A 521,093-nucleotide genomic window follows, 5' to 3' on the forward strand; every position below is an offset into this window, starting at 1 on the left:
GATGTCCTGGCTGAATAACACCGGTGATAAGCTGGCAGCATGGTTAAATTTTCATCAGCCTGTGGCCAAAGATATAGTGATATGGTGTGAGCATAACAATGGATCACATCAATTACCTATCTCCATCTATCCATCATTGGTCATTGGAGTCACAGGTTACTACAACACCTACATTTGTTCCAATAATAAGTTCATAAGGAGCAATTATATTACTACAATAGCAATATAAGAGGGACATGAAGTAACCAATGACCAATATTCTGCAAACTTGATGATGGGATAACAGCTAACATTAGGCTATGAACTAATTACTTCGCCAATGCTTGATTGCAACCACCGCTAAATGTCCTACTACACTATACTATACACACTTTACTGTAAATTAATCTATATACAAGTTGGGAAGTTTGAGCTAAAATAGTTTGCAACTAAAGTCCACCCCTTTAAAGATGGACTAGTAAGTAAACGAGTCTCCGTGTTCAGGGTGATGGTGTGTTAAGTCCCAGACAGCTTCTGTTGAGATGTAATTGTCTGAGAACAAAACATGAAAAACTTTTAGGCTTTGTCAACCACAGACCTTATCTCCGGCATCCAACTGATAACCCATTCAAAACGTATATTGACTCCGAGAAGAGTGAACCCAAAGTGCAAAAATGCTCACTTATTTCTTGGTAGTAGGACTCATTCCTCTGGCACTTTATTGTGAGCTGTCTATCTGAAATTAACACGTAGCTAGCCAAATAGCAAATAGCACCTCAGCCAAAGTATTGGTTTCTTCTCGATTAATCATCAATTTAAAATTTAGGATTCTTATTTTCTATGGAGTGTTTTTCAGCAAATCAAATCCACTGAGACATTGTATTCCCTGTTTGAAAAACAATCGGTGCCGTTTTTCCGTTTCTCGTTTTTAAGACTTGAAATTGAATGGCTGCAGAGTACTCAGACTTTTAACACAATGTTAGGCCGAATGATGAAACAAAAACGAAACCGCATTTCATCCTAATTAGTGGGTTAAAATAAAAACATCTAAGGCTAAATAACTATTTATCATCAGCTGGCGCACAGCTAGTTTGAGTCATATTCTTTTAAAAACAGTAGACTCGACCGATGAAGAATTAACCAAGGCCGGCTCCAGTGATAAACAGCCCACGGTGCTGTAAAAAAAAAAAAGCGTAATCCCTTCCTGTTTGCGGTACAAGGTTTTGCATTAAACCGTGATGACAGCGGAGCAACAGTGCCTCAGCCCCCGGAGCAGTCGGCGTTCCCCTGAGAAAGCAAATGTGAAATGATAGCGGGATTCTGTGATTGTAGGCAGACCTGCTACTGGTCTCTCCCTCTCCGTTTCTGCTGGCCTAGCAGGGAGAGAGAAGAGAAAACCCTGCAGGATTTCCCCTACGCACACACACACACACACACACACACACTCACACACATACATACACTCAATCACCTTTCACTACCGTATTGCAGTTTCCTGAGCTGTTAAATAACGTAATTATCTCTCTCCCCTGTCCTGTCCTCTTACTGCACCATGGCTATCTTTCCCAACTCCTCACTCAAGGGCATCCCTCGCTCCTCTCTGCAGAACTAAACCACCTAGTTCAGAAGTTACCCCGAAGTCTCCAGCTCCAACCCGCGCCTCTTTAATCACGCCGGTGCTGAAGCAGACAGTCCACTAGACTGTGGGGGGTGGGGGGGGGAGCCTGGCAGCTTAAAGGACACAGTTTCAATAAGCGGGCGGAGGATGGAAACTGGTATGGAGGCGAGATATGGTTTAGAGGGGGGCGTTTGGAAACAGACGCCGGTGAATTGAGATGAAGACATCACTCTGCGCAGGCGAGCCAAGACATGGTACAGAGAGTGCCAGGAGGGAGAACAGAGCCGCCAAGGAGACGGGCGACAACGCTGGCCAAGACACAGAGACAAGAAAGAGACACAATCAGACAAAAAGGGACAGAGAGGGCAGGAGGAGGAAAGATCTGAAGCCAGTTTGTGTCCGTGCTCGTTTTACTTGTGCAACATCTGTGCACGACCCTGCATGCATGCATGGATATACCTAATGTGTGTGTGTGTGTGTGTGTGTGTGTGTGTGTGTGTGTATGTGTGTGTCCGTGCCATCCGCGCATGGCTGGCCGAGAATCTGTTTTCTGAGCGAGTCAGTTTCCATCGGCAAATGCCTCTGAGGGTTGAGGCCGTGATCTGGCCCCGACCAGCCACACGGGCAGCCACAGCGTTGTTTTCCGTCCTCCCCTCCCCTTCCTACCACTTCATCCCTCCATCTATGCCCTCCACCCTCCACCCCCTCCTCCACCCAGACAGGCTGGCCCAGTTCAGTCCGCATGTCCCTGAGTTCAGCTCAACTCACAGGGTTCTGCATCGGGTTTAGTAGGAGGAGTTTTAACACCAACTATTATAAACAAACGCAAGACAGATTCTGTGCAACTTACTGCGTATTAGATTGACTCAACTGTACACAGAGAAACCGACCACACAAGTTTCAATGCACATTTTGTTCATAACAGGGCAACCTGATTAGTTGAATTGATCTTGTTCTGCATGCAGGATTTCAACAAGACTGACCAGCAACCTCAAGGCCACTACTGCAGTACAAGTCAAGTTTAAACTGAAGTCCAGTCACACAACTTTTCGAGTAGTGAAGCCGTGTAATTACAACGCCACGTGATGAACTGGGGCCCCAAAAATAAGGTAGCCTGGCGCTAAACCGGAGGCTAGCCTGCTATGTCGGGAGAAGTCTCTAGCGCAAACGCTCTTTACGACCCCCAATGTGGAAAGTCAAGGTAATTTTACTCCTGGGAAGTGGAACTTTTTTGGCTTCATACCCCACTGAGCAGCTTTCATAGGAATGAACGGGGGCGAACCTCTGAAGCTGTATCCAGTTTTTTAATTGTCATATCCATGGGTGTCGGTCCTGACTCTCCAGCTACAGTGGATCAGGATCTAGTCCTGTGAGGCACACACAGATCAACTTCACTGTGACTTCTGCGGTGACTGATGGTGCGTTCCATCCAGCCTCACATGTAGCTGGGATGCTAACGTGCTGATGTGGTCATGTTAGCACGGTTGTTAGCAAGAAATGCTGACGTTTAGGTCGTGCGTTGGCATGCTTACGCTAACTTTCTCGCAACTAGCATTTTAAAAATCTAACCGTAAGATAGTCAACATTATAAGAATTCCTTACCTTTGGTATGTCTGTGACATTAAGGATACAACTTACCGTGCTAATTGGCTACACTTAGGTTATTAGCACAGACAGGAAATACGTGCACAATTTATTATGTCATGAACTTTAAGTGTTTTACAAGTGGAGACATTTACCAGCCAACGGTGCTAGGTGAACACTGAGAGGATCCGCAATGTGTATTTAATTCAAGTTTCAGATCTAACCAGCATTGCCATTACTAATCAGTGGGTTCTGCCCTGTCTGTGTGTTTGCCCACCTCCACCACCCTTCCCATCCCTTCCACCGTCCGTCCGTCTCTGTCTCTCCACTTCGTTTACAGCCGGATGACTTAGAGTGACCTTTAGCACGGCCTGTATGCCAAAGCCTGTGAGACAACGTGTACTTTCCCACACAAATAACCACCGACAATAACTCAATATCCATCCATCTGTACCTTTCTCTGCGTCTTCATCTTCCTCCTCTCCACATGTAACCCATCCTGATCTCCCTCCTCCCCCTCATGTTACTCATCTCATCATCTTCCCCCCCCCCCTCCCGCTGTCTCTCCTCATGTAACCCTCTTTATTTCTCCCTCCCTGACACTGTAGAGGTGACTGGTCCTGTTTTGCCTCTCAGTCTAATCTCGGGCTCATTATGTAAAGGCGTGTTGGCTCATTTGTTATTTCTGGCTCCAATAACCCTGATTAAGGCTGTTCCTTTTTCCCCTCTTTTCTCTCAGCCGCCTCCTTTCAAGCCGCTATCAGTCGACATTAACGATAGCAGCACTTCTGAGCGGGGTCCCTCCCCTTTATCGCGAAATATGCCCTATACATTTTGATTGTAAAGTAAGTGGCTCAGACATTACCCTAGCAGCGATTACACTGATTTGTAAGCTATCTTTTTTTGGCAAAGTGGTTTTTGCCATTGGATCTATTTAACTATTGAGGAGTGAACACCAGACTTGAATTGATTTTCTGTTCTGTTTTTTTCCCCGAAATAGATGCAAAGTATTTCGTTTTTTTTTTTTTAAATCCCAGTTTGAGTCTGCATGACTAATCATACAGAGAGTACAGTTCGCTTTGGGCAGCTCACTGATATTCAGATTTCAGTGGTGCAGCGAGGGTTGCAAAATTGCCACAGGACCAGCAAGGAAAGGGAAAGGGTAACATTGCTCTACTTAATGCAAATCTGACGAGGTGAGCACTGGGGGTCATGTTTGTGCAGTTATTTCTATTACTATTTACAGGACGAGGATATATTTTTTACCAGTCGTGGCAGCGGAGACAACTTTCCCGAAAGCTGAATTCAAGAGCGCTCTGACATATGACGGATAAAGGTTATGTGCTACTGTACCGTGTTGAGAAAAAAAGCAAAGCGAAGAGGACACACTTGCAACAATGTCTTTTTAAAAGGTTAATGCGGATTTGGTTGTTTTTTTTGTTGCTCTTCGGCAGCCGACTCTGAAGATCTCAGGTGGTCGGAGCATCCTTGAACGCACCACAAGGGAGACTTTGCAACAGTTGCTTCTAGCTACTGACTCACCATAGCATGTTAATGAGTGGCATGCTCAAAAATGGTCGTGATCAATATTTTTTTGATCCCAAAAAAGAAATGAAATTAAAAGAATGTCACAATGTAAAACGGGTCGCTTGTGGTGATGGACCCGCAGTGAGTCATTGGCAGAATCTGCAGCTTTGCGGAGCTTGGTGACGTTCGGTTAACGGTTGAGAACGGACCTATTCAACTGGTGGCCCGTGGGTTGAACGCGACCCGTTAACAACCTCATTTCGGCACTTTGATCATTTTATGAGTAGGCTAATTGGCCCATTCATTAATTATGTTTGTTGCCAGGCACAAAATATTCTTATTTTGTTAGTTTTAGGTTTTCTTAGTTTTAAGCTATGTTTAAGCACAGGAGAGTAAGAGGGTCAAATTTACAAAATAAAATAAAATGTTTCTTTATCAATTGTTAAAAAAGTCAGTTTACTTCACATCCTTGTATTTATTCTATTAACCCGTCATAGTAAGCCATTTGCGTATAACCTAGAAAATCTCCCTTTTTTCACAGGCTAATGTTGCCAGGTATGAGGAACTGATTGAATACGTTCATATTTAAGTGTTACAGAAATATTCCAAGGCCCGGCCCAGAAAGACAACCGTTGTAACTTTAATGCAAAACATATTTTTTCCATCATTTAATTAGAAACGTTTTAGATGTGACCTGATGACGGAAGGACAAATATCTGTTCCTGCTGCAGAGCGAAGCAGGCTGCGGGAAGTGTAGACGACAGAGGGATAGAAGAAGGGAGGAGGGAGGAGGCAAATGTTGGAGGGATACAGAGCTAGAAGCCCAAGGCTAACTCATAGGGGAAAGGATGATGCTGGGGAGGAGAGCAGGAGAGGATGGGATATTGGAATGTGACAGATACATGATGAAAACGCACAAAAGCGTTTGTGTGTGCGCTCCATCTTACACCTATAGAGAAAAGCATGCTTTGCGCGGTGCAGACAGAGCTATATAACATATAGCTCAGGATTTGTCATCTCGACATCAGCAATTGCATGGGGGGGGAGCTCAGGGCGCTAATACATTATGACTTCATATATCAGCCTATGTCCTACCGAGACTCGGTGTCACAGATAAATACACCCAATAAAGATAGAAAACACCCACACTGCATCTATAAAAGCACAAATGGAGCCGTGTCAGAGCCGGAACAAGAGGTTGGAAAAGTGCATGTTTGTCATTTGCGTGTTTTATGAACTGTGTTGAACTGAGTTTGCAACTGTCAGTTAGCCCGTGTGTGTGTGTGTGGGTGTTGCTCCATCTGTGTGTTACCCCCCTCACCCCACCCGCTCACCTCTAAATCCCCCGATGCAGCTGTGGATTAGACGCTGGTAAATTACTGCTCGGCGGCGCTGTGTTGCCTCAAATAATGCAATAATGCACCACCCCTCTGTGTCAGTCAGCGCCTGTTAACCGGCACCCGACTGAGACAAATGGGTCCCAAATTGGGATTGATATGGCGGAGCTCTTCTGTGGGGGGACTTTAATGAACACATAATGCAGGTATCCGCCGCTTTGGCCTCCCTTGACGCTGCAAATAAAACTCGGTGACAGCAAGTGAGCCTGGACCGGGATGCTGATGCGTCGTCGACACGTTCATCTCCACACTGACAATTCCTCGCGAGTTTACCAGACGTCGAGATATTGGACAGCATCAATATTGATCCACAGCCTGGAAGTTGTCGCAAAGTGTGTATCTGCACATCAGTTACCCCTGTTCCAGGTAGTTTAGTGGAATTTTCTACAAACCAAAAATGATGCGATCAGATGGCACACATTTACGTAAAAATCTCTAATCCTTAAGATTATCATTAAATCAAAGCTCATTTTTGCATTAGATTCAGTAATGAGTTTATTTGTGGCGGAGTCCGCCATTCCTGCTGTTTTTCAGATCACGTACCTGAGCATGATTGGCAGTAAAACGACGCAATGATGTAACCCAGCGCAATATAATCTCATTATTATCAGCCTCACTGTGTGCTCTTCTGTCCCTTCATGGCACGTCGGGGCTTTTTCAAGTTGCTGCTAATGCAAACTGACCATCCTCCTGCTGCCGCTTTAAATTAAGAATGTTCAGCCAGAAAAAGATGGAGGCTTCTGTTGCGAGGCAGCCGACGAAAAGGCAACGGGATGGTGCCGACGCCGATCCTTCTTTAAAAATGCATCTAGAAGACAAGTTATTTGAAATTTTGGAAAGAAATGAAAAAAAATAACAAGCAGCCACAGTGAGCTGTGAGATGAGAATAAAGAGAATTAAAACAATGACAGGATTCAGAAACGTTGTGGATGTTATTCTTACTCCTGATGACCTCTGCCAACACTTGATGTATGATGTAAACTGCACTGCTCAATGCACCTCCCAATTGGAAATAAGTTTATTGTGAAATAGAAGTCCCACAGAGACGGTAAATGGTACCTTTGTTGTCTGAGAGGGCGAGAGGCCCGACAAAATGTACGTTTATGACGAAGTGAGAACGGATGAGTCTGCTAATAATTCACTGTGAGCTGAACCAGTGACAGATTAGACCTAAGTGAACCACTGCTTTAGGCAGCAATACATTGAAACATTTAAGCCGTATGTAATGTGATGACTAACGCATTTCCTTCATACGCTGGGACAGAGAAAACAATGTCGCTCTGAACTGGGCTGAAGAACGTCGTACTCTTCCTGATTCTCTTACAGCTTTCATTTAATGTTGCCTTGGAGTTATTTTCTTGAAGATAAGCAGCTTTCTAATGTTAATATTGATTAATATTATTCATATCTAATATCATTCATAATATAACAATGTTCTTAATAGTTGCGTTACGGGTTATTTAATTTAATTTGTGACACAGGAAGAGCAGCGATTACGAAGAGATGTGCAAAACTTGTTTTCACTTTAGCTTCATTCATCAAAAATCCTTTTAGCCAATCTAGTCACATAAGAAGTGCTGAAATTATTTGTCGGTTGGTGGACAATTGCCAATATTTTCTTAATTGCCAAACGCTGAATATCTTTAGGTGTGGGGTTCTTTGTCAGACAAAACAAGACATTTGAAAAAACCTGGAACTGAGGGAAACAGCCTGGAAACTGTGATCAACATTGAAATGGATGGAAATTGGAAACTTCTTTCAAAAATCAATTTCCGCTGAGTATACAACAGAGAATTGAGCGTTTAGGAAAAGTTTTGTCAGCGCAGCTATGAAGTAAACTTAGATGAGTTATTCTCCGTCATCAAACTCAAGTCGCACCAGTGCAAACACAGTCATTTGTTGCCTCTGAAAAGTAAAGTGAAAGAGCAGTGACACATACTCAACCTCTGTGTGATTAACTCTGACTCCAGCTAATCAATCAGCCATTGAAGCAGTCAGTCAGTGGGTCAACCACCAGCCAACCATCCAACAGACGGGTAAACAGACCGAGAAAACATCCTGCCGTCCAAAACCAGCCAGTTGCAGCATGGTTTGTGGAGCTGAGCTGGCCTCACGATGCTACATGTACAATGACAGCACATTACTCAACGGTGCAGAGTAAAGTCAACTATCTACAGAACAGTGTTGAATTCTTATTGTCATTCATCCAGTCCCATCAAATGTGTGGCCGAGCAAGCAAAGGAAACCCTGTTGCTTTTTGTGATTTGCGATTGTGAGGGTGCACTAAAGCATTCCTTCCCTCATTTGCGCGTCTGCTCTACAAGACAAGTAACAAGACAGAAGCCCACAGAAACACATTAAAGATTCAATGAACGAACTCAAGTCTTGCTTTACACAGCTCAGGGCTGCAGACTGGAACCAGAATGACAGTTAATGTGAGCATAGGTGCTGTTAAGGCTTCCGGTTAAAGAGAAAAATTGCAAGGTGTGACATGTTATATATGTAGGATACATTTGTAAGACTATTATGTGATTTTTAACATTAATCTGGCCAACTCGGTAAAATAGATATTAATAAAATGTTAAGTAGTGCATTCTGACAGATATTTCCTATCCGACAGAATGACCTACACTACTTTTCACTACATTTATATAGAGAGTAGTAAATTCTGATAGATATTTCCAACCTGCCAGAATGAAATACCTTTTGTTTGGTTGCATTTAGACAGGTAGTTGTCCATTCTAATCTGTATCTGTATCGTATCCTGTGTTTAACTGCATTTATTCAGGTAGGAGTCCATTGTGATAGACATTTTGTACTTGGCAGAATGACTTACCCCATTTTTAACCACAATTATACAAATAGTAATCCATTCTGATAGATATTTTACCCAACAGAATGACCTACCCCTGGTTTAAAGGTGTTATTGATAACATTGAACCACTAAATGTGACATTTTGTCTCCCCAATCATTGCATTTTAGACACCACTGTTGTTTGTATCATATGCCCCCAAAGGTGGATGCCAATTTGTTTTCCCTACCAAATATTGCTAGCACTAGCTAGCTCACATTTATGTTGATGCTGACTCCAGCTAACGTTAATCTTAGGCCAATCCAGTATGCTGGGCAAACACTAAAACTGGTAACTACCAAGACTCTTGATTATGACAAATCTGAAAACTACATGATACCAACGGCATCATGCAAACCTTGTTAGAAGCTGGAACTGTCAGAATTATTATGCAGAGATAAACAAAATAATAATCTGGGACCTGAAAAATATGATTATTTATTCACAATCAAAATGTTTTATTCTACAACTTTCTACAAGATATGTGGATGCATTTTTTTTTTTTAAAGAAAGGTTTGTCTACAACAATGAGCTTTAATTGTATAAAAGGCCTTAAAACTGAAGCAAGTAACAAAACTAACAAAATCAGGCAGTAGCAAATCCACCCAAAAATGTAATTACCTAAAGAACAAACCAGAAGTTCTGGGAATACAGGAGGAACAACAGGAACACAGGAGTCATGGGGACTGACATGTGGAAATAGAGCACACAAACTGACAAAGAGTGAGGGAACAACCAGGAGACAAACTGGAAACAGGGCAGCGCTAACAAGAGTGGTGTGAGACAGGTCTCGGTGGAACAATCAGACTGGGTAATGGAGAGTACAGAACACTGGGAGAAACAGAGCACTGGGAACACAGATGAGAAGGAAGCAGAAAGTAACAAGACACAAGAGGATATAACTACGAAATAAAACAGGAAATCAAGAAACCAAAAAAAACCCAAACAACAACACTTTAACTACATTTCCTACGTGACAGAATGACCTCTCGATGGTTAACTAACATAGACAAAGCCACACAGTCCATCCTGATAGAGAGGACTTTTTTTATAACTTGATGTTAATAACAAATATTTAAACACTCACTTTGACACAAAATGTCTGTATTTGTGCTCTCAGGCAAACACAGCCAGCCTCGACTCAACATTTAGCTATCAACAGCTTCATTAGGTGTAAGGTTTGGCCGGACCTGTTAAGTTATGTGCTTGTCATAAATATTGCGCTACCCTCTGTCACCATTCATTTTAGCAAAGGCAGCCCTTGGACTGTTTCCGTGACATTGTGTGTTTACTGTGAGACAAAGGTGTAATGACGTCTGGTCAAGGTTGTTTTTCCTCCCTGCGGCAAGTAGTAACATAGCAAGCCAATCAGCTCTCAGGATTGTGAAAGAGAAGACTCGATAGATTAAAAGGATTGTTTGACTGTTTTTCTAAGAACCGAATGCATTAAATGTTTACCAGTGTGATTTGGCCATTCAGACGGAAGAGGGAAATGAATGGGAAAGGACGAAAGGGACAGAGAAGAGGAGAGGACACAGGAGCCATTTAATGATGGATGACCTTCATTACAAAAGGACAAGATGCTAAATGAAACAGGAAATGACTCAACGCGAGGTGACCCTCTCACAAAAAATTCCCTATCAAATAGAGCAACAGTAGCATCCTCCTTCCATCTCTCAACTCTGTGAGGCAAAGCCGAGTCCAGACAGTCCAGCTGCCGCGACTGGGAATCCATTGTGTACCACACGGTCTCCGGTGTTGGCAGGCATGTCAGGTTCTACAGCTTTAATAAGGCCAACCCACCCCTGATACATTACTTTCAGTTCAAGAAATAAAAAAATAAAAAATCTAATTTTTCAAAGTGTCCTTCCACTGTCTGCGGTGGTTTTAGATTTTCACAAATCACACAAGGAAATAGTAGTTATAATTACATTTACCTGCTCCTGTTGACAGCTTGTTGGCCCACTTTGAGCGCTCCAAAATATATTGGCCTATTACAGCATTAAAAGCCTTGTTGCGGATGGGAGGGTGATCTTACTCATCTTGTCTCATTAAGTTAATGTTGAAAAATCCCTTGAAATTAGTTTCTGGCCGGCATTTTAGCTCAAAGCTAAAAGACAGCGCTGAGACCCATGCTGCCTTACAAAGACAAACCATAATTATTTAAATGAATTAAGACCAAAAGCTGACTTTTTCACATTTTTACCAATAAAGATTACTAAAAACTTGGGATGGGATCACACTAGCTGTAAGCACCTGGCAGTTTTTTTATGTTCTGACCCATGACCACTCAGAAGGCGATTAAGAAACCTGCCCAGCTCATTGAAAACCAGCCCAGATACTGTCCACCCACTTAGGCCCATTTTAACCTTGTGTAATATATCTCAAAACCGCCCAATTTAGGCGGAAAAAGCACCCGATCTGACAACACAGCTTCTGAGTTAGTATCTTATTTTGGAAGAAGAAAGAGGCTTCAGATCCAAACAAATAGACATCATCAACAGCACTTACTTAGGATATCAACAACTCAGGAAGTCTTCACTTTGGACATTTTGGCTTGTTGCATGACAAGCCATTCGTTTGACAAAGGTTATATGTAATAACTTGATAGAAAAAACAACTACCCCCCCCTGTGGCTCTCTACCCCATCCTGATAAAGTGGTTGGAAAACTAGTTCTCCAGCACATCGAAGACAACATCCCTGCCAGTCTGGACCATCGCGAGGATGCATTCAGAACAGATCCACAGAGGATGCCAGTGCCTTGTTTTATGAAGAGTCATTTTAAGTTTAAGTAATTTTTAAGTTGGAAAATTAAAAAAGAAAAATAACAGAATAAATTCTTTCTGTCTGTTTTTCTCATACATAGCATACATGGACTTGAACTGAGTTTTGTTCTACAACCCCGGTATTGTAAATGACCAATATATGAATCTTTAAGCTTAATCATTTAAAACATGCCATGCTGATGTCATGTGGTAGTGAAGTCAGCGTTGGAAAGCATCCAAAGTTTCATCGTGAAAACCTTCAAAAACATGTAATAGGCCTTTTAATTACGTTGATGTGGAGGCATCCGTGTTCGATTGCTTCCCAGGCTCTTTCCTATAGCTTAGCGCCAAGTCAGGTAGCCTATAGTAAAGCTTTCAAAAAAATCTGGATGCAAACGTCATGTTGATGTGAATGGTAAACTGGTAATTAGCCGACTGTTAATGTTAATGTTTGTGGGATCAGGATAGCTTTAGCTTATAATGTATGTCATGTTCAAAATCAACTGTGACGACTAACTTTTAAGTAATTCAGTTTGCTATACCACGGTATGTTACAGTGTTGTGGATGGGTAGAATCACCTGCTTAAAACACATCATTCAACCCATGAGTCTGTTCCACAGGACAGGCTTAAAACGTTGTACCTTTTATTCTCAGTTTCACTGTTTCAGCAATTATTGCCCCTTATCTATGTAGGGTAGTATGTCGAAAGCAGGACTTTGTGGTTTTGCTCCCTCTCATGTAAGAACACACGCTTTAGAACAAACGGGGTTGATATACCTAAAGAATCAAGCTAATTAAGGCGGGATCCCACGAGCCGCTGCTCCCCCAAAACCCTCTCTTTGCAGCAAAAATGAAAGCGACTCTGCTCAGAAGGCTCTTTGGCAATCTCTGAAACAATACACGGATCAAGAAACAGCCCTTTCCTCTCATCTGCAGTGCTGCGTGTATATGTGTGTGCTTGTCTGTGTGTGTGTGTGTGTGTGTGTGTGTGTGTGTGTGTGTGTGCGCGCGCCTGCTGCTGAATATACTGTATGTCCAATGGAGTTGAGCTGAGCAGCAGTTGCTCCATCTGTGAACCAGTCGCTCTTCTCCTCACACAGTGTCACAACTACAGTCTATCCCCCGCCCGTGTGCGTCTCTTCTGTAGACAACAACCATGAATATTCATGCGCGGACAAGAAGTCTAGACCCACGAGCAAGAGCTTAAAAAACATTAAGGATTCGCTGAGGTTTTATTGAAGGGACGGGACGCGAACGTGACAGGACAGGATAACGGAGGAGAATTTGAGTTAAATACAAAAAGGGGGAAAAAGGGGGAAGCGAGGAGACGGGAGGAGACGCTGACATTATGTCCAGAGACAGAAATATGCTGATGAAGGGAGGAAGACATGAGAGGAAATGAAAGGAAGGGATGAAAAAAAAAGAAAAAAAGAAAGAAAGACATCGAGGGGAAGCTGACAGGGGACGGAGCATTAGGCCCACTCAAACAGACAGAGGAAGGGAGAGGAAGACAAATTTAATAAAAGGGGGCTTGCAGCTTCTAAATGCTTAAAGAGCCACAGCGGACCGAGGAAGACGGAGCGAGAGGGAGAGCCCCGGCCCGTTGTCTTGAGGAGATACAACACCCAGTCGAGCAGAGCGGACAATCTCTCCGCAGCACAGGACTCAGGGCTCCGTGGCCTCCACCAGCTCCGCCGCCTTCACGCTGTTCATTAGAAGTTTCTTTGCTCCCTCTGAGAGTTGTGAACAAAGTGGGGCAGACAGCGTACAGCTAGTAAAACTTGTGTTTACTTCACACCATTTTTCAGCGCACCCTCATCGCAAACGAGCCCTATTTCTTCGTTTTTAATCGAAGCGTTTGACAACTCCTTACACAAGGGCATTACCGGCAGGCAGGCTTTTCTCCTGGGTGATCGGGAGGGCAAGTGCGGCGATGCTATCAATATCCAGAGAGATACGATGGGTGTTTTCATAAACAGACAGACGGGGAGAAAAAGCCAGATTCATCTTCGTCTGGGAAAATTAGGACAATTTCATGGTCAACGGCAAGTTTGGTTTGAGAATACGCTCCCCAGAGGGTAGAGCTGGATGCTGATTCCCAGCTCTGCCGTTGTCTTCGCAGGTTAATAAAGCTTCACTTAAAAGATAATTCAGTTTTATTACAGCTCGAGTGTTATTAGTCTAAGACCAATAGGCCAGACACGAGCAAACGGAAATTAAAGCAGAAAATGAGTTATATCAAACGTAGGCATGTCGATGATAATGCACAGGTGATAGCATTACGTCAAAGTTTAACCAGGAAGTTGGTCCATAAACTGTAATGGATGTCTGCACTGGACAGTTTGTGTCATAATAATTGTTTTCCCTTCTCATGTTTGTCACTCCATCTCACATGTTTAGGAGATAAAGAGAGGAAAACTGGCAAAAACTACTCGAAAACAGGCCTCGAGTATAAAAGCGAAATTCGCCCAAACGTGAACATTTGATCGTCGTTAAGTTTCGTAGTCCGCAAAACATTTCAGATGCTTTAGAGCGGAGCAACGTTGCAACATTCTCCTGAACAACTAATGTAAAAAGAGCATAAAAAATAAGAGTTTAAGAGCTAATCCGGCGTAATCCAAGTCTCAAGAAACCCCAAGATCCCAAATTGATTTGATGCACAGCTCGACTGTGCGTTGAGGGTGCGACTAATGTCTTAACAAATGGAATATGAGGCTGAAATTCAGTTCAGTATTGCTGTTCCAAAAGGTTGGGAGACTTGCGGGATAGTTTAACAAGAGTCCAGAGCCAGGATACCGCACAGGCTCAGTGGTAATTTGAGCTAAATGCTAATGCTAGCATGGCAGTGTTACCATGATTAGCACCTTAGTTTAGTATTTAAGCACGCTAACAATTGGTAAGCAGCATTAAACACAGAGTAACCAACAACGGAGGCTGATGGAAATGTCCTTAGTTTTGTGGAAAATAAAGATTTGGACTTGGTGGTGCTAGAGAAAAGAGAGGGGATCACGAGAAGTTCTATTCCTCAAATTAGTGTACAGTGACTTTCTCCAGGGCAGCCCCAGAAGCACTTGACTGTGAGAAAAGAGGCTGTTTCTTGTTTATTTCTCGGCTGAGTCTTTTTACCAGCCAGTCTGGCAGTCGCACCCAGGAGTGTTAGCTCTTCCGATCAAGGCAGATGGCCGCCCTCTATGACTCCGGGGTCTGCCCAGCGGTTTCTGCCTGTCAAAAGGCAGCTTGTTCGCACCACTGTCACCAAGCGCTTGCTCGTGGGCGGAAATGTTCGGTTTCTGCAAATCAATGAATTAAAGAGTATGCAACACAATGTTTTGTGGGGTTTTTTTTCGCTGACTTTTTGCTTTTAGCTTGACGCCAAAGAATTTTACATCCTCAGACCACAAAAAAAGATATTCAGACACAACAATATGAGTCTTATATTTAACTGGCTTCCGTTAGATGTTCACAATCCTAGCAAGGGGCCACACAAAGATGAAGCATTGGTCACAAGTCAAAACAGGAAGGTATTGAGGAAAGTTTGAACAATATTCAAAGAGTTCGGCGCAGTAGTGAAACTCCTTTTACATCTGCTGACCTCATCAAAATGATGTGATCTGGTGTGAAATAGCCGTAGTCCTTCCCTCCAGTGGTTCACTGTAATTAACAGTCTGCAGTGGTAAACAGTGATGAAAGGTACAATAAAATGGAGGGAAATCAAGGTGTGCACACCTGGGAAATCCAACACGGGCACGGTTTGACAGACCGTGCTCACACTTGCAGTAACAGACAGCTTGGAAAGACGGAAAGAAAAAAGACACACACTCTGATACACACACTGTAACAGCTAATTAAAAAAGGTTTTAAGCAATTGTTCACAGAAGAGCTCCCATCATGCCCTGGTTCACTGATGATATATTAACTCGAGCTGCTCAAAGTGAGACTGCCAGTAAGAAACGGTGGAATTTTTGGAAACAGCGCAGCTTTAAATCTAACCCATCAGACCAAATCAATTTCTGACTGTGTCTTCATTACTGATGCTTGATCACATTTAGCTTTTTTGGAAAACAGACACCGGTGCCAGAGGCTTGCTTAGAAAGCCTACGCGTCTGTCTGTTTTCTTAAGTGCCCTCACCGCCATTCGGAAGCGGAGCATGACACCTCGGTGTAACATGCACTTCAAAGGAAAACTAAATGTGTAGAAAATGACAGAAATACTCTGGAGGAGGACATTACAAGCATCACAGCGGCTGGGACACAGTTCTGCAGCAGCGGAGAAGAGTGTTTGGACGCAACCGACGGAAAACCCCACTAAAGCGTGGAGTGTGTGGAGAGCCAGAGCTTGCGAGCCGGTGCAGGCTGGCAGACAGCGAGTGCTGGCGCTGGGGCCGGCGCGCCCAGTAGGCTGGCACGGCTGCAGCTACAGAGCTGTTGTGTGATATCACAGTGAAACAGATTGAGATTAGCCTGCCATGATCCACAGAGGAGAAAAGAGGGATGGAGAGGGAAACAGAGATAGAGCCGGGGAGCAGCTTTCATTATTTGGGAGGGGAGTCCTCTAAAGGAGAGCAGAAAGAGTGCGCTTTGCTTTCTTTTTTTTTTACATTATCTACTCACACAGTTGCCCTTTGGTTTCACGGATTGGACAGTATCCACTATATCACTGCAGCACGCACACAAATAACCACAATTTGATCTATTTCAACTCTTTTTTTCTTGCTCTCTTTATCCCTCATTCTTTGTCTTCTTCTCCGGTCTCGCCTCAGGTTTCGCATGAATGTAATCTCACCCCTTGCGCTGCCTTGTCAAGGCAGATGCGCCTCCCAGTCGATCCTCAGTCGAAATTAGCCCTCATTAGAAGTTTTGGAAGTGTCTCCCCGCTGCTCAGCCCGTCTTTATTTTATAATCCTAACAATTATGTCATCTCCTGATGTGAAACATCTCCCCCTTTTCCCTCACTCTCTGCTCCTATCATGTCCTATAGGAGGCAGTTCAGTGTGTTCCAGCGCGCCTGGCACATGAAGAGAGGCAGCAGAGTGGCCTTTGATGGTATTAGCTCTGTGTTACACGAGTGTGTGTTCTCGAGCGAGAGCGACTCCTCGCAGCATGATATCCCATGTGTATTCTATATTTATGTTCCATACTGTGTGAGGCACTCTATGGTTGAGTTTTTTCGACGGGAGGGATTTGCTAAATTGGATTAGCCATTATCACTGAGGATTACAAATCTGATGGCAGTAGCCAGGGGACCATCCTCTATATAGCGTGATTGACAGCCGATCAGCTCTGTCATGTGAGGCCCACGCACTGAGTGGGCCGTGCCTTGAGGGACAGCAGCAGCTTGGAGAACTTGCAAGCCGCAGCCGATTGGCTGGCAGGTGAAAGCTGAACAGCGGAGATCACATTTGGTTGAGGATCGGGAGCATGTTACGGATCAAGATACAGAGCTTTTTCTCTCCTGGCTGTTGTTTTAGTTTGCTCCTTAGCTGCTTTGTATGGATTCTCATTTAAATTACCGCTAGTTTGTTTTAATTGGAGACCTTCAAGAGGATAAGTAAGATGAATTCCTTAATTCATCCAATGATGAGTCAAAACACTGGCCTCAATATTTAAAATGAAACCAGTGACTGACAGAGCAAGGAGAGTTTATGTTGGTGAGATGATTAAACTGATTACAGGCTGTGACCACGATGCTGAGTCCCAAACTTCCTAAAATTGAAATTTCAGTTTTTCATTAGTGAACTAATGATATATTATAAGTCGCTGTGGGGCAATATGAAAGATGTGGACACAATTGTAGTTTAAAACATTCAAAACATGAACTAATATTTATGAAATAATATTATCAGCAATATTATCACCTTTCCCTACTTGCCGTGTCTTCTCATTCATCGAATCATAGTTCTGGTCAGAGCCGCTGTAAATCGCCTCCGTACTGCATTCCCTGTCTCCGAACTGGCATCTGACTGTCTCGGAGGCTGTGTTCAGTCCTATTCCTGTATTAGTTCACTGGTTGGCAACTCCCCCCGTCATCTAAGGTTGCAGTACAGGTAGACGCTCATTGACTAATATGCCAGCTTAGCTTCAGGGCAGCTGGAAGCGACAAGAGAAAAGTGAGCAGCAGTTAGCTATTTTCAATCATTTGTATGCCTTGAAAATTATTTATTAGTGTTGTTTTTTTTTTTAAATCCTGCATGAATAATAGTAATTAGTTACCTACCTCCAAAAAAATATTAATGCTTTTCCATGGTTGTATTTATAAATTAATTAATATCTGCATTTACATAGGATTGTTACGTTTAACATCTTGCTAGGTCCCTCAAACATTTTTAATAAATTTGTGATGCTCCTGTTGCATATGTCTGTTGATTGGTTCAGACTGATGGTGCTAAAGATGGTTACTAAAGACAGATTAACTCATAGCGAAGACCTTCTTTACATATAATGGTGCAACCTGATCTAGTAAATCACTAGTCTGACAAAAGTTTCTTGTTGCTTAGAACTTAGAAAGGACTACATGCCTTGTCATGGATTAACAAAAAGCTGGCTCCAAATATTCTTTTTTTTTTTTTTGAAAGGCATTTTCTTAATTGATAATCAACAGTGTGATTGAATGATTCGATTCTAATCTTAGTAACCTTGGACTTCCCCAAGTACTGACCCCCTTTGTGGCTCTTTGAAAGGTGTGAGTTTCACTGCTGGAGTAGAGTCAATGGAACAGCGCTTCATTACGATGGTCATTCTCCCCTCCAGACCTGAGTGACTCCTCTGATGACTAGAAAACAAGTGTGTTTTCATCAGTCCATGTCTTAATTTATGTCCCGGGATGAGACGATCCCTTCAGGTCTAATGTGGTGTAATGAAAACAAAAGGACTAAGCAGGCGCCGTTAAATATAGTTACACCACGCCGCTGTGGTGAGTCACAGTGTGTCGCCGGGGCTGGTGGGACGGCAGGGGGAGTGGGGGGAGGGGCTTGGAGCGCTGCGGTGGTTAAGGGGGTAATAAAGGGTAGGAGATGCAGCGCGGCTGTGACCCCTGTCAATCTGCTGCCTGTTAGAGATAGACGATTGCTGGGCGGGGGTCACACTGTCAACCTTAGTTGACTCAGTTAAGACTGAATTATTTCCTCTAGTGTGTGTGTGTGTGTGTGTGTGTGTGTGTGTGTGTGTGTGATTGGGTCTATAAAAATGCATGTGTTTCTCTCATGCAACAGGCTGTGAGGGTCTGTGGTTTGAGTGTGTGTGTGTGTGTATGTGTGTGTGTGTGCGTGTGTGTGTGTGCGTGTGTGTGTGTGCGTGTGTGCTAGACAAGAAATGGAGGAGAGCATGACCAGAGTCTTAAATCATGCAGCCCTTGGTTGTCACGGCACAGCGTGTGTGTGTGTGTGTGTGTGTGTGTGTGTGTGTGTGCGTGCGTGTATGTGTGTGTGTGTGCGCTTGCTCTCTCGGACAGTGGAATAAACAGCACTAATGTTTTCCGCGTGCATGTCACCTTCGTTTGCGCAGTCAGCAATCCTGAGCCACGTACACAATATAAAAACGCAGGCACACGCCGTCTCTAACCTTTATTGAGAGGTTTAACAGCAGGGAGATGAAACGATGGAGTCACGGTGATAAATCGCACTCGTCAAAGTCTATTAAAAGTCAACAGAGATAAAAATTCATGCACAAACTCCACAGAAATGCAATAGGAATCGAATCAATCGGATCCAAGTCTGCTGTCTCTGCCAGTCAATACCGATAGAAATAAGCAGTTTAGTAACAATTTCCCCATCACGTTAGAGTACAGAGTTCACTAAACTACAATTCTGACATGTGTGTGTGTGTGTGTGTGTGTGTGTGTGCGTGTGTGCGTATGTGTGTGTGTGTGTTCCCTACAAGATATCTAGATGTTCTTGCAAGAAATTTGAGGCGCACAAAAGATACTGATCGTTACAAATCGTACATTTTGCACCTCAGTAGCCACGCACCACGGCAACATAGTGCAGATTTTAGATAGCAAAAGCTTTTTAAAGCTCCCGGAGGTGCACAGGTGGATGCAAAGATGAGCGAACGGCAGCCGGGGGAGCGAAGTCAGACAGCTGCTGACATCTGTCAGTCAAGCATCAACACATCTCGGAGTACTTCTAATTCAGCCTCGTAGTCTCACAAAATGAAATTGTGCTGCCAAGTCAGACAGGAAGAGTGATACCACTGGAGGCAGGTTAGGAAGAGAAGTCAAGCTTTAATGAAGTAAGCAGTAATAATATATGTCCAAAAAAAAGCAAGAAACAGAAAGGTAGGTGGCTAAAAACACAAGACGCAGGCAGGGGCAAATCAAAAATCTGAAGGGGTACAAGACGACAAAAACTACATGAGGTACAAATCAAAAAAGGGACCGAGAACTGAATTCGGGAAAACATAACAGACGAACTGACGAGTAGAGAGGGGAGGACAACGACTTAGATACAAAGGAAGTGATAACTAATAGAACACTGGTGAGGAACGGAAAGGGCAGGAAAACAGACAAAGGGAGGAAGTAGAAAAGGAGACATCACACTTGAGGATATATTTACCAAAATAAAACAGGATATGACAAATGACAAAAATCCAAACCATGACACGGACGGATAGAAACATAAAAATGCAAGCTATAATGATAACAAGCCGGAGCCCTGAGGCGATTCCAGAAAAACTCATTACAAATACTATACCACATGAAAAAACTGGCTGAGGCCTGGAGAGCAGGCAGCATTGCAGAAGAACCGACAACTGGCGATACGCCACGGATACTGACCAAATGAGGCGCAGGCGTACACAGACAAAAAGGGCGGGATGAAGAGAAAGACAGGAAGTGGAAAATCACGACAAAACACACAGGGGGTGGGGGGAGAAGACTTTTTTGGAGCGGCTCTGAAGAAACTGTGTCACCAGACTTTCTGCCTCGGCCACGCTGTATTTCATTCCATGAGCATCCGTCAGCTCTCCAGAAATAATCCATTTATAAACAGTGTTCGGGGAGAGAGGAAGATAAAATGTGTGTGCCTTGAGGTTTTAGCTCTCGTGAAATATTGATTGGCTTTTTTTTCATCTGGTCCCCCCCCCCCCCCCCCCCCCCCCCCCCCCCTCGTACTCCAGTACAACTGCATGTCCTCGCGGAGCGCTGGATAGAAACCTCAGCTCGGCGGCAGCACACTCGCACAGGCCAGCTGTTCCATCTTTTCTACTCGCCGACAACGCTACACACACAGAATGTACGGCTGCCGAACACGCAGCGCAGACGGAGTTTCGACAAAGTGTTCACACGGGCCCGCGCACACAGACACACAAATACGCAGGCTGTATAGGCAGATGCCCCGCGGCAAGAGACCGGCGTCGTACATAGTCATACGTTCCCATGATTGCAGAAATGTAAATAAGTCAACAGTCGTGAAATTGCCGGCATCTGGTCACTCTGGGGGGAGCGAGGGTGAGAAAGTGAAGGGGGAGAGGGGAGGGGAGGCGTGCGAAGAGGTGGAAAGGGATGGAAGGGGAAGGAGGTGGTGACGGGATAAGAAAGAGGAAGGCTGAAGGGTGAGGAGGGGGGGGGTCAAATCGCTCCAGATTATTTTCCGCTTTCAGCATAATGACTCTCGCTTGGATTCACGCGCAATTACTTAACGATAAATATCCTGGAGAGCCCATCCATTTTGTGTTCTTCGGGTGGGGAGCGGCAGCTGCGGCGAAGGGGCTGAGGAATGAGGAACATCTGTTTTACACGAGCAGAGCTAATGTCTCTCAGAGCGCCAGAGGATCACAGGTTGGGATCTGCTGGCCGCCGTTTCGGAGCCAGTCGCCGTGTGCTGTGAGGCCAAGGAGCAGTTTACACGCATCCTGTAAACTGAACCCGCGTCTGCGTTGTGAAATAAATGTCAATATCAACAAGGAATTGAATGATTACGTGTGATCCGATTCGCACCACCAAAGATAACTGGAACCTTTTACTGAGCTTGCTGCTGAGATTTCCCATCAAAACATTGAAACAAATGAAACACTGACGCAGTTTTACTTTGATTTAAGTTTACGTTCCAAGTGAAGTTTACCTTTATTTAGTCAGTTTATTTGTCACAACTGTCTGTCTGTGTTTATTATAACTTGTACAACTTAAAAGCCATATCTTAATATGTTCCAACATTGACTTCTATAATGAAAATAACATAACTTTAATTATTTGTCTGTCATCAACCCTCTACAAAGACGAAATTGTTCAACCGTTCTTTTCGTTGGCTGTATTCAACAAAGCGGTTGGCTGTTTTTTGTTTTGTTTGTTTTTTTTACGTTTTTTTAATCATTGCTGTCTCCTAAAAACGGACGCCCCCTCAGCTTTTGAACAAAAAAATGAGACTGTCCTCTGTCTCAGACGAAGCAGCGGTTCCTGATATGGGCAATATGGCCAGCTGCCCAGGGTGGCATTTGTGGAGGGGTGGCATGAGCACCCGCAAAAAAAAAAAAAAAAAGTTCTTTGCATTAATGTCATCCAGTTTTCGTATCGCTCAGATAGATAGATAGATAGATAGCTTTATCAAAATTAGGTCATCATAGCAGGTACATTCAAGCTCAAGTACAAGGGGTTGAATCAGTGTCTTGTTGGAAGGTTGCTTGTTCGATACCCCTGGTCTGCATGTTGAAGTGTCCTTGGGCAAGATACTGAACTCCAACCTGGGGGCGCTGAAGGTGAGGTCCGCCCAGGGTGTCATGCAAGCTAGGACCGCCACTTGGCATTACTACCAAGCAGAGGCGAGTCGCTTTTAATGCGAAGGTGCACCATCCATAGTTGTGTAACATGGTGTAAAACTATTTTAAGGTCACACAAATAGACACATCTCCTCAAAATCCACATTTTTTTTTACATTAAAGTGAAACTCTCGCCAGAAAGCAACCCAGGCTTTACTTATGTTTGAATATGAGTCAAACCTTCCTGTAAAAGCATAATTACGATGAAAGAGGCACTTTTAAGATTTACCGTAGTTACGTTTTCAGGCAAGCTAATTTTTTTATGGAGTGCAAGGGCACTTTTAGGTTAGCATCAAAATCATGGCAGACAAAAAGTGTCGATCTCCAAGTACGACCTAACAGGAAGGCTTGAGGAGCGGTCCACCATTACTCTCCTGCCTGTTAGGTTGCACTCGGTGATCAACACCTTTTGTCTGCCATGACAGCGGCGGGCCGGAGATGCTGCTGTTAACTTGAGTTGTCCAAAAACTTCTTTTTAGAAAAACTCTGTGTACACAATCAATGTATTCAATGCTCGTGATACTACGAGCAAAGTTTCATGTTGTGTCGAGCCTTCTTGGTGTTTTAAAAATAGCGATTTTAATGCTAGCGTAAAAGTGCCCTCACACTCCATTGAAAATTAGCTTGCCCAAAAACGAAACTAAGGCAAATGTTAAAAGTGCCTCTGTCATCGTAATTATGCTTTTACATAAAGATTTGACTCATATTCAGTCACAAATAAAGCCTCGGTTGCTTTCTGGCAAGAGTTTCACTTTAATTCCAAAAACCTCAATGCACATTAGGCATACGGTATATATAAAGTTAATACAGCTTAGTAAGAGAGCTTTTGAATCATGCTTCCCCATAATGAAACACTGAAAATATAAATCTTTCAAAATAATATCCTTTTACTCATCAGGGAGCATTTAAACCCCCCCTGCTCATACTGTATATGCAACTAAAAGTCCAGCAGACTGTACTGGACAGTGGATTCATATTTTCATATTTTAATACATTTCGGCTCTATATTTTAGTCAGCTAAAAAAAAATCAGGAGTCTCTGCTTCAAACGGCCTACATTACCGCAAAGTTTGGATTCATAAGACTTCAGTGTGTGTGTGTGTGTGTGTGTGTGTGTGTGTGTTAGGGTGGAGGATTTTAATATTTAAAAAAAAAAAGAAAAAAAAAAAGAATTAAAATATAAATTACCGTAAGAGTATTTGCTGTTATCACGAGAAGATGCATTTTGCTTCTCGCTAAGCTGAGGCACACTCATCTGTGCAGCTCTGACCGGGGCTATGCATGCATAAGTAACCGTAGTGCTGATACTGTGCTGGAAGGCACAAAGAAAACTCACACAATCTAGGCCAGAGCACTTATCATCTTCCGTTTGCCTCGCTCTCCTCGTCACTATGTGAAGTTCTGAAAACCTCACGCAGCCCAAAGGAAACTTTTGACCCCGCTGTACTCGTTTCTTTAGCGTTTTGATTCATTTTGTTCAAGATTTTGTGTTGGACTTTGTTTGAAAAAGAATGTGTTGATGTTGGTAACAAGCAAATTAAATTTTTTTATAAAAAAAAAAAACCCAGCAACATCAAACTTTTATCTTTAGAAAATAACATAGAGATAAAATTGTGAGAAGTGCAATTTTCTTCCATAATTAAATGAATAATTTTCAGCTTATCGGTTGTATTTTATTCAGGTTTCTGAGTTGTGGTTTTTTTTTTGCGTTTACTCTATGCATGTTTGGTTCATGCATTTATTGAACAAATCTTTGAGGGGCAGCGTTTATTCATGGTGTGCTTGTTCTGCCCATTGGTTCGAAAGACTGCTGCTTAAATATATTCGCCAGGAAAATAGAAAAGCATGCAGAGTGATCAGGGATTCAGGCAACACCGTATAAAGTTCATACAACATAAAAGTAAATAAAAGTTCTCATTAAGAGCTCAGTTGTTGTTTTTTATGAAGCTGCAGTGCAAAGAGACAGATTACTGGCTGTTACTGATATGTGGTTAGTCAGTCTTGCAGACGAAAATAATTCGATAGTGCTGCTAAATTACACAACACTCATCCAGCTGAGAAAAAAACGTACCCACCTGCCATTAAACTGCAACAGAAAGTTACCCAAGATGGCTGCTGACGCCTCATTTGAACAGTTTCTGAGCCTCTATGCCCGCCCCGTGGCCTACAACAGCCAAGCCATTTCATAATCAGGAGACCAACTCCTTATTCCATCCCCTCGCTTCCAAGCAACTTACCCACCAGCCTCTGGATGACTGACAAGCCAGTTAGCCAATGAGATTGTGAATCCCTGCATATATCATTTAAAGGGTTTTAAAGTTTTTCTCTCTGTACAGGCTGGTTTTTCCCCTTCAGAACTCGTTTTTTGAACATTTCATATGCTAAAGCTAGCGTAAATAAAGAAATAAAGAACTATAATGAGCTTCATGTTCCTGGTACTCACAACCAGGGGTAATTTGAGGATTTTTATCCCAGGCGCCTGGAATTTTAATAAGGAAAATGTGTTAAGTATTCATTATTTTGAGTGACATTGTTATTAAATTTTAACTTGGACCATGTAAGAATATATGATGTGGGCCCCCATTGTGGTTTCCTGCCAGCAGGAGCAGTTATAGGTCATCTGGCTGGAGAAATAATTGAATTATTCAGTGTTTTCAAATTCCTATAGATCAATGACAGAAGGACTTAAAGCTTCTGACTGTTTGGGATAAATCAGACTTCAACCTTTTCAAAACTGTCCAATAACATACATGTACGCCTAATGGTTCAGCAACAGCTTAGAATTTACTTTGGACTGGACTGGGAAAGGTGTTTTAAGGTGTTTCATCTACAGGTAACCCAAACATAAAAAACCATGAATTTGAAACCAGAGGTATGTATTTGGTCTTCACTGACCTGAACAGCTTTCAGTTTGTTGATCCAAGAAGCCTGGACGCAATGACCCAAGCTTGGCATAAAACCGGGAGCAGGGAACACAACTAGCCTGGCACGCTCAATAATGCACCACCTTTTTCTAATTAACACATTTTATTCAGTTTGTTTAATAATTACTTAAACAGAATTGTACAATCGACGTTCGGAGGTTTCGGGAGAGAGAGAGAGAGTTCAGCGGGTTGTTGTTACGTTACTGGTTTTTTAACCCATCCGCTCAGCGCACCTTCAACCTCACTGCGACAAAAAACAGTCGTGTCCGCCCGGCTGCTGTTCACCAAGAAATGGTGACAGCACCTGACTCCCCTGGAAAAAAATACAGATGAAACAGATTAAATGTTAGACATGTGTGAGCTTCGGAGGCACTGACGGGTGTAAGCACATCCGGGTTACAGCATCTTCTCAACCACCTGCCAAAAAGCTATGACCATCACTCGTTACATTACTTTTTTGCTGCTCTCTTGGGTCTGGGTATAACATTAAACCTACCAGCCCTATGCTAAGGCAGCCATACACCAGATCTTTCTCAAATGCTCTTTAATAATGTAATACCACAGAGCAAAGTCAGTGAAACGAGCCCAAAGGCACTTCATAGAAAAATGTAATGTGCGATAACAGACTGAAAAAAAAAAAAAAAAAAAGCTGTATGATTTTATAAAACAATCTAAAAAGAGTTCAAACTTCGGAACACCATCTAAGACAATTGTTAATTAGCTCAAAATAATGAATAAATGAACAGTGAATAAAATAAGATGAAACTGGCCTTCTTAACACCATCAGATGATGATGTCAGGCAAATGTAATGTGATTACAGTGATGCACTACTTTGTAGCCCCTTATACTGCTAAAAAGCACATTCTTCCAAATGTTGAACTACTCCTTTAAAAAGCATGACTGATGGGGCTGTTGTCCTCCTCAGTTCATGAACAAAGTGATTAATCAAAACAAGGAAACTCAGGCTTTTTTGTGTATCTATAGTAGCAATACTCACTCATAGGAGGGTCCCCCCTCTCGTCCTTGTGCTTCGCTGCGTTCCTTGGGGCGAGGAGGGTTTAGAGACGTTACTGTGACTGATGAGGACATCAGAAACAACCTTGATCTCTTTATCAGATGGCGTGACATTTCCCCCCCTCACTGATAACGAGCCCAAACTAGCCGGGTGAATTGCGAGTCTTGCCGTTAAAACACATACTGATTTTTGTAGCACTGAACTTACCTTTAGGATACCCTTCTGAAGCAGCGCATCTCACATGGTGGAAGAAACACGGCGGCCGCCCTCGTGGCACATTATAGCGCTGTGGTGTTAAAGTAGCGCCGTGTGTTCGTGTGTCCAAGGTCTGTGGTGATTGATGTTCCTTCAGAGGCCTCGGGGCTTTGGGGACCGCAGATATGACCTCTGCGGAGGTGAGTGGATCAGCAGCTCCGCCATGACTGACTGCCTACCTGGAGGAACGCTCTAGACGCCTCCTCTGACCTTCTCCTGCATGGAAAACACATGGGACACTTTGTATGTGGAGGTGAACTGTACGTGTGTGTGTGTGTGTGTGTGTGTGTGTGTGTGTGTGTGTGTGTGTGGACAGTATAGTACACACACACACACACACACACACATCCTTAAACATCCATGTGGACATCCCTTATCTTCAGATGAGGATAATGGACTGATAACCAAAATAAATCGCACCCCCCTCCTCTGAATAGGAGCCTCCAGGATGAGCCAATCACAGCAGAGCGTGTCCCCTGTGATGTTATAATAATAATAATAATAATGATCTCACCCAATCATTCTGAAACATCTCTTGCTCTACACACACACACACACACACACACACACACACTAAAAGATGAATAAAGCCTTCAGAGATCGCCAATAAAAGACAAAGAGACGTGCAAAGAATCAGGCAAATGCACAAGTTAATCACTATCCAAACAGTTCTTTCATTCTTATGCGTGTTGACACACACACCATGAGTGTGCACGTGTGTGTGTCAACCGCGTGAGGCTGAGAGGCAGCCTGCGCACATGACTGCATCCCCAAGGTCGGCTGGTGTGTGTGTGTGTGTGTGTGTGTGTGCGCGACGTTAGATAACTTCATAAGTTGTGAGTGTGACATCTGCCTCTCCCTGTGTGAGTCTCCATTACACAGACAGACACAGTAAAGTAACTGCTAGCAAAGGGCAACACACACACACACACACACACACACAACACGCACACACACCTTGGGTTGAGGTCCTAAATCTTCATCAGCGGTGCCACCTCGCCTGAGGATCAGAGCAGGAAAACTCACTGACGAATGGCTCTGTATTAGAGAGAGTGTGTGCAGAGGAGTGTGTGTGTGTGTGTGTGTGTGTGTGTGTGTGTGTGTGTGTGTATTCATCTGTGTGAGGATGCATGTTAGTACTAATGTTCCTGCGAGGATTAGCCTCGAGCCAGTCAGGACAGCACGGTGTGATTAACCCCAGTGTGATTGAACAAAGCGGGGGACATGCACACCTCATGCACATCCACAAAGTAAACATCCTCCCCAAATGGCGCGCACACACACACACACACACACACACACACACACACACACCTTCCTCTGGCATGGCTTTTCACATTTTTGAATTTTGACCTTTAATTACAGCGTTCCCTCAGGCCAGTCGATGTAATGTTTCCAAGCACCAGAGCCAAGACACACGCCTCCCACTGCTGTCAAATGTCAGTCAGCGATGACTTGACTTCCATGGTGAGTGCACCTTGTGTATACTTTTCGCTTCTATACTTTGATTTGTCTCATCATAACGATTCAATGCCTTTTTTTGCTTCCCAAAAACATGATGTTATAGCCTCATGGTGATGCTAACAGGAATTTTTTCCTCTATTATAAAGCGGCAGAGTGTGTAGTGCTCATCCTGGAACAGCCACCGCGAACTAAAGGGAAGCCTTTTATGGGTCTGTGCCCAGGGGCCCATTGTCTAATAATCCATCCATTGACTTTTTGTAATAGCAATATCACAGCACTGTTAATATTCCCAGATCACATAAATTACTTTGACACGGACAATGTTAAAGGATAATTTTTCTACTCGCCCCTCATGCCGATGGAATGACGGGATGAAGTTTTCAATGTCCACAGAGCGTTTCTGGAGCTTCACAGCAGACCTGCATTAAAGCATTCTCCTGAACAACTGAAGAAGATGGGGACTTGTTTTAAAGGTCCAGTATTATGCTAATTTTCAAGTTTAAACATCCATTGTCCATTGCTGCAGCAATGTCTGAATGCTATGCCCCCACGCCCCCCGCCAGGAAAAGCCCAGTCTGGTCTTATTTGTCAGCTTTCACAGGCCTGAGCAGGTACCGCCCACTATGTTTCCCCACTAGCTCTGCCAGTATTTTTACAACCACCTCTGTGCATGGGGCGTTGGTGATTGTACGGTTGTGACATCACAACCTTACGAAAGTCCCATCGGCTCATTTAAAGGGACGGTGCCTGATTACGAACCATTTGCATTTATTTGCTGTGGTATAGACCTTCGTTTTAATCAGACATAAACATCTTACTTTCACAGTATTGGAGCTTTAAAATGGAAATAAATTAATGAACAAATAACAACATATGATGGTTCTATATCATCCAGTGTAATCCAAGTCCCCAGAAGCTTGAAGAGCCTAAATCGATTTTAAAAAACAACATTTACACAGTTTTTTTAAACTAAACTCTCCACTGTGGTCGCTAAGCTAAACGTGTTAGCATTTCTGAATTGGGTGCATGAGTACGACCATAAGTCGATGGTGCGAATAAAGTTTTTTTCAAAACAATTTGGGATCTTGGGGCTTCCAAAGACAAGCTGCATGGGGCCATTTTATGTTTTGGAGGGTTGTTTTTTGTACATTTCAAAACAAGTCCCCATCTCCTTCAGGTGTTTTTAGAGGAATGCTGCAACCCTGTTTTGCTGTATAACTCCACTATGGAATACATTTTCAGTATTGGGTGAACTTCTTCTTGAAGGTGAAAACCGAGTTGTAGTAAGCTGGACTTGCGACTCGTCCTTCCAAGTTTTTCCAACTGGTGGTGTCCGGCATGCCTTATTTAAACCCACACAACTACAAAAGAACAGAAAACACTGAGTGGACAGATTCTAAAGAAGCGTTATCTCCAGTTCTGTGGTCCTGTGGGTTTAACTTCACAGGAATCAGATCCATAGATCTCCATCCAGTTTCACATCTTCGACCCAACAAGTGGCCCAGCAAGAGATTTCCATTCATTTCATCGATCTCTCCATTGTTTGTGGTTTTGTTCTTTTTTTCGGCATTAACAGACACGACCATCAGCATTTTGATATTGACAGCTTTGCTTTGATTTATTTAAATGCACGATAGCACCGCTGTATTCCTGTGACTTTCCTTTGCTCTTTCTCGCTAACTCATGTCCTTTTTTGGCAGCGTCCCCCTTGGCACTGGATAAGAGGTGGTGAGCTGTGACAAATGACTTTACAAGTGATTGGTTAAAATAACCGATTGATGGGTTGATTGATCCAGTCATTGACCTCCAATTAAAACCAGTGTACACCCAGAGGCTAAACACCTAAAGGTAAGGAAGGACACCTTCAGACAATTCAACCTAATCGGCAGAATAAATGAAAATAACTCTGTACGTGTAATTTTTTTTACATTTAAGTTTACGATTTGAGGTGACAGTTGTGGGGCAAAGGTCTGGTTAGGTATGACAGAAAAATAAATTCTCTTGGGGTATGAAAAGATCATGTTTGGCTTTAAATACCTTATCTTTACTGAAACATTTTAGAAAGAACTAAATTGCCAAAATTAAAAAGAAATTATTAAATAAATAAATGCATATGCCACTAAATGCACCAAATATAAAAAACAAATCTGGGAATAAATTGATTCATTAAAGGAGAACTTTGGTTGATTTAAACATGCAGCTTCATTGCTCAAGCTACCCTTGACTTGCCAGTACCGAAGACCCGAACACATTTGGTCAAACCATTACAGAGCTCCGTGAACGGAGATTTAGCATTGACAGCTAACAGCATGGGGTCAGAACTTTACACTGTGTTTTAAGCGTCTTAACATGCTCCACATCTCACACCGAATGTTATGCAACATCAGCAGACACCTTACAACACAGCACTGTAGCGTGTATGACTCAAAATGAATTAAAAAAGTAGTTAAAACAGTGTGTTTGTGCAAGGAGCTACATACCTGTTTGTTGACATCTGTGTGTTCCGGTAGCTAGACCAAACTAGCATATCCATCGAGTGTGCACTTAACAGGCTTAACAGGCTTTTGTAAGGCTCATGGCTCATGACAGGCTGTAACATGGACATGTACATTATGAACAGAAACACGAAAATGCTGGAATACGTTTCCGTCTCCGCCAGTGAGGGAGTAAGCGCACGCTCAACGGATCAACTAGTTTGGTCTAGCTACCGGAAGACGCCGATGTCAACAAACAGGTATGTGGCTGCTTCCACAAACACACTGTTTTAACTACTTTTTTATTCATTTTGAGTCATACACGCTACAGTGCTGTGTTGTTAGGTGTCTGCTGATGTTGCATAACTTTTGGTGTGAGATGTGGAGCATGTTAATACGCTTTAAACACAGTGTAAAGTTCTGACCCCATGCTGTAAGCTGTCAATGCTAAATCTCCGTTCACGGAGCTCTGTAATGGTTGGACCAAATGTGTTCGCGTCTGCGGTACTGGCAAGTCAAGGGCAGCTTGAGCAATGAAGCTGCATGTTTAAATCGACCGAAGTTCTCCTTTAAATGTGACACCAATGACAGTTTTAATCTGATTTTGTATATATTTACTTTTGTATTAATTGCCCTATTTATTTACTTACATTTTACTAATTAGTTACATTTTTTGCAATCATTCATTTTTTAAACATTTTTTAGTAGCCATTATTTCCCTTTGCATTTTACCTCTTTTTATTTCCCCAAACTTACCATTATTTATGTATCTATTTTCTAATTGCATTTTGGGCTTTCATTTAGAGTGTTTACGAAATACATACATAAATACATTTAAAAAGGAAGAAAACGAATATATCAAATGAAAAAATAAAGTGATTGGTGAATAAATACAAAGATAAATTAATACAGGAGCAAATCAGAAGTATGCATTTCTGTCACACTTTACTTTTTAATTCATGGCAAAAATGTATTTTTAATTTTATTTTGGGGGGCATTTAATGCCATTTAAATGTATCTATTGAGTCTTGTATGTATTTTGGCGATTTCAGTCCTCCGTATAATACATCAGCAGCCATAGGATAAGTTAAATAATTTTCGCAAGTCAAGTTTCAGCGATGGGACAGCTGCTTCAGCACGACGATGAAATATTGCTGTCTTTCCCCCTGACACCAGCGCTCCACTGTGCAGAAGTGCGTCGTCACGTGAATTCAATCCAAAAAGTCCCCTGCATACACTCTGTTCCCTCCCCCCTCCTCCCTCCCGTCTGTGACTGGCACTCGTCCCTCCTCCCACTTTCATTGACAGAATCTGAGGTAGACATCATGTGCTTGTTGTTATTTCTATTTTTTTTCCCCCTCTCTTCCCCTCAGTGAGTGTGTGACGCTCTCCCTTCCTCACACACACACACACACACACACACACACACACACTCCACAGCCTCTCTCTGCAGGTGTCCCTCCCCGTTCTGTTTCATTCACAGCGCAGTGCCGAGCGAGATGACTCATCCTACGGTGTGAAAGACGTGAATTGCTCCCTGTGTTCATCCCGGCGCTTGGTCCTCTTCCCGTCTCCCCCTCACCCACGCTGTCCTTCCCCACACCACCACCACCCCCCCTTCCCCACCCCTCTCCCTTCCACTCCCCTCTCCATCAACGAGGCACCCATCCGTGGCTCGGCTCGGAGTCGTGTACGCAGACGCTGATGGACAGGGGGAATAAGTGGCTGCGACAAAGGAGCACATGTTACATATGCAGATGGAGCAGGGTGACAGTCACCTCGTGTCACCTCGCTGCAGACAACTGTTACTGTACACATCGCTGGATGCCTCAGGAACACAGCACGACACGAGAGTCAGAGTCCTGAGACTTTCACGCTTCGCTTCACGCGAATTTGACTGAGACAAAACCAGAGATTGGAGCCGAAGCAGAGAGTTCTCCAAGGATGAGGAGGACGGTGGCTTAAGGAGGCTCACCAGTAACGCGTGCAGACCAGTTCAAACTCTTAACTCAGGTTTATGTCCCATCACACCCAAATATGTCATTTTTGTGCTGGACCAAGTGAGGTCCTAGGAGAGGAGTGAGAGAAACAAAAAGTCTCTCGTATTAAGTATCAAAGTAGCGTATCGAACACAGGTGCATTCTTAGATATTTGTCAATCAAAAAAAATGGAAAATAATGTGCTGCAGGTGTAGTGTTAACAATTGTTGTAATGGAATGATTGCATAGCACGGAAATTTCTCAAGGGGCACGGATCTGGATTTGGCGGTACGCTCTTAACAGTTAAAAAGTCAAATCAAATCAAAATTGATGCAGCAGAAGCAGCAACATCATCTTTTCCAACCCCACGCATTTTTTCTCCCCCGTCTAAACGTGGTGGATATTTCCCACGATGCAACTCACCGGTCGTTTATTTACGCGATCAATGCGAGTGAGAGAAATTTCACCTCGAGTCGCTCGCCTCAAGCTGAGCTGAGGGGACGGGCCTACAGAGGTCTTTCGAACTCCAGAGACTGTTTCAAGGTTGTAGTCTCCAGCACCAAAAGATGCAATTTATCAGACCTCACAAAGAAAAGGCTTTCTTGGTTTTTTTGGTTTTTTTGAGTTAGCCAATCGCACATCTTCCGTAGACCCATAAAAATACTTCAATGTCCTTTTTGTTCAAATGGGTCTTTTCTTGCATTCAAAGCAAACACATTGAAAATTCCTGAATCTCGTCAAATTAAAAGGCTCAGATGAGTCTACAAAATGCAGTGTGAACAAGTGACACCATGCAAAAATATGATAGCTTTCATGGGTAAGGCTCAGAGTTCATTGGCCCCAGCTGAAATCTGATTGGCCCCTGAAGTGCCCCTCTTAAGATATTGTAATAAAAAGAAATGTTTTGAATATTAAATTGGGCCCTTATTTCAAAGACAATTCCGACAACTCAATTTGTGGTTAGGCAGGTTTTGTGGTGGATTTTCAACAAAGTTACGATGCAATGTCACACTTCTTTTGCTTAATAGGTTTTTAAAGAGCGTGTCCCCTGAAGTGCATATTCAAGGTGAAGGACACGTGCTTCTTTCTATTCGGAGGATATGAATTTTTCCTCTGCACGAAAGCCTCGTCTCTGCTCTCGTGTTTGGGTAGCTCGGCCGTATCATGCCGCGCGCTCGACTACCTGAGCTCAGGCCAGAAAAAATGGCGATACCAGTTATGGATTCAAACGCGATGAACCTATTCTAAGTAAAACAGTGTGGACAATTAAATATACGCTTCAAAATTCAGTGGTCAAGGCACACCATCTTAAATTATCTACACTGTGCCTCTCTTATTTTCTGAATCCAGTTCAACCAGAAATTTACCCCAATCAATTTGGACGGTCCCTAACTGGATCTTCAGTGTTTCTCTCTATCGGTACACTTACATACGCTACATGTAGATACAAAACCGGCGCGTCACATGTTCATGTCGGTGTGGCGCTCCAGGAACATGCTGAACAAGGCGGCCGGGTGTGAACACCATTCTGCACTTAGTATGTCGGAGCTCTAATGCAACCGAGTGTGTGTGCGCGAGCGTGTCACATGGAGGATTTCTTATAACAGTTCTGTTCTACCTGCAGTGTGTGCGCTGTAATTTTGCGTTTGTGGAATTGCTCTGTATTCCAGGCACAGATTCCGAAATGATGGATTGCCCGTAAACAAAGAACATGTGGAGATATGCATGCACACACACACACGCGTGCACACACACACACACACCCACCCACACACACACACACACACACACACATAGCACATGCACTATCTCCCTCCTCATGCTGCCGCGCTGTTTTGATAATAAGTTCACACCGATGCCCTTACATAAAAAGTCATATTAGATTCAGAGTATTACTCCATTTCATACCTCCACATTCTTCTTCTTCTCCGCTCCCTTCATCTGTTTCCATTATCTCTCCCCGGAGTACTCTCCTTTTCCCCCAATCACACCTTTTCCTTCTACTCTCCACCCTCGCATCCTCTTCTCCCCCCCAACACGACCAGAAAAGTGTGCGAAAAACGAATTACCCGTGTGTGAATTGTTTTTTTTTTTAAATATTTCTTTGAGCTCAAACAGGAGGTCCGCACGAGAAGATTATAATAGAACAGTGTGTGAGTGCAGGTGTGTGTGTGCGTGTGTGTGTGTGTGAGAGAGAGAGTGTTTCATGTCTGCAAACGTGCTCATGTACACACAGTGCACATGTATATTTTGGGGGGCATGAACACACACAGAAAGAAACACACACACACACACACACACACACACACACAGAGACTTCTTTCTCCATCCATTTCAGCCTCCTTTTGTCCCTCCCTTAGCCCAATGTCAATAAAAGCTGGGACAACACACACAAACACACACACACACACACACACACATTGACCAAGTACTGCATCACTCAATCATTGTCTCTCTCTCTCTCTCTCTCTCTCTCTCTCTCTTACACACACACACACACACACGCCTGAAAGTCGAGGGACTGGGCATCACATTAGGAATCCATTTAACTTCACCACGTGTCTTATTTCATTCACATTCTGCACGCGTGGGTGCATGTGTGTGTGTGTGTGTGTGTGTGTGTGTGTGTGTGTCTTTAACGCTGTGTGTACACAGTGTGTTTCGCTCCAAGTGCACGTGTTTCTGTGCAAATGTATAATTGATTTGTGTGTGTGCGGTGTGTGTGCACATCCATCCATATCTACGTCCATTTTACATGTGCAACGATGCCTTTTTTTGTTTTGTTGTCGTTATTGTTGTGTGGGCGTGTGTGTAAGTGGGTGTGTGTGTGTGTGTGTGTGTGTGGGAGGGGTACACATTTCCATTCATGTCAGCGAGCTCCCGTGTGTGTGTGTGTGGAGAGGAGGAGTGATAGAGGATTAAGGAGTGGATGGAGGAGAGGAGATTTCACAATCATTTTCCCAACACACACACACACACACACACCTATACACGCACACAGGTATCATTCACCAGTTCCTATTAAACTAAGTGCAATAATAAGTTCTGTTGTAGAATTATTCATGCCCCCATCCTCCCCTGGCCTGAGCGGCCCATGTAGGAGGGAGGAGGAGGGAGGGATGGAGGGAGGGAGGATAATCGCAGAATGAAGAAAAGATGATGGCAGCAGGTTAGCCTGGAGGCAGAGACGATGACTGACAGCTTAAAGGTTATTAGTTCTGTCAGAGGAGGTGGTGATGCTGCGAGCTGGTGAATGGCGGGCGGCTGCGATGGCTGACACAAAGAACTGTACACACCTGAAATTGGCTTTGACCTTTGGGAGTTTGGTTACCGGTTCGCAATATGTAAGATTTTGAGTGTAAAACATTTTTTAAAAGGACTAAAATTATCAACCAAAAGTGAAGAAACACATTTTTGCCATTTCAAAGACATCTATGTGATGTGTTAAAGGGATATCTATCAATTCTCCCATGTGACCCCCATCCTCCGTGACCTCCACCGGCTTCCCGTTGCGGCCCGCATCCGATTCAAGATGATGGTGCTGACCTTCAAGGCCGTCAGCGGAACCCCACCTGCCTACCACCAAACACTGGTCAGACCACATGCCCCACCGCGATGGTACCGCCATTGCCGAGAGCAAACAAAGGTCGCTCAGCGAACTCAGGACTCTTCTCTGTTTTGGCACCTCAGTGGTGGAACAAACTCCCGACCGATGTCAGGACAGCGGAATCACTTGCCATCTTCCGCAAAAGACTCAAGACTCATTTGTCCAGATTTCACCTCGACCTCGCATAGCACGGCTCCCTCTCCCCTCTCAATCCTGCGCGTGCTCATAGCTCCCAATCCGGGTGCAGTCAGCTCATAAGATCCCTAGCTGCATGGCTAACTGAGGTTACCAGCTCACAGCGGCTACAGTTAGCAGCAGTTAGCGGTTACTCTGGTGGTATGCTGGATGATGATATGTGTTTGAATTCAACAGGTGGCCATACATACTGCACCTTTAAGCTTCAAAAATCTTGCTGTTTTCCTGCCAGAAAACTTTTCAACCTCGAATAGCATCAGACTATTATGAGTCACTCGAACTGTCCAAAATGAAACAGCAGCTAGCAGCTAGCAGCTACCGCACGTCGCTTCTCCATTCATTTTGCTGTGCTCGGGGAGGAACATTAATCATATAGGAAAATGACACTAATGTGCCAATATTTGAAAACTAAAGGGGAACGTCCACAAAGCTGGGAGGCATCTGAGCGACATATTTTGAAAAAGATTGATTACGATTGAAGAAATAGAGGATGAGGTATCCAGACTTTTAGATCATAGCGTGGATCCAGCTCCAAAACCAGTCCCATAATGCAACCAATATTTCCATTTTACACTTTGCTTAAGATGGTGTGAAGATTTATTGAAGGACCCAAAGGTAGAGAAGCTAGAGTTATGTTTGTTTTAACATAATGTAGTAGCTACTGCTGGAAAAAGTACCAAAACTCTACAAGTCCTGTGATAACTGAAACTGAACTCTGACAACAGGCCTCCGACCAACATCATCCCAGAAAAACAGCTAGTGAGTCCGTGCTTTGAATACTAGCCTTTATAACCAGCGGCACGGTGGACAATATACATCTGAGACCAGCCATCTAGCTGCTGTCAGAGGGGTCAGCGACAGGGTCAAAGATCTGATCCCTGACTTGCAGTGATGATAAAACTCTACGGCGTGTCACTGTTCACTGCCAGCGAATCTTTGAAATGCTTCTTTAGATACATTTTTTAAGTAATATAAGAAATAACAAAAAGGTGGTTTTCCATGTAGAAAGCACTGTACAACCCAAACCTGTGGTCTGGCCGGAGTGTCTCACCCTGGAAACCCAAAAATGGCTCAGCATGGGCAGGGCTGGCAGGGGGTCATAAACAACGTCCATTTAGTACTTAAGTTGTTCCCTCCAGCCCCTCACCACCACCGCATGTACACCAACATATTATTAACTAGCATGTCAGCAAGGGTTGTGTCACCATCAAACACTATGTTGCAAGTACCCGGTTCCAAACGCCCGGGGGGTTTTTTGCCCCAAACCAATTATTCACTGGTTTCACACTCACAAATGTTGAGAGGCAGTCTCAAACTGCCGTCCCTGACCTGTCCTACAACTCCGGCACCATCACCTCCACCTCTCGATATGAAAGCCAGGTCATAAACATGTAATGTGAAGGAATGTAAATATGGTATGACCGTGTCTTTACACTAAATGTCAAGATAAGGACCCGAATCTATCAACAACACTACTAAACACCCCTACTCATTGTCTTTCAGCTGAAGATGTGTTTTGTTAGCTACCCTTTAATTAAATTTTTCTGACAAATTATCACCTTATGAAGTTAATTTAGCCAATTTGCCAGCCAGTAATGCGTGATTACTGACCTTACCCACACCAAGTAAAACCCAGGCTGGTATGGCTGATACAAATACAATACCATGACTTTGTACAAAAGCTTAATAAAACATCATTCTGTAGTTTTAAGAATGTGAGGAACTCTTTCAAATTCAGTGCACAAACTAAAGCCAAGACAGACGGAGAATGACTTCACCACAGTCAGTGAGAGTGATGCTGCCTCCTTTGCTAACTTCAAAACAGACAGGAAGTTAGCTAAAACAACAACACTTAAAGCATTTTAATCACCGTACCGATCCACAAACCACCACTGCTAGCTAACACTGACCTATTTTGACATCCGTAGACATGGAGCAACATTAGCATTTATTTCGAGTCATGATTTTTGTGTCAACCTGGCGAATCAAAGTCCAATGCTCTTTTTTAGCTTTTGTTCGGTCTCCACTAACTCCCAAGGAATTGCTTCACTAGCTACTGAAGGCTTCAACAGCTAGTCGCCCCTTGTCAGGTTTAGGGAAAATAGCATAAAGTATGTTCAAATACATATTGGTGACAACAGTTGCTTCTGGAACTGCACTGAGCACTGAGATTAAAGGAAAACAATTGGCTGCAAACAACCAAAACACTCAGCCGAAAGACGCAAAAATGCTAATAGAGCAAAAAAGTCCCTAACTGACCCTTTTTGTTTTACACGTGATCATTTCATCCATGGTTCATACAAAATTAAAATCAGAGTAGCTTTAAAGGTGCATTGTGCAAAACAAAACATGCTAACTAGCTAGTCCTGGTCTCATAAAACCACATTGTACCTCTGATGGGTCTTCTAGTTTCAGCTGATGTATGCCAACAGCGAGTACGTTACTTTTACTTACAAAAAGTAAACAAAAAATATTTTCTTTCTAAATCAGTAAAATACCTCAAGTTACGCTTAGAGCCTGCCAAGCACAGTTTAGCTGAGATGCCGCTGCATGATATGAGTCCCCCCCATGGTCCATCAAACACTAGTCAGCAAATAGGGCCACTAGCTCCATGGCTAACTGAGCTAATGACTAGCTGCATCCCAAGTACAGAGTATAGTAAGCGGCAATTGTCGGTCACCCTTGCAACATGGTGCCCCCTGTATTTTTGGGACCACCTTTTGAATTCTGGCCACATCTTACACACGACGCAGTCTTGTTCCTTTACAACGTGGGATATTTAATAACTCTGCACGGTTTAACTCACCACACACCAGAGCACAACGGAGTCATGGCTTCACATAAATGCCCTCCAGTCCCCGTGGCAGCTGATGAATAATTACAAGCTGTTTTCATTAATAAACTATAAAAGATGCTAAGGGGAACCATTTGCTGTAAGGTCGTGAAATTAGGACAAGCCTCGATATCCTGCCACTGAAACAGATCATCACACCATTTTATTGATCTCTGTGGGGGGAAAATGGTCTCCTCTCACAGCCCTTCCAGTTTATTACTCTTTCTATCCGCCCGTGTCCTCACAGTGAGTTCAGATCTACAGGTAGCTCAATTTAAAATCAAAAAATCCCCCCCCCCGTCCACCTTTTCCCGCACAACGATACAGTCTTTTTTTTTATTGCGAGAGTAAACTTTGCTCAAGTAATTTCACTTCAAAGATACGAGGCCGTGACCAATTTTTCGTACTCGCCTCAGATTCCCTTCTCTACGCTAGTAATTACACATGGATTTAATTAATGTGGGAACAGGAAGGGAGGAGCAGGGGGGGGTCTTTGAACTGTATGTTTGGAGTGTGCGGAGAAATAGACTGGAAAAAAAAAAAAAAAGAGAAAGGGCGCGGAGAGATTAGTGAGCGGCGGCAGAATGACTTATTTTAGATGGCAAATGTGTGCCAGAGCTTAGGCCAAAAAATCTCTGGTGGATCCGTAATATGTCAGTCTTTCTTCTGTCAGCCCCTTTATCCATCTGTCCCTTCTGTCTAATCTTTTTCTTGTCGGGAGTTTAATGTGTCCCACTCGCCTCTCCATCACACGTGCCTTTGTTGGCCCGCCTTTCTCCGAGGCCCCTCCGGGACGCTAGCTTCCCTCCCTCTCCTCCTGCCTCCGTCCTCCCTCGTTTCCTTTTCTCCTGGGCTGCGGAAGTCGGGGGATGGCGGGAGGGAGAAAGGAGGGAAGAAGGGTGGCGGAAAGCAGACGCCGCAAGGCGACCCCTCAGCGCTGCGTCCGCACCGGCTGCCTCTGGAGAACGATAAAACGGCGGGATAATTCAGCACCGACGAAGGGGCTAATGAGGGATGGAGGGGAATGAGGGAGGGAGAGGTAGGTGGGGTGGAGGTACAGGTGAAAAAAGTCCAGAATTCGGTTAAAAGAGAGCATCATTGTCAGGTCTCCAAGGTCATGTTTCTGAGTTTTTTCTTACCATTTCCTGTTTTATTGCGGAGTGATTGTAACTCCCCTCTCGTTTGAAATCCCCCCCTCCTGTCCCTGTGTGATTCCCGGCAGTGTTTTTTTTTTCTGATAGTCGTCGTCGCTCTGATGTGTTTCACCTATGCCCAACTCTCCCCTACTTCCTTGTGTATATAGTCTGTGTTCCCCCGTTTCTTCGCCAGTTCAGCGTGTCCCAGCATTCTTCATTCAAACTTGATTTTCAAACTTGATTTTTTTAAGAAAAACCTGAACTGAACTGTGCGTAGCAATCAACACCATCACACGTTTAATTCACCCAAAGGTTTCAGCCTTCGTGCTGTTAATAACAATTACCGTCTGATCACTTTTCCGGGCATGTGTGTTGTGTGTGCGCACATACAGCAATAACCTCGTCAGTCCAGAGAAATCACAATAAACATTTTTGTTATTGATCGTTAAACGCTGTCCCTCATTCCAACCCGCATATTAATAAGCAATAAACAGAGAAACATAACAGTAAAAACGCCTTATGTTTCTCAAATTACTCAGACGTAACTCATTAATAATGTCAACACCTCATAAATCCAGACAGTTTTCCAGTTTTAGATAAGGCGTGGGTGCTACTTTTGTACACCTGTTCACTTTTATTGATCCCATTTCCACATTCTGGGTCTTTTTACAATAATTGTTTTTAGTTCGACGCCGCTAACTGCGGCCCGTATTTGTTTATCTTTACTTTCAATTAAATGTTCACGCTTCATAAACACCACAGATTGGTCTACGGCCGTATCAACTTTCTGCTGTTTTGAACCTTTTTCGGGTGGTTTTACCGCTGCGGGCTTGTGCGTAGGAATACTGGCGCTGTACGGCTGAGGGAATGTAGCGCCAAACGATGGTCCGATGGCAATACAAAGGGCTGAAAATGCTCAAAATGTAGCGTACGCTTGAAGAATATGTATATTTTAAGGTGGCTAAAATAAAAAGTAAAAATACGTTTTACAGTTGGTGCCATTTACTAGCACAGTGTTCTGCTTCAGTGTCAGTGCTACGCCCTGCTTCTCGGTCACCTACAACCCTGTAAAAACCATAAAACTAATTTCACTAATTTGTAATTGTGTCATGTGATTCGAAAATAAAAAAAAACAACATTGCTTTCGATCTGTTTCCTTCAGATTTCTATTTCTACGAATCCTCTCCTACAGGCCGCTGACAAAGCGCTCACGTCCGTACGCGGCAAATTAGTATGGGCCATCTGTTAGCAGCGGTGTTTGTTAATAACGCGAGCGCAGATGAGAGGGGAGAGCGATCATAATGTATCTGGAATGCATAACGGCTTTTTAAACACCGAGGGTTTACATCAGAGCCGGCGTGTCGCTGAGGAAGTGACACACACACACACACACACACACACACATCTGTAGCAGGGCAGCGATGTGAATTAGCAATTTACCACACGGATTAGCGTGTCCCTCTGATATAAAGAGAAACATTTTTTCAACAGGTGATTTTTTTGGATCTCCAATTACATATGCGCATACACACAAACACACACACACACACACAGCAATCTGATGCCAACAGCAGCATCTGCAAAGTTGAGGAGGAGAGCGAAGGAGAGGAGAAGAGGCGGAGACGCTGATCAATAAAGGTAATTGCGTCCAATGACGGGCATGACTGCCAGCATTACAATCAACGGTGACGTCACCGATCACCTTCTGCAGGAGCTGTCTGCACACACACACACACACACACACACACAGTCACACGCATCTGTATGCAGAGAGAGGGCAGAGACAACAAAGGAGATGAGAGGAAGAGGTTTGCACAATATGACGGAGGAACAGAGATGTGACAGAGATTAATTTCGCAAACACTCATTTGAAGCTCACACACACTCTTTATCTCCAACACACACGTCCAATGACGGGCATGACACACACACACACACACACGCACACAGATACAGCGGGAAAAAAGCAGACTGATGACAACCCCCGACAGAAAAAAAAGTGCTTATGTCACGACCAGCAGGGGAAACACTCAGCGAGAGGAGGACGTACTTAGCCAAACACTCTCTGTGTGGTTTTTTTTGTTTTTCCTTCCCTCCCGAGCCCGACGAGACGAGAAAACTTGAGTCTGGAGGCTTTTTTTTTTTTTTCCTCTGGCCGAGCCACAAAGTCAACAGTATCGACCGCAGTGTCAAAAATCAATGAGCGCAAAAATCATTTTGGCATCTCCGCTTCGGGTCGGAGCCAAACATATGGCGCCTCATTTGTATATAAGGCATTCATACCTCACACAATGAGGGAGATTAGTTTTAGCTTAACACACACAATGGGCGAAAATGTGACCCACTGATATTTCAGGGCATTAAATCAGAGCCGCAGCTCCGATGTGGCACAACATTGGCCGGGGCCCCAGGTGTCCCGGAGAATTTAAAGCGGAGCTGACCTTTGATAGAAACCGGCTCGGGGCTTCTAGGCCATGATTCCCGTCCAAATGTTGTTGATCATCTGTATCAGCTGCTCCCTTTTGTGCACACTGCGGGCGCCAGCAACTGATGAATAAGATGAAGACGAATGAATGCAAGGAAGTTGTGACCCGGTTTAGACGATCGTGCTTAGATTCGAATTTTCGGCTTTGTACACTTTTTCACAATTCAGTCAAACAATACTAAGGTTCAGCGGCTATTGTGCTAATGTTAGCGTGCTAATCGCGGGTTTTATTGGGGGGGGGGGGGGGGGGGGGGGGGGGGTGTATGCGGGACTCCCAGGTAGAGAGGTGACACTGAGGTCGGGGAGCCGGCCAAGAAACAGTCCCACACTGAACCTGCGTAACGCTGCAAATTGTGACTTTTGTTTTTTGTGTTTTTGTGCGGATTAACTTTGGACTTGTTGTCATGTCAATTCTTGGAATCTCATCAAATGACTTATTTGCCTACAATCTGTACAGCCTAAGATGAAAGGTTATATAGGTGAATAAACTGTCATAATTGATATAAGTGTTTGAAATGATCAAACATGTAAAGAAATAAATCAGACACAAACAATTCTGAATGTAGAACCATGCACAGCATATCTATTCACACTAAATAAGTTCTTTGAAAAATGCTAATTTTTTAAGGAAATGGCAATATGGGGTTCAGTATCTTGCTCAAGTTCACTTTGGCGTGCAGCTGGGGGCTGGGGAATCGAACTAGCGACTTTCTGATTACTAGACGACCCGCTCTACCTCCTGAGCTACAGCCGCCCCAAGTCCTTGATTTTTATGAGCAGGCACTCGACCATTGGTAGTTTTGACCAATTCGAAGTGGACGTCACGGGGACGGCGCTGCAGTGGCAGAAAACTGGCGAAGCAAGTGGAGCCTGGCCGGGGGAAAAGGGGAGCATCCCTGGTATACATGGTAAAAAGGTCTTGTTGTGCTGCTGGATGTCGAAATAGGAATATGGAACACCGTCATTGTAGGAAAACGCAAACGTTTACGGTAGCGAGCCACTAAACGCACAAACTTGGACAGATGAATTCACCCGTCACTTTATATCAGGCATTCTACTCCACTACACCTGAGAGGCATTTATTCTACTTTTTACTCCGCTAATATTGTCTGACAGCTATACCTAGTGATTTACATGGATCGAACTATGTCACTAAGGGACATCGTTCAGAAAAGTATCTGCATTTTTGGACACCGGTCGGAATCGGGGTTTCAGTTTTGCCCAAAACCGCCAGATCTGGAGAGACAAAATGTCTGATGTGTACCTTGATGATCATGATGTTTAGGAGTGATTTGAGAACAGATCCACCATCGCAAATCTGAACCATTCTGAAGAACACACGGCAGTTACAGAACGGCACCTTCACGCGCTGTAAGATGGTCAAAAGAGTGCATTAATCAGGGGTTTTTACGACGGCTTTAGCGTGCGTCAGTCAACGAGAACTGAGAGCCATCAGCTTAATGATGTGGGATTTACAGTCGGCTATGACGGGAGGGGGGGGGGGGGGGGGCGCATTATAAGGACGTGTGGTTCTGCAGCTCAGCCAGGGAGGAACGGCCGAAGCCGGACAAGGGTAAAAAGGTGGGGAGACACCCGCACTGTGTGATCTGCATGAAAAGCAAGCAGGGGGGGTGGTGGACGCAGAGCTCTCTCCTGGTTGTCCTCCCCTTTCTCTCCCCTCCAAACTCCTTATACACGTGATCCAGTAATGGAGATTAATGCACACTGGCACTGGGACAAGTTTAACACACACACACATATACAGAGGGTATGATGGTGAGAAAGGCAGAGAGATTCTAAAACAATAGAGTGTGTGTTGAGGGGTGTCCTGTGCGGGGAAAGAAATGAGGACAGAGATGAAAGATGGAGCAGATTCAGAAACAGGGAAATGCTGCACCAGACACTAACGGGGATTACACCACTGTGGGGTCTCACACACACACCCTCAGACTGTGTGTGTGTGTGTGTGTGTGTGTGTGTGTGTGTGTGTGTGAACTCCATCAGGTAAGTGAGGTGTTAAGGAGGCTGCAACATCCAGCTTGCCTTCCTAAACGCTTCTAGGTCGAGGTCATGGATTTATGATAGCTCCACTGAGCACTGTGGCATTATTTATTTTTTCTTGACTTTTGGGGCATGAGCACACACACACACACACACGATGGCAGAAGGACGCGGACAAACCTCTTCATTTATGCAGGCAGTAACTAGGATGACAGGATGAGATCACATTGGCCCGCCGGCGCTGACTACTGTTACCGTCGTGTGTGTCAGGTGAACACATGTCCCCGTTCAGCCCCAGTTTCTCGGTGAGAGACAGCCCGGCGCTATAGAGTTACAGCCCGGCCTCGTTCACACGACTTCTTTCCGCAAACACGCGGAAACCGGCAAGAGGCCGCTGACGGCTGGGGTTACAGTGGCCTATTTACAGGGGAGGCTTGGTCAGTTACTGGCGGGAAACACTGACGAGGACACATGCAGGTAGGATGAGGACAAATGAATGCAATGGGAGACACAGTAAAGAAGAGGAGGTCAATTAGATATACTGTATAGGTTACATGTACAAATTGCGGATGCGTGACATTGTTGACATTTATGCTGATGTAACAAGCCACTAAGATGATGCTTTGATTATGCACACGTGACGCAAACCTGACCAAGTATCGGCATCTTCCTATGTACAGCGGAGTGTGTGCATTTTCAAAACCACTGTATTTCATGTCCACATTTGTCAGGGGGCGACCATGATGAGAGTTAAAATGAGAAATTAAAAAATAAAATATCAGTAGGCAGTGACCCGCAAAAGATCTAATAGTGTGCATCCCTCATAAAAATGTGTATTTTACTTCAGATGTTCTTCTTCATTAGCCTTTTTTGAGCCTTGATCAAATCCCACTGAGGTTATCGACGTGACATCGAATTAACCGGAAGCAAAAGTGCATACAACACTTACAGAATGTGTTTCATGGTCTACAGTTACGCTAGCTGCGATTTGAGGCTACTTCAGTACAGCTGTGCTTTGAGCTCGATGCTAACATCAGCTTGCTAACATGGTAAAAATGATACCGCTTACATTGCTGTTGTGTATGTTTACCCTGTACCACCAGTTTAATTTAACATTTTAGCATACTGACATGCTAATTAGCACAAAAACAAAAACTAGCCAACTGGGAATGTTAGTTTTGTAGGTAGGAAATATGAAGGTATGAAGGTTTTCTTTTGTTTTTGTTTGTTTGTTTGTTTGTTTGTTTGTTTTTGTTGTTGTTGTTGTTGTTGTTGTTGTTGTTGTTGTTGTTGTTGTTGATGTTGTTTATCGGGGGGGGGGGGGGGGGCTTTTTTGGGGCACCAGAAAGACATTGAAACAACATTGACACATCAACTCTTCAGCTAATATGGCTAACTTGTAAGCAAAGTTGCTCATTTACACATTCAGAAGTTATAGAGCAACATTACCATTCACCTGTTGTTGTGCACCTGGCCACCAGTTGAATGTGAATGTCCAGTTTCCACTCTTCACTTCCTTTAAGCTCTGCTTTTGGTCTCCACCGACTCCTGAGGGAAATAGCTGGCCTCCGCGCCGCTAAAAGCTCTGCTATGTTCACAAGCTAGCTGCTATCAGTTTGGTGCTAAGCGGAGAACGCAGAGTTGAGATATTTAAATTGGGACCAAGGTAGATTATCACCCAACCAGCTACTAGCATGGCTAGGGGATTAAGCAGAAAATGTTAAGTTTTTTTTAAAAGTCTGAAACAAGCAAATTAGAGGCAGTCATGAGTTTAAACCTGGACTAATGTGAGGTTAAAAATGTTATTTATTTAATGGTCTCACCCATTCATGATGCCAGAGCTCAGACAGTCACATCTGTATTTCACACAATCCAGTGAGCTCCTCGCTTCCTAATCTGCTTAATAGACATGAACAGATTGGCGCTGTCAGTGCGTGCATGTGGCTTGAGGTATTAATAAAAAATGATAGGACGTGTGTTTGTACGAATAACATCTGTGCCATCATCGAGTGACTAATGACAGACAGTGGCTAAATATTTCTAAATGTCAGGGATTGCCAGGGGGCACAAGCAAAATGTTAAACATTATGTCCTCAGCATGTGCACAGCATTTGATCCCGGGTTACAGTGAACCTTTTTGGGCTCTTAAATTGTTGCAATGTACAGATTTCTTCAAGGTTCTTGAAAGGAAATGACCCTGTGAAACTTTACCTTGAATACGAAGCCCTGTTTGTAAGGACAGTGGGAAACTCAACTCCATTTTCTCTGTTTCTTTGGACCTTGTCTTAAACTTTCTGCAATCGTGCATGAATTTGAACCTTAAACCACATATTTACTGTCTCATTTTGGATCGCCATTGATTTTAACTTACAGAGCATGTTATATTATCTTAAAATCCATTAACTTAAATAGAAATAACCCGGTCTCATGGAAACAGGACCTCTGGTAGTGTCCTGTGGTTTCTGTCACCGGGGCGTTGGTTCAGATCCAGTGGGTTGTGAATTGGGGTCTCACGCCATTGCCATGAAGGGGTGCAACGGTGTTTAGGTAGGCATCCCAAAATGACAAAACTGTGAGTGGAGGTTATTTGAGACTAACTGTGACGCCATTATGCAAGTAATCAGCTGTGCGTGTTCATGAAGTCCATCATTAAAAGTGTGTGCTGCTTTAGCAAAATAGGTTAACTCTGACCTTGACCTTTGGCCTGACCCTGAAAGAGAAAGAGAACTCACTGACATGTACCACTTGATGATCACATTATGGTTATCCATCATTTCTTTTTTAAACGTGTGTTCATAAAGCTGCAGATTGACCCTTCGAGCTGGATAAGATAAATCTGTGATGCATACACACGTTTGTTAAATAACTTAGAATAATGTCCTGGGTAATCTTCCCCTTCTGCCCGGCTGTCTGAGTGTTACCAGCAGTGAAAGCAAGTCCTGCACCAACATCAGCAAGTCAGTATTTTGATCCTGACAGCATGTGCATCTGTGGGTACTGTCGGCCTGGAGCATCCTCTCGCTCTCCTAACGCGGTGTGACGGAGCAGAACACACTCAGGTGAAACACCCTCGGTGAAACACACTGTCTTGGAGCGCCCTCTGTTGGACTCCTCGCGTGTTGCAGCGTCAATTAAATCCCAAGAAATTATAGACATGCCTCACACAGAAAAGGGTTCTTCTCTTAGTCATTCCTTCTAGAATATCACACCAATATTGACCACAGTAATCGATGCATTTGCACACCATGTGATTTGAAATGTAGTGATTTATTTCATGCTAAAGCTTAAAGTTTGATCAATATAAACCCCCAGAAAGTAACAGTAATAAATACGGCAAATCAGTCATAATATAATCATACAGCAAAAATAATTTGCACTTATTTGAAAAGAAACGGAAAAGAAGAAAAGAAAGAAGAAACTCAAGTAATAAAAAGCGATATGAAATTCTATTTCTCAGACTGCGGAGTGATTCAGTACAGATTGTTATCTCAGCACTTGAGGACAGACCAGAGTACATCTGTTCAGATAACGGTGAGAAATTAGATTTGACGTGTTCGCGAGGCGGGAACAGATCAGAGATATATGGAGGATACATTCATTGTTTTTGGTCAGCTATTTATCCACGGACGCCGAATGGATCTCGGAACGGGATCATCAGAAGTCTCGGCACGGAGAAACCCACGAACAGCAGTGATTATAAACAGGAGGAGCACAGAGCGGAGATGTTTTCGGGAGTGTCATCTGTGTTTCATGCAATCCCTGGACAGCAGATAAGTGATTCCTCCGTTTCGACAACTGGAGCGAAATCCACACCGGAGTACGATTAGAGCAGGCGCTGTAAACCTTTCCATAGGGGGCTTGATTGCATATCTAGAAACTGACACTGTTGTAAAATACAGGATTCGATTTTTTATTTTTTTTTTCCTCTCCACAAAGATTAAAGATTTCATGTGTACAGTTCAGGAAAAACATTGATTGTTTCCAGTGTCTAGTAATCTCTAACTAGGCCTGTTAAGGTACAAAGTGAGACACATTCTGCGCCTCCAACACTCTCAGTCGAACATTAAAAGAGGGCGTTAAGGATGCGCCGTGACTTTATTTATCTATTTTCCAATAAATAAATGCTGCGATTTTCTTTCGAACTATTCAGAACGTACGCTTATCTTGGAAAAGTGCTCAGAACACACGCCGACGCCCTGCTTAGACATTCTGTACCGCCGCCACAACCCGCTTTGGTTTTTCCTCAGGTTCAATTCATATACACACTCTCTCACACACACACGCAAGCACACACCAATATAGACAGATGCTGCAAGACATCCACTCAGTAGTATAAGCACATGACTTTGAGAACAGATAATGTAAAAAAACGCATACGCCTGTCTGAAAGAACAACAATCCACGAGCAGCTTAAAAACTCAGCAGAATAAACATCACTTGTATATTCATGTAAACTTAACCGTAACCAATCGTGTGCTTGTAGCGTTTTATACCCCGCCTATACACTAAACATCGGAAGCAGCGTTTTGGTGCGTGGTAAAACAGAGAAAAAGTCCACCATCAGTCTGTTTGCAGGTAGTGTTTATCAAAGGAACAGTTCACCACAAAACGATGAAACTTCACCCTGCTTTCCGTCGGCATGGGGTTGAGTAGATAATGTCTACGTCTCTGGGTGAACTGTTCCTTTAAAGTAAAACAAGCAAGACCCACTAAACGGCTGCAAGTGGACGAGAGAGCCGTCTGGTTGTTAGTTGTTTCCAAACACCATTCACTGGCTGGAGTGTACAGCTCGTAATCAAATCAGTGTCAACAGTGTAAACATAAGGTCGGACTAGTACCAAGTTCAAGGAGCTTTGTCTGGACTTCCAGAACTGAAATGAAAGAAAGAAAGACGCCAACCCTCTGAGGACGAGACTCGCTGGAGGAGGAGGAGGAAGGAATAAAAGGAACATTAGAGCCGTAGGAGTAAGAGAAAAGGAAAAAAAGAGCAAGGAAAAGACCAAAACCAGAAGATGAAAAAGTGAAATTAAGCAGAGAAAGACGCGCCAGTTCCATGGAGAGGCAACTGTCCAGGCCCCGCAAGGCCCATCTTCCTTCTTCAAAAGGACCGAAGGAGGACCCGTCTCCCTCCCTCCACCCATCCTCTTTCCATCCCTCCATCCCCCGTGGATGACTTGCATCTGGTGAGAAACGATAGGGCCCAGCAGCTAACACACACCCACTGAGGGTGTTATTCCATGGGCAGCATGTGCGTCCTGCTGCGTGGTTCGTCTCCCGGTGAGCAAACAAATACACAGACATACTCGCACGCAAAGCTCATTAAAAAAGACCGACCAAGCAGAGGAGACGGGGGACAATTATCGGAATCAGTCAAGTCAGAAACAGTCTCCAAAAAAAATAATCGAATGGGAGACTTGCACATGATGTGAAACAGGACGTGCCGGGCCCACAGCGAAGTACCCCGACTTAGCCGTGACTGTGGTAGAAAAATAGCCCAAGTCCTGACAAAAGAGCTGTTCTGTCTGTGCCTTTTTTTTTTGCTGATCAAGACCTTTTTTTTCTTCTTTTTTTTTTTACTTGATCAATACATTCCTGACAATTGAAATCCTCCTATGTTCCTCACAAAGTGCCTACTGTGAAACTCAAAACACCAAGGACCAAAATGTCTGCTCAGGTAGGAAAACAAGACTTTAAGAATTTTCGAGGACTTTGTTTAGTGTTGTAGTAACTCTTACATCTTTGTACAATAAGAAAATCATTATATTTTATATTATTATTAACCAGTTTAATTAATTTAACATCTCCATCCTTTACAGTCTTAACTGTTATCCAAGGCCTGGTCACACGAGAACGTGAAGCAGCGACGCTGTGTGGTTCTAGAAGCTTGGTGATACAGTGATTAGGCTGCAACTCACTTCTTTAATAACGGAGGAAATATTTCGTCTGTAACTGCCAAAAAAAGGTCAAAAAGGGGCCATTATAATGTCCCACGGCACACAGCACAAAGGGACATCTTCAAATTGCTTTTCATCAACTGTCATAAATGACAAAGAAAATCAGTAAGTCCTCACGCATTTGAGAAGCTGGAACCAGCAAATGATTGACAATTTTGCTTGACAAATGACAAAGATTCACACAGCTCTTTTTTTTGTCCTGTCACTTTTTCAGTTAAAGATGTTCACTAGTTTGACACTCAAACAATAAAATGGTCGACTATTTGGTATTGGTAGCTCTGGTAATGATTTCTTGCCGGGCTAGTTGATGAACAACTGCTGAGCTATTTGCTGAAATGCTAACCAACCAGGACACGTTAGCCTGTCCCAATGGCTCACCATCTTCTTTTTTAGTTCCTGCGTGCTTGGCCAAAACCACCCTTCGACATTTTGCTCTCCAGTTTGTACATCATTATAAACAACGGGGTTCCACTGAAGAGAGCTGCTTGCTAACTGCTTAATAACTGTCAGCAAGCAAACTCATTAGCTTGGCTGCTAACGGTTCACAAAGTATTTTCAAGAGATGATAATTGTACCATCAACCATCCTTTGTGGAGCAGTTTATTCTCCCACAGAGGATGTTATTTAAAATTGGATGGTGCAACTCAACCAATAAGCTAATACTTTCCTCCATTTTGGACTCTATGGTTCACCTTTCCTAAGACGTCAGCATTTATCTCGTCTCAACAGCCGCAGATTCCATTGCAATTAGTGAATTCTGACATTTTAAATCCCGGCGCGACCAGGCCTTCAGAAGGAGAAGCGGCTACTTAATATTCTGACTATGACTCAGCGGATTCATCAAGTTGGATCAAAATTAGATGTTTAGCGATACGAACACGCAGCTCTTTGATACATTCCACTTCTGTTACTAATGAAATGTAAGCGGCACTGAAAAAAAAAGGGAAAAGGGAATCATATACATAAAAAAAGTTAAGTATTATGAATACCTGAGAAAGATTTTCTTTTTTTACAATGAAAAATATGCCATAAACGGAGGCAAGGGGATCATAAAGCGGGTAAAAGAGGGCTCGGACGTAGTCGACAGAGAAAAAGAGACTCTTTGTTCAAAGACTCGGCGGTTCTCCTCACAACATTACATTCAGTTACATCAACCAAACCTTGTTTTTTCTTTCTAATTCAGCCAATCGCCCACTCGGATCTAAAACAAAAAGGGGAGAAACGCAGCAATCAAGAGGCTTTTCTCCCTCAGTCTTAAGAAGTGTAAGTAATATGTGAAAACCCTTAGGCTTACATATACACACATACAATCTCACACACATACACAAACTCTCTGTTGATCTCCACTGGACTTATTTCACATGACTGAAGCCGGCCCTTGTCTTTGTAGCCCTGGCCGTAGAGTCTCGTTAAGGCCAGCTCGTTAGGAGAGGCAAGTCTCCGTGGCAACAGCTGGGTGACATCAGGTCTGTTGTGCGACGGCCGACAAACTGGATGTCATTTGCCAGTAGTAGGATATAGTGTGTTTTTGGTTTAAAGAGTCAGTTGAGCAGCATGACTTTGATGCATTGTTCAGTCTTAGGATGAGAACAGGAGGAGTGTGTTCAGTTCCAGGCCGCCAGTGTTTAGAAGAAAAACACCTGCCTGATTTTCAGTCTCTGTACCCTCTGATGCGACCTCTCAGAGTGTGTTCGCAAGCTAAACACACACACTTCCAACCATCTTGTCAGTAGCGTGTCTGCATCAGTAGAACTTGTCATCGATGCGGAAGTGGGGCCTGGTGACATCGTCAGGGTTGAGGAAGACCGATATGGATTTCCCAGGGTTCTCGGTGACCAGCTGCTGCAGTCGCTGTGCCAGCTTGTCCTCTGAAGGCGAGATGATGCCGTTGGCTGGGTGGTGCCCGGGGGAGCCGTGGCCGTTGGTGCTTCCTGTTAGCTCCTTCTTCAGCTGGCCCGCCTGCTGGGCTTGGTCCACAGCAGCCCGGAGGTGTTCGCTGGGATCCGAGCGCACGTGGGCGAGTTTCCTGGCGACGAGCAGCGCCTGGCTGTCTGTCAGGTGCTCCAACATGTTGCACTGGGGCAGAAAGTAATTTGGGCAGTTTTTTCCCAGGATGCAATGAGCCAGGTCATCCAGGAGACCCAGGAAGAGGCGGCCAGGGGTGTCGGGGTCGGGGCAGGACAGATAGGCGGCAGGAAGTCGGTCACAGGCCCAGAAGAGGAGGGTGCGCAGGTGATAGAGGCTGAGGCCTGTGCGTGGACGGGCCAGGATGCGAGACAACACGGCTTTAGCTGCTTGGAAAGCCTGGGCCATGGGGTAGGGGATGCACTTCTTCAACTGAACCTGGGAATAAAAGAAACAGAGGATCGACATTGTGATAAACTTAACTAACCCTAACCACATTAACTGAATATTAACTTTCAATAGAAAGAGAAATGTTGTGGTAGTAAAGGAAAGAACATTTGCCAAGAGAAAAAAGACAGAAAACCAGATGGAAAAGCTGCATCGATGTTTTAAACCTAAAACCAAGTGACACCAAAGCAAAAGCTTTATTTAACAATCCCCTCACCTCGCTGCGTGAGAATGCCAGCCTCCACTCTCTGTCGGGCCGACCACCCAGCGGGGAGCAGCAGGGCAGCAGATAGAAGCCAGATATTGCCTCCTCCTCTGTGATTTTACCATCCCAGAAGTGGTTGGCGGTCAGCCAGCCTTGGGCTACAGCGGGCCAGCCCCGGAATGACACCACGGGCAGCAGGTCGTATAGCACCCGGCTGGAGCCTGCCTGCAGAGACGATGGTGGTGAACATTAATGCAGGCTGCGTTTTTTAACACTTGGCTCCAACACTGATGTCACAAAAACATCTTCTCTAATGAGCAATTAAAGAGCACAACTCAAAAGTTAGAGTTTTCCTATGGAGATGCTGACAGTGAGTAGCGCCTTGACAATACTTGACGTAACAGGAATGGGAACAGATGCGTTTCCAGTCTGTACCTGGAGGATGATGGTGGTGAGGGGTCCGTTCCTCTCCAGTCGGTCCGGACTGGGAATGCCTCTCTGGGGGCTGCGCCTCAGCTCCTCCACGGCCTCGCTCACCACACCCCAGAACCAGTCCGTCACCAGGCTGGGAGAGAAGTAGCATCCATCCAGAGACTGAGGGGAGCCCAGGGAGGGCACTGAGCCTTTACCTGAGCAGGCAAAGTCAGGGATGAATGCTCTGTCCTTGGGCAAGATACTGAACTCTCTAGATGGCTGTTCTATCAGAGTGTGAGTGGTGAATGGATGAGCATGGAAATATCGAAGGTAACTGTGTATAGGAATTGCTGTTTGAAAAGTGGAAACGTGTTTTAAAGCGCTATGGGTGGTGAGGAGAGTAGAAATGTGCTGTATAAATGCATGTCTATTGAAACTGTTATTTAGTAAACCAGAGATCCCTTATTAATGGCCAACACCCAGCGGTGGAGCCTGAAGGGCCCTGGGAGGGATGTTGTTTCACTCATAACAAAACTAATTGTATATTTTTGTCAGGGCTGGTTGAATTTGGAACAATACAGCAGTGATTAGTCAGACTGGTGGTGTGTTTATCTACGATTCAGACTTACAAAAATCCATTTTAGATCCATTTATTGCACTCAAGTTTCAGGATTCCAATGGAAACCAATCCACCACAAAGTACCAGACACTTAGACACGTGTGGTGTTTAACAGCTTAAATTTAACTAAAATGTGAAACCATTTTATCTGGTATATTTATCTTCAAGTACAATGTGCTCTAACTGTACACTTTTTGCTTGTGGATAGGTGTATTAACCTCTTAATGAACGCCCCCATTTTAAGGTTCTTTTTCCAAAACGACATACCGAAATTAAAAGCATGACAGCTCCCACATAGTTTGAGACTCAGGGATGTGCTTGGTACCACTGTAAAGGTAACACCCTCAAGTTTTTCTAGAAGTGTGAGTGAGATTCTATGACATACTGACACAGAGTTACAGAGGTTGGAACACAGGTTTTGGTTTCCGTCCAATTCAAATGTCAATAAACTGACTAAGATATAAGGGCTCAGGTATGTCTATGGACACGGCAGACACAATTAGATGGCTACACTCAAAATTTGAAGTCAAAAGACTAAAAAATTGATTTTTCACAATTTCTTTTCTAAAGGCATGTCTGTGCATTTTGCTTGGGTCCTTTTTTTCCAAGAGCGCCTACTGAGATTCAAAGGCTTATAACTTGAGAACCCCTTTACCTAAAAAACATAATCTTGGTCTCAAATGAAAGCTAAGACCCTGGGGTTTCTTGCTTGTTCGACACCTGTAGCTAGTTTTGGGTAAAATGACATGGATATTTCCATTCTATGGACTCTTGGCGAACTATGAAAAAAAAATTGTGGCATGACGTTGTAGCTGTGGAAAAAGGGAACACTCCGAAGGTATGTAGGCATCCTTGCTTCTTGCGGTAGAGGGCTCTTTCTAATGTTGTGTCATAGTGAGTTTAGAAGGCTATTACATGGTCTGGAAATAACTTTTTTCCTTTGTGTTTGGGCTTAAAATAATCACGACAGTCTCAGTTTTCCAACAGTGAGTATATACTGTTAAGATCAGATGCTCAAAACTATTAGCAAAAAAAACGATTTGTTTTTACGAAGGGTGTTCGTTTAGTGACGGATGTTCCTATGTTGGAACGGTGTTCCTTAAGGGGTTAAGCATAAAACACTGGTCTGTAATATCATTCCCAGATTAACTGATAATATTAGCTTGTTTGAATCCTACAGAAAACCTTTGGGCTCCTTCAGGGTACAGCATACTGTGTGAAGCAAAGAAAGGTGTCAGTGCTGTGCTGCGCTGCAAAGACTTGTAGTTTTTACCCTCTTTCTAACCTTTCAGTGGCATTAAGGGGTTTTACATGTTAATGCTGTCAACTAATCCTGAGTGTATCACCCCCTCCTGCCAGCACAAATGCAGCAACAGAAGATCCTGTGGGAGATTTTCTGTTGCGACCAGGAAATGTAGTGAATGTGTATTCTAAATTGCTGAAAATTAAAGAGATTCATATCAATAAATGTCATCACTTTCCCTCATCGTGGAAGTTTCGCACTCCCGAGCGTGTGGCAGATTGATGTCGCGGTGCGATCCGGAAGCCGTCGTGTAATCTCAAACTTTTGATTGTGAAGTTAGACACATAAAACGTTTCAGCGCGTATTTCCTCGCTTCACCTATCTGAGGAGTTGGAAGAACTGCTTGGGAGGGTGAAATTGCATCACAACATCATGTATCAAATTATATCAGTGAAACATGAATAAAATTCAATCAGCTCCTATTCCCTCCACTCTGCACTGCTACAGTACCTTCATCGTTGTCTACTCCCCTTCTCTCTCTTTTCATCTTTCCATTTCTTGTTGTTTCATCTTGCCATTTCTTACCAATCCTCCTTTCTGTCTGTTCCCACTTCAACCATTCACCTTTTTTCCTCCTCATTACCAATGTCTAACCCTAACCCTTCACTGTTCTTCCTTACCTTTGCAATTATCATCCTACTTTTTCCACTTACCCATCTCTCCCTCTTCCTCCTCGTCTTCCTCAGTGAGAAGTCCATTCTCCTCCTGGCAGCAGACACTCCAGCGGGACAGGATGTTGGAGTCACAGAGGCGAAGGCTGAGCCACGAGTGGCAGGGAGGGGAGTGCCTCATGTCCAGGGTGACCGGCTGGTTGCGGTCATGGAGCTTAAGCGCGGGCACCAGCAGTGTGAAGTCCAGGTCGAAATCCGCCCCCTTGGCGTAGTCTCCCAGGTCCTCGGGGTTGAGGTCCAGGACCCCCTCCCGTGCCCCGCCTGACAGGAGCAGGTACTCGTTGGCCACCGGGAGGCGCTGGTCTACCTTCTGGACTAAGCCTGGAAGGCAGCAGGGGAGAGAACACAAAATCAATCACAGTCAGCAAAATTCAAATTCAGAACGCGTTTGGTATGTGTGGAAATGTGAGGGGCGATGAACGGAAAAGTTCTGAGAAGTGCTCTCTCTAGCTCACAGATGCCTACACACATTAAAATGCATTTCATATTCAGATGCACGCACGAGCTCTGAGTGTGCACGCCGAGCGCACTGGGACAGAAAACAGCAGCAAGTGGGTGAGCCTGGGAAATATCTGGCTTAGTTTTGTTTTAAGAAGGTGCTGCATATATTTATGAGTCTGAGCTGCAGTGATATTGACACAAGGAGGGGGGGGTTAATTGTCTCAGCTGACCACGAGAAAATAATGATAATTCCAGTGGCACGTCCACATGTGTGCGCAGCCTGGCCTTCTTTTTCAGCTTCCATACTGTTAAAGATCAGCAGTAAGCAGGCGTAGGAAAATGACTAAAAGGATGCGTTCAGCTTACTGCATTTCTTCATTGTTTGGTTAGTTAATTGCAGAGATCTGGAAACACAGCAATATCACTAAAAGGAAGTCTGGTGGGAGAGAGAAATATGAGCAATCAGATGATCATCTTATTAAATTCATATTATATTTCAGGCCCGGCTGCACCATCATTTTCCAGAGTGATAAAAAGTATTCCTCACCCTCCTCTCTGGACAGTTTATATGAGAGAAACCCGAGCCTCCAAATCCCTTTATGGCTACTTAGCTGTGTTGTAAACTTCCCGGGCTCCGGGGCCCGTGGGAGTCGCGGAACTAGAGTCAAGTAAATGATGTTTTTGCCAGCTTAAAAAAGCAACTGAGAAAGGCTTGATCCTACGGCCAAACATACACTGGTCTGGAGCTAACTGCTACGGTAGCCATGATAGGTCATAGGTATAGAGTGGACACTTAAAATCCCCTCACAGGGGAGAGATTGTGGGAGCTCGAGTACGAGTGTTTATCCCCCGCAGGGCGGGTAAGTGGCTGCAGGCAGCTGAAACAGGGGCATCAGACCAAGCCAGCAGGCCATGGCTGGGGGCACAAAGCTCCCAACATGAGTGCTCTGATCCAATTACATGGGCACACAGCCTTAGTGACATGTTTTCATGTTGAGGTGTGTGTGTGTGGGTGGAAGTTTTAAGAGATGAAACCACTGAATTTCACACAACTCTTACATCATCCTTGTGAGTGTACTTAAAGTATGGATGTTAATAAATTATGACTAACCAATCACAGTCTGACCGAGGAACATATCTCTTTGGGAGAGCAGCATCCGCACCCACAGAATCTAACGCAATCATTTGCTACTTTACATCAAATTTGGTAAAACGGTATATCTAAAGGGGGGGGGGGGGTCGCATAGAGAGACTAAAACTGAATGAGCAACTAAAGCAAGAGTCAAAGTCAAATGTGCTGAGGAGGCGCTCTCCAGTGCTTTGCTTTGAAACGGAGCAAAGGGAAAGTGCTTGTTTGACGCAACCATTGGGGGAGCACTCCAAGAAAACAAGAGGAAAAAAATCTGACAGCGCACCTTTGGATATTATTTTTAACATCCAATGGTATTTCTCAACAGAATACGCTCATCTCCCTCTACGAGCATCTCAGTTGTTAACTAAAGTGCTGAAGCTCCTCGCGATCTTCAGCCTCTGAAGTCTCCCTTGACGCCTGCACGAGTTCCTGCTAGCATGCGACTTCAAAATGTCGCAAATGTTTCAGTTCTTGAAAGCGCTCCTTGTAATAAAGATCAGAATATGTAGAGAACGGGATGTTAGAGGATAAGGTACTATTGCATGTTAAGTCCTCAGCGAGTGGTCGAGTAGAGGCTCCCATAACTTTCTGGCTCATGGAGCTTGTTGGGACTGCGTGCAGCCTAGTAGGGAGCTCCTCAGACTTTACCTCAAACACCAACAACTTCTCACCTTTGCATTATTTTAAGAGAAAAATCTCTAAATATTTGATTCACAGAAGAAAGAAGTAATCTTACCATACAAATAAAAGTGATGCTACAGTTGGACATTGAAGGGTTAGCGCAGGGTATAGAGGTACCTTGCTTGGCATAACTGCAATCTTTAAAGCTGTAGTCGGTGATTCCAATCCAATAAACTTTTTGTCAGCGAAATAAACAAACAAAAAAGAGAAAAAAGCAATATGGGAACCAATTACACCTCTCTCTCTTTCTCTGCTTCTGCCAGCAACTTCACTTCTACCACATCCTCGCCCACAAGGAACAAAACGTAAACACCATCAGAGATATGACCTTTCCAACTTGGTATCAAAATATCTCACAATATTTCACATCTTTCCCATGAATTATTTACCTTTGCCTGGGTTATGTTACCGACTCGGGCAGCAGATGCTCTGGATATCCGGCATATTTCTCTTTCCGTCAGCTATCTAACCTGTTAGTGTTGCTGCCTTGGCAATGGGCATTGTTGCAGAGACGATTCGGTGAGGTGTTTAGGGTAATGAAAGGTACACAGAAGCGTCATAGGATGAATACTTCATCAATATGCAACAGTGCACATGTCCTAAATAAACTTTTACAAACTTGTTACAGTCTATCACACTGAACTCATCTCTCCTGTATCTGAGGTAAGTGTTTGAACTTGAATCATGACTAATCAATTATCAGAACTTTAAATCTATTGGGCTGGAAAAGGGGAAGAAAAGAGGGTAGAGACACTGGACCGGCAGATCAAAGCACAAAAGAGAGACAGTGTCAGAGGGAGGAACGGATCAGACGCCAGCCAAAGGGCAACGAGTTTGAAGCTGCGACTCCTCTGATTTGTTTGGTTTTTATCTGCCACTGATAAATTGGGTCAAATAGGCGAGGAGGAGGAAAAGGGGTGATGAAAAAGAGAATAAAGCGCATCTTATCTCTCCAGCAGGGACTTAAGTGAGAGACGGGAGCGCAGAGGGAAAAACTGTATCAATTAGCGAGGCTTCTTCAATCCCCACGCTGGCTGCGGGAAGTTTGAGTTGGTTCCAAGGAACACAATCTACTTTTTTAATCCAAACTCTCAAATTGACACGCGCGCCTGCTTTACTGGGCATCCGCCAGCGAACGCGCACACACGCACACACATGGGAGCACGCAGGAACGCACTCCAACGTATATGCCTGTAGACACACAGTCTGAGAATAGAGCCGGAATGGAGACCGTCTAGGCTGGTTTCACAGCCACGGATTAAACCTAATCCTATAAGAAATGTCTTTGAATGTAGATTTCCATTAGAGGGAAGTTTTCCGATAGGAGTTATTTCCAGACTGGGCCCAATTCCGTGCCTGTGAAGTGACTATTTGATGGCTATTGGTTACTCTGTCAGTCTCAGTACACTACCTGACACGGCATCCTTTGCACGCTGAGGCTGATCCACCTCTCCACAGAACTAGGGCAGCAACTATCAGTTATACTACTGTCGATTCATCCGTCGATTATTTCCAGATCAATCGATTAGTTGCTTGGACTATAAAATGTCATAAAATTGTGTAAAACGTCAAGTGTTTCCCAAAGCCCAAGATGACATCCTTAAATGTCTTGTTTTGTCCACAACCCAAACATATTCAGTTTCCTGTCATATAGGAATAAAGAGACCAGAACATATTCACACTTAAGAAGACTTTTCCTTTCTTTCATCTTAAAAACTAAATACAACAGTCATAAAATCTGACTCATAAAATAATAATCCATCATAAAAACAGTCTGCGATTAATTTAGCAGATGATAAATAATCGATTAACTGATAAATCGCAGCAGCTGTACAAAGAGCAGGGTTGTTTTCTATTGACCATTTCCTGTTGAATATTTTAAAAAAACTCAAATGAAAAATGTATTTTTCTATTTTTGTAGTTTTGGGGAACCAGTGTTAATCAGGACAAGACTTTGACAAGACGGTTGCTGTGTCTCAATTCATGGTCTGCATCCTTCGAAGGACATGGCCTTTGTGGTCTTTGAAGGCGAGTCCTTCGGAGAGGCCTTGTTAACTGCGTCAGCCGTTGTTAAATGGGACCGTCGAGCCTTTTGAGCATTTCCTGGTTGTGTCACCAGATGTTTTACCCTTACGTCACAATTTCTGCTGCCCAGGCCTGCAAAAGTGACGATCTATGGCACATAATTTCGCCATTTTCTCTCTTTCTTTCTTCTTTTCCGAGCGCGCAAAGAATCTTGGGATATGCGAGGCCACGAAGGATGGTAGCCGTTCATCCTCCAAAAACAGGGAAAAGAAGGCCGCATTTGTAGGCTGCATTTGGAGAAGCCTTCGGATTGGGACAGCGCGGCATAGTGACGTAATTGGACTTCAAATGCGGCCTTCGAAGGATGCAGACCCTGAACTGAGACACAGCAATAGACTGATTTTCTTTATCCTTAAACAAACACTCTTTGTTTTCTTGACTGAATAAACTGAGAAAAAAAACAAAGGACAATAATATTTCACACGGTTTACTTGGCAGACCCTGCCATCTTTCTAGCTTCAGTGTTCTCAGGACCTTTTCTTCCTCTGAGAACAACTTCTTTATTCAGGTATGGACAAAAAATATATTTCTAAGTTTGTATTATTACCTCATTAATATTGTAAATATTTATGAGGAAATAATTCTGAGTTTGAATTAGGGCTGCACAAAAAATCGTTAAAAAATCGCGATCTCGATTCACACATACACGTGATCTTATTTCTACACACAGCGATTCTGGAGCATTTTATATCTCGAGCTGAATCACAAACAAATGCTCCTGTTTCCTCCCGGATTTTTCGAAGCGCCCCAAAACGCAGCACTGCCGCTGCCTCCTCCCTCAACCTGTGGTAAAGCATCTTTACAACACGGGATTCGGCGGAGGAAGCCCGCCTACAGCTGAGTGTTTGGAGGGAGTGAGTGAGAGACCGTTTTTAGACGGGGCAGCAAGCCGCCAATCTGCCCGTCTTTTGGGCAGCTAGGTCCACGGTTTTAGACAGAGGGCGGCAAATTGAGAGTCTGTTTAGGTCCGCCGATTTGCCGCCTCTGAGGGTACACTTTATTCCACCTCGCCTGCTAGTTGAGCAACTGGACAGCCGCTGAGATCCGGGAGATGCTAGCTTCTTCTGGATCTCTAGCGGTTTCGTTGTGTTAGCTTGTTGTTGTAGCGCAAGCTAGAAACGGTCGCTACTTTCAAAGTAAAAGCCCCCCGCTAAGAACCTAGTTCTAAACTACACTGGGGTGCAATGTAAGGCTCTGTTCCCAGCCCAACTTCGGGCTTCATGTCACGTCACATGTTTATTCGATGAATATTACGCCTCCGTTTTAGAAAGCCGATCAAAGCAGTTATCACATATCACTTAGCCAAAGATACGGCCCAAATAAACACTGTACAACAGGGATTAAAGGATTCCCTCTCATCTTGGAGACAAATTATTATTTTTTTTTCTTTTGTAAAAATCATTTCTCATCCAATGATAGAACTTGACCAAAACAAAAAAAACATTGCTTTATGCCTCTGCCATACTACAATGTTTTTTTACTCATCAGTGCAATAAACATTTTGTGAAAAAATCGTGCCAGAGAATCGTGATCTCAATTCTAAGCAAAAAAATCGTGATTCACATTTTTTCCAGAATCGTGCAGCCCTAGTTTGAATGTCTTCTTCAAAACTACATACTGCCTCTTTAATGCATCGTAATAAATAAAAGAAGGCTTCTGTACTTGAGAGTTTGGGTCATGATTTTACCGTGACCTGATGTTCAAGGTCAAGAATCATGTGTATGGTGCAATCAGGCAGCAATCATGCTGTTTTCAAAGTCTTTCAAATGACCTGCCCCCGGAGATGAGACTGGGGGAAAAAATATCAATATCTTATTTTAACATCAATAAATCATCAGTTTACTTTAATCCTGGGAGATAACTCTGACTGCCATAAACAAACAGCGGGAAGATCTGGAGCTGCTGCCGACCTCGACGCTGCATTTCACTTGAAGAAATGTAAAGATTTCGACTGGTTTTGCCTTAAAAAAAAAAGGAGTTTTATTCCAGTTTTACACAATTCTGGCTGCAAACATGCATAGTTAGTGTGATAAGGGATGGCACAAGCTTAAAGACTAAAAGCGACAAGGAAAGGGGGATAAACAACAACTAACCCCCTTTTTTTTTGACAAAGACAAATGAGGTTTAGGGGAAATCTGATCCAAACCATGAAAGAACAAACAAGCTTAAATACAGCAGGGCGCCCCCTTCTATATATTCAACAGGACAGGGCAGCTCTCAAGTCTCTGCCCTGCCGTAAAATATAAAAAAAGATATCATTAAAATGCCATTGTTTAAAAACTAATTACTATGATTCCAAAATCAATAGATCATTTATTTGCAAAAGAGCTCTATTCTGTCATCTGCCTTGGGAGTTTGTTAACAGTGCTGTATTGCATATCACTGAATCATATTAAATGTACTCAAATGGAACATTACAGCATGGCCCCACATATTAAAAGAGGCCACCTGCATGAGGTCCCAGGTGCTTGAATTGAATTGCATCAGTTTTTCACTGCTTATTATTGGAGCTCGTTTTATGATGCTTTACAAGTACAGTAAAAGACAAGTATAGTTAGGCTATACTTTTCTGAAAATGAAACAATTGCACAGACACACATCTATACCAAATACACAGACTATACTCTGCCCTCACGGGTGCATTCAGACACGCCTGCTTCCAAAATGAAGCTACAAAGTAACACTGCTGAGAGAGAAATCCCCCTGAAGCAGAGCAGCGGCATCATGGGAGAGACGTCCTTTCTCTTCGCAGCCGGGGCAGAGTGAAAATATTCTGCCGCACACCTCTAGTTTGATAGACTCCAAAAATAGCGGCGTAAATCTCTCTGGAAAATGGGATTTCTCTAAATAAGCCGATGACTTCTATATGCTGTTGGTGAAGAGGGCTGCAGAAGGAGGGAGAGGGAGGTCTGAAACTGGGACTCCATTCTAACAACTGAGATATAGGCAACGCTAGTAATCACATTCTTCTGGATTTATTTAGATTTGCTGGTCCACTGACAGTTGACAATACCCACTCATCTTACTGAATGTACATATAAACAGGGATGAGCTGAACATCCCCTGTAAATGTGTGTGTGTGTGTGTGTGTGTGTACATTAATCATAAATCTACCGTCTACCAGCCTGAAAACACCTGAGCTTTGACTGCCTTGCTTAAAAATTAAACATTCTACATATTAGGAAAGGTTTGTCCGATTTGTCAGTATCACATGTATCACCAGCTATTTTTGACAACTGATTAAACAGTTTGAATGCTTTTTTTTTTAAGAAGAAACACTTTTTCTTAAATGTTATTATTTTCTGGTTTCTTTCCTCCTCTATGACAGTCGACTGAATATCTTTGGGTTGTAAACAAAACAAGACATTTTATGATCATATCTTGTGCTTTAGGAAACATTGATCAAAATGTATCACATTGTATAGAACCAACACCTAAACGATAAATCGAGAAAAATAATCAACATTTCATCGACAATGATAGTAATCATTAGTTGCAGCCCAGTGATGATGGCTTATATTTTACCTTTTAACAACCCACTACTTAAATACAAGCTATGTACTTTATATAAATGAGATCCTCGTCTTTCTTTAGTAATTTGGTCAATTTCAAATGGAATGCCATGTCATTAAATAAATAACCCAGGCACACAACTGAAAAAAATTAAGATGTGGTGTTTACCCACAAAGAATTATTTTTGGGTAAACACTCAAATACTGTTTAACCAGCTTAATTGTTGAAAGTTAAGTCTTTACATAAAATATGGTGCAACAACCTTCAGTCGTAAAGTTATGTCTCTGCTGGTTGTCTGAATGTTGCAAAGGTTTGGTCCCGTAATGCTTTCCCCAGGCACTCTGTTTACAATAGCAAAGTGTTCCCATTAAATCCTTGTTCAGCTTTCTAGACTCCTCCATCATCTATTCAGGGTTAAAAAGGTGACTGCCTGTCAATATGTCAATTAATTAGCTGTGACGGAATCATCATTTGAAACACGGCTGACAGTCCGGGACGAGGCTCTTGATTCGGGGCACCTTGATGTTGTTGTCACGCATCCCCTACCTCTGCATGACCTCTCTGTTGTTTTAGACAATAAAGCTCTAATGCCTCCGCAAAGCATGCCATAACAATAATCTTAAAAAGGGGCCTCATCCCAAACGGAGCAATTCAATCCGTTACATATTACTCCTGACTGCTACTATAGTCTAAACCGGATGTTATCAGCGCTGTTCACGCGGCACTTCTCGCAGCCTCACCTCACAGACTAATAGCGGGATTAATCCCAGACAACCCAGCCGCTGAAGGGTGAGCCAGTCCGCCTGCTTGCTGTTTATGAATTCATATCAAGGCAGGAGATTAGCTCCAAAATAGGCCTTTTAGAGGGGAGGAATTGAGAAGCTCCGAGAGAAGCAATTTAATCTAATGGGGGGGAGGGGGTGTCAGAGCACCGTGCCAGGTGTGTGTATGCCTGTGTGCGATTGTGTTTCATACAACAAACAGAGCTCAGAGTGATGACAGACATCGTGTGTCTGAACCACCTGCAGAGAGAGAGGAGGAAGGAGGCTGTCACCGTCTTCCAGCTCTTCACTGCTGCTTTGAAGCCAGCCAAACTGTGATACCAGTGCCGCTAAATGACAGGCAATTATCACTGAAAGAGGAAAGTGTCACTGCAGGTTTACTTTTACATTTGAGGGCAGCGGGGTAGCCTCGCCGTTTGAGAAACGATACTGACCCTGTCCTTTGATAGTCTGGAGTTCCAGTGTTAGGAATTAGGGATAGTCATGGGTAGAGATTTGATTACAATATTCAGTGTATAATCACCTGACAGTAGATTAGAATGACCAAAATATCTACAGAGAGGTACCTCTTCTGGAGTCCACCGTGTTTATGTTTCCATGTTTCTAAAGGAGCCGAGAGCTAGCCATGGAACAATATCAGATTTTTCCGCATATCATGAATATCCTTACGAGTGACTTGTTAAAGCTGTCTAAAGCCAACATGCAGTCCTTTCCTGGTTTACTGATGTATTTTAATTGCCACAAGGGGGAGACCACATCTTTCCAGTCATTACAGAACCCCAAGCATGTCACCATTGCTGAAAGCTTGGCTTTGTATTCTGCATGTGGAAGTACTATTGATTCCGAACTAAAGACGACAGGAAGATAAGGCGCCCACCCGCCAGAGCCTGCTGGATGAAGGTGTCAGCCCTGCGGACCAACACATCCAATGTGCTCTCCCATCTTCGCTACCACCATCAAGCTCTGGACGGCAAATTGTTTGCTTCTCACTAAAAAGAGGACGCTGATTTAAAAATAGATGTGTGCTATCCAGTATGTTTTGATGCCATTTCAAAAGTTTTTAACCATATTTTGATGGTGATAACAGAGCCAGTTATTTGTGTTTGTTTACAGTAATTCCTATGTAGAAACCACTGCCTCAATTACGGGCTTCTTTCAACTGTCTTTTTTCAATGTGTCTATACATCTCAATCATCTTAAATACATGTTCGACGTTTTATGATCTCACGAAAATTACAACAAATAGCTTGGACCACTGTGTTTAACTATTTATCTTTAAACTTTACAGTTGCGATTAAAAATGACAACAACAACCAAGTTTGGTGATTTCACATATCTCCACCATTCCAACCCACCACCAGTTTTATAACCCAGAAATGACTGATTTTGTTAGCCTGATGTCAAGCTGTTTCAGTCGAATTGCAACTTTCTTGCCCAGGATAATCGCAACAACAAATTTTCATATCGTCCCTACCTACCCAGAATGGATAAACCAAACACTGGCTCAAGAGAGGGCCTTCCACATTTTTAGCCACCATCATAGACGGCAGAAAGACCAAGAATACTCAGCTGATTGAAATCTGCAACCTTGCCGCTAGATGCCTCTAAATCTTACACACTGGACCTTTAACAGACACTCCTGTTGCAAAGTAATCATTAAGACTGAACTATAACCAGGTTCCCCAATATGTTCTATCGTATGTCATCATTAGGCAGAAGACAGGAAACCGGGAACATCTCTTGCTAGCATACCTAATGTTTTAAATGATCCACATGATAAAGGACAAACAAACTTTTTATATTACATTTTCATGTCACATATTCAAACATGTTCCAGGCCAAGGATTCAGGTCTAACACTTGCTGGGTGCCACGCTGGGTGAGCAGGTGCAGGCTGAATGCCTTCAGTGTACCACTCAATCTCACGCTCACTGACTGATGCTGAAGTCATACCTGAATTTTATGTTAAGGCTTAGTTACCTGGTCCATTAGTACAGCATTTGGAAATGTTGCTATTTGAAGTTTTCAAAAATGTCACTTAAATTATTTGAGTAAAGAGTATCTGTCAGTCTGAGCCCTCGTGGAAAAAAAAAAACTTTCTTAAAGAAAACTGAAAAGTGTCAGTGTGTGTGAATGATGAGGTGTGTGGCAAACATTCAGTTTTTGAATGTTTTTTTTTTTTTTTTTTCCCCCAGCAGCTCAGACAGCTACAGTCTGCACGTCACACACCGTTATCGGTTGACAGCTGCGACCCAAATGATTCCTCCCTCTCCGCCTCAGGAATACTTGAAGTGTGATTATGAAAGAGCAGAAATCACGATGTCAGCCTTGGTTATTAAAATGAGCAGGGCAGCAGATAATATGTCACGCAATGTCAAAACACTTCTTGCTGAACATGCTGCATTCCTTAAGTCCTATTTAATTAGATACCGTGAAAGACTTTTGATGAATTATGTGATGTCTGTCCGTGGCCACTCTATTGTGCTTTAATCACAGTTTGTTGTTGGTTGATTGGTCACAGAGGCTTATTAACAGAGGCTGAGAACGGAGGTAAATTATCATCAACCAAAATGTATTTTGCATGAATTATCAATGATGTGCCAGCTCTCCAACAATTAAGACGCTGCTGCTAAGTGCTAAAAAAGGTGGCAGTGAGCACCAATGACCATCATTTACAGCGGGCAGGGCTGCATCTCATCTGTGCTGCCTGGCACTGCTGCATCTGTGCTGATGAAACCTGAACAAATCCTAACTAATCAATTACAAAGGTTTCGGTCATTTACTGTTGCAGTGGCATAGATTTGGCCAACTGCCATGTGAAGACAGGCCGTCAAATCCAAAATGGCACTGACAGGGAATTAAGTCAGCCACTGCCTGCACTAAAAACTGAACTCCGAGCAGCAAAGCAGGGCTTCTCCAATGAGGCAGGAAGACGCAGCAGTAGTGGGGACAGCATCTAGCTGTCGCTAATGGGGTGGAGTGAGAGACTGACCAGCCACCGTGCTGGGCCAGCAGCTAGCCAGACTAAGTGAGCTGCTCTCCCAAAGGGGATGAAAGTTTCTACTCCAATGGTTCAAATTTCAGCAGGAGGGATTTACTTTCACTCCCAAGAATAAAATATGCATCACATCGCATAGAAGTTTGTGCAACCTCTGAGAGGCTAGAACATGTGGGAGGTAAATATCAGGTCTTGATAAATGCGCCCAATATTCAAGTGTACAGTGTATGGAGAAAACCCTGCTCCATTCTGATTGACTTGTGTTTCTTTTAATGCAGCTGTGGGAAGGAACTACAAGTAAACAAACAGTAAAATAAACCCATCTCTGCTGAGATTTTGTGCACTTGCAAATGCTTGCGGTTTAGTCAAATAACGTTTACAGAAACACCATGACAGGCCAAAGTAGCTATCGCTATAATAACTGTCTGTATTAGGTCATGGCATCAATGTTTCATATTAAGAAGCCAGAATACAGTCATTTTTTTTTACATTCACGGAACAGGTCACCCTAAATTAGATGAAAATTAAAGTGTACACCATCAGCGTGCAGTCAAGCTTGTGAACCCACATCAGACAGGGTGAGCGCTATAGCTTTTAGCTAAAGTGAAGAGTTCAGCTTCAAAAGATTATAAATAATGTCTTCAAATCAATTCGGGATCTCGAGGCTTCCAGAGACTTGAATTATGTCGGTAGAGCTATATGGAGCCTTTTTATTTTGGGGATGTTTTTTTTTTTACATTCTAAAACAGGCGTCCATGTACTTCAGCTGGAGAATGCTGTGACACTGTTCTGCTGTGAAGCTCTAATGATTTTTTTGGGGACTTTTGAAACTTGACAACCTGACATTCCATCAACATGGGGGTGAGTAGATAATGACTCAATCTCCATTTGTATACAATATATGGAATATATTTATTGTAATTTTAAAGATTTTATTGATACAGAACACTCCATTGACCTTCATATTCCATTTGCAAATTGCAAATGCAATCCTAGTCGAACTGTAATGATTTTGATAAGTCTTTAAATAATGACCATGTCCAACCATTTATTTGTAGTCAAATGTGTCATTTTTGAAGTGTGAAAATAAGTTTGGAAACCGCATATTTATGTTTTGAAAGCAACTGCAGATTCGTAGTCTTTTTGATCCACAACAATCAGAGAAACATCTTGAGTCTGATAAATATGCAGGCCCTCATGCATCATCATGCCCCCACACACACACACACACAAACAGCCTTTGTTTGTCTTGGTTTTGTTTTTCATTTTTCATCGCAGCACAGGGTGAACTTCTGACTCATGCCTCTCCTGACTTGGAAACACACTCAGGTGCTGCTGATCACCGTTCTCTGTCTAACCGTCCCCACTTATCACTGTTCAAGCCCAAATGTGCATCCAGCTTAGTGGCCTAAGTGTGAAAAATGGCAGTAAACAAAGGGGTTGATGTAAGGAGTCCACAGGGAGTCGAGAAGTGGAGGTCACAGTAGGACAGAGTGAAGATCTGGTGCATTTCTTTTCTCCTAACAATTACTTAATTCTTCAAAATCTCTACATGCAACAGGTTGGTTTTTTTTCCCCTTCTCTGACATAAAAGTGTCAAACTCTGCACTGAGACGGAACAGCGCTCATGACTTTTTAAAACTTGAATCAAAAGAAACTATTCCTGCTGACATGAGGGGGAAGATGAACTCCGAACTGAACTCTCTCAAGCTGGCTAACAAACTTCCAAGATCTGAAAAAGCCGGGTTCGGGGTATGTCTGGGCCTCGCACCAGATCCTCCGCTTCCTTGGCAGTGTGGATTTACTCAGCCTTCATCAGACTTTTGTTTTTCAAAAGATGTATACAGTAGCCCTCGCCACGCTTGCCTGAAGGCAAACCACAGTGTTTACTCAAACGGAGGGTAAATAAGAGCCTCTTCTTGGATCTGTCAGGCTGTGAAGAAATTCACTGGGTGCACTTGGTGAGCGTGTGTGCCAGTTTAATCTCTTTACTTTTTCCTTTTCCCTGGCAGTGTGCAAAAAAGCCCAGTGGGGATCCCTCTGCGGCTCAAACTTTACAAAAAACCTGGCAGAAACAGCCACAGCTACCCTGCGTGGAGGATTCATGCACACACATGCGCATACAAACACCTATGCAGCTACGACGGGGCCTCCTCCAGCCAGCCAGCATGCTGTAACAAGGCCCCTCCATCAAAAGGATGATATTTGCTTTTCAGCGCTGCCTTTCATCCTCCGCAGGGCCTTGAGAGGCAGAGCTCCTAATGCAGCTACCACCGCGTACTTAACTTTATATTCCTAGAATTCGACACAAACTCGTCTTCCCTCGGTTGAAAGCGTCAAACTTTTTCTTTTTTCCCAGCCTCTTTTTCACAGTCAGAGCTGTCACAGCAGGCGGTAAGGCACAGGGTATATATATATAAAAAAAAAAAAAAAACAGCAAACCACTGGTGATTATGCCACAGACAGCAGCCTCAAAACCTGAAAAAAAAAAAAGAAATTCAACCGAGAGCGTGTGGGAGCAGACAAAGAGGCAGCAGTATCATGAAAAATGAAAACGGAACACAGGAAAAGGGTGGGGGGAAAAAACGCTAAAAAGAAGACTTGAAGACGTGATGTTACAACGAAATGAGAAAAACAGACCTAGGTGCCATTTTGATTTGTTTGACTTCTCCCTGGGTGAGGAGGGTCTGTTTGATTAAATGATCTTCAAATCTCCAGAAGCTGTCTGTCAACCAACCAATGTAATACCACCAGTTTGACAGGTACAGTGTTGTGTTATGATATTCTGAGCTGAGCAGAGCACAGAGCTCTTGTCAGACTCGCAAAACCTTTTAAGTGAGTCAAGCAGGAAACTAAAAAAAGAAGGGACTACACTTTGAGGACGCTGCCCAAATATTGTTTTTGTTTCCAGTTTACATGGACAGACTGAGAGATACATGAGAGAGCGAGGGATGACAGGGGGACAGCAGGGAGGGGGCAGAGTGCCACCTATTGGACAAACAAACACACTTCACTTTTTGCTCACGACTGACAAAAAAAAAAGACAACTGTCTATTTGTGACAGTTTGGCGTCTCACTGAGCAAAACTCTCATTATGCATCAGAGTGGTGAGGGTGTTTATGTGTATGTGTGCATTTATGGTAGTCGTTGCTTCCTATATGGGTATAATGTATCCCCTGACTTAAATATATCAGTTCTCAGCCAGTTAAAGCCTACAAACTCACATTTATGTAATTTGATCTATTGTTTTATCTTTCTTTCTTCTTCCTTCTTCCATTTTTTTTTTGTCCCTTATGGTCTGTATTGCAGATATCCGTTTCTTTAAATGCCAGACAGAGAAGAGCAACACACAGTGACTAAACCAACCATATGCAGGATGAGCTTGATTCCAACATGTCATTCAGAGTCTAAATGGGCAAGAATGAAATCACTGAATCCACACTGACACAAATTATAAGCCTCTGGTTTTGCATACAAAACATGGAGTAAAACGCCAACACTGTGATAATGTCTCCGTCAGGGAATTAAATTGAAAATATTGCACATGTCCTTCATTTCAATGCAGGCTGAGTCCACAGTCCTGATCATGTTTGTCACACATCTACCACCTGCCTCACAACCTGCGTCACAGAATAGGTTTGTGAGAGAACTGTGTCCTTCCTATTCTAAATTACAGCTTTTTGATGTCTTTTTTGGCTTATATCAAATCTGACATCTCAGAAGTAAGATAGTATATAGTATAATAGTGTAAGAAGTAAGATGGTATATTTTGAAATCTACAGGTAGAATTAAATCGCAGAAATAAATGAATAACGTCACTTTAAGAAAGACATACAAAGCAACACCAAAAGAGGTGGTCCCGTCAACATCAGACCTTTCACTTCTATCTACCCTTTGGCATCAATTTGCATTAAGCAGCGTTTTCATGCATTTTATTCTTTTCATTAAGCTGTGAAAGCCACCTGATGCATAACAAGACACTAGAATAACCTCTAACAAATTGTCACACTGACAGAAGTATAACCAGTAAGAACTGCACGCGAGATGTGTGTGTGCGCAAACACAGCTCCCCGCGTGTGAGGGCATGTGCCGATCAAACTCTGGTTTTAGAATGTGTAATAATGAGAGTGCAGAGTAGGGCGTCCCTGGGTAAGATTGCTCATCGTTTTCAGTGACACTACCCTGGGTAAATAAAGGCGGGGGGGGGGGAAACATGCACTCCTGCATAATAAGGAACAGGGGTTTAAGAACAAACAGCGACAGACACAGCGAAGAAAAGTAGCTTAGCTTCATCAGTGCTAAGACAATGGGGACAGCACATCAGGATCTAGCATAATATTCCAAGCTTAAAATATTTCACCCCCGAAAAATGTCACAGCAGCTGTCACGAACACGCAAAAACATACACCCACGGATACACAGGTGGCGTCACCTGTGCGTGCAACGTGATGTGTTGATGACTTCCACCAAGCACTTAAGTGTATAAATAGTTTAGTGAATTGCAGGTGATAAATTACTATTCCACAGGCTCGAACTGCACAAAAATCACATTCCATTAAGATTACTATGCAAAATCAAAATGTACCACGAGCACATTCCTGGAACATTTATCACAGCTGGTAATTAAAGGGATTTCGATTTTTACGCCAAATGTTGAACAGCAAAATAGGAAATTAGGTGTCACAATTATTTAGTGGTGAATGGATAATGGGGTGTAGTGCGAGAATATCTTTGCTGTGATAACATCCCGCCCACATCACGATAATCATATCACTCCATCACTAGATCAAAGCCTTTCACAGTTCCGAATAACAAACAAAATCAGTCAAAAATGGTGGACCACGGGCGCATTTGCATCAATTTGAGGAGTGGAGGCAAGAAAGACGTCTGCAGACATACCGAGCATGTTGAAGATGAAGTCCTTGGCAGTGTGGACCTCTAAGGCGGTCTGGTCTCCAAACTCTCCCTGTTCAAGCAGCACCAGCTCAGACACCTGGGATGACAGCTGATCCAGGGTGGCCCCCGACCGGAAGTCCACCTCTGAAGGCTTCTTGACGGGGGCAGGGGAGCGCGGGGCCACCGCACTCATCAGTGTATCCATCTCTACAGCCCTGCGGAGTGAGGACGAGATAAGAAAACACAATGTAGGTTTGCCAGCCTATAACTTGAGAGTTTCAATATCACAACAGCCCTATTGTCACGGCTAACACAGTCGATACGGGATGAATTACGTTCCTTTGGCGCATCAAATAAGCTCATGTTGGAGCTCGCAGCGAGCTTAGCCATCTTTGTGTTTGATGTTTTGCTCGTTTTCCACTCAGCACCTGCCCTTTCGGTTTGGATGTGCGTGTACACTCTGTGTGCTGTCACTCTGCCAGTTCTAACTATTGGCTTTGAAGGCTTGAGTGTCGACCGGAGAACAAAACATTTCACCCGTTTTCAGGATCTCTTCTCTTACAACATGCCAATTTCAGTGTTGTTGAGCCCTCATGTTTCCGGGTCTGTATAATGCTTGCCTTGTTTTCAACAGCCTCGTGTGAATCATGAGACTTTGTGGCTCGATTCTGGAGGAAGATATGATATCGAGGAAGAGCTAACATTTCGTTTTAACAGCAAAACATGTGACGCTGATGCGGTACTGATTACAGCTTTGACTATTCAACCTGATGCTGATACTTAAGCAATTTGGATCCGACTACTCTATGTCCAAAAAATGCATTAATGATTCATGATTAATAAGAGCTCCTCTCTGCTACCGAGTCTAACAGGATCAAAAGCTATTTGCCAAACATACAACAAGGACGCTGAACACTCAAGCACGGGTACACACATCAATCAAATCATCAATAATGGCCATTAAAATGAAAGGCTGTCCCAGTTTGTGCTTCTAATGAATAAGTGTTGTTACTTGGGGACTTGTGCACTGACGGATGTATTTAAATCACAGCTAAACCACTGCCTTCTGAAAAATAAGCCTGTAAACCATGTAGATAGTTTGAAAGGTTGTGGGGAAACGTTTATTTTTCAGTCTCATTACCGATTCGTGAAATGCAGACGCTTCAGGGACCATCCCGAAGCGTCTGCATTTCACGAATCGGGAACGAGACTGAAAAATAAAACTTTTCATACATATTAGTACCTTTAACAAATCTGAGTCAAGTTTTTTAGACATGTCTTCTATTCTACCTTGTATCCTGGAAGGAGTCCAGGAGGTTAAACTGGTTGAGTCGTGCCTTTTTTCGGAAAGGTTGAGGATGTACTTTACCGGAGACGCGACGGAATAGTTCGCATTCCAGCACAGGCGTCTTTAGAGATTTAGCGTCAAGTGGAGGAGGTATTACGTTAGTAGAAGGAATTACTGTTAAAAGGGACAGTCGACTGCTTGTTTAAACGTTAAACATACGCATTTTAAATAGTGTGCCCCACAAACACTTGTGATGTAAACAAAGTTCAGCCGAGTGGAATGACAACATGGTGGCCTCTGCCCCTCCAAACTAGGTCAATTAGCGAACAAGCTCCCGTGCTTCTAGCTGCTAAGCTAATAGCCGAGGAAATTAGCCAGCCTGCCGTCCAACAGTTCACACTAGCTAATTAGGCGATTGTATATAAATAACATATTGGCCTGGGCCGTCTCAGACACACCCGTGTGGCTGCTGTAGTACCGTGTTAGCGCTCCATTTGACTCGCAGTGATAAGGTCGGCGTTGCACCTCGCCCCACAGCCGGCTAATTTCGTTTATTAGCCAATATTAGCCAATATTAGCCAACTAGCTTTGTCAAATTAGCATGCTAGCTAACGTGACAGGTGGGGGACAGCCGAAGGCGAGTGCGGCGACACACACACACACGCCCCGTGCATACAAACGCACAAACACATTCAAAAAATCTATACGTACACACTTACTCCCTCGCTCACTCTCACACACACACACACTCACACACATCCACACACACAGGCATGCACCCACATGCACTCAGCTCGGGTGTCGTTAGCTTGCGAGTCGCGGATCGCACAAGAAATCATTAGCTATCAGGCTAATAGCCGACACGTATTAAGGAACAGACACACACCCTTCTGCACAGTGACGAGGGAGTCTCTTCGCTATCTCCTACGTTTACTGTTAGTGTGATCCCTGTGCTTCAATCCGCCTTCTTTAGCTGTCATTTCCAACAGGTCCCAGGCGCCACCTTCCCCCTGGCAACACCGTCCCAGAAATCATGGTCCTTCTCTGAGGATCCAGGGATTAGTAGTATGTGTGGCACGCACGCCCCACATTACAAAACTACAAACGGATTTGCGAGGTCAGGTTTATGATTAAAATTGTGCCCGTGTCCTCGCAAGAGGAGATAAGGCTGTGCGAACGGTTTTAGTGGCGGTAGCCGGGGCAGGGCGGTTTCAGCACCGAGCAGCCCGGCGTGTTGATGGATGAGCGTGCGGAGGAGCGGTCCTTGGATTGGAAGTCCAGCACAGCAGAGGTGTCCTTGCACCGGCTTGGGACTGGGTGCTGCATGTGGATGGATGTGGTGCTGCATGTGGATGGATGTGGGTGCTGATTCTTTTGCCCCTGTCCCCTCTGTTAGTAAAGCCTGCGCACAGAGTTAGCTCATATATATATATATATTAGTGGATTCCTCTAGAGATCATTCAGATTTTGAATTATTTATGGCATTAAATAGTAATGTGGTTAAATGTTGCTTGTTTGCAACATGCACAGGCAGTGGAGGCACAGACCGGTGTGGGGTTGACTGCAGGTCATATATGAATGTTATTAGCCTTCACAAAGAGTTGTGTGTAGTGTCTGGATGGCAGCTGGAAGAGAGCAGATGGTGACGGTGGCTGCTGCATAATCTCAATTTAAATCACACAAAGTTTCTGTGGTGGTGCCGCGATGGTTTTACAACTAGATATAAACAGCGTAGGTAATGAGAAACACTTTCTTTTTTGGCTGTGGTAACTTTTTAGCACCCACTCATCGGCGTAATTATTCGGAGGAAGATTTATTTATGAGATTTAACACGACGCACAACTCGTTTCTGATAGACCATTTTTGGCTCTTTTCCCCCTCATCTAACTTTTTTTAGGCTTTTTCTTTTTTAGGTGCTAGTCTGTTCATCAAAAAAGTATTTTGTCTCTTTGCCTCTTATGAAAACACATACTCTAAATAGAAAATGTTCTAAATGAATGAATGAACCAGACTCTTCATAATTGGCCAGTTCTTCACTTAAAGGAGACATAACGCTCGTCTTCATGTTCAAAATTCTATTTTGGGTTGTGTTGTGTTGTGTTGTTTATCATAAGCAGTCCTTTAGTTCAGTTTTATGTTTACTTTATTAACACGTTTCTGTTCAGCGGCCATGTTTCTTTTTCCTTCCGTTCTTTGTATTCTCGTTCTGGCTGCTCTCGCGATATCTCAGTATTAACTATACAACAGGTTGCTAAGTAGAATAGGTTTACATGCTTTAATGCTCAAAAAACACATTCGTTTCATGGCGCTATCCAGCGCACAGCACTATATTCCCTGTCTTAAATGCTCCTTTCTCTATATTTTGATGAGTGAATGATCTGTTTAGTTATCACGTGTTGAACAAACATCAGACCTGACACGCCCCCTCCGCTCCACGGCCCCGCCAGCTCATCCAATCACAAAGGTTTCGGTTCGCCAACGCTGTGCCTCTGATACTACCTCCGGCGGCGCATCAGAGGCGCAGCGAAATTTCACCCCTCGCCGCATCGGAGACGTTCGCACGGAGGAGGGTGGATCTACTTTGATAATTTTGATCTCTTCCTTTAAATATGCAGAAATTCAAAAAGGATCGTGAGATGTCCTTGCTGAATGAAACAGGTAAAAGTTATGCTTAATGTTGTCTTCTGGGACACCCTTGGATCTCTGGCAGTTGCTCCCCACTACATGACAACCACTTGCTGTTTAATATACGCGCATAAACCTCCCTGATTACACTCCGAGTTATTCATTTCCTGCATCACTGCTAAACTTCGTTGGATTGATGGTGTCTGGAATAACCTGTCAGACCTCTCTCTTAGCCTGCCGATGGATCATTACAGCCTTCGCGCGCTGCAATCTCACTGGCTGTGAGAAGAACTGTCCGCATACTGCCATACAGTGTCTGATTCATCAGCCTATTCTGCGGTGTAAGTGGAACATTTATCAAGATAATGCCGCACCAAACAGCACTTAATGAGCAAGTTGAGGGAGTGACACCGCCCCGCCTGCCAAATGAGAGGCGAGAGACAACCCCGGCCTCCAACAGACACGGTGAGATACGTCACAAAACGAGTGCAATGTCTCTTAAACTCGCTGCTTTTTTACTTTCTTCGCCCTCCTTTTACCCTGAAACGACAGGAATGGAAAAACATTACCAGCTCCCCTGTCACACCTCCATATCTCACCCCCGTCTAGAATCGGTGCCGCCGCAAAGATCTTCCTCTTTGCAAGTCAGATCGGGCTGAAATTGCAGGCATGTGGTGGAAATGTCTCGTATCAGGGGACGGGCAGATATTCCAAGATTCAATTTCTGACACCAAGTCAGCGCTTGTTCAGCAAAATGAGTGAGGGAAAAGTGATAAAGGGATATAAAAAGGAAGAAAAGTGGTACCCCAGTGCAGGTAAAATGAGTACAGGGAAAGGAGGATGGAAGAGCAGAGGGGAGGAAATGAGGCGGAGGTTGTCCTTTCGCTCTCAGAAGCTCTAAGAACTAGATCAGATTGAAGCACCTCAACAGTTTTGGATGAATTTTAGTGATCGCCTGACTTTCTCTTAAGTGAGCGCAGGTTGACACGTGTGATTTAAAGTGGCGTGCATGAACAACTATAGAATAGATTCATCCCTAGATTTGTGATCCCTGAACTTTTTTCCCTTGCGCCATTATAAGTTGTTGTTGTTAGATGCTAACGTACAGTGGCGGACTCGGGATGTTTGAGATGCAGGGGCAAAAAAGAAAGAAAGAAGGGCACCAGCGCGCAGAAAGTCATGATGTATTTATCGTGAAGAGAGGGCACCTCACAACGATCTGTCCACTGGAAGGGCACCCTAGAGGGCACTTCATCATGTTTTACCTACCATAGGAGCATCCAGGTGTGCACTTTCACTGCCTTTGTTTTATTTTTATTTTTTTCGAACATGGGGGCACCATGGATGGGGCCATCACCTGATCCGTAGGTGAACACATTTTAAATTATGCCTGTCACCTTGTGATTGTGGGAGGCCTTAGCTCAGGGGGTAGAGCCAGCGTCTTGTTATCGGACGGTCGCTGGTTTGATTCCCCTGGTGTGCATGTCGAAGTGTCCTCGGGCAAGATACTGAACCCCAAACTGCTCCTGATGAGCTGGTAGGCACCTTACGTGGCAGCCACCGCCATCAGTGTATGAATGTATGTATGAATTAATGTAAGTTGCTTTGGACAAAAGCATCTGCTAAATGCCCTAAATGTAAATGAGCAAATGGCCTAGCTAGCGTAAGCATGGCAACATGCTAAATGCCTTGGCTAAGTACATGGCTGTAGACTATTGCTATATTGCAAAGCAGTCTTTTGGTATACAGTGTGTTCACACCAGAAGAGTGACAAGATGAAGTCAAAGCAGGCGGCATGCATGCTAAATGCAGCTCTGTTTAGTATGCTGTCGATGTGCAATGTTCTCCCACAATGCAGTCCCCAAAGGGAATCGAAGCGCTCTTCACAGCTCCGAGATTTTGTGAAAAGTGTCTAAGGGAGAAACGCTGATTTATATTTGTGAAGTTCGGCAGTTGCTCTCCACAGTCGCAGTTGGATGTTTGACAACTGACATCACACGTATTGTACCATTTCTGGCTAGTAGAAACGATGAAGAACGTTGATATATTTAGTACAATGTGACGGTTAGCGGGGAGTACAAACTGTATAGGATTTGTTCAAAGTGTGGATTAGGGACACAGCTTGAGTCGAGTGTCGCTATTAATGGGACAGAACTTGGGAAGACATCATCTTGAGCGATAGGACAATGAGCTGGACTAGATAATGCATACGGGAAACGTCTGGGGAATAATGCATGACATGCAGATAAAGAGTCGGATCTGTAACTTGCACCTGCACACTGCTGTCTGTTCTCCGTTTCCCAACTTTTATCACTGATGAGCGACTATTATGGTCACAGGAGGAAAAGGTGATTCATTACTTTCAACTTTTTTTTATCCGCGGTTCTTAAACTTCGTCGTCACATTCCGCTCTCATTTACCCCCCCGATCACCGCCGCCATCTAGTGCCTCCCAGCTGGCTAATGACGGTTCCCACACATTACATTAATCCGGAGCTGATAGCGGTTATGGTGATACGGTAACAATGGGCCGCTCCCCCCGGTGTCATCCCCTCGGCTCCTGTGATGCATGGCCATCATCTCTGCGCAGCGGATTGAAGTGAAATGATTGAGTATAAAGCCGTGAAAAGGGGGCAGTAGTGATGGGGCCTCAGTGTCCACTGAAGTGAGGGAGTGATCTATCTGCGGCTGTGATAGCGCTGACCATCATTTAAGTGGTTTGAAAAGGTCAGCCGGGGGACCGAGGCGTAGGAGCGCCCGGGACGGCCGTTACAGTCATTCCGCTCCGCTGTGCGAAGCTGCCGCCGCCTGATTGATGCCTGAGAGAGGGTTTTGGCGCTGCTGCGGTTTGTATTATAGCATGCACTTTAATATATTGCCTGCGTGTGTCTGTGGGTATATATTTGTGTGTGCCCCGGTCCATGTGAATGAGGGAGGGGAAGCTGCGGGTAATCATGTAAGATGGCCGGTGCAGTTTCATTCCAGGTCTCCGGGAGAGGATGTGGAGAAGCGTGTCTTTTCCACGGTCGGCCCATCAGCTCCTATGAGCTCTCTATCATCCCACCCGCTCGCGACTGATGACTCTTGCACAACCGCTATCTTCATTTTTTTGACCAAAACAGACTCGGACCAAGAAAATCAATGGAACAAGGAGTCGTTCCCCCGGCCCGCAGAAGAAGCTGATGTAATTAAATCCGTCTGCAGGGTAAGAGAAATAAAGGAGAGGGAAGCTTGTGAAGTGCAGGGGAAGTCCCTGGAGGTATAATTAACAATATCTACCGTTAGTATCTGTGCTTCTTCTTTCTCTGATGCTTACAACAGTACAGGCTGGCGCAGAGGCAAAACCCCAGACGGGCTTTCTGCCAGCGGGTTTGATTTCTGCAGAACCATCTTGCTTTATTTTACGGGATTAAAACAGCAACATACAGTGCTAATATTAATGATTTCTCACTACTGTGGTACTGTTTTACAAGACTGAGTCAAAGGGGATTTAACATTGCTCTTTATGACGCCGGGCCCTTTCATAGGATGCATCTAAATCATCACAGGAGCAGCCGCAAAAGACTTTCAACATCTCACTGTAAGACAAGCTCAGTGTTTCTCACAGAGTCGGACTTTAATTGTGGCGGTGGCTGTCCAGCTGGGGTGCCATCGAGCATGCGCACTCGTGACTTCTGCCAACGGTGTCGCCAAACGTCCGGTTTAGCTCCGAGCTAACTTGGATGGGGATAAAATGTAAACGGGCGGCTCTTATAGACTCTCTCTCTGGACCGTAAACTCTGACAGTAAAACGAGTCATTTCATTGGGTTTTATTACTGTGTTACATAAGCTTCTTTCACAGTGTTAGCTTTTGGGAAAAAGTCCCCAGTTGCGTCGTATGGCGATGTAATTACACGGCTTGGTCATGACAAAAACTGTCTTGAAGGCCTGGCGCTCTTTGTGGGGGCTTGATCTCGACGAGGAGGCGAGCCGTCTTCTTTGCAGAGGAAGTTACAGTCAAGCCAGCAGCATGAAATAATCCTCTTCTTCTTCGTTGGTTTTACCGGCGGTCTAAACACCACACCACCAAACACTGTATCGGAGTATATAACATCATGCGATTCACTGACGGGTGTGGTGTCTTGAGTCAGTGAGAACGTGGTGTGCAGTTCCAAACACAGAAAATCAATATGTGGCAGCCTATGTTGATATTGTGGCGGACCGCCACAAATAAATGAATGTGTGGGAAACACCGCAAGCTACTTCAGCTTCAGGGTACTGCAATTGTGCATGCTGGATTGCCTTGAAGCTAAAACCCCGGAAGTAAGTTAGCAATGGTTTTCTTTGATATCTTTTATACAACACGTATTGCATCAGTAAATACCTGATTGAGACAGTGTTTATGTGTTCTAAAAAGCTGGTTGCTAACAAGCGGCTAAGTGATAAATGCTATCTCACTGTGTGTAGTGCAGTCATAGGGTCTCACTTATAATTCCACCTGTACCTGGAAGGTCTGACTCTCGCTGACTTACTGTTACGGGCAAAACCTGCACCGTGAAGATAAAGGGACGCTCTTCGTGCATTGATTGAAAAAGGCAAATTCCATGTCACTGCAGCCCTCGGGGGACAGTTAAATCAATCGTTCTCAACATAACAATTCTGGCTATTTCTCTGCCAGGTAAAGTCACTTTTTTTGAGTCAGAAACAGATAGTCCAGCACACACAGTACCTCCCTATAAATTGTTGAATTGTTGTTCTCTACAGTTACTCAACAGAATGAGATATATGCAGCTAATTAGTGAGATTTAGTGCTTCTGGTAGGCGTAGTCTTATATTTAACGGACACATACGAGAATGGTATGCACTTCTTATCTAACTCTCTGCCAGAAAGCAAAAAAAAAAAAAATAAGCATATTTCCCAAAATGTTGAACCATTTATTCCTTAAAGAAATGGACGGGGTGTGGGCCGTCCTCAGAAGCTGAATGAGCGTAGGCAGCCACTGACAGCTCTGAAGGAAGAAAACTCACAGGACATCTGAGCAGCAGTTTGGCAGAAGGCAAATGAGACCAACGCTGAGCTTTTTAGCCATCGCATCATAATAAATTTACCATTATCAGCGTGAAGCATGAAGGTGGCAGCATCATGCTGTGGGGAGGCTTCTCTGCTGCAGACCCCAGGAAGCAGGGCCGGATTACCACGGCGTCAAAGTGGGCGGCTGCATTTGCATATGAAGACCATGTGATATGGTTGAAAGTAAAAAAGATCAAGTATGTCGACCTTGAGCTGGAATTGTTTTTTAAACTATATTTGCAAAGTCAAGAAAGTGCTTTCATTCTCCTACGCTGTGCTCATATTGTGCATATTCGTTTTGTCACAGGCCTATGAACCATAATGGAATTTCTTAAATATATACCATATAACATTAATATTACATGTTTATGGTGTGATGGAGTTAAAGGCGAGATGGCTGTTGAACCAGTGACTGCAGCCCAAGACTGCGTTTCAGCATTGGTAAGTGTGATACCGCTGGCTATTTTTTGACGAGGGACTACAGTGTTTCAAAATTTGCTAGAATGAAACCGCTGGAAATTTATAAGGAGACTCGAGGACAGTTGTTTTTGGCGACAAAATCAGGTGTTTTTAATGAGACCCAGGACATCTCCAGCCATCCTTGTGGGGATAAAATCAGGTATTTTAAGCAAAAACATCGATCTCATCCGGAAGTTTCAACATTTGTAAGTGTCACACTGGATATTTTTTGGGGACAATTTATGGTTGTGTCTGTGGCAACAAGACACAGACATTTTTAACCAGTCAGGAAATCTCATTCTATGTTTGCAGCAATAAAACTTGGGGTTTAAACAAGACTTGGGGACATCTTTTGTTGGTTCGTGGCAAGCAATACAGATATTTTAAGCCTAAACCTCACCAGACCATAAGCACACACAGAACAACATAAAATTGATGAGAGAAGCTAACAAAACAAAAAGGTTACAACATGATGAAATGTATTCTCAACATGTCCGTGTTTTACAGAAACATACAATGCCAACATTTATTCTGGCCACTGGGTTGTGCATATTTCCAAATAAGCTTGGTGTGTGTGGGGGGCCCAACAGCATGTTTTATGCCCCCAAACCTACAATTGATTAATCCAGCCATGCTTGTGAGGCTGGATTGTTAAATGAATATAGCAAAAGACTAAATACTCACTCTGCAGAAATCTTTAATCACCGTGAAATAAGGTCAACATCAAGTAGGCACGTTACTTTAAGTGTACTGTAAACCGAGCTCTGGAAAAACACGAAAAGAAAAGACAAGCGCTTTTCATCCACATAGTGAGAGGAATGAATAGCTTTGTATGAATATCCTGAGAAGTTATGGTAAAAGAGATTGAGGCAGACACGAGTGTCTCCCTGTATCTCACTTCCCATTTCTCCCTCTCTCATGTGCTCACACATTAACTGTGGTCTGCCAGAGCAGAACATTATGATCTTGTTGGATTTTAGCGCAGAGGTGCTGTGCTGGCAGCAACAGCATCAGCACATCTGAACGTCAGCTAGAGAGGACAGAAATAAACAAGCCTTGAAATAAGACTGCCGCGTGAAACTGGTCAGAAATGTGTTGCTCACGACTTGTCAGAGAATCACAAGATTATCCCCTCAAGTGTTAAACACCCTGCTTAAATGTGATGATGGCACATCGAATATGCATCCGGCAGTGAGGAACACCCTATTACTTTGAGTCAGGTGACTTCTGTAAATTTAAAGTTGTGAGTCATAGATATGTGACTGGGTGTCAGAGCTCTCCGAGCTATGTGATTGCTAGGGCCTGGAACAGCAAAATGCTTCCCAATAGTTACTTAATTCTAATGAGGGTTTTATGAGTCGTGATCAAGAGCTCATTGGCAACGTGTTCGGTCAATAGCGCCTTCTCGTCTGAGCAGAGCCTCGGCTTATGTGCCCACCCCAGCAAATTGACCCGGAGATTTATACAGCTATTTTCTAAAGGTCCCCATTCGTGGGCCTACAGTCAGGAAGGCGAATTAGTGTTTCAATGGATTTCACTTTCAATTTGAATGGCGAGTGGTTGGAACACGGCCCCGGCAGAGGGGAGGCCGTGGGTAATGAACTCTTTTGTGTTCTGCCACTTACAGGATCAAATGCTTGAGGCTGTGAAGACACTCAGCACTGCAAGAGAGATGATTTCACTTCAGCAGCCATAGGTCGTGCATCCTATAGGTTTATCCCTCTCTTTGCTGAAAACCACACACCGAGGACACCTGATCAACGGGCACCGGCGTTACTTGTTGTTCGTTAGCTGTGAATCCACACAGGATGGATGGATCCACATACAAGCACATGAACCCAAATCAGCACTGAAGGTCTGCATGCATGGGTAGTACAAACTGTCTTCTGTCCACATATGGTAACTACAATGGAGGGGACAAAAATAAACAATAATATGCTCAATAAAAACCTTAGTTATAATGTACAGTATATGATCAGAGAAATACAACATCTGAACAATATAGCCAGTAGGTACTAGGAGGGCTAGTAACGCTAAAGATGCAAACACGCTAATGTTTTTAGCATTTGTACTGTTTACCATCTTCATTACTCTAGTTAAGAGTTTTAGCATGCTAACATTTGCTAATTAGCACACAAAGATCCATTAAGTCAGAATTTTATTTGAAAACGTTAAAAAAAAAACCTAAAATCAACAAAATGTGAAGAAGTAGCAGTTTAGACGTGATGTCTCTTTTATTAGAGGTAAATCCGGAAGTAAGCATGCTAACCAGGTAGTCCCAGCCTGTCTAAAGCCCCAATACTCCCCATCTCAGAGTGCCCAACCTGTACTGCTAGCTGCACGGCTAACGAGCTAACTGCAGCTACAGTTAGCAGCTTTAAGCAGTAATTCCGGAATTACCCAGCTTGGGATCAATAAAGTATATCTATCTATCTATCTATCTATCTATCTATCTATCTATCTATCTATCTAGTTACTCTAGTGATATGCTGCCCCTTATTTATTTCAAGTATTAATTTGACAGGTGGCCAACTTCAATCTTTAACCTAACATTTATCAAGTATCTAGTCATAAATCAAACTGTCAGACCACTCAATTAATATTTGAACAATATTTATTGGCAATCCACAAATTAGTTGAATTATTTACCTTAAAGACAAAGATTACAACCTCACGGTAGTGCCGAAGGAAAGCAGATGCTAACGTTACTAGGATTCATCTTCTGGGAACCATGAATTACTGTAGATCATAGGCCAAACTACTGCATACTGAGTAGCCTGTCAGTAAAAAAGTTTATCTTGCGTACATTTAAAACTTCAAGCGTTGATGCGAATTGAACACCCATTGTTAAGATTTGGTCTTGACCTAGAATAGCTAGATGGAGCTGATCAAAAAGTGTACTTGCCGATCACTTGGAGAGGTAAACGTGTGAAGAAATTACAGGACCCAACAATGTGTAAGAAAATGTATTTATTTTACTTGAATCCCTTCATGTCATGCGTTTACTGCAGTAGGGGAAAATGAAGTAAAAATAAAGAAACATGATATACTATTGTATTATTCACACTCACAAACTTATGGATAACAATGGAAATTTCTTTTAGCTCAGTGATTTTCTTTCCCAGTACAAAGTCGGTATGCCATTGAAAATGTCACCTCAACAAATCATTCATGCATGCATGACTCATTTGCTTGTACATTTTGACTCTAAACAAAACAGTCAAAGGGCACCAGTCAGACACACGGCAGCGGTAGAAAACTGATAATCCTGTCGTGACCTTATCTCCCGCCGACACCCACAGCCCAGGACAGGGAGCGGTCAGATGTGTGACATAACTCAGCACTTCAACCTCTCAGCCAACACTCAGAGCTCCCCAGCTCATCCGTTAACAGTCTGACAGTTTAGTGTCACGTTGGTGCCCTGTGGATGAGCTGGGAACTGTTACGGTTCAGAGAACGATGGCCAGCCAGCCAACGATCATGGCCATGCCCCCCATGGGAGCCACCTTGCGTAGACCGGGGTCCCCCGTTAGGGCCTGGTGGTACAGGGCGCCACAGAACATCCCCATGCCTGCCATCAGGAGGGTACCAGCCTGAACAGAGGGGAGACATGAGAAACATTTTTAATTCTGTTCAGTCTGAACTGAAGTAGGGCTGCATTCAACAACTATTTTTCATGTTGATTATTCTACTTATGATTCGCTGCATTAAACGATCTGTTGTTTGATTTATTAAATGTCAGAAAATGGGGAACATTGAGTGCCTGGAGGTTTTAACCTCTTATTATCACTTTCCGCTCTTATTTCGACTCCTCTGCCCTCCCCATAACTAGTTTTCACTGTGTTTTGTTTTGTTTTACCAGAAAATAATTCATATTTCCTCAAATTCAAAATTAGCTGAGCTACTCTGTAATCGTTGCACGTATGCCCTGGCTACTGCAGAAGCGTCCCTAGTTGGAAATCACTGGGGTCCTCCCCAAAAGGCCCTACTAGATGTGACATCCAAGAGATCCTGATTGAATTGGCCACCACTTACCGTATATGACAGCTAATCTGGCAAGCATCTCCTTTCTCAGAGTTTGCTGATTTTCAATTAGATATATTTCGACGATTTAAAAAAAAAAAAGCTTTCCCACTGCTAAGACTTGGCAGTTCAGGTTTTGCATACGTTCGAAATTCTATTAGTCATGATCTGATAAGGACACACACACACACACACTGCTCCACTGCCAGGTTTTACCCACAGGTGTGTCCAAACTCTAACCTCTGTCACTGTGGCCTAAACCAAAGGAATACTGATGATCTAAGTGAGGACCAGACTGACACGGTTTAAAGAACACTGAAGTGCATCCAGCTCTGAGAGTTGGTATTACGCTTCTATACTCACCACAGCAGGTTTGCTACAGTGGGCAGCACCCAGCAGGGCCAGGCTGTGGTAGAAATGGTACTTGTTGGCAGTCTCAAAGAGCTGGAGAGGCAGACACACACAGAGACAGGGCTTTCAGAAAAAAAAAAAAATCTTCTTTTTTCAGTGAATCTGAGATTTTCTGGAAAAGTTTGGAGAGGGCACAGGAGGAACCATGCATCTAATAACAGACAAAAGGTTCATGCTTGCCATTACAGGAGATTAACGGCGTCCTCAGCTGAGCTGTAATGCTCGCTAGCTTAGTTAGATTGCCCGTGATCCGTGAGTAGACGCATGCTTCCTTCTGTGCAGTGATATGGTTGGTGATCTTAGTCCAGTAGATCAAATCTAGTTCTCACATGAAACTGCTCACAACGCTTACAGATGATCATGAATAACCTAGTTAAGGGTTACAGTGGTACACCGGTTTTAAGGTGTTTTGTCGTATGAAAATTGACAGTTATTTTATATCCAAGACATTTTTATTTGACCTTATCAGTGTTATCAGTATCTATATTTCAGGTTTCGATTAAGTTTACACATCTATCGGTATAAACTATGTTGTGAAATTACATGCAAAAAAACGTGTTTCCATTCCATTAAGGGTCACTGTAAGAGAAAAATAATGATAATTGTGTTATAGAGTGATATTTTGGTAGATGGTAATCGTACCATTCAACCTTACCTGGTTATGATTTCTGGAAAGAGACATTACTGTTGACTTTTTCCAAATGTGTGGGGTGTTCTTTTTTTTTTTTTTTTTTTTTAACAATTTTAGCACCACATGCCAAATGCCATTTAGTTCAACTATGCTGGTAAGAAGGCGGACATCTCCACGGCTGATACCTCCAAAGATTTAGCAACTCGCACCAAAACAATCTAGATTAATAAATTGCACGACAAGTGAGGGGAAAAGAGTAAAGGGGGTAATTAAATAAATAAATTCCATTCAGTATTAATTAAAGTAAAAAAAATTCATTGGCATACTTCGGGGAAAAAAAGAATGCCACAGTACCTCTAAAACCAATCTCAAAAATGCATAATTAGGATCACGTTCTCCAACATGATAACTGAAGCAGAAACTGCATTAGGGGAAAGTTATTAAGAACTTTAACATCACAGTTACGCACCACTCTCTGGTAGTCATCGGGGTCGCTGTTTTTGAACCCTGAAACAAGAAATATGGAGCAGATAACATGTGACAACATCTATGACAACGACTGACAATAATAAACAGCAATCAACAGATTTCCCTTCACGGTTCCCAACACACTAATAGTGATCAAGTCTTCCTGGATCATAAACCCCTTAATGTCATGGAGCTGTGTGTCACTTTATCCTTGTGAGCACTGGCAGTGGTGGCAGCAGTGGTCCTTCTGCATTCTCTCATGCTATCTGCCATAGTGCAGTATCAATATTAGGCTACTCAATAAAGATAAGATAGCAGGGTCTGAGTTGGTTTTACAGTTTTTAAAGCATTGTTAGCCTATCAAAGCGTGCAATCTATGGGAGTTGCCTTTTCAGCATACTCAGACTTGCACGTATAACATTGAGCTGCTGCTTAAATAAGCCTCTTTCCACCATGACACACAGTGGAGGAGTCACCTTGATTACACAATTGTTTGAATTTACTGAAATAACGCGCTGCTAGGTGTGCCATTTGGATGCCGAATTAACCATGAGCCTGTTAAACATTAGCAGCAGCTGTGTTTTATTCGTTAAACGTTATTCAGCTGAGTCGATAACTAAGGCAACCTTAAACTGGCATATTTCCTAACGGAGGCTGGAGTAGTAGACGTTCACGTGACAGTCGTTCCCGACTGTATTTTACTATGTAGCCCAATGCAAAAGACCCGTGCATGAGTGCCGGGTATAAGCTAATGTAGTGACCCTACCGTGAGCCCCGTATGCCCCGGCTGCCACCGCCGAAGCCCCTGACAGGGCTGCTAACCTCCGGACAATAACAGAAGCGGGCATGTTGTTGTAGCTGCGTGTGTCCGACCAGCGGAAGAGTGACGGCGATGCTGCCTTCACTGTCCTTTTGTTAGCTCGTACTTGTAAAGTCCACAGTTATGGGTAATTGCTATCCCGCGCATGAGGCTAAATTGTAGCGAAATGTAACAGGAAATTGTCATAAAAAACTGATACACCCTCAGAAATAATGTATTCATATTAACGCTCAGCACACATTATTTGTTTTTTTAATTAAAAAAAAAATAGTTATACTGTTAGACTATAATGTAAACAAAAAGTAGGCTTTTAGCGAAATAGTCTGGCTCATATGCCATTAGACCTACAAATGATACAAAACAATGATTGAAAATAATATGACACATCACACTCATCCTGATTCTTGTTTCCTCACGTCCAACGCGTCTCACTTTTATGGCATTACAGCATTTGAGCTAATTACGACACTCCGCCGAGTTCTTGAAGGCACCACTACCGGGAGACGCAGCTCCCGGACCGCCGAGCACATCCGTTACCCGTTCCGAGGCTTGAGCCAAAATGGCGAATGGCGTGCTACAGTTACAGCCCACGGGGCAAATTTCCGAGCTGTGCCATGCAGATCCGACACTGACGTGACACTTCAGCGGGCACCACGGTGCCTTCAGGCGTCTCACTTAAGCCGTGTGTATGTGAGTGTGGGGATGTTACACTCCCACGGCTGGTCAGTTCAGGCTTTCAGAGCAATTATGTAGGATTGGAGAAGACAGTGCAATGAGGGCGAAAGTTTAAAAAGCACTTACAATTGTTATTAAATTATTCAGTTTGAGTGTGAAATCTGGTGCCATCTTGGCTAAGCTTGGAGGACAGGAGAAAAAAGCTCGAGCTCACTTATGCTCTGGCCCCCATTGCAAAAGGAAATCAAAAACTTTTTTTATTTCAATAATTTCTTTAAATTAGAATTATTAGAATTATTATTATTATTATGATTATTTGTTTTTACCTCTGATTTGTTTAAGACCTCACGTCTAAAATGCATTATTCATACCAGGGCTGAATTATGCTATTGTGCTGCTTTAGTATGAATAATTAATTTTCCTCACAGAGGGGTTGCTTGGCTTCAGAAGGGGGTTTGCGCTGCCCCCTTTTTTATTTTTTATTTTTATTTTTTTTTTTAGCATCACTGCGTGCACTAAACTGCAAACATAACACACCGAGTGACGGGCTCAGCGGTGCGTCGGGTGCATTAGTGTGCAGCGCTCCGCAATTTGTCCGTCGCTGCAATTTGGGAAACACTGGTGAATCCCTCTGCTTTGGCGAACCGCTCCCCTTGTTTGATGTGTATTCTGGCTGGCAGAGGTGTTGTGCCGCTGTTACCCCTTGATGGAAACACACCAATCCCTGCAGAGAGCCCACCAAAAGGGGGTGCTGTATTGCTTTCTCATCTGCCAAAGTTTGTCTAGAGAGGGAGTGTGTGTTAGTGTGTGTGTGGGGGGGGGACTTCTTCCAATTATCATACTGAAATTACACAGGGTCACACTGCATTACCGGAGCGTCGCTAAACCATAGTTTCCGTCGAGCCTCGTCCTTAGCTGACTTTGACACAGCATTAACACAATGCATACAATTAACACATTTTAATGACCATGTAGATAATTAAAAATAAGCCTTATGAGTCACAAGGCTTCATCGTCAACCGTGAACCGGACCTGTAGCCAGATTGTGTATTTGCGCGCGAGCTTCCGAGCCCCGAACCGCGCCAATCTCTGTCTGATCTCGTGCATGCGTGGACTCTAATTTGGCGTGATTGGTTTGCATGCGGACGGATTGCTTGCTTTATTCTGTGCAGAACCCCCTCACACACACACACACCCCCCCCACATGCGCACATAAACACAGGTCATTTTCACTCCTGCCCATGGCAGATGGGACGGCGAGGACAACAATGAAGTATGGCTTTACATCTTGTTTTCACAGACAAGCAGCAAATTATCTCTTAAGTCCCGGCAGCCGTGTGCTGTGAGGTTCCTCCAAGAGCCAACATCCATCTCACTTCAGTCAGCCCGCCTGTCGTGTCCTCTCTTCTCCAGCGGCCGCTTTACTCGCTGCCAAACCGCGGCGTGTTTGAGCTGAAGCATGTGCATGTATGTGTCTGATTGGCTCAGATTGTTTGCCCTCGGCCTGTCTTGTCGTGATCGAGCTGCAGTCCGAGGAAACGTTCGGCTCTCTCTCTCTCTCTCTTGCAGTGGAGACCAGGGGAACATTACCCGCATTAAACAGGGAGCACTTCCTGCAACGGGGAAGTGGCTGCGCTTGTCTTGCTACCTACACACTTACATGACAGTTGCTGATGCCTAACACTTTGTTTCGTCCTGATGCAACCCCTTCTGCAGGGGTATGACAAAATCATGGTGCTTCCTCGCTTTCCATTGCTGCATTCAAAAATAAATGTATGCGCACGTGGAAACTCACTTCTCTCTCTACTTAATGTACTGCCGTGGGTTGTTTTGAAAATCCAATTTCCTATTCTTGTTAGCTATATTGTTGGGTGTATCTGGTGGTGATGCATCTTAGTTCTGCGAGGGGATTTGAATGCGTGGCAAATGAAGTGGAATGAGCCCGTCTCGTCGAAAGAAAAACAAAATGTATGCTTTGTTTTTACTTATCAGGAAATGAGACAGATGGAGACACTGCAGCGAGAGCTCAAAGTTGCGATCATTGAAAGGTGCAGAAGGTACGAATTGGCAACCTGTCGAATGCGCACTCAAAACATATAAAGGAGCAGAATATCAGCGGAGCAACCGCCAGATGCCTGTGACTGTAGCTGCCAGCGACTAGTTAGCTCAATTAGCCGTGCAGCTAGTGGTCTGGGAGCATGGGGACCAGATGCGTGTTTGTGTTAACACCCCTAGCACAGCGCCTTGAGACTAGGACGGGCTAGGAGCTAGCTGGGTAGCATGCTAACCTCTTTGCAACGCAAGAAATACAAGTCAAAGCTTTTATCTCTTCACATTATGTTGACGACTTCAAGTAAAGTTGTCTGTTTGAAAGCAGGCTGTTCAGCATAGATTATCTGTTCAGTCTTCAGCGTCCTAAACTGCTCACAGTCTCATCTGTGCCGCCCAAGTTACATCAAACACGGTCCACACCTAACCACTTAGAGAGGCGGATGGTTCTGCCATGCAAAGGTTAACATTCTAGTCCTTAAAGGTGCTATATGTAATAACTGGCCACCTGTTGAGTTCTACATGCTCTAACACATAGGGGCAGCATATCACCAAGATGCTGTTGCTAACTGTAGGCTATTCTATTCTGATGGTTGTTGCGGTTATCTCATTTAGCCATGCAGCTCTTCCAACTGGGGGAGTCTTGGTTTTGACACCGTTATCACAGGAGCTCTGGACTGCCACAAGAAAGAAGTTTTCAGGCCTAGGGCTAGCTGGTTAGCACGCTAACTTCAGTGGATGTGAGCACAGCACAGAACAACACAGTAAGCCCTGCAGAGATTTCATCAACAAAATGTCAAAATTGCTATTTCTTCAGACTCTGTTGACCATTTTAGTTTCTTTTCGAACAATTTAAAACCAAAATTCTTGCATATTGCACCTTTAAGGCTAACTTAGGCTATCATGCTAATGATGGCAGAAACTTAAAATCTTACCTATAGGTCTATGTCTTACCACAGCGAGTTGTTGCGGCACGGTATTCTCCATTTTGTTCAAGTCTGCTTCCCCATGAGATCAAGCAAGAGGGGTCATGTGTAATCCCGGCTGCAGCCCGAGTCATGGGTCGCAATTTCACCACATTCGACACTGCACTTCCTTCGGTCCTCAGGAACACACTTGCCAGCTGTGAAGAAAATCAGATAAGGGGTTCTCGAGATATGCGAGGAACATACAGACAGACGGAGATACCTCGCTTTTTAGTTAGATACGCTTCGCTCTAATTGATGCCTTCGTGATATGGGGCTCTTGTGTGGTCACACTGTTCGAAAGGTTAGAAGTGCGATCCACCTTTTCCTTTGTCAGACTGTGAGATTCCCGCGTCTCAGAATGAAAATACAGCAAAAATCTAAAAAAACAGGACGGCTCCATCCTGTTAGCTATGAAATGCTCTTTGTGTGCCGAAAGCTTTGCCTGTTGGGTGGAGCGCTCCCCCCCCCCGATACCGAGATTTTAAAAAGAAACCCAACAATTCTGAAACTCTTCCATTAACCTTGATGTGTTTTGACGGTCGCAGCTCTTCACTGTCGCCGGGCTCGCTTTGAGAAGCCGCAACCACAGCCAATTATCTAACTGTTAGGGCGCTTTCATGTCTCCGAGATGTTTAGTCACGAATGTACGTATTGTGCCCCGGTGTCACAGCTTTTCATGCTCCAGCTCTGTCACTCGTCCATGTCATTACATCCCTTTCAGCGAAGAGGAAAGAAGGAGGGGAGAGGGGAAGAGGGAGAGGGAGAGAGGCTGACAGAGAGATAGTAGAGACAGGCCTGTCGAGTGACATTTTGTCTGGTAGTCCGGGCTATTGTGTGCTGGGGGAGACAACACCAGTCATTGCCATTACGCAGGCTGGCAGAGCAGCACACACACACACAAACACACACACACACACACACATATACAGTACACAGGACCAAAACAGCCTCAGGTACACACACATACGCACTCATATTTGTCTCCATTCTCATGTCAACACTGAAAAATATTGTCCCGCGGATGTTTTCCGCAAAATAGTTCCATTTTCCCGTGTTTCGTCAGGAGAGAGGCAGGTAGTTTTTTTCTGACACCGAGTTGAACATATGGTATGTGCCGCTCCCAAACAAAGCCATCGCGGCACATATAGGCCCGCAGCTTTATTAATACATGCACCGAACGGTTTTTTAAAACTGAGTCACCTTCTCCTTCACTTCAGGTTGTTTGTCCCCCGTACTTATGCACATCCAAAAACAAACACTTAGGCATGCACAGGCATAAAATTTCAAATATGCATAAGCACACACACACACACACACACACAAGTTGCGGTTACAGCAGGCTCCCCACGCCGAGCGAGCATAATTAGCACACTCGTTAAGCTCATCTGCATCTCTCTTCAAAGGAGATCGATGCAAATGGATAGGATTTAGCCACTGGCGGCAATTAGGCCAAAAAAATATCCTAGCTGGAGAAGCTCGGTTACAGCGAGGCAAAGTCGGCTCCATCGCAGGGAATAAAATGCATTTTCTGCCCCAGCACCAGGCGCATAATGAAATAAAAAAACAAAACAAAAAAAAAAACACAAGTGCTTTCATTTACTCTCATGTCAAATCAAGTTCTGTTTAATTACGTTCAGTACCAGCCCCTCCCCTGGTTATCACATAATCCTGGGCTTCAAAGGGGGAATGAAGTTTCATTTAGGAAAATGCAACACCGTCTGAGATTAGCTCTACTAACATGTGTTGGCTGTGGAGACATACCCCGATACAGATTCCTCCGTGCCGCGGAGCTCCGTTACTGTGCAAAAACACACCAATTAACCACAAGGTTGCACGGAGTGGGGGGGGGGGGTTGCTTCTTCATGAACACACACACACACACACACACACACACACTCGCACTGTCCTGCTTTGTGTAAAAACTAAGCACACCAAAGCTGAAAACAGCCCCTAGCAAATGTAATGTTAGCCGCTCATGTTTTGAAAATTAAAAATAGGTTTTGCATTGCTGTTGCACAGTTCCAACCTGCCGCCCTCGGCCGCATGTTGTCTTAAAATCGTGGCAGTTAATGTTTCAGGAAGCTACAGATGTGTTCAAATTTATTCATGTCACAAGCTACGTAGACCGCATTGATATTTCCACAATATTAGTCATATGACTATGTGGGAGATGATTGTGGAGTTACGGGACAGACAGCTGCCAAGCCAGTGAATGCATTTTAAGTCTGTGTTTCAGTATTTGTAAGTGTGACACCACTAGATATATATAACAATGGACCAGGGCGTTCCAACATTTGTAAACCTCACACCACTGGATATTTCTAAGGAGATCTGAGGACGATTTTCAGATGTGTTTGTGGCGACAAAAAACAAGTATTTTTGACAGGAAGTCAGAACACTGCAATTGCGTTTGTGTTGATCTAACAAAAAAAAAGAAGGCGCCTAACCCTAACCCCTAACCCCTAACCCCTAACCCTAACCCTAAGGCGGACCATGATGTTTCCCAAACCCTAATCAAGTGGATTGTGTGCCTTAACCTAACCAGAGCAAGAGCACAACTTTGTGACAAGAGATAAATAAATAAATTGAACCTAAAAAAGTTAACATGTTCCACGTAAGGAGATGTAAAGTTTTAACTTATGTGTGGTTTTGCAGTTCTAAGCACTGCATCTTAGGCAAGTAACAAGTCCAGTTGCCTGCGATACAGTGCTCAGAATTACCCTGAACTGGACGACTGAGGACCTTCTCAAGATGTGGTTTTGCAGAAACAAAACTTTTCCAACATTTACTCTGGCAACTGAGTTGCACAATCTCGAGCTGTTCTTTTGAATTCAGGCCGAAACATGTTTTTGTAAAGATTTATTTTATCAGCATGAATAAACGGCTTCTGGCTGAGAGCCACAGACTGGATAAGGACATTTTCAAGTTCAGGGGAACAGACTTACGCATTGTCAGATTTGGTGTTCGGATGGGATTTGTTGAGAATAAGAGCAAGTCTTCACAAAAGTCAGTCGGCTTCATCCTCTGACTCCATGACTGTCTTTCCCAGATCTGATGGCAGTCCATTAAATAGCCGTGACAGGGGCTCAGTGGAGCGTCTGGGTTGTACTAGAAGCTCATCGTTCGTGTTATCAGACTCCAGTTCTGAACTAATGTCAGCCACTGTTGCTCTCTACGTATGAAAAACACATTTTGCCTGTGTTTGCCAACAAGTCATTCACATTCAAACAAATGTACATATTGTGTATGAAGTCCCATGAACACCAATTGAAAACAAAGACTATAAAATGGCTTTTTTTTAAAGGATGTTTTAAACCCAGATTGTCAGAGACCCCAAAAAGAAGGGGTGCATCATTTTCTCCTCATCCGACGAGACACATGGAGAAGCCCCCCCTCTCCTGAATCCCCCTCTGCAGCTCATCTGTCGCAGCGACACACATATTCCAGTTAAATATCTGAGACTTGCAAAAATGCACGGTTGGTCACGTTGGTCAAAGCTTCCAATTTGTTTACAACCAAAACTAACGACTTTGTGTTCAACACTTATAAAGCACACGTCAGCACCCTGACACGCTAACGTCAGCATGCATGTTAGCATGCTGACGTTAGCTGCGTAAAATGCAACTGTGCCTCACGGAGCTGCTATTAGGAACAGAAGCTGCTGTGCCTCGAGACTCTTTTTATTTATTTATCATATTTTGAATTATACACATATGTTTTCATCGTAACCCCAAGGAATTCATCTTAAAAGGGAAAACTAAGTACTGCCTGTGAACTACGGCGCTGATTTTTCCACAGTCAGGCTCACGGACGTACATCACATTCACTCGGAATTCACTTTCCACCACCGCTCCCCTCAACCTGATTCGCGTCCGCGAGACAGTCAGAAAGCGAGATGCTGGGAGACAGAGAGGGAGCGGATTAGGCGGCGAGCATCCTAATCAAAGCTGTCACGCAACATGTACACCAGTCACATCGCCGCTCCGTCCTGGGGGCTGCCGCGGCTCAGGTCATCCATCTCATTCACTTTACAGGCTCCATTGGTCTGCTTTCGCACCTCTAATGAGTCCCCTTCTGAATGCTTACTTTTTTCCACAACAGCGCGTGAATTTCAGCGGGCACCGGTTCTGACGGACATGCAGACGCCGGGAGCTAAATTGGAGGCCGGGCGAGCGGGAGGAGGGGGATGGATGTGTGTGTCCAGGAGATCAACATTACGAGGCCTTTTAATATTCTAACAAGGCAAATGTTGGCTGAAAAGGTGATCAACATCCCTCCAAGCCTGAATTCCATCAGAGGAGTTAATTAGCAGACGAGCGTGGCTCGGCTTTTTCAGTCTGATACGGAGGGAGGAGACGGGTTGTTGGAGGTTCAGCCTTTTCTGTCCAGCACTCCGGCGGACAACTGGAATTAGAGGTGGAAAATGTAGATGGCGGTGTCGTATGTGTGCTCCTATAGGCTGCAACAAAGCTTTCTTTGTGTGGTAAAAAAAAAAAGAGAGCAAAGAAAACCTTTTCAGCAGCCTCTCGGCAGGTTTTTCTTTTATGATTCTGGCCCCATTAGTCATGTACCTGGCACCAAACCGGGCACCGAAGAGGAGACGTGTTTTATTTTTACTTTCTCAAAAGGGAAAGTATCGCGGCAACACGTTCACGCTGGAATGTCGTCATACATCTGCGAGTGCGCTCCATAGGTGACTGGCAGGTCCCTCATTTAACGCGGCTCCGCTCGACCGGCACAATGGAGGCCGAAATCCAACCATTTCAATGTTCCCCTGCACAGAGACATGCATTCAAAACAACACCGCTACACCCGCACCCACCCACCCGCGTTTAATTTGAACATCTGTATGCACATGTTTTACTCTTTTCTGTTTTCACCTTTCTTTTCATTTTCTCAACACTCGACTTAAAATGACTGTTCGCCTTATCGATACACTTAATCTGTATCCAGCTTTTCACGGACGAGCTATTTTCTTTTCTTTTTTTTTTCTTCTTACTGCTGTTATCTATAATTGCAGAAAAGACATAATTACCTTTGGCCGGGTTGGGCACTGAACACAGACAAATACTTTGAAAATATCTTTTTTTTTTTCACTTATTGCACCTATTGTTGAGGACACACAGGTTTATGAAAGAATATTGTGTTTTTCTGTGTTACCACTGATACCCAAAGACACAGGTATTGATGATTTTAAGACAAAAACGTAAAAGTATGTAACATTTCTACATTAAGCGGGAACTATTATGCTTTTTTTCAGGTTCATAATTGTATTTTTGGTTACTACTAGAAATATGTTGATGCTTTAATGCTGAAAAAGACATCACTTTTCTCATACTGTCACTATATTCCCTCTCTGTCTGAAACACTCTGTCATAGCTCCTGTCTCTTTAAGGTCCCCCCTCCTGAATACCCGCTCCCCTCTGATTGGTCAGCTCACACATGCCTGACCCAGCACTGCAGGCAACAGCAGAGAAGCTTTTCTAAATAATTTCTCACATGCCAAACTGATTATGTCTGATGTAACAAAGTCACAGAATTAAGAGAGGGACTACTGGCGAGGCATTTCAGGAGCAGTTGTTTTCTGTGGGAGATAGGAGCTTCTGTTGGTGTGGCCTTTTTTTCATTTACAAAATCTTTTACATTTGCAGGAACATAATATTAAAAAATAAAGGTTAGATTTGTAGAAAATCGATTTTCAACAGCAATGGTGGTTGTTTCTTGAAGACAACAGCTCCCATGATCCTGCGTTACTTACGTCTTCTGCTCTGTTTTGACCGAGAGACCCCTAGTGGCAGAAATTACATACTGCGCATTTAATCAATCATTCAAATTCTTAGATTTGTATCTATTTTATCACTTTCTAAGTGTTGTACAAATCGTGCAATCAAACATCTTTGAAATGTTCCCTTTTTTTCCCCTTTTTTTATATTAATGTCATAAAGTTTGCCTATAGCAAGTAAAGCTTTTGTCACTTTCGGAATTTGTAGTGTTTCTTCGGATGCACCTGGTTGGTCGGGATAATCTGCTCTTCCAGCTCAAGATAAGACAGTTCATGCTCAGTAAAAATAGGCTTATGAAATTCTTGAAGAGGACAGCATCAGCTAAAACACATGTCCTTGTTACTGTTCTGCATGACAAAAGAATAAAGAGTTAATTATTTAAGTTAAATAAAGAGAGAGGGTGTGAGCCAGTTGAACTACAGTTGGATAGATTTTGCTGTTTTTTTTACGCACCAGGGAAACATGAATGCATTTAACGATTCTTCACTGTGGACAATTTGCATTCAGACTGCTTATCATTGACAAAATAGTCCTAATAAAAAAGGTGAAGCCGAAGGTCAATGGACACTAAAGCTGCATAGCCACTAGGGGGCATCACAACAAAATTAAATCCTAAATATTGATCTCTTATCACATCCAGCAGACACAGAGGAATATTAGCAGTCGTATTATACAAAAGGAAAAAAAAAGTCCACAATTCACTCTGATTTAGCTTTGGTTAGGTCTCCATTAGCTTGCTAGAGGATCTGCTTCGTTCACTCGCTGGATGCTAACTTTATCTATGGGTAGGTTTGTGAGCAACTTTCACAAAAACCATCAGGGTATATTATATTTGTTATATTGTACACTTACTCACTCACTCACACACACACACACACACACACACACACACGTACAAAGCGTCTTTCAACACCCTCAACATACAACGCAATATACCAATTCATTTAGCTTGCTCTTTTATTTGTCTTATCTTGCTGACTCCATTGTTAACAGTATCTTTCTTGTTTCACACATAGTGTCATTTCTCTCACTTGTCTTGTGTTGCATCACTAAATAAAAAAACTAAAACATTTCAGACAGTGTTTGAATATTTCTACAATACATGTCATATCAGCCCCAAACCTACATGTATTTTGGCTGACTCCCATGTCAGCAGGAGGAGGGGATGGCGGTTGCAAACTAGCTAAACAGCTGGGCAGCGAGGTGAGATGCTTCAATGCTAGAGACCACTGTTCGAGACATCATTCCAACATTTATGAGCACAAAACCACTGGATATTGGTGCATGCAAGTGGTGAGAGAACCAGGTAAACCAAAACACGGTCTTCTCCTAACCCTAGTCAAGTGGTTGTTGTGCCTACACCTAACCTGTCCGTAAGCACCGCGTTGTCACAACACTGAAATTGAAACTTGAACATGAAGAAATGTAATGTTTCAACATATCTGAAACCAGCCTGAAAACGTCGAACAACTGAGAGCTGTGCAAATAAAAGTCTGGTCCTCCACGACGACTGAAATCTTTACATCGCAACTTGTTCCACTGTTGTATAAAGATATTGATCCGCTCCACATTTTCACTCTGGTAAGGTAAGCCCTCTGGAAACTTTTGTATTCCCTTACATCTGCGCCTTCTTTAATGAACTCCATCCCTCTACGCCCATTACAAATCCACAAAGTACTCTGTCCGCCATTGTGCTCCGTTGTACAAATTGCACGCAGCATCATCTTCAGTCCTTTCTATTTGTTTAATTCTTATCTAGATCTGGCTCGCCGCTGCCGCAACAAGCCCGGTTTCCTCGCGGGCACCATTAAGGTTTCATCTAATCACCTAATCTAATAATGCTGAGAAGTTCAAGCGCTCTACAGATCGCAGGCAAAGTATTGCTTTAAGCTGAACGCCATCCATCTGGAACGATGATGTTGCTCGTGATGGAGTCGTTGAGATGTCTGTCATTTGGATACTCCTCCCAGAGGAGCCATTTTCCGCTTTCATTATGTTGATTTAGCTCGTCTCCTTACGCCGTCTCCGCTCCTCCGAACGCTTTTGCTCACAGGGCAGGGAAAACAAAAGAAATGCGAGCAGGGAATGAATTAAATCTATCACAAACAATTACAGTCAGCAAAATGACAGAGCCAGGATAAGCCGGCCTAACAACCTGTGAAATGATGTCTCTTTTCTGCTTATTATTCATAATGAAGTGTGCATGTGGACACGCAAACACACGCAGACACGCGGGACGAATGAACGAGCACACATTAGTGTTTGCTCTGGTGCCTTCGTGTGTGCTCGACAGTGACGCGAAGTGTTCAATTAACACTTGATTCAGATTTGTTACAACTCAGCAAGGTGTTTTCTTTGTGATTGGGGTTTTTTTTTTGTGATTCTCTTCTCTCTGCAACGTTGCAGAAGTTACTTGTAATCAATAGCACATTACTTGTAATGTGCTCACTTATAACTGTTTATTACCCATTTAAAAAAAAACCAATTGTATTCCTTTGCAAATTACTCAGCAACGAACGTAATTAGTTACATCACTTGTTACTTTACATTCATTACTCAGCCAAGCTCCATCAAAGGGGCCTTTAATTTTTAATGTGAATCTTAATTTGCCTCTACACCAATACGTCACATGGACTCTATTTAGAAAATAAGACATTTTAGCTTAACTAACTAACTAAATACACTCACTCAACGACTATCTGAGGTTCAGGGGCAATACCCCAAACCCAGGTCATCATCAATATAAGCTTACTTGCGGCCAGTTAGCTCGAAAAGAAGACTCTGATTCTATATATACTCTTATCTGATCCCTGTCATTGCGTTAAAAGCATGACATGGATAAGGACATGTCGATTCATGAAGTTGAAATGAGGAGTTACCTTTAACACTGTCTCGTTTTATTGCAAAAGCCAAAAGGTGGCAGCTGGCTGGAGGGAGATCGCCAGGGAGCTGAATGTTTCTGGTAGGAAAACTTACCATCTCTACTTCCTATTGTCTAAGTTGTAAGTCATTTCCACTACAAAAACATCTAAATGACACAGTGTAAAAAAAAAAAAAAAAAGAAAATAAAGTTTTTTATTTAAAGTAGAAAGACAGGCTGCCTTTGCAAACTTACCCATCATTAACATGATTGGTTTGGATGATTTAGTGGGATCCATTGGCTGAAATGGAATACAATATTCGTAATTCTGCTTTTATTAGTGTATAATTATCTGACAGATGGAGCGGGTCCTCCATGATTCTACTACTGCCCAGACAGGATGAACCAAAGGCCGTTGTGATGAGGGGTGCATTGACTTTTTCAATCTGCAACCACACTGCTAGGCGCCACCCAATCCCTCACACTGGTCCTGCAAGTAATGCATTGCTGACCAACGCTGGCTAGTGGTTAAACTTACCAGGAGAAATGTAAAAAGTAAAATAATTTACCAAACTGTTGATTGTAGATACACATCGCAGCTAACAGACGGACTTCCTGGCTCAAATCGGTTGTAAGAGATGTCGCCATTCTTTTCAGATCTCAACACTTAGTTTGGCGAGAGCAATATTGTCATAATCTATAGAATAATGAAAGAAATAATAAATGGAATGAAATAAAGTACACTTTTCATTTAAAGGATCAAATAAAGACAGGGGCTACTCAAAAATCCCATCAGTGTAATATGCAGACACCAACGATAAAGCAAATTTAACAAAGTACCAAGGCCTAATCATAAGCCTTTGGTGAGAATAAAGTCGGGTTAAGGCTATCATAACAGTATTCATTACAAATGGATTGTAAAACATTTGTGATGTGCGTGTGTGTATGTGGAGGGGAGAGGAGGGCTTCTTCATGCTTATATCAAATAAGCATTTTCACTCTGTGCAGGTTCACTGTCTCCTTTCCATGAATAATACATAAGTCCTGTGCTCCTCTCTCAGCACAGTCCCACACACTCACACGGGTACAGGCACAATGTGCAGACATCGCGGCATGCCAACCGATCAGTGTTAATGCTGACAACATGTGCTTATGTTGTTTAATAACGCGGCCCGGAGTTAAAGTTTCTGGGCAAGAGGAGTTAATGAAAAAAAAAAAAAAAGAAGCAAAGTCACACAGTGCAGGTCTGCTTCTCTCTTTATACCTCGCCGCGGCAGCCGGCATTGATGGGACATGTGGCGCTGCAATTAGCACTGGCCGATTCGTGGGTGTGGAGCCTATGCCAGTGCTCAGATGGGTACAATTAAAAACAGATGCCGCTCTGGCTAATGGGCTGTGTATGTGCGCTTGTGTGTGGTAGGTGGATGTTGAAATATATAGGAGGAAAGAGAGGGGGTGGCGTACGATGGGAACCAATGCAAGTGGAGCTACTTAAGCACTAATCTGGAAGGCTCCCTGCTGCTGCAGATCAGAGGAGAAGCATGCGATCCCCGACCCCGAGGGGCTGAGGGCTTGCTGAGGAGCAAAGATATAAGAAAACAGGAAGGGGGGGAGATGGAAACCATGACATGTAGAGGAGGCCGGAGCAAGCCTGAGAAACAAAGGCAGGTAGAGAAATCACCACGAACCCCACCGGATCACACGCCCGCTGAGGTGAGAGTGAAGAAAGAGGAGAGGAGAAGGTGGCAGATGAAAGTCCAAGGCTCACTGCAGTAAGGTAGTGGATGTAAAATAAGGGGAAGAAGGGGCTGGAAACCATCGAGAGTCCACTGGGAGAGATTTGCTAAGAGATGAGCTGCAGGTGGATGAGGTAAGGGCGGGAGCGTGAGCCAGAGTGCTGGAGGTATTGGTTTCTCAGAGGAGACGTTCATCATCTTAAACGTACTACAAGGGACTTTTAACTGGTTATGTAACAGTCACAGTTTAATACCGAAGCCTCTACATGACCTACATAAGCCAACGAGACATCAGCGAGGAGATATAGTTATTATACTTGTTCTTAATGCCTGTCACCGTATTTGATTCCAACTTATCCGGGTCAGAAAAGTCATAAAATGGAAACTTTTTTTAATGGCTGAGAGTGAATTGAGAGGTCTCTCAGCCGGAGGGAAGAAGCAGCTCTAGTCTAGTCTGGTTTTATGGCACTAAAACACTTTAAAAAAAAAACAAACAACGTTAAAAAATAAGTGTCAATGTGCTCTTTTGCAAACTTCAGGCGTGCAGCAATGTTCTTTTTAGTAAGCAGTGGTTTCCTTTGTGGTGTCCTGCCGTAGATACCCTGCTTGTTCAGTGTTTTACATATTGTACACTCATGAGCAGAGATGTTTGCCAGTTCCAATGATGCCTTCAGATCTTTGGCTGTCATTCTGGGTTGTTTCTTTACCTCACTCATGAGTCCTCATTGTGCTGTTGGTGTCATTTTGACTGGGCGCCCAATTCTTGGTAGAGTAGCAACAGTCCCAAAGTGTCTCCATCTGTAGATTGTTTGCCTAACTTTAGACTGGTGAATTTGAAATAACTTTGTAACCCTTGCCAGCTTTATGTAAACCAACAATTCTTGATCGTAGATCCTCTGAAAGCTCTTTTTGGCGAGGCACGGCGCACATAAGCGTGTTCTTCATGTGCAGAGCAAACTCCAAAAGTTTGAGGGTTTTTACTAGTAGCTGTAGTCCACACCTCCAAACTTATTATCTTAACGAGACTCCAGGTGCGCTAAAACCTGACTCCAATTAGCTTTTTTGAGGTCATTAACTCAATGGTTCACATACTTTTTTCCACAAGCACTATGAGGTTTTTTTGGTTGTTCTCAATAAAGACATGAACAATCTAAAAAACGTTGTGTTATTATTTTAGACACATTATATTTGTCAATACCCTTGACAATTTTTTCAGAAAACCATGAAATTCCAAATGATTTACATACATTTTCTTGCCATTGTATGTACAAAATCACTAGTGCTACTTTGCAGAGTGGATGTGGAAAACACCAACTTCCTGTGACATCTAGCTTACATTTTTGATGCTAATAGCCCAAGAAATGAGATGCTACCCTTGGTTACAAGAAGCATTCATCGAAGTCGTCGGACTAAGCAAACTGAAAGATATCGACAACACTAAAAGCTTCACCCCACTGCGACCAAGTGGAATGTGTCATTGTCTCGAGGGCTGCAATGCATCACACTGTTTCATTCTGAATGCCGCAGACACATTTTTCAAAATGTTTCATTTGCATCACCTTTTCTCTCCATCACGGTGATGAAAGACGACAAGGTCAAAGTTGGCAAAGGTTTGCGCTTTGGCGTGACTCACGACTGGCAACCATTGTTAACTGCTCAATGCCACTGGCGCTCCGCTGAACTACATAATACTTAAGCTAACATTCTGTCTCGAACCTGACTCACGCAACACACTCTCACTATCCGTTTCACCCCGCGTTAAACACCGGTCCAATAAATAACACTGTGCTCCAGCGTAACTCCAACCCTACAGAGATAAGCGAGCATGTGAGGAGCAGAACATGGTGCCAGGAGGTAAAGAGCCGGAGAGGAGGTGGGAGTGAAGCTGGAAGAACACCAGTTCCCAACCTTGGAGGGGGGTGGGGCAGGTGCCTCGTGGCGAGCGAGCAGGAAGGTAGAAAGAGAGATGAGAGGGAGAGAAGGGAGAACAAATGTGAGGCTGCACGACAGTCAAGAGAGATTACCGGTGATGAGGTTCAGAGTGAAGGGGGAACCGGTGTGAGGAATTCAGACAGGGTGTGACGTGTAAGAAGTTTAGAGGTGTGAGGGCGAGAACACGGGGGAGGGGATAAGGGCGCACGGGGGAGAGGGAGAAGGATGAGATTTTGAACTTCCTGTGTCATGCTGCGTGAGTATGAAGCGGCGGAGGAATAATCGGTCCTGCAGGAACAGGAGGACAGTGAGCACATTTCATTTAAAGTGTGTTCCTGCCATGCAGTTCCTCTGCCTCTGCTGGCAAGCTAGCGTCCAACTGTGCTAAAGCCCAGTCTCTTTTCGCCAAAAACAGCTTTGTAAATTAAAAGCTCCTGGCATCGGCTAGCTGGAGCCGGTTTTCAGCTATTTTGGAATGACATCTTTGCAGGCCTTTTTTTCCCCCCACTGGGGGATAATAGCCCGCAATTATGCACCTAATGTGTACGTGTGCACAGGTGAGTTTGCGCGGTGCTACCATCCTTAGAATTAGTCGTAAACAAGCAAATAATTGTTTTTTTTCTTTGATATTCTACTTCACTCTCTGTGACAGCGTGGGCTCTCACAGTCTGCAAACACAAGAGGGGATTCGTGGGCATACTCAATAAGGTCAGGTTGCAGGAAAAGTAAATTAGGCGGAGAGAAAATGGGCTTTCTTGGTACCTTCGACAGAAAAGGTTAATGGCTTTATGAGATTGCAATGACATATTACTGCAAACACCTCCGAGCAAACAAATTATTTGATTGTAATATCGCAGGATGTAGCAGCCCGTTGTTAATGGAATATTAAATCCACAGGCATGTGTATGCGTGTGATAATGTCTTACCGCTGCATGGACACGCGTATGTACATGCATTTACATATGCGACAGTGGATGTGGGGGATCGACAATGACAAACTCAAAGTAGAAAAACTCAATAAATAAATTAGTATGCCATTAATGGGGCACTTTGTAGTTTTGGATAAGAAATTCAAACTCAGAATTGCATTATTTATGATATTAATGAGGTAATAATGCCAACTCAGAAATATTTATTTTCTCAATAACTGAATAAACAAAGGGTTCTCAGAAGAAAAGCGAGAAAGGTAGCAGGGTCCGCCCACATATAAACAAAACAGTATGAAATTGTGTCGTCCTTTATGGTCAGTTTTCTCTATCAAGTTTTTCATGAAAAACAAGACAACTTGTTTATCAAGTTTGTTTAGGCATAAAAACAAAAATCGGTCAATAAAGATATTTCGCTTCTGATTAAAATTCCTTCCCAAAAACTGCACAGTGCACCTTTAAATGGAAAAATTGTATTAATTCCCCTATATATGTACGTTTGCATTTACTCTTCAGTGTTATTTTTTAGCTTATTTGTTTTTAAAATGTATGTTCGTATCTATTTCAGTAGCCTATTATTTTCCCCTTCACTTATATTTACTTATAAACCTACATATGTTATATCAATTTCATCCTCGCAAACTTACCAGTATTCGTATATGTATTTTCTTTCTTTCTTTTCAATGTGTGTAAGAAATAATTACATTTAAACAATTGTAAATGAAAGAATACAATCGAAAATTACACCAGAAATGAACAGAGGAAGTTAGAATATACGGTAAGTATCTATTTGTCTCACATTTAATAAATTGCTAAATGCCTAAATCAAAAATGTTTCAAATTTTTGGGCTGCATTCATTGCAGATTCTTTTATTTATTTGGTCATTTATTTATTCATTTATGATTTTAGCAGTTACAGCCTTCTGTAAATACATGCCTTTCTGTGTGTATGCTTACAGCACTTTCCCTCTGGGTGTTCTGCTCCAACCTCGACTGAAAGCCCAGAGATAGAAAAAAGATGCGTCTGTCCCAGAAGGCCTTTTCACTGGACTGTGCTAATCAAGCATTATTATGGTATTCTGGAGGCATAAGAACATACAGAAACACTGCAGAGGAATTCTCCACAGACCAGCAGCTCCCCCTGGGGCTCCACAGTGGCAAACTGACCTCTAACACAACATATATCACATCTGGGAGTGTCTGTGTGCAGTGAAGGGATAGTGCGTGCTCTTTGTGTGCTATCGGACTGTGTGTGCCATGATACATGCGTGTGTTACAGTGTATCAGTGTAGTCCATCGGAGACGAGGAGATGTGCGGAACAGGCATTCAGGTGAACGTGTGCGAGTGTGTACACGTGGACGTGGGCTCAGCTGTCAGGCCTCCCTGGTGGGCCATTAGCGCCGGTTCTCTACAAGGGTCTATCAAGTGAAGGACATCAACTTCACCCGCGTACGTGTAGACACACACACACTCGCAGGCCCTCTACCTCCTCACCTTGGCCTGATGGGATGTCACTGGGGGAATGTACATCCACCACCAAAGACAATTTGTCTTGATAGCCGAGATTGTAGCCCCATAGCGATCTCCCGCTTCCCCTCCCTCTGCCTCATCTATGTCCCTCAGGTCGCTGGATGTGTCCGAAAGGTAAAAAGCACGACCGGCTGACATGATGTTTTGGCTGATTGACGACAGGCTGGCTCCCCCACACGAGCGGAGAAGCAGCCCGTTTCCCCCTGCCCGGGGTTTATACGAAGAACTGAACGAACACTGGCACATGGATGCTGAGCAGTAAATCTTCTCTACAATGAGATCTGGATGCTGCCTGGAAGCACATGGGCATCATTTAGATGTGACCGGGGGCGGGAATCATTATACTCCAGCTTAAGCGTCGGCAGATAATAGCAGGAAAACAAGCGGCGACGGAGCGAAATTCAATTTTTTTTTTTTTTAGGAGACTTTTATCCTGTGAGCTGGGGATTTCTGGCAGGTGCCGGCCCACCAACTGTGGATACATGGCTGTGCAGTGGGAGAGTGACGGAGGCAGATGTTTGGCTGTGTTATGACCCCGGTAATAAGACAGACATGTGGCTGTCCTGCATCCAGAGGAGCAGGTGCTGCCACCACACAGCCATTACCATCTGCACTGATGAGAGCAGGGACTCAGCCATGCTGGATGTTGGATGGTTATTACCCCTTAAAGTAAAACATAAAGAATATGAATGAGCCGGCTGGTGAAGTCAGCAGCCCACCATGAAAAAAAAAAATCCTCAATAACATTCCAAAAGGGACTTGTGGTGATGATTAGTGAGTGCATATCCTAATTTTACTGTATGTGATATCATTTTTATCTTCTGTGGTGTCGCTATAAAGTTCATTTAATACCCTGTTTGGCTCCCTGTGATATGTATCCATCAGTGATTAACATGGTGAGCCTCCTGTAGGGATTAGCCAGGGGAGAAATAGAATTAAATGTTCTCCGAGTTTACGATGGGTAAACTGCAGGATGCGCATCTGTGGATGTTTCTCCGTGATGGATGGAGAGGTGGAGGAGGGCAGCCGAGTTAAAGAGGGACGCTGGCGGTGGCTGAAAGGACAGTGGGAAAAGGAAAGATGCAGGCCAGGGTTGAGGGATGGATGGAGTGGAGGAGAGAGGAAAAAAAAAAAAAAGAAAAAAGGGGCTAGTATCCCTTTAACGTCTTCTGACGTCATGCTGATGCAGATCTGCCCGGCTGGATGCGAGCGGAGGAGAGGAGGAGAGAGGGATGCCGAAAAAGAATCAAAACTCCTCAGCGTTCATTTTTCGCATCCCTCCGCAGAAGAGGCTGCAGACCACTGACGCCTGACTCCGCCGCCGAGTGTGAGGGGCCTGTCACCGCGGCAGAAGTTGCGCCGAAGCGCCGCACATTAGTTTTAAGCATAGGAGCGACCATATTGAGGTCAGAGGAAAGCGTTGCCAAGGCGACCAGCTTGCTAGGGAGGACACTGCGGCGCGCGTCACACGCCGAGAGCGAGCGTGCGAGCGAGCGTGAGTGCGTGCGTGCCTGCCTGCCAACGTGCGCGAGCGTGCGACAGCCAGCCGACGCGGTCACGGCAGCCACACAGCAGCAGCAGCAGCGGCGGTGGCGGCGGCAGGAGCAGCAGCGGCAGCATCTTCTCACAAGACTACCCGGCGACAGCGCAGTCCACGACGAGCCGAAGCTGAGCCGAGGCTTGCAACGTGACTTCGGCGGTGTCGGAGTTCGCATTAAGGGGGATTTATTGAGGATTTATCGACGACGTCCCAGAAAAAACGCTCAAAAAATTCAAAAAACAACAACAAAAAAAACCTGAGTAGCCGCGACCACTGGGTCCACACAGGTGACACTTCCCGGCTGTCAGAACCACCAAGACCTCGTGGACACGTCCGGGGTATTTGGGGGTCGTTAAAGCGTCGATAAAAAAAGACACATTCTCCCCGAGGCAAACCGGACTGTCAGCCGAGAAATTAATTAATATATTGCCGTGGTGGAGAAGACGTTTACCGAGCCGAGCTGAGCTGAGCCGAGCCGAGCCGAGCCGAGCCCGCTCGGATGGGGAATCATACAATATCCCGCTGTATGTGTCGGCTAATGCAGTAGAGAGGCTTGGTTTCTGCTATCCAGCATCACTGTCGGTGTCTCCAGCAGTCATGAAGTCCCACCTGCCGGCCCGGTTGGATTGAACGAGGTGGTGCTGCCGGGGGGACATTTTTTTTTTTTTTTTTGAAAGGTTTTGTTTTTTTATTATTATTTTTTTCTATTTTTTTTAGAAGCGAGCACTTTTTGCTCGCTTGACATTTACCACTGCTGGAGGGAGGGTTGGTGAAGAGGACAAGGAAGGAGGAGAAGGACGAAATCTCAGGAAAAAAAAACAACAAAAAAAAAGGGAACATCAGTGGGCATCTGGCATCCCACCAGCACCAGAGGATCACACATTAGCAGGTAGGCTGAGGTTTACACGGTCTGTGCTGTAAAATGTGTTGTTCTAGATGATCATTCCTCTAAAGTTTGCATTTTTTAATGTGTGTGTGCGTGTGCTTGAAGACAATCTTTGATGCCTGGTGAAAAAAATGAGCATTAGAATCACTAAATTGGGGCACAAGAGAGAATTTCTGTGCAAATGTTTGTTTCTTTCTTCTTCTTTTTTTTTTTTAATCAGCCTACATGTCCTTTTAAAAATGCATTTGGTGTTGCCCAAAACATGTTTGAAATGATCGACACCCTGTCACGCTTTCGGATTTGGCAGCATGTGTGTATTTTTTGCTCTGTGGTCATGTCAGACCTGTTGAGAACGAGTCGTGCTTCGTGCAGGCGCGCCGCTGATCCTTCCCAACAGAGAAGATGTGTCCTCAAGTCCGTACCGCTAGCGAGGACTCGGGCTCGGAGCTCCTGTGGTGGAATGAGAGAAACAGAGGAGGCCATTCAGTCGGACTGAGCTCCCTCCTCTGTCCTCCTAACGTGCAAGATTTTGAGCTTATTAATCGGAGTCATCCCTTCTCGATCAGTCACCGGGCATATGGTGATCGCTGTGCCCTTCTTTGATTGTGCAGTCTCTTGAATGCGAGTACGATGAATAGGAGTGGAAGGGACATTCGGCCAGGAAAAACCACCCTGTGTTGCAGGGAGATGATTGAAACGATGCACGCACACGCTCACAAAAGTCCCCCTTCACCAGCTGAAATCATCCTTCAACTTAATATGAGCACATTCTCCCGGGGTCTTTGTGCTCAAAAGACCCAGGAAACGCCACGGCCATGAGAACATATTCCCCTAAATGCTCCTCTCTGCACACAAACACAAATACATGCACACACACAGCATGAAGAATGGGGCGCATTTATATGCTGCGGCTGGTGTTGTGGGGCATTCGGATCGGCAGGGCCTGCTAGATGATAGAATTCAGCAGGGACAAGAAGACCTCTGTTCTTATCTGCGGCGACGAGAAGGGGATGGCGGCTCGGCTCGGCTCGGCTTCTCTCCTTGCTAGCGTGCCCGTGTAAGTCTGATAGGGGCTTCTCCTCTGTGGGGAGAAAAGTGTTTTAATGGAGGCGGGAGAAAGAAAATGTGCCGCTGTCCTTGTGCTAAATAGATGTTGTCACATTGGAGTTGTTATTTATCTCGATGGCGGCTGGTTGGAAACTTTTGAGGACCTGTGGAGATTTTTAAAGGGGATAAAAAAGCTACAGAGTGTTTGCAGGCATTTGTGTTTAAGAGAGAAATATGCACACATAGAAAGACATCATAGAGCATTTCTGCAGCAATGCAATACAGTGTTCCCTCTATTCATCCGGGGTCAGTGGCTGATTTACAACAACCTTATAAAAACAGCCTTGTGAAGGCCTGTAAGCACCTTTTTGTGTGCCTGAACATTCTGCCATCGAGAATTTGTTCAAAAAATGTTCCTGTGCGCGTTCCAACCAAATGCAGGCAAGGCCCCGTGAAAACACTGCTCGGTGCCATCCATCTCCTGCAAGGTGCAGCAAAGCTGGAGGCAGATGGGGCTGAAGCGTTCTAAGCGCGTTGTCGGCGAGATTGATGGCTCCTAGCGCGGGTCGCCAAGCAGTCAACAGATGCAGACCGGTGTTGTGACAGGGTGGGTTGAAATAGCCATCACAATCACACTTTCACAGTCCTTAAAATGCCTACCTGTCTGTTTACCACCGCTAATTCTGTCCCTCACTGTTTATTTTTACTGGAGATAAATCAGTGACAGCAGGTCCCCCAGTGCGTGAGGATGCTTTCTGACTTTCGGAGATGACAGCAGATGCTGCTAATTTTAGGTGAGAGATGTCATCTGTGTAAAAAAATCTTCAGCACTATGGGCGCTGTCATGTTGACTGGAGGACTGGAGTACTCATCTGATGAATGCCGGCGAAATTAGATGTTTGTTTAGCAAAGTTGAAATGAATTAGTAAAGCCAAGGCTGGCTGAACAGACGAGTCCTCAGGGAGGCACTGTTGCTCATGTCTCCCTTTTGTTACGAGAAGACGAGGAAAGCGAACAATGTGTGTCAGTTATCGCTTTGAAGGTGCAGAAACGTACTTTCAGCACAGCTGGCACAACTTTGTTTACCCATCAGTGAAAATTTGTTTTCTCGCTTCTCAGCCAACTTGAAGGCTCAGTTAGCGGTCGTATTTTTGATGGAATATTCAACAACTCTGGGGACCTGTATGCACATCTGACGATTAGCCAATTAATGCATTGACCGAAAAATGTCAAAAAACTAAGTATAATTTCCTAGTGTCTTCTTCATGTTGCTTCAGTCCAAAACCCAAAGACTCTTCATTTGCGATCATTAATGACAAAGACAAGCAGCAAATCCTCACTTTTAAGAAGCTGGAACCTGCAAATTTTGACATTTTAGCTTGAAACAATAATCGATTGTCAGAATAGTCGACGATCTTCTTGCCATCGACTACAAGATATTTTGGCAGATTCTCCGGCATGTGCCTGTTGCTTGGACCTCTTCCGCGTTGCCACCAAACTCCACCATCGTACTCTGTTTTTTTGCTGATTCTCGAGTAGAAAATAGAGCTGATTAAATGGAATAGCTCCACAATGGGTCCTCTTTTTTTTATAAAGGAAGGTTTGGTAATTAACAACAAGCTGCTCACAATGGGAATATACCTCTTCTTCTCCCTTGAGCACCGTTCTCGGCATGTAATCACACAGTCTTCTGCACATGTTCGTCGACATGTGTCGGCTGCTGCTCTCCGAGACCGTATATACTCTGCACGTCTCCTTTATCCCTCATTCGTGCATCCATTTGTTGCTCTCCTCCATTCATTCGTGTCCGACTCCTTCATTTGGTTCAGAGGGAGCCTGTCTGTGTTTTTTTTCAGCGAGAAGTGTGTGTCGTTGCTATGGCAGCATCTTTTTGGAAGGATAAGCCCCGCAAAGATTTTAAAACCTGAAGCTTTCGGTTTGTTTTCACCGGTTTGTATCTGTGCTCCAGCATGTGTCCGTATGTATTAAGGCTGCAGAATTCATCAAAAAAACAACTGACATCAACACATCGACTGCTGCAATATCCAAAGTGCTGGAGGCTGCATTTTTTCTTTCGTGAGAAAGCCCAGTAAACAATGTTCTCTGGCGCTGTGCAGAATCCCGACATTAAATCGTTATGACCAAATATTTTATTGTGGTCAAAACGAGCAGACCTAAGCATTAGCATGTCTTATTTACTCTGAGTTCCAGGAGCTGAAAAAAAAAGGAAAAAAAAAGGCATTTGCAAAACTTGGATGCCCATTTTTTTTTTGGTTGTTATGCAGTTCTTGCGTATGCGGTGGTGAATACTATTGATCTGGCAATTATCTTTTGGAGTTATTGAAAGAGAAAAAGGGAAAGATTACATTATATTGTCGAGGATCGCTCCCTGAGACAAGTACCTCCATCTTCCCTGCTCAGCCTGTCTGTTTTGTTGTGATTCGCTTATAGCGCTGGTCTCCCACAGTCCCACCACAGTGGCTCATCTCTCTCCTTTGTCTGAGCCTGTTGAATTTGCTTTGCTCTCTGGGGTGCGAGATGGGGATGAGGGGTTAGAGCCATTACTTGTCTCAGCTCCATTCCCCCTCTCTCTTTTCTCTCTTTTCCCTCTGCCTCAGTCGTCCTCTTTTTTTTCTGTATTGCAGTATATTGTTTCTGTCTCCCCAAGTCCTTCCCTCACACATCCTCTTCAAACATTTCTCCCTCCGCCTCCTCCGTGTGTCTTCAAACCCTCGTGTTGTCCGTCAACCGGAGGCGAACGGTGCCGTATTGTCCCCGGTGGGCTCATTAAGGTTAGATCAAGGTCGAAACGCTGTCTGACACATTTTGATCGAAAAAACCTGATGTCCGCTTCTCAAATCTCTGGTTAATAGCAGCAGCAACCTTCACATCGCCCCCCCCCCCAATCTCCTGCTAGAACCAGGCTGACCACCGGCCAAGATCAATGAACATTTTCTCCTCTCTCTTTCAAAGAGATAAAAGCCAAAGGAAGTCACAGAGACAGCGAGAAACCACCCAGAACACACCCACCGGCCAGCTCCGAAGTGCTCCCCTCTCAAGTTTGACAGTGCGGGAGGTTGGATACAGCTCCGCATTCCCTCCGACAATAGCGAACCTGCAAAGATTAAAACCGCTGTCGAGCGATTTCTGAACAAATAATTCCATTCATAATAGAGGTGCAAGGCTACAATGGGATTTCATGCTCCTGTGTTGCAGCGTTGGGCCCTGAATAGAAAGCTTGATACAGATTTGATGGAATCAACAGCACTGGAGTCAGCAACAGCCGGGATTAAATACATCCTGCTTTCTGGCCAATCAGATTGACTGACAGTTGGAATCCATGCTGCTCTGAGCAGTGCAGCTCATCCCTCTGGCAAACTGAGTGACTTCCCTGCATTTCTCTGCTGCAGCCATGGGAATTCCACCTGCGTGTTTTGTTTTTTTTGTCCTTAATACCCCTCTGCAATCCTTTCCGTAGTCCAGGGATTTTATACACAAATCTCACTGCAACATAACTTTGGAGATTAACGTGTTCGTGGAAAATCCCATTTTGCTCGCTTGTTACTCATTACAGTTGCGCGCTGTCTCTCTCTCGGCGCCGCGGTGCATCTCGCCGCGCGGTAGGCTCCATTTCACCATCGATAGGGGACGTGGAGAGAGTTACGGTATTGACAGCGTCTCAAGGTCAGGAGTAGCCACATCCTCGCGGGCATTCGGCAGTAAACCCTCGGCATCGCAAACAAGCTCCGGGTCAGCGGGTCTGGAGACAGGCAGGTAGGCAGGCCGCTGTTCCTGCCCTCTTACCCCAGACACACACAGAGAGAGAGGAGGAGGGAATGTGCTCTGAAAGTCAAGTGACCGCGGATGTCGCGAGGAATGGAAAAGAGCGGAGGTAGCAAGCTGAAAGGCAAACAGGAGGGGGGCTTCAGAAAAAGCAAGCTTTGAAGGAGCATACTGTATAAAAGGCAGAGAGAAAGGCAGAGGAAGGCCTAAAAAACATCACACCACCACCATCTCTATTTTGGACTCCTAACAGCTGCTATATGCTACCTCTTCCCTGCTGGTGTACACACATTAGTATGGGCTGACACACCACCACACGTATTAGTATGAGCTGTCAGCCGAAAGCCCTAACAACTAGCTAGAGAAAGACCAGTCGACTGGTAATGCTGGCTAAGGAAGAAGCAGCAGTAGTGGCTGTGTTGGCCAACATGCTGAAGTGCTATCACTGTGGCTGCACTGTATAATGATGTGGGGTTTGTTATAAAACACACGTATTTCCCTCTCGTGCTGGCAGACACACACTGAGTGCCAGTCTCAGTCGGTCACACATAATGAGCCTCTGTGTCGGCATAGCCAGTGGCTGTCCCATGGTACAGGCTATGCCGATAATCGATTTGATGCCCGTTTGTTGACGCAAGTGACAAGCGGGTTTGAGGCGTGGACAGAGACGCTGGGCTAATAGCGACACTTGAGGATGCATTGATACCAGTTGCTGCCGTCGGTCTCCCAGGGGTTGCCGCTGCTGTGGGCAACATAGTCACAATCCTCCTCTGCCGCCGAGAAATGTATTGGTAGGCAGTCGATGCGTGTGGGCGCATGCATGCGTGTACAGTTGCACGTCACCTCTTCAACCTCACTCTGAGAATTGAGCCTCAACCCCTCCGCCCCTGAGCAAATGGAGCGTTTCGAGTACTTCCGTGTGCCGTCGAGCTCCACTTGATGCATTGTTAGGCTGCTGGGCTTTAGCTGTCGCGATGGCGGGCACTAATGAAAAGAATAAGCCCGTTCTTACGCGGTGAATTAATATTTCTCTTCTTTGACAGGCCCCTTGCTAGATTCTGGTTTAGTTTGTGTGTATGCGTGTGTGAGTATGAATGCTGGTTAGAAATGAAAGCAGGAGCCGCGACAGTGATGAATGAGCACCAGAATGGCAGCGCTAGACTTTTCGCGCTCGATGATGCCAAGCAGGCAATGATCGTCGCTGTTATTGTCACAATCAGCAAAGAAAACACTAACCCTGAGGATGAGCAGGGACACACACATTCACGAAAACATACACAAACAGCGAAAGAGTCTTCCTTTGTGCGCACAGTAAATAGCAAATGCCTCCAAACCTCTGGCACGCCTTTCTTTCTTGATTTGTTTTAACCAAAGGCATTTTCCTTTTGTTTTCTCTTCATGTTTAAGGATGCGGCGTGTGTATCCTTCATCCCTCATAGAAAACAATGTGTGTCGGTTAAATCATTCATCTGTGGCTCTTCGCACTGTCTCTCAAGGCTGAGGCAATTCTTCTGCTGACAAATGGTAGCGGGGAAGAGGGGCTAAATTCCAATCTCGGTGGATGACTTCTGGGCCAAACAACCTGCATGAGCTGATTTTCTTGTAGACTATACTTGCACAGGTAGCAGCTCACAGCACCAGGAACATAAATGTCAGTGTTCTGACTCGTACCAAACTTTATTGAGTGCACTTATCTGCTACCCTCAGGCTACAGTATCTCAGTGAAAATGACTCATCTTCCCTGTGCAGTGCCCTTCATACGTCCCCTCAGTCTAGAATTTACCAAAGGTGTAAGAAAGAGGGAGGAAAAGTGTAAAGAACAAGGATGGACATTTTGTGGTTAAGGCATTTAAGAATTTAGAAGATTAGAAATAAGAAGTATGGAATATAAAGGTGGAGGAGACAGGAATGGATAGGTGGCATGTAAAGAGAGGAACAGCTCACCATTAGAGGAAGAAAGATAGGGTCTTGTCACCTTAATTAGCCAGGGTAAGGGAGTGTAACCTTGATCGCACGCTGGTGCTAACAACTAATGAGTTGTGAGATTGATTTGCTGGGCTATATGATCACGTGTATTGCTTATAGATGGCGGATCGTTTCCTGCGGAAACGAAGACATGGGAAGAATGCAACAGAACTCCCCTGGTGCCAACATGAAACGATCTCTTTCCATTTGGGTTTAAACTCCAGGGACATGGAAACAAGATGGGGAAGGGGAGAAGGGGGCAGCGATTTAGAAGCCTGCGAGTCAGCAGGATTTCCTGGCCCTGCTTTTTTTTTTTTTTTCCACTGCCTCATTCTCTCTCTCTCTCTCTCTCTCCTTTTGTCGGGAATAAACACATTTCAAAGGATGAGCTCTTTCCCCCTCACTGGAGAACGTGCTTCACATTCCGGAAGACAGAAGGGCCGCAGTGGTGTGGAGTGTGTAAGCAGGGTTGGTGTGTATGTGTGTGCTTGACATGTGTATTCCTCCTTTTGAGGTTTCGTTGACAAGTAAATATCTGAATTGATTTTCCAAAGGTCTGCCCCATGGATTGCACTCTTGATATCTTATTTTTTCAAGACTTTGACAAATCTGAAGAGGTGGAGTAGTATTGATTGAAGCAGGTGAGCCGATAGTTCATAATCATCTCTAAAATGAAGAAGTTCCCATCCCAGAGTTATTGGAAGGTCCCAGTCAATTTAGTTAAGGACACACAGGAATTTGACCCTCACAGTTGGATCCACATCCCACCTCGGCCACCCTACTAACCTCCACCCATTTGCCCTTCCGTCCCTCCTCCGTTTTGTCTGCCACTGGCTAGTCAGGCCGGCCCCTGCCCTCTCCATTTTCTCGTCTCTCCACTTAATTAACCCATTGATCAGGATGCTCATAAATTAGTCCTCTGGAGAGGCCCTCATAGAGCACTCTTCTCCTTTTCTCACACCCCTCACCCGGGGCCATTATTTCACTGGCTACATGGTTACAAACAAGGTCCCTGGACCAACCCTGAGCCACAGTTGTGTGATCATTCGAGACCAAATGTATTTTTCAGAATTTCAGTCGATTCAGCTTGTCGTTGATTTACAGCGGGGTAGTCGGAAAGAGGCATTAAGGCGAGTAGGAAGCAGGGAGTTGGGTGGAGGTCAATGCTGCCCTTGTACAACCTCTCAATTCATTAGGCTCACATAGCTCAACCTTTTCATGGCACCCCCCTTGTGTCTGAAAATGTTTTCCACTTCCTTCCGTCTCTCTCTTTGCACTCTGTCTGTCCTGTTCTCCAGAGCAGGGTACCGGGTGCCTGCTCAGAGATTTGCCCAATTAGGAGGACCTCTGAAATCATTATGGAGTAGCCCCTCTAACAACCCCTCACCAACATCCTCTTGCCTATTTCTCCCATGTCTGCCTCTGCCTCTGCTTTGCCCTCCCTTTATCGTTAACCACAACCTCTTTCATTGTTTGTCTTTTTCGCTCGGAGGACCCCATTCTTCTATGTTTCTTCCTGAATCTCCTTTGTGCAGCTCTCACTCTGGACTTAAATTATCTTCACCCTTACCTGCCTTATTTCTGTAATGTTTTATCCATGCCTTGCCCCATGATGCGTCACACCCTATGCCCTCTGTCAACTTTTTACTGTTACCTAACGGAGTGCTAAATTAATCTGAACCAGGAACACGCGCTATCTATCGGCTGATTCAGGTTTGGCGAATGTTTAGATTTAAAGGCTTGGCTTACTGTAGCATTCATTCATTTATATCTAAATGTCACCTGCAGGGGCCACAGCCAGAGACCAGAGTATTAGCGGAGCCAGAAGCAATGTGTGCATTTCAAAGTCCGTTAAATATAGAATGCTTTGGCACAGGGGAATGCATATAGAAGAGAAATGTTTTCTGTTAACAGCTTGGCGACAAGAACTTTGTCACAATAGAGTTCACATCGCCTGAATGGCGCAGGGGGAAAATACTGAGCCACCAGCATAGTGAGCTGGGTTTGCTCCTCAGCTGCGGTGCTTCCAGCCACACTGGGTGCTTCATCAACAACTTTTGGCATGTACCCATTGGGAAGGAAGCCAGTCAGGGACCATATAATTGCTATGCTACAGTAGCACCTCCACAAGAATTTTGTGGAGTCTAGTGGGACATTGTATTGTCAACCTAGGAGCACATCTTGGTTTAGCTCTTCACTTCCAGGTGAAAAGACGACAGATGGCAGCCTGCACCCACCCTGGACTACCTGAGAGTAGAAGGATGGACAAGGCCAGCTGTGTCTTGGCCATTACAACGTGTTAAAGATGGGAAAAAATGGCCACAGTGTCGATAAAACAAATTCTTTTTGTTTGATACTACTTATAACCTTGGCGAGGCCAGTATCACTTTTCTCTCTGAAAGGATTGCTATTGTGGCCTTCTGCAAATAAAAAAAGAGGCAAAGACAGCGAGGATTCACGTAGAGAATGCCTACTGGAGCTGAGCATGCTGAAGAGCTGAATGGATTCCTTTCGGCTCATGTGTTAGCCCTCTGTTGCTAGGGTTCAAGCCCATTTCAATGGGTATTCGTCTATCGACAGTATATATATCCGTCTTATTGTATCAGAATGAGGCAATATCTGTGGGGAGTTTGAGAGAACTGTGGAGGTGAGTTATCATCTTTGTTGTCTGACCACATTGTGTTGTACATTGTGTGTCTGTTGACGCCTTTATGCTTAAGTAGCTCAGCCTGTCACGCACAGGCACACATGCAAGGACACACATGCAGGTTTTCCTAGCCTCAGGCATATTTCACTATAACTGTCAGTGCTACATAAGAGTAAATATGTTTTCGGGAATAATCTGATCTGCCAAGTGCCCTCTCCAGCTCATGAGTCTTTTCTGTACAACAGTTATAATGCTGTTACATTTACTCTTGTCAAAGCCCAACTTCAAGGTCAGTCACGACAGACAGGGATTTAGAGTTGGAGCTGAGCAGAGAACAAGTTAAACATTGTGGTTTTACGCGTCAGAGTAAAATAGTTTCCCAGGGGTTCTACAAGTCAAGGTCAGCGATAACACTATCACATGAGGTTGCAGTATTTAACACCGCGCCAACTTTATCCCTGGAGTGATGGAGTCTATAGAGATTAGCATACCTGTCAGCCCTTTAGTCAGCATGTTTGTATGCATAATGTTATATTGTATAAAGAATCTTATTTACAATTATTATTTACAAGAACAATGTCAATATACTTGCGCTTATTTACATCCGTCACTCTCTTCACCTCTGTAGTCAAAGTTTCCATGGAAATATGATACTCGACCCATTGACCAATACAAATTTACGCAAGATTTTGGCGTCTCAGTGCATTACAACAAACATGGACAAGGGCATGTCCATCAAATCGAAATTGTATTGTAGGGATGTAAATGATGAATCAAGTTACAAAAATGTGATTAATGACATGAACCGGCAAGGAATTGAGTTTATGCATCCCAGGAAAATGTGTGTTCATGGAAAACCTGTGCCCCATGAAGAAAACGTATTCAATCATGACCTTTCTAATCCAGCGTACGTGTTGAACCTTTGTGCCGTTACATCGCTGGAAGATGTACATGAAGAGCTTATCTCAAAGACGACCTCATTTCAGATGTGAGCTATTGAGTACCTTATACGAAGACTTCATGACGCATGATTCTTTAAAAACCCACCCCTTCCACCTACTGTACCTTAATCCCCACCATTATCCTCAACCTGGAAGCAGTGAAGTGGTGGTAAATTATGACTTGCAGTCAGTCATCATCATTAAGCTCCGTTCAGCTGACGCCAACCTGGAAACCGCAGCTGTAAGTACCCAGGATCAGACCAGGAGGAAGGGCTTTTTCACTTTTTCATGTCCATGTACTTTCCTTTCACTCCCGACATAGAGTATTCATCTTTCATCTAGCATCTGCTATTTATTTTACCTTTATTCACGTCTGATTTAGTTCAATCTGTGCTTTTAGTGTATTTCTTTTTGCCTTGAATATTTAGAATCAAATTCACAGCATTTAAGACCAGATTTTAGTTTAGGAGTTCAGGTAAGATTTCACCGCTGCCACTTCCCCCGCTGCCGGCGCTCAGTGACACTCTAAATCGAAAACAACATCCAGTCTATCATGTTATCTTGAACTGATGCATGATGGGTACAGACCCTGGCACAAAGCAGGAATCATCATTCACTGTGCTGTCTGTGCCTTTGATGGAATAGCTGTCGTGGTGCAGGTCTAGTGTCGGCTCTTTGTGTCCCATCATGGATGACAAACAAAGCACCATCTACATATAAACAGGTTCTCCACATTGAGGAACACAGGAAAGCATACTTGAAAGATAAATGCAAAGAGAGGAGAAATGGATTTAAAATTCAAGCTCTGCAATTTGAATAGGTTGGATCTACATTTATGTATGTATGTGTGTATGTCCGTATGTATGTGCGAAATAAACACTGTAACTTTCCTATCATACATACACACTATTGTTTGAAATTACAAATACACACTTCCTTGTATTGTCATGCTCATACACAATTATAACATTTCTAAAGGTCTTGTACTGTCTCAGCATTTCTACTTGGCTGCTTTTTGGGAGCATACATAATACGTTTTTTTTTTTTTTTTTAACACACGCCGCATTCACACAGGTATGAGCAGCTTAGCACACCCTAACCCTTACCCAAACAAATTTAGGCCTAAACCCAACCCTAACCTAACCTCTATTCATACCTTACCTCTAAACTTCCAGGACCTCAGTAAGCATGTTTTGGACATTAAGACCGATCTTTGGTCCCCATGAGAACTAGCAGTCCTTACATGTTTAGCGTTTATGCCAAAAAGGGTTCCCAATAGGTCCTAAAAACACACACAAACACATTAACATTAGTTGTCCCCAAAAGTAGCTTATGTCAGAAACACACATACAAAGTATGCACACTACATACACAAACATACCCAGATATATTGCATCATTCAATATCATTTGAAAACATGTAAAAAGAAAAAAGGAGAAGAAAAGAAATGTAAAGTAAATGTATGCAGACAAACCAGGCATGCTTACACACATTAAACTCATTCGAGCGTCACAATATTTTCTTTTGTATAATATGTACAATGGGATCTAATTACCATACACGCTGTAAATCATGTCAGACACTAAGCATAGGCAGACACGCCTGTACCTCCAAACATCATGCATGCTATGCAGATAGCACTTACCACATGCACGATATTTTCTCAATGGCTCATAAGTGATACAGTTAAGTGCTGCATCTATTTATCGCTTTGTGACTTAAATGTCACATCAGTGGTTGGCTTGCTGATGTCTTGCATGAGGCGCACTGACAAGTTCACAGGCATTACGCCTCGCTGCCTCTGTCGTCAAGAAGAATATTAGTTTTCTTCTGAAAGGTCGCCCTGAGTACTGTGCTCCATCAAAACACATAAGTCAGAGCTTCTACCTGATGTGAGGCGAAGTGCAATAACACAGCCACACCAGTTACTCCTGGTTGTCGTTGGTGCTGTCTTTCTTCCACCCGTGTGTGGTTGTATGAATATGATAAATAACCAGAATATTAGTCAAAAAATGAATTTCAAAAAACTCTTAACTAAACAGCAAGATTCAATACACCAATAACATGACAGCAGTTGTCATTTTTCCAGATGCTTCAAGGGATCCATGTTTACATTTTGATGGCAAGTAACCCCTTGTGGTCATGCCAGTACAGACTGATTCCCTCAGAAACAAAGGTAGATGAGTATGACATATTTCTAACACCTGTAAGACCACCTCTTTGGAAGGAGGTCAGAATGGATTATTAGTTGTGCAGAGCCACTAACTTTGGCCCCCCTGTTCCCCAACAAACAGTCAACATTTGGCTTCTTTTATACATGACCATTTTTCAAACGATCACCCAAGAGGCTTCCTTTTCAAGCAACATTATCTTTTCTAACCCAACCTCCATGCATGAAAACTTAACAAAACCTTAAACTGTAGAGGTAGAGGTTACAGATTTGCCCGGGAATATTTGCTGCAGTGGTCACATAGGTCATTTTCTGTGTGGCTTTAACAACGGAAGCTGCAGTTACCGTCCTGTTTCCATCCTCGTCTAACCAATAGTTCTCTCTGGCTTCTTTTAACCAGGATTACTATCCTTCCTAAACTTTCACCAAGTATTTTTTCTGAGGGTTGCCTGAACTTATCCAAAACCTTACTTGTAGTAGGGCTGCAACAAACGATCACCGTCAGTTCATCTGCGGACTAAAAATTGTGATATGAATCACAATTTTCCTAGTTCATGAAAGAACTGAATGAAAGACCATTTGCCTACGATACAGCACTTAGAAGTACCATGACTGATATACTTCGTCAACACATTGTTAGAAATGTTAAAAAACTCAAATATGTTGATGGAAGAATAAGCTCTATGCAGCCTGGCTTCACTTACTCCCTCTCTCATCAGCTTCTGCAGATACACACCCTCAAACACACACACACCGGCTCAGGCTCTTCCCTTTTCCCGATCCATTTCTCCTCTTCTTCGTCCACACACACGCTGCTCGTATCTGTGTGGTCCCCACTTACAGCTATGTAAGGGCCCCGGACCAAGCAGGTGTTGCTGAGAGATTGTGTTTTTCAAGCTATTTCTGGGCACAGGTGGACGTGGACAGTCAAAGCAACACATCGGCGCTCCCAAGACGATCCAGCCATCCGGGAGCCCAGATGTTTTAGCTCTGGCAGGAATAAATCTGTGTGTGTGTGTGTGTGTGTGCATACTAGTGTGTATGGGTGCATTTGTTTCCCAAGCACTTCACGTTGACATTTCAAGAAAATGCAAGTGCAAGGCAGCAAAATAATATGATTGTATCTGAACAAACGCTGTCATAAATACATTTATCTTGCACTTAAAGACTGTCGTGACTCTAGTTTAATAGCCTTAAGCTGCGTATCTACTTTCTGCAGCGTGCACATTTTTCTCCGTCATGCCGCACAACATACATGCGTCTTAACTGCTGCGCAGGGAAGATAAACATCCTATAGGCTACATGTTTGTCTGCAGGTGAATGCAGCGGCGGAACGTCTTCTGTGATAGCCGCACTCGGCCGATAAGAAACAAAATGGGATCCGGAGCGTGGCCGGGCCTCGCCAGTGAGAGATCCGGGATGAACGCGCATACGTGCGTGTACATTTCGCCGTGTGAGTGCCGTTTTATGCGGAGATTAGAGCCCCTATTTTCCTGATAAGGGTTGGCTTTTAGAGAGTGACGTGGAGCCTGACTGATGTTGCTGCTCTGATGTAAAGGATTATCCCATTACTGAGACCTGGACATTAGCACTCAGTCACTCACCTCAGGGAAGGGAGAGACGGGGTGGGGGAAGAGATGGCGAGGGTTGGCTGAATGAGGAAGAAATGGAAGGGAAAAGTGAAAGTGATGGAAAAGGGAATGAGAGGGAGATAGGAGGGAGGGAGGATAAAAGAAAGGGTTGAAAGAGCAGGGACGAAGTGAGAGATCGAGGGTTTTGCTGCATGGATAGAAATAGAAAGGGGCAAGAAGCGGCAGCAGCAGCAGCAGCAAGAGAAGCCAAGACAAGACATAACCAACGGGGGGAGAGAAGAGGAGAGCTGGAACACTAGATAAAAGCTGATGATGAAGATTTGATAGTGTGGCTGTGAAAGAGATAGAGAGTGCATTAGGGAACAAAACCATGAATGATGCATCAAAGAAAAGACTGAGTTATTGGGGCTGGGAGTGGGAGTGGGGTGGAGGGGGGGGTCTCTTGAAAAGAAATTTCATAAAAAGGGGAGAGAAAGGCGACGGGCAACAAAAGAGGAATGGAGGATTACCGCAGATGGCAGTAAGAGGAAGAGAAGATGGAACGAGGGGGCAATATGTGAGATTATAGAGGAAACGGAGAGGAGTTATTCCTGGACCAGTGTGACAGGAAGAGAAGATGAATAAGGAAGAGAAGATGAATAAGGGAGGGATGAATGAAGAAGGTGATGTGCGTGTGAGCAGAGAAGGAGAGCTGGAGGGGGGAGGAAAGTAGGGAATATGGCTACAGAGAAAGAGAAAGAAAGGCTGATGAAAACAGAGGAACGGGTCATTATTCTGTCAACCTCTTCCCCCTGCGATTGATCTAGTGATCTAGCTCGCCTGCACACTCGCACAAACACACACACACGCGGGGGCAATGGACGTTAAACCCGCATTGATTTGATTGGGGTCCTGTCTGGTCCTGTGTCGGCCGGTTGTTTACGAGTTCTGCGTACAGCGCGCGCACACACTCACACACACATGCAGCAGGGTGGTTTACAGCCTCACCACGGCGTTGCCCTTGAGTGTGTCCATATTGCCCCGCACAACCTTCTATCAGCCGTACTGAATCTATAGATTTAGGGCTTTTATTTCCCAAAACTGACAAATACAAGACTTTAAGAGGACTGTAAAGCAACGGTCAAACAAACATAAGATTACTGATATGTTTTATGGGGGTCACATTCACAAGCAGGGGCCCGGCCACTCCTATAAAACTCTTTGTTAACTATATTTAGAAGTAGTTTCGTTGGAATGGGGCATAAACCCACTGTTGGAGATGTTAACATTTAGTTATAGTCATGGGGCAGGTTGCAGTCAATGCTTATGTGTGAAGAATCACTCAGAACAGCCATTAAAAACAGCCTGTAGGCCCAGTAATATTGAATATGAAATGATCTGTGGCATTGGGCTCGGCTACCTTTGGCTATATATGTTTGAAAAAATAAAAAATAAAAAATACTTACGCATATAAGCACCTTGGATTGTGTTTAAAAAGCTACTCTGTTGCCTTAAACCTTTCCAAGAACATCTCAATCTGCGGTCGCATTAAGAGTAAGACAGAGGTGTCGGTACAAGCTGTTCGGGCAAATGGTTTCACAGGTTACAGCTGCACACTGATGTTTGTTGTTTTGATTTGGATTTGAGTGGGTTGTAGCCCCTGTCAGATATAGCCAGCAGGTAAACCGCACAGCCTGCTGTTGCTCTTCAGCAACGGCAAGTCAATGCAGTAACACAAACTGTGAGGGCATGGAAAAGCATCCATTTCTCTGATGATGCCTTTAGAAAATTAAAGAGGAAGCTGGCACACAAAACTTGAGTGGGAGTAAGGGGAGTTGGGGAGTCGGAGAGCACTGAGACAATTCATCTAAAATACCACACAATGGCAGTGAATGATTACATGTATTAAAAGAAGAGGCATCAAACAGCAAAGAAGCTGTTATTAAATACATCGCAGTCAGTGAGATTTTAGCATTACAGAGTGACGATGATAAAATGTTATGATCGTTGTGATGCACACTTTCTCAACATATTACTTGTTATTGCTCAGAGTAAAACTGTTGAATCTAACTCTCCGCAAATGTATTTAACTTTACTTTGATTCAAATAACGCATGCTGCCACACCACCCTGTTAATACAGATGCATACCTGCCTTTGTGTGCTGCAAATGGGAGAGCAAACTGTTGTTTCAACACACTGAAGATGTGATTTGTTAATGACTAGACGCCAACAAATGTTGATAAAAGCAGATTGTTTGGTCACACATTTTTGAAATTATCACATGTATTACATGCGCATTTCGGACTTGACAGCACTCTGCAGTTTGGATCTTTGGATCATTATAGTTGCAGTTGTTGCAGTGTTTCCCACACATTTATTTTTTTGTGGCGGTCCACCACAACGTCAACATTGGTTGCCACATATTGATTTTCTGTTTTTGGAGCTGCACATCCAGTTCTCACTCACTCAAGACAGGGCACCTGTAAGTGAATAGCATGATGTTATATACACCGATAAAGTGGATGGCGATGTGTCTTTTAGTCCACCAGTAAAACCAACGAAGAAGAGGAGGAGGACTATTTAACGCATTTGGCTTCACCGTAACTTCCTCGTGTAATTACATTGTCATGTGATGCACTGGGGACTTTTTCCCACAAGCTAACATTGTGTAAGATGCGTCTGTAAAACAGTAGCAAAAGCCTCACAACCCCCGCAAAATGACTGGTTTTACTGACAGAATTTGGCCAATTCGGTCCAATAAAATTTGTAGAGTCTAGAAGAGATGCCTGATTACATTTTATCCCCCATCCAAGTTAGCTCTGCCATAAACCGGTCAGTTAGTTAGACGACTCGGTCCACAGAAGTCACAAGTGCGCATGTTCTATGGCACCCCACCCCACCACAATTAAAGTCTGATTCTGTGGGAAACACTGAGTTGGAAACAATCCTACGCAGCCACCGCTGGAATCTAATTCTAAAAATAGTGTAAGACTAATGATGTAAGTGCAGCCTAATCTTCATCTGCAGTTGTGCAGAAATACCAGAGTTAAACAGGTCTGAACCTATCTGTTGGATACAGCCCTAAGAATGACAAAAACTGTAAAGCAAAAAACATCACACAAACTGGGACAATAATTAAAATTGAAATAAATCAGATTTTAGTATTCTTACCAAAATACAATGTATTTGACATATTTAACATATGGCATTTGATGCTATATAGTAAATCACCTTGTACATAAACAATATGATCATGTGCAAGTCTGCACAGAGCATTACCACTGTAGTGTCACTAAATTTTTAATTTTCACTAAATAACCTACATTTACAGTAGTGTAGGCTGTAACATGCAGGTCTGTTGTGCCAGCACACACTGTCAGGTCAAAGGTCTGCTGGATGATAGACAGACAAAGAGAACATGTGGCAGATGTCAGCCCGGTTATAATGCTGCATGTCAAACTCTACCGCACACACGTGTATGCCAAGAGCGGCGATAGTGCCACATGAAAACACAGACATGTCATCTGCTGGCTCAGCGATGACCAAAAAGGATGCCCCCTATCTGCCTCTCTTGATTCTCTGGGAAAAAGACAGAGCTTCATTTGTATCTAAATGATCCCTCACAGCTGGGCCTGACAGTCAATTGAGAACTTGTCATTTTATGCCCATAGAGGCAGCGAGAGAGAAGGGGTGGGGACAGTCAATAGGGAGCCGATGACGCAGGGAAACCATCAGCCAATGAAGTCCTTGCCATCAGGCTCATTACTTGTGCCAATCAGTGGATCAATTGAGCCATCCAAGGGGCCGTAGTGGCCGTCTTCGGAGGAGGCTGCAGGTTGAGAATGACTGGAGAATGATAAGAGGGACAAAGTGAAAGAGGAGGAGATGAGTGTCTGAATGCCGAGCACTACTAGCAGGGATTTCTGTGTGAAATATCAGGAGGCACGTGGCCATTTCACCAGCGTATACCAACTCAAATCTGCCCAATTTTGTCACTCGGGTAATATTGTCTTAGCTCTACAGTTCTACAAAGTATTGGTTGTGTTTTTTCTAACCTGCTAATTTCCCCGAAGACAGTTTAACATCCAAACATTTTAAGTGAAGAGAGGATGAGAGAAATTATGGTATAGAGGAGCGAAATTGCTTTTGCAATTGCTTCATTTCTCTTTTTTTTACATAAAGTGCAGCAACACATTTAATGGAGAGACAAACAGTGAGATTGCGGTGTAACAGCACATGGTGCAGAGTGGGGTCGGTAATGTAAATGTTATCAAAAAATAAATAGAGACATCAAGTGGAGTGCATGTACAGAATGTGGAGGGCCACAATGACTGCGCTGAGGGTGTGCTGCCCCTTTCTGCCGAAGTGGAACACATTTACGATAACACACACCGCTGGTTATTATACTGATGCTGGAGGAAAAGCTGCGCGCATTTTGATGTCAGCGCGGTGGAACAGCAGGTTGTACATACAGTAGTTTTTGAAGCGAAGTGTAGCCTTTATTTGAACATCAAAGCTCGATTGTCATGCACAGCGAGCTTGGAAATTAGACACTGCAGTATGGCGCTGTTCTCTAAATAATTGAATGAATAATAAAAATCGGTCCATGTGAAATTCTCTCATTTCCTCCCTTAAAAATAGCTTTAACTGTCTAATTAATTGGTTCACATAACAAAGAAATCAGTGCATTATGGTCCATCTCATCAGGTGGGCCTGCTTCTTCATTACACTTTTATTATAGCTGATATTAATTGTTCGGTTCCTTTACGAGTTGCACGGCTCTTTGTGGCTCCGCTCTATTAAAGTAATTGGGCAGTGTGCTTTTTTTATGAGTTTTGGATGAGCGACTCCGCTGGGTCACCGCCACTGCGGCGCCTGGGAGACTGAATGCTCGTCGCTCTAGCACTAACCTCACAATCGATCAGAGAGCTCGGGGCCAGAGTGAGCTCTGTGAGGAGGAAGTTCTGTGAGGACAAAACACACTCGTTAGGCCCGAGGACACAAAAAAAAGCAAAATGTGTGCGGCGTCTTCTTGACTTACCATCCATGTGCATGGATTTATGTGACTTTTTTGCTGTCTGACTAGAAAGGGGGGCTTATAAAACAGATGTCTCCACACTGTGTGGTGAATGGAGTGCCCTCATGGTTGCCCAAATGGAGCTAGCTCTGCCAGTCTTCATTAACTGGAGCACAGCTCTGTGCTGAAGCAACAGTCGCACACTTACAGAGGTGCTGGGAGGCCCTCAGCACACACAGAAGACACACATATCCGTGCAAAAAACCCGACAGTAGATTTACTGTGCATGGTGGAAGGGTAGCATACAACTCAACGTAGACACATTTTGGCGAGACGCACCTGCACAAAGACCAGCGAATATACTACACCCCCCAAAAACACACACACACACATGCACACACACACTCCTACCCAGCTCTTGAAGCCAAACCTGTTAGCCCACAAGTGGTTGAGAAAAGAGTTAGAGAGGCTTGGAGTCAAGATGGCCCCGGTTGATTAGGAAGTAGCAGGAGTTTACCTCCTTGTGTAAAGATGATAATGACAACTCCAGCAGCCCCTCGGCCACAGCGGACCTGTGTGGAGGACCTGTGTGGAGGACCTGTGTGGAGGACCTGTGAAGAGGAGCCGGAGTGGCTTGTGGGCAGAGGTTTGGCTCTTCAGGTTGAAGGGCGCTCAGCAATACCAGTGGTGAACTTATTGTTTAACAAGCTCTGGGCTGTCCAGTGCCGTCCTGGGAATAGTGAGAGTCTGATGAAAACCCGATGAGGGCAATTAAATGTTAGCGGGTACTGTACACCGGTACTTCTCTTTTTTGGGTGCATTTTGGCTTTCTGCTCCCTCTCTGTATTTATAACTGAATGCTTTAACGCAGCCATAAAAAAAAAATGTAATCCAGTATCTTAAAATAGGTCAATTGTAGTTTGTGTTAAATGAGTCGCAGAGAGCAGTTAACAGTTTGTCGTGTCTATCGGAGAAAAATGCAGAGTTAAGACTGTAAGCTAGCTAAAAGGCACCTCTGTGACTTGACTTTACCATTTACCTCATCTGCAAAATTCGAGTTTGCCCAGTTTGTTTTTGCAACCAAGGAAACAGCAGTCAATAAGAGACCTGTCTCCAACACTGAAATAAGTGCTGTGTTTCCATATTTTGACATGGACAGGTTGATTTCATTATTTGAAGGCAACTAACTGTTTTGATGAGACTTTCAATCATGAATGACAAAGAAAAGCAGCAAATCCTGGCAGTTAAGTGTTGTTTGATATTTGCAGAAATAGGTGACTGAAAGAAATGTAATCACTTACTAACTGATGAAGAGGATAATCATAACAGCTGTACTGCAAAACATTTCCAGATATTAGGATATAGGGGTGTGTATCTATCGATCGATCAATCAACTGCGATTGAGATGTTCTATCTTTACTTTGTTAATAATGAAAGTGTGATTAAAATAAATGACTTCCTCCATTTTGGTATGAAATACTAAGTGCTCCAGAAAATCATTGGAGCGTTGGAGCGTAGTCAGTCCGAAAGGTGCAATTTTCTCTCATCCATTTTCTGACGGCTGAAACGTCAAGTTTAATTCATACAGAGAGAGCATGCTCTACAACTTTGAACGGCCCCTTTCTCTTTTTAGCGTTAGAGCGTCAGATTGAATATATGAATGCACCATATATCTTCTGCCGCTTTTTAGTTAGTGCCCAGGGAGTACAACTTATTTACTTTCGGTTTTACCATCAATCTTTTGAACCTGACGTTTTCTTTTAAATAAAACAGTACATGACGTCAGTAGCTGGAAGGACTTTTGGCCAGTTGTGAGTAGCGTAAGCCCTGTCATCTTTTATTCAGAATGGAATGCAGACTGTGAGTCAGATCTATGGTTGTGTTGCCATGAAGCCAATCACTGACTCCTGTATCAGCTTTCTGATATGTATTGATTATCAATTTCACACCTTCCTTCAAAATTACAGTGCTACGTTTCCATATTTTGACACAGAAGGTGCTACTTTTTTTCCTCTCCAAAAGATAGACATGTCACCAATGGAAAGAACCACTCAATATTGGCTTCAGTACAAAATGCCCCGCCACTCCTTCATGTCTGTCCTCTCTTGTGACAGACAGCATTTTCCTCCTCCTCTCCCGATGACTCTCCTATATTGGCATCCCTCTTTCTCTCCCCCTGGCTTCCATTTCTCCTGACTCTGCATTTCCCAGCCAGATATTACCAATAGTCCCCGTGTCAGAGCGCAGTGTGGGAGCGAGATAAGCAGATATTAGCCGGCCTTGCCATCAGCAGAACGGACCCGAGGGGAGGACGGGCCGGTGCGAGGCTTGGCTGGGCATCAGTAGGCACTGAAGGGCAGACGCTGGCGAGGACAGCTGAGACCTGCCTCTGCCAACAAAGGTTTGGGAGGACATTGATTACATGTCATTCCGGGGCTACGGTAATCTGATTTCAGAAAAACCAATATCTGTAATCACACATATGCAAAAGCAATCCGACTAGAAAGAAGAATGTTAACTAAAACCAAGGACAGGTTTTGTTCTGTGCGGCCCTTGTGGTTGTTTGGACTCATAAGCTTCAGATACACAGTAATCGAATCCATTCACAATTTAGTTAAAAGTGGTTTTCAATCACAATGCCTAAATCTGTCATAGGCAAGTGGAGTTTAAGGGCTTGTTGGATAATTCAGTTTGGTATCTTAGAATAACAGATGTTTCATCAGATGGCAAATAAACCTGTATTGGTTTTCTGAATTGACAGAATTCTAGGATATTTGGTCGGATCTACTTTTAAATATCATTCATTTAAATTAATGTTTCTGGCCACCTGTTCCAGGTCCAATATTCATTTTGTTTTACCTCTGTTTTGTACCCCACCAACTTTGAGGGAAACATCTTTTTAGGTGCTAAATGCTCCACTCTGTTCACCAGCTAGCTGCAAGATTTCATTTGGTGCAAGGCAGGTGGTGTGCAGAAAGGAGTGAAAGAAGTGAAAGAAGATGCATACTACCGAGCTTTGAAGTTGCGGGTGATAAACACTGTAAAACACGAGCTCATAGGCACTAAAATGCTGCTAACATTTTATTTATCAAAACTCCCTGGCCACACTGTTCTACACTACCTCAACAAACTTTATTTATTTGTATTCCTATTTCTTATTACTTATCTTAAAGGTCCAGTGTGTACAGCTTCTGTGCAGAGATGTAATATATATTCATAATAATATTTGAAAGGTTAATAATCATGAATGAACGAACCAAACTGACCCTAGAGAGGGTGTGTCATATTTTTGACTTTTTTAGCAGCCCTCGTGGGGGAGAGTGAGGCATATTCATTTTGTCTCAATCTGAAACCATATCACTAGATCCACTAAATCCTCTGAAACACCTTGAACATAATAAAGTTTATGAATAAATCAGTGGTGAGGTGATATCAGAGGATAATAATGGTCATTTCGTGGTATCAGTCTTGCTTTAATCTGGAAAACATATTGATGTAGGTGCATTGGATATTGATGGATAGGATGTTTGCCGGCCCACACATACTGTTTATTCAAAATAAGAACTTAATCAGAATAAGAACTGCTTTGCTGGAGTACAGTATGCATGTAAACACTCTCATTACTCTTCCTAAAGTCGGCACCGGTGGATGAAATAGGCTGAAAGCTATGGTCAGCTGGCAGGGAGCCACTTGGAGTGGCACTGTGTTGCTCCGCAGCTCCATCACCACTCCATCCCGCCATCTCTGCCTGTCCTCAATCATCTCTCTTTCTCACCCGCTGCTCTCTGCCTCTCCCCCGTGTCATGTGTTGAAACCCCCAAAATTCTCGTTCTTCATCACAACACACTCACGGTATTCGCAAAACATGAAACACGGACACACATTAAAGTACAAACAGACAAAAACACGCTTGGTTATAACAGACCTAGAGAGACCACTGTCACACATACACACTGAGCCAGACACACACACACACACACACACACATTTAATTTAAATCACCACTGCACCCGCGTACGTCCCAACACTCCACTTTTAATAGACCTCTGCCTCTTTATGGCTTTCCGCCTCCTAAACCCATCAATCCTCTCCTCCCTGTCTCTCTCTCTCCTCTTTCTCGCTCTCTCTCTCTCTCTCCCTGTCATATCTGATTGGAGCTGTGACGCAACCTCCCTCTCTCATCCAGCCTGTGTCTTAGCCTGCTTTATCTCCCTCCTTTATCTGACCGACTGCAATCATTTGGTCTTTTTGTCTTACCCCCAGCTTTTCTTTTAGTTGTCTTTGCCTTTCCCCCCCGCCACTTGCTACCATACCCCCCCCCCCCATTTTTTTTTTTTTTTAACTCTGCTGCTAAGAAGGCTGGAGCCAATGCAGCAGTGCATGTGGAGAGGGATTAGATAAAAAGAGAGAGAAGAGGAGAGAGATGAGTGGAGAGTGAGTCAGAGAAAAGAGACCAAGGACAGCAAACAGAAGGAGTCAGATCGACTCAGAGGCTGTAAATGAGTGTTTGGGATGGATGGATGGATGGATGGATGGAAGAAGGACAGATGTAGCACGACTTGCCGAGCAGTAAATATGTTGGCTTGAATCAGATCTCAGCTGATCAAACATCTTTAGATTTATCCCAGTATTTCACTAATCACGGACAGAACAGGTATACTCACCGCAGCAAACGAGACATATCCATGACCATTGGAGGAATATGACCTCCTAATGTGTGATGTCATCAGCAATGTTAAAAATTATTGAAAGCTCACACTTTTCCATCTCTAACAGTCTGTTTTTGTCTGACCCACACTGATATTGTATTTACACAGATGGAAACTGAAATTGCAGCAAATCCTCACATTAGAGGAGCTAGGAGCAATTCATGTTCATGTATTGGTTTATCAATTATCAAATTGTAAAATAATAATTTAATCAAATAAGGTTGATCTGTGTAAAGATGCTGCTGATAAGTGTAAACTCATGTTTTTAGCAAGGTCATACAACCTTCTAATGCTAGAGTTGCAGTAAGTATTCTACCCAACATTCCTACGATTAATCATGTTGTCGGATAAGAAATATTTTTGCTCGTTTGCTTAAAGAGCAATTGTGAATACACAAAAGGGAAAATAAGATGGCTGTCTTAAAGTGAACAACAAATTGTTTAATGACTGCAGTGAGTAGGATCAGCAGGTGTGGGGCAACCTACAACAGTAAATAATGTACTTCATTAGGCAATCTTACAAACTAAGATGAGATAAGATGTTCCTTTATTGATCCCTAGGGAGAAATTCACAGGTAACACAGGAGTACAGAAAATATAAGTAGCGAGAATGAAATAACAATTGGATAAAAATATAATAAAGACTATTGGAATAAAAATAAGCATACTATATACAGTAACTGTGTATGTGTGCAATATATACTACATGTGAAAATAGATGTAACTGTGCAAAAATGTGCAATTTGCAGAGTTCTGATATATTAAATAACAACAATGTGAAATGTGCAGGATTCCTGAGATAATGAATAACAGCAGAACCAAAAACAATCAGTCTTGAAGTGACAGTGAAGTGTATAGTTGAGTCCTTCATCAGTGGAGAAAGGAGGTGTTGGGAGCTGTGGTCGTGGTGTTGTGTAGTCCTTATCGCTGATGGTATGAAAGTAACATTGTAGTTCATAAAACAGTCAAACTTAGCCAGCTCATGGACACCATCACTAGCCACCATAATAATGTATGTTCTCTACTAGCCAATTTATATAGATATGTTGAACCCAAATGATTTGCTAGTTTTCATTTAAAACAGCAACCAATCACCGGTATGTTGACATTAACGCTAACGTTACCTCGTGTTGGACTGGATTGCCGTGTTGAAGTGCTTCCTGCTGAGGTGATGTAAGCACTGATTCAAAGTCATTGTATTGGAGATTTTTACTGTTTGAGTTCTGTGACAATCATCTCAGCCGAAAAGTACACTTTCCTCCACCTACAAAGAAAAAATGGAACTCAAAAGCAATGATGCAGTATTTCTCATCGAGGTTGCTGTCGAACTTGAGGTGGATGTAGCAGTGTTACTGGGTTATTGTTTTGCAGACTTTGTGACTCTTTTACTAGTGCTATACATTTTAGCATTCACCATGACCTTGAGCTTGATTGTTGTGCATAGCCACAGTAGCTGCTGTTTAGCAAAAGTTATATACTCTCACTTTAAAGTGAGTTACATTTGCACTTCATCTGCCTTTCTCTGATATTAATTACCTATTAGGAGCATAAGAAGCATACTTACAAATGACTCGCTTTAAGAGGAACCTTTCATTATGTGGCCGTAATGAAATTGTGCAGTGCTCTGGTCCAGACGGAGCTTAAATTAGCTTTGAGCAAATAAACGGGAAAGAGATGATGGCGGTGCGGCTGGCTCAGGTGGCGAGGATGGCAGGGGTCCTGGGTTAAGAGGCAGCAGGGCCTGACCAATACATCTGCACACCTGAACCCTGCCTACTGTGTCCCACCTCCTCGCTCCTCTAAACAACTCCCAAACCAATAATCACACTCCCTCACACAGCTCTTCCATAACAATTACTCCCAACCCCCCCCCCTTCCTTCAATTCCTCATCCCCCCCCTCTTTCTGAGCTACACTATCATTTGACCTGAAGAGATCTGCTTAATTTCAATACTTGAATAAATAATTATTAAGTTCATGAATAATTAACTTATATTAGTCCAGCACCCCACCACTGATGTCCTTCATTTGTGTCCCCAGTAGGGCTTAGTGATGTCTAAAATGTTTGATGATTAACTCATGAATCAACAATGTATGTACTCATGGCAACGTTTGAATATGAGAGAGATTTCTCTTTTCTATTTTGCCCCTAATTAGTTACAACTACTGTCCTGCTATAACCCCAGTACAAGTTCTGTTTATAGAATAGAATATTAGGTGTATCAGGGAGTTGAGTACCATACATCGGGCTCGGTTCCAGAAAACCAAGCTGCGGGGGTGGACAGGAATCACCTGACTGTTATTTAATTTGCCACAGGCCTTTACATGTTTTCAAAAGCAGAGCCAAATCAATTTAGAAGGAAGCACAGCCTGCTGTATATAGACCTCCCCTGATAATTTACTGTGAGAAATAACTTCTTGACATGACACGGCAAAAGCGACAACAAAAGTAGCAAGACCGTGTGAAATGTTAAGGAAATAAAAAATGGACCCAGGGTGGAAATGCCATTCTGTCGTCTCGCTCACCACTTTGGCCTAGTCTCTGGCTCGATGGTATTTCTATTCTAAACCAATTACAGTCGTCTTGGGAATTGCAACGATGCAGTGGCAAGACCCTCGTAAAACAGTGTTGACGAATGGACTAGGCCTGTTTAAATTTGTACCATTAGCTACCAGGTTACGGTAGCTTATTATTTTGCTATCTCAGAGGTTGTTGTTTTCCATTACAACTGGGGATTTGGAAAATGCTAACATACAGGTAGCAGAAGGGGGGAGAATGCTGTCTGAAATAGTCAGCCAATTGAAAGCTACATCTATTTAGTCAGACTTCTTTAGTCCAGACTGAAACATCTCGACATTGGACGGATTGAATGTCAGTTTGGACATTCATGGTCCCCAGAAGATGATCCATATGGACCTTAGTGACACTTTAACCTTTTATCAAGCCACACCATGAAATTGACATTTTTCTTTCTTGAAATCTCTCGACATCTATTGGATGGGCTGCCATTCTGTTTGGTTTAAACATTCATGTTCCTCTCAAAGTAATAGCTCTGTTGACCCCTCAACATTTATTTAGCGCCTCATAATTTGTCATTTGTTGAATGCTTGGGTCATAAACCTGAACTGTACTTTGTTTTTAAGTGATATTTAGCAACTTTTAGCATGCTAGCACATTAGACCAGGTCAATATTAGTATATAATTGCTAAACATCTGCATGACAGCTTTGTCATTGTAGCCAAGCTGATATTAGCTTTTAGCTCAAAGCCCTCACAGGCGCACAGAGCTGTTAGCACAGATAGTCCCTCAGTCTTGTTTGCTAACACTTAATGCAGCATGTATTGGATTATTGCCTTGCTTAAAGGCATTTTGAAAGGATATGTTTCCTGGTGTTGGACACTAGTTGAGCGTTTTAGTGAATGAACTCGTGAACCCAGGCTATAACCTCCATTAGACCAAAATCAGCTTTGAATAAATGGTTTGGGTGAGCTGGCGTAGGGGGAATATGATTTAAAGCACTGTATGACAAAACCTGTCTGTCAAGCTGAATCACTCTGTATCTCTTGCTGTCCTTCTTAGAGACTTTGACACACACACACACACACACACACTGACAGACACACACGGACAGACACACATCAACACACATGGGGGTGTTGAGGTGAACTGTGCAGCCTCAGTAATACCTGTGTGCACAGGGGTGTTTCAGCGTTGAGAGGAGCCCTCCTCAGAATAATAAAGGGATGGACAGAGGTGAAGAGGAGAGGATGAGGAGGGCAGGAGAGGGGGAGGAGGCAGAAGGGGGGATGGGGAGTTAGAAACTAAAAATAGCACAGAATCACCCAGCCTTTTTCTCAAAACAGGCTTTTGCGACTTCACATTTGCCCCGAGCAAAAGATTTGAAGTCTCCTGGAATAATAGATTCACCATGCGCTCTTTTCTTTCCCCAACATGGCTTTCTCCTCACGACAAAGTGTTTCAGTAGACGGAGGGAAAGAAAGAGAATGTTTTGTCCATTAAGGCGCACACGTTTCTACTCTTAAATTGCATTCAAACCCTGGAGATCCGAGAATACTTTATTTTTTTGTCAGATTGAGAGCATCATTTTGACAGTAAAGAATTAGAACGCTGTCAAAGCATTTTAGGATGATCTTGGAGTATCTCTTTTCCCCAGTCTGTGTCAGCATCATCCAAAAACCTTCAGCTGTACGACCCAAGACTATTCATGCGTGAATATTATCGTGCTTGCTGCAGTTCCAAATTGGCTTTCGACAGAGTAGCGAAGTACAGCTCGAGCTAGCGAGGAACAGTTTGTAATAGTTATGCAGAGGTGAACTTTGCTTTTCTTGCTGTCAGATAGCGCTACACAATAACATTAAAGGAAGAGGAATTGAGAGATGGAAAAACAAATTAAGTTCGGTTGAGTGGGGTTTTGTAAGGTAACACGCCCCCCGAAGGGGGCTGTTGGCAGGATAAAGGATAAAGCGACATCCTCTATTTTCAGACATAACCATCTACTCTATAAGTGATGACATTTAAATAGATAGGGAAACCTTTGAAAAGTAAGACTCCTTCAGTATTGATCCCTGTAGGGAAATTGTCTCGCTGTCCAACTCCGTCCACGGTGAGGACAGAGGTCAAAATGAGCTACAGAAAAACACCCCGCGGCTAGTCGGGATGCAGTGTATTGCTCAAGGACAATCCGGCAGATGCCTTCTGATACGGGTCTTGAAAGGTTAAGGAACATCCTGCCGGCTAAATAATTTACAGCAGAAATTTCAAATGAGGATTTGAAAGCAGAGCAAGTCATTTAAGTCCTTCATCTGCAGTTCATGCATCTGTTCTGTGTGGGTTTGCTGTATTTTACCATAACTAAATCAGGCATTTTCTTGTATTTTATTTATAAAATATTCTATATGATATATGGAATTAAGCAAATGTCAATTGGCAGAAGAATTTCCCTTAAGAGGACACACTACAGGTGAATAGCATAATTAGGCATTTATTACCATGAAATTTCCCCAGTTGATTACCTACATTTAAGACTGATATGATTTCTGATATTTGAAAAAAATTTTGATGTCTAAATTCTTATTTTATTCTGATGAAATGTAGTCAACGGCCAATACAGAATGAGTTTTTGTTCCATCTTTATATCATTCCATGAATCAGAAAACACTAGCATTCATTCAAAATTGATTTCCCCCATGTTTTTAAAACTTGCCTGTAAAACCTTTCAGCATATAGTTGGACGAAAACAGGAACAGGGCTTGATGGACTGATGGCTCAATAGATGATAAATAAAATACAGTCATCATACATGTATGTATGATAAAATTATTATCTTTAATTAGGGTAAAGAAGAAAGAAATATAAATAAAGAAAAGGATTCGTACTGGCATTATCTGAACTAAAATAAACATATTTATGTGTATTTTGTGTCTCTTGAATAAAATATCTCAACAGCTATAGGAAGGATTTTGATGAATATATGCCATGAGATTTGAATTTGTGTCTGCCTAAGGATGGTTTGGAATAGCTTTTGCGATCCCTTAACATTTAGTCTGTGTCCAGTGTTTTCCAGTATTATCACCTGCAAAACTAATGACATTCCCATCAGCCTCAACTGTATTTTGAATTTGCTGCTTATTAGCAAAGGATCCCAACATGCTGACGCAGGATGGTGACAGGGATTAAACAAAGGTTGGTTCAGATTGAGACTGGAGACATAAGAGTAAGAGTCATTTCCTGTATCTGTGTCATGTGGGTTTTGCTGCTGCCCTGCCCCTTTAGGACACTAGCTGCTGGTCCTGAGTCTGTTTACTCCGTGTGGGTATTGAATGTCAGCACAGATTATGACAAATTCTTTTGCCCCATTTGACACGGGAGTAAATATTGGACCCATTTATCACAAGCCACATTCATTTTGTAATGCACATTCTGACCCTAAAATCAGAATTTTTTTAGAATATATGAGACAAATTAGAAAATTATCGTTGTTCAAGACATTTTTGTGTCACAGTAGCACAATCTCACAAGATCTGGAGTGACCATAAAAAGCTAGCAGATATATTGAAGTTGCAAAATAAGGCATAAAACATGAATTTATACTGTATATTACATTATATTGTTTTAACATTGACAAGGAGAGGTGGCTGCAACCCCTTAGGAGACAGGAAGTATCCACCATTTCATGGTCCATTGGCGCAGCTTGCAATGCTGCATCTTCTGTTCCATCTTCTTTGGTAAAAAATGATACATCAGCATGTTAGCATTGTCACTGTGAGCGTGTTAGCATGCTAACTTTAGAATTAAGCTCAAAGCCCTGCTGTGCCTCGATACAGCCTCGCAGAGCTGCTGGAGATGCTGTAGACATTTTACTTACAGAGTTTGGTGGAGTCGGTGCTGCAGAATGGCAGGCCAGCACAAAACAATGCAAACAAAAAGCAAAGACAAAAGAGTGTAGAAAGTTTATCCATCCATTTAGGAATTGGATACATGCATGAATCCATGAGCATTATGTAGTTAAGCCACATAATGTCTAAAACTGTTGTTTCTAGCTCAAAGAGCATTTGTTGGCTGGCAAACAGCCTGATTGGGCATTTTGTCAGGAAGCAGGAGGATCATTTGGGACCACAGAGGCACAGCTATGGCACAAGTCTGTGGAGATAGATGCTCTGACAGAGCCAAAGGTCACCACTGTTTATACAGTACCGAACAGATGAAACCACGCTGGCAGATGTGGCCGCGCGTGCAGCCTGTACCCACACGGAGAAGGCGGTGTAAAAAAGTTGCTTTAGGGCGTTGTAATAAACCCTTACTGTAACCTTAATGTAACCCTAATTAAGAAACATTTAAACTACTTATTACTCATCGCAGCTGAAGTCCAATTGGGGTCACTAATTCTAAAATGAAAGCAAAGTTTCTCACAAAATAGGGCCCGGCGACAGAAACGCCGAAAAACATACACACACACACGCGCACAAAGCCCTGCATCCAAACATCAGCATAATTACCTGCTTAATTCGTGCCCGATAAACAAACCAAACACACACACTCTGTCCCCTGACTCCAATCCCCCTCAATCCCCGATGCAGCCAGCGAGTTCGTGCTTGGGTAACAAAAGCGAAATCAAAGTGGTGTGTGAAATATAGCTTGGATTCGTTATTAGGTGAAGGCTTTGTTTTCCCTGGCACACAGGCAGACTGGGGGATTTAAGCCTCCCAATTGGAAAGCATACAGATTAGCCAGGAGGGAAGCAGCATCCGCTGCCGCGCGCTGCTTTTCAAGTTTGTAGCATGGCCGACTCCGAGGCTGGCCATGTGTGGGGAGGAATGGATAAACATTCGACGGTGCTCTCTGCGGCTCCAGGTGAGCGGAGAAAAAAAAAAAAAACTTGGAAAAGATAGTCAACTGAAGACGAAGATGGAAGTCTCAGTGAACCAGAAAAACAAGGTTTCTGGGGAATAAGCTGTCATTCGGGTTAATTTCCTGACATGTCCGTTTGCCTTTAATTGAAACAAGCATAAATAGAAAAGAAATAAACAACCCCATCATTGTCATTATCCTCTTCCAGTTCACTGCACTTGATTGGTCAGCCGGAGATGAAAGGGAATTACTCATGCGTGCAAATATGAGTGGAAGAGACTTTTGCGACGTCCTCCTCTCTATTTTTATACGCCATATATCTGCATATATGTGGGAGAGCAAAAAAGGAGACCCTAGCTCGGGGGCATGCGACGAGGGACGCGTCGAACGCGCGCTTGCACATGCTAAGTGCTAGCAGGCTAGCGCGCGTGCGCGAAACACACATGTACACGCATGCACTCGGAATGGCTTTTGTTGGGGTAAGGCTGTGCTGTCCTGTCATCATTTATTCAGGTCAGCTCTATATGTCTATTTTCAGCCCTGCATCACTCCGTATAGATGAGCTGCTCTCCACCAACGGGATTTGGGAGAATGGGATCGCTTCAGCAGAATACTCTCCTTTACTGCCCCGTTCACTCCGGTAAACACACACACACAAAGTGTACACACGCGTACACACATTCTGTGTAAATTACACATCATTGTGGCTGCTCTGCATATTCATCGAGGTGCTTTGTGCCAATGCCGTGGCAGCATTCCACATCTAACAGCAGGGTGACACAGTCATTTAAATACTGTTCTCCCATACTGCAACACACTCTGCTTTCTGCCTACATCAATTTACTATATATAGACATGCAATGAGCATTTAATGTCTTTGAGAGGCAGACAGACTTAAAGAGGCAGAGAGAAGGAACCGCAAAGGGAGATCGGAGCAGGTTTTTTGTGCCAGAGAGAGAGAGAGAGAGAGAGAGAGAGAGCACAAGGTTACAAGTGACAACTACAGAGGAGAGCAGAGATGGCAGGGTAAGGAAGGAGGAGCAGAGGGAAATGGAGGTGAGGGGCTTTGGCTCCTTCTGTGGTGGCCTCGATGACTCAGCCGTGGAAGCCTGAATAATTAGAGCCATGCTCTGGGTCCCTGCCATCATTAGATTGGTGCACATATTAAATATTCAATGAGACATTTTGGGCAGACGTGAAGGGGAACAGGCGAAAGGGCAACTTCGCTAGAGAACGTGCCATGTGCCGACAAAGATATGCAAACGCGTGCGTGTGTGTGTCGTTTCCGAGGTCTGGTTTGTTTGTGTGCGTGTGTGTGTGTTTACACGAACATACATGCAAGGCCGGATCTTGATTGGCTCATGCTAACATAACTGCCGGGGCGAGTTTGACCATGGCAGTCAAGGACATCAGTTGACCTGAGTGTAAAGCCTGTGTCAAAATCACACCGGACACCGAAACTTTTAATTTCAGTTTCAGCGAGCACATTTAAAATGGCCGGATGACTGATGACTAACAAGGCTGTTCACTCAAAATGTGATTAGACATCGACAAAATAACATACAGCGCGCCACGAAATTGCTACAGTGAGGACCGCACCGGGCTGCATGCTGCAGGTCCAAAAGATGTGCAAAGCAGAGAAAATGGAGTCCCAAATTAAACAATAAAATAAACAATGTAGATCTAAATAGGGATATCTCAATTATCCAAATCTAGATACACAATTGTTACATCCAAATCTGGGTTTGTAAGATCAAAAGTCCATTACTTTTATGCCATATCTATATCAGCTTGATTCGAAAAAGAATTGCTTGGGGTTCTGGATCCCGTGGAGCCATCTTCGTATGCACCAACACTGGTTGAAGTTGCACCGTGAAGCGCTGAAATGAAGATATGTCTTCTGAGTACGTAATAGCAAAGAACCTTGTGTTAAGGTCGAGAGAAACAAGAGAAAGCCAACATGATTATGCAACAACATGTTTTCGGTTGTAATCTTGCGCTTGTGAGGAGGACTTTCCAAGGCCCCTGTGTGGAGGTGTATCTGCATGAGGTCGCTGTCTGTTCCAGCACTGGATGTATTGAAGAGGAAACACACACCTACACACACACACACACACACACACACACACGGGGCAGATGGGGTTGCTCAGGCACCTGCACAGATGCCCTCTTGAAGAGCAACTGCCCATTGGCCTACATAACTGACAGTATGGATGCGTTCCTCGGCCATGCCGTGGTTTCTCGAGGAAAGACTCGTGCAGCCGGTCCAGATGGCGAACGGGCCCAGATCAGTGGTAGATTGGAGCCTTTCAGCACCGATCCCACAATAAACGTGCAGCATCCTGACAGGCCTGCAGATGTGAGGCTTTCTCTTCTTTCTTTTCTTTTTTTTTTCCATTTTGCGTCGGCACTTCATAGAAACTCACTGTCAAACGAGATGAATGAACGGTACATACTTCATTATGCCATCTCAATAAGGCGACGTAGCTCTTAATCAGCCCATTAAGCGTGTGACTTTTGTTAGCCGCTTGAACGCAGTCGATGGCTGAAAAGAGCAGTGCGCGACCGGTTAATGTGAAGCCAAATGAAAAGGACATGTCCACAATGAGATAGATCAGCACGTCAAGTCGCGAGTCATTTGGTCTAATATTACACCCAGTGTTGTTTTGCAGCCTTTCAAGAAACTCTGCCTCTGCTTGCTTCCAGAAGGGCTGCACCTGGTTTGAAATTTCGTGGTAATAAGTGTTCGCTAATAAGACTATGTACTGTACCCAATTTGGCAAATAAGAAAACTCCTTAGTCCAATCTCTTAAAAAACAATTTGATTTCTTTTACAATCTAATTAGATTGCCTTTCCATACCGGCAGATGCTCGGCCAATATAAAGGAAAAACGGGATTCAGACACCAGGACTCGAGGCTGATTTGTTTAAGATGGGTAATTGTTTTAAGCTAATTGTCTTCGTAGCTACTTTTAGCTCTGACTCTGTGACATCCCTGCTAATGCATCCGCTGGGTGCCTTTATTCAGTTTGTGCTTTTCCATCTCCGTATTCCACTTTTTTAATTCAGCCTCCCCTTGTGAATGTGTTTTATAAACAGAAATCAAAATAGTTATGTAAAGACACGACTTTCATTAGTGCCATGATGAAGATCATTACGCTCGTGAAGAAGATATTTACCACCAATTTTCTGATTGCGCTTCTTTCGGGCAAGGGTCCAGATTGTAGTACTTTAACTAACGGTTCGTTCATTCACCAAAATGTTTGAATCTTGGGACATCATACAAAACTCCTTATGCCTTTGGCTAAAGCTCCTGTTTGTGAGATAGTAATGCTGACTAGTAATACTCAAGCAAAAGGTCCATAGAAAGTCCAAATCTTTAGGTGTAACTACCTTACGCACGATACCGATCCTATTGCATGACAGTTTCTGCGATACATGATACACTGCGAGACAGTCGTCGACGATACATCACGGTGTCTGTATTCGAAGAAGAGAAATGCCTCTCAAAGGGAAAGCGCAGGAATTATGTATCCACTGCGTTGTGCTGTAAAACTGAGGTGAAACAAAGTTTTGAGGGCCCAGCTTTACCTAAAAGCACCTGCACATTTAGAAGTCGTCACACAGGCCCACACAAACAGCAATTTTGCAAAGGTTAGATCCTCCCCTTCCTTTTTTTCTAATTCATTTAGTGACATTTTGTTTGCGTATCCGCCCTCCTTTAAAAGGACTTGATTGCGAAACACCGGCAGATTAAAAAACAAGCCGCAGGGTCTCCTCCGGATCTGCGTAAGTCCAGACAATTTTGAAGCCTCAGTCACTCAGACCCAGACATGTTCGGCGCGCCGCTGTGCAGAATGAGCATGGTAATGAAGGGGAGAACAAATCCGACGCTGTTTTCTCCATCAATCCTCCTTGGAGCAACATGCCTGCTGCTTGTGGCTGATGTATTGTTACTGTACATTGTGCAATGGGGCTCCATTTGTCTCAATCACCCGATTCCTCTATTATCATTCCAGCGCAGTTACTTTTGGGAACGTTACCAAGCATAACAAATGAATAATACAGCGCGTATTCATTACACAAATAAAATGTGAGACGTCCGCATGCCAAAAGCCTCTTTTTACAAATGGCCCTTTGGCTATGTTTAAAGAGACCAGCGGTGCATTTAGCTGACGGATAATCGCAAGCATCAAAACCGGCATCCACGCTAATAGCCAACGGACGTCAACAAACAAATGTAGCAAATGTAGCAGTGCACTAATTAGACGGCCATACTGTCGAAGTCTGTCTGCTATTTCAAGAGTGAAATGTCGATATAGAGCACAACATGATACAGGATGCTTACAATATATCAGATCCATCCCCACGCTCAGAGTCCCTCATCTTTTAATAACAGCAAGCGCGGCAGCACCGCGGCCCACTTGCATCACATTACCCGCCCTGAGGTCCTCGATTTTCTTCCCCATCAGCCGGTCTCCACCGTCTCCCCCATCCCAGTCAATACTCCCAAACCAGATTGATGGCTGTTTATTGCATGCTTCTTTATGGCCCGAGGCGAGAGTGAGTGAGTTTGCCGCTCCGCAGGGAGAGAGAAAACAGTACAAGATTACACGCCAGTGTTCCACTCCCGGGCCGGGCTCTGTCACCGCTCGCCTCAATCTAATAAACACATGTCTTTATTGATCGCGTCCGCACTCTCCTATGTTTTTTTTGTTTTTTGTTTTTTTTTCATTTGCACTTCCTGCTTCTCCCCTGGTCTATAAACGCAGTCATCCTTTGGTAACACAGTTGATCTTAATGCTATGGAAAGAACATTGAGACAAGAGAAGCTTGTTTGCATTTCCCTGTACGTGTCACGATCAGAGCCGGGGGTTCGGCTGAAGTTGGGTTGGAGTTTGGTCCTCGGTGCAGTCTTTTTACTGTGACACCAGGATGAGTTAGGCTTTGTTGTAATGGATCTCCCGCTGGGTCTCATCAAAGTTCTTTAAACTTAGAAAAAAGGCCTGCGAGTTGATCTGAATTAAAATGCTTAGCCGCTGGTTTAATCATGACAGGGCGGAGGGGGAGCGGAAGCAGCAATCTTGAGCGACATTATTTCGCTTAATTTATGATTTAAGTAATTTGCCTGTGTCTGTTTAATTTATGATTCCTATGGTAGGGTATAACACCAAGAGTAATTAAGTTTGGGTGTGCTGTGAAAATAGCCTGTATGGAAAAAAAGCTTCATTCTAGGCGAAACATGCATTTAGTGCTTTACAGTCCTTTCATGGATAAGTGAAAGGACTCATAAATATGGTTTGAATTGCTACAAGAGCACGGGACTGCCAAGCTTTGTCTCCTTTAGGTGGAGAACCCGAGTGGAGGTGTGTGTTTCTGAGTGTGGGGTGGGCCCTGACCAGGTGCAGCCGAAGCGATGGCGGTCAGTGGTCCGGCGTGTCGCGTGTGCGCTGACCCGCGGTGGCAGGGAAATAGAAGAGGAAAGGAGGGACGAGAGGGAGAGGGGGGGAAATAGGGAGAGGTGGAGGTGGAGGTGGAGGTGCACGTCGCGGAGGTTGTCAGAGGAGAAGAGAATGATGACGGCGGTCACAGAGAGATTTAAGGCTACAATACGCTACGAGGCGGGGGAGAGGGTAGAGGGACACAGAGCGCCGAGGTATCAGCGGGGATGAGACGCCGAGATGAGACAGATTTAGTAAGAGGAACATCTGGAACACCTGTAACCCCTGTCCTGAGAGATTTCCCTGTTTCCTTTTCTCCCAATTTGCTGTACATGCCGAGCACAGAAACAAAGAAAGCACACGCTCACTTAAAGACAGAATAAGTATGATTTTTGCTTTAAAATGTCTAGAAATGTCTCGACCTTTGTTGTATATGTTGTTGAGATGAGCACATGAATCGTCTGTAAAATTTTCCAGCAATGTTCCAACCTTGCAAAGCAGCTGGATTCTTGATCATGTGCTCTCGCAAATCCATCTTGAAAGGCTTCAAGCTATGCGCTTGTGGCTGAACACAGTGGCTGAAGCAATTAGTGCTATAAGAAGAACTACTACTGACAGCTACAGGTGTGATATAGATGTGACCACCAGCAGGGAGGTGACTGTCTGTTTGAAAACATCAATGGCTGCTCCTCAAGAGGTTAGCATAGCTGCTGCTAGCATCACTTCTATCAGAAGGTAGAGCAAAGAACGGCACTGAAGGCTTTTCAGGATGGAAATGATGTTTTCCCTCCCCCCTCTACTATCTTTGGTGTAAGTTGAATTTAACAGGCTTAAATGGTGGCGGTTCTCTTCTAATATTGGTCTGATTGGTTGAAGTTAGCAGATTGATTTGTCTGGTCAACTGCAGTTTTTCAAAGCGCCTGGCTTTTTTCAAGCAGCTTATAGCGCCGCTGTACCGGCTGGTTCTCCTTAACAAACCGTGTTATGTGTCAGGTTAGTTCAAACCCAGAGAAATCCACAAGTTTACTCACGGTAACGGCGCTTTTCCTCGGGTCGCCTGTTGAGAGAGAGTCGGAGAGCGAGGAAAGAAGCCGTAACATAAAAGTTTAAAGCCTGACCTCGTCTGTGAACCTTTCCGTCTGATTCTCGTCGGGTAGATTTTCATCTGCGGTGGTTAATTGTTGAACAATGAAGACAACAACTCCAACGAGACCCCGCGCGTTTGAAACTACATACTGTGCGTTTGAAAGACGAGGTGAATTCAATTAAAGTTGTGGATAAACCCAAAATTGAAATCACAAGATAACAGTACACACTTGCCCTTGCTTTCACCCAGCCATATCTCTCCCACACGACTACACGCTCTTAATAATCCATCCACTTGTTGTGAGGCAGTTCGCTGCCGCTTGTCTTCCCCCAGTTTAGTTATTCAGTTTGTCTCTCAATTTGTGTGTACGCGTGTAACCGCCGAGTCAGCAGGAGCTGTCGGCCAGTCAGACGGCGCGGGGGGGGGGAAGGGGTTGGTTGATGGCGGCATCTGTCTACGCTACACGGACCCAACGTCACACATGCATTATATGCAAAGACACGCTCGCGTATGGAAAGATACCATCGGGACACATGAACGCATCATGATCCACGTGTTATCTCAGAAGGGGTCGTCACAGCCGTTTACAGTAAATACTGTCGTCACTCCATTCCGGCTCCTAAACGACCAAGTGGTGACATTTACTCCAATACAATTCTCCCCCCCCCCCCCGCTATCGGCCTGTTTTAGATCAGTGCTAAGTGGTTAGAGATAAGAGGAATGGTGCTGTCGCCGGAGCCCCGCGTCTCCCGCAGATGAGCCATATTCTCCTGAGCCGTGACCGCAGCAGTCAGTTTAAACAGCCCCCGTCACCGCAGCCATTACACACCTCGTTGGATTAAACGTGAGCGGGGAGTCGCGCGGCGGCCAGTGGGGTGATAAAGAGAGGGGGTGTACGAGCATGTGCGCGTACGTCACCCCGCGTCTCTGAGTGGCTGGCCGCTTCGGAGCGCTTTATGGAAGCACGTAGTTAATCCTCGCGGTGCGCGTCGGCTCACTAAGAACACGGAATGAAAGTCACTGAATCCTGAAATGTTGTTCTTCAAAAAGAAATAACAATGATGAGAGAATTGGACTAGATAATCTCTCTGTCGCACATTTGAATTAAACCGCTGCCTCGTAGATACAGTAGTGGTTGTGGTGCCCCCCCCCCCCCAAAAAAAAATCTATTTGATAAACTCAGCAGCAACGTCTCTTCCCAGAAAGACAACGAAGAGTTAGAGAAACTATTGTCTTTCAATACCACTGCCCAGAAGGAAGCGTGCATCTGCTCCCGGACGACAGGCATGCCCAACTGAGCTAGCTAATGTTGCAGGTTAGCCGAGGAGGACGCCATTCATGTCGCACGCTTCCTTTTTTTAGCGGTGACACGGTTGGCGCATGTACTTTGGTAAAAAACAAAAAGTTCCTACGGGGAACTGCTCACAACAGGGTCTGCGGGTTATCTTGATTAACTTGGTCATGATTCCTGCAAAGAGACATCGCCGTTGAGGTTGCCGGATGTGTTTCGAGCACCACAAGGCTGAGCGCCATCTGGTTTGGTGGACATCTTTACGGGCGGCATCTCCAAAACTCAGAAACTCACATTGAAACAATCAAGGTGGATGAATAGCAGTGAGGGAGGATAAAAGTGTCTGAGGCTTTTCCTTGACTACGAAAAGGCGATGTTTAGGAGACACATAATTAAAGTCGCGATCATTTTTTTTTTGTTTTTCTTTAGTATTTTTTAGATTTATTCTCTGGCATATTAAGGTAAAAGCAAACTCGAGGAGTTATTGCGGTAAGTATTTTCCATTTCACGCCTCGTATCTCCTCCCCGCCTCCGTTCCTGTACACTTTCTAGTAAAGGCAGAAAATGCCACATGAATAATGAAGAAGACCATGTAATCTGTGTGTTGGTGCATGTGAGAGAAAGAGAGAGAGAGAGTGTGTGTGTGTGTGTGTGTGAGAGAGAGAGAGAGAGAGAGAGCCTTGCAGCATTAGAACAGGTAGCAGCCTAGTTGTTGATGCTGATGTGGTCTCAGTATGCATTTCGACGAGGTTATATAACACATCACGCTGCGTAGCTGGCGAGCGGTGTTGCTGCTATTTATAGAAATGCTTTGATGGAACAAAATCTGTGACACACAGACACAAAAACATCAACCTGGATGCGTATGTGCGGGAAAAAACTCATTTGGAAGCCGCGCAGGCGACGACTTAAAGTGGCTTCTCCTTTAATATTTCCTCCTCCGTTACTCATACACACTTACCCACACAAACAATAATGCCTTGATATCCAATAAAATTCTTAACTACCAGAGGGATGAAGAGGCTATATTAAATTCTGAGCCTGCAGCAAGTAAACAGATAATTATTGACGTGTCCTGATCAGTCACCCTGTCCACGGTGTCCCCTCATCATTTCTTCTCCGTCTGCCCCCGCCCGTCTCTCTTCATCACGGTGAGTCAATCTCTCGGTTCAGCGTTCTCTTCGTCTCTCTTTAGCACACGTATGCCTAAATGTGAGCGCGCACACTCCTACACACACATACGTGGACATAATATACTCAGCCACAGTCTGGTCCTTTTGTTCATTTAAATACCAAGGAGTCCAGACAAAAAACCATTACAGGGCGCAATGTGGCGTGACGGCTTTTTGATCAGCCGGCGAGAGAAATAAGGGGAGAAATGTTAGGGGCATTACCACTCATTTTCTCCAGGTGCTCTGATAACGTTTAACCAGCCGATTGCTTTGTTTGGAGCCCCGTGTGCCACCGCGGCCCCGGAAATGTGAGGCCGAGCAAGGCCCTGCCCACAGTTTGAATAATTACACAGCTATGGTATGTAGTACTATAATGGTCGTACGCATACATCACTTTGATTACGAATTCATGTGCAATGAGGAGCTGCAAGGAGACGTTTCAGTTCACGTCTTCTTTCAGCTAACAGGGACTTGAAACAGGAAGTGACCTGATTTTTGATCATGTTAGCGGTCCGGCTGTTTGGATGGCAGTGTTGGTTGTATGGTCGAAAACGCTTTGGACAAATCTGAAATAGAAAACATGAGCTAACAAGCTAAACTAAAATGCTTCTGTAAGTAAATGTCCCTTTAATTTTTCCTATAGCCTCCTGACTACCAGTAGTTTTTTTTCCTTTTGCTATCTACAGAGGACATTTAGGGCTTTTCAATGATACCAAATGTGAAGGGGTGGGGCTTTGGTACCTTTCTCTTCCTCATTTAGGAAAATGGCAAGCACATTTTATTGGAAGAGGAAAAGTAAACACATAATACTTTTTATTGAGCAAATTTTGGCTTGAAATGTTGTTGGCATATTTTATATAAGTCTCTTAACAACATGGACATATGATATCGCAAAAATAAAAGCTTTTTTTTCAAAGAAAATGTTTTCAGTATTCTAATTACCTTACAAAGATTGGGGAATAAAAAAAAAAAATGTGATTGGACAATATTTTTTTTCCTGGTAGTCAGGAGGATAGGCCAGGGTCACCTCAAAGTGTGGCCTGCAGGCCAAAGTTGGCCCACTATAAGGTTTGATTTGGTCAAAAGAAATATATTAAACATTCATGTAAGAATTTATAATTGTCACTGTTTTTGCTGTGAGGTGAAAATGCTCTTTTTCATAACCCGAGTGGACAGAGGGTCACTTTGTGGATGAATTCAGCCAATTGAACTTACCATTTTCTTAACAATACAATTCAGCAGGTGTTTGCTTTTAGTCCGTAGTCAACCATTCAGTTTCAGTTTTGGCCCTTGAAGGGTCAAAGGTTTCGGCACCCCTGCCAAAGGCAATGTCACATGACACGCAGTCACAACACTTATACTACTTGGATCAGCTTGCAACTCTCCTGGTTAAATCATCAGTCCAACGTTTCAACAGCTGCATTAGAAAATATGATTTTTTGTTGAGTTAACTTTGATTCCCAGAGTGCATTTCAGTAAGAAACACCCAATAACCACACTTAAACATTCTGTTACACGCCCCACTGAAGGTGGTCGGGTGCCAAACTTTTGACTGTTGAGAAAATGATTTTATAATCAGCAGCTTCAGCCAGTTCTCTTACAGTTTTCTGGGTCACGCTTGGTTGAATTTTGCAATCATGGCACAGAATTTTGTGTTTTCTTTCAAACTGCAACGACCGAGAGTTTGGATTTCACTGCCGCTCCGCTCTCGTGGGTATTGTCGGATTAAGGGCTATCCAACATGCCAAAATGATAAAGTTCGTAAATCCTAAATAATGCATTAGCGTTTCAAGAACAGGGCAGAATGAGCAAAAACACTTCAGGAAGCAGCAGCCCCTCTCATGGTCCCTGGCCGTAAAGGTTGTTCAGGATCAGAAAGATTCTACATCTGTCATCTTTCTTGTTCTTTCTCTGCAGCATAACAATATCACATTCATTTCTACACGGGCCGATTTCGCATTTCGCTTGAAAAAATCTTCATAATCAAATCATTAAACTTGTATAACAGGTCCCCGAGTGCCTCTGAGATCTCTTCAAGCTGTGCTGTGATTTTTAATAATTAAATATTGAAGTCATAGCCAACACGCATTTTGGTTGGTAAAAAATATTCTTGGCCGCCGCATTTTTTTTCATCTATCAGTCCCCTTTGGCCAGCGACTCCCCCCACGTAATAAATCCCAAATTAACCCCCGTGTGGAACCCAACAGCATTCACAGTTTCCCACCAAAAGACTGCAGCAGAGAGCCACTCATCCAGGCTGCTGTGACCCTGCGTTACTCTTTCATGTCCTGCGAGCCACATGCTTTGTTAATTTCCCTCCATGTCCACCATATGCTACATTAGCTCCCCGCTGTTTAAGATCTCCGCGCCGGCGTCGGCCCGCCGTGAACTTCGCGGCGCTCCCGGAGGCGGCATCCAATCCGCCGTGCTCCGCTAAATAAACCTCGCCGTATAAAGAACAATCAAAATTCAATATAGAAAATTGCCTTTTATGTGAGCCTCGTAACCGCTGAGTCTCCCCGCTTGCCAGTAGCTGTCACAAAGTCCCGATTCTGCACAAACAAAAGCCTCAAATAGATGGATAATGATAAGGTTGTATCTCAACAGCTGGTCATGTTTAGAAGACTAGATAACGCGGTGAACAGGCAGTTCTGAGAAAAAAGGACTCAACATCAGGAATATAAACACATTTTTGCTTGATTAATAACTCAAGCTTCCATTTTTCTTTTGCAGAGTCGAAGGTTGATTTATAGAACGAGACATTAATAAACCAGATGCATCTACTTTCGAGATGTTTTCGCGTTTGAATCTTTTCCAATATTGCGTTGACACATTAAAACGAACCGCCGTTGAAGTCGTACATTTACAATTATTTTTACTATCAGATCCCTGCCACGCTTGTTTTGATCTGAATGATTAAAAAGGCTAAGAGAGATTTAGCGAGAGAGAGAGAGCCGGAGAGAGAGAGAGATATGAAGAGAGAGAGAGGGAAGGCGCAGACATTGACAGCTGCCCAAACCGAGCCTGCCTTTCAAGATATCAGAGCAAACGGCAGCACCTCGGCAGCTAAACAGATAAGACTCCAGCCAAGATATCAAACAGCATCAGCAATAAGCAGCAGCAGCCACAAACAAACACTTTCCCAGCCAGCCACGGGCCCCAAACCGACCACTGCCAAACAGCCCTGGGCCACCTCAGGAGGTGGGGACGGGTGGAGGAACTGCCCAAACAGATCGGAAGGGTCCACCCTTACCCCGGTCGACCTCGCCATGCCTTCTCATCGAAAAAAACCTTAATAAAGAAACCTACATGTTGTAGAGCGCAGAGCACAGCCGTGATGAGGGCACAGAGAGGGGAGAAATTAAAATGAATGTGTTACTCGTCATTGCATCATTATTTTACTGCCTTTAAAATAAAACACCAGAGGGCAGTTGGAGGTGATAACCTGGAGGGGGTTTCTAAAAGTCAGTTAATGCCACGAGACAGCTAAAGTCCAAACCATCACAGAAAGATTGCATGTTTTAAAGTGTTTGTGACTGACAGGCATCCGAAATATCAGTATTCATTTAAAGAAATCACAACGCACATTCCAAATTCAAACTGCTCGGTGATCAAAGAGAAGAAAGTCCGATTCGATGTTCTTCTTTTATATCAAGATTTCACAGATGTTTCTAAATTATTAAAGGCTCCGTTCTGGAGTTCCATCACGATACCCGAAGCAGCGCGACTGAAAACAGTTGCGACACCTATAAAGCTTTTTTTTCCACTGTGAAAAGTCCCAATGTACATAATTAAGTCGCAACATGTTAGCTATGATTTTGATCTTTCTTTGCTTCTGCCAAGACGGAAAATAAATTCGAGACATGTTTCCTCGACAAGCATAGCTTGTAAAGGTTTGCTTTGTGGAGTTCCAGCATCACCTCCATGTTGTCAGAAGGGACATTTTTGTGATGATTACAAGGCTATGTTTGCTAATAGCATCTGCCAAACAGCAGCCACTACAGCCACAACTGGTAACAATTCTGGAAAAATGACAAGTGCTTAAACCTACCTAACAGTTGAACATGTGGTGAAGAGGCACAAAGTCAGTCAGCTAGCTTATTTATATCAGTCACACAGCAGTATCTATGAAAAGCTAGCTAACATTATCCGCCATAAACTCCTGGCCGTACCAGGCCAAGTGAGGCTGCAGCAGAAAAACCCCCGAGTGTTGTTCAAGTGACCATGAGTGCATGGATTTTAATAGCTTACGGATTTAACTTTTGATTTGGAAGAGGAAAATTACATGGTGTCAGAGTGCATCAATTTTTGCATCCCGCGTTCAGTTACCACTCAATTAACAGCTGTAGACACATCTAGCACGACAGTGGGTTGTCGCCTAGTATGATTCTAGCAAAAGTCACTTCAGCATGTACCTGTGTTATTACCCACAACATTAAGTGACATGTGATTCTCTGATATAAAATGAATACATCTAATTATGTGGAAAAGCTTTTTTTTTAAAAAACACCTATAAAGGGCAAATTCCTGCATTTTTTCTGTCCAGCAGCTTCTGGTTTCTGAATTGAATTTTCCTCCTCTATACATGAGCATATTGAACAGTGTGGCATCAACTGTGCGATTGTGCGACAGGCTACACCTTACAGCTTGTTTTGGATGTTGGGAATACTCTTAGTCTCTTACGGCGAGCTGAGGACAATACACGGCTGACGGCAGTAGATTCATCATTCCCCTCATAATGCCGGATATGAATCATGCTCTCTGTGTTGTCCCCCGCTGAAGGAATTAGTTAAGAGTTGTGAGGCTGTCCCATTCCTCATCCATTTCCTCCGTCTCATTTATCTCTGTCGTCCTCAGGTTGTTTTTTTGGGGCGCTCAAATTTATTGTCATCAGCACAGGGGTGCAAAGCATATCTTACTTTACAAACAAGAAAAGATTAAGACACAAAAAAGAGACGGAGCAGACGGCTGAGCCCATTATGAGAGGAGGATGAGATAATCAGCAAAACCAGGGGCACGCCAAAATGAGATATCTTATTCCAAAATGAGACTTCTCTGACCAGTTAACATTTGCAGAGTGGGTTTTTGGCAAAGGCTCCAAGCTAAACAGACCTCGCCTTAAATTATGCTGTACACCACATCGGTGTGACAGAGAAATTTAGTTATAGTTTTACCTGGAGGCATAGATTTATTTTCCTGGACTTATTACTTCAGTGGAGATTACTGTTGCATGGCAACCAAAAGCACATAGTGCCTTGTGTACAACAGTCGCTCCTTGTACGTGATAAACTACCTCTGCTACCAGTAACACTCAAACCTGCACCCTCAGTTTAAAAATTATCATTGTCACAGTTTGAGTTAGGATCAGTTCTTGATTCAAACTTGATTGTCGATTTATAAACCCCCTGTTGTACACTACAGTGAGCACTTGCAGGTCAGGAATTCTTCTATTTACCTGATCAAAGTATGACAGTCCTGCAGTATGTGTTGCTGGCTTGTTTGCTAGCGCTTCATTTTGGTGCTCGGCTTTGGTAACATTAGCCTTGGGGTGATTGAGGATTATTCACTTCATTGAAGATTATCTCTCACGTACCGGTTAGAATCATTACCTAGTGTCACTGGTATATCCCTATCCAGATTCAAGTCCTGCTTCACACATTCAGAACTTTATGCCTTCCACATCAATCTACTCTCATGGGATCCTCCAGGGCTCGGTTCTCGTGCCCTTTTCATGATTCACATTCTACGACAAAGTATGATTCCCTGTCACGGCCTAAATTTTGCAATGCTATGCTGACAACACACAGTTTTACTTGCACACCAAGCCCAAGCTCCATCAAACTGTTTACCTGATACTGGTTGATCTCTCATTGAAGTATTGTTAAGTCCTGAATGTTTTATTGCTTGGTTTGTAAAGAAAGTGTCTTTGGGTGACTCGAAAGGCACTTTGGCAATGTGTTACCATTCTTTGAATCTGTAAATTATTTATAATTGTGGAAGAGTTGTGAATTGATTTATTTTTTTTTCAAAATCAGTTCCCAGCATGACTACAGCCTTGACCTCTTTGTAATATGCAAATGCTGCAGCAGGTACAAACGCTCCATGGATGTATACTGCTGGCTGCTTTAAAAAATGCATGAGATTTTATTACCTTATGCCATTCTGGTATTCAAACAAATGTTGTAGAGCATAACAGCCCGAGGAATTACATAAACATTGGATGATTGTGCCTCTAAGGACTGGCATCCATTGCCAGTGTTCAGTGCCAATGCAGGAAGTAGTGTATCCTTTATGTAGTGACTTTTTTTTTTATTTACCATAATCACAGTTTTGAGTTTTACCTCGACTGTAGTGAATTTCTGTCCCCACAACCTTTCTCCTACCAAAACCATGCTTTAGTTGGCCAGGAGCAGGTATTATTTAAAAAAAAAAAAGAATGCCTTATGGTGTGTAATCTGAATTTTGGTGACTAACCACATTTGCACTGATATGAAAAGGGGAAAAAAAAGGAAGTAAACTGGAAATCTTCCAAAGTAGCATTTCTTTGAAAAGCAGTTTTAACTTTGTATCTCTGCCCGAAGAACATTTTGTTCCGGGACGAGTTAAGAAATTCTTGTACCTCCTGCTACAAGCTCTTATCATGAGGTTTGTTATCAACCCAGTAAAACTGAGCAAACTCTCGCATAACTAAACAGCATGGTAAACAGAGCTGAGATGGAGTCACCCTGCGGTACATCCCTACCGCTCTCCCCCTTAAATCTCCTCTCAATAGCCTCTTTATCAATCTGCTTTTTCTGCAGCACTTTCTCTATTCACTCTCTCGCTTCCCTGCTCCCTTTCATCCTCAAAACTCTATCTGTCTCCCTGACATCTTTCCTCCTCCTCTTTTCCTCCTGTCCTTCATTTGCCCCTTCCCTCCATCCTCCTCTCCCTCCATCACCACCCCTCCTCTCTGCTCATTCCTCGCCTCCTTCCCTCTCCGGCTCCTCCATCTTAGCTCGTCATTGCGGAAGCAGGTTTTTTTTTTTTTTGCATGCCGCTGATGTCACAGGTGGAGTTTGTGTGCGTGCGTGTGTGAGTGTGTGTATGTGTGTGTGTGTGTGTGTGTGTGTGTGTGTGTATCCCAGAATAATATCTCTCTCCTCTGGACCGTGTGAAAGAGATGATCCACCTTCTCGCAGCCTCCCTGCCTCCAACCCCACACCCCCCACCCACTCTGTCGCACACTTCCACTCACATAAAGGAGTCAATTTGTCAGAGATGTCAGGGGTGCTAACGAACAGCCAGCTTCTTGCCATATGCCTGTGTGTGTGTGTGTGTGTGTGTGTGTGTGTGTGTGTGTGTGTGTGAGAGCACGTCTATACTGTTGCTGCAGCGTGCTGTGAATGAGTGTGTGCCAAGTGTGCTAAGCAGACAAGTACACATGTATATATAGCAGCTCTATGGCAGTTTATGGAGACTACTTTGCAGGTGTGACATGGTGTGTGCGTGTGTGTGTGTGTGTGTGTATTCAGCCTATAGAGGTGGTAAATGTGTTGATTAATACATGACAGCTCTGTGTTGTGTATGTGCCTCAGCCTGCTGGTCCATCTGTGTGTACGTGCATATGTATTTGTGTGTGTGTGTGTGTGTGTGTGTGTGTGTTAAGGCCCCTCTTCTTTTCGGGGGCCGCCTGAGGAGTGTGATGACCAGTCTATTTGACAGGCGTTCCAGTCACAGCGGTCGCCCCGTCACTGCAGTGACTGGGTCATCGGAGTTAATTATTCTCAGCGCTGGTCCATCATGCCCCATGCTGCGGACACACACACACTAACTCTTATACACACCCGCATATGCTGTCACAGCTAGACATGTGAGGTAGAAAAACGCACATTCTTCCAGCTTTGACCTGGTTAAGCATGATTGCTTTTAACTAAGGACTCCAAAAAACGCACACACACGGGAGCGTTCTGGTGACCCAGCAGTCTAATGTGCATACTGTGTAGTGTCCTAGGTTACGCTAACACCATCCACCTATATGCAGACAGACTTGAGTATGAATGACAGTGACTAATGGTAGGCAGTCCTCCCGCTAATTAAAGTCTAGTCATACATTAATTACCATGAGCTGCGGTATGTAAGGTCTTAATCGAGTGCTGGATGAATTTCCCTTTAACCTTTGTGAAACCAGGATTTCTTTTGGGATTTCTTTGTCATCTGGCTAAAGTTGACACTAAATAATGAGAAGTGATAGATTCCTGTTTTAATTAATTGAACTTTATTTCTACTAGACAGTACCACTGAAAGACAGCAGCGTTAAACCTTTCGGTGCGCGCGACATCTTCATTTGAATGGAAGCGCTTTTTATTCCGCAGTTATCATTTGTGTCCGGCTGCACTCCAAAGCGCAACTCCTTGAATCATTTGTCATAATATCATGCTAATCCCTGTTATCTTGGTTACTGTTGTACGAGCTAGCTCATTGACTTGTGTCAAAGACGTATTGTTACCCAGGAGACTATGAAAGAAGAAAGTGACACATTTTAATTGCACATAATGGCAGTCGCTTAGATGTGACTTGGAGGTTTGATGCAGTGCACCACAGGTTTTGCAGATTTATCTTGTTGAGGAGATCTCTCTTCTTTGGGTTCATGCCAAACATTTTTCACCTCGTGTCACATTTTCCTTCATAAGCAAGTAAAAGTTGCTAAAGTTGAAAATGTAAGAATTGGCCCCGTGTCGAATTCTTACTCAAAACAAACAGGGGGCAGGATATCACCAGAGTAACCGCTAACTGTTGCTAACTGTAGCTGCCATTAGCTAGTTAGCTCAGTTAGCCATGCAGTTAGCGGTCCAGACTGGGAGCTCAGGGGCCCAGGGATTGTGGGTGTTTGCTTAGCTAGTAGGGGAGAATTGGACTAGGGCAGGACGGGGCTTGTTGGTTAGCATGCTAACTAGATATTTCTGCAACACAATATATAGACGTCACAAGACCTCAAAACTATTACTTTTGGACATCCTGAATTTTTTAATGTTACTTTTCTAACTGAAATTCCTACATATTGCACGTTTAACCAAGCATATGGTATGTGATTTGTTTACAGTAAAGCATGATACATAAGAATACTTGAATGAAGTTAAATATTTTGGGTAGATGGTTTGTTTCCCAGGAGAAGGCCCAACTGATAAATCAGCAGAAATATAGATTAATAAAGAAAAGAAAATTGATATGGCTGATGCAATGTCATCCAACTTTAAAAAATAGATACAAATCCTTTTCAGTCAATCTCAATCTTTATTTAAATTCTACAAAGGAGTAGCGATAATTTTTACCCGAGTGATTTATCTGAATTTATCTGTTTACCTTTGTACTGGTAAGAAAAGATCCTTTCCACTTGCAGAGTATGACACAATGTGCTGATATTTGTATAGGATTCCTGGCTCCTTGTTTGTGATATCCTCTGGGTGGTCTAATCACTACACACTATTCCAGTGTCACGGCAATAGCTGTATCTCCCAAGTCCATACAAAAGAGACTCAGGCGTGACGGTGTAACATAATACACATGTCTTTGAGTGCGGTAATTGAAATCATGTTTTCTTTAGTGACGAATAACTCAGCCTGCCACTTATATTTGATAGAGCAGCATTAAACGTCAGACTTTTTTGCCCTCTGGCTTTCTTCATGTATAATTAAAACAGTCTTTGACCATAGAAGCGCCGTCGACGAGTGCCGCATGCCCTTTTAAATGCGTGTTGAATGGAACTACATTGTTTACGATGCACGATGTATTTATGGCTGTGATGTGAACATTGAAGCGAGTCCTGGCTGAATAAAGCGGAGCAGAAGGTAGGCATGTGTGAGTGGGCGGGGTGGTGGAAAAATGCTAACGCAGATATACATACACACTCGCTGTTTGTCGGGCAGGGAAGGCCGTGCTGCTCAGCCTCCATCTGAATTACGGCACTTTGCGATGGCGTTCACGGGGCGAACCAAATGTTCCAAATGTCTCCGGGTCTGCCTCGCTCTCCCTCGCTCGGTGCGCCGCAGCAGGATCGCGGCAAAAAAGGGGGAGAAAATCCCACAGCTAGAAAGAAAAAAAAAACTAAAACACAGCTCCTAATTTGGCAAAACAAATGAGCACCCTCGCGACTGTGAACACATCAGGCGAGTGATATGCAAACGAGTGCGCCGTGTGCCTTCGAGCAAGCTTGCCAGCTGCTGGTGAGCGTGGCCCGATGGGTGGGTGGTGGTGTAGATCTCACAGGGAGAGGCAGGAAAGAAGGCAGGGGGTGCCCGTTGGGTGTTTGAATGTGGTGTGATTAGCACTGAGTATTTTGGCAATAGCCTCGGTTTTGGCACGAGGTGTGAATGGGACATTTATAAGAGCGCACCACGCCAGCCAGTGAGGATGAAGTTTTTTTTTTTTTTTGGGAGATGTGTATGTCAGCACCCACAAATCACGCGTGGGATCGCCCTGCGAGGGAAACTTGTGAAACAGCTGACGCGTCAAATTTACCTAGAGAAGTAGATCTTAAACTCAGTCAACAACTTCCTGAGATGCAAAGCAGAGATCACCGATGTGGAGCTGGATCGTCGACGACCAGTTTATCGCTTGTTTCTCGCGTTTAACGCAATGATCAAAAGCTATGCTGTCAATCTAACGTGTGGCAACGAGTGGTGATTGTTATATAATCATATACTACGCTCGGATAAGACAAAAACACATTATTTTGCTGAAATATTGCATTTACCCTTGCCAAGCACTTACTAATAATACAATATCTGTCTAAAAAGTGCGCTGCGCTATTTTAATCAGCGTTCTGATTGATGATTGCCAGGCTGCAGGGTTTTAAAAATACCAATTATAATCAGCCTCAGGAGAAGGGGACTGGCAGAGCACCGACAACAACCAGGCGCTGTGAAACGAACGCAGCAAATAAAAGAATGCACGAAAAAAGATACGGCTTTAAATGTGACGGGCTTACAGGTTACAAGCAGATGGGCCAGGGTGCATCAACTAGCCCTTCACATAATTAGCCGTATACTTGGATTCCGAATAAACACAAGTGTGTGCAGATGTGCAAACTGCATAGTAAGCTAGAAGTTAATCAGATATTCAGATGGTGGTAATAAATACTGTAATAGATAGTCCTGTAAGCAAGTCTCTGCAGAAGATTCTGCATATATTGCCTCGTAAAACAATAAAATATGCACAGTGGAGCCCATGTGCGTAAACTCACGTTATTAAGAAAGACAGAACGAAAGATTAAAAACACGTACAATTTGAATAGTGGATAATTAAACGGTTGTGTGTATCAGTGATTACAGACTGCGTGAACAAAGAGCACAATTAAAGACACTCTTTGCATGTTGGGATCATGTTGGGCTGTGTAAGAACAAGCGCGCTGAAGATCACGCTGCACCAGGCTGCATGTGAACAATCAACTGCTGCTACCTGAACACAATTTGTGCTATTGTGCACTTGTTTGCTTTGTTTTGGCCCCTGTGCATGCGCTGTTTGTTCCCGCACCTGTTGTGTTCGTGTGTGCGTGTGTGAGGAAGTGCCTGTTTTCCAGTCACAAAGCTATCCGGGCTCTCGTGAAATAAAGCAGATGAATCACAGCGCCACAGTTCAGTAAGCCCGAGAGGCTAGTGGCTGACGCTAGCGTATTGTTGTGAATCAACCACCCTGTCAGAGCACGCTGTTCCCCCTCTTCCCTCCCTTTCCTAACAGCCCGTGTCACCCAGCTCCCTTGCCAACACCCACACGCACACACACACTGAAAGCTGTTAGCTGCCGCAGTTTGAGAGCAGGTGCTAGCATGGCATGGCAGCGCCCACAGGGCTCAGAGGCCGTAGACAGACACCAGATCAACAGCCAGTTTTCCACATTCTGCTCAGCGACTGCTCGCTGGTGCCCAGCCCTAATTATTATTGGCCGCTGTAATTAATTACAGAGCCTCAGAGAAGCCGGCCGACATAATCCAGGATCGCTCTCCGACTTCAGTGGTGTCATTTGTTGTGTTTCAGACGGGGGCCGCTGCGGCTGCTGTCCCTGAGTCTGGGTGATCCCGCTCCGAGTGGCTCCGTGAAGGACGCGGCGCGTTTTTTTTTTTTATTAAGACGACGTTTCGCCGTCAAGTGCTCGCTGGTCAGTCGCCACTTGGCACGAGTCTGCAGACTAGCATATGGTCCAAGGTTGGGATGACTGATTTAGCTTAGATTTTACATCAAATTATTTAGCTATTGAATTAAGTTGTCAATTTAAACTGTGCAATCAAATATGGGGATCACACTTTATAGCAGTGGTAGCGCCTACTGTCGGCCTGAAAGGGCAATTATTCTTGTCGGGAGCTATAAAGATTATGGGTTTATGAGCCGGGGATTTGTCCTCTCCTTGCGGTCAGAGGGCTGCTGCTGCCTGCCCACACACTAAAAGGGGACTCACAGTACGCACACGGGCGCCAAGATTTAGGAGAAAAGTAGATGAGTATTGAGCGGCGAATATATCTGAGGGAAAATTGCACCCAGGGGAGAAAGAAAAGAGAGAGTGAGGCCTAAAGAGGAAAAACAAAGGAAGCCAGCTAAAACCGGTGGCACAGAAAAGAAACGAGACAGTTACGGGGCTGAACATGGAGGGAGACGGAGAGAGGGCTCCACGGCTGCAGCTGCGGCATCGAGATTTGCATCATCTCTTAAAAGTGGCACCCACCCATCTCAAATTACAGCACGGGCTGCGGGAGAGGATCAAACGAGCTGCATTGTCTTATTCATTTTTCATGCCGCCGTAGCGAGGAAGCGAAGGGAAGGAGGAGCGAGAGGCAGCAGAGCTGAGGCTGGGGGAACGGAAGCAAAAAAAAACAAAAAAACAAACAGTAACCTACTTTTTTTTTTTTTTTTTTTTACGCTGCGTCTCGGGGTGCATATGCAGAGGCTTAACGAGTGGCGAACACACACATGCACACACACGGAGAGTCTTTTCTTGAAGTCGCTCCAGTCGGTTCACGGGAACATCGCGGATCCCAGTGGTGGGGAGCAAGTCGCATGCTGTGAGACAAAGAAAACAAGATGGGGATATGTGTTACAACATGCACACACACCCTCACCCCTGGACTCCTGCTGCAACATGCCACCAAGGATTGTGCGTGACCTGCTCCACCCGCCCCACCACCCCAACACCGAGTGGAACAAGTCTCTCAGGCCTCCTCCTCCTCCTCCTCCTCCTCACGCCTCACACTTCAGTCGGTCTTCAGTCGCTGTTCAGCGGTGGAGCTGCCACTCTCTGCTGGCACCTCATTATTTCTCCGGGAGCCGAGGGGCAAAGACTCCCGATTCTTCAGATGCAGAGTTAGAGAGAGAAAAGACTGACGAACAGAGACGGAGAGAGAGAGAGAGAGAGAGAGGAGAGAGAGGGAGAGAGAGGTGGCGACGTTCGATATCCAACTGTGCCACTATGTTCTGACACCTCAAACATGCTTGAGACACACACACCGGCACGCATTGAAGTACAGTAGCAGCAGTGGAGGAGGGATGAATGGAGGAGGAGGAGGAGGAGGATGGGGGGGAAGGGGGAGGGAACAGATTATGAGCATTGTGCTGCAGCAGAATGGAAGAGATGGCGAGGAGGGAGAAGACGAAGTGTCTGAGATGGAATCGCAGGGGGAGGAAGAAGCATCGGCTGGAAAGACAGCAAGAGTGGGGGAAAGCGAGGAAGAAACACAGGGAAGCGTGAGCAGAGTGAAACTTTTTGCGGGGCAATCGGTTCTCAAGCAAAACCTCTGACTGACTGACTGAGTGGGGTATTTTATCAATACTTTCATCACCAGCTACACTGATGTACAGAAATCAGTGTTTCCCACAGAATCCGACTTTCACTGTGGCAGTAGCTGTCAGACTGACCGAGTCGGCTAACTTCCAGCTTAGCAGTGAGCTAACTTGAATGCGGATAAAATGTTATCGGGCGGCTCTTCTAGACTCTCTTGCCCAAATTCTGACAGTAAAATGATTCTTTTTGCGGTGGCTGTGAGGCTTTTATTACCGTTGCCGATGGGACTTTCACAATTTTAGCTTTTGGGTCCCCCGTGCATCACATGATGATGTAATTACTCGGCATTGGCCGCAACAAAACTGGCTTCAAGGCCTGGCGCTCTTTGTGGGGGGCAAGGCAACTACTTGAATCAATCCTCTACCTCTTCTTCGTTGGTTTTACCGGTGGACCACTGTATCAGAGTATATAATATCTGCTCTTCCCAGTATGAAGCCAAGCATCCAAACAGGGAAATAAAAGTATCATTTTACATTTGCAAGGGATACCGGGCACACCACTGCGATACAAGAATAACAGTGCTTCTTCATTTCCTGTCTTCTGTATGTAGCATCAGTTTGTGAGAATGCTAACCTAGCCTTGGCCTTGCTAGCCCATACTTTATGATGTCTGTAGCCATTATTCGCCATTAAGCGCTCATTTAAGACCTCTTAATGGTTTTCAGGTGGTTTAAAACAAATAATGGAGGCTGTGTTAGCTTCATTGGCGAGGTAGCTAACGCTAATAATATCTGCTAATGCTAGCAGTCATTTCAGCTGGCAAAAGTCGACTGTTGCAGACCAGAGGGACCCCCTGTTTATAAAAGAAGAAGAAGACATTTTTATGAGCCAAATCTGGCACAATTAGCCTATTGTTTGCTAAACTGCTTATGTGCCATGTGAGAATGGAAAGCTCGACAGGCTTAGTAACGGAGACTAATGGGGTGTTGGACTTGGCGAAAGTGAACATACAAAAAAAAACAAAAAAAACAATGACAGAGTATTCCAGCTTCTCACATATGATGATCGGCTATATTCCTTATATTTGGATTTGACTTGGTGATGTATTTTTTTTTCCTCATGATTGCGACACTTGGCATACATATTTTACAGTCAACGAAATGGAAAAATAATTGTATTTGCGGCCCTTACCAGAACACACGTGACCCGCATAGAACGCACTGTTCAGCCTGACAGCATCATCCTGCACATGGGATCCTGTGGGTAGAGAAAAAAAAACCAAACCACTCGGTATGCTCCACATTACGGTGCTGATCATGTACAGTATATTTATGAGCACATCCTCCTCCTTCAGCTCTCCCCCAGCTGTAAAATAAACACGGCTCTTCGAGATGAGCTCAGCTATAGATTAAAGCGCTGGATGAATATTCAGCGCTCATGTTAATAGCCGACGGAGGGGCGGAGGGAGGGAGAAATGAAGAGCGAGATAAAGAGGGAGGAAGATCTGGGGGAGAGAGAGAGAGGAAGAGTGTTTGGCCGCCTGCAACTTGTTATTAATAATGCTGATTATAATCTAAGGATTATTCTCGCCGTGCCCTTTCTTTTGATATTTATCGTGCAGCCCTCTCCTTGGCTTCAGAAGGATGCAGCGCAGACTCCGCACTCTGCATTGAATTAGATTAATTGAAGACCGAAATAGACGGGGTGGAGAGAGCGGGGGGACGGCGGCGGGGAGAGAGGGAGGCAGCGACTGTTGACATGGCCTCTTGTTTGGGAGAGGCAGACAATCGTACACATCAGCTGCTCATGTCTCGCTGGCCATCTGTCAGGGACAACGAGATCAGGATGGCAGCCCTCCAAACGCTGCTTCTTGCGCTCTTTATCACTCTCTGTGGCATTCATCTTTATGTATATCACTCCCGCTCAAGGATCATAGCCGGTCATTACCAGTCAAATGACACGGACTTCATTTCTCAGTGTCACGTCCTCAGTTGGCCCTGCCGTCCCGCTTTTATAACAACCTCAGTGTCTTCCACAGAATCTTTACTAGTCTCCATTACAGTGAGGCCACAGTACACACACCTATTACCGGAGATAAGACTATAACTTCACTGTTATTACTGGGATAGTGTTTAACCCCTTACTTCAACTGTTGTAAATCGTGCAGTCTAACAAGGTACTTTATAGCTTTAACTTTATAGCTTTAGCTTTCACCTATATAGCGACGAAAAAAGCCTATGCAGAGGCATTTGCAGTCAAAGCTACCGTGAGCACAGCTTTGTTCCCTGTATCTGCTGTATTGTACTCCGCAAATACAGATTAAACTTTCAATTAATCTGTTGATGTCTTAATATCCCTTTTCTCCTGAGCCCGGCAGCATCTCAGTTGGAAAATTGCAGATTTCTGTCACTTTACGCAACTTCTCCCACCTCCGTAATCCTCTAAGTCAATATTTTAATGGAAAGCTTTTATCTGTCCCAGGTCGCGAGTCTCTGCCTGACTGTAAACAAAGTCCAAGTGCCTTTCTGCTTGTCAAGTAAGCAGCTGTAAGCTACGACTGACATTCACCAGCCTGGCACGGGGAACGGTATTTCGCAAACCCCCCCCGCTCCCCTCCCACTTGTCCTAATGTTCCCTCTGTTCTGCCACTGTTGCTCTGTATGCTATGTGTCATTTTCCCCTGAGGAGCATTCATTTGCTCAATTAGACCCTGTTCACCCCATCTCACAAACACACTGTAGCCATTTTCTGAAGCTGTGTCCCACGTTGCCTCGGGCTAAATTCCCCCCATTGGCGCGTTGGAGTGTCCCATTCACCCAGTTTGAAAAGGTGACCCTCCGTTTACCCTCGTTTAAGGTCTTGCTCTCCATTCACATCACATTACATTATTGACATTTAGCAGACATTCTTATGGAGTTAAAGTGGCGCAGCGAAATTCATCTGCACATCATAAGATTTCCTTCCTGGAAGGAAAGACTCGCAGGGCTAATTGGTGAACCACCATTGTTGGCGACCAATAGCACAGCTAGCCAGCCGGACTCATGCCAGTCGGTGACAATGAGTCTCTCAAGCTTCTCCCTTTCTTCTCTGTTTCCTCTTCCCGGATTCTCAAATGAACAAATTTAATTCAGTGAAGAGTTACTCAAGGGGGTGAACCGCCCAGCAACATAGCAAGCTTCGTCATTAATGGGACAATAACCTCGCACAGTTCACATAATTGTATGAGCGACGGTCCTTTTTACTCCGAGGACATAAGGGAAAAAAATCTATGGTGCAAAATAGCCAGCTACAAAACCTTCCTGCATTTTGGAGAGTTTGCGATTGGTTGTCGACAAAGTTCAACTGAAGGAGTCACACAGATTGACTTCCTGCAGCAGCCTTTATTGTGAACCAATCACAAACAATGTGCTGGAAGTCAAAGGTAGTTTTCTTTAAAACAACAGCTTTACCAATATTTTTATTTAAACGTGTTCAGTATTCATCAGATATATCACGGCTAGTGGACTGTAAGGTTTGATAATGTCTGACGATAAAAAAAAGTTTAAAAACTCTGCCTGTGTCTCTCTCCCATACTGCGGTTTAACCTACAGCGCTCCGATCCAAGGTCGAAACCACTTAGGAGACTGTAAAATATTTATGATATATGCAACGTGTTTAATGGCGGCGCTTTCAGCCAACTACTATATCTCCCTCCTCCCTCTTCATGTCTCACTGAGCTGCAGCAGCGTCCTCCAGCTCTGTGGACGAGGTGTCTCCTGTGGGGGGCAGGACCACACGCTGTCCTCTGCCTCTCCTAGAAGCTCCCACTTGAGCATTTGTGTGCCGGGGGGGGGGGGGGGGGGGGGGGGGATGAGCTGCTAGGAAGATGTCCTTAAGCAAGGGAAGGGTTTTAGAGCTAGTGATTTATAGAGGAGGCAGAGGACGAGAGAGGAGAAGGTAGTAAGTGCACGATGATGGGGCGCTGAGTGTGTGTTTTTTTTTATTCAACAGAAATATAAGGTGGCCCGTGCGAGCTGGATACGCTCGGCCTCTTTGGGGGGCGAGGGGGAGAAAACGGCCGGAGTATTTTGCCAAACTAAGTGACTGGGCTGCGTATCGCTTGTGAGTGTGTTTTTACGCGTGGCTGCGAGGCTGTCAGCCTGTGATTAATCTACCACTGTCTGTCTAATTACCACCCCATGGCCCTCCGTGTTCCTCAGCTCTGCCACAGGCTCGCTGACCCACACCGGAAACTGACTGCTCCCAGTACAAATGAAAGCCCCTGTAAATATTTGCTTTTAACTCTTGCCGACACATTGTTTCCAATTTTGCGCTCCGGTGGTCCGCAACCCCAACATCCCCCTCCTTCCGCACGCGAGCGCGCTTCGCAGTCGTGCGGCTGCTGCCCGCCGCCGATGAGCGTGTGTGCGCATCTCCGCGTTGTCAACAAGTTTACTGACAGCCCCCTACACTCTCCTCCTCCTCCGTCTAGCCCTCCCTCCGTCGCCGCATCCTCCCATTGTGTCTGCATTGTAGCCGGCAGTCTATCGGCCCATTCTTCTCCACTGTCAGCCCCAGTCTAGTCTCTATAAAAAGAGAATGGAGTCTGGGGAGCGAGGGAAGACAATGTACAGTGTTTAAAGATAGAGAGGCTGAATAGAAGCAGTGTATTTCCATTTGATTTCTTCAACATGGCACGAAAGTTGTACGCCTCTGTGAGGCAGCAAAGTTTTGTCCTTTAGAATAAAAAAATGATGTTGACAGAAGATTTCGATGTATATCTGAATCGTATATTAAAGTATGTAGACTAATCCCGTCGACCTGCCTTTACTGCAGTGGCTTCTCAGGTTTATTCACACAGTTACGATATAACACTGTGTAGCTTATTGACTGCTTTCAGTTGGACTATGCCACTGCGGCAAGGGCGGGCGAGGCTGCGTAAGAGTGCACTACGTTAAAAAAGAAAGTAAATTAGTCTGATTATAGATAGAGAACAGTTGATGGCTTGGAAGTAAATTAGAGATGCTGTGAGATGTGTTCATTTAAAAATGCAGCATAAATTAACTAGATAATGACTCGCATGTAGCAGAGCGATGATGAGCCGCCTCACACTTCGGAGCGCTGGTAATAGGTGACATTCTAACCCCGCGGTATGAAAATGCAGAAAAATTAGAAGATTTAGACGTTTAACTCGACTTTATCTAATGTCAGATCACCCGCCATGACTGAACAATTTTTGCTTCTCCTTTTTTTGCCGTCATAATTTCGCAGAAGAGCTAAATGTTAATTGATCGGTCCGACAATTTGCTTCTCCATCTTCTCAACATACCTCCCACTTCAGCTGGGGCTGCTGAACCCTGGCCTGACACTGATTCCTTCTTTCCCACTTGCAGAGGGAGAGAGGAGTATGGGATGAAAAATCATGAAAATAAGGGATTGACAGGAGCCCGAGTGAGCACCGACCTGCCCGCCGGCTCTTTTCTTTTTCGGAAGGCCACACAGAAGCTGTCAGTAGGGCGGCAAGCATAAAAAAACACACACTTACGAACAACCCGTCTACTGGCATTAATGTGGCAGGGATGAAATGGCCCTTTTCTGTTCAACCACTCAACATCCACTCCACCGTTGCCCCTCAAGATTACTTTGCGATCAACACATCAAAACCGCTGTCACGCGGCTAAAAGCTCGCGCAGCGAGGATATTCGGAAAGAAATTCTCCAAATAACATCACATTTTTAAAAGAATGTGTATACACAGATGTGTGTATGAGCTCACAAATGTACACACACGCAGTCAAAGGAACACATTGCCTTTCAAATGTCCAATTTTCATGTCTCAGCCTTGATGTATTAATTAGCGAATGTGAAAACAAATGAGCTGTGCTGATTCAAATGCTGTCAGCCTTTGAAAGCACTGAGACGATAATGAGCGTAATGTATTTGTGGGCGTAGGTGCATGCATGTGCATGTTCATGGTCGGCCGCACACTGACAAGGTAAATGTACTGTATGCCTTTGTGTGCGTTAACTCTATGTATGCCACTGCTTTGATCCGTCTCCATGTGTCGACCTCGCCCGTCCAGCAACCTCGCACACTGAACCCCAGCTATTAGCCTGCACCGGCAGCCTGGCAAAGTCAGGTTATTATCTATCATTAAGTTGAACCCAGTGTAACGGCAGACTGACTGGCACCCCCAACACGGAGGGAGAGGTGGCAAGCAATTATAGGAGAGGTCTTAGTGGGTGATTCCGCGACTGTATTGGAGCTGAATTGGGTGGAATTGGTTTTAGCAGGATTTAGATTGTAGTCGGTAAGCTTTCTGGAAGGAGGGGGATGGATTTGATTCTGAGGCTGCGATCTCCGGGCAGATTTGTCCACTGGTGGAAACGTTTTCAGCAAAAGAGCCACATTACACTTCTAGACCCAAATGAGACCCGATGAGAAAAAAAGAGAACAGACTACTTCAATCTTGATCACAGTACGGACCACTGTGAGCACTGTGTATCGTCAGGTATTTAAAAGTTGTCTGGTTCAGGTCTTGACGGGTCTTTTGGGTTCCCATCAACTGAACCAAAACCGAGGACATCCTGAGTCTTGGGATGTTTTGTGATATCTAGGAGCTACCAAAGCGGCTTGCAAATAAGGTTGTCCCATTGGTTGATTGTGTTGGCTATCAACAGTTGGGATTGAGTCCACCACCTGTTGTGTTTTCAGTAGAATTCTTTGGTCGATCATTTTGCACAGACTTGATCAAATATATTGGCATCGCCAGTTGTTGGACTGACGGTGGCCAGTTGGAAATTTTTAACACATCACCCTACTTGCCACCGTACTGACAGTGTGAATTAAAAATGACATGCCTTGAAACTTTTTCAGCCGTGCCTGCTAATTGATGGGTGACTGGTGATTGGTTAAGTGTTCTGTCAAAAGTTGGGTTTCGGTCCAATTTTTCTTCAGACAGGTTCTGATGGTCCTTTGGTCCCTTTGGGATCTCTGTGTATTAAAAAGTGATTCTTGTCATCGGGGTTGGTCCGGTTATCCATGTGTCTATACTGCATCGTGTAGAGTTATGAGGACATTTAATTTTGTTCATATTGAATAATAATAACAACAAGAAACTGTATTTATATATCAGCTTTATTACATAAATTTCAGATCAAAGCGCTTCACAGTGGAGCATGAAGGCAAAACACATGACGTGGAATAATACAGGTGATAAAAACAAGATGGTCGCGGTAAAAAACAATTTTAAAATAAAAGCATAAATTGGGTATGTCAAAAGAAATATCCAATAAAACAGTTTTTTTGTACACCCCTAAATATTTAGTGAGATGATACCTGATCTGTTTTAATAGGCATTTTTCTTGTATGGTTACTTACATTTAGACAGAATTCATAATTTGCCTGATAAAAACAGAAAACCATGTTCATAATTCTTAAGGTCAGGTGTGCAGGAATCATACAGGCACTAGTATTGCTACTGTTTAGCTATGGACACTACACTATGCTGCTGCCAGTCTTGCGGTACTCTGTTGCTTGGGTCCGTCCAGGTGCACCACATTTTGGATTGAGTCTGATTCAAGGGTTTGTCCAGTGGCGTGCGCAGACTTTTTGAAGGGCAGGGGCGAAAAGAAGGGCACTTTAGCACGCGTTTTGGCTCCCAAGAGGGCACTTAAGCGCGCGTTTTGGCTCCCAAGAGGGCACTTTAGCGCACGCTTTGGCTCTCAAGAGGGCATTTTAGCACGCAATTTGGCTCCCAAGAGGGCATTTTAGTGCGTGTTTTGGCTCCCAAGAGGGCAGTTTATCATGTTTTAACCAGCGAAGGGGGCAGTTTAGTGTGTTTTGCCAACCAAGAGGGCACTTTGGCACGCTTTTTTTGGCTCTCAGGATGGCACTTTAGCATGCGTTTTGGCTCTCAGGAGGGCACTTTAGCGCGCGTTTTTCAACAATTGGGTCACGAGGGGGGGCGACTGCCCCCCCTTGTGCACATTACTGGTTTTGTCTATACAGACTGGAAATCCCTTTCAGATCGAGTCTCATTTTTCAAACTAGCCAGTTTCAGGCTATCTTCTCTAGGTATTGTTCTTCCAAGGCTCCTGTGTTTAGGCAACATTTAACACTTGAGACCTTTTGCCTCTTCTGTTAACTGATGCAGAAGGCTTTGTTCAGTTTAAAACTCGTGAATAATTACAAATCGCCAACTTTGTAAAGTCAAGCAGAAGCGTTCAATATAAAACACGAAGAAGTGTAGTAGTATATGAAAAGGCTCAAGCCTCAAACCACATTCCACAAATCACCACATTTGATGTATACGCGAGTCAATTACACGAGCCCGTCTAATCCAAAATCCGCACTCAGCCTTTGGAAACATAAAGGAATAATGCTTATTTCCTCCCAGATGAAGTGCAATTTCAATCAGACTCACTGATCACACTTCAGTCACCATGAGCAGAGACATGACCTTCATATGGGGGATTAACGGCAGGTTAATTGGAGGAAGCCTCTCATAAAAGTGCTGCTGAACACTCCTCGCAGCTATTAAAGATAACAAAGTAGGTCTGCCATAAAAAAAAAAAAAAAAAACATGAAATCATAAGCACTTTGTGTAATTCTTGTCCTGATATGAGCAGTGAAGCGGCTCTCCCCCTCATGGCAACAACATCAAAGTCGGGTGTCAGTTTTGAAGTTGAGATCCCACGGAATAAAAGACGAGTCATAATTTATGGATTTATGATGACTTGTTGTAATTAATGAGGGAGAAAATTGTTCACACATAGGCTAGAAAAAAGGGACACAATAAACATAACCACCTGCAAAGTCTGCCGCAATGTAATTACCCGCGTAGTAAATCGCAGAGCTTTTCATTTTTTGCCGCGACCGGATCACTTAGATGCAATTACAACATTATCCAACTTAAAGTGTTGCAAACAGCTTCACGACATGGCAGAGCCTCGACACGCGTCCTCACAGGGCTCCCCGATCAATGCCACTGTAAAGAAAAATCGCTTTCTCTGTCTTGTGTTTCGTCAAGAGGTGATAAACCTCTAATAGATCGGGGCGACCCGTTTGTTGTGGCTCCGTCTCGCAGTGGACTTACTTTTTCCAAACGGTGTTGAATAAATCTAACCCTGCATAATTACCTCACTGTTAATGAGTCCCACTGTTACAACAAAGGCATGGTAAATTGAGTATTATGTTGAGCGGTGTGAAGAAATACTTCGACAGTTTGGGAAAGTTCTTTTAGATTAGAGTTCGATGAGAAGATTGATCTGCAGTTGGTGCTGTAAAGCCTATTTGGACCAATTGTCTTGTTTTGCTTTTGGCATCCGCCCAGTAGCAACTCTAAAGCTAAAAAAATAGCATATCATACTTTGCAAGTTGTTGTTTTTTTTGGCTAGTGCTTGCCTTCTTCATGGTCTAGTGTGTATTGAGCGTACAGTTGTGAGCGTAGGGCTAACACAAAATGAGATTTTCATTACACAGGTTATCAGACCAATTCAAGATAGCGATATTATCGCGATATGTTTAGAAATTTGAAGAAAATACATTTCTTGCAGTCAAATATATAATTAATTGTGTTTACTGTGTTTCAGGGCAAATCAATTACCCTCAAAATACAAGTAGAGACAGTTGGAGAAAGAGTCTGTAACTGTAACTATGAAAAGAAAAAAGGCAACCAGGTGTGCTCATAACAAAAGTTGCACAAGGCCGAACATCCTATATCAATATTTAATATCTTAAAATCATGGTGTGAATATATTGGCATATTGTGATACCCCTTCATCAATCAGTATCAATATGTAACTCTCTGCAAGGAAAAAAAAAAAAGAGTTTCCCAAACAACATATGAAAAAGAGTATTCCGTTTGTGGCTGAATGTTCAGGTCTTTTTTTACCAAGTGACTGTACATTTGGATGAAATGAGCTCCCTTACGTTTCCCTCAGCTTTAAATCGTTTTAAAACGACCTTCTAATGGACAGTTTTCTGTGATTCGCTGTCTTGTGCGCAAAACTACAACTTGAATTGTTTACCTGCTTCTGAATTGTACATTGCTTCGTAAACGCGCATTATCGTGCTGAGCTTGCAAGCTCGTGACACTAAGCTGCCCTTATTTTCCCTCTCACTTTGAAGACGGTCCTTTTAGTCTAGATGCTGGCAAAATGGAAAAGCGTGTGATGTTGCACTCATCAACGGACTCCTGACAGATCCGTCATTCTGCATTCCTCTCCACCTTCGTGAGAAGTATTTAGCTGTCCGTTCTGCGTTACATGCTCAGCGCTCACTGTCGACTTTCCCTCTTTTCGAGGCAGCAGAACGGATATCGACTGTACTGAGCAATGGTGACACTGTTATAGCCTAGCTGAGGGCCTAATAATACGAACATTACTGCACCATCTATTGGAATTTGTTAACAGGCAGGAGACAGGTCGACAAATTAAGCCACAAAATTGTATCACTTGGAAATTTGCGGCTCACATTAAGGTGTTTGACACAGCCTGTGGCCCTAGTTTAACCATAATGATGAAGGGCTCAGCAGTTTATGAAAGGAAGAGGTTGCAGGTTTCAGTCCTGAGCCCATTAACGGGGCCAGATTCCCAAGGAATGATGTCCAACACCTCATAGTTTGCAATTTGCATGTTGCTGTGGATACAAATATCTTCTAAAATCGCAGTTTGTAGCCAATTTGAATAATTTGAATCGTAGTTTAGCACCTTTTTTTAGCTCATCAGCAATGTAGCAAGAGTCTCACTGCCCCGTAGCAATACAGCCTGCAGAAAACGGGCTGGTCAAGAATCGGAAAATAGAATTTTTTTTGGTATTGGATTGTCCTCCAGAGGTTTTCTCGCCTGCGAACATTTAGATGAGAAATACCAAGTGAGGGAGAGTGGGAGATGAAGGCCCGCTGCAGAGAAAGATGAGGTGTATACTGATGGTCTGCCACTGAGCGACCTGTGTGGTCCCACCTCCTTCTCGCTGCCTCGCGGGATCGAGGAAAAACATTCTCCTGATGACATGAATCATGGATGAGTGTGTACCGGCGTGTGTGTGTGTGTGCGCGAGATACCTAGTTCCGGGATAGCCTGTTTCTTTAAATGTGTCTCTGTAAGTGTGATACTGTTTGCCACCTGCATTCCAAATACCCCGCCCACTTCACGGATGTCTCCTATATGGCCGTGTTTCCACGCTACACTCTCCTCCCACCAGTCCTCCTCCTCCGTCTCTCCATCTCTGCTTCATCAATCACTTAAGCTCTCCCACTGCTCACAGCAAAGCTGGACCTATTAGGCCCTCTAATTGAGCCAATTAGCAATTAAACACTCAGATGCACCCCGAAATTCTGGAGGTCCCTACGGGCACGCTCACGCCTGCCAGGGCCTTGGATATCTACCAAGGATTTTAACTTGTGTCTGTTCCCTCTGCACCCACCCTAACTTGAGGTACACGTTTAGGACAAGACAAGTGCCGCTGGCCCCCCTCCCTGGGCTTTTTTTTTTGATGTGGTTCTATTAGATGTCCACTTCTCTGAGAGACTTCAGGGTCACTGAAAGCGGCGTCTCCTGTGGCTTCTGCTCAAGGTCTGCGCTGACCAGAAAGAAGCTTTTCATTAACCTGTTTCCTCTCCTCCCGGGTTCTCAGCTCTCGTTTGTCTCTCAATCCCCCCCCCCCCCCCCTTTTTCCCACTCTCTCTTCATCTCCGCTCTCTATTTCCCAGTCTCTTTAATGTGTTTTGGAGGATGAAAGTTGAATGGTAGATGTTGGTGCGTGCGTGGGTGGAGGGCTCGTCCCTGCGTGCAGTTGCGCAGCAGGCTGGCCTCCAGACTCTCCACGGTTTAATTAGAGCACACATCTTGCTGCCCGCTTCTCCGTGAGAGGATACGCTCCCAGATGCACACGCGGGCGCGTGGGCAGAACAACAAAGTCCACACTGAAGGAACAAAGGCAGACACCAATATATTTAGGCTGAACGCACTGTACCAAAGGAAGACAATGAGCGATTACGGACGCTACGGAATCGCGCGTAATTACGGCTCTCTGGAAGAACACAAATCTGTTTTCAGCGCGGTTCTTCAGCACAATCTGGTCGGCGCCCCCCTCAAAGAGCGTGTTGTACAGACAAAACTTTATTACAACATGAATGAGCGTCCCTTATTCGCACGTCTTACATCAGTGTGAGTGAGGCTGCTCGCCTGCTCGTCAGCCTATGCACTCTAATTATCTGCAGTTTTGCCTCAGGACACCTAACTCCCATACTTTCAAATTCAAACGGCTTTATTGGCAGTGGAAGGGGGGGCGGGGGGGAGAAGACAACAAAAACACAGAGGCGCTTCGTTGGGTGCAGGCGATGCAATAATACGGTTAATGATGACTTTAAATGGGACAATTATGGTTCCGTGATGAAGCAGGGGAGAGTGTGAAAGAGAGAGAGAGAGAGAGAGAGAGAGAGGTAATGGTGAATTTTGAAAATCAGATAAGGCAGAAATAGGAGAGTGTGTGTGTGTGTGAGAACATAAAAGATACTTTCTCAGTTACTCCCTTACAGTCTTCATTACTGCTTTGGTGTGTGTCCCCTACCGTTACATAACACCGCCCAACAATGTTATGACTGTATAATCTCCTCCATGCCTCATGCATTTCTGACTGGGTCGGTTACATGAGGATTTGCACATTTGCGCCGTAGATTACATGAATGAGTGTTCGGCGTGTGGGCACTCATTCATGTTCGGATCATTTAAGGCTTACTGCGTGCATGTGTGTGTGTCTTTGTGCTCTGCATGTAGCCCGAAAGTGTCCCGGCCTGTCATAAGCTGCTTACGGGCGCACATTACTGACCTTTGACCTCGCCGGGCAGTGAAAGGCTCGCCCTAATCTCTGGCCTTGACTCTTCGCTCCTGCGTGCTCCACTGTACTTTAACTCCAGAACCAGAGCCGCAGCCTTTAAGAAATTAATAACCATAAATATTGAGGCATCAGTGGCAGCATGACTACATCAGCTGTAACTTGTTAGCTCTTTGCAGAGATGTGAGCCTGTTAGGAGTAAGCTGGCAGGTTAAACACAGTTCACCAGGAGGGATTTGGTGCATGTCCTCACACAGGTCAGACCGGGACAGTGTGAATCAGGTCCAATTTAGAGTTTTCATCCATAATAGATAGGGGGTGTCATGTAGAAAATGTGCACTCATTGCGGCGTATGCATGAGATTTCCGCAGGTCCGACTGTGTTACAGAAACCACAGCAAGTCGAATGTGATCGCAAGGTTTCCCTACATGCCCGAGAAGTGCGTTTTGCTGTCTGTGATGTAATCAAGCGGAGCGAAAAAAGGCGTTGATCAGCACATGAAATGCTCCCAAAATGAGGCCTGTTAACTTGATCTCGACAATACTTTGCTGGGTCTCGTTTCATTTCCACGGCTTTCATTTCAGGAAATCCTTCCTCGCTCTGCAACAGTTGAAGGGGAAGTGTTGCGCTGACAACGTTTAATGGAATATATTGTTCTGTTTCAGATAAGCTATAATCTCCTATCTTCCTCTCTCCCTCATCCCCTCTTTGCCTTCTATCTTTCCGTTGTTCCCTCCCTCCTCCTCCTCCTCCTGTCTCATTCTGCAGAATTCAGTGGCTGTTCAAATGATCCGGATTATAGGAGACCAATAGGGATGGAACGCAACAGAACCATGGCTGGGGAAGCGTTTCGGATTGCCGTTGCTCAGAATCAACACTGACCTGGCAGCCAGGCCAAGGTCCGACCTCCTTCTCCAGCACCCCAAGGACCCTTCTTTACCCCAACAACTGCTTCGCCCTCCATCTCACCTTCAGTCAGCACTCCTGGTCTGGATCCAACCTCCAAAAAAGCTCCTTTTGGACTTTCAGGGTCTGCCTGCATTCGTTGTTCCTCTCCCCCTCCTATGCTTTACCATCCAGACCACTGGTTATAATCCATATTGTCTCGTAAAAAGACAGAAATACTCCACATCAGACTAAAGCAGGTGGTTGAACAGTATGAATCCAGTCATGCAACCCCTTCCTCTTGCTCAAGGTAAACAAAGCCGGCGGGGTCTGTTGTCCAGGACACGCCCCCTTAGTCTCGTGACAGACTGGTGCTTAATGGGTGTGCTAGGCCTCATCCTGCTCTTCAGCCTGGCCTCGAGCCAGAAGATGGACCCTTCCAAACACCCCATAGTCACCACCAACTACGGCAAGCTCAGAGGCATCAAGAAGGACTTGAACAATGAGATCCTGGGCCCCGTAGAGCAGTACCTGGGCGTCCCGTACGCCACGGCGCCGATCGGCGATCGCCGCTTTCAGCCACCGGAAGCCCCTGGATCCTGGCAGGAGATCCGCAACGCCACTCAGTTTGCCCCCGTGTGCCCTCAGAACGTCCACGGCGTGCTCCCAGAGATTATGCTACCCGTGTGGTTCACAGATAACCTGGACGTTGCAGCTGGTTACATCCAGAACCAGAGCGAGGACTGCCTCTACCTCAATATCTACGTGCCCACGGAGGATGGTAAGTGGATTGTGTTAATTGAAGGGTTGAAGGTGGAGGCTGGGAAATGAGGGATTTAGTGGGTAACAGTGAAAATTGACTGTTCGCTAAGCCCCCTTCCCTTAGTTACTTTTGCTATGCCTGTCAAGCTTTCTGTACTCGCACGGTACATATGGAGTTCATTAGGACGACAGGGGTAGATTTCCCACTTGAAACCCTTAAGAATTTTTGTCAACAATGCATCCTTCTTTCAAAGGTATAAAAAGAAGACTTCTCATTTCTAGCCGGTGACCGGCGTTTTTGTTGGCTGAAATGAAAACTTTCAGCTGTCAGATTTTCTGTTACCACCTTAAGTTGATTGGAAACGCCTTTTTAATGTTTCCAACTGACTTGTCCTTAAATGAGAATCCTGTAAATTGGTCTGAAATATTCACTTTGATGGCTCTATACATAATATACTTTAACACTGTGGTGAAAGCTGTTGCATGATTATGGATCCCACTGCTTTTCTTGCCATTGCCCTTCTTAGTCTGCCTCTCTTTCGCTAGTGCTTTCTACTCCTCCCCTGATTAGCTTACCCTGATTTTCTTACCCTAACCCTAACCAACTAATCAGAGGCAGTGCAGGGAGGGTCCTTGCAGTAAATGTACTGGGATCCATACTAACGCAAAAGCGACATATGTTTTAAGTTTGGATTGTAATTTAAGACCTTGCTTAGCAGCCTAGCTTACATATTTGAACAAGCAAGAATGAGGTCAAATGTATTCTTTATTTTTCCTAATTTCCTTTTTCCCTTTTTCCCTTTTATGTTAAAAAAACTAAAGGCTTTTATAATGAGCCTAATGAACACAACACTGTTTCTAATTTGCTGAGTGTTACTTCTGAGTTCTATCATGGGTGTGTCTCTGGAAGTAACACAGATTACTTATGCACATATGATGTTATGCTAGTTAGCCAGACTTGGTAACATTTGCAGCTTATGTTAGAATGAACAAACGCACCATTGACTCAATTGTTTATACTTTTGTTCTTCAAATTTTGGTGTTGGAGAAGGTGACAAAAGAAGGAAACCCCTATCCAAACTCCTTTTATACAGAGTATAGTTCTTTTTACAACCCCACGTACCCCACTTCAACATGTGGAACAAACCCAAAGCTTGACAGTCCTTGTTCTGGTTCATAAACTATGACTGGACAATAACTGCTCTGGGGACGGGGATTAGCGAATGGTCAATGAGAACCACTTTTCGAACCATTTTTTATTCTTTTCAAGGTTCATGCACGACTTTAAAAAACCATAAATATTACATTTGCTTCTTGTAGACAGTGAATGTCGGGGTATGTGTGTTAGGGGACTTTCATAAAAACGAAACAATATGCAAAATGTTCCAAGGAGGGTCAAATCATTTTTCAATTACCCTTCCCTGGTTTTACTGTACATCCCATTCACGGTGTTATAAAGTAGGAGAACAAAGGGCAGGACTGAAGCAGCTTCCAGGTGCTTTATGAGAAAAAAGATTAGGTGACATTTGACTTTTCTTACTTTTTTTTTTCATGCCGTCAAGAACCCTCTTCTCTCAACTTAGATCTTACCGCAGACGTTTTTGTCTGCGCGGGCACTATTAGGTGTGCGAGTAATAAAAGAGAAATATTTCCATTCGGTCGGCAGGTGTGATCTGAAGAGTAGAGGCTTCCATCAGCCCCCCCTCTCTCTCTCTCTCCTCGCCTAGGGTGAACGACATGTTTTACCTTTGTCTTTTCATTTTTTATATCTTTAATAAAAGCTGCGCCGAGACAGCACCTTTCACAGAGAAAAGGCTGTGAGAGTCATGTTGCAGTAAGTGTTTTTAACATGAACTTGGTTCGATCTCGAGCGTATGTCTTGAGAAAGCGACTTTTAAGTGTCGATGAATGTCCTCGCTCATCCAGGTCCAGGTCAAAGTGTTTAGCACTTGGAACTTTTTAAGTGGGATTGGACTAAAAGAATCTGAGTATGGCAGAAGAAAAAAAGGTATTTTTTATGAGCACACACACATTAATGGGACTTTCAACATAAAAACTGAACAAGAGTACCTTATCATGCGCGTTGATAATATAAATCAGCGTGCGTGTGCCTTTTTGTCCATATTCATCTACAGTATGTCTCTCTTACTGTCTATATGTGCACGTTGGTGTATATGTCAGCAAAGTGAAGAGGCATCGATTTCCACTCTGAACTTTTTCTTCACTCTAACACATCTCAGTCTCCCTTTCAGCACTTCCATCACTTGACTGGATTTTTTTTTTTTTTTTTTTTTTTAGCCCTTCACAGCTCAACACCCTTCCTTCCGCCCTCTCCACTCCAACACTGCAGCCTCAGCCCTCGACAGCCCGTCATTGCCTCTTATAGCTCCTCGGGCAACATATAGAACACTATACATCAGGTCTTGAGTCATTTCACACTGTCACACTGCTTGTTTTTTTTTCCCCCTGTTTTTCCTGAGATGTACGACTCGGTTGGAAATGCTAGCGCAACAACGCCGAGCGCTGTGCACGCGCTGACCCACTGGTGTACAGTGCGGTGTGTGGAAATGTCACACAGGTGTAAAATACCTTCCTATAATGACCTTCATTCATCAACATGAACAATCACCCATCATTCAGCCAACTTCGTCAGCATAATGCTCCGCTGTATCGGTGAGGCTGTGGGCAGATGTTTAATGATTTAAAAATATCATAGCACGTGTATGGTCTGGATAAATATGTCTTCATTTATTGTTAAGTACATGTGGCAGCGTATGAACTTGTTTCATCGCTCATCATCATCGCTGGTATATTTATGGTCAAGTCAGGCATGACATTGCCAACCTCAGCACTTTTCCAATAGCCAAGGGGTTGTCTTTCTCTCTGCTCCTCCGTTCCTCCTGCCTCTCCTCAGCAAATTGATTTTAAGTCTTTTTTTTTTTACATGTGCTGCAGGGGAGGGAGGAGAGGTGAAGGGAGGAAAGGAAATGAGAAAAGCAGAAGAGAGGAGAGAACGAGAGGAGACAAGGAGAGAAGGGGAGGTTGAGAGAGGAGGAAAGGAAATCAGAGGAAAAAAGGCGATGAGTTGAGGAGAGGCAAGGGACCAAGAGAAAGCAGAAAAGAGGGCGGAACGATGGGAAACATGGAGAGGAGAGAGGGAAAGAGGGAAAACAAGGCAAGGAAGGAAGGTGAAAAGAGAGGAGAGGAAACAAGAAAACCAGAAGAGAGGAATAGAAATAGGAAAAAGAGGAGGGAAGGAGTGGAAAGGAAACAAGGAGAGGAGGGGAAAAGAAGAGAGGCAAGGGTACAAGAAAAACAGAAAACAGAATGCAGGGAAACAAAGAGAGAAAAGGAGGTTAAGAGAGGAGAAAAAACAAGATGATAGGTTGAGGAGAGTAAAAGACACAACACTAGGAAACAAGGAGAGAAGAGAGGAGAGAGGAGAAGAGAGGAAACAAGGAAAGAAGGCGAAGAGAGACCAGGCAAGGAAACAGGCAGAAGAGAGGAGAAAAGGAGAGAAGGGGAAGTAGAGGAAAAAAGGCGATGAGTTGAGGAGAGGCAAGGAACCAAGAAAAAGCACAAAAGAGGGCGAAAGATAGGAAACATGGAGAGGAGAGGGGGGAAAAGAGGAAACAAGGCACGGAAGGAAGGTGAAAAGAGAGGAAAGAAAACAAGATAAGCAGAAGGGGGGAATAGAAATAGGAGACAAGGTAAAAAGAGGAGAGAAGGAGTGAAAAGGAAACAAGGAGAGGAGGCGAAGAGAAGAGAGGCAAGGGAACGAGAAAAGCAGAAGAGAGGACAGAATCTAGGGAAAGAAGAAGAGAAAGGGAGGTTAAGAGAGGAGAAAAGAGAGGACAGGAAACAAGCGATAGGTTGAGGAGAGGAGAGGCAAGGAAACAAGAGAAGCAGAGGAGAGGATAGAACAATAGGAAACAAGAAGAGGAGAGGAGAGGAAACAAGGAGAGGAAGCGTGGAGACACAAGGCCAGGAAACAAGCAGAAGAGAGAACAGGAGGAAACAAGGAGAGAGGGGGAGGTTAGGAGAGGAGAAAACGAGAGGAAACAAGGAGATGAGGAGAAAAAAGGACACAAAAAAATCAGAAGAGAAAAGAAGAAACAAGGAGAGGAGGGAACGAGAGGAGAGGAAACAAAGAAAGGAGAGAACTTGAGGATACAAGGGTGAAACCAAAGAGAGGTGAGGAGAGGAAACAGTCAAAGCAGAAGAAGGTAGAAGAAACAATGAGAGGAGAGGAGGTGAAGCGATGAGAGAAGGAGAGGATACAAGGAGATGAGGCAAAGGGAGGAGAGGAAACAATAAAAGGAGAAGAGGGGAGAGGGAGGTGGGAAGAAAACAAGGAGAGGGGAGAATAGGAGAGGTAGCAAAGAAAAAGAGGGAAGGAAGGAAATGAGGAATGGAGAGAAAGTGGAATCAAGAAAAGTAGAGGACATGGGGAGAGGGAATGAGAGCGTGGGGGAGGAAAGGGAAAAGGATAATAAGGCGATGAGGCTTTTGGGCAGCAGATCAAAAATCTGCCACCGCTCACTGTCCATGGAGACTGTCAACTTATGTCAAGTCACACAACACACAGCTGAACGTTAACACGTAGTAACACGCAAACACATTCATCCTCTGCCATCTTGTCTGGCCTTTGTCGTTAATTCCACTTCTTTTTCTTCTTACTTTTAAAAAAAAACATGCATGCTGCTGCTCTCAGTCTCCTGAGGCCTCTTACTTGTATCCTTTTTTTTAGGGCACCCTTAAGACAGAATCCTTAAAAACCTCCTCTAATTTTAAGTGGATTAAGCCTCCAGAATGACTTCTTAATGCTGCCATCGGTGCAAATGGAGGAAAAGTGGGACACTCTTACATGGATGTGTGTGTTTGTTCATAGATAAACACATACGCTAACATTTGGTGCTAACCCATGGCTCCTTAATTAATACTCAAGTACTTAGTAGATTGCTAAGCTAGCCATGTGTTGTCTTTTTTTTTCATTAGTTCCGTGGCACTCCAGAAGAAATGTTTCTGAATGTGTAATACTTTGGGAACAAACCCGAGAAAGAAAACGAATCATCTTAGAGTAATAAAACATTTTTTTTTTTTACACTTGTTACTTTGTGATTAGCAGAAGCTCAATCTAAAATGCAAATGAGGATTTTAGTGCTTTTTAGATTTTATTACTTTCAGCGTATGAATATTTTAGAGGCTGGAATGATATTTCTTGGTTCTTTGATCATCAGTCTTAAGTTTTAACGTTGTTCTCCTCAGAGTTAATGAATCCCTATTTATGTAGTTGTAAAAAAGACAAATTGTAGCACCTTATACACGCAAGTAATGAAAATTTAAAGTAGTTACGTGTGTTACTGTTTGACTTAAATGTAGGATGGGCCTGGCGTTGCTTTCTTACAGCTCCGTGAGAAAAACTGATGCTCATTGGAATACCGCTATAACGTCAAGTGTTTACATTAAACTCAGCTTGTTTCCTCGCCCCCGTGGTCGTATCAAATGTCCGGCCTTAGGATCCAGGGGAATTGATTTTGCCCTCTGGCTGGTTGCTCCCTCACCAAAAGCAAAGAGGGAGGGGCGCCGCCGGTTCCCCTGGAGATGACATCCCATAAATCATAGCAAGAGGTTTTCATCTGGCTCCTGCAGAGTCACGGTGGATCGATGGACGAGGGGAAGGGAGGGAAGGACCGGCTGCTGCTGCTGCTGCCTCAGGCTCGCAGACAAACCGCGTGCTTCTCTTAGCGGTCAGCAGCCTCTAACACGGAACAAGACGTCATGGTAGATCAGTCAGAGTGGCTCAGAGAATTTGGAACTCGCTGTAAATGTTTACCAACGCGCGGAGTTTCATATAGCTGTGCTTTGTGGAGCTAGGCGGAGAGGGCATGGAAGAGAGTGAGCAAGCGCACCTGCTGAAGCCTCTACACCAGCTCCACGGACCATCTTCACCGGCTGCGTGGTGTCTCGCAAAACCACTTGGGCCTCCCTCCACCTCCCCGCTGTGTTTATTTAGCGTGGCATGACATAAGTGATGATAGATGTATTCAACAACAAGTAATGTCCACCTTCTGTTGTTGGAAGGCTATCTCAAGCCTGATGGACAGTGATGTCAGTAATCCACACACAATAACTCTACAACAGCGCCATGTGGAGTAGTTGACTCTTCTTTGAAACCCATTATTGGTACAGTGTGTGTATGGGTATAATGATAAGGCACTTATTCCCATCTTGAACTTTTTCTTCACTCTAACACATTCTGGTCTCACTTTCAGCACTACCATCACTTGACTGGCCTTTTTTTCTTTTTACCCCCTTGCAGCTCAACACTCTTCGTTCCTCCTCCATCACAACTATTTCCGCCAGATAAACGGTTCATCACAGTCTTCTTTTGATTATCCTTGAGAGTATAATCCATTCCATATTTCCTGTAGTTATTTTCTAACACGGGGAAGCCAAACTTGAGATGCACCATTTCCTGAAAAGAATTGCAGTTTTTGTCTGCGGCTGTAAGTTCTTTTTCTTTCTTCCCCCAAACCACTTCACACTCATCCGTGTGGCACTTTCGGGTTGGCTTAGGGCTGTTGCCCTTCAGTTACCCTTTAACAAACCACTTTAAAGCATCAATATGCATGTACCACGACCCAAGACAAGCTTTCAGATGACATTTTTCCATAGGTCAACTTCAGAAGAAATCCCAAAGAATAGGGCATCTGAATGTGCAGCCGGTGTGAACACAGACTGGAGACTGACACGCTGACACCCTGCTTGTGATTGGTTACGACACCATTTTAAGATCAATAATTCCCCCGTAAGGGACTGAATTAGACGAACAAACAAGCAGATGTTGAACAAGCGACAGATTCTACCACATGGTGAAGAACTTGGTGGTAGGCTGAGGTTTAACCCTGATCAGCTCGTACAAAACGCCTTTTAAGATGGTAGTTCTCTTCAATTAGTCCTGTACAAGGAGGGTATACATCCGATTTGCCAGATACTCCTCCGGGATTTGAACCGCTAACCTCAGCATTGTCGGCGCCATCGCTTCTTGGGATGAGCTGCGGGGTGCGAGCCGAGGCCCTTATAAATTATTCCCTCCGATACTTCATCTATCTCCATGCATCAGACTCAAACTCCCCCATCTCCCCGTTCTGCAATATTTCAATTTTCTGAGAAGATTCATCAAGAAGGGTTCGATACTAACACAATATTGCACACGGCGGCCGAGGGCTGCGCTGCGACATCAGCATCGCCGAAAGGCTAGAGATGAATAAATAAATAAGGGATAAAAACAAACAGATAAATAATGGAAAGAGTGAGAGAGGTGCCAGCATGCAGCTGTGAGAATATGATCTATATTGCTTCTGATGCCAGAAAACCCTTGATTATTTCGCTCAGTTTTTCTCTTTATGTCGCCTCTTACTCCTGCCAAAACCAGTTGACACCCTCTAAAAAACAAAATAAGGGGGGAAAAAAATAGATCACCATCTTTCTGCAGACAGAAGACACTCCCACCGTCCCAAGGGACTCATGATCCTCTGTCTGTCTCTCCCTCTCACACACACCCCCTTTTTATCAAACACTCAAAAGTTTTCTTTGATGCGAGCATGCTCACCAGAACTGAAGGAGACAAAACACAGCCCTGAATAAAAAGACAAGGACAGAGTGAGGAGTATAGTCAGATTTGAACTCAGGCATCTCCAGGTACTTGTCCGGAAATGGAGGTCAGAACAATGGGGCCCCATCCAGCCTGTGGTCCAACCATCACAAACCAAACCCGACTGAGTGCTTCTTCGCTTTTGTGCCTGCTCTGTCCTGAGGCACTGTGGCGCCGACAGCAGCTGGCCTGCTCTTTCTGATGCTCTGCTTTGTCTTATGCCGGGAGGTGGTGAGGTTTGAGGGAGAATCAAATCAGCCGGGGTCGGTCACTCGCTTTGAACTTTTCCATTCAGCGAGGATATTTCTATACATGCCCAGAAAAAGGCCACTGGCAGCCAGAGTACAAGTCTGGCAAGTTGTCGAAAACTCTGACAAGGACTAAAATTAAGACAAAGTTTTGGGGGCTTCAAACGTCAGCGATCCTTTCCTTTAAGGCAAGGAACTGGCTTCTGAATAAATGTAAGAAATATTTCACTTGAATTACATTCTCAAGTTAATGGCACTAGATTTAGTGTTGTTTTTTTTTTTATTAAACACTACTCCCTAGGTCAAATTGCCCACATTTCCAATTTTTCTGAGATATGTTTGGGGCTGTGCCCTTGTACAGCTGTTTCTGCTATAAAGTGAAACAGTCGACTATTGGGACGTCATCCTCCTTTGTGGGTAGGTAGCTACCAAGTGACATTCATGGATATTAGAGACAGTAAAAGCCCTTAAATGTACATTTGTTTTTGTATTAGTGTGACAAACATAAACCTACTTTGCATTCATGAAAGTGACATGAGGGCGTTGGATATTTCACTGGCTGCCAATTGTTGGGGCAAGAGAAAATAAGCCCCCCTAACAAGATATGAACACAGTGAAAAACTGATACCTTTGGATGACCTGACAGACCAGGTGTTAGACAGAACCATTTGGAAAGGCACCATCAGTTTGGAAAAGTGCAGGCAAAACAACTACTTGGCAGGCATTTGGACAAAACATGTGTCCATCACTGTTTATTACAGGCTAACTTGAACCAATTGGATCAAATGCAGGAGAGCACTACCACCTGTCAAGTGTGTTGGTAAAGCAAACTAGTCCAGTTAAGAGAAGATTGAAAAAAAATCTTTCCCATCCAGAAAAGACTTTAGAGCTGTTTGTTTTTGCTTTTATACTAAATTATATCCTCCAGCTCAACCATTGTTGTTTTTGAGCAACAGTTTGAACCAATGGTTAAACCACTGTCTTTTTGGCCACAAACACATAATATGAAGCTTGGCAAGATGAACTTGGGCATGTGATCCGGCGATTCAAGCCGCCATGCTAGGTAAACCTTTGAACAACTGGCGTCTGCTGAGCACAGTAGTGTTTATCACATGTGCGTTTATAAACCTGGTTCAACATCTTGGAATCTTTTTTCATGTAATCCCCATTATACCTCCAGAGCTTTCATTCATAACCGTGTTTTACATGGTTTGAGCGTCTGTAATTGGTTTTAAATTGGTCTTAAATCCAGTTCCAGCTAGCATTAAAGGTCTTAAATAGCATTACATTTAGCTCTCAGAAACCTGCAGATAGCCCTTTGTGAAGTCAGAGTGTGTGGCGCTTGTGTGTGTGTGTGTGCACATGGATGTAAATCCCTCTGTGTGGTGTGTGAGTTGACAGTTTGTGTAAATATATGTTTAAGGTGCTGAAGCTGTAGTTGACACCGTATTTTTAGAGCATTAAATGCCAAAGCTTTAAAAAAAAAGTAAAATAATCAGAGGATTAGACATATTCATCTATAGTTAACATCAAATTGGTTAGTTAGATCAGAGATGGGGAGATTGTATAGAACATGTGACGTGACTGACTCGATGTTAAGACAATAATCAGATTACATACGCCCCTGGGAACTGATGAAGCATCTTTGATGACTGGAAAAAACATCTTAAAGACTAAAACTGCAAATCCATTTTCCTTCACTGAAGTGTCTCTAAATATAGTCTGTAAGACTAAGACTTTAACACTTACAATCAAAAAGATTGTGGAGTTTTACTTTATGACAGAAAGTGTTCAACGTGTCGGTAAAGATGCAAAGACAGTTCCCCAGGAGAGACAAAACTCTGTTTAATATGCAAAGATCTGGACAGTTAGATCAGTTCTTTGACGACAGACCTACTATATCCAGACATGGAGCTGAGTGGAGGAGAGGAGCGGGTTTTCAAATTGCTGACTGCTAACTGGTGTAGCCTGTGAGTTTGATGGACTGTGGAAATGGAGGAAAGGTTATTAGAAATGTGTCCAGGAGCTGACGGGTCTTACAAGACAAATCGTAACTGTGCAGACAAAGAGACGAGTTGAGGTAAACCTGTATCAGAACAGGAGTGTGTTTGTGTGTGTGTGTGTGTGTGTGTGTGTGTGTGTGTGTGTGTGTGTGTGTGGGTGGATGGGGTGTGAAAGAGCTCTGTCAGGAATAGATCGTCTTAATAGTGTATAGTGTGTGATGGACTTATGTTCAAATCTGGCAGGGTGTGTTTGGATTGCAGAGCAGATTATCTGTGAAATTCCTTCTGGTGGGATGCAGTCCAATTATATAATAGGATATGGTTGTTAAAGTTTTGAAATCTGAGGTCCGAAATGAGATTCACTTCAGTAAAAGTCACTTGAGGTGGTCAGTAATTCAGCAGAGATCAGTTTGTTTGGCGCAGCACAGTCCACCATTACCAAGCTTCCACTCATTATTTGAAACATGGGCGACACCGTTCGACCCAATTACCACAATAGATGCTGGCAAAGAACGCTTTTGCACCTCCACAGATTGCAATTTCACATTTCTTTAGTTTTAATTTCAAATTTTATGTTGTGACAACTCTTTGGAGTTCTTCTCCCCTATTTATACAGTTTATGTTGTTCTTACTGCTTTTCTACTTATATTTTTTATGTTTTCTACTTATTTGTTATTACTGTTCTTAATTGATGCTCACTATTTCTGCTATTGCCTTTGCTCTACTAATGTAAAATGTCCCATTGTGGGACTGATAAAGGATAATCTAATCTCATTGTATTTTAAGAAAATATCCTGTTTTGGTTTAAAATACCTGTTCTTTTTTGCCATAATCATGGCTGGAGATGTCATGAGGTCTCTTTAAAAACACCTGCCTTGTTGCCGCAAACTCTGTCGGTTGTGTCCAGACTTCCTGTCAAAGATATCTGGTTATTGTACCCCCGAACACAGCTGTAACTGAATTGTGCTTTTCCCTTACTTTAAAAATATCAAGTGGCATCACGCTAACCAGTCTTGAAACACTGTAGTCCCTCATCAAAAATATTTGGTAGTTTCACCGTTACAAATGTTGAAACACAGTCTTGAACTGCGGTCACTTGCTTGGCAACCTTCCTCTTAACTCCCCCACCATTCCCTACACCCTTTTTCATATAAAGGTCAGTTGATGTAGCTGGTAAGCGAGTTAGCATGATAGGCTAACAATTGCATCTTACATTAGAACAGATCAACGCACTGTCTTATTCACCATTTGCACCTTTTCTCCAGGGATTTGCTTTGAAACGGCTCAAATAACACACCACCTTCTCGAATGTTCAAATGTAACGGTTGAGTAGGCGATTCTGGGAAAGGATTTATTGTTGAGACACTTTCCCGGGTGGTCAAATACCAGTGCTTTGGGTTTGCATTTCTCTAGAATCGCCTACGCCACCTTTAAAATGTGTCAGACTTAAAATAATCCTGGATGATGTGTACCTGTTATGTTTTACCGACTCTAAGTACTTCAGTCCAGTGATCCCAGTCCTCGTGGTTGTAACGCTCAAAAATATTATGGTTAAATGATTGTTTAAGGTTGAGATTGATGGAGATTGTGTTCCCAAAAAATCTCTACCCATAATTCTCAACGAATGTGATCGGAGAGACGATTTGCGTATTTCTCTCTGTGTCTTTACTCACATTGAGTGCACGCGAATGCAGCATAATTAGCGTCTCATAATGCAACTTGACTGAGATGGAGCACAACTGTCGGATTTTGATATCGATCGCGTTTTGAAGCCGTCAGTAAGCCCCCGACGGCGGCTGAGAAGCAACAATATAGTCAGTGAAATGAAGAGAGGATGAGAACCAGGGAGCAGGGAGGGAGTGCAGAACTTAGATGGAAGACACAAGAAAGGGGGAGGCGGGGCGGGTGGAGGGTGGGGGTCGTCTTGGCAACCGTCCACCGCTTCCTGTATCTTCCTGTCAGGGCGCGCATCAAAGGCCGCGTGCATTTTGCCTCTCCACTAGACTCTGAATGAAGGAATTAGCAAGGGCTCAGTTCCAGCTATTTATAGCCTCTAAGCCACAGAGATGGAGAGGAAGAGAGGAAATGAGGAGCGAGTGTGTGTGTGTGTGTGTGTGTGTGTGCGTATGGATGCAGGCGTGGGTTGGTTTTAGTATTCAGTCGGTGTGTGTGTGTGTGTGCACGTGCATGCAGAGTCACATGATCCTAATAATCTCCACAGTGTGTTTTTGTCACATACATGTGGGTCAGCGGCTTGATCGACTCTTCCGTCCTCCACCATCTTCCTCTCGCCTCCTCTCACTGAGCTCGTGCGATTTATCCTCGCCGTGCGTCTCCCTTGCTTCTCATCCGACCTCCCTTCGCTTAACCATCCCTCCATTTTGCCTCTCTCTTGCCTTTTTCCCCCAAGTGTATCCCCCGCCTCCCGCCCGACGTTCTCGCAGCACCCCAGTCATCACCATGTGCTTTGGATGAGCAATGGAGGCAGAAATGGGATTTAGCCGTAGACGGTCCATTTTAAATGATCATTCTATCCTCAGGAGAGTGAATTGACTTTACAACAGTACTTAAATAAAAGCTCCGAGGCTTTGACTAGCTATGTTCTCCTGGCTTGATTTGTGTAACGGCGCTCCAGCACAATCTGGGATATCATCTGATTTAACTCGGGGGATTGAAGACGAACGTTTAATGGGATTTGATGAAGTCTGATGTATCCGGCCCTTTTAATTAAACATTCCATTATAAAAACGCTCCCGCCCCTCAGCCATGCGTAGGAACACGGGTGAATTCTAACCTCAATTTCGGATATTTTTTTTTGAACTTTTCTGTTTTCATTTCTTTAAATGTTTCGAGAAGATCTGTTCAAACCTGGCAAAAAGACTAAACCTGCAATTACCGCCGCTCTAATCAATTTTTTTTACCTCAATAAACATGAAAGAAAATCTAATGCCGGCTATTCCTCTCAGCTCTACAGACCTGCAATATTTTGCTTTATATATTTTGGTTTTCCTGCTGGTAACCTCACTGGTTGTTTCAGCGTAGCCACGTCTCAATTCACTATAAACCATCTGCCCACAGCCGAAGTTAGCTCCCGGTGGGTGAACACTGTACAGCATTTATCAGCGAGAGCCAGATGTTTCCCTCAGGAGCTGGTTGGAAATGAAACCAAAAGCTAAAAACTAAGCTAAGAAAGGAGACCAGAAGCATGACTCCAGATGAATGATGACATTGCTCCGAATCTTTTGGATACGTAAGCAAGCCACTGTTTGCTAACAAAGTGATAATATGTCAATTTTGTTTTTACAGTGTTGTTTCTAGTGCCCCCAAGTGGCCTACAAATAAGTAAATGCAGGTTTCAATAACGTTATTCATGTAATTAGCTAAATTATCTCCCCATAACTGTATTCTCCTGTTTGGTAACTGAATCTGTATTTATCTGCTGGAGGGATATTGTGAATGTTTATTACAAAATTCCTAATTCTTCCTCCTTGCTTGTATTTTGTGTTAATAGAATTAAAGTGCTGCAATAGTGATGCTGCTGAGCGCAACCTCAGCCGGCCTCAACACAGGATTCGGGTCTGTGATATAATGTATAGCAGGAGCGCGCGGCCATAAATTGTCCTCAGCTCTGCCCGTATTTGCCGTTTATAATTAATCCTCCAGTTTATTGATACAGCTCACGCTCGGAAACTGCCGAGTCAGCCATTTCGGGCCAGCGTGGTCAGCTATCCTGTTTCCACGTTGTTGCGCTGGGAGGTAGAGATAAGCCTGAGTATGGAAACAGGGCAGTTGCAAGAATTATTGAACAGTAGCATTGAACTAAGTGGAAGTGATATGAGACGTTCTCATTCCGTTTTTTAAATAGGAGTCGTTTGTTCTCCCTTTTCGACTGGATATCAGCTATTTTCACCTTCATAGAGGAAAAGCAGGTAATGCCGCTAGTTTTCGAGGGATTACAGCACGGACTAGACCTTTAACGGGATCATATCTAACTCTGCGGCTTCTGTCCATGGAAATTGGAAACAGGCCGGGTTCTCAGACTTAAAGTGCACCTGGTATTAAAGTAACCTTGAGAAAAAGGAGAGATAGAAAGATTAAAAAGCCAGTGCACGGCAAGGAGCAGAATTCAGTTGTCTGGGGATTAATAATGACTCTGGTTGGCCCCGCGGCCAAGTTAGCCAAGACGCGCATGTATGCAAAGACACACATGCGCGCACGCCGGCAAACACTTGTTGCTAGAAACTGACGCTTACGCACGACGGTTGTGAAAGGACGCGCGCTTGTACACATGCGCTGCTCATTCTGCATCATGAGGTATGTTGCCTTTTTTCCCATTCTTAACCTACCTTCCCATCTCTCTCTGTCGCTCACACACACACACACACACACACACACACACACCATCTCTTTCAATACAGCTCAAAGGGCCATCTCTTCAGGGCCTCTGAAGCTGAGGTGGCCAGTGGCAGTGAATGCAAATTATCCCTCCTGAACACACACGACACACACACAAATACACACACACACACACACAAACACACTCTCAGCTCCCTCTGCCAGGTCTCGCTGCTCACAGTGCCTCCCACAGCACTGAATAGTAAGGGCAGGGAGACTGACAGAGAAAAGCGGGGAGATTCAGAGAATGGAGGGATGAAGGAATAGACAGAGAGAGCAGGAGGTTATCCAGAGGTAAGCCCCCCTACCCTCTTCTTCTCCTCCTCTTCCTCCTCCTCCTCCTCCTCCTCCCGTAGAACAAGTCTCCCGATATCGCTCATGTAGGAGAGCAGTCAATGCATCGCCGCGACGCAATTCATCACGTGTTAGCGAGAGTGGTTGCTGGGTTTTTTCGAGTATTAATGACTGGAAGTTCAGTTTAACGCTCGGAGTTGTGATTTCATCGCATGTGCGGCCCCAGCAGCACCTGGGCCCCCGACACACACACACACACACACACACACACACACACACACACACAGATGATTTACCACATAGGATTTCACGCGCGAGTGACGTATGCATTCTGAATCACATCTTTACAGAAAGGGAAGCACGGGACTGTGTTCAAACGGTCAACTGCAAAATTGAACGTAAGCAGAGCTGAGCCAGATATGGATCCACAATTTTTATTCTGTGAAAGCTTCTTAAAGGCAGCGTACTGTACATCACAAAGGCTTCGCAAACAGCGTGCCGTACGTAAGCGTGTTTTTGATTGATTGATTGATTGATTGATTGACTGATTGACGGTCTTTATTATGGTCTTTAATTCAAAATATATAAGAGGAAACCAGGCACTTAGAAAATGCACCCAGCCACAAACGATGAATCAATGTCAGGAGGAGATTGTAGCAATGAGAAAAAGTAGCTGTAGCTTATTACGCCCACGCTTCTCACAGAACAAAGCAAGTGCACAGTAAACTGCACAGTCCAGACAATAAGAACAATAAGGAAATGTCAGCTGTGTCAAAAAAAAAAAAAACTAAACTGATTTTTCAAGCACGGAGAGCAGGATGAGATACCAAACCACGATTTTATATTTAGCTGCTACGTTATTTTTGAAATCATGCCACACAATTTTTAGATCAGCCTGGAGCTTTATTCAGCAGATTAAGTGCTTTTTACTGAAACGCATTTGTTTTGAATTTGAATAATCGTGCAGGGTAGCGCACAGTCAATGGTCTCCATCCAAGTACTTACTACCGTCACGCACTGTGCAGTCAGTCGGACAACCCGAGGTTCATTCTGACAGTGCTCCATTTTCACGAGGCAAAAAAGAAAGAAAAAAGAAAGAAAAAATGACAAGAAGGACAGCAGCACACACTGCACACTCTTGTCAGCTCCCATTTCAGGACCACGGACAGCGTCAGTGGAGCCGATCCTGACGCATGCACACACTCTTTCTCCCACTCACGGGCTGGCTCTGAATTTAATATGTACTATTTACTGTATAGGGAGGCAGAAAGTGTACACGCTATAAGGAAGAGGAGGAAATAAATCTGAGGCTTCGCAAGGAAACCAGAAAAAAAAAACATCAAACAAATCAAATGTTACATTTTGCTGTTTTCCCTTTGAAATTTTCCCGTTTACTTGTGAATTTATAGATACTCTAATCTTTGTAGGACTTAAAAAAAGCACATTCATGGGTTTAATTTGTAACAGCTGGTAGATATACATCCAGTGACAAGGGTTTAGCAAGTGGACATTGCTTTGTTTTAAAGGACACCTGTTGTGACATTTCCGGTTTCCCCCTCAGTTAATGTTACGTACGTTCTTGTGCCTTTAAAAGGTCTCGAAAGTTAAAAAAGGCTAAAGAAGCTCCCCTCTCGCGCAGAAAACTGCGCTACTGAAACGCCTCGTCAGTTGCACCGCCTTTACTTCTGTGACTTTGTGACATCATGCCACACCAGCATGTCACACCTATGCATAATTTATGCATCGCAGCTAGGTTGACACTTGAGAATTGATTTGGCACAGCTGCCCCTGTTGTCGTTGTTAGCGAGGCAGGGTCAGGCGCGTGTGAGCTGACCAATCAAAGCAGAGTGGGTATCCTGGAGGGGGGCCTTAAAGAGACAGGAGCTTAAACAGAGTGTATAACAGAGGGCTAATACAGTGTTGCAGCACTGGACAATATGAGAACACTGATGTGTTTTTTGGGCATTAAAGCAACTATTCTAGTAGTAACCCTCAATACAATTACAGACCTTAAAATGCCTTGCGAACATAATATAATGTTCATAAGACAAAAAGGTTAGGAACTACTGGTACAATAAAAATAAGAAAATGCTCACCAGACTTTCAGGCAACACTACTACATGGTGAACAAATTCAAACTTAAGTGATTAAAAGAATTCCAGTCATGTTTTCTATCGTAATAGACAAAAACTGGCCATTTTTGAGGGCACCGCTACAAGGATGTAAGCAAATTTTTACTGGATGTTTTTTTTTAAGGAAAGATCCAACCAATCAAGAGTCCACATAGCCAGCCCTAACTTAATTGTACAGTAAATGCAGCAGCTCCAGGTTTAGTCTGAGGTGACACAAGAGATTACACTGTCAGTGGTTTGGTATGATGTAGCTCCGGGGGGATCAGGTGGCTTGAGAGAGAGAGAGAGTCGGCGATTGAACTGTCCAAAAGCATTAAAATAACGTGCATTCTGCTCTATCACTGTTGTCAGCCCTGCATATTTCCCAGGACTCTCCTTTAGTTTCAAAAGTTAAACTGGATTCCAGTCCCATTTTCGAAGACTTCGGTGGAACAAATTAGTATAAAATGGTAAAATCTCTCATGATTTCCTAACTCGAGATTCTCATGCGTATTTAAGAGAAGACTTTTCCCCTCAGCTGGTACACGTTAGGAGAGGAACAGATGAAGAGCCGAGGGAGGACGCAAAGAAAGTAGAGGGAAAAATCTGGGCATGTTTGCATCTCGGTGTCCCTCCTGGGCCTTTGACCTAAATTACTCCCGTCCTCCATCTTGGCACTCCCTCAGTGTTCCACTCTGTCAGCATTAGGAGCTCTGCCTCATCCGCTCGCTGGTTAGTAATGTCCCAGTGCTGCAGCCCGCGGTGGAATAAGCTCTTACAAGGCTGGCCCGAGAAGAGGAGATGGATTCAGATGGGTGGGGGGGGCAGGCAAGGATGAAGGACAGCGAAGGGGTCTGACCTGAACAAGCTTTGCGCGTCGCTCCCAGACCGGTCCTAAGAAACACATAAAGACATGCTGATACTGCTGTTTGCTCTGACCATGCCTATCCTGATCGTTAAACGGTCTGCGGAGGGTAATATCAATTAGTACGTCTCGAGCTTTACATTTAAGAAATTGTCGGACGGACACATCAGCATGCAAGTGGTATTATCATAAAAGTTAAACAATAATTCCATCTATCTATGTTATCCTTTTTTAAGGAAAAATGTTGTTTTTTTCCCTCATATTTAGTCAGTACCCTTTCGTATTGACAGACTCTTCGCAGCCTTGTTTCTGTTCAGTATCCGATACTAGCAACTGAGAAAAGGCGAGGAGAGGGGGAGGGAGGACAGAGCACACAGGAGACCTCTGTGCTACATGTAATGGGAACTGCTTTGGTGTAAAAGCAGCGGGGAGAGTTCAAAGCCCACACGGACAAGATAAACAGCGACAGTGATCTTGGATCGTACTGGAGGGTTATTGTACAGATCACCAAAAAAGCCTTTGTTTAGGGCGGAAATAGCCCAGGGGTTGAATGACTGTTCAAACACAGATTGGCTCCTCCGTGTTTCTCATAGACGATGTACCGCAGAGATTACCTCAGAGATGAAATACAACATGAAATGGCAACAGAACAGCTGAGCCCTGTCAGCATTTTGATAGCTCAACATAACAACCTCCCTCCGTGTTTTTTCCCGTTTCCCTTTACCTTCTCCGCCTTCCTCATGTGTCAGACAACATAAAGACTCCCCGCTCCTCAAAGGTTAGCCCAATAAAGAGCGCATACAGCTCCTGCAGACAAAACTGCAAATGTCAAAATGGTTAAAAAAAAAAAAAACAAGAAACGGGCTTTTCTGAACTCACCCCTTATCTTTTACATGTTCTGACAGCCTCGGGGGTATCACGGGAGAGGGAATGAGAGTCTCTCCAGTAATCTATCACCTCTGGAGCAGAAAGAATCACGCTATTGAGACTGGGAATTGACTGGCGCAGCACACACACACACACACACACACACGCACGTTCTGACACTAGCACTGAACATGAGGTTAACAGCTCAGTGTGTTTTAAATTGGGATTATTTGTGGTCTACACGGTATTACACAACATAAACTTGCAGAGAGACTGACGTTGAATTAATAACGTGCTCAAGAGTTCAACTGTGCGAAGCGTAAAACATAGTCAACCATTTCACTGCTGTTTAGGCTCGACAGCTACCCAGCTAGCTGTTGTCTGAAACTGACATGAGTTTATCACCTAGATTCTCGATTTCTTTAAGGAATCTCTGTCTGTCTGTCTGTCAGTATGTTATTTTGCTATCTCTGGAACTGTTGCAGTGATCTGCTTCACACTTGGCAGGTCTGTTGGCAGTGTCAAATTGGCGCAATTTGGACATTGAATATGAATACATTTTGAATGAATAGCAAACACAGCCCTGTGCAGCAGCTGGGGTGTGGCTTCAGTGCTCTGGCTTGACGGCTCCATCGCAGGGCTCACAAGCAGTGTCATGGGGAAGCAGACTTAAACAAATCAGACAATAGCATGGTGCAGCATAAACAATAAAAAAACAAAAGCTGAAGGTTAAACAAGTCCGGATGATTGGGGGGGGGGGGAGAACTAGCGATGAGATTCTAAGTTTCTGTCAAACTCAGTGTGCTAGCTAACATTAGCCGCAAGGGCTAGAATGTTTGCCGTTGCCTGACAGCACCAACAGCTGCTCCTAGTTGCCTCTCATTGGTTGCTGTGGTCCAGATCAGAATGCACCGATGTAATTATTCAGATCCAACTGTGTGCAGCTCAGGAGGCTGAACACTAAGGATGGAACCCCTCTCATCACCAGATAATCTGTGCTGATTGATGATTTGAATTACACCAGGGCTCTGCACTAGTGTGAAAAAAAGACAATCTGCTGGGTATTCATTAGCAGCAAAAGAACACTTTTCTCTATGAAAGTTATGATCTAAATTGGGGATTTTATTTTCGGGTAAATTTCCTTCTGGCAAATTTTTTTTATTTTGATGTAAAGACCAATCACTCAAACCTACCTCTCCCACAGGGCACGCAGTCAAAAACATGCTCTCAAACCTTGTTCAGTGGAAGATCTAACAGACCTGATGTTGTGAAGGGTCATTACCCTTGGAGAAACACATCACTACTAAACCAGAGATTTATACCAGAGCATGTCAGTGTTCTTTATCAGAAGTTCTGTGCAGTGTTTACACCGGGGACCCAGCTTGACATATGAAGTAGTGTAACTATTGGATTTCTTTTTTTCTTTTTTCTTTTTTCTTTGGCTACCTTATGAAAAGTTAATGCAAGAGCTCGTAACCCTCAAATCATGTTCAATATTTCTTGGTCGAGAAGAGCAGAATTTATATTTGACAGCGCGCGGGGGTTGCTGGCAATCTAATAATGATTTTATAATGTCTGTGCAGTGATAAAATCCTCTAATAATTCCCTAGTGAGTGTGTGAGTGTATAGTAATCCAGATTCAGACTGGAATTTAAACTATTTTTTTCGAAGGTACGAATGCATGAATGCATGAATGCATGAGCAGATAAGCCTACAAGTGTGTGTGTGTGTGTGTGTGTGTGTGTGTGTGTATGTCTGGCTACATGGGGAGAAAATGACTTTAACCTTCATGCCTACTCGATCATCACCGGTCCGTAAATGTCACTACATCTGCCTCCCCGCCACTCTCCACATCTCTGTTTACCTCTTTCCCTCTGCTTCACATAATCTCTCTATCTCCTCTCTGCCTCTCACCCTCATCTCTTTATCTTAAGGTTTTTTTTGGGTGCGCCTCTCTTGTTTCCCCCTCCGCTTCCTAACTTCCCCCTCTTCCCTCCAAACTTTTCTTCCCCTCCTTTTTTTCTCTCACTTTAAACACTCCCCCCCCCCCACCTTGTTTTTACCTCCCATTCCTCTGCTGTTCAAAATGCCCTCGATCAGCACATTTTCATCCCCCTCTCCCCTCCTTTTCACAACGTCCGCCCCAATGCACATTTTCTTTCTCATTTTTCTCCTCTCCCAACCTTGATACCTTTACAAATAACACTCTCTTCCTCATTTACCTCTTCCTTCATCTCCTTGCCTCTTTTCCAAAGCTCACGCTGCTTTCCCTCTTTCTCCGTCTCTCTTGTGCGGTCATTATTTCTGGGAAAAAAAACCCTGTGTCAGCATCCTCTCAATCCTTCTTTCTCTCTTCCTTTTCTTCTTTTTCTTTCTGTCGACTCAGTTCTTCGCCGTCAGCCAGGTCGGAAAGACGTTCCTCAGACTCTAGGTCTGAGGCTCGAGAAATGGAAAGGGACAGAATGAAGGAGAGTAAAAAAAGAATAAAAAAAGATAAATTATAGAGAAAAGATAGACAGAAAAAGAGTGAGGGAAATAAAAAGAAGGTTGAGGTACTTCAGCACACTACTACAACGGCTACATTTAAACAAGCAATGAAACATTGGAGCTTATGGCGTACCATTTGATTGATGCCACACAAACATATCCACACCTGTAAAGCGTGCAGTCTTTTTAGATACATAAAAGCGTATTAACATAACATAATCACGTATTTGGAGGAACGCTAACACACTTCATCAGCTGCCCCTCCCACGGCTGACACTCCACTGTTGGATCCGGTGAAGTCAGACTTCCAGCTATTGTTGTGGGGGTCTAATGTCGTATAAATTGACTTAAATTCAATTTAATTCTTCAACCCTCGTGTCGTAAACTGAAGACCAAATAAACCTTGATGCTGAGCACACATTTGCAGCTCAGGAATTGCTATTTGTTTGACAGTGAGTTTAGCATTTGCGGCGTTTGTTGACAGTGGATCAGTTTGAAATTTAGCAGGGAGTCATTTTAACACAGTCAGTGGGAGTAATGGAACGAGAAGAAGGGTTCTACGCCTCCAGCTTCTCAGTGAGGTAACCGACTCGTTTTTCCTCATTAAACTGGCAATAAAGAAGTCTTTGCTTAAATGTTTATTCACATAATAAATGTTAATCGCATAATGCACTGGCGGTTGGAGGACACCATCAGTGGTTGGATTGGTTCTAATATTTTGTCTGCCACTTGGCACTGAATCTCTAAAGGCTGAATAAAGAAAATAAAGGCCATTACAGACTAAATGAATGAATAAAGTCCTGAATTGTCGGCAGCTGCTACACTGAGGAAGACATTGCCAAATAGATGCTCTTGCCCCGCCGCCATCAACAACTCTTAGTACTCTCGAAATGAGACTCCTGCAGATCTGCTGCTGCCATGCAGAGCAGACACCTCAGTTTGTCGGCGTGGTGTCCATCGTCAGACCAAGTATTGATCTGACAAGGCACTATGTATATGGCATATGTCTGAATAATACTGTAGCATGCCATCTTTTTTATTGGGGGGGGGGGGTCTAGAGTTTATTAGATAAGGAAAACTCTGTTCCTTTCTGGTCTTCAGACGTCAGAGGGGAAGTGAAAAAAAAAAAAAAAAACAGGAAAAAAAAAAGTTTTGCAGCACACAGAAAAAAACAAGTGAAATGCCTCATTAATTATTAAGTATAGCTCAGCTGTCAATAAATATACCGGTGTGCTTTAATGCAAGAATGGCGGCAGATCAGCCCCAGCAGCCGCGATGGAATGCAACGAACGCACAGGACTTTTCAGAATCGATGAATCATTTTGACCATCGCGGGACCGAAACGTGACGCACCGAAACGCACCTCTCCCTCCGTAGACACCTTATAAAAATACATGCCTCAGTACGGCTCCTGTGAGTGTCAACATCCGCGTCTATCGCCGGAAATGTTTCCCTTTTTTGTTTTATTTTTGGTTCGCGCAACTGGCGTCAGTTATTTACTCCAGCAGTTGATGCCTTCCAAACAGAAACCCTTGCGGTACGCGGATATAAATACATCTGATGTATTTGCAGCACCTTCCGCGCGTATTTAAATAATCTTTTTTTATATGTGCGTGTCTCTCCGGAGAAGAAAGTGGAGTGAGTCTAAAGCGCGCCAAAGCCTGCGCAGCCAGAACAGATCTACTTCTTAAAGCCCAAAACAAGGGGAAGGAAAAAAAGAAGCTGAACTGATGAAGTAGGAGGTGGGCAGTACAATCCTAAAGTTATCAAAACACTTCTAAAATATGCAGATGGAGCCAGTGTTCTGTTGTAGTTCTTTTTTTTTTTTTTTATGTTTCCCTTTTAAACCACCACAAAATGCAGGAACAAAAGGAGCCCAAGGAGAGCGATAAATAAAGTCCATACAACGATGAGATATTTAGCCCCTTGCTATGCCTCTGCTGCCCTCTGCCAGACCCGCCAGGCTGCTTAACTTGTTGTGGTCATTTTAGCAGCAGCTGCACGAACAAGCAGGGACAGCATCATGACAGTCTCATCCATCTTTGTCCTATAAATGCGATCCCCCCCCCCCCCCCCCCCCCAAAAAAAAAAAATCCTATTATTCACCTAATGCCGCCACAGGCAAGGTTACTGTGTGTTGAGTGAGATGGACAGGCTCGAAGGAGAAAGCCCCTTTAGTCATCATACCAAAATCCTGTGACTCAAAGTGAGCCGGCGCATTGCGTCATCTGATTTAAGAGGAACAGAAAGGATTCGCACAAGTAGGAGCACAAAAGGCCTGCGTAATGTTTCCCAGCTTTAATTTGATTGATTTTCTTCTTTCACACTCCTCCGACATTAAAGAGTAATGCTGTCATGTGTCACTCATTCTCATCTTCGCTCATCTTTGCGTTTTTGTTTTTTTTTGCGCTCCGCGTTGGCGATATTTGTCTGACGAACAGTCGCGCAAATCGCGTCGTTTGACCGAGGGAGCCGAATTAAGACTTAATGACACGAGAGCGGCAGAAAACGCGTAGTGACAGGGTGACTAATGACGACTATACAAATCCGTTTCAGAACGTTTCCGAAAGGGGTTGAGCGTCGAACGTTACCTGAAAGCGCAGAGGGCCCGCCGGCTCGCGCGGGATCCTTTTTTAAACTGCCATTCATCCGAGAATGAACTTCACAGCTCATTTTTTGAGGTGGGTGTAGTCGCAGCTCGCTCATCTTAGCTGCTCATCTGTGACCTGCCCACACATGAGGCTAAGTTAAGTGAGCGAGAGAGAGCAGTGGCGTGTGATAATAAAGCAGACGACTGGCAGTGGAGTATTTCTGCTTGTCTGCCTGCCTGATTGTCTACATCTCACACACACACGCACACACACACACCAGAACTTCTGCTTGCAATGTATGAAATAGAGAGTGTGTGTGTGTGTGTGTGTGTGTGTGTGTATGTGTAAACGACTCACACTGCGGCCGACACATTTTGCTCATCTCAGTTACTCATCTACAACCTGCTCCTGCATCCATACACACACACACACACACACCCGTACACAACTCTTATTGAGTTATTAACTGCATTTCGGCTGCCATATTTTAGCTCTAGGACAATGACAATGTCCCCATCTCTCTCTCTCTCACTCTCATGCACACACACACACACACACACACAGTCTTTTGTACCGCTCCAAACAAGCGTCCATCATTCACGGTCGACGCTCACTCACAAGCTGTCAGACGCACTTCCATTTCCTCGTAGATCATGCCGGACTGGCACACTTTGCCTAAATGAGCTACTCAACACCTACTTACTGCCGCGCCGGTGCACAGACATTTGTTACACGCAAACGCACACACTCGCTTGCGTCCATAAACACGGAGAAATAAGCCTCTTTCTGCGCACGGGGCGACCGTCCGCCTCAGGTCACATAATGGTACCAAATGAGACAAGGCGAGATAGTGTCACGGGCCTGGATGACAGCGTTTGAAATCATTATCTCAGTACTGTCAAGGAAAATGTGCAAAATTGATATCAAGATTTGTCAAATATTTATCTAAAGACATTAAGTAATACACCTGGTGGTCAAACAGTTAAACACATTTTTGCTGCTACACATGACCAGGGAAAAACGCATCAATACCCAGCGGCAACTCTCATTTTCATACAAATAATGGTCAGTGATGATGATGATAACATAGTATATTAACACATAGAGAATAAAGCAGGTGGCTATATCTCATCCAGTAGAATGTAAAGGACAAAAACATTACATTTAAAGGTGTTACTGATAACATGCAGCCCCCTTCTTACATTTACATTACAACACTATGGTTGGTCAAACTATCTTGCCTGCTCAAGTGGTTACCAGTTTGTGCACTAGCCAACATTGCTAATGCTATTTTACATTAGCGAAGGTTGCTAATGGCAGCATGCAAACGTTACATAGCGTTGCCAATGCTAGCTAGCAAATGTTAAAAATGCCAACGATAGCTAAGTGTTTAACATTAGGGCAGTACTTTTTCCTGGGGCATACTGTAGAACTCAGCCAATCTTACATTTTCTTCCACAAACTGGCAACTACCAAGACTGTTGGTGGCTGAGATACCACATGATATCCACGGTGTTATACTATTGGCTGGCAAACCTTGTTAGAAGCTGAGACCAAAGAATTGTTGCGCAGGCATCAACAAAACAATAATTTTGTACCCAACAAGTGTTTCACAATTATTAATTACAATCATAATAATGTTGTTTTTATTTTTTTTATGAGAAATAAACACTTTAATCCTCCAAACTCTGAGAAAGGATTTGTCCTCATATCATAAGACTTTTAACAACATTATTTTAAAAAATGGCCAATACAGAACTGCAATAACTCCAAAATGTGTAATATTCTTAGAAGTAGTCAGTCATATTATTTGGGTTGTTTTAAAAGAAAAGTGTAATGTGCTAACATTATATGATCATAACTGTCAGATCACAAAAGTAAAGTAAAAAAAATCAAAAAGATTTAAAAAAAGCATTCCTTTTGTTTCAGTTAAAGGGTAGCTCCTTTCATTTTACACATGCAAAGTGTGTTACAGGTCTTGGGGAGTACTGCATATGTAACAAAGGAGTATAAAGTCTTTTGTGGCTCTAGAGGAAGCTGCATTTAATCTGATAAATTGTCTCCAGTGATGCCACTCAATGACCAGGATGCGTTCTGGGTAGTGTTGGAGCCAAGGAGAGATAGTAGATAGATGTCCAATCAGGGGAGTTACCCTTTAAAGTTATATGTCACATGTATGCGCTGCCTGACTATTATATTTTTATGAATTTATATGGCTTTCATGCCGTTAAGAAGTGAACACAAGCTATTCACAGCCCGCAGGAATGTTCTTTCCCTCACAATTACAACTTTAATAATGTGAATAATAGAAGTGGATGAAAAACACTTTCTTCACCCTGTAAGTGGAAAGCTCCCCGTTGTGGTCGAACAAAAAGAGTACTAGGGAGCATGCAGCAGGATAATAAAGGAAAAAAAAAAATCCAGAATCAGTAATACTTTATTGATCCCTGAAGGGAAGTTGTTCAGTACCGTTGCTCCTATTCTAGAATAAAAAATACATAGCAAAAAGCATAGAGAAATAATACCAAAAATGAGATGTAAAATAGACATTATCCTACAATGTTAATATACTGAGTAACAACTACAATATATGGAGAGAAAAGAAACACAGCGTACTACAATATGTAACAACGGTGTAAATGATAATAATGCTAAAAATGTCATCTATCAGTGTTTTCAAATGCAAGAACAGTATACGTGAATGTCAGTAATGATACAATAGTACAACAGAATATTGCACAGGTAAATGATTGTACCGTAACGTCACTGTTGCTCATGATTTCTACATTATAAATAAATGATGGGGTTGGAGCTGCTGACAGCGCCGGAATAAGTCTGAGGGCGACTCTGTTGACTCAGAGTGTGACTCTGAGGGGAGGAGATGAAAAGTTTGATGTCCAGAGGCAGGACCGACTTCCTGTGGCGCTCGACGGTGCCTCATGGTGCAATGAGTCACCTGTGCTTGACCAGCGCGTCACGGAGTGGGTGGGCGAAAAATTAGACGCAACTTGGACGCCGTCTTCCTCGCCGAGAGCACCACGAGAGAACCCAGCTCCACCCACGCAGCGTCATTGGCCTTATGGTCCGTGAGTTGAGTCGAGTCTGTGGGCATCAACAAGTAGGGCCCTTGTAGTAGACTCTGAAGACTCCCAGTTACTTGTATGGATCCTTACTGATACACTCAACCAAAGCAGAATCATTATTTATCTGTCAGTCACTTCATAACAGACAGAGCTCCAGAAATGTCGTTCCACAACTTCCATAGTGACCACAAATAATTATCCTGTCTTTCTCTGTTGTCACTTAAATTCACCTCACCTCCAGTATGAATGTTCATCATCAAGCCTCTCGCATTCCAGTCCACGCTGTATGTCTTTTTTTGCGTGGGTGTGTTGTGAATGAGAATGTATAACTGTGTGTATTTGTGTGTGTGTGTGTGTGTGTGTGGCCGTGGGGAGAAGTGGAGCCGAAGCGAAGCCTTACGTAACCCGGCTTCAAAGCGAGCCGCAGTCGGCCGGCGATCCAGACAAGGCCGAGCGCGAGGAGAGAGTGAAGGCGGCGGTATCAGAGAGAGGAGGATAAAATGAGTGTGGAGGAGAGATTGGGAAAACAACTTGAGCTCGAAAATATTCTGAAGAAGCTACTTGTAAACATCTTGTAAAACCTTTTTTTTTAAAAAGAACTAAATAATAAACTGGGGTTTGCTTGATGTCCTTTTTTAGCCCTGTTCTGAACAAGTCAGACAAACTATTCTGTCCAATCTGGGTGTATTATAATTGCATTTGCTGTTATTTTTTTATCATCTACAGATAGATGTGTGTGTGTGTGTGTGCAAGGTGCGGAGGGGGTTGATGGGAGTTGGGTTCTCGCACATGCTCCTGTCGCCTCAGCTCCTTTGATTGGGAAAAGAGTCTTAAAATGTCAAGAAAAGCTCGCTATTTTTCTTCCTCTCCGACTTGATTCACCCTGCTCGGCTCCTCGCCCCACTCGTCGTAAAAAAAAAAGACGTCAATCAAGCTCAGCTTTTACACTTTTTCTCAGCATGTTGCCACTAATGGTTCCTTGATTTTTGCTCTCCTCATTTTGTCCCTCACCCCCCAACAATAAAGAGTGTTTCTGAGTCGGGTTTCTTTGACGGGCAGGTTACTGTTTAAAACTTTGTTGTAACTTCACAAACTTTTCCGTAAATAGTTTGAAGATGCTATGAAGATAGCAAAATGTACATCATTTTCCCATCTGTTTGGGAAAGAAAAACTGAACTCAAGGTCCGCATACGAGCTTCTTCATGACTTTAAACTTCATATCATGGTCTTCTTCAGAAGAATGAGTTTTTCAAAGGCTGTGCCAAGGCATGACTGTTGTCGAAATCATTCTCAGGGTCATCCAAGAATCTGACGCTCAAAGATCGACTTTATTCTCCTAAAACAAAGTTAAGAACCTCTGCTCTCTAGTTTTTAAGCCTATTATATAATACATATATAATTTTATAATACTATAAAGTTCAGCCTTCAGGTTGTAACGACTGTAAATTCTTGTAACCTTAGCTTTTAGATTCAATTTGCTGACATTTGCACAAAGACATTCTTGAGTGTCTCTCGAAAGGTGAATTGAAAAGGATGTCAAAGTGTTTTTTTTCCATTAGCCATCATAAGACATTTTGTTGTGTAGTGTTGATCCAACAGTCCTCCAACAGTACCTCTGAGAATTATTATAGTATCCAAGTGCAGTTTTTACTCCTGGATGTAAAGTCCCAAGCATCAAGAAAGGGAGCTACCTCACCCAGAGAGTTCAGTGTAAATAAAACCCCTCAAACAACCTTGGCAACACTAACACCTTATCAGAGTATTTTACCTTTCAATATTCACATTGGTCTTTGGTTCTAACCTGTTTGTACTTTTGCACATCTGGTATTTTTTTTAACTTTGGTGGCACCGATGCATCACTTTGATCCAGACTAAAATATCCCAATGACTATCGGATGGACTGCCATGAAATTTTGTTCAGACGTTCATGGTCCCCAGAGGATGAAGCCTAATGGCATTAATGATCTAATGACTTTTTCACCCAGTGCTATCGACAAGTCAAATGTATCACTGACCCAGTGCAGTATATCCATATGTGCTTAGTGGTTCTCACTAAATTTGCTATGACATTCATGATCCTCAGTGAATCCTTGTGGTGATGCCACGACTTTCCTACAGGGTCGCCAACAGGTTGACAAAATTGTCATTAACCTCAGCTGGGTTTATTGCTAACTAGCAGGGAAACTGGTGGCAAAATGTGGTGAAAATGACAAACGATTTACTAATGGCAAGTTAGCATGCTGATGCTAGCATTGTGCCTGAGTGTCCCAGTGGCCCAAACCCAACTCTTTTCTCTGTAACAGTGTAATTCTGTGCTTTTATTTTGAAATGCCTGTGTTTCTGTGTTGAGGCTGGCCATTCACCTGTCTAGTTCTCGATGAGCGACTGACAAATGTTCAGCCATCTTGTAGGCGATGCTTGTACTCATTCTGTACAACACCTTGATGAAGAGCTCAATCAAAGTCTCAAAATCAGTTTGTGCTGTTATGTAAGTTATTTTTCTCCCAGATTCAACTCAATAAAATCCAGGGTTTTTATTTTTTTTCTTTGACAAACCTCAAGTTCCCAAAGTGGATTTATGAGATGAAAGCGAAAAAAGCGATGAAAGGTGAAGAGCGTTTTCTGCACTTACTCTCTGAATGCTTGGGTGAAGAGTGTTTTCATACTTTCACCTCCTGAAAATACGAGGTGAACGGTGTGCGTATAGGTTCTGATACATCCACAAAGGTGACTTGTGACTTTTTTCTGTGCTATCTGAACATGAACTAAGCATACAGGTAAAATGACAGGTGGGTGGAGGAGAAAGCGATGCCAACATCAGAGATGATTTTGTCAGTTTTTTTCTTAAGTGTCATAAAAAAACTTGGTCGCAGTGAAGTTCCTTGAATGTGACACGAGTGGTTCATTAATGAACAATAATAATAATTATTATTTAATAAACCTTCGGAGATGATAATGGAGGGAGGAAAACAAGCCATGTTTTTTCTCTTTGTTCCGCCCTCTCTCACGTTTCCCTCCCTCTGTTTTCTTCTCCTTTTCTTTCCGCCACTCTTTTTTAATTTACCAAAAACAGCCAGTGGGCAGATGGGGATCAAATTACATTCACCTTTTACCTGCACTCCTCTGCACAATTAGCGTCACGCTTACTTGTCATTTCAAATTGACACTCCGCTGTTGTGCTATGTAATTATTTACCCGCCAGGGGAATAGCTCTTTGGTTTAACCGGTAAATAATGACAGACAGACACACACAAACACACACACACACACACATACTCCGAAACACAAAAGCACCTGTGCCCTATTTTATCTGAAACATGTCTAACATGCCTTTTACCATTACAGGGTCACTGTCTTGATGCTTATGTCTTATTAAAGGTGTCTTTGTGTTCAGTGTGTCTATTTTAAAAAAAAAAGCTCTAATTGACTAATGTTGCACAACAACCCTTTAACGGAAAAAATGCTCTGTGTGCTTTCACTTGCTGAAAAGGTCAGCGTTGTAAAAATGTTGCGGTTTGAGCATCAGGACCCAAAAAACCTGCCATTCTTCCTTTAGGTGTCCTCTTCTTTGCCTGTTCTTTTTTAAGAACCTTTACATTTTTTTTCCTGGTCATACGGTGGTAGAAAATAAAAAAGGGCTGGGTCCTGTTCTTCAAATCACAGGGGCCTTGTTACTTACCACATCTCCCCCCTTCCCCCTTTTTCCACCTCTTCACCAAACCCCTCCACCCACCACCCACCCAACCAACCAACCAACCAACCGACCACCTAACCAACCCAGCCAAGCCAGTTCCCAAAAACGAAGTTAGGCTCAGGGAATGAACAGGGTTTCAATGAGAGAGAGAGAGAGAGAGAGGGGACCATAAACAATGGCAGCCATTTTCTTCTGCAGGGGGAGAGAAGGAAACCACATCCAAAAAACAGCTTTCTTTGATCTTGTGTCTTTTCTTGTGATAAATCTGTGTCTGTGATGCCTTTTGTTTTTGCTTTTGTACTCTTTTTAAAAGAATAAAAAAAAAAATAAAAATCAGAAAAAAACAAAACGATAAGCCAACCATGAACTCTTGCTGATTTGTCCTTTTTGCTCTTTCTTCTTTTCTTTTTTTGGTATTCTTGTTTTTTTTTTTTTTTTTTTTTTTTACGTTTTTGCCAGTAATCTTTTTTGAATTTTCTCTTTTCTCTTTTTCCCCCCTTTTTTTCTTAACCCTAGGTCCGCTCACAAAAAAACATGATGAATCTTCAATGAACAAGCCTCGAGACGAAGGTATTTTTGTTGCATGTTTTTCCTTTTTTCTTGTTTTGAAGTCTTTTTGGGGGATGTTGTTACACATGCAGTAGACTGGAGGAACACACACATGCACACACACATACAGACACAAACACACACACACACACACACACACACACACACACACGTCAGACATCTCTTAGGTGGGGCTCTGGGTATGAGATGCATACCGATGTGTTGGTGTAAGTGTATGTGCTGAGCCTTGCAATTAAAAGAAAGCTGTCTTCTCTATGCAAATCGTCAGCCTTACATAACTTCGGAGGATCGCAAGGCCTGGCTAATGGAACCCAGATACCCTTCATTATAAAGTCATCTGCAGACAGTTGTGTGTGTTTGTCCAGAGGTCCTTGTCTGGCCCCCCCTCGAACAAGAGAGAGCGTCCCGGACACCGTCGTCACCATCGCCACCGTGCCCTTGAAAAATGCATTGGCCAACTAACAGCATTGTCACCGCACAACAAAGCACCTATTGAGACCCCGCTTACACAATGAGGCGCATTATTACCGCGCCTCAATCCCCCAGCTCAAGGATGAAATTGCTATTGAGTAAGGACCCACACAAATATTAAGCTAGCCTCATTCCAAGTCAATGATGATAACATCAAATCAAGCAAGTGGGGGGGGGGGAATAGAAATGGGGGGACATCCAAGGACGCTTGTGCACCGCTTCGGAAGATTTGGGCGCACTCGGCAGGACACTGAAGTCCCAGCCTGCTGTTAATTTATCTCCTACCTGCAGCACACACACTGAAGAGGTGATTTTATCTGCACTTTCATCCCCCCCCTCCTCCTCCCCACTTGTTCTTTGGACTTGTTTCTTGGAGAAAAAAGATGACTGATGATATTTTGATACATATTTCTCTTTATGCTATTTTGAGGGGGCTGTGCGAGTGAGTCTTTTTCTTGCTCCGCAATGCTCTTTGATTTGGGGTATTTTTTTGAAGTCGGGGAGTCGGGAGGAAGTTTGACACGAGAGGATTTTCTTGGTGATCAAACGAGCTGGCACAGACACAACTTTTTGAGCCGCCGCAGTCGGAGCGGTCGGGCCCAGTCGACGCGCTTACCCCCACCCTCCTCCTTTAAATACATTTCTTTCATCCCTCATCATGGAGCACAATTAACCTCATTTGATCGGGAACTGCTAATCTCGTTACGCTAACCCAACAACATGATCTGGAAATGGAATTCACAGCAGGTGCAGGGGGGGGGAAAGACTGCAGCGAGTCAGTGCACAGAGACCAGAAGGAGATGGTTACAGGTACTAAAAAACAAAGACAGATTGCTAGAGGTCAGCAAATCTCAAAGTCCAGGGGTCCTTCAGAGGGTTCAAGAGGGGTCACCAAAACAAATGGGAATCATTTATTTTCACTATAATTCCATCCATAAGTAACACAATGACATAACATATGACTATTGAAGCAGAATTCTTATGAGATGGAAGACCTGTGGACACAATCATATGTAGAGATACATTTCTCCCCTGCAGCCCCATTCACGCCCCTGAAAAGATCCATAATCAGCCAATACAATACTCCGATCATGTAATATTCTTCATTTATGTATTTGTACAATCAAAAAAGTTTAACTCATGTCCATACATCGTGGTGTAAAATGCTGTTCTAAAGCCCACTCCATGCTCCCTGGATATAACTCTAGTGGAGAAATTCTTATTCGCTCCATCATATTATATATTATATCTTTTAGTATATTTATCCAAAGGGAGTCGAAAATGCATCTTGCTTATTGTTATTTTACTTGGATGTTTGGGGTTTCACTATGCAGAGTGATGTTTGTGCAGAAGGTTGTCTTTTCACATTCAACCGCTGAAGGAGGAAAGTTTCTCCGTGCTCACCTTAAATTAACCTTCAGAAAGTTCTTACGAGAGTGAGGTGGAAAGATGAAGCCGCCTGTGCAGGAGAAGCGATAATTTTTTCAGCCATTATCGGTTAATTTGCACATTATTGTGAAAATTAATTGATGTGTTGTGCTTGGAAAATGACTGATCGATTATCAGACAGTCAGCAATTCATTTGCAATTAGCAGACGCTTTTCTCCAAAGCGACTTAGAGTAATTCATACATTCATATGCTGATGGCGGTGGCGGCCATGCAAGGTGCGGACCACCACATCAGGAGCAGCTTGGGGTTCAGTAACTTGCCCAAGGACACTTCGACCTGCAAACCAGGGGAATCAAACCAGCGACCTTCCGATAACAAGACACTGGCTCCAACCCTGAGCCACAGCCGCTCTACTAAACAATTAACCGACCAGTTGTTACAAGCGGAGTGCACAGTCACTGAAAACACTCTTCTGTGAAGTCTTCATCTTGTGTCCAACAGTTGAAACAAACAACATTAGCATATTCATAGTTTCTTGATTTTTCAGCGAAAGGGAATAATTAGATACAATTTTAAGCATTTAATGAGGTAATATTAGATGCAAATAATTACCAAAGCAGAGTGTTTTTAAACGTCTTTAAAAAATGCCTTGAGGTGACCTTTAAGTACATTTAGTGAGGCAGCCTTCAAAACCCACCATCCGTAACTGTGAGTTGCTCCTTCGGCTGTTAAAACTCCAAAAGCTGTTTGAGAACATGAACTGTCTTCAATGGTAGCCATGGGCCTGCTGGCGATCGCTGTAGAGATCAAGTACAATTGGGTAAAAACAGATACTGAAACAAACACCAGTGTGTTTCAAGCAGGCCGTCAACTGAACGTTACATTCAACTTGCAACACCTGAAAATAGACGTAGAGCTAATTTTCTTTATAGACTCATTCGGTGCGTGAGTCATGAAAGACTCCAAAGGAATAGTGTCACTGCTTACTGTACAACGGCTGCACTGTGTAGAAATACAGTAATACAGTACAATGGGCAGTTTTTTGCAGTATGACCTTTTGCTCACATCGTGATTCATACACGTACCCGAGCCGCTGGAATCTAAGCTGCTCCCAAGCCCCGAGACATGCGATCTTCCAGCCTGAGGCGATGCACTGTTACCTGTCAAAGACCTGCGGCGGTTTGAAATGTTGCACCAATAAAGACTTCAGCGCGAGAAACCGGATTCAGACTGCAGGAACCGTTATAATCATAATCACACATTGACCTGGAAAAATCTCCCCTCGGTCGGCTCCTTAATTGTTTTCTTAAAAAAAAAAAAAAAAAGGGATCTTAACAGGACGTGTCATTTTCAACAAGGTAACCTAGAAACTACATGTCCGGCTCTCAGCTGATAACAGCAGCAGCCATCTCCGGCTGTTTGGTCCACCATTTCGTCCTCATTCTTTCAGCTGTGCATCAACAGCCTTTTTCAAATTTGACATGCTTTGAAGCTGTATATTCTAGGCCACGCACAAACCTATTCAGAAGCAATTCTATTCAAGTCAAAGACTACATACTGCACACTCGAGAGGAGCAGCAAAAAATTAGAGGGCCGTCCTCCGCCCGGCCGGATGACTTCATTCAGCTGCAGCGCGGCTCGCTCGCTGCTCTGCATCAGGTGTGAGAGCAAAGGCTATTGGGCCGCAGTGCTGCTCAGTGTCACTGTTCAGAAAGATTGATAGAGCTTACAGCGCAGCTCTGTGCAATTGTGTGTGTGTGTGTGTGTGTGTGTGTGTGGAGGAGAGGAGGGGATTACAAACCAGGGCGAGATTGAGCTAAATCAAGAAAGAGACAGCGAGAGTGTGTTTCTGTGCCATCCTGTGTGTCAGCTCTGATCAGAGACAAACCACAGCCACCTGAGCCCCCCAAACCTGGAACATATTTCTGCCAGGAAACAATGTCACCTCTCTCCGACACGCTAACACACACACACACTGACACACAGAGAAATACAGACAAGGCTACATGATACAAACACGGACATGCTTTTAAAAGGAAACGCTCAAAACCCGATTGACAGACGCAGATGAAACAGTTTACCGGATAGCGTTACAATTTACATCGTCGCGCGCCAAGCTGTGTAGTGCGGGGTGGAACCCTACTGAGAGATGATTTGTGAAGATATGAAATAAAAACAATGCAAAATGTAGTAATTTACCGCAATGAAGGCATGCATTTAACTTGTACTGCATGACTTGGTGACAAGGTATTGCGTGAGTGACATGTTACTCATTAAAAAAAGTAACTACATTACATGGCCAGTTACTCAACAAGAAAAGTAATTTGTAACATTATACCTACATGATAGATCATCCGCAGTCTGACTCTCTGAATGTCAAAATCACCTTGTCTATGTTAAACTGCAACGTTCGAGATAGTGACCTACATGCTAAAATGACAAGTTTCCCAAACCCTTACCTGGTAGCCATCAGTACAAACGTGAACAAGCTAGCAGCTATTAGCTGTACGGCAGCGGATACTTCTGTATCTTTTGTCAGATGGCAGCAGGGTGAGCAGACATTGGCTGAGGTGGATATTGTCTTTTACAGTCTTTTGGGCCAGCACATGTATAAAAAATGTATAGAAATAGAAGAGAATACACTAGGGTTTTACAAGCAGGCAGCCCTTCAATATGTGAGAATCCACTGACCATTCAGCAGATTACTTAACCTCTGTGACTGCCCACCATTCTCAAGATGTCCTGACCTCTGCTGCCTGGTTCAAAACCCTCTGACTCTTGAACAGCTAACCGCCTCCACACACCTCAAGCCCCGGAGCTAAGCGGTCCCAGTCTGTCACTGAACACATGGAGGGGCCAAACTAATATCAGTGCTCGGTCGAGACATCGAACAAGCAAAGTCGTGCAGCATTATGGGGGTTAGTAACTGTAATTTGTAATCCCTCAACATATTGGTTACCGAAAAACGTGATCATGAGTATCTTTGTAAGATAATAAATGGATTTTAGTTTTCGTTCTTATCTCCAAACAAAAGTTAAAATTCTGTCAAAAAAAAAACAAAAAAAAAAACATATCAAAATTGCATACAGCGTCACACAGTGGTGGGATTAGATCAGACATCTTCTGTCGTCTCCAGCTCTCCACTGCTTCATTACTGTTATTCTAGAATGATGAAAAAGGGAGATTGATTCACAAAGCTGGTATTTGAGAGGCAAATATTACGCAGTACCTCGTTAGATTCTGGTGATCTGCAGTCTCTGTAGACTCCTCAAGCGCTAGGTTCCTGAAAATGAAGGTCCCCCACGGTGACGTTCACATTTCCCCTGGTCACTTGGTGTCTTAAACTGAAAATAAAAAAGAAATAAAGAAGCACAAAAGACAGGTCGATCTGAAATAGATCATGTCACTGCTCTTTTACAGTGATGGCTACTTTTAATATCGTAATGATGAATTCTTTCATTACCCTGTCCGATACCTGATTGAAGTGTTTATCCTCCTTTCAAGCCAAGAAGTCGCTAATTCTTCAAACACGAAGCTTGCAAATGAAGTGATTGATCGAAGCAGGCTTTGGCTTTTTCCAATAATGCAGTCAATTTTCCTCATGACTAGAGATGATAAGAATATGAACCATCCAACTGGGTATTTAATTACAGTATAATATTGGGTGTCATTAATCAAACAAAGCAGTGAAAGGTTCAGATTTACCTTCAGTGATTCTGTTAGCCAGTGCCGTGTATCTGATAATAAGGTACTAATTCTGTTAAATTCCAGACTGCAGAGGCCACAGAATCACTTGATTAATTTTTTTTATTATTTTACTGTGCTGCTAACGCATGCTGCACACATGGACTGAATTAGTAGGGGTGTAGTCCACTGTATGATGCAAATAAAGAAGAATAGGCTGCCAAGGCTTAAGAATACTGACTCTTAATGCACGCAAGTTTGAAAGAAAATTAAATGCTGATCTAGTGAGAGAAACCTTTCCTTTCATATATCAGAGTATTTACAGAGAAATTACAGGTTTTTTGGGGGGCGGATGGACTCAAGTAAAGGTTGTTTCTTTAATCACACAAGCCTGCGGTGAACTCAGAAAGGTTTTCATCTTATAGCTGGCATGCAGATAACCTACATCAGCTTCATATTGTTGCATAAGTGGCTGATCATTTTGAGCTTGTTAAAGCGAAACTCTCGCCAAAAAGCAACCGAGGCTTTATTTGGGATTAAACCTTCGTGTGAAAGCATAATTACGACAAAAGAGGCACTTTTGAGATTTACCGTAGTTTCGGTTTTGGGCACGTTAATTTTGAACGGGAGTGCATGGGGCAAGACATGCTAGCATCAAAATCGCTATTTTTAGAACACTAAGAAGGCTCGACACAACATGAAACTTTGCTCGTAGCATCACTAGGGTCTCTACTCATGCACAAGAGCCTTGAGAACATTGTGTGCAGCTACTCACGTTAGCTGCTGCGCTCCTGCGCGTCGCCGTCATGCCAGGTAAAAAAGTGTCGATCCCCGAGTGCGACCTGACAGGCACGCTTGAGGAGCGGTTCACCATTACTCTCCTGCCTGTCAGGTCGCACTCGGGGATCGACACTTTTTGCCTGGCATGACGGCGATGCGCAGGAGCGCAGCAGCTTACGTGAGTAGTTCAAAAACCTTCTTTTTCATAAACTCTGTGTACACAAACAATGTTCTCAATGCTCTTGTTCATGAGTAGAGACCCTGGTGATGCTACGAGCAAAGTTTCATGTTGTGTCGAGCCTTCTTAGTGTTCTAAAAATAGCGATTTTGATGCTAGCATGTCTTGCCCCATGCACTCCCGTTCAAAATTAATGTGCCCAAAACCGAAACTACGGTAAATCTTAAAAGTGCCTCTTTTGTGGTAATTATGCGTTCACACGAAGGTTTGACTCATATTCAATCCCAAATAAAGCCTTGGTTGCTTTTTGGCGAGAGTTTCGCCTTAAAGGGGCAGTCTTTCATCCAAATATAAACAAAAGGGTTGCTGATATTTGGAACTGATATTGCAGTAAATGCATCAAGCCATATATGTATGATCTGAAAAAATGCTGACTCGATTAGCTGATAACCAGTCTATCCATACCTAGATCTGAGGGTAAATACGAAGTTGGGTAATTAACATATGTGGGCTTGTTAATGCAAGCAACACCATAATAATGATACTTAAGATGATTTGATCTGTTGTTTCTATAAAAAGAAAAGAAAATGGCACAACTTTTAAGCTTTGTTTACTTTACCGCGGGGCTTTATTTTAGGCTTTAGGCTATTATCAGTGGAAACACAATCAAATGCTTTTATTATTCAAATTAAATTCTTCCCTCACGAATAAGAATCCACATCAGATTCATGTAGTCTAAAGAGGTAGACAGCTTGAATCAAAGCTGTACTTACTCCGCCAGTGGGCCACAATGAATCGGCACCAAAGAAAAGCATTGTTTACTGATCTCAAGCTGGGTCATTACGGCGTTTCCTAGCTGCTCGCTAGCATACGATGCGATGTCGCACGGAATCTGTTAAATGTGCATTCTGTTACGCCGTGTAAACAAACCGCGTACCTATCAGCTGTGCACCCCTCAATAGATGGATGAATTTGCAAGGATAGCAAATATCTTCCAATGTTTGTGCTTTTTAAACAGAATATGCACATTTTCACACTGTGATATTTAGGCGGTTCTCTATTGGAAATGACAAAATACAAAATAGCCATCAGCAAGTTTTCACCAACAGAAATGTTCCACTCCCTAATGATCTCTCTAGCCAGCTTTAGGTTTTTGCACTGTGGTGCCGTGGCAACTGAAAATCGGTCGCTTGCCTAGAAAAGTGCATCAGCATCGCATAGATGATTACTGAAGAGAGGCAGTCTCTCCTCGTCCTTCATGATACCCCAAGCAATACTCAGAACAGTTCAAAACAATAAGGGACATTTGAGAATTTCCCTCACAGTAGATAGTATAGATCACTCCAAATCTAGCCTATATCAGCTACATATTGTTGTTTTTTTTAATGCTGTACGTTTGTTCAGCTTCTGTTTCTGGCAAAGTTCTGCAAAAACGGTTTAGCTTCAAATCAAATTGCTCCGACTTTGTATCCTTACATACCAGTTTTTGACGCTCACGCAGGAAAGTATAGAGCAGTACAGAGACACGGAGTTTAAGCTCAAATTAGTTCATCCCAGCGTAATGCAGTCCGTCTAACAGAATCAAGTGTCAGTCGAGAAAGAATATGTGTGCGGCGTCGGCAGCAAAAGCCCTCAGCGTTAATGTTACACAACTGTGTTATATGTTGAAGGAAAAGAAAGGGAGAAGAAGCGATTACAATAAAAGTCTCGACACTCTCACCAGCTGGGATGATACTATGATATGATATGATAGGCGTTTCTGAATGTTGCTGCACCCACAAGCGCTAATGACTCAAACCATTATACATAAATTAAGCAACAATGGCCAGGCTTCAGTGTTTGCAGCCCAGTGGAGCACAGTCAGCATTCATTCTCGTGTTTCTTTTAAGAAAGAAATGATTCAGCTCATCCTGGATACTGTCAACAGCATTTTCTGGGTAAAGAATCTGTAACTGCACAGCAGGCAGGCTCTCACATTAATACAGACCGAGCACTGAACGCTTGTTAAACTTTATCTGTCAAACGCATTGTCCCCGCTGACCACTGTATTCTCCGAGCAAAACAATGGCTCTGTATCAAACAGGCTTTTGATTAACTGCCTGTAACTCTGGCTCTGGCAAAAAAAGTGCCTCCGCACCGGCTGAGATGACTGAGCACGCTTTACTGAATCAGCTTTTTAATTAATGCCTTTTAATTGAATGCGCGGCAGACTAGCTGAAAACGGCCCCCGGATGTAAGCACGGCATTCCCAGGAAAACATAAACGCGTTCGTGGCTGCCGGAGATTATTCTGCGGCGGTTGACGTGGAGTGACTGAGAGGGACATTAGCCGGAGTGATGGCAGCAGCGGAGGAAGTGACGTCTCGATGCTTTGCGCCTGTCGATGGCGAGCCAGATGAAAGACGTGAGAGCGCCGGAGTGGCTCTATCACAGACAACTCCAGCGAGAGACAATTCCAGACGCACTCTCCTGGATGGCAAGATGGTAGATGGTGTGGAGGGAATAATGAGAGTTTGTCCGGAGCTTTGTTCTCCACTCTGTTTAGTCTGCATCAACGTATTTTTCTCAATTTCCTCCTCTTTTTTAGCCTGTTACCCCCCCCCCCCCCCCCCCCCCCCACACACACTCCTTCTCCTCCTCTTCCACCTCTCTCTGTCTGTCTGTATTATGTGGTGTTTCCACTGTGGTTATAACTCTGCTAACAGATGCTGGCCTCCAGGCAATGCAGCATCTCTCCACATCGCTTTCTCTCCGCTCGCACTGTCAGACATACACATTCGCTCTCAAACACTTACCCCGTTATCACGGCGCTCGCTCACAATCCCTCATTTTCGGAAAAAAAAAAACAGCGCCATGCGAGGACGGGGACTTGGCACGTTTCATCTTTTTCACATGATTAGGGGCGCCCAGGGAGATGCTCTCCTGCTAAATCTCTCCATTTCCTGTAGGCTTTTCACCGCGGACACAGAGTAATATTCAATGTACTGTACAATGCACACTCTAACAGCCAAATCTCCAAATTGTGAAATACAAAAGGACAAGGAGGCCGCGAGCAATCAGCGATGAGAAATGTGGGGGCCGGCATCCATTCTATTATTTATTTCGCCATTCCTACATTCTTCCGCGTCGAGTACAAATTACTTTGTAAGAGGATTTTTTTTTTTTTTTTTTTTTTAATGGAGCGAGGTGGCACGGGGACAAGATCGAGTAGTATATGGGAGAATGATGACAGGAGAATGGAGCGGAGAGAGGAGGAACAGAGCGGAATCGAACTGCTCGCTGTGTGCAGATGCTAAATAAAACAACAAAACAGGACAACCGCACACACACGCGAGCGGGGACGAAGGATAAAGTGGCACAGCATGGCACAAAAGAGGCCGGCGCAAGACAGAGGCAGAATCTTCTACAGGGAAAAGATCAACAGCGCTGTCAAACCAACTTTATTTTAACATTACTACAGAGACTCAATCTCTTGTCTCTTCCCATCGCCGCGCCTCTCGCCGGGGCCTGTCGAGTTGTTTGCTGCCGGAGCTCGCTGCCTCCCCATTACCTCGATGCTCGGCCCACGTCGTGTCAAGGTTGTGTCAATATCATGTCGAATACACCTACTCAATCGCGCGCCGGCATATAGCGTTTCACCGAGCTTGAAACCCTTTGACGAGACAAAGAGGGCGAAAAGGAAGGTAACGGAAGGAGGCTGAGGGAAAGATGGAGATGAAAAGGAAGGGAAGGTACTGGGAGATCGGAGAAGGGAAGACAGAGGCGAGGGTGAGGATGAGAGAGCGAGTTGGCGCAGCGTCGCCTGTCAGCTAGCTTAGCGCTTGGGGAAAAAGCTCAACAGAGTTTTTTTTTTTTTGTGTGCCGCACTTGGCCGGGTTTATCGCCATGTGTAACGGCTATAAGGGGCTGAGGGAACTAACGGTGAATGCTGGCCCCGGCTCCTCTTCCACTCCTGGAACTCGGTGAATAGGCTGACGCTGGCTTGGGGCTAGCCAAGTGCCATTATGGGTCTATTTAATCCGAATCAATAAACCTTTAAAGTGCCCACTGAAACAAATGAAGATTGGAATTGTCAAATTGTATTGCAGTGAGGACCCCTTCTCTCCCCCCCCCCCCCCCAGGCAGGCAAAAGTCAGATCAGTAATATTAGCGAAGTATTGTGGAATGATGCCTTGGGTGAAGGCTTTGATGATGTTCTCCCTAATTCAGCGCTTTAGCAGGAACAGGTCTGCTTGGAGGATAGGTGATTAACCCATGACATTTGGCCATAATCCCTGCACTAGGGATATGGCGACGAACACTGTAGGGAGAAGATTCACCCTGTTAGTGAGGGCAGTAGGACAGATGAAGAGGTGGTGGTACAGCGTTTGATGGGGGGGGGGGGGTGGCTTTAAAGGCAGGATGCAGCTATGGACACATAGCCCCAGCTTCTTTAATCACCTCTTAGTAGTCACCCTCTTTCATCCCTCGCTGCCATCTCGAAACTTGAAGGGACGAAGTTCCACAACTTCCCCGCTGCAGCGGAGGGCTGGAAATTACTGTACGGTTTGGCACATGACGAAAGAGATTCGCTAATGAGAGTGTGCGGCTTTTATTTGAAGGTTGTACTCTAAAAGGCAGTGCACCTATAATTCCAGAAGAACACAGCACAGTGTGAATGGAAACATCGTTGCCCTGTTCTTAAGGAATTGAGTAGGTTTTGATCAGTTTATTAAATCTATGAATGCCTCCACCACATTCTCCTCGAGCACTCATTGACCATGTGCTCGCACTCAGAGTTTCAGGCTCAGCAGCATGTGGATCATCCAGTGGGAATCGTCAGGTGACTTTATGTAAATCCTCGTTGTAGCAGCTGTTTCGGGTAAGGGCATCAACACGTGGAATTCCGTACCTTGCAGAACTCGAGCTGGATCCTGACTGGGATCATTTTAATCTCAAACTGAAACAGTTTTTTTTTTGAGGAGGGATCAGTCGTGCAGTCATGACTGATCTGGTGCTGTTTTAGTGGACTGTGTTACAGTTCGTACTTGTACTGTCTTTTGTGCATTCGTTTTTTGAGTTTTACTTATTTAAAAGACCCAACTAGGGACAGACGTTGCAAATTAGCCCAAGCTATAATTGCTGTGGTGTGTGGGATCAGTTAACGCCTCATACCTTTCCCTATACAAATAAACATTCAATTGAAAAAATACAATACATCATGAAATATTGTTTTAGGCCGTACATATTGTACACATTGTTACAGTTTGCTTCTGCTCTGCATTACCTCTGATTTGTGTTTAGTGGTTTTATTTTAGAAAATAAAAACTGCAGCCCCAGCTGCCTGCTTTTTTTAAATTGATATTTGCCGCTCTGCCTCCTAGAAATGGCTTTTCTGTTCTTCTAATTTGTAGCACAACTTTAGAAAGAAACACAGTGTTGACTGGATTATGTTATTCATTTCTTTTTTTTTATCAGCATATCGACGATACATTTAGAATGAAAGTGTCTGCCTAGTTTCTTATTCGCTCGTGTGTGAACCATGATGTCTGTGTGGTAGTAGTCGCATAAGCAGCACTTACGTCACGCAGAAAAAATTTTTTTTTTATCAAGCAGCAATCACATTTCCTTGAAAGTATGAAATGATTAGTCATATTTAAACTTCAAGGGGAGCGCGTTAATATTTGATGATGTCTGAATGCCTCAATTATGTAAATGAATTTGTCTTTAACTGCGATCTATGATTCTGGTGGCTACTAAAGAGGAAGTAAACAGTGTAAAAATAATTCTATGTGATGTCGTCAAAGTAAAGCAGTCACGCATGTTTCCTGGACCTATAAAATCAGCAGTAGCAGCTGAAATGAGCGCAATAATGGTAACTTAATCAACGCTGATGAATGGGTAACAAAAAATAAAACAAATTTTAAACATGCTCAGTGGCTTACTTGGACACGTTGGCGATGGGAATTGATGTAGTGGACTGATTTTGTCACACAGACTATTATATGAAAATAGTTGAGCTGGTAGGAATATTCTTGGCAGGTGTATTTATTTACCAGGCACGTTAATTTTGGATTCTGGATCATCGCAGGAGACGGGACACAATCAAGTGGGACTACGGGTGGAAGACGTCCATCAGTCATATTCCAAGTTGAATTTTAAACTCCAAGATGGTGATGTTTGCCAGCAGCCATTTTAGTTCAGTTGCATGGATACAGGGGGAAAATGTGGGCGTGGCGGATCTAAGTTGCAGAAACCAATCGGAGCCGAAGGTCTGACAGCTTTGTAAGCAGGAGCGGAATTTGCAACTCCGCCATCAGATTAACTGTCAGGACAAGGCAAGACGAGATAAATGGCTGCTGATAATCCATATCCCCCCTGGGGTGACATGGAGCACAAACGGAAAAGAAATGTTTGATTACAGAGGAACGCCTTCATGCCGCGTTCCCCATCTACACTTACACACACGCCCCGTGGAGAAATGAAGCCGCGCTCTTGGCAGCGATGTGTACGGCAGATCCGAGAGATCACAGCTCAAACTGCAGGCCTGCTGAGGGAACGCTCGTCTCGTACTGCGGTGTGCAGCGTTACATGTCGAGCCGAGATGCTTTGTGGAGTTACAAAACTTCCGCTCACTTTGACTAGCCGCTGCTTTTCTCGGGGCGCGTTGTCTCTTTCCTCGCTTTGTGTTTGTGTGTTTCCACCTGGCCTGCATTGTGTCCGTCGTAGCAGCATTCCAATTAAGGAAGTATTGTTATATATGAGATGGAGAGCGGTGGGTAGTGGCAGAGCTGCCAGCATCACTTAATGGGAACGCTGGTGTCTGAATGGAGACAACAACGGAGACGTTCTACAACCAATTTATTGTTTCCCTGCTCACACACTCACAAATAGAAAAGAAGACATTACATCCGCAAGGTAATATACTCTACAGCTCCATATACCAGATTGTGTCCCACCTGTCCACTGTGTGGTCTTGTGTAATTTAAGAAAAAGAAAAGGTGCTTAAACACTTAAGCATTAACTAAACGTGAGCAATCGATAAAACAAACTACTACAAACACAACCATGAAAACTTGCAGAACACTTAATTTAGTTCAGTCTTGGTGTTAATCTGTTTATCAGGAATAGTTAAGTGTATAGTTTTTGCATTTTTCAAATCAAAATGTGCCTCAAAGGAGAGGAGTCAATCCTTTTAGATGTAGTTACATCACACATGACAAAAGTAACATGTGGTAAAAGGCGCAACCAACAGTAGAAACAGTAGAATTTCCTTAGAAAATCTACATGAAAACCACACTGGTTGTCACTATTGCTCTAAACACAATCTAGCATATTCATTGGAAAGATGCACACACTCCCCTGAAATGTTCAAGGTGACCAATCTAAAAGGTAACTCACAATTTTACACATTTGAGTGTGTTTACAGATTACTACTGCATCTGTGAAGAATTAAGTGTAAAGCCTTTTGTGGAACCTGCGTGTAATCTGATAAACTGCCTTCAGTGATGTCAATCCGTGGCTAAATTGCATTGTGGGTAATGTAGATGCCAGGTTTTTCTTTAAAAGGTGAAAGTGTTTGGAAAAGAATAAGGGGATATAGGTTTTTTATCATTTCTTTTTATCGACAGCCCTTAAGGAGTTCAACAGTTCATAGGATTGCAAATCTAGAGCAGTGGACTGCTTTTCGAAACCTTGCACCCACATTACCCACAATGCAACTCAGCACCGAGGCAATTTACCAAATTACATTCAGCTTTCTCTGGAGCCACAAAAGCCTTTATACTAGTTTTTTTCATACATGCAGTAGTGCGCCCCAAGACCAGGAAACACACTTTGATATGTGGAATTGGTGAAGTTACCTTTTAAACAAATATTAATGAGAGCGGACACCTCCCAGGATTTGCTGTTAAACTCACAACTATGATCACTGATAACATTGGTGAACAAATAGATGAAAGGTGCGTTCTCTAATAGTTACTGGCATCATAGTCACACGTTTCTGTGTGATTTGAACTGATTTTTTAATTTTGTTTGACATTGAGATGATGCAATCATTTAACAAGAAAAAGTGAGTTCCCAACTTTGGCTTATAACTTATTGCTCTAGCAAAAAGGGGGACCAATACACAGCATATTTGTGCACATTTGATTAAAATACATCAACTTAGGAGTTTAGGGTTTACTCCAAAGACGATTGAAAGAAAAGATAAGCACTTTCAGTATAGACAAAAACTTTCAAAATCCTCGCATTTGCATGTTTATAACTCTTTTGTGCAAGTCCTGTATGCATGTCGAATTGTGTTTGAGTGTTTGTTTGTCTGTTTGTAAAGACCCCTATAGTACATCTCTATAAGTGGGGTGCCCCTGAATCGCAGTCTGTATCAATGAGGCTTCACAGCGACACACACCCGCGCTCATTCAGTCCCAATTAGACCCCAGACGCCCTGTGAAACCAGGGCTGGAACGGCAGCCCCAGTAATGGTCAGATCGTTACAGAAGGGAGGGCAGAGAGGCCGAGAGAGAGAGAGAGAGAGAGAACAGGAGGGAGGTGGATTGGGGATAATGAGAGGTTACATGAGGACATATGAGGAGGGCAAAGAGGAGGACCACTGGAACATGGCTGGTTACACTTTATTCAGAGACTGTACACAAATGTGCAAGAACTAAGGCAAAGAGATGCTAGTGCATTTCTAGACATGCATGATTGCTTGAGGGCCTTTCATTGATAGTCATTCCTTACACTACAGTAATCATCTGCAGCATCGGCACTGTATGAAAATCCATTTTGCTGCTCTCTATTGCTGATTCAAGTAATTTAACACCGTAATGTAAAAAACTGAGTTAATGATTTTCATCAAATACACCAAATATATGTATATATATATATATATATATATATATATATATATATGTATATATATCAAAACTAACTTCTTAAAGGAGAACTTCGGTCGATTTAAACATACAGCTTCATTGCTCAAGCTACCCTTGACTTGCCAGTACCGAAGACGCGAACAAATTTGGTGCAGCCATTACAGAGCTCCGTGAACGGAGATGTAGCATTGAACACTAACAGCATGGGGTCAGAACTTTACACTGTGTTTTAAGCGTCTTAACATGCTCCACATCTCACACCAAAAGTTATGCAACATCAGCCGACACCTTACAACACAGTACTGTAGCATGTATGACTCAAAATGAATAAAAAAGTAGTTAAAACAGTGTGTTTGTGCAAGCAGCCACGTACCCGTTTGTTGACATCCGTGTGTTCCGGTAGCTAGACCAAACTAGCTTATCCATGGAGTGTGCACTTAACAGGCTTAACAGGCTATTGTAAGGCTCATGGCTCATGACAGGCTGTAACATGGACATGTACATTATGAACATAAACACGAAAATGCTGGATTACGTTTCCGTGTCCGCCAGTGAGGGTGTAAGTGCACGCGCGACGGATTGACTAGTTTGGTCTAGCTACCGGAAGACGCCGATGTCAACAAACAGGTAAGTAGCTCCTTGCACAAACACACTGTTTTAACTACTTTTTTATGCAGTTTGAGTCATACACGCACAGTGCTGTGTGCTAAGGTGTCTGCTGATGTTGCATAACTTTTGGTGTGAGATGTGGAGCATGTTAAGACGCTTAAAACACAGTGTAAAGTTCTGACCCCATGCTGTTAGCGTTCAATGCTAAGTCTCCGTTCACGGAGCTCTGTAATGGCTGGACCAAATTTGTTTGCGTCTTCGGTACTCGCAAGTCAAGGGTAGCTTGAGCAATGAAGCTGCATGTTTAAATCGACCGAAGTTCTCCTTTAACTCCCATCCCTCCCTGCTGTACTTCTTAATCAAACTACTGTGGATCCAAATGCTTTTATGAAATGTTTTACCCTTAACTCTCTGAAGACGTCTTCAGTTAAAAGTATGTTCTGTATATTTTCTTGTGAGGGGAAAAAAGGTAGAGGATAATAGTTTATACACATGCCTACAGGCCAGTGAACTCATGATCCAGTACTATTATGCACATGATAATGATGATCAGCACGATACAGCAATGCTAATATATCTAATACATCGTCTTCGATACACCATGATGTCCGTGTATCTGAAAAAGAAACAACCTAAAAGCAGAAATGATGTATTTAACACTGCATTGCGGTTGCAACTGTGACAAAAGATTGTAAAAAAATAAATTTAAAAAAATGCCACACCAAGAATGATAAATATGACTGTAACAGTCAGTATCAATAGATTTTTTAAACATACTCCCAACTCAACTGATGGTGGCGTTTACACCACCGTACCAAAATAATGACCAATGTATGGAACGATATCTTTGGGGTCACTGTCAGAGCCATTTCATGGACAACATAAATACTGATAGCCAGTCGAAAAGAATCACATTAAATTAAGTGTTTACTGATGTCCCCTTTTGACAATCACCAGGATAATTGATTTCCCCCCCCCCCGGTCTGAAACAGTCTGTTTAAGCTCCTGTCTCTTTAAGCCCCCCCCATCCAAAATACCCAGTCTGATCTAATTGGTCAGCTCACACACGCCCGAGCCAGCACTGGTTACTCCAAGGAGTCAAACTGGTAGTGGAATCTGTTCAGGGATTTTTTTATTTTTTGAGAAATCGTGGGGTTCAGTATTTAAACTTCACTTGAAACAAGACTCAGTAGTCGTCAAGATTTTGTTATCTTAAAACGCACACAAACCCAGTCAAACAAACCCAGAGCCAAACATAAAGACAGTGGCGATAAAGAAAAGCAGAAAGGAATGGAGAGGAAAGAAAGGAAGAGGAGAGGTCAACTGGAGTCCAAAAGGCTTAAGGCTGAAAGAAAAGGATGTGGAAAACGGAAGAGAAGAAAACAGTCATGGGGGGTTAGAGAGAGAGGCAGCGGTGGGAAAACAAGGACAATGTCTGTGTTTGTGTCGTCTTTGTCACTGTGGCATTTTGGAGGACAGAGGGGCTTTGTGTGTGTGTGTGTGTGTGGGTGTGTGTGTCGTATTCGCTTCCCCATCCACTCAATTTGTGGAATTGATCCGCTCCCTAATAGTGAGCAAAACAAAAAGTCAGCCTAATCCGACCATTATTTATAACACTGATGGGGGAGCGGAGAGGCCGAGAGAGATAATTTAACAGTAGAAGTGCGACAAAATCCTATGACAGAGAGATGAGAAGCAGATAGAGGAAGACAAATAGGGAGAGGAACGAGAGAAGAAAAAAGAAAAAGGAAGACTGCTCAGCGCAATTGGAATAAAAACAAGTAGCTTGAACACGCTGGGCTCGGAGCCGAGGTAGGAGAGAGGTTACAAATAGACTCTCGCGGCGAGAGGCAAGCCAGTGGCAGATTAAGACGGAGGGGAGAAAGAGCTAGAGATGAAAAGAAAAGGGGCTATCACAGAGAAAATGGAGATCAGAAAACAAACAAGTGGAGAGGATGACAGAGGATGAGAGGGGCCGGGGCGGCGGCGACTGCTGGAGGACGAGCGCGAGGAGCGAAAGATCAAGAATCCGAGATAGATGAAGAGCAACAGGAAGCGAGACAGGAAGTGGAGAGAGCACTTGCCGGTGGCAGGAGTGGGAGGCAGAGAGGTGGCGAGAGTGGAGAGAGGAAAAAAAACAAAAAAACGATAGATGGACAGCGAGGGAAAATTACAGAGGAGTCATTTTGGAGACGTTATTGAGTCTAATAAGAGCATGTTGTTGTAAGACAGGCCAGGGCGGATATTCCCGGCGGTCCTGCTCGTCTTTTTTATTTTATTTTATTTTTTTCCCTCGCCCTGCTTCTTTTCACCTCGCCCACACTTAATCTGCCGAGGAAAAGGAGAAGCGCCGTCGTCTGAATTGAGGAACGGGAAGTAGACGGAGGAGTTGCCGAGCTCAAAATACAAAGGAGTAAAGGGTGCAGATGTCTCGGCACGTCGCATCAGCTGCGCTAATAAGTAGCTCGCTATATCTAAAGTCTTGACAGAGAGCTTGTTTGTCTCTTTTTAGTGTGTTTCGACTGCTTTTCTCAGTTTTGAAATGTGCTTTCCTGCCATTAAACCGAGCCGAAATTCAGTTCGGCCAACGTTTTAAGTATACAGTGGCCGAGATAATTGCTGTAGCGCGCCACATAGACACTGTAGACACATGTGACACCTTTGAGCGGGAGCTGTTTGTTTTATTTTCAGGCTGGATGGGTTGCCGGTCTGAAGCATATTGAGCTGCGAGGTGGGTGTTTGCTGTTTGCTGTCACAGGCGGTGGAGTCGGTGTAGACAGAGTACAAACAGAACAGCAGCTAGGATCATCCAAACTCCATGCTGGTCCCCACAGCCCCGGTGTTATAAGCTCAGGCAGACAGAGAGAACAGAGGCAACAAGGAGGAGCACTTGGTGTGTGCTGACTGTGTGTGTCCCCCTCGGTTTGTGCAAAGACCAGTGTGGAGGTGGTGGAGCTGTCAGCTTCTCTACCATTTATTGGTTTAATTGGATATGAATCACATTTTCTGTGCGGAAAAAAAAAAAAAAAAAAGTATAGGCACGCAAAAGCCCTCGGTATTGCTTTGCGTCAGCGCCCTTGCTCACCGACACATGTATGGTTGGCGTGACAGTCGTGCACTCTGTACGACCACCATCCACCCCGACATGCAACTCAAGCATGATTCAAATATAAAGTGTGTCAATCAGTCAAAGCAACGTGAGGCAGTAACCTTTGATTCACTCAAACCTAATATCAAACTCCATAGCCCTGTATCACTCTAAATCCTATACCACCCATAACTGCTGAACCATGAATAAAGCCACAACAGCCTACCACTATGACAGCAAAACAATGCACATGGATATTCTCCATTTAGCTGTGGTCATTGCGGGTTTCTATCCCAATGTGTTACCATATAGCAACTGAAAAAAGACTACTCTCTATGAAAGCACATGTAAATTGTAAAGATTCTGGATTTTTATCAAAATCAACATCGAATTGTACCCAGTCCTCGATACCAGCCATCGAATCAACAAAAAATGTCCAATATCTCCCAATGTCAAAGGTAGTGACACTAGAATTCCTGGATCTGTACCAAAAGTTAATAATGTCTATTCTGGACTGAGACCTATCCTTCAACCAAGTTTAGTAGAAATCCACTGTATAGTTTTTGTATAATCCTGCTGACAAACCAAGAAAAACCTTCCATCAAATGGACACAGGCGAAAACCCAACGAACTGTCAATGCATATGAGTCATGTAGACTTCTTGACAATCTCACAAACAAGACATTATGTTCTGGTCACACCTATAACTGTCAGCGCCGTCAACAAAAGTAAATGTAAGCCTTTATTCCACCTACAACCATCGAATAAGCTGCACTACATGTAATACATATATATGTCCCATGGATATCTGCCAGCACACACACTGGGCAAAGCTTCTCTGTCAGTGCATGTATCTATTCCCCTTAATATGATTATCCTCCCATAAACCCCTGACAGGCAGGCAGGCACATACCATATGTCCATGCGCAAAATGGAAAGCAGTGGACCGATGCATTCAAGCTGTACATCAGACTCTAATAATGTGTCACAGCAGGTATTTGTAGGGTTTAGATATTGTTAACAATAGACCTGTTTGATCCAAAAAGCTTAAAGACGCAATAATCTTTTTACAAGGCAATATAATCGTTAATTATCTTCATATAATTATGCACACTTTGAGCGGGGTGTTAAGAGGCTCGCAGTACAGTGGGACTCGCGCTCGAGAGCCAGCTGCCAGGAAGGCACACCTTCCAAAGCGAGACATTCATCACGGCCTACGGGACCGGCTCTTGTTCACTTCTCTTGTTTGTGTGTTGGGTTTGATTTTCGGAAAGGGTATTTTGTTAATGAAATACTGTCTAGCAGCAGGTCTTGAGTGTCAGAGCATTCTGTTAGCACTTGAATGCACCGTCCAAGAAGAGATTTTATAGCAGTACCTGGTGTCAGCTGCACTCCTCTACTACAGTAATGTAAGTTTGACAAAAAAAAAAAAACAATCAATAAATAAGTAGGATGAATAAATAAAAGTGAAATGGTAAGCAAGTTTAACATGCTGGTTGATTTTCTTTCTGTATTGATGTTCGTCCGTCACCCTGTGTGTTAATGAGTAAAAACAAGCAAAACACACACGTGTTGTTATTTAGTCTTTCCCCAAATGTAAAATGCCTTATTGAAATGCCCTTACTTCCCATTAAAAAAAAGCTCTGTACTCATATCCACAGCTGGCTCTCAGAAGTATTATAATACCAGTGCATGGTCACACCACACACACATGTCCCAGATGCAATCAGCGTGGCCTTTGCCTTGATCCATTGTGCTCTAACGATTAAGCCTTAGCCCCACTCGGTGGCCTATAGGCCAGCTCTGCTGCTCTGCATCTCATCACATCCCATTCATCACCCTGTGTCCGTATCCACCTCCAGCCCTCTATCACATCAGCCCGCTATTGACCTCCCACTGACTCTCTCACACACACACACACACACACACACACACACACACTAATTTGAGATAGACAGCCGCACAATTAGATGACAGAACAGTTTGTGTCTGTGTTTTTGTGTCTGAATGCAGTTCACTTGAGGTTTCTCACGACTCACTCAAGTCCCTTTTGTTTTTTCTCGATAAGATCTTTGATGCCAACTTTATTTTTAAATCCGTCACTTCAAACTGGCATCCATACAGTATTGATCAATCAATAATATTTGACACATGATCTAAATATATTGTTTTTTAACCAACATATTAAGCTTTTTAAGACTTTTCTTGTGAATAAGGAGCAGATACGTTTACATGGACAGTAATAACGGGGTTTTGGTCTTAAACTTTCAAGTTTTTTTTTTTTAATTATGGCTACAACTAACAGTCACTTTCATTACTGATTCATCTGCTGATCAAAAAATTGCTGACAATTTCCCAGAGCCCAGTGTGATGTCTTGAATCCGTTCTTTGTCAGTCCAAAGGCTAATGACTCCTTAGTCCTCACAGTGCATGTGTGAAGCTCGAACCAGCAAATGTTTGAGATTTTTGCTCGAAAAATGATGGAAAATTATTAATCGATTATGTTAAATCTTAATATTTCAATCAGTCAATTAGTCAATTAATTGTTGCTGCTCTATCTCCAATAAAAATTTTCTTAATGATGAGGATGTGTTGCATATATAGAAAAAAAAAGCCTCATTCCAAATACACTGTCCATGTATATCCACACATTTCCAACACAACTTGACTTGCACATTGAAGATAAGCTGCTTGTAATAATTCCAATCCATCATGACCAAAAATACAGGACTCAGAAATACAACAAAATACCCACCAATGTATTCCTTCCATTACACTGTTACAATATTTTCGACACTCTCTAACCTTTCTGTTAATTGGACCACTAGTACAAAGAGCCTCTGTGTATTTGCACACAGATGACAGTTCATCATTTGCTATGAGCAATTTCCCTGTTATTACAGCTTGGAACCTCAGCGTAAAAGGTCAATATTTATCTCCACCTCGCACCCACATGTGCTTGTGCACACACACCCTCGCTGACCTCTCCATACTAATGAAAATGAAAATAGAAATAGTGGAAAAAAAGTTGAGCCCATATGGTGGGGAAATGAAAATGCTAATTTGGAGAATGTATGAAATTTCCTGGTGCTGCGTTATTCCCTTTTGAGTTGTCGTTTTAACCCGACGTGATTCAATATCTTTTTAATTACGGCTCTCTGTGAGGAGAGGGGCGCTTCGCCTCCGTCTCTCCATGCTCAGTTTAACGTATGGCAAGATGATATCTCAGCAGGCCCTGGCGCTCTCTCTGCTGTTAAGGAGTAATATATGCTTCTTAAACACCGTGTCCTCCGCACGGAGCCCTCGAACATCTCTCGGCTGTTATCGCTCCCAGGAAAACCAAGTCAGACCGGATGTGGCTGAGGTTAATCCTCAATTTACCCTCAGCTGCTCATAACAAATCAGCTAGAAAAATATAAATTTACAATGTAAGGCCTGAGTTCATAGCAGCCGTCTCTCTCCATCTCGGCTGGATCTGTCGATGATTGCTGACAGCACACGTCAATTCTCAGAAAATCGACACCCGGGCGGTGAAACGCGCGATGCGTGGACCACGCATCATCCTGGTGACTAATCAGTCGGCAGATAACAGGGTGGAGGCGAAGGAGCCCGCCTCTCATCGGGGGAAACCGGAGGGTGGCGTCTCTGAGGGCAACCGGTGGGCGGTGTGCTAAACTGGAACACTCGACACAAGTTTAGGCCTAATCGTCTCATTGTCTCCGTTCTGCTTGAAAGGATCAGCATCCACGCTAAGCTCCTCAGGGTACCCGCCCTCCCTGCTCCCTGCCATCTCCCTTTGTTTTTGCAGTCGTTGTTTGTGTTTGCTGAGCAGAGCCAATGTTTTGATTGGCATTGTTCAGTTATTTAATTTTGTTCACCTTTTCAATTTTGGTTTCTGGTTAGTCATTGTTTCCCCCCCTCGTTCTTAAGTGTTCTGGGGTTGTCGTCGAGGTCTTGTTATTGTTCTGACGAACGAGCAGAGCCTGTCACTTATTTAATATTCCCTGTCAGCAGTAATTCACGTCTTTCTGCTCGAAAAAAAAAAAAAATTTGAAATGCCACAATAGAAAAAAGAAATGTAAAAGGCTTTTTTTTTTTCATTGTGAAGTAGCAGCAGCTGTGATGGCCAGTGGCACTAATTTCACACTTTAACACTTTAAAACTCAACTCTGGTACAGCAGCGGGAGTCATCAGTGACCAACAGTTAATGCCTCACCATTTATCTGTTTTTAATTCACATTTCAATTTCCAAAAGAAATGCTCCAATGAAATAGTTACAAAAAAATGTGTTAATCTTAGCTGAGCAGCGAAGTGAAATGGCAGACCGAGGGAGTCGACCGTGACTTCAGCGTCCACTGAACTTCTGCTCCAGCGTAGAGACTGATGATAGCAGCAGCTGCAAACGTCAGATCCATGTGGAACAATGATGACCCTTCTTTAAATAATTACATGGAGACAAACAGAAATTCAATATTTCCATCACACTTTCACATTGTTTTCCACAGTTTCATCTCCAGAGGTTTTAATGGCGCCATCAGCTTTTAATCTCTATGATATTTTTGCATTTCAATAGTCTGTACCGTCTTTTGACAATTTTTGAAAATTGGTTAAAATTTGTGTGTTGGACACCTGACTGATAACACTGGAGAACATGCATGCGATCTGTTGTGAACGCCTAACCCTTTGAATCCCACAAAATAATGGTGGGCTCTGCTGCTACTAATGAAAGCTACTGTATATAAGGAGGTAAATGTAAAAACATCGGAAGATGACCAATTAATGGTATATAATTATCAGTTTGATGTCAAACCTTTAGACTCCATATAATGGTATGTGATGAAAAATGACTGAAAAGACAAAAGTTTCATCCTTTAATACTTTTATTTTATATTTACAATAACTTTTCATACTGTTAGCAATCTATTTCTCTGTAACACAGTGCTCGAGTGAGTAAGAGAGTGTTAAGAGGCCGAAATATTCAAGTTCAATGTTAATGTTAGATGATTTGTGTATAAAAAGTTAATTTTCACAGCCAGATACATGTAGTGGAGAGTACAGGAATACTCTCCTATTTTTTGTAAAAGGGATAGAAGCAAATGGGCATGAAATGTAATACTCACTTCAGTAAAATATTTTAAAACTGCACATAGGTGATAAGTCCTGAAGTAAATCTTACTTTCCATCACTGCTGTTCCTTTAGTTAGACATGTGAACTGTAGTGCAACGCAATCCAATGCATGCCCAGGCTTGTCATAATGCATAAGCCTCTGTCCGCCTATGTGGAAGTGTTTACCATCTGTCAATAAGCCAGCATAGGATGTCCAGGATTTTTGTGGCTTTGCATGAGCAGCATATTCTGGAATCAGTCCTGTTTCCCAAACCGCTTCCATGGCACAGCACGTGGTATAGACAACTTCTTCTTCTTGCGCATTGTGAGGATGCAATGTAAATGATAGAAATGTTATACACCACACGCTGTCCTCATAGAACTGATGATCTGATTAGCTTAGCACTCTTAGCTGCTTTACATGTACATGTTTTGAAGAGATAAATGATGGAGCCCTACAGGTCTGTTGGTGCCTTTTGTAGTTCATCCCACATCGGGATCACATGTGACTCCTGAGGCTGTGTACCAAACCACCCTTCCATCTGCGGGCACTGCATGCTAAACTTTTTGTCGCGGTGGAAACACAACAAAGCCGGAGGCAGAGAGAGACAGAGAGCCCGAGACAGGAGGAGCGAGAGATAGAAAGCCTGTAGCCCCCAAGGGCCTCGGTCCTGTCTGTCACTGTGCCAGAACGATTCGCCCTGTAACTGATCCATGGACGCAGAGTCTACAGGTCAACTGTGACAGCCTGCTTGGCGTGTGTTTGTCTCTTATGTGGGTGTGGGTGGGTGCATCGGTGCATCTGCATTCTGTCTCCCACGATGCCAGTGGCTGTCAGTCTTCATCTCCTGGTGCCCGAATGCAGAGCTCCGTGCATGGGAAAGCCTGCATGCTGTCATTCGCCGCTAATGAAATGAGATGCAGGTAGAGACGTGGCGAAGGGCATCACGGGGTTGGAGATGCATGAGAGCGATATGTTGCCGCGGCAACAGTCAATGAGACTTTGTCCACGTGAGAGCGGGTCATGTTGGGAGAGTGAGAGACTGGGAGAGGGAGAGGGAGAGGGAGAAACAAGTGGAAGTGAAGCAGTTGCCATAGCGACTCTCCATTGCAGCTGCCTGTAAATTTCTCTCTCCCCAGCGTGAGTGTGTGTGCCAGACTGATGCACTGACTTCAGCGTCATGGTTGTGTATTAAATATCCAGTGCATGTGTGTGTGATACCCTTGTGTACGCTGGTGTTAGAGGGTGTGTGTGCTGTGTGAAAAATGTGATGCATGATTCAGCAGGTACTTCGCACACGCACACACACACATTCATATATATGTATATGTATATGTATATATATATATACATATACATATACATATATATGTATATATATATATATGTATATATGTATACAACCTCCTCCTCTCTTTGCTTCTAACAGATGCTGTAGTGGTTATTTATGTGGTTGTTCTGCACTGCTGCACTACTGCTCTCTCATATCCCCAAGCCTGCACACACACACACACACACACACACGAGCACACACACGCACAGAAGCCAACAGGGGCTGTCACTGTGCCACACTTCTAAGTCTTGTGTGCCATATGCTACCGTAGGTTCCTGGCAGGCAGGAGTATCGCTGCTCCCAGTCAGCTGGGAGCCTGGTTCAAAGGCCAACGAGGGCCCATCAGGGACCGTCCTCCCCGCGCACAGCGCTGTAGTAGCAGGCGCGCGGCGAAGCATCTCGTGGCTGACTCTGACCGGATGCGAGTTTGAAAATGATCTGCATGCATTTTTTTTTTACAGACTGATGCCAGACTTTATCATCGTATCATCACCCGAAACAATCCACAATCACAGGGTATTTGATAAGATATTCAGTGTAATTTTCAAGTGAGTAGGCAGGAGTTGAAGTGGAAACAGGGCTCGATTTTGACTTTTTTCAATCACGAGAGGAAAATAAAGAAAAGAGAAGACAAAGTGAAACACATCTACAATAATAATAACTCTTTTATTGCCACCAATAAAAGATGGTCTTCAAATCTAACTGCATCCACTTAAAAGGTGCTCGCTTAAATGACTTAGAGACCAACTTTAAACTGAAACGTATGCCATGTTTTCCAGTAATAGAAATGCCATTTTCACGTGGAGCTTTTCGCATATCTTCTACTTTTCATACCTTAAGGTGGATCCTCCAACAATTTGTGCCTGAGCAAAAATGATAGCATGCAAGAAAGCTGTGTTTTCCGGAAAGTCCCCACAGGGGAATTGACCTAGAAATAGGTTGATATAGCTGTCCCGGCAGCTCAGGGCGCCTTGCAATTTGCATTTATGGGAGTTCCAAGTTCCAAGGTGCAAAATAAAAATGAGGAAATTATGGAAATTCACAGCAGACATGATATATTAAGAGCTAGTGGCCTTTTATTATCGGTTGATTGTGCACAGAATGGTCTCCAGACATCCGCTTTGCTCCTTGCAGACTTGGCTTTAATATGGCTCCTCATGTCAAACTGGGGACTTTTTTTTTTATTAATTTTTTTTTTATCTGTGAATTGCACTCGTGCTGCCCGGTGTGTTTGCTGTGTTGTCCCAGAGCGCCATTTTATACGCTGTTAAAACACCTCTCCCTCACGACAGAGTGCTCTTTGGGTCGAGCTTTTGACACCAACGCGATGAGCTCTCGCAGCAAATCGAGCCGCTGTGCACAGTTCTGTCGTCACATTTGCCCGTTAAACTTGCTATCTGCGTACCCGCCCTCGCTGCCGTGCTTTGATAGCCTTACACAGGTGGGATCAACTGCACACGTCTCGGTCAATCTGAGCCTCAGTTTAGAATAAAGGCAGTCAGGGGAAGCGATGTACAGGTTAGCTTTAATATGCTACGCTGAAGGGATTTTTCTTCGAGCGTCATCGCTGTAATCACAAGGAAACATTTGATTAGATTCCTGTGCTGGTGCCTTTCTCGTCGCCTGTCGCCAGAATCATCGCCTGAAATCTAAATTACCTCGAGCTCTTTTTTTTTTTTTTTTTTTTGAGAGCTGACATCCAGCTGCAGGGAACAGTGCAGTCTCAGGCTTTTTTTTTTTTTTTTTTCATCCGGCCCTGCTATTTGCTGTTTGCTCAGTATATTATGATCTTACACAATATGTGATCAAAGAGAATATGAGAGGCGTAAATACAGTTATTGACTTTTCCCCGCTCTCTCCTGTGTGTGTGTGTTTGTGTGTGTGTGTGTAGATATTCGTGACCGCAGGAAGAAGCCGGTGATGCTGTTTATCCACGGAGGCTCCTACATGGAAGGCACCGGAAACATGTTCGATGCCAGCGTCCTGGCCGCCTACGGCAACGTGATCGTGGTGACCATGAACTACCGGCTCGGCGTGCTCGGTAAGTGAGCCGGATGTCTTTTTTATTTACTTATTTTTTACTTTTTTTTTTTTACAGAATCACTGCATACACTCCCCTCGCAGCAAGATAATCACGTTATCTAGAATCACAATAATATATTCAATCTGAGATCTTCCCTCTCTCCAAACACAAAAACAGTCATTTGCGCACACGTGCAAGTCGATTTCACTCGGCGGACTCCCTGATGGATGACATCGACAGAATTCATCAATCTAATGACAACCAAGCGCAGGCGCCGATCATGAGAGCTTACTCTCTCATGGATTTCCTTTGTTGATTATTCCGGTCGAAAACGCTCTGATTGTGTAATTGTTTTGCTTTCTTTGAAAGCCAAGGGTTCACAAAATGACTGGTAACTGTTATACGCTAACCCCACCACTACAAAAGATGCACTGTATTCATGTCACCAGTACTTCTTTTTTTTTTTTTCACACAAACATATACGAGTATTGTGTCTGTGGATATGCTGCGATAATCGACAACCAGCCTTTTTTTTTTTTTTTTTTGTCTGAAGAAGACAAATTACAGATAATTGCTGTAGACCAAAAAGCACGAAATAAGAAACGTTCAATTTGCTCGGAGAAAAAAACATTAACAGTTTTTTGTTTTTTTTTTTCCATTGTTCTAATAATTAGTTTTTGTAATTTTGTGTGAATAATTACCCACAGTGCTTTCACAGCTTGTCAAAAAAAAAAAAAGTCTATGATCATTAAGATTTAACATGTTCTATCACCCTCTTATTAGAAGCAGTCAGAGTTCTGTGTTCCTCTCCATGTTACCGGGCATATCAAATCAATACTCACAATCTCACACTTTGAATAGATTTATAGTCCTGCGCTACCTTTGAGCTTCTCACCATGTGACCACTGCTCTGTTATATGTCCTCCATTTCGGTCTCAAGTTATACTTGGCCGGTAACTCTTTGCTGGAGTGAATGCAGAGACGGGAACAAGCATGCAAATCAGATACAGATCTGGCGTTTTTACTGACACAGAAATGCACCTCACAGTTCCTCATTTTAACTGCGCGCCCCCTCGCCCGGCGCCTCCAACCTCTAGATGTCTGTGTCGCAGCTGTATAATTCATTCCACAAAGAGCAGGGGGATTGTAAAAAGGAAAATGCCTTTACAGAGTGTTTCAGTCCTGGTTATGATGCACTCTTGAGCTGTTACCACCGCACACAGCACACTGAAAGCGAGGGGATTTGGAAAGTAGTGAAGGTGGCTTTACAGGCCGAGTGCAGTAAGTGCAGTGGAACCCTTCCATAGCAAGGTTTGGGGAAAAAAAAAAAAAGAAAAGTATCATCTGTCACCTCAGCTCTCCAGCACGAGCTCGTCATCCTTTTCCCTGAAAATACACTCGACTTCTCCTCTTTGTTACTCACCGCGCTCTGTCTCGCTCCATTGAGACCAAGTCATTTAGCTTGGAGAGGAGGAACATGCCTCTGAGGAGGCAGGTGCTAACTAAAGGAAACTAAGTGCATTAGATATTTCATTAGCCGAGGAGAGAGTGGGCTGCTGGAAGCTGTTGCAGAACCGGCTGCCTCGCTTTGATTTGGTTTGTTTCTTCTTCTGTTTTTTTTTTTTTTTCTTTGTTTTTTTTTAAAAAGGACGCTTCTGTGTTGTTTTTCGGGGCGCTCTTACACAGCCCGCACAATGATGACAGATTTTCATTTGCATGTAATTACCTTAAGTGTTTGCCTTTCAATGCGTCTTTATTGGGTTCATCAGCGTTTCCGCTACAAGTGGATAACGGAATGCAATGTAAAACGTGACTACAACCAGAGAACCTCGAAGCTACCGCGAAACCAGCGCGAGGCGGGAGGGTTGTTTCTTTGCGTTCACATTCCGGTGGTGCTTACCGAGCAGTGGTGAGGAATCGACGGATGATTTAGTATTGGTTTAAAACCTTGGTCTTGTTTTTTGTTTATGCCGATCATTCCTTTCTTCCCAAAGACCGTTTTTAAGTTCAAGGTAACCAACTTTGATCTGATAGTAGTCTGGCCTACTCCACTCTCTGCAGATGGTCAAACATTCACAAATTATTAACATCGTCCGGGTGTTTTTCTGCCTCCTGATGAAGTGCTTTCAATGTTCTGGCTAAACTGTTGGCTTGTTTGTCTGTCAGACCACATGTGTTTTCTCACCTCACCTGGCTTCGTTCCAGCGACGGTGAGTGTTCTCATATATATATATATATATATATCTCATAGGAAATTACTTTGGCGACTACATTGTCATCCCTCCTGATAGAAATCGTGGCCAGACATTAATGGAATAAGGCAGAATCTCCCGTTCTTGTGACTTTGTTCTGTTTATTCTCAGATCAGTTTATTATCTCGTTTCATTCGCGACAGCTGCTGATTGCCCCGAAACAGGCTTCAAAATGAGACCAATTCTTACAGCGCAGCCCATCGCGCTGTAGACTGCGGAACTGCCTTTGTGTCGGAGTCTTTTTTATCCCAGCTCGAGCCGGGTACGTGGAGTTTTACACGGACAAAAATAATCCTGTTCAGAAGGAATCCAAATAAGTGGATTACCAACAGAAGTTTAGTTTTCAGAGAGGATAAAATGAGTCAGATATATGAGCGGCTCCCTCCCAAATTTTTTTTTTTTACTTTTCTTTTTTTCACAGAATTAGATTCAACGAAGAAGTGAGATAATGGCTCTAGATCCTCTGAGATTAATCCCGTCGCTGGATGTGCACGAGATAGGACTTATTTATCTTCTCTCGTGAGTTTGTGAATTCCATCACAGGTCTGCTGGCATCTGTTGCGTTTTCTCCTCTCGTCCCCCCCCCTCTATCTGTGGCACTCTCATCACTTTCTCTGAGTCAAGGAGAAGGAAAATTGAGAGGGGGACTTTTGTCATTTGTATGCAAAGAGAAAGCCGCAGCTATCTCCCAAATATGAGAGCCATCCAGTGCAATTTGGCCGTGATTGGGAGAAATGTGAGTAATCTTTCGCCCCGTGCACCCTATATGATGGATGGCTCTTTCCCTCCACGGAGAGAGGCACAGAGAGGCCAGTATGAGGGAAGGGAAAATGTGTGTTTGTGCGTTTCGGAGGGTCGGTGCGCGTCGAGCACGTGTAGCCGCGCGCGTTCGTGCATGTCAATGTCGGCCCTGTGGATACACGGCGCGGGGCTCCTACCGTGTTTGTGTTCCTGCTTCAGCAACCTGACATGCTGATTTGGAAGGGCAACGCAGGAATTATTGATACAGGAGCTAGATGTGGTCATGTGAAATGCAAACTCAACACTGCCTGCCTGCCAAACTGAAAAAAAGGGTTATCTTCGCATGAGATTATCTGTGTCAGACCCCCGCCCCACCCCCGCCCCCACCCCCTCCCGCTTCTCACGGAGGTTATAGGTGCAAATTGATTGATCGGCTCCTTTATAGCCTCCGTCAGCAGCGCAGAAGTTAGATTTTGCGGTCTCGGTTAACAAATTACCGCGAGGGCTGGAAAGTTTTCCAGCGCCGTATGTTTTCAATTTGGCATGGTGTTTAATGCCCCTGATCATATAAATGATTACAGCTGGAGTTCATTTAAATGCACTGCTGCTAATTAAGACTTAAAGCCGGCCCTTTTAAAAACCGGCCGTGCCCAAACCCTATCTGGAAAGCAACAGATTGCAAAAGAGAGACTCTGTTGCTCGACTTGAAGTCTGGATGCAGAAAACGAATGAACACGTTTCAGAAGTGTGATGTTGTGTCACCCGCGCAGGAAGCAAGGCTAGTTATACAGAAATGCTAGTTGAAATAGAGAAGGAAACACGGAGAGTCTGATGTCAGCTAGCTAGAAATGCTAGATCAGTGTGTTCAGCAGTGGCAGCAGCAGGAGTATCTCTGTGGAACAACAGGCATGTTGGCTGAATTTGGGGGTCGACAGTGTCCCTGTTCATGGATGTGAAGTCATTCCTCTGTGTCTTATTTATTTTTAATAGTTTTTTAATAATAATAGCTATGGTCTATGACACAGAGGAATGTGCTATAAAAGTCCAATGTGTAATGCAGTTGATTATTGTGACTCATTCCCAACTCCTTCCCAACTTGTGTAAAGAACCCAAAAGTCATACTTGAGTAGAAGTAAAGATGGCGTGCTAAAATATTTATTCGGTAAAAGTGAAAGTCGCTGAAACAAATACCACATGAGTAAAAGTCTTTAAGTATCTACTTTACATTAAATAAGTAAAAGTGAATTATACACATATTTAAGTGTGCTGTATTGTATATTATGGGATGGTGGATTATCGACCTGGCCAGTAATCAGATCCGATACTCAGCATTCTTTCTGATGATTGGAGTCAGGTGTTACGGCATATAATCTGAAAATTAACTAGCAACTAAAGTTCTTAAATGAATATATAGCGAGTAAACAAGTATAATATCTGCCTCCAAAATGTAGTGAAGTGAAAGTCCCCCAAAACTCTACTTAAGAACGGTACTTGAGTGAACGTGACGTTGAGTATCCCTGCTGTGTGAGTGCTGCTGAGCTCCTGTTAGTGGCCCCTGACCTCCCTGTGGAGCGAGGTGAGAGAAAATCTCACTTGGATGACAAAACATCATTGATACGGTCTGAACTCCAAACGAACTGTAGATGCGTTACTAGTTGAAGTGGAAGCAAAAGGGAGCCTGGTTTTGTGCGACAGTTGGATGGGACCTTCATGTGGATTGTAGAGTGGCTCGGAGTGCAGAGAGGTGTCGCGTCATTTTATACGAGTATGACGTTCAAATTGGTCCGACTCCCCCACCCGCTATGACTACGTTGGCCTTCAGCTCCTCCACCATCCCTTCATCCCAGACTCCAACTCTTCTCCCCTTTTTTTTTTTCTCTCTGCTCAGCGCGTTGCTACTTCTGCTGCCTGTTTAGATCTCATTTTCCCCCCGTGGCAGCTCGGCCCTCAATGCATCCACTTTCAAACCCTTCAGAGCATCCCGTTTGGAGAGTTTACAACCCCGGCCAGGACAGTTACTTCCTGTCTTCTGATACGAATAGTTCAAAGAAGCATGTTTTGAGAGAAGGAATCCGACTCTCAACTTGGATTTTCTTCTCTCCTTTTTTTATACATATTTCTGCGTCATGCTTTTAATTGCGGAACGTTTGGGGTTATGTTTAATCACGGCCAACTTGCTTCCCCTTTTTCATGCGTGCATCGTGCTTGCATGAGGGCATATAAGAAAACAATCTAAAAGAAATCAAGCACAGAAAAGACAGGAATGACAGTAATAGAGGTCAGGGAAGAGAAATCAACCTTCTCAGTCTCTTTTTTTTTTTTTTCCCCCAGCCGGCTGATTGAGAGACGTGATCTTTTCTCTCTCCGTCTCCGCCGACACCCCTTATTTAACAGCCGCCTGTCCAGCCCTGCCAGCGCTACGCAAATGCTAACCGCCACGGAATCGTTCACACAGCAGAACACGCCTGACTCCATCCGTATGCTAATGTGGAAATTTACCTGTCTGCACCCAGACAGGCAGCGAACAGCCGAGGGAAGGGTGGGGGGGATGTGGGGGAGCAGCAGGCGGTCTCTGCGGGGAATTCTGCAGAGTTCAATATGTAATGAAAAGCTTCGCCGGGGCCACCGAGCGCTTGACCTTGCCTCGGATGTCTCGGGCGGCAGACATGCTTACAGTATATACGCGCGACACCTCCGCCCAAGTGGGCTTTTTACATCCCTCTGCGAGAGGCGAGGGAGGGAGACATGAAAGTGAAGACCATGCATTCATTCAGACATTAACAATGATGATGAGAGCGGAGAGGTGGAACGGCTTCTTTACAGAGCTCCCAGCATATTTTTGTTTTTTGTTTTTTGATGCTGCAACACATTTCTTCAGCGTACTCTACGCAACGAAAAGGTGTGTGTCCGTGTGTGTCCGTGTGTGTGCTACGGCCAGGATGCGCACACGCAGAATAGGTGGAGAGATTTTGAGAGATGAGGGAAATGACAGCGGGAGAGAGATGGCAGAGAGCAGGAGGGAGAGAGAGAGGAGAGGAGAGGAGAGGAGAGGAGAGGGGGCTGCATTTGCCTGTGATGCTAAAAATAAAACCTGCAGAGCGGCTTCGGAGTGTGCACCGGAGCAGACATTCATCTAGAGCACAATTACACTGTATAGGCTCCGTGTGGCTGTCCGAGCGCATGCACGCCGCAGATACGCCATCTACTGCGTTATACGTCTTCAGTGCAGAGGCTTAACACTCACACACGCGCACGCACGCACGCACACACGCACACACGCACACATGCACAGGCAGGCTGGAATGCTTTGCACACAGGACGAATCCACTCTAAAATGGCTCTGCCTCACACACACACACACACACACACACACAACTACACACACACACACTCACACACTGTTACTTTGTAAAATTCACGATTTTGTATTCAGGGAAGTGAAAAATGCCTCCTCGACGCTTCGGCAGGGAGGCCCTCAGTGAGTGTGTGTTTGTGTATGTGTGTGTGTGCGTGCGTGCGTGTGTGCTGTCCCACGACCAGACAGCAGTGCGAAAGGCGACCTGACAGGACCAGAGAAGATATTAAGACACACACACCTCTCGCAAACACTCGCACGCACACACACTGCTCTCAGTCTCCATAGCAACCTCCAGCAGAATTGATGAGCAAAGTCCTCTTGACTCTATGTGTGGGGAGAGAGAGAGGGGGGGGAGAGATTGTGGTGTCTTAAGTGTGTGTGCATGTGTGTGTGTGTGTGTGTGTGTGTGTGTGTGTGTGTGTGTGTTGGGTGGTATAGAGTGTGACTTTGAGAAGGAGGACAGGCTGCCGCACTATTTTTTTTTCTGTGCGGGGATTAGCACCTCAGCTGGCCCACATCACACACACACACACACACACACACACACACAAGCACACACACACATTTACGGATTGACACACATTCCCGCGGGCAGGTGAGATGTACACGGACGCCCACCTGCACTGACACGCACATTAACAGAATCACAGACACGCATTCGGACAGCTCCCCAGACGCCGCTTGTCCTCTGTGTGTCCGTGGCCTTGATACGCTCTCTCCCCCCCCTCCCTCCCCCCTCCTCCTCCTCCTCCTCCTCCTCCTCCTCCCGGTCTCCTGTAGATTCACACCTCAGAAACTTGTTGAGTATACAGTTAAGTACACCGCAACGCTGCTATCTGTCTGTGTCTATCAGTTTTGGCCTTATTTCTGCAGGGACGGAGTGAACGCGCAGGCTGTGCACTGATGGATTAGACCCTCACCATTCGAACATCCTCTCTCGTACACTTATTAAACATTCAAATATGATGTCTCCTTCAAAGCTGTCTGGCAGCCTGATAATGCACGATACAAACAGAAGCAAACAGAACTCTGGCACTCACAGACAGCTACTTTTGTTATTTATTTTGGGCAGAAAGCAAACATGCTTCAGCTATGAGCCATCATCAGCTTGCTTTACATGATTTTTTCTATTCGCTTGGAAAAGCTTCTTTCACCGGAATACAGCGCGATTCACCGTGAGGGGCGATTTCAGAGAGATGCTCAAAACGATAGAATCCATCCATAAATGAACCGCCCAGGGACGGACTCATTTACTGACGGAGGAGGTCAAATTAGAGTTGAATTCAACTTTGGTTAATAGTTATTTGAAATGCTTTATTAACCCATTTATCAAGCAATAATAAAGGTTTATAAACATCAGTCACATCAGACATTGCAATCGTCCAAATATTTTTTATGGATGAACTAGGTAGGATTTATTCTATTAACTGTTAACCAACAAAGTATTACAAACATCAGTTGCTACTTCACAAATAATGTTTGTTTGATAAATGATTTATAAAGCATTTCATTGCTTGTTAACAGTGAAACAGCTGTACACTAAAGTTTAACTATGGATTTACTGTTTATTAATAATGGTTATTATGACGTATTACCGAAAAAGATGATGCTCAGGGGTAGAGCCAGCGTCTTGTTGTCGGATGGCTGCTGGTTCGATTCCCCTGGTCTGCATGTCGAAGTGTCCTTGGGCAAGATACTGAACCCCAAACTGCTCCTGATGTGCTGGTTGGCACCTTGCAAGGCAGCCACCGCCATCGGTGTATGAATGTATGTACAAGTCACTCTGGACAAAAGCCCCCCCCCCCAAAAAGAAATAAAATAAAAATAGAATAAAATAAGATGTAATAAGAAACAACAAACATGTACTGTACCAAGAGACTATATATAAAGGGCTATACCATCCAGATAAACTGACTTAGAAATTCACATCAAATATAGAAATATAAAAAAATTACCACGAGGAATTATACAGAAAACATCGACACTATGTACTGCATGTTACGTAATGTATGTAGTAGAATTAGTCTATGGTTAAAAAGGGCCCAAACAACCCCAATAATACATAGTGCACACATTGCACGAGATAGGACATAAAGTATGAGCTTATTCAATCGATGAGTGCAAATATTCTGAATACAACAGGAGCACGTATGCTGAGCTTCATTGGAGATTTCCCGAAAGTAAAACTCGGTATTTTTCAACCACGATCTGCACGGTACAGATTTTGGAAAGACAGAAACAAGTATACATCTGAGTGTATTTTACACAAGTCATTTTCAAATGCTCTTCTTCAAGTCAGATAGATTAGCCACTGCAGCTAACAGCTTACGGATCTACTTCAGGCGCAGCTGCCTGGAGAACCAGGCGGTTCAGGAAGCTTTGGGAGGCTAGCTCTGCAGTGTTTTACCTAGTTGTACTTGTTTTCCTTGAATCAGATGTCTCAAATTCCTATAGAGGCCCCAAATAGGACCATGTGTTGAAGATGGGATTCTGCAGAAAGCAGTTAATCGTTCCACTACCTTTATTCCTCTTGTTTCCTTCCTTTTCTAGGACAGCCAGGAGCTGTTGAGCAAAGTCACAATTTTGATTGACACCCCAGCTCAGTGGTCTTTATATATCTTTAAACATTACAAAGTTTTGGATTCTCTCGTGAATCTGTCGGGACGGTGAAAAAGTCTCTCTGTGTGATATTCGGAATGTTCCGTCCGGTATAATCAAGCTAATGTGACTGACAGGATGACAGGGAAATTAATTATTAGGCAGGCATTCCAGTTTGGTTCCCTGATGATCCAAAACAAAATATTTCTTTTCCACTCGCTGTTACTCCGTCTACATCTATGAACCTCTGGTGTTTTCTCCCTGTTGCAGGTTTGCCTTCCTGTCTCCCTCTTCCTCAAACAACTCCCACTACCTTTGTTCCGTCGTCTCGTCTCCCCTCTCCCGCGTTCGTCCCCCCCCTGCTCGTCTCCTCTTTCTTTTAATCCTTACTTCAGCCTGACTTTTAAAAACTGAGTTATGGGCCAGATTATGCTGATGTATGTTTCACATGTCAAACAATCAGCTCTGTAAGTGAGGAACCATGGGCTGGTAATAGCCGGGGATGGATCATCATTACGGAGGGGATGACAGCCGTTTGAATCATCGCGCGGGCGCTGCGGGGCTAACTGGGAGACTTAGCTCTCCCTCGAGGACGGCAGACTTGTTTGGGGAGCCGGCAATAGCATCTTGCGCTTCTTAACGTTCAGATTGACGCTCACAAAGACGGGCTGTTAGCGAGAGTAAACACAAAGCAAAGAAACGCAGTCAGCATTTGTGCTCGTTTCTGCTGTGACTCGGTGTGATGTTTCTGTGTGTGTGTGTGTGTGTGTGTGTGCGTGGACTAAAAACTAACACAGCCTCTGAGCTCCCGTTGCATGCAGCCAACACGCATAGATAATAAACAACATATGGCATCGGGATGCTACAGTGCTTAATATTCCGCTGCACTGTAGGCTGTGTTTGTTCCTCTTGATGTTAGTCACACAGAAAGTGCGCGCATTGTTTGCCGCGAACACACAACCGCTCACAGACACATTTAGTTGTAACAGATGAAGCCACCGCTGAACGCTTCTGCACTTTCGGATGTCATCAATTAAGGATACTATCTTATATAAAGAGGAGTTATTTTGAAATGTCTGAATTGGAACGTTAGCCGTGCCCATCTTCCTTTTTACCCTTAAACCTCAGCTTTCTGGAGTGATATATTATTTCCTGAGAGCAGGTGTGAAGTTGATGTGGCCGCGCGTTATGGGGGAAAGAGCAGGTGCCAGGAGGTTCATCAGTTTAGAAAATGGAGAGGTTTTCCGTGCTGCTCCCTGACAAAATTGCCTCATTGTGTGGCTTCATTACCTCCTGCTCTCGGCTGCTGCCTGTGTCTTTGCCTCTCCCTGCAGTGGATTTCCACCTGCGTAGCGGCTGTTAAACACCACTTCTGTCCAAGTGAAGGATGCCGAAAAAACCTGTGGTGATGTTCACTAAGCCATCCAAAGCTGAGGACTGAGTTGGAAAACTTATAAGAAACTCTACGCTGTGATGACATTTTCTTCAAATTTTCTCTCTAAGACTGAGATAAATTTTTTTTAGAAAAGGTAAAAGCTGCCAACAAATTATCCTAGCCCTAAGGGCAGCTCCTAAGGTAAGGACTGTTAAGAAAGCGTATAAATTAAATATTCTTGGCCCATAATTTGACAGCCATGGATATTTAAAGCCAAATTAAATAACTTTTATACCTTAAACAGCTTGAAAATCCTTCTGATGGTACAGCGACTTGTAATATGGTGTCTGTCACTCGTTTCTGCGCTATGTGACTTCAGCAAGAGGGTAGGATCGCTGCGTTTACTTCACACAAATTGCCAATGTTGCTTTGAAGGACTGCCTGCTATTCCTTCTCTTCTTTAATTTGCGTGAGTAGAGGCAGTATTGATTTAAATCCACATTTATTTATTTTTTATCGCGCTGAAATTTCGCTGGTTTAGTCTCTGTTTTATTTCTTGAAGTTTTAGCATTTTCATGGACTTTCAAGTCATACTTAGGTTGTGTGAAACATACATCCCTTCATCTCTACCGTAGGTCTCTTTTACACTGGGGACGCTGGGTGCATGAAAGCATGAATGTGAAATGAATTCCATCAAGAACCATTAACAGAGGGATGAGAGCACTTTGCTCTACATCAGCACAGTTCAAGCCTGTAGTTGCGAATTCTGGTCTGAAACATGTTTAACCCACGTCCTGATATTTAGAAATGAAGGTAAAGTAAGAGTCATGTAGACGAAATCTGTCTTTAGATGTGAGCAGAATGTAATTCATTAGATTGACTGATTAGCTAGCTAGCTAACTACGATAGCTTTTGTAGCTAAAATAGCCTAGATCATAGTGTCTCGTTTGATGAGTTTTATGGTAAATGGCAGTGCTGCTTTCTTAAGTAGTGTTTAATGTCTCCATTGTCAAAACCATTGATTTGAGATAAGGTAAGCTAGCATTGTTAACGTTTTTCATTCAGTTGCAGTTTTCTTTTGATTAATTTCGATGCACCTCTATGCAGTTTTTTTCCCCTCACCTTTATTATCTCTGACCTCATACCGATCCCTCGTTTACATTGCCCGAAATTGCGTATATTTTGAAAAGTGATACCCAAATCTAGTATTATAAAACTAGTAAAGTGTTCAGATCATATTGGTTGCCATGAAAAAAGCAAGCCCAAAACACACACAAAAATGTTCACAAATATTTTCTTCAGAATATCCACAACTAAACAAATAAGTCTGAAAGAAATTAGAGTAGGAGGGGCTCGACACCTCAAAGATTCAGCTGCGAGATGTGGAACAAGGTGTGTACTGTAAAGTGAGCATGGCAGGATCATCAGCTAAAGCAATCTGTTTGCCATCACCGGCGTGAATCTCAGGGAAAGCCCCAGATGCCGCAGTCAGAATAAGCATTTTTATACCCTAGGCTTCCACCGCCATGCACAAAGTATCCCTGCTCATAGTCGCATCATTTCATTGTTCCCCTCGCTGCCTGCCACTTCCTCAGCCCATTACTCCGGCCTGGGCCTCTCCATGGCAGGCTGCTCTGTTGCCACATACCCTTTGGTTTTCCCAGAAACGCCGGGTCCTCCTGGGGCACAGCTGGGCGCCAAGGCCCATCTGCCCTCTGGATCCCCACTGACCTTCACTCCTACTACACCTCCACCCTGCCATCACTAATACATTAACCCATCAAGCCTAGCTAACACAGCACCTGGGGCCAGGAGAGCGTGTTTCATACTTTAAACATACACCAACACTAGCGCGCGCACACACACACACATACACACACACACACAGACGCTATATGAATGGTAACAAAAGTAATTTGCATGACAGGGAGGGAGAAGTCAAGGACGGGACTGCCTCGTGTCAGCCACATGGTTGGCCGGGTCACCTGTGATTGACAGGAGGGAAAGCATGATAATGTCAGAGGCGATAGGACACCTGACATGAGCGCGCGCACACACAGACACACACACACACGAAATAAACCCAGACAGCAGAGGGCCGAGGGAGAGTGAGTCGGGCGTAGGCAGAGCGAGCAGAGTGGTGAGAGAGATTCGAGTTCACTCATGCGTGCACTTCACTCTTCCTCCACTCGCGCACACACGCACGGACGCACGCATGCCAAACACAGGCTGGCCGCGGTAACTCACTGGCCCAGTAACAGATGCCGTGAACAGTGTGAGAGCCGGGCTACACCTGCTCTCCTCTGCTGCTCCACCTCCTCTCTGGTGCAAGGCCCCACATACAGACCCAGAGAGTTCCTGCCTCCCTCCCCAGCCAGGCCACCTCTCGGCCTGGGCCACTTCCAAACCATGCCCCCCCCCCTCCCAACAACCTCTTTTTCTCCACCTGGTTTCCACACAGAGGCCAAGCTATAGAGTCATTCACCAAAAAGACTCACATAAACACACACACACACGTTTTTTTTCCTCTCAAAAGTATCCATGTATGCAAATAAGATCCTTTTCATTTACTTCAGACGAGCCTGTTAATTCAAGAGCCTCCAAAATTAAATGCTAACATAGATGAGCTGTCCTGAGCACCCGCGCACACTTTCACTCTCAACCTGTTACAACACCTGGCCTATTAATTGAAAACCTCACGCGGCTCTCTAAGGTGCCCACTGTGTGCGCGTGTGTGTGATTTGCACATATTCCCCAGCTCAACATATTCATGCGTGTGTCAGTTCAGGACGGAATGAAAGTGCGTACAAAGTGGGCGCAGTGTGTGTTTGCGTGCGCGATCCACCTGTGTTACCCCGGCTCTCCTGCTCTGATCGAGGATGAAGCAGTGTAGGCATCTCATTAAGAAGCTGCTGGAGCTAATTAACTAATTTACCAGCCTATCCTGGGGAACCAACTTCTTGCCAATCAGCGGGGCCTTAAACGAGCCCCGTTCACGCACCTAAAGCGAGGGAGGGCTGTGGCCGGGTGTGCATCTTTCCTCCACCCACCACATTCGCTCTCTGCAGCCCTGTCGCGGCTGCTCGCGAACAAAGACGGGCTGATGATAATGAACGTTTATTTGTGACTCAGGGTTGCCTCGCCGATCGCCGCTCATGGACGCACACACAGACACACACACAGAAGTAGTTTATGTTTTCATATAAGAAATGCTGTCATCTGTTGACATGGTGCCGCGACAAGCTTGAGCCCCTGTGTCAAAACATGCCCCGTGTGAGGCTATTTCCCCGAACACTCCTGGAACACAACAGCATTTGAAAGTGCGCCAAGTGAATTGACTGCTCGAAACTGTTGCACAAAGCCTCGTGGCGGTGCACTTACCATGACATGTGGAACATGAATGAAATGCAAAACCTATTACAAGCTTTCGTTTTTAGTGAATGATATGTTTGAATATAACCCTGAACACGCCGATTCACAGCACTCAGTGTGAAAGTGAAAAGCAGGGTCTGAACCGTGCTGGTTATTCATGTGCATGCATTTGCTCCGGCATTCTATGGCCTCTCTGGTGCCTTCTGCTTGCCTTTTGTGAATATTTATACATGAAACAGTCCCATTACAGTTGACTGTTGAATTAGTAATGAATACAGTTATGAAGCCACTTTGTCCTTACTGTGTGTTTCTGCCTCTGTGTGTGTCTGTGTGTGTGTGTTTATGCACAGTGAGGTACAGTACCAGACACAACCCTGCAACAGCCAATTGAGTGTTCACATACCTTTTCCACATGGCGGAAGTGGTGGTGTATGGGTCTCAAATCAGAACAATTCTCCATAGCTCAAGAGTTTGGAGGCTGGTGTCTTTTGTAAGTGTTTCCAAAACCAAAAAAAAGTGTAAGCGTGCATGGTCAGTTAACTAATTTACCCACTGCAGTGGTAACCAAGCATTACTTCCAAATGTATTTGCTTATACATTATTTTGTGGGGGTACAGGTTAAGAAATCTACCTTTTGAGATGCAAGTATCCACTTAGTCGGGCCTAAGATGCTACTTTATCAGAGGTCTAAGGAATGACTTTGTTTGTCATTCAGAGTCATGCAGAGTTGTGTTCTGCTCTTTTTTCGGTGTGGTTCGGAAGTTTGCGCACACAAACTTGCGTTGGATGGTGGAGTTTGCGCAACTTGGCATAAACAGCATTGCTTGTGCAAGCAGATTTTTCGACAGTAACGATCCAAATAACAAGTTTACAACTCTGTTAACATTTTAATGACATTTGGTTGTATCAGTATTGTAGTACTTTGGGTAAATAGCCCGACCCTACGTGGACAATGCTGCTCTATTTATTCTGGGAAATAATCATGGATCATAGGGTACTAAATTGTTGCCTGAGATGTCGCTTTAGCCTCGGTTGATATATATTTTAAATATGTTATATATGTGTTTATATATTGTTTTGAAATGGTTCGGCAAGAAACAGAATTTAACTAACTCGAGCTAGTCTTAGCCAACGCTAGGAAGCTATCGCTGATTAAGCAACAGGTGTCAATTTAGTCTGCAGATACAATGTTGTTGGCGAGAAGGGTCAGATTTGTCAAGTAGCTGATTTAAAAGTTGTACTATAGTGGAAGTAATAACTATACCAATGCAGTACCAAAAACAACTGCAGTCAATGGTAAATCCACCAATGACAGCCAACAGCACACCGACTTGTAGCAGGGCAGACGCGGTGGCTCTTAGGACCAACAGGCTGATGAAGACGCGTGTCTGTCAGATAAGTGGACTATTTCTCGGCTGTAAAAGTTGTGAATTCTTCTGTGCCATGTGCGTGTTGAAAAATTAAAGCCAAAGTTGAGTGAACATCTGCTCCCGTGTATTTCTTGCGATTCACAGCCGTCCACTGAGACACGGTGGCAAGTAGTCTGTAATGTATTCCAGCCTGCAGCTATGTGACCATCCATATACATCGCTGTCTGAAGCATTAGCGCTACGGCACCCTGGGGTGTAACCCACAAGAAGACTTTGTGATGTACGATCCAGCGACTCCCACGCAGAGCCGCGGCACCAGCCTTCCTCTCTGTGGGAATTTCACTGATTAAAAGACTAGTGTGTCAAACATTCAGCCTCAGAGCAGCACCCAAAACGTGTGAAGAGATTAATTTGCTCTGTGTGTTTTATAATGTCAAGTGTCTTTTGTAGAGCGTAAGTAAGGCGCGATACTGGAACTGGATCACGAACACGGGCGTTTTGATTCATGTTCTTAAGCATGTTCAGTCTTTGGTCCTTGCCTACAGACAGTTGGTAGGCTCTCTTGTGTCCCTCTTAAAAAGCCTCTTCTCTTCAATTACAATGCTGGAGACTAGGTCGATATCAATGTGGTTTTGGATGGGAGTGTAATTATGTTTGCAGAATACATGCTGGCACCCGAAAATCTCTTAACAGTTGTTCTTTTTTCCGCACAAAGCGCCTCTTCTCCTTGTTCCCCCGCAAAGCTTTTACCTACTTCACTCCCGCTGACCTCCCTCACCACCTTCCAGATTTCCCCCGCTTGCTCGTGCCTTTTTTTTTTTATTAGGTAAGAAACAAGCGTGCCCATTAATTGGCTGAATACAAAGCAGAAGAATACAGGAAAGGCGGCAGAGTTTTTCAGTTCTACTGATGAGGCAAATTGGGTGAATAAGATATTTTGTCTTCTGCACATCCTAAAGGAGAGATCCTCGTATATGAACAAAGCGTTGAGGCTGTTTGTTGTATTTATTCGGGAAAATTGAATCAAACGGCGGGTGTTGCCTTACACATGTAAACATGAGATGTCTGGGTGACTTTGCGGAAAACGAGCTGGCTGCGAGCGGGCTCTGAGCAGATGTGAGCGGTGGAGAAAAAAAAAGCAAATTGGAATTGGCACCTGATCTGACAACTTGGCAGTGTTCTTACATCCCGTCCTCGATATGAGTGCGGTAAATTGAGTGCAGCCCTATATGGGAATAAGATGAGGGGATTGGTTTATTTCTTTCTTTTTTTTTTTTTTTTTTTTTCCTTCCCTCCCTCCTTTTTGGCTCGCTCGCAGGTTTGTTGATGTCAGCAGATCCTCAAAATACTGCTACCTCTGGACTCGGAGAGATCTATTTTTTGACAGCTAATTGGAGACAGGACATTTGCTCCCTTGCATTCTTTTCAAAAAAAGCTCGACTGCAAGTACATTCGTACAGACGGCTGTACCGGTGAACACACACAACCACACACACACACACACACTGGACACATTCAAAACCAACATGACATAAACCATTTAAGTGTCACACGCCGAACATTTTGCTCCCTCACACACACACGCTGTATACTACACACTGTTCAATTATGCATTATACATACCATGGATAATACATGACATGAATATAGCTGATGTAAAATACTCCAAGGAGCTCCTACACCTCAAACATTATTCATATACTAGGTGGGCCATGTGTGTGCATCTCTGTGTGTGTGTGTGTGCGCGCCTACACATTCGCGCTGTGAGAACATCTCGATTTCCCAAACTGATTTCCTCGCAGGGAAGCGCTCGATCGTCCTCCTCGGCTCTTTGCTCTGCGCCTCCCGGGGAAGATGAATGCAGCTGTGGGGGGGCGCCAGCTGAGTCTTTGATTATGTACCACTCTCTATTCACACACTTAGAGATTTTTTTTGCCTTGTGGCGGATCTCCTGGCAGAACAAGTGTTTCCAGTAGGGGAGTAAGTACTCAGATCTTTCACTTAAGTAAAAGGAGCAATACAACGAGGTGAAAATACTCAGTTGCAAGTAAAAGTCGTGCATTTAAAATCGTGCTTAAAGTGGCAATAGACATGTTTTTTTGCTTTAGCATATCAGTATGGAGTAAATACAGTACACAGTGTAATGGCCGTGTAAGAACGACACCATCAGCGTTCAGATCGGTTTCCTATAAGCCACACTTTCACTTAACAAATTTGTGTGCAAAAAAAACCTCCCAGCAAAATGAAGGCTGGCCAGCGATACAGCCTGGCAGCCTGGCACCACTTCTATCTGCTTTCAAGTCTCCATTATAGACTAAATGAATGAATAAAATCAACGATTGTCCTTTGTTGGTAGTAGCAAAACTGAGGCAATCCATTCGTCTTGGCGACAGCAACAGCAACAATAATACCACTAGGTAAACAGTTAAAGTAGGTAAAGTTGTTTGTTTCCACTAGAATTAAAAGTACAAACGTATCAGTATCAATATATACTCAAAGTACCAAAAATCAAAGTGCAGAATGGCCCATGTAATAATGTAGTGATTTAGATGTATATAGTAACAGGAATAATTGAAGGACAAATACCTCAAAATTGTACCTAAGTACAGTTTTGCTCACCACTGGGTGGGAAAACAAGGACATTGTCTGTGTTTTTATTACCTTTGTCTCCATGACATTTCAGAGGACATAGGTGCTGTGTGTGTGTGTGTATGTGTGTGTGTGTGAGAGAGAGAGAGAGAGAGAGAGAGAGAGAGAGAGAGAGAGTAAAGGAAAGACTCTATCCTCCCTCTCCTCTGTTGTGAGGAGCGGAGAGCTCCACCAGGAATTTCTTCAATTCCAAGCTTCAGTCAGCTCCACCCCACCTTTTCATCCTGCAGCCAGCCTCCAGCTCTCCATCTTTCTCCTGTTTTTTTTTGTTGTTGTATTCCTCGGTGTGACTTCACACCTTTCCATCTCTCACCACCCCTCCCTCTATCTGCTTCCATCCCTGCTGGATTTCTGTAGTCAGCATGCCAATGTCAGCATCTCCTTCCATTTTCCCCATGTGTTCCTCTCAAGTGTTAAAAAAAATGGTACAAACTCTCATTTGTTTTTTGTCTGTAGAAAGAGGAGATTAAATTCAAATCTGTTATTTTGTTATGTGTTTCTAATGACTTCTGCAGTGATGAAAAAATAAGATTTTACCTTTAATATTAGCTTATTAAAAGTAGAAACATCCAACAAACACATCAAACTATCTCTAATTGAATTGTTGTCGTTTTCTCAGTTGTGTCGCTGAGCTGTTTCACTGCAAAAAAAAAAAAAAGTCAGTAAAATAGACACTATGATAAATAAAATGATGTCAATACTCATGAAGCAGCTGCTTTACAGCATGGACGAGGCTTTGGAGTAGTTTATTTATTTATAACAAACTGTTTATTGCAGCTCTCTCTCTGATAATTAGGAGCAATTAGTGTTACCGACGAGAGAGCCCAAGTGATCAAGGCAGACATGATTTTAGCTTACCCCTGAAACGTGCTCATAGAAATGGTTAATAATCAAACCTTCACATAAATACTCAAGTTCAAGAGTTGAAACATTTTTTGAGGCCGTGGATTTGCAAAACTAATGGACAACAGAACTTTGATACAGTCAATAAAGAGTCAGACAAGTCAGTTCAGAGAAAAATCAAGTGAAACTATAATTATTATGGACGGATTATAAAATTGCAGAATGTGTAAAATCACCAAGTCAGACCACAGAAACCTGAACCAACACTCCAATTCATTTTTTCCACTGAATGTAAGAAACCTTCACTTCTGAATAATTTCCAAATTGTTCTGTTTGCCCAATTCCATTGATTCCTATGAAAACCTCTCATTTGTGGGCTCAGGATGTTGGAGTGACGGGGACAAAGAAAGGGCAGCCTAAAGGTCACTTTTTAATGTTTTATCTACCATAGGAGCATCCAAGAGCCAAGAGGGCACTTTCACAGCATGTTTTTTCAAACTTGAGGTCACCCCCGCGTCCACCAATGAGAAATCTGACCTCTGATTTATATGCAAAACTCCTCTTTTCATTTATTTTATTTTATTTTATTTTTTTCCCCCACTAAATTGGTTGGAATATCGGAATATGCCCGTAGTACACTGAACAGATTTGGACTGACCGTGTTACATCAAAAGGCCTCTATTTCTACATTTGTTTCCAAGAGAAAAGTTCCCAGGAACATTAAGCTAACATCGGTAGCGTGCTGGCTGTGTAACATATCTTAGTTTGAGCAAATATTCAGTTTAACAAAGAATTCCACAAACATTTCCACGCACCCGGCAGGCTAATCTCCTCACTTATTTATCGCCATGCATAGACGGTCCCGTTTTAGTATCCGTGATGCTACATGCCCTTAACGAAAACAAAAATGTGTTTCTCGTGCATGTTTGTGGTGGCATATCTGTTCTTCCGTAAAGATACACATGTCCTTGCGTTGAACTCGGGGCGTACTTCCCACACACAAAACCAAACTGTGTGGAAACGAGGCGTCAGGGTCCAACCTTTTGCCTTTTAAATGTTACAGAATAAACAAAAAACATGTCAAATAATATATCTCTATTGGCATTTATGTCAAAATCTTCCCTCCACTCCATCTTTCTGCCTCCCTCCCTGCCACAAAGTAAGCAGATCAGTTCGGACAGCCCGACCCCGCTTCCCTCTATGTACCTCTCTCCATCTCTGTGGTGTCCTATGCCAGGCAGGTCAGAGTGGTTCAAAGTCAAGCCTCCTCCTTTCCCTCACAGTTTGCCTTCCCTCCTCCATCCCCGACTTCCCTCCTTCTCCATCTCCATCTCCTCTTTCCACCCTCCATGTCATCCTTCCATCCGGCCGCCCCCTGCGTCCTCAGCACTGCGGGTCAGGCCAGATCAGAGCGTCAGGGTGAGCAGTCAGCTCCCGTTATGACAGCCTGTCTGAGTGAATACACCTTCCTCTCCTCTCCCGCTCCTCCTCCTCCGACCCGTCTTCCCCTCTGTCTCTCTGAAAGGCAGCTCCCCCTCAACTCTCGCTCCTGCCTGATCCACCCTCACCCTCTCACTGTGATCACACTCTTGCCCCCTTCACCGTCCTCTTCCTCCTCCATCTCGTGCTCCCGTCCAGCCGTTGTCATCTTCCTTTCCTCCCCCTGTAACCCCGCGTTGGCCCTCCCATCCATCACCGGCTCTTCCTGTCCTCTCTCGTTGCCATGCATATGTCTCAAACCCTAATAGCTGTCCCTCTGTCTCCGTCTCTATCAGTTCATCTGTCTCCTCCTCTTCTCCTCTGGCGCCACACCACACGCCACCACCACCACCATCACCCTCACTCCGTCCCTCATCCGTCAGACGCCTCATCTTTTTTTTTTTTTCTCCTCAATTTCTCTCCTGTTTTTGTACTTTTTCCTGATGAAAAGATCCGTTCGTTCTGAACCAGGGGATCGTTCGTCTTCATTTATTTGCGTTACAAGCGGCCCATCTGTTCATTAATCTTTAGCACTCCCTATGTCCTTTCCTCTCTTATCTATCATCCGCCTCTATATCTAGCTGCTGCAAACTTCCAACCACTCTTTCTCAGATTAAACCCATTCCCATCTGAGATGTATTCCCAGTCGGTTTACCTGTACGCGTTTATTTGCGGGCACTGAGCACTCGTGCTTTCTGCAAGGGCTTAGCCTTTAGCAATTAATGGAAAGGAAAGGATACAACCTTGTAAAAAATCAGCTCATATACAAGTAGATCCAATAAAGAGGATGCTTTTACATGGAGTGGAATCACTGTTGAGCTGAATTCAATATTCTTTGTAGCAGCACATCCTACAGCGGATCCCCTATAGAGTTCTTTCTCACTGCGCTTTTTAAATGCAGCCGACTGCGGAGAACATCCTGCAATAATCTATGATTGCTACAATTAGTATTAACCATAACAATGACAGTGAGTCATTTCCTTTTATCTTTCAATCTTTGTTTTTCATGATAAGTTGCAGGGTGGTTGCGATTTCCCTGGTGGGAAGTCCTATTTAAAAATCTTTACTTTCATGATATTCTCGCTGTTCCTCAACATAGAGGAAACCCTTGAAAAATGTAAAAACATGAACCTAATTGTATACTTTATGGTCATAACTTTTAAAAGGACGATTTTAAATCATGTTAAATATGCTTATTTATTTTCTATTAACTAAAGAACAATATAACTGGGTTATATATATATATATATATATATATATATATATATATAGAGAAAAAAAAAAAGATGAGGCGTCTGACGGATGAGGGACGGAGTGAGGGTATATATATATATATATATATATATATATATATATATATATATATATATATATATATATATATATATATATATATATATATATATATATATATATATATATATATATATATATATATATATATATATATATATATATATATATATATATATATATATATATATATATATATATAACGCCTCATATAAGGGAAGGAATTCACTACACCTGGCCAGTAAATGGTGTGGCAAATAACCCCCAGTAAAATCATTACGTTTCATTTTTAACATTTTTATCATATCAGAAGTCATCACAAAAAACATAACAGGTGTTTTAAGGCCGATGCTTGTACTGTTTAACGCAGTCAGGTTAGATCTTTTGATTAGAAGATGCCGAGCAAATTATCATCACCATCTTGTTGCTGCTGTTTACATGCACCCTGACACAGATTCAAAAGATACACCACATGTTCACGTATATTTCTATATTAATAACTTACACAACATATTACACAACCCTGTGTCGTATAATGAGGACTAAATTACCTTCTACCTTGCACCTGGAATACTTATCTCATATCTGACTACAGATTTAATTAATGAATCGGTTTAAACTGTGCTGCTTTGGCTCTGAAACAGTGTGCAATCTGCAAAGTAACTAACAACTGAATTCGTCAAATACATGTAGTGGAGCGGAATGTATAAAGTTGCAGAAAATGGAAATACTCAAGTGAAGTGCAAGTACAGTACTTGGGTAGATGTACTTGACTACATTCCAACACTGAGAAATCCCGTTTTTTTCTGCCATGTTGGCACAGGGTCCGTTTCTTAATACAACACCACACATGAGTCTTGGAGTAGAAGCAACTGAAAGACACAAATCAGAGCCGAAAAAACAAAATTCATCTTTGCAAAAAAGAACACTGTGCCACAGTTGCAGTCTTCTGCCAAGATTGACCCAGAATCTGAAAGTGAGCTGATTTGATTTGTTATCAGTTTGAAATGTTTCTGCGTTCTGTTAGCCGTGCACACAACAGTATTTGAGATTTTGATGAGATGTTTTGTTACTAACATTCACTTCTAAGCATTTAATCTGTTGTCTTTATCTACATTGGCATTTATCTTTTACTGTAGACATATTTCATATTCATCCTCGCTTTGTAAGTAATTCAGCCTCCAGTCAGCTTAACATTCGCTATTCACAAAATTGAAGTGAGTTTAATTTCTGGATTCCTGGGCAGCCAAGTGGTCCACCTGGTCGCTGCTCTACATCAGGTCTCGTTTTCCCTCTCCCTCGAACACCATCTTTGATAAATTGAAAAAAAAAGGTTGCACTTTGTTGTCCCTGAACCTAACCTATGACCTCGTGGAGAGGGCAATGGCAAAGAGGCGTCCCTCAGAGGAATCAATAGCACATCACATTATGATTGTTATCATGCTAATTGCTGTCATCAGCAGCCATTGTTGAGGGCGACGCCACTGTTATCTTCCCAGCCTCATTAGCTTGCGCAGCAGCACCAGCACGTGTCACATTTTCCCTGGTTTAAATTAACAGTTAACATACGCTCTGACAGTGTTAATTTTTTTCTATCTTTACTGGTTTGTGTTAGCATCACCAGAGTTTTCCCTCTTCATTACTGTGAATTAGCGGTTAGCATCAGTCTGGACGCTGCTTGGCTTTCCCACTTCATTGGTTTGCATTAGCGGTTATCGAGGACAGTGCTAAGGTTTCCCTAGTCATCTCCCATTAGCCGCTGTTTAGCCCCAGTTTTCCCTTCCCATTACTCTGACTGACAGTGCAGCCGGGTGGAGGACAGCAAAGCACTCGGAGGACGACAGACCAGGGCACCATTTCACCCTGCTTATGCATCCGACACGCAAATAGACAACAAGCAGAATGGCCACACTTTGCAGATGACACAGTCACAGCTGTTGTAACACAAAACATCATCATATCAGCATATTGTATTTATGTGATATTCAAATCCATCTAATTTCCTGCATAGACTCTCTGATCATGGCAGAGTATAAATAGATTGTTTTAAAGTCAATGGCAACAAAGTGCCACAGGACTGAGTCCTAAAACCCAGAAATACATTCGGATTCTGCATTTCGGGATCCCTCATCTTGAAGTTGATGAGTTTTCTGAGCGGGTTTTTCATGAGGTGCCTAAAATAAGGTCAGAAGTTAACGCAATCTTTTGTCCTGTGGCTTAAAATAGGTCAGTAAATACCCCACTTGTGATTTTAAAAGCATTAACATGTCTTAAAAAATGAGAATCCTAACAAGCTGCTTCATGTGACTACAGAAGTTGTCAGTACATTCAACATCATTACGTTGAACACAGAGACTCATCCCTCATTAGTCCATCTTTAAAGGTGGACTTCAGTTGCAAACTACTCTAACTTCTAACTAACTCTTCAGTCTACTCTAGCTTGTAGATGGATCAATCCAAGTAAAGTTTGTATAGTAGACTGTAGTAGGAAGCTTAGCAGTGGTGATATTGAAATCATATGACTGCAGTGTATCTCATTTATAGTTCTAATGTCAAAAAAAATCATTTAAGTGGTGTTCATCTGTGAAGATTATCTTACTGAACAAAACCTGTAAGTATCATAAAGCTGTGTTTGCCACCGAGCTTATTTTTCATCAATATTCCAAAATACAATTCAAAAGTCCCATTGGCTTTTTGTGGAGGGAACCAGGCCGATACTAACATCCTGGTTAGCTCACAAAAATAAATCATCCCCTGCAGAATTCTGTGCCATCAAGATATCTGGCTAATGACGCCTACACATTGAATCAGTTGTCCACTAAGCCTCATTGCATCCTTTACAGCAACTACAAGCATGCAGACACGTATGTATGCCCGCACTGACACACACAGGATCAATATCCACCGAAGAGGCTTGGGTGTGAGCCCACAGGAGACAGAGAGTATCTTTTATCCAGTATTTCTGGGTCATGTCTCTGGTCTGCCAGATCAGGTGCCCTTGTGACTAGACTTCATTGCCGTCATGTTCAAAGGATTTTGATTGTTACTTTTGTGACAGGCTTATTTTCGGGCCTCTGTTTTACAGCAGCGAAAACAGAATTCACACCTGACTCATGCTCAATACCGTGAAAGTCTTTAACATTCCCAAGTTTAGATTATTTATGATAAATGTGCGTAAGAGTGTGTGAGGGAAAACCAATACTCTTTTGACTGTACTTTCTCACAATTTATTGTGATTATTATATAACAATGTCAAGCCACTGTACAATGGGCCAATATGAAATCTGGTTTAGTATTTCAGATTGGTCTATTATTTTTTTTGTAGGCAAACCTGCAAGGGGAACTTTGAACTCCATTAAAGCTCTTCAAAATAGATATATTGTGTTTTGCTTTGAATGCAACTACCCATTGCAATGTCCTGCATTTTACAAATGACCCTGTTTTCAGCTGTAGAAACAAACTTTAGTCCTCCATTCCACTTGAGTCATACTTTAGATTCACTTATCATAGATAAAAGATGGCACAAGATTTATTCTTTCATTATTGTACTTGTCTTTGTCTTTGGCTTGCATGGGTGTTAAGACGCCTCATCAGATACCCAGATAAGGGTATACCTTACCAAAAAGTCATGGTTCTCCAGCGGAAATAGAGCTGTGTTAAGCAGGTTTCTTGTAATCCTGGGACTTTCAAGTAACTATAAATGCACTGGATCTAAGCATGTGGAAGAAGCTTTCTGCTTTGTCTCATAAGTGAGTGTTGCTTAATGGTCCTTGAGCATTGCAAGACAATAAGTTGTAAAAGACTGTACGGTAAAGGGCTAAAGAAACCCAGGTTGGAGAGAAAGACAAAGAGAGAAGAGAGCCTTGGAGAGAGTTACAGTGAGAGTGATTGCAAAGAGAAAGAGGGAAGAGGATTGATGGTGGATGGCAATGAGAGTAGCAGAGTTGGAGAGCAAGGGAGTGTATGCGAAGTATCAGAGTTGACGAGAATGGAAGGGACGGATCAGGCGAGCAGAAGGGACACCAATCAACACCTCCTGATTGCCTCAGGTGTCCCAGTGGAGAGATCGATCTGCGGGGAAGGGAAGAGAAGAGGGGTAGGAGGACCGAAAGATAACCGCTCCAGACACTCGTCAAAGAATACAAAGGAATGTCATATCATCCGCCGGCTCTCCGTCTCTCTGCAGGCCACTCAGGGGAATGAGCCGAGATGGCGCAGGGGTTTTTATGTTCGCCTTGGTTCAGCTGTTGACAGTGAATGAATGCTCAGACACTCCTTTCCGAAATGCATGTACTAGCTCATCTGTCTACCCATCAATCACTCAACTTTTGTGTATGTAACTCATTACTTTAACCAAATACAATTAAAAGCGGTAAAGTGGAATGATGGGAGAATGATCACAGATTGCCAACATGTCAAGGACTTTAGGAGGATATAATTATTTTCAGGTTTTTTTTCCTCCCCTGGTTTTTGGGGAGGTTTTCCTTTATCAGAATTTCTTTATGAGAGAACGTCATCTCTCTAAGATGTAGATGTAGCAACTGTAGTTGCGGTGTTGTAAACAAATCAGAGATGTTCAATTTGCACTTCCTCTGATCCCGACGAGGATGACTATATTGCCCTTAAAATTTCTAGAACAACTACTCCATGGACCGTGTGGCGAAATTGATTTTGCAACAGCTGTTTTCCGAGTTGAGGCATAAACGTTTTCATCCAACATGGATAAGTAGTTCATATATTGCTCAGAGAAATGTGAAATGGAGTTTGATGACGAAATGGCATCTCCATCTCCTGAGTAAGATCATGTGATATGATAGAAAGCATGTTGCTGAGTCGACTGCTCGGTCCTAGGACAAAAATGAACTTCGATCTCACCTTGATAAACTTTAATCACAATTCTTGCAGGTGCCACATTTTCACCACCATTGTACCGACACCCAATGCAGGCAACACTGTTAACCCATATACACTTGTAGAAATATAGCTTATAGCTATGAAATCCAAAGGATCGAACAGCTCAGAGTTGGGTGGCTTCAAGTGCTTCTTAATCAAAGTTCAGCCATCCATACTAAGAGTGGGTGCAATAAAGAGGAAAGATTGACCCAATTACTTGTACCTGCTGATTACCTTGTCACGGAATCAGGGAGAGGCACTCAATCTATGTCGCCGCACAGAGCACTCAAACGGTATCCTCCACACATATCTACATCCTTACCACAGGCTCCAATGCTCCACTGTGACTTCTAATCACGGAGACGAGGCTGTGATGGGAACTGCGCCAGCCATGCCTGAGTCACGTACGTGTTCACCTGACCATAACATGACGGAAATCAATGTCCTCCAGCTCGGCTCCGCTCCTCCATCCTCGCTTTCTCAACCTGTCCTCCTTTCCCTCATTGCTCCCATCAACCCTGTCTCCACTAGTCAAGGTTGCTAATGAATTATGAATCCCTTTAATTCATATCCTCTCATAAGTTCTTCATCTCTCCAGCTTCAATAGTTTGCAGTGGCTAGCCTTGCTTTCATTGAGAGCGAAGGCGCCAAAGTCACGGAAAACGAAGGTTACTTTATTGTTGTGCTTTCTCCCTGCTGGCATTTAGTAAATACAGATGCAGATGATAGAGTGAGTCACTGAAAAATCCAAATGGAAAGTGTCAGGCTCCAAAAGGAGACTGACTGAAGTCGCAGAGCTGTGTTGTTGACTTTCAGAAAAGACTCCCGTATGCAGTTGCTCACTTTCTCGAGCATTGTTTAACAGCATTAAACTGGAGGTTCGCGATTTCACGACACCTTCTCTAGTGGTGATAATTAACCAATCCAAAACACACCACCGTTCTTGTCTTAACACGTTTTCACAGCAGTGGCTTTTTCTTTTCGACATCATGGTGTTTGTTTGAGTGTGTGGGGGATTGTATTTGTAGAATTAATTTAGCTAATCGTGATGATTAACAAAGGCCTTGAACTACAAATCTTTAATATAATGAGATAAGGCTTTAGTATGCTTTAAACAAGCGCTTCTCAGATGGTCCAAAGCTGGATTTCTACCCAAGTGTTATGCTGTACCTAAAGCACTACACTACATATCCAGTGAAGTCATCAAATGTGACTTTTTGCACACCTCCGGAACAGTCAGCTGACTGACCTCTCCTGATATCCATGAAATGCAACACAGTGAAGCTGTCTAGTGGAGAGACCATTCAGCCTGGGGCAGTGCTGACTCTGAGGAGGAACAGGTTGTCTGACGAACCATTTTATAGCCATTTAGGTATAGCCACTGCTTTAATGATAAATGCTCCAAATAACCTGGACCGGTCTACTATACAGCCATGGTTCAGCAAGCGAAGGACTCGGGTGAGTTAATTTGAGTGCGCTCGGCCCATTAAACACAGTTCAGGTCATATAAGGCACTTAAAGAGTTCTATTCTTAACTAGCGATTACATTGCAGTGCATCCCAGGCAATGTTGTCCGGTTATGCAGATTTTCTTTGATGTGTAATACATTACTTTTTTGTATAAGAAGAGAATGAACACAAACATGGTAACTGCACGGGAGAAGTGTGCTATTCAGTAGCAGGGCAGCGCAAAATAAAGTAAGAAATGATTGGCACTGTAACACAATATCACACAGTAAGTTAAAGAACCATGAAACCATAGATCCACCTGATCATGTACAATGATCAATGCTATGCAGCTGGTGTTGCAGGAGTTCCATCGGTGAAATGCACCTACAAATCAAAACCTAAACCATGTATCTACAGCAAGACCCCCGTTTACCTCTTGTTGAGAAGCATGAATCCAGTTTGACAGCAGATTTACAGTTTTAAGTAACCAGCATGTGAATGTTTATTTAGCTCATACAGCTACTTGTTTCTCCTGTCTTTGTTAAACCAAAAGAGTACATGTCAACCCCATTTTTATGATGTATTGTGCGTCTCTCTGCGATTGCCGGCTTTTCCGCCCACCTTTGAGTGTGGCCATTCAGAACAGGAATAAACGCCTTTAGAGGTGGTCAGACTTGGTACGGTGAAAGCCAACTTATTTAAAGCCTACAGAGGTATTGTTAGTCAGTCAAATCATAGGAGTTAAAGGCATCAGAGCAACTTGGTTTACTTTATACTGGGTCTTTGTGCAGCTTGTGACATTTTTTAGCTTGAGGGATTGCACATTTTCAAAAAAGGACACATTTTCTGGCAGAGATGCACCCATTTGACTCAGGGGACTGGTATCAGAGTCCCTACTGACAATGATTAAATACATGTTTTTTTTTTAACCATTGTCATTCCTTTTCCAATATCCGTCAGATTCATTAAATCAGGACAGACTGCCAGAGCTTTTTTAGCACCACAGCAGTCCCCTATATTGTGTTACCTTACTTAAAACTACACATTGAAGTTTACAGATTTAACATTTTGAATAAAGGGATCACTGGTATTGGATTGTTACTCATTATAGGCAGAAAAACGTTGCCTGAGGATGCAATATCTTATCATTTGGAAGTGATCGTACCACACACTGTATCCACATACAGCATACATACACAACAATATAAAACAAGGTCCAGCGTCTACTATTTTCTCTGTCGAGGCCTATCAGCATGTGATCCTTACACAACATGTCTTCAAAGGAATAGGGTCACACTCACCAGCCAAGGATATTTATGTTATTACTTTTTCAGTCAGTTGACGCAAAGAAGAATAACTGTTACCACGGCAACAACTAATGGATCCTGATAAAGTCAATATAAAGCTTCCAGTCTTAGTCACTCTGTATGAGTGTACGGACCACATATGGCTTTCCAAAGAACACCTGTTGTGATAGGTAGGTTCATGTAGTTCAGTCAGGCTTATATCACGTCTTGTTGGCACTGAGTCATTCAACTACAGTTGGAATGTAAAGTTGGTTGGCCAATGTTACAACTATTCCTCATACCACGATGACGGAATTGGTTAATTACCAGCCACTCCAATAAATTAACTTTGTCGTACAGTCTCACTTTGGTTAGGTTAAGGCACTTAAAAGACTTGGTTAGGTTAGGCAATAAAACTGCTTGGCTAGATTTAAGAAAACACTGTGTTTTAGATAAGATAACTGCTTTACTTCTACTTCTACTAAAGCATTGAAAGGCCAAGAAAAAACAAAAAACATCTTTACATTATGTCCAGACACAGCTTAACTATGTTAGAAAGTTGAAGGAACTGTTGACTCTGGTCTCTCACTGGACACCAACAGCGGTCTGCTGAATCAAAGTTGTGTGCTTGTTTAACCCGGCACAGGCTTTTTGCCCTTTATTATACATCTCCTAGCTTCCTCCTTTGCCCCCGTAATTATTACTACTGCCACTAGAGGTCGCTGCTAGGTGCATACCACATCAAATGTGGGACGATAGTAAAACGTATCTTTACTGATAATAATGCAGAAAAACATGCACTGGGTGATTTATAATTATTAAAATCCCAGTGTTGTTTACTGTTTCAGTGCAATGATGTCATTTTAGACAATAAATGCTATTCTGCTACAATGCTCACTAGATTTTGGGAAGAAAGTTTATAATTTACTCTTACTTATGAATAATCGTATCCCTCTCACAAAAAAAAAAAAAAAATACATGGAGCAGAAAAATCATTTTATTTGGAACACAAAGTTCTCTGACCCAAGAAAAGAAAATGAGTTGTGGATTTAGGCGTTTGAGAACAAAGTTTAAACTTTGCACTCAGCGGCTCACCTTCTCACCCGTGGCTTAAGAGACCTTCAAACAGAGGAGCGGAGGACAGTGATTTCATTAGCCATTTGCTAAACGGTGTGCGTGTGTGTGTGCGTGTGTGCGTGAGTGCGTGCAAATGTGTGTGTAAATGTTAATGACATAAGAATTGGAAGGGTGGCTAAATGAATGGCTTGTAAAATGTCAACTGTGCACATGTATGTGTGTGTGTGTGTGTGTGCGCGTGTGTGCGTGTGTTTTAATTTCCATTATTGCTCCCATCTCTTTCTCCCTCTCCCTCGCTCGCTGTCTGTCTCTCACACTCTCGCTTTGCAATTATAACCTCCATTAATTATGAATCAGGCCCCGGATGAACGGGGCGAAGCTGCTGCCGCTGTCGATCCGGCAAGGCGGCAGAGAGAGCTGGCAAACTCCTGAGCTGTTGACATCGCCTACGGAAGCACCCCCGTTTTAATTTTCCATGTATTAATTCAGGTCGCTACTGGTGTGAGCGGGGAGCGGAGTGAAGGAGGGAGGGAGGAGCTGGGGGGGGGGGGGGGATACATAGCGGTATATGGCTGTAATTATCCCACATTATTAGTAATGATAATAATATTGCTGAGAGAGTGGAATTTTGTTTGCCCCTCAGCCTCGCCCACTGCTTCATTTCGGAAGCGATGAATTAATAAAAACTTTCCGCTGGCTGCTTGAGTGGCATGTGACATACTGTCTCTCTCTCTCCCTCTCTCTCTCTCTCTCTCTCTATCTCCACCACTCCAACACTGTTTTTCTCTCCATCTTTCTCCAGGTGAGCGGCTCACTCGTTCACCGGCGAAATAGCATCACAGAGGCCCACTTTCAGGAGAGTGAATATAGGAAAGAGGTGTAATCAACAAAATTGAGGCAAAGCGCTGTACTTTGTCCACTTTAATTCACCAATGACGAGCTGTGTGAATTCTGACATTTTGCCCGTGCGTGCGCGTGCGTGCTCCTCGACAAGGTGACTGCCGGATAATCAGGGCGGAGTGCAGATGGGTCGGGCTGGGAAACGCCTTGCACTATCTGTCAAAATTTCATCACTATACGCTTGCCACCAGACACTAGATCACCCTGAGTCACCCTAAGCAGCGCCGTGTCACTTGACAAATAGAGAGAGAGTCTCTTAGAACCGTTTATCACAGAGAAGATGATGTCTATCATTGAAACACCAACCAGAGACGAGGCCCCTCATCGTCCCGCTCAGGTCGGGGATGGTAGTTTTTGTTCTGCAGCAAACTGCAACAACTTAGGCGTAAATGTTGCAGTCAAAAAGAGCCTTCTCTGGTCAAAATGTTTTCCTAATTAAGTCCTAACTCCGCATAACGCTCTGATGTACCGCTTCTGAAACACTTTGTTTTGCCGACCGAGCTCTCTAATCCTAAGTGAGCTTGGAGCTGACAGTGTTCGGCGCGGGCCCCGTCTTGTTCTGTTCTTTGCGGACGTGATGAAGCTCCCCTTAATGAGACGCCGCCATGTTTGTTCCTCCAAACTCTCCAACTCTAAAAAGCTGTTTTTACCCGCCACGGCAGGTCCCCTCATTAACCGACATGTTGTCCTTATTTCACTTTGCTTGTTCGCCTCTGTCTGCCCCCCTCCCTCCTGAGGCCAAGCATGTTGTTATTTGCTGTTGTCATTTATAAAACGACACCTAAGAACCCGTGTGGTCCCCGCTGGCCTCCCTCTGACAGATCGGATGCGAGGAATGAGCAGACAAGTGGAGTCGGCAAAAGCAATTAGCACATTGAGGGGCTTTGTGTCGTTGCATGTCTCTTTGGTTATCTAGTTCCTCTTGCCAGGACCAAGACATTATTAATCTTTAAAAAGGGTGTTTATGTGTGTGTGTGTGTTCCTTCCAAGGGCAAATGGAGGAAGGATATTTTTCTTATTTTTCATCAGCTATAGCCGTGCTCCTCGTCAAAAACTTCACCTCAGTGAACATACGGATACAACTTTGTAAAACGACTCCATCACAAGTAAAATTCCTCAATTCAGATCAATCATGACAAAAATGTTAACGTCAAAATATATACGTGGGATCACGTATCTCATAGAATTGGCCCCTATGACTGATTTTCATCATTATTAAAAGGACACCCTAAAATGAAACTTCAGTCATTATCCACTCAACCCCATGCTGATGGAAAGTCAAGTAAAGTTTTGTAGTCCACTAAACATTTCTGGAGCTTCACAGCAAATCAGTGTTGAGGCATTCTGCTGAAGAACTGAATCAGATGGGGACTTGTTTGAAAAACAACCTCCCAAAAATGAAATGGCTCCCTACGGCTCATCCGGCTAAGTATCTGAAAGCCCCAAGATCCCCAAATTAATTTGAAAAGACGTTATGTGCGCCCCATTTTAAGCGGAAATGTTTGCTGTTAGCTGCTAAGCTGAAAACATTGCGTCAAAGGTGTAAATAAAGTCTCGGGGCTGCTGGAGAGTAGCTAGTATTTTACATTTTACAAGAAGCAACCAGTGAACATATCCTTTGATACTGATGCATCATGGCATTCCAAGTACTTCTTTGTATACAGTAAGGTAGTTTGATCCATTGGTACGAAGGAGGTCGAGGAAGAGTTACAAGATAATTCTGATGGGTCATGTGATGATCAGTGGGGTAGAAAAGAAGAACAAACAAAGTTCTGTTACACACAACTGTTTCTTTTCTGGCACTCTTCTCTTGTAATTGGTTTGAACAGTTATTTAAATGAGACCTTTAGAGAGGTTAAAAGGGAAAAGGGTGTTTTTTTGGTGGAACTGCTAACACCTCATCTGAAACATGACAAGAAGCCCCAGCCCCATTTTTTGTAAAAAAATCGGAAATGCAACCAATAAATGCAATGAATAAGCATGAAATTGAAATACTGAAATACTTAATTATAGTGCCTATAAACGGATATTCACCCTTTTGGAAGTTCTGATGTTTTAAGGATCATATGACATTGAATCAAGAAGAATTAATGTGTTTTTTTTTTCTGCAACTGATCAACAGAAAACACACACCTCTATGTAAACTGATGTAAATTACAAATATAAAATTCAAGAATTCATGTTTACATTTGTACTCATCCTCTTTAACAGAGCATGCCCAAGTCATCACTGGTGGCGCTGATTGAAGTCCCCTTGTCAGTTCAATGAAGATCACCTGTGTGTAGTCAAGGGGGTTTGATAAACTGCAGTATCGGTACGCCTGTACCCGGAAGGTCAGTTGTTGAGTCAGTGAAGTGGTCATTAATTTAGTTCACTTTGTAGAGATCTATTTCCACTTTCACATTAAGGTGTCTGTATATTGTCGATCATTACATAAAACACATTAAATCCACTTTGACCCAATGTTGTAGGACAATAAAACAGAAACCCTTTTTTTTATAGGCACTGTAATTTCCACCTCTTGTTTACAGTCACTATTTTTTTAATCTCTTTTGTTTGAGAAACAGCAATCACACACACACACACACACACACACACACACACACACACACGCACACAACTCTCAAAGAGACAATCACATTGTTTAGAGTGTGATCTTCCCTCCTCTTCTAATGGTGGTATAACTCAAGCCGGGATACAATAACAATTAGCAAGTCTAATGACGCATCGACTGCCTTTGCCTCCTTTTGTTGGCTCAGCATCTTCTCCCTCCTTTTAGCATGCTCCGGTCAACATCACAAGACAGCCCCGGTGAAGCGATCCATACAGTGAGGTCATTAATCTATGCTACGGTGTCAGGCCACAACACAGGAAGTGTTTCATCCCAACCTGTTGCAGATTAAGGCAAGCGCTCCCGGCGGTGCACAAGATTAACGGGCGTTGTCACGGGCTATCGCCGACGTGCGGCTAGGCTATCATTAGCATCTTAATCATCGTGGTTATCTGCGGCTGATGGCCATCTCGGTGCGAGCCAATTTCTGAATAGCAGTCACCAACGGGGTCACGCTGAGCGTAACTGCCCCGGCGGCGGAAATCATTTTGTGGGCAGGAAATAAAAAAAACTACACATCATCTGTCACACACGTTTTGGCATGTTGTTTGTAATTGGAGCCCTGCCGTGTGTGTTGAGAGGAGAAAATCACACACTTTTAAAACGCAGCAGCAGTGGTTATCTAAACTAAAGGTCGAGGCGAGCAAACAGTGTAATCCTGTGAAACATGCCAGTCAAGTCATCTTATCGGCGCTGACATACCATCCACACAACAACCTAATCCTGCTTACGTGCTAATGGAAATGTGGATGTACATTGTATCCCGAAGAACTCCCAAAAGAAAACGGCAGTGTTAAGACGGCTTTATGCCCTCGTCTCTCTCACACGCACACGCAAACATACAAACACACGCATGCCACCTCCGGTTTGGGTCGGAGAGGGATATTATTTAATGGAATCATGCTTTATTTATTTATTTATTTTTTTCCCGCTCTTATCGCCCTTTCCACAGACACCCTGCTTGCCCTGCCAGGAAAACAATGAGAGCACAAAGCCTTTTGTTAGGACGAGCACCCAGCATTTTCCACCTCCGCCCGCCCACCCATCCCCAAAAAAAACAACCCACGCTGCATTCACACCTCCCCAATGTTATCTCAACGTTGTCTCACTTCCATCCCCCCCCCCCACCCCTTGTCCTCACGCCTGCCTGCCCGCCCCGCTTTTGGCAGCGCGTCCACGACGGCAGGCTTTTTTTTTTCTCGTAATTTCTTCAGCGCGGTCAAGATGTGCTCGAGATTATTGTGAGATGAAGGTGGGGGGGGGGAGGGCGCGAGAGGGAGGAAAGGAGGTGCGGAGCGGGAGAGCGAAAGTAGGGGGCCGTCATTATCAGCTGGCGTTAAAATGGTGACTTCAGCGGGACGGCGGGAGGGAGATCGATGTGCAGATTGTACGTATTGTCTCGAGTGCGTGAGCTCACAGCCTAAACCCGGGAGAAGCTCATTATGTCATCACACCTTTTTTTTTTTTTTTTTTTGCACGATTCAAGACTGAAACCATGCACACAATCTCCCCGTGCGCTTCCATTTCCATTACCGCTCCCAGGAACGCCTTCGATCAGTTTTTTCCCACCGTCCCTAACATGGACACTGTCATTAAAACGTGATTAATTTCCTGCGCTGCCGTTACCAACCTCGATCTCCTCCCCTGCGCCCGCTGTAGACACACGCCGCGCTAATGTTATTCCAGTCCTCGCGCATATGCACACACACATGAATTATTAGAATTCAGAGATAACCAACTCTCATTACTATATGGGAAATCTATAACTTCAGGGAGAAAGGTGTGTGTGTGTGTGTGTGTGTGTGTGTGTGTGGTCACGACTGTTATTCAGCAGCTGAAACATTAGCCCGAGACCATCAGATAAAGACAGGTTGTGTGTGTTTCTCGCGTCCCTTTTGTGCACACGTACATGAAGCCCCCCCCCCCCCCCTCATGAATATGGTAAATGTGTAAGCCCTGCCAATGGCCAGGATAAAGGGCCGCGTGTGAATAAACTTCCTATAATTGCAATCGCCGATTAAATCGCCGCAGCTGATCTGCTGCCATTCAGTCCCCAGTCCTGGGCCCACACGTTAGCACACATATATGGTGAACGCGTCTCCTTTGGACAGAAACTGATGATTTCCGAGCGCTTTTGGAACGGTGCTCCTTTGTTTTTGTTCCTTCCAGTCGAGTTCCTGGACTCGCTGCTCTGGCGTGGGATCAAAGACGCAACCGCATGTTCGGCTTCTTTCTTTTTCTTTCTCTCCGGCTTGTCTAACTTTTGTCCTCCAGCGTCCCCGCCTGTCTCCTTCCCTTTCTTTTGTTTCTGAAACGTTCTTGTCCCGGGCCTCTGTTCTCCCTCCGTCCCCTCCACTCCTCGCCCCCGGTCTCGTTGTGGACCAATCAATCCCATATTCTATCTTTAATGCGGTCTATCATAATTTTCTCATTATAATCAGAGAGTGATTGGATTCTGGTGTTAAATGAGGGATTCTGAGAGGTAATTAGCAGACTAATAACTCCAAGTCCTGACATGTTGAAATAAGAGACGGATGGAAGGACTTTGCATCTCTCATCTGTGCGGATGAGAGGGAGGAGGAGGAGGAGGAGGAGGAGGAGGAGGGAAATCAGCCTCTTCTGAAAGCTCTCTGTGCAGATACATCAGTAGCAAGCTCAATATTATTCTGTGGTAGTGGGAGGAAGGGACAAGTGTGTGAGTGTGAGTGGATATATTCGTGGAACAGAAGGCACAGTTTTTTGAGTCTTTGTATTAATTCTTCTTCTACTTCTTCTTCTTCTTCTTCATCCTTTTCCTCTCCTCGTTTTTGGTTGTTTAACCGAGTCATTCGATCAGATGGGGTGCCCAGATTGTAGCGCTGACCTACGTCGAGCTACAACTAGCGCTTCAGTCTCATGACCGATTAATCTGGCTATCATTTTCTTAATTGGCCGATTAGGCGATTGATGATTTGAATGTCAGAAGATGCTTAAAAGATGCCTGAGAAGACGTCTTCAGATGTCTTGTTTTGTCCGCAACGAATGTATTTTAACAAATCGATTAATTGACTAATCATTGCAAATCTACATCCACTGGCATTATAGCAGAGGTCACTGATATGGACCAGCACCTCTAATTGATAAATTATTGAGAATTGTTACATTTTGACGAAGCGTTTCTATTTTGGCTGGCGCAGCTTTTCCAGCCTTTACGGCACAGTTTTATCGGGCCCCACGACACTAACGGACCAATTGCATGCGTCGTAAATCATCTCACACGACGCTACTCAGCCAATCAAAATCAGCGCATTCGGACACGAGTCAGAAAAACAGGTTTTTTTTTGTTACAATTGTTGTGAGATGAGAAAAGAACATTCAGTCCATCAGTTCAGTTTGAAAACTGAAATATAGAATGGTACATTACTTCATTCTACAGTGAGTTGTTGACTACAAACAGATGTTAATGCAACTACTAGGCTTCTTCAACGTACTGCACATGGCACCGATAATATAATTTAGACATTATGATGTTCTGGATCTTTGCTAAAGGACATTTTTTATTTTCTATCTGGACCTTTGTGAATGTGAAATGAATACCCCTGCTTTATAGTACGTGCTCCAGCATGAACTGACTCCACATCTGGACACCTTTAGGTTTTTTCCTGCAGAAGTGCACGCACATAGTTGCCGAGCGCAGATACCGCACAGTATGCCTCCCAGTGGCCTGCGTACAGGAATCCATTACTGTCTCAACATATTAGTGTATATAGAAGCGCGAGCACCATAGGTTTGGTTTATAATAGCGCAGCACGGCGCACGCTTGTCCTCGGGGTTGTATAGTACCTGTTACGGTTGCATGTGTCCGTCGGCCTCAGGTGCGTGTGTCCCGGCCAGCGGAGCGCGTGATTAGCCAGCACTGCCGGCCATCCATCTTGGTTGGTCAAGGGGGGGGGGTTAGGTTGACAACAGACCTGGCTGGCCTGGCCCAGGGATACAACTATGTCTCCATCTACCAACCGACCACACACACACACACACACACTCATAGCAGCAGCAGCAGCACCAATCCTGCAGGTTAATGGCTTTGACTCCTGTCCACTCCATCTCTCTCCCTCTCTCTCTCCGTCTCCTTCCCTCCCTCCCTCGCTGTCATTTCTTTTGTCCTACTCAAATGTTTGCTCTCTCCGTCTTAATCTCCCTCCGTCTTCCTCACCTCCGCACATCCCGCCGCCGCCCTCCTCCTCTGTGCCTTTGCATTTCTTCATTTGTTTCCTCCATTACCTTTTCCATCTCCTCATTACCCCACTTCAGCTTTCGTTCCTCCTCCCCACACCCTCTCTTTCTCCCTCTGTCTTACCTGGAGTGTGTGTGTGTGTGTGCGCGTGTTGCATATGTATGAGGGACGTGACAAAGTGCTGCCCTCAGCGCAAACACAGCCAGGCGTTCAGAAAGTTAAGTCCGCGCGATGTGAGGAGAGGGGAGGGGAGGGAAAAGAAAAGGAGAGGGGAGCAAGGAAACAGGAAAGGATGTAGTGAAGACGGTGAAAATCGGGAAAAAGAAGAGGATGGTGCGTATCAACAAATGTCAATCTTTGAGTTTAAAATAAACCAAGATAATGACCCGTGCTTGAAAATTCCACATTTTAAATGGACTGTGAAACACCAAAACGTTTCTTTTCTTAATTTTTATCATCGTTTTTCGATGATGTCTGTTAATTAATCCACCTGCGGCACAATCGTGTAGCGCTTTCAAACCTTCCGAAAAACTAAAATGCTTGTAAAATTAAATGCCCTCATCAGCCAAATTAATACATTAAAGTAGGTTCATCTTATCTTATCATACTTTAATTTTACCGGGAAATATCTTGAGATGTTATCCGGTGTACACAATAGAAAAATAATGAAAATCATTTAATAACAGCCACGTGTAGAAAGTGAAATCTCTACAGGTGACATGTATTAATGAACAAAATGATTTGTCGCACTTATCCTACACCACCTGTTTAATTAAACAGGATATCAAGCATTCCAGCTTCATACTTTCATATTTTGATCCGGCTTCAAAAGCCTTTCTCTCCAATTTTATCAAAATTGATCCTCTGCATTCTCCGCATCTAATGTCTTACGTTCCTGATTCTTGTAGCAGTTGTTAAATTAACCGGCTCTTGTTGTCTGTCTCAAGAGAATGAGGGGTTGTGGAAGGAGAGGGGGTGGGGGGGTGGGGGGTTGGTGGGGGGGGGGGGGGGGAAGTAGAGCATGAAAGAGCTTGGCGATGATTGTGTTTGTGTTTGAAAGAGAACGAGGGGGAAAAAAATACATAAATGATAAAAGGAGGGATAGTCAACAAATATAGCAGCAAAGTCAGAATTTATTACCAGCACAGGATGTGTCGCTCCCTTCTCCCGCTCACGCTCCTGTTTTATTTTTACAGTTACTATGTCTACATAAAAAAGGAAACAGGAAAAGTTTGTTCAAGTTCAACTTTATTGCACTTTTCCGGCCCTTATCTCGTCTTGTTCCTTGTTGTGAACTATATATAATGTTTCAAGTTCTCGATTCAGTTTTTAAAGTTTATAATTGAGTTTCTTTAGGTGCTGTTTACTGGAGTCACTCTCTGATAGGTCTGTGGTTACCACTGTCTCCTTTGTCAATTTCATTTACGTGGTATACAAAATGTCCAAAAAAGTGAGTTGAAGGCACGGTGTTGACACTTGACAAATGCTTTGCTGTCTCTGAAGGACTCTGAAAAGCTTCTTTAAAACAAAGTGAGGACAGCGGACTGAGGAAGGGATGGGTACGAAGAGCATCGGACCAGACTCAATCAAACAGCAGGTTGAGAGGGAAACTGATAACAAAACAGAACATCGGGACTAGAACAAATGAGAGGAGAAAGAAACGGCAAATAGTGAGACAGACAGACAGGACTTTGTCCCTCTCACTGTCTCCAGCGACGTGCTGCCTTTGGCCAGTTGCCAGGCAACGGTGTGCTTGACAACAGCCGGGGATGAGTTGATGTGGCGCTCCTGTCGCAGCCCGGAATTGTCGGTAGCCAATGTCAAACAACCTTCCCCCGACACACACACAAGGTCAATAAGAGCGCACTCGTCTTTTACCAAAGGGAGAACAGAGAAAACAGCATAGGTGTGTGTGTGTGTGTGTGTGTGTGCCTGCGTGTGTGTCAACACTTACAGGCGTCTCACGGGCTCCACCTGAGTGGTCCACTCACATCAAAAGAAATAAAATGCATGCGCACACTCCAGGTATCCAAGCCCAGAAATGTGAGCGTTAAAGTCGGCGAGGCAGTATTTTGCAGTTGCGTGTATGTTTGTACTCCACGCCGTCTCACGCTGTGTCCATGAATAAGTGAGTATCTGTGCATCCCACCGCCTCTGAGACCGCCCGCCTGCGTTTTGCCCCCTTTTAGTCTCCAAGCAAACACCTTGATAGAGACCCACCACTGGTTACACCTGTAGCTTATGGTAATGCTACCATTGATATATACATACACACACATGCACCGTACGCCCACAGAGGGAGTGGAGAAAAAAGACCCCCAGCTGCTGCACCAGTAGCAGCAGATGAGGGTTACAGAGTAGAAAGAGAAAGAAACACTAGAAGGCATCTGGTAGCCTTTAAAATGCCTTTTTGTTATGACAACAAAATGCAGTTAACAGTTCACGCAGAGCTTATTTTAATTTGGTATCATTTAATAACAATCATTTATTTAATACAAGAATGTAAATACATTTTCCGTTGAAAAAAAGAGTAATCCCTTTTTATGAGCTCATGTGGTGATTTTAGGGCCCATTGTCACCCATGCACCAAATGTGTATTATTCCGCAGCTGAAAATAGTCCCAGACAAACACATAATTCGCTCCTTTTTCAGGGATTTTTTTTGCTAAAAACTGCGGTCCCCAGCTGTATATTAAATATATGCTGAATATATGATTCATTATCAGCAAACTTGTTTATCTATGTAGTCATTTTCAGTCATGATTTAAAGATGCAGATACACGGAAGGGACTGAAAACAAACATGATTGGTTCTAGAGGCAAAAGCTGTATATTTTTTTTTTTACATTTTCTGTGAAAAAATATATACAAATGTATTTAAAATACATTAGCATGGGGCGCCCATTAGCTCAGTTGGCAGACCCATGTGCCCTCCCTTTCTTCACAAAAAAAAAAGGTACATTATCTTGAAATAACATAAAATCCTTCTCCGTCATTGAAAAACTTCCAATCTATGAATGTGTAAGTATCTCAAAAGTTTAACTGCTGGACACAACATGTTTCCATCATTAGTCCAAACTAGTCATGATCACAAAGTATGTCCACGTGACAAACTGAGATTTAAGGTGAGCGTAAAGAAACGTTTCTTCCTTTACCCTCTGATTGTGAAAACTTCTGGTGTCTGCTCATACACCGCTGCACAGTGAAGCTCATCAATCTAATATTAGTACCAAGAAGCATAACACATTTTTGAGTGGAAAGGGATCTTAAGTTAGATTATATAACATTGTCACTTGTACATGTACAGAGCTATGGTGATAGCTTGAATGAAACCAAACAGGTGAATTAAACAAGGCCACAGTGAGAACGTTGTCCTGAAGATGAATGCTCCCCTCCCGTGCAGTCGCCGGCCATTTACCAATGTGTCAAGTTTCTCCGCTCGTCATTTTTTTTTTTTTCCGAACGGTGGAACACAACACTGAAACGCGTCATTTTTTTCCCCCGCAAGTTTCATTCATCCGGCGCCGTCGGGGCTATTGCGTGTGACAGGAATGGATGGAGAAACGGACAGACGAATGAACAGACAAACCAATGTCATCACAGGGGACAAACTGAGCCACACTTTGCCTTCTCAGTGGCTTCGTTGCACTTATAATTCTGCGTCGCGCCCGCTGTTACACTCCACGTGTGCTCGCCGGGGCCCCTCCCCTGCCATGCTGGCGGTAACTAATGGCAACAGAAGGAGGAAGCACTCTGTTATGCCTGGCTGCCCGCTTTGCTTAAGAGAAATGGTGCGTTCACAATAATGCGATAACACTGCTCTGATGAGCTGTCACTCAGGCTGCTCGCTGCTGGAAGAGATGACAGAGAAGAGGCTGTTTTAGTGTGTGTGTGTGCGTGTGTGTGTGTGTGTGTGTGTGTTTGGGGTGGGTACGAGGGAGGAAGGGTTCTGTGTCAATGTATGTCTTCCCTCATGTTTATGCTAATTTACAACTCAGTATGTCTGTGTATTATCAGCGAGCGCGTGTTGTGCTGCATTATTGCTCGTGGTTTCGAGTGTGTGTGTGTGTATGTGTGTGTGTGCATTTGAGTGCATACACATGTGTGGATGAGAGAGAGAGAGAGAGAGAGAGAGTGAGGGAGAGAGAGACAGAAGGACAGAAGGAGCACCATTGTGTGTAGTTGTGTGGGTAAACACATCTCCTGTGTTTGTGTGTGTGTGTTTGTGTGTGTGTGTGTGTCCATGTGTGTTTGTGTGGCATTAATTTAGCAGAGCTGTGGAAGCGCCCAGGCAGGCCAGTCTGTTAGCGTAGCCGCTCTGCCACTACTTATTAATCAACCTGGCAGACAGACATTGGTGGCACTGCCCCCCCTGCCTGCCAAATAGGGAGCTGGCCTCCCTCTGATAACTTTCAACACACTACACCCACTGCTCCGAGGCTGCCAAATTAGGAGCAACTCTGGCTAAGATAAGTCTAATAGTCCCATGCTGCGGGAGGGTGATAGACTGCCGCTCGCCTAAAAGACTGATGGTTTTGGTCGGGGCTGTGAGGTGGGGGGTTAAGAAGGGGAAAAAAAAAAAAATGAAGGTTGTGAGGCAGTGAGCAGAAGAAAACAGAAGAACTGTGAGCTTCTTTTTTCTAGACTTCTGCTTTGTTAGCAACAAAACCCGGGAAGTCGGTTCGGTGTCGGTGTGCATCCAAAGTGCTTTTTTTTTTTTTTTTTCCTCCGCCAGCAGGAAGAGAGAAAAAAAAAAAGATTCTTATTTAAAATCTTCATTCATGTGGCAGTGCAGCAGAAAGCGACGTCCCCGCCAATATTAGCTGGCAAAAAACCTCCGCCGGGCACAAAAAGAAGCGAAATCGATCGGCCAGACTGTGACTTTGGACGGGTCAGAAGATTTAATCCCTCCGCTCTGTGCTGAAGTGTAAATAATTGTCAAAACCTCGAGTGCAGCGGAGTGGAATCTGTAAGGTGCGTTTTTAGTTAATTTGCTTCTTTTATGGTCTGATAAACCTAAAGGGACTCCGCGGCTTGGTTTTTTTCCGATGAATGTTTCGCGCTGATTCAAAACGGTCTGAATAATGGGCATCCTCTGGTGTACGGAACCATAAAATACGTCGTAAGGCAGATTTTACACAGCAAAGGCTTTCCAGGTTGCTCGCATCTTGTTATGTCGCCGCGTGAATTATTCATCGAGGCTTTGGACGTCTTTCATATCAGTCCGTCTGTTTATTCACAGTACACAGATTTACACATTGACTCCTCTTTCACGTCCTTTTTCTCCTCTCTATCTTTCCCTATTCCTCAAACTACATGCCACACACACACCTCTTACACTCTGCGTCTTCTTCCTACATCTCTTTATAATGCAGACACAGTGCGAGATCTCTGCACCATCTTGAGCTATTGTTTTTTTCCACGGGGAAAGCGCAGTGGAGCTACCCATCGCTCAGGTTTTATACCTTGTCACTGTGTTCAAAGTGTGAGCCTAAACCCTGTTTGCTGCCGACCTTTCAGGCATATCCGGTAAGATTACGGGAGGCCCAGGAAGCATAAACATGAAGGGAGCATCTCGGAGTTTTCCCAGGGATACAATCAAGTTCCGCTAGCTTCAGATCGCGCTGTGATTTTGGTGGTGAAGCTGCAATGAAAATCACATGAAGGTCACGTTAGATGTTCTGACAAAGGGCAACTTTACCTATACCCTGAATGAGTGATTGAGTAATGAAACTCTGAATAGCAGGTCGTTATAATAATGTTATTTTGTCTTCAAACTGCGGTTTGGTTTTTGCATAATGAAGGGAGCTCATCGAAGTAAAAAAAAAAGTTTTGTTTTCTTTCAGCCTGTGGATGGAATTGGATTTATTCCATTTGCATTTCTTCTGAGGGTTTCTTTTTTTTTTCTTTTTTTTTGCCCAAACAAAAAAAACAGATAAAGTATTGGAGGTTTGAATAAGAGTACTGAAGTTGGCGTTGAAAATGTTAATGTCATTTGCTGAAATATTAGGCTGTATGGGCAGAATTTATAATTCTTGCTGACCTGAATATCTTAATAATTTTGGTCAGTTCAATACCCGGCTGGCTCACCAGAAAAGCAATAATAATGGCAGTGACTGTCACAGAAGTTTACAAAAGAAACAAAGAGGAAAATGTGCAAAGCCTTTAGCATTAGCCATTTAAATAAAATATGAAGGGAACAAAAAAGTGCAAGAATACTTTTTGTAATATTTCTGTTACAACAGTGCCATCTGCTTGAAGATTTGTCTTTAACTATCGAGGCGCTTGTCTGGAGCTGAAAGCAAACAGGATGTGACTGTGAAATACAAACAGGGTTGAAGGAAAGGAACCAAACTTTAAACCGCCAACTTGGAGAAGCTGTAAAATTACTGAGAGCTGAACGCTCAGAGACTTTAATGAACTTCCTCCTTTTTTGTTTGAAGAGAAGAAAGGTTGTGACTTCACTGCAGCCCGCTCGGAGGTGCGGCGGGCCGAACTTTTACCCCAATCCAGAGATGGTCCATCTTGGGCAGCAAAACCGGTAATGAAAAAGCAAATCAGCGTGGCAGTGGTTTGACTAAGCGCTGCTGAAAGTGCCAGTGGAAAAAAAAAAACCCCAAGAGAGTGGTGAAAGTGTGGTTGGAAGGGAGAACTGAAGAGCAGATTCTGACACTGAATTAGCAACTTGAAATAGGATGTATGGACATCCAAGTTCTCTTAATAAATCTATACTGCAACTAGCGACCAGTTCAGCTGATTACGGTGTTACAAGTGCTGCACTCTGGCAGCAATCTGTAGACGCGTTTCATTTTAAAACGCCTGCGCTTTTCAATTATTGAACAAATTGTTTTTTATTCAGAAGTGCAACTTCAACTTTTTTTAAACCGTGTGTATCATTTTATCTCTGCATAATAGATGTCATCTTCTCCCGAACATGGCGCTACATTTACAGGGCGGCGTCCTTACGGTCCAGCTCAGACACTAACTGGGTGTTGTGTTGTGTATAGGCAGCCGTACAGCCGAGTCAGTTCCTCAGTGAGAAAAAGGAAAGGAGATTTAATCTACTCTGCAGTCTTGTTACTGAAGTTGTGATGTCAGCGGCTAAGAAAAGGCCTCTGAGAGTCCACTATACTGTACAAGTGCTGGGACACACTCGCACTGTTAATACACAGGCTCGTCCAGGCCCAGCTGGCTGGATTGGAGAGGCAGCGAGGGACAAGATAGTGGTAGAAAATGGGGGGAATAGATGCATACTGCCTATCAAGGTACCCTCCGTGGTGCCGCCTGACAGGTGCTTTCTCTTTGTGCCTGTTCGCCTCACAGGGTCTTCACTTCATTCCATTGTAGTGTGTCCGCAGCAAGGACATGAAGACACTTTTATTATGTTTTCTCGTGAATTTTCTGCTGATGAGTAGCGTTTCAGGCAGTCCCCGGCCACCGTTGCCCCTGGTAACTCCCCAGCTATGAAGATAGCTGGATTGCTATCATATCATGTGTCCAGGCTTTCTCGTATAGGATATAGACTAGAGACACAGCGTATCTACATAGTGCATGAAGTGTTATGTTCCTAAACAGTTTTAGTCTTACCACTGTATACTTATACCTGAAGTTGGAGGTACATATATGCAAAGCTCTGGCCTGCCCACGCACTATTGCCTTTCACTTACTATTTTATCATGAAATCTATTATTTATTATTAAAGCATCTTTTGCTCACAGTTGTTTTTACTATTAAATTCATAAGCATGGTTGAACATTTTCCGTTAGAGTTCAAAACAGGGATACTTGAAGTCAGTCTCAGACGTCATAATAAATGGTGCATTATGGGTTTTCGTATTGATTTGAATCTCAAGGATAGCTAACAGCTAATTGGCGACATTTTCAGAATGTTTTGCATGAAAGCACACAGCAGACTTCTATTCCAACATGCTATAGGTCAAAGCGGCCACAGCAGCCACACAGATAACAACATGAAGGAGATGAAGACTCCCTTATAAAATCTATTAACTTTGTGCGTTGTTGAGTTAGGAGAAACTTTGTCAACTTTGTGAAACACTGTCTCATATTCCAAATTTTTTGCCCCTTCTTGTACATGCGGCACGTGCAATCTAAGATATGTCAAGTTATTGTTTTCTTTACGCCTCGGAGATGAGCAAATGTAGTGCAGCTCTTTGTCAGAGTTAACAGAGACTCCAGTCTGCAGTATCGTTCGCGCGCTTGACTGATATACCGAAGCTTCGTGGCGAATGTTTTAATATCTTGTGGACACTTTTTCTCACCCTCCCTCTTTCTCGCTTGCCTGCCTGAGCGCTCTCTCTTATTCCGCTGCGAGTCCGTCTCGCACTTTTCTGTTAAACGCCGCGTCTCAGGGGGTGCCGCAGCCCCTCCAACACCCCAGCCTCCCACGTTCCACGCCTGAAATCAAGGTTGTAGTTTACCAAGTTAATAATGTAAATGGTAAAATTGAGAAAAACGGATTGTTATTTGTACAAAATAATTTTTGAGCGCTTCTTTAACTTTGCTCAATACTGCCCGTTCAGAGGAAAAAGTCTCCGTTTGTCCTGCCTGTAAATGGCCTTGGTGTGAGCGACCGCGGTTCGTCTGGTACAACCTGCTGATAAATCACCGCTCCGCTTTTCGAAGCAGAAAACGCTACAGTGGTCGCACAACTGCCTCACAAGACGGACACGTCCTGTGAGTTGATCATATTGTGGAGGAGCGCGGCCTCCCTCCTCTCCTTCAGAGCGATTTCATTCCGTGGCGTTACCTCCATGCATTCAGAACAATGAGTGATATGACAAAAGGCCCGGGCGCAAATCATGAGGTTGACAAACAGTGTTATCTGGCGCCGCGCAGGGGAGCAGTGTTTTCCATTTGTACGTGACGGCGTGAAGAGAGAAAACACCACCCCTGTGAAAGCCTTCAGCACGGTTATTTGTTTGCCTTTTTATTGCATTCTGAAATAGCAGCTGATAGCCCAGTAGCCTTTGGCTTTCTCCACCACTCCATGTCACCAACCATGAGTCATCCTGTCACTGTGATGGGATTTCCACGTTCCAAATATGCCTTCAGTTTTTAGTGGTGGAATGTAACTCAGCACATTTACTACAGAGGTTTTTACTTGAAAATTTCCACATGTCGTTTCTTTATACTCTATACTCCACTACATTTATGTGACAGCTTTATTTACGAGTTATAAAACCCATATCAACATATTTAATATTAAGTATTTTTGTAGATATAGACTATATAATGGAGTTGAAATAAGATCCAACATATACAGTGTTAAAATGCTCTTTAATGCATCAGCAATATCTATTCAATAAGAAATGTCAAAACATTTTGCTGATAATACTCAAGTATGATTTTGAATGTGGGGCTTTTACTTGGTACTCAGTATTACTACTATAACTATTACTAAAGTAAAGGATCTAAATGCTACTTCCTCCACTGATACCATGTATAGATGAGGATGCTGGAGATGAGAAAGAAACTGTGGCCTGGTGCTGAGATTTATAGTTAAACAAAAGTATTCATACATCTTCATTTGTTATTGTTATTGTTATTCATGTATATTTAAACTAAGGGTGTCCAAACCTTTTCCCCTGGGAGGAACAAAACCGAAACTTAATGGTGGACCATTGACCAAAAGCAGTGTTGGATTGTTAGCCGTGGATTTATTGTCTAAGTCTGATCTAATTTCTTTTCTCTCCTGTGTTTAAGACTTAAGACCAGGTGAATTTTAAGTTCCTAATTTTGTTTTTCTTCATTTGCCCCTCAGGGCCTCCGTAGTACTAGGATGCCAAGTTGCTTTGTTGTAATGACTTCCTGTTACTCTGCCCGACATGCAAGTTACTTATCAGGGATCTGTCATATTTAAAGATCATTTTCACCTCACAAAAAATGAAATGCCAACAGCGATTGGTAAGATTATTGGTTTGATTAAATTTCACTTTTCAAAAGAAACATCTGGCAGGCGAACATGAAACATTATGGTGGGCCAAATATGTCCGTCGAGCCCAACTTTGGCCAGCCCTGATTTAAACCATCATGACGTGGAGACCATGTTTATGTACCACTGTTCGAAAAAACCCCGAATGGATGCTAATGGATGGAAAAACCTGTTCTCATCTTTGTGACGGTATATTTTTTCAGATAAATCCAATGTGGTTTGAAGTGGTCCATTTCTCTCTTAAGAAGAAGACAATATTTCCCACCCATAAAGAAGCAACTCATCCATCAGTTCATCTCGTGAAAGCTCGAGGTACATGGTCTTCTTCAACGGAGGAATGAACTACTCTGTGTTCCCACCTCAGCCGATCCATGTGGGTTGTATTGATCACCCTGTCGACAACTATTTTACATCGAAATGCTGACCTGCAGAACTCGGCAAGCACGCACGAATACGCACCGAATGTGTGCAGCGGGAGATAGCGGCGCAAAAATTTCTCTCCGACATTGTTTATCTAAATTGTTTGCTCGGGCACACACAACACGCGGAAGGTCAAAACAGTCGAAAGCTCTGCCGAGTGCGTGTGGGTGTGCGGAGGTGTTTGTGTGCGGGATGAGCGATCGAGAGGTATTCGAGTAGTTGTCCTCACACGCTCGCGAGGCAGGAGTCAGATTGGTTTCTTTACGCGCTGGAGATAAAGCTCGGTGTCCTCCTTGTCACACACACACACACGCAAACACAGACGTACACACCCACCCGTACGCGCGCGCCACATGTCATCCAAACTTTTGATGTGCCTTATCTGACAATACCATTCCAATATTGAAGGCATTCAGCATAACTGGCATTGTCGCCATCAGAGTGAAATGCATTTTTATCATATCATTTGCATATTTTAATTACACTGCCATGAAAGTGAAAACATCAGACATGGCCGTGAGTGTCTGTTAGGTTCTTTTACTTTTGATGGACAGGATTATCGTGTAAATATGTGTGTACGGCTGTGTGTAGGCAGTTTTAGCGCGCGCGCGTGCGTGTGTGTGTTTGTGTGTAGTGAGAATGATGCGCATACTGTGGCGGTGAGTTAGCAGTGTTGAGGTTCGGTATCAGTCATGCAGCAGAGAGACGAGGCCTCTCATCGCAGACACTCTCCCAGCGTGAGGCCCGGCTCTGAGTTGAGAGGGAGGTTAGCGGCTGAATAATGAATCCAGACTCCTCTCCAATACTGCAGATATGGAGCAGCCGCCGTCATTGAACACGTTGCGATATGGCACTTGTATGGCCGAAAGCCTCGCCGCTCACTTAAACCTTTCTCTATCCAGGATTGTCACTGCGGCGCATAGCAAAACTTCAATACTTTTGTTTTATAATGAAAACATAGAAGAGAAAGATGTGCAGCACTTCTTTCTCACCTTTGCAGAGTTGCAAACTGAGAATTGTTCGGCGGTGTTTGAAATGAATTATGACAACTGGTCAAATGAGAACGATGCCAAAGAAGCAAGAAGCTGGATGCCAGCTGAACGAAACCCATGCTCAGCTAAACTGCGCCGTGCCGGCTGCATTCCGGCGCCATTGCTAAGCGAGTGCTGTGTGAGGAAGAGTTACAGTATCTAGGCCAACCCAGCGTGGGCTCTGTTTGAAGTATTGCAGCATTTTGCCAGCGCGTAGTGGAATAGCAGAGGTCTACTTTTAGCTCTACAGATGCGCAGACACAACAGCCATTCATTTCCTCCAGCAGCAGCAGCAGCAGCAGCAGCAGCCGGGGAAGGGCGAAAACACGGGGAGACGGCGATGGCGCGTGCGGCACGTTCGCGGGCAGACTCGCGCACACCAACATCTGCGCATAAACACGCATGCGGACAAGCACAGTCCGAGACACACACACACGTACTTTCACACCCCCCCCTCCAGACGCACAATGAGTGTTTATCCATTTATTTTTGCTGTTTGTTTGTTTTGCTCGGTAAATCCTAACCACCGCACAGCTGCTGCTGCTGGAGCAGGCATGGATGGCAGTTTGGGGATTCATTAGCTCTTGTTTTGCTCACTCTGTGTCCCGCCCCCACCCTCCCTTCATCTCCACTTATTTTCCCTCCATCCTTGCTCGGGAGCATTGTATAAACGGTTTATTGTCAGTCGGCTTGGACGGAGATAGATTGAATTTTTTTCTTTCAGTAAAAGTCAAGATGTTGCTGACTCTGTTGCTTTGATTTTGACCATTCATTGTATAATCTGTCTCAAAGTACCCAAACTTTAAGAAAGGGTCAACTTCTTTAAAGTGCCCCTTGGTTGGTTGGTTGGTTTGTCAGCAGGATTACACATAAACTACCAAATGGATTTCCACGAAACTTGGATGGAGGATGAGTCTCGATCCAGAATAAACCCGAAAAACTTTTGGACTGGATCCCGGAAAAGGGACAGATCTAGGAATATTTTTGTCATTTTCTTTAACATTGTGAGATGGGGTATTTTTATCTTGAAAACTGCAGTATTTAGGTGGCCACATCTACATCCAGCAGATTTTAAAAAATGTTTTATATGATGTTGGATGAAACCCTGACCCTTTAACCGTGATTATCTCTAAATCAAATCCAGCAACATAAATCATATACATTGATTTACATGTGCAGATTGTGGAGGTGAAATCCATACTGAAAATGACTTTTATTCACTTGTGTGTTATCACTTGCACCAACATGTAATGTGCCAGGTCATGGTACCTGGATGATATGATAGGACTACATGGGATGGCATCTCACATAACATCAGGGGCCTCATAGATGGATTCAACGCACACATACTGCGATAATGACACTCACAGGGGGATTTTTCAATTGATTTCAAACACAGGAATGACTTAAAACAATTACCGTGCCTGTGCACAAGTGCTATCCACACACCCCACACACATTATGCCATACATCGTGTCCGATCTGGCCCATGGCACCCCTATTTCACCCACCATTACCCTCTGACTGGATAGAAGCCCACCCCCAGGGACAGCAACACCCAAGGGAGCCAAATGATGGATAAACAGGAGTGGAGGTACGGAAGGAGGCTGAGGGAGACATTTTTTTTTTTTTTTTTTTTTACAGAGAGAGAGACGGCGGAGGCGAAAGGCTTTGCGATTCCGAGCACACGCGCACACATGAAAAGGCTCATGATGGGAGTGTGTGATCGCGTCGGTGAGCTATTGTTCCTCGGGGCTGTAAAAGTGTTCACAGGGCAACAAAAGCTGATCGATAGAAACACACCGCCACTCTATAAAGACTCTAGTTAAAGAAGGCGAGTGAAATAGATACTGGTCCTTCTTCTTGTCCCCGTGGACACACACACTCACACAAACGCACGCACACACACACACCTGACAATGTACCATCTCACTTCCTCTCACTGTGTTTGTCCCTTTGTGACTCATTCTGTCTCTGTCAGCCGCTCTCGTCCTTCTTCCCTTCTGTCATCCTCCCTCTGCGTATGAGTGCGCGCGTGCGTGTGTGTGTGTTCGTTCCTCTGCGTCCCTTTGACACACTTGGACTGGCCCGCGGAAAAAAAACCCAAAAGCAATCACCCTCCACCATGCTAAAACACACACACAGACACACACATAAACATGTAAATGTAGACAGAGGCGCTGAGAAACACTTGTGTGCACATGGTCGTACTCTGCTGGGAGCTGGCCTGGTTTCTCTTTCACCAGTGTCCGCGCACTCACACACACACACACACACACACACATTTCTCTTTCGCTTTTGCGGTATCTCTGTGTTGTCGTGCCACATAGAGTATACAGTATGGCAACACACAGCTTGAGACGACATCAAAACACATTGATGTGAGCACACACACACACACACACACACACACACACACACTCACACACACAAATACACACACACACAATTGGCCTCACCACTTCATTAAAAGGGGAGCAAGAGAGTGACAAGGCTTGAAAGAGAGTCCACTGACAGTGCAGCCGCTAACGTCCAAACACACACACACACACACGCAGGACAGGACTTCAGAAGCAAGCAGCCTCAGCCCCCGGACCATTCCCCGCAAGACGGAAGGATTGAACCACAGGGGACCGGGGAGATAAAAGAGGGAAGAGCGAATGAAGGAGCATCCGTGAGAAGGAACAACCAGTGACAGAGAGAGAGAGGAAACAGTGCGAAAATGCACAAGTTATTCTGACGGTTTCAAAATTTCAAAACACCTGAGCATTTCCTCGAGATTTCGGCGCTGTTTGATTTTTGGCGACACCTTTGGTCACTGTTGGTAACAGCAAGTCTGTGCGAACTTGACAGCAGACACATTTTGAGCGGCTACATTGGGGTTTTCCTGTGACTCTCTCCGCCTCTTTTAATCTGAAACAGCACTAGTCAGAAACGTGTTGGCATGTGCAGACATTTAACGCATGCAGCACTTCCTGGGAATCCACTGTGTATCGGTCAGTTATTTGAATGTAATTTTGGAATGCCAGTAGCAATGGGTAGTACTGTACGTAGAGGTAAGTGCAGAATGAAATTGAATGAACAGAAATATCTAAATGCATCATCACAGCAGCATCAGTAACACACTACTGTTACTCTGCTCAAACAAAAATGACTTTTACAGAAAGAAATAGACGAAAAGAAGAAGCAGAACACTCGGGGATGAGAAAAAGAGCAAGGCCATGTTTTGTTTCTGTTTTTGTTTTTTTAATTACAGAAAAGTGGCAAACAGCAAAAGAAAAAAGATTAGAGGGAGGTGCTGACTGCTACTGATAACAAGCACGTTTCCCCCCCTCACTCGGCTGATTGTTCACGTCTTCAAAATGCAATTGTTTTTCTGCTCAGGAAAGAGTTTACATTAGACACTTCCGCCTCCCCCGTGCGCGCCGGGACAGGTCCTGCCCGGTATACGAGGGCACGGAATCAGAATAATTTCACAGATAATTTGGTCGCCACAGCCAGGCAGTAGTAGTAATGATTTTAGAGAGAGAAGGAGCACAATAAGAAAGAGAGGGACAAAAGCGGAGCAAATCACCCAGGGCCAATCGCTGTGTCTAAGCCAGTGTGGTGTTTGTCGGGGGCGGGCGGGGGGGGGGGGAGCCTCTTTTTAAGCTCGCTGGAAAAAAAAGGGAGATGTTTCTTATTTCCCCTTTTTTTTTTTTTCCTCCCACTTCCAAATGCTTCCTACCCTCGCTGGCGTCATTCAGCGTGACCCTCTGGAAATTGCAAAGCGTTTGGCGCGACGGCGGCATGACGGCGCTGCCCACTTTGGCGGCGGTGGCGTTTCAACGCCGCGATACGCCGCGAGTAATCGCGGTAACACATTCAGATGCCATTAAGGACTTTGCGGCCTATCTAACAAGCAGGCGGCTTTCATCCCCTTACGAAAGTAGTGGGCTCAATCTGAGATGTGTGTGTCATGTCAAAAAGGTGTGTGTCCTATACATTATTCAGAGGCTCCGAGCCGCCCACATCTGTTCGTTTCTCTGGACGCTGCACACACTCCTCTGACAGACAATAATTACTATGCTGCCAGGAACACACACACACACACACACACACACACACACACACAGAAAGGGAGCTCTGGCACCTATACAAACCTCTGACAATGAATTCACGTGGGATATAGTGTGCTAGAAGCTCCTCTTGTCATCCAGCAAACACATCGTTCACACACAAATCATAATCACACGTATGGCCGCGCTCAGAGCCACGCATGCACGCACCTCTGCGTCCACACACAAATCACCACGACGCGCACGGCTTCGAACACACAGCAAAACCTGCGCGAGGCTCTATGAGCATAATCTCACAGCTCTCTAATGGCACGAGGAAGGCTCATTGCTGCTCTGTTGTGACTGCAGGATGGACACACAGTTTTTTACGTTGTGTTTACTCAAAGTACAACAGACAAATGGACGCGCAAAGGCTGCGTGGGCGCAAGCGTGTTTGAATGATTATACATAGTGTTCGCTGTTTACGTTTGCAAATGGGAGGAGAAGGGATGAAAGAATATATTTGCATTATTCCTCTGTCTTTGGGTGCTCGCATGTATACGTGGTGTGTGTGTGTGTGTGTGTGTGTGTGTGTGTGTGGAAGAGAGAGGGAGATGGAGAGAAAAGGAGGCACTCTTCTCTGTAGTGTCAGCCTTTGATCAGTGTCTCCATGCATGTGTGTGTGTGTGTGTTGCGTGTGTGTGTGTGTGTGTGCCAACCCCTGGTGTCTTGGAGGCAGGATGAAACACTGTGCCTCTATCCGGGACTCACAGAACACCCACTATCCTTCTCTCCTTTTCCTTTACTCCCCGTCTCTGTCTCCCTCACCCCCTCTAACCACCATTCCTTACCACAGCCATTTTAAAGGCTATTCATGCAGAGCCTCGCTTTCATCTTGCATTGCGGCGCTTTAACCAGCTCCTCTGTTTTTTTGGTTTTTTTTCGAGGCCTTTTATCAGATTATAGAGGATGGGGGAGGACGGGTGAAGTGGCCCGCTGTTGTGCACACTGACTCGCAGTCAGATGGACGCAGCGTGAAGGTGCGGGAAAGACAACGGCTTCGGCTGTAACAAGATAACGTCTGGATCTTGGCTGTCTGCTGGAGCCGCACTGGCCCGTTTCAGTGTTTTGACGTCCCACCAGCAGAGTGGACAATTGTGCAAAAACAGTAACTGAGGAGCAAAACATAGCACTAGACGACCTTTCTTCACAAATTTGCACAGAGCAGTTTTTCCACTGGAGCCGGACTTCGTATGAGCACTGCTCATATTTGTGCAAGAAACTACACTGACATGGATGATTTGCTACGTATCGCTGAATTAATGACCTCATAAGCATAACTGTTAATGTTTAGTATATGGTGATGCCTACAGTTGGACATAAGGCGGCTTGTTACTTTGGCTTAGTGAACGGGCCTACTTGCAGATTACTTGTGTCACCCTCATTTGTGGTGTTTAAAGGTGCACTGTGTAGTTTTGTGGAAGAAATTTCAATCAGAAAAGAAATATCTCCATTGGCTGATTTATTAATTAATTAATTTTTGGGGGGGGGGTGGTGCTAAACAGAGGTCATCACCGTTTTCATGACTGAAGACAGCACAACATCATACTGTTTTACTGTGTTTATATTTGGCGGACCCTGCCACCTTTCCTAGCGTCCTGCGTACCTTTCTTTCCTCTGAGAACAGCTTGTTTATTGAGTTACGGAAACAAATAAATATCTCTGAGTTTGTATTCTCACCTCATTAATATTGCAGGTATTAATACAATTGCAGGTATTAATACAACAAATACAATTAATACAAAACACATCTCTCCAAAACAACTTCAACACTAAATGCATGATGTGCTCACCGATAATGTGCTTCGATCCCTTTTGTTTTCATCGAGCATGGGAGGTGATTAACATTGATTGATTTGGGTTGTACCTGCAGTGTGAGGAGAGGAATGATAAGGTAATGTAATTTAACTCCTGTAGGTATAAGCCGTAAACATAAGTGCAGAAAATTCAGTATAAACATCTATGTGAAAAAGAGTGATCCACTACTGTGGCAGAAATAATATTCAACTTCCCTTACCCTCCGTGGGTCAGTTTTAATTGGTTGACGAGGTTAATAAGCCACGCCCCTTCAAGTTCGCCGAAAGCCCCTTTCAGCAGTTGCCACCGGCTGATTCCTCCCGTCGTGTGCTTAATGTAAAGATGTTTTTATTACTTTATAATCCAGTTTCAGTGTGTTGCTGTCCCTCCTGGTTTTCCTGGTGTGTTGCAGATGAAAGGGGTTAAGTGAGTAAGCTAAGCGTCATTACGTGCATCCATTTCTTTCTGTCCTTTTGTCTTCAGTAACTGCCAGCAAGCATAATTGCTAATTAAAACTGCGTCATATGCAATTCTTTAGCCTCCAGCTGTTGTGACTGTAATTTTCGCGCCGGTCTCAATTACAGCTTTTACATTCGTCCCTTAATTGTATGTATCGACCTTTGTGTATTATATTGTTCTGCATTACTGTTTTGAAGCGAATGTGCTCTTGTTATTTCCATAATATTGAGAGAGTCCAGATTAACTGTCGTGGTGTCGCCACAAGATGGCGCCTCATCCATAGCCAAAGCAGCAGGCTGGCTCTTGTTAAGAGGAGTTGTTTGTATCAAGTGAGATCCAGCCAGACTAATGCCTGTCATTGCAGTTTTCATTCATACATTATAAAAAATAGTAATATCATTTGTGTAATTGTGGCAAGAATTAGTCATTGCTACATTAGTTGTTATTTTGTGAATAAGATGGCTCTTTTTGAATAGGGCTTTTGTAACGTTGTCATGTAGTAAACATGTCATCTCAGTTTAACTTAGTTTTGTTTATTTGCATACCTTGGTTTCTATATCTGATATCCTTAATCTCACTACTACAAATGCAGATTGACCTGGCTGTACTTTCTGACAGGATGCTGAATAAATACCTTGAAAGGCAAATCCTGTCAACATCCTCCAAACAAGCTGCCTACCTAAACCTATTTTACAGTGTAATTAGCCCTGAACAAAGGTGTAGACAAGTAAAGAATTGCCTGTGATGCTGTGTGTGGTTTAATTGGAAATCTTGATAAAGCCTCTCGAACACTAATTTGGAGCGCACAGCAAACCACATACTGTAGGGCAGTGTTACAACAATTTCCAGCATCTAGCTGTATACAAGTGTTTAACCTCTACTGTATAGGTTTAATGGATGACCTTTCCTGTGCACCTGCCTTTTAATAAAGCTCTAATTAGGAGTCCCATTAGGTTCTGAGAGGCTGACAATTAATGGGTACTTAAATAGAAAAGATGCAGGTCTTTGGTGGAACAATCGAAGATGCTCAGCAGTAATCATGGGAGGCAAATGTCAACTAGCAACAGAAAGGGTGAGCTACAATTAAAATGCTCTGATGAATGGACGATTGTCTCACGGAGAAGCTTTGAGGGATGTTCGCTCCTTTATCATTCAGTGATCAAAATGTGATGTGCAAACAGCGTCTCGTGTCACATGGCAACTCATAAAACAACAATCATGACAGTGAAGAAATTGCCTAGATTAAACTCAGTAAGGTTGGACAAAGTATTATACGGAGAATGTGTACATAATGTGTTTGCAGGGCTGCATGTGCAGATGCTCAGCGTAGGTGTAGTCAGAATGCACCTCACACAATCACAATTAAGCATCTGTGCTATACAGGTATAGCTCACAAGCAAGTACATGTAGTAATGTGATTTACATCATTTACATCTTCCTCTATGGTATAGGACAAGCACAGTAGGACAAGGAATAATACCATATTCGTTTCTTATATGAAGACCTTTTCCCTGGAAGACATTTTGACAAGTCACAGCAGGAAAAGCACAATGAATCATGGCTGAATTCTATCGAGCTGCTTCGGTTTAGGGGTCCTGGTCTTGTGCATGTTTGCTCACTGTCACAATATCATGGTTTAATGGAACTGTATGGGATTTTGACAGAGCCATCATTAAAGTTATGAATGGAAGTCAAAATATTTAATATTTATCGGTAAAATGCTCCACTGTTAAAATAAGGGGTATCTTCTTTTGCTTCTGAAAATGTCACAACCATATCAATAAGAAAAGGACGAAAGACATTTTACGATCCTAAATTCCAAGCACGGTATGTCATCACTTGTAATCCATTTATGTGTGTGATTCAGATTAAGGTCACCTATATTTCTCGGAGTGCAGGCTGCTGTACTGTAAGTGGCTTTGTGCAGAGGACCCTGTTCAATGCCATTAGACAGAGTAAACGTCATTAAGAGAGGAGCTGAAAAAGCAATTTTATCCCTCCTGCTGCTGTCTCTGTGTACCTTCTGTCACTCTTTGCTGATGACAAGGGTGTTACAAACACACACAGACACATGCACAGTTGAACATATACACACTTGTTCTCTGCAGTCATGCAGCCAGTCAGAAGCTGATGTACATGCCAATTTAGGGAACATTTACCAGACAGTACTAAATACTAAAGGTTCTGATGCTAACGTCATCTTGTCACTCTCTTCTTCCTTTACCTCTCTCCTGTCCCTACATCCCCTCCTCCTCAATATCCTCCTTTCTTTGCTATTTTCCCCACCTGTCCTCTTCCCTCCCTCATCCTCAGGCTTTCTCAGCACCGGTGATCAGTCCGCTAAGGGGAACTATGGCCTTCTGGACCAGATTCAGGCCCTGCGTTGGCTCAATGAGAACATTGGCCACTTCGGCGGAGACCCGGAGAGGATCACTATTTTCGGCTCTGGAGCTGGAGCGTCATGTGTCAACCTCCTCATCCTCTCTCACCATTCAGAGGGTAATTGTTTTGTTGCTTGTTTGTTTTCTTGGTGAAACATAAATTTTTCTTTATCTGTCACCTCACATTCACTTGTTGTTTTCGTTGTGTGTTTCTGCCCAGTAAAAGCATTAGCGTAGAGAGAAAAACACATGAGCACAAGGTTCCCGCTGGTAACGGGATTCCTGCAATATCTGGATTTTCTTCGATTGCCAGTACCCTGGATCCAACCCTTGGAATCACTTTACAAACCACAAATCTCTCGACTAATGGATTGTGTCTGCTTACATGAATTCCACTTGATCCAATAATGTTTCTCTCTTTTAGAGTAGCCCTAATGTGTATATTTGTTCTATATGCTATCTGGAAACAGGTAATCAAACCTGCCGTGTCCAATGTACCCACTGAGATGCTCAACAAATAATGTATCTTCCTGTATTTGTTGCTGAAATTACTTGCTCAGTATAGTCAAATAGTGTTTTTCTTCTACTTCATTTATCCTTGAGTTATGGGATGACCCTTGATTTATCCAGTGCAAAATGTAATCAAATCACTGAGATCCTGCCATACCCATATGGTCAAATGGAAACTTAGCTAGCAGCTTCCAGCACAGAAATCGCTAAGTCCTGTGATGTTCGCTTGACACCTCTATCCTCAAAGGAAACCGCTGCTTGTCCTGTGAACTGAAGAATTCAAGCAGTCATGTGGCTAATGAGCGAGTCCAGGTTTGATCTACGTTATGTCATTCATGTCTATGGAGTATAAATCACACTGGAGATCCAACATTACCTGACTTGGCACATGCTCCTGGCTCTGTTAACAGTCCGCTGCTCTGCAGCAGAGTGTCTCTCCCTCGGTCGAAAACCTATATCCATCTGACCTCATGCTCCCCATTACCAACAACACACCCTGAGGGCTAAGTGTTAACATTGCACCACCAAAAGAGAGAGGCCTACGAACCAATCGACTTTGATCTGAATTGAGATCAGTGTAGCTGGCGACCCACAGCCAAATGGTCACGCACTCGCTGCCTTTGATCATGCTGTTCTTGAAGCTGTCCTCCTCCAATCGTAACTTCTCTGTTCTCTACGCTGCTCGAGGACTCTACCTGAATATTCCTCTACTCTGTTCATTTTCCATTTAACACACACAAACTGCAAAGGACAGAAACAGGGAAGAAATGGTGGGTGTAAAGACAGAGAGAGTTTAGAGAGAGTGTGTTCACACAACCATATATCTGTTTCAATAACTGCGGTGTGTATGTGTAAGTGTGTGTATATGTGTGTGTGTGTGTGAAGCACCAAGAAGACGCATGTCTAACTGACTCATTCTTTCTGCATGGATGTGCCTTGATAACAAATGTGTGGTGTCAAAGCTTGAGTGAGCATTTTTGCAATGCTGCCGTGTCACTGTGTCCATTTAACACAACCTCTATAATTACCACTGATATTACCACTGCTAACCCTTATAAAAACCCAGGCATAGCCCGCCATTTTCCCTCATTGACGAGTGACCCACTTAGCCGTTAGAAACATTGCACGACCCCAGTTGTTATGTTAGATTTATACTTTAATGGAAGACTGATACCACTCTTTTGTCTGTGCATTAAGTATAGAGCCAGAGTCAGGATGGATAGCCTAGCTTTACATAAAGACAGGAATCACGAGGTAAACGACTAGCCTATCCACAGTTCTAAAGAGGAGTAATTTTGTTACGGGGACTTGGATGCTGTAACTACATTTTGTAATGCAAAAGTTGAAATAATCTTATTTATGCACTACTTCTCCACTCTGGGAGGGCACTGTGCCTTGCTGTTACTCAACAAGAAAATGTCACAGCTAGACTCTCTATATCCATGGATTAAACAAACAAGATATATATGCGTAACCTTTAGATTTCTTGGAATGTGTTTTTGAACTTCAAGCAGACAAAGCTAGCTGTGTTCCCCTTCTTCCAGTTTTTATTCTAAGATAGTAGCCTCCTTGCTATACACGTGACATGCAGACATTATTGTGGCATGACTCATCTCACCTAGTTCGGAAAAGGTAAATTAAGAAAGTATTCTCTAAAATGTTACACTTGAATTGTTACTTTTTTTTAATTTTTCAGATGGCCAGACTTTTGGTACGCTGGCCCTCTATACTCAAAAGTCAGAAATGCTTTTTTGTTTATTCTTAGATGGCAACTGGTACTATTCTCAGTCATTGTAGTTCAATCATTAATTTTTTCAGGGGAACCCCACTTTAGCTGCAGAGGGACCCTAATGGTGGAGAAAGCCTGTATTAACCCTCTGTCTTCTGTTGCTGACAACCATCCTCCTCACACTGCCACCTGTCCATTCTCATGCCTTCGCTTTGTCATCACCCCATCATCGTCATCATGGTCCTCGTCTTCATCAGCATCTAACGGTGTAACATCAGCCCTCTAGACACTGCCTGTCTGTCATGCTCCCCCCTCTCCCACACCAGGGATGCCAGGTAAGGAGTCTGTCATCCCCACCCTTGAGGCACACCAATCATGTCAACAACACAGCATAGCAAATCAAGCCCGACAGCAGAGACGTACAGGATGGATGGCAGGATGGAAGTGGCAGACAGGATGTAGGGAAGAGTTGTGATACTGATATGATGCAGGGTGTGGATATAAAGGGGGAGACAGTAGCCATGGTATGTTTTTAACAGTGTTTGAGGTAAGATGAGGTGGAGTGATTAAATTGTTGAAGGAGGCAAATGAGAAAGGGCCCAGAAAATGCCCTGACATGACGCTTCAGGAAAGAAAGGAAGCCAAATCGAGGGAGTTACTCTGCAGGGAAGGCAAGGAGCACTTAGGAAGTCACAAAGAAACTGATTTTGAAGCTGAATGAAATAATACCTAAACAACCCCACCTCTCTGCCTGGCTCTCTCAGCGCAGATATGGAGGTATAGCTGTTTCCAAGCTACTTCTTACTATAATTGATTTCCCAGAGAAAGGGGGCTCTGCGGCTGTGCTCAATAATTAACTGACCAATCTTCAGCCCAGGAGAGGGGAAAAGAAAGAAAAAAGGAATGAGAGAGGAAACGGGTGAGGCAGGCGGCCCCTTAACGAGCCACTTCAGTGGTTCAAACGGCACAGGACAGGCAAGAACTAAGACAAGGAGAGGAAGACAAAAAGAAAGAGAGGCAGCGAGAAACACAGAGTCTGAGAGAAGAAACCGCTAGCAAATGACAGAGGAAAATGGCCCTTTTGACATCTCAGATGAGCTTTTTCACGATTGTGCCTTTTTCCTCTCTTATTTTTGCGTTACAGCACTATAGCATGCTCTAGTTGAGATGCTTTAGGTCTGTAGTCCTGTGCTGTGTCTCCCAGCTATGCTCATTTGAGAACATTTAAAAGTGAATTAGAAAAAAGGTCAATAAGAAAGTGGTTTACATTTCTTTAGTCAGACAACTTCACAGAGCTCCATCTTGCCTGCAAAAATGCGAAGTATTGGGGAAAATGTATGTTACATTTAGTGAGATCACCACCATATTTTTAGAATAGTAATATAAACACTGCATCTTTTCCATCTATTCTTTCAGGTCTGTTCCACAGGGCCATAGCCCAGAGTGGAACTGCCATCTCCAGCTGGTCTGTCAACTACCAGCCCCTCAAGTACACCAAGATCCTGGCCCGTAAGGTGGGCTGCACCTACACAGAGACAGCCGACCTTGTTGACTGCCTGAGGCGCAAAAACTTCAGAGAGCTGGTGGACCAGGACATCCAGCCAGCTCGTTACCACATCGCCTTTGGCCCTGTGGTGGACGGAGACGTGGTGCCTGATGATCCTGAGATCCTCATGCAGCAGGTTAGAATTTGACTATTAACCAAATGTGGTATACCAGTATGTGCTCCATACTGTATTTCAATTCGAGTGACATGAGTGGTGATGACACACCAGACAGAGGATAACACCAAGAACTTGGTGTGGAAGGTTATTACAGTGTTAGGGTCTGGCAGTGACCATCACCAGCTGGTGTGAACTTGCATCCTTTCTCCAGTCCCACACCAACATTTTATGATGTCTATTTTGGGCCCAGACTCATCCTTCATCCAAGTTTCATGGAAATCCATGCATACTTTAGATAAAACTATTTAGTATTTCTCAAGAACAAAGAAGAGATAAGAAATTGTCACAAAAATACATCCTTATTTCATATTTCATGACCTCCAGGTCTGTGAACCACTGCTTTTTAAATATAGTACAGTACAATTTTGTGAAATACTGGAAATCTCTCACATAAGGGGAAGCAAATAAGAGAAAGTAGGTAAAAAGTAATAAAGTTCTTTGTAAAATAACAATTGCAATTTTTCCAATGACATTCTGTATAATAGACATGCTGAGGAATGCAAAAAGTACGACGTTTGTTGATACTATGTTTTTTTAGTCAGGCGAGCATCAAAAGGTTCCTGGCTGATTTGATGGGAAAAATTTGCCACATCCCAAAGTCTTTAATGAGCTTATGTTGAGTGTCAGTTGACATTGTTGACTTTAAAGGTTGTGCAGGACTGTTTTTGTAGAAGTTCTCTTTGAGGTCCTATGATATGATGGAGCAAATCTAATGTTTCTGATGAAAACATATGGAGGTAATAAAACAGGAATGAGATTTCTTGTCTCTGTCTTACGCTGAGCTTGTGGTATTCATTAATACAAAGGGACCCTGCTTATTTAGGTTTCTTGGCATATACAGGGTTCGTACGGGTGTTTGAAATCCTTGAAAGTGCTTGAATTTCAATGTTGTGTTTTCAAGGCCTGAAAAGTGCTTGGATTTTAGTTTAAGTGCTTGAAAGTGCTTGACATTATAACTCTGTCTTTCACAAAATTGGGATCAGACTGGATAATTAATTTCTGAAATTTTTGCTATTATGAAACATAATTTTAGATGTTTACAGCATAATAAAATGTACATAATTGTGATAAGAAAAAAATCATGAGTATATATATTCCTGTAGATACGTATTTTACCCCAGCAAAAAGGTGCTGGAAAATCTTGAAAATGACCCTTAAAAGTGCTTGAAAAGTGCTTGAATTTGACCTTGAAAAATGTGTACGAACCCTGCATATATATATGGCTAAATATGAAAACTTTGAACAAATAGAAAAGCAGAAATATGAACAAAACTGAATTGACCTGACGGATTGATACACAAGAACAAAACTCAAATTGTAATTGTGACTTGAAACAGAGATTGAAAACCCCTGCTCATCAAATACAATTTAATCACTCAACATGTTCTTCCCCTATTGAACCACTAGGGGGAGTTCCTCAACTATGACATCCTCATAGGAGTGAACCAAGGAGAGGGTCTGAAGTTTGTGGACGACAGCGAGGACAATGACGGCATCTCTGCGGCAGCTTTTGACTACACCATCTCTAACTTTGTAGACAACCTCTATGGCTACCCTGAGGGTAAGGAAAGCCAACATTATACTCTTTTTAGGCTTTAAAGTTTTTCATATTATGTCCTCTACTGCCTCTCACAAGACAGAACTTTGCAGTGAGTCACAGTCGTTTGTGCTTATTAGGATCCATTAGATATCTTCCTGAATTCACACACGTAAGACTGGTTTGAAAGGAACATTTTCAGAAAGATCATAGGTAAAAGAAAACAGCACAAGTTATGATTATAATGCGATGGCCTATACATACCAGATAATACACTAAATATATTCCTATGCCTGAACTAGATGTGACATTGCACACTACAGGAAAAAGAAGCTGTTTGATTCATTCTGTTTTTTTTGACATTATCAAAAGTATTTCAACAAATTTCAGCTCTCAGTGGAGATGCAAGTTTTCAAAACACAATGTGGGCAAAGAATGACAAAAGACATCAAATGTGTGCCAAGGAAAGTGTATCAACCAAGATAGGCATACTAAACAGAACGCCTATCATTGAGATTATCTTTCACCATGGTGGGTCTGTGCTCTGGCCTTTGAGGCTCTGTGGGCACTAATGCTGTCTCTCATCATCCCCCAGGCAGCCAGCTCCCAATCACAGTGCTGTTGTTCCTAACAGATCAGCCCGCAAACCCCTCACAGCGGGCCACAGTCAAAATACAGACACATTTGGATAATATAGTCACGCTCCCTCTCAAGTGCCTGTCACTCATTGTGAGAGGCATATTTTCTCCTTTGCCCTTTGTGTTGTATCTCTCAACTATATCCTCACACATAAATACGAACCCAGCCACTGCTTTAATTATTTTACTCTATCTTTCTCCACCTTGTTTACATTTTACTACTCTGACCTCTGGAAGTGTCCTATCCCTGTCAATACTTTCCTCTTAACTTATCACAATTTTCTCTTTTGCCCTATCCCTTTATCCTTTTTTCCTTCTTCTTTCCCCTCTCCTGTGTCTCAACCTCCAGGCAAAGACATCCTGAGGGAGACCATTAAATTCATGTATACGGACTGGGCAGACAGGGACAATGGGGACATGCGAAGGAAGACCCTCCTAGCTCTGTTTACAGACCACCAATGGGTGGCGCCAGCAGTGGCCACCGCGAAACTCCACGCCGAGTTTCAGTCTCCGGTTTACTTTTACACGTTCTACCACCACTGCCAAACCGAGACACGACCTGAATGGGCTGATGCTGCCCATGGAGATGAGATACCGTACGTGTTTGGCGTGCCCATGATCGGTGCAACAGACCTGTTCCCATGCAACTTCTCGAAGAATGATGTGATGCTGAGTGCTGTGGTTATGACTTACTGGACCAACTTTGCCAAGACTGGGTAGGCATTGCTAATGATTCCATCTTATCTTATCATCTTATTATTACGTCTTTTTTTGCAGTTTTGGTACAACTGCAGCATTAAGCAGCTAGTGTAGTGCCTCTTCAGTAGCAGAGTTTAAAGTGTCTTTCTGAAGGTTTCTGTAAATAAGAGAGGTTTAAAAGTGGAGAGCCCTGTCTCACTTTGCTCTAAGTTGAAGAAGAATAACTTATAACAGAAGTATGTATTCAGTTTTTTTCAATGACCCAATGAAGAAATATTTGAATCAGATTGATTAAAACCTTGATTTGAAACTTATGTCTGTGATGTCCTCCCTGTCCTCCAATAGGGACCCCAACCTGCCAGTCCCTCAGGACACCAAATTTATTCACACCAAGCCCAACCGCTTTGAAGAGGTTATCTGGACCAAGTTCAACTCTAAGGATAAGCAGTACCTCCACATTGGCCTAAAACCTCGTGTTAGAGACAACTATCGGGCCAACAAGGTGGCCTTTTGGCTGGAATTAGTCCCCCACCTCCATAGTCTGCATGAAGAGCTCTTCCCCACTACTACCCGTTCGCCACAGGGCCCTGGCTCAGGAACTGGCAGAACCTGGCCCAGAACACCTGGCCCACGCACCACCCCTCGTCACGTCTACCCTACCTTCCCCTCTGATCCGGAGCCCGAGGGTTCAGAGCGTCCACACCAGGACCTCTTCCCTGGAGACACCCGCGACTACTCCACTGAGCTGAGTGTAACGGTCGCTGTGGGGGCATCGCTCCTCTTCCTCAACATTCTGGCCTTTGCCGCCCTTTACTACAAGCGTGACAAGCGGCACGAAATGCGACGCCACCGGTTGTCTCCTCAGAGGGGCGGACCTGCCAACGACCTGGCTCACAGCCAGGAGGAGGAGATCATGTCCCTACAGATGAAGCACTCAGAGCATGATGCTCACCATGACATGGAGCCACTCCGACCACATGACATCCTAAGGCCGGCCTGCCCACCTGACTACACACTGGCACTGCGCCGTGCCCCCGACGACGTGCCACTGATGACACCTAACACCATCACCATGATCCCCAGTACTATAACCAGCATGCAGCCTCTTCATGCCTTCAATACCTTTCCCTCCACCGGCCACAACAACACACTGCCCCACCCCCACTCCACCACCCGGGTATAGTAGGGACTGGCCCGACACAGTGCCACCTAAGGACCAGGAAGACTGGCTCTGCCACCAATCTAGAAGGGAGGCCTCTGGATGTGGGCCTTTGTTCTGTTCTCTTATTCTCTCGTTTCTCCAAAAACAACTCCACCTCCTCCATCATGTGCTGTCAAACTGAGCAGCTCCACTGGTGGCATGTGGAAAAGTAACTGAACTGCAAGGCAGCAGATGATTAGTTTGGGGGTTGACTTAGATCTTTTAGAAGTACTATTTTCAAAGATGGTCTACTGTTTCCTGACTCAAGCCCCCCTGATGTTTGTCAAAGGGACAAATTATTTTCGCCCCTTGCTGTTTTCCCTTTTTTACTTTGTTTGTCTTCTCTTTTTTCTCTCCCTGGTGTGTTATGTGCATATCTTGTTCTCTTTTTACATCTGTGTCTTACTCCTGCTTTGTTCCTCTCATTCTACATGTGATTCTCTCCCTCTCCCAATGCTCCTTTGCTCTAAGGATTCATAAACTACTGAGCTGTAGGAGGGGGCACAGAGTACGTACAGTAATCATATAGCTATGAAAACACTGATATCTGATACTTTTCATTCTACCAGCATTCTTGGTGCCAAGTGTGTACTACTGTGGTTGCTTTCTCATCAAGGGAGGAAAAAAAGTCAAGAAAATTCTAGAGTATTCCTATTTACTGTCAAATAACAGATGCTGTGTGTTCTCATGACAAAGTGCCAAACTGGCCCTCGATTGTGTTTTTCACTTTCTTTCATCTTCTGTTCCTTTTTTTTTCAAGCATTTGTTTAATTGTTGTTTTTTGTGGAAAGAATCTTTTGCTGAAAATATAGATATAGAGAAATGATATTATATATAGTTATATATAAATGTGTACAAAGGAGAAAGTATATAAATGGGTTTTCTCAGTGGGGATCTATGCATGAATTATTTTTAAAGATGATGACGTGGGAAAGAACACTGTATCTGTCAATGCACGTTTCCCAAATCTAATCAAATCATATCGGTCCACTCTGGATATTTAGTTTTTTGTTTTACCTCACGGAACAAGAACAACACATAAAAATCTTGTAGTAACCTAAGGAATCCTCTTCACCTCCCAACACCCATTTATTAAAAAAAGGCATTGCCACAAATCTCAGAAGATGTTAGAGTCAAAGCAACAACTGTGAACATACTTTCCGATTATTCTCTCCTTCATGGTATTTCCCCAACCAAATGATGCAGCGTGCCAACAGCAAGCCCATCATCCGACAGTAGCTACTTTTCCTTCCATCTGTATTTAGGTGATTGTTTTCGTAGGGTATGTCAGGTACCAAATCTGTTGTTGTAGCTTGCCTCTCAGAGTTATTTTTGTATTTTAGCGAGGGTGAGAAACAAAGCAGAGATGGGCAGCATTTTGCTCTTTTACATACACCCTCCTTCTCCTGTCTGCACCCCTATTTCCAGCATATGCATATTCTGTTTGATGTCTGCCTGAGAGAGAAATAGTGTCTGTGTGTATGATTGTGTGTATGTGGTATCAGAGCTGCTTCAAATGGGCAAAGGTGGGCCCTAATTAGACAGAAAAGAGATAGCGAGGCAGACAGGCAGGATCATCCCCAAAACTCCAAAATGAGCTCCTTCCTGCTGCTTACCCAAACACCCTTCCCTGTATGAACATCACTTACTCTCTCCCTTCTCCTCTCTCCGTCAGTCCACTAGCTTTGTATTGAAAACTGACGCCCATAATATGGTTATAACCCGTAACCTCCCTCCTGTGACCACAAAACACCTGACTTCACTGTGTCAGTGTTGGTCTCCACAATCTCTGACCTCAGCTCAGCTCTGCTGTTATCCTCACATTCAAGGGTTAATTCACTAAGCTAGTGACTTTTTTTGAGCTCATCAGTTGTAAATTAAACTCTAAGCACACTGAGGGTAACCAGTGGGTCTCAACACCCTGCAGCGCAGAGCTGAAAGATGAAAAGAGGGCTCGGATCTCCGAAACAGGGTAAAAGTGACACAGTTGACAACTGCTGTTTCTGGTTCTGCTCTGTTCTATCAAGAGAGGGAGAGCAGGCCTGCAGCTCAGCGATGCCCCACTCTGATTTTCTGCTACATATGTCAAACATGGATCATGGGTAAATACTGTATGTTAACTGAACTGATGTGCTGTTATTTGAGCCCACAGGAACACATGGTAGCCTACATCCAGTATGGGAGAAGTTAGTCACCGGTGCTGTCTTTGCTTGTGCTCTAGCTTTAGCCTGTTTGTTTGTTTTCTATTTTATTACTGCCTAACTGGGTGGTGGGGAGGACTGGAAGGGGAGAGATATACCTGACTGCTCCTGTCAGAGGTTTTGTAGGCCCACTGGAAGGGAAATGTGCACAATGTAAAACACAAAACAACTGACTTGGTTGTGCTGCAGGTGGATAAATGCTGCGGAACAGATGATGGACAGCAGCACAACAACAGGTGCGCACTGTGGAAATGAGACTCTGGGAAGAGAGAGGAAAGACTCACAGCCTTAAATGTAGAAATCAAAAGGGAGGATGAACTGATCTCTAGTAAATAAGGACTTTAAAAGGCATGGCCATCTTTCTACCCACAATGTTTGCCAGGAGGACACGTTGCTACAGATGATCTGACATGTCTGATCAGATCCATGTGAACCCTTTTGTACTCACTCCTGAAGGTAAGGGGGCAGTGAGGGCTTGTGAAGTAAACCTCACCACAACACAGCTACAATGACACCACTGGAGGTGAGAACAGTAACAAAGGTATTTAGTTTGCTCTGTTCTTTGTCCTTGTCTATTTTATAAGATAACACTGGAGGGCGCTATTGTGACAGATTCACTGCAGTCTGCCCACTCTGAGGAAAATGGATGTGTGAAGAAAAATACCAAACCGGGTGGCAGGACAGAGACGGACAGAACATCTGGAAGAGGATCAAAACTGTACATTTTTAAGTGTAAGAATCAAACAGACAAAATATTTGTAAATATTAAGTTTCTTGTTTGTTTTCCTTTTTTCTTTTCTTTTTTTTTTTTTTTTGAGGGAATGAATGAAATGTTTTTTTGTGACAACAAAAGACAACAGGTGCAGTTTGCCAAAAATGGCCACTAGCGTGATGTTTCAAATTCATTAGTGAGTAAAAAAAAAAAATGCTTGCTGCAGATCACTTTTCATGCCATGTCTTAGCATCCTGTAGCACCATGATTCTGAACCAAGAAAGGGACTGTAGCAGACATTTATCTCCACTGCAGATGGCCTAAATGCTTTAGTTAGCATTTGCTAACTCCCAATGAATATTACATTTTCTAATTAGAACCACTGCAGCTAAAGTCTGTGGTGTCATTGCTCTTTGTTCTGGGTTGGAGAAGGATCAACTACTTTGTGGCTTTGTGACCTTTTTTTAAGCTTTAGCACACTTTTAGTTTGAAATATATTTTGATCTAACTATGAATCTACTGCTTGATCTGTGTGACTTCTGAGTATTCATGGGCTGAGGAACATCTCCGAGACCAAAAGCACTGAGAAAAGCCAACATTTAACAGCTAACTAATGTGAAGATGGCGGAAATAACTTGCCAGTGATTCATAGTGAGGATTTCTAATCAAAGACACAAAGTGCAGTCAAATAAATGTTAGCTCACCTCACATGTAGCAGTGTTTACATGTAGCCAGCTAATCACATGTGGGGACACACACGAGGGCTTTCATACCATAAGATGCCTCATATCCTCATAGATTAATGAGATTACACAGATGCTCTAACTTTTCCCTTCCACACTGTGTTGCATTGTGGTTATGGAGGTTGTATCGACCTCACAGTGATGTGTTGTAGCAGTGAAGAGTTTCATGTTTGAGAGTCTGGAGATGGACTAAATGATCAGAAAATCTGAAATGTCCTGCATACTTTCAGACTCTGAGCATGATCAGATGTATGTGGACACACACTTAACCTCGTCAGTGTTAGAAAATGACTCACTGCGCTGTTGAGGCTGAATTTCCATTTATTCTTATTTTAACATGAACCAAACCTGCAGTCAGCCAAGCAAAACAAGATGACTCCATATCACTGAGGTTATTCAGAGATGAATGGAAGTACATGGTTAATATCCCACAGTGGCAAACATACATGAAGACAGTGACACACTCAACATAAACCTTCAGCTTGGTCTCCATTGCAAAGATGCACCTGTTGTCTTGTTTTTACATTCTTTGTTGAATTCAGAAACCCAAGACTTGAGATGAAGAAAAATGTTAAATAATGGATTTTAAAAAAAGATGATTATTAAAAAAAAGTATAGTAAAACTATATAAATACATGAGGTGATGATATTTCTGTTTACTTTAGAAGTTATTATACACTGTATGCTGTGATTCTGATCTGGGAAACATTAAAGACATTCATAGCCAGTCTGACAATTTTGTCTCTTTATTGAACCAGTTGCCAGAAGTTATACATATATATTGACAATAAATCACAACCATATAAATTATCCTTTGAGTCCTTTAAAAATGGAACCAGATGCTTAAAAGAAAACCAAAAAAGATACTAAATTCTGAGTATGAAAAAAGATTACATAGACTTTTTTTTATTAAAACAAACTGTTTCATGTCAACATGTTGACAATATCACTTAAAATATGAAAGATCTTTTAATGATTTTAAAATGTCAATATTTTACGTGAGATACATTACAAAAACAAAACTAAAAACTCAAATCTGAGAAAACATTCACATATACTTTTTTGACTGCTCTATTTTTAGCAATACATGTGGAGTGAGTGATCTATAAAATACATGTAAAGAGGCAGCATTGCATACATCACAGTGAGACACAAACAATAAACAACTTCATGTAATATATAGTTAGAATATGAAGAAAACACATTTTTTATATGTGTCTTTATTGCCATAATTAACTGCGTACCTATCTGAAAATTAGACAGTCACCCTGTTACAATCTTTCCATATTCAGAATTCATCAACTCAGAGGAGTGGGTGGATTCAAAGATCTGGACCAAGGATAAGTGTGTACATCTGTTCAGTGACAATATAATGGCGCTCATCTGCCAGACAGTATCAAAAAACATGTAAATGTGTCCTGCTCAATGTAAATCTAGAATTACAGCAGGTAATCCCTAATTGCAGTGATTTCTTATCTCCCTATTGCAAGTCATAGTAGTAAAAGATCTCTGTTTACTGATAATAACTTTAACATTGACATACAACATGTTACTATTTGTGATTCTCTTTAATATCATTCAAAACAAGTGTGAGGAGAATGAAAAAAATTAATGAATGAATGAAAGATGCACCCCTTTAACCACAAAGCATGTAGCCACTCATTTAATGTTAAATGACTCTTTGAGGCTTGCTTCTGCTTGCTTGCGTGTTATTTTTTTCCATGTTTCAGGGACGTCACCAGGCTCTGCATTGTATTTTTTGGCAAACTGCTTGTTGAATGTTGCCATTATATACTTCCAATAGTCTGATGCCTGGAGACTTACATCTGGTGGGATTTTCCAGTCAGGGAAAATGTCTTTGTAACGCTTGTAAGGGTATGGTGCGTTCTTTGTAGCATAGCAACAAAAATTCCTGTCTGAAATCACACGAGAAGAGCATATACTTGTGACCAGTTTTTGTGAAAAGAGAGATCTGTATTCACCCAGACCCTCTGGCCGATGTAGTGATGTCCAGTGTTCTGTATGCTCTTTTCCTCCTGCCTCACATGGTGCTTTGCAGAATGGACACTGTTTACCACAGCCGATCACTTTGGTGAAAAGCTCGTTCTGAGGCTTCACATGAAGAGCTTTTAGTTTCATTTGGATGCTTGTTTCTTTGAACTTCTTCACAAGAGTTTGTGCCATGTCCTTCACACACTCAGTGAGCCAGTAAGCAAACTGTTCCTGGACAGCATTGTTCAGGATCAAGAAAGCACCAAGAGCATCCTGGGAAATAACCAGTTTATCACAAAGTTGCTGACAGATGTTTTCAACGAATGTCTTCAGGTCGTCACTCTTTTCTGTTTTAGCTTTGTTGATAGCTTTGTTTATGCTGTGGATACTTGAGAGAACATGTCGATCCTCAAACTCGAATGTCTTAGAATGATTTGAGAAGTGTTCCACTATTTGTTCAAATATCCATTTCTTTACATACTCCTCATATGAGCAAATATAGCTCAGATAGTTCTTAAAGTCATGCTTTGAGAGCAAATCTAGTAAAATTGAATACTGGAGGAATATTCGAGTGTTGAACTGCTCACTTGTCAGCATTTCACCAATGATATCAGGACCCAAGGAACGGTTGACAAAGTGTTCGACTGCAGGCCTCAAGCAGCGTTCTGTGAATTCTTCTGCTTTCTTCTGGCACTGGTCTCGTTTATAGAACACATCCTTAAAACCAGCACGAAACTTTTCTTTGTTTTGATTCAGACATCTGTGCGGATCATTGTCACGCAGGAAATCTTCTTGCATTTTCTGAAACTGTCTGGCTGCAAATCCACAGATGTGCTGTTTGAGAGGAACTTCAAACTGGATCTCTATCTTCACTTTCTGACTGTTTTGCAGCCTCTCATCAATCGTGTGTAGGATCTCCTGGATGTAAGTGTCGTGGTAGTTGTTTTTTCTTTCCATTTTTTCAGTCATGATCTGTGTGCAATCTGTTATGATACGGTCAGCTATGTTTTGTAAAGCCGCAACATGATCCTTCATGTGTAAGATTTTGGTGAGTTTGTGTTTGCACTGCTTAAAAAACCCTTCCACAGTGTATGTGAAAGCTACCAGTCCACATTCTTGCAGACTTTTTTGACTCAGCAAATCACAAACATGACTCCCTTTGTGTGATAGATTTGTTCTCAGGTAGTGGGACACATTTGCAATGACATCTGTGGCCTTTTGTTCAAAGGGAGACAGTTCTTTCAGTGTATTATTCCACATTAGATCAAATTCTTCATCCAGCTCTTTGTCTGTCATGCAAACTTGTTTTTTCCGACATTCTTCAATCAATCCATGCACTCTCTCTTCCAACTGCTTTGTGTGCTTCTCCTTGATTCTGTCAAGTTTTGTCATTCCCTCTCTGAAGTCCGCTGTTGTTGTGAGCTGATTGATTACAGATTTCTCTATTTCTCGTCGAAGGCTCTTTGCACTGTTTGCAAAGTCTTCTCTGTATGCTTCAACTAGATAGACGTGGCCCTCGGTTTGCTTGAAGTACTTTGCCAGATTTTCAAGAATCTTTGTCTCCCATTTGGACAACACAATATAAGCGTCACTTTTCAAATGAGTGAGAAAATCTGACATGTTAGATGTCTCCGATTTTCCAGCAACTGTGCCAAAGTTGGATATTCTTGTTTCTGCTGCAGTGACCCAGGTGTACATCTCTTTTTTGAATTCCCATTCCCATTTGTTGAATTCTGTGCACAGCTTCATGTATGCATCAGCCACCAGGCTGTTTCTGAAGCTGAAGATGAAGTTTTCATGCTTCACTGCATTCCACAGGCTTTTCACCCACTCAGTAAACTCTAAGATATTATTAGCAGTTGACTCACCACTACTTAACATTTTGATAATGTTTTTCTTGAGCTCATAAACAGCCTCACTGTACCCTGCATTGACTGGTGCCATTGGTGGGTTTCCATTCCAGAGACCAGGAACGTACCAGTTCCCAGTATCTGGACTGTACTCCATCACATCAGTGAAGCTCTTGTTCTCCTCTTTCTTTTCCATTTTGGCTGCTGCCTGCGTCATCTCATTTAACTGCTGCAACAGCAGTTTCCTGTCTCGTAAGTTCTTGTCATGGGCTGAAACATCTGACACATTCTGGTGAACAAACTGGCATTTGGGCTTTTTGCCCACCTCTTTCATCCTGAGAAAAGCATGCACCACTATCTGTAGGATGTCCTTCATTTCTGTTGAGTTCTCCATTGCAATATTGATAATGGTGATATCACTCAGCCCCACAACAAGTGTTGCAAGCTCATTGTCGTGCTCGTGGCTGTTGTCCAGTTGTGCAAGTTCTGGTGACTTTAAGCCCTCAGTGTCAATGATCACCATGTAGTCACATTTGAGAACTTTTTTAACATCATCATTGACTCTGATGAGCAACATAAAGGCACCTCGAGTGCATCGACCACTGCTGACTGCAAACTGCACTCCAAACATGGTGTTGAGGAGAGTGGACTTCCCTGTGCTCTGAACGCCAAGAACTGTGACTACCAGTATCTTGTTCTTAGGAGACACCAGGTCATTGAGCTGAGAGAGAACATCACTCACCCATCTGAGAGGTATGTTGGATGCATCTCCATCTACAAGCTCAAGGGGAAAACCATCAAGCATCAATCCTGCACATAGCTTAGGCAGATGCTGTAACTGTTGACGAGATGGGTCAGTTTCTGGAAGGGAAAGTGAAGCCTCATAGATCTGACCCATTTCACGGAAGAAGTGTTCAGTCCCCAGTGAGCTGTTGGAAAGCTGTCTGTCAATCTCTTTGATTTCCTCTTTGTTCTCAGCATTCTGGTTTTTCTTTTTGTACTGCTCCCTGAGGTCAGACAGTTTTTCTCGAGATAAGTTATCAAGATTCATTCGCAGCCATTTCAGGAAGTAGGATCTCTCTGTGCGTGGGCTTGATATAGCTTGGATGAAACATGTCATTGCATTTGACATGTCATGAGAATTCTGCTTTTTACGAAGTTTTTCTTTCTCTACCTGAAGGTCACTTTTGTACTTTTCTATGTTTTCAGACCCAACTTTTCGTAGCCTAAATTCTTCCTTCTGTAAGCGAGACAGCTCCTTCCATATCTGACCTTGCAAGGGTAGCTGAGCATCTTTATATTTCAGGATGTCTTCAATTTCTGCAGTGATGGCATCAGCATTGTTCTTGGCACTCTGGCACTCTTGACAGTCTTCATCAACCCAGATTCCCAGCTCATGGGCGATGTCAGCCATCTGCTCAATGCCCATTATCATCTTTGAGTTCTGAACCACATTGCTGACTGTTCTCCGCAGATTTTTAATGAAGTCTGCATCATTCATGTGCTTAGTCTTCAAAAGGATGTTGCTGTTAGTCAAGCTCAACTTGTTTGCTACCTTCTTTAGACCATCCATGCTGAAGCAATTGCTTTGATGGTTTCCCACCAAGAAGATCTCTGCCTTGTGTTGTTGGTTCATGAGCAGCTCACAGTCCGAGTTCAGACTGTCAAAGAACACAAAAACTGCTGCAGATGTCTGACACAAAAACGAAAATTGTGTTTCAAATGAAGCGATGTCCCCACGAAGGTTAGCTACAGCTACTGGCTCACTGAAAATGTCCATGTTTTTGTTCCCACATGGAAGGTACCAAGAAATTTCAGCTAATCCATTAGATATTCTCCTTGGACTGTCACCACACTCCATATCACGGTGAACAAAGGTGTCATGGTACTGCTGAGAATTGCTCAGAAGCTTATTGAGGATCTCTGACTTGGACAAGGAGCACTCACCCAGTCTCACAAAAGATATCATTGGGAGTTCAGAGACAACAATTCTGTCTTCAATAAAGCCCTTGGATTCTGAAAGTGACTGAGGTCTGTGCTTTTTAACAATGTCTCTCATGGCCCAAAGCATGAGTGTGCACTGCTTTGTGTCACAATCAGGGAGCAGCAGAGGCACAGAAAACTGACACATGGACATCTTGAGAGCCATTTCCTGCTGTACAAAACCATCAGAGCAGAGAAAGAGAGCTGTGATTACATCAAGTGGGTTTAGTGTGTCACCTGAAGTTTTACTTTTGATCAGATTATCAAGATCTAACTGTGGATCACCAAAGTTTGACTCACTTGCAGATGTACATTTCACATTCCTAGCTGTCACGTTTACCATCATCAGTTTATTTAGAAAATACCATGGAAGATCTGAATTACACTTGGCAGTGTTATCAGTGATGGTCCTCTCCTCAATCTGAAGTAAAGTGCTCAGCGACAGCTTCTCTTTGTAGTGCTGCTCCAACCCCAGATCCTCCAATAAGCTCTCGAGGTTTGTCTCTGTAGACATGAAAACAATGATAAACCCATCATTTGCTGTTTTAATATTCTAAAGCATGAATCACAGTTAATTGTAACATGCTGTATACTTTATTGCCTCTTTATTACATGCACCTACCTAAAACTAATGCAGTTTGATACAGCAGTTCTCAACCCTACCTTCACAAAGGTGTTATGTTATTTTGAGTAGGGTTAATTTTAACATTATGTTCCTTGTGGAGGCTTCAGTTTCTCAAGCTGTTGAATGTCAGTGGTATACCGACTGTGTTTTGAATACAATCCACAGCTTTATAATGAGACTGAAAAACCTGTCTGTATAGTATTATATACTGTAGTTGACAGATGCAGCCTTGCAGACATCAGTGTCTAAATTCTTCGTGAAATTAAATCATTGCTAAAAGTACTGTCAAAAAATATAAAACATGATAAACATCATGAAGATTTACTGTAGGGTTGTTGTATTATTACACTGCATTAGTTTTAGCTATTTACATGTATTAATTGGCACTTGAGCAACTGAGTCCATAATAATAATATTGCATTTGTAATGTAGACAAACATGCCCCCCAAAAAAGAAATAAACAAATCTCACACTTTCCTAGAGAGGCAGTAAGATAAATATGTTGTCATCTCTCAAGTTTTGTTTTGGCACTAATATTTTAGTGCCACCCTGGGCAACTCCGCAAATTGGGAGTCCAGTCTGTCTCCATACGTTTAGTTGTAGAACTAATACTATGCGTAGAGGTGAGCCCAACTGTAACTTGTTCTTACCAATTTTTTAACATGGGCTGCAATACTTTGAATAAGTGTCAGTCTGTGATGTGTCTGTGTGTACATTGATCAGCCACAACATTAAAACCACTGGCAGGTGACGTGAATAACGTTGATCATCCCATCACAAGGCGATGTTCTGCTGGGAAATCTCGGGTGATGGCACCTGACACAACCCACCCATCCCAGCACTGTTGTGGACTAAAGGCCCCCACACACCGGCCCAACCGTTGGACGTCTGAAGCGTTTGGAGAGACTCGGACGAGGTCGGGAACAAATATGTCTGGTGTGTTCAGGTGCGTCGGAAGCTTTAGGAGCCACGCGGACGTTGTCGGATACGAATGAGCATGCGAAATCTGAGGAGGTGGGCCGACGGACGTTTGAGCCATTGGATTCTCTGATTGGCGGTGTGCTAGTGAATCAGCGCGGTGTGTGGGAGGGGCGGAATAATGTGTGGCATTGGTTTCAATTTCTACGCACTTTCTTCCGTCATTTCTTGTTTTCATGTTTTGGAGCACTGGCATGAGACTAGCTGTTATTATGTCCGTTCAGGACGAATTAATCTGTGTTCGTTTAGTAAGGCCTCGCTGCATGTTTAGTATGCAGCTGTTTTTGTCTGAAATAGTTAAGTTTCATTTTGATCGAAAGTAAAGAGAGTTGCATGCATAAACCTCTAGTCCAGCGTCTTTAACACTAGAGCCACCGGCAGAACGTACACGCTACAGTGGAGCTGGCAGCACGTCGAAGCGGTGTGTTCAATGCAACTTTTCTGCCGAATGGGTCAGACAAGAGGCAACAGAGTGGTTGGAGAGTGATCGGATAAGGCAGTTGGACGTCTGGGCGGTGTGTGGGGGCCTTAAGTACACCCCCTCATCACAACAACACTCCCCGATGGCAGTGGGAAATACAGGCAGTACTTATCCATCATGCAATACCATCAGGGAGGCATATGATTGGCCCCAAATGTATTCTGTAGCAGGACAACAACCCCAAGCATACAGCCAACGTCATTAAGAAATATCTTCAGTGTAAAGAAGAACAAGAAATCCTGGAAGTGATAGTATGGTATTGCCCACCGAGCCCTGGCCTCAACATCATTGAGTCTGTCTGGGATTACATGAAGAGGAAGAAGGATTTGAGGAAGCCAACATCCACAGAAGATCTGTGCTTAGTTTTCCAAGATATTTGGAACAACCTACCAGCCCAGTTCCTTCAAAAACTGTGTGCAAGTGTGTAGATGAATTGATGCTGTTTTGAAGGCAAAGGGTGGTCACACCAAATATTGATTTGATTTAGATTTCTCTTCTTTTCATTCACTGCATTCTGTTACTTGATGAAAATAAACTGTTAACATTTCTGTTTTTGAAAGCATTCTTGGTTTACAGTATTTTTTAAGTACTGTATATTAACCTACCTTTTGTCATATATTCCACACTTTAAAGTAACAACACTACAAAAGTTATCAGGAAGCCATTCTTTCTTTAAAAATGCAAACTGACTGTTGCTTCTCTGGTTGATAAACTTAAAAAAAAGAATAACGATTAACCTCCTTTGTTTAAATTCTGGATCTCTATATGTCTGTACTACATGCTATGTATGGCAGCCATCCAGAATTCAGTGACAATCAGTTAATATCTCTACAGCCCATATCGTTTGGACAAGATCTTGTGTTGGTGGACGACTGGTGTTTGAAATCTTGATATTTTACCATCAGGGTTCTTCAAAAAAGTTTCAGACTGCATAACTTCAGATCTGCTACAGATTTTCAACATGTCTCCTCTCTCATGTGTCTTCCCCCAAGCCATGTAAACTACAAAAACTATTAAACCACTCCTGAAGAAGAACAATCTAGATACAACAGTAACGAATAATTATAGGCCGTGATTATAGGACATGATTATAGGCCGCGATATCAAACCTCCCAATTGAAAGTTAAATAATTTCAAAAATTTGTTTTTCAACAGTTGAACAATTACTTAATAATAAATGGCTGTTTTGATGTCTTCAGGATTTTGACCACATCACAAGACTGAGACTGCTCTTGTCAAGGTCCTCAATGACATTGATTTTAACACAGATAGTGGCAAAATTTCAGTCTTAGTATTACTGTATTGCAGTGCTGCGTTTGACACGGTCATCACACTGTAATATTTATACATATGTCATAGGATACTTAGGGAATTTTTATGGTTATAATGCTCTCACACAGCCATCATGAACTATAATATTGTAAAGAAATACTATTTTTATTATTTGGTTCAAGAGAGGAGTTATCTAAGTCAGAGTCCTGCACAGATGTGGATCTGGTCGGAAGCCTGGAGAGGCTGGTCGGGTTTTACAATTGCCATTTTCAAGGCGTCACTTATCATCAGTCGTTATTAGCGACACAAATGATAAGCATTTATATTTCATATGAGCTCATTCATGCGTGCTTGCGCCCTCCCAGAACTCCCATTCCCATCGCTGTCTTACTTTCACTTTTAAAAAATGCATCCGTCCAATTTTCCTTCGGGCGTCAGTATCAATTTATAGCGGGTCGGCTCGGGTACGGAATGTAATTCGTGCTACTGTCGGAAAATGGGTCGGATGTGGTGACCCGTGCAGGACTCTGCTAAGTGACCATTTTAATCCTCTAGCTAATTATCAAGCTAAATATCCAACATGCCAGTTAACGTCAAAGACGTTTAAGGTGTGGCGGCTTTTATTTTTATGGAAAACAACAAAATATGTTACCATAGTTATGTAGATGACACGCAAATTTACATTACCATATCACCAGGGGACTATAATCCCATATAAACGCTGAGTAAATGCGTTGAACAAATCAATGATTGGATGTGTCAGAGTTTTCTTCAGTTAAACAAAGACTGAAATCATTATTTTTGGAGCTAAGGAAGAACGACTAACAGTCTCCGCTCAGCTTCAGTCTATACTGTTGAAAACTACAAGCCAAGCCAGAAACCGCGGTGTAATCATGGACTCAGACCTGAATTTCAGCAGCCACACTAAGACAATTACAAAGTCAGCCTAATATGACCTTAAGAATATATCCAGGATAAAAGGACTTATGTCTCCGCAGGATTTGGAAAAACTTATCTGGCTTTTATTTATTGTTTTCTGTTATTTTATACTGTTTTCAGTTAAGCAGGACAGTTCTGTTAAATAAATAAATATTTATTTTATTCTGTCAAGTTAAGCAGGACAGATTTTTGTTAAAAATATCTTTTATTTTGCACAAAAAAATAAATTGTTGAATAATATTTTTTTCTATGTATTCGTATCACTCAAAAACATGCATCAAACTAAATTCACATTCGAGTCAAAGTATTTGGAAAGTTACCAAGACGTCGTGGGGGGGGTTGTCCCTTATTTATTTTTCAGGGAGTTGGCAACCCTACTGGTAGCCGATGTCTTACGCACCACTCTTTTGGAGACTGTTAAAGCCTGATTTATGCTTCTGCGTCGTGGCGACGACGTCGACGTAGCTACGTCGTCGACGCAGACCCCTACGCGGACCATACGCCATAGCCTGACGTGTGCCTCCAAAAAATCCTGACTACGCGTCACGTCGACGCGTCGAGACGCGAACGGCAAGGACTGTGATTGGTCCGCTCAGAACATCATTTCCGGCAGTTGCTTTTCCGGTCAACAGTATAACAACACTGCCATTTTTAAAGTTTTTGTGGTACGAGCGGCACGGAAAAAAAACACCCGCTCCATCTCAGTTGCCATTGTTTACTGTCTGACCGGAAGAAAACCAAGGAATCCGATATGAACCCCCCAAAACCAAACAAAGACACAGCCACACCCCCCTAGCGGCTTGGCGGTGAATTGCAGAACAACGCGTTCTGTAGTGGCAAATTTAAACTGGGTCATGATCATGCATATACATTTATTTGAGAAATACAACTTACAGTTGTGTGCTAACAGTGAATATGAGCTGGATGTAAGACCAAGGTCAGATACTCCCTTTATAATAACAGGGCTGGAGTGAGGAAGCAACAGGTGACGCCGCAGCCCACCCAAGGCCAAGATAGAGGCCTGGGTAAGACACTTTGCAGCCATTAGGGAAAATATTAAATAATATTAAGATGATAGTCTCGCGTGATCATGACGAGGGGGGTGGTCCAAGAAGGGGCGTTGGTGACACTGACCCCAGGTATAAAAGGGGGTGATCCGGGGAGATTTCTCAGTTGCCCCGGGGTACCTCATGGATTTATAACTTTTCTTGGAATAAACACCTTTTTGAACTGAAGACCTGCTGCCTTGTCTTTGATTTGGACTTAGGCTCTGGAGTAAATTTGGGACTTGATCCCTGGAGCGATTTTGGGACTTAGGTTCTGAGCAGTTTCACCTCTGGTCTGGACTTAGGTTCTGAGCGGATTTCTCCTCTGATTGGGACTTAGACTCAGAGCTGTTTCTCTTTAATTTGGATTTTAACCTATGAGCAGATTTACAATGTCTGATAGTGGAATAATTTGACGGATAAGGATGGTAGTCTCCCACTACATATTTGGCGAGCCTAGCCGCGGAGGAGCGGCCCGGCACAGCCTGCGGCGGAGGACCGGGAGGGACCGGACGGCGGATCTCGGGCGCGCCCCACATACACCATTAAGGAATATATTTATACTTTTTCTTCATTTACGAGTGATGCCGTCTACTCCTTCCCAGCCCACAAGTCTCAGGTATTGTCCTAAAAACCTCTCCAAAAGAACCTAAAACTGATAATTATGAAAAATAAAAATTGAATTAGGGTTAATTGAACTAAATTATTACTATAATGTTGTTTTTTGATTTTATTTATTTTGAAAATAATAAAATAATTTTAATTATTGTAATTACCAGTAAGTTCAGGTTTATAAAAGTAATAACCTAAATTGAGGTATTTAAGAGGTGCGGCTGCAGCCTTCAGGTCAAAAACGTGAGTATGTATGATTGATAATTATATATGTATGTTTCAGCCATATTATGTAAAAGTATGATTTAGTCAAGTCAGTTCATGTGCGCACTCAAATTATGTCTGATAATTAATGTTAATGCATAGCCTGCCCTAACCACCTTTTAATGATAAAACAAAGTATGTATGAAGAGAGATGGATAAATGTGAAAAAATGCTTTTTAACATATTAATTTGCATGTGGATTTGTATGTGTTTGAGTCTAGGAAGTGTAATAGTTTGACATATTGTAAAATATGCAGCAGTACTGAGAATAATTGCACAAGAAAAATGCACTAAGCTGTTATCTGTTGAAACAAATAGCTCGAGCTGTGAAGAGTAAGGAGAAGGGACAGATCAGCTGAGGATAAAATGCGTGTTGATGTCGGAACAAATTGTTATCGTTGTCTAAGTGTCTCGTCAGTTGTTATTATTGTGTAGAAATCCGGAGAAGTCGTTAATAAATTGTTATTGTGGTTTGAGATTAGAATAAGAGGTTGAAGTGGCCCGTGAAGGGGGTCGAGAGAACTATAAGTCTAATCTGCTGTTATTGTTGTTTAAAATTGTCTAAATAAGTCATTAAATAAGGTGTTGTTGTGTTGTGAGATTTGAACAAAGAGCTCATACGACCCGGGGGAAGGGTCAAGAGAACTGGCGGTCTTATGAATAATCGTTGTGCCCTCTCAGGAACGATTTAGACGCGCGAGAAGTTCTGTTTGGCGGAGAAGCCAAAATCGCTGTGCCCTCTCTGGAGCGATAAAGAGATAATGCGGATCCAAGAACAGCGCCTATGAAAGAGAGCTGTTATAGTGAAACAGCTGTAGAGTAAAATAGAAGAAAATAACATAAGGCCTTTGTAAATATATGTACATAAAAGTGTGAAAAATTTAAAAATGCATGGATATATGTCATAAAATAAAAGAGGAATAAGAGTACCGTGTAAATAATAAAAGAATAATTGAGGCAGAACAAGTTATAGAAGTAAATAAAAGTAGTAAGACGTAGTAGAAAAAGTGTTTTTCTGTTTCTTGACAAAAATACATAAGTAAAGAGTTAAAATTGTTTAAGAGAAAAAGAATAATAATCGGAGGGCCAGAAACTGGAGCAGTCCAGTCCAAAGAGATAACGGCAGCAAGAAGGAAAAATAGAAGATAAAAGTTGCGCAGCGCCAGCTGTGCCAGTCAGCGTCTAATGTAATGGACAAAACGCACAGTAAGTGGCCGACGGGACTGACACCCGTTCAACTAGTAATGTTAAAACACCCAACACAAAACAGAAAAACCCAGGAGTGCATGAAAAGGTGGCACAGGGTATCCTCTAGAGCCACTTTGACCTAATTATTGTGACCGAATAGAGGCTGAATTACGGAGGAAAGACCTAAAGAATGATGATAATAAATGATAATGATAAATAGGAGGAAACAGGACAATTTCCACTATGAGAAGCAGACGGGAGAATAGTGGGAAAAATTACGGTAGAAGTGAGAGAGAGAGAGGGCCAGAAGTAGAACACACAAACCAAAAATAGATCAGGGGAGACCTTGAAAACCAACTGGGCTCAGCGCAGAGAACAATAGGGCACTGTCAGGGCGGCTGCAATTTAGACTTCAAAACTTAGACTTAGAGTAGAGAGAAAGCATTAAATCAGTGCTGTGACAAATAAGTAATAAATAACAATAATATAGGCGGCGGCTGTAGCTCAGCAGGTAGTGCAGGTCGGCTAGTGATCAGAAGGTCGCTTGTTCAAATCCCAGCTCCGGGCTGAGCCGAGCTGCATGTCAAAGTGGCGACCTCTGCCATCAGTGAGGGCCCTGCGATGAGCTGGCGACTCGTCCAGGGAGTACCCTGCCTTCGCCCTGAGAGATAACTGCGATTGGCTCCAGTAACAAACCCTGCATACCCATAAAAGGGATAAAGCGGTTACGGACAATAATAATGATGCTAATGATAATAATAACAATAATAATAATAATAATAATAGTAATATTAATAATAATAGTTCATAAACAATAAGAGAAAAGTAAATAAGAGAATAGTAAATAATAAGAGAAGTGTAATGAAAACAACTGATAATTATAGACAAAATAGAATAATATAATATGATAATAAGTTAAGTGATGAGGATAAAGTGGTGGGTGATAACACAGATACAAGTATGAAAAATGAAATAATTACTGATGACTATAACGCCACTGAACAGGACATAGAAACTCAAGGTGTCGGAACGCATTTTTGGCTTGAACAAACATATTTTGATGAGGAAATTGGACATTAACAAACTGAACAAGAAATTAATCAAAAGTTGTGGCATTTGACTAAAGTTGGTAATACATACTTTTCCATTCAGTAATTAATGTGCTGTAAAGAATATGATCAGGATGTGAGAGGAGTAGGAGAAACTCCCTTTTGGTGTGTCAGAAAGTCATATGAGGGGCAATTATCTCTACATGAGGGGTTACAGGAAGGTAGATAAGATGAAATTTACTGTCCTAATAAAACATCAGGGGGTCATCGTTCTGAGAAGGAGTAAGATATGAGTTGTCATAAAAGTATGTGACCCCCACTCTGTTGTAGTTAAGTCAGTTACATTTAGCGGACTAGAGCGCTCCATGCAGCATGTATTAAAGAGATCTCATTCATCACACGGAGTCTAACATTCTTTGGAGAATTAGCAACTCTCCACCCCACAAAAGAGTTCTAGATAATCCTTATAGATGAGTAAGAAATTGAATAGGAGTGATTTGTGCAAACGTGATAACAGGTAACACAATAATATAATAGCATATAATAGAAAGAAAATATAATATGATCCAATATGAGCTACTGTAATAATGATATGATACAGTACAGTATTATATGAGGCCCCACTACAATAAAATGGGCGTATGAGTGAAAATATATATATATATGAAATAAGTATAAAGAATAAACTTTGTGGTGACATTCAGTGACTAGTATACTGTCTGTATACTACAGGGGTGCGTTGCTCGGAACGAATGTGTCATACAAACCACCTGGCTGAATAAGTTACCCAAAGTTAATGTGTGCTTGATGAGGTCCAACCATACGCTTGTATGGGAAGATCAGAGTAATTGTGAATTTTGTGTGAATGATAAGCCCATTGAAAGTTTAAGCACACCTGTCCCAGTGAGTCAGTTGAGAACATAAGAAACAAAACCGGGAAATTATAAGCTCTATCTGACCCTCTAGCAGGCTCTGCTGAATTAAGAGCAGACAAATGGGGGAAAATGTGGTTAAAAATGTTCAACTTTGGCACTATGTCACCCATGGGGTGTTTCCAGTGAAAGGCAAATTAAGCACAGAATGTTTAAGAGAGTGTAAAAAGATAAAAGGAAAGCAGGGAAGGAAAAAGATATACTGACAAGTTGTTTTTTTTATTTATTCATTTAATCAGTAGTAGGACTGAAACAGTAATGGGAAAATAAAATTTGAGTAACAAAAAGTAGAAACAATGTAGAATTAGGAACAGACCTCCTCCATGCTGTCTCCACACCTACAACCCTTCTTTCAACAACACCTTCTCCACACAAGGTCAAGCGTCCCAGGATGACACTAGGAAGGAGGGGAAACAATACACCCTGACGTTTCAGCCCTCTTTCTACCTTCTAAAATGAGACACAAATTAACCTTGCTTCTCCAAAAAAGCCTTTTCCTCCACTAGCAGCTTCTACTGACTACTGGGTGCTGAGTCGAGATCACTGAGGGGATGATGTTCCCCGACGCCGTGCCGGAGCAAACAAGGAAGCAGACTGTCATTGAGATCCAGAAGTGTTTTGTACACAGGCCATGTCAGCCAAACAAGTTGAAGGAGGCTACAGAGGAATCACCTGACACAAAGACTGGAGTCGGGTGGGCCACAGAGTCCTGGACAAAGATGGCAGGCACTACACAACAGCCAGAGGAAAAGGAAACTGGGTCTGCATCGAATTATCAAGGAAATTGCAACAGCACTGACCAGAGGACTGATGCTGCAAAAGGAAGGTTATGGGAACCCTGAGCTTAATCATCGAGAAGGAAGAGATCCAGAGGAATCCTGGCTGCATGCACCAGCTAAAGGTGTCTGTTCATTTTCCAGGATTCCCCTTGACACAGCCAAAGGAGACAGCAGAGGTCAGAGGTCAGAGCTTTGAGCAGCACATAGACAGGAGCCACACACAAACACGCACACACACACAAAGAGGGAAACACTGATTGACTGTTATAGGCTAAGCTTTGCTTTCTGGCAGTATTTGATAGTGTTGGGGCTCTAAGCAAGTCTGATTTTTAGAAATATAAAAGATGCACATTCTGTTGTTATCCAGTAAGAAAATATCCACTCAGCCCTAGGGCTGTAAAGGTCATTGCTCATTTATCAGTGTGCCATTGTTGAATCCCTCATTTCACCATGTACCTCCCCCATATTGCCTGAAAATATACCAAAATGGGGGGAGGAGATTTTTAAAATACTTTAAGGTCACAAATTAAGATGTTATAACACTAATGACTGTGGGTTTTCAGTTACTGATTTAACAAATGCATATTCTAGCATTCCTGTTCATCCTGACTCACAGTTCAAGGTTGCTTTCACTATCAATGGTAAACTTTGTACATGGACGTGGATGCCATAGAGTTTTCTTCTCCAATCCAACTTTGTTCCAAAACTGCAAATGAAAACAAACAATTGCCTTACTGGATTTAACAGGCCAGTGTTGTCCATAGATTAAGCATTTTTTTTCCCTTCCATTCATTTTTTTCATTCTTTTAGGCCTCCCAGACCATAGACATCCCTTAAAGAAAAAAAATAATAAATCATGGAAATAAGACACATTTCTGAAATGGAGTGGTTTATTTAAAAAATGTTACCCCATGGTGGCGAATAGTGATTAATAGATCATTAATTAAGACAACCTACCTAATTAAGAGCGCAATAGTGAAATTATCAAAGGGCTGTAGTAGCTGCCAAAAAGTTATGACCATAGCTGATATAATCATGTGTCCTCAAACTGTTCATGTTCTGCATGCTGTGTCATTTAACCTCAGAAAACCAAAAAAGTACAAATAATTAAATATGTTGCAGATAGGCGCAGTTTACCTGTGGAGTTTTAATGCAAGACACTCCAACTGGTAAGCAACCTTTAGCACACAACAGCACCAAATTAGATAACATTTGAGGCTGGCCTGCCTCCCTGTTGCCAGGGACTTGCAGCAGCAGCTTTTGCTTTCAGAAAGCCTCAGCAGGAACCATAGGACACATAGCCTTACTGTAACGTCTCACCAGATACATGCCCTGTTTGTGCTTACACAAGCTAGGTTATGAAGTTGTGCTCTCAGCAACGACTGAACATCCAACGTTGCAATTCAGTTAATCCTGCAACACGGATGATACCGCCACATGACTGCCTTCAAGCCACAAATGTGTTTCTGAAACCACGTGAAGATTTGCATAATTAACCAATAACAACATATCACTCTTAGTTTGTAGATGGGTCCTGCCTCGCGACAAGCAACAACGCAGGTTACCCCATCGTACAGTTGCTGCCAGACGATACATTTACCACAGTCCAAACAATCTATCTTGCCCAACCATGCTCAGCACAGCTTGCAGAAATAAAAGCTTTTTAACTGTAGCAAGCAAATTGGCAGAAGGCAAGCAGTTAAATGTATACACAGACCAACATTATGCATACACAGTGTGTAATATACACAGAAATATCTGGAAACAGAGAGGTTTTCTCAGAGCGGATGGCACATCAGTAACGCATGGAGCAGCCATCTTAACACGATTTGAAGCATTCATCTATCAGGTGCATCAGCTATTATCAAATGTGCTTCACACCAAAAGAGCAGTTCCCTGATAGCCAAAGGCAAAAGCCTGGCCGATGAGGCCGCTGAGCAAGCTGAAACCAGTATATGTGTTCGACCGTTGATGGCAGCCGAAAACTGTGAACCACTCACCACTTTACCGTCCTTGATAGCAGCCCAGAATGAGGCTGGCATAGAAGTGCAAAGAAGTGTTCCCGTGGTTTGGTTTGCCGGAGTGCATGAATTCTGATAACGAGTCATCTTTTGATAGAGATAAAGATTAAAGTAGGAGTTTGAGACCATGGACTTCCGAAAATAAAGACAATTCAGGCAATTCAGGTATTTGTAAGACAGGGAAATGCAGATTAAAATGCAGCCTTAAGTCCATGGACGGCAAACATTGGATAAATAATCTAAAATCAAAGTAAATTAAAGTCTAAATTAAAGGAGATGTAAGAATAACGCATGCAAGGACCAAAACTGCAGAAAAGAACAATCTGAACTGAAATAAACAATAATAAAAGTTAGTTGTTAACAAAAATCGAAGATCAACAAAAAAAGTTTCAGTAAAATCAATAATAAATGTTCGAGCATTCTTATGGGGGTTTAATAAAGTTAAAAAGTAGTGTATGCAGTTGTTGACTGTGTGTTGTCAACTACCTGTGTCCTGACTGTGTGTTGAAAAATCTGCTGGAAAGATTTGTGTTTCCTAAAATAAATTGTGCTATTTCGCAATGTTGTGTGATTTTATGCTGATGTAACTGTCAAGGTGTTAGAGACATTTTGATGTTCTAAAGAGCTTTGTGTTGCTGTTAAGTAGTCAAACAGTGTGAAGGTTATTAGACAAACTTGATAGTTCTGGTCTAAAACGTGTGTGCTAAAGATATATTAGTATTGGGTGTGATTTATTAGATTGTTGTTTATGTATGTGTTGTTTTTGGCTTATGAATACTATTCGCGCAGGCTAAGAGTTTCTAAATGCTAAATGGATGAGGACTTGTTTTACTTTAAGAGCAGGTTCCTATCTCGCTGGTGGCTGAGGAAGTTGTGTGCTGAAAAGTTGTGTTTCAAACTGCAGCTCCATTGCTCCTCCCCTGGTGTGTGTGAGAGGGGGATCCTAGAGCCCCCACCGCTCTACTGCACGTCCGGTGTGACGTAATCGCCCTCCCTTTCTCTCCTCACTGTCGGCTGTGTCCGAGCTCAGTGAACTTTTCTTTTTTGTACAGCAAGGTTTTGTTGTGGTTTTTCAAGCTCCTTCCAGCATGCTGTCTCATTAGCGGTTGCTGTCTGAAGTGAATGCCTATATGCCAGTGATAAATACATTTATTTGATGATTACATATAAGCTGCTATTTCAAATATTATAACCAATTGTGTTGCAAATACAGTTTAAGCCAAGTTAATATTCAAGTAAACGCTATGATCTGTTTTTTTTTTTCTCTAAGTACAGGGTGTGAGCTGAAGAAGGCTGTTGTGAATCAAGTAGTATTTGACCAACCTACTCTGTTGCCCAAATGGTGTGTTCATAGATAAGAAATTTAAAGCTGATATTAGAACTGAAACAGGTAAAGAACTAATTAAAAATACTGCGATCCTTTAAAAAAGCGTATATATAAAGTGTCTGTGTTGATTGCATTATGATTTTCACATCAAGGTTCACATACCTGTTACAGAAGAAGTAAAATCATCATTTGAACAACAGAAGCATCAAGCATCTAATAAAAACATACATATAAAGTGTCCACAGTCACAAGGTTCAGTAGAATGTGCCAATGGTGCATTAAAAACTAAAATAGCCAAAATCATGGCTGATTTAATGGTAAACTCACCTGGGAAGATGCTTTTGCCATTAGCACTAATCTCTATGCGCTTGCAAACTAACAGACTAACCCATCTAACCCCGCATGAAATGCTTACTGGACGCCCAATGCCACTGCCACAGTGCAGGGACCCTATAGAGCAGTGGTGTCAAACTGATCCAGTAAAGGGCCATGTGGCTGCAGGTTTTCATTCCAACCAAGCAAGAACACACCTGATCCAAATCAGGTGTGTTCTTGCTTGGTTGGAATGAAAACCTGCAGCCACATGGCCCTACTGGATCAGTTTGACACCACTGCTATAGAGGGATCACTGCTTCAGCAGAAAATTTGGGGGACTATTTACGGGGTTTAACTCAAATCCACAGACTTGTCTTCCAACAGGTGAAAGACTGATAGTGTCGGAGAGGCTGCAGAGGATGGTGCCCTCAGCACAACCACGGGCAGTGACACCCCGGAAAGTGCACGTGCAGGACTGTCTGGCCTGCAAGACATACACCACCCGCCCACGCCTGAATTCAGGCCAGAGTCGGAGTGTTCTCTGACTCAGATTAATTTGTTTGTTTTCTTTCTCTTTGTGCTAACCCTTTCAGGTTTCGCAAGGGGGGAGGGAGAAGGAGAAGTCCTAATGACATGCGCCAATATTATTACACCACATGTTAATTGTGTACTTGCCATAGTCACCTTAAAGAAAATGGGAGAACAACAACATCTTCTGTATGTAAAAAACTGATACATATGATTATGCACTTGCCACCGACAGCACAATAGCTAACGTTCCAGGTAAACATTGGGTGGGACTACCCTGCACCACTGACTGCCAAGAGAAGGAATGGTGACATTACAGGTAATATGCACAGACACGTCATGTCAGGACACAGAAACAAATCAGGAAATGACAACAATAGATGCCAGTAGATGGATTTGACTAATGAGTAAGCGAAAGAAAAAAAAAAGAGATTTGGCCAAACTAAGAACTGCACAGTGGGACTCAGACATGTTTCAGCAGTGGATAACCTACTCAGTTGAACCAGTGCACAAAGCACAGAAAAGACAGACAGTATTGCATGTTACAACGCCAAAAGAATACCACTGCTCATGCCACTGCCAGGAAGTCACAGAGGTGACTGTCCAGATATGTCAACATGTTTTGCTATTTGTGCAATGCACATGGCACAGAAATTGGATGAATGGAGTTCCAACTCTCAAATATGCCCATATAGAATTTAAAGAATGACAGCTATGCCACCTGTGGTATGTAAACTTGATAAACTAATCTTCCTTTTTCTGTGTAGCACGAGGAGCGGAGTTGGAGTATGTAACCCAAGGAAATACAACCACCATGACGGATGTGGTGCGGCGGGTGAAGTGCAGCAACGACACCTGGTATCCAGCCACCAATGGGGGCAATGCTACCACCATGAAAAATGTGTGAATCCAGCCCAGCAAGCCCGGACGCTGAGGGAGAGAGAGGACAGTGTCGCAAAGAGGCTCACACCACAAGGCAGGAGGGCTCAATGATTAGCCCACCTAAGACTATAGGATGAGCTCCGTAGCCGTAGATGATGTGGGAAGGCTGAATTTTCAATCAGAGCTGCAATCCTTTCACCATATATCCTGGCCTAAAGCTTATGTCCTATGCCCTGGTTTTCCACAGCAGCCAGGAAGTCATCAACATCATGGATGGAGGACAAAATGTAACTTGGTCAACGTGCCAACAAGGCTGCAAGCCTGGCTAAAGTTGCTGTCCACTCCTGGACTTCCAGCAATTGTACAGTGATCTTTTGTATTCAACACAGTTGTGTGAGATTAAATGTTGTAAATGTGTTGTGATGATGAAATGAGTGTTTGATAAAGGTAAGCGGGCACTCATTTGTGAAGGTCATGTCAGAAAGCTGAGTGCCGTAAAAAGCACAAGAAAGGTATTAAACCAGTGTGGTTTACAAGAAACCAGTAAGTTCATAGGGGCTCTGGTGGAATGTTGGCCTCAGGGCCGCCACACTAACCAAGGGAAATCCACAGGTAACATGTAACTAAGGCTATCAAATCACACAAGTGTGTCGTATAAGTCCAGCTGCTAAGATTGAATAGAGCTCTTACCTTTCTTTATCTAATTGGATCAATGGGCGGGAAATAAATAAATAAATAAATAAATAAATAAATGAATGAATGAATGAATGAATGAATGAATAAAAAATACCAGAAGAAAAAAAAAATGTTTCACAAAAACAAAAGGTGGTGTAAGTGTTTCATGTCAATGATCTGATAATTACCGATCAAGTGTTCGTTGAACCGACCTAAGAAGGATTACCTTCGCAAGGTACGTCTAGATAATATTCTAATACATAGAGGTTAAAGAATTTGTCTATGTAATCTTATGCTTTTCTTTAAATTTTCTTAAAATCCTATGCTATATCCACATGAGCACCTTATTATGCATGCTTAAAACACAAATCTAGAAGTGTTGAGTGACGTCATTCACCAAGAGTTCGATTCACGTGTGTTACAGTAACAAGAGTGCCTTTAAAAGGTTAATAACAATGTGTGGTTTATTGCTGTACTCATAATCTGTTTGCACCCACAGAATAGGTCAGATGGTGGGCCACATAACAGGGAAGTTACCTCTCCGGAACAGTTAAGGAGAGGAAGTTCCCCCCGTCATGTTGACAGGTCAGAATAGAGATCTGTCAATGAATATCACCGAGTCATCTGTTTGAGGGCAGGTTCAGAAGATGGCTCAGGGAGAGCTCTCAACTATCCTCTTGATAGTTGAAGCACTTCCCTATGGGTTGATACTCATTATCAGTCTTGTAGGATGGGGTTGCATTTTTATAGTTTGAAACTATATATGTTATGTTTTATTCACAATATACTCATACTATTGTTTGTGTTACGATGGTAAGATCTGATGATATGATTGTACTCCCTGATGTTAAAGTTTGAAGTGTTGGTCCTTTTTTGAAGGACCAAAGGGGGGACTGTAGTGGCAAATATAAACTGGGTCATGATCATGCATATACATTTATTTGAGAAATACAACTTACAGTTGTGTGCTAACAGTGAGCCGGATGTAAGACTAAGGTCAGATACTCCCTTTATAAAAACAGGGCTGGAGTGAGGAAGCAACAGGTGACGCCGCAGCCCACCCAAGGCCAAGATAGAGGCCTGGGTAAGACACTTTGCAGCCATTAGGGAAAATATTAAATAATATTAAGATGATAGTCTCGCGTGATCATGACGAGGGGGGTGGTCCAAGAAGGGGCGTTGGTGACACTGACCCCAGGTATAAAAGGGGGTGATCCGGGGAGATTTCTCAGTTGCCCCGGGGTACCTCATGGATTTATAACTTTTCTTGGAATAAACACCTTTTTGAACTGAAGACCTGCTGCCTTGTCTTTGATTTGGACTTAGGCTCTAGAGTAAATTTGGGACTTAGTCCCTGGAGCGATTTTGAGACTTAGGTTCTGAGCAGTTTCACCTCTGGTCTGGACTTAGGTTCTGAGCGGATTTCTCCTCTGATTGGAACTTAGACTCAGATCTGTTTCTCTTTAATTTGGATTTTAACCTATGAGCAGATTTACAAGGTCTGATAGTGGAATAATTTGACGGATAAGGATGGTAGTCTCCCACTACAGTTCCCTCGACGCAGAACTTCGAATGCTCAATGACGGCGTAGGGTTGACGATGTAGCTACGCCGTCGCCGCGACGCAGAAGCATAAACCAGGCTTAACTCCCAGAACAGCTGGTCTCAGACTGGCCGCTGCACCGTGCAACCGCGAGTAGCACTCTCCTCCAGGGAGAGGGGGGGGGAGGGGGGGTCAGTGTCAACGTTTACCCCCTGGCGTCTAGCCGGAGGGCGGAGGAACGGCAGTCATGTCTATGTTTATGTCAGACATAAATGTACCATGCAGTCCCAGAAACAATAACACTTTCTCAGCTTAACTATTGTTGCACTATTTTATAACTAAACACATCGAGTACCCTTGTTCACATTTCAATTCGAACTAGAATTTCCTAGAGGAAAGATTTAGAATTTAAGATGACTTTTTTAATGAAAAAATTATCAACAGGTACTCTAATGAATTATTTGTTTATAACTACTTATTACTGAATCGTTATTGAAGCATTTGAGTCAATATTGAATCGAAACGATATTGAATCGAATTGCGAACTAAAGAATTGAAATCGAATCGTGAGGTTCTTAACAATACCCAGCCCTAGTTAGGGTTAACTGAGTGAATGACACACTGTTTACATTCCTAAAGATTCCTTCATGTTTATGACAGGTGTCATGGTTATGACAGCATCATGACATTGTCATGTCAATTGTAATCACACAGCATTAGATAAATTGTTGAATTTCTTTCTTTCTTTATTGGTTTCATCGAAAAAGTCCATCTTTTATTTCATTCGTCTTTTGAAAATCCATTAATTATTTTAATTTTTAATAATGAGTTTGACTTGTTACAGCTGGCTTGCTTATTCCTTTTCCTAAGTTGTGCCTAACCCATCAATGAAAGCTGTCATGGGTCTTTAATAAAACAGCTAATGTAAGGGTTTACTCAGCCAGTACAGACCTGCTCATGACATTGCTGGTACATATCACTGAGGTATTACATACCATCTTTGACAGTCAAGGATCATGTATTATGTCATGTATGTCATGTATTACATGCTGGCAGTCACTCATTCTTTAGTGACCATCAATCAATGTCTCTGCAAACCCACATCGCCCTGAGAAGGTCTTTGTGTTGTTACACTACTCAAGTGCAGGGTCTTAATATTACTTGAATTTCACTTTTAGAGTTAATCTCTGTAGGGTTGTATTTTATGTCATGTTATATAATCCTCTTGTCCCTGCGTGTCGGAATTTAGTTTGAAAAATAATTCTTCATTTTTTAATGCACTTGTGATTTTCTTTAACTTACTTGTGTGTGCAGATGTTACAGCTGGTTCGCTTTTTCTTCCATTCCTCAGTTTTGCAGAAACCTGAAGAGAGTAACGGAATCCTGGCCTCAGGCCACTGAGAGTCAGATTGTTTGTGTCCGTTGTCATCTCTTGCACAATTTCTTCGTCACTGCAACAAGTCACAACATAACTCTCAACTTCACCAGGAGGGAGGTCCCATCGCAGAGAGAGTGACTCACTGCTGATCTGATAGACTGCAATCTGCACAGGAGGGCTGGGCTCTGTGGGAACAAAATAATTAGTAACAACTGGAATTCCAAGTTCTTTCTATGTTTGCCTGCACTTCAAAGGGCAGTTTGACAGGTTTACCTGTGCAGACAGACAGCGAGGTTGCTTTGCTTCGATTTCCATTGTCTGCAATCCTTGTGATGCTGAAAGTATACTCAGTCCCAGGAATCAGTCCCTCAACCTCCACAGTGCTGGAGTCGTCTTTAATCAAACTGTCTCTCTGTGTGTCACAGCAGTAGTCTAATTCCAGTTTATACTTAATAGAGTCATCAGTGAGTGGTATACCAAAGGAAACAGTCTCCTGACCAACACTGAGAACTGTTATTTCTGGTGGAGGAACATCTGTCAAAAGACAAGATATATCTCATTATATCTCCACATTATAACATGTATTAATTAGCATTAAATTGGATCAGTCATTTGCAGTCACACTTACAGTCAGACTGCAGAGAGGTGTCCGTTTCTTCCTCACAGTATAACTCAGGGAAGGAATTGGGTGCATCATAGAAGTCCTTGATAATTGAGAAAAATATGCAGTTTTAAGTGTAATAAATCAGTGCATAATTCCAATCAACACCTGATAGGAAAACATATGTTTTGGTCGCGATTTCATTATTTAGGGATTTTAATTTAAGTTTAAGAGTTGTGAAAACTAGCACTTTACCTCCTCCTCTGAGCTTTCCACTGTGGGCCCACTCTCAGCCATCCCACACTTATCCAGATTATTCAAACTGCTTCTCACTGAAACTAACAGAAACAGAAAAAGAACCCTGTAACACCTTCTGTCCCAACAACCACCATAAAATCGATTTTACACAACAGTTACACAATAAAGGGTACTTTAAAACCTGCTGGACCACAATATAGACCAAAGCGATTAAAAAACAAAATAAATACTCCAATCACCCCACTATGGCAGCTCTTAGGGACATATAGAACATATTAGGTCATGATTCTGTTTAAGGCTACAGCCTATATTTGAACACTATTTCATTTTTTTTCAAGGAGAGAAAATTCACTGCTGAAAGAAATAGCTTACCTTTGAAGGAAAGAGTCATCCATGATTAAAATAGCTGCTGTTCTTTTATTCAGGAGTTTGTATTCACCAGTACTTGCAACATGTGTTGCATATGTGCAACATTCTGTTTGTCCTGAAGAGAAGGTTCTCTGTTTTCCTGGCAATGCAAAAGCCTACTGCAGGCGTCTCCTTTTATTCTGCCTCTCAACTCACTGTAGGTTATGTTTCCCAGGAACAGGTCACCTGGTTTCCAGTAAAACAAAACTTATTGTCTGGGATCCTCCCTTTGCTGAAGGGAGATTAAGAGTGTGTAAATGTCTCCTGCTCAAAAGGTTTCTATTTCATTTCATGCTTTCCATGTGAACTTTATTGTAAAACCAACAAACAATTTAACAAACAAAACAATGTAGGTTTAATAGTTTACTTCACCTTTTCCTCTAAATCACCTCTTCGGACCAAATTGTCAGTTTTGGGAAACAGAAATAGATATAAATAGTGATTTTTATTGACTGGCAGCGAGTTGACCATTTTAACATTGCAGTGTTGGACAGCCAGAACTGTGGTCTCAAATTCATGTTTCTTTAGCAATGCTGGCAAGTTGGATATAAGTATGGCACTGTCAGTCTGTTGGTCCACCACTTAAGTCCAGATTAAAATATGTCAACAACTGTTGGATAGATTTGAAGCTAACTGAGGACCGAGTAAGGAATGAATCAGGAATTACTTTATAGTTAATTAATTGTTAATAAGTCATTCCTGAATAAATGATTTACTGGAGAACAGACAAGGAGATAATATATTTATGAATCATAAGGTAATGTTTAGTTCATACACTTTCTTCATGACTTGTTCTCAATTAACTATTAACCAGCCACTGAATGGCATGAACTAACGGAAACTGTTTCATTTCTAATCACTGTATTATTACTTTCTACTAATATGACTTTTTGTGTAGCTTAAAGTAAAGTGAAACATCATACTGAGTACTTACCCTATACACACTCCATAGTAACTTAATCATTACTTAATCATTAGTTAACTTTCTGTGTACCTTAGAGTAAAGTTAAACATCAAACTGGTGCTGTTATTTCGCCTGATCCATTCATAGGGTGATGTAGAGAGGAGAGAAGCGGTTTTGCAAACCGAAAAATGTACAGGAAGTTGGCTAAAATGACGGCAAAGGCTTACAACAGCTTTGGCATACATGTTAACCAATTAACAGTCTTTGATGGTGAAGATGTTAAAGAGTGAACTGAATTATAATATAATAAATTAAATATATATATGATATTCTGTATGGGGTATCGAGACATCATGATATCTTATGATAATGCAAAATGAAATATCGATATTGCGTTTACAATACACATATGATAATATCATAGAAGAACAGTTAGTAGGAAGGGAGATGCCTCTGAAATATTGCATTGAGTTTGAATTAGTATAATTTACCTAATGAAACACCGACTGTGCAGTTCTGCATGTTGAGATATCCCTCACATACAGTATCCCATCATCTATCACCTCATTTAACATTTGAAACGTTTTAATAGAATAGAATAGAATAGTCTTTATTGTCATTGTACAGGAGAGTACAATGAAATTGAGGATAACATGTTTATGTAATACAAGGTAACGTTTCTGATATTACAGACTGACTTGTCAAATCCTGAATAGTTTACAAGGTGTCATTGTGCAGGTAAAATGAAGTTGAGGCCTAATGTCTCCCTTTTAAGGCATCTTTTACCATTTCAACATTATTTTAAGCATAAATTGACTGAAGCATACATTTCTGGTTAAACTGAAAACACCGGTGTTGGGAAGATCACAGTGATCCACGTTGTCGTTGCTGCATTGACTTGAATAATTTTCCATGTTTTATAATTCTCTGCTGGCACAAGTTGGTTGTAGAACAATATAGAAAGTTAAACAATTGACATTAGAGATTATTGTTCTTCTGAACAATAGGTTATATGTATGTTGAATCTGGCAAATGACGATGGTGAAACAAAGTAAACTTTATTTTAGTGCTATACCATTTTTTTTTTTGTACTTTGTCTTAGCATCATGAAGCAGACATTCATCTCCACTGCAGATGGCCTAAATGCTGTAGTTAGCATTTGCTAATTTCTAATGAATATTACATTTTCTAATTAGAACACTAAAGCTAATGTCTGTGGTGTCATTGTTCTTTGTTCTGAGGTTGGAGGAGGATCAACTACTCCGTGGCTTTGTGACCTTTTCTTAAGCTTTAGCACACTTTTATTTTGAAATATATCTTGATCCAACTATGAATCTACTGCTTGATCTGTGTGACTTCGGGGTATTCATGGGCTGAGGCACATCTAAGAGATTAAGAGCACTGAGAAAAGCCAACCATTAATAGCTAACTAATGTTAAGATGGTGGAGGGAACTGGCCAGCGATTCATTGTCAGGATTTGTGTGATTTTTGTTATGTGATGTAGCAATGAAGAGTGTCATGTTCGATATTCTGGAGATGGACTAAATGTTCAGTAAATCTGAAATGTCCTGCACGCTTTCAGACTCACACACTTAGACTCATCAGTGTTATAAAGTGACTCACTGCACTGTTGAGGCTAAATTTCCATGTATTCTTATTTCAACATGAACCAAACCTGCAGTCAAGCAAAACAAGATGACTCCATATCACTGAGGTTATTTAGAGATCCTGTGTCAGGTCAGTGGTGAATGGAAGTACATGGTTAACATCCCACAGTGGCAAACTTACATGAAGACAGTGACACACTCAACATAAACCTTCAGCTTGGTCTCCATTGCAAAGATGCACCTGTTGTCTTGTTTTTACATTCTTTGTTGAATTCAGAAACCCAAGACTTGAGATGAAGAAAAATGTTAAATAATGGATTTTAAAAAAAGATGATTATTAAAAAAAGTATAGTAAAACTATATAAATACATGAGGTGATGATATTTCTGTTTACTTTAGAAGTTATTATACACTGTATGCTGTGATTCTAATTTGGGAAACATTAAAGACATTCATAGCCAGTCTGGCAATTTTTTCTGTTTATTGAATCAGTTAACAGGAGTGAGTAACACATACATGTTAACTATCACATATAGAATGAGTGACATTTTAATTATCATTAAAAATGGTAAATATTCAGCATCAGATACTTCAAAGAAACAAAAACTCAAAATTCTGATTTTAGAAAAATAGCACATAGTCAATTAGAGAACAAACTGTCATGTGTAACCTAAATGTTGATATTTAGCCTGAATGATAGACACAATGAAATATTTTGCATCAGATACTTATCTAAAACCGATTCTCCATTTTGACTTAATAGTCACATATAATTCTGTCCTGTTACAGTGATACAAAATGCAGACAGAGTGATGTATATTATTATAGATTTGTCACAGAAACAAAAAACATATTTTTAATCAGGAAAAAACTACTTTCCACTTTGCCATGTAGAGAGTTATAAAAAAAGAATTACAAAAAAAATACAGAAAGAATAAGTATTTGGCATCATATATAGTTCACTAAAACTAACTGTTAAAGAACACAAATATAAACAATATAAGTAAAACAACCTTTTTATGTTACTTCTTGCCTTGATTAACTTGCATTGATCTTTTCAGTGCCAATACAATAACATTCATCTGTCACACAAAGATCATTAATTCAAACACAGATTAAATCAAACCGGAAACATTTAGTATGTTCCTCACATGTATATGGACTCAAAGTATCACAAACACTTAAAATATTGATGAGGTGATGAATCTGATTATTTTGACAAAACATGTTTATTGCAATCTGTGCTAAAGATGAGCAGTATCTCATCTGATCTCCATATTGTAACTGTACTAGTGTCAAAATGTCTACATGTACTGATAATATCATTAGCCTTTTCATCTTGTGTCGGACTCTCTTCTGTTTCATATAAAATAATAGCAATCTAAATATCTATGAAAGGAAGATGTACGTCTGTGCGCGTGTAATGAATGTTGGGAACTTCACTTGATGTTGAATGTCTTTTTCAGACTCTCCTCTGCCTTCTTGTGTGTGATAATTTTCCAAGTTAGTGGAATATCAGCAGGCTTTGCATTATATGCTTTTGCAAACTTGTCATTGAACCTTGCCAGCACATATTTCCAGTAGTCTGATGCCTCAAGGCTTGCATCTGGGGAAATTTTCCAGTCTGGGTAAATTTCTGTGTAACGCTTATAAGGGTGCCATTCACCATTTGTGGCAGCGCATTGAAAACAAATGTCGCTGATCACCGAAGAAGAGCAAATGTCAATGACAAGGTTTTCTGTTCCATCCCATCTGTATCTACCCAGACCCTTTGGTCGATGTAGTGAAGTATGGTGCTCTTTATGTTCTCTTCCTCCTGCTTCACAAGGCGCTGCGCAGAATGGACACTGTTTACCACAGCCAATCATTTGTGACAGAAGCTCCCTCTGAGGATTGACATGAAGAGATTTTAGTTTCATTTGGACACTTGTTTCTTTAAACTTCTTTCTGAGCGCTCGTTCCATGTCCTTCACACACTCAGTGAGCCATTTAGCAAACTGTTCCTGGTCAGCATTGTTCAGGATCATGAAAGCACCAAGAGCATCCTGTGAAATGACCAGTTTATCACTAAGTTTCTGACAGACATTTTGAACAAATGTCTTCAGGTTGCCACTCTTTTCTACTTTAGCTTTGTTGATAGCAATATTGATGCTGTTGATTCTTGATTGGAGATGTTGATCTTCAAACTCAAACATTGTAGACCCTTTTGAGAAATGTTTCAAGATGCAATCAAGAACCCATTTGTTGGCATACTCCTCATATGAGCAAATGTAGCTCTGATACTTTCCAAAGTCCTGCTTTGAGAGCAAATCCAGTAAAATTGAATACTGGAAGAACATCCGTGTGCTGAACTCAAACTTTGTCTTCATTTCACCAATGATATCAGGACCCAAGGAGCGGTTGACAAAGTCTTCCACTGCAGGCCTCAAGCAGCGTTCTGTGAATTCTTCTGCTTTCTTCTGGCACTGGTCTCGTTCATGGAACACATCTTTAAAACCAGCACGAAACTTTTCTTTGTTTTGTTTCAGACATCTGGAGGGATCATTCTCACGCAGGAAACCTTCATGCATTATCTTAAACTGTCTGGCTGCAAATCCACAGATGTGCTGTTTGAGAGGAACTTCAAACTCGATCTCTATCTTCTCATTCTGATTGTTTTGCAGCTTCTCATCAATCTTGTGTAGGATCTCCTGGATGTAAGTGTCGTGGTAGTTGTTTTTTCTTTTCACTTTGTCATTCACAAACTCAGTGCAGTCCGCGATGATGCGGTCAGCTATCTTTTGTAAAGCCATTACTTGATCTTTAACATTGAAGATTTTGCTGACTTGGTGTTTAAACTGCTTGATAAATCCTTCCACAGTATATTTGAAAGGCTCCTGTCCACAATCTTGCAGCCTTTTTTGACTCAACAGGTCACATGCAAGACTCCCCTTTGGTGACAGATTTGTTCTCAGGTAGAGGGACACATTTGTAATGACATCTGTGGGCTTTGGCTTAGAAAAAGATACCTCATTCACTGCTTTATTCCACATTTCATCAAATTCTTTGTCCAGCTCCTTGTCTGTCATCTTGACCTTTTGTTTCCGACATTTTTGAATCAGTGCACATACTCTCTCCTCTATCTGTTTTGTGTGATTCTCCTTGATTCTATCAATTTCTGTCATTCCCTGTCTGATGTCAGCTGCTGCTGTGAGCTGATTGAACACGGAGTTCTCAATTTCTCGCCGAAGGCTCTTTGCACTGTTTGCAAAGTCTTCTCTGTATCCTTCAACCAGATAGACAATGGCCGTCTGTTTGTTTAAAGTACTTGACAAGATTTTCAAGAAGCTTTTTCTCCCATGTAGACAACACAACACAAGCTTCACTTTTCAAACTAGTGAGAAAATCTGACATGTGAGATGTCTCAGATTTTCCAGCAACTGTGCCAAAGTTTGATATTCTTGTGTCAGCTTCTGTAACCCACTTGTACATTTCTTTTTTGAATTCCCATTCCCATTTGTTGAATTCTGTGCACAGCCTCATATATGCATCAGCCACCAGGCTGTTTCTGAAGCTGAAGATGAAGTTTTCATGCTTCACTGCATCCCACAAGCTTTCTGTCCACTCTGTAAACTCCAAGATATTATAAGCAGACGTCTCACAACTTCCTAACATTTGGATAATGTTTTTCGTGAGCTCATAAACAGCCTCACTGTACCCTGCATTGACTGGTGCCATTGGTGGGTTTCCATTCCAGAGACCAGGAACGTACCAGTTCCCAGTGTCTGGACTGTACTCCATCACATCAGTGAAGCTCTTGTTCTCCTCTTTCTTTTCCATTTTGGCTGCTGCCTGCGTCATTTCATTTAACTGCTGCAAGAGCAATTTCCTGTCTCGTAAGTTCTTGTCATGGGCTGAAACATCTGACACATTCTGGTGAACAAACTGACATTTTGGCTTTTTGCCCACCTCTTTCATCCTGAGAAAAGCATGCACCACTATCTGTAGGATGTCTTTCATTTCTGTTGAGTTCTCCATTGCAATATTGATAATGGTGATATCACTCAGTCCCACAACAAGTGTTGCAAGCTCGTTGTCGTGCTCATAGCTGTTGTCCAGTTGTGCGAGTTCTGGTGACTTTAAGCCCTCAGTGTCAATGATCACCATGTAGTCACATTTGAGAATGTATTTAACATCGTCATTGACTCTTATGAGCAACATGAAGGCACCTCGAGTGCATCGACCACTGCTGACTGCAAACTGCACTCCAAACATGGTGTTGAGGAGAGTGGACTTCCCTGTGCTCTGAACGCCAAGAACTGTGACTACCCGTATCTTGTTCTTAGGAGACACCAGGTCATTGAGCTGAGAGAGAACATCACTCACCCATCTGAGAGGTATGTTGGATGCATCTCCATCTACAAGCTCAAGGGGAAATCCATCAAGCAACAATCCTGCACACAGCTTAGGCAGATGCTGTAACTGTTGACGAGATGGGTCAGTTTCTGGAAGGGAAAGTGAAGCTTCATAGATCTGACCCATTTCACGGAAGAAGTGTTCAGTCCCCAGTGAGCTGTTGGAAAGCTGTCTGTCAATCTCTTTGATTTCCTCTTTGTTCTCAGCATTCTGGTTTTTCTTTTTGTACTGCTCCCTGAGGTCAGACAGTTTTTCTCGAGATAAGTTATCAAGATTCATTCGCAGCCATTTCAGGAAATAGGATCTCTCTGTCCCTGGGCTTGATATTGCTTGGATGAAACATATGATTGCATTTGACACGTCATGTGAATTCTGCTTTTTCCGAAGTTTTTCTTTCTGTACCTGAAGATCACTTTTGTACTTTTCTATGTTTTCAGACCCAACTTTTCGAAGCCGAAATTCTTCCTTTTCTAAGGCTGTCAGTTCCTTCCATATTTGGCCTTGCAGGGGTAGCTGAGCTCCTTTGTATTTCATAATATCTTGAATTTTTTCAGTGATGGTGTCTGCATTTCTCTTGCCAGCCTGGCATTCCAGGCAGTCTTCATCAACCCAGATTCCCAGTTCATGGGCAATGTCAGCCATCTGCTCAATTCCCATTTTCATCTTTGAGTTCTCAACCACATTGCTGACTGTTTTCCGCAAATTTTTAACAAAATCTGCATCATTCATGTGCTTAGTCTTCAAAAGGATATTCCTTGCAGTCAAGCCCATCTTTGTTGCTACCTTTTTTAGAACATCCTTACTGAAGTGATTGCTTTGAGTGTTTCCCACCAAGAAGATCTCTGCCTTGTGTTGCTGGTTCATAAGCAGCTGACAGTCAGAGTCCAAGTTGTCAAAGAACACAAAAACTGCTGCAGATGTCTGACACAAAAAAGAAAATTGTGTTTCAAATGAGGCAATGTCCCCACGAAGGTTAGTTACAGCTACTGGCTCACTGAAAATGTCCATGTTTTTGTTCCCACATGGAAGGTACCAAGAAATCTCAGCCAATCCATTGGATATTCTCCTTGGACTGTCACCACACTCCATATCATGGTGAACAAAAGTGTCATGGTACTGCTGAGAATTGCTCAGAAGCTTATTGAGGATCTCTGACTTGGACAAGGAGCACTCACCCAGTCTCACAAAAGTTATCATTGGAAGTTCAGAGACAACAATTCTGTCTTCAATAAAGCCCTTGGATTCCGAAAGTGAATGAGGTCTGTGCTTTTTAACAATGTCTCTCATGGCCCAAAGCATGAGTGTGCACTGCTTTGTGTCACAATTGGGAAGCAGCAGAGGCACAGAAAACTGACACATGGACATTTTGAGAGCCATTTCCTGCTGTACAAAACCATCAGAGCACAGAAAGAGAGCTGTGATTATGTCAAGGGGGTTTATCATATCATCTGAATCTTCGCTGTCAAACAGATCATCAAAATCTGACTCTGTATTTTTTGATGCACCATCACAGGCTGAATCAGGAGTACATTTCACATTCCTAGCTGTCACGTTTACCATCATCAGTTTCTTCAGAAAATGCCATGGAAGATCTGAGTTACACTTGGCAGGTTCATCAGTGATGGTCTTCTCATCAATCTGAAGTATAGTGCTCAGCGACAGCTTCTCTTTGTAGAGCCGCTCCAACCCCAGATCCTCCAAAAAGCTCTCCATTTGTGTCTCTGTGGATATGAAGATGTTTGTTATTTCAAACCAGTCACAGGTGTATTAATATAACATGCACAATTATTTATCCTGTCTTTGAATTCAAGCTGAGGTTAGCTACAAACCTCCAGAGACTTTCACTGCTACAAGATTAGGTTTAATATACTGTTTGTTGTACACATGCCCACACGATTAAATTACTACCAAGATAAAATATAGAATGGTTGAAATTTAATTGATGACTTGTTTGCATAGTTTCTTTTTCTACAACATATATTAACAGTTGCTGGGTTTTATTTGTAAGATATAAAGACCTCCTAAGAACTAGCTCCATTTTAAAAAGTGGTCAAGAAGTCCAGGCAGTGCATGTAAAAGCACTGAACATGTTAGACTGACATGTTATTCATTTACTCTCGTTTGATCAGTTTAATAAATCTGCCAATCTAATTATTTTTGACTTACTTATTTTCCTGTCATGAAAACAAAACCAATTTTACAATAATAAAAACATGCAAAAATATATAACAATGTGTAAAAAGCACAGTACAGGTAAACTAACCCAGCAACAATTAAGTTTATTTTTTGTTCTGTTCTCAACTTGTGAACAGAATTAACATTAACTAGAACTGCAAGCAGTTATGAACGGGGGCCAAGCCCCCCTGCGCGACTCGGACCCCGCGCACCGCAGAGCCCATGGAAGTTGGCCCCAAAGGATGAAGGGCTCGGGGCAAAAGTGAGGACACAGGCCAACGTCTGAGTGGTGGTATTCGCTGTAATGGAAAGTACACTGGAAGTGCAAAAGGCTGAATGTGTGCCGATTTGGATTTGTTGTACTAAATCATGGCCACTTTCTTGTTCAAAATGTGGAAGTTAAAGGCAAAAACGCATTTACATCCGTTATAGTGCCACCTATAGGCCAATTTGCACCAAATTTGGCACAGAGCCTCTGGATGACACATTTAGTTTGACCGAAAATGAAACAATTTGTGTTTTTTTGCTAGCAAACAAGATTGTTTGGTTATAAGTAGATTTTTTGGAGTGCCAAAAATATTTTGATAACTTTTCATCAGACACATCTGGAGATTCTATGTGCAAAGTTTCAGGCGGATGGCGTTTAAATTGTAGGAGGAGTTCGATAAAGTAGGTTTTGCATATATCGCAATTTAGCGAGTGAAATGTGCAGCAGAAGTGGGCATGTCTTATGTCAGAAAACCCAGCTCTATTCAGGGAACATATGGATATAAGGTTTGCAAATGTATTGTTATTTAAAATGTAGAAGTTACAGGCAAAAACGTGATTGCATCCATTATAGCGCCACCTAGGGGAGTACATGTGCAATTTTTGTGAACTGTGATGAACTGTGTCCTATTCTATATTTACCATATACATTTCAAAGCTCTCAGCATAATAGTTTGGCTGAAATTAATGTTTGTTGTTTATCTTGTAATAAGCCACGCCCACATTGACCAGTCATGACCACCTTCAAGATGTGGCCTCAGGATTGGCCCTACATCATACCGACCAAATTTCGTAAAAATCAGTGTAGCCATTCAAGTGATATAAACTTCCCATATTTTTAGCATCCCCTAGTGGGCAAAATTTGCCAAATTCAGCTCCTCCCTTCCCAGTCTCATGGCAACCAAGGATCTCATTTGGTGTTAATAGCATTTAGTTTGACCGAGATATCAAACAGTTTACATTTTCATAGCTAGCTACAGAAATTTGTTTGTTAAAAATTTGCGCATTTTTTGACCAAGCAAAATTCTTTTGATAACTTAAGATCAGGTCCAGTCGAAGAGTGTACGTGCCAAGTTTCACGCAGATAGGACAAAATCCCAAGGAGGAGTTAAAAAAAAAGTAGGTTTTCCAGTTTTTGCGATTCTGCGAAAAACCTTGTTGGCGGAAGTGGGCGTGGCCAATTGCAAAGTGATTCAGCTGCATTCAGGGAATCTGGGGATACAAGGTTTTTGAATGTGCGACATACGGTGTGTGAGTTATAGGCAAAAAACACGTTGGCCCAGGTTATAGCGCCACCTGCAGGTGGATATATGTAGTTTTTTGTGTCTGAGATACGTGCAGGTGTCTGGACCAACCTCCAAATTGCACTGCCCTCCCTTGCACGGTTTAGCCTGCAGCATCACTTTTAGCGGGAGAAAAATAAAAATCTTTACAATTACAATAGGGTTCCTAGCACCGCTGGTCATAGGAAATGCGTCTGCTTGCATACGCGGTCCCTCGGCCCCTGGGGCTTGGCTCCCTAATGATCTGCCAGCGTTTGTCATTTTAACTAGTGGAAAAGGAGAGGCTTCTACCAGAATGTTTATTACACTGCTCCTTGCTCACAACTTTTAGCATCTTAGAGCTCATCAAATACATTTTATTGTTCTTTAACATTAGGTTTATATTTGCAACTATTAATGTAATTTTTCTATTACACAATTATTCTTTTCTAACCCACGCAAAGTCTGTGCATTTACACTCTTGGAAGAACTTTGTGACTAACTTAAAATGACATATGAACTACAATCACTCTCGTCAAAGTATTAAGGTCGGTTATTTGGGTATTTGTATCTAATGTTCTGCATTACCATGCATTTACTTTACTTGGAAAGCTGCCATTGGTTAGCTAACTCGCTGAAGAACTATAAAAGATGTAAGCGATTATGCCCGAGGAGGTGTCCTTTCTCAGGAATTTATGGCAGAACGTGGAGAAGAACCGAATTCCTTATTATGGACACATTGAAGGGCATTGTCCCGCTAATACCATGGTCATTTGCCAAAAAAACCCAAACATTTAAACCATGTTTTTCACTCAAATTATTAAGTTTTGCATCTAGCAACACCTGATGAATAGCTGAAAAAATCATTATGCAATAGAGAAAATGTTCACTACTCTACACTACTGTTGTTGCTATCTAAGGTTGTACCTTAGATAGCAACAACACTTAGAAACACAAGATGAGTTATTCAGCTCAGCTCATTGAAAAGCTAACGTTATGCTAGCAAGTATCAAAGTCATTAACACTGCATACGGTAGACAAACAGTTGATTTAACTAACAAACCATGTCACTGTCCCTAAATCAGTAAAAATGTTCAGGAACAAATAACTGGCTGGCTGCACCAGTAAGCTTAGAGGGACAGTGTATCAGGGCTGACATAGGGAGTAAACACACAAAAAGTAGATTTTAACCAGCTTGTATGTTTTATCTATCACTTATTACAGACATTTTAGTCAGTGGACACTTAATAATTTACCACAGCCCTGAGTGTAGACTACTTCTTGCTGCTTCTGTGTTACAAATGCCACCCTGTGGTGTTCTAATGTCATGGTGTCTGCAGCCAGCTGATGCCAATGCCACTCTCTGGAGATACAGGATATAGCACGTTAATTTAGAACGATGACCAAGGTCAGTTTCACTGCAGTGATTCACACAGTAATTTATTTGTGGTGGTCCACCACTATACCAACATTGGCCACCACATATTGATTTACTATTTTTGGAGCTGCCTATGAACGGCGCACCCGTAAGTGAATAGCATGATGTTATATACTCCGAAAAAGTGGATGGTGGTGTGGTTTATAGTCCGCTGGTAAAACCAACGAAGAAGAGAGGGCTATCTGATGCAGTTGACCTGACAGTAACTTCCTCTACAAAGTAGGCTGCTAGCCTCATCGTCGAGATCAAGCACCCACAAAGAGCGCGAGGCCTTAAAGCCAGTTTTTGTCGTTTAATTACATCGCCATGTGATGCACTGGGGAGTTTTTCCCAAAATCTAACATTGTGATAGATGCGTCTGTAAAACGGTAATAAAAGCCTTACACCCTCCCACCAAATGACTCGTTTCACTGTAAGAATTTGGGCAATTCGGTCCAATAAATTTTGGAGAGTCTAGAAGAGCCGCCCGATTACATTTTATCCCCATCTAAGTTTGCTAAATTTGGTTAGCTGACTCGGTTGGCGGAAGCTCAAGTGTGCATGCTCTATAACACCCCAGCCTGACAGTCACCGCCACAATTAAATTCTGATTCTGTGGGAAACACTGCACTGAAACTGCCTATATCATAAGTCAATTTACACTCTCCAGCCAATCAGAATCGAGTATTCACTCAGACCATGGCATAAGGTGTGTTTATCTTTCCCTTTGAGAAACTTTCCTCTCTTCTGTATCTGGTTGTTTCCACAATGTGCAGTTTAATTCTTCTTCAATCATTAAGTGTTCTGTATCATTTTATGAAGTCCAGAGTGTTTACATTTAAATTAGGACAGCTGCAGCAAAGAAATGCTGCTGGTCTCTCTCTCTCCAGAGGAGTTGACTTTTGATCATTTCTGTCACAGTCGTAGCTGCAGATCCTCATTCAACAGAGAGGCTGAGTGCCTTAAGAATGATAAAGGAAAGCCATTGAATCTACAACAGATTGTGGGGACTCATTTCATGTATTGTTAGTCATTGTTGTTAAATTGTCTGAGTTTAAGCCTCTTTTGTGGTAATTTCCTAGTTATGCACTTCGGCTGTTAATTGCTGTCTACAAATGGAATGTATTTAATATTTATCCATTCATGGATTTTATGTAGAAATTTGGACATAAGGGTGATTCAATGTCAATCCACAGTTGTTGGATTTATAGCTTAAAATTTCTTTAATTTAACAGAAGCACGATTTTTACCTTCTTCTTTAACTCTGTTTTTTTAAATATCTGATGCAGTTATGTTCACTCAGACTACATTTTAACTGACCTTTTCTTCAAATATTTTTACAAAATTATTTACATTACTTGAGTATGTTTTTTCTTTAAAATGACAATAATTCACAGTATAGAGAAATGCTCTTTCCACTACGGCTCACTACTTAGTTTCTTATGACTATGTTTTTCTCTGACTTACTTGCATGTGCAGAATTGCGTGTCCTCATGCTGTCTGTGTCCATGGTCTCTTGCAGAACTTCTCCCACTGCTTTTGGTCACACAGTTGCTCTAGTCGTGTCCAAATGCAGAGACACTTGTATTGCCTCACGCTGACATGATAACACTGTTGTCATCAAAAGAGGGCAAGGCACTGTTGAGATAATAAACAAAAATGATTTTGATAATAATGTTTACGTTAAACTACTCAAAGAATACATTTCATTTGGTAAATTTCTGCTGAACAGTAGATTGCATAAAGCTGACCTTAATCAGTTGTTGTCTGTTGACAGTCACCCTTGCTGTCATGGAACATGGTGTCGATGGAGTGTCACAGTGAAGCTCGACACATGAATCTCACAATCACTGAATATCACTGACTCCCTTGATAAATGATAAAAAAAATCTAAATGTAATATATACACATCATCTCATTGTCTCATCTGTTATAAAACAGAAGTACCATTTTAATTCACGTATATGTCGGAGCTTCACAAACAAGTTCTTTACCTCAGCTGTGGGTACAGTGTCAGTCATCCGTCTGTTGCTCCAGATTATTCAAACTGTTTCTCACTGAAAGTAACAAGATACAATATTTCTATAAATACAACACAAACTTTAAAATACCATGCAGCCGGGCGCGCAGGTGGTCGAGTGCTTAGAGCGCATACCACATATGCAGCCGACCCCGGTTCGGTTCCGGCCGGGGGTCCTTTGCTGCATGTCACATCCCCCTCTCTCTCCCATATTTCCTTTCTGTCTACTGCTTAATAAAGGTGTCTATGCCAGAAAAAATCATTTAAAAAATACCATGCAGCCTACTTTACTGCATTGTCTTAATCACACCCAGTCATCATATACAAGTCTGAGTTTGAAAATGTTTCACCTTGGTGATTAGATATGTGTCTCCCCTCATGAAAAGACCCCCTCCCCTCTTCATCACTTGACTTATTCTTGCAAATACAGACCCACATCCTACAAAAAAGATTTGGTTAACCATACATGGGCATAAATCAGCAACACTAAATTGCAAAAAGACTTTTGTCCTGTGCAGACGTTATTGTTTATGGTTTCATGGGAAGATTTAGCATTCCAGGTCCTCCATCAACCTGCAGCACTGTTGGAAATGCCCCCACTGTCAAGCAATGTTGTCAATGCATAATACAAAATTTTCCCCTTCGAGACTAGGGAACATTTTTTAACTCTAACAAAGGCATGACGGGTTAAACAGGCAAAAAAAAATGCTAAAGGTCCAGATTTCATTTTCTGATTTAGCTGTGTATGCTCTCAACACCTGTACTTTGCATGCATTTTTAAGTGGGCCACAGTACCAGACTGAACATCACTGGTTTAAACCAGAGTAACCACTTTGCAGCTGTATGCTGCGTTGCACAAGTCAAGTTGCAAGTGTTGAAGAAAATCATTCAAGTCCTGTTGAGCAGTTTGCTGTGGTGATGTGTTTATTCAAAGAATACCGGTAAACTGGTGAACCGACAGGCACAGAGCGGGTCTGAGCCGGTGAGTCGACCCAGAGCAAATGAAACTACAGCATTTTATACAGTAAGAACAAAGGAGACAAAGAGGCATGTTCAATCAATGGGAATACAAAAGAAAGGAAGGGGAGGGGGGGGCGCACTGTGGGGAGTGTGATTAGCTCATCACAGCTGATCACATTAGTTAGATCGCATTTAACATAGTGATCAAATTGGCCCTGGATGTCTTTTGATTAAGGGATAGGAGACGGACAGGAATCACCATTTAAGGTCTGGAGGTCAAAGGGCCCCGTCACTCCAAATGTGTATTTTCTTCCTCAATCCACCCTTTTTTTTTTTTTTTTTTTTTTTTTTTAAATACACGCAAGGTCACAGTCAATTTGTATTTCAAACGGAGAATTGAGATTTTCTTCCTCTATTGGTGGAGCAGGTTGGGTCACAGTGGAGCACATGATTTTAGTAGTGGTTTGGGTGATAAGGGATTTGCACATAGATTTGAGACAAGTGATCAGGGGAGTGATAACAGTCAAGGCTCCAAATGCAAACAAAACAAATTCAAAACTTAAATAACCAAAAGACCCTAGCATTTCTTTAAACCAGTCCAACAAACAAGGGGTAACAAGGCTATGAAATGTCTTGGCAAAGTTATGCAAGTGGTTCGTTATTTCTTGTAAGGTGGCATTGTGGTCAGGTATGAACGTACAGCATCCAGTTCCAATTACAGCACAAGTTCCTCCTTGGGAGGCCAATAAGTAGTCCAGTGCCGCTCGAATTTGTAACGTCATCATTCTTCCTGTGGTCATTTCTTGTGAGAGCATGGACATGTCTTTTGCAGTGGAGTTTGCAAAATCTTCCACTGCATGGGAAAGGTCTCTTATTTGGTCCAAGGATGCCATGAATCCATAACTTGGAATGAGAGCACCAAAAATCTTGTCCATGGGGTTTGTGTGTGTGAATATAAGTCTCTCTTTACCATGTGAAGTTCCGGTAGCCCGGTATGGACTCTGATAGCTGGTATCACATGACCCAGACCACATACTCCAGACCATCCTTTTGGTAAGTATTCGTAAGCCTTTGTGCTGCAAATCCAGTACACACCATTCTCTGCTCTGTGGATGTGCTGGTGGGTGTTCCACAGCTTCTTCTGGGCCTCCGGTGCCAGCGTTGCTCCTCTGCTCCTCTGGAAGCCAGCGTACATCTTCTTCTGGGTCTCTGGCGTTGTCCGTTGCGGGGGGGGGGGGAATCCTTCCCAGGGCCCAACACTTTATGGCTCCATAGGCCATAAGGAAGATGGTCCACTGGATGTAGAGGGACCCTGCGGATTTCTTATGCATGGACGGGGTGTCTTCTTACAGTGTGATGCTTGGATCCAAGAGGAACGACCCTCACGCTTGACAGCTATGTTGGTGGTAAGCAGGACGTGTTGTGTTTTCGACCAGCGGGGTGTTTTTCCTCTGGAACTTTCTGATGCAGACCCAATCTCCTGGTTGTAGCACTGCTGGCTGCTAGGAGGTGACTGGACAGTTTTTACTTGTCTGTGGAGTAGCTGAATAGCAGAGGTTAAGGCAGAGCACATTGTTCGCATAGAGTCATCCATGGCATGGAGGTTCATCTTCTTCATCCTTGTTGCTTGGCAAGCATTTCGCTAAAGAAACAAAATAAGCCTTCTTACAGGCCCAGGCTTCAGCCCGGTTGGACAACGTGTCTATACATACAACAATATTGTCAGAATCAGCCTTCTTGTAGGCCCAGGCTTCGGGCTGGTTGGAGAACGTCTCTATACATAAAAGAATATTATCATATCCATTGCATTTCTAAGTACAAGAAAGCTGGTGCCACAACGCGGCCGTCGTTGTGGACCCACACATTATTTACATTTTTACAAACATGGGAAAGCCACAATGTATGCTCCTTCACATCACAGGATCACGTCATTATGAGAAGCAAGATTGTGGGTAGGGAGGGACAGAGCTTTACAAGGACAGGAATGTCAAGTTTTGCGGCTACTTTTGGCTGCATGATCAGCTAGAGCACAGCCTCTTGAACCAGCGTTCTTGGATTTGGTGTAAGCTTCCCAATTAACAACAGCAAATAGATGAAGGAAATCATGTAAACATCCAAAAGCACGTTTGGAGTCTGTGTAAATGGCGACAATTTTACCTTTTGCAAGATGACATGGTCTCTTCAGTGGAACAACTCAGCTACGTGGGCGGAACTTGAGGGTGGCAGGGCGGTGCTATCAATTATTGAAAAATTATCACAAATTGCATACCCTGCGCATGGCACTCCATTTTCTCTATAAGGAAAAATTATCAGTGTAGAAAACTAGATCAGAGTTGGAAAAAAGTTTCTGAAAGGTCCGGAAGAGGTTTAAAAGAAAATTTGAAGTGGTGCAGCAAGTGAGGCATAGTCACTTATCCATTGTCTACAATGTCATTCCTAGAGATGTCTTCATCTGTGACATATTTTTGGGTTTTGGCATTTCCACTATAGCTTTTATCCTGGACGGAGGAAGGACTCTTGTAGAACCGGATCATGTGTCTCCAAAGTATTTCTGACACAACTGATTACCTTCTTTAGTGAGGCTTTGGTGGCCCTTTGCTGCTAAAGCTTTGAGAAAGACAACTGTGTCAGCCTCACATGCGGCAGTAGAGGGAGAGGTCAAATGCAAACAGATACTGGCTATCTTTATGTAGAGGAACAGAGAAAAATGCACTGCAAAGGTTGAGATCGTATAATGAGTCGAATTGGCTGATATTGAAGATAATACAGTTGTAGGATTTGGAACTAAAGAAAACAGGGGAGTACCACTTCATTAATAGCTCGCAGATCTTGTACAAATCTATATTTTTATCTTTTCTTTTTTTTTTTTTTTTTTTACAGGAAGTATAGGAGTGTTACATGGACTGTTCGATGACACCATTATCCCTTGGTTTAACAGTGATAGAATTATGGGACGAATGCCTTCACTCTTTTCTTGAGAGAGGGGATACTGCGAGATCCTTGACAGGGGGCATTCTGTTTTATCAAAATGTGTGCTGGCTCAGCGGTTTTAATCAAACCAATGTCATTAGAGGAAGAGGCCCATACCGAGGGGGGCACACTAGACACAACTCTATCATGGACTTTCCCTTCACCTATTGGTTGATTTTGATCTATCAGAGCATCTAACACAGTTGTTTTGTGTTCATTAGTCTCTAAAAAAGATGCCATCAGGTTTGCAACAGATGGTGCCATTTAGGTCACGTAACAAATCTCGTCCTAACAGATTCATGGTTGTGGTATCTGATAGAAGAAAGGAGTGGAAGGTAGTGAAACTGGACATGCTTTTAGTGAAAGGATCTATAGATACTGGAGTAGTCTTTGATACAGGTAGGCAAATAGGAATACTTCCAACCCCCACAGCTCTAACTGTTTTCTTTAGAAACTTTAAAACGAGAAGATGTAGTTGGTTTTACTTGAGAAAAACAGATCTCCTGTATCTATCAAGAATTTTGTTAATTCACATTTATTATTTAATAAGGTTATTCTTTAGTTTTTGCTAATTTAATTAGTGGAGCTTGAGTTACCGTTTCTCCTGTTTCACTGTTGTCACTGTCCTGACAGCATTACTGGTTATACTGTTGCGTTGGTGGGTCTTCTGTTTGGTTAGTTGATGGAAATGCCATGGCAGAGTACGTGGAGTTACTATGTTTGGACAGTTTCTTACCCAATGACGTGGCTCACAGCATAAGAAACACTTCTCATGGTTAGAGAAAGGTGGCCTGTGGCTTTGCTCATGGTGCGAGGGCCAGCATCTTTTGCACCCTCTCTCTTTTTGGAAGCTTCCTTTGCCACTGCGTTCTCCTCTGGTTGTTCCGCCTGTGTAGTGAGACACTTGAGAAACCATTAGCATTTCATGCATTCTTCATATTCTTTGTTCTGTGTTATCCCAATCCCAATCGTGTGGTGCTATTTCTACCAATTCAGTCAATGGTTTTCTTGACCATCCAACTGTCAATTGTACCTTTGTCCTAATCTTTGGTTAAAGACTGCTCACGAACAAATGTTGCATGTAATTATTTGAAAAACTGACAATTTGACTTGGTGACAGACCACAATAGTCCTTTGCAGCTGTCATCATTTTCACATACAGCTCCCAAGGACTGTCATCTTTTCCTTGTCTAATCTTTGTAAGAGGAGTAAAGTCAATTTGTTGCGTAACCTCTTGTTTAACTGCTAAAGCTATGACACTGTAACATGTCTTAGCTTCCTCTGGTGTCATTCTGGTGAACTCTGTGGGATTGTGGGGGATTTCACAAGCATTGAGCACTTTGTCTTTCAAATCAGATGGCAAAGTCAGTTTTAACAATTGCATCATAGCGGGCATATGAGGACTGTAGATCATGCACACCAAATTCCATTCTTCTAACCATTTTAGTTTATTTGTCATTACATCTTTGGGAAAACGTCTGACTATTGCTTTTAGCTCCCTTCGACTCCAAGGTTTGTAGACGACATCTTTTTCCATTGTAAGATGTCAAGCTAATTTTGTTGGGTTTGTTTTCTTTGGTTTTCAAATGTTTCCTTGTTGGAACCCTCCCTTGTTATTCTACTTCATTAGTTATCTCAGGTCTTGGGTATTCAGCGACCCAGTCATCACCAGTTTTCTGAACACTGGATTCTTTTATCTCTCTTACAGGATAAGGGCTTTCTATTTTGATCGAATTTTTTGTTTTAGTGTTTCTACAGGACATTTGATTGTCCGGCTTGATCTTAATCTGCGCTGTGTTTTTTTTTTTTTCTTCTTCTTCTTCTTCTTGAGCTATTAGCTATTTTATTTTGATCTGTTAGAGAAACTATTTTAGATTCTGCACAGGCACAATTTCTCTCAATTTCTACATTAAATTTTGTATAAATCTTATAATCTAACTTGACTCAATTTACATCCATGTTGCCACAAATGACAAACAAACAACAAACAAAAACTAGCGTTTAAGCAAAACAAAAACAAAACCACAGGAATTTAAACACCGATCTTTTCTATCAGACCAACAGAATCACAGAAATTCGACACTGGTCTTTTCTATGAGACCAATAGAAGCACAGGAATTTTCGACACTGATCTTTTCTGTTAGAACAGAATCACAGGGGTTTTCGACACTGATTTTCCATCAGAAACACAGAATCACAGGGGTTTTCGACACTGATTTCCTATCAGAGCAAATAGAATCACAGGAATTCAGACCTGATTGTTTGCAACATAACAGACAAAACAAAACAAAGTTCAGACCTGGTCTTTTCTATCTAAAATGACAGAATCACAGGATCTTTCAAACCAACAAAATCACAGGACCTTCCTACATAGGCCTATGTTCTCAGCGGGGAAACACTCACCTCGTTCCCAAAATCAGGCCTATTTCTCAGCGGGGAAACACTCACCTCGTTCCCCAAATCAGCGCTCTTTATCACCATGTGGATGTTAAGTAAGATGCTAACCCCTAGATGTTTGGCCTTTATGAGAGCGAATCTTCATAAGACTAGGAAAACATACGCAATTCCACAACTAATCAAAAGCTATGAAAACAAGCATTCCTATACATCTAAAAACTAGCTTCCCAATAACATCGGTTTCGAAACCATACAACACCAAAAAGAATTTCCACAAAACACACAGCAAACTTACTTTAATGTCGGATGGCGTCACCCTTCTTTAGGACTCCCTCCTCGACAGACCTCCAACAATGCACAGTCACTGTAATTCGGTTTTCAAAAGGACCTTTTACCTCTGCAATTTGGTTCTCAGGTCACTGGCATGTCCTTGGTCTGGAAATAGGAGTATCTGTAGAAGGTTTGTTGCCATCCGGGTCACGGCACCAAATTGTTGAAGAAAATCATTCAAGTCCTGTTGAGCAGTTTGTTGTGGTGATGTGTTTATTCAAAGAATACCGGTAAACTGGTGAACCGACAGGCACAGAGCGGGTCTGAGCCAGTGAGTCGACCCAGAGCAAATGAAACTACAGCATTTTATACAGTAAGAACAAAGGAGACAAAGAGGCATGTTCAATCAATGGGAATACAAAAGAAAGGAAGGGGAGGGGGGGGGCGCACTGTGGGGAGTGTGATTAGCTCATCACAGCTGATCACATTAGTTTGATCGCATTTAACATAGTGATCAAATTGGCCCTGGATGTCTTTTGATTAAGGGATAGGAGACGGACAGGAATCACCATTTAAGGTCTGGAGGTCAAAGGGCCCCGTCACTCCAAATGTGTATTTTCTTCCTCACAAGTAACATCCGTGTCTTACAAGACTGACAAGTAGTGTGTAAAAACAAGTGTGATGGAGGTGACCACTATATTGACAGTGAGAAACATGTATTGAGAAATCTGGTCTGACTAAGTGGCCAGTATTGATGAATGTTATTGTTATTCTGTTTTTGGAGTCTGAGATAAACAGGGATTCAGAAATACTGATAACATCATACTTAATAAGCACACACGCACATAACCGCATAAAGATGCCGGGACTTTCCAAAACCGTGAAGAACAGGAAACCCACACACCAAACCGACACTTGTGATTTCAGCAAAAAAGAACAGCACACAAACATACATGCACGAGTTACCACACACAAGCACACAAGCACACAAGCACAGAAGCTTTGGAACGATTACTGGAAGTTACATGATTTTTAGTAAACATACGGAACAATGTGGCAAAGATCATCTTGACATTTTGGTGATGGTCCAGACAGAACGCAAAGTTTAGGCTGTTACAGCTGACACAATTCAAATATGGAATAGATGTTTGTGCAAAGAAAAAAACAATTCTAAATGCAGATGCTTTTTGCAGATATTAACCCCATAGCACAGAATAATGTAGGGTTGAATAATGGCCAGAAACGTCTTTCTGCAGAACAATATGTTGTCAGAGCAGTTGAACATTGTCTTTTTGGATATAACTGCATGAGTTACGGCCAAAAATGTGGTTTATGAGGTCGCAATGACCTTTGTCCCCCAAAACCTAAACAGTTCATCTCTGATTCAAGTGGACATTTTTGCCAAATTTCCAAAAGTCCCTCTGAACTTTCCTGAAATGTAACAATAATTGTTCTTAAGAGAGGGACAGACAATTATGACAATGCTTTGTTTCCTATCAATAAAAATAATGTCATGTGTTTTACAGTCTGGGCCTGGTAGTATGGCATTGTGTATATTATTCATAGTCTGAAGCAGGGGTCGTAACATCCCTCAAATGTCACGTCTTTAATATTTAAATAGTCATACAAAAACAATCTGCAGTGAAAAAAACATGAAAATCATACAAATAAATCCATTAAATTGTGGTAGAGTTTGCTGAGTTTTTTTTTATACAATTTTCAAATTTGCCTATCTAGGAATTCATGGGATATAGTTATTGTTTGAAAGAAAAATGATAAAAAGTGTGAAGAGGGTCAAACTCTGACACTGACAGAAGGGGATGGAAATACAGTCAAGGCCAGAGGTATTCATTTAAAATTCAGGAAGGTCCAGATAGAATATAAAACTGTCCTCTAGCAAAGATCCAGATCATCATAATAACTAAATGAAATTATGATTCAGTGCCATGTACAGTATGTTGAGGAAGCCTAGTAGTTGTATTAACATCTGTATGTGCTCAACAATTCACTGGAGTATTAAATAATGTACAATTCTATATTTCAACAATATGTATTGTCAATTTTGAAGGAATTATAAATAAGTATTCTGATAATAAATGAATGTTCTTTTCTCATCTCAACAATCTTAACAAATTAAAAAATGTAAAAAAACATTGTCACCCACTGTCAGCTGGACATTTTGTTTTCTGACTCATGCTCCTCTCACACACTAGAGTCGCCCCGCTTGTCCGAATGCGCTGATTTGATTGGCTGAGTAGCTGGAAATGATTTACAACGCATGCGGTCTGTTAGTGTCGCGGGCCCGCTAAAACTGAGCCGTAAATGCTGGAAAAGCTGCGCCAGTTGAAATAGAAACGTTTCGTCAACATGTAATAATTCTCAATATTGTATCAATTACAGGTGCTGGTCCGTATAGGACGACGTCTGGGTCCGGACCTGGACCGCGGTCCGCCTATCAGTAACCTCTGGTCTGCACTATGGAGAGAGAGCTCACCCGAAATTGAGACCAAAACGAGGCGGAAACTCTCTGAGACGTTTCTTTTTTTCTTTTTCTCTTTTTCTTTCATCAGAAAACTATTTTCGATATAAACCTCTACCTACCAGTGTGGCAGATGGCCTCACAGGATTAACATGGAAAACATGTCCACATTTGGACCCGTTTCTGGTTCACACAACTACATTTACACTGGTAGTCGAGATCCCACATACATTATACATAATGTATGTGGTCTTCATTATACATAATGTATGTGGGAGCAGCTGATGTCAAACTAACGGTTTAATGTTAACTACACTCAAAGACACTCTGTTTTTCCAGCTGTCACCGTGTCAACCACAGGTTAATACAACACATCAAAACCACATTTATGATCCTCAGCGACACTGTGCACATTCAGAGCACTAACAATATGTTGATCAACAGACAGTGACACTTAATAACGTGTTGTAGTCTATAATAATAGCATGCTCACATCCTCCCATCAGACACATGACAGAAACATCACTGCAAACAAACATAAACCCACCTTAGTACAAGAGATGGGCCAGTGGAGAAATTCTCTTCTTGTATTCAGGAGTTTCTTCTTTTCAACTTTGCATTGTAAAAATGTGTCCTGCAGATGGAGCACCGCTCTTTCGCGTACATGGCATGTGCCAAATGCGGGTGTGGTCGTACAATGCAGAGCGGTCTTTTTATAGGGGTGGGTGAAGACCACTTTCACTTTCGCTTTACATAAACCCTTGAATGATCATGTGCTCTCTCAGAAATGAAGATTCAGTTTACAGGAATTGTCCCCATAAGACCTGCTGCGACCTTTCTCACATGGCATGGTACAAAGTTGTGTTCCCTGCTGTGATGCAGAATTCAGACAGTTCATTAATTAGTTTGAAATACACGATGTTTATTAGATTCACACATTTTCCTGATGAGGTCAGGTATAAAATGAACTCTGCCTGGCTGCTCCTGTCAGAGGTTTTGTAGGCCCACTGGAAGGGAAATGTGCACAATGTAAAACACAAAACAACTGACTTGGTTGTGCTGCAGGTGGATAAATGCTGAGGAACAGAAGATGGACAGCAGCACAACAACAGGTGTGCACTGTGGAAATGAGACTCTGGGAAGAGAGAGGAAAGACTCACAGCCTTAAATGTAGAAATCAAAAGGGAGGATGAACTGATCTCTGGTAAATAAGGACATTAAAAGGCATGGCCATCTTTCTACCCACAATGTTTGCCAGGAGGACACCTTGCTACAGATGATCTGACATGTCTGATCAGATCCATGTGAACCCTTTTGTACTCACTCCTGAAGGTAAGGGGGCAGTGAGGGCTTGTGAAGTAAACCTCACCACAACACAGCTACAATGACACCACTGGAGGTGAGAACAGTAACAAAGGTATTTAGTTTTCTCTGTTCTTTGTCCTTGTCTATTTTATAAGATAACACTAGAGGGCGCTATTGTGACAGATTCACTGCAGTCTGCCCACTCTGAGGAAAATGGATGTGAGAGGAAAAATACCAAACCGGGTGGCAGGACAGAGACGGACAGAACATCTGGAAGAGGATCAAAACATTTTTAAGTTTCAGATTCAAACAGACAAAATATTTGTAAATAATAAGTTTCTTGTTTGTTTTCCTTTTTTTTTGAGGGAATAAATGAAATGCTTTTTTTCTGACAACAAAGACAACAGGTGCAGTATTTAGAGATGCTGTGTCAGGTCAGTGGGGAATGGAAGTACATGGTTAACATCCCACAGTGCTAAACATACATGAAGACAGTGACACACTCAACATAAACCTTCAGCTTGGTCTCCATTGCGAAGATGCACCTGTTGTCTTGTTTTTACATTCTTTGTTGAATTCAGAAACCCAAGACTTGAGATGAAGAAAAATGTTAAATAATGGATTTTTTAAATAGATGATTATTTAAAAGAAAGCATAGTAAAACTATATAAATGAATGAGGTGATGATATTTCTGTTTACTTTAGAAGTTATTATACACTGTATGCTGTGATTCTGATCTGGGAAACATTAAAGACATTCATAGCCAGTCTGACTATTTTGTCTCTTTATTGATCCAGTTAACAGGAGTGAGTAACTTATACATGTTAACTATCACATATAGAATGAGTGACATTTTAATTATTATAAAAATGGTAAATATTCAGAATCAGATACTTCACAGAAACATAGATTTTACAATAGATTTTAAATTTCTATTTAGGCAAATCATTCTTTAAATGCTGTTTAAAACATGACAAATAAATCTATGCTAACTGAGTGATGTATGAAAGAAAGTAATGGCTTTAAATCAGATATGTCACAGAAAACAAAAAAGTAAATCATAACAAAACTTTTAAAGACTGAGTGACTAAGAAAGGACTATGAATGTAAATATATTTGACATCAGATAACTCACAGAAATTAACAATTAAAGTATACATATCAGATATTTGAAATAAGAAAAAAAACTTGCCACTTATTTTGTTGCCTCGACTTTCACACAAAGACAACAAATTCAGACTTAGATCAAACTTGAAAATACTTTGCATGTTCTTAACTATTACATGAACTCAAAGTACACAAAAAGCTCTTCAAATATTCATGAGGTCAACATTAACAGACAGTGAAAGCAGATTATCATTATCTACTATGTTTGTTGCAATCTCAGTGGAAGATGAGCACTATTTGCAATGACTTTCTCTTATATCCACATCATAAGCCAAATTGGCAAAATGTCTACATGTACTGACACTATCTTCAACATTGTCATCTTGTAAACAGTGTGTGACTGTTTCTGATTTTTGATCAAATGAATGAATTAGGAGTAAATTATCACATTTACTTAAAAAAAAAAAATGCAATGCAATATGCAGTGGTATGCAATGCTGACGTGTGTATAAAAAATAAAATAGTATTTAACGTAAAAAATATCAGTTTTTCCACATAAACAATGAAAGACTATATATCATATATTTGGCGAAAAGAAAAACAATTTTCTGTCACCCTGCAGCCTTGGTTAACTGTGTACATCTTTTTCAGTAGCAATACAATGACATTCATCGATCACACGAAGATTATAAATTCAAACTCGGATCAAACTGGAGATATTAGTTCTTCACATGTTAAATGACTCAGATGTATAAAATAGCTCTTGAAAATGTTGATACAGCCAGACATTATTACAAACACTGATTATTACCGTCAGATTATTTTGATTAAACAGGTTTATTGCAACCTTCAGCTAAAGTTAAGCAGTATTGCATGACTTTATCTTATATCCACATTGTAAGCCATAGTGACCAAATATCTGCATGTACTGAATAATATCTTCAAACTTGTCATCTTGTATACAGTATGTGACTCGTTTCTGATTCATCTCTACCATTATGAAAGGTATTATGAAGATGCCTTTGTACATGTGAGGAATGTTAGTACTCTCATTTGATGTTGAATGTCTTTTTCAGACTCTCCTCTGCCTGCTTGTACGTGATGTTTTCCCAAGTTGATGGAATATCAGCAGGCTTTGCATTATATGCTTCTGCAAACTCTTCATTGAACTTTGCCAGCACATACTTCCAGTAGTCTGATGCCTCAAGGCTTGCATCTGGAGCAATTCTCCAGTCTGGGTAAATTTCTGTGTACTGCTTGTAAAGGTGCCATTCACCCTTTGTGTCAGCATTGCGAAAACGCGTGTCACTGACCACTGAAGAAGAGCAGACGTCAGTGACAAGTTTTTCCGTTTCATCCCACTTGTATCTACCCAGACCCTGTGGTCGATGTATTGAAGTATGATGCTCTGTATGTTCTCTTCCTCCTGCCTCACAAGGTGCTTTGCAGAATGGACACTGTTTACCACAGCCAATCATTTGTGACACAAGCTCCCTCTGAGGCTTCACATAAAGAGATTCTAGTTTCATTTGGATGCTTGTTTCTTTGAACTTCTTCCTAAGAGCTTGTTCCATGTCCTTCACACACTCAGTGAGCCATTTAGCAAACTGTTCCTGGTCAGCATTGTTCAGGATCATGAAAGCACCAAGAGCATCCTGGGAAATGACCAGTTTATCAACAAGTTTCTGACAGACATTTTCAACAAATGTCTTCAGGTTGCCACTCTTTTCTGTTTTAGCTTCGTTGATAGCAATATTTATGCTTATGATTCTTGATTGGAGATGTTGATCTTCAAACTCAAACATTGTGCGCTGATTTGAGAAGTGTTCCACTATGCGGTCATAAACCCATTCATTGGCATACTCCTCATATGAGCAGATGTAGCTCTGATACTTTTTAAAGTCCTTCTTTGAGAGCAAATCCAGTAAAATTGAATACTGGAAGAACATCCGTGTGCTGAACTCAAACTTTGTCTTCATTTCACCAATGATATCAGGACCCAAGGAGCGGCTGACATAGTCCTCAATTGCAGGCCTCAAACAGTGTTCTGTGAATTCTTCTGCCTTCTTCTGGCACTGGTCTCGTTCATGGAACACATCCTTAAAATCATCACAAAAGGTTTTTTTGTTTTGATTCAGACATCTGGAGGGATCATTCTCACGCAGGAAATCTTCATGCATTTTCTGAAACTGTCTGGCTGCAAATCCACAGATGTGCTGTTTGAGAGGAACTTCAAACTCAATCTCTATCTTCTTAGTCTGACTGTTTTGCAGCTTCTCATCAATCTTGTGTAGGATCTCCTGGATGTAAGTGTCGTGGTAGTTGCTTTTTCTTTTCACTTTGTCAGTCACAAACTCTGTGCAGTCCGCGATGATGCGGTCAGCTATCTTTTGTAAAGCCATTACGTGATCTTCAACAAAGAATTTGCTGACTTGGTGTGTAATCTGCTTAAAAAATCCTTCCACAGTATATTTGAAAGGCCCCTGTCCACAATCGTGCAGATTTTTTTGACTGAACAGTTTGGGTGCACCACCCCTGTGTGATAGATTTGTTCTCAAGGCAGAGGTGACTTTTGCAATGACATTTGTGACCTCTTGCTGCGGAAAAGATAGTTCATTCTCTGCTTTTTTCCACATCTTATCAAATTTGTCATCCAGCTCCTTGTCTGTCATCTTGACATTTTTTTGCCGACATTCTTTAATCAATGCATAAACTCTTCCCTCTAACTGCTTTTTGTGATTGTCCTTGATTCTGTCAATTTCTGTCATTCCCTGTCTGATGTCAGCTGTCGCTGTGAGCTGATTGATTACAGAGTTCTCCATTTCTCGTCGAAGGCTCTTTGCACTGTTCGCAAAGTCTTCTCTGTATCCTTCAACTAGATAGACGTGACCCTCTGTTTGCTTGAAGTACTCTGCCAGATTTTCAAGAAGCTTTGTCTCCCATTCAGACAGCACTGTGCAAGCTTCACTTTTTAAATTAGTGAGAAAATCTGACATGTTAGATGTCTCAGATTTTCCAGCAACTGTGCCAAAGTTGGAAATCTTTGTGTCAGCTTCTGTAACCCACTTGTACATCTCTTTTTTGAATTCCCATTCCCATTTGTTGAATTCTGTGCACAGCCTCATGTATGCATCAGCCACCAGGCTGTTTCTGAAGCTGAAGATGAAGTTTTCATGCTTCACTGCATTCCACAGGCTTTTTGTCCACTTTGTAAAATCAGAGATATTGTTAGCTGACAACTCACAACTTCCTAACATTTGGATAATGTTTTTCTTGAGCTGATAAACAGCCTCACTGTACCCTGCATTGACTGGTGCCATTGGTGGGTTTCCATTCCAGAGACCAGGAACGTACCAGTTCCCAGTATCTGGACTGTAATCCATCACATCAGTGAAGCCCTTGTTCTCCTCTTTCTTTTCCATTTTGGCTGCTGCCTGCGTCATCTCATTTAACTGCTGCAAGAGCAGTTTCCTGTCTCGTAAGTTCTTCTCATGGGCTGAAACATCTGACACATTCTGGTGAACAAACTGACATTTGGGCTTTTTGCCCACCTCTGTCATCCTGAGAAAAGCATGCACCACTATCTGTAGGATGTCTTTCATTTCTGTTGAGTTCTCCATGGCAATATTGATAATGGTGATGTCACTCAGCCCCACAGCAAGTGTTGCAAGCTCATTGTCGTGCTCATAGCTGTTGTCCAGTTGTGCGAGTTCTGGTGACTTTAAGCCCTCAGTGTCAATGATCACAATAAAGTCACAGTTGAGAACTTTTTTAACATCTTCATTGACTCTGATGAGCAACATGAAGGCACCTCGAGTGCATCGACCACTGCTGACTGCAAACTGCACTCCAAACATGGTGTTGAGGAGAGTGGACTTCCCTGTGCTCTGAACGCCAAGAACTGTGACTACCAGTATCTTGTTCTTAGGAGACACCAGGTCATTGAGCTGAGAGAGAACATCACTCACCCATCTGAGAGGTATGTTGGATGCATCTCCATCGACAAGCTCAAGGGGAAATCCATCAAGCAACAATCCTGCACACAGCTTAGGCAGATGCTGTAACTGTTGACGAGAGGGGTTTGTTTCTGGAAGGGAAAGTGAAGCTTCATAGATCTGACCCATTTCACGGAAGAAGTGTTCAGTCCCCAGTGAGCTGTTGGAAAGCTGTCTGTCAATCTCTTTGATTTCCTCTTTGTTCTCAGAATTTTTGGATTTTTCTTTGTACTGCTCCCTGAGGTCAGACAGTTTTTTTCGAGACAAGTTATCGAGTTTCATTCGCAGCCATTTCAGGAAGTAGGATCTCTCTGTTCCTGGGCTTGATATTGCTTGGATGAATAATGTCATTGCATTTGACATGTCATGAGAGTTCTGTTCTTTCCGAAGTTTGTCTTTCTTTATCTGAAGATCACTTTTGTACTGTTCTATGTTTTCAGACCCAACTCCTCGAAGCCGAAATTCTTCCTTCTCTAAGCGAGACAGTTCCTTCCATATTTGATCCTGTAGGGGTAGCTGAGTTTCTTTATATTTCAAGATGTCTTGGATTTCTGCAGTGATGGCATCAGCATTGTTCTTGGCAGTCTGGCATTCTGGACAGTCTTCATCAACCCATATTCCCAGTTCATGGGCAATGTCAGCCATCTGCTCAATTACCATCTTCCCGTTTGAGCTCTTCAATAAATCTCTAACTGTGATTCGCAATTTCTTAACAAAGTCTGCATCATTCATGTGCTTTGCTTTCAGAAGGATGTTGTTGTTAGTCAAGCCCAGCTTTGTTGCTACCTTTTTAAGAGCATCCATACTGGAGTGAGTGCTTTGATGGTTTCCCACCAAGAAGATCTCTGCCTTGTGGTGTTGGTTCATAAGAGGCTTACAGTCAGAGTCTAGACTGTTAAAGAACACAAAAACTGCTGCAGATGTCTGACACAAAAAGGAAAATTGTGTTTCAAATGAAGCAATGTCCCCACGAAGGTTAGCTACAGCTACTGGCTCACTGAAAATGTCCATGTTTTTGTTCCCACAAGGAAGGTACCAAGAAATTTCAGCCAATCCATTGGATATTCTCCTTGGACTGTCACCACACTCCATGTTAGAGTGAACAAATGTGTCATGGTACTGCTGAGAATTGCTCAGAAGCTTATTGAGGATCTCTGACTTGGACAAGGAGCACTCACCCAGTCTCACAAAAGATATCATTGGAAGTTCAGAGACAACAATTCTGTCTTCAATAAAGCCCTTGGATTCTGAAAGTGACTGAGGTCTGTGCTTTTTAACAATGTCTCTCATGGCCCAAAGCATGAGTGTGCATTGCTTTGTGTCACAATCAGGGAGCAGCAGAGGCACAGAAAACTGACACATGGACATTTTGAGAGCCATTTCCTGCTGTACAAAACCATCAGAGCACAGGAAGAGAGCTGTGATAATGTCGAGGGGGTTCAACATGTCATCTGAATCTTCAGTATTAAACAGATTATCAAGATCTAATTCTGTCTTTCCTGATGCACCATCACAGGCTGACTCACAACCAGATACACATTTCACATTCCTAGCTGTCACATTAACCATCATGAGTTTCTTCAGAAAATACCATGGAAGATCTGAATTACACTTGGCAGGTTCATCAGTGATGGTCTTCTCATCAATCTGAAGTATTGTGCTCAGTGACAGCTTCTCTTTGTAGTGCTGCTCCAACCCCAGATCCTCCAGTAAACTCTCCAGCTGTGTCTCTGTGGATATAGAGATGTTTGTTACTTCTAGCAGTGTTATAGGTGTCACATTTTATTGACACATGAATAAATGCATCTTTGCATGCTGAGATGTTAGGAAATGCTGCCTTCTGCACAATTTTCCATCTCATCTTTTCATTGGAGCTTAAGTATGCTACATACATCATGATAGGATTACAAAAGAAATTCAAGTAGCAGCAAGAGTTAAAGATAACATGTCAGTCAGTTAGGTAATAAATCTGCCCATCCACTTAAAACTTGTGTCTAGAACAATTATCATTACATTAAATCTCTTTCCATGTTATGACAACAAAATCCATTTTATAATAAAATGAGATCACTGCAATTTCAATGTAAGGAAAACATGTTATCATGATTAAATATACGGTAAGTATATATAGTATCAACAGTGCATATTGTTATAGGCATATTGTTATGTAAAAAAGGGTGATACCATTTCAAAGTATGACTTTTATCCTTTGTACAACCAATAAAACGTTCCTTTGAGTTCATTTTGTTAAATCAACTTCCATGGCTAGTGAAATCTGTGCAGATGATGAGGATGCAAGTAAAGCTAGCACTAGCAAGAGCACACAAGACAGACTTTTTCTAGGCACAACTCCTCAAGGTCTAAGGTAATCAAAGCATTGATACCTTTGTATTGTTTAGGGTAACTTGTCTGCTTTTCTATGCATTGCTATAATTAGCTGTATTCTGTGATGGCTGGTAATACTGCACACTGTTAACTGTTACTGTCTACTGAAATTATGTGCTGAATTGAATCACACTGCACACTGTTTACTGTTTAGTGACAGTTACAGCACAGTGCACACTGTTAATTCAAGTTGAGTTTGTTATCAGTAGTAAATATTTGTCTGATTGTTAATTATAGGTGTGATTTTACGCATTGATTATTACTAGGAAGCATACAGTCAGGGACCTCCACTTCAGAGAGATCCAATGCAGATAGACATAGCTCAGAGAGACCCTGCTCATGGAGATCCAGACAACAGGATAGCGAGGGTCTTAATATTACTTTAATTTCACTTAGAGTTTTATTTCTATAGGATTGTATTTGATTTCATGTAATATAATCCTCTTGTTGCCCCTGCATTTCTGAATTGATTTTGAAAAATAATTCTTCATTTTTTGATGCACTTGTGATTTTCTTTAACTTACTTGTGTGTGCAGATGTTACAGCTGGCTCGCTTTTTCTTCCATTCCTCAGTTGTGCAGAAACCTGCAGAGAGTAATACACTCCTGGACTCAGGTCGCTGAGAGTGAGGTTTTTTGTGTCTGTTATGATCTCTTGGACAAATTCCTCCTCATGGCAACATGTTACAATGTAACTCTCCACGTCACCAGCAGGGGGGTCCCATCGCAGAGAGAGTGACTGACTGCTGACCTGATAGACTGCAATCTGCACAGGAGGGCTGGGCTCTGTGGGAATAATGGAATAGTTTCACTTAGAACTGAAAATTCATGTTCCGTCAATGTTTTCCTGCACTTTGAGGTGCAGTTTGACTGCCAAACACAAGATATATGGTAAAAGACAATTACACATATAATCACTTCATGCACTTTGAAGAACATTTTACCACCTCTTTATTCTGAAATGAACCTTCACAATATAAATTCAGAGATTACATCTTAGTAAGAAGTACATTTCATATGTTTTCCACCATTCAGACGACACTTTTTAATTTTAGTTCTGTTTGATTTTTCTTGTATTAATTTGTTTTTCAGATTTACCTGTGAAGACAGACAGCGAGGTTGCTGTGCTTCGATTTCCTTTTTCTGCAATCCTTGTGATGCTGAAAGTATACTCAGTCCCAGGAATCAGTCCCTCAACCTCCACAGTGCTGGAGTCGTCTCTGATCAAACTGTCTTTCTGTGTGTCACAGCAGTAGTCTAATTCCAGTGTATACTTAACAGAGTCATCAGTGAGTGGTATACCAAAGGAAACAGTCTCCTGACCAACACTGAGAACTGTTATTTCTGGTGGAGGGACATCTGTCAAAAGAGAAGTGCATCTCAATATATCTCCACATTATAGCATGTATTAATTAGCATTAAATTGGATCAGTCATTTGTTAAATTTGGAACTTGAACTTGTCACACAGTATTATAACTGATATTGCTCTACAGTTAAGTAGGGGTGTAACAAATCACCAATATAAATCAGAATTCGGTTTTTAATTTCATAGAAAGACTTCACCTATTTGTGGACCTCTGGATCAACCTAAATGTACTGTGAACTGGTCAACAGGGCCGTAACTACCATTGAAGACACCGAGGTCATGTCCTCTGTATTTTATCTCAGTGGAAAAAAAAGAGGGTAATAACTGCCGACAAATGACTTTATTTTGTACGGGAACCACTTGCTCCTCTGTCTGATCATCACCATGGGTTAGAGAGTGGATTATCCTGTCCTAAATATACCATCTTTGGTCATTGCACTGGTTTGTGGGAAGAGGAAAATCTTCAATAAATCCACTGTCTCTGCTCCAGCCCAGACTGCTGCATTTGGCAACCGTAAGCGTATATACACAATAACGGATTAAAAACTCTTGTTACACTCCTGTTCGGCTCCCGGACGTGGTCGGAAAGCGCAGGGGAGATGTTTCCTCCACGAAGTTTATGATTACCTTCGGGGTGAACCCCTTTCACGTATGTTGTTGGTCGGTAAATAATGCCAGGGAGCCTTGCGGTAAGGATTTGTAGTCCGAAGCATTGAAAGCAGAGGGAAGATAAATCATGTTGACTGATGTTAGCTAGCTAATTTATAAGCCAATGCTTGATCATTTTTTGCAGTTATGCAGTTCTTTGACTGTATCTAGTGCTGCTGCTGCTACTACTTCAGTGATTTCTGTACCTACTAGATGTTTTAATAACCTATACTAACTATAGGCTATTAAAAATACTTTTAAACATAGTTTTAAACATAGTCGTCAAGACTTCGGCAAGCAAACATAGTTTCTTCTGGAACTCTAAAACTAGTTTTTATAATGTTAATCCTAACAGAGGCCAGGCCAGTAATACAATGTTACCCATCGCTGTTAAAGTTATTTTATCAACTCAGCTGAGTTGTTGTGTGTTTAATTTCTTCAGACATAATGAAGAGAGTAACAAACCCTGCTCTCCTTTGGGAAGAAGACAGTAAGGCAAGAAGAGGACGAGAGGGGGAGAAAAGGAAAGAAAGGTAAATGAGAAGACCAGGTGCTGCCCCAGGATAGGATTATCAATGTCCCAAACACACTGACGTTAAACAATGATGTCCTCTCAATCTTAATGTAACTTAACTTAACAACATGTCTAGTAGTATCCAATGGTGAAATTGTATGACTTACATTTTGCTTGTGTTCATGTACTGTTTGTGTTTGAGTTTGCATTATTTAGTTTTTGAGTTATTTAAGTGTGTCTTAAAGTTGATATTAAGGAGGTGTATATTATTTTCTTCCTTATTCCTTCTTGGCAGGAGAGACAAGTGGAATCTTGTCTTGCATTATGCCCCATTAAATCTAGGCTAGATAATCTCTGAAACTTTGCTAATGTTAGGGCATTTATGTTAATTGGAATCAGTGTACTGTCAAAAATCAACAATCATACAATTTCAGTTAGTCTACATGCATGGTGGCTCTGACTGCCTTCATATCTCCACATCTGTACTGTACTCTGCTGTAGCTGCCCTCTCGAAGGTTGGTCAACATACACACACAGTGTCAGTTACAAATACACATTTCCTTATGGACCCGCCCGCTGAAACTTTGCCTATGTTCGGACCTCCGCAATTATGACCTCAGTATTTCTAAAATCCTGGTTACGGCCTTTCTGGTCAATGGCCTGATTTTAAAGTTATGAATCAGCTGAGTGAAGCTGCTATGCTGCTACTTCCTCTGAGCCTTTTTTAAACTCTTTTAAAGGTTCAAAGGTCAGCACGAGACTCTCGGGAGACGCAGCACAGAAACATTAGCATAGCATTGCCAAGAAAGCAAGAGCAACATGTCCAACAATGCTGGCAAGATTTACAATATACCCTCAAATCTAAAAACAAAAGTTTGGAAACTATTTGGATTTTATAAGTCAGATGGAAAGTTGGACAAGAATCAGGCCGTTTGTAAGCTCGGTGGAGGAGCCTTTAAGTGCAGTGGCAGAACGTACAATATCTTAGCGTTCACCTGGTGAAACCTGTGCAGGCAACAAGGATACAAGTAAAGCTAGCACTATGAAGAACATGCGAAACATATGCACAGAGACTGAACACTTATTCCAGCCACCACTCGGTGAGGTCTAAGGGAATCCCAACATCTAATGCCCATTTTAGTGCCAAGGACTTATAACCTGTCTGCTTTTATATGCATTGCTATCATTAGCTGTATTCTGTGACTGCTGGTAATACTGCACACTGTTAACTGTCACTGTCTACTTAAACAATGTGCTGAATTGAACTACACTGCACACTGTTGACTGTTAACTGTAGTTGCAGCACAGTGCAGGCTGTTACATTAATCTTTTGACTTTGTTATCAGTAGTAAATATTTGTCTGATTGTTAATTATAGGTGTGATTTTACGCATTGATTATTACTAGGAAGCATACAGTCAGGGACCTCCACTTCAGAGAGATCCAATGCAGATAGACATAGCTCAGAGAGACCCTGCTCATGGAGATCCAGACAACAGGATCGTTTTTCCTCATATCCAGGATGAGACAACAGATGTCTTTTTATACACTGAAGCAGTAGGTGATTTGTTAATTATTAACAGGGGGGGGTGGCCAAATGAAAGCATCACCCAAATACCTCCCAAAGAACATTGTTGCAGTATGCCTTAACCATAACTGTGATATTTCTATGTCTACAATTCCGTTTTATCCAGTTATCTTTCTTCTCTCCCCACTACAATTGTCTTTTTATAACTGTATTAAAGTAATCAGTAAATGCACCTATAAATTGTATGCAGTGGACTGAGTTTATTCAGGCAGTGTTTCCCATGTTTCTCACAGCACACTACAAGCAGGGTCCTTTTAAGTTAAATGACCCCCATATTGCACGAAATAATAGAGCACAACCAATTTATCCATAGGCCGATTAATTTTCAATTATCAATAACGGTGTATATATTGTCCGATATGAAAACCTTATATTTAAAACCTATAATACAGAAAAACATGCTTGGGGTAATTAGAAAAAAAATTCAGAGGGAAGAACAACAAAAAATAATATGGTAATCTGATAATTGATATTAATCTAAGCATGTGAATTCCTACGCTTCATCTCATAATGCCGTTTCAAATTGTAAATCTTCATCACAGCTATAGTCTCCTGGAATATTAAGCACATGGGTCTTGTGCTGGTTGGAGGGAGAATGAATGCAAATTCTTCAGTCCATTCTTCTTCGAATTGCGGATTTTCACTTTCCACTTTTCTTTTAGCAGTGAATTTGGAACACGCCATTTTCATTCAATCTAGGCTCCTACAGCCGGTGAAATGTCAATATGTGAATGGCTCCAAAAACCAAAGTGAAAGTTAAAAATTGCGCTCGCTGCATTAAGTGACCCAGTAACACGTTGTCTGTGTATCGTTGGTATGGAGACTAGTCCCGCTATACACATGCTGACCCAACCAAAACACATGGAGAAGGAATAACAGTTCGGGGGTCACAAATAGTCAGCCCCCTTGTGGACCATTGGGTTAAACTATAAACCAGCACAAAAATTACAATTGCCAACATAACATAGCCACCATGTTCTGAAATGACACACTAAAAACACTCACAAAAAGTAACATTTTAGTTTTAGAACATAAGTGGACTGGTAATTATACAATCAGTTCCGTGGGTAGAGCAGGTGGACTAGTGATCGGAAGGTCACTGGTTCGAATCCCAGCTCCCCTGGGGCAGAACTGGGCTACATGTCAAAGTATCCTTGAGCAAGACACTTAACCCCAAATTGCTCGTTATGTGCAGTCTGCACATCAGTAAGGACAATGAGGTGAGTCATCCAAGGTGTACCCTGCCTTCACCCAGAGATAACTGGGATTGCAACCCCTTGAAAAAGGGGGGATAAAGCAATTACATCATCACGGATAAGCGGTAGCTAATGAGATGAGACAATCGTGAGTTTGCACAGGGTGTTTTATTTTGAAGATTTACCTGCTCCATGTTCCTATGTCACTGACTTCCTGCTCTGTGCAGCTTGTTGCGGCTTCCGTAAAAAATAGACCAGGCAACCAGAACACACAGCAGCCGTGCCTTTGACTCCACTGTGTGCTGATCTTGACCACTTGCAACACACTTTTGCTACTAGCGGATGGAGAGTGATGGCAGGTTAACAAGGGGGATGCTTTTTGGAAATTTTGCTAACAAGGGGGACTGCATCCCCCCTAATCCCCCCTCAAATCGCCTACTGCACTGAGGTATAAGCAGAGAAGGTTACAGATATACGTAATAGTAAGAAAAATACACAGGATTCCCTAGTCTTCTCTGGTCTTATGAAATATCTATGAGAAGGTAAGCAATGCCACTTTTATACAATTGGCTTCTTGTCATCTATAATCCAAAATGAGTGTCTACATGAATTTTGTCGTATCTAAACCATATCCAATTGTATTTAATTGTTCCATAATAAAAAGTATCCCTGAATAAATGCCTTATAAGTGAGAAATACAGCCCCCTATTATTTATGCGTTTTAAATGAACTTTTTCAACTTGCTTTTTCTTTTTGAAGTTTTATCATGGCCTGATTTTCCTGAATAGTGTAGAAAGAAAATGAGACAAAAAAAGAGACAAAATTTATAATTTAGTCTCTTTTAATATTGTGTGCGTGTGTGTACCTTTGACTTTATGTAATAGAAAATAGAAAAGTTCCGTTCCGTTTTCTTTTCCGCTTATCCGTGAGGGTTGCGGGATGTTGCCGCTTTTTCCCCCCTAAGGGGTTGCGGGGTTTACTGGGGCCAAATCCAGTGACTCTATGGGCATAGGCCAGGGTTCACCCTGGATGAGTCGCCAGCTCATCGCAGGACCCTTACTGATGGCAGTGGCTGCCTTCACACAAGGTGCCAACTGCACATCAGGAGCAACTTTGGGGTTCAGTATCTTGCTCAAGGATACTTTGACATGTAGCCCAGTCCCGCCCTGGGGAGCCGGGATTCGAACCAGTGATCTTCTGATCACCGGTCACCAGTCAACCAGCTCTACCCACTGAGCTACAGCTCTACCCACTGAGCTACAGCCGCCCCTGTAAAGTTTACATTTAAATGCAAACCTTTGTTAAACTGACAGACAAATATTTTAATAGGCGGAATGGAGACTGACAGATCCATCCATCGATGAAGGCTCTCATGGGTCTTTATTAAGATATCTAATGTAAGGATTTACTCAGCCTTTACTTTTTAATACCACTACAGACCTGCTCATGACATTGCTGGTACTCAACACTGAGGTAATACATACCATCTTTGGCTGTCAAGGAACATTAAAATGAAATTAGAATTAACATCATTTTTAGGATTTTTGGATGTTCATGGTATTACATGCTGGAATCACTCATACTTTAGTGACCATCAATCAATGTCTCTACAAACCCACATCAATTCCTTTCCATTCCTTTCTATAGGATTGCATTTGATTTCATGTAATACAATCCTCTTGTTGCCCCTACTTGTCTGAATTTGTTTTGAAAATTATACTTTAATTTTTGATGCACTTGTGATTTTCTTTAACTTACTTATGTGTGCAGATGTTACAGCTGGCTCGCTTTTTCTTCCATTCCTCAGTTGTGCAGAAACCTGCAGAGAATAACACACCCCTGGACTCAGGTTGCTGAGAGTCAGGTTGTTTGTGTCTGTTGTCATCTCTTGCACAATTTCTCCCTCATGGCAACACGTTACAATGTAACTCTCCATGTCACCAGCAGGGGGGTCCCATCGCAGAGAGAGTGACTGACTGCTGACCTGATAGACTGCAACCTGCACAGGAGGGCTGGGCTCTGTGGGAATAATGGAATAGTTTCACTTATAATGGAAAATTCTTGTTGCATTAGTGTTTTCCTGCACATTGAGGTGCAGTTTGACTGCCAAACACAAGAGATATGATAAAAGACAATGACACATAGAATCACTTCATGCACTTTGAAGCACATTTTACCACCTATTTATTCTGAAATGAAACTTCATAACATAAATTCAGAGATTAACTCTTAGTAAGAAGTAGATTTGCATATATTGAAGTCAAAGACCATTCAGACAACACTTTTTAGTTTTAGTTCTGTTTAGTTTTTTATTTATTCATTTGTTTTTCACATCTACCTGTGATGACAGACAGCGAGGTTGCTTTGCTTCGATTTCCATTTTCTGCAATCCTTGTGATGCTGAAAGTATACTCAGTCCCAGGAATCAGTCCCTCAACCTCCACAGTGCTCGAGTCGTCTCTGATCAAACTGTCTCTCTGTGTGTCACAGCAGTAGTCTAATTCCAGTGTATACTTAACAGAGTCATCAGTGAGTGGTATACCAAAGGAAACAGTCTCCTGACCAACACTGAGAACTGTTATTTCTGGTGGAGGGACATCTGTCAAAAGAGAAGTGCATCTCAGTATATCTCCACATTATAGCATGTATTAATTAGCATTACATTGGATCAATCATTTGTTGAATTTGGAACTTGAACCTGTCACACAGTATTATAAATGATATTGTTCTACAGTTAATTAGGGGTGAAACAAATCACCCATATGAATCAGAATTTGGTTTTGAAATTTATAGTACGACTTCACCTATTTGTGGACCTCTGGATCAATCTAAATGTACTCTGAACTGGTCGATGGCCACATTTTAATGTTATGAATCAGTTGAGTGAAGCTGCTATGCTGCTACTTCCTCTGAGTGTTTTCAAACTCTTGTAAAGGTTCAAAGGTCAGCACGAGACTTTCAGGAGATGGGGCACAGAAACATTAGCAGTGCGTTGACAAGGAAACAAAAGCAACATGTCCAACAATTGCATCGTATCGAAACCATATCGAATTGTATTTAATTGTTCTGTAATAAAAAGCATCCCTGAATAAATGTCTTATAAGTGAGAAATACAGCCCCCTACAGTTAAGGTTATTGTTTCTGTTTACATCACTGGCAGTTTCTTTGGTAATGACAATGCAGGAGAGGACGAGAATCTTTGTTAATGTCAGACTCAGCTTGCAAAGCTGTGGCTATTTCCTGGAATCGGTATGTATCAGTGCAGACCTGGTACATTTTGAACTCTGAAAATTATCAGTACTTGAGAAAATCAGTACTGGCTGAATATGGTAGTATTCCAGAAACCGACAGAAGTTTTTGAACTTAGGCAACAACCTGCAGAATCAAACCCAGATTTGGTCCGTCGGATAGATTTATGTGTTTTAAATAAACGTATAAAATTTTCTTCTTCAAGTTTTATCGTGGCCATATATTTTATAGTGTAGAAAAATAATGATCTTTATAATTTTGTCTCTATTAATATCATGAGTGGACTTGTAGTCATGACCAAAGGTATTCATAGTGTAATTATTCATTTACTGAGGGATTGTATTAGTTTGACATTAGTTGTGAAATAGAGACTGACAGATCCATCAGTCAAAGAGGTCTTAATATTACTTTAATTTAACTTTTAGAGTTTTATTTCTATGGGGTTTCATTTGCCTCTACTTCCCCGAATTTATTTTGAAAAATAGAGTTCTTCAATTTTTGATGCACTTGTGATTTTCTTTAACTTACTTGTGTGTGCAGATGTTACAGCTGGCTCGCTTTTTCTTCCATTCCTCAGTTGTGCAGAAACCTGCAGAGAGTAACACACTCCTGGACTCAGGTTGCTGAGAGTCACGTTGTTTGTGTCCGTTGTCATCTCTTTCACAATTTCTCCCTCATGGCAACACGTTACAATGTAACTCTCCACCTCACCAGCAGCGGGGTCCCATCGCAGAGAGAGTGACTGACTGCTGACCTGATAGACTGCAACCTGCACAGGAGGGCTGGGCTCTGTGGGAATAATGGAATAGTTTCACTTAGAACAGAAAATTCATGTTCTGCCAGTGTTTTCCTGCACTTTGAGGTGCAGTTTGAGTGCCAAACACAAGAGGTATGATAAAAGACAATGACACATAGAATCACTTCATGCACTTTGAAGAACAGTTTACCACCTCTTTGTTCTGAAATTAACCTTCATGACATAAATTCAGAGCTTACTTCTAAGTAAGAAGTACGTTTCCATATGCTGAGTACAAAGACCATTCAGACAACACGTTTTAGTTGTGATTCTATTTGATTTTTCTTGTATTCATTTGTTTTTCAGATTTACCTGTGAAGACAGACAGCGAGGTTGCTGTACTCCGATTTCCATTGTCTGCAATCCTTGTGATGCTGAAAGTATACTCAGTCCCAGGAATCAGTCCCTCAACCTCCACAGGGCTGGACTCGTCTTTGGTCAAACTGTCTCTCTGTTTGTCACAGCAGAAGTCTAATTCCAGTGTATACTTAACAGAGTCATCAGTGAGTGGTATACCAAAGGAAACAGTCTCCTGACCAACACTGAGAACTGTTATTTCTGGTGGAGGGACATCTGTCAAAAGAGAAGTGCATCTCAATATATCTCCACATTATAGCATGTATTAATTAGCATTAAATTGGATCAGTCATTTGCTGAACTTGGAACTTGAATTTGTCACACAGTATTATAACTGATATTGTTCTACAGTTAAGTAGGGGTGTAACAAATCACCACCGATAAGTGGACGTCTGGACCGATCTAAATGTACTCTGAACTGGTCAATGGCCTGATTTTAAAGTTATGAAGAGGTTAAGTGAAGCTGCTATGCTGCTACTTCCCCACAGTGTTCTAAAACTCTTGTAAAAGTTGAAAGGTCAGCACGAGACTCTCCGGAGATGGGGCACCAAAACGTTAGCACTGCGTTGACAAGGAAACAAAAGCAACATTGCTGACAATGCTGACAAGATTTACAACATACCGTTGAATCTAAAATGAGAAGTTTGGAAATGATTTGGATTTCATAAGAAGAATGGAAAATTTGACAAAAATTAGGCCTTTTATAAACTCAGTAGAACAGTGTTTAGGTACAGTGATAGCACCTAGAGTATCTTAGCATTCACCTGGTGAAACCTGTGCAGACGACGAGGGATTCTAGTAAAGCTACCACTAGCAAGAACGCGCAAGACAAAGACACAGAAATTTAACACTTTTTACAGCCACCACTCGGTGAGGTCTAAGGTAATCACAGCATCTATAGCCTGTTTTAGTGAGAAGGACTTACAACCTGTCTGCTTTTGTACTTGTTGCTATCATTAGCTGTATTCAGTGACTGCTGGTAATACTGCACACTGTTAACTGTCACTGTATACTGAAATAATGTGAGGAATTGAATTACTCTGCAGACTGTTTACTTTATACTGACAGTTGCAGCACAGTGGTCTGATTGTTAATCACAGGTGTGATTTTACACATTGATTATTACTAGGAAGCAGAGGATACAGTCAGGGACATCCAGTCCAGAGAGGTTCACTGCAGATAGACCTAGCTCAGAAATATCTGGCTCATAAAGATCAAGACAACAGGATAGTCTTCCCTTAGATCCAGGATGAGACAACAGATGTCTTTTTTATACACTGAGGTATAAGCAGATTAAGATAAAGTTATACATAAAAGTAAGAAAAATACATAGTATTCCCTGGACTTTAGTGACCATCAATCAATATCTCTACCGACCCAAATCTCCCAAAGAGAGTTTCTGTGTTGGTGGACTACTTGAGGGCAGGGGTCTTAATATTGCTTTAATTTCACTTGGAGTTTTATTTCTATGGGATTGTATTTGATTTCATGTAGTATAATCCTCTTGGTGCCCCTACTTATCCAAATTTAATTTGAAAAATAGAATTCTTCAATTTTTGATGCACTTGTGATTTTCTTTAACTTACTTGTGTGTGCAGATGTTACAGCTGGCTTGCTTTTTCTTCCATTCCTCAGTTGTGCAGAAACCTGCAGAGAGTAACACTCTCCTGGACTCAGGTTGCTGAGAGTCAGGTTGTTTGTGTCTGTTGTCATCTCTTGCACAATTTCACCCTCATGGCAACACATTACAATGTAACTCTCCACCTCACCAGCAGGGGGGTCCCATCGCAGAGAGAGTGACTGACTGCTGACCTGATAGACTGCAATCTGCACAGGAGGGCTGGGCTCTGTGGGAATAATGGAATAGTTTCACTTAGAACGGACAATTCATGTTCTGCCAGTGTTTTCCTGCACTTTGAGGTGCAGTTTGACTGCCAAACACAAGAGGTGTGGTAAAAGACAATGACACATAGATTCATGCACTTTGAAGAACATTTTCCCACCTCTTTATTCTGAGATGAACCTTCATCTCTCTATAAAAGCAGGGCATCTCTGTCTGTGTGTGTGTGTGTGTGTGTGTGTGTGTGTGTGTGTGTGTGTGTTTGATAGTCAAATATCTCTGCGGATCAGGATCACACTGACCTGAGACTTTCAACATGGCTGCTGCGTGGTTCAGTGGTGTGCATCTAAGCATTTGCTTGGACTGCAATGATACCGTAAATAAATTATTTCATAAATGCTTTACAAATTCCGCAAGCATTGTCCACCGGAGCCACCACAGTCACGTGCGCACCAGAGCCAGTCACTGCACACCGTGGCCACGTGCGCACTAGAGCCAATCACTGCAGTGCTCAAGCCCACGACATACCTGAAGAAACAAGCGGATTGATACCTGCAGCCACGCGAGCTGGACCGGGATTTTGCCGGCGGTTCGGTCCCTTCTGTTCTGTTCTGTGCATCCAAACTGACTGTTGTGGATTAATGAGATTAAACAAGTCCGGACTGAGTCTTTTCGGGTCTGAGGAGATCCGGAGACGCGCGGACAACAAAGTGGAATCGGAATCTGTGGATGTTCGTGTGTAGCTAGCCGCTAGCTAGCAGCTAGCTGCGAGCCGCTAGCTACACGGCCCACAACCCGAGGCGGCAAACCGGACGCATCAGCACGTCCAGAACCGGACCTAGGGTAAATAATGTCCGCCACGCTTTTTCGCGAACATTGCCATCACGTTTGCTTTGTGTCTGGTGCAGAAGAAATGGTAAATACGGGCTTTTGTCACGAAAGTGTCCAAGCAGCAAGTTTGGTTGTTGAGGAACAGGAAGTTGTGGGAGGGACCTAGGCGGAAGATTGACAGGCCGAACGACGGTCAGTGTAGAGACAGCGATATTGAGAGTTGAGAGATTTGTGACATTTGGCGTGTTTGGAGTGTGTAGTTAGGGTGTTATGTAGTGTTTGGTGTAGTGTGTTTAGTGTGTAGTGGAGTCGGTTTTTTGTTTAATGAGTCAGAACAATGAGAAGATGCTGAATGTGGAGCAGGCAGTGCAGCTCTTTATTCAGCTGGAAGGAGCTCAGGCAGACCTGAGCATTGCCTGCATTTAAATGTAAATAGTTACATACAACTTCGTCAATGTTAAAAATGTATGCACATCTTTAGCAAACAACAATTTCTATTTGCAACAAATTTGTGGTTTTCACAGTAAAAAAATCTAACTTTTTCTACTCGGATTTTATGTTATTTTTTGTGATTTTAGGTCCATTGTGTTAATACAGTATGTCAAAATAAAAAAATAACTGTACAGTCACACATGTGAGGTTGTGCTGAAAATAATGAGACCAAGTAAATAGTTTTTAAGGTGAAATATAATGGCAAAATCAAAAATAGTCAAAAACGGCCAATTGTACCCTTGAATATCGGATTTCACAACAAACCTAAATATCCCTGACGCCCCACCTTCAAACACAGCCTCATTTGGCCATCCATGAAAAAGCTTCTTAACCTCCCACTTTTCTATAGGAATACACTTTTCTTACGGGCACTGCACTAGTAACATAAATTCAGAGATTACCTCTTAGTAAGAAGTACATTTTCATATGTTGAGTACAAAGACCATTCAGACAACACTTTTTAGTTTTAGCTCTGTTTGATTTTTCTTGCATAAATTTGTTTTTCACATTTACCTGTGAGGACAGACAGCGAGGTTGCTGTGCTTCGATTTCCATTTTCTGCAATCCTTGTGATGCTGAAAGTATACTCAGTCCCAGGAATCAGTCCCTCAACCTCCGCAGTGCTGGAGTCGTCTCTCATCAAACTGTCTCTCTGTGTGTCACAGCAGTAGTCTAATTCCAGTGTATACTTAACAGAGTCATCAGTGAGTGGTATACCAAAGGAAACAGTCTCCTGACCAACACTGAGAACTGTTATTTCTGGCGGAGGGACATCTGTCAAAAGAGAAGAACATCTCAATATATCTCCACATCATAGCATGTATTAATTAGCATTACATTGGATCAGTCATTTGCAGAACTTGAACTTGTGGCACAGTATTATAACTGATATTGTTCTACAGTTAATTAGGGGTGTAACAAATCACGGATATGAATCGTAAATCTGTTTTAATGTTACAGATACGACTACACTGATAAGTGGACGTCTGGATGGATCTAAAAGTACTCTGAACTGGTCGATGGCCTGGTTTTAAAATTGTGAAGAGGTTAAGTGAAGCTGCTATGCTGCTACTTCCTCACAGCGTTCTAAAACTCTGGTCAAAGTTGAAAGGTCAGCACGAGACTCTCAGGAGATGGAGCACAGAAACGTTAGCATTGCGTTGACAAGTAAACAAAGGCAATATAGCCGACAATGCTGACAATATTTACAATATACCGTTAAATCTAAAATGAGACGTTTGGAAATGTTTTGGATTTCATGAGAAGAACGGAAAATTGGACAAAAATTAGGATGTTTATAAACTCGGTGGAACATTGTTTAGGCACAGTGATAGCACCTACAGTATCTTAGCATTCACCTGGTGAAACCTGTGCAGACGACATGTGATCCTTGTAAAGCTAGCACTAGCAAGAACACGCAAGACAAACACACAGAGATTGAACACTTTTTCCAGACACCACTCGGTGAGGTCTAAGGTAATCACAGCATCTATAGCCTGTTTTAGTGATAAGGACTTACAACCTGTCTGCTTTTGTATGTATTGCTATCATTTCTATGACTCTGTGGTGGCATCAGCAATTTTCTATGGAGTAGTCTGCTCGAGCAGCAGCATCTCAGCAGTAGACAGGAGGAGACTTGATAAACTTATCAAGAAGACCAGCTCCATCCTGGGATGCCCTCTTGACTCAGTGCAGGTGGTGGGAGAGAGCAGGATGATGAACAAGCTGTCATCGCTACTGGTGCAGGAGTCCCACCCCCTGCAGGTCACTCTCACAGCACTGGGCAGCTCCTTCAGCAACAGAGTGATACATCCTAAGTGGGTGAAGGAGAGGTATCGCAGGTCCTTGCTACCTGCTGCTGTCAGACTGTACAACCAGTCTGTACAAAGTCATTTCAACACCCGTATTTATTATCTATATTTAAAATCTGTATATAAATATTTGCTGTTCATTATTGCACTATATCATGTAAATATGTATATACATCAATTCTGTGTTCTTTCCATTTTAATTACATTGTCTATTTTATGTTGTCTTTTGTCAATTTTGCTATAGCTCTGTTCTTGTAACATTCTGATACTGCTGCGACAAACACATTTCCCCGTCTGTGGGACATGGAAGGATTTCTGATTCTGATTAGCTGTATTCTGTGACTGCTGGTAGTATTACACACTGTAAACTGTCAATGTTGACTGAAATTATGTGATGAATTGAATTACTCTGCACACTGTTTACAGTTTACTGACAGTTGCAGCACAGTGGTCTGATTGTTAATCACAGGTGTGATTTTACACATTGATTATTACTAAGAAGCAGAGGATACAGTTAGGGACATCCAGTCCAGAGAGGTCCACTGCAGATAGACCTAGCTCAGAAATACCTGGCTCATAAAGATCAAGACAACAGGAAAGTCTTCCCTTAGATCCAGGATGAGACAACAGATGTCTTTTTAATACACTGAGGTATAAGCAGATTAACATAAAGTTATACATAAAAGTAAGAAAAATACACAGTATTCCCTGGACTTTAGTGACCATCAATCAATATCTCTACCAACCCAAATCTCCCTAAGAGAGTTTCTGTGTTGGTGGACTACTTGAGGGCAGGTGTCTTAATATTGCTTTAATTTCACTTAGAGTTTTATTTCTATGGGATTGTATTTGATTTCATGTTATATAATCCTCTTGTTGCCCCTACTTGTCCAAATGTATTTTGAGAAATAGAATTCTTCAATTTTTGATGCACTTGTGATTTTCTTTAACTTACTTGTGTGTGCAGATGTTACAGCTGGCTTGCTTTTTCTTCCATTCCTTAGTTGTGCAGAAACCTGCAGAGAGTAACACACTCCTGGACTCAGGTTGCTGAGAGTCAGGTTGTTTGTGTCCGTTGTCATCTCTTGCACAATTTCTCCCTCATGGCAACACGTTACAATGTAACTCTCCACGTCACCAGCAGGGGGGTCCCATCGCAGAGAGAGTGACTGACTGCTGACCTGATAGACTGCAACCTGCACAGGAGGGCTGGGCTCTGTGGGAATAATGGAATAGTTTCACTTAGAATGGAAAATTCATGTTCTCCCAGTGTTTTCCTGCACTTTGAGGTGCAGTTTGACTGCCAAACACAAGAGGTATGGTAAAAGACAATGACACATAGAATCACTTCATGCACTTTGAAGAACATTTTACCACCTCTTTATTCTGAAATGAACCTTCGTAACATAAATTCAGAGATTACCTCTTGGTAAGAAGTACATTTTCTTCTGTTGAATACAAGGACCATTTAGGCGACACTTTTTAGTTTTAGTTCTATTTGATTTTTCTTGTATAAATTTGTTTTTCACATTTACCTGTGAAGACAGACAGCGAGGTTGCTTTGCTTTGATTTCCATTTTCTGCAATCCTTGTGATGCTGAAAGTATACTCAGTCCCAGGAATCAGTCCCTCAACCTCCACAGTGCTGGAGTCGTCTCTGATCAAACTGTCTCTCTGTCTGTCACAGCAGTAGTCTAATTCCAGTGTATACTTAACAGAGTCATCAGTGAGTGGTATGCCAAAGGAAACAGTCTCCTGACCAACACTGAGAACTGTTATTTCTGGTGGAGGGACATCTGTCAAACGAGAAGTACTTCTCAATACATCTCCACATTATAGCATGTTTAAATTAGTATTAAATTTGATCAGTCATTTGCTGAACTTGAACTTGTCGCACAGTGAAGCTGCTATGCTGCTACTTCATCATTGCGTTTTAAAACTCTGGTAAAATTTGAAAGGTCAGCACAAGACTCCCAGGAGATGGAGCACAGAAACGTTAGCACTGCGTTGACAAGAAAACAAAAGCAACATGGCCGACAATGCTGACATTATTTACAATATACCGTTAAATCTAAAATGAGACGTTTGGAAATGTTTTGGATTTCATGAGAAGAACGGAAAATTGGACAAAAATTAGGATGTTTATAAACTCGGTGGAACATTGTTTAGGCACAGTGATAGCACCTACAGTATCTTAGCATTCACCTGGTGAAACCTGTGCAGACGACATGTGATCCTTGTAAAGCTAGCACTAGCAAGAACACGCAAGACAAACACACAGAGATTGAACACTTTTTCCAGCCACAACTCGGCGAGGTCTAAGGTAATCACAGCATCTATAGCCTGTTTTACTGATAAGGACTTACAACCTGTCTGCTTTTATATTTGTTGCTATCATTAGCTGTATTCTCTGACTGCTGGTAGTACTGCACACTGTTAACTGTCACTGTATACTGAAATGTTGTGATGAATTTAATTACTCTGCAGACTGTTTACTATTTACTAACAGTTCCAGCACAGTGGTCTGATTGTTAATCACAGGTGTGATTTTACACATTGATTATTACTAGGAAGCAGAGGATACAGTCAGGGACATCCAGTCCAGAGAGGTCCACTGCAGATAGACCTAGCTCAGAAATACCTGGCTCATAAAGATCAAGACAACAGGAAAGTCTTCCCTTAGATCCAGGATGAGACAACAGATGTCTTTTTTATACACTGAGGTATAAGCAGATTAAGATAAAGTTATACATAAAAGTAAGAAAAATACATAGTATTCCCTGGACTTTAGTGAACATCAATCAATATCTCTACCAACCCAAATCTCCCTAAGAGAGTTTCTGTGTTGGTGGACTACTTGAGGGCAGGGGTCTTTGGTTGCTATGGCGCCGTACAAGGTGGCAGCCTGTAACAGCAGCTCCCGTGGGTTTTCAAGTTTTTTCGTTGTTTTTGTTGTATTTCTGTTCTGATTTTCGCTGAACTTTGGCAACTCTTCTCCAGAGACTGAGAGAAGACGAACAGCTTTCTATTTTTTTTTTTACTTTTATGGCACTTTTTTGTGATGTTTATGCTAACCCTAGCAACGAAGGGTCAGGAGCGCATCATTGAGCGCATTGTTTACACACGCGACCAGCTGATTGCGCTGTGTGAACATGCACTGCTGCCCGGAGCCAGGCCTGAGGTCCTGAAGGAGCTGCGGAGGAGACGCCGTGGCTGCAGAGCCGGAGTGAAATGGAGGGTGAAGAAGAGGAGACACAGACCGGCTGGCGATCGTTATGGGAAACGTGAGGTCTCTGGGGAACAAGATGTACGAGCTCGCCGCGCTGATAAAGTCTCAGAGGGAATATCGTGAGTGCAGTGTGTTGTGTTTCACGGAGACATGGCTTCACTCGCACATCCCGGACCACAGCGTGTCGATTCCCGGCCTCAGCACTGTTCGGGCGGACAGGGACGTGATAAGCAGCGGAAAGAAGAAAGGAGGAGGGATTGCACTGTACGTGAGTGAGAGCTGGTGTAATCCCGGACATGTTCACGTGAAGAAACGTCTCTGTACCTTGAACTGTTGACTGTGGGGATGAGGCCTTATTATTTGCCCCTGGAATTCACGTATGCCATCATTATCGGTGTGTACGTTCCTCCTTCAGCTGATGCAGCGCTGGCCTGTGACGTCATTCACTCCGCTGTTGCCCAGATACAGACGCAGCATCCTAACGCATTTATTGTCATCACTGGGGATTTTAATCACGTCTCACTGGACAAAACCCTTCCAACATTTCACCAGTATGTTGACTGCCCCACCAGAGACTGTAACACACTGGATCTGTTGTATGCAAATGCTAAGGATGCATACAGTCCCACAGCCCTCCCCCCTCTTGGAAGATCTGACCACAACCTGGTTCTGCTGACCCCTAAGTATATGCCTCTTGTTCAGCGGCAGCCTGTCCACACTAGGAGCGTGAGGAGGTGGACTCAGGAGGCTGCTGACGCACTACAGGACTGCTTTGAGTCGACAGACTGGGATGCACTTGTTGAGCCACATGGAGAGGATCTCGACAGCATGACCGACTGCATCACAGAATACATCAGGTTCTGTGAACACACCACCATGCCAACCCGGACTGTACGCTGCTTCCCTAATAATAAGCCGTGGATCACCAATGACCTGAAAGCTCTTCTTACAAGAAGAAGAGGGCGTTCAGGTCTGGAGACAGGGAAGAACTGAGGAGAGTGCAGCATGAACTCAGGGATATGCTGAGGGCCTGTAAAGACGCCTACAGGAGGAAGCTGGAGGCCAAACTCCAGCAGAACAATGTGAGGGATGTGTGGACTGGTATGAAGCAGATCACTAGGTGTAAGGTGAGCGGCAGACAGTCATCGGGCAGCCTGGAGAGGGCAAACGAGCTGAACAGGTTCTTCAATAGGTTCAGCTCACAGCCTTCTGTCATCTCCATGACACCTCCAGACCCCCACACACCCTCACTGCCCCAAATGCTTCCTCCCCTCCCCCCTCCTCCTCCTCTACCTCCTTCTCCTCCACCTTCACCTCCTCCTCCACCTCCTCGTCCTCCACTGAAGACACCAGCAGCCTCCCCCGCATGACTGTGACTGCAGGCCAGGTTAGGAGACAGCTGGAGAGACTCCACCAGCAGAAGGCTGCAGGCCCTGACGGTATCAGCCCCAGGATCCTGAAGACATGTGCCAGCCAGCTGTCCCCTGTCCTACAACACCTCTACAACCTGAGCCTGGGTCAGGAGCGAATACCAGTGCTTTGGAAAACTTCCTGCCTGGTTCCTGTTCCAAAGAAGTCGACACCATCAGACCTCAATGACTATCGACCAGTGGCCCTCACATCTTACGTCATGAAGGTGCTGGAGAGACTGGTTTTGGCCAACCTGAGGCCGCAGGTGAGAGCCCTGCTAGACCCTCTGCAATTTGCTTACCAGCCCCACTTGGGAGTTGATGACGCTGTCATCTACCTGCTGCAACGAGCCCATTCGCACCTGGATGGTGGAGGAGGCACTGTGAGAATCACATTCTTTGATTTCTCTAGTGCTTTTAACACCATTCAGCCACTGCTACTGGGGGAGAAGCTGCGGGTGATGGGTGTAGACGACACAATGATCTCCTGGATTACTGACTACCTGACAGGCAGGCCACAGTTTGTCCGTATGGGCAGTGTTCTGTCTGATGCGGTGGTTAGTGATACAGGAGCTCCACAGGGGACTGTACTGTCTCCTTTCCTGTTCACCTTATACACCACTGACTTTCAGTACAACACCGGGTCGTGTCACCTGCAAAAGTTTTCTGACGACTCGGCTGTTGTTGGGTGTATAAGTGAGGGACAGGAGGAGGAGTACAGGGCACTGGTAGACAACTTTGTGGAGTGGACTGGACAGAATCACCTGCGGCTAAACATCAGCAAGACCAGAGAGATGGTGATAGATTTCAGGAAGAAGAGGAAGACGGCTTTCCAACCTCTGTGCATTCTGGGAAAGGATGTGAAGGCATTGGTGGATTACAAGTACCTGGGTGTTACCATCAACCACAGACTGGACTGGAGATCTAACACTGAAGCTGTTTACAAGAAGGGGATGAGCAGACTACTTCCTGAGGAAGCTGAGATCCTTCAACGTGTGCAGCAAGATGTTGGAGATCTTTTATCAGTCTGTGGTGGCCAGTGTACTTTTCTTTGCTGTGGTTTGTTGGGGAAGCAGCATTGGAGCCAGCGACACCAACAGACTCAACAAACTGATCAGGAAGGCTGGCTCTGTGATTGGCTGTAAACAGGACACTCTGGAGGCTGTGGTGGAGAGGAGGACACTGAAAAAACTGTCATCCATCATAGATAATCCTCTCCACCCTCTCCAGCTCACACTGGTCAGACAGCGGAGCACCTTCTCCGGAAGGCTGCTTCAGCTTCGCTGTCGTAGCAATAGATACAGGAAATCTTTCCTGCCACAATCCATCACTTTATACAACAACTCTCTCACCTCTGCCTGACAGAGAACTCTGGTCTCTCTACTGTTTTGTTGTATATATTATTATTTTTATAGTAAATTTTGCATATTTTGTTTTGTTGTATATATTATTATTGTTATAGTATATTTTGCATATTTTGTTTTGTTGTATATATTATTATTGTTTATTTTTTATAGCACACTGTGCACTGTATATATACACTATGTATATATTGGCTTCTATTTATGTTATGTACAAAGTGTTTTATTTGCTGACCAACTACTGCTGTAACAAAATAATTTCCTAGTCTGGGATCATCAAAGTAATTCTATCTATCTATCTATCTATCTATCTATCTATCTATCTATCTATCTATCTATCTATCTATCTATCTATCTATCTATCTTAATGTTGTTTCAATTTCACTTAGAGTTTTATTTCTATGGGATTGTATTTGATTCCATGTAATATAATCCTCTTGTTGCCCCTACTTGTCCGAATTTATTATGAAAAATAGAATTCTTCAATTTTTGATGCACTTGTGATTTTCTTTAACTTACCTGTGTGTACTTGTGTTACAGCCGGCTCGCTTTTTCTTCCATTCCTCAGTTGTGCAGAAACCTGCAGAGAGTAACACACTCCTGGAATCAGGTTGCTGAGAGTCAGGTTGTTTGTGTCCGTTGTCATCTCTTGCACAATTTCTCCCTCATGGCAACACGTTACAATGTAACTCTCCACGTCACCAGCAGGGGGGTCCCATCGCAGAGAGAGTGACTGACTGCTGACCTGATAGACTGTTATCTGCACAGGAGGGCTGGGCTCTGTGGGAATAATGGAATAGTTTCACTTAGAACGGAAAATTCATGTTCTCCCAGTGTTTTCCTGCACTTTGAGGTGCAGTTTGACTGCCAAACACAAGAGGTATGGTAAAAGACAACGGCACATAGAATCCCTTCAGTCACTTTGAAGAACATTTTACCAGCTCTTTATTCTGAAATGAACCTTCATAAAATAAATTCAGAGATTACCTCTTGGTAAGAAGTATATTTTCTTCTGTTGAATACAAGGACCATTCAGGCGACACTTTTAGTTTTAGTTCTGTTTGATTTTTCTTGTATAAATTTGTTTTTCAGATTTACCTGTGAAGACAGACAGCGAGGTTGCTTTGCTTCGATTTCCATTTTCTGCAATCCTTGTGATGCTGAAAGTATACTCAGTCCCAGGAATCAGTCCCTCAACCTCCACAGGGCTGGAGTCGTCTCTGATCAAACTGTCTCTCTGTGTGTCACAGCAGTAGTCTAGTTCCAGTGTATACTTAACAGAATCATCAGTGAGTGGTATACCAAAGGAAACAGTCTCCTGACCAACACTGAGAACTGTTATTTCTGGCAGAGGGACATCTGTCAAAAGAGAAGTGCATCTCAGTATATCTCCACATTATAGCATGAATTAATTACCATTACATTGGATCAGTCATTTGCTGAACTTGAACTTATCGCACAGTATTACAACTGATATTGTTCTACAGTTAAGTAGTAGTAACAAATCACCAATATGACTCATAAATCTGTTTCAATGTTACAGATACAACTACACCGATAAGTAAACGTCTGTATGGATCTAAATGTACTCTGAACTGGTCGATGGCCTGATTTTAAAATTATGAACAGGTTGAGTGAAGCTGCTATGCTGCGACTTCCTCACAGCGTTTTAAAACTCTGGTAAAACTTGAAAGGTCAGGGCGAGACTCTCAGGAGATGCGGGACAGAAACGTTAGTATAGCTTTTCCAAGGAATCAAAAGCAATATGACCAACGATGCTGATAAGATTTAAATGTACCGTCAAATCTAAAATCAGAAGTTTGGAAATGATTTGGATTTCATAAGAAGAGCGGAAAATTGGGCAAGAATCAAGCCGTTTGTAAACCCAGTAGAACAACGTTAATGTACAGTGAAAGCACCTACAGCAATGGTCCTATTTGTGGCCCCCGAACTGTTACTCCTTCACATTGTGTTTTGGTTGGGTCAGCACGTGTATACCGGGACTTGTCTCCATGCCAACGATACACAGACAGCTGGGTCACTTTCACTTTCGTTTTTGAAGCAGTTTGCATATTGACATTTCACCGGCTGTAGGAGCCTAGATTGCACTAAAATGGCATTTTCTAAGTTCACTGCTAAAAGAAAAGTGGACAGTGAAAATCGTCAATTCAAAGAAGAATGAACTGAAAAATTTGCATTCATTCTCCCTCCAACCAGCACAAGACCCATGTGCTTAATATACCAGGAGACTATAGCTGTGATGAAGATTTCCAATTTGAAACGGCATCATGAGATGAAGCATAGGAATTTTGAGGAGACATTTCCTCAAAATTCAGAGGTAAGAACAACAACAATAAATGCACTGAAATGCAAGTGCTCACTTAGAGCCTAGAGAATTTTGGGTAAGCACAAGAATCCATTCTCAGATGCAGAAATAATAAAAGAATGCATGACTGAAGTGATGGACACAATGTTTGAAGGCAAACAAAAAGAGGAAATATTCAACTATGTATTTTCATTTATGTCAAAATGGAAATTACATTTCATTTTAGTTTGTATTTTTGTTGTTGTTTTGGATGAAAAGGACATTTTGTTTCAAATATTACAGTATTATTGCATGTGGCCTGACCGAATCTTTGTGGCCCTTTAAGATTTGTATTTGAGTACCCCTGGTTTAGACAGTGGACATTTAATCATTTACCACAGCCCTGAGTGTAGGCTACTTCTTGGAGCTTATGTGTTACAAATGCCACCCTGTGGTGTTCAGTGGATGATGCACTGAAGGGCTACATTTTGTGTTGTCAAAATGTGCTTCTTTTGTTTTGTGTATTTCTAATGTCATGGTGTCCTGCAGTCAGCTGAGTAAGCTTCTGGTCTCTCTCTCTCTAGAGGAGTTGACTTTTGATCATTCTGCCACAGTTGTAGCTGCAGAGCCTCATTCAACAGAGAGGCTGAGTGCTTTAAGAATGATGAAGCAAAGATCTACAACAGATTGTGGAGACTGTGGCTTATTTCATGTATTGTTGGTCGTTGTTGTTAAATTGTCTGAGTTTTAGCCTCTTTTGTGGTCATGTTCTAGTTATGCACTTTGGCTGTTAATTGCTGTCAATAAATGGAATGAATTTATTATTTATGAATTTATGGATGTTATGTAGTGATTTGGACATAAGGATGATTCAATGTCAATCCACAGTTGTTGGATTTTTAACATAAAAGATCTTTATTTTAACAGAAGCATGATTTTTACCTTCTTCTTTAACTCTGTTTTTTAAATATCTGATGCCGTACCACTCAGGGTACATTTTAACTGAGTTTTTCTTCAAATATTTTTTACAAAATTAATCACACTACATGAGTATGTTTTTTCTTTAAAATGACAATAATTTCACAGTATAGAGAAATGCTCTTTCCACTGCTGCTTACTGCTCATTTTTCCATGACTATGTTGTTCTCTGACTCACCTTCATGTTCAGAATTGCGTGTCGTCATGCTGTCTGTGTCCATGGTCTCTTGCAGAACTTCTCCCTCTCTGCTTTTGGTCACACTGTTGCTCTAGCTGTGTCCAAATGCAGAGACACTTGCCTTACGCTGACATGATAAGACTGTTGGCACTGTTGATATAAAAATGAACAAAAATTATGCTGACAATGATAACGTTTACGCAGTTACTCACTATCTCATCTAAGACAGTAGTTCCATTTTAATTTACGTATATGTTGGAGCTGTACAAACAAGTTTTTACCTCAGCTGTGGGTACAGTGTCAGTCATCCGTCGGTTGCTCCAGATAATTTAAACTGTTTCTCACTGAAAGTAACGAGATACAATATTTCTATAAATACAACACAAACTTTAAAATACCATGCAGCCTACTTTACTGCATTGTCTTAATCACATCCAGTCATCATATACAAGTCTGAATTTGAAAATGTATCACTTTGGTGATTAGATATGTGTGTCCCTTTATGAAAAGACCCAATCCCCTCTTCCATCACTTGACTTGTTCTTGCAAATACAGACCCACATCCTACAAAAAAAAAATTGGTCAACCATACATGGGCGTAAATCAGCAACACTAAATTGTGAAAAAACTTTTGTCCTGTGTAGACGTTATTGTTTATTGTTTCATGGAAAGATTTAGCATTCCAGGTCCTCCTTCAACCTGCAGCAATGTTGTAAATGCCCCCACTGTCAAGCAGTGTTCTCAGTGCATAATACAAAATGTTCCCCTTTGACACTAGGGAACATTTTTGAGCTCTAGCAAAGGCATGACGGGCAAAACAGGCAAAAAAAAAGGCTACATGTCCAGATTTCAGTTTCTGATTTAGCTGTGTATGCACTGAGGAAGAGCACCTGTTCATATACTTTGCATGCATTTTTATGTGGTCCACAGCACCAGACTGAACATCATTGGTTTAAACTAGAGTAACCACTTTGCGGCTGTATGCTGCGTCCCACCAGTCAAGTCACACGTGACATCCGTGTCTGACAAGACTGATAAGTAGTGTGTAAAAACAATTGTGATGGAGGTGACCACTATATTGACAGTGAGAAACATGCAGTGCGACAAAAATCACCTGAGTCAGCAAAACCAGTGAGGTTGTGTTGGACTATTGATGTATGTCTGTTAGTGTGTAAGTTCACTGAGTGCAACAAAGAAACTGTGTGTTCACATCCGTGGATGATAAAACCGATTCTGACAGAACACAACGTTTAGGCTGTTACAGCTGACTGAATTCAAATATGGAATGGATGTTTGTGCAAAGAAATACATTCTAAACGCAGATGCTTTTCACAGATATTAACCCCATAGCACAGAATAATGTAGGGTTGAATAATGGCCAGAAACGTCTTTCTGCAGAACAATATGCTGTCAGTGCAGTTGAACATTGCCATTTTGGATATAACTGCATGACTTACGACCAAACGTGTGGTCACAATGACCTTTGACCCCAAAATCCTGATCAGTTCATCTTTGATTCAAGTGGACATTTGTGCCAAATTTTCAAAAGTCCCTCTGAGCTTTCCTGAAATGTAACAATAATTGTTTTTAAGAGAGGGTCAGACAATTATGACAATGTTCTTCTTTTCTATCCCTGAAAATAATGTCATGTGTTGTACAGTCTGGGCCTGGTAGTATGGCATTGTGTATATTATTCATAGTCTGAAGCAGGGGTCGTAACATCCCTCAAATGTCACGTCTTTAATATCTAAATAGTCCTACAAAAACAATCTGCAGTAAAAAAAAAAAAAACTTCACACAAATAAATCCATTAAATTATGGTTGAGTTTGCTGAGATTGTTTTAATACTATTTTCAAATAGTTGTATTAGTATGAAGTCAAAAGATTTGAGCACCTGTAACTAGGGGTGGGTAAAAAATATCAATTGATCAGTGCATTGCAATATATTTTTTCCCAATTAAATATCGATTCAGAAAGTCTTCTGAATCGGAGGGTGATGCGCCGCGGAAACACCGTTGGAGCTGCGGAGGCGGGCAGCCGATGTCTGACGCACCGCTCTTTTGGAGACTTTAAACTCCCAGCGCAGCCGGACTCACCCTGGCCGCTGCACCGTGCGCCCACGAGGAGCACTCTCCTCCGGGGAGAGAGGGGAGGTCAGTGTCAACGTTTACCCCCTCGTGTCTAACCAGAGGGCGGAGGGACCGCGGTCATGTCTATGTTTATGTCAGACAAAAATGTACCATGCAGTCCCAGAAACAATGACACTTTCTCAGGTTAACGATGGCTGCACTTTTTTATATCTAAACACATGGTATGCCGTTGTTTACTTTTCAGTTGGAACTAGAACTTCCTAGAGGAAAGATTTATAATTTAAGATTTTTTGAATTAAAAAATTATCAACAGGTACTCTAATGAATTATTTATTACTACTTATTACTGACTCAATATCGAAGCATTTAAATCAGTATTGAATGGAATCGATATTGAATCGAATTGCGACCTAAAGAATCGAAATCGAATCGTGAGGTTCTTAACAATACCCAGCCCTACCTGTAACAGTGGAACTTGTAGATGTGTACAGTGATTGTGTATGTGTATCAGTAAATTTGAGGTCACATACTCCGTGAGTTGTGTACTTGTAGATTTTTATTCTCTCCACAAATACAACACAACACTTACACATTCACAAATTCTTAATTAGAGGTGCACAAATCCTATTTTACAAGTCACAGACAAAAAAACAAAACAAACAAAACAAAAAACATAGTCACTATGTCCCACTGCCAGCTGGACAATTTTCTGACTCATGTGGCTCTCACTCAACTCTCTCGAGTCGCCCCTTTTGTCTGAACGTGCTGATTTGATTGGCTGAGTTAGCCGGAAATGATTTACAACGCATGCAATTGGTCTGTTAGTGTCGCCGGGCTGCTAAAACTGAGCCGTAAATGCTGAAAAGCTACGCCAGTCAAAATAGAAACGCTTCGTCAAAATGTAATATTTCTAAATATTTTATCAATTATTGGTGCTGGTCCGTATGGGACGGCGTCTGGGTCCGGACCTGGACCGCGGTCCGCCTATCAGTAACCTCTGGTCTGCACTATGGAGAGAGAGCTCTCCTGAAATTCAGACTAAAACGAGGCAGTTTTTTTTCTCTTCAGAAAATTATTTTCGATACAAAGCTTTACCAGTGTGGCAGATCGCCTCACATGATTAACATGGAAAACATGTCCACATTTGGACCCGTTTCTGGTTTACACGACTACATTTACACTGGTAGTTGAGATTGTGTACTAGAGAAAGCGACGCACATAATGTATGTGGGAGCAGCTGATGTCAAACTAACGGTTTAACGTTGACTACACACAAAGACACTCTGTCTCTGTCCAGCTGTCACCGTGTCAACCACAGGTTAATACAACACATCAAAACCACATTTATCTGTAACAGATGATCCTCAGCGACACTGTGCAAGTTCAGAGCACTAACAGTGTGTTGATCAACAGACACTTCATAACGTGTTGTAGTCTTCAGAGCTGATCGTACAAAACAAATCAGTCATAACACTGAGGCTGACCCTACAGTAGGCTACTATTATCTACATAATAGTGTGCTCACATCCTCCCATCAGGCACATGACAGAAACATCACTGCAAACAAACATGTATAAACCCACCTTAGTACAAGAGATGGGCCAGTGGAGAAATTCTCTTCTTGTATTCAGGAGTTTCTTCTTTTCAGCTTTGCATTGTAAAAATGTGTCCTGCAGGTGGAGCACCGCACATTCTGCCGCACATTCTGCCGCAGTCCTGCAGTGCAGTGGACTTTTTATAGGGATAGGTGAAGACTCTTTCTCTTTCACTTTACATAAACCGTTGGATGATCACGTGCTTTCCCAGAAATGAAGATTCAGTTTACAGGAATTGTCCCCATAAGACCTGCTGTGACCTTTCTCACATGGCATGTTACACAGTACAAAGTTGTGTTACCTGCTGTGATGCAGAATTCAGACAGTTCATTAATTAGTTTGAAATACACAATGTTTATTAGATTCACACATTTTACTGATGAGGTCAGGTATAAAAGGACCTCTGCCTGGCTGCTCCTGTCAGATGTTTTGTAGGCCCACTGGAAGGGAAATGTGCACAATGTAAAACACTAGGGCTGGGTATTGTTAAGAACCTCACGATTCGATTTTGATTTTGATTTCGATTCTTTAGGTCGCAATTCGATTCAATGTCAATTCCATTCAATACTGACTTAAATGCTTGGATATCGATTCAGTAATAAGTAGTAATAAACAAATAATTCACGGACATACGGAGGTTCTGCGGTTGAGAAAATTTAGTGCCAAAAGAAAGCGTGGTCTGACAGCGATGTAAAGTGGTGTGAATTTTACCTATACAATGTACACTTGAACTGATGTAAAATGTTTTAGGTGAGCCTTGTTTTAGGTGGTTAATTTTGCTTTTTTGCTGAACCCCGTTCACTGCAGTACAAAGGTGAGCATCTGGGCTGGAGCAGCTCTCTACTTCTCCAAACTGAGGCTGCTCTGATCGGTGATTACGGTAGGCAACAAATCGACTATATGTATGTACTTTATTTGACCCCACTTCAGAAAACCCGAACTATCCCTTTAAGCTAAAGTCTGTGGTGTCATTGCTCTTTGTTCTGGGATTGGAGAAGGATCAACTACTCTGTGGCTTCACAACTTTTTTTCAAGCTTTAGCACACTTTTAATTTGAAACATATCTTGATCCAACTATGAAGTTATTACTGCTTGATCTGTGTGACTTCAGAGTATTCATGGAAACACTTCAGAGATGAAGAGCCCTGATAAAAAAAATATGATAAAAAAATTATCATGTAAACTGATAAGAGGTGGAAGGAACTGGCCAGTGATTCATGGTCAGGATTTCTAAACTAAGACACAAGTGCAGTCAATTAAATGTTAGCTTAGCTCCAGGGACGTGCACATGAATATAGAGGGGCAGGGGCTCAGAAGAGGGCCAAATCTTTATTGTAAATGTTTACATGTGAAATTAATTAACAAATTACTTATAGAAAGCTAACTACTTATCTGTGTATAGCAATTGCCATTTCTTTTGTGTCAACAAATTATTGTCAACATGAGTTTATTCACATTATCATAATACTGAGGTTTGGAAGACGTTCAATTCAGGTGCAATTCTTAAAAAGCAACGAAACACTGGTTTATGATTAAGCTGTTTATTTGAGGGCAAGTCCAAACCACAAATATAGGCTACACATCTAAAAATGTGACAAAACCAAGAAATGACTACTGTGACTGTTAGTAGGAACAGCAATGCTTACAACAGCAAAGTCACAGTGAACCCAATATCTGGAAGAAGTTGAAGATTTGTGGCAAGATAAACAGCAGACACAGACAGCTGTCATATTAATCAAATCAAATCAAATCAACCTTTATTTATATGGCGCTTTTCATACAAAAAAGTATCTCAAAGTGCCTTACAGAAATCTACAGACAACAGAAAAAGAGAAACATCAAAAAAAATCAGGAGAAGAAAATTAAAAGAACCCAACCCTCCCTTCCCCATGGTCATGCACAGAGACATACACAAATATATACACACTCATACATACGCACACAGACACACACACTCACACCCACACATACACTAGCTGTCACTACAGAGGCATGGCTGGGCAGTGAGACCTGAGGCGCAGAGGAAGCTACCTTTGGGGGGCCAACTACACTGGGAGAGATCCCAGTCCAAGGCCGCAGGGAGCGCCGCCACAGAGACCACCCCAACCCTGGCTGACAGGAGGCCCTACACCAGGGGTCGGCAACCCAAAATGTTCAAAGAGCCATATTGGACCAAAAAAACAAAAAAGAAATCTGTCTGGAGCCGCAAAAAATTAAAAGCCTTATATAAGCCTTATATGAAGGCAACACAGGCTGTAAGTGTATGTTAGCTATATTAGCCTACTATCAAAATGACTAAGTAGGCTACAAATACATAATGAGCATTCATGATTAACGTTTATTTTCCCTGCAGCGCATCCTGGAGAGAATGACACACCACGTGACTACTCTGCTGTACGATGTTTGGTGCTTTAAGTTTAACTTCCATTACAATATAAATGTATTATATTTTGTTGCATTGATGAAATTATAGAAATACAGTAAAGAAATCAGATTTTTTGTGTCATTTATTCATTTAAACACAGCACAGCCTCACAGATGTCCTCCCCCGTGTTTGGCCTTTCAGTGGTATTAATTCGATAATTTCTTCTTGCGGCCCATCAGAGTTCACATACCTGCATAACAGCGCTGTCTGTTCGATATCGATTACATCACATGACTCATCACAAGCAATTGAGTACGCTGGAGCTGAATTAATGTCCTTGATTTGCCGATTGGTGATGTCGCCTGCCATTTTAATGGCCCTTTCTTTCACTGTCTTTGTTGAGAGAGGTATGTCTTTAATTTTCTGGATTATCTCGGTTTTGTTTTTGAAGTCTGAAAATAGGTGCTCTGATATTTTGATGAATGAATCCTTCATGTAATCACCATCCGTGAACGGTTTTCCACGCTTTATTATCTCTCAGGTTGCAACAAAACTTGCAGCAGTAGTGGAGTTTGGAGATGCAATCCACTTCTTAAATCTACCTTTCCAGTCTTTAATATCTCCAGAAGTACTGCAATCGCACTTTTTCTCTCACTCCCAACTGGGTAGTCGGCTGCAAATTTAGCATGCCTTCCCTGGAAATGTCTTTCCAAATTACTCTTTTTGTTGTTCGACAACTTCTCATTACAAAGCAAACATGCTGGCAATCCTTCCGCATTGGCAATGAAAGCAAATGATTCGGTCCATTCTTCTTTGAATCCTCTGTTCTCATCAGCTATCTTTCTCTTTTTCCCTTTGGGATCCATGGCCCTTGACACACCCGCCGGTTTGTTTACCACAGCCACCTGCCTGGCACGGCGCCGCGCTGAAACGTGTGTCGCAGGCTATGACGCAAATCTTCGTTGACAGAAATGTTGAAAGTTAATATTTATTATGCACATTTTTACAGCATTGGAAAACGTTAAGAATGTTTGTCCTCCTACAGAAACCATATTAAAACAAAAAATATATCCCCCCCATCCATGTTCATACATTTTTGAAGAGGCTCCAGGAAGCCACTAGGGGAGCGCTAAAGAGCCGCATGCGGCTCTAGAGCCGTGGGTTGCCGACCCCTGCCCTACACCAAGGTGCAGAGCCCTCTAGCCACCCGGGCCGGAACTGTCCACGGGACAGCACCCCCGTGGCCAGACCAGGGACCACTCCCAGTCTGGCAGGCCCCCATGAGGAAACACTGGAGATTAAAAACTGATAGACTAAAACAGTCAAATAAGGCAAAAAAGCATAGAAGCTAAAAACATGAGGGACTAAACATAAAAGCATAGAGGCTAAAAACACGAGGGACTAAAACATAAAAGCATAAGACCATAAATCAAATCAATTTTCAATTCAATTTTCTTTATATAGCCCAAAATCACAATCACATTGCCTCAGTGGGCTTTACAATCTGTACAGTGAACAACATCCTCTGTCCTTAGACCCTCGATTCGAGTGAGGAAAAACTTCACATGTTGATGGAAAAAAAAACCTTTTAACAGGGTAAAAAAAACAATGGAAGAAACCTCAGGAAGAGCCACAGAGGAGGGATCCCTCTTCCAGGACGGACAGACATGCAATAGATGTTGCGTGTACAGAAAAGAGCAACAATTCACAGTTTACAAGTTACATGAACAGAAAATCTGATACAAGTTATGCAACGTTAGTGGAACCAGGAGACGACCGAGCAGGACGAGGCATCACCAAGTGGAGCCCGAGCCAGACGACCTCCTGTCCACCATGATGACCTGGAAGAGGGCAGGCCACACAAGATAATTAGTAATAGACAGAGAGAGGCATCAAGATTTACAGAAATAAAGATATGAGGAGATAGTGAAGCAGAGGAGAGCAATGATCCAGGAGAGCCCGGGGTGTGACGATCCAGATCAGTCAGTATTTCAAGGTAGCAGGAGCCCGGAAACAGTAGATGGTCCTGGGGGCCGTGGTCCATCAGAAGGGAGCCTGAAAGAAAGAGGGGAGGAGGAGAAAGAGAAGGAGGAGAGAGAAGAGGAGGGGGAGGAGAAAGCTATAGAGAGTGACGCAGTTTGCAGCTTGTGGGAACAGAAAACAAAAACAAAGGTTAGAGAAATGTGATATTGATCAGAATAAACAGATTGTTTCTCGTCGGCAGCACAGTGTAACTCTAGTACTATAGGAACTCATTAAGACTGACACCGACCCACTGAAGAAGCTTACAATTGATATCAGGGCTAATTAAAGGCTAAATCAAAGAAGTGAGTTTTGAGTTTAGATTTAAAGGCGTCAACAGAGCCAGATTGTCTGATGTCAGCTGGGAGGTTATTCCAGAGGAAAGGAGCCCGATAGGAAAAAGCCCTGCAGCCAGCTGACTTCTTTTGGATCCTGGGAACCATCAGGAGCCCTGAATTTTGAGAGCGTAATGCCCGAGTTGGAATATATGGTTTAATGAGATCTGACATGTACAACGGGGCAAGGCCGTGTACAGTTTTGTATGTCATCAGCAGCACCTTAAAGTCTGATCTTAGATGCACTGGGAGCCAGTGCAGGGATGCTAAGATTGGTGTAATATGATCAAATTTTCTTGTATGTGTTAAGACTCTGGCTGCAGCATTCTGAACCATTTGAAGACTTTTTGTGCTCTCACGTGGAAGACCTGAAAATAAGGCATTGCAGTAATCAAGCCTAGATGAAACAAAGGCATGAATCAGGATCACTGCGTCCGCGGTGGACAGGAAGGACCTAATTTTAGCTATATTGCGCAGGTGGTAGAAGGCGATCTTGGTAATTTCTTTGATGTGCTGATCAAAGGAGAGTGTAGAATCAAAATGTTATTAGATCATTCTTAACTCTCATTAACAAGCAGTTAGCCTAAGAAGCACAAACAGGCGCTCTTCTGAATTATGACTCATATTTAAGCACCTTGAATAAGTGGAAGGCGACATGTTATCCCCAACAAGAATCCATTATTGTTAATGGATTTATAATCTACGTGCGTGGTGGAGTTCTTGATGAGGCAGCGGCTTCTCTCTCTCTCTCTCTCTCTCTCTCTCTCTCTCTCTCTCTCACCTCTGTGAGACAGAGCAGGAATTTATTTATTAATTAAAAAAAAAAAACACACAGAAAACGCACTCGTTGATATAAGGCAAAAAGGGCAGGGGCTCAAGCACCCCTTGGGCTCTATGTGTGCATGTGCCTGCTTAGCTCACATGTAGCAGTGTTTACATGTAGCCAATTAATCACATGTGGGACAGACACAAGGGCTTTCATACCATAAGATGACTCATAGCCTCATAGATTGATGAGATCACACAGATGCTCTGACTTTTCCCTTCCACACACTGTGTTGCATTGTGGTTATGGAGGTGGTATCGACCTCACAGTGATGTGATGTAGCAGTGAAGAGTTTCATGTTCGAGACATGAACCCGAGACAGACACCCTAACCCTAACCTCTGGGCAATACTGCCAAGGTTGCCCACCTATTATTTCTACCAGAAGTAGAATGAAGCAGTGAAGACTCTCATGTTCTAAAGTCTAGCGATGGATTAAATGTTGGCTAAATCTGAAGTGTCCTGCACGCTTTCAAACTCTGAGCATGATCAGACTAAATGTATGTGGACACACACACACTTAGCCTCATCAGTGTTAAAAAGTAACTTACTGCACTGTTGAGGCTAAATAATGGATAAAAAAAAAAAAAAGATAATCAAAAAAATGATAGTAAAACTATGTAAATGAATGAGGTGATGATATTTCTGTTTACTATAGAAGTTATTATACACTGTATGCTGTGATTCTGATCTGGGAAACATAAAAGACATTCATAGCCAGTCTGACCATATTGTCTCATTATTGAATCAGTTAATTGGAGTGAGTAACATATACATGTTAATTATCACAGAATTGGTACCATTTTCGTTCTTTTATAAATGTAGATATTCAGAATCTGACCCTGTCATGTAAAAGCTATATGTTGACGTCATCATTCATTAAATGCTGTTCAAAACATGACAAATACATCTATTTTGTATATTGTATTATATAAGGAAAAAAATAACAATAATAATAATAGTAATAATAATAACTTTATTTGTATAGCACTTTTAAAAACATGGTTTACAAAGTGCTTTGACAAAACTAACCTTAGACCTTAACCTTAATCCTAACTTAATTGTCACACCTGTCCTCAATGTCCACTGATAAAGTGCTGTACACAGGACATTCAGTCATAAAAAGTAGCTGATAGATAAACGTTAACTGAATCGTCATAGTAGAACACAGGTTTGCATATCAAAATGAAAGTTCATAGAAGTTCAACTGATAATGTGGTCAGCGTTTATTCCATCCCAATAGTTTTGTGCATTTTCTCCCCTTTGCCTGAACTAGCAGGATTCAAAGGAGCGTCAGTACTGTTATATGTATCAAGCCAGATTTACCAAAGCTGAGAATTTAGAGAAATGAAAGACATTTTGAAAATTAGGTGAGAAAAGTACAACCCATGGTCCCCACTTAAGTCTCTAAAAAGTTTCATAAAGATTCATAAATTCATCACTTAAATGCCACACCTGTCCTCAATGGCCACTGATAAAGTGCTGTACACAGGACATTCAGTCATAAAAAACTAGCTGATAGATAAATGTTAACTGAATCATCATAGTTGACCACAGGTTTGCATAACGAAATGGAAGTTCATAGAAGTTCAACTGATAATATCGTGAGCATTTATTCCATCCCAATAGTTTTGTGCATTTTCTCCCCTTTGCCTGAACTAGCAGGATTCAAAGGAGCGTTAGTACTGTTATATGTATCAAGCCAGATTTGCCAAAGCTGAGAATTTAGAGAAATGAAAGTCATTTTGAAAATTAGATGAGAAAAGTACAACCCATGGTCCTCAATGGCCACTGATAAAGTGCTGTACACAGGACATTCAGTCATAAAAAAATTAACTTATGGGTATAAGGTCACTTAATCGTCATTATACGACACAGGGTTGCATAATAATATGGAAGGTTATGGAAATTCAACTGTTCTATGCGACATATATTTTGTTGTGAAGTGATCGTCAGTAATTTCCCCTGTTACTACTTCCGGGTCACACAGAAAATAAACAGCTGGCCCTGACCTATTTTGTGTCCTCAGCAAGATTTTTGCTGGCACCCCCTTGCATCACAGTCAATTTCACAATCTATTTTTCATGCACTCACACAGAAATTGCATATATGTATTCAAGATTGTATTTCTTTTAAGCCAAAAATATCACATCAAATAAAACTGTAGAAATAAACAAGTGATAAATGAAAAAATCAAATATAGATAAGGTATTGCACAAACATATTAACCCTCTGGGTTCTGGGTATTATTGGCCTTTATATTTCACCTTAAAAACTGCCTTGTTTGGTCTCAGCACAACCTCACATGTGTGAATTTACAGTTATTATTTCATTTTGAATATACTGTATTAACACACTGCACCACAGTGTACACACTGCACTGTAGTTTGTAAACTACTGCTAAAAAAAAGTAGCTTTAGCAACTACTTCTACTCATTCTACTCATTTAACTCAGCGTTAAATAAATCAACATACAGTGTATATGAAACAAAATATAACTGACTACAAAAAATTCACATGCCAACAGAAATATGCCTCTTAACTCAAGTTTTATTTTTCGAAGAACAAAAGCTGACATTTTTGGTCAACATCACAGGAACTTCAGAGGCACTAGCACTAGAACTAGATGCCAGGGCAGAAACGCTTGTTGACACGACACATGAGCAGTCTCTCAAAGTTTCTATTGGACAGCCGGTTCCGTTAGGCTCTAGAAACATCTTTACCAACACTAAAAAGCCGGTCACATGCTGCACTGGCTGGGACACCAGTTTTGAACTTCTTCAAAGAAAAATAAAATAAAATGTATATTATATAGGTCTTTTTAAAAAAAAAAAAAAATATTTCATGTTATTGGCCAAAATTTTACTTTGTAAATTGAATAGTTAAACTACAAAAAATGACCTAAAAGGTAGTTAAATTACTTGACGCAGTACAAAATATGAATGTAGTTTAAAGGAGTCATCACCCGGAAATCGCAATTTCTCTTGTTAAATCATGCATATTGGTGTTGGACCTCATGAAACTTGCCTGAAAAGCTGGAGTTGGAAAGTGGCTCATTTTTTTCGCTTTGGCTCTTTTTCCAAACAAGAATAGCGCACAGCATACATTAAGTATGGCTTCACAGCCATACAGAAATATGGCCATGATAGCCCGAAATGCGTCCTCTGTCTGGAGACCCTATCAAACAAGTGTTTGAAACTGATCAGCTGATACAAAAACATCCAGCAGAGGCCGATGAAACAGAAGACTTCTTCAGACATAAAGAAGAGCATTTGGTCATGCAATCTGCTGCATTCACACATCAAGCTACCGTGCCCGAGCGGGCCCTGAAGGCATCATTTTTTGCCTCAAACCACATTGCTCGTGCTAAAAAACCTAACACAACTGGAAAGGATTTGATTCTACCAGCTACCAAAGACATTGTCCGAGAATTGCTTGGTGAGGATGCTGCTTTTGGAGCAGGTGAGAGCCAGGTAATACTAAAAACACAGATTTATCCAATGATGCCCAACTGCTTGTGTACATTAGATTTAGATAGAAAGATTTGTGGAGGAAATGCTATTTTGTAGAGCACTTGAAAGAAGAACCACTGGGAAAGACATTTCTCAATTTTTGGACGGTTAAATAATGGATTAAAAAAAAGATGATAATCAAAAAAATCATGGTAAAACTATGTTAATGAATGAGGTGATGATATTTCTGTTTACTTTAGAAGTTATTATACACTGTATGCTGTGATTCTGATCTGGGAAACATTAAAGACATTCATAGCCAGTCTGACCATTTTGTCACATTATTGAATCAGTTAATTGGAGTGAGTAACATATACATGTTAAATATCACAGAATTAGTACCATTTTTGTTCTTTTATAAATGTAGATATTCAGAATCTGACCCTGTCATGTAAAAGCTATATGTTGACGTCATCATTCATTAAATGCTGTTCAAAACATGACAAATACATCTATTTTGTATATTGTATTATATAAGGAAAAAAATAACAATAATAATAATAGTAATAAAAATAACTTTATTTGTATAGCACTTTTAAAAACATGGTTTACAAAGTGCTTTGACAAAACTAACCTTAGACCTTAACCTTAATCCTAACTTAATTGCCACACCTGTCCCGAATGGCCACTAAAAAGGTGCTGTACACAGGACATCAAGTCATAAAAAACTAACTGATGGGTAAAAGGGCACTTAATCATCATTATAGAACACAGAGTTGCATAACAAAATAAAGTGTCATAGAAGTTCAACTGATAATGTGGTTAGTGTTCACTCCATCCTGATGGTTTTGTGCCTTTTGTCCTCTTATGTGTACCAAGCCAAAACTGAGAATTTGGAGAAGCCAAAAGTACAACCCATGGTTCCCACTAAAGTCTCTAAAAAGCTTTATAGAGATTCATGGATTCATCACTTAAAAGCCACACCTGTCCTCAATGTCCACTGATAAAGTGCTGTACACAGGACATTCAGTCATAAAAAGTAGCTGATAGATAAACGTTAACTGAATCGTCATAGTAGAACACAGGTTTGCATATCAAAATGAAAGTTCATAGAAGTTCAACTGATAATGTGGTCAGCGTTTATTCCATCCCAATAGTTTTGTGCATTTTCTCTCCTTTGCCTGAACTAGCAGGATTCAAAGGAGCGTCAGTACTGTTATATGTATCAAGCCAGATTTACCAAAGCTGAGAATTTAGAGAAATGAAAGACATTTTGAAAATTAGGTGAGAAAAGTACAACCCATGGTCCCCACTTAAGTCTCTAAAAAGTTTCATAAAGATTCATAAATTCATCACTTAAATGCCACACCTGTCCTCAATGTCCACTGATAAAGTGCTGTACACAGGACATTCAGTCATAAAAAACTAGCTGATAGATAAATGTTATCTGAATCATCATAGTTGACCACAGGTTTGCATAACGAAATGGAAGTTCATAGAAGTTCAACTGATAATGTGGTCAGCGTTTATTCCATCCCAATAGTTTTGTGCATTTTCTCCCCTTTGCCTGAACTAGCAGGATTCAAAGGAGTGTTGTTGTATGTATCAAGCCAGATTTACCAAAGCTGAGAATTTAGAGAAATGAAAGACATTTTGAAAATTAGGTGAGAAAAGTACAACCCATGGTCCCCACTTAAGTCTCTAAAAAGTTTCATCAAGATTCATAAATTCATCACTTAAATGCCACACCTGTCCTCAATGGCCACTGATAAAGTGCTGTACACAGGACATTCAGTCATAAAAAACTAGCTGATAGATAAATGTTAACTGAATCATCATAGTTGACCACAGGTTTGCATAACGAAATGGAAGTTCATAGAAGTTCAACTGATAATATCGTGAGCATTTATTCCATCCCAATAGTTTTGTGCATTTTCTCCCCTTTGCCTGAACTAGCAGGATTCAAAGGCGCGTCAGTACTGTTATATGTATCAAGCCAGATTTGCCAAAGCTGAGAATTTAGAGAAATGAAAGTCATTTTGAAAATTAGATGAGAAAAGTACAACCCATGGTCCTCAATGGCCACTGATAAAGTGCTGTACACAGGACATTCAGTCATAAAAAAATTAACTTATGGGTATAAGGTCACTTAATCGTCATTATACGACACAGGGTTGCATAATAATATGGAAGGTTATGGAAATTCAACTGTTCTATGCGACATATATTATGTTGTGAAGTGATCGTCAGTAATTTCCCCTGTTACTACTTCCGGGTCACACAGAAAATAAACAGCTGGCCCTGACCTATTTTGTGTCCTCAGCAAGATTTTTGCTGGCGCCCCCTTGCATCACAGTCAATTTCACAATCTATTTTTCATGCACTCACACAGAAATTGCATATATGTATTCAAGATTGTATTTCTTTTAAGCCAAAAATATCACATCAAATAAAACTGTAGAAATAAACAAGTGATAAATGAAAAAATCAAATATAGATAAGGTATTGCACAAACATATTTACCCTCTGGGTTCTGGGTATTATTGGCCTTTATATTTCACCTTAAAAACTGCCTTGTTTGGTCTCAGCACAACCTCACATGTGTGAATTTACAGTTATTATTTCATTTTGAATATACTGTATTAACACACTGCACCACAGTGTACACACTGCACTGTAGTTTGTAAACTACTGCTAAAAAAAGTAGCTTTAGCAACTACTTCTACTCATTCTTCTCATTTAACTCAGCGTTAAATAAATCAACATACAGTGTATATGAAACAAAATATAACTGACTACAAAAAATTCACATGCCAACAGAAATATGCCTCTTAACTCAAGTTTTATTTTTCGAAGAACAAAAGCTGACATTTTTGGTCAACATCACAAGAACTTCAGAGGCACTAGCACTAGAACTAGATGCCAGGGCAGAAACGCTTGTTGACACGACACATGAGCAGTCTCTCAAAGTTTTTATCGGACAGCCGGTTCCGTTAGGCTCTAGAAACATCTTTACCAACACTAAAAAGCCGGTCACATGCTGCACTGGCTGGGACACCAGTTTTGAACTTCTTCAAAGAAAAATAAAATAAAATGTATATTATATAGGTCTTTTTAAAAAAAAATATATATATATTTCATGTTATTGGCTAAAATTTTATTTTGTAAATTGAATAGTTAAACTACAAAAAATGACCTAAAAGGTAGTTAAATTACTTGACGCAGTACAAAATATGAATGTAGTTTAAAGGAGTCATCACCCGGAAATCGCAATTTCTCTTGTTAAATCATGCATATTGGTGTTGGACCTCATGAAACTTGCCTGAAAAGCTGGAGTTGGAAAGTGGCTCATTTTTTTCGCTTTGGCTCTTTTTCCAAACAAGAATAGCGCACAGCATACATTAAGTATGGCTTCACAGCCATACAGAAAAATGGCCATGATAGCCCGAAATGCGTCCTCTGTCTGGAGACCCTATCAAACAAGTGTTTGAAACTGATCAGCTGATACAAAAACATCCAGCAGAGGCCGATGAAACAGAAGACTTCTTCAGACATAAAGAAGAGCATTTGGTCAGGCAATCTGCTGCATTCACACATCAAGCTACCGTGCCCGAGCGGGCCCTGAAGGCATCATTTTTTGCCTCAAACCACATTGCTCGTGCTAAAAAACCTAACACAACTGGAAAGGATTTGATTCTTCCAGCTACCAAAGACATTGTCCGAGAATTGCTTGGTGAGGATGCTGCTTTTGGAGCAGGTGAGAGCCAGGTAATACTAAAAACACAGATTTATCCAATGATGCCCAACTGCTTGTGTACATTAGATTTAGATAGAAAGATTTGTGGAGGAAATACTATTTTGTAGAGCACTTGAAAGAAGAACCACTGGGAAAGACATTTCTCAAGTTTTGGACGATTACATCGAGCCTAACGGATTGGACTGGACCCGTTGTGTGGGGATGTGTTCGCACGGAGCCGCGGCTATGACCGGGAAGATCAGTGGAGTGACCGCTCTCATCAGGCAGAAAGCCCCGCATGTAGAGGCCACGCACTGCATGCTCCATTGCAAGGCACTTGTTGCGATTTAAACGATTCACGTTACTTTACTTCAGCATGTCAGATCATAGAGTACAGAGCACTCACATGTATACCTGCGCTGCTCTCATATCCAGGTAATCTCATATCACTCCGCTTTGGGTGGTAATGTGGTTCCATTTAACATATCACAACAAGAAGCATCAGCTGGCAGATCGGTTCACCGATGCAACCTGGATCCGCAAACATGCTTGCATTTCAGGCATTTTCCAGCATCTAAATATACTGAATCAAAGCATGAAATGGCGTGACATGAGAAGTGCATTCTTAAGATTATGCTGTGGTCAAACAAGCTCCAGGAGGGAGTTACAGAAATGTTCCCACTACTTCACCAGGAGATGCTGTCATGTGATGATTTAGGCTCCATCTCTACATTGATCCAGTCCCACCTGGAGCACCTCCAAGGATATTTCAAAGACTATTTCCCTAACCTTTAAAACATACATTTAAACTGGTTTAGGAACCCCTTTCCTGCCAGTGTCGGTTCTAGTCTGGATTTACAGTCACGGGAGGAGCTGATTGAGATGACAAACTCAGAGGATTTAAAACTGAACTTTGAGGCCCCTTCCCTGTCTAACTACTGGCTACATGTAAGAAAGGACTATCCCACCTTGGTTGACAGGGCACTGAAATGCCTTCTCCCTTTTGCAACAACCTACTTGTGTGAGTCTGGCTTTTCCACTTTGAAAGTGCTTAAAAGAAACAAGAAAAGGAGAAAACAAATTCACTCACTAGGAGGAAAACAAAAGACTACAAGCTGACTACGCTGTAAGGCTAGATTATGAAAGGTAAAACAAAAAAATCACTCAAACAAGAAAGTCACGAGGCTATAAAACAAAACTACACTATAGACGAAGCTATTAAATTTAAACAAATCAAAATCAGTCCAAAGGAGGAAAGAAAAAAGCTTTAAACTTAAACTGTTAGCTGAGCTGAACTATAAAAATGTACAAACAAAAAAATCACTCTACAAGAGGCAATGAAATAACAGAAAAACCAACAATGACAGATGCTTAGGCAAGGCAAGAACTGTGGCGAAAGGCTGGGGTGCACGACGGAACGAGACACTCTGGCACAAGACAAAGGGAGACGCGGACTATAAGACACATGAGGGTGATGGGACACAGGTGTATACAATCAGGGATCAGGGGTGACGTCAGACCAGTGACACAAGGAAGGGCAAGTGACCGCTGTGTGAGAAAAGAAAATACATGCTAAAATTTGATGTTTCTTTACATATTTTGTAGCATTGTCTGTGGGTTTCGGGGTCCCCAGCCAGCAGCTAATGCTGTTTGGGGGGCCTTGGCATTGAACAGTTTGGGAACCCCTGAGCTAGCAAGTTAACACTCTGCTCCAACAACGGTAACTACGATGCATTAAACTATTCATTTCATTCTCTTCATTACTTTGAGGTTACTGTACCTCTAGATTTTTCATGTTTTTATTCCTCTTCCTTCCCTCTTACTTGCCTGGGCACCGGATGGTTTCAATCTTTTGGACATTGTGATTCTGCAACAGTATCAATAAATCTCTTTCTTGGTCTTGGGGTCACGGTCACAGTGCAACAAGCCAACCAGGAACCCAGAAAAAAGGCCTTTCCATTATTTAATAAGCTTTGCTATTAAGTCATGTTGCTGTGGGCTTATATAATATTTCAAAAAAATTAGCAGTAATAGCACTTGTAAATAATAGTTTGTGGCAGCCCCTGTGGATGACAGCGCACTTAGCATTCACCTATACAGGTAGGTATAGGGCCGGCTCTGCTGCTGATACCCGAAACCTCAGCGATGAGATAAAAAATTGTATCTTGAAATTATCTTCTGAAGGTAGGTGTGTACATCATTTAGTTTAACTACTTGCAGCTGTGGCTCAGGGGTAGAGCCAGCATCTAGTTATTGGAGGGTCATGGGTTCAGTTTCCCTGGTCTGCATGTCGAAGTGTCCTTGGGCAAGATACTGAACCCCAAAGTGCTCCTGATGTGCTGGTTGGCACCTTGCATGGCAGCCACCACCATCAGTTTATGAATGTATGAATTACCTTAAGTCGCTTGGACAAAAGCTTCTGCTAAATGCCCTATATGTAAATGTAAAGTACTTAAAGCATTAACACTGTAATGTAATAGACTTGTGAGCCTTGGAGGTACCCATAGGTGAGTGACGTTATACGGAAGTAAAACAAGAAGATGTAAGTTGAGCAGACGAACAGTTACATTTACACATGAAGTCGGCTCATCAATATAACATGGTGTCAGAAGTAAAGGCGGAGGAAGAGTGACAGTATGGCGCAGTTTCAACCAGCAACGAGTTTGTGTCTGCAAGGCAATCTTGCCAAAAGTTTGAGGAACAGGACTCGGCATTTTAGAGCTCTACTGTACTGCCAGTGGCATCGCAGAGAAATCCGAAAAGGTGCAGTGTGCAAAGTTTCTTCATCTCGCGGGAGAGGAGGTGATTAAAGTATGTCATACGTTCTAATATGTTCTTCACACGAGCCGAGAAGCAGTCAGAGTCCATTGATTCGTATGTAACGGATTAAAAAAATAAGGCCAAGGACTGTGAATTTGGACTGTTGCACGACTCCCTGGTACGTGACAGAATTGTTTGTGGTATTATGACGACCACGTTAGAGGGAGACTGTTAAGAGAAGCAGATCTGACCCGAGAAAAAGCCACTGATATATGTTGTGCAAGTGAAGTAACAACCAGCCAAGTTAAAGCACTGACAGAAGAAGTAGAAATTAACAGAGTAGTCAGTAGTCAGACAAAAAGATAAAGTGAAAGCTAACACAGAACAAAATGAGTTAAGTTGCAGCAGATGTGATTTCAAGCATGGAACTAAAAAATGTCAAGCTATTGGCCAAACATGTTAAACATGCAACAAGGAAAATCACATAAGATGTGCAGATCACAGAGTCGGCAGCACCAACAGAGAAATAATGTACACGCAGCAGAACGAAGTGAGGAAGAAAATAACATGTTTATTGGCACAGTCAGAAAAGAGCATGAGAAACATGTAAGAGTGATGGAGTCTGCACAAACAGAAACCGAGGTAGAAAAATGGACTGAAAGACTGAAAATAAATGTAGCGCCCTCTAGACGTCAGATCTATCTTACCGAGGTGCGCTCCCCAAGTTCGTTATGTTTTTCTTACAACCTCTTTATTAGTTAGCTAATTAATGGGATAAGGTAGGTACACTGTAACACACTGTTTATTATCAACTGTTATTTATAATGTTCTAACTGATTAAAATGCTTTTTCCCACTAGTTGTGTTTCGTTTTTATGAATGTCTTGTAACTATATCACTACGGTACATAAATGACAACACCAAATTAATTTTCTTCCTAATGTGTATCCTTTAACTTGTAATTCTCCCTCTTGAGCACTCTGAGGTCAAATACAAGTATAAGCAACACTATTTATGATATGCAAGGTGAAAGAAATAACCACAGGTAAGTTTTAATTATTTACTTTGGTAAATATTCAGCAACAACACAATATTTGAATCATGGAAAAAATAAAAAATAATAATAATTCAATTTTGTTTCCTCGTAATTAAAGTAAGCTCCAGTAAACACAAATGTCTCTTCAAAACTTCCATAGAGGGTGAGCAGTACTTAAAAACCCAAACACAATTGCATCCAGAAAACATTTATTGCACAAGAACTGGTTAGGACAATGTCTTTTCTTAAGACAAAACAGGGGGAATATTCTCTTAAAAGCAGAATTAAAACAATGTTCAGATTCAACAACCTACTCTTAAAAACCAAACTAAAACAATGTTAAAATTCACAGTCCGAGAGCTCACGACCATAGTGCAGTCTTTGTCCTCCTGTATTTTAGCAGGTGTCTCTCCCGCGGCCCGCCACGCCGTTAGCCACCGCGAGATGTCCTCCACCGAAAATCTCACTGTTCACTTGTGGCCTTTCGGCTGCCTCCATCCCTCATCCGACCTCCACCTTAGACTTCATGGGATGGCCAGCAACCTGCTCTACAGAAACAGAAGTCATTTTCTCTGGCTTCAGGGTTCATCTCAGCTTGTAGCTTGCAGCGTCTTGGTTAGGGACTCACATCCTCCAAAAGCCTCCGACACCGTTGCTGGTGTCTCTGGTCAGGCCTTGAGGTCCTCCACTGCCATAATCGGAAGTTTCCAAAGCATGCAAGTAATCAACTTAAACCAAAGGAAATACACACGAAAATAGAATAATAAAACATATACAACAATATACACAAAACACGGCACCAAAGCTCCAACGCTGAAGTGTTATGATGTTAAACCACTGACACTCTCAGTAGAGGCCAGCTCAGAAGGCATCGGTGCACACATACTGCAGGATGAACAACCAGTAGCTTACGGGTCGAGGGCACTCACTGACTGTCAGTGCAGGTATGCGCAAATTGAAAAAGAGCTACTTGCCATTGTCTATGGATGTGAGAAATTCCATCAGTCTGTGTATGGTAAAAAGAAACTCAGCCCTTTGGACATTTAGAGATGAAATCACATACACATCTGGGCTGATGTTCAAAGCAGCAAAGCTCATAATTCCACATCAACTGAGACAAGATACACTTAATAAGATCCATGAATCACACTCAGGTATTGTTAAGTGCAAAGATAGAGCCAGCGATGTTTTGTTGGCCACACATGTCTACACACATTGAGGAGATGGTGTCTCAGTGTCCCATTGTAATGAGAACTGCAACAGCAACTGCTGAAAAAATCAGAGGTTAATGGTGACCCCTACATTTCACTACTGGGGTATCGCAACACACCGCTGTAAGGAGTAGGATTATCACCAGCCCAGCTGCTAATGGTACTGCGGCTGAAAGGGAACCTGCCAACTTCAGCCTCACTCCTTACTCCACGGGGAGCTGTCCGAGTACGCAATCAGCTGAAATAAAACAAAAGAAACAAAAACTATATTTACCTTAACACAGACTCAGGGATGAAACCCTGTGACACAAATGACGGACATGAAAAACACACAGGTTCAGCTGAGCACACTGCCATTGCGGACAAAAAAGAGACACTGAATGAACAATCTGAAACACTCTCATGTCAAATCAGATCTGGTAGACAATTGAGACTGCCTGTTAGATACAGAGAGTAGATTAAGTAAATGCATAAGTAAGTAAAATGTTTAGGTACATTTTGTGTTGGTAAAGTTGTTATGTTTAATAAGACATATTTTCACAGGTTGAGTCAACAAAGTGAACAAACTCTCATGCTACGTTTGCACGTGTGTTACTCTCTGCAGGTTTCTGCACAACTTCAGAATGGAAGAAAAATTGAGCCAGCTGTAACATCTGCACACACAAGTAAGAAAAAGAAGATCACAGTTGCATCAAAATTGTTACAACGTAAGTTATTGTCATTTTACAAAATTGCAAAACAAAATGTAGGTTTTATCTTCAACGTTAATAGCGATCAGACTGACTTCTCAGCTTGCCAAAATGACCTTGACAGTCAGTGGTATCCCCCACCCTGGTATATTGAAGTTTAGTTACAGTAACAGTTTGGGGATGGCCTCTTCCTGTTCCAACATGACTGTGCACTAGTGCTCAAAGCAAGGTCCATACAGACATAGATGACAGAGTTTGGTGTGGATGAACTTAACTGGCTTGCACAGAGTCCTGACTTCAACCCGATAGAACACCTTTGGGATGAATTAGAGCGGAGACTTAGAGCCAGACCTTCCTGTCCAACATCAGTGTGTGACCTCACAAATGTGCTTCCGGAAGAATGGTCAAAAATTCCCACAAACACACTCCTAAACCTTGTGGAAAGCCTTCCCAGAAGAGCTGAAGCTGCAAAGGGTGGACCGACATCATATCAAACCCTATGAATTAAGAATGGGATGTCACTTAAGTTCACATGCCAGTCAAGGCAGGTGAGCATATACTTTTGGCAATATAGTGTATATGAAAACTAAAATCCTACTTGATGTTGTATGTGCACAGTATTCATTCTTTGACATCTGATGGAATATTTGATTTCTATAAATGATGATGATTATTTCATCAGTTAGTTACCAATCACCCAGCCTTCCCTGCTGCACTCTGGTGTGAATGTAATGGTGAGACAACACTGAGGAATATTGATTTAAGTTTTGAGCCAGCTGATATCTGTTACAATTGAAAGGTGTTTGTGGGACAGTTAGTGCAAGGCCTCTGTAAAGGCTGACACGAATTCCGGTTCTGGTACTGCAGGAAAAATACAAAAACCCCAGAATTCCCTGAATGAATTAGACTAATGACAGAAGCTGCCTCTTTTAAAAACTTATGGGCTCCAATGAATAATACAAAAGTGGAATTTTCTGAAAGCCAGGATAACTTCTTTCTATTTATTAAGGGCTCCTGACAAATTATATATGCGTGCATCTGTGAAATGTTTACACTGTCATTACAGTCTCTCTGTCTGTGTAGAATATTTAATTGAAAGTTTGAATGACAGTATGCTCATATTTACAGGCATATACAGTATTTCATATGGTTTGGAAACAAAATTACAACTGATTTCCCTTTGGTTAGATCCCATTCCACCTAAATTGTTTCCTTTCCTTGGAGATTCTTGGAGAGGTGCGAGGAAACCACGAGAGGAGAAGACCGAGAAAATCTGTTTGAAGAGAAATGAGACCACCTTTTCTCTGCAGCGTCACGTGAAGCGACGCCAGTTTCTGATGACAGCTGCATCAGCTGTCCGTCGGCTTTAACAGCTGTCAGGTGAATGTATGCCAAAAATGCCATCATCTTTTTTTTTTTTTTTTTTTATCATTCCACAGAACTAAAATGTGTTGCATGCATCATTGCGCACAGCTCTGTTCACTTAGAGATGGGTGCACTTATAACGTTTCTTGTAGATGATGTAATGACTTCCTCATTAATGAGATGTATTATTTAATCCACCAGCAATCAATCTGATATTAATCACAATGTTTTTATGCACTGATTGGCGCGCAGGTGGTCGAGTGGTTAGAGTGCATGCCATAAAACACAGCCGACCCCGGTTTGATTCTGGCCGGAGGTCATTTGCTGCATGTCACCTCCCCCTCTCTCTCCCATGTTTTCTCTCTGTCTACTACTAATAAAGGTGTCTATGCCACATAAAAAAAAAAAAAATCTTTACAAAAATACACTGATTTTGCGTGATGGATAGACCTGTGATCCGTGATGTTTTTAAGGATGTTTGTACATGTTTTCCTTCCTTTTGTTTTCGTGTTTTGTTCCGTCACTGTATAATTTGCTATTTGAATACATTATATTATTGTTGGATCAAGAAAGGATGAATGGAAACAGGGGGAAGCTTGTCTATTTCATTCATTATATTTTATATTTTTCCTGCAGTAATGGAACCAACAAATCAAACTGAGCTTTAGTGACACCTGGTGGCAGAACACCAAGAAGACATAACTGAAGGGAGTGTGGCAGTGGCTGTTCTACCCATTTACCCAGTTTGACCAGCACCTCTCTCCAAAAGGGAATAACCACAGGGCAGGCTTATCACTTCATCCTTTCATTTCCAACAATTTCAATCGTGTATCAGGCTTTTCTAAATATCTTTGATGAGGTGTAATTGTATCTATGTATAATTTTTACACTGTGTAAATTCACTTCTAATATCTCTTGTGGCCCAGCCAGTACTGTACTGTACTTCTCCAGTATCGTTTCTAAAGTCCATTTTCGTACTAATCACCTTGTGTATTGATAATGATTTTGCATAACAATAAAGCACTGTGCATTATGCTTGGTAAGTCAAAGAGCTTCTGTATCATATTTGGTTACTTTAAACCACTGTTAACTTTGAACAGGCTCCCTGTATGTCTACTTAGCTGAAGGTAGTTCCAGAATTCTCCTTTATTTTCCAAGTCATACTGCTATGTATACTGATATGCCTTAACTGTGTCATCTCTATACAAATTATTAACCATGAATGTTTCCCTATTCGTATTTGAGGTTTATTCCATATAGAAGAATAAGCTTGTCGTTATTGAGATTTTCTCATCCTTTTATGCACCTCAGACTATTCCCACTGGTAATGCTTTAATTTGTCTCACCTGTGAAAGGACTTAAAAGGGTTTCAAAGGGGCTGTAATAGATTTCTCTATTTTTATCCAATCCAATTGAGTATTGTATTGTGCCCAATGTTTCACTAACTTGGCCGTTCCAAATGACAATATTTCTACAATTGGGAGTGCCAGGTCATGGCTTTGCCTACAAGTGCATAGCTTTTAAAGCTGATCCATCCATCCATTTTCGTCAATAGCAGGGACACCCAGACTTCCCTCTCCCGGACACTTCCTCCAGCTCTTCCGGCAAGGCATTCCCAGGCCAGCTTAGTGACATAGTCACACCAGCGTGTCCTGGTTCTTCCTCGGGGTCTCCTCCTGGCGGGACATGCCAGGAACACCTCCCGAGGGAGGCATCCCAGGGGCATCCGAAACAGACCTCAGCTGGCTTCTCTCGATGTGGAGGAGCAGCGGCTCTGCTCCGAGCTCCTCCCGGATGACAGAGCTCCGCATCCTATCTCTGAGGGAGCGCCCTGCCACCCTGCGGAGGAAACTCAATTCAGCCGCTTGTATCCGTGATCTTATTCTTTCGGTCATGACCCATAGTTCACTGCACAGGTGAGGGTAGGAACGTAGATTGACCGGTAAATCGAGAGCTTCGCCTTTCGACTCAGCTCTCTCTTCCATCCTTCCCTCACTTGTGAACAAGACCCCAAGATACTTAAACTCCTCCACTTGAGGCAGGAACTCTCCCCCAACCCGGAGGGAAAAAGCCACCTTTTTCTGGTCGAGAACCATGGCCTCGGATTTGGAGGTGCAGATTCCCAGCCGCTTCACACTCGGCTGCAAAACGCCCCAGGACATGCTGGAGGTCCTGGCTCGAAGGAGCCAACTAGACCACATCATCCGCGAAAAAAAGCAGAGATGAGATCAAGTGACTCCCGAACCAGATCCACTCCGGCCCGTGGCTGCACCTAGAAATTCTGTCCATAAAAATAATGAACAGAACCGGTGACAAAGGACTGCCCTGCCGGAGTCCAACATGCACTAAGAACAGGTCTGACTTACTGCCGGCAATGCGATCCAAGCTCCTGCTCCGGTCGTACAAGGACCGTACAGCCCTTAACAGAGGGCCTCCGACCCCGTACTCCCGGAGCACCTCCCACAGAATGTCACGAGGGACACGGTCGAATGCTTTCTCCCATGAACCCTCGAGCACCCTGTGGAGGATATAGAGCTATAAAGTTGATCCTCTGCCTTATATCTTGTCGGGTATATTAAGTGTTAATATCATTGATATGTATTATTAAATATCAAATTAAAGGAGAACTTCGGTCGATTTAAACATGCAGCTTCATTGCTCAAGCTACCCTTGACTTGCGACGCGAACAAATTTGATCCAGCCATTACAGAGCTCCGTGAACGGAGACGTAGCATTGAACGCTAACAGCATGGGGTCAGAACTTTAGACTGTGTTTTAAGCGTCTTAACATGCTCCACATCTCACACCAAAAGTTATGCAACATCAGCAGACACCTTAGCACACAGCACTGTAGCGTGTATGACTCAAAATGAATAAAAAAGTAGTTAAAACAGTGTGTTTGTGCAAGGAGCTACTTACCTGTTTGTTGACATCCGTGTGTTCCGGTAGCTAGACCATACTAGCATATCCATCGAGTGTGCACTTAACAGGCTTAACAGGCTATTGTAAGGCTCATGGCTCATGACAGGCTGTAACATGGACATGTACAGTATGAACATAAACACGAAAATGCTGGATTACGTTTCCGTCTCCGCCAGTGAGGGAGTAAATGCACGCTCGACGGATCAGCTAGTTTAGTCTAGCTACCGGAAGACGCCGATGTCAACAAACAGGTAAGTAGCTCCTTGCACAAACACATTGTTTTAACTACTTTTTTATTCATTTTGAGTCATACACGCTACAGTGCTGTGTGCTAAGGTGTCTGCTGATGTTGCATAACTTTTGGTGTGAGATGTGGAGCATGTTAAGACGCTTAAAACACAGTCTAAAATTCTGACCCCATGCTGTTAGCGTTCAATGCTACGTCTCCGTTCACGGAGCTCTGTAATGGCTGGACCAAATTTGTTCGCGTTTTCGGTACTGGCAAGTCAAGGGTAGCTTGAGCAATGAAGCTGTATGTTTAAATCAACCAAAGTTCTCCTTTAAGGGGCTATCACCATCTTAATGGATACATTTTTTTCCCACCTGTCCAGATTGGTGCATGTAGGTTATATTTCAACTATATTCCCTAAATTTGCACTCAATTTCATCCCCAACTACTTCACACCCTATGGAACCCATTTGCATTGAAAAGCAGAAACAACTATTTCTGTTTACTTTAGAAGTTATTATACACTGTATGCTGTGATTCTTATCTGGGAAACATTAAAGACATTCGTAGCCATTCTGTCAATTTTGTCTCTTTATTGAATCAGTTAACAGGAGTGAGTAACGTATACATGTTAACTATCACATATAGAATGAGTGACATTTGAATTATCCTAAAAATTGCAAATATTCAGAATCAGATACTTCACAGAAACATAAAAAAAAGAGATTCTAAATTCTGATTTAGGAAAGTCATTCATTAAATGCTGTTTAAAACATGACAAATAAATCTATGCTAACTGAGTGATGTATAAAAGAAAGTAATAACTTGAAATCAGATATGTCACAGAAACAAAAAAAGTCAATCAACCTTTATGATAAAAACTTGCATACCACGTAAAGACTGCGTGACTTATAATATATTTGACATCAGATAACTCATAGAAATTAACAATAAAAGTATACATATCAGATATTTGAAAAAAGAAAAAAAATTGGGTCTCATATTGCAATGCACTTTATGTTGGCGCCTCCCAGTCTTCTCTTAGTCGCCTTCAACTTGTGCAAAACGCTGCTGCCCGTCTTTTAACCAACACTAACAGACGTGTGCACATCACTCCTGTTCTTAACTCCCTTCATTGGCTTCCTGTCCTTTATAGAATTGATTTTAAACTTTTAATGTTTGTTTTTAAAGCTCTTAATGGCCTCGCCCCATCGTATTTATCTGAGCTTTTAACTGTCCGTAATCCTGGTAGAGCTCTGAGGTCAACTAACCAACCATTGCTGGAAGTGCCTAGGTCAAAATATAAACACTGGGGTGACCGAGCATTTTCTGTTGCTGCTCCCAGGCTCTGGAATAAGCTCCCCGCAGAGATGCGTGTTATTTCTGACCTGGGCCTCTTCAAATCCAAGCTAAAAACCTATTTATTTAGGATGGCTTTTAATACCCAGTAGCGTGATGACATTTTTAAAATCTTATTTTATCTTATTTTATTTTATTTTATTGCTTTCACTGTTTTTATTTTTTTAAATTGTTGTTTTTATTTATTCTTTTTACTTATCTGCTGTAAAGCACTTTGGTACACCGAAAGGATTGTTGTAAAGGGCTGTATAAATAAAGTACATTTACATTTACATTTACATATTGTTGCCTCACCTTTCACACAAAGATAACAAATTCAGACTCAGATCAAAATTGAAAATTCTTTGCATGCCCAATTATTACATGAACTCGAAGTACACAAAAAGCTCTTTAAGCTATGTTTGTTGGAATCTCAGTGGAAGATGAGCACTATTTGCAATGACTTTCTCTTATGTCCACATTACAAGCCAAATTGGCAAAATGTCTACACGTACTGACACTATCTTAAACATCTTCAAACTTATCATCTTATATACAATATGTGACTGTTATTGATTTTGAATGAAGAAAATCACATATGCAATTAGATTTTTTTTTTTAAAGAAAAAAAGACACAAATAATGATGAGTTAATAACCTACTTTTTTTTTTTTTTACTTTCTGTCCAATAACTGCAATGCAATATGCAGTGGTATGCAATACTGACGTGTATATAAAAAATTAATAGTATTTAAGGTCAGAAATATCACAGAAACAGAAAGTTTTTCCATATAAAAAATGAAAGACTATGTAAAATATTGGTGACAAAAGGAAAAACTATTTTCTGTCATTCTGCTGCCTTGGTTAACTGTGTATATCTTTTTCAGTGACAATACAATGACATTCATTGATCACACAAAGATTATAAATTCAAACTCGAATCAAACTGGAAATATTTGAAAACTACTGAGCATATAAAATAGCTCTTGAAAATGCTGATGCAGCGATCATTTTATACAGTGATTATAACCGTGGATTATTTTGATTAAACATGTTTATTGCAACCTCAGCTAAAGTTAGGAATTGCAATGATTTTATCTGATATCCACACTGTAAGCCATAGTAGCCAAATGTCTGCATATACTGATAATATCTTCAAACTTATCATCTTGTATACAGTATGTGACTGTTTCTGATTCGCTACAAAATATTTATGAAAGGTGCCTTTGTACATGTAAGGAATGTTAGTACTCTCATTCTTATTTTTTTTTTAAGTATTTTTTTGGCCTTTATGGCTTTATTGATAGTGCAGCTGAAGAAGGTGACAGGAAACAGGGTGAGAGAGGGGGGGAGTGACACGCAAGAAAATGGTCCCCAGGCCGGGAGTCAAACCCAGGTCCGCTGCAGCGAGGACAAAGCCTCTGTATATGGGACGCCTGCTCTACCAACTGAGCTCAACGGTCCCCGTTAGTACTTTCATTTGATGTTGAATGTCTTTTTCAGACTCTCCTCTGCCTGTGTGTGTGTGATAGCTTTCCAAGTTGATGGAATATCAGCAGGGTTTGCATCATATGCTTTAGCAAACTCGTCATTGAACTTTGCCAGCACATATTTCCAGTAGTCTGATGCCTGAAGGCTTGCATCTGGAGGAATTTTCCAGTCTGGGTAAAATTCTGTGTAACGCTTGTAAGGGTGCCATTCACCCTTTGTGGCAGCGCAGCGAAAACGTGCATCACTGATCACCGAAGAAGAGCAGAGCAGAAGAAGTTTTTTTGAATTATCCCACTTGTATCTACCCAGACCCTGTGGCCGATGTATTGAAGCATGGTGCACTTTATGTTCTCTTCCTCCTGCCTCACAAGGCGCTTTGCAGAATGGACACTGTTTACCACAGCCAATCATTTGTGACAGAAGCTCCTTCTGAGGATTCACATGAAGAGATTTTAGTTTAATGTGGATGCTTGTTTCTTCGAACTTCTTCCATGTCCTTCACACAGTCAGTGAGCCAGTGAGCAAACTCTTCCTGGTCAGCATTGTTCATGATCATGAAAGCACAAAGAGCATCCTGGGAAATTACCAGTTTATCACCAAGTTTCTGACAGACATTTATGACAAATGTCTTCAGGTTGGCACTCTTTTTTGTTTTAGCTTTGTTGATAGCTTCGTTAATACTCTCAATTATTGACTTGAGATGTTTAACCTCAAACTCAAACATTGTAGACTGATTTGAGAAGTGTCTCACTATGCGGTCATAAACCCATTTGTTGGCATACTCCTCATATGAGCAAATGCAGCTCTGATACTTTCCAAAGTCCTGCTTTGAGAGCAGATCTAGTAAAATTGAATACTGAGAGAACATCCGTGTGCTGAACTCTAACTGTTGCTGCATTTCACTAGTGATATCAGGACTCAAGGCACCATTGACAAAGTCTTCCACTGCCGGTTTCAAGCAGCGTTCTGTGAATTATTTTGCTTTCTTCTGGCACTGGTCTCATTCATGGAACACATCTTTGAAACCAGCACGAAACTTTTCTTTGTTGTGATTCAGACATCTGTATGGATCATTCTCACGCAGGAAATCTTCATGCATTTTCTGAAACTGTCTGGCTGCAAATCCACAGATGTGCTGTTTGAGAGGAACTTCAAACTCAATCTCTATCTTCTCATTCTGATTTTTCAGCTTCTCATCAATCATTGTAGGAATCTCCTGGATGTAGTGTCTGGTTTAGTTGTTTTTTCTGTCCACTTTTTCAGTCACCAAAACTCTGTGCAGTCCGTGATGATTTGCGGTCAGCTATCTTTTGTAAAGCCATTTACGTGATCTTCAACATTAAAGAATTTGCTGAATGGTGTTTAAAACTGCTTGATAAATCCTTCACAGTCTATTTGAAAGGCCCTTTTGTCCACCATCGTTGCAAGACTTTTTTGACTGAACAGATACATGCACCACCGCCCCGTGTGATAGATTTGTTCTCAAGGCAGAGGTTCACTCTTGCAATGACATCTGTGACATATTGCTGCGGGAAAATAGTTCATTCAATGCTTATTCACATCTATCAAATTTTTCCCCCATCAGCTCCTTGTCTGTCATCTCGACCTTTTTTTTCCGACATTCTTCAGTCAATGCACATACTCTCTCCTCTATCTGTGTTGTGTGATTCTTCTTGATTCTGTCAATTTCTGTCATTCCCTGTCTGATGTCAGCTGCTGCTGTGAGCTGATTGATAATAGAGCTCTCCGTTTCTCGTCGAAGGCTCTTTGCACTGTTCACAAAGTCTTCTCTGTATCCTTCAACCAGATAGACATGGCCGTCTGTTTGTTTAAAGTACTCTGCCAGATTATCAAGAAGCTTTGACTCCCATTTAGACAGCACCGTGCAAGCTTCACTTTTCAAACTAGTGAGAAAATCGGACATTGTAGATGTCTCAGATTTTCCAGCAACTGTGCCAAACTTGGAAATTCTTGTGTCAGCTTCTGTAACCCACTTGTACATCTCTTTTTGGAATTCCCATTCCCATTTGTTGAATTCTGTGCACAGCCTCATGTATGCATCAGCCACCAGGCTGTTTCTGAAGCTGAAGATGAAGTTTTCATGCTTCACTGCATTCCACAGGCTTTTCACCCACTCTGTAAACTCTAAGATATCATTAGCAGATGACTCACAACTTCCTAACATTTGGATAATGTTTTTCTTGAGCTCATAAACAGCCTCACTGTATCCTGCATTGACTGGTGCCATTGGTGGGTTTCCATTCCAGAAACCAGGAACGTACCAGTTCCCAGTGTCTGGACTGTACTCCATCACATCAGTGAAGCTCTTGTTCTCCTCTTTCTTTTCCATTTTGGCTGCTGCCTGCGTCATCTCATTTAACTGCTGCAAGAGCAGTTTCCTGTCTCGTAAGTTCTTGTCATGGGCTGAAACATCTGACACATTCTGGTGAACAAACTGACATTTAGGCTTTTTGCCCACCTCTTTCATCCTGAGAAAAGCATGCACCACTATCTGTAGGATGTCTTTCATTTCTGTTGAGTTCTCCATTGTAATATTGATAATGGTGATATCACTCAGTCCCACAACAAGTGTTGCAAGCTCACAGTCATGCTCGTGGCTGTTATCCAGTTGTGCGAGTTCTGGTGACTTTAAGCCCTCAGTGTCAATGATCACCATGTAGTCACATTTGAGAAAGTTTTTAACATCGTCATTGACTCTGATGAGCAACATCTAGGCACCTCGAGTGCATCGACCACTGCTGACTGCAAACTGCACTCCAAACATGGTGTTGAGGAGAGTGGACTTCCCTGTGCTCTGAATGCCAAGAACTGTGACTACCAGTATCTTGTTCTTAGGAGACACCAGGTCATTGAGTTGAGAGAGAACATCACTCACCCATCTGAGAGGTATGTTGGATGCATCTCCATCTACAAGCTCAAGGGGAAATCCATCGAGCAACAATCCTGCACATAGCTGAGGCAGATGCTGTAACTGTTGACGAGATGGGTTATCTTCTGGAAGGGAAAGTGAAGCTTCATAGATCTGACCCATTTCGCGGAAGAAGTGTTCAGTCCCCAGTGAGCTGTTGGAAAGCTGTCTGTCAATGTCTTTGATTTCCTCTTTATTCTTAGAATTTTTGGATTTTTCTTTGTACTGCTCCCTGAGGTCAGACAGTTTTTCTCGAGACAAGTTATCGAGATTCATTCGCATCCATTTCAGGAAGTATGATCTCTCTGTCCCTGGGCTTGATATTGCTTGGATGAAACATGTCATTGCCTTTGACATGTCATGAGAGTTCTGTTCTTTCCGAAGTTTTTTTTTCTGTACCTGAAGATCACTTTTGTACTTTTCTATGTCTTTAGACCCAACTTTTCTAAGACGAAATTCTTCCTTCTCCAAGTGAGACAGTTCCTTCCATATTTGATCCTGTAGGGGAAGCTGAGTTACTTTATATTTTAGGATGTGTTGAATTTCTGCAGTGATGGCATCAGCATTTTTCTTGGCAGTCTGGCACTCTTGACAGTCTTCATCAACCCAGATTCTCAGTTCATGGGCAATGTCAGCCATGTGCTCAATGCTCATCTTCCTCTTTGAGTTCTCAACTATATTGCTGATTGTTTTCCTCAATTTTTTGACAAAGTCTGCATCATTCTTCTGATTAGTCTTAAGAATGATGTTGTTTTTAGTCAAGCCCAACTTGGTTGCTACCTTTTTTAGACCATCCATGCTGAAGCAATTGCTTTGATGGTTTCCCACCAAGAAGATCTCTGCCTTGTGCTGTTGGTTCGTAAGCAGCTCACAGTCTGAGTTCAGACTGTCAAAGAACACAAAAACTGCTGCAGATGTCTGACACAAAAACGAAAATTGTGTTTCAAATGAAGCAATGTCTCCACGAAGGTTAGCTACAGCTACTGGCTCACTGAAAATGTCCATGTTTTTGTTCCCACAAGGAAGGTACCAAGAAATCTCAGCCAATCCATTGGATATTCTCCTTGGACTGTCACCACACTCCATATCATGGTGAACAAAGGTGTCATGGTACTGCTGAGAATTGCTCAGAAGCTTATTAAGGATCTCTGACTTGGACAAGGTGCACTCACCCAGTCTCACAAAAGATATTATTGGAAGTTCAGAGACAACAATTCTGTCTTCAATAAAGCCCCTGGATTCTGAAAGTGACCGAGGTCTGTACTTTTTAACAATGTCTCTCATGGCCCAAAGCATGAGTGTGCACTGCTTTGTGTCACAATTGGGAAGCAGCAGAGGCACAGAAAACTGACACATGGACATTTTGAGAGCCATTTCCTGCTGTACAAAACCATCAGAGCACAGGAAGAGAGCGGTGATTATGTCAAGTGGATTCAGCATTTCACCTGAATGTTCACTGTCAAGCAGATCATCAAAATCTGACTCTGTATCCCCTGATGCAGCCTCACAGGTTGACTCACATGGAGATGTACATTTCACATTCCTAGCTGTCACATTGACCATCATCAGTTTCTTTAGAAAATACCATGAAAGATCTGAATTACACTTGGCAGGTTCATCAGTGATGGTCTTCTCCTCAATCTGAAGTATTGTGCTCAGCGACAGCTTCTCTTTGTAGTGCTCCTCCAACCCCAGATCCTCCAGCAAACTCTCCAGTTGTGTCTCTGTGGATATGAAAATGTTTGTTATTTAAAATCAGTCATACAGTGGATGATTTCATGAAACATACAGTCAGAAGTTTAGATACACTCAAAAACAAAGAACATCACAGCAGTTTTCAGTTCTCATGATTTCTGCAGCTCTCATTTATCTGTGATGGAATGAGTGGGATACATACTACTTTGTCACAAAAAACATTCATGAAGTTTCCCTCAAATTGAAATTTATTATGGGTCTTCTGAAAATGTGACCAAATCTACTAGCTCAAAAATATACATACAGTTATTCTAATATTTGGTTAAATGTCCATTGGCCATTTTCACCTCAATTAGGTGCCTTCAGTATCCAGGAGTCTCTGGTAGTCATCTGGCTGAATTGTTAACCACTCCTCCTGACAGAATCAGTGAAGTTAAACTACAATTAACTTCACTGATTTTACATTTTAAACTACACTTCCTGGGACAATTCTAGCCTGATTTAGACTACTTTTGATGTGTGTTTGGAATCACTGTCCTTTTGAGACACCAAACTGCACCCAAGACCCAATGTTCTGGCTGATGATTTCATGTTTTCCTGAAACAACAGTAATTTGGTAGTGTCTTTGGCTACTTACATGAGGAAAAATTACCAATGTTTTTACGTGGCAGTTTACTGGCAGTGATTATGTGACGCAATTTTGATTAAAAAACTTAAACTCACATGCCTTTGTTGCCTTCCTCTATTGTGTTGTTGCACTCAATGTCTTTGACAATTTGTATAAAAAATAAAATTACCACAATGATTGTAAAAAATCGCCAACTCAGTCAGCCCTCCCTACCGAGTCTTTGGTGAACTTCCACCCAGTAAACATCCCTCAGCATGAGTGAGGGCCAGACAGGGTCTGCTATTCACAGATGATGATTATTTTATGTAATTTTGAGCAAAATAGATATCTTTGTTGCATGGTGAGTCAGGCTCTCAGTCACAATACAATATAATAGAATCATTATGATTATAAACTGTCAGCAGAGACATTTTTAGATTTACAGGTGATAATTGGGTTGAAACACGCTAACTAAAATTAAGCGTGAAGAGTAAAGTAATTTTTGGAGTCACTGACTAGAGTCAAATTCAGATTCAGATTAGCATGAGCTAAACTTATTAAGAGACAGAAAATGAATTTCAATCAACAAAAAAAAAAGAATGCTATAAAGAAAGAGAGGAAAGTCAAAAGATCTTCAAACAGCCCACACAGTTACGCTAATGCGTAGGGATACGGAGGTTCTTCTACGGTCTGTAAAGTTTCGTTTTTATCAAAAGTAAACCTCTCGGCCAGCAACTGGGCCTCGCACTGTATTTCGCCGCTCGCAGATCACCTGTTGCCCAGTTGCGCTAATGCGTAGGGATACGGAGGTTCTGCGGTTGAGAAAATGTAGTGCCAAAAGAAAGGCCGGTCTGACAGCGATGTAAAGCGGTGTGAATTTTCCCTATACAACATCCACTTGAACTGTTATAGATTTTTTAAGGTGAGCCTTGTTTTAGGTGGTTAATTTCGCATTTTCTCTGGACCCTGTTCACTGCTGAGCGTCTGGGCTGGAGCGGCTCTCTACTTCTCCAAACTGAGGCTGCGCTGATCGGTGATTATGGTAGGAAACAGATCGTTTATAGATATGTACTTTAGATGACCCCACTTCAAAAAACCTGAACTATCCCTTTAACTTCAACAGATAATATCTTCACATCACACCTAAAGAGTGGCACATGTTAGCATTTTCAGCCAGTGTTCTGATCCCATTACAGGAAATTGGAGGTGGAGGCCATAAATAACCCTTATTAGTGCAGAGTTGATTGACCCATGAGTGAGTGCCGATGGCACACATTCACATTAAAGACAAAAGCTGGATGTTAGCGGTTTTGAAAGAGGTAAAAGTGAGTTGTTGTACAGTTGAAGGTTATTCTGCTTCCTTTTTTTGTCACTTGCTGTCAGTTTGGTAATAAGTATGCAGGAGAAGTCAAGAACCCTTGTCAGTGTTAGACTCTATATGAAAAGATATGACTACTTCCTGGAAGCAGTTGTACCTGCTGACCTAGTACATTTCGTACTCAAAAAAGATTTTGTTCAATAATTTTTGGCCAGTACTACATGGAACCAATTTTGTCATAAGTTTTGTTTTCTTTTCCGCTTTTTCTGTGAGGGTCGCAGGATGTTGCCGCTTTTTATCCCTCTGAGGGGTTGCGGGTTTTACTCATGGGCAAAGGCCAGGATACACCCTGAATGAGTCGCCAGCTCATTGCAGGACCCTTACTGATGGCAGTGGCTGCCACACAAGGTGCCAACTAGGGGTGTCAACGTCTACACGTGTAAACGGGTACACGGATAACAAATCATAACCGTTTAGAAAAATCAATAACCGTTTACACGTCTTTTTTTCTTCCTCCTCCTCCTCCTCGTTCATTTCTCATCAATATATATAGTATTCAGGGTTTCCCCTACATGTTATTGACTGTGGCGCACCGCCATGGCAAAATAAAAGCCGCCACACCTTAAAAATTCAGGCATAAATAAATCCAGTGGAAATATTTTACCGTCGTCTTCCACCGCAGTCTTTGACGTTAACTAGCATGTTGGATATTTAGCTTGATAATTGGCTAGAGGATTAAAATGTTCACTTAGAGCAGAGTCCGGCATGGGTCACCACATCCGACCCGTTTTCCGACAGTAGCACAGATTACATTGCGTACCAGAGCCAACCCGCTATAAATTGATACCGACGCCCGAAGGAAAATTGGACGGACGCAATTTTTTAAAGTGAAAGTAAGATAATGTTACCTGAAAGCTTCAGATAATAACATTAACTAACTGTACACTTAAATGTTCCCACTAGCGCAGTTATCCGCATACATAATAGATGAATGGGGCACAATGTTACGTTGATATAAAAACAATTTTTTTTAAAAACCCCGCAGCCACAGCCAGTGTCGCGTCACGTCACTTCAAGTTGACTGTGGGACACAATGGCGGCAGTCAACAAGCGGAGCACTGTGTGTTTTTGAACAAACTGCCAGTGGAAATCAAGTTGAGTGGAGGCTATGTCAGGCATAGTTGGCTTACAACAACAGCACGGGATCCATGCTTAACCACCTGCGATGGAAACACCCGAACAAGTTGGAGGGAGAGACTGCTGCTGGCATCGGTGCTACCACAACTGCGATAGAAGGAAATCATAAATCTCTGTGTAACCGGTTACACGTCGGTTAGAAGCCCCGTTTACACGTGTAGAAAAAATTGTAAACGTTGACACCCCTAGTGCCAACTGCACATCAGTTCAACAACTTCAACATGTCGTCGAGGCATGAGTGCCCAGTAGCACTCAATTCCACCATCAAAACGCTTTATAGCCCTCAACTCTGGATGTCACCACAATATCCTCCATCTCAGTGTCAGTAAAACAAAGCAGATGACTGTGCACTACAGCAAATGACACGCGGATGCAGCTATGTCGTTAAGCTGCTGCTACTAAATTGCGTGTTTTTGCTGTATCTGTTTATGTGGAGTTTGCCTTTGCTAATTATCAATAAACATGATCACATGATTTACCTTGACCCCCATTGAAAGTGCAACAAAGCAGGAGTGGGAAGGGAGGAATGGAAAGTAAAAGAATAGTGCACTGGAAATAAAAAGGCAAGACTGTCTCTGGATAAAGCGACGTAGCAGCCTTGTGCCCCTTTAACCAGATCCACTTCACATTTGGTCAGAAAACCAATGATGATGCATCTTACCATAAACTGTGAGTTTTTGTTGTGCAGCTTGGCCATAGCAACATGGCAAATCTTAATGTATTCCCGTGAAACAGGAAGTTGTTGTAACTCATACATACTTTAGCCAATCTGCCATAAACTTCATGTGTTTATTAAAAGTTATGAACACATCTTCATGCATATTTTTACAATCGACAGGACATTGCAGGTGCTATAGTCTTAAAAAATTACTCCAGGCAGATTAAACAGATTCACCTCAGATTTGGTCAGAGAAGCCTCTAGACCCTAACAATGTTTCATTCAAAAATCGTGTTTTGTTTTTTTTATCAAACATATGTATCAAATGTATTATTGGCCGTGAAAGTTGTCGCTGAGGGGCTAGGGATGTTTGAAAACTTGCAAAACTTGGAACACGTGTTCGCTGTGGGTCTTTGCATTTGGACAAATGACAAAGGGACAAATTGATAGCCCCCCCTACAAACATTAAACAAAGTAGCTCTCAGCTTTGCAAATGTAACTGAAATTTAACAGGTGGGAAGTAGCCATAACCCATGTCCCTGGCTATTTCATTTCAAGTACTCATTTCTGTGGTGTCCAAAACACATGAATACTTAGAGCCAGCAATAAGATCCAGCAATGAGGCCACAACTGCCACGCACCCTGATGTGTACAAAGGTGGGAGGGCCCACTCAATGCTGCTTGCGGCTTGAATTATGGTTCTGAGCTTTTTAACATTGATCTACAAAAATGATTATACAGATTGCGTGTAGTTTGACATCTGTTATGAAATAGGGACTTACAGATCCTTCTATCAATTAATGAAGGACCTGTGATAATTAAATAAGGGTTTACTCAGCTTTACTTTACAGTAGCACTACACATCCGCTAGTAACATAATTAGTAAATGTCACTGAGGTATGACATACCATCTCTGGTTGTCAGGAAGAAATAAGAATGAACTTTTTTTTTTAATATAAATTCTGTATGTTCATGGTACCACATCCAGAATTCAGTGACCATTGATCAATGTCTCTACAAACCCACATTACCCTGAGTAGAGAAGTTTTTTGTTGTGGACACTTTTTTAGTTTTTCTGTAGAACTGTATTTGCTTTCATGCAATATATTCCTCTCATTTGATCTCTGTGATAGAAATGTGTTTATTACTACAAAAACTGTGACTTAAAAAAAAACAATTTTTCATTATTTATTTCAACTGTGATTTTCTTTAACTTACTTGTATGTGCAGATGTTACAGCTGGCTCACTTTTTCTTCCATTCCTCAGTTGTGCAGAAACCTGCAGAGAGTAACACACTCCTGGACTCAGGTTGCTGAGAGTCACTTTGTTTGTGTCCGTTGTCATCTCTTGGACAATTTCTCCCTCATGGCAACACATTACAATGTAACTCTCCACGTCACCAGCAGGGGGGTCCCATCGCAGAGAGAGTGACTGACTGCTGACCTGATAGACTGCAACCTGCACAGGCTCTGTGGGAATAATGGAATAGTTTCACTTAGAACGGAAAATTCTTTGAAGAACATTTTACCACCTCATTATTCTGACATGAACCTTCACAATAGGGCTGCACGATTCTGGAAAAAATGAAAATCACGATTTTTTTGCTTCGAATTGAGATCACGATTCTCTGGCACGATTTTTTTCACAAAATGTTTATTGCACTAATGAACTTGAACAAGCAAAAAAAACATTGTAGTATGGCAGAGGCATACTACTATGCCTCTGCCAAAGCAATGTTTTTTTGTTTTGTTGAAGTTCTATCATTGGATGAGAAATGATTTTTACAAAAGTAAAAAAAAAAAAAAAAAAGTCTCCTAGATGAGAGGGCATCCTTTAATCCCTCATGTTGTACAGTGTTTATTGGGGCCGTATCCTTGGCTAGGTGATATGTGATAGCTGCTGTGGTCGGCTTTCTAAAACGGAGGCGTAATATTCCTCCTTCTCCAAAAGCCGCCTCAGAGGTAGGCGTAAACATGTGACGTGGCGTGAAGCCCGAAGTTGGCCTGTGAACAATTGACAATGAATTTGTCTTCAAAATAAGAGCTTTACATTGCACCCCATTGGAGTTTAGAACTGGGTTCTTAGCGGGGGGCTTTTAATTTGAAAGTAGCGACCGTTCCTAGCTTGCGCTACAACAACAAGCTAGAGATCCAGGAGACGCTAGCATCTCCCGGATCTCAGCAGCTGTCCAGTTGCCCATCTAGCAGACGAGGTGGAAATAAGTGTACCCTCCGAGGCGGCAAATCGGCGGACCAAAACAGACCCTCAATTTGCCGCCCTCTGTCTAAAACCGCGGACCTAGCCGCCAAAAGGACGGGCAGATTGGCGGCTTGCTGCCCTGTCTAAAAACGGCTTCTCACTCTCACTCCTTCCAAACACTCAACTGAAGGCGGGCTTCCTCCACTGAATCAAGTGCTACGTTTGGGGGCGCTTCAAAAAATCCGGGACGAAAATAGGACCGTTTGTGATTCAGCTGGAGATATAAAATGCGTCAGAATCGCCATGTGTGGAAATGAGATCACGTGTATGTGTGAATCGAGATCGCGATTAGTTAACGATTTTTCATGCAGCCCTACTTCGCAACATAAATTCCGAGCTTACCTCTTAGTAAGAAGAACAATTTCATATGTTGAGTACAAAGACCATTCAGACAACACTTTTTAGTTTTAGTTCCGTTTGATTTTTCATGTATTCATTTGTTTTTTAGATTTACCTGTGCAGACAGACAGCGAGGTTGCTGTGCTTCGATTTCCATTTTCTGCAATCCTTGTGATGCTGAAAGTATACTCAGTCCCAGGAATCAGTCCCTCAACCTTCACAGTGCTGGAGTCGTCTCTGATCAAACTGACTCTCTGTGTGTCACAGCAGTAGTCTAATACCAGTGTATACTTAACAGAGTCATCAGTGAGGGGTATACCAAAGGAAACAGTCTTCTGGCCAACACTGAGAACTGTTATTTCTGGTGGAGGGACATCTGTCAAAAGAGGAGAGAAATAAATCTCAGTATATCTCCCCACTACAGCTTGTATTAAGTTATCGATATCAAATTGGATCAGTTATTGACACACTTACAGTCAGACTGTGGTGCTGGTGAAGCATCTGTTCCTTCCTCACAGAATGGCTCAGAGAAGGAATCAGATGCATCATGGAAGTCCTTATTAAATGAGAAATAACCCGGAAGTATAATATAGGCCATATCAGCATCATAACCCATTCACAACAGCTGGGAAAAAAACACATATTTAGCCTATAATTTTATTATTTGAGAAAGTTGTAAAAACTGTTTACCTCTTCATCAGAGCTCTCCATTGTGGTGACACTCAGGCACCTCACACGAGGTTCAGATTATTCAAACTTCCTCTTCCTGAAATTAACAAGAAAGAACCCATAAAGAACCCAAAAATTACACAATGAATTGCACTCTGCAGCCTGCCCGACTGCAATTTTGACCAAACAAATAATAATCACTTGAATCAACACACTAAGGGAGATTCAAGGGCATATAAAATATGCTGAGTCATATTTCTGTTTTAGTGTATGGACAGCTTACATTTGATATATAAAGTACAGATGTAATAAATTATAGCCTACCTTTGTAGGAGAGATTCATCCATTGTAAGAATCCTGGAGTTTCTTCTTCTTCTATGCAGTATACTATTAGAGGTATTTGTCCTGACGATAAAGCTCTGCCCCGCAATCCAAGAGCCTGTTGCAGGCGTCTCCTTTTATTCTGCAGAGTTACTTTCAGTTTTGTTTAACCAGAAGTGCATCATGTGATTTCCAATAACACTAAAACCTATGCATGGCACCATCCCTTTGCTAAAAGGAGGGTCATGAAACAGCAAATGGGGAGCACGTATTTGAGTGGTTTGCAGTTTTTTGAAACAATCTTAACATCTTTTCACCAGCTCTTTAGTGAGATTGAATGGATTTCTCTCATAATTGTGTGATGCCTCTCATAGATGTATTATGTAAAAATATTGAGATAGGGGTATTTTTCTCAGTCAAACCCTCCACATTCCAATAGTTCTGTGCGTTTTGTCCCCTCTGCCTGACCTGGCAGGATTCCAAAGAGCATTGGTACTGTTAAATGTACCAAAGCTGAGAATTAAGAGAAATTAAAGACGCCTCATGGTCTGAACTAAAGTCTTTAAAAAGTTTGAGAAATCTTATCATTGGAGTCACATGGATTCATCAGTTAGTAGCCCCACCTGTCCCGAATGGCCACTAATAAAGTGCTGTACACAGAATATTCATTAAAAAACAGCTTATGGGTTACAGGTAATTTAATCGTCATTATACTACACACAGGGTTGCATAATGAAATGGAAGGTTGTGGAAGCTCGACTGCTCCCTGCTACTTATCTTACAGAAAATATAAGCCACGTTATTTCTATAGTAATATACATGAATTTGTTGTCTATCTGTGTGTATTAATTTGCGTCAGGTAGCTGCCAATAGCAGAAAAATGGTTGTGATGATAAAATGTTAAATATCAAAAGTTACACAACTGGGAAGCACTGTGTGCATTAATTTTGATTTGGGTGTGTCGAGTCGTCGTAGTGACCGCGGCAGTATTTTCCCCTGATAACGTTACTACTTCCGGGTCACACAAAATAAACAGCTAGCTTGGCTAAAGCGAATGTTGCTGGTACCCTAAACGTCAACGATGAGATAAAAAAAAAAATAAATAAATAAATAACTCGAAATTATCTTCTGAGGGTAAGTGTGTACATCATATGGATTAACTACTTAAAGCATTCACGCTTCGCCGTCAACATGGCTATTTAGCTTAGCTTCTCCCACTGCCTTTAGGCTCAGAAGCTTTAGCTAGTTAGCTCATTCATTTTTGACTACCCACTGTTGAGAGCTGTGCGCAGGCTTGTTAGATTCTAAGGTCCAGCCAGGCCCACAGCGCATTCGTGTTGGATTTAAACGTTGGTTTTGCCCCGAGCAAACATTCAACCACTGTTGATCTCACAGATGTGCTGTTGATCTCACATCTGTGAGATCAACAGCACAAACTTGGAACAGGGGGAACGCTATATGACTGCAATATCACAAGTGGGGCTAGCGTGGCTAATATTTGACTAGCCTGTCTCTACAGGTTTTCTTACCAGCAGTAGCATCGATACAAGCCTCTTCTGCTGTATTAAAAGCAATAGTGTCCCTTTTTCGTGGTATGTTGCTGCCACTAGCTGCTGATGTCCTTAATGCCACCTGAGTGATGCATATAATAAGTCCATGCCACTGGCAGTATCATAATATGGTGTTTGGTTTAATATCGTTAGGTTTGTGTGGTGCCCCTTTCAGTATAGGACTGAAACAACTATTTGTAATTATCAGTACATCTGTTGGGTGTTTTTTTTATTTTTTTTTATTTCATCGTTTCGACTGTAAAATGATATATGAAATATCCTCATCCCATTTTCCTAAAGCCCTGGGTGATGTCACCTTATTTTGTGAAGTATGTTTTAGTTGGACTAAGTGTAGTAGTCAATTTGCTGATGATCAGTGGACTTACTGAAGGATCTAGGATGCAGAGCTGAAACTATTAGGGATTTGATAGAAGATTAATTAACAGCCGTATATGATAAGTGATGAATCACTTGCATTGCCAAGTTTAAAGGATCACCGTATTGATCCATAAAGTCTTATAGGATGTTGAACTGGGTATCTTTTGGATTTGGACTGTTGGTTGGATTTTGATGATGGGAAATCACAGGGAGCATTTAAAATGTAATCAGCACATTGAGGGATTAAAAAAATTAAGTTGATTATATCAATTGCTGATAGGATGTCTGTATGTCTGCTAAAAGGTATCATGACCACATTTCATCAGCTTCTGTCTACCAACTTTATTTTCTCAGCTTCCTCTTTTGACTCTAGCTGCTCAGCACATATATCCACTGAGAAACATGACAGAGCCGCGCAACCCAGGAATGTCCTCCATCCCTCAGACGGCTCCGGTGCACACTGACTCCACGTCTCCGGCTGTAGAGATGGACCCGGTGGAGTACACCCTTAGGAAGCGCCTCCCCCGGAAACTCCCAAAGAGAAGGAACGACGTCTACGTCAACATGAAGACTGATTTCCGGGCTCAGCTGGCACGCTGTCAGAAGCTTCTGGAAAGTGGGGGTCACAGGGAGATCTGTGTCCATGGCCTGGGCCTGGCCATCAACAGGGCTATCAACATCGCCCTTCAGCTGCAGGCCAGCAGCCAGGGGGTGCTGCAGCTGGCAGCCAACACTTCCACTGTGGAGCTTGTGGACGATCTGGAGCCTGAAGATCCCGATGAAGCCGGGGAGCCCATGACGCGTACACGCAACAACTCGGCCATTCATATCAAGGTGTTCTACCCTGACCCTCAGTGACCAGAAAGGAGTGCGTTCATTCTGGGTTCTGTTACTCTCCAACTCCTATTTGTTCCCCCATAAACCAGTGGACATATGTGGGCCTGTGGGTGTGAAGACCTATGGTTGCAGCACAAGAGGGCTGCCAAATGGAGCAGATAACATACAGTGCGGTGGCTGTATGTTTATCATTGAACTGTGTTGGAGTGCTCCAATTTGAACCTTAGTTGACTGATTACATTATGCTTTTTTGTCATGTGTTTCATTTGCAAATTGTAACTGTTATTTTTCACCTTGCATGTCTTGAAGCAACAGTGATGTGTCAAGCAAAATCTCAACGTAATTGAATAATTGTAGACATGGTCATGCCAAATCTAAATGTAAAAGTGTCTTTAATTTTAAGGCCATAATGTTCCGTGCAAGTGTTTACAGTTTCATGTCCGTTTGTTTTAAAAGATACAAATAATCTGAAAAGCTGAGGTATCCTAAGTTTATATTTCATGGCGATGTTGTTGTGGCAAATGTCCACTAGATGTCAGTAGTGTATTTCATTTTGGTTTCAAATCCTTGAACTGCCAGTGGTGTTTATGTTGAAAATGAATATGTAATGGACAGCTATCAGAAGGACGATGTATTTGATTTGACAGAAATAAAATCTGCGAGAATGTATCTTTATCACCAATGCATCGAGGTCAGGAACGTTTCATCAGGATGTTACTTGAATGACATTAAGACCAGTTAGGTCTGTGAGAGCAGCTTGTATTCATCTGAAGTGCAGACGCTTGTCAACTCCACTGATTTAAACAAGACAAATATAATGAATGAAACGGACAGACTTCCCCTTGTTGTGTTTCCATCCATCCTTTCTTGATCCAACAATAACATTTTGTATTTAAATAGCAAATTATACAGTGACGGGACAAAACACGAAAACAACAGGAAAGAAAACATGTACAAACATCCTTAAAAACATCTCGCACTTGCACAACAAGATTTGAAAATAAGGAAAAAAACAAGGAAGAACACTTGACTAGTCTGAAAAAGTTAAGCATCTATTTTATAGAAAGCCTCAGGTTCCCAGGACTAACTGATTGCCTGCCTGCCGTTTGATGACGAACAACACGGAGCAAAGAGACAGTGTTAACGTCAGATTCTGGAAAACTATTTGCAATTACAGGCTCACAGGATGTTAGTTGTAACAGCAAAACAGCATTTTCCCAGGAGGTCAGGCTATCGTTTGCTTTTACTGAACCTTTACATCAACTTCGGGACTCCCGTCTTATTTGGATGGAACATTCAATGTGAAACTAACAACTACTCAGGTACAAAAAATCTTTTTTATCAAAAGGAAGACAGCAGCATGCCATTGTGAACGATGTTAAATAGTTTTGCAGATGTGTTCAGTGTTAGACTAGAGAACATGGCAACATGAGCGCAACTAAAATTCTAAAGATCAGACTCAAAAAAACAAAAACAAAGACTGGAACTTAAACATAGAAAATCTGTATAAATAGCAATTACACAACTCTTAAAAATATATTAAAATATTCAATGAAAAAAATCCAAGAGAAGAGACTAATGTTTCAGTGAGGCATAGTTGTCAGAAAATGTTGAAAGGTGTTCTTCACTCCAAAATGTACTCTACAGAGGTGAGTGTCGGGGTCAGGCTCACTGGAAACATACACACTACGTACAGGTTTAAACTTGCAGTCTTAAATCGCACGCACAAAAGTACATCCACACACAAAGTGCAAGAGAGTGCCAGTAGAACGGCTATTGGAGCAGTGCCTTCCATAGGCCTCATTTTTGGTCAGTGTGTGCTTTACCACATCCATGTATCACATCTACATTCCAAGGTGCAGTCATCTCCTGTCCATTCAAAGCCAAACTGGGACTGTCCTTTCCCTTCAGCTTCCTCCGCGTATATGAGGAGAGCTGTATCTTTCTTTCCACACCGCTTCCAACAACCAGCGTGCACGTCAGCAGTGTCAAGTCCCTCCTCTTGCCTTTCGGAAACACAAACTAGCTTTGCCTGGAGTAGGGACGACAGCTGATCAGCTGACATCTTGCTGACAAGCCTGCGCATCCAAAAGAAGGAGGCGCACTTTGCCTCGCAGGAAGTTGACATGGACTTGAAGCAGATCTGCTGCGGAGGAAACACTCCATGTCCCCTCGAGCCCCGCCGCACTTGCTGGTGGGGTATATTCCTAAAAGATACAGGAAACATTTCACTCTTGATTTATTTGGGAAAATGTATCTTTTTCGATATAATCTCAAATCTACTGCACTACAGCTGCTACATTTCCCCCTGTAGGAAAGCTGTAGAAGCAGGGCCACAGACATTTTTATTGGTTAACAAGTTTTATGGTCATTTGACTAATAAAGTAAAAACTGCAGATATCCACACAAACCTAGCATAGCAGCTTATCTTGGAAAGTACAAAAGATGCTCACGTTAATTTGCTTTTCAGGCTTGGATAATATTTTCTTTCTTTCTAAATTTTGTGAGGGGTTACATGCTTACAACCCTGCTCCCTGTTTAAAATGATAAAACGTATTTGTCAGTGACCCTTGAGTCTGGAGACAGACTGCTCATTGAGCTTTAGTTTGTCTATGCCCAAGGCCTCAGCTTGTTCTTGGATCTTTTCAAAGGCTGTGCTGACACGTCTTCCACAGTCTAAGAACAAGTTTGTCCTGCAGCCCTCTTGCAAAAGTCTCAAGGCAACACTGGTAGAGAATGTCCCATGACATCCTTCAGATTCTCTATTACCAGGGAAAACACTATTAATTCATTACAAGAGACTAAACTTGAACTCAAGTATGACGACTATATCTTTCTATCCTTAAAAGCGACTAATTGAAACATAATTTAAGATGAGAGAGATGAACTACTGAGGCGGGGGATTAGCAATACTTGTAAAAGACAAGCCGTGGAAGAGCAGGGTGTCTTTCCAGGGAAACGCCTCTTGCTTACCTCCAGGGATTTGCAAACTTTTCATCCTATTAATGTTATTTCATAATACTCTTTAGGTGACAAAAAGCACACAGTAAACACAATTGCTCACCCATTGCTTTTGAATTTCTGTTCTGAGCCCGCTGTAACTCACCTGGATGTTGAGGCTACGCAGCACAGCATTGATGCTGAGCAGGTTTCTGATGGAGTTATCTATATGGCTGTGCAGTGCTGTGTTGGTGACTGAGGTACGTAGCAAGTTGAGAGCTTGCTGTAAAAGCCATAAGCCAGACTGTACCTCCTTGGCTTGCTCCAATGCCTTGCCAAAAAAACAAAGAAAGCATGAACAGAGGAGGGTGTCATTATAAAACCAACAAGGAACAGAAGAAACATGCATTCAGGGCAGTCATTGGAAATGAACCCAATTACACACTTCAAGGCAGCACGTTTCTACGAACTTTAATACAAGTTATAGCTAATACATCTATCTGTATCTAAATATGTTGTCAGCTGTTTTCAGTGATTACTTACATTTTTCTTCTCCCAGACATCAAATTCAACTCTGGTTTGGGGAACAGTGACAGATTCTGACAGGCTACATCCTTCTCTACATGACTTCTAAGAAAACAAGAGAGTAATGGTGTTAATGTTTGGGGGTACTTTGATCTAATGGTACATCAAATGTTCAGTGTGGTTGATTCCAGGACCACAGTATCACTGACGAAAGCTTGGGCCTCCTGTCTGATCTAAGCGCACACATGCGTTTTTGTCTCACCATAGCGACTTCTGCGTCTCGCGCTTCCTTAATGAAATGGTTCAGCACCCTCAGGTCACAGATTGGCCTCAGCGGTGACGGCAGGCCTGGCCGAGTCCACTCCAACAGTATCAGCAGCAAGGCAAGCAGTCCTGCCGTCACAGATACAAAAGAAAAAAAGTTAACATTGAATCTAAATGAAAATGATCTGATTTGCATCAGCAAGTAGCCAGTAAGCCACAGCCGTGAGACAAAACATGCAATACCTTTGAGCTGTGTATTAATGTGGACTAACATTTGTGACACTAGACCGACACCATATGTCTTCTACATCATGCCTCACGGTTCTGATGTAAATTTCTGTGAGAATTAACTTTTGTTACCTCTGTCCCTAAAATGCTACTTCAGGAACAATACTGTTTTTTGTAACGCTAACACTCATTACAAATGCACAGTATGTAATTCCCAACACCAGGGGTCTCCCAATCAAACTAAAGATGCAAGTAGTGTCATGCGGGTTGTCTTCATTGTCAAACCACCGTTGCCAATGAAAATCCATCTATGTGACTATGTGATGTGATGTCTCAAAAACAATGAGGTCTTCAAGTAAACGCAGATGCTCAGGCATTTTTGCCATACGACGGTCGAAGCTTGCACAAACGTCACACGCAATGCAGAGCAGTGACAGCAGGCTCGACTAACCTAAGCTGATGTGCTGTGAAAGTAGTGTGAACACCGATGCTACAGTGCACAGCAGTTACAGGCTTTTAGAGCTACCATTCACCCCATTACAATACACTTCACCATCGAAATGATTGAAGGTGTAGGAATTTGCAGGTACAAAGGTTACATAATGTTGCTTTAGGGACAAGGGCCAAAGCTAGCTCGCCATCAGAAATTAACATTGCCATTAAAAAAATGTAATTAATTTATATTTCGCCCAATTTAGGAAAAGTCTTTCAGTACAGTCTAAGGAAAAGAGAAATCAATTAACCAAAGTCATCATATTATATATTCATTTTCACAGGGTTAAATATTGACTGGGAACAATAAAAAGCACTCCACTTATTATTTGTGATCTTTATCTCCATCTCAACTTTGTCTTTTGTAAAACATCTACCGATTACCCACCATCCTCCCCTAGTGCTGTCAGGTGAGGTCTTTCAAGATTAAATGTGTGATATTACATCTGGTGACTCTTTGATGCGACTCACATATGATCTAAGGCCTTCGGGGGTATCATTGTATCTGCTTTATTCCACCATCCTTGTCTCATGACATCTTCAGATCCAGATTTTAATAGGGCCAAGCATATATCAGAACAAATACAAATGTTGCAGGTATCTTTAACAATTTTCTGTCTATCCGCTGTGCGATCAGTGTATAACTGCATGCTATGCCTTGCTTACATTTATTACCATTATCTGGATTAAGTAGCTGCTCCAGGATTAGTCTTTCATAAACAGTAGACTCTGAGTTGATTTTTAGTGCTGTATCATGTTAATACCAGCAAGAGTAAGCAGTTTCTCATCCATTTAGTTTCATTCTTGCACATGACGTCAAAGAAACCATGTGATATCCTGGATTCTGAATAGAAACCTGCAGATATGACAGTGCAGAAATAACCATTTCCTTGTTTAACCCTTACAGTGGTTTCTATAATTAGCCCATTAATCAGCATTTTTCAGAAATGTAGATATTACTTCTAACCTTTTCTCAATGACCGCAAAATAAACTTCTATAATCCACTGAAAGCATACCATGAACATTAAGAATATACTTCTCAATAAGACTAGTTTTAGTGTTGTGGGTCATGTGGACCTCGAGCCCCGTTCCTCCATGCCGCATGCTGAATGCTTTCTTTCACAGCAGCCTGGATGTATGACGCAGATGGATGACGGAAAATACAGAAGATCTTCCCAGGCAGACAGGTCTGATACGGGCTAAATCACGTTCCCAGACTCCCACACATTAGCACAAATTGACCTGAATTGCAAAAGAGATCGCATTGATATTGCCGGTTTGTGACTGCATCACTGAGAACTGATACGAAATAACGTCAAGAAGTTTAATGTGGTTTCTAGTAGTATGTTAGCAGTGGTCCTTTAAGAGGTCAATAGTATAATCAGTTTAACCTCCATGCCCCCTTTTCTGTGACGTCAACGTCATGGAGGTGACTGCCAGTGACACATGGGATCAGTCCGTGTCTATAAAGATACACATCTGACTCAAGCCACCCACGTTTAACAGAAACCTCACATATGTACATATTGCCGCACACAGTCCCACAACTTTAAAAGCTACTAATTGCTCCATGCGAATTAGTAGCAGTAAAGCGCAAGAGCAAGCCCCTATAATCCCTGAAGACTTTCAATCTAGTAAATATGCACGCACATACACCAAGAAATGGTTTTTCGCCAGGTGTGTAACATTCAACAGTACATGCCTTGGACATGCATTTTCAAAGACTCATGCATAGCCGCAGTTGAAAATACTTATTTATCCAAACTGAATACGGGATTAAAGCACAGCAGGACGTGGACACTCAGTGGGACTAATGACGAAGCATTTCACACCGGGAATAAAACCTACTACACTGGGTCAAAATCAGATCAACAATGTGATCCCGAGTTTACCTAACTTATACCAAATCATTTGGCAGTTTCAGAGGCGAGATGAGGCCTGCACAGACGATCTCATGGCACTCCACTCATTTCCAATCAATCTGACACTTGTCATTTTCCAAAACGCGGCCACTTCGTTAAACAAGTGTGTGTGACTCAGCTTGAGGATTATCTGTGACCCTTTCAACTCTGCCACTGCCTACGTGAGAATGCATCAATCCACACTACAGACACACGCTCTCGCCCCCTCTCCTTTCTCACCAACGTGGTAGAATTTGCAGGCCAGGACTGTAGCCGCACTACAAGTTAACAGCTTCGTCTGCCAACATCAGCTGCCAAAAACCATGTTGCTATTTTAAATTGGAAGCTCTAGTCCACAAGTGGCAGTGCTTTGGATAATGGATAGCCTCGCACCAGGTATGTGACGGATGCTTTGGAAAGGTGGCCGGATGCTCACGTGAAGATGATGCTATTTTAGCTAACAATATCAAACAGGTGCGCAGAAAGAGCTGGACACATTGAAACGATGTAGCCGGCGTGGTACTGATAATAATCAGAAGGACGTTCTATTTAAAGGTTCACCTCAATCATGGAATGGTTGCCTTTGAATGCTTCGTGACCTCCTCTCTATTTTGAACAGGTCTTCCCCATGACAAAGTGAAGAGAAGCTCTCAGATAACACACGTGCGACATCATTTCCTGTTCAGCTTTGCTGGAATCCCTTATAACTGTCAACCTTGGATAACCTTTTACTATCTTCTGCTGACATAAGTATGTGACAGTTGTGTGAAAAACTGCAGATTCAGCGTTTGCATTCAGTCCCCTTCAATTTCCCAGTTTGCTGTGTCATGCTAGAGAATGACCGAGTACGTAATTTCCCTGTGATACAGTGGCTTACAGTAACAGGGGGAAAAAATTACATCTTTAGCATTGGTGAGAATCAAACCAACAGCCCTGACAGGTTTAGTGCCTTGCCACCTCAGTAAGCTCCAGGTCCAACATGATGCCTGGTATAGGCTTTAAAATATAATGTTTTTAAACTAAATAGTGTTTGTCTTATAATTAGGTTTCAATCTCCATCACTTCAGAGTAATCTGGCTTCATTTAGAGGTTAATCCAAACGATTAATGGCTATTTCAAGGATTAAAGTTTTGCAGCACAGCCTAATGTACAGCAGCCTTCTAGGAAATGGCATTACACAATCCAGTTCCATTAACTGTAGTGCATAAACACAATCCTGGAGCATGCAGCGATAGGTCTCACAGTGTGTAGGATGTAGAGCTTGACACAACTTTTTTGGAAAACAGGCATAACTACCCAAAGAAACCCAGACCTCCAGACCTCATAATGTCAAGATCCACCTTTACACATACACGTGAATAGTACACTACATCCATACATCATCAACGGGATAAACGTGCTGTAATGGTTGTAAAAACACTGACCACACAGACTGATGGAGCGCACAGTTAATGCACACAAAGTAACGCACCAGGCTGGATAATATTACAAGAGATCTTACCTCTACGCTTTTTCTGCAACATTCGCAAACAGGCGCCGCATCTTTTAAAAACATTGTGAAAGGATTAATCAAACGCGCAAGCTTCACGGCTCACTTAAAAAAAAAAGGCACCGGTCAAATCCTGGAAGTTCAACATCCAGCCATGTGCGCTGGTCCCGGCGCTCGTCCTGCCGGCATCAAAAAGATCGACGCTGCGGGTGAGAGCAGTCACCTACCAGGACTTTGCATCACTGCTGTGCTTTGGCAAAACCTTTTATTTACCTCCCCTAAGGATATACCGATAACGCGATAGCCCGCAAGGACGAGGGCGCGCCTTTTTACGCACCACGGTGAGCGATTAAACATCAACCCATGCAGTCCCCCTTTGCGTAAAGCGTGAAAATTGACTAACAACTAAAGCCAGTGTACAGAGAGAAAAAAAAATCATGAAGGCATGTCCATAACTCACTGGGAAACTCCATAGCGGTATCCGCAGAGCCCCTCACAGGGTCCTCGCGGTTTGGCCCATAGGTCCGTCTATTGCCCATTAATTGGAAACGAAGCTCTTTTGTGGATCTCCTGCACTTATCCGGTAGGTGTTTCTAAAAACTGATCCCGTTTGATTTGTTTATTGATGACTTTGAAAATAAAGTTGCATTGTTTCTCGGATGACAATCTAAACTACCTCCTCCCTTAAGGCAAAACTGTTTTCTTTCATTGTTATCCAAATAATAGGCTATCCCTGTTTAGAAAACATTTGGCCTAAAAAGTAAATAGTCTCAAAAAAAAGCCGTGCGGAGACTTCCCATCCATTGTTTGGATGGTTTTCAGAAACGGTCATTACAGTAGTATTTGTTTTTCTTTTATTTCCTTCTTAAACGATCCTGTGATTTACAATAAATATGACGTGAGCGATTTTAGTTCCGATTGTCAGAATCACACGTTTTTGATGCAAGACTCTCACCGACATCTATCATGTGCCAGGGGCGCATCCAGTGACCAAATGATGCCACACAGAATATCGAGAGTCATGTGTCCAGGTCGGGGGAGAATCAGTTTTGCAGGGTAAGACACGTTAGTTTACGGTACGTGCCATTGTAAAAGTAGATGTTATTGTATAATGTAATAAGAGGAAAGGCATGTTTGATTACTACACAGATATGTTGAAGGAACTGCACCGAGGAGACAGAAAGAGGAGTCAGACAGATTCAGTAGAACAATGAGGAGGAAGAGAACTCTAAAAGCTTCCATCATCACAGGCAGCACACTGGACAATAAAGCTGTTAATAGCATGTTTGAATGCTGATGGTAGGGGCAAGTAACGGGCCATTTCATTTTTAGTGCATCATAGTGTTACAGGGAGAGACCAGCTTGTATGTGGCATGTTCTGATTATTTTACAGGGTGTTGTGAGCTGTAAAAGAAGAGCGCGATGGACTTGAACTCCTCTGTAGGTATATATGGTCACTCATATGCAGACAAGAGACAAATTAAAGGACAGCCCTCAATAAAGGATTGGAGAGAATGAATGAATGCAGATGCTTGGAATGATTTGATGTGCATGACAATGATGCGATTCATATGCTGTGGCTTTTGCAGTGCCTTGTGGGGGAAATATCATTTGAAGAATGGTGTTCATCACTGCAGGAGAGTTCAGAGACATGGACAATGATGAGCACTGAAGCTGTCATGATGAAACAACACCTTTTTATGACACTTAATGTTTTTTTCCTTCCTTTTATCTGTCACCTTTCTTTGCGTTAATATATAATATATAATATTTAAGATACATTTGCGTCTTCTGTACTGCCCGGGGCCGTCTTGGTGGATTTCACCTGAACTCCTGGTCAGAAGTAGTGTTAGTGATTAAACTGCACAAAGTAGATTCAGATTCACTGACTTCGCTTTTTGTCATCCAGTGTGAGCTGCTGTGTTGAAAACCAGCCGTTAAAACAGAAAAAGGATTTCAACAAATGCAGTTGAGGCAAACACTTTAAAGGCACACTACGCAGAATTTGTCAGTTGCTGTTCGCTAACCCGCCATTCAATAGCAGGGTCAGGGTCTCTGCTGATACAAACACCATACACTTCTAGTGGGGCCTCAATGATGAGGGTGATAATTTATCTATACATTGTTTGTTCATCTTGAAAATCCTGCACAGTATACCTCTGACAACATATAAACAAACGAATGGGTCGATTGCCAATGACTGCTAAAGTGACACTTAACTGTTCAGAGTACTTAAGAGTACCAGCAACAGGCACACGGTAACGTTAAATGCTCACTTTTTGGTTAGATTTAGGCAAAAAAACTACTTGGTACGGTTTAGGAAAAGATCATTTTCTTGGTTAGAGTTATGTTACATACTTGACGTAAATTAAGCACATTATGCAAGTTAAAAAAAAAATCTCACTGAATGACTTTTGGTTTCATGTGGGAAACCAACAGCCATCTCCTAGATGAAAGTCCACTGTTTGAGCCATCAGTCCACCCACCTCTGCCATCTGCCTCCTACACCACATCACCTGACTTCTTCCTTTGCTCCCCGCATACTTTCTACAACCACCAGGGGTCGCCACCTATCAATAAACGTAAATATGAGTCGTGCATACTACACTGGTTGAACATTCGACCTATAAATCTGCTTTTCTGGCGAGGACGAGCTGACCTTGAACGTATTTTTATCAAACATATTCAATGTCTGAGAAGACAACACGGTGGCAGAACAAATTCACTTGAAACACTATTTCACACTGAAGCACACCTGAGTACACAAGGACAATTTTTGGAAATAGTAAGTACAAATTTCAGAAATGCCAGCTTTGCAAAGCTAAACTTATCAGAAGCATTTTTCCCAAAATAGTTTTGGAATGAAGCCTTGTACCTGCACTCTTGGATGTATCAGAGTATTGTTTTACAAACCACTGCAAGCTATTAAAGACACCAATAATGTGGTTTAAGAGTTGTGTGACTACTGATTATGACTATAATCCCAAAGGATTTTTCAGATTGTGGGAGGAAGCCAACAAGATTTTAGTCTATCAGAATCTAAAACTTTTTAACTGACGACCATTTCATCTGGAAAATATCAGTCTCTTAAAAGAAATATGTCAAAGGAACTACAGCCTCGCCCGAAAGAAACAATGACCACAAAATGTTTTTAAACAATTAATTCCAAATAATTTAAACACTTCCAAGTCCCCACCCATTTGTGAAATTAAGTAAAAAGAAATATTTCAATGAAATTAATGTGACAAAATTACACTGACCCTGACCTCAAGTACATAGAGAGTAAATATAATGGATCTGTGCCATCATCAAAACTGAATAACCGCTACAAGAAGATGCTGACTTTTTCAAGGGATCTATTCATGTACAGTTCGGGTGTTGGAGTTCATCCATGGAAGCATTCTCAGAATAGTTAACTCTCAAGAAGGTTTCCTCGTGATACATTAAAACAGGCCTAGGACAAACATGCGAGCCAGGATGGCATTACTGTCTCAGATGCATTTTATCGGACTAATGATGTGGTCAGATATCATTCCATACGAATTTAACAATATCACGTAATGGCAATGTAAATAGTAATATCCAATTATGACTATTCACGGCTTAAACAATTTTATACAGCAATTGTCTTCTCTGGGCGTTTTTATGTAGCACATCAACCTGACCCCTGCAAGACCCTCTGAAGCCAGAGTAAAGGAAATGTATAGAAATTTCCTGGAAGTCCCCTTAGTGTGTCATAAAGGAACGGGTGTCTTCCAGGGGTTAACAGGAGGCTTTTACATCAGACAGGATAAGTATGTTTGCATATACATTACTAGGAGCTAACACGCAATGTCAAGTCACACACATAGCTTCACTTACACAAATACCTGGAAACACTGATAAGAGCTATCATTCTTACACGTTTGCCTGCTTACCATTTCAAAAGCCTATGCAGGGTGTATGTGTACACAAGTGCATGCACAAATAAATAGGTGAGTGGGTGTAATATATAAAATTGAAAATGTTTAAGTTGCATGAAGAAGTGATTGACAATATCAATCTGTGTCTGATGACAATATCACCAATGATGGATGAATTAACTGATCCATGTAATCTATGGCATAAATACACAACAACCAAGTCCAAAAAAGCTTTCCTTTTTCAAAGTTATGATGCCAAAATGCTAAAAATGTGATGCTCTATGTGAAGGACTAATTTAATTTAAGTTGATTTCAATGTTTTTTCATGGTATTTACCCATTATCCTCAAATGCGGGTCCTTTCTACACATTCTTTAATAAATGTACATGTTTATATCTATACTCTCTTGTGACTCAGCTTTAATACTACATGGTCAGCACAGTATTGAGCTGAAGACAGTGTTGACAGATTGTTGCACTGTTTGCACAAAGGGCTGTTTGCTTATGTCTGAGCCAACATGAGAGAGAGACAGAGAGGAGAGGCAGACAAGGTACGTGCTGCGAGCCATGCTTCATGACCAGAGCAGGGGATTGAGGTGGGAGGTGAGGGATGTGTGGGGACAGCGGGGGCAGGGGAGTGCCGTCACAGTGACTCCTTGGTTGGAATGGGACACAATTATTTAATTTAAGATGATTTAAAAGAGGGGGGGTGATGTAAAGTTGAGGGTGAATGCAAATTTACTTTCCCCGTGCCTCACTTACACAAGTTCATAAACAAAGATGGCCAGCAGTGACAGCAACTAAACAATACGAAGGCAGTGCACGGCTGTTGTAGTGTGTGTGTGTGTGTGTGTGTGTGTGTGTGTGTGTGTGTGTGTGTGTGTGTGTGTGTGTGTGTGTGTGTGTTGCTTTCTCATCCAGTTTTTGGCTTACAGCCAGTTAGGTCTACTCCTCTGGCGCGACACAAGACAGGAAGCCAACATAAAAGAATGGGGGGACTGTGAGGACACAGGAGCCAAGGCAGGAGCCAAGACAGTAGACACTGACGGGGGCGGAAGTTACTGTTTCAACTTACAGGCACCCACAGTGACAAGAGTCTTATCACTCTATTGAACTTCGTATGATCCCATAGTGATTCCACAAGTCTGGAGAGCATTCCAGTAGCCTCATCTCTTTCTTCCTGCACAAATGCTCTCATTTGGCCTAAAGTAAAGCAGTCACCCACTAAATTCTCCAGTGGTTGCTGGCCAACAACACACACAAAGAATCGCTGTAAATGGTTGAAATCTCCCCCTATGAAATCTGACAACCATTTAAGACCCTCAAACGTCTCCAGTTTTCATCATTGCTGTTCATGTAAACATATGCAACCAGACTTTCCTAATATTCCATCTTTCGCTGTGGTGATTTACCCTGCATGACTGTGGCAAGTCCTGGTATCATCACAAGGTCAGACAGAAAGAGATGGAAAAGCATGGACGCTCGTAAATGTTTTTCAACTAGCATTGAAGTCATCAAATAAAAAAGAACTCTGCTTGTAGCAGGCTGCTAGTGATGCTTTTTCAACAAACTAACATGTGCGCCTACCTGGCCAGCCTGCACTGGTATTAATGGAGCAGTACCAAGTGCAGCAATTTCACTGCAGGACTTAACAATTCAATAACAATCACAATAGCTGGTTAGCTATCATCAGCAAAACTCCAAACCCTTGGTTTAAAATGTGCCTCTAGAAAACCTCAGTTTGGCGGGCCATGTAGCTCTGACACTTACCCCTCTATCCCAACTACGATCAGGACGCCCTAACTGGCACAGACCCCACAAGTCCACTCAAAACCCAACGACCCATGTCACCCCAGCACGACCCACAGTGCCCCATTGTGATCCCCAGGATGCCATAGAGCCACCAGTGCACCTGGCCCCGCAGCAGAACAAAGGCCTGAGGGGACCCCAGTTAAGCTGCAACAGAAAAATTACCTTAGACCCCAACACCAAATAATGCCAGGACAACACAAGCATCAGGCCAGGCACTAACCTGTAGAGCCCAAGCCCGGCCACGCACCACCACCATCAAAGCATTGGGGGGGGGCATCCAATACCAAGACACCCCAAGACCACTGCACACCCTTCCAGAGACTCCGCTCCTTGCACAAAACACTACACCCATACCATCGTTAGCAATGAAAAAGACAGTGTCACACCCAAAACAGAGGCATTATAAAGACATCCCTAACAGCAGTCCCAGACACTCCGACCCCCCAGTGAAAGAAAAGGAAACAAAGAAATTAACAAACAAGCAAGAAACAAATAACACAAAAAAAACCAGTTACTATTTAGGTTAAAAAGTACATAAATAGTTCAGAAATAAGGTACATAAATGAACAGATGTGGGCTGTGGTAATAAAAGGGGCAGGAGGTGTATTGGGATTAGGCCTATGAGTCTACATCCATTCTAGCAGCTCAGCGAGGCTGTACTTTGGAACAGCTTTGCTTTGAGCAACATGCTATTGCCATGATGCTAAAATGCTCAGTTACAATGCCGACGTGCTTATGTTCAGCATGTTAGCAATTTGCTGATTTGCTTATCAGCAGTTAAAACCAACGGTTGCTAAGGATAAGGCTTATTACAAATCCTCCAGTAGGTAAATGTTTATATCAGCTTGCAAGGAGAACCACACAAAGTTGTCGACATTTCAATCAAAAACCACTAATGTTATTCTATTGGTGGCACCAGAGGGAAAGTAAGGGATCACCAAAGTCCTTGGAACTTTCTCAACCTCTACTAAAAAGATTGCGACAATATTTTGTACAGACAGTAAATTATAAAGATACGTGAACACTTTGATCTGCTGGTGGCCCTACAGGAAAAGTCAGGGGCAAACCAAACTCTTTATAATCATCCTTTTGCACCATGGTATACGGACCAAATTACATGGCAACATATCCAATAGATGTTGGCACATTTTTAAAACAAGGCACTAGAGGAAACGTCAGCTAAATCAAAAGGTTTCATCTTCATGGGACCATGAATGTCTTTAAAAATATTTTACAGCAATCCATAAATAGTTGAGACATTTCAATCTGGACCAAAGAAGTGGAGCAACACATCCACAGAGCCACACCGCTAGCATGGATAAAAACTTCTTAGAACTATCAGTCATTCCTTGTCCCATGGTTCCCAATTGTTGTCCTGAATTGTACAGTTTTCTGCTCAGTCAGTTATTTCATTAGATTTATCTGACATCCTGTTTAAATTGGCCAATACTAGCCAGGCAGAAAAGAGAGTGCACAATATTTAAGATCCACTGCTTGACAATTTGTCTCTGAATCTTTAATACAAAGCTCCCATACCATCCAGTGTTTGCTCTATAACAGCAGAACAGGGCCACTGCTTTATAACATTATCCCCAAACACAATGAACTCAGTATTCATATTTTAAGCAACCACAGTTGAGGAGGAGTAGGGATTATCAATGCTACATTCACAGTCAATGCCACCATTAGGTGGTCAGTTTTTGGTTATTTAAAAGTGCAGCTGGCAGCAACAAAGGCACTGCTGCCAGTCTTGCAATCTACAGTACTATTACATATAATCCTATACAGTACTATTAGAACAAAGTTCAGTCGAGATGTAGAGACAGAACAGCTAAAAACAGGCCACGCATTTATCAAGAGGGTTCCATCTGTCTTTATAGAAAGTGTGTTATTAAGCTAACTGTGTAGATATTGATTATATATATTAAAAAAAACACTTTCATTTTTTTCATCATCTGACTTCCTTCAAATCTCCTCTCCACGCACCCCATACCTACTGATTTGCAAGGGAGTGTTATTATGTTTACAGGTGATGACCTGACTGACCTGAGGAATAGGCTGCTGCCTTTATGTGTCTTAGCATTAACAGGCCCCCCACATGTGAGTTACCTTATTGCAGAGTTTTGGAAAAAATATTTTTCCCAGAAGCCCAGCAGTATGAAATACTGCAACTTTGTACAAATGTGTGTCCTCATGTCAGTGAGTATCTATCCTCATACACCCCCCAGACTGCTGTTGGAAAAAAAACCTTGGGACAACCTTAGCTTTTCTAGTTCATTTACAAATCATTGCTTTTGAAAAGGACTGAAACATAGCGGCCTTGAATGCAACAGAGTTTTTAAATTGCCTCAGCCTGCAGCTGTGACACCATAATGACTGCAGGGTATTCGTCTGGGAAAATTCCAACCGTCAAAGTTTTTGCAAATCACAGGCTGAAATTCAACTGAAACTTGCCTTGTAAGAGTTCAGAGTAAGATATATCCTTGAGCAGAGCTGGTTTTCATAATGTTGTCAGAAACATAGAATGACAACCTCGGCCCATGAAAAGCAGAAACAGGTAGTTTTAGTGTGCAACAAAGTACTAATCATACATACAGAAATATGTAACCATATGGCCCAGGTATTTAAAATCAATACCATTTAACCTTTTGACACCAACATCATATCCTCTCTCTGACCATGGTCCCACTTTCTCACATTAGCCACCCAAGAATATGTCTCATATCGTTGGCCTTCAGATATTTCCACACTATCTACTGCCCTGTGAGCAATTTCCTCTATCAGTTTGTTTTCTTGTATCTGGTATTCTCCCTGTTGCCAAGCTGCCATGTGTGGTATTTTGCTGGCTGAGCTGCCCCTAGCCTCACACCTTCTCTTATCCAGTGGCCTCTCATCACTTGTCATGTCCACTACACAGTCTTCACAATAACTACCACCTGAACATCTGGGAAGACAAGTTACATAAATACTGACAAATGACTCCCAAAAATGACTACAAATACTGACAAATTACTCCCCATTTAGAGCAACATTATTGACTGCTGATATTAATCCTCTTGACTCATTGGCTGGAATGTTAACTTTCTTGCAACTTTTCCAAATGGTCCAGATATTGAGCAAAATACCAGTGCAAACTTGGCTTGTAATCTCCACAGGGATACAATTAATGGTCAAATTCATAATGTTCAATGTATACAATTATAGAAGTAAGACAACAGCATGATAAACTGCAGATTTATTACATTTCAGTACAAACCACTAAAAAGATTGTATTGACACAATTGTCTCTAATCACATTTATATTGTAATGAAAAATATCTCTCCAAAGTAGTTTCCACTTAAATTGTTGAAAACTGTCACGACTTCTTGTGCCATTTCCTTTACATAAATAACATATTTGGAATCAGCTGGTGTCATGTCTGTCCTGCATGAGTTGGGATTCTACTACTAGAAAAAAAGGAAAGGATTATGCGAGACGATTTCTAGCTAAAAGAGTGAACAGAGTAGCCTCAGTACCAGCCAATGCAAATGTGAATGTACACATACTTCAAAAAACACATCTGGGGGTCTCCAGAGCCACACAGCAGATAGCTCTCCACGGTCACTATTGTTTGAAAATATCCTTGGGAATGAGAAATCATGCCTGAAGAATAGTCACAGTGGAATTTATAAAAATGCATGTAGGTGAAGCCAGCCTTGTAATTGAGCAGACAAAACATCAACTGTGGTAAGTTTGACAGTGTGTTGTTCATGTCTCCCCCAAGCGGTGAAAGAGTGGGATGACACATGAGAACCCAAACCCTCTGTTGGCTGTCCTGTCTGCCGTTTCCCTGAGCTACTGGCCCTGACTTGTACTCCCTGAACCTCATCAAATTGCAGGTTTTATAAATATATATTACAAAAAATTATATTTGGACACACTGATTTTGACCTCTTAGTTTGCTGGCTTCAGTAATTTATACATTCATGTTTAACAAAAGAACTCAACTGTCAACATACTGGAAACATTAGCTCAATAGACAGACAATGGGACATTTGTCTAACATCAAGCGATAATCTGATTACTCCAGAGAATATGCATGCTTTTAAAATTTAAAGCCATAGGAGGTGAGGTAAAAACAGTAAAGCATTGTTGCAGGCTCAACATCATGGTTGTGCCTTGCTCTTGTTTACCTTTCTCCATTTGCAACAGAAGAAAACAAGAAATGCTGTCTATTCCAATGCAACCTGACTGTATGAATTCAACCCCAGCCTCAGTTTACATCCAACTAAATAGCCATTTGCCTTCTTATCTCATCGGCTTGTTTTTTTCTGCCTGAATGCACTGTGATGAAACATGCTTCCCATTAGGTGGGTTATATCTCACCATATTGATCACTGAGTGCACATATTGTTTTTGCAGTACAATTCTAGAATCACTAATACAAATCCTTACGCATCTGTTACAATAATAATGTAGCTGCAGGTGAGTCAGCGTGTCGATAGATGTTAAACTGCCTGGGAAGAGATTTCAAGATGGCCTTTTAGCCCAAACATGACCTCAAACACAAATCAAGGTGTGAACAACCTGACAATGGTTTACATTCCAGGGACTTCCTACTAGTCTGAATTGGAAAATGTCTTTTAGATGAGAATCAAAATGTCTTCAAGTATCTAGACAAGTCGACCTGTCTTTAAATAACCTGGGGGCAGAAAATCTTCATGGACTTCAGTGCCCACAGTGCCAACTGACTGGGACAACTCAAATGTTGTGTGTGTACTGTTGGCTTGTTCCAACACTGTCTCCTAGAAATTGTTTATATATTCTACTGAAGTATTTTGCCAAATATGTTATCAAGGAAACATAACTGCCTCCTGGGATTATGCTGAGGGGCATCAGTTTGCTGAGTGAAAGAAGGGCTACACTGTTGTTGGCGAGACTTCGTGGCAGACAAGCCCAGGAAGCTCTTTGCTTGGTTGGTTGGGTAAATATCCTGGGTCTGGTTAAATAACAATACAAACACTGTATGGCCCAAATTTCCATGGATGTTTGATTGTGTAAATATTAACACAAGACCATGATATTTCCCTAAACTAAACCAATTGCTGTGCGTGCCTAAAAATAACCATACACTAGAACTACCGCCTGGCGCAACTACACAACTGCTGAACAATAAAAAAAGTTCATAAGCTTAACAAACCCTAATAAAGCATTTCTGGTAAAAGAAAAATGTATAGCCACGTCAAAAGACAATGATTTAAAGAAGGTACCACTCCTATGGAGCTACAATATGGAACAAGGTAACAGCACTCTCACAATGTTTAAGGCTGCAGAAACCTTTGACCTCCAATATCTAATTAGTCCACCCTCGAGTCCAAGTGCGGGTTTTATGCTAAATTTGACAAAAATCCCTCAATGCTTTCTTGAAATGTTGTCAAGATTTGAGGTCACAGTGACGCCAACCTTTGACCTTGAACATGTAACTGATTTATCCTTGAGCCGAGGTTGTCATTTGCCAAATATGAAGAAACTCCCTGAAGGTGTTCTTGAGATATTGCTTTCACGATAGGCTACATCAGTGACCTTGACTTTTGACCTCCAAAATGTAATCAGTTCCTCTGTGAGTCCAAGTGGATCTGTGCACTAAATTTGAAAACGTTACCTAAAGGGATTCTTACATTAACACATTTACATTTAACAGATGCTTTTGTCCAAGGCGAATTATAGTGCATTTGTCAAAGAGCAGTTACATTAAGTGTATGTGTTATTGTCTTCGAGTGATTACTAGCGAATATTTTGGAGTAATACAGATTAAATTTGTTCACAATATAAATTCTCGACGAGGATGGGATTCGAACCCACGCGTGCAGAGCACAATGGATTAGCAGTCCATCGCCTTAACCACTCGGCCACCTCGTCTGCTAAGACTTTATATTAACAGAATGTCATGTTCGAGTGACCTTTGACCACTGAAATCTTAGTTCATCCTTGAGTGTGTATAGATATTTGTGCCAAATCATTTCCTCACAGGGTTCTTGCAATACCGCATTCACAAGATGCAAGGTTCCAGTGACCTTTGAGCTCAAAAATATAATCGGTTCATCCTCAAGTGAGAGTGCACTGATCTGTACAAATTTTGAAGGAAACCCCTCAAAGCTTTCCTGAGGCATCATCCTCACAAGAATGGCCCTGACAAAAAGTTTGTTGTTCAAATATGTATATAAAAGCAATTTCTCAGACACAGGCTTGCTTTTTTCTGAGCATAAACTATTGTCAAAATGGAAATATTTAGTAAAACTTACAGTCTAATGCAAAAGCTAAAATCAAGTGCAGTCCTCCTGCTGACATAAATGGGAAATCATAGCACAGACAACATCTAAATTAAATCAAATGAAAAAAAAAAGTAAGTTTGTACGTTTGCAGCATTATCTGGGTAACACCTTTCTTGCACACTAGGGCAGTTTAAGGAGATAGTTAACGCAGCAGAGGCCGTTAGTCTCTCCCAGCCAAAAGTGTCTTGTCCCATGACTAATAAATCTAGGTGAACCTTGATGTTGGAATGGTTTCCTTTCCATGTTGAGGTGACAACTTAGTGAGACATCAACCTACAAACAAAAAACATTATCTGATTGTTCGTGTCAAAAACCAAAACACCTGTGTCACACACTCCAGCGTAACACAAAATACTTGATATGAACAGAGGAAAGCACTAACCCCATAACACAAAAAGGTCAAACCAATAGAAAGCCACAGACTTCCAAGTGAAAAACACCAACAGTTTTCGTGCTTGAACAAAAATTCAGTTAACCATGATACTACAGCAATACTAAAAGAACTAATGAGTCCTAAAAACTGTTCCCATTTTTCCTTCCTTATTTTTTGTAGTTTCCAAATATCACCATCAAAACCACAACCTTACAATTTACAAAAAAAAACCTACCACCACAGAAGGTGATAGAATGCTTAGTTTGAAATAATCCATTAACAAGATTTCTTTTCCATAAGTGAATTATATTGGTCTAGTTGATCAGCTAATTGGGTTTAAGAAAAATAATTTAAGATGAAATAAAGGCCAACACATTTTAGGTCCAGAAAAGATGGTATTGTTAATACACAAATGGAATAATTTTCAGGGATACAGTTCAAGAAGTACTGTAATTTTCAAATCTACCAAGTTGCCCATTTGGTCTGTCATGTTTCTTCTCACGGGACTAGACGAGTGTTTCGACTGCAGACGGGATGTAAAGGACATAAGGCACATGACTGCTTAGCTGTCCCATTCTTACTCCAATGTCTGTTTATTCTAGTGCGCTTGTTGCCTCAGAGATATTTTAGGCTCCATTGTAGTTCTTTGACCTCCTTGTGGAAATTCCTCCTGGGTTTGTTTTCATGGCTATCAATTTTCATGGTGGAAAAGCCACACATTCTTCAGTCATGATGAAACCACCTGGAATGTCTCAGACAAAATACATTTATAAACATGATTAAAAAAAAACGGTTGACAAGTTTTTAATAGCAACTTCGACATATTCATAAAATGTTTATGTAATCCTGACTCAAAAAAAAAGATGGCACACTGTAAAAATCAATATTAGAATGGAATTAGCAAACCATCTATGTTTACTGACAATACTTTAAAGTAGTGTTCCTGAGCCCATGTGGTAATATATTGTATACAATCATGTGTTTTACAAGTGAACCTCGATCTGTTCTTGCTTGTGAATGACAGCCTTTCGAGGATGCCCCTTTCATATCCAATCATGAAAATATCCGCTTTAACCAATAAACCCAATTACCTGTGGAATGTTCCACAACTTTCCCAGTCCTTTGTTGCTCCCGTCCCAACTTCTTTTAAATATGTTGCTAGAATCATATTTAGAATAACCATTAGCAAACTTTCCCATTTTGTTGCATTAATGTTTTACACAGCCTCCCAACTTTTTGGGAATCTGGATTGTAACATAATGTACAGAATCAAACGATCACTGTAAAAAGTGGTCCATGTTGTCTTGCGTTTCTCCTGATATTGTCTACCACATCCTCAAAGCTGGCTCAGCATGCTGGCATACAGCTTTGAAGTGTTACACAACATGCAGAAATAGATGTTCAGATGGTTTGATGCATGATATTGTAGTTGAAACTACTAACATTTCCAGAACAAATTTAGAAGTATCATTTCAATTACAGTCTGAAATGATGATCAAATCTTTAGCCAGAGAAAAAAAATAGCTCTCCTCCTTATTTAGGTTTATTCACTATTATCACTCAAGTTTACACACTAAGGCAGTTTCATCTCTTATGCACACATTTCTATCTGTAGTTGGCAATAGAGTTTCAGCAAAGTTTTGTGATGACTATAGTGAAATACTACTCCAGGGTTCAAAGTGAATTAAGAATTAATCCCACATGAAGAGGCTTTAAATGGGTTGTCGGTGACTCCAGGTATATATCAGCCGAACAAGTACTACAGCTCTCCTGGGAATTCATGCTTTCTATCTATACTTTTTTTTAAATAATCCAAATTTCAGCTTCTGTAGAAAGTTTGGATAAAAAACAAAAACATGTACGCTTTAATTTCAAAAACACCCGGTTTTGGTTCTGACAGTCCCTGTACCCACCTCACTGCAATGTTGAAAAAGGCTCCTTAGTGTTTGACTGACAGATGGCCTGTCCAATGGGCACGTGGCAGGGTGTAAATTGGTCCAACTGCTGTGTCTGCCGCATGCTTCTTTTCTGTCAAAAATATATATGCAATTGGCTTAAAGACCATGGCACAGGCTACGGTATGCATACATCAAAACATAAACTACTTTGGTCCTACCATCATTCGTATTCAGCACACCTGTAGAATTAACCAACATGTGGATTGCATTTGTTTAAAAAAAAAAAAAAGAACTAAAGAAAAAAAGAGGGCTGAACAACCTGTGTCAGGTTGAGGCTTGTCTCCAGTGTGACTGCTGCTCTCCTCTCCAGCCTGTCTAGAGCAGTCAGAGTCACAGCACTCACACAGAGCAGTGTCTCCCTCTGTGGCATGCCAGCTGAATGACAGAAACATACTGATAATACACCTAAGCTGAAATGCCCAAGCTAAATAAACACACTTGGCTGTTATAGGTTGTAACCAGAAATCACATGTAAAGGACCAAATCATGAACTGAGTGAAGGTCACCAGTAGTTTGGCAGCCTAACCTGAATGTGGGCCTGTCAAAGAAGCAGGCTTTATCAAGTTGGCTACGTGAGTTTTCTTTCAGGGTGGCCCGAAGGTGGCAGATGATGAACATCTACAGAAAGGGAAAAAAAAAAGTAGGCTACATTTGATATAGGATTCACTTATTCAACAGTACAAGGTGGATGCAATATGAAGTGTATTAAATAAGTCTGATAAACTACACAAATAGCTCCCTATGTACCAAGATGATGATGCCAATTATCATTCAAGAAATGAACAACATATTCTCCAATAAGGCTTTGTTACCTGTTCCCAGGAATCCTGGTTGAAGTGGAAGGCTTGGACACTGAAGCATAGTCTGTTATCTTGCCCCCTAGGAAGGAATTTAGACAAGGACCCTGGCAACACACTGTCCATTAGACATCTGTAATAGTGGAGCAAGACATGCTGAAATAATTCCAAATGCAGAATAAAATATGTCAGACAGGATGTATCCAGCCTAGGTTTTTCTGCCAAACAACTTAAAAGAAATGTTGAAAATTAAAAAAAAATAATAAAGTTTGAATTACCCATGATTTACCCATGATTGGTGATAAACTTGTAGCTTGGCAGGGAGAGAGGGTCAGGCTTCAGTGTAGCTACACAGTAGTCAACATATAGAATCAGAGGAGGGTGTAGAGGAGCCTCCACACTGGCCTCCAAAAACACTGCTTCCCCCTGTTGATACACCGACGAACTGCGGAGAGAGGCACAGCCATCTGCATAAGACCAAACAGACATATTTCATCAATCTTAATTTCATATAGAAACAATGTTGCCACATACTGCTGCTGTCAGAAAAACAATCCGCCGATACATTCTAGATTCAATGAGAGTGGTTTCACCTGCCATGGTGCGAAGAGAGAAGTGCAGAAGGCCAGCGACACTGACAGTGGATGTCATGGGTAACCAGGTTGGGGTTAATGGTTCTCCATTCACTGTCTGCTTTCTGTGCTCACACAAAGATAAGGGACAGGTCATACAAGAAGAGCCCAATCACCAAAATAAAACGTTGCCATTATAAGCTGCTGTAAACCATGGACTCTGTACATTTGTATGTTTCATATGAATATCAATATTTCTACAATACGGGTCTCATCACATTCCTATCACATGTATTAAATCCAACTTTCATGTCAGGAGGAGGAGGGGATGGCGGAGAAACTCGAAGTGAGACTTGATGAGAGGTGCCAAGCGAGGAACAACTGTGCAAGATGGCGTTTTAACATTTATAAAAGTTAAACTACTGGATATTTTCTATTGATATCTTCCCTCAACGTTAAGAGAAATTTTTTTTTTTTTTTTTTTTTTTTTTAAGACTGTAGGAAAAAACGAACCGGGAAAATATGTCGGGATCATTTCTACCCGTGTTTGTTTTGTCAGAACCAGGCAAGCTAAAAGATGATCTTTTACTAACCCCAACAAAGTGTTTTTGTGCCTTAAGCTAACCAGAGCTGAAGCACAGTGCTGTCACCTCACAAAATTGAAAGTTGAACATAGAGTAAGGTGAAGTTGCAGCGTGAAGGAAAACGTACTGTTTCAAAAATATCTGTGCTTTGCAGAACCTACATTGCCAGCATTTGTTCTATTGCCTGGGTTGGCATTATATAGTAATAGGACATTCGTCTTACCTCTTATAATGGCACTCAACAGGTATAACAGCAGTTGCCCCTCTAACTATCACACTGCCTGTAGAGGTGAGAACCAGGGCAGGAAACAGTACCAGCTGGTTGGAATAAACAAGCCACTCACCATGAACCTGGGTAGAAGTAATTATGCAGAAAATCATTAAACCATGAATGACAAATATCCCAGGATTCAGTGCAACCATATGCTATTGTTAGCATTATGATTGTAAAAGAAAGGTACAGATGGTAGCACACTGTACAAATTAGGTGGGCTAAAAGTTGATAAAGTGTAATATATTTCATAGTGCTGTAAAAAACTACATTATATTAACAGACTGCATACACATGAACACGATAATGTAATGTTATCAGACATACAGGCTAGGCTTCTCATGCCTGGCAGACTTTTGTGTCACGGTGTCACTTCTTTTACACAAGAAAAACATTATCGTTTGATCTTCTCCCTGGCTAAACTGTTGTTTTGACCCTCTTCTCTTACACTTGACTGGGTGCCACACTCTTGTAGCCCCGCAGAGATGACCATTTCAGACTCAGCTATGGGTCTCTTTGGTCCGCAGGTCCTCTGCTGTGTTGAGTTAGCTCCGAGTCGAAGATGCTCAGGTCTGAACGGAATACTTCTCTCCCCGAAAAACTTTCGCTGTGCGATTATTCTCAAGTTCACTTCGTCGCATTTTATTTCCAGACTTTTTTCAGCAAAAGAAACTCCGCGCACAGCCAACAAAAGCGCGAGTACGAAGCCGAAAAGTGTACATTTAACACGGGTCGCCATTTTTTTTTTTGCGTAAAAAAACAAGCAGGCGTTTCATTAATTAGCGTTAAAAATTACAGCCAGGTGTGTGGAGACCTTCCGCGCTCGCGTACACTGGACAGCGCTTACGCTGGCTTCAAAGACCGTTTAGAAACATTGTAAATCGGAATGTCCACGAAAAATAAATAGCAAAAGCTAGACTACAACTTAAACACGATTAAATATATAATTATGATGGAATCAGAAATAAAATCCTGCAAAATCTGCACAAAAATGAATTAAAGCTAACTCATCATGTGATGTGATCATTTTCCGCTCCGTACTAGCTTTAATCCACTCTCCCACAATGGAACAGCTTACATTATTATTCTAATTTTTCCAAGATAAAGACCATTTTGAATATTCCAGTAATATTCTAAAAATAATTGATTTTTAAACGTGTGAGACCGACAACTTGGATTCGCCCAAATTAAAAGAAATTGACGAAACGCTCCTGAACGCAACATCGTCCGTGGAAACAACGTTCAGGCGGAACTCGAGTTTTTTAGAAAGGGTTTCGACGGGACGGTAGTTGGGGTGGCAACCGACGACAGCCGGATGAAAAGTCATGTTTAGAACAGCTGGGAATATTTAGAACTGGAAACCATAAATGCAAAATGCGACATGTGTGCCTGGTAAAGTAAATAGTAAAAATGGATAAAAAGGTTGTGGAGGCGGAATCTGAGGGGATTGACTGGGGAGGACGTGGCGCTGCTGAGGGAGAGGTGTCAAAGAAGAGCAAAACCTTATCCAAGAATGTCCACACCTGTCTTCCTTATCCACTTACAGACCCTGTCAAATGTTCTCTAATAAAAGGAGACTATCTTTACTTTCACTACGGCTGCGATGGACACGATGACAGAGGCTGGGGATGTGGCTACCGCACCGTTCAGACGATGGCTTCCTGGCTTTGTCACAACTGGTTTCCACTAAAGGACAAACGCAGACCTCCACCAAGCCTCCTAGAAATCCAGGAAGCCTTGGTCGCAATGGGGGACAAACCAGGCTCGTTCTCCAGCTCCAGGGAGTGGATAGGGACATTTGAAGCCTCCCTGGTCCTTGACTATTTCTACGACGTGCCCTGTAAGCTGGTACATGTCAGAGGTGGAGGGGCAGAGCTGGAGCAGGTTGCAGTGGGGGAGCTCCACCAGCACTTTGAGAAGCACGGGTCTCCAGTCATGATGGGAGGGGACAGGGACAACTCCTCCAAGGGGATATTAGGGGTGTGCACGGGTGACAGTGGGAGCTACTTGTTGGTAGTGGACCCTCACTACTATGGGTGTCAGCTGGAGAGGACAGAGCTGCAGGGGCGAGGGTGGGTGGCGTGGAAAAGGGTATCATCTCTGGATCAGTCTTCATTTTATAATCTGTGTATGCCTCAGACCGCCCCCCCAAAAATGAACATAAACTAAGTGACGGACCCAAGTGTGTCTCAGAATTACAAATGAATTGTTATTTGTGCATATGAAGAGAGTCAAACATGTTTTATGGGACAGATTTGTAATGCATTGGCAGTGCCATCCTGTGGATGAAATCAATAATTACAACACATTTTAAAAACAAACTGATAAAACAATTTGATGGTCACTTTATTCATTATTGCTTTATTAAACTCCTGATGAATCTCAAATCTTCCTGGATATCTATTTTGTATTTCTGCCAAGCTTCAAAGTAAATGTTTTTTGTTTGCAATTATTTGTATTCATGACCTTTTTTACATGAACTTATCTGCAGAGTAATTGATGAATTGAAAAATCAACATGAAAAGGACTTAAATATGGACTTAATGAGACAGACTCCAGACAACTCCTCATTTTATTGCTCACAATTTATAACCTGATTTGACTACATCTTACTGCCGTCGTATGTGTTTTGAGTTGCAAGAACTCCAAACCCTCCTACAGTAGGAACACGCTTATGACAGAGATCGCGCCCACTTCGTCTCAGTTATCCGGCACACAGTCATTATAGAAAATCTGAAAGTTCTTGTCGACGTCCATCCTCCCCTTGAGGAATTTCTCCAGGTTCTTGAGGGGAACTTCCACCATGTGGTTGTTGACGCGATCGTTCAGCCCGTAAGCTGCGTACACGGGGAACTTGTAGCGCACGAAGTACGGCGCATTCTGGTCGAACTCGGTGCAGCAGTAGGCCGACCACATGTACTCTGGTACGGCCACTCGGTCCAGGTTGTTGCGACGGATGGTGTGGCCAGAAGTGGTGACCCCTGTGATCACGAAGGCTTTGCCGCGGCAGTAGTTGTTGAGGCGTTTGCGGATGACGTCCTGGTGTTCCGCCCAGGGGCCCATGTTGAACTCCCTGATCTGGGGTACTACGTTCGTCAAGCTGTATGTGGAGGCTTTGTCCAGGGGGTCCGCCTGATGCTCGTCGGGGTTAAGCTGGCCACGTTCATACTGAACCACATCAGCGTAGTCCTCCAGGACCGCCTGGGTGTCCTCAAAGTTCATATGCATGCTTGAAGCTTGGGGGAAGGGCTCCATGTTGCTTGTGCTCTTCTCTGAAGCCAGCTAGGGAAAGAGAAGAAGAAGCATTACATTATCTTCAAATTTTATTACGAGAGTTAAAGGGACAGTCCTCACAAACCGATATACAAAACATTTTCCTCTTCTTTAGTGCTATTTATCCATGCAGATTGGTTTGGTGAGAGTTGTCAAGACATATCGGCTGTGGATATGTCCGCCTTGTCTTTAAGATAACGGAACTAGGTGGTATATGGTTTGTTGTGCTCAAAGCAGCAAAAAAATATGGAAACAGTCTTAGTATCACTAAATCGAGGGAAGCATGCATCAACTCCTGGATGAGTGGCTCGTTCTCATGACAGCACAGGATGAAAATCATTAACGCATCCTCCTTGGCCTCACTGTAACATTAGCCAGCCTCCCGTCCATGAGTTGATGCACGCCTCCTTCTACGCGGTGACAGTTTGTCGGCTGTAATTCAGTACAAAGAATATAATTCCTACAGGAACTTCCAAAACACAAGGTGTGTGGATTATCAGGAGTAACCAAGTCATGATTCCTGGTATGTGAGTCCCATCTAATTCAATGAAATCTGCAAGAAGGCAGACAACTCTACAGCCAGTATCTCCGAAACTCTGCAACTTGCATCAAAACAGCTAACACTACAGGTAAGAGGTTTAATTTTAGTGTGAACTGTCCCTTTAAAGCAGGAAATAATTGTTTAGCCATCTTTCTGAGGCGTTTTTACAGTCAGACAATTTGCCACATTCACAAAAAACATATTTAAACGTATGAGAGTACTAGAGCCTAAATGTTCACGGGAACAGTATCTGATTCAAATAGCCAATAAAGTGGTTTATTGCAAGCTCACTGTGTTGCGCACAGCAGCAGCAATATACTTGCCCCAGCTCTCAGAACTGCGAGTATTTGTTTTGTGTCCAAAGAAGTAATGAAAGATTTGCCATGTAACGTATATGTGATGAAAAGTATTATATAGAACATGAGAGATAGTAAACTGAGTGAAAGCACACATACCTTGATTGGATTCGGGTTCAGACTGAAAACAGGCTTTTAATAAATCCAAACTAAAACATTTTTTTTAACCTCGATTAAGCTTGAAAGAACACTCACCTGGGGCTCAAACATCCAAGGGAAGTCCACCTTCTTCTCCCCGTCTGACTTCTTAAACGTATAGGCAGAATAGATGGGGATGTGTCTCCGCGGGTCGTACAGGGTGACATAGCGGGGTTTATCCTCGTACCGCTGGCAGATCTTCTTGAAGGAGGTGCTGAGGTAGCCTCGGGGTGGGGTGCCCATGTACAGAGAGTCCTTGCAGCGCTCGGCGTGGTTGAAGTCCCCCACCACCCCTGCGTGGGCCCCCTGCAGCAACACGCAGGTCAGCACGCTCAGGACAGCTGCCAGGGATAGGGAACAGTTTTCTGATGGAGGTTTCATCGCGGAGGGTCTCTTCGCCTCGATATTTATTCACCTGCTTGTATGTGTCTTTCTCGCCTGTAACACGCCACTGCAAATCCACTCTTGTCTGACAAGTACAGCCTCAGTGTGCCCAGTCTGTCAGTCTGCTCTATCTTTCCTTTGGCTGGTTATGCACTCCTTGCAAACTGGTCTTCCATTGTAAAGTCTTTTCCATATATTCAAATGCCACCGGAGTTGTAGCAGTAATTCAAAAACAGTGAATGTTATCAAGCGGTGAGAGCATTTTATTACTTGAGAGGGTTAAACGATGCAGACTATATACTCTCAAGAAAAAAAAGGGCACCTGTCCTTGGCGTTGTGCACAAATAAGCTTTAGTAATGAATGGAAGAGACAGTATAAAAATGCAGTTCAGTGTGTCAGAGAAGAGTGGGAGTTTACATCTCTCATCTACACGAACAGTCTTTTGACACAATTGCAAATCAGCCAAAATTGTTTGAGCTGCAAGTGTGCACCTTTCAGTCCACTCCCTTCAACCAGTCTACATATGAATTATCTAAAGTCTGTAGCGTTAGGACTACAAAAGCAGAGATGCCCTGAAAAGTTGAATTTTAGTGAAATCATTTATAATGCTTTCGCTGTGGTATATGAATGCTTCATGCAAGCAATTAATTATTACGTAAAAATGTAAGTGGATGAAATCAATGGCAAAAAGTAGGGGGTGGGCGGTACTGCAAATTTTGGTATCGATCCGATACCAAGTAATTACAGGGCCAGTATTGCCGATACGGATACCGATACTTTAGGACAAAGATTTTAGCCAAATAAGAAAATAGTATTTAACATAATCAAATCTATAACCTATCTGCATGTAGCCTAAATAGGAATACTAATGTTCCTTCAACAGATACACAGAAGGGTTATTATATTCTGCCATATTCATACTTCAGAGTGAACCTGAGAGAGCGGAGTGGGAGAGGTGGAGAGGATCACCGCCCATAAGGACCGAGAGAGACGCTGCGATCACACAAACTGTGAAGAAATACAAGTGATTTTCTGAACTTATGGAAGAGAAACTACAACAAAAATATCGATCTCATCGCTCTAGTATCGATCCGATACCAATACTCACCTTGGTATCAATACTATCAATATTTGGATTGATCCGCCCACCCCTACCAAAAAGGCTGTAAAATGTTATTTATATTTTTATAGTATTCCAACTGTTTTGATTTAAATGTGTTAGCTTCGTGAATGGCAATAAGCAATCCGCATTATATCACAGAAATGTGAATGAAAAGACACTTTGCAAAGGTTTATTTCAGCAAATTAGACAGTCGGGTGCATTTTTTATGCATTTTCAGCAAAACTACTGGCCAGTTAGTTCAAAATCAAGTGTTCAAAATACAGCAAGAGTACTGTTAAGCTATTCAGTATCAGTATGTATTGCTATTAATTCTAAAGTCCATGTTTTCAATGACTTAATTGAAGGCACAGACCCTGTCACAGAAGACATTTGGACATAGCACAGGTGTAATTAATAAAATGAATGAGTTCAGTTTAGTTCCTCTAGATTCCAGTTCCGATTCTCCGATTCCTCTGATTCTCATTAATGTGAGCACTCTTGACACTTGAGTTGAACAGAGCCAGCATTACATGTTACCCAGTCACCAGAATAAAACGCTGGTAGCAGTAGTAGTAAATAGTAGTAAATGATTCTGCAAACCACGTATCCACTCACGTTTGTACGTGTCATGGGCTGTAAACCAAATTAACATCTCCACAAAGCCTGTCCTATCATGTTCACATTGCATGTTTATGACCAAACTGTCATGTCATGAGGCGGAGGGGACGGGGGCGGAGTTACACGCTGTCCAGCCGGTGTCCACAGTTCAAGTCAGTGTTTCAACATTTCTAAGTGTGAAACCCTTCGACATCAGTGACGAGGGACCTGGGCGTTTCAACATTCGTAAGCGTGATATAACTAGATATTTTTAAGGAGACCTTGAGATTCCCATCCATGTCTGTGGCGACAAAACCGGCGTTTGAAACAATACCTGGGTACATCCCCTGCCGTGTTTGCTGCGACCAGAAAGGGTATCTGGTCTAACCTCAAACTTGTCACAAGTTGAAAGGGGAAATTGAACTTATGAAATGTTAAGTTTTAACATATACATGGTTTGCAGAAACAAGCATTGCCAACATTTATTCTAGCGATGGGGTCTCTATGAAAAATGGCTTATTAAAGGAGTAGAAACAACACATGACTAAGTAAGTTGAGGCAAAATGGCCCATAGCTGTTTTACATTTGCTTATTCAGTTTTACTGGAGGCTGCTGGGACACAGTCACCTACAAAGATCTGAAAGTTTTGTTGTACGTAGGTTGTCTTCTTGAGGAACTCCTTCAGCTTGGGGACGGAGATTTCCATCACCTCGTTGTTCTCCTCCTCGTTGAGGCCGTAGTGAGCATAAGATGGGAACTTGAAGCGCTCGTTGTAAGGTGTGTTGTGGTCGTAGTCGACACAGCAATAAGCCGACCACAGGTACGTCGGCACCGCAATGCGGTTCATGTTTTCCCGGCGGATCATCTTCCCTGAGGTGGTGATGCCCGTGACGATGTAAGCTGTTCCGCGGCAGTAGTTGTTAAGCCGTTTGCGGATGACGTGCTCCTGTTTGTTCCACACTCTGTTGCTGAAGTCGGGCACCATGGGCACGACATTGGTGAGGGTGTAGGTGGAGGCTTTGTCATCAGGGTCGTCCTGATGCTCGTCTGGGTTGAGGACGCCGCGCTCGTAACGGACGGCGTCCGTGTAATCTTCCAGGACAGCTTGTGCATCTTCAAAATTCATGTGCATGTAACCACGTGGGAAAGGCTGCATCTCATCTGTGTCAGACACTGTTGATAACTGCGAAGGGAGACAGACCCAGTGCAAATGAGAGGGTGGTAGAAAGTGATTTTCCCTGAAGGTGTAAGAATTCAAGCTTTTTGCAGAAAAAAATACTAACATGATTTCTTTACCTGGGGTTCATACATCCATGGGACATCCACGCATTTCTCCCCTTCCGAGCGTTTGAAGGTGTAGGCAGAGTAGACAGGTATATGGTCCACGGTGTTGTACAGCGTCACGTAGCGTGGCTTCTTGTTGTAACGCTGACAAATGAACCGGAGGGAGTCGTGCTCCAGTCCAGTCGGTGGCGTTGCCATGTAGAGGAATTCTCTGCACTCTGGAGACAGCTCTCTCTCCACCTTCGCTCTCACCGCGGATGTTATTACGTTGACAAGAAGGAAAGCCGTCTGTGCCCAAAGTGCCATTGTCAGGAGGGCTTGATGTCGCTCTTGTCAGAGGTTAATGCTGTAAAATGTAGTCAAGTGTGTTTCTGTGAGCCTCTACAAATGATTGAATGCGTCTCATACATTTCACACTCTGCTCTCTGTAATCAGGATTCTATATGCAAAACAGCAGGCCTGCAGATCCTCAGCCTGAGTAGATCCACCCACAGCTAGAGGACCAGCTGCAGTAGATAGCCAATAGGGGGACATCAGTGTCTTATTTCTTCTCAACCTCTGCAAGTCAAGCACTCCTTTATTCAAATGTACAATTCTGGTCAAGTTCCTAATGTTTTCAAAGATACCATGGATGCCATGGCCTGGCAAAAATTATCTAAAATTATTTTATTTTAATTATAATAATGTTTATGTTGTTTTCATTTTTGTTAGGCAAAATGCTCTTTAATTATGTAGGATCATTTTTCATAATCTTAGTAAGGCGGACAGAAATCAGTCAATCGATCGTCCAACGTATAAATGAAAATTCAGTGATTGTTTCCCCGCAGTTGCTTTGAGCTCAGCAGCTAAAAGGGCACAAATTTGCTGAGCGGTGCCAGGGGCGGTGCACGCTGCTTAGCTTGGCGCAGGGAGAGAAGGGTGTGGAACGGCACAAGTCATTGGAAACAATGGGTTTCAGAATGTAGCGGTGCCGCTGTCATGTTCTGTCTGAAAGGCCATACCACTTTATGTAAAGGTCCTTGTTGTGTTATGCTATTATCAATGCTTACTTAGTCTTAAGGACTTATGACAAGTGCCTTATGACCTATTAACTAATGCTTATGAACTGTTAATAAAATACAAATAAAATAAAAATGCAGATACAAAGTTGCCTTTAGTGGGCGGCTGTGGCTCAGGGGTAGAACCAGCGTCTTGTTATCAGAGAGTTGCTGGTTCAGTTCCCCTGGTCTGCATGTCGAAGTGTCCGCGGGCAAGATACTGAACCCCAAACTGCTCCTGATGCGCTGGTCGGCATCTTGCATAGCAGCCACAGACATCAGTGTACGAATGTATGTATGAATTACTGTAAGTCGCTTTGGACAAAAGCGTCTATAAAATGCCCTAAATGTGAATGGTATGAGTCGGTGAAGACTGACAGGGAACCTAAGACAAAAGAGGGATGACGTGCAATGATGATCCCCATCCAAATTCAAAACAGGTTCAGTTTTATGAAGTTGGAGTCACCAGGCTGCCCTATAAAGCCCTAAATGGCGAGCAGCTACTTACTTTGACTCTGGGATTCTCGCTTCCTCGGAAAACATATTTTTCTACATCACCATGTTCTCCATTGACACACACACACACACACACACACACACAGCAGCAGCAGCCTAGAGAGTGCTGCATAGGTGAAGGCTTGTCTGCTGAGCTGCACTGCTGCTGGTCAGGGTTTAGTCGGCCCCGGAGCATCTGACTAATCTTGTTCAAACAGTGAAGTCATTATGTAGCTGTAAATTGCTCACAGAGGGATAAAAACGTCTTCTTAGCAGCCAATAACTTGTTCAAAGAATCTCATCTTTTATAAAAACTAGCTAGTGAAACGTAATCACACAGCAAAACGCAAGTTTACATTGAATTATGAAACACAGACAGAGTTATAGATACAGGATAATTTAATTACCAAAAAGAGGATGAGAGACCATTACATGAAATTTAGCAGGGAGCACAAGTGGAGTATTAACTATCACATTATACTTATACATTTAGTCTTTTTGTCTTTTATTATTTTTATGGCAGTGTTATTGATCTATAAATCAGTAATGAGTTAGCTTTATTTACCATTTCACCATTTTTGTAAAGATGGGAAAAAACACATCCACACTAAAAGTTCTTAGCAATATCCTCATTTTTTAAAATTTTATTTATTCATATTCCATTCACAAACACTAAAGATGTCACTACTGAGGGACAGGAAAGATGGTTTCTCATGGGATATATTACATCCAGTGATCATCCTGTGAAAGGCAAAAAAATGACTAATGCAGGGTAAATTACAAAATGTCAGAGGCACTCATGTACAAACTAAAATCCCCCATAAAGAAAATGTTAAGCTACTTTGAACGCGCTCCTCTGGCCTGTGCTGCATGTTTTATTACCTCTCTCACACACAACAGCTTATCATAAATATCCTTTTATCTTTTTTTTTTACCTGGTATTGCCTTTAAAAAGATTTGCTAAATATTAACATGATGATACTTCATCTGTACACCACTACCATATATACAAATGTATCAGAAGCAGCAAGTAACACAGAGCCATATGAGGTAGACTGCATCAGGAACACGTGGACCGTGAACTCCAGCTAACCAAGGCCTAATCTGGTTTGCATGAAATACACATGACATAAATGGTTGAATTGGAGTTGCATGATGGGAAAGGTATCTAGCATGTCTATGCATGAATTATTAAATAGGATTTTTTTTTTATTTTTTATTTTTTTAATTAAATGATAAATTTATTTTTTAATATATGTTATTCTGAAGGAGTTAAGTAAATATGTTCCTGACATATGAAGTGGAAACCATAACACAACATAATGTGATTTAGGAATAACTGTTCCTTTAATCCTTTAATACTGTGAGTTATCACAAGTTCTTCTGAGCTGTGAAGAACTCAACTAGCCCTGTAAATCGGCACACAACAGTAGACACACATGTAATCTGTATGTACTGTCTAGAGCTTGAATAATATGTTTTGTCAAAGGTCATAACAAAAGAAGTTGAAAAAAAAAAAAAAAAAAAAAAAAAAAAGAAAATGTAAAATGCAAATGACAAGAAAAGATCAGGATGAAGATTTTATCCTGTGGGTAATGGGGGCGGGACTTGATAAGCTTTGGCTTCTCCCGCTTTTCCCTTTCGGCCATGTGTATTGTATTATTTGAACAATGATGAAATGTGATGTTTATGAATTGACATGCCCGAAATAAACAACATAAATAAATAAATAAATAAATCCTTTAAATCTCAGTCATACTTCAATCCAGATTTTAATATTAAATTTCTTATACATCTACTTTCTGTGACTGAAAGCACTTCAGTGGACGGCATTATGTGCCTATAGGTATATTCTACCGATTCAACTTATATTTAGATACAATCTGAAGACTTATAAATATTGCTGTTTAATTAAACCATGCAAGTGTAACTATATTACAATTCCAACAACACACAAAAACAAGGAAGAATCAAAAAAACAACCAATATACCCTTTGGTGCAGGACGTCCACTTGAGTGGATAGCTACAAATCTGGATAAAAGTATGTCTAACACCTTATTTGAGGAAAAAAACAAAAAAGAAAGACGAGGTAAAAATATCAACAGTTAATCCAGAGGTGCTTGGTGCTTCTCCTCTTCCCTCCGCCATTTTGAATTTGTGATGCCATACCTCAAAATGACTAAGAGATACAAGGGGAAACAATCAACTGGCATATTGGAGGGCTTTTGGGGTCTTCCACTTGGTGGCATTTAAGGCAACATTAAGCGCTATCCTGACCTTGCTCTTTCCCTTCTCAATGATCACAATTTAATACCAAAACACATGAAACCAGGCCTACTTAACACTGCTTCATCCACGACTCCAGTTCCATACATTCCATCATACTGACACACTGGTCAGGTCTCTCTTCTTCCTGAAGGTGTTTTCTGACACGCAGCCCTTGTAGAAAATAGTCAAGTCACTGTCTATGTCTGTCTGGCTCTTCAAGAAGCTCTCCAGAGTCTTCAGCGGAACTTCAACCACACTCTGCTCCGTCTGTTCATTCAGTGCATAGCCCCCATAACCAGGGAACATGAACCTCACCTCATACGGAGAGTTACGGTCGAACCGCGGGCAGCAGTAAGCCAGCCATATGTGCTTTGGGATGGTCAGGCGGTCCCTGTTTTCTCTCTGGACACTTGCCCCAGAAATGGTCACACCAGTCACAATGAAAGATTTGCCGTGGCAGAAGTTGTTGAGGCGACGGCGGACGACGTCCAAGTACGGGTTCCAGGAAGTCTCCAGGACGTTTGTGATCAGTGGGACTACATTGGTCAGAGTATATGTGGAGGACTTGTCATCTGGCTCTGATTGGTGCAGGTCAGGATTCAATGAGTTGCGTCTGTAAACTACCGCATCTGTGTAGTCCTCCAACACAGCCTGGCTGTCCTCTATCAGAGGGGGGGTGTCCTCAGTCAGGGGAAGTGTTCTCATGTTGCCACTCTCATCGTCAGAAACCAACTGTGAGGGAGAGAAATGACAGAAATGTTGTGTTTATTATATTAAAAGTGACTGTGTGATAAAGGCCAAAACACTTAAGCTAATGGAAAAAAACTTCAAATGCAGTATGACTAATCTGTAACTGCAATGGGATCCCACTCAAAAAGTTCCATCTTCTCATCTAATGTCAGCAGTGTTTTTTTCACCTCAAGATATGATCCCAGCAGTCCCACCAAGTTCAAGAACTTGACTTGATTTAACCTATAAAAATGACTTTAGGTCACATATAGCCATGGGTATATAATCAAGAAAAAATCTAATTCATGTTTTTAAGCGTAAAGGGTTAGTTCATCTTTCATTAAATGATGAGTTAATGACATGACATGAGAGGGTCAATATGTATGTTTCTGTGGTCGTAGGTTAGCCTTCACTGCGCTAAACCAAAGGTTTGCCATCGTTGTGCTAAGCTAAGTTTGCGATTAGCTATCTTTGTGGCAAGCCAAGCTAAAAGTTAGCTGTCTTATGCTAAGCTAGGATAATCAGGTGCTTGCTCCACACATTTAGCTTACAACATAAGAGTGATATGAACTCATCCAACTCGCCGCTGGAGGCGTTGCGCTAAGATAAATGTTGGCTGTCTTTGGGCTAGACTAAAGGATGGCTTTTTTTGTGCTATGCTAAGCTAAGCTAAGCTAAGCTAAAGGTTAGCTTTGTTTGTGCTAAGCTAAGCTAGGATAAAGGTTGGTTGTCTTTGTGCTAAGTAAACTAAAGGTAAGCTGTCTTTGTACTAAGCTTAGCTAAAGGTTAGCTTTCTTTGTGTTAGGCTAAGCAAAAGGTTAGCTGTCTGTGTGCTAAACTAAGCCAAAGGTTGCTGTACTCGAGCTAAGCGAGGATAATTAGATGCTGGCTCCACATATTAAGCTTTCAACTTAAGACTGATATCAACTTGACCAACTCTTAAAGTTGTTTGGGTAAATGAGTGGTGACTGCTGCAAGGCGCCCAGCATGAGCCCCATGCAGTCTTCTTTACAAAATCCTGCCCTCAGTAACTGGCAAAGTGGCAGCCAATCCATAAACTGCTTTTTCCGCTTGCTTCTTCTGTAAGCCTTTCTCAAGATTCAAGGTTAAAGTGAAATACAAGCAAGAATGTACAACAAATCAAGTTGCCCCCAAACATTCAGCTTCTCACAGGCTTAACACTGGCAAATAATGCAAATACATGAGTGCTGTTCTCTCTACCTGGGGCTCATACATCCATGGAGTGTCCACCCTCCTCTTCCCATCAGACTTCTTAAAGATGTAAGCAGAGTAGAGGGGGAGGCGGCGACTGCTGTCGTACAACGTGGCGTAGCGTAGTTTGTCTGCATACTTCTGGCAGATCCTCCTCAGGCTGGTTCCCTTCATCCCTGCAGGTGGTGTCTGCATGTAGAAAAAGTGGCTGCAGTCTCTGAAGCTGGTGGACACACTGGCACTGACCAGGGAGGACGCCATCAGCAGGGAGAAGGACAGGACGCAGGTGCAGAGCAGATGCATCGTCACACGACTGGACTAGAAGCCTGGTCCTTTCCTCATCATCCGGGGTTTGACATGTCCCGTCACAAACTACGACATTCCATGTGGTGATGAGATGTTCTGTTAGATGTGTCTTCCTGTGTTGGTGATTGGTGTCATAATATAGTGAAGTTTAACGACTGTTGGACAGAGACTCTATATGCAAAGCAGCAGCAGCTCGGAGTGGGTCCATTGGCTGGAGTTGACTTATCTACTCCTGCACTGTGCAGCCCTGCGCAGGCCTCTGTCAGGCTGTGCACACGTTGTAACTCATCAGTGCAATTCAATAGTCTGTTCACTGTATCATTTAAGACATTAAAGCAAAACACTGCAATCTGAACATCTTTTATGATGACATTTTATAAATTGGCTTTTTTTTGTTAAACACATTTTGTGTTTTTTTGGAAAACCTGAAAACGGTTGCTGTGAAATGGATGGATTTAGTATAATAATCGTTAAAGTGCATTCAAATCAGACTGAGGTAGGCTTGAGCCATTAAAAAATTCACGATCGAGCCAAACCCACACAGTCCCTATGAGGTAAATCGAGTCCGTTTCATTTATACGGCCCAAAATCAAAATCACATTGCCTCTATGGGCAGTACAATATGTTCGTGAATGACATCCTCGTCCCCCCACAGATGTGGCATGTACAGGACAACAAAATCACAGAATATACACATTTCATTGAACAAGTTTGCAATACTAGTGGATTATATATAAGCGAAGAATGCAGATTCAGGAGGGCGCCTGAGCAGGCAGAGGCATCACCAAGTGCTGCACATGCCATGCAACGTCCTATACCCTGTGTTGACCTGATAGAGGACAGGCCACACAAGTGAAGTTGTTCATGGTTTGATAGACCTGGCATGACCCGGGGATATGAATGATCCTGAATTGAGAATAAAATAAAGAATTACAAGGATTTAAAAATCTCTTTTATTACTGCTGCAATCTTTAGCAAGCTTTAGTTTTTTAAACATTTCATTTTAAAAATTACACATTTACACTGAAATGTAAGTAACGCCTAACACTATACAAATAAATGTTAGAAAATGATTAAATTCGGTTTTGGTTGTTTTTCTTTTTGGATTTCTTGTCTTTGCTCTTTGCTATACTAAAATAACTCAAGCATTATGTTTATTTATATATTTTAGAGCCATTCAAATCTTTTGCATATGGAATTTATATGCTTTGTCGATGTTTTAAAACACATTAAAAAGAATGTACGCACATAAAAACGTCTCAGTAGTAGCTTTCAGTTATTCAACTGGTACGTGTTGGTCAAATGCACTAATGAACTGATAAAGCGTGTATGTCGCCCCCTGGTGGCCATTTTGAAAAACTAGTCCACATCACTGATGAATGTACAGATAAGGTAAACAAGTGAGCTGTGAGCCACTACCACACCTCTGTTACCTTCACAAAAAGTACATTGGACATTTTGTGTGTCTTTTAATTTATATGAATTAAAAACCAATATAAAGACAAATAAAGGTCTCAATATTACCCTTTAACACAGGACCCCTCTGGGCCTCAAGACATGCTGTTATCATTGCAGTTGTTGTTGGAAAAGCATTGCAGCAAATAACAATTACTAAAAACCAGCTGAAAAACAACCTGAGGTATTAGGATCTTATTAAGATTGGTAATTATTTACACTCTGATGCTCCTTCACACACAAATGTAATTAGGTTTTCATCAAACTGCATCAAAGTTTTCCTATTGACTGATTTCTTCAATTAAAACATCTGTTTAAATGTCTGCAGTTACACTCATGGTGATGTTTCATTGTTCTTTATATTTATAAAGTATGTGCTGTTTTCTACAGTTCTGCTTCTTGTGTTCAGCTAGTTTGCTTACATGCACGGACATGCCTAAAATCATTTACTGCTGTGTCTTCATACAGTGTTACTCAACAGCGCTCCCTGCTGACTAAACCACATACTGCCGCCAGTACACGTATTGCACATGCGCAGTTCGACTTTGCCACTCAACATGCACTCCCTAGTCATTCACTTCACTTTCAAGGGTATTGATAGCGGATAAGTCAATATAACCCATCCTCCAATTTCAAGCACGATGCAATTGACTGCAGAGTTCGTGAATTAACTTTGTCGGGAGTTAATTTCGTTGTTTCCGTGGCCACACGTTGCTGCGCCGTGCATTTGCACTGCGCTTGGTTGTTTTCGCTGTCATGCCTTCAGTACCATCTCATGCTAATGTTGGCCTCACGCCTCAGCTTAGTGGCTAATTAAACCCATCCAGCTACGGCGCCCTGCATCTGTACATGCTGTTGCAAAGTGCGGTGCACACCAGTGTCCAGGCTAGTAAATAGGGGTGTGTTTGCCCTGCTACAACATTGGTTAGCCGCTTGTCAATGTCCAGTCACGTGGTATCACACGGACGGCCATGTTTCCGAAACACAAACAACAAGAAGAGCAGCGACTAGGAGCCAGCAGACACATACTGATACGCAGCTGCGACCGTTGGAGGAGAGGGAAAAATAATAAATAAAAAACAGAGCGCGACTTTCTGAAAGTACGATTCTGTCGAATGAATACGTTTACAGTGTTTAAAGAGACCAATGCATTCGATATATTGGCTGTAGACACACCGTGCAGACAACCAGTCTGGTAGCTATAAACAGTGAAGGTAAGCCATGGTTCCTCTTTGCAGCTTGTCTTTTAGCTAGCTGGCTAACGTGAGCTAACATGCTAACCCCAGCGCTCGTAGCTCGAATTGGTTTGGGATTTATGATTTATGAGTCGCGAGAAGGGCATTTGCACGAAGTTGTTTCAATGCTTAGGCGCTGTTGTTTCTGTCGCAGTGTTTGCTTTGTTTACATCGCGCCAGCGCTAGCTTAACACCGACAGCCGAGTGGAGGTGGTCGTCCGCACATTGGCGGAGCAGGCCGGGGAGTCTGATCTCCACACTCCGCCCCCCTCCGCCATCATATCTGGTGTCATTTGAACCTACAAGCGAAGGCCTTTACGATCAACGCATACCTTGTGCTAGGTTACGTAGCGAGCTAGCTAACCTATCTCTGTTATGCAACAGAAATATAATATCGTGGGGCAAATTATGTTGTTGTGATTGATTTATCTACATTTCCACACAGACCGATCTGCTGTAATTAGCCTGAAACACGACCGTGTATACGCTAACGAAGCTCGCAAACCACTTGCGCTAGCTAATGTCAACTGGAGCTATTTTGTCTATACGTTAGCCATCTTTACCACCAAACAATTTAGCCCTGCTCAGTTTGTTCAAGTTTCGGATTGGTCGTCATTAAATTCGAGCTTTAGCATAGCATTACAGCCTGGATCCCCGCAGCCTGAGCTCGTTATCCCGCCACGTTTTTGAAGTGCAGAATATTAGCAAACATTCAAACGCGCAGGAGATGTTATATCCTGCAACAGCGTTATTGCTCTGTGACCTTGCTTGAGTTTTCTCATCGCAAAGTTAGTGTTACATACTAAACAGCTCGATGCAGGTAACGTTAGCCGCAATCGGGTCAAAGACGTTAAAATTGACGTCCCCTGTTCGATTGTGTTCTTCCGTTATTGATTGGTTTTCATTGATCCAACTGATTTCTGTGTCGTTGTCGATAATCGGTGCCACAACTGAATCATGAGGTTAATTGTTCTTTTGATTTGCTGCCTTTAAACCGATAAATCAAATCAAACATGCACGTGTTGACAGCCACAGTGCTCACCAAGTCACAAAACTTGACATTTGAGTATGATCAGTAGACGCAGTTTAAAAATATTGGTTGTAAAATAATAGCTAAATATTTGTGTGACATTCGCATCAGTAGCTTGAAGGAGTTCAGGCGGTCTGATGGCATTTATCTCAGGTTAAACATGGTGGTTGCGTGTTGTGTTTTGTCACTTTAGTTACTACAGATCTTGAAATACTCCAGTTCACACACTCGCAGGGCTTCAACTTCATCTCCAGCCCAAAATAAGAATTAGTAACATATACCAATGCTACATCCAGGTGTAAATTGGACCTGTCACCATCAGATGTTCCCATTGTACATTGTCATAGACATCTATGTGTTGGATTTTGAATGATAATGTTACTTAATGTCCTTATAGGAGGTAGACATTTAAAGTGCTCATGTATTGAATTCCCTGTAATAACATGGTGTTGACCAATGGCAATGAGGCATAGTAAGTTGCAGAAGCTCCAACAGCACAGACTCCCCCCAGCTTCATTCGCAACAACTTTCTGGCACTCGTTTTGTCGTGTCGGAAGGATTTTGACAACGATTTAATGTAAATAGTGACCCAAAAGGTGACACCATTTAGTGCCACCACTCAAACAACATGTCAAGAGTCCCCCCCCCCCCCTCCACTTCTTACAACATATCAAAGGAATTTTCCAATTGAGTAAACAGCGATACAATTACAGGGATAAAATCGCGAATCACTATAATAATGTCACAATTACTGTCGAGGCACTTCATAAGAACCCTGTGATATGGGCAAATAGTGTCTCAATATTTTCTGGCAGTCTTCAGTGTTGACATTTGATGCTATTTTTAAGCACGCACCGCCGTGTTACCGTGAGTCATCCGAATTACACATTTGTTAAAGATCCATTCGGGGTACTTTTGAATAACCGTTAATCATATGCAGGAGTTGAATGTCTCCTCTTTTAAAGTTTATTAGCAAGTTGCCAGTTACCTAAACTTTACAAAGCTGACTCAGATAAAAAATACAAAGATACTTATCTGGCGTGGAAGAGCTACAGGGCTTGTACCAGCTGCAGGGAGGTGAAGCTGACTCGGAGGCTGGAAAGTTACGTAATTCTTAAAGATAGACACACCTGGTCAAAGTTGACTTGTTAGTGATATTTATATGTCTTGAAATAGCACGTATCATATGCATCCGTGAAAATGTAAATCATGCAATTAAACTCCACCAGGGAACACAGTACTTAGGAAAGACAAACATTTCTTTTAGTTTTTTTCAGCAGAACTTTTACAACTATTTTTAACAAAGGTAAAACAATAACTATTGTGTCAAGTGTTCATATACTTAAAATTCTTAGAGGCTTTGACTGTGTAGATCTATTACTCTATTTATACCTGAATATCTGAAACGCAATCAAGATATCTCATCACATTGACTTAGAAATTGTCCAATATATAGCTATTAAGAGAACTTGTCATTTTCGACATTGTGTATTAAAGTGGGGTATTAAAGGCATTGATGCCTCCATAGAAACGGTGAACAAATACTCTGACTGTTGACCAACTGTGATTGTAATGGGTTACAACTGTTAACATCTGCTGGTGATGCATTATTGGAGTCACTGCTTGACGGTCCACCTGATTACTGTTTTAACATAATCCAAGGGGACAAAGGCACTTAATTTCAAATTAATGTGAACATATTTTTAGTTTGCTAGTTTTGTAGTTCAATTATGGTCTTCTTTTGAAGTCATAGTGTCACATTGTTGTTCACAAAGTTATGTACAGTAGAAAGAACCCTACTCATGCCCTGCTCGATAAAAGATAGTCAGCATAGTGCTTTAAATTTAGTGTAACATTTTTCTTCTGGCACTTTCCTGTCATTTGGATTTGCCGACAAAGCCCAACAACGTAGAGCAGGTTGTAGAAATCCATTTCAGAAATGGAAACGCAGACACACGCACACAAGATGGTGCATTGTTGGGTGTTTGAAGGACATGTTCATTCACCTAGTTTGAGACAGTGGTTGTGCAGGGCTCCGCTCAAATGCGATGTGAGAACAAAGAATCGGCATGATTGTAAAAAGGAGCATAATAAGGTGAAAGCTAAAATAACCACAGTCACATTCAGAAACCTTGGTATAACTGGTAAATTATGGTAACACAACCAGTTCTCTGCCAGCCCCAGTTGTATGTTTGTAGCTGTTAAATTAAGGTGGCTTATTCCTGTATCATGAGGATAACTGGGAGGAAAAAAAAGTAGTTCACAGTGTGTACATGTAAGAATACTATGTCATTGTTCATACCATAGAGACAAATTATGTATGAGCATAAACAGTTGAAATTTAGTTGCCTGGATGTTGGTTTAGTTGCCATGACATTTTTTTTTAAGGAACTATCCCCAACCAGCTGCATGGTTTTAGAAGCAGCTGGTTCACAACATCACTAAAATAGCTTTCTGGATGGAAAATCTCCCAAGGAGCAGCAACACTAGGCCATGATTGAGCACTTACCTACATATAGTTCGCTGTTTCATTATTCGAGAAGGGATACTAGAGCGTTTTTCTCTCGGCTCAGTGTGCTGTAGCGGATTGATCAAATTGGGCCGGTACCTTTTAGCGTGTCCAAGGCTCGGCGCTAAAATGAGTGTGTCATGGCAGCACTACGGAAAATCAAATTACACTTCCTTTCCTATCACAATATAGGCAGACTGCCAAGCTGTGAGAATGTGTCTCACCAGCAGCTAATTTCTTAAGTGTACACTTCTGACATTATTCTTTTTCGTCCTTTAATCATTGGATTTCTCTCTCTCCCTCTCTCTTCCTCTTTCAAACTATGCTTTATTTCCAGTGGTGCAAAGGGAGGAGGACAGGAAATAAAGGAGTTACCTGGAGGGTCTCCGTCAATCCACATTTCAGTTGGAGCGAGACAAAAAGGCACGGAGGGAGAGAGATTGAAAGGAGAAGAGGAGTGCGAGTCGCGTCTGCTCTTGGCAGCTGTTCCAGCAGCCTGTTTCATTGTTCGGCTGTTATTTCGTTCCTGCGTTACCTTTTTTTGATGAATCAGTTCGTATTTTTAACTTCAATGTGAGATATAACTGCTGTAAAAAAAAAAAAAAAGAAAAAAAAAAAAAAAAGAAAACCTTATTACTAGCAAAGAGTGTTTTATTTTGTTCCATTGTTAATTTCCAAGGTTTTTTTTTGTTTCTTTTTTTATGTTTAACAACCTTTTTCGGCTGTGAGTAGCAGGAGCTTCCATTCTCCAAACTATTGTCGAACCCCCTTCCTTACCTAGTTAGGACCTGATAACCTGGTATTCCTCAAGCACCTGAAACTGGCAGCTATTCTCTTTGTGTCTGTGTGTTTGGGGAGCTCTGTGATCACAGCTTAAGCACCACTCAGCCTTCTAGTCACCTAAGCCTAACTAAAGCAAGCCAGCTCTAGCCTGGTCCAGCCCAGTTCAGCCTGCTCCGATCATCTGGACAGGGTAAGGCAGTTTCTGGCACACATTTGCCTTTGCTCATACAAGTTGTTTTTTCCCTATAGTAAATAAAAAAATATTCTTTTTCCCCCCACAGATACTCAGTTCTGTGTGGACGTGAGGAATATGACTGCTGAGACACTTAACTTCGGCCCAGAATGGTAATGATCTGATTTCTTTACATTATTTCATTTTTTTTTTCTTTTTAAAGTTGCAATAAATACATAAACATTATAGTATAAGTCAGTAAGAACAAAATGAATGTGACCACTCTCATGAAGATAGGATTGTTTTTTTTACCAACAATGCAATCGCTGCTATCGATAACTTTGTTAAGTGATCTTTGTCCCATAGTTCGACCCTAGTCAAGGTCTACTTTCCATGCTTATTCCGGAGCTTTTGACCTTGATCAACTAGTCTTTGTCAGCAGATTCTTTACTAAGTCATGGAACCGTTGAAGTTCAACCTTAAACATTATTCAGGGCATTTTTTAGGACTTTCATTTTAGGCTGATCTCATGGAATGACGGCTTAAAGACACAATATTTAGTTTCTGCCTCAAGGGCTCCCTCAGTCAAAATAATAAAAACAAAAGACGTCTTATGGTGATGTCGTAAAGTTGCATGGGATCATGGTATTTGCTGTCTTCACTGGCACACGGCCACCATTGCAGCTGAAGGTCTATCTGACGCGACCTAGGCGGAAATGTTCAGGGATGAGGTCATGCTTTTAAGTTCAATTCACATCACGTTCACCGACTTCCTTCCTCACTCTCGGACGCATCATCTGATGATTCCCCAGAAGTTACAGCCACAGGCGAAGAGCCAAATGATGCGCACCGTTTCCTCGAATAAAATGACAGAATCCTCCAGGCTTAAACTTTGTTGGCAACATTTCGGATGCTGCAAGTTCACAGCTAAACAAAAATTCAACAAATGTCCTGTTTTGTTTTGTTTTTTTTAGAGATTTTATTGCAGAACTGTTTCATATAATATCTTTAAATCTATCTGTGGCCATATCATTTTTCTCGTAATTTGCATTTGTTATGAGATTATTTTGCTGGAGGCACCAAAGAAAGGGTCATGGGTTTGATTCAAAAGCTTGTAAATTGCAGTATGTGTCATGGTCTCATGGAAGTCTGGCCTTCATTTTTGGAGACACCTTCATGGACCAAATGAGGAATCCTCCCCTGGGATTATCTGTACTAGATTTCATAATGGCCCTTTGCCGGGATTTGAGCTAAAACAATTATTCAGCTGGACAATATAGTTGTAAAGTTGCATTGTCACATTGCAACATCTCTGTCTTGCATTGAATTGGGGACAAACCTTAAGCTGAGGTTACTTTTATATGTTGGGAAATATGGTGGAAGGAGGCAGTGTCCACTATGTATATATATATTTTTTATTTCAATGTGCACATCTAGGGACATTTACATACACATACAATGCTAATCCGAATTTGAAGAACTGTGTTTTGTTTTTGTAATATTTATGTAATGAGGTGGTCACGCACTGTAAATACCAGCACTGAAAAGATGCAGTTATATTGTGCTGTTGTAGTCTGATTCGAAGACTTTCCCAACACAATTGTGGTTAAAATTTATATGACTGCTTGTATTAATTGCTTAAATAGTAGCCCCAGGCAGTAATATAGAGAAGTAAGGATGTGATGCATCGAGATGCTTTTAGAATCGTGCATTCAAATCATTGACGGGTGATTCCCAGTCTGATAAAGATTCATATCTCTAATATGAACTGTTGATGTCACTGCGTCAAAATCGGTTTCTACACTTTTCCCTGCCGTCCTATGAACGCAGCCATTAACAGAGAAAAGACGTGCAGATTAACCAGTGATCAAAATGGTTAGTTGCACAATTTGTTCTGCACTACTGGACAAACCAACATCCCTGTGTGTGCTTCCCACCACCAAGAGGGAAGAAATATGTAGCAGTAAATCATTGTAACTATCCACATGGGGTCAGTTGTTTTGTTTACTCAAATGAATGATTTCAGTTTGGAGCTCTGTCTTTTTTTTTTCTCTTATAATAACAGATTTTGGCCAAGTGAAGTCAAAATGTAGGTATTGTCACAGCAGTTCCCTGTCCATCTCTGTCTGCCTGTGCGGTTTCTCCTCCTCCTCCTCTTCACTGTATGTTTGTGTTGCGATTAATGGGGGGTTGGGGGGGCAGTTTGGTAGCGCTCCATCTCTAACGGCCTGTGACTGCTGTGTGCATTCCTGGTGCAACGCCAGCCTCGCAGAATATTTCTCTCTTTACACATCTGCAGCTGCTTTCCTCTCGGTGGCCCTTCGAGTCCTCTTTCATCCTCGTAGCCTTTTTAATATCTAATATCATAGCTACTATGTAGCAGCCAGTGCATGTGCTCACCACATACAGCTGTCTGGCCAGCATGTCTCTCGGTGCCCGTTTAGTGTCACAGAATTATTTCGACCATTTGAGGTTTATTTGGCAGTTCAGACGGCAAGTATGCTGTTAGTCACTGTGGGAGAATTCAAAGTGAAAACCTTTTGCCTCACAGATTCATGTTACCAGTTTTAGGCCAAGCGTTTGCTCCATAGCAAGACTCGGACAAAGGATTGTGATTGTATGGATTTAAGTGCGTGGATGATCTTTTAGATTTCATGCTTTGTCATGTCAGGAGGAAAGCTACATTATGCTAAGGTAAACACAAGCGAAGTGGATACAATTATGCAAAAATATTTCTCAGTACCCCACCCACTGGCACGTTTCCCCAGCTCGCCTCTTGTTATGCATATCAGTCGCAGCTCCACTTATTTTTTTTTTTAGCCCCTTTGATATGCCACATGCTACCAACTGGCCCTTTTTATGATGCCTTCCTCTACCTCTTACACCCCGCGCTCTCCTCTACACCTCTCGGAGTTGCATATGGTTTTGATGTGGGGCTGTGAGTCAATGACACACTTTGTAGAGGCATGTGAATGGAGCCATTGTTAAACAGCAGGCCTTGGAATCCGGCCTGCTAGTAATAGCTTTTTAAAATGAAATCCTGAGATTGGAAAGCTAATATATCATCTGTGTTGAGCCAAGTGTATTCAGGGCGACCTGCGTAGGAGGGTGGTTGATTTGTTACAGAACATTTAGTAAATTCCTTTTTCCGTGCTGCAAGATGGACGCTGTTCGATATTTGTCTCCGATTCAGATATAAAGGAGCTCTCTCGCGACGAATTTTCTATATTCCACCCAAGTCCTACCTACAATTTTAACACTGAGATGTCTTATGGTCTGTTTGAGGTTCATACAAGAAATACTGACATTTGATAATGTGGTGCCCCAATTCTTAATGATTCCTGTTCTCTTCCTCGCTCAGGCTCCGTGCACTGTCCAGTGGGGGGAGTGTGACGTCCCCCCCTCCTTCCCCCGCCATGCCAAAGTACAAGCTGGCCGAGTACCGCTACGGCCGAGAGGAGATGTTAGCACTTTATATCAAAGACAACAAGGTTGGTGGGAAATCTCTCCAAATTATCTGTCAGGACTGTATGAATACAGGATTATAACTATTTTGAACTACGTTTACTTTCCAATTCTCAGCCGGTTTGTAGGTCAATTGTGTTTTGAAGCCAAAGTTTTATCCTGCTGGTGTAAGTGTCCATTGTTGTTGTTTCAGGTCCCAGAGGACATGCAGGATAAGGAGTTTGCTGCTATTCTGCAAGATGAGCCCATGCAGCCACTGGCACTGGTGCCTCTCACTGAGGAGGAGCAGGTCTGCCTTACGACTCACCCACTCACACTGCTATCTGCAATAGTTGAACTGTTTCAGCTCATCATGTGATATGTCAACGTGATGGGACCTCAGTCCCAAAGCAAGCGGTTCTGTTGGTTGACAAACGTGGCTGTGAGCTCGCATTCCTAACATTCCGCCCTTTTTGCTCTTTCCATTCGCTCTCTCTCCCTCCGCAGAGGAACTTCTCCATGTCTGTGAACAGTGTGGCGGTGCTGAGGCTCATGGGAAAAGGGGTGGGTGGGGCCGCCCCAGCTGGAGTGGTCCGAGGACGAGGGGCCACACGAGGTGGTCGAGGTAAAAACCAAAGAAAATAACGAAACCTCCCAGACTCACATTAGAAGAGAAAAATGGCAACAAATAAAGTACGGCCTTGATTCAGCCTAAGTGCACTCATGATAAATCCACAACCACTTGAGAGAAAAAAACTAACATGAGTCCAACAGCAACAGAAGTGCTGCCTGAAACCCTTGGCTGAAACTATAATGGCTGTTATCCAATGAAAGTAACGCAGTTTATTCAAGCAAGCCACTGAAGTGTTTATTTCCTCTTTTCCTTCCACCATCTTGATGCAGCACACTTCCTCTTGGCCTTTCTAAATAGCCCCCCTTTTGTCCAGCCCCACCTGTCCTAAACCACTGGGGCTTAAGAACTCACCTTGTGCACACACAGCACCATGCGCATTTGAGTGGCCAATGTAAACACTAGCCGTCCGGTTCTGGCCAGCCAAGGAAAGAACTTAGAAGAATCATTCCGTGTGGGTTTAGTCATTTGTGTGCAATTTCTGATGTGTGTGGTTAATTAAATAGGAGTACAAGACATTGTTGTTGGGTTATGAAAGAAACATGATGATGATAACTAAATATCTACACATCCTCCTCTGTGCGTGTATAATCAGGACGAGGTCGTGGTGAAGGTGGATTCTACCAAAGAAGTATTGAAGAGCCGGAGGTGGGTTTCGGCCGCAGCGTCCGAGAGATACACCGCAGCCAGAGCTGGGATGACCGGTAAGAAAAACCCACTGCACACTACCTGAAGGTCAAATAAATAACAGCTCCCAAGTGCTCTATGGCATAGAAAAGGGGTAACGCTGTCAAGAGAGGCTGTCATCCACTGCAATAAACTGGATAATCCGCTCTGGTATTTTTGTTGCTCTCTTGGGAAGATTTATTTTTTGCTGGCATCTTCTCTTGTCTGTCTCTCTGCATTTAAGATTCTTTTGGTCTTAATTCTTCAGTAGTTTTTCTTCTTTCATGTGTGAATAGGTATCTGCGGTGGTTAGATGCCAGTTTTGAGCGGACATTCTTCCCTATGATAAAAAAAGTACTTGATTGTTTGGGCTTGTTTTCCTCTGTTTATCACTTAACTGATATGAATTTCCCTCCTTTTCTCAGGGGCGAGCGCCGTTTTGAGAAGCCGCTGCGGCGGGAGGTGGGGCGTCCTGCCTTTGAAGAGTCGGCAGGTCCCGGGGGTCCGGGGAGGAAGGAGTACACAAGGGCTGACAGCGATAACTGGCGCACCCTCCGGGAGGAGCAGGAGGAGGAGGAGGGGGTGGAGCCAGGCAGCAGCTGGAGACTTACTGGACCCCGCAGGGATGGTATGATTTAAAAACAAGCATTTATGTATTTACTGTAGGGCTACCTTAAAGGCTTGTTTGTATGTTAAATGAAAGAAATGAATGAGATCTTTTTTTATTTAATAAACTGGTGGTATCAGGGGTTTAACAGTCAGCGCAGTTGCTGTGCTGATTCACTGAAAAACGAATTAAAATTAAGTAAAAGTCTCTAATTTTGTGAAACTGAAATTCTGTTTTCTCATTATATACTTTTTCTTGTCATTGAGGGGTTGATGAGTCACAATTACATGGTCACTTTGTACTGAACATCTCTAAACAACATAAGGCCATAGTTTATTTATTTTTTTACTCAAGCTAACATCAGACTTGGAGCACATCTGTTAATGTTCATTCAGATTAGTGTTATTATTTACTGTGTAACCTGTGGTTAACACAGGCCATAAAACCTCAGGCCTAAACTGTACACATTGGCACAACTAACTTTGGGTGCAGTGACATCTAGTGGCACAGGAGTGATTTGCATTAGACACAGTAGCAAGGTTTAGCTGAAACAGACCTGTACAGTTTCTGAGGACACCAGGTTAAGGGACCATATGGCACTTTGTCCTGCCAACACACTCTAAACAGAAGCCGGTTAATGACAGAACCATACCCCCAGGAGGTGATCTCTAATACAGTCCAAGACACGACCACATCTTCTGAAACCTTTACCTACATTTCTAGTAGGAATGTGCTCAGTTTCCTTGATATTTGTGGGACACCTCTGATCTTAAGTTGTGGCAGTATTTTCACTGTTTGTGACCCATTTCTTTCAGATGGTGGTCCTCGCTCAGCAGGCTGGCGAGACCATGCTGCTCCAGGTGAGAGTCGTCGTCGGAAGTTTGATTTCGACTTCCGGGACTCTGACGGTCATGGCGGTGGCCGCCGGCGCGCAGGCAGTGACGGACTTGAGGATGACAGGGATGGCCTGCCCGAGTGGTGTACAGATGAGGAGGATGGAGAGATGGGCACTTTTGACTCCTCTGGAGCTTTCATGCCTATGAAGGTGTGTTTCGCTCTGTCCTCATTGCAATTTATGATGTTAGACTCTGTTCTTGTTTAAGTATTTATGTGAAACCAGTGTTGAAAACCAAGTCTTTGATGTATTATGACTGAATGATATATCTTTGATTAGCCCTGGAGCCCATGAATGTCCATCAGCATTTGTTACGCTGATTTGTTGTTCATTTGCTCTACTTCTTCCCATCAGAAGGGTGGCAAGGAGACAATCCTGGAGGAGGAGTTTGAGTTTAAGGGGATAGAAGAGGAAGAGGAGGAGGAGAGCTTCATTGACATGGATCGGAACAGTGCTGAAGGAGACAAAGAAAAGGGTGAGGAAAGACTTAATGTTATTCATCTTTTAATAAGATTGCAGCTACCAATTCATCAAAAGCTAACTTAAACAGTTCTTAAAGCGAAATAATGAAATGGATCACAATATAAGAGCCTTTCATGTTTTGAGTGTGCAAAATGTCAACTTGTTTGCACTTTCTCCATGCTTTCCTAGTTAATCACAGGCCCTTTCATCACCTGTTATCGTGGCATCCTACTTAATGATTTGTTTCATTCCACTCCTTTCTTCACAGAGAGTAAAGAAGCTGGCTCTGCTGTAGGAGATGGGGAGACAAAGCCAGCATCACCCTCTTCTTCTCCTCCAGTCCAGTGTACCCCTCCCTTTGTGGAGCCTCGGTCCAGCAATGCTGGTCTTGTGGTGGACAGCCCTCAGCTGAACAACAGCCACCCTGTCAAGGCCAGCAGCACACCCAGTGAAGGTAAAACTTACTCCATGGCTTTTTTTTGTGCTACCATCAACAGATGGATATACTCACCTGAGCAGCAGTTATATATATATATATATTTGTTTATTTATTTAGGCGGTTTCTGTTTTTACTGAGCCCAACGTCATATTGTAAGGATTGCAAAAACTTACTGATACAGTGTAAAACAGGACTGCATGATGTGGACAAAATACAAAAAGTATGACAGATGATACAGATTTATGCTTGCTGTTTGAGTCTCTGTCTCTAGTATGTACTATAAGTATCAAGATAACTTGTTTGCTTGAAAATGAATTTTGAATTTGTGTCAAACGTAATATGTCCCCAGCACTCAAGCAAAAAGTACTATGTGGTTGTTGTAAAGAGTTAACTTTCAAACCATCACCATCCAAACATTTGGTTATTCTTACTCCTTTACTGATTTACAAATTCTGACAGTCTTGTCCTGTTATGCAACTTTTATTGGCTTCTTGTGTTCAGCCAGGCTCTCTCAGTCTTAGGACAGTGAGTGGGTGGGAGGGAAATTCAGCCATGTTGATATTTTGGTTTGATACGCAATATGTTTACCCAGTCATTTAATATCTTGTTTACTGAACCTGCTATTCCTGCTGTATTAGATACAGAGCCAGTAGGTGGCTCTAACACCTCCCCCCCAGCATTCAACTTCATTTTCCCATAAATAGTAAATACTAAAAATAGGGCCAGTTGTTTTACTAATGTTTCCTCTTGTTTTTGTGTCAGATGTGGCTCCAGTAGGGGGCTCCAAAACCCAGCTGGGCCCAAGCGTTGCTGCCTCCTCCAGCCTGCCTCCCCCACCCCCTTCCTCTGCTGCTCCTCTCCTCCCTCCATCTGGAGGAGACACCGAGGATGATGAGGGCATGAAGCACCTGCAGCAGGTAGGAACAACGGGAGGCACACTTCAAGCAGCTGTCGCAGAAATATTAAATAATTGTAACGGCAAACACATTTTAACTGTGCGTGTGTGTGTAGGAGGCAGAGAAGATGGTGGCATCACTGCAGGACACTTCTTTGGAGGAGGAGTGTTTCACCCAGGCTCTGCAGCAGCAGCAGGAGAGCAGGAACACAGCAGCTGCTCTGCCGCTGTCACACGAGGCTGCGATGAAGTGGTTCTACAAGGACCCACAGGGAGAGATCCAGGGTACACACACACACTGTGGCGTTTAATTTACTTGGACACTCATACATGCCAGCATAGAGTATTGATTTATAAATATTGCTACTGTCTGAGTTAATTTAAATGATTGTAAACTCATCTCTCTCTCTCTCCATCTTACCCACCACCAGGCCCTTTCACCACAGTGGAGATGTGCGAGTGGTTCCAGGCTGGCTACTTCACCATGACCCTGCTGGTAAAGCGGGGCTGCGACGAGGGCTTTCAACCCCTGGGGGATGTCATCAAGATGTGGGGGCGCGTCCCCTTTGCCCCAGGGCCCTCCCCGCCCCCCCTGCTGGTGAGACAGCCACCACCAACGCAGCGCCCGCAGCCCACCCGGGGGCCCGCCGGGACTGTGAGTCAGAGCTCAGCCAACGTAGAGGATGGGGAAGGGAGGATGCAGAGGAGAGGGAAGATTGATAGACAGGTCACGGTAAAAGACCAACAATTAATTCCAATTCAGTTTGACATGACGGGCTCCATTTTGAAAGTTTCTGAAACCACCCCACACCTGATTTTAAGGCACAAATCTGCATTTTGTCATTTTGATTGTGCTGAAATTGATATTTTCCTACACTCCTACAGGAAGTTGGAAAGAGAGATCCATATTCAAATTATAGTAAAGAAAACAAAACAAACAAATGCAATAAAAAGTTAGTGGTTGTATGTAAGCTTCAAATTTGTGAAGCAGAACAGGCCAGGTTCCATACCACCATTAATTATGTAATAAAACACTACACATATACTGTACATACATACAGTTTACACTATCTTGTATCTACCTATTTTTATATACTGAAGACACCCAGACTAGTTTGTAGAGCACAGCATGTGTTTACAAAGAATGGACAAATCTCTCATGGCTGCATGTAAATATGCAACTGTAAAAAAATTGCCACAATTCTTTCATAAACTTAGCCCACTATGTATGAAAGCCTGTGATTTGGCATCTTGAGATTGAGGAGTCATTGTTTTGACTGCTGAACGCTCTCCTCCTACAGGGAAACCTGGACCAGGAGCGCCTGAAAAAGCAACAGGAGCTGGCGGCCGCAGCAGCTCTTTATCAGCAGCTCCAACAGCAGCAGCTATTCCAGCTCATTAACAGGTAGGCCTGTTGGGGATAAATGATTCACCCTACATGTCTCGACTCGTGTACATTAAATATGTTTCTGTCCTGACATTTTACACAAAAGGGGAGATTTTAAATTTAGGCGTTGCTTCTTGTGTTCCAGGTGCAGTGAGCAGGGTATGATAAGCAGATCGATGTCAGTGCCAGATACAGGGTCCATGTGGGACATGCATACCTCAGCTTCACAGCCGTCAGGTGTGTTTGGGACTATAACTGGTTGTGCATGTGCACGCAGCGTCAACACATGAACGATCGACATGATGATGTTGAATTAACCCTTTTTTTTCTGTCTAGGCGGTGAAGCCAGTCTTTGGGACTTAACAATGAATCCTTCTACTCAGGGTCCAACTCTCGAACAGCTTCAAAAGGTGGGTACAATTTGAGATTTTCAGCCTTAGAGGACAAATTCACTATTTCCTTTTTTTGATTCATACAGTCGGCCATATCGGTTTGATTCGCTCTCATTGACTTTTTAGAAGCAAACAATTAGAAGCGCTGCCAGCAGGCACAGTAAATGGATGGTGACAAATGCAAGCCAAGATTGAGTAAAAGTTTGACGCCTGATGTTTTCCCTTCAGCTCCAGCAGGAGAGGAGAGACGCTGAACTCAGGGCGAAGCGTGAGGAGGAGGAGCAGCGTAAAAGGAGGGAGGAAAAGAGGAGGCAACAGGAGGAGCAGAAGAGGAGGGAGGAGGAAGAGCTCTTCAGACGCAAGCAGGTGAGATGAAGGAAGGAGATATTTTTGCATTTGCCTTTCCTCTGTTGCCTTGGGTTACAACCTTTTTTGTCTTTTTAATTTAACCTTTCGTGTTAAAGGCTTGCATCATTTTAACTGAAGTATTATCAGCACAAATGTGTTTTACTTTTCAGTAAATACATGCTTAGTGTCATCAAGTTAAAGACCATAATAAGTTGTCATCATACTAAATATAAAGGTTGAATGAAATGTGGTTGTTCACCGAGTACTAAATGAGCATTACCAAATGTAAAGTGTTGACTTCTGTCATGTATTCCCGTAGTGTCGTCAGCAGCAGGAACTGATCATGAAATTGCTGCAGCAGGCCCCTCAGCAGCAGGGTCCTGGGGCAGGCGGCTCGGGCTGGAGCGGGGCTCCCTCCTCTGGGCTCGCCAAAGCAGGAAAGCCCCCGGCTCTTGCTCTGCTGGAAATGCAGCAGGAGGCAGAGAGGCTCCTGAAGCAGCAACAGCAACAGAGAGCCCAGCAGAGAGAACGCGTGAGTGTCAGCAGCTTAAATTACATGTTTCTATGCTTTCATACTAAAAGTCACCGCAGAAAATGGAAATGGAAAATTACATATCATTTGTCACAATGATTTCTCAATCCTTTTCCAGCACTCCGGCATGTCAATGGGGAGCTCCTCCATGGGAGGGCAGTGGGTGGATGGTGTTGGTATGTGGGGCGGTCCTGGAGGTATGGAGGGCAAGGGTGGCAGTGGAGGCTCCTCGGGCAGCATGGGCATGTGGGACGAGGCTGTGAAGAACCAGTCCGGCCTGCGTGGCAACAGCAACAACAACATGGGCTTGAAGAACAGTCGCAGCAGTCCTTCACTCAGGTACTTGAGACCAGACCAAATACAGAAAAATGCTAATTCATGCACCCAAAGAAATACAGAAACTGTATTTTCACCCATTACCCCCTTTCTTTTACACCCACTGTGGCAGATAGCGTTGTAATATTAATCTATACGTGTATGTCTTTCAGCTGATTAATATTTATCTAATGTGCATTGAACCCTATGTGTCCTCTGCAGTGATCAGTACATGATGCGTCGTAAGCGGACTGATGAGGAGGAGAAGCTGCTGAAGCTGCTGCAGGGCATGAAGCCTCAGGACGGCTTCACCACCTGGTGTGAACAGATGCTGCACGCTCTCAACACCTCTGCCAACAACTCCTCCTCCTCTTTGGATGGTAGGCTGCTCAGCTTTTACGTATTTAGCAATGTCATTGCTGAGATCGGATTCACCCTCAGCTTAAATAGTTGATTGTGATTTTCCTGTCTGTTGTCTTAATTTTGTTTCTGTACATTTTTGTACTTGAAAGTAAATTAATCTCAACATCGCTTCCCATAATTTAAGCATAGCTAATCATTTAAACTGTGCATCTTTTATTTAGTTGCCACAATTGTGGCATATCTGAAGGAGGTGGAGTCTCCCTATGCAGTGCTGGACTTCATCCGGTGCTACCTAGGGGACACAGTGGAAGCCAAAGAGTTCGCCAAACAGTTTCTGGAGCGACGTGCCAAACAGAAAGCCAACCAACAGAGGCAGCAGCAGGTAGGCACAAGCTAAAATGTCTTTCAGTTCAGCACAGCATATGTCAAAAACATAATATGCCCACGTCAACCCAGGATCAGAAACGAGTAAAGGAAAAAACAGTACTTCACTGCCTGAAACTCTGACATAGACGTCCCTGCTTTCTGTGTGGAAAAGGAGCGGCAATCATGTCCCCTGATGTCTACTTTTCAGAGCATACTCTGACCTCACATCAGAAAACATGAAGTCACACCAATTAGTTATGGGTGTTAAACTTTTTCCGTATACACAGGAAGCTTAATGGTAGTTTTTAACTTTTGTTATATTTTCAATGGAAGCGAAAAAATTAGAAGATGCCAGATTTAATTGAAAAAAGGTGCAGTTTCCTCAAACCTCTTTAGTTCAAGTTTCATTACTATGCATCTGTCAATTAAAAAGTTAAGGGTTTTCTCAGTATTGAATGTAACAACTAAGGTTGATATGCACATTTTTGCCTCATTTCTGTATATGATGTAACATTAGATTTAATTTAATTGAGGAATATGTTTCTTATGCATTGACTGAACATGTTTGGTGTGTTGGCAAATGTGTTAAACTATTTTCTGAAGTGCACCATACAGGAAAGGAGACCATATAATTGAAGTAACAATATTAACTTTAAAAACACAACGGAGTAGAACAAACCATTACTAGGAAGTGATGCATGCGGTGTATTTTTAAATGCCAAAACAGGAAAGTGGCTCATATTATAGTGGCTCTTAATAAAGAGATGACAAAGGAGTATACGCATAGTTGTGAAACTTTGTATATGAAGGTCAGACTTGTTACATACCTTGATAAATGTTTCAAAAACTGTGATGGGGGGAAAAAAAGTTCTGTGAGAGAAACCTTCGTAGTGTGTGCCAATTCCTCTTTTCCTCTTTTTGTCCCAGTTATCAAAGGATGTGTCTGGATTGAACATGAACTTCCCTCTGCAGGTAAATATAGACGCGTCTCTGTACACATGCAAACAGTGATGAAGTTGTGTTGTTGGAGGCAACAACAGCCATTCAATTTTTTTCTAAAGTTACGATAACATCGCCTCACATAACTAGTGTAGCGTTGAATGTGATTTTTAAGTTCCTCCTACCTTTATTTTTTTAATTGTCAAGTGTTTGCTGAATATCAAATCTGGGATGACAACTTGAAATATCTTAACTGAAGTCTCCACATTGTACACCATCCATTGGGACACAACGTCCTTGGAATGGAGGAACTCTCAAATGCACATAAGGCAACAAAATAACATAACTATCTTAAAATAAGCAATCGGGTGTTTTCAAAACAGAGCAGCAGAAGACATTTAAAAACACTCATGAGGACTCTTCTGTGTAGAAATTTTTGATACAAGAAAATATCTTATGGGACCACTGGAAACGTCCAGGCATGTATGATTGTCTTCACTTTTCTTTGATTTTCTTTTTTCTTAGGACTCAATGCGAGGTATGAATCCAAGCGCCCTGCAGTCCATGTTTCAAGCCAACCACATGGGCAAGGCTGGTCTCTATGACAACCAGGGGGGGAAGATGAAGAAGAAACAGCCCATGATGCTGCACTCTGACCCCAGCATCCTAGGTACGTGACCTGCCCAACAGCATTTAATATTTCCTTCCTTTGACTTTCATCTATCTGTAAATGCTCTGAAGCTGAAAGCTAAAGTTAACCCTGATAAACATTGCGATGACAAAAAAAAAAACACCACCTGTGTAACAAATACACCAGCAACACACTTCTACATCAAAGTTAGAGCTATACAAAAAACAAAAGAACCCTAGAAGGAAAATCCATGTCCTGGAATCAAATGGAGCTTAACAAAAAGCAAAAGAGGACACAGAGCAGCCTTCTGAAGCAACAGCAGAACGTATTGCATCATTTGGTGACTGGTTTGCACCCTCTCCAGGTGGTGAGTAGGATGTGCTCATAGGGTGGGCTTATGTCTGAAGTTTATTTACGTGCCCGTGAGCTGTTGGGTGCAAACACTGAGATGAGATATGGTTCGCTCTCGAAGTAGATAAACAGGTGGCCCAACAAATGTGATGTGGGTAAAAATGGGTAATGTAATCTGTGATATCGACACAGCCTCATTATTCTGTTTAAACACAAAAAAAAACAAAAAACAGCAGATGGAGAATAAGTTATCCACACGCTGAATTTCACAAACGAGATTTGAGATTTCGATTATAGAGCCCTGTCGTTTCTAAAATCTTTTTGTCTCTTTATGCTGGTTGACACATTGAATCAGTGCTCGGGAGCGGGTGAAGTTCACTGTGTACACTTAGAATTGTTTTCTGCTGTGTAACACTCATTTTGCTCCAAATATGGTACCTACTTGTCTTTACTTTTTCTACTTTCAGTTATTAAATCACAGCACATAAACAAATGCAAACATTCATGGTTTGCGATGAGTTGGCTTCTTCTCACATTTATAAATGGGGGCTTGTTATGAATTATTTCTGGCTTGTCGCTTTGCCCCCTGCCTACGCTGTCTAAGCCAGCTCTTCTAACTCCCCCATGTCCTGTCCTCCTCTGATCTGACTCTGCTCTCTCCGTGTCTTCTCTCTGCCCTCATTGCCCCCCCCCCCTCCTCCCTGCAGGGTACTCATTCCACAATGCGGGCGAGTGTCTGAGCCTGAATGAGATGGAGATGGTGGAGGATTACTGATGTGACGCAGCGCAGCAGCAATAGCTACCTGAGGCCTTCTGTCTTTTAATCAGACAAACCTGATGACGAATGTGCACTGCTGGGGGAACCAGGGGGGTGGGGGTAGGAAGGGAGCGAGCGTAAGGGGAGGTGCAGGGTGGGGGCGCCTGGATCTGCGCCTCCTACTCTTTCCTCCCCTCTGGCAAGAGAAAAAGGGCTCCCTGCTGCACCAGTTGATCACTTGAGCAGGGGAGAAGGGGGTGAGGTTAAAAGGAAGATGGGTATCCTCTGGCACTCAAAAGATTAAGCACCTTATACTGAACTAATGCACTTTATTGAGATGGGATTTGAATAGTTTTTCTTTTCTTTTTTTTTCGTGTGTATGTGTGTGCGCGCGCGTGTGTGGGAATCAGTGTGCATACACGGTATGTGTACATACGCATTATCTGTGTGCATGTGCACCGGAACTGGAAGGGGGGCGTCGACACAGTTGGTGGGGTGAATGGTCGAGGTTTTCAAAGTCAGGGGGACCTTTAGTTGAAACCTTATCAGAGAGCAAATCCTTTCTCGAAAGACAAACACTGTTGATATTTCTCTTGTTTAGCATTTTTTTTACGTTTATATAAAAAGTAAAGCTATTGAAAAATGGATTATAAAAAAAACTTGAAGATTTGCACTTGCCTAAAAAAGAAATGACAAAAACAACAAAAAAAATCAAACAAATGGGGTTAGTTATAGAAGTGAATATTTTTGTGAATGTGTATGAATGACTGCGAGCGTGGCTGATGTGTGATGGTTGGTTTGTGTCAGTAATATACCAGTCTGCACAATGTTTTTTTTTTTTTTTTTTTCTTTTCTTTTGTTGCTTACCAAGACGTATGAAACATAAGAGGCCATTTTTGTCTTTTTTGTTCAAATGGTAATTTTGTATTCTCATGTTTAGAGAGTTTGTGTGAGCGCGAGTGTGTGTGTGTTTCCCTTCTCCAAACAGGGACGTGATCTGTATGTTTTGAGAGTGAGTGAGTGAGTGAATGAATGAGAGAGAGACAGAGAGAGAGAGAGAGAGAGAGGGCAATTGCACAACACATCCTTTCTCTCACCAGCTCTTCATCCCCATATAGACGAAATAGAAATGCATACATTTGTAAATGTTAGCTTTGCGCTCATCACATGATGACCACCACTAGTTTATTTCCCTTAGCTTCTCCACACGGGGAGCTGTCTCTAGACCTGTGAGGACTAGCAGACAGGGCAAATCATGAGGGACATTTCTGTGTGTGCATCAGAATGAGACTGTGTGAATGTGCGAGCGTGTGTTTTCAGTATGCATGTTCATTTACTGTTCATAGAAATGAGTTAAGACTACAGGTACTCATTTTGAATACATGTGCTTTTTTGTATGTGTATGAATGCACATTTGTGCCTAAGAACTTCGATAGGGTGCGTGGCCATTGAGACATTAACTCTTTTTTGAGAGCGAGTGTGATGTGCGTCAGTGCTCAGCACAGTGTATGTAAAGTATGTAAGTTTATATCGTAAATATTTCTAGTTGAGTCTAGGGGTGATCCATCGGAAGGTTAGTCCTGTTTTCCTGGGGTGTGATCACGTTGCCTTTTGTCAGCTCTCGAACTTGTGAATGAAAGGTGTCGAGTTTCTGACTCTGAAAAAAAAATACAGCATCTTAATGTGCAAGTGCACAGAACGGTGCATGAAATGTTAGCATATTGTGTTACTTATTCGTTGTTGCAATTTGATAATGACGAGTTTTCTTTTTTAATGAAAAATATATATGAATATATACATTATATACAAAGTTTAAAAAGTATTTGGACTAAGATAATGAGCACTTGGGGCTGCTATTTTTGTTGTGTGTTTTAATTTTTTTTTCCTTAATTTGTTTTTCATTTTTGTTTCATTATCGCCATGTGAAGTGTGTGTATTATTTCTTTCTTAAGAAAATATTGAATGTATTCCAAAAAAATGACAAGAAACCCGTGCTGATACCAGATATTATTTTTTTTTTCCTCTGAAGATTTCAAAAATGGAAACAAAATACAAAAAAGCTTCAAAGAGTTTAGCGAGGACTTTTTTTTACTTACACAGTGGAGAAGAGAAAAAAAAAAAAACTCGGGATGGATACAGTTGAACACACTGCCTCTACAATCCTGGTCGTACAAATAGTGACTAAGAATTAAAAGAAAGGACTCTTTCTATTCCATACTGGAGCTTTGGTTGTTTACAAACCACATGGATATCTGTGGGTGCAGTTTTTTTGTTTTTATTTTTGTTTTAATTTTTTTTGTTCCCACATAAGACGGGTGGGGTTTGCAAGTGCGCTTCTGCCATATGGACATTGAGTGGTGTTGGTTTTGAGGAAAAGTTGCAGGCATCACAACATGGACAAGATCCTCTAACTGGACCATTGTATGTTGTCGTGGATCCTGAAACTTGATCAACCATGGAGCGGAGGCGTGAAAATCAAGGACGGGCTCTCTTTTGTGGAGGACGGAGTGCAGGGCTGCAGAACCCTAGAGGGAACTGAGAGGGGGCAATGCGAGTACACCTGGCTAGTGCACTTGTCTTCACCTCCACCCTCATGAGCACTCACACCCTGCCCTCACCAACTCACCTATGCACTTTTGTTCATTCAAGCTGTGAGGTACCATTTTGGGGATGGGAGCACAATTACAACAGGAGGATTGCTACGACTTCGACAAAGTCACTGAAAAGAAATTCCCAAACTGAAATAAGAGACTCGAGAAGGATGTCTTCTCCCACCTCCTGTATATAACCATATTTTTGTATTACCTTTCAGAGTAGAAAGAAAATTTGCAAATGGATGAAGGAAAATTCATGAGACATTGATCATATGGAGTGAATGTTCTTCAAGAAAACCAATCTTTTTTTGAATATAGTTTGAGACGGACTCGCTGTGAGTTTCCCTTAGTTTGCCAGTAACCCTGAAGTAAATCGGGGATGGAAGGGAAACCCACATGGACTGAGGTGTTGGACACTTGGCTCCAAGACTGACTGATAGTTACTTATCAAGATGGATGTCGCAGTCGCTACAAAGAGCCCCACCAAGAGTGTTTGATCAACATGCACATTAAAAAGAGGCAGACGAAGGTTCGAAGAAGGATGCTTCCACTTCATCTCCCAACCTGATGACTGCCTTGAGAGCTGTAAAATGACTGCAGGAGAAATAATCCTTGGCATTGGTAAGATATTCTTTTTCCGCTCGATGCTAATGAGTTAATTTGATCCGTTTACGCCCGTTTAATCCGTGGCACTTAATTCCAACGCGACTGTTTGGACAGTGAGGTGATCTTGTGCTGTTTTGTTTCTGTCTTCTCACAGGAGTCTGGCTGTGCTTTATTTGCTGCCCTCTGCAAGGAGGATCTAATCTACAGCCACCCCCATGAACCAGTTAACCCTAAACGTGTCCTTTTTGAACTTAAACCCTAAGAAACTTTTCTGTCTTGACTTCGGACTGGGCAGGCCATTGGCATTATCAGTTGGACAGTTACCAGATGAAGCTACAGGTTTATCGACCGTGGATCCCATCTGTGTTGGAAGTGTTAGGATTGGGATCTGATCAGGCGCTTTCCGGTGAGGAAGTGGATAAGGAAGCACGTATTGCCCAGATGTCATCGCCCGCCTCGGCCTGAAACTCTCAGGTGGCTGCGTGGAGGTCTTCTAACCAGCGGGTCGGAAGACATGCTCCTGCCCAGACGTCAGAGACTCAGAGCTGGGTTGGGTTCCGGCGGACGTGGCTGGAGTACATCTAAGCCATCAGAAATCCCTGCAACTGCGGAACTGGATGAACTGAAAGAATTGTACAAAAAAAAAAAAAAGACTTTGAAACATGACAAACACAAACACATAGCTACATGTCACATAGAGTCCAAAGGAGTTGCGCACACACACTACATGCACACCTACAGCAAAAGCAACGTATACTCAGTTACATTGACTCTCCTCTGGAACCACATCTGCACACACACCAGGGCTACATTAATATCAAATCTCACACACACACACACACACACAATCAAGCATCAACGCTCATAAGTATAAACGCTGAGCTCTGTAAATAATGTAAAAGTTTGTGTTTTTGATTTTTCTCTCCATAGTGGGTTTTGCTTTATTTCTCTGTTCAACATGCCTTAAAATTGTATAGTTCAGTCCTGAACGGCTAACTGAAAATGTTCTCTAAATGATGAATTTAAGTTGGAAATCACCTCACTGACTGTCCTCTGAAGTCAAAGGCAGAAAGGAGCTTTCTTTATGACAGTTTTCTGTTAGCGAACAGAGCCGTCTGTTCTGTACTGACCTAAACATGTACCACCATAAAAGTTACTAGTTAGCTACAGAATAGAGCAGCAAGCAGTCTTTGATGAATCTGATCTTGCTGGTGGTTGGCTTTTGTTGCCCTTTTGGTTTCCTTAAAGTGAAGAGTGGATTTGTTCGGATTTTTTCCTGTTTAGATGATTGCTGAAGGTGCAGGCTTCATAAAGGGCTCGAGTCTGTACTGTCTGGAGCTGAGCTGACTGGGTGTGTTACACATGATTGGAATAAAGAGCACAGACCTGCCGCTGTGCCGTAACTATTGTTGGAAATACTGCTCGAGCTAACACTGAACCAGAGTGACGGGTCTGATTCTCACACAGGTCGGGGCTTTTTGGTTAATTTTTTTTACACTCCGGGGGGGGGGGGGGGGGGATGGGGAATGGGGACATAAGCCTGATTTGACATCTCATAACTGTAAAAAAAGTACCCAGTAGCTTCCAAAACGTTTGTTTTAGAAGCGTGTCGTTTCGAAGAGCACGTTTGCTTGATTTGTGATATTTGTGGGTTAAACCTTGAGGAGGGCCACATTGGCCTAAATTACCTTTGCCTTGTCTGTGCGCCTGTTCGTACCGCTGACCATCTCTGATGGCACTGAATAGATGAGGAATAGTCAGTTGTGCGTTATCTGAACGGAAATTTCATGTGCCGAAGATTCGGGAAGTGTCTTGTTCCACGTGTGTAAATCTACATTGGATTTGAGAGATGAATGCTTTTTATTCAACTAGTAGTTGTTTCGTATCTTGATGACTAAATGATATGCAGTTTTTAATCCAAATGGCAACTGATATTCATTGAATACCTTCAGCTTATACTTATAATACATGTGTACATTATGTTTAGCTGAGGTATGGTGGATGGTTAACTGCTACAGCTAACTGTGTGAACTGGAATAGTCAGTATGTCATAACTGTTGAATTTATACTGAATTGATGATGAATGGTTGCTAAGTTTAATGTTGTAATCAGTTGCCAAAACAAAGAAATTGACTTTAACCATATGAGTACACTATCAAGTCTCTTATGTGTGATTGACTTTAAAAAGATACCTATGTTTGACATTTTTTAAAAAGCTGATATTGTGTGCGCTCAGTCAGTCTTGTCTTAAAAGATTAAACCGAAGGTGTTTGCAGTTTACTTTCACTGCACTACACATGCTTTTATGATTAGATAAACTACAACATTGCGTTGGCAAAAAGCCCTGTCTGTTGGGTTGCAGCCTTGTTTAAAGATCCTGTCACGGCCTGTCTGCTCTGCGGTTTGAAGTTGATCGTCTGGTTTTTTTTTAATTGGCTCCGGTAAATGTAGTTCCAACAATAGTGGCCTATAGGACAAATGGAAAGTTATATCCCAGTCAGCTCAGCTCCTTTGCTTAAATGAGTCATTGAATGTTGTTAAAATAACAGCATACATGTAATGAAACTGTTTTGGAAAAGAACAACTGAAAGATGTGTAAATAGTTTGGCTTTTGTTTGTTTGAAGAACAAAATAAATACTGAATAAATAGCATTTAGCAGTGACTGAGTGTTTTATTACTAATTTGTATTATCTATGAAGTGTGTGTGTGTGTGTGAGAGAGAGATTGTGTGTGTGTGTGTGTGTGTGTGTGTGTGTGTGAGTACTTGAGTTGAAAGGAGTGGGCGTCAGCGATGAGAGCAGCACCACACCGTCACCGGCGGAACTCTCGCGATAGTTCGGAACACATGGCCGCCCTCAGTGTTTACAACTTCTCGTGATGAACTGGAGAATACAAACATAAAGTCCCGAAGAAGAAGGACGTCGAACACTCTCGCAGACTGTCCGTGCTCTCCTGCTTTAGGTGAAACATTGACACCGTCGAGGAGGAGAGTGTTCATAGCCAAACAGCGAGCAGAAACAAAGGCCAGGCAAACCACAACACAGGTAGGTAGCATCAGACTGTTAGCAACGGCTAATGCTAACTTGGGGAGATGGCTGTCGTGGAGAGGCGGTTAGAAAGAAAATTGAAGCAGTTTGCTTTGTTCGCCACCGTAATTTGATGAATGAAATGCCAGCATTTCAGGGAGTGAAGCGTGTGAAGGTTAGTCGCGTAAATTGTAACTCGTAAACGTTAACTTAGCGAAATCGAAATGAATGCTAGTTTGGAGTGGCTGGCACGTCACGGCTAGCCACAGGTGTCTGTGGGGTGTTTGCGTGTGTAGTTTGGCGGCATTTATTTATTCCTCCAAGTCATAAACGTCTCTAAATTAACGGGTATGTTTAGGCTTCTACAGAGGTGCTCTTATATTTATACATTGTTTTTGTCGTGCGTTTTCTATTGTCTTTGTCTCACCTTCCCTGGCCCCTGCCCTCATCTTTGCTTGTTTTCTAGGCTAGTGGGTGCTGTGATGTCATCGACCCCCAGCAGACTCAAACACCCACACTGCAGAAAGAAGCACTATCCCAGTAGCACTTACCTCACCCACGTCTGACAGCCAATCACCGGACACAAGGCATTTAGACGCCAGGTACAGGGCTTGACAGGGGGAATTGATAAACAAAGATGTCTGATTCAGCTGGAGGTGGTGAAGGTGGAGGTGTAGCAGGCGCGGGGCAGGATGCAGAAGCGGACAACGAGCCCCCTCACCAGGCGCCACCTTTACCTGGAGGTGACAGCATAGAGGTAGGGGAGACGTCAGTGGAAGGGGCACCTCCATCTGCCAAGCGGCCCAGGATGAGTGAGGAGGAGGAGGAGGAGCAGGAGCAGGAGCAGGGGCTGGATCTGGCTGCAATGCCCGGCAAGATGCACGGAGAAACAGCGGCACAGGATGACTTGCTGCAGGAGGACGCAGCCCCACCAGCACAAAGTAGAGTATTTCTGGTTGCATGTCTCACATGAAACATAAGAGTGGGAAAACATCTGTTCATGTAATATAACATTTTGGGATTGTGATTCAGGATTATCTTTTAAGGTTAATGTGTTAACCTGCACAAATGTACTCTTTAATGCTAGGAACTGGAGAACTACTTCAGTGTGAGAAGGAAAGTGAATTGGAAGAAGTGCCTGTCGGTGGGGGAGGTGAAGAAGAATGCCATCAGAATGGAAACGGAGGGCTTGAGGCCGCCTTAGAAGAAGGAGAGACGAAAACGGAGCAAGAGCACAACAGTGACAGATCTGCAGACAGCCCCAGTGAAGGACAGCAGTAAGTGGTCGAAGAAGTCGGATTTATTTTTAGCCTCTGTTTCCACATAACTTGGTAAAGATACAGCAGTCATCAAGTGAGCTATTTCAAGCAGGATTTTGTGGGGGCGGTGGGTGGTTACACACATGTATCTGAAATTGAGAAAGAATATTATGTAGCCCTGAAACGTTTATCCGAAGTGTTTATTGATCAAAAGACAATTAGTAGCCAACTACTTTGACAGTCAATTCACCGTTTCAATCATTTTCAAGCAAAAAGGTCACATATTCACTGGTACAGCTTCTGAAATGTGATGCTTTTTTAAATGTTATAAAATGTCCTAGAGCCAGAAGCAATGTCTTAAAATTACTTATTCTGTCCAAAAATAATTTAAAAATGTAACGATTAATTGATTAATTGTGAAAATACTTGCAGCCCTAATATTTTTGCATGTAATGCTGAGCAAGAGGTTCTAATAATTGCAAGCTGACTATGTTACAGTTCCATAAAATAAGTCTGTGTGTGGGGAACCACTGAACTAGACCACAGACCCCCAATCAGGGCTGTAAACTAACTTTTTGGCTCACCTGCCAAGGGGGCCATGTAAATGTTTTACCGGCCAATAATAAATAGCCTCTTTTTGTTGCATATACATCTGTTTCAGTACTTTTCATGGAGATAACAGTATTATATAGCAATACATGCTTAGAAAAGAGGCCAAAGTATTATTTAGAAATACATTTTAATATTATTAATTAAATTTCATAACATTGTAAATTGAAAACTTGAACAGTGCAAAACTTTGACAAAGGAAACACTCATTAATTGACTATCAGGCTCTGTAATAGACTTGTCAGTGGCGACTGTACCATAATAACATTTACACTGGATTTGATAGACCCATGGTTTTACATGTTTTGTGACGTGATAACTGTTCTCATATTAAGCCACTTGATTATCATACTGAAACCTAATTGAAGGAAGTCGTTTAGAAATTATGCGCAACTTAAGTACAACTTCCCTCAGCTCACGAGTTAGGTGTCGTCATTGCTGCGCTCGAAACAGTCACTGCGCCAAACTTTTAAAGAGCGGTGACGCGCACGCTACGTTGCTTCTGAGGGGAACTATTTTCTACAGCGGTGACGTCGGGGGAGCTACTTAAGTGCGACACACAACAAATAGCCAGTTTAGCATTAACGTTTGCTACCGTCATAATTTATCACTTTACAGCTACTACAATGTTTTGCTATATCATGCATAATTTATTGCAAGAGCACGACCATCAGGACAAACATTTACCCGCCCCGTGGCATGTATCCCTCCAAAATTAAGTCGCCAGGGGAATATTTTAGTCGCATTTGGCGAGTGGCGACCGCTAGTTTACAGCCCTGCCCCCAATTCATAACATTTTGCTTGCATCTGATAAAAATGATGCTTTAGATGTTTAATTACAGAAAGTATATGAAACCTACGACCAAAAATGTCATACATTCTGTCATTGTATTATAAAATAGACACCCTGGGGACACCCTGAAAGCCACTCAAGGACCCCTCAGAGTCCCTGGACCAAACTTTGATAACCATATAACATGTCGGATACATTATTTTGATTTTAATAATTAAGAATTCCTGTGCATCATAACCTAATCTGTGTGGACATCCACCGGGCATCACTAATGGCTTGAGCACGCTACACAACATTCATAGCTGTCTGATCGCTGTCTTACAGTCAAGGTTTCCACACTACATGACTGATCAGCAACAAGGGGGTCACACACACTACAAGATAACACACACAAGACTACAAGGGAATAACGATCCAAACAATCCAAGTTGTTTGTGTGCTGATTTGCAGCAAAGAAAAAGCAAATAATATAGATGAGAGGATGGATTATGATGTCTGGAACGTATGATTGCCTGCTCGTGTTGTGGTTCAGCAAAGATTCTTGGTTATACATATGGAAAGGCTTGTGTGTATGTATTCTGATAGAAACTATTGGCTATTATTGCGCCCGCTCCATATACAGAGATGCCAGATGAGACACAGTTCAGAGTGTTGCTGTGGATGACAGTAGAGGAGAGAGGGGAAAGGGGAACAGAGTCTGCTCTCATTGGCTGTAGTTCTTCCTGGGTCTCTGACCTATCAGCAACTCAGTTAGATATTTAGCCCGCCATATCTGGCAGACATTGGGACACTGTCCACGAGCTCCTGGATTGTGTCTCTGAACAGACATCTGCGATGTCAAGCTCAGGGTTATTATCCTGCAGTGTGAACATTGCATTAGTGTCAGCAAAGCAACAATTAATCGAGATCAACTTGATTCAAGTTTAACTGTTTAACTCAGATGGATGCAAACAAATGACATGTCTGATAATGAGAAAAAGACACTGTTCTGGGCCTTGAAACTAGGGCTATCAAAATTTCTCCAAAATGACGTTCGAATATTTGCTCTAAAAAACAACTAGGTTCGAACCATTCGAATATCTATATTTGCACATTATGTCAATAACAGTAGGACAAACTAATACGAGACACAACTACTTGTATAGGTATTTTTGGGATACAGTACCTCAGTTCCAATTCTTGACAAAACTCTCTGAAGCCCACGCCATCAACGATACTGATCGGCCTCATGTCTTTGCACATGAACGAAGCAAGTTTCTTTGTGCACGCCTCTTGTTGTGCTGCAGATAAAGAGCTTGTGGCGGGCGGTGAAAAATATGAGTCAAGACATGGCTGTTTAGTTGGCGTTCCAGACATCATGGCATACTCATTTGGCACATTTTCGAGATGTGCCCTCATGTTGCTAGTGGTGGAATGGTAAGCTAACTGTAGCTTACACAGCTTGCATACAACTTTATCTCGAGGCTCCGCATTTTTGCCGTTAAATATTTCCAAACTTGGCTTTTTAGGTTGCTTGGAGTCCAAACTCTGCTGCCGAGTTGGGCTCTGAACTTTCTGCCATTTCGTTTTTCTCTCTGTTACTGCATCCGCCACGGTTTTTGTCGCATTTCACTTTCAGCAGTGAGTGACGCTTGCCAGTGCAACACCTGTGACCTGTACCTGACCCGTCATGTAGTGCGACCACTCACTAATGTGTTTTTTTCCACAGTCGAATATTAATTTTCACAATTTCACAATCGAAATTAATATTCGAATATATATTCAAATTCAGAATGTTCGTTGACAGCCCTACTTGAAACACATACATCATGTAAAGAACACTGAAAATACTGTAGCTTACACAGCTTGCATAAAACTTTATCTCGAGGCTCCACATTTTTGCCGTTAAGTATTTCCAAACGGGGCTTTTAGGTTGCCTGGAGTCCAAACTCTGCTGCCGAGTTGGGCTCTGAAATTTCAGCCAAGGGACTAGACCCTGTTTTCAGCTTTTTCAGCGAAACCCAAACAGGAAATTGCAAGGAAGTGTGTGAGTAACTTGCAATTCCGATATTGATGGCAATTGCACATCTAATTGCCTTTGAGTGTTAGACATTGCTCTGCCTTGGTCTGCACATTTTAAAAGCCCTCATTTTGAAGTAGGGCAGCAATAGCACAACAGCATTAACTGATTAAATATTTAATACTATCAAGCCATCGCAGTGGCTAAATTTGGACACGACACAGGATGACAAACAATGGCATTAACCTGTAGAGGTGTGAAATGTAATCATCAAACCTCTCCACTGTAAATGGAGCAGCTCAGTCTTTGCCAATGAAATGGTGTAATCACTGTAGATTGTCCTGTTGGGCTTTGTGCAAGTTGACACCATGGTTTATTTACAGCAACTGTTTGTCCCATGTTTGGAAAATTCATCAGGTGATATTTAACTCAATTCAGCAAATTATAAGCAGGACTGCATGTCACAAGTCAGTGTTTGTGGTTGTGTTCTTTCTGATAACTTAATGCCATCAGTATTGGTAAGATGGGAAAAATCTGTCTTGCACTTGTTGTGTAATAATCATTTAATTCCTGTCTTTAAACTCATTAATGTGACACTTTCCCCTCTCTTTATCTTGCTTTCAGCCTTGGCCTAGATTTTACACAGAACCCCCAGATGCTGACTGGTTCCTGGACTGAATACTCTAGCCTTCCAGAGAATTACCTCAAAGGCTGCAAATGGTAATCGCTTCTAAAATAAACTTGACACACAAAACACCATGGGGATGAGGTTTGGAAGGTGCCGAGTAAAAAAAACGTTAACATCGTTATTTAATTTGGGCATTAGTATGATTACCATAAATAAATAAAACCATTACACTTGTACATTTACAGCTCAGGGGCAGATATCGACATCCTGAATTACTGAGATGTGATGTTCTTTCGGTGAAAATGAAGTTAGGAAAATGACTGCCACCGTGTTTGTCATTCTCGGGATATAGTGGAAACACTAGTGCAGACAGTACATTTGATATGTGAGGCAGCTAGTAACATGTTAATGTCACGGTTAGGGTAAATAAGTATCTCAGTCAAGTACAAATATGACATTTTTGCATAAAAAAGAATGCTATTAATTGCACTTTTAATCCAAACTGCCTCTGTATTATAGAACCAACCTGTGTACATGTTGTTCTCAGTTCATTGCTGCTGATGCTCCACCGTGTTTTTATCCTCCCTTCTCTTCTGAACTAGGGCCCCTGATGGTTCCTGCATCCTGACCAACAGTGCAGACAATGTGCTCCGTGTGTACAACCTCCCTCCAGAGATTTACAGCTACAACTGGGATTTGCTTCCTGAGATGGTGAGCACACAGATATCTTACCACCGTGTTTGTGGAGAGGATAGAAAAAGTAGCTGTCTAAGGGAGTGTTGGCCACATGCAGGAAAAACCTAACTTTGTGTTGTGCAAGTTGAAATTACAAGAGCAGACATTTTTATGGCAATCTGTTTGTAAAGGTTCTTCAGGGTTCGTACGGGTGCTTGAAATCCTTGAAAGTACTTGAATTTCAACGTTGTGTTTTCAAGGTCTGAAAAGTGCTTGGATTTTAGTTTAAGTGCTTGAAAGTGCTTGACATTATAACTCTGTCTTTCACAAAATTGGGATCAAACTGGATAATTAATTTCTGAAGTTTTTGCTATTATGAAACATAATTTTAGACGTTTACAGCATAATACAATGTACATTATTGTGATAAAAAGTGAAGAAAAAATAATGAGTTTATATATTCCCGTAGAAAACTATTTTACCCCAGCAATAAGGTGCTGGAAAATCTTTAAAATGACCCTTAAAAGTGCTTGAAAAGTGCTTTAATTTGACCTTGAAAAATGTGTAAGGAACCTGTTCTTGCACAGCGTCATGTAGTACTTAAAGACCTGGATTATAGACTCTTGACGTGCAAAGAACCCCACCCACTGTCCGTCCCCTGAACTAATTTTGTTGACGAGATGTTTTGGTGCTCAGACCTTGGAAGGTCCTCAGAGACCGTATGTTATTAAAGTGATGGACTTTGCTTTTCTTTTAATTCAAAGTTGTCAAACTCAATTATAATCAAGAAAGGTTTTCCCTCGCCTTTATCCCTCTTTGTGGCTTTTCATTTGGAAAAGCCATAATAAAGAATTTTCTCATTCTCAGAACTTGGGTGTAATTGAGAAAGTTGAATTCGGTAAAATGGTATTGGATGAGTGTGCGTCACTACAGGTCTAAAGAATGGATTTATGTTCAAAAGGAAATGATTTCAAATTTTCAGAGTTTGGTTACAGATCATTTTATTGAGCAAAGACACAGAGAACACAATTTACTTATGATTCATTCCCATTCATTCTTTTTATCATTAGTAGTCAAGAAAAGTATTGAAACACAATCATTCCCACCCCCAACCTACTTTGAAATTTAGAGCTAGCAATAAAGTTTCAGAGTTAGAAGCCATCTAGGTTGTGACTGCAAATGCAAATAATGCCAATGTTTTTTAACACCTTAGAGTATTTTATTTCTTTCCTGCCCAGCTGTATTTCCAGTAATGAGAGAGTCATCAGCCTATTGTGTATTATCTGACCTTTTTATACAGTGACAGTCAGTTATCTGTAGTTGAACATGTTTTCTGCCTGTATGTTGTGTTGTGATCAACTAAGAACAAATGAACAAAACATTGGAATCAATTTAAAGCAGCAGCTTGAGAAAATAATTTACTAAGGATTTTAACAGTTGGACTAAAACAGGCCTTCTGTCATTTTAGGTTTTGGGAAATATCAAGCGGGGAGCCAATCTCTTAATTGTATTACAAGCTGGTAGATTGGGATCACTGAACAAAAGTAATTGAAATATAATCCGTTTTCCTCCATTACAGAGATCTCAGACCGTTTGTGAATAAGGTAGAAAATTGTCTTTGATTGCTCCATTTCTCTCATGGTGCCACTGGCTTTTGATACTCTATTTCACGAGAAGGAAAAGCCTGTGATATTGTCTTCTAGCCCCGTATTCAGTACCGTAGATAGATCCCATCAGTCTTTACATTTTGTAAATACAGCACGTTTCTGCCCCTACATTCCTGACTGTATCCCTTCTATCGTTCTGTGGCAGAGTCCAGTGCTGAGGATGGCAGAGGGAGACACCATCTACGACTATTGCTGGTACCCTAAGATGACCTCTCTGGACCCGGACACATGCTTGTGAGTCCAGCTCGGTCTTTGCCAGAGCGCGCCTTGAGTCTGATCTCTTAACAGCTGGATAGATGAGACATTTAAAGTTCACTTTGAAGGTCAAGCTGCCAGATGGTGAAGGATGAATGCACAGAAAAGGTACTCTGTTGTTTATAGAGGCTGGTAGTCAGTCAGTGATGAGTGTTGTTAGCCTCGATCTTAGATAGTTTAAGTGTGTGTGAGCAAGGCCATTTTCAGACTGCTAGCCAAAATACATTTTTTGAATATCTAGATAGCATCCAGATTGATTTTAAAGAAGTCTGGATGCCAAAAAAAACATGTGAAATGGCATTTTTGCAAATTTAATCCAAGATTGGTGGTCTGAAACTATAATCGGATTTCTATAGATTTCATACACTCAACCTAGAGTGACATCAGTACATCAGAGCAGCTGAGCAAGATCCAAACTGCTACTAACAGAGTTTTTCTGCTGCTACAGAGGAGATGCCAGATCAATTGTTGCAAGGATAAAGGATGTCCATTTCTCATACTTCCCCATTTGGGAAGCCGCATCACCAATGTATGTAGTTATGGATGAACAATATCCTTGCCACGTAACTCAGAAACCTGATTCTTTTATAGTTACAGTGGGGACAGTGTTTCTTAAAGATCTGATTTGAAAAGCAAATGTGATTTGAGCAAAGTCAAAGATTTTCTGTGTGCTTGCGCCTGTCTAATCGACCGTCCGTATATAGAAGATATTGTTGTGTGCGAGTGACTCATTCTTTGATCCCTGTGGTATTTGCACTCGTAGTGGGAGCCCTCTGCCGGCGTTGAGAGAAGCTGTAAAAGCCTTGTCATGTCTCTCATTATGAGTGAGGAGTTGGCCTTCTTCTTGCCTCCCTCTGCCTCCGTCGCAATCCGCTCGGCTGTTTGAGACCCACAGTGCTTTTCCAGCATGATTCAGCCCACTAACGGCTCTCCCGAATCCTAAAGGGCCTCATGATTCCCTGACTTGGGGCTTCTCTTTTCATCGTACTCTCTCATTTTTGCCGTGTGTGTGCAGGCGCGCACTCTCACAGGTTTTTAAAATGTGGTCATTATGACATCACTGCATGTTTGTGCGCGCGCTGTGAAGCGGAGCCAACATCAGTAACACCCAGCCGTCACGGTGGAGAATGCGAGTCGTCTGTGGCGAGAGAGGTAGGGCCGCGCTAACGAGCTGAGGTCAAGTTGCCAACAGTTTTCACAGCATATATACCTCCTCCCCCAGCTCCCATCATCCACCACTTACAGCTTCCACCCTCCACCGGATCCCTCTGATCAAGGCCCAGCGTTGGCACCACTCCACCCCAACAGCAGACAGCCTTCACTGTGCAAGAGGCGGGGGGTGTAGGTCAGCGGCTGCATGTCCAAAGATGGGAGCTGTGTAAACAGCAAAATGATCAACAAATGACTCATGTGGACAATGAACCACTTAAGAGGCCTGTGCCAAAGCCCTGCATAGACCTGTCTGTCATGAGGACAATTTGCCAGTTGGAGATGACGACAGGAATACTTCATCTTATTCAGATCACTGCCACATATCAGAGAGGAGCTCCTGCAGGGCACAGCCAGGTGGTCGGACAAGCTCAGAGTTAATTGTTCAAAGACGAGGCAGCCAGATAAAAGGTTATGGTTGTGATCATTAATCGCATTTACACCAAACCTGTTTTTCTAGTGACTTTCTGTCTTCCTCCCCCCTCTCCTTTCACATCTACCATTTTGTTTCTCATTCCTCCCCCTGCGCTCCTTGAACTCTCCATCTGCCAAAAGCGGCGTGCTGTTGATGCCCCTCCTGTAGAGAGGGAATAAGGGCCCCTGTTATGGCTCGGTTAAGTTGCGCTGAGTTCTAGGCATTGCTCCAAGCTAGCAGCAGTCTAGCATTATAATTGGGCATTTCCCTGCTCTGGAATAAAGCTGCGGCTCAGAGGGGCCATAACAGAACACGGCAGCAGCGGTAGGGGCTAATTTCCTTTGTCTAATTGAGCCACAGTGATGTTTCGGCATTTGTTCAGCGCCCAGTAATTAGAGTTAAAAAGGCATGGCTCAGTCTTTGGCCCTGATTTGAATCAATAAGAATGTGCTGTGGTCTCGTCTCTATAATGAGGCATAGCACAATGCCGTGTATTTGTTTTGATGTATTGATACATTCAGGGGGATGTGGTGCAGTAGACAAGAAAATGAATCAAACAAGAATTTTTTTTTTTTTTTTGAGTCATACATAATGCATATTACAAAAGAATCTCAGCAGCCTATTTCATCTGAATCTGTTGTGTGTACTCTGAGATGCAGGTAACTTTTTTTTATTCCACTAGTGTCTTTGGTTTACATATTATAAAAAAGTATTGATTGTCACACTGTTTTCGTTCACTGCACACTAAATATGCTCCTATGTGTGTAAAGTAAAATGAGTTATTTCAGAATCGCAAGCTGTAAAGAAAAAACGCCCTCAGGGAATATTGAGGATTGACTCCATTAAGTTTGTCAGGATTTTCACCCTTGTTTAATAATTTGGATCATCCACTCTCTATTCCCTGTTGTCTCTCAGCGTTTTCCCATACGTCTTAATAACTCGCTGTCTTCCCCTCTTTGCCATTCAACTTGTCTGGCCTCCCTTACTGCAGTCTAGCCAGCAGTAGCCGCGACAACCCAGTCCACGTGTGGGACGCATTTTACGGGGAAGTGCGAGCCAGTTTCCGGCCCTACAATCACCTGGATGAGTTGACAGCGGCCCACTCCCTCTGCTTCTCGCCTGATGGAACACAGCTCTACTGTGGCTTCGACAAAACTGTCCGGGTCTTCTACACTGACCGCCCTGGAAGAGACTGTGAGGAGCGGCCCACCATAGGTCAGTTTATAACTGCTTTCACACAGTTTCACGTTGAAGCATCTGGTGCTTTTGAACTAAAAATCATGTATACTTTACAGCAGGGCTGACTGATGAATGATCTCAATACGGAAACATAATAGTTTAGGTCCTGTACAGTAAATCACTTGATGTTTTTTACTCAGTATGGATAACAGCAAATCATTCAACAGAAGTAAACCTGTCTACAGCCAGTCAGTCTGCCATTTGTGGCCTGAATGTCAAAGTACACGCCCATTATCTAACTCAAAGCACTGTTAAAGCTAATGTTGAAGAAAGTGGATGTGAAATTGGAAAAGAGGAAAAAATAAGTGGAACCACCCGGGCATGAAAGCACCTTTTGCCTCTCGGATCTGCTCTTTGTGTCACTGTCTGTTTGCGCGAGGGCGGGGCTGAGCTCCTCCGCAGAGTATCTTCCAAGCCGAGCCCACAGCAGAGGGATTGAAACAGACTTAGGGATATATTTTACTCGATCTTGAATACAACAGTGTCTGTTATCCATGTGCAACAAAAAGGAAACCGTACGATCATTTAATCAAACAACTGTTGAACAAATGGAACAGAAACATGAATATTACCATATCGTCCAGACCAAATTTTTTGCTCAGTGTTGTCTTTGATACATGTTAATAGTGGTTCAGAGTTTATCCCCATTAAACCTGCACTCTCACATTGTTATCTATTAATGAAAAATGCCTCTAGAAAGTGGTTAAAAATTAATGTGGACTAAGATGGAGTTTATTTTATTGGTCTTTTTTGTTATGAATAATATAAACCATAACAAATAATTCATTTTACTGTCCAAGAGTTAAATGGTATTATTTTAGAGCATGGAGTGTTTGAAAACTCTCCCTGTTGTTCAAGGACGCTCCAAACTCTGTAAGTAAAGACTGATTTACAAAAAGAATTGCATTCACAGGCTGTGTTCTTGTTAAATCAAACCCACAAGACAAGACAAGACAGTAAGTAAACAGTGACATTGTGAAAAGGATAATGTGAAGTCAGTTGTTGGTTGCATTCAGAAAGTTGCAGGCTGACAGCTGGCTGTCACATCTCACAGGCTGAAGTCTCCTTGAACAAACTGACAAGGAGAGTTTTTATTATGTACTTCTGGCAACAAAAATAAAGGGAATGAAATATTTACTGTGATGAATTCCTGATCTCTGTCACACATGTCAAAAAAGTTTCAGCACACTGGTTCAGTTCATTTCAGTATATAACAAAAACATGCCAGAGTCTGTCTTTTAGTTAGGAGGCTGAAATATTACAATACATCAAAATTATCCCAAAGGATGTCAAAAAGGTAGGTTACATTTTAACTCGAGGGTTATATCTTCATATCTGTCATATATATGATTTGGTTTGACACACACACATATATATATATATATATATATATATATATATATATATATATATATATATATATATATATATATATATATATATATATATATATATATATATATATATATATATATATATATATATATATATATATATATATAGCTAGCACTGTTGCTTGGACAAATTAAACAATTTTAAACGATTTATAAATTATTTGCGTTAAAGATCTGCAGATCAATTGCTCATGAACATGATGTTAGTTCCAGCCCTAGTAAGAAGTAAACTTTGGTACACTAGCATGTCGACATCGTGCTCTAGAAGATCATACTGTCTGTTTTCTTGTCTATTTGCTTCCATCAGCTCAGCTTGATCAATACTGCAATTTATGCCGAAATGTCTGGTTAATCTCAAAAACAGGTTATGTGATACACGTAAGGTTTCTGGCAAGCCACGCACTTCTGCTTTTTTCTGCTAAAAACATGCTTAAAGCCTTTTTAAGAGTGACAAGGAGAATGATTTGGGAAAAGAGTTGCGTGTGAAAGAGAAAGAAACAGATGATCCAAAGGTGAGTTTGTGTGCATTTTTGGAGAATTATTTCCTCCTGGAGATGTAATCAGGAAAGTTTGAGGTGCCAAAAAGTTTGAGTTGAAGTGATTGGGAGCTGTGTCTTGTGAACCTTTTTAAAAGGCTGAAAGCCTTGCCAAATGCCACTCTCTTGTCTTCACTGCAGTGAAGAAGCAGGGCCAAAGTGGCATCATCTCCTGCTTTGGCTTCAGCCCCTGCCAGTCTGTTTACGCCTGTGGCTCTTACTCCCGCTGTGCTGGCCTCTACTCCTGCCAAGACGGCACCCTGCTGGCTCTGCTGCCGACCCGCCACCACGGAGGCCTCACCCATCTGCTCTTCTCCCCTGATGGCAACTACCTGTACACCGGCGGGCGCAAGGTGAACACATGAACGCGCACAACACACGGCAGTAGAATACAGAGAAGAGACCTGAGGGTAATAATGCTGCTTTGTTTGAATGAGCCCACACACACGTGCCAACAAATGACTTTGCTCTGTTGCAGTGGGGAATTGGTTTACACAAGCATTATCGAAGCTTCTGGATAAGCGCTTCATAAGTTGCTATCTTGATCGCATGAGTCAGCATGTAATGAATCTGATTAGGCCTTATGGCACTCCCCCAAAAGTGAAAGTCAAAAGGACTCAGTGTGTTTCAAAAGGGTGCAGCAGAGGTTAGCTGTCACTGGAGCGTGAATGTAACCTCTAATAGATGTTAATTAGTTTTTGCTAATTATTAGCCAATGATGAACAGCAAGTTAACACATCACCATAAATTTAGTGGATAACCCTTTTAGTGTCTGAAGTTTTCTCCTAGTTTTAAATTGCTTCGTCAGAGACTCCGTAACCATCGACCTCTGTGCGATTCAATGCCCCCCGTTGTCACCCTGATCAGATTAATAAACCCCAATGAAGCATTCCAGAATCTACAAAAATACTTAATTAATGTAAATTAATTGTTAGTCTACAATTTAGCAGCTGGGTCAGAGTTCAGATTTGCTGAACACTGCAGGGTTATGTGAAATCAATATTGTGTCATTATTACCAATAAAAATTGAACATCTGAATGTAAAATAGTTTTTTCTATATTTTATATTTTTTCTATATTTTTTTCTATATGTTTCAAGAGCCAAATAAGAAATTCCTTAAATTGGCCAAAAAGTCTCCTCGCCATATTTGAAGCTTACAAGCTACTCACATATTTATTTGAAAAAATATAACCACAGGTAGTCTGTTCTGAAGCACTGGACAAACGGCTCATGTCACTGTATATGTGTGTGTTTATGTTTGTTTGTGTGTGTGTGTGCGTGTGTGTGTAGGATCCAGAAATCCTGTGCTGGGACCTAAGAGAGCCGGGCAAGGTTCTGTTTTCACTTAAGAGGAACGTGGCCACTAACCAGCGCATCTACTTTGACCTGGACCTGTAAGTTTAGTTCACTAAACACACCGCTACTCAGTGATGAGCTTGTGTGTAACCCTAACCCTTTCAGGCAGCTGCTTAGATGCACCTTCAACCTGTTGATACTTGCATTATGTTGATTGGATCTTCCTGTGCAGGTCCGGCAGGTACCTGCTGAGCGGCGACACAGAGGGAGTGGTGTCAGTATGGGACACCCAGACAGCTCCTCCCGATGTAGACGAGGATCTACTGCAACCTCAGCTCAGGTTCCAGGCCCATTGGGACTGCACCAACGGCATCAGGTATGATGGATGAAAAAAATCTAGCCTAATCCATGATGAACATCAGCATGCATAGTGTAGAATGAGTCTTCAAAAAGATGGAAGCCAAAGCTTTCAAGTTGTCCGGATCATGGTACATACTACAACCAAGTAGAAATGTTACAGCCACAAACGTAAAGAATCCTGACGGAGAAAGCTCTTATTGTACTTCAGTACAAACAAAACACCAGCTGTGAATAGGGGATGAATTTAGGTCCTTCAATCACGGTAAGTGTCTTTTGCTATTTTCCCGCCTGATTGTCCTGCTGTGTTTTACTGTTTGGGTAGTCATTCGCAAAAAAACAAGAGAGACGCAAACAAATCATCCAAAATATTTTGGATAAGAGAAGAATAAGCTTCCAATTCCATAGCTGTAATAAAAACTGACATACAGTATAATGCTTTGTGTATACAGAGAGCAATAACTATTATGCATTTATGAAAAATCCACTAAATGACTCTGCTGCTTACTGGCAATTCATGTGCTCTAATGCTGGTGTATTCCTTGTTGGGGACATAGAGTAGCTCTTGGCTCTGATTGTGCTACAATTATGTATAGAGTGTGGACTTCAAATTTCAATCTCAGTGAATTAAATTGTTCCAGGTTTGGACATCTAAATATATATGGGTTTGGGAAACACTGGTCAATGTTTCTCACTTATTTCTGACATTTAAAGACCAAACAAGTAATCAATTAATTGAGGGAACGATGAAAATAATCTTTTATTGTGGCCCCGAAAAAACATTAACTTTTTTGTCACTCCATCCATGTTCTTCCTGACTCCATCCATCCTTCTCTTCTACAGTATTCATCCCTTCATGCCATTGTTGGCAACCTCCAGCGGGCAGCGTCAGTTCCCGTGGCCCGCCGATAGCGAGGGTGACTCGGCCTCCGACGGCGAGGGAGGCGAAGCTGTGATGTCACCGCAAGAGACCAGACAAGACAACACCCTGAGTCTGTGGTGGGCCGGGCCGCTCGGCCCCGCCGCAGAGGGGGGCCAGGAGCAGAGCACAGCTGTTGCGGAGGCCTGAAGCTCTGTTAGTTCAGCCAGCTGACATAAATTGAGTTACACCTGCCATGTGATATTTATTTTGGGAATGTTTTGGTGTGGCTAAAGTCAATTATGGGTCAGTCAGATTCTCTTTTCCATCAGCAACATGAAGTCCCGAGGTGGAAAAACATTTCTGGATCATTTTTGAACATCCAGTCAACTTAAACATTAACAATCCAAACAACATATTTTTTTTAACATATCACCTGCAAGTTTACAGCCTTTACAGACCATAGTACTACAGTTAACGTCAGAGGATTAGGAAATCTCGCACATCAGGTCATTATTGAACAGTTTTTCAGGGTTATATGTTTCAAGACTTCATTGTTGTAATGGCATTTTGTTAAATTAGAATTGGAACTATTTGCCATTTGTGGTCGGCACTTAAACCAAGGAGGTTTTCTTTCAAGCCTGACTCAGGTCCTGACTAAATGTGGGCAGCATAACCAGTAGATTGGAGCATGGAATTTGTCAGCTTTATTTAATTAGTGAGAGAACATTTGTTTATACTTTGAAATCCACCCAATATGAAACATAATGAATTTTCATAAAACTTGAGTTGACCTTTTTTTTCTAATGGTATTTTAACGGTGAACCTACTCCCTGAATTTAATCATTTGGTTGATTTGAAAGTCTTGTCTTGATGTGGATCTGTGGGAGTGTTTATTTACGTGTGAGTGTGTGTGTGTGTGGCTGTAATGCTGCCCCGGAGATTCCCAACTGCTATAGTAAGTGCCATTTGTTCTTGAGCTTTGCTTTTGTAAACTGATGGGGTCTCTCGTTTTTACCTTCTTTTTTTAAACTGTTAGACGAACCAAGTGTTGTGTCGCTGAGTGCATGCCCAAAATATGTATATTTTTGTAAAGCCATGATGATCTTTTTTTTTTTTTCCTTTTCCCGAATGTATTCTCTGTAAGCAGCTTGGTATCTGTAAGCTCATAACAATCTGTGAAAGTCTTTCAGTAGTGGCTGCACCTGGAAAACGAGTATTGTCGTAAATATTTTTTCTACAGCGTGTGTTGGGATTACATTTGTACCTGTGTGAGTGGTGATGTGGCATCACAAAACACATTGTCTTTGTATAATTGTATTGGTAATGTACTGCAGTGATTTGCTCAATGATTATGTCGCCATCAGTGGGGTGTGCTTTGCTGTAGGATTTCTCAGACGAAAGCTTTGTATCTTTAAACACTGACGATTCTCTCCTTTTTTGAAGCCTGTGCTGTGCCAGGTTTCACTTCTTGGAACTCAAACATGTTGCCAAGTAATTATAGTTACAATTGTGTAGCTACAGTATCGCAGTACTACACGTGTTTGCTCTACCAGAAAGCATTAGGAACCATGTCTGCCTTTTTGTCCCATCTTTAGATGGATGTCTGTGTCTACGACAGGCGTAGACTGGCGGTTTTATTCAAGCTGGAGTGAATTAAAAGCATATCTCTTCACAGGTTCACGGCCTTATTCATTTTTGTCCTTTCTGTTTAAGGCAGTCCACAGTTGGCTGCCCTGTAATAAATCCCCAATGAATCCAAGATGATGTTACACTGGAGTCAAGAGGCAGCTCTTAAAAGCTGAAGGGACTTCTAGCTTTCGCTTATGAGATGGAAACTATTCATAGCTTTCACCTTTCTCACACACATTCTGTATGAATGAGCACACACTCATGTATTTGATTGTCTGAAACCACAGGGGCACACCGAGAAGAGAGCCAAGCTGCACTGTTGTGTTGTGCAGGTTGCTAGGCAACCGCCTCCGCCTTCGGAGAGGAAAGTAGGTAGCAAGACGACAGGAAGGAAAATTGGGGCCAGAGAAAGCAACAAAAAAAAAAAAAACACCAAACAAGTGTAATAGATAATCCAGTGCTGGAGTGATTGCTACTTGTTTGTTTGATGGTGTGGACTCTTACTCTCAGAGGGAAAAGTGTCCTTATCACCTCTGGGTGGCTGCAGTTGGTGTTGGGGTTATGACAGACACAGACCACACAGATCCATAGGCAGTTCTTCGGGTTTCTTGATTTTTATGTTCCGTCATTTTACAGATGTACATTTTTTATTTTTTTTTCGACATCACATCTAGTCAAAAGAACTGGCTAGTTATCGAAGAATCGTGTCCCATGAGTCGGCTCAGTTACGATCAAAGGAAACGCAGCCTACTTCATCAATGCAGCTCAGTGCAAAGCATAACATACAGAATAAGTGAAATGTGATTGCCTACAGAGAGACGCCATGCAACTCTACAGTTCTCCTTCGCTCCACAGACCATCTTAGCATCTTTTTACTATTGTTTTGGTTTCCTGGCCCGTAACTTTAATCGCGGCACTTTCACGGTCTGCAAACAACCCCCGATGAACCACTTGTGCACTACCTGCCCAGCAAGAAACAACAGACGACCGCTTGTAATTAACTGGTGAGCGTAGTGGAACATTTACCAGCTGAAAAGACTCTTAAAGACTAAAAAGCTAAAAGGAGAGTCGATGTTGGACACTCTGCCATAAGAAATGGTTTAACGGCATGAAGAATAACTGGAGAGGAATAGCCAGTCTTCTAGCTGATGGTCTTGTTTTAATATGTAGGTCATATAGAGGGATCAGTATTAAACAGACTGTGTCAAAACCAGTTAAAAACTCCTGTCTAAGCAATGCTCTATACTTGGGAAATGTACAGCTAAAACACAACACCTACCATAAAACCACACTAATTGCATATAATGAATAGAGGTTACATAAAAATTGTGAAATATATATTTTTTAACATCTGTCGATATGTTATTTGCGTGTGTGTGTGTGTATCTGTGCTGCCATATCAGCCAGACCTTAGTGCTGTCACACAGATGACAGCGGAGCCATTATCTTCATCCCAAGGTGGCTGAAGTGTAGTCTTTCCACTTGTGCAGTTAATGAGCCAATCCACATCAAGTGTTCTGTGTTTCTGTGTTCTGTGCTTCCATTTATGTCGCATCCTGAGTGAGTCTCCATGGCCTTGCATAAGTGCCTTCCATTAGAGAGGCGCGCACACACAAACTTAATAGTCCCAGCGCTCATCACGAGCAAGTGTGCAGAATAGTAAGTAATGGGATCTTGATATTAAGAAAGACATTTGAAAACAATTATTCAAATGGCTGTCTTGCCTGTTGAATCTCCTAATCCCACGGCGAAGCACTCAAGCAAACACTCAGCGGCGTGACCCCGGTTGAATTAGCATGGCGGAAAAAGGGGAGCGCGCGGCTCTGAAGTTCGAGATGCTAAAATGTCTAGACTGCTCTCTGGTTTGTCACTCTCGCCGCCGCCTTTGAAAGGGAAAAAAGGCTTTTTAGAACACGAAAAAGCGGAGAGAGCAAAGATTTGCTGTAGCTTTTAGAGGTTGTCATACATGGCATTTCTCAAAATGTCAAAGGGACGGCTGCCTTTATCTTTGAGAGACGTCAGATGTGTTTTGGCAGGCGCTTAGCACGGGGCTTCACTCTGACCCGGCTCTGGCACGCCAGCGGAGCAGAGTTGTTAGATCCAGTTTACTTCGGGCTTAATAGCTTATTGCTGCGTACACACAGATACCAAAAATAAGGAGGCGTTATCGTCCGGTGTCGGCTCCTGAAATCCAAGACATGGGGTGGCTTTGCAACCTGCTTGACCCCAGTCTGAGCAGTATGAGGTTGCAGGGACACCGGGGGTTGCTTTAAAAAAAAAAAAAAAAAACGTTCCAGCAGTTTAGTTTGAAAGTTCATACAACTGATGGACTTTGTATTCACAGAGTAGACTTTGATTCCTTGCAAACGGTGATTAAATGTAACAAAATACAACGACTTCTGCTTTGCTGAAGGACGCTTTCGAGGTAGCTTTAGTCCTTTTATTTCCATTTTGGAGGAGAAATTGTAACATTCTGTAAATTTACATTTTACATTTAAAAAATTTAAAAACTTTAAAAATATGGACTGTAATTGATTAACCGAAGCACGGAAGCTCTTTATGGAGAGATGCATCTGTACCAGTATTTCAGTGATATGTATGGCGCTGACAGATGTCTAAATGTCTCCTTCAGTTTGATAATTACACTTTGCTGCTATAGTATGAATGCAAGCTCATCCACTATGTAAAAAGAGGTGCAGCTGAGACGAGACAAATGCGGCCTGATTACTGTGTAGCTTTGTTATCAGAAGGTTGCTGGTTCTAATTCACTTGTCTGCGTGGGGAGTGTCCTTGGGCAAGATACTGAACCCCAAAACTGCTCCTGATGTGCTGATCGGCAACTCGCATGGCAGCCACCGCCATCATTGTATGAATTACCATAAGTTGCTTTGGACAAAAGTGTGCTAAATGCCCTAAACATGTCCGCCTAGCTGGAAGATGCCAAGCTAGCTAAGGCTAAGAAGCTAGCTGTGTTTGGACAGAGAGAAATCACCTGGTGAGTTTAATAGCGGGAACATTTTAGTTATTCGTAGGTTTGTTCGCACTGAATAGCTAAAATGCCTTCCTGAACATTAGGGGTAAGTTAGCAACAACAGCCGCCGGCGCTGTGTGTCTGTGCTGTGTTCAGTTTAATCGGCTTCTGACCAAATGCAGCACTCACCTGTCTCCGGTTCTTTCTGTCATCCTCAGGCGTCTTTTCATCTTCCCGTCTCTTCTCTGTTAGTTTCAATTATGAACAAATCCCTGCAAAACTGATGCTGTTCTTATCGGCCAAAGCTGTAGCATGCTAATTAGCAAATATTAGCGTGCTGACATGCTAAACGTAGCAAAGACAGTAACTATTACAGTTGCTTCACTTACGTTCTTATTGACATGTTAACGTTGTCAATGTGAGAATGCTAGCATTTAGCTCAAAGCACAGCCTGCTAGCAACAACAGCCATGTTTCAGCAGCGTCTTGCTCTCCTTTAAATGTCTGCATCGTCGGGCTGCTTTTTTTACCTTCCGTTAACAATCGTAAGAATAGGAGCTCAATCCAAAAATAGCGAATGTGCTCATGAGCGTGTGTCAGAAAAATGAAACCCCCCATTGTTCACAGTAGTCGGCTGTAATTTTCACATCGCCGCATTTTCTACTCGTTACAGACGAACCGATGTGAAGTTTCAGGTGACTTGAGGTTTTTCCCCCTCACAAAGCCCGAATCCGCGGGGATATTTTTATAAGTCCCAGCCAACCCATTTCATCAGCCGCCAAAATAGCCGCGTTCCTATGAATACATCCCATTACCATTCCAAAAGCCGGCGGCGGTGATTGACGCGTCCTTGTTCTCTGGTTTACATTAGATGTGAAAATAATTGGCACCTGTATTCCTGCACATGCTCTGACGCCAGGGAGAGAAAAAAAAAAAACAAAGAAAAAAGCACAGCACCAGAGGTTTCATTTCACCGCCGAGTCTGATCCTCGTCTATTCACTCCAGATGTGGAGGCGCACACATGGACGTCCGTCTCAAATGGGCCGGGAAGATTAATACGAAGAAGAGATGTGTCGTATCGCCGCGTCCCACTGCCGTGGACAGGAAGCGACGAGTGGCTCTGCATTGACATTTCTCTCACGGATGCGTAAGCCCTAATACATATAGAATATCAACTTAAGATATGTGCGCGCATGTGTGCCTCGGCCAGGCCCTCTATCCTTCACCTCATCCTCCTCTCATCATCTCAGCCCGCTCTCCACACACTCCCTCCGGCGATCCCCGTAGCTAGTCATCACGAGGATGAGCCTATTGAAGTACGTTAAGCATCCAGTATCCCAGCCGGCCCTGGCAGATTGGATGTGTTCTTGGCGCTTTAGCGGGTTGCGCGATGCCCAGGGAGAGTAATTGCCGGCCGTAATTGCACTCTGGGGAAAGGTAGGGCGGTAGGGCCTAAATTCATCCTTCTACCTGCCCTCGGGCTGCATGGACAACTCTCGTCCCGGCTTCTGTCCATTCTTTACACCTTTCCGCAAACCACCCTCCACCCTTCATCCCCCCCCTTCCCCTTCTCCACAGTGGCTGGAGGGGAGGTTTACCGAGGAGTCAGCGGTTGAGAGGGCTGGAGGCAGAGTGGTGTCAGGGGGAGCAGGTGGAACAGTGGGCCCGGGTCAGAGGAGCTCGGCTAGGAGCTGAGGAGACAGATGGAGGAGGAGATTAGGAGGAGGAAGGAGGGCGTCCCGTCGGTAAAATGAAAAGGGAGGCAGCGGAGGGTGGACGGAGACACGCGGAGGGCGTGAAAGCAAAGTTCAAGTGGGGAAAGATGTTTGCGCGTCGGTGTGTTCGCGTCCTCATGGAGACGGGAAGATGAGGAAAATCCTCTGGAGTGGCAGAATTGCGGGAGGCCCGCGCCTCATAAAGGACCACTTTAGGGTTAGGATTTAGGGATTAAAGTTTGTAAATGGGTTAAATCAAGCCTGTGATTTTCAGAAGCAGGCTTTTAGTGAATGGATTCACTCCCGGGACAGGAGGGTGAGTACAGTTGGCTGCAATTACCGTTAATGTCTGGCCAGGCTGAAAAATTAGTGGTGTGTCCCAGCTCCTGAACCTAAATCTCAATATGCAGCAGTGCAGCACATGCAGGCCGGGACGCAAGATACATTTTTGCGAGACGAGAGAGGACGGAAGAGTTCAGTTTAGATGATCTTAAAGGTCCAACGTTGAGGTTTTAGGGGGATCTATTGACAGAGATTGGACCGAATATTGTTAAGTTTCATGATCAATTTACTCTCACTAAAACTGAAACTAAGAATGTCTTAGTTACCTTAGAATGAGCAGGTTTTGTCACTACAGTCCGACGTGAGCAGCTGCCCAATCAGAGTGGTGCATATGTGAGCACCTTCGCCATCTTGGAAAGTGCAACCCTACTTGGACGAGCGCAAACAGAACGTCAGTATAACCAGAAATGTATAAAGTTAAAAGCATTTCTTTTGATTGAGCTCAATTCAAAATGGGCTTTGTTGCCATGGAAATGATCGGAACAATTCTGATTCTTCTAAATATTTGAACGTTACACAATGACAGCGATGCGAAAATATGCTATGCTATGACAGGCAACCATGCACTGCCATCCACAGCACTCATTAATGAGTAATCCTAGTTAACTAACTTTTGCTGCAGTTCTGTATGTGGTTTGTCCCAGTGGTGTTGCCGTAAGTGTGTCGGGCACCACTCACATCAGGTAGGTCCTCTTCATTGAAGTCCGCCGTGTTGCACTGCCATGTTTCTAACCAACAAACCAAACACTGTCTCTCATTTTCGTCTTGATCGCTCATCTACAACCTCACAGCGAGATGCCTCTTAATCCTGCACACTGGTCCTTTAATGACTCTAATCTCTGCTTCCTAGAGAAGCATTACTTTCTTTCCCCCCCCCTTTAGGCCTCTAACAATAATTGAGGAAAAACTAAAATCACTAATTGGATTAAGTGCTTACAAATCTTAGATACTGTGCGTTCAATCCGCAAGGAGTTTGCAAAAAAAAAAAAAGGATGGGATCCACTGGAACATAGAATTTTCAATTCCGCTTTGTGCAATTCCCTCACTGTGTCTGGCGAGTAATGCTCGCCACACGTCCCACCAATTCTGCGTGCCTGAAGCTTCTGTGGTATTCCCGTGGTGGACGTCCAAGA

The 521,093-nt window shown here is 42.6% G+C and overlaps 16 protein-coding genes, 1 long non-coding RNA gene, 1 other non-coding gene and 1 pseudogene across 31 annotated transcripts; 6 read left to right on the forward strand and 13 right to left on the reverse strand.

The window, feature by feature from the left end:
- Window positions 1-48,084: 48,084 nt before the first annotated feature.
- On the reverse strand, window positions 48,085-75,490 carry tmem102 (transmembrane protein 102). Of its 4 annotated transcripts, none has more exons than XM_030431399.1 (6): window positions 75,058-75,490; window positions 72,887-73,098; window positions 56,339-56,677; window positions 53,785-53,978; window positions 53,362-53,574; window positions 48,085-53,135 (listed from the first exon to the last, which is right to left on the reverse strand). In XM_030431399.1, exons 2-6 carry the CDS (start codon window positions 73,086-73,088, stop codon window positions 52,536-52,538), a joined length of 1,548 nt encoding a protein of 515 aa, XP_030287259.1. In that variant the 5' UTR covers window positions 73,089-73,098; window positions 75,058-75,490; the 3' UTR covers window positions 48,085-52,535. The 4 variants fall into 4 exon arrangements, with proteins under 4 accessions (XP_030287259.1, XP_030287260.1, XP_030287261.1 ...); XM_030431400.1 differs by having other exon boundaries at window positions 74,650-75,490; XM_030431401.1 differs by having other exon boundaries at window positions 74,630-75,490.
- A 9,768-nt stretch (window positions 75,491-85,258) lies between these two features.
- tmem256 (transmembrane protein 256) lies at window positions 85,259-88,757 on the reverse strand. The gene is made up of 4 exons (XM_030432030.1): window positions 88,605-88,757; window positions 87,840-87,877; window positions 86,692-86,772; window positions 85,259-85,898 (listed from the first exon to the last, which is right to left on the reverse strand). The coding sequence occupies exons 1-4, from the start codon at window positions 88,684-88,686 to the stop codon at window positions 85,755-85,757; spliced, it is 345 nt and encodes a 114-aa protein (XP_030287890.1). The 5' UTR covers window positions 88,687-88,757; the 3' UTR covers window positions 85,259-85,754.
- A 19,551-nt stretch (window positions 88,758-108,308) lies between these two features.
- Window positions 108,309-306,656, forward strand: nlgn2a (neuroligin 2a). Of its 5 annotated transcripts, none has more exons than XR_003985792.1 (10): window positions 108,309-109,547; window positions 177,082-177,979; window positions 208,772-208,825; window positions 236,212-236,361; window positions 294,168-294,353; window positions 297,891-298,156; window positions 299,606-299,759; window positions 300,723-301,089; window positions 301,418-304,930; window positions 305,059-306,656. XR_003985792.1 is itself a non-coding variant. In XM_030432083.1 (10 exons), exons 3-10 carry the CDS (start codon window positions 177,472-177,474, stop codon window positions 302,253-302,255), a joined length of 2,523 nt encoding a protein of 840 aa, XP_030287943.1. In that variant the 5' UTR covers window positions 108,309-109,547; window positions 141,301-141,402; window positions 177,082-177,471; the 3' UTR covers window positions 302,256-306,656. The 5 variants fall into 5 exon arrangements, 4 of the variants coding, with proteins under 4 accessions (XP_030287943.1, XP_030287942.1, XP_030287941.1 ...); XM_030432083.1 differs by adding an exon at window positions 141,301-141,402 and having other exon boundaries at window positions 301,418-306,656; XM_030432082.1 differs by having other exon boundaries at window positions 108,309-109,293; window positions 109,376-109,547; window positions 301,418-306,656.
- LOC115590634 (interferon-induced very large GTPase 1-like) lies at window positions 306,402-331,947 on the reverse strand. Its single transcript, XM_030432079.1, has 6 exons — window positions 331,819-331,947; window positions 331,444-331,526; window positions 331,216-331,291; window positions 330,861-331,121; window positions 330,512-330,772; window positions 306,402-312,258 (listed from the first exon to the last, which is right to left on the reverse strand). The coding sequence occupies exons 1-6, from the start codon at window positions 331,835-331,837 to the stop codon at window positions 307,589-307,591; spliced, it is 5,370 nt and encodes a 1,789-aa protein (XP_030287939.1). The 5' UTR covers window positions 331,838-331,947; the 3' UTR covers window positions 306,402-307,588.
- Window positions 331,948-334,830: 2,883 nt separating this feature from the next.
- On the reverse strand, window positions 334,831-352,738 carry LOC115590635 (up-regulator of cell proliferation-like). The gene is given in 6 exon segments (XM_030432080.1): window positions 334,831-337,647; window positions 337,649-340,482; window positions 345,350-345,520; window positions 345,634-345,750; window positions 345,877-345,939; window positions 352,525-352,738. Coding segments are annotated over 3 exon segments (4,719 nt in total). The 5' UTR covers window positions 345,393-345,520; window positions 345,634-345,750; window positions 345,877-345,939; window positions 352,525-352,738; the 3' UTR covers window positions 334,831-335,805.
- A 5,645-nt stretch (window positions 352,739-358,383) lies between these two features.
- On the reverse strand, window positions 358,384-373,065 carry LOC115590625 (interferon-induced very large GTPase 1-like). The gene is made up of 4 exons (XM_030432066.1): window positions 372,860-373,065; window positions 371,421-371,681; window positions 370,841-371,101; window positions 358,384-363,116 (listed from the first exon to the last, which is right to left on the reverse strand). Exons 1-4 carry the CDS (start codon window positions 372,984-372,986, stop codon window positions 358,441-358,443), a joined length of 5,325 nt encoding a protein of 1,774 aa, XP_030287926.1. The 5' UTR covers window positions 372,987-373,065; the 3' UTR covers window positions 358,384-358,440.
- Window positions 373,066-373,329: 264 nt separating this feature from the next.
- LOC115589444 (receptor-type tyrosine-protein phosphatase eta-like) lies at window positions 373,330-388,232 on the reverse strand. The gene is made up of 8 exons (XM_030430285.1): window positions 388,200-388,232; window positions 387,919-388,068; window positions 385,556-385,816; window positions 379,414-379,674; window positions 377,161-377,421; window positions 375,071-375,331; window positions 373,440-373,700; window positions 373,330-373,355 (listed from the first exon to the last, which is right to left on the reverse strand). Exons 2-8 carry the CDS (start codon window positions 387,959-387,961, stop codon window positions 373,330-373,332), a joined length of 1,374 nt encoding a protein of 457 aa, XP_030286145.1. The 5' UTR covers window positions 387,962-388,068; window positions 388,200-388,232.
- A 29,064-nt stretch (window positions 388,233-417,296) lies between these two features.
- Window positions 417,297-429,520, reverse strand: LOC115590244 (interferon-induced very large GTPase 1-like; annotated as a pseudogene).
- Window positions 429,521-430,348: 828 nt separating this feature from the next.
- pop7 (POP7 homolog, ribonuclease P/MRP subunit) lies at window positions 430,349-432,803 on the forward strand. Its single transcript, XM_030431526.1, has 2 exons — window positions 430,349-430,503; window positions 431,652-432,803. Exon 2 carries the CDS (start codon window positions 431,700-431,702, stop codon window positions 432,153-432,155), a length of 456 nt encoding a protein of 151 aa, XP_030287386.1. The 5' UTR covers window positions 430,349-430,503; window positions 431,652-431,699; the 3' UTR covers window positions 432,156-432,803.
- epoa (erythropoietin a) lies at window positions 432,587-440,550 on the reverse strand. Of its 2 annotated transcripts, none has more exons than XM_030431524.1 (5): window positions 440,435-440,550; window positions 435,862-435,992; window positions 435,618-435,704; window positions 435,241-435,405; window positions 432,587-434,341 (listed from the first exon to the last, which is right to left on the reverse strand). In XM_030431524.1, exons 1-5 carry the CDS (start codon window positions 440,511-440,513, stop codon window positions 434,189-434,191), a joined length of 615 nt encoding a protein of 204 aa, XP_030287384.1. In that variant the 5' UTR covers window positions 440,514-440,550; the 3' UTR covers window positions 432,587-434,188. The 2 variants fall into 2 exon arrangements, with proteins under 2 accessions (XP_030287384.1, XP_030287385.1); XM_030431525.1 differs by lacking the exon at window positions 440,435-440,550 and adding an exon at window positions 439,987-440,128.
- On the forward strand, window positions 440,252-443,163 carry LOC115590245 (uncharacterized). The gene is made up of 3 exons (XR_003985720.1): window positions 440,252-440,557; window positions 440,950-441,030; window positions 441,124-443,163. It is a non-coding gene; the product is annotated as an uncharacterized LOC115590245 (long non-coding RNA).
- Window positions 443,164-451,504: 8,341 nt separating this feature from the next.
- Window positions 451,505-451,586, reverse strand: trnas-gcu (transfer RNA serine (anticodon GCU)). The gene has a single exon. It is a non-coding gene; the product is annotated as a tRNA-Ser (tRNA).
- A 1,168-nt stretch (window positions 451,587-452,754) lies between these two features.
- LOC115589246 (zona pellucida sperm-binding protein 3-like) lies at window positions 452,755-457,397 on the reverse strand. Of its 3 annotated transcripts, none has more exons than XR_003985502.1 (10): window positions 457,003-457,397; window positions 456,507-456,634; window positions 455,721-455,824; window positions 455,417-455,594; window positions 455,143-455,260; window positions 454,857-454,948; window positions 454,590-454,705; window positions 454,286-454,400; window positions 453,464-453,530; window positions 452,755-453,114 (listed from the first exon to the last, which is right to left on the reverse strand). XR_003985502.1 is itself a non-coding variant. In XM_030430057.1 (9 exons), exons 1-8 carry the CDS (start codon window positions 457,291-457,293, stop codon window positions 454,312-454,314), a joined length of 1,116 nt encoding a protein of 371 aa, XP_030285917.1. In that variant the 5' UTR covers window positions 457,294-457,397; the 3' UTR covers window positions 452,755-453,114; window positions 454,286-454,311. The 3 variants fall into 3 exon arrangements, 1 of the variants encoding a protein (XP_030285917.1); XR_003985503.1 differs by having other exon boundaries at window positions 452,755-453,123; XM_030430057.1 differs by lacking the exon at window positions 453,464-453,530.
- A 371-nt stretch (window positions 457,398-457,768) lies between these two features.
- On the forward strand, window positions 457,769-458,941 carry ufsp1 (UFM1-specific peptidase 1). The gene has a single exon (XM_030429879.1). The coding sequence runs from the start codon at window positions 457,965-457,967 to the stop codon at window positions 458,721-458,723; it is 759 nt and encodes a 252-aa protein (XP_030285739.1). The 5' UTR covers window positions 457,769-457,964; the 3' UTR covers window positions 458,724-458,941.
- A 35-nt stretch (window positions 458,942-458,976) lies between these two features.
- Window positions 458,977-461,322, reverse strand: LOC115589148 (endonuclease domain-containing 1 protein-like). Its single transcript, XM_030429878.1, has 2 exons — window positions 460,920-461,322; window positions 458,977-459,836 (listed from the first exon to the last, which is right to left on the reverse strand). The coding sequence occupies exons 1-2, from the start codon at window positions 461,241-461,243 to the stop codon at window positions 459,255-459,257; spliced, it is 906 nt and encodes a 301-aa protein (XP_030285738.1). The 5' UTR covers window positions 461,244-461,322; the 3' UTR covers window positions 458,977-459,254.
- Window positions 461,323-462,750: 1,428 nt separating this feature from the next.
- On the reverse strand, window positions 462,751-464,610 carry LOC115590246 (endonuclease domain-containing 1 protein-like). Its single transcript, XM_030431527.1, has 2 exons — window positions 464,243-464,610; window positions 462,751-464,129 (listed from the first exon to the last, which is right to left on the reverse strand). The coding sequence occupies exons 1-2, from the start codon at window positions 464,534-464,536 to the stop codon at window positions 463,536-463,538; spliced, it is 888 nt and encodes a 295-aa protein (XP_030287387.1). The 5' UTR covers window positions 464,537-464,610; the 3' UTR covers window positions 462,751-463,535.
- Window positions 464,611-467,519: 2,909 nt separating this feature from the next.
- On the reverse strand, window positions 467,520-470,362 carry LOC115590277 (endonuclease domain-containing 1 protein-like). Its single transcript, XM_030431579.1, has 2 exons — window positions 469,982-470,362; window positions 467,520-468,763 (listed from the first exon to the last, which is right to left on the reverse strand). The coding sequence occupies exons 1-2, from the start codon at window positions 470,273-470,275 to the stop codon at window positions 468,143-468,145; spliced, it is 915 nt and encodes a 304-aa protein (XP_030287439.1). The 5' UTR covers window positions 470,276-470,362; the 3' UTR covers window positions 467,520-468,142.
- A 2,305-nt stretch (window positions 470,363-472,667) lies between these two features.
- Window positions 472,668-495,775, forward strand: gigyf1a (GRB10 interacting GYF protein 1a). 3 transcript variants are annotated; one of them, XM_030432022.1, is made up of 26 exons: window positions 472,668-472,947; window positions 476,845-477,480; window positions 477,572-477,635; window positions 480,824-480,953; window positions 481,121-481,216; window positions 481,414-481,531; window positions 482,133-482,241; window positions 482,629-482,831; window positions 483,626-483,855; window positions 484,060-484,180; window positions 484,436-484,621; window positions 485,369-485,523; window positions 485,618-485,786; window positions 485,933-486,234; window positions 486,803-486,906; window positions 487,034-487,125; window positions 487,225-487,298; window positions 487,509-487,646; window positions 487,948-488,160; window positions 488,279-488,499; window positions 488,698-488,855; window positions 489,060-489,220; window positions 490,132-490,176; window positions 490,669-490,813; window positions 491,833-495,097; window positions 495,237-495,775. In XM_030432022.1, the coding sequence occupies exons 3-25, from the start codon at window positions 477,601-477,603 to the stop codon at window positions 491,898-491,900; spliced, it is 3,273 nt and encodes a 1,090-aa protein (XP_030287882.1). In that variant the 5' UTR covers window positions 472,668-472,947; window positions 476,845-477,480; window positions 477,572-477,600; the 3' UTR covers window positions 491,901-495,097; window positions 495,237-495,775. The 3 variants fall into 3 exon arrangements, with proteins under 3 accessions (XP_030287882.1, XP_030287885.1, XP_030287883.1); XM_030432025.1 differs by having other exon boundaries at window positions 485,933-486,156; XM_030432023.1 differs by having other exon boundaries at window positions 484,063-484,180.
- A 2,111-nt stretch (window positions 495,776-497,886) lies between these two features.
- Window positions 497,887-514,981, forward strand: wrap53 (WD repeat containing, antisense to TP53). 2 transcript variants are annotated; one of them, XM_030432026.1, is made up of 11 exons: window positions 497,887-498,127; window positions 498,576-499,050; window positions 499,197-499,386; window positions 503,394-503,489; window positions 504,000-504,108; window positions 505,885-505,973; window positions 508,610-508,833; window positions 510,929-511,140; window positions 512,079-512,182; window positions 512,317-512,460; window positions 513,285-514,981. In XM_030432026.1, the coding sequence occupies exons 2-11, from the start codon at window positions 498,747-498,749 to the stop codon at window positions 513,508-513,510; spliced, it is 1,698 nt and encodes a 565-aa protein (XP_030287886.1). In that variant the 5' UTR covers window positions 497,887-498,127; window positions 498,576-498,746; the 3' UTR covers window positions 513,511-514,981. The 2 variants fall into 2 exon arrangements, with proteins under 2 accessions (XP_030287886.1, XP_030287887.1); XM_030432027.1 differs by lacking the exon at window positions 497,887-498,127 and adding an exon at window positions 498,155-498,284.
- Window positions 514,982-521,093: the final 6,112 nt, after the last annotated feature.

Source organism: Sparus aurata, chromosome 10, assembly GCF_900880675.1.
Source record: "Sparus aurata chromosome 10, fSpaAur1.1, whole genome shotgun sequence".
NCBI classification, from domain to species: Eukaryota; Metazoa; Chordata; class Actinopteri; order Spariformes; family Sparidae; genus Sparus; species Sparus aurata.

What these genes read in the sequence shown, in the direction of transcription:
- tmem102 (XM_030431399.1), bottom strand. Translation starts at nt 73,088, where the DNA reads ATGGATACACTGATGAGTGCGGTGGCCCCGCGCTCCCCTGCCCCCGTC. An exon ending in CTTCATCTTCAACATGCTCG is followed by an intron (nt 56,678 to 72,886) that starts GTATGTCTGCAG and finishes GCTGCCTTCCAG; the next exon opens with GCTTAGTCCAGAAGGTAGAC. An exon ending in TGGCATTCTCACGCAGCGAG is followed by an intron (nt 53,136 to 53,361) that starts GTGAGGGGATTG and finishes TTTTATTCCCAG; the next exon opens with GTTCAGTTGAAGAAGTGCAT.
- tmem256 (XM_030432030.1), bottom strand. Translation starts at nt 88,686, where the DNA reads ATGCCCGCTTCTGTTATTGTCCGGAGGTTAGCAGCCCTGTCAGGGGCT. An exon ending in CCGATGACTACCAGAGAGTG is followed by an intron (nt 86,773 to 87,839) that starts GTGCGTAACTGT and finishes CTGCCTCTCCAG; the next exon opens with CTCTTTGAGACTGCCAACAA. An exon ending in ACTGTAGCAAACCTGCTGTG is followed by an intron (nt 85,899 to 86,691) that starts GTGAGTATAGAA and finishes CCCTCTGTTCAG; the next exon opens with GCTGGTACCCTCCTGATGGC.
- nlgn2a (XM_030432083.1), top strand. Translation starts at nt 177,472, where the DNA reads ATGAATCCAGTCATGCAACCCCTTCCTCTTGCTCAAGGTAAACAAAGC. An exon ending in GAACAAGCCTCGAGACGAAG is followed by an intron (nt 208,826 to 236,211) that starts GTATTTTTGTTG and finishes GTGTGTGTGTAG; the next exon opens with ATATTCGTGACCGCAGGAAG. An exon ending in CTACCGGCTCGGCGTGCTCG is followed by an intron (nt 236,362 to 294,167) that starts GTAAGTGAGCCG and finishes CCTCATCCTCAG; the next exon opens with GCTTTCTCAGCACCGGTGAT.
- LOC115590634 (XM_030432079.1), bottom strand. An exon ending in CACCTCTCTGCAGTCTGACT is followed by an intron (nt 331,122 to 331,215) that starts GTAAGTGTGACT and finishes GTCTTTTGACAG; the next exon opens with ATGTTCCTCCACCAGAAATA. An exon ending in TGTAACATCTGCACACACAA is followed by an intron (nt 312,259 to 330,511) that starts GTAAGTTAAAGA and finishes TCATGTCTACAG; the next exon opens with AGACAAACCTCGAGAGCTTA.
- LOC115590625 (XM_030432066.1), bottom strand. Translation starts at nt 372,986, where the DNA reads ATGACAACGGACACAAACAACGTGACTCTCAGCAACCTGAGTCCAGGA. An exon ending in CTCGCTGTCTGTCATCACAG is followed by an intron (nt 371,102 to 371,420) that starts GTAGATGTGAAA and finishes TTATTCCCACAG; the next exon opens with AGCCCAGCCCTCCTGTGCAG. An exon ending in TGTAACATCTGCACACATAA is followed by an intron (nt 363,117 to 370,840) that starts GTAAGTTAAAGA and finishes CTATATCCACAG; the next exon opens with AGACACAGCTGGAGAGTTTA.
- LOC115589444 (XM_030430285.1), bottom strand. Translation starts at nt 387,961, where the DNA reads ATGGACACAGACAGCATGACGACACGCAATTCTGAACATGAAG. An exon ending in ACGCAATTCTGAACATGAAG is followed by an intron (nt 385,817 to 387,918) that starts GTGAGTCAGAGA and finishes CTCTTTTGACAG; the next exon opens with ATGTCCCTCTGCCAGAAATA. An exon ending in TGTAACATCTGCACACACAA is followed by an intron (nt 377,422 to 379,413) that starts GTAAGTTAAAGA and finishes CTCTTTTGACAG; the next exon opens with ATGTCCCTCCGCCAGAAATA.
- pop7 (XM_030431526.1), top strand. Translation starts at nt 431,700, where the DNA reads ATGACAGAGCCGCGCAACCCAGGAATGTCCTCCATCCCTCAGACGGCT.
- epoa (XM_030431524.1), bottom strand. Translation starts at nt 440,513, where the DNA reads ATGGGCAATAGACGGACCTATGGGCCAAACCGCGAGGACCCTGTGAGG. An exon ending in TACCGCTATGGAGTTTCCCA is followed by an intron (nt 435,993 to 440,434) that starts GTGAGTTATGGA and finishes CTGTGACGGCAG; the next exon opens with GACTGCTTGCCTTGCTGCTG. An exon ending in TGCGTAGCCTCAACATCCAG is followed by an intron (nt 434,342 to 435,240) that starts GTGAGTTACAGC and finishes TGTATCTTTTAG; the next exon opens with GAATATACCCCACCAGCAAG.
- LOC115589246 (XM_030430057.1), bottom strand. Translation starts at nt 457,293, where the DNA reads ATGGCGACCCGTGTTAAATGTACACTTTTCGGCTTCGTACTCGCGCTT. An exon ending in AGTGTGGCACCCAGTCAAGT is followed by an intron (nt 456,635 to 457,002) that starts GTAAGAGAAGAG and finishes ACTTCTACCCAG; the next exon opens with GTTCATGGTGAGTGGCTTGT. An exon ending in GTTGAGTGCCATTATAAGAG is followed by an intron (nt 455,825 to 456,506) that starts GTAAGACGAATG and finishes GTGTGAGCACAG; the next exon opens with AAAGCAGACAGTGAATGGAG.
- ufsp1 (XM_030429879.1), top strand. Translation starts at nt 457,965, where the DNA reads ATGGATAAAAAGGTTGTGGAGGCGGAATCTGAGGGGATTGACTGGGGA.
- LOC115589148 (XM_030429878.1), bottom strand. Translation starts at nt 461,243, where the DNA reads ATGAAACCTCCATCAGAAAACTGTTCCCTATCCCTGGCAGCTGTCCTG. An exon ending in CTTGGATGTTTGAGCCCCAG is followed by an intron (nt 459,837 to 460,919) that starts GTGAGTGTTCTT and finishes CTCTTTCCCTAG; the next exon opens with CTGGCTTCAGAGAAGAGCAC.
- LOC115590246 (XM_030431527.1), bottom strand. Translation starts at nt 464,536, where the DNA reads ATGGCACTTTGGGCACAGACGGCTTTCCTTCTTGTCAACGTAATAACA. An exon ending in CATGGATGTATGAACCCCAG is followed by an intron (nt 464,130 to 464,242) that starts GTAAAGAAATCA and finishes CTCCCTTCGCAG; the next exon opens with TTATCAACAGTGTCTGACAC.
- LOC115590277 (XM_030431579.1), bottom strand. Translation starts at nt 470,275, where the DNA reads ATGCATCTGCTCTGCACCTGCGTCCTGTCCTTCTCCCTGCTGATGGCG. An exon ending in CATGGATGTATGAGCCCCAG is followed by an intron (nt 468,764 to 469,981) that starts GTAGAGAGAACA and finishes TCTCCCTCACAG; the next exon opens with TTGGTTTCTGACGATGAGAG.
- gigyf1a (XM_030432022.1), top strand. Translation starts at nt 477,601, where the DNA reads ATGACTGCTGAGACACTTAACTTCGGCCCAGAATG. An exon ending in CCCACAGGGAGAGATCCAGG is followed by an intron (nt 485,787 to 485,932) that starts GTACACACACAC and finishes ACCCACCACCAG; the next exon opens with GCCCTTTCACCACAGTGGAG. An exon ending in CTCCTCCTCCTCTTTGGATG is followed by an intron (nt 488,856 to 489,059) that starts GTAGGCTGCTCA and finishes TCTTTTATTTAG; the next exon opens with TTGCCACAATTGTGGCATAT.
- wrap53 (XM_030432026.1), top strand. Translation starts at nt 498,747, where the DNA reads ATGTCTGATTCAGCTGGAGGTGGTGAAGGTGGAGGTGTAGCAGGCGCG. An exon ending in CGCAGCCCCACCAGCACAAA is followed by an intron (nt 499,051 to 499,196) that starts GTAGAGTATTTC and finishes CTTTAATGCTAG; the next exon opens with GAACTGGAGAACTACTTCAG. An exon ending in TACCTCAAAGGCTGCAAATG is followed by an intron (nt 503,490 to 503,999) that starts GTAATCGCTTCT and finishes CTTCTGAACTAG; the next exon opens with GGCCCCTGATGGTTCCTGCA.